Source organism: Homo sapiens, chromosome 1 (genome assembly GCF_000001405.40).
Source record: "Homo sapiens chromosome 1, GRCh38.p14 Primary Assembly".
Classification (NCBI taxonomy): Eukaryota; Metazoa; Chordata; class Mammalia; order Primates; family Hominidae; genus Homo; species Homo sapiens.
Window position 1 is genome coordinate 246,837,967 of NC_000001.11, and position 575,635 is coordinate 247,413,601.

The 575,635-nt window shown below is 42.9% G+C and overlaps 6 protein-coding genes, 7 long non-coding RNA genes, 1 other non-coding gene and 10 pseudogenes across 38 annotated transcripts, besides 41 other annotated features; 10 read left to right on the forward strand and 14 right to left on the reverse strand.

Moving 5' to 3' along the window:
• Positions 927 to 1,127: a silencer, noted in NCBI's record as "peak824 fragment used in MPRA reporter construct". NCBI's record gives its function as "represses an SCP1 promoter by STARR-seq MPRAs in K562 erythroleukemia cells {active_cell/tissue: K562}" and the evidence as "EXISTENCE:reporter gene assay evidence [ECO:0000049][PMID:32103011]".
• AHCTF1 (AT-hook containing transcription factor 1) lies at positions 1,132 to 93,982 on the reverse strand. Of its 9 annotated transcripts, NR_136586.2 has the most exons (37): positions 93,612 to 93,982; positions 80,284 to 80,411; positions 78,176 to 78,429; positions 75,266 to 75,446; positions 69,585 to 69,792; positions 67,575 to 67,691; positions 65,983 to 66,067; positions 64,559 to 64,709; positions 62,371 to 62,503; positions 62,099 to 62,280; positions 61,485 to 61,546; positions 60,242 to 60,370; positions 57,869 to 57,959; positions 56,693 to 56,782; positions 53,813 to 53,953; positions 52,990 to 53,094; positions 52,000 to 52,093; positions 50,428 to 50,551; positions 50,211 to 50,267; positions 49,245 to 49,391; positions 47,527 to 47,714; positions 39,192 to 39,336; positions 38,984 to 39,115; positions 38,071 to 38,221; positions 29,695 to 29,845; positions 29,278 to 29,385; positions 25,958 to 26,150; positions 23,993 to 24,187; positions 22,933 to 23,329; positions 19,725 to 19,848; positions 17,764 to 17,861; positions 15,125 to 15,333; positions 13,939 to 14,072; positions 11,649 to 13,476; positions 5,829 to 5,962; positions 4,728 to 4,810; positions 1,132 to 3,032 (listed from the first exon to the last, which is right to left on the reverse strand). NR_136586.2 is itself a non-coding variant. In NM_001323343.2 (36 exons), exons 2-36 carry the CDS (start codon positions 80,402 to 80,404, stop codon positions 2,992 to 2,994), a joined length of 6,645 nt encoding a protein of 2,214 aa, NP_001310272.1. In that variant the 5' UTR covers positions 80,405 to 80,411; positions 93,612 to 93,982; the 3' UTR covers positions 1,132 to 2,991. The 9 variants fall into 9 exon arrangements, 8 of the variants coding, with proteins under 8 accessions (NP_001310272.1, NP_001310271.1, NP_056261.4 ...); NM_001323343.2 differs by lacking the exon at positions 13,939 to 14,072 and having other exon boundaries at positions 4,732 to 4,810; NM_001323342.2 differs by lacking the exon at positions 13,939 to 14,072.
• Positions 38,587 to 38,787: a silencer, noted in NCBI's record as "peak825 fragment used in MPRA reporter construct". NCBI's record gives its function as "represses an SCP1 promoter by STARR-seq MPRAs in K562 erythroleukemia cells {active_cell/tissue: K562}" and the evidence as "EXISTENCE:reporter gene assay evidence [ECO:0000049][PMID:32103011]".
• Positions 40,647 to 40,847: a silencer, noted in NCBI's record as "peak826 fragment used in MPRA reporter construct". NCBI's record gives its function as "represses an SCP1 promoter by STARR-seq MPRAs in K562 erythroleukemia cells {active_cell/tissue: K562}" and the evidence as "EXISTENCE:reporter gene assay evidence [ECO:0000049][PMID:32103011]".
• Positions 93,105 to 93,194: an enhancer, noted in NCBI's record as "active region_2862". NCBI's record gives its function as "activates an Ori minimal core promoter by ATAC-STARR-seq in GM12878 lymphoblastoid cells {active_cell/tissue: GM12878}" and the evidence as "EXISTENCE:reporter gene assay evidence [ECO:0000049][PMID:35858748]".
• Positions 93,535 to 93,634: a silencer, noted in NCBI's record as "silent region_2039". NCBI's record gives its function as "represses an Ori minimal core promoter by ATAC-STARR-seq in GM12878 lymphoblastoid cells {active_cell/tissue: GM12878}" and the evidence as "EXISTENCE:reporter gene assay evidence [ECO:0000049][PMID:35858748]".
• Positions 94,315 to 94,364: an enhancer, noted in NCBI's record as "active region_2863". NCBI's record gives its function as "activates an Ori minimal core promoter by ATAC-STARR-seq in GM12878 lymphoblastoid cells {active_cell/tissue: GM12878}" and the evidence as "EXISTENCE:reporter gene assay evidence [ECO:0000049][PMID:35858748]".
• On the reverse strand, positions 107,580 to 170,091 carry ZNF695 (zinc finger protein 695). 3 transcript variants are annotated; one of them, NR_037892.2, is made up of 6 exons: positions 169,940 to 170,091; positions 161,946 to 162,108; positions 161,382 to 161,474; positions 150,155 to 150,289; positions 129,729 to 129,826; positions 107,580 to 107,861 (listed from the first exon to the last, which is right to left on the reverse strand). NR_037892.2 is itself a non-coding variant. In NM_001204221.2 (6 exons), exons 1-6 carry the CDS (start codon positions 169,940 to 169,942, stop codon positions 107,831 to 107,833), a joined length of 519 nt encoding a protein of 172 aa, NP_001191150.2. In that variant the 5' UTR covers positions 169,943 to 170,091; the 3' UTR covers positions 107,580 to 107,830. The 3 variants fall into 3 exon arrangements, 2 of the variants coding, with proteins under 2 accessions (NP_001191150.2, NP_065127.5); NM_001204221.2 differs by having other exon boundaries at positions 150,159 to 150,289; NM_020394.5 differs by lacking the exons at positions 107,580 to 107,861; positions 129,729 to 129,826 and having other exon boundaries at positions 147,357 to 150,289.
• On the reverse strand, positions 107,580 to 240,845 carry ZNF670-ZNF695 (ZNF670-ZNF695 readthrough (NMD candidate)). Its single transcript, NR_037894.2, has 7 exons — positions 240,628 to 240,845; positions 161,982 to 162,108; positions 161,382 to 161,474; positions 150,155 to 150,289; positions 141,874 to 142,038; positions 129,729 to 129,826; positions 107,580 to 107,861 (listed from the first exon to the last, which is right to left on the reverse strand). It is a non-coding gene; the product is annotated as a ZNF670-ZNF695 readthrough (NMD candidate) (long non-coding RNA).
• Positions 124,357 to 124,516: an enhancer, noted in NCBI's record as "active region_2864". NCBI's record gives its function as "activates an Ori minimal core promoter by ATAC-STARR-seq in GM12878 lymphoblastoid cells {active_cell/tissue: GM12878}" and the evidence as "EXISTENCE:reporter gene assay evidence [ECO:0000049][PMID:35858748]".
• Positions 124,567 to 124,616: an enhancer, noted in NCBI's record as "active region_2865". NCBI's record gives its function as "activates an Ori minimal core promoter by ATAC-STARR-seq in GM12878 lymphoblastoid cells {active_cell/tissue: GM12878}" and the evidence as "EXISTENCE:reporter gene assay evidence [ECO:0000049][PMID:35858748]".
• Positions 140,881 to 141,175: an enhancer, noted in NCBI's record as "tiled region #11618; HepG2 Activating DNase matched - State 16:ElonW". NCBI's record gives its function as "activates a minimal TATA promoter and a strong SV40 promoter by Sharpr-MPRA in HepG2 cells {active_cell/tissue: HepG2}" and the evidence as "EXISTENCE:reporter gene assay evidence [ECO:0000049][PMID:27701403]".
• Positions 164,149 to 164,649: an enhancer, noted in NCBI's record as "H3K4me1 hESC enhancer chr1:247165417-247165917 (GRCh37/hg19 assembly coordinates)". NCBI's record gives its function as "activates a minimal SCP1, AML or CMV promoter by ChIP-STARR-seq in naive H9 embryonic stem cells {active_cell/tissue: H9 hESC(naive)}" and the evidence as "EXISTENCE:reporter gene assay evidence [ECO:0000049][PMID:30033119]".
• Positions 169,684 to 169,783: a silencer, noted in NCBI's record as "silent region_2040". NCBI's record gives its function as "represses an Ori minimal core promoter by ATAC-STARR-seq in GM12878 lymphoblastoid cells {active_cell/tissue: GM12878}" and the evidence as "EXISTENCE:reporter gene assay evidence [ECO:0000049][PMID:35858748]".
• Positions 170,284 to 170,343: a silencer, noted in NCBI's record as "silent region_2041". NCBI's record gives its function as "represses an Ori minimal core promoter by ATAC-STARR-seq in GM12878 lymphoblastoid cells {active_cell/tissue: GM12878}" and the evidence as "EXISTENCE:reporter gene assay evidence [ECO:0000049][PMID:35858748]".
• Positions 177,224 to 179,267, forward strand: LOC100419806 (zinc finger protein 519 pseudogene; annotated as a pseudogene).
• On the reverse strand, positions 196,671 to 240,845 carry ZNF670 (zinc finger protein 670). Of its 2 annotated transcripts, none has more exons than NM_001204220.2 (4): positions 240,628 to 240,845; positions 201,445 to 201,571; positions 200,844 to 200,904; positions 196,671 to 200,458 (listed from the first exon to the last, which is right to left on the reverse strand). In NM_001204220.2, exons 1-4 carry the CDS (start codon positions 240,628 to 240,630, stop codon positions 199,483 to 199,485), a joined length of 1,167 nt encoding a protein of 388 aa, NP_001191149.1. In that variant the 5' UTR covers positions 240,631 to 240,845; the 3' UTR covers positions 196,671 to 199,482. The 2 variants fall into 2 exon arrangements, with proteins under 2 accessions (NP_001191149.1, NP_149990.1); NM_033213.5 differs by having other exon boundaries at positions 196,671 to 200,461.
• On the forward strand, positions 204,811 to 206,201 carry LOC100420880 (DNA primase subunit 1 pseudogene; annotated as a pseudogene).
• Positions 207,498 to 207,665: a silencer, noted in NCBI's record as "fragment chr1:247208766-247208933 (GRCh37/hg19 assembly coordinates)". NCBI's record gives its function as "represses an EF-1alpha promoter that drives an FKBP-Casp9 reporter gene in an ReSE screen in phorbol 12-myristate 13-acetate-treated (for megakaryocytic differentiation) K562 erythroleukemia cells {active_cell/tissue: K562(+PMA)}" and the evidence as "EXISTENCE:reporter gene assay evidence [ECO:0000049][PMID:32094911]".
• Positions 240,708 to 241,021: a silencer, noted in NCBI's record as "fragment chr1:247241976-247242289 (GRCh37/hg19 assembly coordinates)". NCBI's record gives its function as "represses an EF-1alpha promoter that drives an FKBP-Casp9 reporter gene in an ReSE screen in HepG2 liver carcinoma cells {active_cell/tissue: HepG2}" and the evidence as "EXISTENCE:reporter gene assay evidence [ECO:0000049][PMID:32094911]".
• Positions 240,810 to 240,879: a silencer, noted in NCBI's record as "silent region_2042". NCBI's record gives its function as "represses an Ori minimal core promoter by ATAC-STARR-seq in GM12878 lymphoblastoid cells {active_cell/tissue: GM12878}" and the evidence as "EXISTENCE:reporter gene assay evidence [ECO:0000049][PMID:35858748]".
• Positions 261,996 to 266,390, reverse strand: ZNF669 (zinc finger protein 669). Of its 2 annotated transcripts, none has more exons than NM_001142572.2 (4): positions 266,231 to 266,390; positions 264,021 to 264,147; positions 263,765 to 263,825; positions 261,996 to 263,353 (listed from the first exon to the last, which is right to left on the reverse strand). In NM_001142572.2, the coding sequence occupies exons 1-4, from the start codon at positions 266,231 to 266,233 to the stop codon at positions 262,408 to 262,410; spliced, it is 1,137 nt and encodes a 378-aa protein (NP_001136044.1). In that variant the 5' UTR covers positions 266,234 to 266,390; the 3' UTR covers positions 261,996 to 262,407. The 2 variants fall into 2 exon arrangements, with proteins under 2 accessions (NP_001136044.1, NP_079080.2); NM_024804.3 differs by having other exon boundaries at positions 265,973 to 266,390.
• Positions 266,341 to 266,635: an enhancer, noted in NCBI's record as "tiled region #11854; HepG2 Activating DNase unmatched - State 1:Tss, and K562 Activating DNase matched - State 1:Tss". NCBI's record gives its function as "activates a minimal TATA promoter and a strong SV40 promoter by Sharpr-MPRA in HepG2 and K562 cells {active_cell/tissue: HepG2 | K562}" and the evidence as "EXISTENCE:reporter gene assay evidence [ECO:0000049][PMID:27701403]".
• Positions 266,545 to 271,595, forward strand: FLJ39095 (uncharacterized LOC400812). Its single transcript, NR_147502.1, has 3 exons — positions 266,545 to 267,674; positions 268,027 to 268,185; positions 270,406 to 271,595. It is a non-coding gene; the product is annotated as an uncharacterized LOC400812 (long non-coding RNA).
• A 593-nt stretch (positions 271,596 to 272,188) lies between these two features.
• LINC02897 (long intergenic non-protein coding RNA 2897) lies at positions 272,189 to 274,451 on the reverse strand. Its single transcript, NR_167894.1, has one exon. It is a non-coding gene; the product is annotated as a long intergenic non-protein coding RNA 2897 (long non-coding RNA).
• Positions 281,768 to 282,316, forward strand: FGFR3P6 (fibroblast growth factor receptor 3 pseudogene 6; annotated as a pseudogene).
• Positions 284,009 to 334,413, reverse strand: ZNF124 (zinc finger protein 124). 8 transcript variants are annotated; one of them, XR_001737398.3, is made up of 5 exons: positions 333,882 to 334,054; positions 321,721 to 321,847; positions 321,040 to 321,100; positions 318,440 to 319,437; positions 317,709 to 317,726 (listed from the first exon to the last, which is right to left on the reverse strand). XR_001737398.3 is itself a non-coding variant. In NM_001243740.3 (4 exons), exons 1-4 carry the CDS (start codon positions 333,909 to 333,911, stop codon positions 285,902 to 285,904), a joined length of 222 nt encoding a protein of 73 aa, NP_001230669.1. In that variant the 5' UTR covers positions 333,912 to 334,054; the 3' UTR covers positions 284,009 to 285,901. The 8 variants fall into 8 exon arrangements, 6 of the variants coding, with proteins under 6 accessions (NP_001230669.1, NP_001284496.1, XP_011542574.1 ...); XR_007063653.1 differs by having other exon boundaries at positions 317,712 to 317,729; NM_001243740.3 differs by lacking the exons at positions 317,709 to 317,726; positions 318,440 to 319,437 and adding an exon at positions 284,009 to 285,905.
• Positions 337,521 to 337,815: a silencer, noted in NCBI's record as "tiled region #5824; K562 Repressive DNase matched - State 23:Low". NCBI's record gives its function as "represses a minimal TATA promoter and a strong SV40 promoter by Sharpr-MPRA in K562 cells {active_cell/tissue: K562}" and the evidence as "EXISTENCE:reporter gene assay evidence [ECO:0000049][PMID:27701403]".
• On the forward strand, positions 342,083 to 342,997 carry VN1R16P (vomeronasal 1 receptor 16 pseudogene; annotated as a pseudogene).
• Positions 345,828 to 347,518, reverse strand: LOC100131465 (peroxisomal biogenesis factor 5 pseudogene; annotated as a pseudogene).
• ZNF731P (zinc finger protein 731, pseudogene) lies at positions 352,376 to 353,051 on the reverse strand (annotated as a pseudogene).
• Positions 364,001 to 364,094, reverse strand: MIR3916 (microRNA 3916). Its single transcript, NR_037480.1, has one exon. It is a non-coding gene; the product is annotated as a microRNA 3916 (primary transcript).
• Positions 365,903 to 367,102: an enhancer, noted in NCBI's record as "BRD4-independent group 4 enhancer chr1:247367171-247368370 (GRCh37/hg19 assembly coordinates)". NCBI's record gives its function as "activates an origin of replication core promoter dependent on BRD2, P300/CBP, MED14 and CDK7 cofactors, and independent of BRD4, by STARR-seq in HCT116 cells {active_cell/tissue: HCT116}" and the evidence as "EXISTENCE:reporter gene assay evidence [ECO:0000049][PMID:35650434]".
• On the reverse strand, positions 366,604 to 366,695 carry RNA5SP82 (RNA, 5S ribosomal pseudogene 82; annotated as a pseudogene).
• Positions 372,483 to 372,692: a silencer, noted in NCBI's record as "silent region_2043". NCBI's record gives its function as "represses an Ori minimal core promoter by ATAC-STARR-seq in GM12878 lymphoblastoid cells {active_cell/tissue: GM12878}" and the evidence as "EXISTENCE:reporter gene assay evidence [ECO:0000049][PMID:35858748]".
• Positions 372,483 to 373,092: a biological region, named in NCBI's record as "H3K27ac hESC enhancer GRCh37_chr1:247373767-247374266".
• Positions 372,499 to 372,998: an enhancer, noted in NCBI's record as "H3K27ac hESC enhancer chr1:247373767-247374266 (GRCh37/hg19 assembly coordinates)". NCBI's record gives its function as "activates a minimal SCP1, AML or CMV promoter by ChIP-STARR-seq in primed H9 embryonic stem cells {active_cell/tissue: H9 hESC(primed)}" and the evidence as "EXISTENCE:reporter gene assay evidence [ECO:0000049][PMID:30033119]".
• Positions 372,833 to 373,092: a silencer, noted in NCBI's record as "fragment chr1:247374101-247374360 (GRCh37/hg19 assembly coordinates)". NCBI's record gives its function as "represses an EF-1alpha promoter that drives an FKBP-Casp9 reporter gene in an ReSE screen in phorbol 12-myristate 13-acetate-treated (for megakaryocytic differentiation) K562 erythroleukemia cells {active_cell/tissue: K562(+PMA)}" and the evidence as "EXISTENCE:reporter gene assay evidence [ECO:0000049][PMID:32094911]".
• On the forward strand, positions 391,897 to 393,369 carry LOC343165 (heat shock protein family A (Hsp70) member 8 pseudogene; annotated as a pseudogene).
• VN1R17P (vomeronasal 1 receptor 17 pseudogene) lies at positions 399,258 to 399,884 on the reverse strand (annotated as a pseudogene).
• VN1R5 (vomeronasal 1 receptor 5 (gene/pseudogene)) lies at positions 418,106 to 419,179 on the forward strand (annotated as a pseudogene). The gene has a single exon (NR_160309.1). The product of NR_160309.1 is annotated as a vomeronasal 1 receptor 5 (gene/pseudogene), transcript variant non-coding (transcript).
• A 16,289-nt stretch (positions 419,180 to 435,468) lies between these two features.
• Positions 435,469 to 448,520, forward strand: LOC105373273 (uncharacterized). The gene is made up of 3 exons (XR_949366.3): positions 435,469 to 435,622; positions 442,956 to 443,026; positions 448,234 to 448,520. It is a non-coding gene; the product is annotated as an uncharacterized LOC105373273 (long non-coding RNA).
• Positions 452,581 to 453,099: an enhancer, noted in NCBI's record as "H3K27ac-H3K4me1 hESC enhancer chr1:247453849-247454367 (GRCh37/hg19 assembly coordinates)". NCBI's record gives its function as "activates a minimal SCP1, AML or CMV promoter by ChIP-STARR-seq in naive H9 embryonic stem cells {active_cell/tissue: H9 hESC(naive)}" and the evidence as "EXISTENCE:reporter gene assay evidence [ECO:0000049][PMID:30033119]".
• On the reverse strand, positions 459,449 to 493,901 carry ZNF496 (zinc finger protein 496). Of its 2 annotated transcripts, none has more exons than NM_032752.3 (10): positions 493,824 to 493,901; positions 493,466 to 493,681; positions 492,000 to 492,115; positions 491,223 to 491,649; positions 490,717 to 490,900; positions 485,188 to 485,264; positions 472,358 to 472,490; positions 471,733 to 471,840; positions 470,509 to 470,622; positions 459,449 to 463,310 (listed from the first exon to the last, which is right to left on the reverse strand). In NM_032752.3, the coding sequence occupies exons 4-10, from the start codon at positions 491,610 to 491,612 to the stop codon at positions 462,553 to 462,555; spliced, it is 1,764 nt and encodes a 587-aa protein (NP_116141.1). In that variant the 5' UTR covers positions 491,613 to 491,649; positions 492,000 to 492,115; positions 493,466 to 493,681; positions 493,824 to 493,901; the 3' UTR covers positions 459,449 to 462,552. The 2 variants fall into 2 exon arrangements, with proteins under 2 accessions (NP_116141.1, NP_001316662.1); NM_001329733.2 differs by lacking the exon at positions 459,449 to 463,310 and adding an exon at positions 468,736 to 470,061.
• Positions 460,957 to 461,856: an enhancer, noted in NCBI's record as "H3K27ac-H3K4me1 hESC enhancer chr1:247462225-247463124 (GRCh37/hg19 assembly coordinates)". NCBI's record gives its function as "activates a minimal SCP1, AML or CMV promoter by ChIP-STARR-seq in naive H9 embryonic stem cells {active_cell/tissue: H9 hESC(naive)}" and the evidence as "EXISTENCE:reporter gene assay evidence [ECO:0000049][PMID:30033119]".
• Positions 461,857 to 462,755: an enhancer, noted in NCBI's record as "H3K27ac-H3K4me1 hESC enhancer chr1:247463125-247464023 (GRCh37/hg19 assembly coordinates)". NCBI's record gives its function as "activates a minimal SCP1, AML or CMV promoter by ChIP-STARR-seq in primed H9 embryonic stem cells {active_cell/tissue: H9 hESC(primed)}" and the evidence as "EXISTENCE:reporter gene assay evidence [ECO:0000049][PMID:30033119]".
• Positions 484,667 to 485,171: an enhancer, noted in NCBI's record as "NANOG hESC enhancer chr1:247485935-247486439 (GRCh37/hg19 assembly coordinates)". NCBI's record gives its function as "activates a minimal SCP1, AML or CMV promoter by ChIP-STARR-seq in primed H9 embryonic stem cells {active_cell/tissue: H9 hESC(primed)}" and the evidence as "EXISTENCE:reporter gene assay evidence [ECO:0000049][PMID:30033119]".
• Positions 490,892 to 491,394: an enhancer, noted in NCBI's record as "H3K4me1 hESC enhancer chr1:247492160-247492662 (GRCh37/hg19 assembly coordinates)". NCBI's record gives its function as "activates a minimal SCP1, AML or CMV promoter by ChIP-STARR-seq in primed H9 embryonic stem cells {active_cell/tissue: H9 hESC(primed)}" and the evidence as "EXISTENCE:reporter gene assay evidence [ECO:0000049][PMID:30033119]".
• Positions 492,939 to 493,178: a silencer, noted in NCBI's record as "silent region_2044". NCBI's record gives its function as "represses an Ori minimal core promoter by ATAC-STARR-seq in GM12878 lymphoblastoid cells {active_cell/tissue: GM12878}" and the evidence as "EXISTENCE:reporter gene assay evidence [ECO:0000049][PMID:35858748]".
• Positions 493,749 to 493,858: a silencer, noted in NCBI's record as "silent region_2045". NCBI's record gives its function as "represses an Ori minimal core promoter by ATAC-STARR-seq in GM12878 lymphoblastoid cells {active_cell/tissue: GM12878}" and the evidence as "EXISTENCE:reporter gene assay evidence [ECO:0000049][PMID:35858748]".
• Positions 493,749 to 494,468: a biological region, named in NCBI's record as "Sharpr-MPRA regulatory region 5917".
• Positions 493,781 to 494,075: an enhancer, noted in NCBI's record as "tiled region #5917; HepG2 Activating DNase unmatched - State 1:Tss, and K562 Activating DNase unmatched - State 1:Tss". NCBI's record gives its function as "activates a minimal TATA promoter and a strong SV40 promoter by Sharpr-MPRA in HepG2 and K562 cells {active_cell/tissue: HepG2 | K562}" and the evidence as "EXISTENCE:reporter gene assay evidence [ECO:0000049][PMID:27701403]".
• Positions 493,989 to 494,468: a silencer, noted in NCBI's record as "silent region_2046". NCBI's record gives its function as "represses an Ori minimal core promoter by ATAC-STARR-seq in GM12878 lymphoblastoid cells {active_cell/tissue: GM12878}" and the evidence as "EXISTENCE:reporter gene assay evidence [ECO:0000049][PMID:35858748]".
• On the forward strand, positions 494,088 to 539,266 carry ZNF496-DT (ZNF496 divergent transcript). 4 transcript variants are annotated; one of them, NR_168397.1, is made up of 4 exons: positions 494,088 to 494,398; positions 527,264 to 527,317; positions 536,041 to 536,177; positions 536,691 to 539,266. It is a non-coding gene; the product is annotated as a ZNF496 divergent transcript (long non-coding RNA). The 4 variants fall into 4 exon arrangements; NR_168399.1 differs by lacking the exon at positions 527,264 to 527,317 and having other exon boundaries at positions 494,088 to 495,280; NR_168396.1 differs by lacking the exon at positions 527,264 to 527,317 and having other exon boundaries at positions 494,088 to 494,515.
• Positions 495,581 to 495,875: a silencer, noted in NCBI's record as "tiled region #7964; K562 Repressive non-DNase unmatched - State 2:TssF". NCBI's record gives its function as "represses a minimal TATA promoter and a strong SV40 promoter by Sharpr-MPRA in K562 cells {active_cell/tissue: K562}" and the evidence as "EXISTENCE:reporter gene assay evidence [ECO:0000049][PMID:27701403]".
• Positions 497,847 to 498,347: an enhancer, noted in NCBI's record as "H3K4me1 hESC enhancer chr1:247499115-247499615 (GRCh37/hg19 assembly coordinates)". NCBI's record gives its function as "activates a minimal SCP1, AML or CMV promoter by ChIP-STARR-seq in primed H9 embryonic stem cells {active_cell/tissue: H9 hESC(primed)}" and the evidence as "EXISTENCE:reporter gene assay evidence [ECO:0000049][PMID:30033119]".
• Positions 497,909 to 498,770, reverse strand: LOC124904574 (uncharacterized). The gene is made up of 2 exons (XR_007067004.1): positions 498,488 to 498,770; positions 497,909 to 498,198 (listed from the first exon to the last, which is right to left on the reverse strand). It is a non-coding gene; the product is annotated as an uncharacterized LOC124904574 (long non-coding RNA).
• Positions 499,501 to 499,795: a silencer, noted in NCBI's record as "tiled region #1744; K562 Repressive non-DNase unmatched - State 14:Gen5'". NCBI's record gives its function as "represses a minimal TATA promoter and a strong SV40 promoter by Sharpr-MPRA in K562 cells {active_cell/tissue: K562}" and the evidence as "EXISTENCE:reporter gene assay evidence [ECO:0000049][PMID:27701403]".
• Positions 519,764 to 520,063: an enhancer, noted in NCBI's record as "active region_2866". NCBI's record gives its function as "activates an Ori minimal core promoter by ATAC-STARR-seq in GM12878 lymphoblastoid cells {active_cell/tissue: GM12878}" and the evidence as "EXISTENCE:reporter gene assay evidence [ECO:0000049][PMID:35858748]".
• Positions 524,668 to 525,212: an enhancer, noted in NCBI's record as "H3K4me1 hESC enhancer chr1:247525936-247526480 (GRCh37/hg19 assembly coordinates)". NCBI's record gives its function as "activates a minimal SCP1, AML or CMV promoter by ChIP-STARR-seq in naive H9 embryonic stem cells {active_cell/tissue: H9 hESC(naive)}" and the evidence as "EXISTENCE:reporter gene assay evidence [ECO:0000049][PMID:30033119]".
• Positions 535,926 to 535,975: a silencer, noted in NCBI's record as "silent region_2047". NCBI's record gives its function as "represses an Ori minimal core promoter by ATAC-STARR-seq in GM12878 lymphoblastoid cells {active_cell/tissue: GM12878}" and the evidence as "EXISTENCE:reporter gene assay evidence [ECO:0000049][PMID:35858748]".
• A 12,543-nt stretch (positions 539,267 to 551,809) lies between the features above and the next one.
• On the forward strand, positions 551,810 to 555,896 carry LOC107985375 (uncharacterized). Its single transcript, XR_001738574.1, has 2 exons — positions 551,810 to 552,382; positions 555,376 to 555,896. It is a non-coding gene; the product is annotated as an uncharacterized LOC107985375 (long non-coding RNA).
• Positions 554,875 to 555,157: a silencer, noted in NCBI's record as "fragment chr1:247556143-247556425 (GRCh37/hg19 assembly coordinates)". NCBI's record gives its function as "represses an EF-1alpha promoter that drives an FKBP-Casp9 reporter gene in an ReSE screen in HepG2 liver carcinoma cells {active_cell/tissue: HepG2}" and the evidence as "EXISTENCE:reporter gene assay evidence [ECO:0000049][PMID:32094911]".
• Positions 572,391 to 572,440: an enhancer, noted in NCBI's record as "active region_2867". NCBI's record gives its function as "activates an Ori minimal core promoter by ATAC-STARR-seq in GM12878 lymphoblastoid cells {active_cell/tissue: GM12878}" and the evidence as "EXISTENCE:reporter gene assay evidence [ECO:0000049][PMID:35858748]".
• Positions 572,551 to 572,610: an enhancer, noted in NCBI's record as "active region_2868". NCBI's record gives its function as "activates an Ori minimal core promoter by ATAC-STARR-seq in GM12878 lymphoblastoid cells {active_cell/tissue: GM12878}" and the evidence as "EXISTENCE:reporter gene assay evidence [ECO:0000049][PMID:35858748]".

Consider the following 575,635-nt stretch of genomic DNA (forward strand, 5'->3'; position numbering starts at 1 on the left):
AAAACATGTAGTGTATATACAGGGTTAGGTTCTACCTGTGGTTTCAGGAATTCACTGGGGGCCTTAGAACATAGCCCCTGTGGGTACAGAGCAAGCACTCACTGTACCTTCAAGCTATCTCCCGAATCCATCCTTCTTACTCCTTGCTTAGACTATTCTAGTCTGGCAACTTTGGTGGTGAACTTGAATAAAATGCAATCTTTTTGTAAAGGGAACCTAAAGGTTCTGTAAATACATGACTGTTTTAGTGCCTAACCCTACAAATCCTTATTTGCAGTTACTCATCCTGGCAATATCAGAGGCCAGTGAAAACGACCGCAGGAATAACCATTTGCATTGTTGTTGAAGGTCTGGTTGGGCCAAAGTAGTTAATATACTGGTCACAAATTCATTCTTTGGCATTTTTTGATCAGTTGCCTTAGAAGCCATGCTACTTTAGAAGCCTTAAATAGCAGCTACACTTAAAGTTACCTACTTATACATGCAACTGGAGTTACATAATTACATAGCTGTGCCCAGCTGTTGAAATACTTTCCACAATATAGATGAATACAGAGGCACAGGACAGACAGAACTGATACCAACTGAAGATGTACAAAGTAATATTGATAATGGTAAAAGCAGCAAGTTGTAGAAGTGGGCGGGGCGGGGCGGGGGGAAGACCTCATATAAGGTCAATCCATTGTAGCCCATTCAGGACCAGGTCTTTGCATGTTGTTCTGTCAAGCAAGTCTTGATCGACCTTTGACAAAGCCTTTATAGTCCTCTCAAATGCTTCTATCTACATCTAGGAAGCCTTCAAGATCTATCCAGGCAGAATTAACTATACTTGATCTGAGTATATTGTTTCCCTTACTACTATGATACTAAGTATCTGAGTATTGTTTCCCTTACTACGATACTAAGTATCTTTCTGAGTACATTGTTTACCTTACTACTGATACTAAGTATCTTTCTGAGTATATCATTTACCTTACTATGATACTAAGTATCTCTCTGAGTACATTGTTTACCTTACTACTATGATACTAAGCACCTTAGTTTAACCAATGCTTTGATCATCAGATACATGGTTGCTACAAGGTCCGAGAATATCATTCATGCGCTATCCTAAAATGTTGTAGCAACACATTTTAATGAGCAGTGTTTTTATTCAAGCTATATAAAGACATTTATACGTAAGTACATACATTCATTTAAAATATATGTAAAGTTCATTTAGAACAGGCAATTTGTTTGCTTATGATCTACATTCACGGAGGGGGGAAAAAAAGTACACTTATTAAAAACAGGTACCACACATCTATATTCACCAAATTGCGTTGGTTTAAAAAAGTATTAACTTGACATACGTTGCATCCATGTTTATTGTGCTACTTGCGCAAAGGAATTGTTTACTGAATTATGTTTAGCTCTTTATTCATTTAACAAGTTCATTTAAATAAGTTCAATATTCCATAAATGACAAGCAGCTTAAATACAAGTTTGATAACTATCATTAAAAAAGTAATAAAATCAAAGTCAGTGAAATTTTCAACAAGGCAGCGTAACATCCATCACTAACCTGACTAAAAGGCCGCACTCGCACTGCTTTCACACTGTCAACACTTTGCGTAGGCATTTTCACCAATTTCTCATTATCTGTATTATTTGGTAGAAAAATAAATGCAGAAAGCACACTGCATATGCTTCACATTAAAATATTAAAAGCCCACGAAAGCAGTTCGTTTCTAGATAATCAATTATTAATAGTCCATTCATTACACACTATCGATTACCTGTTATAAATTATTTTACAACACTTATTTATTGATGAGTGTTAGAGCCTACATCAAGTACCATTGCTTAATTGCACACAGTTGTACTGTAGAGAACAGGGCGTGTGTTGTTTTTCTCCTTTTCTACATCTACTCACTCTCTCCCAACCTCAATAATCTGTGCCTGAGGTCCTGTGAGAATTTGCCAGTTTTAAAACCTGAATATTAAGGGATTTCTGTGGTTCAATAGCAAGCTCCTTCACAGCAATATTATAAAAATTTGTTCAGACATCTCATCCTATCAATATTAGGCACATACAAGATGCACTCAATATCCATAAACAGATTTATTTTACATTTCCCTTTGTCAAACCCTTTGATAAGGTTGCAAGTGAGCAGTGAACCGGTCAATCTAACCTGGATTAGTCTTTGACTAATTAAGACTTTAAAGAGCCTTTAAGCTTGCCGAATAAGAGATGCCAACATTATAGTTAACCAATACTTGGATTATTCATTTGAGGTAGATTACACAAAATTTGTGAAACTACAAAGATGGCAAAATGACATGCCCATAATTCAATTTTAACATAGTAACAGCCAAAAACAAAAAAATACATTTTCTGATTAGAAATCTGAATCACAGAATCAAAGTGCATAAATTATAAAATAGTAACTGTAAAAAGAAATATCAATACTTCAATCATCCCCATTTTAAGACTGGTCTAGTATTTTAATTATAGAGAAAATGAGACCAATGAGCATATAAAACTATTTAAACAGATATCCCCTCCCTTTCAAAAATCCAAGACACAAACGACTGTGAAGTATACATTTTATTTAACATTCCATTAATAAGCCATATTTACATATATAAATGTATGAAGTCTTAATATAAAATAGAAAAATTGCCTGGACTGAAACAATCACTCCATATGGAGTTACTTTACTTATTGAAGACCTTCTGTTTACATAAAAATTTACAATAATTTATATAAATTATTTTCTTCCAAACTAGATATTTAATAATCCACACTATTCTGATGACTTTACAAATAGGTGTACATTAAAATCTTCCCAAGAAATTACAGCATTTTTCTGCGTAAAATTTGCTTTGGATAGGAAGACAGTTTCTTTCTGTTCCTTCCAAGACCTGTTCCTGTCACTTCTGTAGTTTTTCTTGGTTTGCTCTTGACTCCGTCAGCTGGGCTAGCCAAGGGGGAAATCAGCCGAATTTCTATGGGAGGAGGTGACCAAGCACTTTCTTTTTCTGTGTTTCTGAAAAAAAAAGATATGATCAAGTAAGAATAAACACATTATGCTATAAAATAAAATTGGCTTCCCAACATGTTGAGAAAAACCTTAGGGACTGCTTAGTGCTTTCATTTTATAAAAGATGTAATGGTTTCAAGGGAACTGAAGTGAAGCTTTAAGTCATATAAGCTAATCAGAAGCAGAGTTCAGGTTTCATTAAGGGGAATTTTTTCATTTTCGATCAGAATATTTACAAACAATTATTCAATTACTGAATTTTCCTCTAAATGTTTCAAATGTATGAAAAAATACTGCTGGATTACAAGGACGGGCCGAGTACCAGTTGTCAGCCCAGGGGATGACAGCCCCGCAGGCCCATGTGGCATGTCAGAAATGTCAATGATCAAACACAGCAATTAGCAAAGATGCACAGAATTTCACAAACTTGAGTTTCTCACATAGATACGCCAGTTTATATGTAAACAGTGGTATTAGCCATAGTGTCTTAAATAAAATGCATTCACGTGTGCTTTTATTGAATTCAACCATGCCTACTAAGCACAGCATAAACAAGATACTGTGTAACAAATACATCTGAAATGGAGTGATCTTCCCATGCATGCAGTTTTAGTGCTTTCTGTAAAATAATTGCAGGATTTTAAAGTGTATAATTGTTTTTTACTAATAGTTACCTAACTTTCCTGACAAAGAGGTAAACCATCCCACTTCCCTTTCCTACTTTTTCTGCAAAAACCAGAAATATCCATTGGGAACTAAACTGCCCCCACCCTACCATCCTCCTTTTATTATTTTATTTTTATTTATCTATTTTTTTGAGACAGAGTCTCAGTCTGTCACCCAGGCTGGAGTGCAGTGGCGTGATCTTGGCTCACTGCAACCTCCGCCTCCTGGGTTCAAGTGATTCTGCCTCAGCCTCCAGAGTAGCTGGGACTACAGGCACCCACCACCACGCCCAGCTAATTTTTTTTTTTTTTTTTTTCAGTAGAGACAGGGTTTCACCATCTTGGCCAGGCTGGTCTTGAACTCCTGACTCGTGATCCACCCACCTCGGCCTCCCAAAGTGCTCGGATTACAGGCGTGAGCCACCACGCCCGACCTCCCATGTTCCTTTTAAAAGGACTGGGCTTTCATGCTATTAATATATAAAGAAATCCACCTTCAGCAGTGAAATCTAACAATGCCAGGGAGCCAGTGCTTGTAAATGCCCGATAATCTTTTCTGATGAGCTTAATTTCCTTTTCGTAAAATTAAGGGTCTTCTCAAATCTAATTTTGAGAAAAAAATGGATAAAAATTACAGAACAAGGCTGGGTGCAGTGGCTCACACCTGTCATCCAAGCACTATGGGAGGCCAAGGCAGGCGGATCACTTGAGACCAGGAGTTTGAGACCAGCCTGGCCAACATGATAAAATGCCGTCTCTACTAAAAATACAAAAATTAGCCAGGTGTGGTGGTGGGCACCTGTAGTCCCAGCTACTTGGGAGGCTGAGGCATGAGAATCACCTGAACCTGGGAGGCAGAGGTTGCAGTGAGCCGAAATCACACCACTGCACTCCAGCCTTGGTGACAGACCGAGACTCTGTCTCAAAAAAAATAAATAAAAATAAAATAAAATAATAAAAGGAGGATAGTAGGGTGGGGACAGAGCGAGACTGTCTCAATCAATCAATCAATCAAGAACAGAACAGAAAGTCATACTTGCTTGCTTGTTTTGTTTTTGACGTCCTGATTCGTTTCGCTTTTGGCTTTCCCAGAGTTTCTACTGATTGTGCATCATCTTTCTATGGGTTAAACATTTTAAAAGGTTAAGTATTAAACACGAATCCAATTTTAAAACTTCTATCCTGAGACAAGGAATACTAGAGCCAAACACTGATGAATTCAAACTCGCCAAATGCAAAATTGACTCCTTTTCTCATACCTTTTAGTAGAAACCTTAGTTATGCAGGCCTGTTCTTTATTCCTCATTCCTACAATTCAACTAATCTCCAAGTTATCATCAGTTTTATTTTTGAATGTTTCCACTGTCTACTGCCCTTCTGTACCCACTCCCTTTGTCCAGATCCAGGCTCTCACTTTCTAAGAAGTAGACAACCAGAGACTATTGTTTCCTACCCACATTTCATCTTTCATAGAGACTACCTGTAATACACACATGGCTATTCACAATGAACACTCCTCATCTGCCTGCCATTGCCATGCTCTGAGCCTTTGCGTCTGCCATTTACTCTGTTGGGAGGAATGCCTGTCTCCTCTAACCTCGGTCTATAAAGTATTTGAAGTAATTGTTTTCATCTCTTCAATGAAACTGTGTATCTCAGTTGAACTGTAGGTGCCTGACAGACAAGGAATTTGCCTGAATTATTCTTGTGTAATTTGCCCTTGCAGAGTAGCAGACTCATGGCAGATAATTCAATAAATGCTTATGAATTAACATTTATAAACTTAAGGGACTCGCACTCAATCCCTCAACTATTTCTTTAAAAAACACCCAGGTAATTCTGATGGACACTAGAATTTAAAAACCCTTCCACAAACAGGTAATTTAAACTGTAACTGCTGGTAAAATATGATCAGTAGCATACCACAGATGTGTCTTAAAGGTAGGAGGCCTCCAAAGGGGTGGATACGACCATTTTTGGCTTTTGGTATGCATGACTGTTATCTTTAAGACATTTATTTAAATAATAAACAAAATTTAAAATCATTAAAATTTAAATAAAATAATTTTATTAAAACATTTGTAAAAAAAAAAAGTATGTTTTAACAAACATACAAATAAAATCATGCATTTCTTACCAGTTCATCTTCAAGCTTGTTCTTATTGGATGTGTTTTTTTGTCTGCTCCTTAAAGCAGGAGGTGAGATGACAAACTGAGAAGATAAATCCGAAACTAATTCTTTCAGCTGTGCAGGAACCTCTATTTTTTTAGCTAAAAAAAGTTGAAAAAACTGTATCTGTATCTTTATATATGTGTGTATATATATAAACACAATAAAAACCTGGAACAAATTATGTGTTTTAGAAAGATGCAAACGTCCCCAAACCTGGAAACCATTAGTATTGCAACCTAAGTATCCATGTTGGCAGAGAAACGACAGAAAAATCCCAGCATCATTTGGGTAAGCCAAATGTGTAGGACGATTGAATGCTTCAAACTAAAAAGTGCTACAATATAAAGACAGGCCATGAAAGCAGGTACAGAACTGTTTAGTCTATTTCTTTTAATCCGTACTGCTCCTCAAGCATTCTGGGGAGGGAAAGCATTAATCCTATATGTAACCTGAGCTAGTCTGTGCCATAACTACTGCTATTGCAGAGACGTTATTTACAAAGTAGGTTTTTTATTTTCAAAAAAGAGAAAATCTTTCTAGCCACCTCATTTTGAACTACTTGTTCCAGCCAAAGGAACAGAAAAGTTCATCTCCACAAAAGGAGAAAGTGCCAGGTGCAGTGGCTCACAATTGTAATTCCAGCACTTTGGGAGGCTGAGGTAGGAGGACGGCTTAAGGCCAGGAGTTCAAGACTAGCCTGATCAACAAAGTGAGAGCCCTGTCTCTACAAAAAATTTTTAAAAGATTAGCCAATGTGGTGGTGCACGCCTGTGGTGTCAGCTACGTGGGAGGCTGAGGCAGGAGGATCACCTGAGCCTGGGAAGCTGAGGCTACAGTGAGCCATGATTGTGCCACTGCACTCCAGCCTGGGTAACAGAGTGAAAAGCTAACAGGAAGATATTCCATAGAAAAATAAAAATGGTTTAAACAACAATTGGTTTAAAATAAGGAATTAAAAGCATTTACCACACAGACTTTTTTTTTTTTTTTTAACTATAGGGCCCCCATATTAAAAGCAATTATCAATATAATTACAGACGAGCACAGTTCAGTTTAACCAGTCTGCCGGAGTAAATCCCAGCTTCTGGACTTACTGTGAGACCAGAATCAAGTAACTTAAACCTGTCTGTGCATCAGTTTCTATAAAATAGGGTTAATAGTAGCATCTATCTCAAAGTTGTTCTGAGGATGAAAGAAGCAGAACAATGTGTGGCAGGGTAGGTGGTAAGTGCTCTACAGATGTTTGCATTTGTTATTTCAAGAATATCATTTACAAACCCTTGAAATAAAATCACAGTTCATGTTACTTCAGCTACTGGGATAGTCAAGAGTTCTATCAAATTCTGCTTTTCGAGCATGATTCTTTAAAAAAATGTTTTTTGTGGGTACACAGTAGGTGTATATATAAAAATGTTTTTTGTGGGTACACAGTAGGTGTATATATAAAAATGTTTTCTGTGGGTACACAGTAGGTGTATATATAAAAATGTTTTTTGTGGGTACACAGTAGGTGTATATATAAGCATATGATTCTTAAAAAAAAGAAAAATAGAGTTGATATCAGATATCAGAAATATATAATCTCTGCTCCCAGCTTGTAAATGGCAGAAATGGCAATGGCTAGGTCTACTGGTGGTCTCTCTCTTGGCTTCAAGAAACAGATGAACAAAAGTATTTCTACGAAAATTATACATTCTATAACTCTCTTCTAGGCTACCTGAAAAAACGATTTATTTCACTTTTCGTAATCTTCACCTAAGCTTTCCTACTCCATTTCAAATATATAAGGAAATACAAAAATATACTATCACATGCAAAAATAGCCTCCACCATTTTTTCCATGTGCTTCTATTATAGCACAGATGAGACTTTCTTGAGTGTATGTCAATTCTTTACCCATCTCTTGTTTTGAGGATTAAGGAGTTCAAAAGGCCTAGGTTCAAACCCAACTGTGTCCTAGCAAATGACTCTGGAAATTCAAAGAGAGCTCTGATTTGCAGCATTTGCTGATTTCTAAGGTATAAATGTGCCTCCTGTGGCCAATGCAAACCATGGCTGGGTTACAAGTTCTTGGATATTTAACAATTGGCTCTTACCAGCCAGTAGTAGCAGTAGTAGCTCTAGAACAACACATCTTACTTATTCCCTGGGTGATGTGAGTGCACAGTCTCAATGAACTTCAGTTTCCTCAATGAGGACAGAAGGAAGTAAAAGTACCTACACTTTACTGGGTTGAAGTGGGAATCAAACGATATATGAATGTCATGTATCTAGTATGGCCTTAGGTATATAGCAGGCCCTTCTTAATATCTGCTGTATGAAATGTGAAGTTTCATATTCATTTAGTAAAACACAAAATTCTAAGATAATTTCTTCGCTATGTTTCAATAAAATAAAGGACCACCTCTAGCCTTCCAATCATATAGTATACCTATACCCAGTCTTCTCGGCACCTGCATCCCTATGTAAAAACGAAGTTTAGAATATAAATAGGCACAAGGGACAGAAAGTATGGTAACAGTATAAAGGGCAGAGGAAGACAGGAAGCTATGTCCTAGAGTGGTCATTGCTTTGTTAAAGGAGTGAATACTCATAAGAACCCCTGTAAGGTATGCACTACCACATTCATTCTAGGAGGAGGAAACAAGGCTCATAAAGGTTAAATGATTTTCTGCCCAGCTAGTAAGTGGCAGAAATGAGAGATCTCAATCCCAAGTTTCTTATCCCTTCCAATCCCATCATCTCATTCTAGCAGGTGCCTATTTTTAATATTAAAAAATCTGAAAGCAATTCAAATACCCAACAGAAGAGGGTTTAAACAATCTGTGGCACATTTGTGAGATGAAATGCCAATATGAAAAAAAAAGAAATATTACGTTTAAGATTTTGAAATATATATACATATACATATATATATTTTTTGGGGGGATGGGGGTGGGGAGGTGACAGGATCTCAATCTGTCACCTGGGCTGGAGCACAGTGGTGTGATGGCTCACTGCAACCTCAACCTCCCGGGCTCAAGCCATCCTCACACCTCAGCCTCCCAAGTAGCTGGGACTACAGGTGCAGCCACCACATGCCCAAATCATTAAAAATTTTTCTTTTGTAGAGATGGGGTCCCACTAAGTTGCCCAGGCTGGTTGGATTTTGAAGAATATTTAAGATTAACTGAAGGCTGGGCACAGTGGCTCATGCCTATAATCCCAGCACTTTGGGAGGCCAAGGCGGGTGGATTATCTGAGGTCAGGCGTTTGAGACTAGCTTGGCCAACATGGCGAAACCCTGTCTCTACTAAAAATACAAAAAAATGACCCAGGCGTGGTGGCAAGCACCTGTAATCCCAGCTACTGGGGAGGCTGAGGCAGGAGAATTGTTTGAACTCAGGAGGCGGAGGTTGCAGTGAGCCAAGATCACACCATTGCACTCCAGCCTGGGTAACAACAGCCAAACTCCATCTCAAAAAAAAAAAACAAACAAAAAAAAAACTGAAAATGCTCATGACATAAGTAGGGGGACAAAAGCAGAATATATGCACGTACATAAACTGCAGGTTTTTAAATACCAACCATACATATGTATCTGGAACGATATACAGGAAAACGTGAATGGTGATTCTTTCGATGGCTGGATTATATACTTCTATTTTAGAGTTTTCAGTAAGTAGGCATGTATTGTTTTTGTTTTGAGACGTGGTCTTGCTCTGTTGCCCAGGCTGGAGTGCAGGGGCACACGATCATGGCTCACTGCAGCCTCAAACTCTCAGGCTCAAGTGATCCTCCTGCCTCAGCCTCCCAAGTAGCTGGGACCACAAGCCTATGCCACCAGGTCTGGCTAATTTTTGTACTTTTTGTAGAGATGGGGTTTTTTTGGCCATGTTGTTGCAGGTATTTTTAGTTTAACAGAAAAAAGTTAAAATTAGTAGGTACAGAAATGAAAAATAGGTAAAGATGACAAAAATCAGAATTACTGAGATGTTTGCTAAGCTCTAACAAAATAACTCTCACTTTTGGTGGTTACTATATTCCTCCAGGTCCTGAGGAGTGTATAAGTTATGTGAATGACTTCCTGCCACTCCCTGCCAATAAAATGTTTTTCATTTTAACTTTTTAATAAAACCTTAATAAAATGAACTTAAAAAAAGTTGGCTAAAATATCACACATTCTGTCATTTCATTCTCCTCCATGCAAAACATAGGTCTAACCACACTTTTCTAACACTGTGAAGAAATTAAGTTATACTACCAAAATCGAAGATCCAATTAAAAATTTTCTGAGTGACGAGGGGAGAGGAGGATCCCCTATAGCTACAAATCATTTTTAGGACAAATGATCAATTGTTATGGGGAGAGTCATTCTCCTGGGCTCAAACTGTATCAGTACAACAAGTCATCTACTTTATTTATTATTATTATTATTTGGCCCCCCGGGCTGGAATACAGTGGCACAATCTTGGATCACTGCAAGCTCTGCCTCCCAGGTTCACACCATTCTCCTGCCTCAGTCTCCCGAGTAGCTGGGACTACAGGCGCCCGCCACCACGCCCGGATAATTTCTTTGTATTTTTTTTAGTAGTGTTAGCCAGGATGGTCTCGATCTCCTGATCTCGTGATCCACCCGCCTTGGCCTCCCAAAGTGCTGGGATTACAGGCGTGAGCCACCGTGACCGGCCAAGTCATCTACTTTATTTATAAGGTCCTGAACTGCTTTGCTGAAATTCAAATATTAAACTGTAACTTAAATAGTCAACTACATGGCTGGGTGTGGTGGCTCACGCCTGTAATCCCAACACTTTGGGAGGCTGGGGCGGGTGGATCACTTGAGGTCAGGAGTTCAAGATCAGCCTGGCCAACATGGCGAAATGCTGTCTCTACAAATACAAAAAATTAGCCAGGCCTGTAATCCCAGCTACTAGGGAGGCTGAGGTAGGAGAATCCCTTGAACCCAGGGGGCACATGTTGCAGTGAGCCGAGATCATGCCATTGTGCTCCAGCCTGGGCGACAGAGTGAGACTCTACCTCAAACAAACAACACAAACCCCCTACATTTTGTTTACCTAACCATTAACACTTTTACAGAGAGTTACTCTGATGGGATCTATTCAGCCACACCAGTGTCTTAACTTTTTAGACATGTTTAAAGCACCCCCTATTAAAATTTTATTACTGCAGATATATTGTATATCTGTTTGTATTCTTAATGCATATATGTGCTCCCTTTGGGGAGAGATCACCCCTGTTGAGAAGCTCTGACCTACACCAACCAAATACAGTCCTTAGCTCGTGACAATGAAGGATGGCCTCACTGAAGATGAGGGCATGTAGATGCGCCAGTTTGTGGGCAATAGTGAATATGGATTGAAATAATTTCTGTATCTTAGTAAAAAGCTACTGGTGTTTCCCTTCAAAACAATTTCGGGTTGTGGATATCACTGGGGTGTGAGCCAAATGCAGCAGTACATGGGAGATTAAAAATATTGACTATTTTGGAAGAAACTTAATTAAAAGTCACTTATAATTTATAAAACTCACAGAAGAGAAATTACACTATTCTAAAAAATAAATCTGTTACGTGAGTTACAGGATTTAAGTCATGTTAACCATACTGAATAACTGAACTCAAACTTTGAAACATGAAACCTTTAAACTTTACTACTAAAAGATCAATTTTGGTTTGAGGGGGGAAGGGGAAAAATTCCCTATAAAACCATTTTTAGGACAAATAACCAAATTTTAAGCTGAAGAGTGACTGAGATGAAAAACTGTTTTGCAGAGAAAGAAAAGTACCTTTTGCTTTCCTTGGAACTTCTGACGCTGGAGAAAATAAAGGCTCATTGTTTGGTTCAGAAAGGTCCGGCAACAAGATGGCCTTGCTAGACCGAGTCCTGCTGCTGCGGGATGATTTAGTGAAGGAAGCTGTGGCGAGCAATCTTTCTTCCTGCTCATTTGTTTCTTTATGTGTCATTTCATCTGTGCGTTCTTCTGATACTGAGTGCAATGAACGTTTTTGGCTTTGACTTTCAGTCTTTTTTGTAAGTTTTTTCTTAGAGCTCATCACCATCGAAAGTTCCTCGTTTGGCACTAAAATGGATTTTCCTAAAGCTGGTTTTCCAACATCAACATTTTCACTTTTAGCTGGGGTATTTCTTGTAGATCTCCTTCTAATGCTGGGAGCTTCTTTCTTCTTGGGGCTTCTCTCTTCCTTAACAGCCTTAGATCCTACATCTTCAGATGGATTGATTTTTCTTGGTCTACCACGTTTTCTAGGTATGGCAGACATATCAAATTCTGCTTGAACAGTCAACTGAGATGACTCAAGGTTGGAGTCTTCTCTCACATCTGATGGACTAACTTCTCTCCCTCTGACCCTTCTAACATGTTTAATACGCAGCTGCTTGTCACTGGATTTATCATCTTGCTTATTTCCTGTATTTTCAGAAGCATCTAAATTAGTACTTCTCAATTTTCTGATCATTCTGCTAGGACTTGTTACCGTACTAACTTTTAGATCATTTATAATTTCAACACTTTCCTGATTTTCTACAGATCTTTTAATTCTTCTAGGAGTCCTTTTTGTAACAGATGAAACCTTAACTTCTTTTTTAGTAGTTTCTTCAACTGCTGGTTCCAACAGCTGAGATGATTTTAATCTTTTTGATTCCCTACCTGTAGTGATCTGTAATTCTTGTTCCACAGAACTGGTGTTTTCTAGTATGTCCTGATTAACTTCTTTCTTTCTCCTTCCTCTCCTAGGCGTAACAGAATTTTGAGGTATTTGCTGGTTCTGAGATAGTCCTCTGACATCAGAATAGATGTTTTCAGAAGCTTCAGAAATTTCTTTTGCCTTCCTAGTTTTCTTCCTGACTGACTGCCCTGGCATCTTAGGAGTAGCAACATCTGCTGATGCTTCCTGTTGTGCTGATTTGACATTCACGTTTTGGATACGTTGACCTCTCGTACGAGTTTTGGAGGAAACCACGTCATCAACCTGGCTGACATTCATAGTCATTGTGCTTGTTTCCTGAGCAGTCTTAAATGCAGATTTGACCAATTTAGTGGGACACATTATGTTTTGGCTCACTAAAGGTATTGTTTCATGAATGGACTGTTCCATTGTATCTGAAGTAATTTCTTTACTTCTTGTGTCTTTAATTACATCTAGTAAATTTTCTGCAATTGCTACTTTAATAGGTTCAGGCACATATGGTAAAGTGTCTACTTTTTGGGACTTTTGGTCACTAGTTACGGCAGATGGCAAATTTGCAATTTGTCCATGATTATCATTTTCCCCACTGCATACAAGTTTTTCTTCAGTTGCTGTGTTAGCTGCTTTAGGTAACACATCAGATGATGCAAAATCACCTGGCTCAACTTCTCCTTCTTCACCTTCCAATATCAAGGTAAAGTTGCTTTGAGCCACAAAAAGTTCCCCATCTACTTCAGCAATGTCACATTCAGCAGTGTCTTTGTTATCAGCTAAGTCACAAAACTGTTGGTCAATAGTATCAAAATTGTACTGAAGCTTAAGTGTTCCAGAGGGATATAACTCATTAAATGAAAGATTCCTAGCCTCTTCTCCTGAATCTTGAGCTTCAAGCTTTTCTTGTTCAATCACCTAAATGAATTAAAGATAAGAGACTGGTTAAAGAATTTTAATACATGTTTTAACTTGAAGCACACAGGTTTTTGATGACCCTTGGCTGTGTGCCTTTTAAAACATAAATTATATTTAATATGGCATATACTTATGGGTTTACTTTACAAAATTATCCCTTTAAGCAATCAGACTTTCTCATTCAGTCAAAATAACTACATTTTGAGATTATGACTGAAATTTAACTAGAAATTCTACATTTCCCTAGCTAAAAAGACAGTCAACAAAAGCTTGAAAATTATGATGCTAACAGTTCTGAAAACATTTAAGGACTTATTCTATTCTCACCCAAGAAAAAAAATTAACCGGAAAAAACAGAAACAACCCCCAAACTGTGTTTTAATGGTATTCCCCAAATTACCTAACTATCCACACTTTTCTAAATAGCACGATCCCCGTAAGGTTGAAGAACAATTCACCTACATAAGCTCCCTTGGGCTAGACTCAATCCTCTTCCCTTTGCTGGGGCTGCATAAACCATGAAATTCCTAAGGCTTTCAAGTTCAGTACCTCTCCTGCAAGGGTTTGGTGGAAGAAGGAATGGTCCTTGCAATTACCTTTTGGTAAGGGAAGGGGAGAAAAAGGAGGAGGTAGAAAGTAACAGAGAGATCTCCTGACCAAGAAGGTAGAACATTACCACCCACCTAGACAATGACATTTTCCCACTCCCCAAACATTCAGTGAGATGACAGATTGGAAATAACCTAGAAATTAGGATTCCCACTTACACCATACCCACAACTCTTATTAGCTTCCCAACTAAAAGAACTGGAACTTTACTCATCTATTTGGCAGTGGGAATACTCATTAAGATGAGTATGGATAACGATGACATTTTTATGAGTTAAGAAACTTCCCAAATCCTAAACAAATTTCTATAAATAATTAGAAGAGTTGGTTTTTTATCCAAATTTCTATAAATAATTAGAAGAGTTGGTTTTTTATCTTAAAATTTATTACATAAAAGTTGCCTGCTGGTAATAAAAGATTTGGTATAATAGAATTTTTTTTTTAAAAAAACTAAGTCTTATTAAGTAGCAAAAAGTTATTTTCAGAGTGTACAGATGTTCAACACCAGCCAGTTGACTATCATTCTCCCACAAGGATGCATGGGGCGGGGGTGTCAATCCTGTGTAACTGTATCCATATATTTTCAAATATATGATCTTATGACTAAAAAAACCTTTCATTTGAACCAGATCAGCAAAAATTAACTTGATAAAACTATGGCTTCTTTAACACTTCCTTTTGGCTTTCATGAAAACCAGTTTATTTATTTATTTATTTTTTCCCTGAGACAGGATTTTGTTATGTTGCCCAGGCTGGTCTCAAACTCTTGGGCTCAAGGATCCTCCCTCCTCAAACTCCCAAGTAGCTGGGACTATGGGCACCCGCCACAGCACCCACCTCCAAGGTTGATTTATTAAAGGATGTGTTTTTATATTCCACAAAAGATTTATACACTTATTTTTTGAACCCATATTTTTATAAATAAGTTTTTATATAGCAGTCAAATAAATGAACGTGTTAGATTTGAACTACTGTGTCTTGAAACAACTAAACCAAAACTGAAAGACTGATAAAGAAGTAAAAAATTAATTTTTTTTACATGAATTTCTTGAGTATCAGGAGGGCTGTCAGAAATTGGAAGCTTTTCTTCTGGTAAGTCAACACTTTCTTTTAGTACACCAACTTCTACTTCATGATCTTCTTTTAAGTTCAGCGCTACTTCCTGGTTAAGCCTGCGCTCAGAGACAATAGGACCTTCAGAGATAGTGAGCGAGGAGTTTCCACCATCACCAAGGACATCAGCCATAGCTGAAAGAAAAATGAGTGAATTTTTTACATTTAAACTGAAAAATAAATCCACACACAAGGAAGCAAACAGAAAGGAAAAGGCTACACTGCACTTGAATAGTGTATTAATAAACTATCACAATGCCAGAAAAGTCTGCAACTTCTTAAACAATACACACCTTTCCACAGAGATAAAACAGAAAAAGGTAAATTTCACATTTAAAAATGATAACTGATAAACGGTATCAGGAAACATTAATATGACGACCAACTGCTTCAAGGAAGTTCAGGTGCTTGTTCCTTATTAATCTGAAACTGTATTCACCAGGTGACTACCAGACAACCAGCTATCCTTGTAGAGTAATTACAGAATTACATGAGGAACATGCAATCTGGGCTTTGATACAACTAGGATAAAGAATGAATCTCTTTTGGCAGAAAGCATTCAAATAGGTACAAATGTACTCTACTACTTTAAAATCCTTTAGTGTTTAACAACAACAAAACATCAATAAAAAAGCACAAAAATAAAAGATGAACTAGGAAAAAATATTTCTACACTTTCAATGGAAAATGGGGCTATTATCCCTAACATGTGGATACTAATAAAACAAAATGAAAAATGTTTTCCTGTTTGGCAAAAAGAGGACGACGAAAAACCACTTTACAGGCTTCTCATCAAATACATAAAAGTAGTATACAAACTTTATTGGATACAACAATAAAATATTAAAAATCTGGCTGGGCGCAGTGGCTCACGCCTGTAATCCTAGCACTTTGGGAGGCCAAGGCAGGTGGATCATGAGGTCAGGAGATCGAGACCACCCTGGCTAACACGGTGAAACCCTGTCTCCACTAAAAATACAAAAAATTAGCCAGGCGTGGTGGCGGGCACCTGTAGTCCCAGCTACTCGGGAGACTGAGGCAGGAGAATAGCGTGAGCCTGGGAGGCGGAGCTTGCAGTGAGCCGAGATTGCACCACTGCACTCTAGCCTGGGTGACAGAGCGAGACTCTGTTTCAAAAAAAAAAAAAAAAAAATCTGTACATACTTCTGGACCCAACAAGTCCATGGTTAGGAATCTACCCGAAAGAAATACTGACATAGAATGTAATGTGCACAAGAATATTCACTGCAGAAACAGCAAAACAAACCCCAAAATGGTGATTGGCCCAAATGTTCAGCAATAAGCAATTAGTTAAGCATGTAACATCTACACTACAAAACACTATTAGAGCTGTTAAAAAGAACAGGATTAATCTATATTCCTGACAGAAAAAATGTCTTAAATATATTACATGAGAAAAGAAAGTTGCTTTTTTGATAATGATCATTTCTAACAGCTAACATTTACTAAACTTCAGGTACCAAGCGCTACACAAAACACTTTACATGCAAGGGGCTTAATCCTGACAACTCTAGGAAATGGGTCTTATTAATATTCCCATTTAAAACTATTAATATTTTACCAACAAAAAAAAATAGAGACACAGCCCTTAAGTGCAGAACTGGGAAGTGCAGAACTGGGTTAGGAACCCACACATTCGGGTTCAGCCCCCTGCACTCTTCAGGCACCGTCTTGTCTCCTCTTCCAACATATCGGGAGAAATGGGCACAGAAAACAAAAATTCAGGAAAGACACTTTAAATGGTTAATTATGGACCCCTAAAATGGGTGATCGGCTTTTTACATGTTAGACAATTCTCTCTGGATTACTCCATAATCATGTATTACCTTAATCATGGGACAAAAACTAGTCTGCTGAAGCTTGCCGTATACCCCATTCATAATGTACCAGGAACAAAGGCATAACAGTTGAGAGCATGGGCTCTAGAGTCAGATAACAACTATGTCATAGTATAGTGCTGTGAGGATTAAATGAGTTAATAGACACAAGATGATCAGACCAATTCTGGGCATAGACATTCAAGGTGTCTGCTTCCCCTGAATCCAACTGTAAGCTCCTTAAGAAAATCCTATCTTCCTCATCTCTGTATAGCCAGGGCCTAACTGAGAATAGGCCTTCACAAAAATGCTCATTGGATTAAAAAAAAAATTCCATATATTTGTTAATTTCCCTGGAGAATATTCAGTCATTTGTGATTATTTTCTAATAATGAAAAGTCAACCTTGGCCTTAAGTTATCACAAACAAACACGAAATAACTCTTCTGAGTCCAAGAAGATCAAACGGCAGGGATGCATTTGGCTGTGGACTAGTAATCTAAGACTTTGAATATTAGAGCCACAGAATGCCTTACAAGCAACCCACTGTCTGACAGCTTATATATCTCCTTAGAATACTTCTACACCAGGAAAGCTGACCAGAGAGAGGAATAACTGAGGAGGAAAAATCTGAATAACACAATAGATTATTTTGTTCTAAGAACAGAAAACTCTTCACTCAAAACACAAAAATGGAATAATCCTGAAGTCAAAATTATTATACATACATTTATTGTCATTTGCTCTAATTGCAGGGGTGTAGGTTTCAACAGATGTTAATCCTTCGTCCAACACTGGTACCTTGGACTTCTGGGTGAAGATTTTCCTTTAGAAAAAGAAATACATACCTTAGTGTGTAAGAAGATCCCATCTGCTTTAACCTGCTTTAGTCCTACCACCTAACCTGTCATTTTGGTGATGTAAACTGAGGTTCAGAGAATTCAATACAACTCAAGCTCATTCTGAACAATAATATAAAATTTAAAAGTGAATTCAGAAACAATGCTGTACTTGTTTTACCCATTTTCTAATGTTTTACTCTTTTGGCAACAATGGCATGGCCTTAAAGTAGAAATGAAATGATTTTAAAATGCCTGTCAGTATACATTATATTTAAGCCAATTTTTAATAATCTGTGGCCAGTCTTCAAATAAGTCTGTCAAGTATTCTGGAATATTTTCTATGAACTCAGTAGAGGCAAGGTTCAATATTTTAATGCTACCTAGAAAAAGTATGATAAATGACTCAGAATAAGAGACCAATGAAACCTGTATTAATCCACATGAAAATAAATCCTGGAATATGATGACAGTGTTCCTTTAATATTCTAATCTGACCTTTCTCAAAACCCAATTAAAGCATGCTAATTTTGAAAATTACAACAAATAGTATTTGAAAGTAAATTCAATAAAAAGGTATTTGAAACATTTATAGATTTTACCATAAAAGTAACAGTGATACATCACCACAAAATATCAAATAAGCTTATATTTTAAAAGGAACTAGTTAGCCAAGATAGTGAATATGCACCCAGGTTCTCACTGGTAACTCTCATGTGATTCCTTCTCATGCTGGTAACTCTCATGTGATTCCTTCTCATGCGACTGCTCTTTGCTTTGCAATTATCCATGAAAGCCATTGCAATAAATAACATTAGTTTTCATTAAAATTCAAAAAACATTACAATGAAAAAATAATTTGGATAATCCTTTCATACTGGCTTCTACTTTTTCCATGCAGGCCTGGCAAAAATTCCAGCTAATCTAGATTTCTCAGGCGTAAAGCATGTGATTTAGTTCAAGGTACAAGGGGTGACTATCATGATACTGAATTGTATAGGTGGTCTGGTAAGTCCCTTTCATTATGTATAAAGTAACGAACCATTTATAATGTTGTAAGTTATATTTTGTGTCGGTTAATTTTACTGAATCACCCTTACTACTACTTGATAACTGAAGCTGTCCCTTTTTTGTATCCTCTACAACGGTGTTATTCAAAAGTGCGGACATGCAATCTGTGTCAGTCTCGCAATGAGACAAGGACCTCTTGCCAGAAGGTGAATCAATTGCTTCACTAATCATACTGATTAGTACAGCTGACTTTCCGTAAAGGAGGCAGTGCACTTATCTATATTCCAAGGCAGGCTGTTTATCTTGTTGCAGAACATAAACTGACACTCTCACCAATCTGCTTGACCATACTTTGAATACGTCATCTGGTAAAGTGTCAATGAAAATTATTTGGGAGTATGTTTCAAATGGTCGTTAAAAAACACAAACTTAGAGTCATGTATTGAACAAATGGAAGGAAATAAAACTGTCTGTCATCTCCCCTGTGCTCTACTGTGTCTACCTACAAGAGTCTTGTGCCTGATCATCCTGAAACCACTGGAAAGCAGAGGGCATGGAGGTATGCACAGCTGTGAGCGAAATCTTGGTCTTCAACAAAAACAGAATCACCAGAGTTCTGCCTCAATTTACCGTGTCTCTGTATATTTCCGAAACTTTATAGTAACTACTAAATGACATATAACTGCACAACTAAACTTCTTTTAAAACAGCCAACATTACCAAAATGGAGATGTTAAAGATCTAAGTGAAATCTAACATGCACAGAATATTTTACTTCTGGTTCATAATTTCATTAAACTTCTTTCTAAAAGTATTTGAATTTCTCTCCATTAACTTACCCTTCATAGACTGATGGTGCACAAAGAGAAGCTTCAGTTCCTTGAACCGGGCTTAAGTGATTCAATTCTGAAAATGCCTCTGCTGCAACTAAGAGATCCTTTGTTTCTGCATCTTCTAAATTGCCTATAAGTCATACAAATAAGAATATTATTTATGCTAAATATTTAGTGATTACTGATAGTCTTGCATTATTACTTTTTAAAAAGTTGTTGGGTCTGCTTTTTTGTTCTTTTAGGTTTGCTGCTGTGTTATCAGACTGCTAACACTTTCTTCTTTTTTTTTTTTTGAGATGGAGTCTTGCTGTGTCGCCCAGGCTGGAGTGCAGTGGCGCTATCTTGGCTCACTGCAAGCTCTGCCTCCCAGGTTCACGCCATTCTCCTGCCTCCGCCCCCCGAGTAGCTGGCACTACAGATGCCCGCCACCATGCCCTGCTGATTTTTTGTATTTTTAGTAGAGACGGGGTTTCACTGTTTTAGCCAGGATGGTCTCGATCTCCTGACCTCGTGATCCACCCACCTGGGCCTCCCAAAGTGCTGGGATTACAGGCATGAGCCACTGCACCCGGCCAACACCTTCTTCTTCTAATTCTCTGAACCTAGCTCAAGAGCCCCCCTTAACCTCTCGCTTTTCACTTTTTGCTGAACAGGCACTAATGCAACTGTTTTATATACATTAACTTACTTAATCCTCAACATTCAAAAAAAGTAGATAAGAAAACTGAAGCCTAAGGTTATACTGCGTATCCCAGCTCATGACGCATACTCAGTAAGTAGCTGAGCTAGGATTCAAATCTAGCTTCACTATAGAGTTTGTGTTGTATGAAACCCCACCCACCACAAACACAATAAAGATTTCTGGCCAGGCACGGAGGCTCATACCTGTAATCCCAGCACTCTGGGAGGCTGAGGCAGGCAGATCACGAGGTCAGGAGTTCGAGACCAGCCTGGCCAACATGGTGAAACCCCGCCTCTAATAATACAAAAATTGGCTGGGCATGGTGGCACGTGCCTGTAATCCCAGCTACTCGGGAGGCTGAGGCAGAGGTTGCGGTGAGCCGAGATCACACCACTGCACTCCAGCCTGGGCAACAAGAGCGAAACTCTGTCTCAAAAAAAAAAAAAAATAAATACAAATTTCTATTTGAGACTGCCTAATATTGTAAGAATAATCAGTGAAGATAATGCTATGAACATTCTTTTAACAGCTACCATTTAAACATGTTAGTAGAACAAGGCACATCAAAAGAGCAATGTAGGCCAGGACCGGTGGCGCATGCCTGTAATCCAGCTACTTGGGAGGCTGAGGCAAGAGAAGAGGTTGCAGGAGCTGAAATAGCCCCACTGTACTCCATCCTGGGCGACAGAGCAAGACTCTGTCTCAAATAAGTAAGGCAGTGTAAATTTCTAGACATATGCTATTTATGGGCATGGTCCTAAAGTTCTTAGAGTAATTAATAATGCCCATGCTTACTAAGTAAAGATATCGTAGTCCAAACTTCAGTGGACTCTCATCTTAAACTACTTAAGATGCAGATTTTTATGTAAGTATGTAGTTTTACAGCTTTAGAGTTAGGAGTTACCTTTAAATAACCTTGTTAAAAACGTGTGTAGGGTAAGAAACATACAAATAGGTTCAGTTTTCTGACCCACCAATTCTAGGTGAAGTCTCTCCCATTTACTAGTGTTCCCCTGGCCCTCTTGTTAACCAAACTGGATTCTAAGTGTTTGTCAGTATAGTCCACCATGCTCTGTGTGACATGGGAGCAGGTGCCATTTCTACTTGACTCACTGTTTGATCTTCAACACCTAGAATAAACACAGTAGGAGCTAACAGGAATACATACTTCAGGAACTCAAAACATTTTTTGATCACTAAAATAATATTTTTTTTCTTTTTGAGACAGGGTCTCATTCTCTTGCCTGGGCTGGAGTTCAGTGGCGCAATCACGGCTCACTGCATCCCCAACCTCGACCTCCTGGGTCCAAGCGATCCTCCCCTCTCAGTGTCCTGAGTAGCTAGGAATACAAGTGCATGCTATCGTGCCCAGCTAATTTTTTTATATTTTTTGTAGAGATGGGGTCTCCCTATGTTGTCTAGGCTGGTCTCGAACTCCTGGGCTCCCGAAGTGCTGGTATTACAGGCGTGAGCCACTTTACCCAGCCTGAACATTTATTTTCATTGTCCAGTGATTATTTTGGAGGTGAGGACAGAGAGTAGAATGAAATTCTTAATTTCTGAGAATTATAGAAACTTAAAACTGGTGGATAAGTTAAAAATTGCAATAATTTGGCAGGGCGCGGTGGCTCACGCCTGTAATCCCAGCACTCTGGGAGTCCGAGGCAGGCAGATCACGAGGTCAGGAGTTCGAGACCAGCCTGGCCAATATGGTGAAACCCCGTCTCTACTAAAAATACAAAAATTAGCCAGTCATGGTGGGGGGCGACTATAGTCCCAGCTACTCTGGAGGCTGAGGCAGAAGAACTGCTTGAACCTGGTTGGGGGGGGGGCGGAGGTTGCAGTGAGCCGAGATCACGCCACTGCACTCCAGCCTGGGCAACAGAGTGAGACTCTGTCTCAAAAATTAAATAAATAAAAATTGCAATAATTTGTTCTGTAAAGTTATTTCTCATAGCTACTGGAAGGACTTTCAAGTCAGACTATGGCATCTTACATTTCTTTCCTTAAATGTTACTATTCTTTTCTAAATTTCACGGCCAAATAAAAAATGTAACACATAAGTTCTCCTCTGAAATCTCGTACCTACTCATGAAACAATGTAAGCCACACTTTCTAAGCTGAAGGAGTAAGGTCTGTGCATTATGTCTAGGAACTAGTATACTGTGAGCATATAATATTTAACTCTCATGCTTTCCTTCTGAGATAGGGTCTTGCTCTGTCACGCAGGCTAAAGTACAGTGGTGCAATCATGACTCACTGAGGTTTCAAACTTCTGAACACTCCCACCATGCCTGGCTAATTTTTAAATTTCTATTTTGTAAAGACAGGGCCTCGCTATGTTGACCAGGCTGGTCTTGAACTCCTGGGCTCAAGCAATCCTCCAGCCTCAGCCTCCCAAAGTGCTGAGATTAACTAGCATGAGCCACAGTACCTGGCTAGGATGCTTTTCTTATGGTGGAAAAAATTCTATTATAAACTTTATTGAGGGACATTAATAACAATTTTGAGTATTCAGAAATGAGTTCTTACCCATTTGTTTCTGTAGGTCTGAAGGAGTTACTTCTGATGCAAATACATCTTTATCTCCATCCTTTTCAGTTTGTTCAGTTACATTAGTAGTTAGTGCAGTGGAAGAGCTTTTGGGCTTAGAGGCCGTGAAAACAGTCTCTTCAAGGTCTTCCGGTGACGGTGCATCCTGATACTCTAAGGTAGTCTCATCGGATGTGATTGAAACACTGCTGTTTCCTTTGCTCACATCCAGTTTCTCTAAACTTTGTGACCCCTCATCCATTTCTTGATGCTCCTTTTCAGGGCTGTTCAGGAAAAAAGATGTGGTCCTATCTTTGCTCTTCAGCCATTCAGTTTCCACTGGAACTGCACATTTTTTAGGTGTAGTAAATACTTCTAATTTGCTATCATCTGCAGCCTGTAAAGTAAGATTTTGAAAAGAAAAAAATTAGTAAATATCACAGTTAAGTCTAGTCCTAAGCTACCCATCCCAATCATACCCATACTTTCTTTGTTGTTTTTACCCAAATTCTCTCCTTAATAAAAATTCATTTATTCTAAATCCATTCTCTTCTAGTACGTAAAAGTTAATGGTGGCTAATGTTTCCCTAATTGGTAATATACCAGTATTTTCAGAAGACTACAACACAGAACAGGCTAGATGACCAATAATCACTGAAAGGTTCCTATTAACCTACAGTGGACCTCAAGACACACCCTCAAAAACATATAACTAGTTAGAAACAACACAATATAAGGTAAAAACAAAGATAAAAGAAGGACTAAAAATTAGGAGGTTTGAATCCTACTCCCAATTCTACCACCATACATCTAGCTGACTACAGCCAACTTACTTGGTGCTTCCGAGTCCTATTTATCTGTAAGATGATGGGTTTGGCTTAGCCAATGGCCCTAGTGTTTCTTTCAGAACTAACCTTTTCTTATTTCATTACTAGCTACAAGATTATATACAAAAATCTATAGTGGTATTTAAAAACTTGATTTATCTAACTTTTTACTTGTCAGAGCTAATACATTCTTATTAAAAAATGTCTTTTCTCCCAATTATTATCAAACTTACCCCAGGAATCCATTTTGGGTGGACATCTTCTTCCACAAATGAAATTCTAGTTTCTTTAAGTCGTTGAGGAGACCTTCCAGGTGATGGAGAGGGAGATGCTAAAGGTGTTGATCGAAGAGTAGACCTCAGGATGGACTGAGGAGTGAACTCAGAAAATCCAGAAGTAGTAACTGACATGGCCAAACTTTTAGCTTTCTATAGTAAAGAGCAAATGGAATTACACCATTAAAAGTGCTTATAGGCCGGGCGCGGTGGCTCACGCCTGTAATCCCTGCACTTTGGGAGGCAGAGGCAGGCGGATCACCAGGTCAGGAGATCGAGACCATCCTGGCTAACACGGTGAAACCCCGTCTCTACTAAAAATACAAAAAATTAGGCAGGCGGGGTGGCGGGCGCCTGTAGTCCCAGCTACTTGGGAGGCTGAGGCAGGAGAATGGCATGAACCCGGGAGGTGGAGCTTGCAGTGAGCCGAGATTGCGCCACTGCACTCCAGCCTGGGCGACAGAGCAAGACTCCGTCTCAAAAAAAAAAAAAAGTGCTTATATAAAAACAGATGGGGTCAACTGAGTCACAATAGTGGTTATATTCTCATCTCATCTCCAATAAACATATCAATAGAAATATTTATTCCAGATTTCTGCAAAGAAAATACAAAATTCTTCCAGAGCTTTTTATACGTAAGTCTACGAAACATAAAACTGCATCCATCTTTCTAAAAGCATTATTTCCAACTTAAATTCAACTAAAAAAGTGCCAATTAGTAAGATAAATTACTTAAATTATAGAATTATACAAATCTAATTACAGAAAACTACAGTAAGACTGACTGTAGTGTTTCAGAAAAAAAATTTCGTCACACGAATCCAATAATAACCAAATTATGTATCAGAATCCTCTGAAGATTTCGTATAATGAATACAAATAATCTGAAATTAGCATGTAAATTTATTTAGTAGAGATAATTCCTTCACTTGGCCTCTAAAGGCCTAGTAAACAAATTACTGAATCCCATTAGATCATAATAAATTCTGTTAGACATGTTACAAGATCATAACAATTCTTTTTTCTAGACTATTCTGGCAGCAGGTATAAAATTCCTCCAATTTCATTTCATTTGAACCTAGCTGTAGAGAATACAAAGTGTGATTTATTTTTGACAAATGAAAAAATACTATACTGAATATTTTAAATTATTGAAACCTAATCTTTTCAACTTATTTTAATAAGTATTTTAGGAAGAGCACTTATTGAGGTATCTTTTATTCAACTTGAAAAATAAGGATTCCCTAGCTTCACTATAAATGCTGGATATCCAAACAGAGAACCCAGGGACAATGGGGAGGGGTGAGGGAGAAATAAAGCTTCTGGGTTTCAATCCAGAACATTAGTCAAGGGGCTAGGGAGATAGTATGTTTAAAAAAAAAAAAACAAAACTTTAAAAATGGAAAGGTTTAAAAAGGCCACCACTAGCAGATATCACAAGTTGAGTGCTGTGATTTCTCAGCTAATAACTTAGGAGATGGGAAAAGGCAGTTTAAAGAGGGATAAACCAAAGTAGCAAGGAGTAACAGTTTTGTCAAAGAATTTAAATAAATACAAATAAACCAAAGAACTAAATAGCATTTGATAGAAGAAATAACAGCATAATGATATCAGAAATGGAGCTTACATAAAAATGAAATAAAAACAAACTCAAGAACCTGAAAGTATTACAAAGGACAAAGGCAAATTCACAACCACACAGAACCCTATATTACCTTTAAGAAAATAATGTTAACTTTAAGCAGGAAGGGATAAATTTAATTAGCTCCGTTTTTAGAAGATGTGAAAACATAAAAGGATGCTTAAAGCATTTCCCAGCACTCCCCAAGCGTATCAGTTATAAATTGCTTATTTTTCTCCTTGCTACTTGAAAAGTAAGAGCCATCTAGTTTGATTGTGAACGCTAGATGCGTAAATACTAACCTTAACTACAAGAGGAGTTTCAAGCAAATGTAATTCTGAAGCCCTGGAGATGGCCTGAGGCGATCCTTTTAATTGCGAACTTGAGGGCAGTGAACGGGATACTAGGTACAAAGGAGATTTCATGGAGCTTTGCTGAATAAACTCCGAACACTGAGAAGGCCGGGGGACAGGCTGAACAACCAAATCTAGCAGTCTGTAATCAGAATGCGCATTTATTGAGTTATACTGAAAAAACAAAAGAATTTAGTATCCCATTTAATCAGACCTCTATATTCACTGGTAACTATGATAGCCACATGCAAATACAGTCAAGTATATTAATGTAATCCAAAGTGCTACCATGCATTCAAAAAGTCAGAAAATTATTCATCGCAAAACAGAATTAAGAACTGCACATAGCAACTGATTTTTAAAAAGAGTTTGCGTCGTCCTCCTTCCCTTTACCTATATTTACTGAGCTCTTACTATGTGCCTGGCATTTATTTTCAAATGAAGATGAACTGCCAATGATTTAAAATACTAAAGAAAACAGGACAAGGCTTCCCTGGCAATCTATTTACTAAAATTCATTAACATGCAAAATATCCATTCACCTACATGTAATATATATAATGAATATTGGTTCATTTTGCCTTTATGGTTCTGATTACAATAAAGACTAGACTGACTTGGGAGGCCGAGGCGGGTGGATCATGAGGTCAGGAGATCGAGACCATCCTGGCTAACAAGGTGAAACCCCGTCTCTACTAAAAATACAAAAAAAAAAATTAGCCGGGCGCGGTGGCGGGCGCCTGTAGTCCCAGCTACTCGGGAGGCTGAGGCAGGAGAATGGCGTGAACCCGGGAAGCGGAGCTTGCAGTGAGCCGAGATTGCGCCACTGCAGTCCGCAGTCCGACCTGGGCGACAGAGCGAGACTCCGTCTCAAAAAAAAAAAAAAAAAAAAAAAAAAAAAAAAAAAAAAAAAAAGACTAGACTGACAACCCACACCCACCACCACAACCAAAAGTTAATTTTTTCAAGTCAATGAGTTTGGTGACAAAGTACAACTTTAAGATTCTACTACAAGGTTTTCCGTAATGTCCTAGTCCCAATGATAAAACTGATCCCACTGATTACTTGTACTGAGCATGTATAATCCAAGTAAGTTTTAAAGCTTAATTTACAGATAAATTTAAACTCAAAAGTCGGGTTTTCAGGTGGTAATTTTTGGTGGACCATTTGCACAGGTCACTCTCTTCTCGATTTCCTAATAAACAGTCTATCTTATGGTTGTATTTCCTAGTGGTAAAAACAATCCCTTTTTATTTCCCCCAAATGCCAAAGTGGCTCACCTGAGAATAACCAGAAAAGGAGAGTATGCTTTGGAGCCCAGAAATAAAAACTTGTAGTTGCAGTACCTTCCTTGTCATTCTATCTATCAAATGAGAGTTTTGCTATTAGGAGCGGTAGACCAACACAGGTGATAATGGGGAAATATTTCAATGTCTTCCCACTTGTTACTCTGTATCAAACACAGCTTTTAGATTTCCACCAAACCAAGAATATCCAATCAGGCTGCTAGACATTTCTTTTCTTCTAGATTCTCTTCTTTCTCTATCTTGTTTGCATTTAAATTCTGTACTTGGATTCGATCCAAACTTGGAAAACAGTTTGCTCACTTTTATACTGAGCTATCCCAAAGGAACACTGTTAAATGTTTTGCATTGTGTTAATATTTATGTTTAAGGCACCTATTTATGAATGAATGCTTCTCAAAAGCAAGGACTGTGCAACAAAAGCTACCTACCAAGTCAAAGCAAAACTTCTGTATCATCAAGACTTAATAGTTTAAAGGTTCTGAGAAATCTTTTTAAGGTATTTTCTAAATGAAATGTTAAATATTGCATTAGGTCTCAGGTCTTCAACCCTGAGACCAAATATTCTTTCAGAACTAACCTTTTCTGATTTCATTACTATCTGCAAGGTTATTTTCAAAAATCTATAGTGGTATTTAAAAAATTGATTTATGTAACTTTTTACTTGTTAGAGCTAATTTTTTTTTACCATAATCCATATAAAGAATGCATCCTATATCACATAAAAATAAAACATCAATTACATAAATTAGCACTTCAGCCTTACTATATGATGTACCCACGGATGTTATCTATTCTGCCTTATTTCATTGCAGGCTATACTGTCTACCCAGTAATGCAAACTCAGCATGAAAAACACAGAAGGTAAATATTCAAAACTCAACTGGCTCTCTTACATCTGAGTTAACACTGGCTTTAAAAAATGCTCATAATACTTCTTTAAGGGCCTCAGGCCATTAATCAAAGGCCTTTCAACTTCTATTATTGCTCCCCGCAACCTCAGAGCCATTAAATTACAAAAAGACCAAGAAAAGGGGACTTGCAGAAAAAAAAATCCGAACTATTGGTAGAAAAAAAGAATGTCGGTAATAACGACTTTCATTTAAAATATCTTCTTTCCATTTAAAATACCATCTTACCAGAGTAAATAAAGGGAAACAACCTAACTAAATTTAGTCCAAAAAAAGAAAAATCCTTTCAAGGTTTAACATATGTCCATTAAACTACACTCTGTACTTCTGGCCTCAGTTGTTTGTATGACCTTATCTCAAGTATCTTTTTCTTAGCATCAAAAATTCAGAGTCTTGTAATGATTATTTATAATCATTATAAATACTTTAAACAATGTAATTTTGTCTTTGATAAAACAATCAAAAATTTCCAAAGATCCTGGGCATATTAAGGACAAAGAATCAATACATGAAGAGACATACTCTGTTCTCTGTGGTACATAATTATGAACACTTTTCAACTAACCAATGCTCGTAAGTAAATACTTGCAATCACAATTTCATCTTGGATACAAAACTTCAACTTAACACCACAGGTAAGATGTAAACGTGCTGCATCTGAAGCAACACAAGACATTTTAGTAGGCACTGTTCAACAGAAGAAAGCTTCAATGAGCTACCCAAGATTAATCTGTAATTAAGTATAAAAACAACCCTCATTTAGAGGTCTACTAACAAGCAGGTAACAAGGAAAGTAAGTTAATAGTTTGCTCATGAGACAAACTTCACTCCTGTCCACTAAGCAGTCTGAAATTATTGAACAAAAATTTTAAGTATACTACTACCTGATGTAAAATTTCCTAAAATTACTGCTGCCCAAAGTATAATAAAAAGCAAACATTAAAATATTCATTTAATAATTTAAAAGTCTATAAAATGTTAAAGATAATTAAAAATTACAATTGTAACTATCATCTAACATTGTGTCTCTAAGAATGATTTAATAAACTCTTACCTAGAAATTTTTTGTGATGCTTTTGAAATTGGTGTTCCAAAAAATGCCTCAGGCAGCTCTGGAGCTGGGAGCGAATACACTATAGGAGATGGTTCTTCTATTTTAGAACTATGAAAATAAAAATTTAACTTCTGATGTATCACAAGGAGCACTGATAACAAGTGGATGAGATGGGAGAACAGAGGGTTTTCATTCGTTTTACTTTGTACAGTTCTGCATTGCTTACAAATAATAATGAACATTTCACTTTTAAAGGTTTTTAAAAATTCTTCTCAGAAACATAGCCAACATAAAGAGTTTTTCTTTTTTACATACACTAATAAACTTAGGCAAAGAGAGTGGATTGTTGATGAACGCTGTTGATGTCCAGTAAAGATTAACAAGCAGCATGACTATGAAACGTGTAAGAAAACATACCTATTGAAAGGTGTGGTGCTATTTATAGGTTCTTTGCTTGCCCAAACTTCTCCAATTTTAGATAACACATTGTTGATGAAAACAGATCTTGTCAACACAGTTCCTGTTACAACTTGCTTTGGAACTGCTGATAATGGTTTGGGTCTAGAAACTGTAAAATGAAGAACGCTGGAATTAAGTGCATCTCTAACAAACGGGAATTTAATAAAAGCATATGAAAGAATGATTACACCCCCCCCCCCACACACACACACACACACATTACGTGGTAATACTAGCTAAAAATTTTAATTATATATATATAATTAATTTTTTTTCTTTTAGACCAGTCTTGCTGTGTCACTCAAGCTGGAGGGCAGTGGCATGATCTCGGCTCACTGCACCCTCTGCCTCCTGGGTTCAAGCGATTCTCCTGCCTCAGCCTCCCAAGTAGATGGGATTACAGGCATGGCCACCAAGCCCGGCTAATTTTTTTTTTTTTTTTTTGAGACGGAGTCTTGCTCTGTAGCCCAGGCTGGAGTGCAGTGGCACAATCTTGGCTCACTGCAACCTCTGCCTGCCAGACTCAAGTGATTTTCCTGCCTTAGCCTCCCGAGTAGCTGGGACTACAGGAATGTGCCACCACGCTAATTTTTGTATTCTAAAGTAAAGGGTTTCACCATGTTGGCCAGGCTGGTCTTGAACTCCTGACCTCATGTGATCCACCCGCCTTGGCCTCCCAAAGTGCTGGGATTACAGGCGTGAGCCACTGCGCCTGGCAATTTTTGTATTTTTAGTAGAGACAGGGTTTCACCATGTTGGCCAGACTGGTCTCAAACTCCGGGCCTCAAGTGATCCTCCCTCCTCGGCCTCTCAAAGTGCTGGGATAGAGGTGTGAGCCACCGGCCTGGCCTACATTTTGTTTCATTATAGCTATGCTGGATTTAGGAAGTTGGGCTTTTGGTAAGTGGTAAAAAAAAAAAAAAAAAAAGTTATTCTTTGTGTTTTCTAGAAGTTGGACATGTGCCTTCAACTGAAATAGGAGTTCTTTCATTATGCATACACTAGTAAATAAACAGTCAAATCTTCTAAGAAAGGCTTACATTTCTTGGGTTACAGAGCAGCCAATAAAAAAGTACCACGTGATGAATGAGTACAGGTCTACCTCATTTTATTGTGCTTTGCTTCATTGTGTGTGTGTTTTTTGTTTTTTTTTTTTTTTTGAGATGGAGTCTCGCTCTGTCACCCAGGTTGGAGTGCAGTGGTGTGATCTCGGCTCACTGCAAGTTCTGCCTCCCGGGTTCACGCCATTCTCCTGCCTCAGCCTGCTGAGTAGCTGGGACTACAGGCGCCCGCCACCATGCCTGGCTAACTTTTTCTATTTTTAGTAGAGACGGGGTTTCACCATGTTGGCCAGGATGGTCTCGATCTCCTGACCTCGTGATCCGCCCGCCTTGGCCTCCCAAAGTGCTGGATTACAGGCGTGAGCCACCACGCCCGGCCGTGTGTTTTGTTTTTTTAAACAAATTGAAGGTCTGTGGCAACCCTGTGTCCAGCAAGTCTACTGGCACCATTTTTCCAACAGCGTGTACTTACTCCACTGACTAACTGTTCCCCCGCGTCTCTCCCTTTCCCCGAGGACCTCCCTTATTCCTTGAGACTGACAATATCCAAAGCCAACTAATAACCCTACAAAGACCTCAAGTGTTCATGTGAAAGGAGGAGTCACATGTCTAGGACTTTAAATCAAAAGCTAGACCTCTTATGCCAGTTAGCCAAGTTGTAAATGCAAAAAAGAACCTGAAGGAAATTAAAAGTGCTACGTCAGTGAACACATGAATGGAGAAGTCAATGCCTGGCTTCAAAGGACAGGGTGACTCTGCTGTTAGTGGTTAATGTAGCTGATGACTTTAAATTAAAGGCAATCACCATTCCAAAATTCCTAAGGCCCTTAAAAATGATGGGAAATCTACTATGCCTGTCTTCTATCAATGGAAAAAGCCTAGATGAAAACACATCTGTTGACAGCATGGTTTACCGAATATTTTAAGCCTACTGTTGAGAACTGTTCAGAAAAAAAAAAAAGTCTTTTCAAATATTACTGCTCACTGATAATGCCCCTGGTCACCCAGGAGCCCTGATGATGTACAGGGAGACGAATGCTGTTAGCAGGCATGAAAACACAACATCCATTCTGTAACCCTGGATCACAGTAATCGCAATTTTCAAGATATAATTTAGAAATACATTTCATAAAGCTATAGCTGTCACAGATAGTGATTCCTCTGAGAGATCCGAACAAAGTCCTTTGAAAACCTTCTGGAAAGGATTCACCATTCTAGATGCCATTCAGCACATTCATAATTCCTGGGAGGAGTCAAACTATGCACATTAAAAGGAGTTTGTAAGAAGGTGATTCCATCTTTCATGAATAACTTTTGAGGGCTTCAAGACTTCAGTGGAGAAAACAACTGCAGATATGGGGGAAAGAGCAAGAGAACTAGAATGAGAAGCAGAGCCTAGGCCAGGCATGATGGCTCATGCCTGTAATCCCAGTACTTTTGGAGGCCAAGGTGGGAGGATCACTTGAGGCCATGAGTTTGAGAATAGCCTGGGCGACATAGTGAGGCCCTCTCTACAAAAAATACCCAGGCACGGTTGCAGTCTCAGCCACTCGGAAAGCTGAGGCAGGAGGATCACTTGAGCTCAGAAGGTCAAGGCTACAATGAGCTATGATTATACCACTGTACTAGAGCATCTGTGACAGACAAAGACCTTGTCTCTTAAAAAAACAAAAACAGACTAAAGATGTGATGAATTGCTGTAATCTCATGATAAAACATGAATAAATGAGGAATTGCTTCTTACAGATAGGCAAACAAGTGGTTTCTTGAGACAGAATCTACAGTGTTGAAATGATAAAGTGTAAACAGATAGAGGGTCTCCAGGGATTATAGGAATTTTACATTTAAAAGAGAAAAGTATAATATGTAAGCAATATTTTAATTACTAGCTCCTCTAAAGAGGAATCTAGTATAAATACTGTACCCTAAACTTTCTAGCTAAAAGAGGGTATAAAACCTCAAAAAAAAAAAAAAAAAGCCCTAGGCTATTTAATTTCTCAGGGACAGGGGTGTCCTTCCCAGGACAGGAAAATGGCTGTGTATCAAATACCTCCTCCTCAGAACCAAAAATTCTTGAAAATGGCCGGATTCTGTCACATATAAATTCCCAATTCGGGTATTTTAACAAAGCCTTTTTATAAAAAGCTACAAGAGCTGGAGTCAGACCCTTTTAAAGAAGACAAACAATACAACTGAGCCTTCGAAAAACTAAAAACAACCAAGCAAACAAAAAGTGACTGCGCTCCCACTGTAGCCTTGCTTAAGTTGCCAAACCTTTTGACTTATCTGTCTCATAAAAGGCAGGGAACAGCTAGCCAGGGGAGCACTTACCCAAATGCTAGGACCACTAAAAAAGGTGGTGGCTCATTTTTTTCTAACCAACTTGACATGGTGGCCACCAAAAGGCCCCCATGTCTTAGGACAGTGGTTACTACTTGCCTATTAGTGAGAAAAGCTTAAAAACAAACCATGACTCAGACATTAATGGTCTAGGTCCTCAGTTATCCAGAGTGCTAAAAACAGAGACACCACTCGCTTACTGATGGGAGGATGTTACAATAAAAAGTTAAATTAAGAGGCAGCCACATCAAGGTGTGCCAGATCCTTACTTAACCCTGCCATGTTTCTTTCCACCTCCCAGGAACTGCTCCCACACAAATACTCAACCACTACTGATAAAATGTATTCTAGTCAAAAGGACCTAAAAAACAAACCCTTTCAGAACTCTCAAGTTAACAAAGCCTTTCTTCGTAAATCAGAGTAACATCACAGAAAGGGGCCCAGAAAAACAAGGTATACAGTGCTGTCCTCACTTGGAGTTAAAGAGGCTAACAGCCTACCTCTGTGAACCCTGACTAGATGAGCCTCATCTTCAGGACAGGCTAAGGCCATCATGTCTCCACAGACTCTAAGTATGCTTTCTCTGTAATCCATGCCTACAGTGCATTTTTTTTTGAGGCCTCCTGACTGCAGACTATAAGGAGGTTAATAATATTAAAAACATTACAGCTATTAGAGGCAGCAGTATAGCTACCTAAAAGGGTAGCAGTGGCCTACTGCCAGGGTCACAAAAAAATAAAAAATAAAAATTTGAGGTTATTAAAAAATAATAACAACCTAAAGACACAGCTACTAAAAAGACAACACAAACATGTGAACTTTACAAATGACCCTGATCCCAGACATCCTACTCCACAAGTCCCAGCCTCAGTGTTCACCTCAGGAGTTAAAGCCAAACGCAAAGGGTATTTTCCACACTTAGATTCAGAAAGATGAACTATTAATGACAAAAAAAAAAAAAAAAAAAGAACCTAGATTCCCAAAAACCTAGGGTGGTCTCTAACTAAATATGGTCATAGATCATCACATTATGGTAAATAACAAAACAAAACAAACCTTACGCAATTAGTTACTAAAGATACCTGATCTAAAAGATAAAACAGATCAAGGATCTAACAGGTGTCTCCAATTTGTACAAAATAATACTCAGATCGGGCTCCCTTGTGACTCCACTAACCCAAGCTGTCCAGCTGGGGTGGCACGCCAGGAAAAGACTGACAAGAAGACTTTACAGTGATGCCCCAGGACCCAAAAACTTCAGGTACCTACTAGTGTAGACACCTTTACTGGCTAAATAAAAGGGATACACCCTTGTCACACACAAAAAGACAAATGAGGTGGTCAGAGCTTTACTCAAAGACATCATCTTGAGGTTCTGGCTTACTCCAACCAATCCAGAGTGACAACAGAACTGCCTTCATTTACAAAGTTACTTAGGGGGTGTCCTCTGCCTTGGAAATTAAATAGAGGAGGTTACACATAACTTAAGAAACCTCATTCATCTAAAAAGGTCAAGCATAGTAATAAAACATAAGGATCACGCTAGCCAAACTATGCCAGGAAACTCAAAAACTGACTAAAGCTCCTTCCCATCGCACTATCATGGGTGCTGAAAGGGAATGGGACTTGGCCCTTTCCAATCACTATATAGAAGAGCTTGCTTGGCATGATTGAACCTTCGAAGTGTGCTGCTGTCGAGACCAAGAGGGCAGTAAAACATGCTGTAGATTTTTAAAAATACAAACTCTTAAAACATGTGAAACCACAAACTTCTAGTTCCCACTGAGGTTAAGCTTCACCCATATTAACCTAGAGACCGGGTTCACCTTAAGACTCAAAAATCCAAATCGCCTCCAGACCAACTAAACTGTTTGGACCATGTATTATTAAGCACTCACTCTTCTCCTAAGTTTCAGGGGCTCAGACCCTAAAAGCCATCATTCCTGAGTGAATCCTGCACCAGAGCCCTCAGATCAGGCGCTACTAGGTTCGACTTATTCCTATAAGCCAGTCTCTGATCTCAAGCTTCTCTTCTGGGGAAGGGATATTACATGTTAAGTAAATGTGCCCTTGCCATACTCTTGATATATTCAAACTTTCTCCCTTATAGAACTCTCTATACTCATTACTCTTCTGTAAAAGAAAAAAATCTTAACCGGTGATAAATCACCATATAAAAAAATAGACTCTTTCTCCCTGTGCTGTTTAGTCCCTTTTATTACTGTGGCTGATGGTCTCTGGAAAGACAATTCACTAGTCAATTTCTCCTGCATCACAGCAAAGGGAAAGAATCCGTCCCAATACTAAATATACTAGAGACAATACACTAGTCAATTTCTCCTGCATCATAGCGAAGGGAAAGAATCCGTCCCAATACTAAATGTACTAGAGACAATACACTAGTCAATTTCTCCTGCATCACAGTGAAGGGAAAGAATCCGTCCCAATAATAAATATACTAGAGACAATACACTAGTCAATTTCTCCTGCATCATAGCAAAGGGAAAGAATCTGTCCCAATACTAAATATACTAGAGACAATACACTAAGTCGATTTCTCTTGCATCACAGCAAAGGGAAAGAATCTGTCCTATACTGAATATACTAGAGACACCCACAAGCCTAGCCTGTCCAAGCCATGCAATTTGTGGTGACCCCAAACTTCACTTTCACCCCACAAAACTGGAGCAAGCTCCCCTTTCCTGCAGTTATCCCCTCCACAAAAACGTTCCCTGTGTCACCTTGACTAACACATGTATAGTAAATACTACTTACTGTATAAGTCCTACTAAACTATTCAACGATAGGTGAAACATACATACAGGCACTAGGATATTCGTCCAACACAGACTTACTACGCTGACATAAGATCTGACCCAACAGGGAGGTACCCGCTTGCTGCTTCTGACACTGCCACCTGCCACCTCAATACAACTCACTCCTGTCCTGACACAATCACCATTAATATTTTATTATTAAAAATATTTAGTATTTTATAATCTTTTTTAATATTAGAGACAACCCACTAAATAAAACTCATGACAAAGGGTGCCAAACTCCAGTTTCTAGTATATACAAGTAGACATGCCAACAAATTACGATAAAATTTCAGCTGACTAAAGAGACTGAGACCATCTTTGAGGTGGGCCTCTGTCTCCCTTGCATAAAGATGACACCTAAAGCCAAATAACATTAACTATTAAATGTCTCTATCTTCAGACAAATACGTGTCCCTCTGAGGCATGTATTCCTCTACATGCCAAGCAAACAAAAAGTGACTGCTGCTCCCACTGTAGCCTTGCTTAACTTGCTAAACCTTTTGACTTATCTGTCCCATAAAAGGAAGGGAACAGCTAGCTGGGGGAGCACTTACCCAAATGCTAGGACCACTAAAAAGGGTGGTGGCTCATTTTTCTAACCAACTTGACATGGTGGTCATGAAACGGCCACCCAAAAAAATATAAAACCCACTGCCAGGCTGCCTTGGATTCCTTCCCTTCACCCTGTTTAACATTAACTTATCCCTACGTCTTGAACCTCTCAATAAAACTTGTATCTTCCAAATTAAAAAAAATTCAACTACAGCTGGTCTTACTACAATACCAGCCATTACAACCTATCCTGAGAGATCCTGAAATATATTTAAATTTAGCATCTAAAAATTTTCACTCCTTTAACATCTCCAGACACATATCCCTGAACAACATTAAAAAGTTACAAAAAAACCTGACCTCCGGCTCTCAGCCCTCAAGAATGAGGAGTGACATACTTCTAGGGGGAAAATTTGTAAACAGACAGAGTCTCCCAGGATTATAGAAATTTAATCAACAATCAGCCTGTTTTACAGCCTCCTGCTATTTAGCCAGTTTCTTCCTAAACCCCATGTAAAATATTAGTCACCTACTTTGTTAAAACCATCTCCTGACAGGCCAACAACTTATATTATAGATAAACCAGAATGAACTTTCTTTACCACCATACTGAAGTCTCCACCCCAGGAGGTGCTACGACTTCCTTACCATGACATGCGACCTATATACTGACATAGTAACTAAGTCTACACAACTGGGACCACTCCCTTACATACAATGACACAACCTCTCCCCTCTCCATAAAACCCTCCTGTCACCTTCCCTCAGCTGGACACTCCCTTACATACAATGACACAACCTCTCCCCTCTCCATAAAACCCTCCTGTCACCTTCCCTCAGCTGGACACTGCTTTGGAGAATCCTCCCCGGTGTTGTCCTCCTTACTTAGAAGCCAAATAATAAAAAGTCCGATTGACCAAAACCTGCCTTCTTGTAGAGTAGTTTGTTACTCACTAGGCATTTAGAAAATTACATAAACTTAAGATGACAGGGCAGAGGCAGGGTTTGAGAGGAGTGACTCATTTTGAAAGAAGTTCTATGGCTAAAATGCTATCAAATGGTATCACATGCTACAGAGAAACTCTAGTGGAAGGAAGAGTAAATTGACATGGCCAACTTCACTGTGTCATCGTAAGAAACTGTCACAGCCACCTCAACCTTCAGTAGTCACCATGCTGATCAGTCAGCAGCCATCAACATTGAGACAAGATCCTTTATTAGCAAAAGGATTACGACTCACAGAAGGCTCAGATGATCCTTAGCATTTTTTAGCAATATTGCATTTCAAAATTAAGGTATGTACACTGGTTTTAAGAATAATGCTACTGCACACTTAGAAGTATAGTGTAAACATTATGCAATGGGAAACCAAAACTTCAGAGGACTAGCTTTCTCGTGATAGTCACTTCATTGCAGTGATCTGGAACCAAACCAGCAATATCTCCAAGGCATGCCTGTATGTGTTAGCGAAAGTAGCTAAATTTAAGGTGGTTTCAGAAAAGTAATCATTCAGTATCTTTTTTGATCCAATAGATTATGATATTCTTCAATGAAATTCTTACCTAATCGAAAAACTGATGATGTTGACAGATGATAAGGCTTAGCTCGTTCAATGGCTAATTTTCGATGGACTCTAGGAAGGATTTTTCCATACTGGTCTAATATAGAATTTCGAGCCAGTGATCTCTCCCGCAAACGAGGATCACGATCATTCTATTAAACATCAAAATTGGTAAAAAATTTAACCTTCAAAATGTTAGGTGCTGTAATTCTATATTTACCATTTAAAATAAAACTATGAATATCCAAAAAATCTTCCCCCTACCTACATATCCATTTTTCCAAACCAAGAACTTCATCCACATATCTAATTTTTTTATCAATCCTTACCCATCAATAAATTCCAAATCTCGCTACCAAGCCTTGATTCTTCACAATTAATAAAAACAATGGTTATTAAGCATCCATGTGTCAGGCAACATTCTACTTCACACACATCTCTGTGCATCCTCAAAACAACCTCACAAGGAGATTTTATCATTTTACAGTTGATAAAAGCAAGACTCAGAGTGTGTCCCAAGCACACAGAGTAAATGAAGAATTAGTCTGACCCTTGAAGTCCAATGATCTTTGTACTATATAACCCTTACTGCTGGCCTCTACGTCTTCCTCTACCACACAATGATCTTTGTACTATGTAACTCCTACTGCTGGCCTCTACATCTTCCTCTTGTTTTCCCTGAGTGAAATGGCAATATTGTAGGCAGACATCAGAACATAAATGGCATACGTAAAAGAATTACGTGGTAATACCCTGTTCCCAATTCTGTTACAGAGATGAACTGAGGATTCTCCAAGTTCAAGGTAATGCTAGGCACAGTGGTTACCAAACTGTAAGCTCTTATATAACAACCAAAAAAGCCTCCAGTTTTCCTTATTCTCTTATCCCCCATAATAAGACAACTTTAATCGTACCATAACATTAATCTTCAGAGTTTGGTTCAGCTTCAAGGCAGGCACATAATTGGCACGCTGCAAATGGTGCACTAAAAGGAATTCATGATTCTGAACGCTGGCACTGGACTGCAAAAATTTCACTAAACATTCCTAAAAAGAACAAAATAGATTGTAAACTACCAATTTATCTTGAATTTCTGACAAGTTTACATCGGTAAGTAATTACCTGCTCAGTGTCTGTAAATGGTAACTTCAGTAAATCTTCCATCAAGCCCATTTCCTGACAGACTTCATACATGTGCTTCAGTAACTCCTCTATATTCAACCTATTGCAATGTTGCCGCAAAAAATTCCAGGCTTCAACCATACACCTGAAAGCAGTATTTATCAAAGTTTAGTTTTAGAAAAAGCTATTTAAATGTACAAAACAAGAAATCTACATGTAGAATTTCAAAGATACTTTGTAAAGTATCTTTATAAATAATTGAAAAGTACTTTAAAAATTTGTTGAATACTAAGTACTGCATAATAATCTTGCTAAGAATGTCAGTAAAATGACACGTTTAAAGAATTTTATGCTGCTTTTTAGATATAAAATAATAAAAAAGCAAAGTAGACAAAAATTCAAAGAAGACAAAAAACTAATGTGGCCTGGATAGAGCTGAATGGTTGGTGTGGTGTGACAGAGGAACATCAGGTTTTTAAGAAGTGACACTCAGTGGGAAGCGTGCGAAAGACTGAGATCTATAGATGGAAACAAGCACGCTGTGTCCATGAGGAAGGGAAGAGTAGAGCTTGGTAGTAGATGTTTTTTGGTTGATTTGCAGCAAGATCAGATTGGAGAACCTGAGTTAAATTTGGCAGTCTCAGACACCATGCAGAGGTGCTAAGATGTCCTTTGTGGGCCATAAGATCATTTAAATGAAGGAGTGTTTCTTACACAGAAGTCTTCCAGAATCAGGTAGGAGAATTTTTTTACTGTTATTTATTTATTTTTATTTTTTTTAATGCCAGTGTTCAACTCATACCCCACCGACAGGATTATCTTGAAGGTTCACTTGAGCATATCTATAAAAATTATAATTAAATATAGGTCTTGACCCAATGATCCCAATGCAAAGAATACAGTCTACAGAAACACCAGCAAAAATTGCAAAAGATTAAGTATAAGAATATACAGTAAGAGCCAGGCATAATGGCTCATGCCTGTAATCCCAACACTTTGGGAGGCCAGGGTGGGCAGATCACTTGAGCCTAGGAGTTCAAGACCAACCTGGGCAACGTGGTGAGACCCTAACTACAAAAAAATACAAAAATTAGCTGGGCATGGTGGTGTGTGCCTGTAGTCCCAGCTATTCAGTAGGCTAAGGTGGGAGGATTGCTTGATCCTAGGAGGTCAAGGCTGCAGTGAGCTATGATCATGCTACTGCACTCCAGCCTGGCAGACAGAGCAAGATTCTGTCTCAAAAAAAAAAAAAAAAAAAAAAAAAAAAATACAGTGAAACAATGAATTACGATGTAGCCCTATATAAGGAAAATATGTATTAACTTGGAAAATCATTAGTTTTTTAAAAAGCAAGTTAAAAACAGTATGAAAATGACAAAACATTAACCAATAAAACTTGTTTATATATTTATTTAAGTAGAAAAGAAAAAGTTCTGAAGATATACACTAAGAATGGTAATGATCAATCTGGCAGTTAAAATTTTTGGAGGCTGACAACTTCCAAGGCAGAATAAAAAATGGCAAGATTGCACTGCCCTATACGTTCTGTGAATACAAAGTTACTTGGGGAAGCAAATGGTACCCACTGTTGGCAGATCAGGGCCATCTGTTACTTTTGTTGTTCTGGAACTAGAGTATTTCCACATGCTCCACAGGGCTTATACAGGCCAACAACTCAAGAAGTACAATGTGTAGAGGTATTCCCTAAAAATTTACATCTGAAATTGCCTCGTGCTTCTCTTACTAGACGGTGGAATCATTGTAACTTGGGTGTAGAAGAGTGTTCATCTGCGTGTGTTCATGTGCACAGAAATATAGTCATTTTTCCCTAAACCAAAATCTAGAAACGTTAAAAGCAGAACATTTTTGTATAAAGAAAAATAGAGGATAAGATGAACATTTCATTATTAAATCTCACAACAAGGTTGATTTCCCTAATGCATACAAAGCGGCTATAAATCAGTAAGAAAAATCCCAACAACACAGGAAAAAAAGCCAAAGATTTTAATAGGCAGGTCACAAAAGAAATAGCTCTTTAAAAAAAGATACATTCCATTATTATAGTGAGACCAAACATATTAAAACTACCATTTTTACCCATGAGATGAAGAGACAAAAAATATCTGGTACACTGTGTTGATAAAAGACATAGCATACGGTAATTGAGAGGAGGATTAAGTTGTCATAACCTTGATGGAGGGTAATTTGCCCTACTTGTCAAAATTAAACTACCAAAATTACGAGGGCAAACATCCTTTCACCCTAGGATTTTATTCTATAAATTGGCACATGTGCATTACGTGGTTACTCATCATAGCATTGTTTAAAATGGCTAAAGGTTGAAACAACCTAAATGTTCATTACAGAGAACTATTAATAATTAGGGCAAGGTGTGGCAGCTCAAGCCTGTAATCCCAGCACTTTGGGAGACCGAGACAGGTGGATCAATCATCTGAGGTCAGGAGTTTGAGACCAGCCTGGCCAACATGGCAAAACCCTGTTGCTACTAAGAATACAAAAATTAGCAAGGCGTGGTGGTGCATGCCTGTAATCCCAGCTACTTGCGAGACTGAGGCAGGAAAATCGGCTTGAACCCAGGAGGCAGAGGTTGCAGTGAGCCAAAACCGCTCCACTAACTCCAGCCTGGGTGACAAAGTGAGACTCTGTTCCCCCAACCCCGCCAAAAAAAAAGGGAGAACTAATTTAAAATAAAATGGTACAGCCATCCAAATAATGAACTACTATGCAATAGTTAAAAAGCAAATCCTTTATGTAATTATAAAATTAGCACCAAACTAAAGTGAAAAAAGTATACTGCAGAAGGGTGTACAGTTAGAAGGGTATACGGTATGCTGTTTTTATTTGTTAAAAGGGTTTAGTGGGAGAGGACATATAGGCATTTGTTGACATTTGTTTAGAAGATCTTAGGAAGAATACACTAGAAGTTATTCACACTACTGGGTACTAAGAGGAAACAGGCAGTTGGGAATTCACTGTGTCATCATTCTTAGCTCTTAAACACTGAAGCATGTAAATAGCTTATTATCAAAAACAATATGTTATTTGTTATATATATATATAAAATATATAATAGGCATTATATATTTTTAAAGTTTTCCACTTTAGGCAGGGTGTGGTGGCTCACGCCTGTAATCCCAGCACTTTGGGAGCCCGAGGCGGGCAGATCACGAGGTCAGGAATTCGAGGCCAGCCTGACCAACATGGTAAAAACCCCGTCTCTACTAAAATTACAAAAATTAGCTGGTCATGGTGGCACGTGCCTATAATCCCAGCTATTCAGGAGCCTGAGGCAGGAGAATCACTTGAACCCGGGAGGTGGAGGTTACAGTGAGCCGAGATCGCGCCACTGCACTCCATCCAGCCTGGCAGACAGAGTGAGACTCCAGCTCAAAAAAAAAAAAAAAAAAAATTCCACTTTAAACTGATACCTACACCCAGTTGATCAGACAAACTAGCAGGAGTAAGATAAACTTAATTTATGATTTACCAAGTATTAATTTGATAATAATATAGACAGTATTTTTAACAACAAATGACAGATGATAATGTTCTTTCCCAGTTTCCCCCATAGCAGGAAAATACTTTCAACTTCAAGAAATCCATTGCCAACATTTAACAAATGTTTTAAAACAAAGTCTCCAAATTCTCACTATTCTCTTGCTTCCTACAGAAGACAATAATGATGCTAGGAAGAACAATAAGAAAATTAATTTATGAAAGGCTAGGCTAGCATGTTGGCAGTAAAAGACATAGAAGTCATTTTAATAAGGAATGCATGGGGGTTCTTGGCAATACAGCAAAGACAGACTGAAAACCCATCCTGTGGCAAACTCTCTAAACATGCTAGACCAAATATAAATATGCATTATGAAATGCACGGTGGAGACCACAATACAAAAAGACATTCAAGAGAGGTAAACAACCAACCACTGATTTCTAGTGACTGGAGTAAAGTAAAAAGACTGGGGAAATATACATACAGAATATAAATAAAAAAGGTTATTTGTGTGCCTACATTAACAAGTATTCATAATAAAGAAGGTTACCATATAATAATTTTAAAAGTCATTTTAAAAAAGAACAAATTAAAACTCTTATGTACCTAATATTCAAAATACAAAAAGCTGGCAATATTGTGAGGAACTGAGACATCCACCATTAGCGTCAGCAACTCTGCATACTTAGTAACTTACAAAACAGACTAGGAAAAAAAATTATTCAGGACACAGAAAGATTAAAACCATGCAACGAACAAACTTGATCATGGGGACAAATATATTTGACATTTCACCTATTAAATGGAGAATACATTGAGTACTTATCAGTGGGTAAATCAAGTCTTACCAAAAAAATTTTTTTTAAATAGAAGCAGGGTCAGCTGGGCAAGGAGGTTCATACCTGTAATCCCAGCACTTTGGGAGGCCGAGGCGGGCGGATCACCTGAGGTCAGGAGTTCAAGACCAGCCTGACCAACATGGGTGAAACCCTGTCTCTACTAAAAATACAAAAATTAGGTGGGCATGATGGCGGGCACCTGTAATCCCAGCTACTCAGGAGGCTGAGGCAGGAGAATCGCTTGAACCTGGGAGGCAGAGGTTGCAGTGAGCCAAGATCGCACCACTGCACCCCAGCCTGGGTAACAGAGCAAGGCTCCGTCTCAAAAAAAAAAACCAAAAAAAAAAACAAAAAAAAAAGAAGAAGGGTCTCCTACGTTGCCCGGCCTGATCCTGGGCTCAAGTAATCCTCCTACCTTGGCCTCCCAAAGTGCTGGGATTACAGGCATGAGCCACCGTGCCTGGCCTTTATTATTATTACTTTTTTTTTTGTTTTTTTTTTTGAGATGGAGTCTTGCTCTGTCGCCCAGGCTGGAGTGCAATGGCACCATCTCTGCTCACTGCAAGCTCCGCCTCCTGGGTTCACGCCATTCTCCTGCCTCAGCCTCCTGAGTAGCTGGGACTACAGGCGTGCACCACCTCGCCCAGCTAATTTTTTGTATTTTTAGTAGAGATGGGGTTTCACCGTGTTAGCCAGGATGGTCTCGATCTCCTGACCTCGTGATCCACCCGCCTCAGCCTCCCAAAGTGCTGGGATTACAGGCATGAGCCACCGCACCTGGCCTATTATTACTTTTAAACAGAGCAAGTCTTAGCAAATTTTAAAGGTCAGGTACCACATGGATCACATTATGTGATTACAAAACAATTTAGAAACCAACAACACAATTTTTAAAACCCATTATTTGTAAATTAAAACTTCTAAATCATAGATAGGGAAAATAAACAACCGTAATGAAAATTTAAAGATACTTAGAACAGAATCATAATGAAACTGTGGGATGCCGCTAAGGTGCTATGTGGGACATTCGATATATACTTTTGTATTACAAAGAAAAAAGGCTGAAAATGAAATCATTATCCAACCTGAGTTAAAAGGACAGCAAAATAAACCCACCTAACAAAGAGGAAAAATTATGCCTATACAAAAGGATTTTTTGGCTTTCTTGTACATTTATGATCCTAAGACTGAATAATCAATGTTAGTAGCTGAATTATCTAAAGCCTTTATTTGTAAGTCTGTTGCTGTACGGTGCATCATGGTTAATTTGCACGTAAAACAGCCACGCCACAGTTGTGATGGTATGTCCATATATATAGCTCATAAAATTGAGAAGCTACCAGCATGAAGTTTTAGAGAAATGCAAAGATGCTCTTAATGAGGAAACTCAGGCTCAGAGAGGATAACTGAACTGCCTTTGATCCTATTTCACAAAGTGGCATCGTTTAGATTTAAATCCAAATCTATTTGAGTCCAAAGATTTTGCTCTTAACATCTTTGCTACAATAAGTGCTGTTTCAATAACATTATTTGTAAGGGTGCAAATTAATAAACAATATCACTAACATAAATTAATAGTTCAAAACAGGGCAAAACCTCCTGAGGTCAGGAGTGAGGCTGTACAGCCAGAAGGGTGAGTCCGGGGAGAGTGTTAGTGTTTGATGGTTTAAATATTAAAACTTTTTCAGCCATTTCAACTATCTTTATGTAATCAAATCATTTGGGTGTTGGACTATTATGCAGCTTAACTTCTCGGACTTTTAGTTCAAATTTCCCAAATGTAACCTCTATCCATGGTTCAAGGATATACTGATTAAACACTGCTGGACTAGAGATGTAGGTATTTGAACAAATTAGGTGATTATGTATGACCGCAGGAGATACTCAGAAACTTTGTTTTCTTGAATAAGTCCCTGTAAATCAGCTTGTTTTCTTGTTATTTGCTTCCTTCTGATAAAAATGAAGTGTAAAGTATGCTGTTACATAATCTCCTGGGCAATAAACATGGCTGCCTTTTGCAAAATTATCAGTTCAAAAATTTAAGCAGCTTTCTCCTAAGATGTTTCAATAAAAACTATCACCTGCACTTTCAACAGTGTTCTCTGACTTTCTAGCAACCCTGAAGTCATTCTCTATTTACAGGACTAGTAATTATTTTTAAACATTTCTTAAATCTGAATACAAGCTATCTCACAAATAGCATTTTGAGTGGTTGTTTTTATTTCTGTATTTAATGTATAGGAGCCTTAATGTGCTAGTTTTCTGGGGACTGGAAAATTGAGACTTTTTCCAACTTAAGAGAAATAAGGTTTAGAAATTAAACTATTTATTAGTGTTTGTTTACTATATGGCAAAGGTAAAGGAAATTAGAACCTGGCAAATCAGAGAAACATGCTCTGGATGAATTAAAGAAGGACACCTGGAATCAAAAGGAGGAAAAAAACCTTCCAAACATGTTTCTTCCAAAGTTCCAACACCTGCCTTTCTGACGTAAGCATTAGTGATTAAGTAGCAACACTTTAACATCACTAAACAGTGAGAGGTACATGCAAATGAAAAAAAAATTTATATGCTGGTTTCCAACCCAGTACTAGAACTCTTAACCCATTTATTCAACAGTTACCACATTTAGCTTCTTTATTTTGTTCTTACAGTAAATCTTATTGAAACTACAATTTTGATCTCATAAAAAATCTCAGTATTGATTCTAGATTAAGCTATCTAAACATTTTTGCTAAGCCAGATTATTTCAACAAGCACTTGCTAATTCATTACTGTTAAGGTTCTGTGTCTAATCAATCTATTATTAAACTTCTTTTCTTCTGCCTGAAATTTGTAGATCTTACCCTCTTATCCGTAGAAGTACATGCTATTTAACCAAAGAGAACCAAGAAAATGTAACTTTCAGAGTGCTGACACAGAAGTGGTAATTGGTTCATGTATAACACAGCTGAGGTAAAATAACTAATTTCTAAAAATATAAAAATGATCAACAGGGTTGAATAAAACCAGTAAAAGTGGTATAAAATAAGTCTAGTAAGGAATTTCAGCTCCAAGCAATTTCTCCAGCTTAGTTCGTAAGAAAACCCAATAACCATACCACTGTACTTCCAATCATGCCATTTAGCTTTCTCACAGTTACTATGTGAGACTGTAATAATCATTATTATGTAAATGACAAATACACTGATTAGAGAACATTAAAATCTGCAAAAGGCAGAAACAAAGGTATCACTTGCTCAAATCTGGTTGAAGTAATAAGACATGAAACCAGACACTTCCTTAAGATTTTCTTTCTATGAGGATGCAATAGGGCAAATGCAATGACAAAATTGAAATACAAAGAATTCCAATACTCAAACAACCAATATTAACAAAAATATCAGAGTACCATTACTGAATACAAATTCTCAATTTGTCAACTCTATCACTTCATTCTTCCTCTCTATTCCTGACTCCTTTTCAGCATACTAAACCCTCAGCTGTCCAGGCAGGACAACTGTCAATGTTGTCAACTGGCAACAAATATAACTAAAAATCTCAATTTGGCGCCCCTCCCTTTTATTCAAGGTATTTATCTTATTCTAGATAAAAGGTGTTGTATGTTTTTCTTAACATTGGAAGACCAATAAACATTAAGAATATTAATGCAACAGAAGTAAAATATTATACAGTTGTCCCTCAGTATCCTTGGGGGACTGGTTCCAGGATCCCCATGGATACCAAAATCCACACATACTCAAATTTCAAAGTTGGTCCTGCAGAGCCCATGTATATGAAAAGCTGACCTTCCATATATGCAGGTTTTACATCCCATGAACACTGTATTTTCAATCTGAATTTGATGCAGAACCCACTAATACAAAGGACTGACTTTACTGACTTAACGGCCAATTGTATATTGCCACTGTCTATCTCATCAATTCCATTTTATTAACAGATACGATAAAGACTTTATAGTTTCAAAAGATGTACTTACCTATTAAAAAGCAAAACAGTGAGGTGAAGGATAACATCGTTACCACTGGACACTGTTGGCTTCATTGTCTGAATATATCTGAGGGCTTGTCTGTGCTCGCCCTGACTCATGAATGCCTGAATAATCTTTGAATGTTGCCATGACAAAGGTTTTGCAGTAGCTGGATGAAACAAAAGATCCAAACCACTCTGGAAATAACATGAAAAATGTTAAATATAAATATAATCCTATACATTTAGACAAAGTAGGTAAACCTAACACTAAAAACCACAAAAATCCAGATAAGACTCGTTTAAATATAAGCTGAAAAAATCTACTTTAATCTGTGCTATATAGAGTTGGCTCTCAGTATCTACAGGATCCATATCTGCAGACTGAACTAAGTGCAGATAGAAAACATTTGAAAAAATAAGGCTGGGCACGGTGGCTCACGCCTGTAATCTCCGCACTTTGGGAGGCCAAGACAAGCGGACTGCTTGAGCTCAGGAGTTCAAAACCAGCCTGGGCAACATGGCAAAACTCAAGTCTCTAAAACAAACAAAAGTAAGTTTAAACAAAAAAAGTGCAGTGGCTCATGCCTATAATCCCAGCACTTTGGGAGGCTGAGGTGGGCAGATCAGTTGAGGTCAGGAGTTCAAGACCAGCCTGGTCAACATGGTGAAACCTCGTCTCTACTAAAAATGTAAAAATTAGCCAGGTAGGGTGGTGCGTACCTATAGTCCCAGCTACTTGGGAGGTTGAGGCAGGAGAATTGCTTGAACCCAGGAGGCACAGGCTGCAGTGAGACAAGATCGTGCCACTGCACTCCAGCCTGGGTGACAGAGCGAGACTCCATCTCAAAATAAATAAATAAAAATAAAAAATAACAGTATAATGATAAAACATAATACAAATAAAAACAATACAGAATAAACTATTCACACAGCATTTACATTGTATTAGATGTTATAAGTAATCTACAGATGATTTAAAGATCAAGATCTAGAGATGACTTAAAATACCCAATGAAATGTAAATACCATGTAAATAATTGTTATAGTGTAACATCTAGGGAATAATGACAAGAAAAATGTCTGTACATGTTCAGTACAGACCCAATTTTTTCCCCTGAATATTTCTGATCTACAGTTGATTGAAGCCACGGATGTAGAATCCATGGACACAGAGGGCCGATGGTATACAAGAGGATGTGCATAGGGTATATGCAAATACTATGCCATTTTATATAAGAGACATGAGCCTCTGTAAATTTTGGTATGTTTCTGGATCCTGGAACCAATTCCACACAGATACTGAATGATAACTGTATTTTAAAGAATAAAAGCTTTATAAAAAACCTGATACCTCTAAGACCCTATCACACTATTTTATAAGATCTTCCCATCACCAATTTCATATATCAAGGCCAAATCTTGCCTTCCATGGTTCCCCCAACACCCCAAACATCTCTCTAATATTAACGATCACTGTATCTGAACTATCGTAATTACTTACTTATTAGTTTCCTTCTTTAAACAGTAAGAAACCTGGGGTTCTGAATTATCTTTATATTCTTGCCTTCTAAAATAGTGCTTGGTAAAGGTACTGATTAAACTGGGTCCTTCCTCAACTATTTTTAGTAGACTGTATCATATCTTTTAATACCAAATTTAAATTATGTGTATTTTCTAAAATTCTAGTAATTCATGAAAGTTTATGCTGTAAGTGAATAGACTTACCTCATAGTCATTATGATCTATCAACCAAAACCCCTGAATAAGTTTAACTTGGCCCCAAGAAATGGCAAATACAGTTGGGAAAGATTCAATGGGAGTGTCTGTTTTGTTGGGAAAGGAATACATAATATCAAGTAGCAAATAAATGGTCTTTTAAAAAGCGGATTAAGGACAATAAAATACAACAACAAAAACCTCCTACGTATATATTTACAATAGGTAGCAACAAAATGTAGCATTAAAAGAGACTTGAAATGCCTGTTTTTAGTGTTTAGAAAGCCATCATGGAGAGTCAGCAATGAGAAGATAGTTTTAGTAAATGTGGGTACAACCAGTCCCGCACCAACTTCATTCATTCTCAGTATTTTATTATCAGCACCACAAAGGAGATAAAGCGTATTTTTATGAAGTCAGTAGCTCAGTAAATACAAGAAACAAAGATATACGCAAATTTCTAAAGATCTAGCAAAAGATGGCAGCTTAATCAAACATCATCTAGCTTATAAATTATAAATGGAATTATACATTTTTAGACTAAGTAACTAACATTAGCACAAAAATATTATCACAAAGACTATAGGACTCAAATAATGCCTAAGGTAGTATCACGCTAACTTATAATGTATTCATTTCCAGCACAGAGGTTAATGCCATTGATAGTGACCACTTGGTGGTAGTATTTTAGAGCAACTGTTGTTAACTTTTTGAGTGTCTTGGACACATTTAAGTGTCTGATAAAAGCCAAGTACCCTATACCTAGAAAAACAAATAAAAAACAAAATTTTTCATATAGTTTTAGGTTGATCACAGGCCATCTGAGCCCAAACAACAGATCCTGGGTTAACACCTCTTCTTAAGAAAACAAAACCAAAATTCAACCTTGCAATTAGATATGTCAGGTTTCCACTACTCTTGAAATTTTATAATTTTAGTAATACATGAAACACTGGATAAAACTTAAAAGGATACAATAGAGTGTTTGGCTGCTTCAGTAACGCCGTCTAATAGGTACATATCAAGTACTGCCTATAAAACAAAGGGATAAAACCTTCAGTGGATCTTATACAGTCATTCATTCATTCATGCTTCTTGTTTTCCCAAGTTTGTGCCAGACACACAGCTAAGCATGTCTCCTCCCTCCCCAGCTTTGTAGACTCTAAATGATAGCACATTACTGCAAACCTACATGCAGACTAGCAGGAGGATATTTTCCTGTGCCTCCTTCATCTCGTTTCCACAACTTCTCAATTCGCTCTCCTAACTGAGAAACCAGTCCATCAATCATCAAGCAATCGGGATTCCACTTCCCTCTGCAATCAGGGAAAAATTAAGACTTATTTAATATCACTGTTAATTAATATCAAAGCAACCAGCATCAAAATATTAAAAGTAATAATCCCAACTATCAAAGAGAGAAGAGGCTGGGCATGGTGGCTTATGTCTGTAATCCCAGTGATTTGGGAGGCCAAGGCAGGAGGATCAACTCAAGGTCAGGAGTTCGAGACCAGCCTGGGCAATACAGCAAGACCCCAGTTCTAAAGAAAATATAAAAACTAGCTGGGCATGGTGGTGTGCACCTGTAGTCCTAGCCACTCAGGAGGATAAGGAAGGAGGATCGTTGGAGCCCAGGAGTTTAAAGTGAGCTATACACATGCCACTGCACTGCAGCCTGGGCAACAGAGACCCTGTCTCTAAAAACAGAGAGAGAGGAGAGAATTGGGAATTTGACCCTAGTTAGCATGATGAGAACTACAGACATCAAGGAGAGTTAGTCGGATAAGCCCTTAATTTGCCTCAAGTTCAGTCATCAACAAGCCAGTCAGTCAAGGTGAGGTCCCCATGTGGTCCATCCAGCCAGTGACCATTCTATTTTTCACCATATTAAGCAAACTACCATAAAGCCCAGCGTAGTGAAAATAATGAAGTTCAAAGACAGAGAGTTAAAGTTTCTGTTTCATCACTTGGGTTAGTCTTTTATCCTCAGTGATTCCTTCACTCGAATATCTATTGCTGAGTGCCTATGATGCAACGTGCAGGTATGGTCCCTATTTCCTTTTCTTTTCTCTTCTTTTTTCCCCTGATTTCCTTTTCTAATTGTGAATAGCGGCAGCACTTACTACTCTTTGCGGTTGTCCAATGAGCCAGGCACTGCACTAGATGTCCTGCACATACTATTTTATTTAGCTTTATACTGACTTTATAACTTATATAACAAGCAGGATTAGAAAGCATAACAAAGCTGCCAAGGATATACACTTAGGAAATAACAGATCTAGAATTTTAAAATATGCCTAGTCAATCTCCCAAGCTAATGTTCACTCTCCTAAATTGGTCATTCTAAAGCACTGGTTCCCACAATTGCCATGCATCAGAATTACAGCCGGCACAGATTTTAAAGTACTGATTCCCAGGTGATTCAGGTGTAAGAAACCTGGAATCAACGTTTGTGGCACTGCTCTAAATGTTATATGCTTTGTAATTTTGTCACTGCAACTCGAGGAAGACGACTATTTCCAGAAGTGTGGTCAAGACTCTCAACACCACTTTCTTTGTCTATTACCTTTACTTCATTTCAAAGGAACTAAGTAGGTTATTCGTGTACTTTTTTAAAAAAGAGAAATAAAATAGTAATGGTAATAGCAAATTCTGATACTTAACTGAGAATTCTACCCATTTAATCACTTTGTAAAACGATGAACACTATTCTGAGAAACTTTGACTTCTTACAGATGTAATTTCTAAAATTGTTTTACTATACCTTGATAAACGCTCAAACTTCTGTCGACGACTGGTGTAGTAGTTCTGAATTACAGGGTAGTTGTAGCATAACCTTGACAACTGCACAGAATCATCTAGATTTTTAAGAGTTGGAAAAAAAGCTGGTAATAATCCCCAAATATCTCAACAATACATATTAATATTTTACTGTAATTTAATATTTACAGCAACCCCTGGTTAACCCACAGGGTGGGTATATTTAGGTAATAAAAGATTACTACACATCTTTTTATTTACAGAGGCACAAGTGAGAAAATGATCTGTCATGAAAGTCTAACTACATGGATGGGGGCTTAAAATCCTGGAAACTGTTCTAAATAACTTTACTCCTTAGGCACAAATAATAATTTGAAAGCAAGAAATGTTCACTACAAATCAAAATCTAAGAGAATTATGAAAAAATAAGATCAACAATTATGTACAGTGGCAGAGGCACTTCTAAATAAAATCTAATGGCTTCCTGGAAATGCAAGAAGCTGAAGGCTTTGCAAGTTATATTCTAAACAAATATAGCACAAGTCAAATACCAAAAATTATCTTATTGTTGGTACTGGCATAAATCACTAGATAAAAGGGGGTATTTAATTGAAGAAATATTAGTCAGTAACCATATTAAAAGGACCATTACCAGGAAACAGGAAAACTGAGTTATAGAAACTATAGTTCTATGGATCTAAATAATAGCTAGTAATATTGCTGAACTCATTTTCAGGAGCTATGTTTTCTCAAATTTGCTTTCCTTCTAAATGTTATTCAATCCAATAAACATGTATGAGCACTGTGTGTCAGGCATAGGATGAAGATACAAAGTAAGGAAAAATGTAAGAAAAGAAGGTTAAGCATAAATTAAATTAAGGAGAAAAATAAGTGAGGTGGAAGAAAAGAAACCCAAAGCATTAGAATACAATAACAAAATTATAAAGATTCAGAATGTTTTAATTAATACTTATAGATTAAGTAAATATTTTACCTATGCCTTCTGGTAAAAGCCCAGAATGAGAGAACCAAAGAACCACTTGTGCATACTGACAGATGAGGTGGGAAACCACAAACTTATTGCTTAAGTCTATCAGTCCTGTAAAGAAGAGTTAACATCAGTTGTTTACTTACAAAAAAATCAAGATGCTCCACAGTTTTCAAAATTAATCACTTGGTAATTTACATAATTTGTAAATATATATTTTACATATACATATTTGTTCAAGATATATGTATCTCTCTTGAACTAATTCATCTTTGTATTTAGTTTACTTTGGTCCAAAATGATGTCAAGCAAACCTCCAAAATGCTAAAATAAGTAAGTCACTCCCTAAAATAGACATTTTAGGTAAATACACTTTCACCTCAGCTACACTTTCATTTAGCTAATTCCAGAACTCAGATTTACTCATTAATACAAACTAGCATAGTATCACTAATAAAGATTGTTCAAAACAGGCATTTAAATGAAATTGGCTTGTTTTTGTTTTGAAATTGCAAAACAGAAAAAATTTATGAGTTCTTTGAATAAAAAATACATATAACTTAATTTGAAACTTTACTGCAAATACATTAATCTTAATAATCATTAACTTCAGAATTTCCCAAGCTTATTTAAGCATGGGCTCATGGCATGTCTAACAACATTCTGTAGCTTTTCATTAAAACAAAGAAACAAACAAAAACCCTAGCACTGGAGAAATAAAGTCCTCTTTACATAATGATCCATCTAAGACATGGGAAATGTTATTCGTTTCTCTTAGTCAAGAAGTAAAATTTAATAAAACACTCATTTGATAAAACAAAGAGCGTACCTCTCTCAGTGATCTCTCGGGCTTCTGATGCAAAACAGCTCAAGACTATATTAAGATTGCTAAGAAGCAAATAGCATTGCTGGATAGACTGTATAGTTTGTGGATCCATGAAATGACACGAACCATCAAATAATGGCACACCTTTCAAGAATAAAAGAAAAGATAAGTTTCCATACAGTAAATCTAAATAAATTAGAATCACAATGCAAAATTTCTCAAACTCCTATCACTCAAAAGAATTATTCTATTCATTATGAGATTTATAAAGACAAGCTAGAAATGGCAAAACCTCCAAGGAACCTAAAAAGTGCTTTCAATATAAAACTAGCAAAAGCCAAGAGTGAGACTATGAACTCAAATCATCTATATCTAGAGCTTGTCCTCATAACCAGCACACATCAAAAGACAGGGATTTACTTTAATGACACATTTAGTTACATCAATATTTAATGTGTCACTGGTCTAGAAAACAACTGTCTTCATTCTAAAATCCTTCTTTAAATCAAATTCTAATTTGTTTTACTTTTTTTTTTTTTTTTTTTTTTTTTTTTTTGGAGACAGCATCTTGCTCTGTCGCCCAGGCTGGAGTGCAGTGGTGCAATCTCAATCTCCGCTCACTGCAACCTCTACCTCCCAGGTTCAAGGGATTCTCCTGCCTCAGGCTCCTGAGTAGCTGGGATTACAGGCATGTGCCACAACACCCAGCTAATTTTTGTATTTTTAGTAAAGATGAGGTTTCACCATGTTGGCCAGGCTGGCCTCGAACTCCTGACCTCAGGTGATCCGCCCGCCTCGGCCTCCCAAAGTCCTGGGATTACAGGCATGAGCCACTGTGCCCGACCTAATTTGCTTTACTTCTAATACTTTTTTTGAGATAGGGTCTCACTCTGTCACCTGGGCTGGAGTGCAATGGTACGATCACAGCTCACTGCACTCTCAAACTCCTGGGCTCAAGTGTTCCTCCTAGCTCAGCCTCCCAAGGAGCTGGGACTATAGGCATGTGCCACCCTGCCCAGCTAATTAAAAAAAAGATTTTTTTTTGGTTTTGCAGAGACGGGGGTCTTGCTATATTGCTCAGGCTGGTCTTGAACTCCTGGCCTCAAGCAATCCTCTCATCTCAGCCTCCTAAAGTACTGGGATTACAAGCCTGAGCCACCACACCTAATCTCTAATACTTTTAAAACACTTACTATGCTTTGTATGTTAATTATTCTTAGAGGTTTTTATTTTTATTTTTTAAAAAACCCAACCTACCAGTAACAAAGGTCAAAGCAGCAACAGCTGAACTACCAAGTTAAACCCCCAACACTACATTATTCTCAAAGAATAACAAAACTCAATTTATGAATTGAGTTTAATTTTTTACAAAACATGAGCTCTGACAAACATTTTCCTCTTAAAAAAATGAGGACATTTTTACTCTGATCCTAAACACCTGATAGTGTTCTTACAGACTTCAATCACACTGATTACTGAAACACTTAAATTATTTCATGACAACAGTTTCATAAGTATAGTCTAAAAACACTAGAAAGCGCCATGTCTTCCTAACGAACTTGATTGGTTTAAAAATCCTCTACTAAGAATAACTTAACTTACATTGTGAAAAGCTATCTATAGTCAAATCATTTCAAAAGTCCATTTGTTTACTCATCATGACACAAGAGAAATGACTAAAACATTTACCTCTAAATAAATTTTACTTTCACTTACAGTGCAACTGTATCCCTACTAGTACTTTTTAGCCTTATTTTTGCACTAACTGGACATGATAGTTTTTAATATTCATGACATACCTCAAGACTCAATCGAAATGAACAACAGATTAATAAAACTGTCAAGAAGGAAAATGATTTGCCACAATAATAACGACATCTATCCATGGAGGACAGCAGTGATGCATTTTTACCCTGCCATTCAACTTCATCATTTCTATCAATATGTTAAATAGAAAGTGAGTTAAGTACAGAAACTTCTGAGGGTTACCTAGCACATTCCGCTTACTCCATCATCAGTATATTTAGTAAATTAAACTCCTAAGACCAAAAGACAAGTTATAATCCTAAAACCTGCTATTGTAGGCATATCAGCATGTTGCCAGTTTAATGACCTGCTGCAAAATCTTGGTCAAAAATTACTTTTGGCTGGATGTAGTGGCTCACGCCTTGTAATACCAACACTTTGGAAGGCCCAGGCAGGAGGATCGCTTGAGGCCAGGAGTTCAAGACCAGCCTAGGCAATATAGTGAGACCATGTCTCTACAAAAAATACAACAATTAGCTGGGTGAGGCAGCATGTGCCTGTGGTCCAAGCTACTCAGGAGGCTGAGGCAGGAGGATGACTTGGGCTCAAAAAGTCAAGGCTGCACTGAGCCATGAACTCACCACTGTACTCCTGCCTGGGCAAAAAGTGAGACCATGTCTCAAAAAAAAAAATTACTTTTATCACTTTAATGTAAAAAGAAATAATTTTCTTTTGGGACATCTTCAAATTTTAAGAGTTTAAAACTTCAGGCCAGGCGCGGTGGCTCACGCCTGTAATCCCAGCACTCTGGGAGGCAGAGGCGGGCGGATCACAACGTCAGGAGATCGAGACCATCCTGGCTAACACGGTGAAACCCCGTCTCTACTAAAAAATACAAAAAAATTAGCCGAGCGTAGTGGCGGGCAGGAGAATGGCGTTTGAACCCGGGAGGTGGAGCCTGCAGTGAGCCAAGATCGCGCCACTGCACTATAGCCTGGCGACAGAGCAAGACTCAGTCTCAAAAAAAGAAAAGAGTTTACAACTTCAAAATGATTAAAAATTATGTACTTAAGACATAAACCAAGGTTAGTATTTTAATATTAAATTCTGTCCTACATCTAGACCTCTAATACTTACATAGTCTGTCAAATTCCTCTTTTGTGAGAACCACTTTATTCCACGTCCATTCAAGAACAAAGCGCAAATTAGTGGCAGAATTTGGTTGTTCTTATTTGTAAATACAAAAGGGAAAAAATAAAGATTATTAATTACAAACAGAGTTCTAAATTGTTGGTGGAGAAGCATGGCAGACAGCACCCTAACCGAGTGAACATCAACACTTCAGGGAGGCAACTTGGGAAAATGGACTTTCTCAGTGCACCACACCACGGAGCACGTCATTTCAGGTAATGCTGCCGCCAAAAATGCAAAAACTGTCATTTAATCATGAGGAGCGACGGCAAGCACAAACTAAAATGCAGTCTATAAAATAAGGCCTAATTCCTTTAAAAAAAAAAAGGTCAATTTTTTGAAAGACAAAGTGACAAAATGTACAAGATTAAGGGAAATTATAAAAACAATTACATACAAACTATTCTAGATCTCTTTTCCAAAAAACAAAATACAAAGCATGATTCTGAGCTCTCTCTACCCTCTAAATTGAAATAAAGGACATTACTGGGATTTCAATAAGGTCTCTAGGTTAGATAAAAGTCTTAATTTTCTTGATTTTTTATGATCACAAAGTGGTTTTGTAAGTGAATGTCCTTATTCTTAGAAGCAGCAATACTGAAATATTTATGGGCTACAAAAGCATGATGGCTTATCATCAAATGGTTCAGAAAAAAAACTATTCTCAAATGGTTCTGAACAGACAATATGCGTTTGGGGTGTGTGTGTGTATGTGTGTGAAGAGTAACAGTGATACACACAACAATTTGGATGAATTCCTAGAGAATTTTGCTGAGTAAAAAAGGTAATCCAAAAAGGTTACATACTGCATAATTCCATTTATGAACATGTTTAAAATGACAAAATTCTTGCCAGGGGTTAAGGATGGGGCAGAAAGAAGGTAGGTATGGCTGTAACGGCAGCATGAGGGATCCTGGTGGTGCTGACTGTACTAAAGGTTTGTCAGATCATCATACTGTGGGCAAACGTGCTAAAGGGGGTGGGATCTCTCTATTGCATCTTAACAACTGCATGTGGATCTTCAATTATATCAAAATTAAAATAACTAAGAAAAAAATATAACAAATAGCAAGTTGATAACTTTAAAAATACCAAACATTTTACTTGTTATCAGAATCTTACCTTCTGTTATCCATCTTCGGATATAACCAGTCAAAAGTCCCAGGGAACTAGTCTGAATTGCTGCTGACAATATAGCTTCTAACTGTTCTTCCTAAACCATGCATTACAGAAAGGAAAGAAATGGAAAGAAAGAGGGTGTGAGATCATAGGCAAGTTCTGGTTTAGAATTTAAAAATTTTAAGGCTAAAAAAATCAGTATGACCCATAAGAAGGGCTATAATCAAAAGACAATAACAAGCATGGTAAGGACGTGTTAAAACTGGAACTCTCATACACTGCTGGTGGGAATGTAAAATGGAACAGCCACTCTGCAAAGCAGTTTGGCGGTTTCTCAGTATGCTAAACATAGACTTACCACACGACCCTCCAATTCCACACCTAGGTATATACCAAAAAGAAACAAAAATACACGCCCAAACAAAAATTTCACATGAAGGTTCACAGCACCATTATTAATAGCCATAAAGTGGAAACAACACAAATGCCCATTAATTGTAGATAAACAAATTATGGTATGCTCATACAACAGAATATTATACAGCCATAAAAGGGGATGAAGTACTGATACTTGCTATAATACAGATGAACCTTGAAAACATGCTAAATGAGACAGTCACAAAAGACTTCATATTATTTGACCCATTTATATGAAATGTCTAGAATAGGTCAATCTATAAAGACAGGAAAGTAGATTAGTCATTATGTAAGGCTGGGTAGGATGGGGCAGGCAGGAAGGTAAGGGAAAAGGAGTGACTGTTTATGGGCATAGAACTTTCTTTAGAAGTAATAAAAATGTCCTAAAATGGAATGTGATGACAGTTGCAGAATTCTGTGAATTAAAATCACTGAACTGTACACTTGAAATATCTGAACTGCACGGTGTATGAAATATCTCAATAAAGCTGATATTTTGAAAATCACTGAGTCTGGTTTAATATCACAGGAACCTATTAATTTCATTCATTACAGGAGCAAATTAAAAGATGTTCAAAAAGGAATCCCATGAATGTAAGTTGAACAGGCACAGAGGGAATTACATAATGGTCCACAAAACCTAAGAAGGCATGACTCTAAACGGAGACTCACTGAAGCCATTTATATTTAATACCAGGGACAAAACAGAAACGTCTGCTACTAACATTATTACCTATAGTTTATAGAAGTTCTACCACATTGCAATGAGAAAACTCAGTAACTGGCCAGGCACAGTGGCTCACACCTGTAATCCCAGCACTTTGGGAGGCCGAGGAGGGCAGATCACTTGAGGTCAGGAGTTTGAGACCAGCCTGGCCAACATGGTGTAACTCTGTCTCTACTAAAAATAAAAAATTAGCCGGGTGTGGTGGCACACGCCTCTAGTTCCAGCTACTCAGGAGGCTGAGGCAGGAGAATCACCTGAACCCAGGAGGTTGGAGGTTGCAGTGAGCCAAGATCACGTCACTGCACTCCAGTCTGGGCAACAGACCGAGATGCTGTCTCAAAAAAAATAAAGGTAGTAACAAACAAATAAACGAAAAAAGTCTATTATTTGCTGATGGTTGCACACCTTGAAAGTTATGTAGATATCAAATAAATATACAAAAATGAATTGCATTTTTCCATATAGCCATGTGTTGCTTAATGATGGGGATACATTCCGATGAATGTTTCGTTAGGTGTTTCATTGTTGTGCAATCATGGTAAGAGCGTACTTACACAAACTTAGATGGTGTAGTCAACTACATATCAAGGCTATGTATATTGCTCCTAAGCTACAAACCTGTATAGCATGTTACTGTGCTGAATACTGTAAGCAACTGTAACACAATATGAAGTATACGTGTATTTAAACACAGAAAAGGTACAGTAAAAATACATTATTACAGGCTGGGCAAGGTGGCTCATGCCTGTAATTTCAGCACTTTGGGATGCCAAGGTGGGAGGGTAACTTGAGGCCTGGTGTTTAAGACCAGCCTAGGCAACATAGCGAGACCCTGTCTCTACCAAAAAAAAAAAGGGCTAAGCATAGTTGTGCCTGTCTGTAGTCCTAGCTACTTGCGGGGGCTGGGGTGGGAAGATCGCTTAAGCCCAAGAGGTTGAGGCTACAGTGAGCCATGACCATGCCACTGCATTCCAGCCTGAGGCAGCCATGAGGTGTTTCCTGTCCTGTATCCTTCTATACAGCTAAGTCAACCTGCTGCCAAGTTATGGCCTATTGGGTATTAGGAATAGGAATTTTAAACCAAACCTAAGACCACAACTGCTGATCACCCAGAGTCAGCATTACACTACTTCACCTATTTTTGCAGAAATTATCTAATACATTTTTACTGTAATAGAAAGCTAATAACGTGATCCAACCAAAAGAAACAATAGAGTTAAAAATCATCTCACTTGGCTTAAACTGGAAGGCTGAACATCAACAAATCTTGGGGAAAGAAGGCCAGCTACAAGACATCGATTATAACCATCAGGAATGAGTTCATTGAGTGATGGACCTGATTTCTTTAAAAAAGTCAAAGTCTGTAACAGATAAATTAGTAAGGCATCAATCAATGCTCAATTTGAATAATCAAATTTAAGATTAATTAATTACACTTAAAATTTAAGTAAAATTTAAAGATAGCAAGTGGAAATTATGAAAGACTATATTTCCTGCAAGAAACAGAGTTTATAGGTTCTTAAGCTTAACCAATGCTTGCTAGTTGTGAATACTACTATTAGCAAAAGGTAGCTTATATATTTTTATGAACTGTATAACCCTGCTGTCTTCTCTAAAGCTGACAGATTTGGTGACATCTTGACAAAACACACACACACACACACACACACACACACACACACACACACAGGAAAACTCCTGCAGTCTACTCCTCTTTATCTAATGTGAAAGAGATTTGATATTAAGTATAAATACAGCATTCATCCACATCTGGACGATTATCAATGAAAAGGTCTGCCACATCATACTTCCCTAGAAAAGCATTTTTCAGGCCAGGCACGGTGGCTCACGCTCATAATCCCAACACTTCGGGAGGCCGAGGCAGGCGGATCATCTGAGGTCAGGAGTTCGAGACCAGCCTGGCCAACATGGTGAAACCCCATCTCTACTAAAAATACAAAATATTAGCCGGGCGTGGTGGTGAGCACCTGTAATCCTAGCTATTCAGGTGGCGGAGGCAGAAGAATCACTTGAACCTGGGTGGCAGAGGTTGCAATGAGCCGAGATGGTGTCACTGCACCCCAGCCTGCGCAACAAGAGCGAAACTCCGTCTCAAAAAGAGAAAAGTATTTTTCAAAATTCTTTTTTTTTTTCCTGTGCCAGGCACTATACCACTGTGCTAGGTGCCTTCTTTGCATTACTTCATTTCCTCATAAGCTTTCTGAGGAGACAGAAAGCTTGAGGTTCACGTAGCTAGCATCTACATAAATTAGTTGCTAAAAACATACAATACGTCTTCCGGCAGGCTGTCATTAGTAACTGATACTACTAGTTGATAATCTCATAAACCTAGCAGAAGCTACCATTTAAGCTGAAACAACTGTCAATATCACTAAGTAAAACTTAAATCCATAAATCAACTATATTCTAAGATCTGACTTCAGTTCAATTAAGAAATCACTAGTTGTTACCTACCTCCTTCTGAAAGCCAGTACAAGTTAAATGAACAACTCCCGAGTTTAACAAACAAGTGGCATCTAAAAAAAAGATTTAAAAAATAATCCACTTACATATATTTAAAATGGCATTAATAGAACAAAATTTATCCAATAACAGACTGCAAGGCAAGGTGTCAAATTATTACATGTAATAAATCTTTAAATAAACTTTTCTAGGTATTTTCATCCTAAGAATAGATAACAAACCTATTACACAGCAAAACAAGAAAAAAGCAAAAAACAAAACCCAAAAAACTCCAAGCACAGCTGAGAAACACAGCAAAAAAAATAAAAGCTACTATAAAATGCACCAGATGTGAAACAGTTAATATCTTTCCTAGCAAGTTCAAAATAAGTCATAATTCCTTTATAAAACATATAAATACTAAATATCTCCAAGTCATAATTCCTTTATAAAACATATAAATACTAAGTTTCTTGTGTGTATATATTAATTTCCTAAGTTATCCATATGTTAACTAACAGTGAGATACAAACAGATAACACTAAATGAATAAACTACACAACGTATACATTTACATACTTTTGTGCATTACTTTTCTTAAGAGGTAATGTTAAGGAAATACATACCAAAATTATAAGTGCTTGGATTAAAAAACTGCTCGGGAGGTGGATATGAAGGAGGGACTCCTCTATTTAAACTTCTCTCATGTACTAATATATCCAAGATGCCATGTGGAGAAGTCCTACTTACAACAGACTCCAATGACCACAGTGCAAAATAAGAGCAATTATGTAGATATTCTCCTGACCTAAAAGAAAATTTAAAACATTACTAAGTCATTGGTCAGCTACACATACAAATACAAAGAGAAAGGAGAGAGAAAAAAAAAGAATCATACCTTAACGAATCTGGCATTTGTGCATGATACCAACGATTTATATCAAAAAGCCCCAAATATACAGAAGGCTTTCCCTGTCCATATATATTCACCTGCCAGGTAAAGACTGAAACACTAGTGTCAGGCGATAGAGCTGGAAGAAAAAGATAATTTTTAAAAACAGAATAAAGAATCTCAAAGTAAAATCACCTCAACAGAATTATAGCAAGATTTTCTCATAAATTAAGCGGTTTAATTCATATTTCACTTGATTCATCAAAACGCATTTCTATCATTTGTATGTAAGACCAGATTCATTCACTTGCATTTTGACTGTTTCTCAATTTTAAGGCCTTATTAAAAAGTAGTCACTCATCAGAAGTTATATCCTTGCTTGTTTTCAGTTAATACTTGAGCAACGTTGAGGTATTAGAGGCAGAAAGTACAAAATGATTTGAATGAACAGTCTCTCTCGCAAGGACGGTACGGAGCTAGTACTAGAGAAGTTAATTCACTACCTAAAACGGATGCTTTTGGGCATTAAGGCTTTATTATGATGAACCTTAGCTGAGAAGGACTTATCCAGTTATAAGGTAAAGAGAGAAAAAGAAAAGTGCTTGGATGGTGCCTGTGGAATGGAAAGACAGGAATAGAGTAAGAGACATCAACAGGAGAAGAAGAAAGTAAAAATCTGAAACACTACTATAAGGAAATAGGAAGAATGGGGAATAAGAGAGAGCATGGCCAGGTGCAGTGGCTCACACTTGTAATCCCAGCACTTTGGAAGGCCAGGTGGGCAGATCAATTGAGCCCAGAAATTCGAGACCAGCCCAGGCAACACAGCAAAAACCTCATCTCTACAAAAAAATACAAAAATTAGCCGGGCATTGTGGCATGCACCTGTAGTCCCAGCTACTCAGGAGGCTGAGGTGGGAGGATCGCTTGAACCTGGGAAGCAGAGGTTGCAGTGAGACGAGATCGTGCAAGTGCACTCCAGCCTGGGCGACAGTGAGACCCTGTCTCTAAAAAAACAAAAACAGGCCAGGTGCGGTGGCTCACGCCTGTAATCCCAGCACTTGGGGAGGCCGAGGCGGGTGGATCATGAGGTCAGGAGATGGCTAACACGGTGAAACCCTGTCTCTACTAAATATACAAAAAATTAGCTGGGCATGGTGGCGGGTGCTTGTAGCCCCAGCTACTTAGGGGGCTGAAGCAGGAGAATGGCATGAACCCCGGAGGCGGAGCTTGCAGTGAGCTGAGATCGTGCAACTGCACTGGACAGAGCGAGACTCCATCTCAAAAAAACAAAACAAAAAAAAACAAAACACCCTGTCACTACAAAAAATACAAAAATTAGCCAGGTGTGGTGGTGTGTGCCGGCAGTCCCAGTTACTTGGGAGACCGAGATGGGAGAATTGGTTGAGCCCAGAAGGTCAAGGCTGCAACCAGCCAAGATCATGCCACCACACTCTGGCCTGGACTGGCCTGGGCATCAGAGTGAGACCCCTGTCTCTAAATAAATAAACAAATAAAAACTTTAAAAAGACGTGAGCTCATGACAACATGTGCTTTTCACATATTTAACTGGATCTGAAACCTGGATCAGAAATACAGATACAGGCCCTAGCAAAAAGGGCATTTCTGGGATGGGTAAGTTCGCTGTGTGATTTAATCCTCACAACTACCCTTTGCAAAAGGTCTAACTAGGATCCCACTTACAGATGGAGAAACAGAGCTCTGAAATGTTAAGCAATTTGTCAAAGGTCATCACTAGTGATAGGGCTGGATTACGATAATCTTGGCTTAAAAAACCGATGCAAAAAAAACTGCCAGGAAAAAGCGATGACACTAAAGAAGACAGAGAAAACATTCAAGACAACCAAGGCATGTATGCCATACATGGCTCAAAAAATACACGGGTAAACTTCATTCAAAGACTACTCACACTAGTTCAGACTAGGGATCGCCTGTTTTGAGAACTAGATTAAAATAAAAGGGTCCTTCATTACCCTAATCTATTTTATTGTTTAGTTATACATAGCAATCTGGAGAGCAAGAAATATCTAGTATCTCATATAGAACTGAATAAATTCCGTTAATTACTATTCCAATTTTCTGAACTGCCAGGAGTATGAAATCTAGAAAATAACACCTGTCATAAATTTTAAATCCAGCCTTCACATGACATATTTCAAGTACTTTAACTAACCTTCATTCACGCCTTCCTCCCTGTCACCATGAGATCGAAATTTCTCTATACTCTGGCATCCCAACAATTTGGTATTACTCGTCTGTCCCCTCAAAGGGAACATGCCACCTGTCAGGTCCAGGGTGTATCTTTCTTCACAGTATTCTAACCCCTGTAACATAAAATACACGCAAATATTAATCTGATTCTAGGCAAAAAGTCACTCTAAAATTAAATATTCTCCAAATTTAAAGATTGTTCACACAATACAAAGAAAACAATTTAGACTGAAGAGAACCAATCATGGAAAAAGGCTCTAAAATTTTACATACTTTAAAACAAATAAAAAGTGAGATTTAGTCTCTCAAAAATAATTACCAACAAGTCTTCTAAAGTTATTTAACACAGAAGCCCTCATGCACTACTGGTTGGTATGTAAACTGGAATAACCATCAAAATTATATATGCATATATCTCAGACCAGCAATACTATACCTGTGTTCTCACAGAAATTCTTGCTCTAGAATAGTTCTTAGACTTTTAGCTTATTGATACCTTTAAGAATCTGACAAAAGGCTATGAGACTTCGCCCATAAAAATGCAACACATAATTCAGGGCCTTTACTGATTCCCTGAAACCCGTTTCTATACGCCTCCAACATTAGGTTCAGAAAAGTCGGTTCTAGAGACAGGTATGTGAGGGTGAACAAAATACAGCTATTAGCAGCACCCCTCCGATCTCCTCAGGAATTCAGCCAGATAAATAGGCAGCCATCTAAAAGCCCAGACGCGTATGTCCTCTTATAAAAATCACCCTATGGCTTAATGCTTGATATGTTAGAGCAACAAAGTGGAATTATTTTTCCTGGGTACCAATTAAGCCACAAGCTTGAATCTAGTCCAGTCCCCTCATTGTAGAGGAAAACGGTATCTGAGAAGTTAAGAATGCTACCTGGGTAAATAGGTAAAACAGATCTCTAATTTAAATTACTTCTACTACATTATGAATACAATATTAACTTCAATATAAGAATCGCTTTTCACAGCCAGGTGCGGTGGCTCACACCTGTAATCCCAGCACTTTGGGAGTTCGAGGTGGGTGGATCACGAGGTCAGGAGTTCAAGACCAGCCTGGCCAAGATGGTGAGACCCCCCCCCCTCCGTCTCTGCTAAATATACAAAAAAATTAGCCAGGCGTGGTGGCGGGCACCTGTAATCCCAGCTACTCCAGAGGCTGAGGCAGAGAATTGCTTGAATCCGGGTGGCGGAGGTTGCAGTGAGCCAAGATTGCACCACTGCACTCCAGCCTGGGCGACAGAGCGAGACTCTGTCTCAAAAAAAAAAAAAAAAAGAATCACTTTTCAATATCTTAAAACAAAGACAACATATTTAAAATAGAAAACAACAAAATGGTAATATAAACCCATAGTCCAATGACCATTTACCTCATATAAGATTTGTCCTGATGCCAAACACTTTCTATTACCAAAGGCCAGCTGCAGCAGATGCAAACTCAAAACATCCCCTTCACTGAAACAGAAATTAACGAAGACACGCTAAATATATTAATACATTAAACATCTCTTACTGTCCAAGTAAGTTTAGTTTGCTTGCAATGTTGAGTGCATGTGACAAAACTAAAATCACTGTGAAAAATTTAGTTTTCGGTAATTTTTATAAAAATGTAGTCCTTTGAAATAATAATTGATATTTATTATTGATTCTAATCAACTAAATCGATGCTGTTTGCATACTGTAGGAGATATCTTATGTAGCAAAGACTGATTACTCAATATTCTTTCTCAAATATTCCTTCCTCAATGGTTATACTCTACTTAAACACATGGTTGCCTAAAGTTCTATAACATCTCCCAGCTTCCTTTGCAGCTAAGTGCAGTACCCTGTGGTAAAGTTGTGGCCAGGATGTAAACAGAATTATCCCATAGTAACCTCACAGAACCTTCCTTAATAAACAAAATATCCTTTATGCCTTCATCCTGGTCTCTTCCTCCATCTTGCTATTTTTACTTAAAATGTAGAGGTTCAAAGGACAATGGGGAGTATGGGAAGGAGAACGGGCAGTTGGGGGAAGGGTGGGGAAAAAATTTTTTTAAAATATGGATGTTGCCCTCGACCATGAGAGGCCTATCAAGACACAAAGTGAAGATACTAAATCAACCCTGTAGTGAACTCAAGCACGAAGCATGCAGTAAGTGTTAAGAGCATAGATTCCAGAGCCACATCATCTGAATCTGAATTTTACTACTAGTTGATCCCTTTTAATAATTCCTATTACTAGTTCTTATTTCTTTTACTTGGCTTCTAACACACCACACCTTCCTAATATTCCTCATACCACACTATTCACTCCTTAGTCCTTTGCTGAGTACCCACCCAGCTCTCTTGTTCTCAATCTCCAAGTATATTTGAAGAATAAGAGAGCAGGGTACTGAGATTGAGAACAAGAGAGCAGGGTACTTAGAAGGTTCCAAGGCTCTCAATCTGTGAAAAACATTCAAGTAAGTCCGCACAATTTCTTCTGATAACTCAGAATTATTCAAGCATGTAGAAACAACCATTTAACTTTTAAAATAATTTCAACTACTACTCACTAATTCACTGAAAGAATTGTGTTGCCTTCACTAAAAAAGACTACATAACTACATAGACTACCTGTTCTATTTTTGACTAATTTTTAAAGATTGTATGTATCAGGCCAGTCGTGGTGACTCACACCTGTAATCCCAGCACTTTGGGAGGCTGAGGCGGGCAGATCATGAGGTCAGGAGTTCAAGACCAGCCTGGCCAACATGGTGAAACCCCGTCTCTACTGAAAATATAAAAATTAGCCAGGCATGGTGACAGGCACCTGTAGTCCCAGCTACTCGGGAGGCTGAGCGAGAGAATGGCATGAATCCGGGAGGCGGAGGTTGCAGTGAGCCGAAATCACGCCACTGCACTCCAGCCTGGACAACAGAGCGAGACTCTGTCTCCAAAAAAACAAAACAAAACAAAACAAAGTTTGTATGAGACCTACCTATCTTGTGTAGACTGAACAGCCCACAAGTAACAGCAATTCCGAGGATCATTCTCAGGTTCTTGAAAAGTGACAGCATATACAGGAACTTGTCCACTTTCCAATTGTATGTAATATCTGAAACAAATTAGTATATTTCATATTTTTAAGTTATTTTTTAGAAAGGAAAAAGGTACATCATGTAAGAACTTGGGTTAGGCAACCACTGTTCCTACACTTCCCCAGAATAAGTGATCTGTGGGCCATGGCCAAGTCATCTTATCTGCAAAAATACACACGGCACAAGACATCAAGACTATGGTCATGGCACCCATCCCCCAGAGACAGAACTGGGAAGACTCAGATGCAGTCAAGCGGATGCATTTATGTGTGCGTGTAACTGGTCCTAAGAGTCATATTCAATGCCCAAGAGGTAGAACTGGGGAGTGTTAGAATTACTCAAGTGGATGCATTCATGTCTGTGTAAACTGGTCCTAAGAGTCATATTTGATGTACACTCCTACATACTGCTCAACCATAAAAGATGCCCTACAAAGAGACGAGATACTGCCACGAGACTTTTCAGCTGTTTGGGTTTAGCATCAGTTTCCCCACTACTACAACAGAAGATGAGTTAGAAACTGAAGAGTTCCCATAAACTGCTAAAAAAGCAAAAATTGACCAAGAGATGATAGTGTTAGAGAAAGCACTGCTGTAGAAGCCAGGTACTGCAGGTATTTCTTTAGGAGCAAATTCAAAGACGAGCTGACAAACTGGCAGCCGGGCGTGGTAGCTCACACCTGTAATCCCAGCACTTTGGGAGACTGAGGCAGGTGGATCACAAGGTCAGGAGTTCGAGACCAGTCTGACCAACAAGGTGAAAATCCGTCTCTAAAAAAAAAAAATACAAAAACTAGCTGGGTTCAGTGGTGCACACATGTAATCCCAGCTACTTGGGAGGCTGAGGCAGGAGAATCACTTGAACTTGGGAAGTGGAGGTTGCAGTGAGCCAAGATCGTGCCACTGCACTCCAGCCTGGGCAACAGAGTGAGACCCCACCCCCCAAAAAAATAGAAAAAAAAGAGCTGATAAAAGGATAACAGCAAAGAGAGTTGAGATACACTTCCTATAAGATAAATTACTCAATAAAATATACCAGTATGCCTCAGGAAAAATGGAGAAACAAATAAATTGACAACTTAAGGGCCAAATAGGCATCTATTTAACGCTTAACACAAATTAACTTAGCTACAAAGTATCAATATAATTATATTTTGGGGACTTTTTGACAGCAGAAAAAATTTAAAACACAAGTATTTTGTAACTTTGATTTTTAAAAATCCTTTTTTTTCCCTCTCAACTGAGAATTCTTTATTAAGCTGTTACTTTACACAGATGATGATTAGGAAGGTACTTCTGAAAGAACTCATATTATACAAACACAGCCATGTGTCACTTAACAAAAGGGGATCTGTTCTGAGAAATGCTCGTCAGGGATTCAGTCATTGTGCAAACATCATACAGTCTAGTAACACAAACCTAGATGAGATAGCCTACTATATACCTAGGCTAGATGGTATAGCCTGTTGCTCTTAGTCTACTAACCTGTACAGCATGTTACTGTATGGAATACTGCAGGCAACTATAACACAATGGTATCTTAAACATTAAAAAGGTACAATCAAAATACAGTAAAATTTTATGAGACCCCTTTCTTACATAAGGACTGTTGTTGACCAAAACGTTGTAAAGTTACAAAGTCATGCTTTACTAGCATGTTAAACACATGACTGTAATGCCTTTTAAATAAACACTGAAAAAAAATAAAGCTAAATTCATGTGCTAAGTCACTCCTTTATGGTATTCACATTGATTTAATGCCATGAAAAATTAGTCATCTCAATCATTCATTCAATCATTAATCTACCCACCCTTTTCTCACTATGCTAACTTTCAAATATTAGTAAATGAGTACAAGCTATATGCAAAAAAACTACCTATAATCAAATAAGGGAAAAAAGTTATACTTACTCTCTTTTCATGCTTTTCATGTTCCAAAGTGCTAGATAGCCATCAGAAAAACCTACAGCAAGCTGATTTGTCCTGCTTATGTAACTAAGAGTTGAAACAGCTGTTCCTGTTGGACTTACTAACTGGAAACACAGATGGCGCCCTTGTCTCATTACACTTTCTCTAATGTGTGGTACTTCAGCTGGGATACCAGTTAGAACTTCAAGATCTAAAACCACAAATTAGACAAATGAAGTTAAAAAACTAGAAACAGCATTAAAAGCAAATATGTCATCCATTATTCAAGCTGCAAATGAAGTCAACTGAGTTAAATGAAGTTAATTGAAATTAAAAGATTAGTGATAACAAAAAAGTATGTTAAACTAGAAAATTGCCATCCTTATCTATTTAAATGCCACAATTTAAAAAACACATTCAATTATATAATATTTAAAAATTCTCTCAGTACATCTCAAATATTATCTAAGATAGAATTTTTTTAGGGTTAACAACCATAAATAAAACTGATTTATTTCTTTATTGAAATTTAGAACTACTACCTAAATACCTTCCTTGGAGCAATGGCTGATTCCGGGTCAGGGGGAAGAAAATACATAAAATGAGCCTGGTACATCTTATGCCAATAATCTAGGAAGCTATCACAGATGAAAGGGAATGTATCAGACAACATGAAGGGGCTCTCATTACCAATGACAGGACATTTTGGGCATCAAAAACAATAAAATTAATGAAACACATTAAATATGCCAAACCTGAAAAATTCACAGGGATACAAAAAAAAAAAAAAAAGAGGGGTGGGGCAAGGGGGAAGCCTACCCTCCCCACCTACAAAAGACCTTATATTGAACAATTGGAGTAACTAGGTATCACCTGCTTACTCTGAAAATTAGTACTTAAGAAACACTAAACATTTATCCTGCCTGTTCTGTAGACATTGTGTTTCAGAGTGACCAGAAAGCCCTAATTAATGAGAAAATTATTCTTTACATTGACAGAACATAAAAATCATCATTTTGCAGCCCTTAATGAAATAAGGGACTTATCCAAGAATCTTAGGCCGGGCACGGTGGCTCACGCCTGTAATCTCAGCACTTTGGAAGGCCAAGGTGGGCGGATCACAAGGTCAGGAGATTGAGACCATCCTGGCTAACACGGTGAAACCCAGTCTCTACTAAAAAAAAAAAAAAAAAAAAAATTAGCCGGGCATGGCGGCGTGCGCCTGTAGTCCCAGCTGCTGGGGAGGCTGAGGCAGGAGGAGAATGGTGTGAATCCGGGAGGCAGAGCTTGCCGTGAGCCAAGATTGAGCCACTGCACCCCAGCCTGGGTGACAGAGCAAGACTCCGTCTCAAAAGAAAAAAAAAAAAAAGAATCTTAATGAATGAAACAATTAGCTCAAAGTAAGGTTTTATAATTTTGGCATTACAGTATTCCCTCTCATTATTTACAGTTTCACTCTCCAATTTCCGTTACCTGTAGTAAACCAAAGTCCAAAAATATTAAACAGATAATTCTATATCTATATATATCTATATCTATCTATCTATCTATCTATCTATCTATTTATATATATATAAAATTCAGCCAGGTGAGGTGGCTCATGCCTGTAATCCCAGCACTTTGGGAGGCTGAGGCAGGCAGATCATGAAGTCAGGAGTTCAAGACCAGCCTGACCAATATGGTGAAACCTCGGCTCTACTAAAAAAAAAAAAAAAAAAAATTGGCCGCACATGGTGGTGTGCAACTGTAGTCCCAGCTACTTGGGAGGCTGAGGCAGAAGAATCACCTGAACCCAGGAGGCAGAGGTTGCAGTGAGCCGAGATTGCGCCACTGCACTCCAGCCTCTCAAAAAAAAAAAAAAAAAAAAAAAAAAAAATTTGCATGCTGCTCTGAGTGGTATGATGAAATCTGCTACCATCAAAGGGACATAAATCATACCTTTGTCCAGTGTATCCACACTGTATAAGCCACCCTTAGTAGCCATCTTGGTTCTCAGATCAACTGTCGCAGTATTGCAGTGCTTGTGTTCAAGTAACCCTTATTTGACTTAACAGCCTCAAAGCACAAGAGTGGTCATGCTGGCAATTCAGATATGCCAAAGAGAAGCTGTAAAGTGCTTCCTTTAAATGAAGAGGTCAAAGTTCTTGATTTAATAAGGAAAAATCATAATGTGTGCAGGGTTCAGTACTAGCTGTGGTTTCGGCATCCACTGGGGTTCTTGGAATGTATCCCTCGCAGATAAGGGGGAACTACCCTGCAGAGGGCTATCCTGTACACTGTAGGACGCTAAGCCACATCATTAGTCTCTAACTACTAGTAGCAAGTAGCACCAGCAGTAACAATCAAAAATGTCTTCTAACATTGCCAAACATCTCCTGGAGGACAAAATTCACCCCCTGCTGAGAACCACTAGTTTAAAGTTGATGACAGACTTTAAAAAGGAAGGATCATGCTGTCACCATGTGAATCCACTGATCACTAATTGAAACTACTAGACACTATGTGTCTCCTGATGTGATACAATATGAAGTACTCAGCACTTCCAAACTACCTTGCCAAAATACTAAACCTTCATCTATAACCAGAGCTAATTTAATTTGCAGAAAATCGAAAATGATACCACATGAAAGCACAGTTAATTCCAAAATGTGGAACATTCTATCAGATAACTTCAGCAAGTCAATGGCACTAAAAATAAAAACAGAGAGGACAGAAAGAGGATTGCTGTACGTTCAAGGAGACTTGAGACTTAACTGTCAAATGCAATTAATGTGCAGACTGTATTTGAATTCCAATCCAAACAATCCAAATGTAAAAAGATGCTTTGGATAATCACATCAATTTGATTATAGTCTAGATAACACACTATACCAAAGAAGTGTTATTGGCATTATGATTATGTAATAAAATATCCCTATTTGCTTTAAACTAACACAGAAGAAAAGAGGGAAAGGAGGAAAGGGGAATGAACTAAACAGACACACATATAGCAAATGTTGAAAATTAACTTGAATTTGGGTGATGGGTTTATGGGAACTCTTGTATTCTTCTAACTATCTGAAGATGTCTGAAATCTTCAATAAAAAAATTTAAAAACTCAGACTCATATATTAATATAACCACTGTGCAAGAGCAGATTCTCTCATTGTTATAAAGGGGGAAAAATCATATCACACTGTCCTAGAACAGGGCCCCCACCCCCAAATCACTTCTGCTTCTGATGTCTTTTTCAGAGAAGAGATTAGATTTTGCCACAACAAACAGTTCACACAATGGGATACTACAAATTTACTCAAAAGAAATGGGTAAGCCCTATGTGTTCTGATGTGGAAAGATGTATAAGAAACCGGTTAAGTCTGGGGAAGCTGCAGAACAATATTTATGCTGTATGTTTGGAACTTCATTTCCTACCTTGGTGTATTTCAGTGAAGCCTAAACAGTTGTAATCATAAATTACTTTTGTAATCAATAAAATTTATTTTGCATTAAACCCTAAAGCTTAATTTTTTGTGCTATAAAGTCCAACTGCTTCCAATTCTCAAAATTGAGAAATGGTTCTGATCACAATCCAGAGACTTTCGTTATAAAATTATCCTTGTGCACCTACTGATTACTGACCTCTGAAATGAAGGATGTTTTAACGCCACCATATTGACTTGAAGGGAGTTTTAATTACGAATATAAGCATTTTAATTAGCCTTACACCTATAACCACAAAATACACTATGAAACAAAAGCCTATCAAGCCTACTTCTTTGATTAATGTTCCATAAAAAGCAGTCAAACTATTTCTGATAATCTATAAATTCATTTTTAGTTATTGCTTTTGCTCATCAATTCTTTTCATTTAAACTTCACATAAAAATTTTATTAATCAATCAGGTTTGTATACATACCAAATTTTAAGGTATAGTGTCTATCTATGAAGATTCTTTTTTTTTTTTTTTTTTTTTGAGATGGAGTTTCACTCTTGTTGCCCAGGCTGGAATGCAATGGCGCAATCTCGGCTCACTGCAGCCTCCACCTCCCAGGTTCAAGTGATTCTCCTGCCTCAGCCTCCTGAGTAGCTGGGATTAGAGGCATGCGCCACCACACCTGGCTAATTTTATATTTTTTAGTAGAGACGGGGTTTCTCCATGTTGGTCAGGCTGGTCTCAAACTCCCGACCTCAAGTGATCCACCCGCCTTGGCCTCCCAAAGTGCTGGGATTCCAGGCATGAGCCACGGCGCCCAGCTCTTCTATTAAGATATTTTAAAGTGCATGTATGACCATTATTTCTGCCAAATCAAATTTTTTCAGGTCTGATTTTGCATATTTAAGTTTTGTTCAGATGATTTTGGCTCTTCCATTTCTTGTTAAGTATAGTTTTTATCACTTGCAGTTTTTTTGTTTTTGTTTTCTTTGAGATGGATTCTTGCTCTGTCGCCCAGGCTGGAGTGCAGTGGCGTGATCTCGGTTCACTGCAGCCTCCCCTCCCGCTTCCACCACTGGCAGTTTTAATCGGTTTTTTTATACACTGACAATTTTTATTAGTTATGTTCATTATAAACTACATAAAATGTTGATAGTTTGTATCTATTTCTGAGCTGCTCCATAAATGAAAAGAGCTACACTGATATTCTAGGCTTGCTTTAAAAATCAAGAATGTGCCGGGTGTGGTGGCTCACACCTGTAATCCCAGCACTTGGGAGGCCAAGGCGGGCGGATCACAAGGTCAAGAGATCGAGACCATCCTGGCCAATATGGTGAAACCCCATCTCTACTAAAAAAAAAAAAATACAAAAATTAGCCAGGCATGGTGGCGTGTGCCTGTAATCTCAGCTACTCAGGAGGCTGAGGCAGGAGAATTGCTTGAACACGGGAGGCGGAGGTTGCAGTGAGCAGGGATTACGCCACTGCACTCCAGCCTGGCAACAGAGCGAGACGCCGTCTCCAAAAAAAAAAAACAAAACCAAGAACGTCCTCACAAAGCCAAAGTCAAAATTTTTTCGGGTCAAATACTCCTTTTCTAAAAATTAAGAGTAAAAAACACATTTTAAGGTTAGCTCTTCCTTTCTTCATAAACCAGAGACTCACAATTTTCAAAAACTGAAAGCACTTGGAAAAAAGTAATTTTATAAATACAAGCATTTAAAGGAGAAAAAGTATTTCATTTTCTTTGAATCTGAATAGAATTACTTCTATTTTAGGATGTTATTTTGTGAGAAAGACTTTTAGTTACTGTTATTTCCTAATATTTTATTTCTATCTTGGTGTTACCACACAAACATAAACAATATGCCAAGAACACTATGTTAGATCCTACATTGCTGGGTAATTTCATATTGGCTGATAAGGCTCAAGATTTCTTATATTTAGCCCTTATTCCAGCATTTACTTAAGAATAGATCTTATTCAGGTATGTAAATGAAAACAAATAAAATCAATTATCACTACCTTTCTCAAGGCCTACTTGAGAACATATGAACACCTGATCAACAAAACAGTATCTTATGCAAGAAGTATCCACTGTGCTCAGGTCCAGACAATAAAAAAGATTTTAAAATACCTTTTTTTTTTTTATAGATAGGAAGATATCTTTTATTTTACTCCAGCTGCTATAAAAAAATTTGGCTACTTTAAAAAATATTGCATCAGAATATCCAGGTGCTCCATTTTTGGTTTCAAGTAAAGAACTGATTACCTGATGCTTCAACTTCATTTTGATTGCATGACAAGTCATCCAAACATAGGTCAACAAGAAGGATCTGTCCAACATCAGTGACCACAGCTGCCACTCCAAAAAGCCATCGCAGACTTGGATGTAAATGCTGAGTGCTTGCACTGGCTCCTCCATGATTAATTATAGGTTCAATAGCTGTTACCTAGAAAACATAATACGTGATTTGCTTTTCTTCTGCAAAGTAAGAAAATATAATTAACACAATAAATTTAAGTTAAAGCAGGTTATCAGTTATAATAGATTTAAGACTATAGAGTAAATTTGCATTTGATACTTGTGATCTGAATAATGAAATCTTCAGCTATACTAGGAATTACACCATTACTCAATACATAGAAAAATCACGCAGTTGGACTAACAATTGATGTTGACTGAGAGCTTACTGATACGCCAGGCATTGTGTTACCTGGCTCATTCAATGTTCATGACAATGCTTTGATAGTAGACTATGTGTGAGTACTTCTCTTTAAAGATGAAATAACCTGAGGCTTAGAAAGTCAGTCTAGTTATTCAAGCCATAAAATCATTACGCATAAAACGCAAACCTAAATTGTTCTCATTTTAAAGCTCTTAAACAGCTACTCTAGGATTCTATGGCCTCTTCTCCTAAGAGTAAAAACTAATCATTCCAGAAAAATTTACTGTTTACTCTTTAAAAAACAACAAAAAAGATATTTTAAGTCCTCTTTATACCTTAAAGACTGAAGAGGTCTAACCTTCTTTCTATTGGACTTCATATAAAGCTCTGGCAGTCACTGGATCACTGACACTTAACAAGAATTGCTATTATTTAAAGAAAAGTATACTTTAGCTATTTTATGGAGTCATATTTTTCCCCTTCATCTCATGAGTCAAATTTTAAATGTCTATAACTAGTCATCCATATTTTATACTTGTCTTTCCTTCAGTTTCCTATTAATTCATAAAAATTAATTAGGTATGATATATGATAAAATGTTTGGTGATTTCTACGCTAATACAGGTTGAACATCCAAATCCAAAAGTCCAAAATCTAAAACACTTCTAGTCCCAGGCATTTTGGACAGGGGATTCTCAACCTGTACTGATGAATGTTCTGGCAAGAAAAGAAAATATCTGATATCAATGATTCATGTGTTAAAAAGACTAAAAGTTGTTTCAGGCTGTAACTTACTACAGACAAAAGCCTGGCTCTTTCTCTATATCAGTATACAAAACATTACTCAGTGTTTCTAATTCTGAAAGCTGTAACTTCATCACTTTTTCTTTTCTAATTACTGTAATAATGTCTATAAATACTAAAGCATATTCAATTCCTCAGTGAGGAGTAGCGAATCTAAGTTTACATTCCTCATAAAAATACTATATGAAGTGATTAATACTATTACCTTAATTTTAGAAGACAAAAATAAACATAATGAGTGTATACTGCACCCTACCCAAAAAACAGCTAGTAGGTTGAACTTTTGAAAGTGTCTATCGCTACTCCCCCATCTTTTCCTTATTCTATATTCTCTCTTCCATACACCAACCATGCATTCAACTGAGCAACCAGTTCAGGAACCTTGTTTCTTCTCAATTCCTCATCCAAATGATCAATGAGTGTCCATGTTTCCTTCTGTATGTGTTCTGAATCTGCCCCATCTTCTCCATTTCTACTGTCATTTCCTTGGTTCAGCTCCTCATCATTATTTACCTGAATGGCAATAGTCTACTTGTTTCTATTCTCACAATATCCTCGCTGACCCAATCCAAGCAAGCCTTTTACATGAGAGTTCTACTTAAAATTACTTCACCACTGGCCGGGCGTGGTGGCTCATGCCTGTAATCCCAGCACTTTGGGAGGCTAAGGCAGGTGGATCACGAGGTCAAGAGATCGAGAGCAGCCTGGCCAACAGGGTGAAACCCCATCTCTACTAAAAATACAAAAATTAGCTGGGCGTGGTGGTGCACGCCTGTAGTCCCAGCTACTCAGGAGGCTAAGGCAGGAGAATCGGTTGAACCCGGGACACAGAGGTTGCAGTGAGCTGAGATCGTGCCACTGCACTCCAGCCTGCTGACAGAGCGACTCTGTCTCAAAAACAAAAAAAAAAATTACTTCACCGTTGATTTCAAAGGAGCCCCTCATTACAAATAAGGCCATTCACAATCTAAAACCTAACGTTTCTGGCCCCCTATTCTTCCTTCCCCTCATCCCTCCCTCAGCCATTCTAAATCAAGTCTAGTTTCCCAAATGCTCCCTGTACTACTATTTTTCCATGCTAGTCTCTTTATCTAAAATGTCCAACTCTTTTGACTAGAAATTACCCATTCTACATGTTCCAAGTGCTTAAATTTATTAAAGTATTCACTATATTTATGCTAGTCTTATTCATTTGTCTTCTCCCACTAGACTATAAGCTCTCTAAAAGCACAGACCAAGTTCAATTTATTCATCCTGGGAATCTAACATATATTTTCCATAATGCTCCAATCCAAGACTATTGTCGCAAATTTAAAAGGTAAAAACATTTTAAAAATTGAATAGTAATGAATACATTTTTATAAACTTCGAGTGTCCTCATAGAACACAACTGGAGATAAGAACAAGATTTAGATGATACTTTTCACAAAAAAAGAGTATCAGAACATTACATGTCATTGCTATTTTTACTCTGGAACGTTTTAACCAATAAGAAAGTTACATTTTAAATGTTAAGTTCCTTGAATAACATATCATCTTTAACCTCATTTTTATTCTAAACACTTTACCTAAGAGTAACACATTTACATAAAAGTATACAAATTGTAAATGTTGCGGGTCAGTGAAATTTCAAAAAGTAACACACCTATATAACCAGCAGGGGTTCAGTTTTGAAAGAGAAATGTCCAGGTATCTTAAACAGTACCTACCCTTCCAGGAAGAACAACTGCTTTAACTACTTTTGATATTCCAAGGTCATAAAGACAGAGAACACTCCCTTCTGTTTCTTCCAATCCTATTAATAATCCAGTTCTCTTCTGCCAAGAGAATTCTTTCACAGCTAAAACTACAGGAGGCTGTTCATTGACTCCACTGAATCTGTAAGCAGACAATCGCTCTCCTGTTATAGAGTTTACTACCTCAAGTTGTGGACCACAAGCCAAGCAAGCAAGTCCATTTTTCCCTAGAAGAAAAAAAAATTGCCTATTTTAATATTGTATATACACAAAACATGCAATAACGGTTAGCTCATTTACATACAACTATATGTTCATTACATAAAACTTTACATATTATCTCCACATTGAAATCTTTTAATCAAGCAACTATCATTACAATAATAATAGTCATTCAGTGGCGTGAACCTGGGAGGTGGAGCTTGGAGTAAGCCGAGATCATGCCACTGCACTCCAGCCTGCGTGACAGAGCAAGACTTCATCTCAAATAATAATAATAATAGTCATTCAGTAAAAGCCACCACCATGGTATGTGCTTGAATGTTATCTCATTTATTCCTTATCACACCTCAATGTAGAGATAAGGCAGCTAAACCTGAATACTGTTTAACCTTCCCAAAGTCAAAAAGTAGCACAGGCAGAAGTAGATCCCAAGCCTGTTTAACTCCAAAACTCATGCTTTAACTACTAAGGCTTAAACGATTTAAACTAGAAGTTATGGCAGTTATAAAATAGAACATATTATTCTATCCCTAAAGAGTTCACAGTCCAATTAAGAAATTAAGACATAACTAGCATAATGATAGGAAGTCTCAGAACCTCTTCTCCGCCTATTAGTCATGTTTGGATTTTACCCTGCCTGCAATGTAAAGTCATAGAGGTGACTATCTGATTTAAATCAAGTCAGTAACTATCTGATTTATGCATGTTTTTAAATGTTACTCCAGCTGCTAAGCAAAGAATGGACAAGGAGAAGCACAGAGTAGCCGCACTGGGTGGAAGACGACACCTGCTAGGTGACCGAATAGAGAAAAGTGGGTTGACTGGAGATTCAACTTAGAGGGAGAACTAATTGGATTTCCTTGCTGATGAATGAGACACAGGGAGGTGAGTAAAACAAGAATCAAGTACAGACTCCGAATTTCTGCTTGAGCAACCAGATGAATGGTAACTTCTAAATTTGAGATGTCCATCAAGCATCCAAGTACATTAGTTGGATATGTAAGTTTATAGCTAAGGGAGGCCACAGTTTAAGAAAGTAGCATGGTACAGTGGGGTCTGAGAACGCCAAGGTTCCAAGATCCTTTCTGCCACTTACCTGTATAACTGGGATCAAATAAATGATTTCATTCTCAGTTACACAGAATAGTGGCTACTTAGAAAAAAGTTTTACACCACTCCAATGAAGTCATCGTACAATGCCTGGCATATAGAAAGTACTGTTGTTCCTTTTAACATTCAAGAGAATGGCGCTGTCAAGAGAGAAATGACTGATACATATGTTTTGCTCTCTGCCTGCTGGGAAGATGGCTACGAAGCTTATATTCAGAAAAGTCTTCTGCAATATCTTTCATTAGAACAAGATCCATAAGAGAAAGCCTTCTTTAGTATGGTTCTCTGATGTATTACACAATCTAAGTTACACATTAAGATCTTATTCAGGTAAATGAAATCAGAAAACGAGATTTTCTGAAAATTTTATAACATCTAGGGCCCTGGACTTTTCTACTCATGACACTGTTCAGGTTCTAATCCAAACTCATCACCAATAAAACTTCCTAATTATAAGGAAAAACTAGTTGCATGTTACTTCTACTTCCCAAACATAGATAATACTAAGATACAAAACACATGAGATTTTTAATAAGGAAAAATTAACTATAACCCCCCCAATCAGAGGTTCACTGATAACATGTTTAAGAGCTTATAGATGTTATATATGTAACTGTAGATGTTACATATTTAAGATCACTCAGGTTCTGCTTTTTCTTCTTCCACATAAAGAAACTATAATATATACTTATTATTATTTATCTTACAAATCAATTGTATTAGTAAATGTTCAGTGACATTATGTTTACCTGCAGCAAACTTTCCACGAAGCACAGATTCTAATGTTATTTCGTCTTCTCCAAGGGCTTGAAGAGTCACTTCTGGAAATGGCAGGAGACCACTAGTCACTTGAGCTCTTAAGTCTCGCATACTTCCACTGTAAATATTTTTAAAAGAAAACATTATTATGACACATTTGTAGACAATATACTTGATTATGTCCAGCCAGGAAAAACAGTAAAAGCCACCAACAAAATAAAGAAAAACTAAAATCTGGTTACAAAATACATATTGGCCAGATGCGGAGGCTCACGCCTTTAAGTCCCAGCTACTTGGGAGGCTGAGGCAGGCGGATGAACTGATCCCAGAAGTTCGAGGCTGCGCCTCCAGTGAGCTATGATTGTGCCACTTCACTCCAGCATGGGCGACAGAGCAAAATCCAGTCTTAAAAACAAATGACATGCATCTGGGACCAAGGTATTCTACTGTCTCCTAAGAAAGTATTTCCCAAACAGCTTTAGGAAAGTAAACATTCATTAAGCCAGACGTACTAAGGATATACATTATTCCCTAGATTCTTTAAACACTAGTTCAGTGCAATTCATCTCATTGTCTAACCTCCTTGCAAAGAACACCTCACCACCACCATCCTCCCTACAGAAAAAAGAAAAAGTGATTGGTGTCTTTTAGAAAAATCACTTCTTCAGTAAAGGGGGAGAAAGTCCAAGAAAAATGTATAAATTCACAGAAACCCCAGAAATCAAGTTTGGTACATATCTTTTGCAGGATAGAAATAATATAGGCATAAAGTTGTCTTTCATTTAGAAGATCAGATTCCCAGAATGACTACTCCCATTATAAACAACCAAAAATACTAGTTAAAATACAGAAAGATTTTAGCCATCTGAGTTGGTTAGCTATGAAATCCAGTCCTGGGAACCCTGATCTTATTCTGGGCACTCTAAGATCCAGGGGCAAAAGATTAAGCCTAGGACAAAGAGAACTAATAAGCTCATCCCTCAACCCCATTAAACTCCACTAGGCTACATCAGCCTAAAGGTGAGCAAGAACAATACCCATTGTACAGGATGGGTACAATAAAGCTGTCCACATTGACCATGGCTCTGAGTCTCTTACTCAGAAAGACAACATTTTCTTTCATACAAATGTGTGGCCAGAATTCAAGCTAGGTTATATGGAAATCCTCAAGAGGCCGGGCGTGGTGGCTCACGCCTGTAATCCCAGCACTTTGGGAGGCTGAGGCAGGCGGATCACAAGGTTAGGAGATCAACACCATCCTGGCTAATATGGTGAAAACCCGTCTCTACTAAAAATACAAAAAATTAGCCAGGCATGGTGGCACACACCTGTAGTCTCACCTACTCGGGAGGCTGAAGCAGGAGAATCACTTGAACCCAGGAGGTGGAGGTTGCAGTGAGCCTCACTGCACTCTAGCCTCGGTGACAGAGCAAGACTCCATCTCAAAAAAAAAAAAAATCCTCAAGAGAAGAATTTATTATCAAGTTATTTTCAGGTTCGTTGCTCCAAGCAATCCACGGAAACAACCACATATCCTCTGGAATCTCAAAGAATTCTTAAAGAATTCTCAAAGTTAAAGCAACAAAGAAAATAAACTCACAGAGCCAGGCAGGGTGGCTCATGCCTGTAACACCACTTTGGGAGGCCAAGGCAGGAGGATCATGAGCTCAAGAGATCGAGACCATCCTGGACAACATGGTGAAAACCTGTCTCTACTAAAAATACAAAAATAAATTAGCCGGGCGTGGAGGCATACGCTTGTAATTCCAGCTACTCAGGAGGCTGAGGCAGGAGAATTGCTTGAACCCAGGAGGCAGTTGCAGTGAGCCGAGATTGTGCAACTGCACTCCAGCCTGACGACACAGTGAGACTCTGTCCCCCGCAAAAAAAAAAAAAAAAAAAAAAAAAAGAAAAGAAGCTCACAGTCCAAATAACAAAACACACAAGGATATCCAATAGCCAGCAGAATCAGATGACTGAGGACTTCAGATATTGAAATTACCAGAGATTAGAAAGTAAATGTCTAATATATTTGTGTAAATCAGCGATTTAGCTTGATAAGAAACTGTAAATGTTAAAGGAAAAATCAAGTAGATTTGAAAAAATTTCTAAAAATGAAAAATTAAATAAAAACTAAAACTCAATGGGTATAAAAATTCAATGGAGCAATGAGAGTGAATCACAGCTACATGCAACAATATGAATGAATGTCAGAATATATTATTAAACCAGCCGGGCGTGGTGGCTCACGCCTGTAACCCCAGCACTTTGGGAGGCTGAGGCGGCGAATCATGAGGTCAGGAGATCGAGACCATCCTGGCTAACAAGGTGAAACCCTGTCTCTACTAAAAATACAAAAAATTAGCCGAGCGTGGTGGCGGGCGCCTGTAGTTCCAGCTACTCGGGAGGCTGAGGCAGGAGAATGGCATGAACCTGGGAGGCGGAGCTTGCAGTGAGCCGAGATCGCACCACTGCACTCCAGCCTGGGTGACAGAGCAAAACACTGTCTCAAAAAAAAAAAAAAAATTATTAAACAATAAAAGCATCCAGGCACGGTGCCTCACGCCTATAATCCCAGCACTGTGGGAGGCCAAGGCAGGTGGATCACCTGAGGTCTGGAGTTCAAGACTAGCCTGGCCAACATGGTGAATCCACATCTCTACTAATAATACCAAAAAAAAAATCAGCTGGCCATGGTGGCGCATGCCTGTAATCTCAGCTACTCAGGAGGCTGAGGCAGGAGAATCGCTTGAACCTGGGAGAAGGAGGTTGCAGTGAACCAAGACCACGGCATTGCACTCCAGCCTGGGCAACAAGAGTGAAACTCTGACACAATAAATAAATAATAATAATAAAAATAAAAGCAGCAGAAAATACACGCAAAATGACATTTATATAAGGTTAAAAAGACACGCAGAACTAAGCAAAATATTGCTTAAGGATGCAAACATGACAAAACTATGAAAAAAACAAAGAAAAAATAAACACAGAATGCACAGTGGATTTGAGAGAGAAAGCGGAAGAATATACGAGGGACTCTGAAGTAGTGGTAATGTTCTTTCTCTAGAACTTGGTGCTGAGTACACAGGTATTCACTGCACCGTGATCTTCTCTAGCTTATATTCTTTTGCACCCACTCACCAAATAAATTATTTTGTACCTACTTAATACTCAACAAAAACAAACTCAAAGGATAAGTAAAAAAGTAAACTAGAAAGCCCCCAAAATTTATTCAGAATGCAGCACAAAGGGATGAGTAGTTTTAAATTATAGATAAGGAAGATCTAAGATATGCCTAATCAGAATCCCCCCAAAAATATAGTACTAATAGGAAGAAGCAATATATTTCCCAGATTTACAGACACACCGATTCCCTGAGTCAGGAAGTCCAATGAATCCTAGGAACTACCAAAAAAGAGAAATGACTCAACAACAGTAGTAGAAACCGCAATTCTGGAATATCTTCAGAAGTCTAACCAAAAGTAACTGCCAACATAATTATATATTACTGAAAGGATCCTTAACAAATACGAAATATGTTTTTAGACAAAAAAGTTTGCTTAAAGGAAATGTTAAAGGATTCAAGAAGGCTTCAGGTAGAATAGAGATCAGATAGAAGGTCTGAGAGGCAGCAAGAATGATGATGTCAAAGTACTGGTATATACACAGAAAAAAATCTAAACACTGACTACACAACAATAATAATGGCTGTGTGGAGTTTAAATAAACCATACAGAGTCTTCTTACTGCCTGAGAGAATAAAGATACATTGGTATATTTTAGACTTTGTTACATATCCATGTTGAAAACATATACAGGGCTGGGCACAGTGGCTCACGCCTGTAATCCCAGCACTTTGGAAGGCCTAGGCAGGTGGATCACCTGAGGTCATGAATTCAAGATCAGCCCAACCAGTATGGTGAAACCCCATCTCTACTAAAAATACAAAAATCAGTCGGGCATGGCAGTATGTGCCCGTAGTCCCAGCTACTCAGGAGGCTGAGAAAGGAGAATTGCTTGAACCCAGGAGGCAGAGGTTGCAGTAAGCAGAGATTGCACCACTGCACTCCAGCGCGGGTGACAGAGCAAGACTCTGTCTCAAATAAAAGGGAAAAGACACGTGCAAGAAGGCACACTGTATATCAACAGTATTCTGTTGCGGTTTTTTGGGTTGTTTTTTTTTTTTGACAGGGTCTCACTCTGTCACCCAGGCTGGAGTGCAGTGGCATTATCAGAGCTCAATGCAGCCTCAATCTCCTGGGCTCTAGCAATCTCTCGTCTCGTGCCACCATGCCTGGCTAATTTTTTTTTTTTAGTAGAAATAAGGTCTCACTATGTTGCCCATGATGGTCTTGAACTCCTGGGTTCCAGCAATCCTCCTGCCTCGGCCTCCCAAAGTGCTGGGATTACAGGTGTGAGACACCTATCAATAGTATCAATAGGCTGGGCGCAGTGGCTCACGCCTGTAATCCCAGCACTTTGGGAGGCCAAGGAGGGCGGATCACGAGGTCAGGAGATCGAGACCATCCTGGATAACACGGTGAAACCCTGTCTCTACTAAAAATACAAAAAAAATAGCCGGGCGTGGTGGCAGGCGCCTGTAGTCCCAGCTACTCGGGAGGCTGAGGCAGGAGAATGGCATGAACCCAGGAGGCGGAGTTTGCAGTGAGCCGAGATTGCACCACTGCACTCTAGCCTGGGCGACAGAGCGAGACTCTGTCTCAAAAAAAAAAAAAAAAAAAAAAGTATCAATAGTATTCTTAATAGCCTATCAATAGTATTCTTAATAGCCAAATACTAAATACAACCAAAGGAGAATGAAGAAGAAGTTATTTAATCAAATAATACCAAAAAAAAAAAAAAAAAAAAGATAGGCTGGGCACGGTGGCCCATGCCTGTAATCCCAGCACTTTGGGAGGCCGAGGTGGGCAGATCACCTGAGGTCAGGAGTTTGAGACCAGCCTGACTAACATGATGAAACCCCATCTTTACTAAAAATACAAAAATTAGCTGGGCATGGTGACATGCGTCTGTAATCCCAGCTACTCAGGAGGCTGAGGCATGAGAACTGCTTGAACCTAGGAGTCAAGGGTTGCAGTGGGCCAAAATTGTGCCACTGCACTCCAGCCTAGGTGACAGCAAGACTCTGTCCCAAAAATAAATAAATAAATACATAAATAAATACATAAAATAATTATAATAACTGAAACAATGTGATATAGGCTAGTAATGGACAAACAGGTCAACAAAACAGATAAAATAATCTAGACACAGAATCACTAAGTTCAGCAGATGGTAAAAAGCTATTTGGATATTTCAATTCAGAGCAGACATGTGGACTCTTCAATCAACATTTCTGGTATAATGTGCTACTCATCTGCAGCAAAGACATTACACACGGCTAGAGTGAAGTGGTGGAAGTGACACATTGCTTTACATTCCTCCCCTAGTATCTAGCAAATGAAATGTGTGCGTGCATGCGTGTGTGTGTGTGTGCGCGTAGCACACAGGAGCAGGTACAGAAGAAAGAAGGTGAGTTCACAAAATCCAGAGAATTCTAACATCCTTCAGTGTGTGTGGGGTGAAGTGAAATGAAGGGGGAAATAGATAACCCCAGGAAAACTCCAGGTCTGGAAGTCCCTAACTACATACTATGCCACAGGACCTGAGAAGAGGGCCATGTTTCAGGGAACTGTGCTGCTGTTTTGGGAGAAAGGTGAAGGCCCAAAGGCGTAGAATATAAATCTGGCAAAAGAGAGATCCGAGGTACAAGTCATTACCGTTTCTCAGCACTCCCCCTCCTATCTATTGAGTACAGAAAGGACTACATTCAGTTCCAACACCCAGCCCAAGCCATTCTCACAGAAGAGAATCAATACTATCAAACTGAAACCTGTGGTAAAATAACAGGATAACAGCCACTTCTAACAGATGTGTTTAACTTTAAAAAATTTATAAAGAAATATTTACATTAAAAGAACTACTATAAATTTAACAATTCCTTTCAGTTTTCTTATGAAATTAACTATTTCTAAAAATTAGCATTTCATACAATAATCTCTATGAATTCTTCCATCTGTTTATCTTTAAACAGAGATATCTGAAATATTCACAAAACATTAGTGCCGTTTATTTTTGTGTGATGCAAATTTGTGATTTGCTCATTTCAGTATGGCTTGGATTTCTTATAAAATCAATAATTAAAGAATTTTAAAACATATATATATAAAATAAAAATGCAACTTTAAAAATACAGTACATATTTATGTAGCCTTAGGATGGGAACAAGGCAAAAATCAACCTAACGTTCTTTCTTGTCATTCTTATTCTCTCCACATCTTAGTCCCCTCCCCCAAAAAAATTTATGTGAAAAAAACATTTCAAAGATTCACTCAAAAAATTAAAATATATGAGTTATCATTTTCTGTTCAGGCTATAAATGCTATCTCCTAGACAAAAACTTGATGGACTGCCTCAAAAACTTAATCACATATGTCACCATTAAGTCACAAAACCTAAAAAGTTATGTTTGAGATTTCCAAGTCATCAAAAGTAGAAGTTTGCTTTTTATTATCCAAAACAGATCCAAAAGTCTAACCTAATATAAAGGTGTGCATCAATAGGAAGCTATGACCATTAGCCTCCAATACAAAACCCTCATGAGGGTCCTATACTCAAGCCTTAGTTGCTCTTATATACACAAATGGACCCTATTCATCTCCTAAGTAGCTTAGTACCAAAAAAATTTTTAGAGAAACAGATGGAAAAGGCCAGAATCACATTGTTACTATGTTGTTTTCCCCTCTGACAGCCTTTTATATAGCTTGATAAAACTAGTTTAATGATGAACTGAAGTTAACACATTTTTCCTACTAAACTTAAAACCAAAGTAAGTCAACCAGAACCAAAACCTTCAGAATTCCATGCAGTAGCTTTTTACAAAGTGTATTCAGAAGAGTGCTAATGGATAATGAGCAAAAAAGTTCCATGATCCCTATACTTCAATCAAAATCATCTCAATACAATTTTGGAAAGATTTTCACAAAATCCAAAGTCCAAAGGATAACACACAAAAAGCATTTTTTGGAAAATGAAATATAGTAAATGTTCTATTTCTTAGGCTGGGTGAGTTTTGTTATGTTGTTTGAATGCAAAACAAAGATGATATAGAAGTACTAGCTCTAAGAGAATAAAGCCACAGTATTTAAACTGTGGCCAGACATGATGGCTTATGCCTGTACACCCAGCACTCTGGGAAGCTCAGGCGGAAGGATCTCTTAAGACCAGGAGTTGTAGGTTGCAGTAAGCTATGATCAGGCCACTGCACTCCAGCCTGGGCAAGATCCTGTTTCTAAAAATATAAAAAATAAACCTAATGTGGTTTGTATAACTGTCCCCTCCCAATCTCATACTGAAATGTGATCCCCAGTGTTGGAGGTGGGGCCTGGTAGGAGGTGTCTGGGTCATGGGAGAGGACCCCTCATGAATGGGTTGGTGTCCTCTCCACAGTAATGAATTCACATGAGATCTGGCTGTTTAAAGCCAGGCATGGTGGCTCCCAGCACTTTGGGAGGCTGAGGCAGGCAGACTGACTGAGCCCAGGAATTTGACACCAGCCTGGGCCACATGGCGAAATCTCATCTCTACGAAAAATAATTAGCCAGGTGTGGTGGCGCCTGCCTGTAGTCCCAGCTACTGGGATTGCTTGAGCCTGGGAGGTCAAGGTTGCAGTGAGCCATAACTGCACCAATGAATTCTAGCCTAGGCGACAGTGAGACCCTGTCTTTAAAAAAAAAAAAAAAAAAAAGGCCTGGTACCTCCTCACTCCCCACTCTCATCATGTGAGTATCCTGCTCTCCCTTTGCCTTCTGACATGATTGGAAGCTTCCTGACACCCTCACCAGAAGGTAGGCAGCTGCTGGTGTCATGCCTGCACAGCCTGCAGAACCATGAGGCAAAATAAACCTCTTTTCTTCATAAATTATCCAGTTTCACATATTCCTTTATAGCAACACAGGCTAACGTATTTCTAATTCAAACTTTGAATCCAGGTTCTAGCACTTAATAATACATGTAACATTGTGCTTTACTATATTCTGTCTTCCTCCCTTTCATATCCAAGCTTCTAGAAAAGAGGAGTACTTATTTCTCCAGACTTCATCATGGTGCCTAGCACAAAGGAGTTCAAAAAAATGTTTAATAAAGTTTTTCAAATTTAACAGCCTTTGAATCTATAGGGCAAAATTGGTTTTAAGACTTTTCCAATTTAAGCACACTACAGAGAACATCGAAACACTCTATTATTAGAAATAGGGGCCAGGCGCGGTGGCTCACACCTGTCATCCCAGCACTTCGGAAAGCTGAGGTGGGTGGATCACCTGAGGTCAGGAGTTCAAGACCAGCCTCACTAACAGGGTGAAATCCCGTCTCTACTAAATACAGAAAACTAACCAGGTGTGGTGGCGCATGCCTATAATCCCAGCTACTTTGGGAGGCTGAGGCAGGAGAATCACTTGAACCCGGGAGGCGGAGATTGCAGTCAGCCGACACTGCACCATTGCACTCCAGCCTGGGCAACAAGAGCGAAACCCCGTTTCAAAACAAACAAGTCTCAAAACAAACAAAAGTGTATGGCCGGGCCGCGGTGGCACACGCCTGTAATCCCAGCACTTTGGGAGGCTAAGGCGGGCGGATCACGAGGTCAGGAGATCGAGACCATCCTGGCTAACAAGGTGAAATCCCGTCTCTACTAAAAATACAGAAACAAAATTAGCAGGGCGTGGTGACGGGAACCTGTAGTCCCAGGTACCCGGGAGGCTGAGGAGGGAGAATGGCGTGAACCCGGGAGGCGGAGCTTGCAGTGAGCCAAGATCGTGCCACTGCACTCCAGCCTGGGCGACAGAGCGAGACTCTGTCTCAAAAAAAAAAAAAGAAAGAAATAGGCCAGGCACTGTGGCTCACACCTGTCATCTCAGCACTTTGGGAGGCCAAGGCGGGAGAATGGCTGAGGTCAGGAGTTGGTTAGAGACCAGTCTGGCCAACATGGTGAAACCCCGTCTCTACTAAAAACAAGAAATGTAGCAGCCAGCCACGGCTGCATACGCTTGTCATCCCGACTACTTGGGAAGCTGAGGCATGGGAATCGCTTGAACCGGGGAGGTGGAGGTAGCTGTGAGCTGAGATGGTGCCACTACACTCCAGCCTCAGCAACACAGCCTGACTGTCTCAAAAAGAAAAACTATATTATTAGAAAGAATATCTCATATAAAGGTATATGAAAACACAAACACACATGAAACACCTACGTTCAGTACTGTACAAAATTAAACAGAATCCCAGCCTTTTATGACATGCCAGCACTGGCAACCTATAAAAAGTAATTTACTAAGTTTCAATTCCTTTCCAAAGGCTAGATAGGCAGAGCAGGAACGTTCTACTGGCTTTGAATGAAGATACTGTTCATGGCCGGGCGCGGTAGCTCAAGCCTGTAATCCCAGTACTTTGGGAGGCCGAGGCTGGCGGATCACAAGGTCAAGAGACCCAGACCATCCTGGCCAACATGGTGAAACCCTGTCTCTACTAAAAATACAAAAATTAGCTGGGCGCGGTAGCGCGCTGTAGTCCCAGCTACTTGGGAGGCTGAGGCAGGAGAATCGCTTGAACCTGGGAGGCAGAGGTTGCAATAAGCCAAGATCACGCCACTGCACTCCAGCCTGGCGACAGAGCAAGACTCCGCCACCAAAAAATTAATTAATTAATTAAATTAAATACTGTTCGGCCGGGTGCGGTGGCTCACGCCTGTAATCCCAAGGCAGGTGGATCACGAGGTCAGGAGATCGAGACCATCCTGGCTAACACGGTGAAACCCCATCTCTACTAAAAATACAAAAAAAATTAGCCGGGCGTGGTGGTGGGCACCTGTAGTCCCAGCTACTGGGGAGGCTGAGGCAGGAGAATGGCATGAACCCGGGAGGCGGACCTGGCAGTGAGCCGACATCGCGCCACTGCACTGTAGCCTGGGCGACAGAGCGAGACTCCGTCTCAAAAAAAAAAAAAAAAAAAAATTACTTCTGCTTGCCTGTCTTCTCCACTACACTATGAATTCCTAAAAGGCAAAAATCACCAAATCTTATTCCTGGGCATTCGACAAGGTCACAGTGCCTTTGGACTAACAGGTCCTAAATGTAATAAATTAGGATAACAGGATACTGTATAGCAGGATATTATTAGGATACTAGCAGAGACAAGAAATAGGCATGTTAAACAATAAAATCAATTTTTTAAAACTCAAGATTGGGCCCAATTATTTTTAAGTATACACTGGTTCAGTATTAAACAAAACAAAATTCTTAAAATTACTAGGCCAGATACTAAAAACAGAATACTATAAATCAGTTTTCTGTGTGAAATACACAAATTCCTGCAGTAACTGAATTCCACCACAGAAAATGGAACTCTAATCTAGTTCAACAATTATATTGCAACATGTACCAAGCAAACATTTCTATAAACCACTTTGTATGCAATGGTACTTTTTTTCTTTTTGACTAATAAAAAGACGAATTGTCATTTAAATGTAAACTACCAGTGGACCCAGAAACTTCAAGCCTTTCAGAAATTTCTTACCAACTTAATTCAAACATTTTAAAATCACAAACTACTTTTAAAACACCGTGTTAGTAAAGGAATGCAAGGTCAAGAAGATAACCTTCTTCCTGACTTTAAGGAGTTTACAATCTAGAAAAGGAGATATATAGTCAATTATCAGAGTATCAGACACAAAGAATAAATGCTACTACAATAGAGGTACATATGCTGTGAGATCCCAGTAAAAAAGTGGGATAAGGGGAAATAAAAGAGTACAGTGGGCTGGGTGCGGTGGTTCACGCCTGTAATCCCAGCACTTTGGTTGGCCGAGGTGGGCAGATCGTCTGAGCTCAGGAGTTCGAGATCACCCTGGGCAACATGGTGAAACCCCGTCTCTACTAAAATACAAAAAATTAGCCGAGTGTGGCGGCGCGTTCCTGTAGTCCCAGCTACTCGGGAGGCTGAGGCACAAGAATCGCTTGAGCCCTGGAGGCGAAGGTTGCAGTGAGCCAAGATCACGCCATTGCACTCTAGCTTGGGCTACAAAGTGAGACTCCGTCTCAAAAAAATAAAAATAAAAATAAAAATACAGTGAAAACATTGGATTTAGAAGGAGGACCTGAAATTTGAGTATTTAAAAAAGGAAAGATGGCACTCCAGGATGAAGGACATGAGCAAAGAAACATCAGAGTGGAAACATCTCTTCCACAGAATGAGTCCAGGATTGATGACGATTCTGGAATAGCAAAAGCATAAAATTTGTTAACATATGAGGATAGACAGTAGCATATACTTATTGTAGAGACCTTTGAGCTAACCGAGGGAAGTTACACTTCATTCTGGGAAGAAAGAAAAGTCCCTGAAAATATTAAAGGTAGGCGTGAAAGACACAACGTTTTGCTTCCTCTTAAAATATATCTGTACCAGCCGGGCGCGGTGGCTCACGCCTGTAATCCCAGCACTCTGGGAGGCCAAGGCGGGCGGATCACGAGGTCAGAAGTTCAAGACCAGCCTGGCCAATATGGTGAAACCCCGTCTCTACTAAAAATACAAAAATTAGCCGGGTGTGGTGGCGTGCGCCTGTAATCCCAGCTACTCAGGAGGCTGAGGCAGGAGAATCGCTTGAACCTGGGAGACGGAGGTTGCAGTGAGCCAAGATTGTGCCACTGCACTCCAGCCTGGGCAACAGAGCAAGACCCCGTCTCAAAAAAAAAAAAAGATGTATCTGTACCTATGAAAAAGGAGAAGCATAAAAAGAAAACAAAAGTCTCAAAACTGATGTATAACGATCTTTTTTATTTTATTTTAGCAACAGGTTCTCGCTCTGTCACACAGGCTGAGTGCAGCGGCGCGATCCTAGCTCACTGCAACCCTCGAACTCTCAGTTTGAGGCTGAAGCTCAAACGTTCCCCCCGCCTCAGCCTCCCAAGTAGGCGCGCGACTAGAGGCGCCACCAATTCCCGGTTGACATGATGTTTTAAAAATTTTTTCAAGATAATTATTGTTGTTTGCAAACTCGTGACAGCTTGGTAGTATGTTACTGAAGGATCAGGATCCAAAAATCACAGTACAGAGACAACGTAGACTTCCCATAGCGCTTGGCACACTTAAAACATCCCTTCAAGTATTAACCTTAACTGGGCTTGTCATCCCAGGTCAAATCCTCCGAAATAAGTAAACCACTCTAATTTCTTCTCTCCTAAGAGACTCTATCAGTGAAAGCTCACAAAAAAACAGTTTAAAAAAAAAAAAGGGGGGGTCTCGCCATGTTGCTCAGGCTGGTCTCAAACTCCTGGGTTCAAGCGATCCTCCCGCCTCAGCCTCTCAAAGTGCTGGGATTACAGACAGGAGCCACTGCGCCCAGCCAAAGACAGTTCTTAAAATCTACAGGTTCTTTAGGATATTCTGAGAATAAATATCGTTTAGGATTTCCCCAAAGGATTTACGTTTTGTTCTATGAAGAACCCAGTTCTTCCAAAAATTTCTACAACTGACGATTTGGAAATAAAAATAACGCTCATCTCATAAAACTTTGCACACAGATAGTATGAACCTCGTAAGCTTTGAGAACAAAATTTCCCCATCTCTCAAAACAAAACACCCAAACCAAAACAGTCAACCAGTGGCAAAAGAAACCGTCCTGTTTCCCAGGTAGGAAAAAGGAAGGCAAAGCACCCCAAGATGTGCTTTTATTTTAAATCTCCTTGATCTGACCAATCGGGTGAGCTGGAACCTCACGGCTGAGCCCCGAGTCCAACTTCTTCCCCGCCAGGACTACTCACTGTGGCCAGGCCCAAGCGCATGTGGAACACACGCCAACACAGGACAGGCTCAGCACGCCGGCCGCTTCCCTCGGGGAAAGGCCCGCCAACGAGTCCATCGCGTGGGAGAACAGTGGGAAAGGGTCGCGGCCCCGGCCGTCCGTAAAGGGACCCGACTGCCGGCGCAGGACGCGAACCACCAGCGCCGCTCCGCCGCCATGTGCCGCCGCTCCTCCGGTCCGAGATTATGTAACGAAGCCCGGCGCCCGCGAGCCTGCCGTACCCGCCACCGCCACCGCTCGCCCCCTCGAGCCCCATCCGTTGGCCCCGCGCACGCCCGGCCTAGGCCCGGCGCTCGCGGGGCAGAAGCCCCGCCGCCGCCGCCGCCGCCGCCGCCGCCGCCGCGGGTCCAGGCCGCGCGACCCGCCCTCCGCCGCGCGGGCCCAACCCCCTCCCTCCCTTCCCCCTACCTGAACGGGGCGGGTGAGCGCGCCGCCGCGGGCCGAGTCCACCGGGTCGCCAGGCCAGGCGCGAGCTCCTCCCGTGCGGGTCCGTCACAGCATCTCCCGGGAGACGTGGCCGCCACGGGCCGGGCTCACACCCCTCCGCCCGGCTGAAGCCGCTCCTCTGCGCTCCGGCCGCCGCCTGCGACCTCCCCGGCCACCTCAGAGCCACACGCCCCCGAGAGTGCCTTCGCGGGCTGTAGGCCTGCAGACCGCTCAGCGGCTAAAACGCAGTCGCTGCTCCCGCCGCGCTTCTGGGTCCTTCCCCTTGCAACGCTGCCTGCTCGCCTCGGACAGCGCCGGCCCCGCTCTGCGCATTACCCTGCGCCGACAAAACCGAGTTCCACACGCCCCGGAAGGGAGGGAGCAGAGGAAAGGGCGGAGAGGGAGGGGAGAACCGGCGGGAGATCGCGGCTGCAGGGACCAGAGTTCTCGCGATGGTTCCGCGCTCTAGCGCCGGCTCCGCGGGAATTTTCAAACTCTCGGTGAAAGAAGGAGGTGGGAGGGAAAGGGAGGAAAGAGAAGCAGGGCCTGGAAGGGCGGATCATTTACAAAAAAATCGGGTCTCTCCGCCTCCGAGGAGCTGGTGGGGAGAAAGACTACGAGTCCCACAGTGCCTTGCGCGTGAAGCCGCCCTGGCGGCCCCGGCGGCGCGCCCCGTGCGCAGTTGGGAGTGGTAGTCTTCGCTGGGGGTCGCGCCGGGCTCTGCCAGCCGCCTGCTGCGATTGCAGGCGGACTCTCTTGTCACGTAATCGTGTGGCCCTGCCAGCTGGGGGCCGAGTGATAATCTTTCTCCCATAATTGGCAGCTTGCATTCTGTATTTTCTGTTCTGTGCTCCCACTTTTCTTTTTTTCTTTTTCTTTTTTTTGGAGACGGAGTCTTGCTCTGTTGCCCAGGCTGGAGTGCTGTGGCACGATCTTGGCTCACTACAACCTGTGCTCCCGCTTTTCATGCCAAAGGTGGGCTCCCAGACTTCTGGGGAAACGCTTTTTCCACGGTGCTGTTTTTTCTAGCATCCTCCTGTGCTTTCATGGCCAAAAATGCTCGCGCAGCCTAGCCTAATCTTTTTAGTCAAAATTTTACCCCAAATCACTGTTATCTTTTTGGTCACCGCGGGTTTTCATTGTGGAATTTCTTATTTCTTGTTAGTATCTTCCTTTGAAGCAAATCCCAGCGCCAAACATGTTTCAAACAGATAGGGAACGTATCCTTAATACTAAGTAGTAAGTAAAAGGATTATAACATGAGGTAGAGTAGGGATTTTAAGAAGATGCTCTTTTATCAGGAAAGTTTCTACTTTTCTGTTACCTTTCATATGTGCTTTTTAAATTTTTTTATTTTTGAGACAGTGTCTCGCTCTGTCGCCCAGGCTGGAGTGCAGTGGTGTAATCAAGGCTCACAGCAGCCTCGAACTCGTGGGCTCAAATGATCCTCCTACCTCAGCCCTCCAAGTAGCTGGGACTATGGGCATGGACCACCATGCGCCACTACGTCCCATTAATTTTTTTATTTTATTTATTTATTTATTTATTTATTTATTTGAGACGGAGTCTCGCTCTGTCACCAGGCTGGAGTGCAGTGGCACAATCTCGGCTCACTGCAACCTCCGCCTCCCAGGTTCAAGAGGTTCTCCTGTCTCAGCCTCCAGAGTAGCTAGGACTACAGGTGTGCGCCACCATGCCCAGCTGATTTTTGTATTTTTAGTAGAGACAGGGTTTCACCATGTTGGCCAGGATGGTCTTGAACTCTTGACCTCGTGATCCACCTGCCTCAGCCTCCCAAAGTGCTGGGATTATAGGCGTGAGCCACCGCGCCCGGCCTTATTTTTTATTTTTTGTAGAGACTGTCTCACTGTGTTACCCAAGCTGGTCTCTACTCCTGGGCTCAAGAGATCCTCCTGCCTCAGCCTCTCAACGTGCTGGGATTACAGACATGAGCCACCATGCCCAGCCTATTTTTATTTTTGTAGAGACTGTGTCTTGCTGTGTTGCTCAGACTGGAGTGCATGGCTATTCGCAGGCACTATGGCCTCATCAGTGCCACTGCTGCCTCCAACTTCTAGGCTCAAGCTATCCTCCCACCTCAGCTTCCCGAGCAGCTGGGACTACAGGCATGGATATCATGCCTGGCCCATATTCTTTCAGAGATAATGCTGCCTTTTGGAAATGTAATTTTCTTTTTTCTGTAATTTTTGTTTCTTTAGTAACAGCAACCTCCATACATATCATGTTTGTTTGCACAAGGTATTGGACCAAGTTGTGATAGAAACAGTTAAAAAGAGTACTGCTTTTGCAGTAGGAGGTTTGGGGTTCGTTGTCTTAATTATTTTAAAGAGATCTCTTCAAACAGAAACCACCCTCTGTTGGATGTGCTGATTTATGTCACATGCTCCATATTCTACACTTTCTTTGGCACTGTTTTATGCCCAGTTCATGAGTACTGTACCTCTCGATAGTCAGAAGACATGAATTATCAACTCAGGTGTGCTGCTAGTGAGCTGTGTGACATTAGGAAAATCAAGTGACCTCTCTGGGCTTCAGTTATCAGATGTGTAGAGCAAGGGATTGACTGATTCATTAGACAGATATTTATTAACTTTGCTCTAAGAGCCCTTCCAGTTGTGAAATTCAAAAATCTATTTTAATTGCACATATTATCCAGATTGACTGTCTACATAGTCTTTCAGATTTTAATCCTTTCCATCATTATCAACAGAATGATTTCTGTATCATTGTCTATATTTTTATTATTTACTTATTTTGAGACAGGGTCTTGCTCTGTTACCCAGGCTGGAGTGCAGTGGCACAATCTCGGGTCACTGTAGCCTTGACCTCCTGGGCTCAAGCAGTTCTCCTACCTCAGCCTCCCAAATAGCTGGGACTACAGGTGCATACCACCACTCCTAGCTAATTTTTGCATTTTTTGTAGAGACAGGGTTTCTTCATGTTACCCAGGCTGGTCTCAAACTTGTGGGCTCAAGTGATCTGCTGGACTCAGCCTTCCAAAGTGCTGGAATTACAGACGTGAGACACTGGCCTGGCCTGTGTAATTGTCCATAATCTAGACCAACTCTACCTGTCGTATTTTATTTCCCTATATAGTTCCTGAGCTTTGTTTTGTTTTGTTTTGTTTTTTAACTCTCCAAACCTGTTTTCTCTTTCAGTGTCTCCCAGCCTCTTCTCTCCCTGAGTAAATCTTAACATCCCTCAGGGGCCAGCTCAAGCCTCTTTCCTCTTCCCAATCTTTTCTTCAGCTTCAGCCCACATGAATCACTAAAAACTTGAGCGAAATATGCTGTCTGAATTGTTTCATGTCTGTTTCCCTTTTTGCCTCTGACTCTCTCCATCCACCCACCATCTCCATCTCCCAGCTGCACTGGGAGCACAGACTGTATCTTTTTAAAATGCTTCCCCCATAACTGCTAGTTTTTTATTTTAGTTGCTTTGCAAACTGAATTTCCAATTTAAAGCTCTCATTCAATCCTTTTTCTTCTTTCTTTCAGACATTTAACTAAGCAAATACCAGATTATTTTAATTGGTTTCAAGAGATGTTAATAAGTGTTAAATGAAGAAAAATCTAGATTTGGTAATCAAATGAGTTTGGGGGAAAAGCTGATTAAATAAAAATAAAAATGTATTTTCTGTAAGACTTCACTGGCTTTAATATGCTTGGCATTCCCCAGAGTTGCTTGACCATGGCATCCATTTGCACTTGTGTAACATCTTGCCTTATTAGTGCTTCACAGAACAGACTCTGGTAAACACGGCTTCAAAGCTTTCTCTCACTGGAAGAAGCATGTTGTGGTGAAAATAATGAAATCATTTGGAGCCAGACAAACTTGGGTTTACTGCGTTTCACTACTTTCTAGCAACATGACTTTTATGAAATTACTTCACTCTCTGAGCCTGTTTTCTCAGCTAAGAAGAAAAGATAATGTCACTTTCTTTGCAGAACTGTTGTAAAGATGAAAGGGAAGTACATGCCTTCCTTAGAACCTCATTCCGTTTTCACCTATATGGTCCTAAGTTATGTTGGTAAAAGGCCTAGAAATGGATAATAACTGGTACAAATCCTCATGCTTCCATCTGGAATATTTGATTCAAGAGACAATATTTTTAAAAATTTTATTTATTGATTGATTTTTGAGATGGAGTCTCACGCTATCACCCAGGCTGGAGTGCAGTGCAGTGGCATGATCTCAGCTCGCTGCAGCCTCCGACTCCCGGGTTCAAGCGATTCTCCTGCTTTAGCCTCCCATTGGGATTACAGGCCTGTGCCACCACTCCTGGCTAATTTTTGTATTTCTAGTAGAGATGGGGTTTCACCATGTTGCCCAGGCTGGTCTTGAACTACCGACCTCAAGTGATCCACCCGCCGTGGGCTCCCAAAGTGCTGGGATTACAGCATGAGCCACTGCACCCGGCCAAGAGGCAATATTTTAATACCATTCCAGCATCCTGGGAGTGACTAGCGGCCATCTGATTTCAGGGAATTCAGGACTTCATTGAAGCGTTCTGAGTTAGATCTCCAATTGTTTTGCAAAGTAACAGGGAAAGCCTTATTACTTTAACAACAACAAAAATGGAGCTTATCTGTCTCGAGCAGAGAAAACTGTCTTTGTCCTAACAGGTACATGTTCATCATTTTTGTGCAGTTGATTGGTTATAGCAAGCAGTGCCCACCCTTGATTTCTCCAATTGACAATAAACTAGGTGAATGAACAATCATATTTTTCCTGTTCCCCACTCTATGTCCAGTGATGGCACAATGGCCAGAGCGTAAATACTAAAATCATTGTCTAGTGACTGAGCAAATAATAATTCATCATTCAAAGCAAAATATGCAAAAAAAAAAAACAAAGCAAAATATGCCATATTAGATTATAAGGAACCTTAGAGATATTCTAGGCCAAACACCTTATTTTATAGGTGGTGAAATGAATTGTCAAATGATTTGCTACAAATTTTTTGGGATGGATTTTTTGTTTTGTTTAAAAAATAAGCCAAGTGCAGTGGCTCACAGCTGTAATCCCAGCACTTTGGGAGGATGAGGCAGGCAGATCACCTGAGCCCAGGAGTTCCAGACCAGCCTGGGCAATATGGCAAAAACCCATCTGTACAAAAAATACAAAACTTAGCCGGGCATGGTGGTACATGCCTGTAGTCCCAGCCACTTGGGAGGCTGAGGTGAAAGGATCACTTGAGCCTGGAAGGTCAAGATTGCAGGAGCGGTGGTCGTGCCACTGCACTCCAGCCTGGGTGACAGAGCAAGAGACCCTGTCTCAAAACAAAACAACAACAACAAAAAAAAAATTGTAGGGGCAGCAAAACTTTACCTTTACCCTCTTAGGCTCTCTGGCTGGGTTTGAGAATTAAATTGACACAAGTGAGAATAACAGGAGAAAGGGCTGGGCAAGGTGGCTCACACCTGCCATCCCAATATTTTGGGTGGCTGAGGCAGGAGGATTGCTTGAGCGTGAGCCTGGGAGTTTGAGGTTGCAGTGAGCTATGATCGGACCACTGCACTCCAGCTTGGGCAACAGAGCGAGATCTTATCTCTAAAAACAGAGAAAAGTACACAGATTTTTACATGTACATGGGAGCCCCCATAGGAAAATGAAGACCCAAAGACATGACAAAACCTAAATGCTTCTATAGTAGGTTGAACTAAGAGTGACGGTTGTGGACATGTGTTGGGATGCTAAAGATACAAGTTAATTTAACAATTAACTTTTTTTCAGATTTTTCTCAGCCTTGACTCCACATCTCTGATGACTAGAATGTTTCTTCTCTCCTGGGACAAGGAAGGCAGCGTTTCCCTTTTGTATCAGCCGTTTCTCAACTGCCTTTAGCTCAAAATAATCCTTATGCCAAAAGGCATATTTTGGGGTGCCATCCTCTGCCACCCTTCAACATTTTTAATTTTTAATTTTTAAAATTTTTTAATTTTTAAAATTTTTTTGAGACAGACTCTGGCCCTGTTGCCCAGGCTGGTGTGCAGTAGCGTGATCTCGGCTCACTGCAACCTCCTTCTCCTGGGTTCAAGCGATTCTCCTGACTCAGCCTCCTGGGTAGCTGGGATTACAGACATGCACCACCATGCCCAGCTAATTTTTTTTTTTTTTGTATTTTTAGTAGAGATGGGGTTTCACCATGTTGGTCAGGTTGGTCTTGAACTCCTGACCTCAGGTGATCCACCCGCCTTGGCCTCCCAAAGTGCTGGGATGACAGGCATGAGCTACCACGCCTGGCCCACCCTTCAACATTAAATCAAACCTACAGTCATAAAAGAAGAAAAGTAATAACAAACATTTAAATTGTAAAATATTTTTGTCATCATAGTCTTTATGCATTTGAAAAATTGTTTGCGTGAATGGTACCCCCCCCCCAAAAGCCAGATTATATTTCTTTCTCCAAACACTGGTAATATTTGTCATTAACAGGTACCACAATTAATCTGTTCCTTAAAATTTTTCCTCTTTCTACTTCTCCGTTTTTTTCACATTATTTTCTTCAAAGGTTACTTTAAAAAATCTATGTGTGGGCTGGGCACGGTGGCTCACGCCTGTAATCCCAGCACTTTGGGAGGCTGAGGCGGGCAGATCACGAGGTCAGGAGATCGAGACCATCCTGGCTAACACGGTGAAACCCCGTCTCTACTAAAAAGACAAAAAATTAGCCGGGCTAATTAGGCGGGCACCTGTGGTCCCAGCTACTCGGAAGGCTGAGGCAGGAGAATGGCGGGAGACGGAGCTTGCAGTGAGCCGAGATCGCGCCACCGCACTCCCGCCTGGGCGACAGAGCGAGACTCCGTCTCAACAACAACAACAACAACAAATCTGTGTGTTTTGGCTAAAACTATTCAGATTCTGATTTCTCTGTTACTTAAACCCAAAGAACACCCTTAATGACAGCTCTTGAAATACAGTTACATGTCACTTAATGATGGGGAAACATTTTGAGAAATGACAATTTCATTGTTGTACAAACATCAGAGTGTACCTACAGAAACCTGAATAGTATAGCCTACTACACACCTAGACTATATGCGATAGCCTATGGCTCCCAGGCTACAAACCGGTGCAGCATGTTACTGCACCAAATACTGTAGGCAATTGTAACACAATGGTGAGTAATTGTGCATCCAAACATAGAAAAGATACAGTAAAAATGTGGTATGAAAGATACAAATGGTCCACCTGTCTAGGGCACTTACCATGAATGGAGCTTGCAGGACAGGAAGTTGCTCTCAGTGAGTGAGTGAGGAGTGAATGTGAAGGCCTAGGACGCTACTGTACTGTACTGTAGACTTTATCAACACTGTACGCTTAGGCTACACAGGCCTGGAACACTCACTGTTCTCTACTGTAGACTATCCACACTGTACACTTAGGCTACACAGGCCTAGAACACTCACTGTACTCTACTGTAGACTTTATCAATACTGCACACATAGGCTACACAGGCCTAGAACACTCACTGTTCTCTACTGTAGACTTTATCAACACTGCACACGTAGGCTACACTACATTTATAAAGAAATCAAGTAATTACAGTATGGTGTCAGTGATGGCTATGTCACCAGGCAATAGGAGTTTTTCAGCTCCTTTATAATCTTCGAGGACCATAGTTACATTTGCAGTCAGTAGTTGACCAATACCTAGTTGCATAGCGTGTGACTGTCCTGCAATTGCTGACTAGAAGCTGTGTACTCAGACACCATTGCGTTTTTTATTTATTTTCAACCTTTACCTCAAGACTCATGCTTGCCTTCTGGTGTTGTTCTGTTGGATTCCAGAGGGCACAAGAGAGTTATAAGCTTCTTACAGTCAATGGCATTGCAAGTATTGCTCATGAGCTGCAAATCTGTCACCTGCCTGAAGCTCCCTGCCTCTAAGGAAACCCAGCTAAGAAAAGTTGGTTCCAGCTGGGCACAGTGGCTCACGCCTGTAATCCCAGCACTTCAGGAGGCTGAGGCGGGTGGATCACAAGATCAAGAGATCGAGACCATCTGGCCAACATGGTGAAACCCCATCTTTACTAAAAATACAAAAATTAGATGAGCGTGGTGGTGGGCACCTGTAATTCCAGCTACTCGGGAGGCTGAGGCAGGAGAATCACTTGAACCCGGGGGTCGGAGGTTGCAATGAGCTGAGATTGTGCCTCTGCACTCCAGCCTGGTGACACAGCGACTCTGTCTCAAAAAAAAAAGAAAAAGAAAAGAAAAGTTGGTTCTGTAGTAGAAAGTGATGGAAATAAGGACAGTCAAGTCTGATGTTCCATTGAGGGAATAGGTCACCCATTTTAACAAGTGCTTTGTGCCACATTTATTAGATTCTCAGTCTTATTTTATTTTATTTTATTTTATTTTATTTTTGTTTTCTTTTTTTTTTGAGACAGAGTCTCGCTCTGTCACCCAGGCTGGAGTGCAGAGGCGCGATCTCGGCTCATTGCAACCTCCGACCCCCGGGTTCAAGCCATTCTCGTGGTTCAGCCTCCTGAGTAGCTGGGACTACAGGCGCCCATCACCACGTCCAGCTAATTTTTTTTGTATTTTTAGTAGTGACGGGGTTTCACCATGTTAGCCAGCATGGTCTCGATCTCCTGACCTCGTGATCTGCCCGCCTCGGCCTCCCAAAGTGCTGGGATTACAGGCGTGAGCCACTACGCCCAGCCTAAATCATGATTGTATGGTAGTATTTTTTTTTAGCACAGTTTTACTTTGTTTCAGTTTCTTATCATTCATTTATTTGTTCAGTTGTTCATCCATCAAATATTTATTGAATATTTGGGGTAGGCATCATTCAAGGCACAGCTTAAGAAGACCAGTGACTGTGTCCCTCAGCAAAGCAATCAGAACAACATCATTCAATGAAAACATTATTATGGCCGGGCACCGTGGCTCACGCCTGTAATCCCAGCACTTTGGGAGGCCGAGGCGGGCATATCACGAGGTCAGGAGATCGAGACCATCCTGGCTAACACGGTGAAACCCCGTCTCTACTAAAAATACAAAAAATTAGCCGGGCGTAGTGGCGGGCGCCTGTAGTCCCAGCTACTCAGGAGGCTGAGGCAGGAGAATGGCGTGAACCCGGGAAGCGGAGCTTGCGGTGAGCCGAGATCATGCCACTGCACTCCAGCCTGGGCTACAGAGTGAGACTCCATCTTAAAAAAAAAAAAAAAAAGAAAAATTATTATTTTTTCTTTTTTAAAATTTTATTTTTAAAAAAATTTTTTGTTTGAAATATTTTTATAAAGGCAACTTTAAAATCAAGGAGAGCTACAGTTCTCTCATAAGTATCTTACTGATAATTACAATAAACACTCAGCATTCTAGTCAGTCATAGAAATGTTTAATCCCACATTCTGGTTTTGGTTAAGCCATTAATTCACTAGAAGTGGTTGGGTCACAGACTCATTCCCCACCAATTGGATAAAAGGCACTTTTTCAAATGACAGCTCTATAATCATCTTTTAGACTTCTGTTACTCATATGATTCTGAATTTCCTTACTTTTTTTCACAGCCAGAGATAATGTTTAATTTTTTTTCTGGCCGGGCGCAGTGGCTCACGCCTGTAATCCCAGCACTTTGGGAGGCCGAGGCGGGTGGATCACGAGGTCAGGAGATCGAGACCACAGTGAAACCCCGTCTCTGCTAAAAATACAAAAAAAAATTAGCCGGGCGCGGTGGCGGGCGCCTGTAGTCCCAGCTACTCCGGAGGCTGAGGCAGGAGAATGGTGTGAACCCAGGAGGCGGAGCTTGCAGTGAGCCGAGATCGCGCCACTGCACTCCAGCCTCGGCGACAGACAGAGCAAGACTCCATCTTAAAAAAAAAAAAAAAAAAAAAAAAAAAAATTTCACATCCAATTGATTTCTTAAAAAAAAAAAAAAAATTATAGAGACAGGGTCTCACCATGTTGCCCAGGTTGGTCTAGTACTCCTAGGCTCAAGTGATCCTCCCGCCTCAGCCCCCAAAGTGCTGGGATTACAGGTGTGAGCCACCATGCCCAGCCCCTGAATTCTCTTATTTTAAAAGGGCCTAATTTTAAAGTTAGGTAACTACCCTTCATTACCTTCATTATAGATCATGAAAGTTTAATGCACTTGGCAAATTTTATTTCATTTTAATATTTTTATTTTTATTTATTTTGGAGACAGAGTCTCTCTCTGTGGCCCAGACTGGAGTGCAGTGGTGCAATCTTGGCTCACTGCAACCTATAAAAATAAATATTTTTATTTTTTAAAATTTCCCACAACACTGACATAAACACTTGGCAAATTTAATTGCATTTATTTATTATTTCTGGAAACAGAGTCTCACTCTGTCATCCAGGCTGCTCTCGCAGTCCTCAGCTCAAGCTCGCCTCCTGCCTCTGCCTCCCAAAGTACTGGGATTACAAGTGTGAGCCACCACATCCAGCCTATTATGCAATCTTTTAATTCTATCTCAAATATAAATTGCCTCTTCAGTGGAGCAGCTTTTGGAAAACAGACACTTGGTAAACCTTTAGTAAATAAGGCTGGGGAGACGGCATTTCAGCAGAACAGAGAGTAGAGAGTGGGAACATTTAACCTCCAAAACAGAAGGGTGGAGATAAACACACCAGCACCAGAGTCTAAGAATTATTCTCTTTGAGTTACAGTCTTCAAAGACAGGAAAAGAAGATCAAGAGTTTTGGCTGGGCGTGAGGGCTCATGCCTGTAAATCCCAGCACTTTGGGAGGCCAAGGTAGGCAGATCACTTGAGGTCAGGAGTTCAAGAACAGCTTGGCTAACATGATGAAATCCCATCTCTACAAAAAAAATATAAAACTTAACCGGGAGTGGTGGCGGGCGCCTGTAACCCCAGCTACTTGGGAGGCTGAGGCAGGAGAATCGCTTGAATCCAGGAGGTGGAGGTTGCAGTGAGCCAAGATTGCACCATTGCACTCCAGCCTGGGTGACAGAGCGAGACTCTGCTAAAAAAAAAAAAAAAAATTCAAGAGTTTTTCAATTTGAAGATCATGAAGGTTTCAAAGAGTGAAATACGGTCCCGCACTTGGTAAGACTCAGATGGAGTCATGCTGCACAAACACTAAAGGATAAAATGATGTGGGAAAAACAATTTTGGCAAACTTGAGTATAATTCCAGCTGATGTATCATAGAAACCATTTAAATAGAATCAGTCTCAATAAGACATGCAATGACATTGTTGGTGAAGTCGTTAAGTACTTTTGTAAACATTATTTAATTAGAATCATTTCTTTCCTTTGGTATTTTTGGGGGCACACTTCAAACCTGCACACTGTCAACCTCCTGGAATGGAGAAGATCTGAAACAGCATCTCCAACTTCGTGTCAGCCTTCAACTCCCCCGAGACCATCAGGCGCCCACAGGCCAAAACATCCAGAGTGGGCCATGTGTTATCCTAGACCAGACTCCTAACACAAATGCAACAGGTTCAACCCCATTAGCACATTTATTTTTAAAATTTATTTTGAGATGGAGTCTCATTCTGTTGCCCAGGCTAGAGTGCAGTGCCGCAGTCTCGGCTCACTGTAACGTTCGCCTCCCGGGTTCAAGCGATTCTCCTGCCTCAGCCTCCCAAGTAGCTGGGATTACAGGGTCCATCACCACACTTGGCTAATTTGTGTACTTTTAGTAGAGATGGGGTTTCACCATGTTGACCAGGCTGGTCTCGAACTCCTGACCTCAGGTGATCCACCCGCCTCGGCTTGCCAAAGTGCTGGGATTACAGGCGTGAGCCACTGTGCCTGGCCTAAAAACTTTTTTGTAGAGGCGAGGACTCACGATGTTGCCCAGGTTGGTCTCATACTCCTGGCCTTCAGTGACCCTCCCACCTCAGCCTCCCAAAGCACAAGGATTACAGGTGTGAGCCACTGGACCGGCCGGGAAACAGCGTATTGAAATATGAAAAGTCCTGAATTTGGGCAAAAAATATGTAAATTTGAATTTTGATCTCTGGTGCTATCCTATGCAACTTGTGCATCCATAGATAAAGACCTTAAGCTAGCCAAGCCTCAGTTACCTTATCTATTGTGAGGATTATGTGTGAAAATACATAGTAAGTGGAACTGCTACCAAATATGTGCAATAGCAAATATTGTTCTTATTTCTATAGCTTCAATGAGTTATCTGATACGCAACAAACTGTGATAGTATGGAAGATATTTCTCCATTGCTTTGGATGAATTATTCTACGTAAATGTCAGGCTATATTGAATCACTGTATTATGATTTTTCTTTTGAGTTGCTGGTCATTGGTTTGGAATGTTAGTCGACCTAATGTATAATTTCTTATATAAATAATAGATTATCAGAGTCAGGCCCCTAAAAATTACCTACTCCATCTTGTTTCAATGGGAAGATTTTTGCTCAACATCATTTTTAGTTTTTGGTAAACCTAGCCAGAACCACCAGTGGTCCCTCAGTCCCTGTCTCTCTTTTTCTTCTTTAGAAGGAATTACCCTTATGACACAACTGCAAACAAAATAAAATCTATTATCATGCCCACTTTAAAACATCAACATGGATAATTAGATAGGAAACAAAACATGGTTTACGTATGAAAGAGAAACAAAACACTTCCAGCTTAATGAACTAGAAATAAAATCTTCCACTATAATTGCCACTATTATCTGATGTGTTAGCACCAAGTTAATCAAAGGGGCACTCCAGACAAAGGAAGTTAATGAATCATGGTGCCATCTGCACATGCTTGAGAAGCCTGGTGCCTTGAAATAGGAAATACAACAAGGGTCCATTACAGCATCCATCACGCTATGTTCTAATTACTTTTTATAAATTATTTTCCCGACTACACTGTGAGCTTTGTTAGGACAAAAAAAAAAGTCTTTGTTGGCCGGGTGTGGTGGCTCACGCCTATAATCCCAGCACTTTGGGAGGCCGAGGCGGGTGGAACATAAGGTCAGGAGTTCAAGACCAGCCTGGCCCAAATGGTGAAACCCCATCTCTACTAAATATACAAAAATTAGCCGGGTGTGGTGGCGAGTGCCTTGTAGTCCCAGCTACTCAGGAGGCTGAGGCAGGAGAATCACTTGAACCCGGGAGGTGGAGGTTGCAGTGAGCCGACATCGTGCCACTGCACTCCAGCCTGGGTGACAGAGTAAGATTCCATCTCAAAAAAAAAAAAAAAAAAAAAAGTCTTTGTCATCTTTTTTTCCTCGGTGTTTAGCAAAGCACCTAGCATATAGTCGGCATTCACGGGTTTTTTTTTTTAGATTCAGGGTCTCACTCTGTTGCCCAGGCTGGAGTGCAGTGGTGCTATCATAGCTCACTGCAACCTCAAACACCTGGATCAAGTGATCCTCCTGCCTCAGCCTCCCAAATAGCTGGGACTACAGGCATGCACCACCATGCTTGGCTAATTTTTAAAATTTTTTTGTAGAGACAGGGTCTCCCTATATTGCCCAGGCTGGGTTGTGAACTCTTGGCCTCAAGTGATTCTCCTGCCTCAGCCTCCAGAGTCACTGGGATTACAAGCATGAGCCACCACACTCAGCTGTTTTTGTTTGTTTGCTTGTTTGTTTTGAGTCGGAGTCTCGCTCTGTTGCCCAGGCTGGAGTGTAGTGGCACGATCTCGGCTCACTACAACCTCTGCCTCCCGGGTTCAAGTGATTCTCCTGCCTCAGCCTCCCAAGTAGCTGGGATTACAGGCGCCTGCCACCACGCCCAGCTAATTTTTTTTTTTTTATTTTTAGTAGAAACGGGCTTTCACCATCTTGGCCAGGCTGGTCTCGAACTTCTGACCTCGTGATTCACCTGCCTCAGCCTCCCAAAGTGCTGGGATCACAGGTGTGAGCCACTGCACCCAGCCTTTTTTTTTAAAAAAATGAATGAATACACTACATCTGTGTAGTGCAGAAAAAAAGTGAAACACTAACAAAATAATAAAAAAGAAAATTAAAAAATGAATTAATACATTTTCTTTTCTATTCATGGAGTTAGGACAACCAAATGAAAAGGGAAAAAAAGAGATATCTCAATAAAAACCAACATGGAAGAACAATCTTCCTTTCATATTCATCAGAAATAGATTCTGTGGGAGGCATGTTTTAATTCAGAACTCGGGCTGACGCAGCTGGACCCGGTGTAAATTCGCCTCACGGAGCAGGGAGTCCAGGCACTGTGTTCAAGCAGCGACGGAACCTCCGCAGGGTCTTCAAAGCAGCTCGATGGTCGACGACTGGACCCTGAAAAAAAGAAAGAAAGAAAAGCAGCTTAAGGTTCCGAGTAGCTCCTTGGGATATGATTTATGCTGAGGTGTTAAACCGGTTCTGATTGAAGACTTGGTTCCATTGGAGAAGTCTGTCTGTCCCTTGCCATTTCAAATTCACGCAGGTGTGAGCCACTGCGCCCAGCCTCTGAGAGGTTTTAGATGGCAAAAAGATGAAGCAATCTAAAGTTATACGATAGTTCCATAAATACGGGAGGTTTGAGCTTTTATTTTTTAGCTCATTGTCTTTCCCCAGAAGGATGTGCAATGAAAATGCTCCCCGTGCCACACCGGCTGAGGCTATCATCCTCCCGCCGCTGCATTTTAGTCCTTTGACCTTCCTAATCCCACGTCCCATCCCATCTTGATTGCTTTCTGATTTTTCTTGAGTCTACCTATCACTATATGACAGAGCGTCTTCTATCTACACCATGAAAATTTCTCCCTACAACGTGACTGTACTTTCATTCTCTTCCAAAGCCTTTGCCTGTTCTTGCCTTGCCACTTTTCTGAACCACGTGGTCCCTATTATGTTCTCAATTCTTATGCGGTCTGATTTCTTACTCATTTTTAGCCTTCTGATAAATTTTCATACCCTCTCGGACTTTTACTTATTTCCTGGCATTTTATGTAGCCAACAATTGCACTCATTTGTGAAGGTTGAAAGGAGGGGTGATGAGCGAGATGGCATCTGGCTGGCAGCCAGGCGGGCCCTCTCCCGGTGACAGCACCACAAACCTGGCTCCAGTCTTGCTCTTGGAGAAAACTTGGTCATGCCAGGACTCCTAGAGCTCATCTGTCTCAAGGAGACTGACTTGTGGGAACCACAATCCTAAGAAGTGTATCTAGAAACCAAAATTCTAACTTACTGATTGATAATAGTGGATATTTCTTTGCTTTAACTGGGATTCCTGTAGGCCTGATCCAGAGAATCCTCTCTTCAGATAGTGAGATGTGTGGGAAACCGAGTAATCAAAATATGGCTTGGTGAACATGAAATCAAAGAGTAGGCTGTGCGCGGTGGCACACGCCTGTAATCCCAGCACTTTGGAAGGCCAAGGCAGGCAGATCACGAGGTCAGGAGATCAAGACCATCCTGGTTAATGCAGTGAAACCCCGTCTCTACAAAAAATACAAAAATTAGCCGGGCGTGGTGGCGGGCGCCTGTAGTTCCAGCTACTCCGGAGGCTGAGGCAGGAGAATGGCATGAACTCGGGAGGTGGAGCTTGCAGTGAGCTGAGATCGGGCCACTGCACTCCAGCCTGGGCGACAAAGCGAGACTCCGTCAAAAAAAAAAAAAAAAAAATCAAAGAGTAAATGGGGTGATAGGGTTTTTTATTTTTTTTGGGGGGGTGGTTTTTTTTTTAGAGACAGACCCTCCCTTTGTCGCCCAGGCTGGAGTGCAGTGGCCGTTCACAGGCACTGTCATGCCTGTCATATAGTGTGCACCATAGCCTCACACTCCTGGGCTCAAACAATCCCCCTGCTTCAGCCTCTTGAGAAGCCGGGACTATTGGCATGCACCACTGTACATGGCTTGTGGGGATTGTTTTGAAGGTTTGGGAAGCCTGGTGACTCACAATTGCCTCTCAACAGAGAACAGTCTGTTCTAGATCAACACAGCCAACTCTGGGTCTCCGACTTCCTTTCCCGCACTACTGCCATTCTAAGCACAAGGTCATTCCACACAGGGCAGAGTACAACAGATTTGGGTTTTTGCTGATGAAGCGACAATCAGGCTTTTCTCCCTGGCATTGTTTCTGGGACACTGTGAGTGGTATATCGGGCGTTTCCATGCATCTCAACCACACGTTTATTCACAGTCTCTTGATTTAATCCCACGGATGGATAATTCTATCCATAATGGGTACAGACATCACTTGTTTTATTTTCAGAGGACAATCTTATGTCTTACTTTAATTTCTGGTGCTCACCTCCATGAATTACCATGTACCAGTATCACAGCCTTCTATAATTCTAATGGAACATTTAAGTAGCTATTGTTTTTCTAATATAATATACATGCTGCAAAATTATTGCAAGGAACGGGACAAGGAAAGCCCTGTGGCAGGAGAAAATTCTGCAGAGTTGTTTGCTGAGGCCATGATTTCATTCCTTGAATACTGGAAGGATAATGTGGTATTGGGAAAGAGCACAGTTTGCTTGGAATTCTGTCTCCACACTCATTACCTGTGAGGCGATGAGTGACGTCGTTGACCTTTTCTTTTTCTTTTCTTTTTTGAGACAGGATCTTACCCTGTCACTCAGACTGGAATGCAGTGGCGTGATCTTGGCTGACTGCAACCTCTACTTCCCAGGCTCAAGCAACTCTCCTGCCTCGGCCTCCTGAGTAGCTGGGATTACAGGCACTCACCACCACGCCTGGCTAATTTTTGTATTTTTAGTAGAGATGAGGTTTCACCATGTTGGCCAGGCTGGTCTTGAACTCCTGACCTCAAATGGTCCACCCTCCTCAGCCTCCCAAAGTGCTGGGATTACAGGTGTGAGCCACCACGCCTGGCTGTAGTTGACCTTTTCTAAGCCAATGCCACTCCAAGTGTGGATCCCAAACTGTCTGTACGAGGCTGCGAGGAGATAAGGGGCTTGCACCAGAAAATAAAATGAGCCACGCCACTCAACACACTACTTAACTTGGCTGACTTTTTTTCCAAAGTCAGACTTTCTCAATGAAGGAAACAGTACCTTGATTTACATTCTGTCCCAGGTTCCTTGGCAATAAAATTGGAAAATAATACTAACTTCACAGGGCTGCCACTGTAGAGATTAAATTAATGGTGTTGCATGAAAAGTGTCTGGCACGATGTGTGTACAATAAATAGTTGTTTTAGTGTGTCTGAGTTGCACAATTTAGCACTAAGAGCAAACTTTTCAAGCAAGTTTATAACCAGCAACAGGCTCATAGAAGACAAGAGAGGTAAGAGGCTAAGGGCTTTATACCCTGCCATTCGCCTCATTGCTCTGAAGACCCTAAGCCTTGCCTCTCCCTAAGCATCTATTCCCTCATCTGTAAACTGGAATAATAATAGCGCCCACCTCACAGAGCTGTTCTGAGAACGAAATTACATACCCTATGTACAATACCTAGAATACTGCCAGATATTTAGTAGGTGTCTGATGAATATTAGTTTCCTTTTTTGCACTTCAACAGCATTGAGGATGCTTTCAAGAATATTTGCATGATATTTAAGGAAACAGCTATCACATGCAAAACTTTTCTAATGCTAACAGCAACTCCAGAACTCCAGAAAAGAATTAAAGATTGGAGTAATGAAACAGAAGGACCCTGCTGGTAAAAATGAAAACAGGAATACCATATGATGGTATTTTCTTTTAAAATTAATTCTGTGAGAGGCAGGTGGAATTTTTAGCTCTGGTTCAATCCATTTATGTTGGATCTAGTGAGACTAGTATCTCCTCCTAAAGAGCTCTATCTCTTGGGCCGGGCCTGGTAGCTCACAGTTGTAACCCCCACACTTTGGGCGGCCGAGGCAGGCAGCTCATCTGAGGTCAGGAGTTCAAGATCAGCCTGGCCAACATGGCGAAACCCCGTCTCTACTAAAAAGACAAAAACTAGTCGGGCATGTTGGCACATGCCTTTAGTCCCAGCTACTTGGGGGGCTGAGGCAGGAGACTCGCTTGAACCCAGGAGGTGGAGGTTGCAGTGAGCCGAGATCATGCTACTGCACTCCAGCCTAGGCGACAGAGCAAGACCCTGTCTCAAAAAAAAAGAAAAAAAAAAAAAGAGCTCTATCTCTTGAACCCTGGGGTTTCCTTCCTGACTGAGCTGCATGTTCTTATTCTTACAGGTTCCCAACAGTGACTGATCTTTCCACCTCATCAAAGGTCCCTTACTTCCCCACGCCTTCTTGTTATTGAGTTTGTGGTCAGTGTGACTTTTTGAGATATAATTTTTTTTACTTTGCAAACAAATGGAAAAGACTAATTACTTTTCTTTTATATAGTATAACCATCAATTACATACTAACAATTTTGTATGTGTCTTTAAATATAATCGTATAAAAGTGACATTCTGTAGCAGGAAAATGTATACAGAATTAATTCGGCTTCAGATTTACGGCTTAAGTAATATTTTTATTATCTTATGCCACAGAAGAGATATTTGTGTCTTTATTTTTAAAGTGGCTATGTGCCTCATTTTACGAAATAAAATCTTATTGTACTAAAGTCATATACTAGGCTTCAGTTACTGAAAGCCAAAGGAGGTCATGAGTTCCTGATGTAACTCACCAAAGAGCCTACGGATTAAAAGGAGAATATGTTTCCCCACTTTTATCTGGTTGCCTCCTGCTTTTGCTTAGTTTCATAATTCGTGACCTTTTGGGAGAAAGACAAAATTGGTGTGTGCTTATGACCAAGGACTATGCTTGAATATACAACTAGGAAGGCCTCTCAAATGGTTTAAAAATAATTACTGAAAAGATTCAGACTTGCCATTCTTTTTGATTATATATAATCCTTTAAAAATAATCCACCCAGGCCAGGGGTGGTGGCTCACGCCTCTAATCCCAGCACTTTGGGAGGCCAAGGTGGGCGGATCACCTGAGGTCAGGAGTTTGAGACCAGCCTGGCTAACACGGTGAAATTTCATTTCTACTAAAAACATAAAAAATTAGCTGGGCGTGGTGGCACGCTCCTGTATTCCCAGCTACTCGGGAGGCTGAGGCAGGAGAATTTCTTGAACCCGGGAGGCAGAGGTTGCAGTGAGTAGAGATTTCGTCACTGCACTCCAGCCAGGGCAACAGAGCGAAACTCCGTTTCAAAAAAAAAAAAAAAAAAAAAAAAAAATCCACCCAATATAGAAACAAATGACAATTACAGGGATTTGTAAAGCTATTAACATTTCATTGCTCTCCTGGCTCTGTCTCTTCCTAGTTGAGCAGCTTTGGACAAGGTACTTGACCACTCTGTCTCGGTTTCTTCATTTGTAAAATGCAAAATGACAGTAGTTTCATCCTCCTAGGATGACTGTGAAAATTAAATGAGTAAACTTGTAAAACAGTAGCTATTCTTATGACCACTCCAAATTGAAAAATATCAAACAGGTATACCCTGTTCCTCCAAAGTCATGTCAACTTGTTTACTATCAAACAATATACAGTTAGTAATAAAACAAAGGTATGACTTCATGTCCCTTTTGTTACAGAATGAGTGCAATTCATATTGTAGGAATATTGTGCTTTTTACTCAGTTTAAGTGTTGTCATATAGTTGGTCTGAAATGGAGGCACCGAGACACCCTCAGTATGTGTCATTATGTCATCATTATAAAAATCACCCTAGCCCTTGGGCCTGGACTCTTGGTCTCTGTTATGCGCTGAACTGTGTTCCCCAAAAAGGTATGCTGAAGTCCTACCCCCAGTATCTCAGAATGTGACCTTTTTCGGAAATAGAGGCACTGCAAGTGCAATTAATTAAGTCGTCATGCTGGAATAGGGTGGGTCCTCATACAATCAGAAGGGAAAACAGACACGGAGGGGAGATGGCCACGTCGAAGGTGGTGGAGGTTGGAGTGATGTTGCCACAAGCCAAGGAATGTCTGGGGCTACCAGAAGCTGGGCGAGGCAAGGAAGGATTCTTCCCTAGAGGCCTTGGCAGAAGTCAGGCCCTGCTGACACCTTGATTTCAGACTTTGAGCCTCCAGAACTGAGATAATACATTTCCGATGTTTGAAGGCACACCATTTGTGGTGTTTTGTTATAGCAGCCTTAGGAGACTATTACACGCTCCTAGACCAGAAACTAGAACAAAGAGGCAAGTCTCAGGTCAACCACAGAGGCCCTGGTCCTTAGCTACAACGATCCAAATTGTCAGGAAAGCCAGCTTCTGTGTGGAAGATCCTTCCTGTGGGAACTGCTGAGACCTGGTAAGCCAGGTGCTGGCACAGCTGGGCCAGCCCTTTGGGACTAGAAAGGGATAGAATGAGCCCCATAGGCTTTGTCAAAGAGGTTTCCCTGACCACCCTACCTAGAGTGCACCTTCTCCCCCCGCTCTTTGTCCTCTTACCTTGCTTTTTCTTCACAGCACCAGTTCATCTTTGTTTACTGTCTGGCTTCCCAAGTACCACTATATATTTTTGAGACAGGGTCTCGCTCTGTCGCACATGCTGGAGGGCAGTGGTGTGATCTTGGCTCATGGCAGCTTTGACCTCCCAGGCTCAGGCGATTCTCCCACCTCAGCCTCCTGAGTAGCTGGGACTACAGTCGTATGTTACCACATCTGGCTAATTTTTGTATTTTTAGTAGAGACAGGATTTTGCCTTGTTGCCCAGGCTGGTCTCGAACTCCTAGCCTCAAGTGATCTGCCTGCCTCGGCCTCCCAAAGTGCTGGGATTATAGGCGTGAGCCACTGTGTCCAGCCCCCAAGTACCACTTCTACCACCAGAGTGGAAGCTCTATGAAAACAGAGACCACAGATGATAATTTCAAATTTTCTTTAGTGTCCTTTGTATTTTGCACAGGTGATTTAAACATTTTATTTATTTTGTGTCTCCTTGCAGTTTGCAAGTTGTTTTCCTCTTTAATCAGAAAAAGGATATTAAAAACTGTAAGCTTTCTATAAAGTTTTGTTCACAGTTCATATCTCCAGCACATATTAGGTATTCAATGAATATTTGTTGAATGAATGACTAGAATAAATAATGTTATGCTTCTTCTTCTTCTTTTTTTTTTTTTTTGAGGCAGGGTCTCACTCTGTTGCCCAGGCTGGAGTACAGTGGTGCAATCACAGCTTACTGCAAGCTTGAACTCCTGGGCTCAAGTGATCCTCCCTCCTCAGCCTCCTGGGTAGCTGGGACTACAGGTGCATTCCAGCATGCTGGTGTTATGCTTCCTTTATTCTCCATATTTAATTCATCTTTTATTCCTCAACAGTATTCAGCAACTTCTTTTCAGAAACTATTGATTTTTGGCCAGGTGCAGTGGCTCACATCTGTAATCCCAGCACTTTGGGAGGCTGAGGCAGGAGGATCACTTAAGCCCAGGAGTTCAAGAGTTCAAGACCAGCCTGGGCAACATAGTGAGGCCTTATCTGTATAAATTTTGTTTTAAAAAAGAAATTATTGCCAGTCTCAGCCACAATGAAGGAAACCTAGGAAAGGATGTGACCCTACTTGAGCCACAATTTAGAAGGGCATGTCCACCCCACAATCCTCTGAGGTTCCCAATGGCTGGACTGTAATACTTCCCTAGGCTTTCGGTGTAATACTAAGTTTGTTCTACTCTACTAGATATTTTCTTGTCATACGCTCAACTTCAGGCCTCCTTTGGAGGGAGGCTTAAGGGAACATTGGCAGATTCCAACGTATTTAAATAATTAACATGACATTCCTAGCTATTGTTTTATTCATTGATGAATTTTGGAATGTCATTACAAATTGTAAATTTGGACCTAGATGCTGATTGCTTATTTTCAGAAAACCTACAGAATAACCTCAGTAATAAAAACAAAGTGGGCCACGCCTGTAATCCCAGCACTTTAGGAGGCCGAGGCGGGCGGATCACGAGGTTAGGCGACCTAGACCATCCTGGCTAACATGGTGATACCCCGCATCTAGTAAAAAAAATATAAAAAATTAGCCAGGCGTGGTGGCACACGCCTGTAGTCCCAGCTACTCGGGAGGCTGAGGCAGGAGAATCGTTTGAACCCGGGAGGCAGAGGTTGCAGTGAGCCAAGATCGCACCACTGCACTCTAGCTCTGGGTGACAGAGCAAGACTCCATCTCAAAAACAAACAAAAAAACAACAAAGAAATGGGCCCTGCGTAGTGGCTCACGCCTGTATCCCAGCACTTTGAGAGGACAAGGTAGGTGGGTCACCTGAGGTCAGGAGTTCAAAACCAGCCTGACCAACGTGGTAAAAATACAAAATTACTACTAAAAATACAAAAATTAGCTGGGCATAGTGGCAGGCACCTGTAATCCCAGCTACTCAGGAGGCTGAGGCAGGAGAATCACTTGAACCCAGGAGATGAAGGTTGCAGTGAGCTGAGATCACGCCACTGCACTCCAGCCTGGGCGACAGAGTGAGACTGTCTCAAAACAAACAAACAAACAAGCAAAAAAAAAAAAAAAAAGAAACCCGAAAAACAAAGAAGCCTAAAAACTCAGGGTAAGTGTAGAGCTTGGGACTCTGCTAAGACTCAACAGTGCCCTAGAGGATAGCCATTCAGTATTATCATAAATCCTCAAGTCTTCCATTTTGCCATCCTTAAAACAACTGTTTCTGAGCACAGGGACACTGGCACATGAATGAACGAATGACTTCAGTTTGTCCTCAACTGTCTTGCCAATCAGGCCAACCTTAAAGCTACAGAAGGAGATTGTCCTGAATTTCCCTGAGAGCCAACGGCACTAACAACTGTTAAACCAGAAGAATAAAAACCCAAATATTGGCACACACTCCCCAAACATGTTGTCCAGCAGTTGAAAGCCAAGGACAGGAACAGGCAATGCCTGCCAGCTGTTCCAGGGGAAAGGGTCCAAACTGATCTTAGACTCAGCTTTGCTTGAGTTCAGCCCGAATTGCTGGAGAAGATCCACCAACCTTCCAGTGGCCTAAGATTGATCCAAAACTGGCAGTCACCGTTCCCCAAAGGTGATACTATTATTTCAGCTCTCACAAGAAAACCCATGTAACTGGAAGATGAAGAACAAAAATCAGGATAACACAAGATTCTGATTGTCTTGTCTAATGTACAGGATTTGGAATCAGGCTTCTATATATGGAAACCATGTGTGTCTAGAGCCTTAAGTTTCATGCAAATTCCTGTAAAATGATCACTGATCAGATCATCTGTAAAAATGTGGAATCTGGATTAGACGATCTCTCAGGCCACTTCCAGCTCGAAACTCTGACTTGCTATCTCTATATTCTTATAGGGTTTTCTTGCTCACTAAGTTTTTAGGAAAATAATAACTGAGAAAATAAAAATTTAATACAGTCATACAGTCATCTCAGGATACATTCTGAGAAAATCATTGAGTGTACTTACACAAATCTATATAGTATAGCCTACTATACACCTAGGCTATCAGGTAAGGCCTTGATATGGTTTGGCTGTGTCCCCACCCAAATCTCATCCAAATCTCATCTTGAATTGTAGCTCCCATAATCCCCACGTGTCATGGGAGGGACCTGGTGGGAGGTAATTGAATCATAGGGGGAGTTTTTCCCATACAGTTCTCACGACAGTGAATAAGTCTGCACGTGCTTTCTTGCCTGCCACCATGAAGATGTGCCTTTGCTCCTCCTTCACCTTCCACCACGATTGTGAGGCCTCCCCAGCCATGTGAAACTGGATCCATTAAACCTCTTTTTCTTTAAAAATTACCCAGTCTTGGGTATTTCTTCATAGCAGTATGAAAATAGACCAATACAGGCCTATTGCTCCTAGGCTACAAACCTGTACAGCATGTTACTGTACTGAATAGTGTAAGGAAATCATCACACAATGGTAAGTATTTGTGATAGAAATTTTTCAGCTCTATTGTAACCTTAGGGGATCACTGTCGTCTATGAGGTCCATCATTGACTGAAACTGTTATGCAGTGCTTAACTGTATTATGTGACAAAATGTGTATAAGTAATTTTATTTAATTAAGAGTAGAAGCTCTCCCGCAGTGTTCTCATATACTCTAAACTCTAAAATTATCATTCTACTCAGTATTGCTGATCTCTTCATTGAGCTTGTAAACAAACACCTACACAGAACAGAACTAATTAATTTTAATCTAAATCCATTTTCTTTTGTACAAAGGAGGCTTTTTCCCCAAGATTTGTTTCAATCCTTTAGCCTAAAATGATAACGCCCTATATTTACCTAGCGATGTTAACTTTTCAAAGTCCGTTCTTTTCTACCATCTCTCTAGAATGTAGGCTCCTAAGAGTACTACTGTCTTCTGGACAATGTCCAGCACACAGAAGGTGCTCAGTGAGTCCCAGCTGAAGAAAGTGAATATGATGCTCACAAGAACTCCCTGGGTAGACAACGGTCTCATCACTAACCCCTTACTTGACAGATTTAGGTACGGAGGCACGGGAGCCAGATGAGGACATTAACCAAAGATACCCACATGCCAGATATTAGTTTGGATTGGATTTTTTTTTTTTTTTTTTTTTAAGACAGAGTCTTGCTCTGTAACCCAGGCTAGAGTACAGTGGCATGATCTCGGCTCACTGCAACCTCCACCTCCTGGGTTCAAGCAGTTCTCTGCCTCAGCCTCCCAAGTAGCTGAGATTACAGGCTTCGGCCACCAGTCCCGGCTAATTTTTTTGCATTTTTAGTAGAGATGGGGTTTCACCAAGTTGGCCAGGCTGGTCTTGAACTCCTGACCTCGTGATCGACCAGCCTCGGCCTCCCAAAGTGCTGGGATTACAAGCATGAGCTACTGTGCCCGGCCGATTGGATCATTATTTTTAAAAAAATCTATAAAAGATGGTCATGGGGGCCGGGCGCGGTGGCTCATGCCTGTAATCCCAGCACTCTGGGAGGCTGAGGCAGGCAGATCACTTGAGGTCAGGAGTTTGAGACCAGCCTGGCCAACATGGTGAAACCCCGTCTCTACAAAAAATACAAAAATTAGCCGGGCCTGGTGGCAGTCACCTATAATCCCAGCTACTCAGGAGGCTGAAGTAGGAGAATCACTTGAACCCGGGAGGCAGAGGTTGCAGTGAGCCGAGATTGTGCCGCTGCACTCCAGCCTGGGGGACAGAGTGAGACTCTGCCTCCAAAAATAAAAAAAAGATCATGGGATAATTGGGGGTATGTTAATATTGAATTGCCCATTCTATGTTATTAGATATCATGAAACTATTATTGTTATTATTTATTTTTATTTTTGTAGAGATGTGGTCTTGCTGTGTTGCCCAAGCTAGTCTTGAACTCCTGACCTCAAGTGATCCTCCCACCTTGGCCTCCTAAAGTGCTAGGATTACAGGCATGAGCCACTGCGCTGGGCCTATTTCTTGAGATGATAACGTTGTTGTGATTACTCAGTATAACGTCCTTATGCTTAGGAGATGCATGTTGTGACTGTAATATTTACAGGTGGTATCATGATATGTGAAATGAACTTTCTATTGGTTCAGTAAGAAAAAAAGAGATAAAGCAAATATTGAATTAATAAAATGTTAGTATTATCTGCATCTATATGGAGAATAAATGGTATTCTTTGTACTACTCTTTCAAGTTTTTAATTAAAAATTGGGAAACAGGCCGAGTGCGGTGGCTCATGCCTGTAATCCCAACACTTTGGGAGACCGAGGCCGGCAGATCATGAGGTCAAGAGATGGAGACCATCCTGGCCAACATGGTGAAACCCCGTCTTTACTAATAAATACAAAAAATTAGCTGGGCGTGGTGGTGCACTCCTGTAGTCCCAGCTACTCGGGAGGCTGAGGCAGGAGAATCGCTTGAACTAGGGAGTTGGAGGTTGCAGTGAGCTGAGATCAGGCTCCTGCACTCCAGTCTGGGCAACACAGCGAAACTCCGTCTAAAAAAAAAAAAAAAGAATTGGGGAACACAAGCAACGAAGAAACCACAGCAGAAAATCGTATGTCTGACTATAAGAAAACTTTAATCTTCTCTAATTATGGTTAATTTGGGTGGTAGGACTATATTGGACTATTCTTTTCATCTTTTTCTAAATTTTCCACGTGAGCAGATATTTATAATAAAATATTTTAAAATTCAAATTATGTAGCAATATGAGATAAACCTTCAATACCTTTCTAGAAACACATTGTGGCAGATTGGGTTTTTTTTTGAGATAGGGTGTCACTCAGCTTGCCCAGGCTGGAGTGCAGTGGCATGATCTTACCTCACTGCAGCCTCGAGCTCCTGGGCTCAGGTGACTCCTACATTAGCCTCCCCAGTAGCTGGGACTACAGGTGCACACCACCAAGCCTGGCTAATTTTTTGTATTTTTAGTGGAGACAGGTTTTGCCATGTTGCCCAGGCTGGTCCCAAACTCCTGGTCCTACAGACGTGAGCCACCACACCCAGCCTTGTATTTTCTAAAGATGGTTGCACCTGTATATTTATTACTACATGCATCCTACATGCCTTTTCTATGATGAGTCTGACACTTCTCCCACAGAGACGTTGGATCTATGTTTCTTCTCTTTGAATCTAGGCAGGGACTTGGTTTTTGTTTTGTTTTGTTTTGTTTTTGTTTTTGTTTTTTTTTTGAGACAGAGTCTTGCTCTGTCGCCCAGGCTGGAGTGCAGTGGCGCGATCTCGGCTCACTGCAAGCTCCGCCTCCCGGGTTCACGCCATTCTCCTGCCTCAGCCTCCCGAGTACCTGGGACTACAGGTGCACACCACCACGCCCGGCTAATTTTTTGTATTTTTAGTAGAGACAGGGTTTCACCATGTTAGCCAGGATGTTCTTGATCTCCTGACCTCGTGATCTGCCCTCCTCGGCCTCCCAAAGTGCTGGGATTACAGGCGTGAGCCACTGCACCCAGCCGGGACTTGTCTTATGATTGCCCCAGTATTGAAGTTTGGCAAAAAGTCACAAAATATGTGACTTTGAAGGCTAGGTCATAAAAATGAAGAAACCTCCATTTATTTTTCCTTCTCTCTTGGGATCCTTACCCTTAGAACTCAGCCATCACATAGTAAGGAGACTCAGGCCACAGACAGGTCTAGTGAGGAATTCTGGCTGACATCCTCAGCTAGTCCCCAGCCATGAGCAAGCATCAGCTGCTGTCATGATCCTGAGTGAATGATCCCTCAGAGTCCAGGCGCCAGCCTTTGAGTCTTCCAGCTGATATCCCTGACAATGTGGGTCAGAAACCAGCCATCCATTCTACGCCTGGTGTGAATTTCTAACCATGGAAACGGTGCGAGATAATACACGATGTAACGCATGATTGTTGTACTTTAAGCCACCCCATTTTCGGGTGATTTGTTATGCAGCCATAGTAACACGCGGGGACAGTGAAGTCCTCTAAGGTGAAAAGTGTGTTTGCTATTGGTTTAAGAAAGCGAGTGCCACTCACGGGGAAGAAGAAGTGTCTTGTAAATTATCACTAATCTCCTCAGATGTCAATGAATCAGATACTGTAAATTATCCTTACTCTCCTCAGATGTCAGCGAATCAGATACTGTGTCTTGGCCAGGTGCGTTGGCTCACACCTGTAATCCCAGCACTTTGGGAGGCCAAGGTGGGATTGCTTGAGGCCAGGAGTTTCAGACAAGCCTGGGCAACATAGCAAGACCCTGTCTCTACAACAAAATTTAAAAATTAGCCGGGCATGTACCTGTAGTCCCAGCTACTTGGGAGACTGAGGCAGGAGGATTGCTTGAGCCCAGGAGTTTGAAACTGCAGTGAGGTATGATCTCACCACAGGACTCACTCCAGCCTGGATGACAGAGTGAGACCCTGTCTCAAAAAAAAAAAAAAAAAAAAAAAAAAAAATATATATATATATATATATATATATATATATATATATATAAAATCTCTTTTCTGAAAGAAGCATTTAAATGTTGAAAACACATTATCTGCTTATTCTAGAACCCAAAATGGGCATTTTTTTTGTTTTTGTTTTGAGACAGAGTCTCACTCTGTTGCCCAGGCTGGAGTGCAGTGGCACAGTCTCGGCTCACTGCAACCTCCACCTCCTGGGTTCAAGCAATTCTCCTGCCTCAGCCTCCCAAGTAGCTGGGACTACAGGCGAGCGCCACCATACCCGGCTAATTTTTGTATTTTTAGTAGAGATGGGGGTTTCACTATCTTGGCCAGGCTGGTCTCGAACTCCTGACCTCGTGATCCACCAGCCTCAGCCTCCCAAAGTGCTGGGATTACAGGTGTGAGCCACCGTGCCTGGCCCAAAATGGGCATATTTTTAGAACCTAGACTATTGAGCTTGTCACTTTTTCTTACAATGTGCCACATTCTGCACCAATGATGCAGGAAATTAACAGCTAGATGTTCTTAGTTCTCCCTCTCCGTGGCGGTTCTGAAGATAGGCGGTGAAAGTGGACTGTTCCTCAGAAGCAAAAACTCTCCAGTGTTTCTGATCCATTAGTTCCGTAGCAATGTATGAGTTTTCATAACTATGGTTATGTATTTTGGTAAGCTGCTATCTTCATGCAACAGTCAATTTCACTGAACTTCATTTCCTCTAAGTATGTTAGATTACATATTTCACAATGTATTATTTGAAACAAACCAATCTCATTGAAAAACCCAGTTGAGAAGCTTCATGAATAATTTAACTGCTTGCTTTTCCTCTCAGATTTCACACATTTTGCCACGTCATTATTTAAGGAAACTTTCTCATATTGTAATACTTCCTCTTTTCTATTCAAAGAAATTGTAAACATATCAGCAAAAAGGGAACCACAGTTTTATCTGGAACACTAATATATTTAGAGTGAACAACACTGCCACCCTAAGATTTCCCAGTAACCTAGATGCATTTTGCTGTACTCAAGCAGGCTGATATGATTGCAGTTTGGGGAAAAATTTATATTATATAGAGTGTGGTTTCTTTTGGAGTGGTTTGCTAGTTTCTCCAATGCTGTTTGTCATATATGTAAAAGTAAAAACAGTTGGTATTGTGTAGCAGTATAGAATACTACCTATGTTCTCTCTCTATATATATGCCCCAGAGAACCATTTGTTTCCATTCAGAGTGATAAGGTTATACAAGACCTACTTGGCCATGCAAGACAAGTTCTTTTCTTCATTTCTGTCTACAAATTCAGATCATTTCTCCATAGTTCAAGATAGCTATCTATCCTTCAAAGAATGGTACAGGCCAGGCATGGTGGCTCACACCTGTAATCCCAGCACTTTGGGAGGCTGAGGCCGGTGGATCCCTTGAGCCCAGGAGTTCGCGAGCAGCCTGGGCAACATGGCAAAACTCTAGAAAAATATAAAAATTAGCTGGGCATGGTGGTGCTCACCTGCAGTCCCAGCTACTTGGGAGTCTGAGGTGGGAGGATCACCTGAGCCTGGACTGGTTGAGATCACGCCACTGCACTCCAGCCTGGGTGGAGACCCTGTCTCAAACAAACAAACAAAAAACAAAAAACAACACAAAGAATGGTAGAGAGAGCTGTAAAAGTAAAGAATCTATGAAGGTCTTTTGAGCTCAAAAATGTTTCTATTTCAATTATCATTTAAAACATGTTCACTATGAAGGTGGGCTTCCTGACTTGATTCACTCATTGAAATTCATAGTAGGGTCAGTTGATGACCAAGAAACTTAGCTATTTCAAAATCATGGGGTATAAGTCTTAACATCAAATAATGCATATGTAACTCAAACTTCTCATCTTTAGCATCATCAGTTCAAAAATTATATACGTTACTCCACTAATTAGGCATAACACTTCATTAGAAGTTATATATGCATTCAAAGCCACCTCCAGCTGCACCAGCCTATAATGAGCTGTTTATTTGTTCATGTGACAATCTTATATTGCTACCTATTATTTCATGTGCACGTAGATACTCGATAAAGTCTTTTAAAATGAATGAATGCAAATCTTCTGCCTCCCACAGTGCCTGTTCTTAAATCCTAAGCCCCATTATTGCTACTCCCTGCCACCTCCATTCCATAAACTGCAGGGCCATTGTTCTATAAGCTGCTTGAGTTTAAGAGTGTTGCTTTCACAGCTCTCTTCATACGTACAGGAAGGCTCTGCTTCTCCTTCCCAAGACACTCAGGGAATCTTTCCAGGATGCTTCCCATTCACTCTACTGAATTCACCTACTCCCTCTTGCTACCTCTGCTTATAGTATTTTGCTTCAGACCCAATTGTCACCCACTGGTCCCTGAGATAGGCAAAAGATGCTTTAGACTATTTTCTTGGGTGCTGCCCTCGGGCTCCACATCCTGCAGCCTGCCTCATTCCCATTCTGGAAGGGAGTTCAGATAGCTTGAACTTAGTAGTAAGGGTGATCTGACTCCTGTGATCATTGACTTCAGTGTTCACCAGGCTGCTTAGCAAAGGGCCCTCTTCATCACTCCCTTCATCATTCAGTTAAGGGAAAAGATCTCAAGAACGCAGAGGCATAGAGAGGCACCTCAATGGCACTGTGCTTTGCAGACATATGAGTTGTCATGGCAGACGGTGGTGGTGACGATCACTGCTGCCTGTATCTTTATAACCTTAGAGAAATCTGAACTTCTCTTTAAGGAAATCCATGTGTAATTTCCTTCTCTGGTTGCTTCATAGGGCAGTCAAGGCGGCAGGAAGCCACAAAGCCCTGGCTAACAAATTAAAGCAATGTTTATATGCTAGGCTTGGTCTTTCCTAATGAAGGAGAGGCTGCTGACTAGTGGGGCTCAGGTCAGACTTCCTGTCACCAGCTGGGCTTGCACACGTAGGGAACACTGACGAATGGCTTGGGCTTTGTGCCCCATCAGCACTGGGCCCTCATGGCCCAGTCACAGGAATATGGCTAGCAAGGCAGCACGACTGCTTTACACCAGAGTTCAGGGAAAGGCATCACATCCCTCAAGCCACCCAAGCAAGAAGTCTGGTGGTCGTCCTAGCCTCTTGCTCTGCCTCATACCTCACAGACGATTTGTTTACCACGTCATAAAGATTTTACTTCTTAAATACCTCTCAAATCCATCCCCTTTCCTCTCAATGGCTCTGGCCACTGACTTAATTCAGGTCCTCATCATTGATCATCAGAGTTACTAAAATGAGAAGCAAGTGGCTTCCGTGGGGCTGGCCTCTTCACCTCTAAGCTGATGTTTTCTGCAAGAGTGATCTTTCTAAATTACTAACATCAGATTTCATCACCTCTCTGACCCCCTTCTGCCAGCTTGAAACCTTTCTTTTTTTTTTTTTTGAGACGGAGTCTCGCTCTGTCACCCAGGCTGCAGTACAGTGGCACGATCTCAGCTCACTGCAAGCTCCACCTCCCAGGTTCACGCCATTCTCCTGCCTCAGCCTCCCGAGTAGTTGGGACTACAGGCACCCGCCACCACGCCCGGCTAATTTTTTTTTGTATTTTTAGTAGATAACCGGGATGGTCTTGATCTCCTGACCTTGTGATCCGCCCATCTGGGCCTCCCAAAGTGCTGGGATTACAGGTGTGAGCCACCATGCCCGGCCTTGAAACCTTTCAACGATTCCTCGCTGCCTTTAGGCTGAAGTCCAAACACCTTAGCAGGCAAACCGGCTCCTGTCTCTTGCCACCTTTCTCCATGCCCCTCATTCCAGCTATATTCATCTAATGTCCATTTCCGATCATGTCACACTCCTTCTGCCTTTAGTGCTTTTCCATGCTATTCCCTCATCCGGAAGTGGCCATCCTTCACTAACTAGCTCACCCCTGCCACTGCTTCTGCATTCATTTATTCATGACACGTTTACTAAAGGTGACTGTGTGCCAGCCACTAATCTAGGTGCTGGGCATCAGTGAATCAAACAGACAAAACTGGCCATGTGCAGCGGCTCATGCCTGTAATCCTAGTACTTTGGGAGGCTGAGGCAGGAGGATCACTTGAGGCTAGGAACTGGAGACCAGCCTAGGTAACAGAGTGAAACTCTGATTTTACAGAACATAATAAAAAGAAAAATAAAAAACAGGCAAACTTCCTGACTTGTAGAGCTTCCCTTCCAGTGGTGGTGATGGTGGTGGGAGGGGAGGAACAATGAAGCGAACAAACAAGTAAATTCTACGCTAGATGACAAGACAAGTGCTATGGAGAATAATCCGGCAGGGAAGAAGGCTGGCAGTGCCAGAGCAGGTGCGGGGGTTATTGCGATTTTAAATGGAGTTGTGTATAATAGGAAAAACCAACTGCTTTCTCTTCTACAGTCATACTTGTCAGAGAATACTTCCTCTCCGGTTGCTAAAATGTGTGTGGAGTTTTCCCCACACCGACCAATTCTCCAACACCAGCTGGGTGATCTACAATTTAACTCAATCCTGACACTATGTACCTGGAGTTAGAGTCAGATTGCACAGCTTAAGGACTTAGTCCCACAAGACTGCCCCTACTTTAGATGCCAGTCACAAGCCCCAGGCTGTGACCCGTGTTCCTGACTGACAGGCTGTACACTGGAGTTCCCATGGTGCCCTCCTTGGATTTGATAATTTGCTAGGATGGATCACAGAACTCAGAAAACCACTTTATTTATGTTCACCTGTTTATTAGGAAGGATATTACAAAGGATACAGATGGACAGCCAGATGGGAGAGATGCATTGGGCCAGGTATGGGGGAGGGGGCAGGTGGCTTCCACGCCCCCTCCAGGGTGCATCGCCCTTCCAGCACCTCCGCGTGTTCAGCAGCCCGGAAGCTCTCCAAACCCCACAGTTCAGGGATTTTCATGGAGGCTTCATCACATAGGCACCACCAATTACTAACTCAGGTTTCCGCCCCTCTCCCCTTCATGGAGGATGGGGAGCTGAGCTGAAAGTTCCAAGTTTCTAATCATGGCTTGGTCTTTCTGGTGACCAGCCCTATCCAGGAGCCCACCAAGAGGTGCCCCATGAGAAAAAAAGACGCTACTATTACCCAGGAAATTCCAAGTGATCAGGATCTCTGTGTCAGGAACCAAGATCAAAGACCAAATATCAGAACAAAAGATTCTCCTAACGCCCCTATTACTCAGGAAATTAAAGGGTTTTAGGAACTCTATGCCAAAGGACTGGAGACAAATATTGCTATGGTTTGAATGTTTGTCTCTTCAGAAACTCATGTTGAAACTTAATCCCTGGCTGGGCCCAGTGGCCCATGCCTATAATCCCAGCAATTTGGGAGGCCAAGGCAGGTGGATCACTTGAGGTCAGGAGTTCAAGACCAGCCTGGCCAGCATGGTGAGACCTCATCTCTACTAAAAATACAAAAATTATCCGGGCATGGTGGCATATGCCTGTAATCCCAGCTACTCAGGAAGCTGAGGCATGAGAATCACTTGCACCCAGGAGGTGGAGGTTGCAGTGAGCTGAGATCGCGGCACTGCACTCCAGCCTGTGCAACAGAGTGAGTGAGACTCTGTCTCAAAAAAAAATTTAATAAAAAATAAATTAGAAAATAAAAACTTAATCCCCAATGTGGCAGTACTGCAAGATGGGGGAACTTTATGGGGTGATTGGGTCGTGGGGCTCTGCCCTCATGAATGGATTAGTCTGCTCATGGATTAATCCATGGGTTAACAGATTAATGGTTTATTATGGGAATCAGACTGATGACTCTACAAGAAGAGCAAGACAGGCCGGGCACGGTGGTTCACGCCTGTAATCCCAGCACTTTGGGAGGCCCAGGTGGGCAGATCACGAGGTCAGAAGGTGGAGACCATCCTGGCTAACCCCGTCTCTACTAAAACTATAAAACATTAGCTGGGCATGGTGGCGGGCGCCTGTAGTCCCAGCTACTCGGGAGTCTGAGGCAGGAGAATGGCGTGAACCCGGGAGGCGGAGCTTGCAGTGAGCCGAGATAGCGCCACTGCACTCCAGCCTGGGTGACAGAGAGAGACTCTGTCTCAAAAAAAAAAAAAAAAAGAAGAGCAAGACAGACCTGAGCTAGCACGCTCGGCCCATTTGCCATGTGATTTCCTGCGCTGCTCAAGATTCTGCAGAGTTGGCAGGGCATGGTGGCTCACGCCTGTAATCCCAGTACTTTGGAAGGCTGAGGCAGGCCGATCGCCTAAGGTCAGGAGTTCAAGACCAGCCTGGCCAACACGGCAAAACCCTGTCTCTACTAAAAATACAAAAATTAGCCAGGTGTGGTCGTGTGTGCCTGTAGCCCCAGCTACTCAGGAGGCTGATGCAGGAGAATCGCTTGAACCCGGGAGGTGGAGGGTGCAATGAGCTGAGATCGTTCCACCGTACGACCATACGAGCTGAGATCGTGCCACCAGCCTGGGTGACAGTGCAAAAAACGAAGAAAGAAAAAGAAAAAAAATTCTGCAGAGTCCCCACAGCAAGAAGGCCCTCACCAGGAGCAGCCTCTCAACCTTGGACTTCTCAGCCTCCATAACTGTAAAAAATAAATTCCTTTTTGTTTATATACCTTGTTTCAGGTATTCTGTTATAAGCAAGAGAAAACTAACCCAGAAAATTAAAAATATATATATATTTTATATATATATCTTTTTATAAATCACAATATCACAGGTAGTCAGGGAGGCCTCAGTGAGAGGGGACATTTGAGCAAAGACTTGAAGAAAGTGAAGGAGCAAGTCATGTGAGTATTTGGAGGAAAATATTAAGAGAAAAGTTAAGAATAAGGGCAAAGAGCCTGGGGCAGAGGCATACTTCAACTGTGAAGGAAGTAGAAAAAGGCCAGATGGCCTGAGGACAGTGAGCAAGTGAGAGAATAAAAGTCAAAGTGAGGTCGGGCGCGGTGGCTCACACCTATAATCTCAGCACATTGGGAGGCCAAGGCAGGCGCATCACTTGAGGTCAGGAGTTTGAGACCAACAAGGCCAACATGTTGAAACCCCATCTCTACTAAATATTAGCTGGACATGGTGGCAGGTACCTGTAATCCCAGCTACTTGGGAGGCTGAGGCAGGAGAATTACTTGAACCTCAGAGGTGGAGGTTGCAGTAGGCCAAGATTGCGCCATTGCACTCCAGCCTGGGCGACAGAGCAAGACTCCATCCCCCCACCAAAAAAAATTCAAAGTGAGACGGCACAGTGAGTCACACCTGTAATCCCAGCACTTTGGGAGGCTGAGGCAGGAGGATCACTTGTGTCCAGGAGTTCAAGACCAGCCTGGGCAACATAGCATGAACCTGTCTCTACAATTCTTTTTTCTAATCAGCTAGGTATGGGGGCACATTCTTGTAGTACTAGCTACCCAAGAGGCTAAGGTGAGAGATCGCTTGACCCTGGGAGTTCAAGTTTACAGTGAGCTATGATCACATCACTGCACTCTAGCCTGGGCAAAGAGCAAGACCCTATTTTTAAAGGAAAAAAAAGTCAAAATGAGAAAGTTGTGGGGAGGTCCTGTGAGCCACTGCAAGGTTTTACTCTAAGTGAGATAGTGAGATGAGGAGTTATTGGAGGGTTTGAACAGAGGAGTTACATATTAAATAAATCATATTAAATGTTACTTTTTTTGTTGTTTTTATTTTTTGAGACAGAGTTTCACTCTTGTCGCCCAGGCTGGAGTGCAATGGCGCAATCTTGGCTCACCACAACCTCCGCCTCCCAGGTTCAAGGAATTCTCCTGCCTCAGCCTCCCCAGCAGCTGGGATTACAGGCATGCGCCACCATGCCTGGCTAATTTTGTATTTTTAGTAGAGACGGGGTTTCTCCATGTTGGTCAGGCTGGTCTCGAACTCCCGACCTCAGGTGATCCGCCTGCCTCGGCCTCCCAAAGTGCTGGGATTACAGGTGTGAGCCACCACACCCAGCCTAAACGTTACATATTAAAAGGATTATATATTAAAAAGCCACTGGATTGAGAATAGATTGTAAGAAGACAAGGGTAGAGGCAAGGACAGCTGTTAGAAGACTGTTGCAAAACCCCAAGCTAGAAATGCTGGTGGCCTGGACAAGGGTGGGAGCAGTAGAGGTGGCAAGACATAGTTGAATTCTGGATATAGCTTAAAGGTCAGATAGGATCTCCTAATGGCATGAATGGGGGATAAAAGAGAAAAAGGGGTGACAAGGATGATGTCAAGGTTTTGGGTCTGAGAAACTCTAAGGATGAAGTTGCCACTAGCTGAGATAGGGGAAGACTTGCAGGGGCAGGTTTCAGGGGAAGATCAGGAGTTTTGACCTGGCCTTGTGTATTAATCCATTCTTGCATTGCTATAAAGAACCACCTGAGACTGGGTAATTTATAAAGAAAAGAGATTTAATCAACTCACGGTTCTGTGGGCTTTACATGCTTCTGCTTCTGGGGAGGCCTCAGGAAACTTAGAATCATGGCAGAAGGCAAAGGGGAAGCAAGCACATCTTCACATGGCTGGCAGGAGAGAGAGAGCAAAGGGGGAAATGCTATACACTTTTAAACAATCAAGTATCATGAGAACTCACTCATCATGAGAACAGCAAAGGAGAAGTCTGCCCCCATGATCCAATTACCTTCCCACCAGGACCCTCCTCCAACATTGAAGATTACAATTTGACATGAAATTTGGGTGGGGACACAGAGCCAAACCATATCATTCCACTCCTGGCCCATCCCAAATATCATGTCCTCACATTTCAAAACACAATTATGCTTTCCAAACAGTCTCCCAAAGTCTTAACTCATTTCAGCATTAACTCAAAAGTCCAAGTCCAAAGTTTCATCTGAGATAAGGCAGTCCCTTCTGCCTATGAGCCTGTAAAATCAAAAGCAAGTTAGTTACATCTAGGATACAATAAGGGTACAGGCATTGGGTAAATGTTCCTGTTCCAAAAGGGAGACATTGGCCAAAACAAAGGGGTTACAGGCCCCATGCAAGTCCGAAACCCAGCAGGGCAGTCATTAAATCTTAGAGCTCCAAAATAATATCCTTTGATTCCATGTCTAACATCCAGGCCACACTGATGCAAGGGGTAGGCTCCCAAGGTCTTGGACAGCTCTGCTTCTGGCGGCTCTGCAGGGCTTAGTGCCCCATGGCCGCTCTCACAGGCTGGTGTTGAGTGCCTGTGGCTTTTCCAAGCACACAGTGCAAACTGTTGATGGAGCTACCATTCTGGGGTGTGGAGGACAGTGGCCCTCTTCTCACAGCTCCACTTGGCAGTGCCCCAGTGGAGACTCTTTGTGGGGACTTCAACCCCATATTTCCCCTCCACAGTACCCTAGTAGAGGTTCTCCACAAGGGCTCCGCCCCTGAAGCAAATTTCTGCCTGGATATCCAGTTGTTTCCATACATCCTCAGAAATCTGAAAGAATGGAGGCTCCCAAGCCTCAACTCTTGCCCTCTGAGCACCTGCAGGCTTAACACCATCTGGAAGCCTCCAAGGCTTGTGTCTTATACCCTCTGGAGCAGCAACCTGAAACATATCTGGAGTCCTTTTAGCCATGGCTGGAGCTGGAGCAGCTAAAGCACAGGGAACAGGGTCCCAAGGCTGCACAGAATAGCAGGGCCCTAAGCCTGACCCACAAAACTGTTTTTCCCTCCTAGGCCTCCAGGCCTGTGATGAGAGGGGCTGCCACGAAAGTCTCTGAAATGTCTTGGGGGCATTTTTCCCATTGTCTTGGCTGTTAACATACGGCTCCTCTTTACTTACACAAATTTTTGCAGCTAGGTTGAATTCCTCCCCAGAAAATGGTTTTTTCTTTTCTAATACATGGCTAGGCTGCACATTTCCAAACTTTAATACTCCATTTCCCTTTTAAATGTAAGTTCCAGTTTCAGATAATCTCTTTCCTCAGAAATATGAGCATACACTGTTAGAAGGAGCCAGGCCATATCTTGAATGCTTTGCTACTTAGAAATATTTTCTGCCAGATACCCTAAATCATCTCTCTCAAGTTCAAAGTTCAACAGATCCCTATAGCAGGGGCACAATGCCACTAGTCTCTTTGCTAAAGCATAGCAAGAGTGACCTTTACTGTAGCTCCCAATAAGGTCCTCATCTCCATCTGAGAACTCCTCAGCCTGGACTTCATTGTCCATATCACCATCAGCATTTTGGTTACAACCATTCAACAAGTCTCTAGGAAGTTCCAAACTTTTCCTTATCTTCCTGTCTTCTTCTGAGCCCTCCAAACTCTTCCAACTTCTGCCTGTTACCCAGTTCCAAAGTCACTTCCACATTTTCAGGTATCTTTATAGCAATGTCCCAACTCTCTGGTACCACTTTTCTGTATTAGTTCATTCTCACATTGTTATAAAGAACTACCTGAGTCTGGATAATCTGTAAGGAAAAGAGATTTAGTCAGCTCAGGGTTCTGTGGGCTGTACAGGCTTCTGCTTCTGGGGAGGACTCAGGAAACTTACAATCATGGTGGAAAGCAAAGGGGAAGTAAGCACATCTTCACATAGCTGGTGGAAGAGAGAGAGCATAGGGGGAAGTGCTACACATTCTTAAACAACCAGATCTCGTGAGAACTTACTATCACGAGAACAGCAAGGGAGAAGTCCACCCCCATGATCCAATCACCTCCCACTAGGCCCCTCCTCCAACATTGGGGATTACAATTCAACATGAGATGTGGGTGGGAACGCAGAGCCAAACCACAGGCCTTGTAAAGTTAGAGATACTTAAAGAGTCAACTTGAGTATCTTCTCCTAAAATCCTTTCCAGTATTGCTATCATAGCACTTAGTATAGAGAGCAGCTCTTTTAACACAGGTGTTTTTGAGTTTTAAATTACGCATTAATTCAAAGTAAACTAGTGTTAAGAACAAATCAGTAACTTCTGTTCCGACAGTGAAAGAGTGATTGAGACAGATGTTCCCCTTCTGGCATAGACAACTAGAAAACTGACAAAATATACGAAACAACTGTATTCAAATATTAGGACTGTAGGTAGTGTAAAGTGTGATCTCGGAGAGGAGGGAAACAGAGGTGAGCCCTACAATCACTCCAGTTCTTTGTCTGCAGGCAATTTTCGAGTTGTTGTGTAAGGAATCCAAACAGAGCCCAAGAGATCTTGCTGAGTTGAGGAAAGACTGGAGGTGGGGATGGCTACGGCAGTTTGCAATTTGTGAGGCAGAGTATTGAAGAGGAAGAAGCTATGTAAAGAGAGCTCCAGAAATCTGCATACGAGTCCCCTTGAGACTTGGCATGAATACTAATCTGGCATGTATAAGGTGAAACTCACCAAGCCTGGCAAGGAACAATTAATTGACGGGAATCTATAAGCTAAACAATTCCCAAAGCTGACACAGGGCTGGTAAATGTGAGTTCCTAACAGGCAGAGTGGAGAGCCCTTGTTGAAGACTTAGGGTGAGGAGTAAAGACCCTTAGTAGAACGGCTAAAAACAAAGTGTTTTGTTTGTTTGTTTGTTTTTGTGTTTTGAGACGAAGTCTCGCTCTGTCGCCCAGGCTGGAGTGCAATGGTGCAAACTTGGCTCACTGCAACCTCCACCTCCCGAGTTCAAGCGATTCTCCTGCCTCAGCCTCCCGAGTAGCTGGGATTACAGGCATGCGCTGTAGGGTCCAGCCCTATTGGGTCTGTGGGTTTTTCTCCTTGTGTGCAGAGACGAGAGATCGTAGAAATAAAGACACAAGACAAGGAGATAGAAGAAAAGACAGCTGGGCCCAGGGGACTACTACCACCTAAATGCGGAGATGGGTAGTGGCCCCGAATGCATGGCTGCGCTGTTATTTATTGGCTACAAGACAAGTTGGCAGGGTAAGGAGTGTGAGCCATCTCCAATGATAGGTAAGGTCACACGAGTCACCTGTCCACCGGAGAGGGGGCCCTTCCATTTGGTAGCCCAGGCAGAGAGAGAGGGCAGCTTACATCATTATTTCTTCTGTGCATTTCAAAGACTTTAGTCTTCACTGATTCTGCTACTGCTATCTAGAAGGCGGAGCCAGTTGTACAGGGCGGAACATGAAAGCGGGCCAGGAGTGTGACCGCTGAAGCACAGCATCACAGGGAGACGGTCAGGCCTCCGGATAGCTGTGGGTGGGCCTGACTGATGTCAGGCCTTCCACAAGAGGTGGTGGAGCAGAGTCTTGTCTAAATTCCCCAGGGAAAGGGAGACTCCCTTTCCTGGTCTGCTAAGTAACGGGAGCCTTCCCCAGGCACTGACGCTACCGCTAGACCAGGGAGCCCTCTAGTGGCCCTGTCTGGGCATGACAGAGGGCTCACACTCTTGCCTTCTGGTCGCTTCTCACTGTGTCCCTTCAGCTCCTATCTCTGTTTGGCCTGGTTTTTCCTAGGTTATACTGTAAAACAAAGATTATTATAATATTGGAATAAAGAGTAATGCTAGAAACTAATGATTAATGATATTTATATATAATCATATCTGTAATCTATTTCTAGTATAACTATTCTTATTCTATACATTTTCTTTATTATACTGCAACAGCTTGTGCCCTTGGTCTCTTGCCTTGGCACCTGGGTGGCTTCCCGCCCACAGTGCACCACCACACCCGGCTAATTTTTTGTATTTTTAGTACAGACGGGGTTTCACCATCTTGAACTTCATCAGGAGTTCAAGGCCAGGCTGGTCTTGAACTCCTGATCTCAGGTGATCCATCCACCGGGGCCTCCCAAAGTGCTGGGATTGCCTCAGCTCCTTCCCTCCCCCGGCTCAGACAACTTGCCCCTGAGGGCAGGGGCCTGCTGGTTTATTTAAAATGGATGGAGCCCAACAAGTGCAGAGAAGCGCAACCATGCAGGGAGAAAGCACTGTAGCAGGTCGGTGCTCCGCCTCCTCTTGCCACTGACTGCCGACTGAAGGCCACTGGCCTGTGCCTACTAACCAGGCCTCCTAGGTCACCTGGTTACCAGAAACCAATCACTCCTAGAGTTCCTGTCCCAGGCACTTGGCTCACAATGCCCTGTGGCTACCCAAACCGGTGGCTGTCCCCTCCCACAGCAACCCCCCAAGTGGTTGCCCTGCCCCACCATAATTCTGATTTTCCTTCCTTTCTGGCTGCTGGGAGCTTTTAAGTTTCTGCGTTGTTATGAAGTCTCTCTGGATCATCACCTTACAATGGATTATGCTTAAATTACTACTGTAATCAAATCTAAGTCTTGTGCACTACTGGGAATCCAAAAAGCCTCCTCTCCCCAGTGGCCTCTGAGTTTTTTTTGAGATGAAGTCTCATTCTGTCGCCCAGGCTGGAGTAAATGGCGTGATCTCGGCTCGCTGCAACCTCCACCTCCCGGGTTCAAGCAGTTCTCTGCCTCAGCCTCCCAAGTAGCTGGGATTACAGACACCTGCCACCACGCCCAGCTAATTTTTGTATTTTTAGTAGAGACAGGGTTTCACCATGTTGGCCAGGCTGGTCTTGAACTCCTGACCTTGAGTTCTACCCACCTTGGCCTCCCAAAGTGCTGGGATTGCAGGCGTGAGCCACTGAGCCCGGCAGCCTCTGGGTTTTTTAGAAACGCAAAAGAACACCGATTTCTGCAGGTGCTTTCAGAAAAAAAATTTGTCATGAGTCAAGTCTACTCTGTGATGTCAACTTATATTTTTAATGTGTATATATATATATATATATACTATATAAATTCTTACATATTTCTGAAAATATCACACACATTAAATCAAACAGAAGAGTAATAGGAAATTTCCTAAAATGTGTACACTAAGAACATATATATATATATATATTTTGAGACGGAGTTTCACTCTTGTTGCCCAGGCTGGAGTGCAATGGGGCAATCTCGGCTCAACGCAACCTCCACCTCCCAGGTTCAAGAGATTCTCCTGCCTCAGCCTCCCGAGTAGCTGGGATTACAGGCATGCGCCACCACACCAGGCTAATTTTGTATTTTTAGTAGAGACAGGGTTTCTCCATGTCAGTCAGGCTGGTCTCGAACTCCCGACCTCAGGTGATCTGCCCGCCTCAACCTCCCAAAGTGTTGGGATTACAGGCATGAGCCACCGTGCCCGGCCGAACGTCACATATTTCTAATGATTGCTTTGATAGAGCAACTTAGAATCTATGGTTCCAACAAATAAGGAGGCTTATGTAAAGTAAAACCACTACATAATGTGAGATTATACATGTGATTATCATTGCTACTTGCGACCAGCAATTATCATGTGAATGTGTACCGTGAGTTGCTATGTGGCTATGGTGATTTCATCTTTCTGATCCTTGATTTAACTATAAAAAAATGATTACCACAGACTTTGTTTGCTCTAAAAATTAAATGAGAGAAGGATGATACTCTTCTATGTATTAAACACAAAATTACAGGCATTTTGCCCAGATTCGTACACAATTATCTTGTTTAAGCCTCATAACAACTTGAAAAAGGCATCTTTTATAGATGAGAAAAGCGAAGATCAGAGGGGTTAAAAACATATCCACAATCACATAATGATGAATGATGGAATTGGGATTCAAATCCAGGTCTGATGGACTCCACAGCTGGTGCATCTTAAGAACCAAATTATATCCCACCCATGTAGGCACTCAATAGATGTGAATTCCCTTTTATTACCCTATTATGTGTGAATGTCAGTGCCTTTCATGGCCTCAGTATAACCGTTCACTCCCTCCCAGGTTGCCTGTCAGTGGTTTCCTTCTTCCTGGAGATAATCAAGAATTATTAATTATTTTAAGTATTTTTAAGTATTAAGTATTTTTTCATAAGCAGATGTGCTGATAATGTAAGGCTTGGGTAATGAAATTTTCCAGGCCATCCATTGCTAACTTATTAATTGCCTAGCTTATTTGGAATAAAAAACAAACAAACAAACAAAAAAAAACAAACAAAAAACAACAACAAAAAACCTATTACATGTTAAAAAGAACCCACAGAGCTTGTGAGGAAAGAGTCTGAACTATGCTGCAGGAGCACCTTACTATCAGTTATTCGGGAAGACCAGCCCAAAGACACAAAGCAAGAGTACTTCTAACATGCATTGGAATATCAGATCTCTGGTCTAGGATTCAAAATACTGGGTTATGAGTCCCTCCAGAGCTAAGATACAGTAGACTAACACCTGTTTTTGGCTCTGGGGAGAAAAAACAAGAGAGGCAAAGATCAAAAGTACTAGAAGAGTTCTAGAGATTTGTGGACTACCATGTACATATAGTTAGCTATATCGTATCATACATCTAAAATTTTCCTAAGGGAGTAAATTTCATATCATGTGGCTTTTTTAACCACAATTAAAATAAAAAACATAGATATGATACTATAAAAGAGAGTGGGCATAATGGAAGAGTAATACTCAGGTGAGAGGGAGAGAAGGAGAAGCCTTGCTTCCCAGGATAAAGGGAAAAGGGAAAATCAATGCAGATATGGAATAGCAGGTACATGAGGACTCTGAGGTAGAAATAAGCTTGGTAAGTTGACATTGTCTAGCCCAGATCTTTCCAGAAAAGCAGCACATCTAGTCCCAGGCATTTCACTCCTCTCACCACCTCTCCTGCTGACCCACCGCCACAGTGGCCTTATTGACTTTTCGGGAACATGGCCAGCTTTCCCTTGCTTTTGGTTCCTTTCAACCTTGTCACTTCCTGTGATTGGAAGGTCTTTGTATGGCTGACTCCTTTCATCTTTCTTCTCCATTATTACTTCCTCAGAGAGTTCTTCCCTTCCGAGCCTCATGGAGACCCACTCACTGTACCATTATTCATTTTTATTTACTTCATTCCATTTATTATTTGAAAATATCTTAATTAGTTGTTTTTGCATTTACGATTAGTCTCCTTTAACCACATTGTGAGTTCCATAGGCTAAGGATCCTTACATATATTGTCATTCACCATATAAACCAATTCTTAAGACAGATTTTATGACAGTGTAGGCATTCCATGAATACGTACTGCATTCATAAATAAATAAATGAGTGATATGCTGTTGGCAAAATGAATATAAGCAGAAATTGTAACTTCGGAACACTGATATCCACCAATATTTATTGTGAATTTATTGGATAGTGTATTTTCCATATATTTATGTGTCATGACCTACATTTAACTCCAAAGGAAATATGCAATCTATATAAATCCATTTTTCTGCCTTCTAGAAGCTTAGTCTACGGAGGAAACATATGAACGCAGACCATTAAAATACAATGTGATGAAGATTTTAACAATTACAATGCACTGAAGTTTTGGACTGAGGGCTGTGGGAGCAATAATACAGTGCTTCGAACTTAAGTAAAATGAAACAAGAACAGTTTTACTAACATGCTGAGAACATGAAAGTTCAGAGTTTGGCATGCAAATGCTGAGGGCTGAGGAGTAATCATGAGGCAGAGGAGCTAGGAAGCATATACAACCCTCCCAAGATTTTCATTGACAGTAAGGAGTAAGCTAAGGTGTAAACTGAGCAGGAGACAGTATCAAGAAAATGATTTAAATTATGTCTCTGAGGGAATTAAGCCAAGTGAAAGAAAAATCGAAGACAACTAAAACAAAAGGGAATCTTTAAAGAGGCTAAGTCTCAAAAGAGGTAAAAGAGAAGAGAACAACTTATTCTATTAGGCGAAGAGAACAACTTATTCTATTAGGCGAAGAGAATAACTTATTCTATTAGGCAGGAGGGAAGGAGGAAACGACCATCTCTGAAGGGAAATCTCAAGGTTAAGAGAGAGAGGCTTCCCAAGCATAAGATGAACAGTTTCTGTTTTCCCATGAAGAATGAGATAGACCATCTGCTGATACTGGCTGGTGAGGGAGACGCTGAGGGAGAGGCAGGGACAAGAACTTTATTGGTTTATAATTGGTGTGCAATGTTGCTGCCCTAAGCTGCATCCTCACACATAAAAAACTTGTCCTTATGTCTCTCTTGAAATCTATGCAGAAACTAGATGTGGCACACTGTCCACATGGGGGACAGAACACAAGGTTACAGAAGCACCACAACAAGAATGAAATAGTCATTTCTACATTTGCAAAACAATTTTTTAATTAGCTAATTATTTAGCTCAATGATTGCTATATCCCTGTAGGTATATGTGCTCAAGGATCAGTTATTATTTCTTTAAATCCTTTTGAGGCATTCAAAGACATAAGACATTCTATTTCAGTGGGAATGTTGTAGTAGGCAACATTTGCTGTAAATAAACAACACATGACAAAAGGAGTAAATTACACTGGCCGGGCGCGGTGGCTCACACCTGTAATCCCAGCACTTTGGGAGGCCAAGGCGGGCAGATCACGAGGTGAGGAGATCGAGACCATCCTGGCTAACACGGTGAAACCCCGTCTCTACTAAAAATACAAAAAATTAGCCAGGCATGGTGGCGGGCACCTGTAGTCCCAGCTACTCGGGAGGCTGAGGCAGAAGAATGGCATGAACCCGGGAGGCAGAGCTTGCAGTGTGCTGAGATCGCGCCACTGCACTCCAGCCTGGGCGACAGAGCGAAACTCCGTCTCAAATAAATAAATAAATAAATAAATAACACTGAATTTATCCTGAAGAGAAAATGCAAAGCCAAATAAGAGACCCCCAAATCAGACTGAAAATTTATTTGCCTCTATAAAGTTCAGAAAACCAGAATGAGAAGCAGCTACTTTTTAAACTTTAGACATTATAAATTTACAATTCAACATGAGATTTGGGCAGGGACACATATCCAAACTACAACAATACTTACAAAGTCAACCTCAGATCAGTTACGCACATATTTTCTATCATTCCCAGTTCCCTGCCATTCGCAAAGTTTATGAGCATTTTTTATGTTCCCTCAAGCCCCAGATATAAATGTAAGAGCGTTGTGCCAGCTAACAAAAACTTTCATATGTGCCAAAATAAATCTACTCATCAGTGCCCACTGGTATTTTAATGGCTCAATAGAAATGTTTTGTACAAGGTTGTGAAGGCCTTTATGAAAGGATACATTTTTTGTTGTTGTTTTTGAGACAGAGTCGGTCTGTCGCCCAGGCTGGAGTGCAGTGGTGTGATCTTGGCTCACTGCAACCTCTGCCTCCTGGGTTCAAGCGATTCTCCTGCTTCAGCCTCCTGAGTAGCTGAGACTACGGGTGCCCGCCACCATACCTGGCTAATTTTTGTTGTTTTTAGTAGAGGCGGGGTTTTGCCATGTTGGCCAGGTTTCGAAAGCCTGACTTCGTGATCCACCCGCCTCAGCCTCCAAAAGTGCTGGAATTACAGGCATGAGCCACCACACCCGGCAAAAGGATAAAGTTTTTAAAAGTCTTTTAGGATAGCTTTGTTATCAGGTGTATAAGCTTAATAACACTCTCTTCCAGCATCTCTATTTGTCAGAGTTTTTATGACATTGGTGATTTCATTTTGATTCTAAAAACTTTCATACATCTCATTCTGTAGCAATTAGTTTGCGTTCAGCTACAAAGAAAAGACTTTTGTATAGTATCAGAACATATGAGGTGTACTCTTACGTACTTGGGCAGCAGAACTAATAGTGCAGTGACCTTATAGTGTGCCAGTTTCTTTCCATTTCCTGTCTCTGAAATGGTCTACACCTGGTCATTGTGCTCAAGCTCACTCCTTCAGAACCCAAGTCGGCTGATCCACCTCCAGGCAATTGAATCACATTCCAAACAGCAACAAGGAGAAAAATGTGAAGCTAATAGGACAGGGAATGTTATTAAAAACCAGTGTTTTTTAATTCAGAGAAGGCCAACCTGTTCAGGCACTTCTCTCTAAATCTCATGGAGCAGAACACTATCACTCGGCCACCAATGTAAGCAGAAACATTTCTCTGTAGCAGAACACAGGAGACATGATTGGGAGTGGCTGCTGCTACCTGTACTATCATGAGTTCTGACAAAAAGGCTATTTACATTGTGCACTGGAACAGGGTGTTATGAAAAAACCCTCAAATTCAGAATACATTCATCCCAGAGTCACAATAATTATGTAAGCAAATGGAATGCTTATTCTTTAGAGGTATAATTAAACAGCTGTCTAATCATTTGATTACTTATGACTTTGTAATGAAAATTATCAAACACAACAGTGAGAATGTAATATTCAATCCCATAATCAAACATAACCTGTTAATCTTTTGTAAGGTTTTACATTTTGATAAAATGTTCAATAAATTGTGGTGCTTTAATTTGCATGATGATGATGCAACACATAAAAGCAAGTGATTTACTTGAAAGGTGATCCCAGGAACAGAAGGAAGCAGTGAAGGAAGATGGGAAAGAGCAAGAAACCAATAAAGGCTGTGGAGTCGGTCAGACCTATTTTTGTTCATACATTTTTGGAGTTTTGAGTCCAGCTCTAAAGTTACCACATGTGTATGGCGTATTCCTAGTATGACTATGTTAACTCAGGATAAACTACGGCTCAGGTACTGCAGAGGCTGCTGCACGTAGAATGGACCAGAACCACCTGGAGGGCTGTAGGATAACGGGTTGCTGGGCCTCTCCTTCATGTTACTCACTCAGCAGTCTGGTCTGCTTTGTTGCAAATTTTCAGGTGTTTCCAAAGCTGCTTGTCGGGGAAATGACTTGAAGAACTTCTCTGGCTGCCCAGTATGATGATGTTCTCCAGTGAAGACAGTGGCCCGCGTGAGATGCAGTAAGATACAGTGATCGTGAATGCTTTTAAGTGGACTCTAGTCTTGTTTATCCAAGTGTGAGAAATGAGGTCATGTGTGTTGGACTTCTGTGGTTTCACCTTGGAAGCCTGACTACTGTTCAAAGTCTACAACAGTCAGGTACATATCCATTCCGGGTATACACGTGTAACCTAGGCTAGGATCTAAAGTCTTTACATGGCCTGGGCTGGAATCTGTCTCAGATCCTAGAGAGCTGCTCTGGGTGAACACACCTGGAGGAAACACTGAGATCCACAAGGGGAGATAACTCAAAAATAGAGTCCTTTGGTGGGTTGTTTTTGGAACTGTTCCTGTTGCTTTGGGGATGACATGGGGGAAGATGTGGAGAAGACGGTGGTGGTGACAACGGAGGTTTGAGGGGTACGGGACCACACCCAGACTTAGAATACAGCCCTCGTTTCTCCTGATTCCGTTTGTCATAGCCAGGAGAGCATCCTGGGTAATTTACCTAGTTAGAAGAATCTCACCCAGGGGACTGGGCTTTTGATTTTGCCATTTCAAGGAAAGACGTGCATCATACCACGGGCACTACAGATCCTTGAGACCTCCTTCAGCTCTCCTCTTCTTTCACAGCCTTGAAAATTATCTTTTAATTGATAGCCTCAGAAATGTTATTGAAATCTTTACTACCCATTCGCTAGGTGAAATTATCTAAATGAATTTCGCATTCCAAATCTAACCATATTTCTTAAATTATGAATATGGTTGAGAAATTTATTTTTAGGCAATCTTTTTGTTTCACATAATTTGCTCATAATTGTTAGTTTAGAGTATTCTTTAAAATGAATTATCCCCATTACTAAATAATTTGACTGTTTAATCTTTCTAAAAAAATTAAAATACGTCATTCTAAATAACTCGTTAAGTTTTACCTTATATTTATAGAAGCCTTCCCAATTACTCATATAAAAATCTTATGCTGGCCGGGTGCAGTGGCTCACGTCTGTAATCCCAGCACTTTGGGAGGCCGAGACAGGCGGATCACGAGGTCAGGAGATTGAGACCATCCTGGCTAACACGGTGAAACCCCGTCTCTACTAAAAAAAAAAAAAATACAAAAAATTAGCCAGGCGTGGTGGCGGGCGCCTGTAGTCCCAGCTACTCAGGAGGCTGAGGCAGGAGAATGGCGTGAACCTGGGACGCGGAGCTTGCAGTGTGCCAAGATCGCGCCACTGCACTCCAGCCTGGACGACAGCCTGGACTCTGTATTTAAAAAAAAAAAAAAAAAAAAAAAAAACTTATGCTGTGTTTGAATACATAATTTGTCAATCAGTTACATATTTTTAAACAGCCTTGAAAGACTGATTTTATTCTTATAAAATGATACATTTAGTCACTTTCTAGTTATAGACCTGTACTATTTGGCTGTTATATTATACCTAAAGCTGTTAATTTCCCTTTTTAAAGCAGTAATGAAATATGCAAACTATAAGATTTGCCCCCCTGCCACTTTTTTTTTTTTTTTTTGAGACAGACTCTTACTCTGTCGCTCAGACTGGAGTGCAGTGGCGCGATCTCAGTACACTGCAATTTCCACCTCCCAGGTTCTGGTGATTCTCATGCTTCATCCTCCCAAGCAGCCGAGATTACAGGCGTGCACCACCACACACTGCTGATTTTTGTATTTTTTGGTAGAGACAGGGTTTCACCATGTTGGCCAGGCTGGTTTTGAACTCCTGACCACAACTGATCCACCCGCCTCAGCCTCCCAATGTGCTGGGATTACAGGAGTGAGCCACCGCACCCGGCCGAGTTTACCCATTTTTGAGTGTACATTTTAGAGGCATTAAGTGCATTCACATGATGGGATACTCATCACAACTATCCTGAAACCTGAAACTATTATGAGAAAACATAAGGCAAAAGTACCATGACATTAGTCTGGGCAATAATTTTTTAGATTTAATGTAAAAATCCCAGGCAACACAAGCAAAAATGAATGAAACTTCTTTCAACTAAAAAGCTTCTGTACAGCACCAGCTACAATCAATGATATGATGAGACAACCACAGAATGAAAAAATATTCAAATTATATGTCGGATGGGTTAATATTGAAAATACATAAGAACTTAAACTATATGACAGAAAGATATTAAAAATGGGGAAAATATCTAAATATGTTTTTCAAAAGACCTACAAATGACCAACACATATATTTTTAAATGTTCATCAATAATCATCAAGGAAAGGCAAATCAGAACTGCTATGAGGTATCACCTCACTCTTGTTAGAACGACTATAATCAAAAAGACAGAGGATAAGTGTTGGCGAAAGTGTGGGGAAAGAAAAATGCTAGCACACTGTTGGTATGAATGTGAACCAATACAGCCACTGCCAAAAACAGTATGATGATTTCCGCAAAAAAATTCAAAATAGAACTACCATATGACACAGCAATTTTACTATTGGATATATATCCACAAAAATAAAATCAGTAGGTTGAGGAGACATCTTTATTTCCTAAATATTGAAAGAAATATTTCCCAAATTTTGAAATATATAATATTTGGGAATATTTGGGAAATAAATGTTTCTGTCTTTCTCATAAACTCAGTGGAAAAGACTCAAAAATAAAGTTTTCGTGATGTTTTTGTTCTATTAGTCCGTCATCAGTACAGGAACTCAGGTATTTACCAGTGTGCTCAGGGCCTAGCACAGAACATGGGAAGGACTGAAATATTTTAGAACTTTTACTTTAAGCTTGGGGGTACCTGGAGCTGCTGTTCCTGATGGTGATGGTATAGAAAACAGTAAAGAAGCAGACAGTGCTAATGGTCCCAATTTGGCTATTGTAGAAACACAGAAAACAATTTAGCACCCCAAAATCACTGAGGAAATTGTTTTAATCCAAAAGCTACCATGATCTCTGAGATGTCTTTAGAGTGAATGGCCAAGCGGTTGGCTAGCTAGGTGATTAAGAATGAAGACTATGGACTGCCAACTGCACCCAATGAAACATAGGAAGAGATTTAAAAAGTTCCCAAGATTGCAAAAATAAATCTAAATGAAAGATTATTTCAGGCCGGGGGCAGTGGCTAAAGCTTGTAATCTCAGCACTTTGAGAGGACGAGGTGGGCGGATCACGTGAGGTTGGGAGTTTGGGACCAGCCTGACCAACATGGAGAAACCCGGACTCTACTAAAAATACAAAATTAGCCAGGCGTGGTGGTGCATGACTGTACTCCCAGCTACTTGGGAGGCTGAGGCAGAAAAATCACTTGAACCTGGGAGGCGGAGGTTGCGGTGAGCCGAGATCGCGCCATTGCACTCCAGCCTGGGCAAAAAGAGTGAAACTTAGTCTCAAAAAAAAAAAAAAAAAAGATTATTTCAAATTTTAAATCCACAGAAGTCATTCTATTATTGTTCAACACAACACACACATTCAAAAATAGGTTCTGCATGGAAACATAAGGTGTGCTGTAAGTGTTTCATAGAAAATTAAATTCAAAATTATCCACTTATCATTAACTCTCCTTAAGAATTTCTAAGATACATTTGCTCTTCAGAGATTTCCAAATTCTGACATGTTTATTTACACACTGCTTACAATACATAGTCCAATATTATTAAAGCTTTACCTATTCTAATTAATTATACATTCACCACACTTTGTGTCAGGATTTTAAAATATTTTCTTTTAACAAACAAACAATGCTAACTGCCCGATTTAATTCTCTGGCCCATGGACAGTGCATCCCTCTCCTCCATTAAGAGTGTTGCTTGGCCAGGCGCGGTGGCTCGTGCCTGTAATCCCAGCACTTTGGGAGGCCGAGGCGGGCAGATTACGAAGTCAGGAGATCTCTATCTATTTATATCCTTTTAAACATCTCTCAAATAAGTTTGAAAATTTTCTCCGTACAACTCTTACATATTTTATGTCAGCTATAGACTTAAGTATTCCATATATTTGATGCAATTATCAATGGTGTCTTTTATTTTAAAAACAATTTTCTGGCCGGGCACGGTGGCTCACGCCTGTAATCCCAGCACTTTGGGAGGCCGAGGCAGGTGGATCATGAGGTCAGGAGATTGAGACCATCCTGGGGAACACGGTGAAACCCTGTCTCTACTGAAAATACAAAAAAATTAGCCGGGTGTGGTGGCGGGCGCCTGCAGTCTCAGCTACTTGGGAGGCTGAGGCAGAAGAATGGCATGAACCTGGGAGGCAGAGCTTGCAGTGAGCCGTGATCGCGCCACTACACTCCAGCCTGGGTGACAGAGCGAGACTCTGTCTCAAAAAAAAAAAAAAAGAATGTGTTGCTTGTAGCTGGGCCACATGGTGGCACATGCCTGTAATGCCAGCACTTTGGGAGGCTGAGGTAGGGGGGTTGCTTGAGCGCAGGAGCTTGAGATCAGCCTGGAAAACACAGTGAGACTTCATTTCTACAAAACAATAAAAAAAATTAGCTGGGCATGGTGGCATGTGGCTGTACTCCTAGCTACCCAGGGAGCTAAGATGAGAGGATAACCTGAGCCTGGGAGGTTGAGACTGCAGTAAGCTATGATCACAATGTCAGTTTTGTAAAATATAAATGACCTCAAACTCTCCAGTTAAAAGTCAATCTATTGGCTGGGCGCAGTGGCTCATGCCTGTAATCCCAGCACTTTGAGAGGCTGAGGTGGGTGGATCACCTCAGGTGAGGAGTTCAAGACCAGCCTGGCCAACATGATGAACCCCATCTTTACTAAAAATACAAAAATTAGCCAGGCATGGTGGTGCGTGCCTGTAATCGCAGCTACTTGGCAGACCAAGGCAAGAGACTTGATTGAACCCAGGAGGTGGAAGTTGCAGTGAGCCAAGATTGCACCACTGCACTCCAGCCTGGGTGACAGGGTGAGACTCAGTCTCAAAACAAACAAACAAACAAACAAAAATCTATCATCACATTAAAAAATTTCAAATTTCCAGGCCAGGTGTGGCTCATACCTATAATCCCAGCACTTTAGGAGGCCAAGGCAGGTCAGTCACTAGAGCTTAGGAGTTCAAGACAAGCCTGGGAACATGGTAAAACCTCATCTCTACTAAAAAAAGAATTAGCTAGGAGTGGGGGTGCACACTTCTAGTCCCAGCTACTCAGGGGGCTGAGGTGGGATGATTGCTTGAGTCTGGGAGGCAGAGGTTGCAGTAATCCGAGATTACACCAGTGCACACCAGCCTGGGTGACACAGTGAGACCATGTCTCCAAAAAAAAAAAAAAAAAAGAAGAAGAAAAAGAGAAAGTCCAAATTTCCTGTTAGAATGTACAAAGTACTATATAAGATGACATATTGTGTGGAGAACAGTGAGAAAGTGTAGCCATAACACAGGTTTTAAAAAAAAAAAAAAAAAAAAGGAGGAGAGCTGGAATGCATAAGTAGTTGAGAAGAAAGAAAAAGAGACCACAAAAAAACAGAGATAATTTGGAAATAAAAGCAGAATTCCTCTTCAGAGAGAGTCAGTTGTGCAGCCTGGGTAGAGAAGTCCTTTCTCTGCATGCAGAATCAATGCCAGGTCTTCATCCTGGATATTTCCAATCTCTTACCTGGAGCCACAACTTCACTCCAAAAAGAATATTTATTGTTAATTATGGAACATCTACTACACATCTGGCACTGCGTTATGTTTCTTCACTTCATTTATATGCCAAATAGCCCTATGACTTATAAAGCCTCCAAAGTGTTTATCTGAACAAATTGCCCAATAGAGTCAATAAACTCAATTACTCAATTAAGTGAAAGAAACAATAACAAAAAAAGTTGGCTCGAATAGTGTTCTCTAATAATGGAAAAATGGAAATGTACTAATTAAGTACAATGAAAATTAATACACTCACTGTGGAATTATTCACATCTTCAGATTATTTTTTAAGCACCAATAAGTTTCATAAAATCATTATTATAATCCCTGAGAAGATCACATAAGAAATTCTTCATGAATTTTGGAACAAGAAAATTATACGTTAGCTCTAGCATGAGCAACATAAAAGTAAAAACAGGAATTTCATGTGGAAATTCTGCAAAATAAGATTTTAGAGAAATGCCTTCAATACAAAGCAGAGAAAACAGATTTGCCTTCGACATTTTTGAGGTTTCTAGTTTGCTAATAAATTATCCATACTTTTGAAATTATGTTTGGTTCCAACATTTTTCTCTTATTCTGAAAACAGGTATGCACTTACTTCAAACACATTACTTGCTTCATAACTGTCTTACACCTAACATTTATCCTTAGAGTAGTATATTTATGTATTTATCTCCATGTAAACCAAAACTAAAAGCATGTATATGTTTTGCAGGCCAGAAAAGCCACATGTTAAAAGGAAAATGTAAATAAAATTTTGTGAATAGTCCTTCAAGATTCAGAAATACACGGTCTTTGATTATAATCCTATATAGGCTTTATTATAGCCTTAATAATGACACTGTCATTACAAAAAGAGCAAACAGAATGAAGGTGTAACGTGTGGGAACAATATTTTTCAAATTATTTGAAGTTTAATGCCACTGGGAGAAGGGATCATTAGAGATACTATTCCACCATGTTACCCACTATTGTATTGTTACCATTTGTTACCTACAACCGTAACTAAGGTGAGATAGGTTAACGTTGGTGGTAGGATACGCATCACTTAATGTACAACGGTCCAAAGACATTAAAACAATGTCTTATTAAAACAAATTAAGTTCAAACAGTCTAAAAAGAGCATTTCAAAATCCACTGAATTTTATTACCTTAATGTGCAATAGGAAAAACAACTGACTTGTAAAACTCAAATGTTTCTTTCTTAAATATAATGCAGAATAGTACTCTGAAGACCTATCTCATGAATCACTTACAACCCTATTATAAGACAAGTACAAAGAGCCTCTCCAGTTAAATTTCTTCAGGAAGCTTACAATGCAATGTCCATAATCTTCCAAAGAAAAGGATATGAACAACACCCACCCGAATATAGAAGAAACTCTCACAGCTTTCATGTAGCAACAGTAGGCCTCATGCCTTCACATAAACACTAGAAATGAAGGCATGGTATCAAGTGATTTAAGACTTGAATTACATAAATATGTGATTTTCAAAAAAGCTAAAACTCTTTCAGTGCACCGAGTATACTTTATTATTATGTTGTTATTATTATTATTGAGAAAGGGTCTTGCTCTGTTGCCCAGGCAGGAGTGAAGTTGCCAGATAGCAGCTCACTGCATCCTCAACCTCCAGGCTCAAGCAATCCTCCCACCTGAGCCTTCCAAGTAGCTGGGACAACAGGCATGTGCCACCAAGCCTGGCTTTTATTTTACTTTTTGTAGAGATGAGGTTTTGCCATGTTGCCCAGCCTGGTCCCAAACTCCTGGGCTCAAGCAATCCCCCGACCTCGGCATCCAAAAGTGCAGCAACTATAGGAAAGAGCCACCGTGCCTGGCACCAAAAGGTATACTTGAAATGTAATTATAACTTCCCCAAAAGGTGAATCTCCTACTTACTTTAACTTAACTTTGAATTATTCTCTATAACCAACACTCAGATTTACAGTAATGTCTGAAAGTGTCAGTGACTTAGTGCTTTTTACTATGAATTCTTGGATGTGTTTTGATGTAATTTTTGATTAGACATTTTTTCACATTTACTGCATCTGTAAAACAGTTTTTAGTGTGAACACTCTGGTGTTTTCTGAGGTATATTTTTTGAACAAATGTTGTTTCTGCATTTATTACATTTGTAGGGTTTCTCTCCAATACAAAGTCTTTGAAATTGAATACAGTTTGAGCAACTGGAGGGTTTCCCTCCAGTATAAATTCTTCTGTGTACAGTAAGAGCTGTGATATAAGTGGAGGTGTTGAACCGGTCTATTTGTATTGTTCGTAGCCTAAACATTTTAGTGCACTCAAAGGCTCATAGACTGTAAATGGCCTTTTGACAGTCATTACATTTGTAACACTCTTATTCAGTAAAAATATTCTGCTGTGAAGTTGTGAATAGGTATTAAAGACTATGCCATATTGTTTAGAATTGTAGGGTTTTTCTCAGGTATGAGTTTTCTCATGTACAGCAAGTTGTGCAGAGTGGTTAAAGGCTTTGCCACATTCCTCACACTTGTATGGTTTCTCTCTGGTATGAATTGTCTTATGTTTAGAAAGGTGTGAGCTCTGGCCAAAGGCTTTGCCACATTCTTCACATTTGTAGGGTTTCTCTCCAGTATGAATTCTCTTATGATTAGTAAGATATGAAAACCAGTTAAAAGCTTTGCCACATTCATCACATTTGTAGGGTTTCTCTCCAGTATGAATTCTCTTATGTTGAGTAAGGTATGAAAACCAGGTAAAAGCTTTGCCACATTCCTCACATTTGTAGGGTTTCTGCCCAGTATGAATTCTCTTATGCTGAATAAGGTATGAGAACCAGGTAAAAGCTTTGCCACATTCCTCACATTTGTATGGTTTCTCACCAGTATGAATTCTCCTATGTTCAGTCAGATGTGAGCTCTGGTTAAAGGCTTTTCCACATTCTTCACATCGGAAGGTTTTCTCTCCAGTATGAATTCTTCTATGTTGAGTAAGGTATGACAACAATTTAAAGACTTTGCCACATTCTTCACACTTGTAGGGTTTCTCTCTACTATGAATTCTCTTGTGTTGAGTAAGGTATGGGAACAACTTAAAGGATTTGCCACATTCTTCACATTTGTATGGTTTCTCTCCAGTATGAATTTTCTTATGTTTAGTAAGAACTGAGCACAGGTTAAAAGCTTTGCCACATTCTTCACATCTGTAGGTTTTCTTTTCAGTATGATTTTTCTCAACAACAGCAAGACTTGAGCAAGACTTAAAAATGTTATTACATTCTTCACATTTGCAATGTTTCTCTCCAACATGAATTCTCTTACAGTCAGTAAAGCATGAGCACTCATTAAAGGCTTTGCCACATTTTTTACATTGGTACGGGTTCTCTCCAATATGGATTCTCTGCTGTTGAGTCATTATTAAAGACATGCAAGAGACATTGCCACATTCTTTGCATTTGAATGGTTTTTCTCCAGTATGGCTTATCTTACATTTATTTAGATTTGCAAATTTACTAAAACCTTTCACACATTTATTGCATTGAAAGTTTTTGCTATGAGTAGTTGCTGAGCATAGGTCAAGTCCATTATAACTTGCCTTCTGCCCTTTCCACTCACCCACAATTTCCCAGTCATTCCTTAAGCGTAATTTCTCAAGACAACATCTTTCATATCTTCTCAGCATCACTTTTTGGAATGAAACTTGCAGGCCCTGCTCTGGCAAAATGTCTTCAGTAAGATAAGAAGACAAAACTGGAAAAAATAAAAACAACAAATTATTCCACTTACTAGATAGCATCCTTTACAAATCTAAGGCATAAAATTATACAAGCATATTAGCAAGATAGCATAATGAAATACCACAGGCCCTTATTCCTTCATAGTCATAATCCTAACAAAAATATACTAAGCAAAATGCCATTATGAGAATCCTAAAAGCAGCCAAAGGGGGAAAAAAAGAAATGACGTACAATGAAGCTCCAGTACGCCTCACTGCAGACTTTTCACCGGAAAACTTACAGGCCAGGAGAGAGTGGTATGACATACTTAAAGTGCTGAAAGAAAAAAAACCTTTACCCTAGAATATTATATCCAGCAAAAATATCCTTCAAACATAAAGAGAAATAAGGATGGCCAAACAAAAGCTGAGGTATTTCATCAATACCAGACCTGTCCTACGAGAAATGATAAAAGGAGTACTTCAATCAGAAAAGAACATTAATTAGGCAGATCACCTGAGGTCGGGAATTCAAGTTCAGCCTGACCAACATAGAGAAATCCCGTCTCTACTAAAAATATGACATTAGGCCGGGCGCGGTGGCTCACGCCTGTAATCCCAGCACTTTGGGAGGCCGAGACGGGCGGATCACGAGGTCAGGAGATCGAGACCGTCCTGGCCAACACAGTGAAACCCCATCTCTACTAAAAAATACAAAAAAAAATTAGCCGGGCGTGGTGGCAGGCGCCTGTAGTCCCACCTACTCAGGAGGCTGAGGCAGAAGAATAGCGTGAACCCGGGAGGCGGAGCTTGTAGTGAGCCAAGATCGCGCCACTGCACTCCAGCCTGGGCAACAGAGCGAGACTCCGTCTCAGAAAAAAAAAAAAAAACGACATTAATTGGGCGTGGTGGCGCATGCCTGTAATCCTAGCTACTCGGGAGGCTGAGGCAGGAGAATCGCTTGAACCCGGGAGGTGGAGGTTGTGGTGAGCCAAGATTGTGGCATTGCATTCCAGCCTGGGCAACAAGAGTGAAACTTTGTCAAACAAACAAAAATTAAATGATGAACAAATCAAAAATGATAACTACAACAAGTTTTCAAAACATAGTACAATAAGAAACAGCAAAAAGTTAAAAATCAGGAGTACTAAGCTAAGGCGTAGAGTTTTTATTAGTTTTCTTTTCACTTGCTTTTTTATGCAAAGAGTGTTAGGTTCTTATCACGTTAAAATACATCAAACCAAAAAACATACAATGGATACACAAAAAATGAAAATCAGGAAACTAAATCATATCACCAGAGAAAATCACCTTCACTAAAGGAACATAGACAGGAAAGAAAGAAGACCACTAAACAACCAGTAAACAAGTAACAAAATGGCAGGATTAAGCCTTACTTACCAATAACAACATTGAATGTAAATGGAGTAAATTATCCATTCAAAAGAAATAGACTGGCTGAATGGATGAAAACACAAGACCCACTGACCTGTTGCCTTTAAGAAACACACTTGAGGCCAGGTGCAGTGGCTCACACCTGTAATCCCAGCTCTTTGGGAGGCCGAGGCGAGCAGATCGTTTGGGCTTAGGAGTTCAAGACCAGCCTAGGCAACATGGTGAAACCCATCTCTACCAAAAATACAAAATTAGCTGGGCTGTGGTCCCAGCTACCTGAGAGGCTGAGGTGGGAGGATTGCTGGAGCCTGGGAGGCAGAGGTTGCAGTGAGCCAAGATTGCACCACTGCACTTCAGCCTGGGTGACACAGTGAGACCCCATCTTGAAAGGGAGAAAGGGAGAAAGGGGAAAGGGAAAGGAAAGGAAAGGAAGAGAGAGATGAACGAGGGGAAAGGGAAGGGAAGGGAGAAAGAGAGAGAAGAAGGAATGAATGAAGGAAGGAAGGAAGGAAGGAAAAGGAGAAGGGGAAGGAGGGAGGAAGAGAGGAAAAGGAAGGAAAGAAAGGAAAGGAAGGAAAAGAGAAAGAGAGAGAGAAAGAAAGACACTTTACCTATAAAAACGCACATAGTCTGAAAATAAAAGAATGGAAAAGGAAATTCCATGAAAAACAAACAAACAAACAAAAAAGAGCAGGAGTCACTATACTGGTGTCAGTCAAAACAGATTTCAAGACCAAAAGTATAAGAAGAGAAAAAGAAGGTCATTAAATAATGATAGAAGAGTAAAATCAGCAAGAGAATATAACAATTGTAAATATATATTTATCCAACACCAGAGTACCCAGATATATAAGGCAAATATTATTAGAACTTTAAAGAGAGGCCCCAGTACAGTAACCGCTATATACTTCAGGACCTCATTTGCAGCACTGGACAAATCTACTAGACAGAAAATCAATAAAGAAACATCGCACTTATCTGCACTATATGCCAAATGGATCTAATAGATAGTTGCAGAACGTTTCATGCAACAGCTGCAGAATACACATTGTTTTCCTCAGCACATGGATCATTCTCAAGGATAGACCAAATGTTAGGTCACAAAACAAGTCTTAAAGCATCCAAAAAATGGAAATAATACCAAGCATTTTCTGTGACCTCAATGGAATAAAACTAGAATGAAAAGAGGAATTTTCAAAACTATACAAATACATGGAAATTAAACAATACGCTCCCAAATGACCAGTGAATTAAAAGAAATTCAGGAGGAAATTTAAAATTTCTTGAGACAAATGATAACAGAAACAAAATATACCAAAACCTATGGGATACAGCAAAAGCAGTACAAACAGGGAAGTTTATAGTTACAAGTGCCTACATCAAAAAAGAGGGAAAACTTCAACTAAACAATCCAACAATGCATCTTACAGAACTAGAAAAGCAAGCGCAAACAAAACCCAAAATTAGTAGAAGAAAAATAATGAAGATCAGAGCAGAAATAAATGAAATTAAAATTTTAAAACAATTCAAAAGATCAATGAAACAAAAAATTAGTTTTTTGAAAAACAAAATTGAGAAAAACCTCTAAGACATTAGTCTAAGCAAAAATTTCTGGAGCAATACCGCACAAACACAGACAACCAAAAAAAAATGGACAAATGGGAACATATCAAGTTAAAAAGCTTCTGCACAGCAAAGAATGCAATCAAAGTGAAGAGACAACCCAGAGAATGGGAGAAAATACCTGAAAACTACTCATTTGACAAGAGATTAACAACCACAAGTTATAAGGAGCTCAAACAACTCTATAGGAAAAAAATCTAATAATCCGAGCCAGAAAAAGCTCAGGAGATGTGAATAAACATTTCTCAAAACAAGACACAAATAGCAAACAGGCATATGAAAAGGTTGTCAACATCACTGATCATCAGGGAAATGCAAATCAAAACTACAATGAGATATCATCTCACCCCAGTTAAAATCACTTATATCCAAAAGCCAGGCAATAACAAATGCTGGTGAGGATGGAAAGAAAAAGAAACCCCGTACACTGTGGGGATGTAAATTAGTACCACCACTATGAAGAACAGTTTGGAGGTTTCTCAAAACACTAAAAATAGAGGTACCATATGATCCAGCAATCCCACTGCATATGTATAGGCCAAAGAAAGGAAATAGGTATATCAAAGATACCTGCACCCCTATGTTGGTTCCAGCACTATTCACAACAGCCAGACTTTGGAAGCAACCTAAGTATCCATCAATGGGCAAATGGATAAAGATAATGTACTACTTATAGGCCGGGCGCGGTGGCTCATAACTGTAATCCCAGCACTTTGGGAGGCCGAGGTGGGCAGATCACAAGGTCAAAAGATTGAGACCATCCTGGCTAACAACGTGTAGCCGGGCGTGGTGGCGGGCACCTGCAGTCGCAGCTACTCGGGAGGCTGAGACGGGAGAACAGCGTCAACCCGGGAGGCGGAGCTTGCAGTGAGCCGAGATCGCGCCACTGCACTCCAGCCTGGGTGACAGAGCGAGACTCTGTCTCAAAAAAAAAAAGAAAATGTACTACTTATAGACAATGGAGTACTATTCAGCCTTAAGAAAGGATGAGATCCTGTCATTTGCAACAACATAGATGGAACTGAAGGTCACCACGTTAAGTAAAATAAGCCAGGCACAGAAAGACAAACATTACATGCTCTCACTTATTTGTGGAATCTAAAAGTCCAAACATTTAACTCATGGAGATAGAGAGTAGAAGAATGGTTATGAGGCTGGAAAGGGTAGTGGGTGAGTGGGTGGGGGAGGTGGGGATGGTTAATGGGTGCAAGAAAATTACTTAAAAAGAATGAAAAAGACCTACTATTGAATAGCACAACAGGGTGACCATAGTCAAAGATAATTTCAGCTGGACATTTTAAAATAAAGAGTATAATTTGTCTGTAAGTCAAAAAATAAATGCTTGAGGGAATGGACACCCCATTTTCCCTGATATGCTTATTTTGCATTGCATGCTTGTATCAAAATATCTTATGTACCTCATAAATATATACACTATGCACCCACAAATTTTTTTAAATTTTTTAAAAATCCTTTCTGAGAACTCTAAAAATCAATGAAGGGTTTGCAGGTGAGCACAATGCCACAAGCCCCATAGAATGGAAGGAAAGTTGGTTCCATTTACCCACCACAGCCCTACCTTTTTTCCAATAAGGTAGGTGCCCTTAGGAGTAAACTTCCGACTTCTCCCTCAGAAAATAAAGAAAATAGTGGCACATGTGTCCATACTTTTGGGGGCTTGAAAAAGACTGGTTTCTGTCTCCTATTACACAGAGTACTGAATGGAATGATGGTATACTTTGACCGACAGGTTGGTTCTGTTGAGACCAATAATAAATGGTTGTTATAGCAGATGAGAAACTGCAGTACGAGAGATGGGCAACAGATATAACAAGTGATTACAGCCTCTTAAGAGGAAACATGTGAAAACCTCTGTAATTAAGAAAATAGCCGGGTGCAGTGGCTCACGCCAGTAATCCTAGCCCTTTGGGAGGCCGAGGTTGGCAGATCACGAGGTCAGATGTTCAAGACCAGCCTGGCCAACACGGTGAAACCACATCTCTACTAAAAATACAAAAATTAGCCAGGCATAGTGGCACGTGGCTATAATCCCAGCTACTTGGGAGGCTAAGGCAGGAGAATTGCTTGAACCCGGGAGGCAGAGGGTGCAGTGAGCCGAGATTGCAGCACTGAACTCCAGCCTGGGAGACAGAGTGAGAGACTCTGTCTCAAAAAACAAACAAACAAACAAACAAAAAAAAACACCATTCCAGAGAAGACATATCCCAAGAACAAGTTTGAGAGGCTCCCATAATCTCTAGCCTGGTCAACTGGTGTCAGAATTTCCCAGAACAATGCCACTTTATAAAGATTGAAACAGGTGGCTTTTTGTTAATTTCAAATCTGAACAAAAGATTACAATGTATACAAAGTATCAGGGTACTTAACGCCCCAAAAAGGAAAAATAAATATCCAGATAGCAACCCTAAAGAAATGGAGATATATAAATTATCTTTAAAAACTCAAAATAATCATGTGAATAACATTAATAAGTGAAATAAGAACACAGACAACTAAATGAAATCAGGAAAATGGAAGATCAACAAAAAGATAAAAAGTATAAAAAGAAATAGAAATTATGGAGCTCAAGAATATAAGGTAAGCAAATGCTGAAAAAGTCATCAGTAGACCTATACTCAAGAAATGCTAAAGGGGCTGGGTGCGGTGGCTCACGCCTGTAATCCCAGCACTTTGGGAGGCCAACGTGGGCGGATCACTTGAGGTCGGGAGTTCAGGACCAGCCTAGCCAATATGGTGAAACCCCATCTCTACTAAAAATACAAAAAAATTAGCTGGGCGTGATGGCACAAACCTGTAGTCCCAGCTATAGGGAGCCTGAGGCACAAGAATCACTTGAACCTGGGCGGCGGAGGAACAAAAGCGTAAAAATAATTATAAACATCTGTTCATATAAAAAGATATGATCAATGACATCAGTAACCTAAAGTTCAGGGCAGATGTACTGAGAAAAAAAATTTGTATGTGACTGAAGACATTACCAGTTTAAAATATATTGTTGTGGCCAGACGCAGTGGCTCACACCTGAAATCCCAGCACTTTGGGAGGCTGAGGTGGGCAGATCACCTGAGGTCAGGAGTTCGAGACCAGCCTGGCCAACGTGGCAAAACCCTGTCTCTACTAAAAATACGAAAATTAGCTGGGCGTGGTGGCACGCGCCTGTAACCCCAGCTACTCAGGAGGCTGAGGCAGGAGAATCGCTTGAGCCTGGGAGGCAGAGGTTGCAGTGAGCCGAGATCACGCCACTCCACTCCAGCCTGGGTGACAGATAGAGACCCTATCTCGAAAAAACAAAACAAAGCCGGGCGTGGTGGCTCACGCCTGTAATCCCAGCACTTTGTGAGGCTGAGGCAGGCGGATCACGAGGTCAGGAGATAGAGACCATCCTGGCTAACATGGTGAAACCCCATCTCTACTAAAATTACAAAAAATTAGCTGGGCATGGTGGAGGGCGTCTGTAGTCCCAGCTACTCGGGAGGCTGAGGCAGGAGAATGGCGTGAACCCGGGAGGCAGAGCTTGCAGTGAGCCAAGATAGCCCCACTGCACTTCAGCCTGGGCGACAGAGCAAGACTCCGTCTCAAAAACAAAAACAAAAACAAAAAACAAACAAACAAAAAACACGAACAACTCACAGGAGACAAAAAAGACAATAAATAATAAAAGGTTTTGTTCACAGAAAACCTATGACAAATGTATGTCTGTGTATTTATGTCTACATCTGTGTCTCACCAGGGTTCACGATATATAAAGCAACTATTTACAGAAATGAAGCAACAAGTACACAGGGAACGGGGGACTTGAAAGCACTATAAAACAGTGACAACCAACAGACCTCTAGAGAACACCCTAAACAACAGAATCCACGATATTCTCAACAGCTCAGAAAACATTCTCCTTGACAGACCACCTGTCAGGCCACAAAACAAGTCTTAACCCATTTTTAAAAATTAAAATCTTATAGATTATTATTTATGACCAAAATGGAATAAAACAAGAAATCAGTAACAGAAAGAAAACTGAAACATTCACAAATATACGGAAGTTCAACAACACACACTTGAGCATGTTCTTCATGGGCTAGAAGACTTAATATTACGAAGATGTTCATATCACCCAAGTGACCTACAGATTCAGTGCAATCCTCTCAAGTTCACAATTTCGTTTTTGCAGAAATAGAAAAGGCAACCCTAAAATTACACAGTGCGTGAAGGAACCATGAAGAGCGCAACAATCTCCACAAAGAAGAACAATGTTGCAGGTATCATACTTTCTGATTTTAAAATACATTATGGCCACGCGCAGTGGCTCATGCCTGTAATCCCAGCACCTTGGGAGGCTGAGGTGGGTGGATCACCTGAGGTTATGAGTTAAAGACGAGCTTGGCCAACATGGTGAAACCCCGTCTCTACTAAAAAGACACGGTGGCACATGCCTGTAATCTCAGCTACTCAGGAGGCTGAGGCAGGAGAATGACCTGAACCCGGGACGCAGTTTGCAGTGAGCCGAGATCGCACCATTGCATTCCAACCTGGGTGACAGAGCTGAGACTCTGTCTCAAAAAAAAAAAAAAAAAAAAAAAAGAAGCTGCGGTAATTAAAACAGTTTGGTATTGGCATAAAGGCAGACAGTTAGGTCAATGAAACAGAATAGAAAACACAGAAACAAACCTCCACATATATGGTCACATGAAGAGTTCTTTGCATGCCCATATTTATTGCAACATTATTCACAAAAGCTGATAGGGGAAAACAACCCAAACTTACCTCACCAAATGAATGGTTAAATATAATTCAGAATACACAAATAGGCTGGCAGTGGTGGCCCGTGCCTGTAATCCCAGCACTTTGGGAGGCCAAGGCAGGTGGATCACCTGAGGTAAGGAGTTTGAGACCAGCCTGGCCAACATGGCGAAACCTCGTCTCTACTAAAAATACAAAAAAAAAAGAAAATTAGCCAGGCGTGGTGGTGCATGCCTGTAGTCCCAGCAACCCAGGAGGCTGAGATGGGAGATCACTTGAATCTGGAAGGTGGAGGCTGCAGTGAGCTGAAGTCGGGCCATGCACTCCAGCCTTGGCGACAGAGTGAGACTCCTCGCAACAAAATTAACTCATACTAGCACCACAGATGCCCAAGAAATCGAGATGTCTCAAAAAACAAAACAAAACAAAACAACCCCACAAATAATGGAATATTACTCAGCTTTTACAAAGCAGGAAATCTGGTAAAATCTACAATAAAGATGAATCTTTAGACGCCCAAGAAATTGACATGTCTCAAGAAAAATAAATAAATAAAACCACAATGGAATATTACTCAGCTTAAAAAGCAGGAAATCTGGTAAAATCTACAATAAAGATGAATCTTCAAGAAAAGCCCTTTGTCCTGATGTGATTATTATGCATTGCATGCCTGTATCAAAGTATCTCATGTACCCCATAAATATATACACCTACTATGTACCCTTAAAAATTAAAAATGAAAATCTTGGTGACATGCTAAATGAAGTAACCCAGTCACAAAAAGATAGAGACTGTACGAATCCATTTATATGAGATATCTGAAACAGATCCTTAAAAAATAGAATGGTGTTTCTAAAGGGCCAGGCAAATACACACACACGTCATAAAGAAAATGTACTGGCATGTCTACTGCAAGTAGATTTATCTGTAAGTTTGTTTGCCTGTAACATTTATAAAGGCAAACAAACTTACAGATAAATGTACTGACAATGTGATTGTTGCATTATTCACTTTTGCACCATAATGTCTTGAAGTGTACAGAACTGAATATGTTCATAAAAATTATAATACATAAGTAAAAACTGTTCATGTGTGGTGGCTCATGCCTATAATCCCACCATTTTGAGAGGCCGAGGGGAAGGATTGCTCGAGGCCAGGAGTTTGAGACCAGCCTGGGCAGGAGTGAGAACCCATCTATATAAAAAATAAAGAAAGAAATAAAAAGTCCAGGCGCGGTGGCTCACGCCTATAATCCCAGCACTTTGGGAGGCTGAGGCAGGGGGATCACTTGAGGTCAGGAGTTCAAGACCAGCCTGGCCAACATGGTGAAACCCCATCTCTACTAAAAATACAAAAATTTGCCAGATGTGGTGGCGGGCACCTGTAATCCCTGCTACTGGGGAGGCTGAGGCAGGATAATCTCTTGAACCCGGGAGGCGGAGGGTGCAGTGAGCTGAGATCACGCCACTGCACTCCAGCCTGGGCGACAGAGCGAGACTCTGTCTCAAGAAAAAAAAAAAAGAAAAAAGAACTACCATACAAGACAGCAATCTCACATGTGTGTGTGTGTGTAAAATCAATAGAAATAAAATCAGTATCTCAAATAAATATCTGCATCCCCATGTTCATTACAGCATTAGTCATAATTGCCAAGATACAGAAACAATGTGAATCTTTGTGAATGCTGAATGGATAAAGAAAATGTTTTACATATACATAATAGAGTATTATTAAGCAATAAACATAATGAAATCCTGCCATTCTAACAACATACTAAGTCGCTAAGTGAAATAAGCCAAACACAGAAAAACAAATACTTCCTGTTCTTCTCACTCATATGAGCAATCTTAAAAGGTTGGACTCCTAGAAGCAGAAGACACACGTGATTGCCAAGGAGGTAGGAAAATGGAAGATGGTATTAAAAGGGCACAAACTTTCAGTTATAAAATAAATAAGCTTTGGAAATCTAATGAGTAGCATCATGAGTACAGTTAATAATATTTTGTATGCTTAAAATTTGCGTTAACACAGCAGACAAGTGTTTTCAACATAAAACTAACCATGTGAAGTGACAGATGTGTTCATTAGCTTAACTGTATAATCATTTCACTAGATACAGATATCAAACCATGACACCGTACAATAGTTATCCAATTTTTATTTGTGTAAAAGAATCCACATTATACACATACATATATACACACACATATATATAAATGACACAGACCGATGAAGTTTCATACTAAACAAGAGAAAATTATAAAATGACAATTATTTTAAAGGAAGGCAACAAGTGGGAGTTTACTATATAATCAGCAATGTTCTACACTCCCCAACGACCCAGCATATTTAAGAAATCTAGGATATGAGTAGATATATTAAACTATATAACAGCTGAGAAATTTAGGCACGTAGGGTTCAAATTACAAATCTCAGTTCACACAAAAGAAAGAAAATTTTTAAGTAAACGACATTAGATTTTCTGATATTTAGGGAGATGCTTAGTCTTCTGATAAAATTACTATCAATTTCTGTAGAATCACATTTGAAATCTCCACAGGGTAAGTCATAAAGGAGAAAATATACATCCGTTTGTGGTGTTCTGGGATTTCTTAACCAAATACCAATATCACCACTACTCTCACATGTTCCACATGCAATGCAAAAAGGGATCTTAAAAAATATTTTAGGCCGGGCGCGGTGGCTCACGCCTGTAATCCCGGCACTTTGGGAGGCCGAGGCAGGTGGATCATGAGGTCAGGAGATTGAGACCATATGGGCTAACATGGTGAAACCCTGTCTCTACTAAAGTACAAAATAAATTGGCTGGGTGTGGTGGCGTGAGCCTGTAGTCCCAGCTACTCGGGAGACTGAGGCAGGGGAATCGCTTGAACCCAGGAGGTGGGGCTTGTAGTGAGCCGAGATTGTGCCACTGCACTCCAGCCTGGGCGACAGAACGAGACTCTGTCTCAAGAAAACAAATATATATATATATATATATATATATATATATATATATATGAGCATAGAGTTCCTCAAAAATACGCAGACAGTCCCATGTCCCCAAAAGCAATGCAAGAGCAGTCAGATCATGCAGTCCCCTATAAACTATGAAGATGATTGTGACGCTCACTGTAAACTTGAAGGAAAATGACTGAAGGGAAATACAGTCCTTAGACAATTTAACAGCATGAGATAGAAGATGCCCCTATGTGGGAGCAAGAGAAAGAAACCCAGGCTTCTCAGAAGCCATTTCCTGGGAGTAGAGCTTCCCAAACCACAGTTTAAAGTCTGGCTTCTTCCTTGATCCTTCAACCCCTACCTGTGTTCGCTTCATTCACTCCCACCTACCTGAGTGTCTGGCTGTCTTCTCTGTGTTCACGTTCCAGGGCTCTTTCCTTGCCTCCAGACAGATGATCAGTTCTGGCTTAGACATAGCAAGACCTGTTTTATTAGAAAAAAGGTGCATGATTCTTGCAGGGATTCTTTAATCACCTTTTACTATGCTCAGTAGAGAAGAGAAAACATCACATTAGATCCTAGAAAATTAACTCCAAAATACTGTTTTCTGACAGAACCTTTAATATATGTAGGAAGTATTTTAAATTTGTGAGTCCTTAGCCCTGCTACCAAGAACTATAATAACTGGATCAAAAATTGGTGGTGGAAACTGGATTTTGAAGTGTAGGCAACAATATTTTATACTACTGAATTTCTAGAATTACCACCAATCTAGAGCAAGGATATACATCAGCTGAATAGAAAGGTTGATGTCAAGGCAAAACATCTTGAAAGTTTTGTTTTCTACACCAAGAAATCCCCAAGGTTTTCTTGAAAGCAGTGATGTGAAACTCATTCATGCAAATCAGAAACTCCCAGAAAACATTCTACAAAGGAAAAAGATGAAATCCTTACTGTGAAATAGGAATTGCATATTGAAGCTATCCTCACCAAGGGAGATCAGGTTTCTGTAGTTCTCTAACATCACATCCCTATACAAACTCCGCTGAGCTGGGTCCAGGCATTCCCACTCCTCTGGAGAGAATTCTAGAGCCACATCCCTGAATGCCAATAGTCCCTGAAAAAGAAAACATATTTACCAAGTGGTCACGGCAGAGTTCTTAATTTGACTACAGGCAAGGAGAGACAGTGAAGAGAACTGGCTCTGACTTATATGAGTGACTAGAATTATCAAATAAGATAATTTTTAACACAGAAATATACTCTAGGCCGGGCGCGGCGGCTCACACCTGTAATCCCAACACTTTGGGAGGCCGAGGCAGGCGGATCACCAGGTCAGGAGTTCAAGACCAGCCTGGCCAACACGGTGAAACCCCATCTCTGCTAAAACCACAAAAATTAGCCGGGCGTGGTGGCACATGCCTGTAGTCCCAGCTACTTGGGAGGCTGAGGCAGGAGAGTTGCTTGAAGCCAAGCTGCAGTGAGCCGAGATCACACCACTGCACTACAGCCTGGGTGACAGAGCGAGACTCTGTCTCAAAAATAAATAAATAAACAAACAAATAAATAAAAAATATATATATATACACACACTCTAATGTATTCTCTCTGAGGAAAGAAGATGGCTTAAGATCCATGAAACCAGTGTAGGTAGTCTACTTTTGTGCATAATATAGTATAAAATTAAGGGCATCAACTCAAGCACTGGTATATTCACATCACACAGGATAAACTGTGTATTGTTCTCATATGGAGAAGTCAGGGTGAGTTAGAAGGTACTTCTCAAATTTTAACAAGTATGTCAGTGAAGTAGGAATCTTGTTAAAATGCAGGCACGGGCCGGGTGCAGTGACTAGTACACAGACCATTTACACTATAAAGCAACCACACAAACAAGTCTACATAACAACCAGCTAACAACGCAATGACAGGATCAAATCCACACATATCAAGGCCAGGTATGGTGGCTCACACATATCAACTCCAGCACTTTGGGAGGATGAGGCATGAGAATTGCTTGAGCCCAGGAGTTCAAGGCCAGCCTAGGCAAAATAGTGAGACCCTGTTTCTACCAAAAACACCACATATCAGTATTAACTTTGAATGTAAACAGGCTAAATGCCCCACTTAAAAAGCAGAGTGCAAGTTGCATAAAGAAAGAAGACCCAACTCTATGGTCTTCCAGAAACTCATGTCACATACAGTGACACCCATAGGCTAAAAGTAACCAGAAGGAGAAAAATCTGTCGAGCAATCAGAAAAGAAAAACGAACTATTCTTATTTCAGACAAAACAAACTTTAAACCAACAATAATGAAAAAAGACAGGCCAGGAGCAGAGGCTAATGCCTGTAATCAGCACTGGGAGGCCAAAGTGGGAGACTCACTTGAACCTAGGATTTCAAGACCAGCCTCAGCAACATAGCAAGACCCTGTCTCTGTTTTAAAAAAAAAAAAAGAAAGAAAGAAAAGGAGCCGGGCGTGGTGGCTCACAGCTGTAATCGCAGCACTTTGGGAGGTCAAGGCAGGCAGATCACTTGAGGTCAGGAGTTTGAGACCAGCCTGGCCAACATAGTGAAACCCCATCTCTACTAAAACTACAAAAAATTAGCTACACGTGGTGGCGGGCGCCTGTAATCCCAGCTACTCGGGAGGCTGAGGCACGAGAATCACTTGAACCCAGGAGGCTGAGGTTGCAGTAAGCTGAGATCATGCCACTGCACTCCAGCCTGGGCAACAGAGCAAGACTTCGTCTCAAAAAAAAAAAAAAAAAAAAAAGAAACAAGACAAAGAAGGGCATTGCATAGTGATAAAATGTTCAATAAAATCAGAAAACTTAACTATTCTAAATATATATGCAACCAACATTGAAGCACCCAGATTCATAAAACTATTTCTTAGAGACCTATGAACAGACACAGATAACCATACAATATTAGTAGAAGACTTTAACATTCCACTGACAGTATTAGATCATCAAAGCAGAAAACTAACAAAGATAGGGACCTGAACTCAACACCTCAACAAACGGACGTAATACACATCTACAGAACACTCCATTCAACAACACAATGCCCATTCTTCTCACCTGCACATGGCATATATTTTCAAATCAACCACATGCTTGGCCATAAAACAATTACCAACAAATTAAAAAAAAAACTGTTATCACACCAACCACACTCTCAAGACCACAGTTAAATAAAAACAGAACTCAATATCAAGAATATCTCTGAAAACCATACAGTTACAAGGAAATTAAATAACCTGCTTCTGAATGACTGGGTAAATAATGAAATTAAGGCAGAAATGAAGAAATTAAGGCAGAAATGAAGAAATTATTTGAAACTAATAAAAAAAAAGATACCGCATCCCAGAATCTCTTGGACAGAGCTAAAGCAATGTTAAGAGAAAAGTTTATAGTGCTAAATGCCCAGTTCAAAAAGTTAGAAAAATCTCATATTAACCACCTAAGGTCAGACCTAGATGAACTAGAAAACCAAGAGCATACCAACCTCAAAGCTAGCAGAAGAAAAGAAATAACCAAGGCCGGGCGTGGTGGCTCCCGCATGTAATCCCAGCACTTTGGGAGGCTGATACAGGCAGATCACCTGAGGTCAGGAGTTCGAGACCGGCCTGGCCAACATGGCGAAACCCCATCTCAACTAAAAATACAAAAATTAGCTGGGTGTGGTGGTGCATGCCTGTGATCCCAGCTTGGGAAGCTGAAGCAGGAAAATCACTTGAACCCAGGGGGCAGAGGTTGCGGTGAGCTGAGATCGTGTCACTGCACTACAGCCTGGGTGAAAGAGTGAGACTCTGTCTCAAAAAAAAAAGGGGGGGGCAGCAAAGGACTTGAAGGGACATTTCTCAAAAGAAGATATGCACATGGCCAACATGCATATGGAAAAAAGTTCGACATCACTAATCATCAGAGAAATGCAACACAAAACCACAATGATGCTCTATTACACCATTCAAAATGGTTATAATTAGAAAGTCAAAAAATAACAGATGCCAACGAGGTTGCAGAAACAAAGGAATGCCTATACACTGCTGGTGAAAACATAAATTAGCCACTGTGGAAAGCATTTTGGAGATTTCTGAAAGAACTTAAAACAGGGCTGCCATTCGACCCAGCAATCCCATTACAGGGTATATACCCAAAGGAGTATATATCATTCTCCAATAAAGACACATGCATGTGTATGTTCACTGTAGCCTTTTCACAATAGCAAAGACATGGAGTCAACCTACCTGCCCATCAACAATGGACTAAATAAATAAAATGACATACATGAACACCAGGGAATGCTATGCAGCTATAACAAACACAAAATCATGTTCTTTGCAGCAACATGAATGCTGCTGGATAATTTAATTAATACAGAACAGAGAACCAAATACTGCATGTTCTCTCTTATATGTGGGAGCTAAATATTGAGTAAACATGGACACAAAGAGGGAACAAAAGACACTAGGGCCGACTTTAGAGTAGAAGGAAGGCAAGAGTAGAAACTACCTGTTGGATATTATGCTCATTATCTGCGTAATGAAATAAATAATTTGTGCACCAAACAACCATGAAACAAAATTTGCCAATATAACAAACCTGCACACATACTCCCTGAATCTAAAATAAACATTGGAAAAGAAAAAATAAATAAATTGTAAATAAATTATAGGGGAAAAAGTTTCTCTATCTTTATAGTTTTGGTAAACTAAATTCAGTGATGGATATTCATTAAATATCCAGATCATTTCCAAATAAGATGTAATGCTAAGACATTTAGTTACTAAATTTGAGTTCATCTTACATACTTTGGGCTTTTTATTTCAGAAAAACAAAATACATTTAGATGTTGGTAAATACATTATGTTCCACACTGAAACACTGTTTCATTAGAACTATATTTCTAAAAATGTGTATTCATAAATTCTTAGTATTTGAATGACAGTAAAAATTTTTTCTTAGGGCCGGGCATGTGGCTCATGCCTGTAATCCCAGCACTTTGGGAGGCCAAGGCGGGCGGATCACCTGAGGTTAGGAGTTTGAGATCAGCCTGGCCAACATGGTGAAACCCTGTCTCTACTAAAATACAAAAATTAGCCGGGTGTGGTGGCAGGCATCTGTAATCCCAGCTACTCGGGAGGCTGAGGCAAGAAAATCATTGAACCCAGAGGGCGGAGGTTGCAGTGAGCTGAGATTGCACCACTGCACTCCAGCCTGGGCGAGAGAGCGAGACTCCATCTCAAAAAGAACAACAACAAAAAAGATCACTCATGATGACCAAGTGGGATTTATCCCAGGGATGCAAGGATGGTTCAACATATGTAAATCAACCCATGTAACACATCATATTAACAGAATGAAGGAGAAAAACCATATGATCATTTCAACTGATGCCGAAAAAGAATTTCATAAAATTCAACATCCTTCATTGATTTAAAAAAAAAACCCTCGAAAAACTGAGTATAAAAGGAGCATACACAGTAAAATCATACATGACAGACCCACAGCTAGTATACTGAAGGAGGAAAAACTGACAGCTATACCTCTAAGATGTGGAACAAGAAAAGGATGCCAACTTTCACCAGTTACTCAACTTAGTACTGTAAGTCCTAACTAGAACAGACAAGAGAACAAAATGAAGCTCTCCAAATTCAAAAGGAAGAAGTCAAATTATCCTTGTTTGCAAATGATATGATCTTCCACTTGAAAAAACCTAAAGACTCTACCAAAAAACTATTCAAACTGAAAAGCAAATTTGGTAAAGTGGTAGGATACAATACTAACATACGATAATCAGTAGCATTTTTATATGCCAACAGCAAACAATCTGAAAAAGAAATGAAGAAAGTAATCCCACTTACGATAGCAACAAATAAAATACCTAGGAATAAACTTAACCAAAGAAGTGAAAGATTTCAACAACAGAAACTATAAACCATTGATGAAAGAAACTGAAGAGCACACAAAATAACAGAAATATATTCTGTGTTCATGGATTGGAAGACTGTTAAAATGTTACTGTTAAAATGTCCGTAACTCCACAAAGCAATCTATAAACTCTGTGTAATACCTACCAAAATACCAATGACATTCTTCAGAGAAATAGAAAAACTAAGCCTAAAATTTTTTTGGAACCACAAAAGACTAAGAATAGCCAAAGCCATCCTGAACAAAAAGGAAAAAACTGGAAGAATTACTCTACTTGACTTCAGATTATATTACAGAGCTATAGCAACAAAAACAGCATGGTACTAGCATAAAACAAGACACATAGCTCTATGGAACAAAATAAAGAACCAAGAAAAAAATCCATACATCTACAGCAAATTAATCTGTGACAGAGGCACCAAGAACATACTTTGGGGGAAACAACAGTCTCTCAATAAGTTGTGCTGGGAAAAATGGATATTCATATGCAGAAGAATAAAACTTGACCCCTTGGCCGGGTGTGGTGGCTCATGCATGTAATCTCAGCACTGTGGGAGGCCAAAGCAGCAGGGTCACTTGAGGCCAGGAGTTCGAGACCAGCCTGGCCAAGGAGTCCGACCAGCCTGGCCAACACAGTGAAACCCTGTCTCTATTAAAATACAAAAGTTAGCTAGCTGTGGTGGCCTGCACCTGTGGTCCCAGTTTACTCGGGAGGCTGAGGCACGAGAATAGCCTGAGCCCAGGGGATGACAGAGTGAGACTGTCTCAAAACAAAACAAAACAAAACAAACAAACAAAAAAAACGATAAAAAACAACAACAAAAAAACTTGGCCCCCGTCTCTAGGCATATACAAAAAATCAAATCAAAATGGATTAAAGACGTAAATCTAAGACCTCAAACTATGAACAGAAAACATCAAGGAAACTATCCAGGACACTGGCTGAGTAAAGATTTTACAGCAGAGTGTCAAGTGATTATTCTCTGCTTTCTTCTCATGTGAAATGTTCAGAACAGAAAGAAAATATTTTTTAAAAAGCCACTCATGGCTGGGCACGGTGGCTCAAGCCTGTAATCCCAGCACTTTGGGAGGCCGAGGCGGGAGGATCACAAGGTCAGGAGATCGAGATCATCCTGGCTAACAGGGTGAAACCCTGTCTCTACAAAAAATACCAAAAATTAGCCAGGCATAGTGGCACACGCCTGTGGTCCCAGCTACTCGGGAGGCTGAGACAGGAGTATCGCTTGAACCCGGGAGGCAGAGGTTGCTGTGAGCCAAGATTGCACCATTGCACTCCAGCCTGGGCGACAGAGCGAGACTCTGTCTCAAAAAAAAAAGAAAAAAAAAAAAAGCCCATTCATTGCACTGTGAAAAAAACAAAAAAGAACCGTTAAAATCTTGCATCTGTTTGAAAAGCAAATAAAGGACAAATAAGCCGGGCGCGGTGGTTCATGCCTGTAATCCCAGCACTTTGGGAGGCTGAGGCGGGCGGATCACGAGGTCAGGAGTTCGAGGGCAGCCTGGCCAACATAATGAAACCCCATCTCTACTAAAAATACAAAAATTAGCCGGGCATGGTGGCGCCTGCCTGTATTCCCAGCTACCAGGAGGCTGACGCAGGAGAATCGCTTGAACCTGGGAGGTGGAGGTTGCAGTGAGCCCAGATTGTGCCACTGCACTTCAGCTTACCTGCCATTGGGCAACAGAGTGAGACTTCGTCTCAAAAAAAATAAATAAATAAAAAGAACAAATAGTTGATAATGTTGTGTTTGGAGAGACAAAGTTAGCATTTGGGAATGTAGAAAAGAAACTGGAAACAAGATTTCCTTCAGGCCCTAAAACAGTTAGGCTGGGGGAACAGAGTCCTGGATTTGAGGTCCTGCTTGCCATACATTTGAAAAATGCTGGGAAAACCAGTTCCCCTGTGGAGTGTTAGAATACTTAAATGGCAGACAATTAGACTGAGTGGCTTTGATGTCCTGGGATTCTATCTAAGGAATCCTAGCTAACTTAGATGAATTTCTTGTAAATTGCAAACTTGGAGAAAAACAAAACGTAGGCTTAACCAACCACTAAATGCTAATAAATCTCTTATTACATAATCAGGAAATTTCATCCTGGACAGTCCAAATAAGGTGACTGCATAATGGCAACCGATCAATTATTAAACGTGGTTGCTTCCTCGTGCACCTTATGAAGACCTTCCCTTCAAGTTTAGCCCCAAACCAGGGCTAGGGGCTTCCAGATTCATAAATCACTGTTTGCTGGAATAAACTCCTTAACATTTCAAAGGTGCTTCAGTTTATTTTTTTAAGAGGAGAAAGGAGACCGGGCGCGGTGGCTCACGCCTGTAATCCCAGCACTTTGGGAGGCCGAGGCGGGCGGATCACGAGGTCAAGAGATCGACACCAACATGGTGAAATCTCCGTTTCTAATAAAAATACAAAAATTAGCTGGGCGTGGTGGTGGGCGCCTGTAATTCCAGCTACTCGGGAGGCTGAGGCAGGAGAATCGCTTGAACCTGGGAGGCAGAGGTTGCGGTGAGCCGAGATCGAGCCACCGAACTCCAGCCTGGCGACAGGGCGAGACTCCGTCTCAAAAAAAAAAAAAAAAAAAAAGAGGAGAAAGGAACCCACAGACCACAGCTCCTCCCACCCAGGAACCTTTCACGGGAGTCGGGACTCTCCCGACAACCCCTCCGTCATCACAGCACAATCCAGGGAAGACGCGGCGCTGCGGGCGCGGGGCTGCCCCGGGAGGGCTCTGGGCCGTGCCGAAGTCACCAGGCAGAGACCGGACAGTCACCCAGCGGCCGGGATCCCGCTGCCGGCCCGGCCCCCACCTGCGCGGGACGGGACTGAGGGCCGAGCTGCGCCAGCGGGACTCGGCCGCACACTCCGGAGCCGACCGCCGGGAGGCCCGGGGCCGCCAGCGCTGGTTCCAGCCAATTCCAACCGATTCCAACCACCCCCTCTCCCTTCTCGGGACACCCTGCTCCGCACACTCACCATTTCCCAGCTTTTGGGGGTCCCAGCGTCCTCCCTATAAATCTCGCAATACCTGCAGGCCACAGGGCGATGGAGCCTGCGGCAGTCACCCGGGACTCTCCGAGAGGCAGCAGACGGGAACCCAGCACCCCGCCGGCCGCAAGGAGACAAAGGCCCCGCCAGATCCCCAAGGCCGCCCCTTCCTCTCTGGCTGCACGCCTGATTGGACAGTTCTCACGCTAGCGCCGCTGACTGGATGGGGCTCCAGGCCCCACCCCCTCAGGTCTTGAGTGACAGGAGGTGCGATCAGACACTGGGCCGAATGAAACAAGAGTGACAGGTTTTTGGGTGCAGCCCTTTTGAAGCGACATTCCTCACGGCACTTCGACCTGGACCCACCTGCCTGGGGGATAATGGCATTTAACCTTGTATATAAGATTATATCCATTCATAAGTTTTACACACACACACACACACACACACACACACACATATATATTTCACAAATAGAAACAATGAATGATAATTATTTTAAAGTTTCCGATTTCATAACCTTCCGGGCCTCTGGTCTTTTGACCAGGCAGCCTGAGCTGTGGAAAGTGAGGCAATCCTCTCAGGCAGCAATATGCAATATAAATAAAAGGTGAGCCACGCGTGTCATTTAAAATTTTCTAGGATCTGGCGGGTCGTGGTGGCTTACGCCTGTGATCCCAGCACTTGGGGAGGCTGAGGAGGGAGGATCACATGAGGCCAGGAGTTTGAGACCAGCCTGGCCAGTATGGCGAAACCCCGTCTCTGCTAAAAGTATTTTTAAAAATTAGCCAGGAGTGGTGGTGGTCGCCTGTAATCCCAGCTACTCAGGAGACTGAGGCAGGAGACTCGCGTGAGCCTGGGAAGCGGAGGTTACAGTGAGCCGAGATCATGCCTTTGCACTCCAGCTTGGGTAATAAGAGGAAAACTCCATCTCAAAAACAAAAACAAAACAAAACAAAAAAATCGGCTGTGAAGACATTTCCTCCTGCAGAAATTTAGCCAAACAGCTGAGTATGTCTTGAAGTCATTCTTTGGTTCTTAACAGGGCAAAGCTATTTTCTAAGACCTAAACCCTGGACTGGCCATGGGGCAAACCCTCACAACACATATGGAATTCATGCACAGTTAATGCATCTCTTACCTTGAACCAGTGGTTGCTACTAATTTTGTTTCTGATTCAGCCCAGTTCTACAACTGCCCTGCTATGCACAGGGCACTGTACTAGCTGCCCTGGCCTTGGTGAACATCATTGTGGGGAGAGGACTTTGCTGGGAAAAAGTTGCATCCCCCCAGATTGAAACCATTCCACTTTCCAAATTGGAGTAAAACTGAAAAGACCTAGGGGAGCACCCAAGGTTACAACATGAATGAATAGCTCAGAATATTTAAAGTCATTTGATGGTATCATGGGTGAGTGTGTCTCACTTCAAACAAAATAAAACACTACTGTTATTCTGAGATTCTAAGTTAGGATTTATGTAAAAATATATAATAATTTTTTTGATACACAACACACATACAAAAAAATACAAAGCATTCATGTAAAGCTCTGTGAGTTATTACAAAGCAAATACAGTTGTATAACCAAGAAATAGAACCAGCATCACTCATATCCCAACAATTACTATCTGCCTCCCTTATCTACCTCCCCAGTGGTAAGTAAGATTATTATTATTATTATTATTATTATTATTATTATTATTATTTTAAGACGAAGTCTCGCTCTTGTCCCCCAGGCTGGAGTGCAATGGCGCGATCTTGACTCACTGCAACCTCCACCTCCCGGAATCGAGCGATTCTGCTGCCTCAGCCTCCCGAGTAGCTGGGATTACAGGCGCCTGCCACCACACCCGGCTAATTTTTGTATTTTTAGTAGAGACAGGGTTTTACCATATAGGCCAGCCTGGTCTCGAACTCCTGACCTCAGGTGATGCACCCGCCTTGGCCTCCCAAAGTGCTGGGATTACAGGCGTGAGCCACTGTGCCCTGCCGATTTTTTTTTTCTTTTTTTGAGACAGAGTCTAACCCTTTCACCCAGGCTGAAGATGCTCTAGCGATCCTCCTACCTCAGCCAACTGAGTAGTTGGGACTACAGGCACACAACCACCACAACTGGTTCATTTAAAGATCTTAAGAGCTAACATTGTACATCACTTTTGCCTTTTCATACAAGCGTTTTATTACAGAAAATTTTAGCCATATACAAAATAAACGAAATAGTATAATAGACCCGTCACCCTGATTCAAGAACTACTCATCTTGTGCCATTTTTCTTTCATCTATGCTTCAACCCATTCTGCACCCACTGCTGTATTTTTTTAGTTCCTTTTTTTTTTGCATGAGGTCAGATGTACACACATTGAAAGGCACAAATCTTAAATGTACAGTTTTTAAAAAATAAAATATACCCATATAAGCTTCACCCCTTTTAAGAATGGAATATTTTCATCATTCTCAGAAAACTTCCTCGTATTTCTTCCCAGGCAGTTTTTTTCTACTTTCAGAGGCTGTGTTGATTTATTTTCACTCTAGGTTCATTTTTGCCTGAAGCCATACAATATGCATTTTATTCCACTTTGTCTCATATACCCAGCTTGTGAGATGCAGTCAGGGTGTGTGCTTCAGTGGCTTGTGTCTTCGTACTGCTGGGTAGCATCCTGTTGTATGAATATCCGCTCTACAATTTGCTGAACCATTTTTCTGTTGATGGACATTCGGGTTGTTTCCTATTTTGGGTTTTTATGAACAAAAGATCTATAAATATTCTTGTACAAATACTTGTTATATTTAATGTAATTCCTTTTTAGAATTTGAGTGACGTGTGTTTTTAGTGGGATGACTGGTGATGTTGAGTACCTTTTTATATGCCTGTTGGCCATTTGTATGTCTTCTTTGGGAAAAATACTCAATCTGTTTCATATTTCTGAATCGGTTGTTACTATTCTCTTTTTTGAGATGGAGTCACGCTCTGTCGCCCAGGCTGGAGTGCAGCGGCGTGATCTCAGCTCACTGCAACCTCCACCTCCTGGGTTCAAGTGATTCTCCTGCCTCAGCCTCCCGAGTAGCTGGGACTACAGGCGCGTGCCACCATGCCCAGATAATTTTTTGTATTTTTAGTAGAGACGGGGTTTCACCGTGTTAGCCAGGATGGTCTCGATCTCCTGACCTCGTGATTGGCCCGCCTCGGCCTCCCAAAGTGCTGGGATTACAGGGGTGAGCCACCGCGCCTGGCCAGATGCCACATTTTCTTTATGCATTCATTCATCAAAGAACACTTGGGTTGCGTCCACGTTTCCGCTTTCATGAATATTCCTGCAATAAACATGGGTGTGCAGGTAAGTTTTTCAGGTCCTGCTTTGCATATTTTGGATAGACACCCAGAAGTGGAATCGCTATATCATATAATAATTCCGTTTGAGAAACCTCCGTACGGCCGGGTGCGGTGGCTCACGCCTGTAATCCCAGCACTTTGGGAGGCCGAGGAGGGCAGATCACCTGAGGTCAGGAGTTCGAGACCAGCCTGGCCAACATAGCGAAACCCCGTCTCTACTAAAAATGCAAAAATTAGCCGGGTGTGGTGGCGTGTGCCTGTAATCCCATCTATAGGGAGGCTGAGGCAGGAGAATCACTTGAACATGGGAGGCGGAGGTTGCAGTGAGCCAAGATCACACCATTGCACTCCAGCCTGGGCAACAGAGCAAAACTCTGTCTCAAAAAGAAAAAAAAAAAAAAAGAGAGAGAGAAACTTCTGTACTATTTTTTATAGTAGCTGGATCAATATTTCCCCACTAGCAGTGCACAGAGGTCTCAGTTTCTCCACATCCTAGAGACCATTTGTGGGTTCTTTATTTGCTTGATAGTGGCCATGTAATGGGTGTTAGCAAAGGAAATCTGGTAGATTTGCTTTACATTTTTATTTTATTTATTTATTTATTTATTTTTTTGAGGCAGGGTCTTACTCTTTCACCCAGGCTGGAGTGAAGTAGTGCAATCTTGGCTCACTGCAGCCTCAACCTCCTGGGCTCAACTGAACCTCCCACTTCAGTCTCCCGAGTAGCTGGGACTACAGGCACCTACCTGCCAACACACCCAACTAATTTTTTTTGTTTTGTTTTGTTTTGTTTTTGTTTTTTTTGAGACGGAGTCTCGCTCTGTCGCCCAGGCTGGAGTGCAGGGGCGCGATCTCGGCTCACTGAAAGCTCCGCCTCCCGGGTTCACGCCATTCTCCTGCCTCAGCCTCCCCAGTAGCTGGGACTACAGGTGCCCGCCACCAAGCCCAGCTAATTTTTTGTATTTTTAGTAGAGACGGGGTTTCACCATGTTAGCCACGATGGTCTCGATCTCCTGACCTCGTGATCTGCCCGCCTCGGCCTCCCAAAGTGCTGGGATTACAGACGTGAACCACCGCGCCCGGCCTAATTTTTGTATTTTTATTATAGGTGTGAGCCATTGCGCCTGGCTGCTTTGCATTTTTCTAAGGATTTGTATATCACTGGTCAGTTTTTTGCCCACTTTTAAATGGCATTATTTGCTTTTTCTTTGTTTAGTTTTTGTAGTTGTTTATATATATCCTGTCAGATATTTGCTTTTCAAATATTTTCTCTCATTCCTTAGGTGGGATTTTGACTCCACTGAATGTTTCCTTTGACATGCAGTTTTTTAAGTTTAATGTAGTTCATTCTTTTAGTCTTTTTTGTTGTTGTTTATATATTTGATGTCATACCCAAGAAAATATTGCGAAGACCAATGTTATCATCTTTCCCCTTATGTTTTCTTCTAAGGATTTTAGAGTTACAGTTTATTTTCTATTTATTTATTTATGTATTTCGAGACAGAGTCTCACTGTCGCCTAGGCTGGAATGCAATGGTGTGATCTCGGCTCACTTCAACCTCCGCCTCACGGATTCAAGCAATTCTCCTGCCTCAGCCTGTCGAGTAAGTGGGACTACAGGTGTGTGCACTAATTTTTGTATTTTTAGTACAGACGGGGTTTCACCATGTTGGCCAGGATGGTCTCGATCTCCTGACCTCGTGATCCGCCCGCCTCGGCCTCCCAAAGTGCTGGGATTACAGGCGTGAGGCACCGCGCCCGGCCTAGAGTTACAGTTTTTATGTTTAAGTGTCTAATCCATTTAAGATGGCTTTTGTATATGATGCAGGGTAAGTCTCCAGTCTCATTTTTTCCCACGTGGATATCCAGTTTTCCAACATCATCTGTTGAAGACTGTTCAGGCCGGGCGCGGTGGCTCACGCCTGTCATCCCAGCACTTTGGGAGGCCGAGGCGGGCGGATCACGAGGTCAGGAGATCGAGACCATCCTGGCGAACACGGTGAAACCCCGTCTCTACTGAAACCACAAAAAATTAGCCGGGCGTAGTGGTGGGCACCTGTGGTCCCAGCTACTCGGGAGGCTGAGGCAGGAGAATGGTGTGAACCCGGGAGGCGGAGCTTGCAGTGAGCCGAGATCGCGCCACCGCACTCCCGCCTGGGCGACAGAGCGAGACTCCATCTAAAAAAAAAAAAAAAAAAAAAAAAAGCATTCAAGAGTGTGTTGTTATCTTTCACGTATTTTTAGATTTGTCAGTTTTGCTTCAACTTTACATTTCTAGCTTTATTTCACGTGGTCAGAAAAGATACAGTGTATGAGTCAGTCCTCTCAAAAATGATGAGTTGTTTTGTCTTCTAACAGGTTGTCCCTGAAACAACTATCCATTTTCTCCTACCCCCAGCTCCTGACAAAGTGTATTCTACTTTCTTTTTCCAGGGGTTTGACTACTTTAGATATCTCATATAAATGGAATCATACAGTATCTCTCTCTTTTTTTTTTTTTTTTTTTTTTTGGAGACAGTCTCACTCTGTCACCCAGGCTGGAATGCAGTGCATGGTCTTGTCTCACTGCAACCTCTGCCTCTGAGTTCAAGCGATTCTCCTGCCTCAGCCTCCCAAGTAGCTGGGATTACAGATGCCCATCACCATGGCCAGCTAATTTTTGCATTTTTAGTAGAGACGGGGTTTCACCATATTGGTCCAGCTGGCCTCAAACTTCTGACCTCAAGTGATCCGCCCACCTCAGCCAACCAAAATGCTGGGATTACAGGCGTGAGCCACTGCACCTGGCCCAGTATCTTTTTTGTCACTTGGTTATTTCACTTACCATAGTGTCCTCGATTTATCCCTATTGTCAATATAACAAAATTTCAGCTTTTAAAAGCTGAATAATATTCAGTTATTTGTGTTTTTCAAATTGTCCTTATCCATTCTTTCATTGAGGGAATTTGGATGCCTTCCACTTTTAGCTTTTGTGAAAAATGCTGCAGTGAATATGGATGTGCAAATAACACTTAATATGACCATGTATGCAAGGGCTTGTTTCTGTGCTCTATTCTGTTTCATTGTTGTATTTGTCTTCCTTTATTCCAGTACCAGACTATTTTGATTACTATAGCTTTATAATCTGTTTTAAAATCAAAGCATGATGTCTCCAGTGTTTTTCTCTTTTTGACAACTCTTGGGCTCTTCTGGTTCCTTAAATTTCATATGGTTTTTAGAATTGCTCTTTATATTTATGCAAAACATGACATTGGAAACTTTGATAGAGATTGCATTGGATCTGTAGATCACTTTGGGCCGAATATGGCCATCTTCACACTGTTAAGTCTTTTATCCCTTAAATGAGAGCATGTTCAAGAGTTTGTTGTTTAATTGTTACATATTTGAATTTTTCAGAATTATTTGTGCTTTTGGTTTCTAGTTTTATTTAACTTCTATCTGAAATCATACTTTGTAAGAGTCCCACTTTTTAAAACCTGTAAAAACTTGTTTTGTGGCTTAACAGTTTATTTTTAATTAATTAATTTATTTTTTGACACGAAGTCTCACCCTGTCGCCCAGGCTGGAGTGCAGTGGCCCAATCTTGGCTCACTGCAACCACTGCTTCCCAGGTTCAAGCGATTCTCCTGCCTCAGCCTCCTGAGTAGCTAGGATTATAGGCATGCGCCATCATGCCTGGCTAATGTTTGTATTTTTAGTAGAGATGGGGTTTCGCCATATTGGCCAGGCTTGTCTCGATCTCCTGACCTCAGGTGATCTGCCGGCCTCAGCCTCCCAAAGTGCTGGGATTATAGGTGTGAGCCACTGCACCCAGCCGGTTGCTTTGAATTTTTAAAAATTTTGCCATCATGCTCATGTCTTCAGCCTGGTATAATTTTATATTAGATTCATAAGGTATATTCTACAAAATCCAGTAAGATAATCTGTTATGTTAATTTCTTTCAGCTCTGTCATCTCATTACAACCAAGGCCTTTCACCAAAGCAGAGCACAGATATTTTATTTTGAAAAGTAATAATGGGAAGTGATGAAAGCTGTGACTTTGAGAATTTACACTTAAGGAAAAAGTGTGAAGATGTGGGTGGAGGTAAAGGCCAAAAAGAACGTTATAATGTGCATCACCAATGGGCAACAACTACTCATAACAGAAATTTACCTGCCACAGGAGACCAAGAACATAGAACATCTCAGAAGAAACCTCAACTTACATCAGCTGCTTCTATATAGAAACATGTTTCTATAAGTAAATATCAACATCGATTTTTGAAATAAACCTTTTGTAATGAAACTCAGAAAAACTTTAACCATCACTCAAATTCCAGTAAACATCAGAGTACTTATTTTCCAGATAATCATTAGAAATGTAATAAATAAAGGAAAGTATTTTAACATTCCCCAAAACTTACCATCCATCAGAGTATCCATACTCAAGAGAAGCCTTACAGATGTAAGAAATGTGGGAAAATTCTAACTAGTTCTCACTGCTTACTCAGCATCAGATAATTCTCACTGGAAAAAATTCACACAGATGTAATTGAAGGGGTGGGTTGCCCCTCCACACCTGTGGGTGTTTCTCGTAAGGTGGAACGAGAGACTTGGAAAAGAAAAAGACACAGAGACAAAGTATAGAGAAAGAAATAATGGGACCCGGGGAACCAGCGTTCAGCATATGGAGGATCCCGCCAGCCTCTGAGTTCCCTTAGTATTTATTGATCATTCCTGGGTGTTTCTCTGAGAGGGGGATGTGTCAGGGTCACAAGACAATAGTGGGGAGAGGGTCAGCAGACAAACATGTGAACAAAGGTCTTTGCATCATAGACAAGGTAAAGGATTAAGTTCTGTGCTTTTAGATATGCATACACATAAACATCTCAATGCTTTACAAAGCAGTATTGCTGCCCGCATGTCCCACCTCCAGCCCTAAGGCGGTTTTTCCCTATCTCAGTAGATGGAACGTACAATCGGGTTTTATACCGAGACATTCCATTGCCCAGGGACGGGCAGGAGACAGATGCCTTCCTCTTGTCTCAACTGCAAGAGGCATGCCTTCCTCTTATACTAATCCTCCTCAGCACAGACCCTTTACGGGTGTCGGGCTGGGGGACGGTCAGGTCTTTCCCTTCCCACGAGGCCATATTTCAGACTGTCACATGGGGAGAAACCTTGGACAATACCTGGCTTTCCTAGGCAGAGGTCCCTGCAGCCTTCCGCAGTGTTTGTGTCCCTGGGTACTTGAGATTAGGGAGTGGTGGTGACTCTTAAGGAGCATGCTGCCTTCAAGCATCTGTTTAACAAAGCACATCTTGCACCGCCCTTAATCCATTTAACCCTGAGTTGACACAGCACATGTTTCAGAGAGCACGGGGTTGGGGGTAAGGTCACAGAATCTCAAGGCAGAAGAATTTTTCTTAGTACATAACAAAATGGAGTCTCCCATGTCTACTTCTTTCTACACAGACACAGTAGCAATCTGATCTCTCTTGCTTTTTCCCACATGAAATAAAGGTAGAAGAGTCTTTAGTCAATCATCACATCTAAATAGACATAAGGAAATCTATATTGGAGAGAAGTATAAAATGTAAAGAATGGTAAACCCATTAACTACTACTCAATCCTTACACATCAGGGAATCCATACTGTAGAGAAACCTTTGAAATGGAAAGAATACGGCAAAGCCTTTAATAGGTGTTCACACCTTACTAAAAATTAAAGGATTGGTACTGGATAGAAACCCTACAAATGTAATAATTTTGGAAAGACTTTTGTGCAAAATATACACTTCAGAGAACACCACAGTATTTACCCTGGAGGGAAATTGTACCAATGTAAAACAGTTAGCAAAACCTTTAACTGATGCTTAAATTTTGCTCAACAGAGAATTTCTATAGGAGAGAACCTCTACAAATGTAATAAATGTGGAAGGACCTTTGTCCAAAATATACAACTTAGAAAGCACCAGAGAGTGTATGCTGGAAAGAAACATTATAGGTGCAGTAAGTGTGAGAAAGCACTTAATGAAAAATCAAGTCTAAATGAAAATCAGAGGACTCGCCCTAGAAAGAACTGAGGTACTAACACTTCTGACATCACTCTAAATCACAGACTTTATTATAGGGAATAACCCAGTCAAAACAATTAGACAATTTAATTTCACGTTTCAAAGAAGAGAGATTGATGGATCAGTAGGTATAATTCTATTTACTGTATACTTGTTTCTGGTAATGACAGTATTTAAGATTGTGTGAGCAAATATGATTTTATTTTTTATTTTTTGAGACAGGATCTCACTCTGTCATCCAGGTTGGAGTGCAGTGGCAATATCATGGCTCACTGCAGCCACAACCTCTTGGGTTCAAGTGATTCTCCCTCCTCAGCCTCCTGAGCAGCTGAGACTACAGGTGTGCACCACCATGTCTGGTTAATTTTTATATATTTTTTTAGAGATGAGGGTCTCACTATGTTGCTCAGGCTAGTCTTGAACTCTTGGAATCAAGGGATCCTCCTGCCTTGGCCTCCCAAAGTGCTGAGATTATAGGTGTTAAGCCACTGCATCTGGCCTGAAAAATTATTATTTATGTAATTCAACCCTCAAATTATTCAATGCTATTCTTTATTCCTACTTTGTATGTAAAAGCATGTGGTCAATTGTTGTTACCTCCAAGCTATGAGGTATATATTATGTGGGCATCATTCACATAAACTCACAAAAATGGAAGACTGAGGGCACTGAAAGGGCATGCATGAGGAAAATCTAGATGTAGGGGTTCCTTTTGTTTGACTTATAACTGTTTTTTAAAAAATTTAATTTAAAACACTCCTCAGCAAATGCAAAAGAAGGGAAATCATAACAAACAGTCCCTCAGACCACAGTGCGATCAAATTAGAACTCAGGATTAAGAAACTCACTCAAAACCGCCCAACTACACGGAAATTGAACAACCTGCTCCTGAATCACTACTGGGTAAATAACGAAATTAAGGCAGAAATAAATAAGTTCTTTGAAACCAATGAGAACAAAGATACAATGTACCAGAATCTCTGGGACACAGCTAAAGTAGTGTTTAGAGGAAAATTTATAGCACTAAATGCCCACAGAAGAAAGCGGGAAAGATCTAAAATTGACACCCTAACATCACAATTAAAATAACTAGAGAAGCAAGAGCAAACACATTTAAAAGCTAGCAGAAGGCAAGAAATAACTAAGATCAGAGCAGAACTGAAGGAAATAGAGACATGAAAAAACCCTTCAAAAAAATCAGTGAATCCAGGAGCTGGTTTTTTGAAAAGATTAACAAAACAAAGAGACCTAATTAGCCAGACTAATAAAGAAGAAAAGAGAGAAGAATAAATAGACACAATAAAAAACGAAAAAGGGGATATCATCACTGATCCCATAGAAATACAAAGTACCATCAGAGAATACTATAAACACCTCTTCGCAAATAAACTAGAAAATCTAGAAGAAATGGATAAATTCCTGGACAAATACACCCTCCCAAGACTAAACTAGGAAGAAGTCGAATCCCTGAACAGACCAATAACAAGTTCTGAAATAGAGGCAGTAATTAATAGCCTACCACCTAAAAAAAGCCCAGGACCAGACAAATTCACAGCCGAATTCCACCAGAGGTACAAAGAGGAGCTGGTACCATTCCTTCTGAAACTATTCCAAACAATAGAAAAAGAGGGACTCCTCCCTAACTCATTTTATGAGGCCAGCGTCATCCTGATACCAAAACCTGGCAGAGACACAACAGAAAAAGAAAATTTCAGGCCAATATCCCTGATAAACATCGATGCGAAAATCCTCGATAAAATACTGGCAAACTGAATCCAGCAGCACATCAAAAAGCTGATCCACCACGATCAAGCCGGCTTCATCCCTGGGATGCAAGGCTGGTTCAACATATGCAAATCAATAAATGTAATCCATCACATAAACAGAACGGATGACAAAAACCACATGATTATCTCAATAGATGCAGAAACGGCCTTCGATAAAATTCAACAGCCCTTCATGCTAAGAACTCTCAATAAACTAGGCATCGATGGAACATATCTCAAAATAGTAAGAGCTATTTATGACAAACCCACAGCCAATATCATACAGAATGGGCAAAAGCTGGAAGCATTCCCTTTGAAAACTGGTACAAGATAGGGATGCCCTCTCTAGCCACTCCTATTCAACATAGTGTTGGAAGTTCTGACCAGGGCAATCAGGCAAGAGAAAGAAATAAAGGTATTTAAATAGGAAGATAGGAAGTCGAATTGTCTCTGTTTGCAGATGACATGATTCTATATTTAGAAAACCCCAGGCCGGGCACCATGGCTCAGGCTTATAATCTCAGCACTTTGGGAGGCTGAGGTGGGTGGATCATGAGGTCAGGAGATCGAGACCATCCTGGCTAACACGGTGAAACCCTGTCTCTACCAAAAATACAAAAAATTAGCCAGGCATGGTGGTGGGCGCCTGTAGTCCCAGCTACTCAGGAGGCTGAGGCAGGAGAATGGCGTGAACCCAGGAGGCGGAGCTTGCAGTGAGCTGGGATCGTGCCACTGCACTCCAGCCTGGGCGACAGAGGGAGACTCCATCTCAAAAAAAAAAAACAAAAAAAACCAAAAAAAAACAAACCATCGTTTCAGCCCCAAAACTCCTTAGGCTGATAAGCAACTTCAGCAAAGTCTCAGGATACAAAATCAATGTGCAAAAATCACAAGCATCCCTATACACCAATCATAGACAAGCAGCCAAATCATGAGTGAACTCCCATTCACAATTGCTACAAAGAGAATGAAATAACTAGGAATACGATTTACAAGGGAGATGAAGGACCTCTTCAAGGAGAACTACAAACCACTGCTCAAGGACATTAGAAAGGACAAAATCAAATGGAAAAACATTTCATGCTCATGGATAAGAAGAATCCATATCGTGAAAATGGCCATGCTGCCCCGTGTAATTTATAGATTCAATGCTATCCCCATCGAGCTACCACTGACTTTCTTCACAGAACTAGAAAAAACTACTTTAAATTTCATATGGAACCAAAAAAGAGCCCACATTGCCAAGACAATCCTAAGCAAAAAGAACAAAGCTGGAGGCATCATGCTACCTGACTTCAAACTAAAATTTAATTTAATTCAATTTAAGCTCTGGATACATATGCAGGTCGTGTAGGTTTGTTCCATAGGTAAACGTGTGCCATGGTGGTTTGCTGCACCTATCACCCCATCACCTAGGTATTAAGCCCCGCATGCATTAGCTATTTATCCTGATGTTCTCCCTCTCTCCACCCCCCAACAGGCTCCAGTGTGCATTTCTCCCCTCCCTGTGTCCATGTGTTCTCATTGTGTGACAGTGTATTAAGTCACACGTTAGTGGTGTTCGTTCTTCTGTATTAAAGTATGAGACAGGGACACTCTGAGTTTCAGAAGTGAATAGTTTTACCAATTACTCATTAAAGAGAAAAGTCTGGGCCGGGTGTCGTGGCTCACGCCTGTAATCCCAGCACTTTGGGAGGCCAAGGTGGGCAGATCACCTGAGGTCGGGAGTTCAAGACCAGCCTGACCAACATGGAGAAACCCCATCTCTACTAAAAATACAAAATTAGCTGGGCGTGGTGGCGCATGCCTGTAATCCCAGCTACTTGGGAGGCTGAGGTAGGAGAATCACTTGAGCCCAGTAGGCGGAGGTTGCAGTGAGACAAGATCACGCCATTGCACTCCAGCCTGGGCAACAAGAGTGAAATTCCGTCCCCGCTCCCAAAAAGACAAAAAAAAAAAAAAGAGAGCGAGAAAAGTCTGCTTAGTCCATCAATATTCTGATATATCTTCATAGTAGCAATAGTTAGAACTCCTGAATATTGATTGGTATGGTAGCAAGAAAGAAATCTTCACAGATAAGAGATGAAAGTGCAGATAGGTCAGGCATGGTGGCCTCACACCTGTAATCCCAACACTTTGGGAGGCCTAAGCAGGAGGATTGTTTGAGCCCCGGAGTTCAAGACCAGCCTGGGCAATATAGTGAGATCTCATCTCTACAAAAAATTTAAAAATTAGCTAGGCATGGTGGCATGTCCCTGTGGTCCCTGCTACTCAGGAGAGGTGAAAAGATTTCTTGAGCCCAGGAGGTAGAGGCTGCAGTGAGCCATGAACACACCACTGCACTCCAGCCTCGGTGATGGGGCAAGAACCTTTCTCAAAAAGTGCAGATAACTCCTCTCTGGTGGGAAATAAATTTATTTTGAATTCAATTTTCTAAACACTTAGCCTCAGTTTAAAAAATAAAGGAAGCATTTTGTTTTGTTTTGTTTTGTTTTGTTTTGTTTTGTTTGAGATGGAGTTTCGTTCCTGTTGCCCAGGCTGGAGTGAAATGGCGCTCTCAGCTCACTGCAACCTCCGCCTCCCGGGTTCAAGCGATTCTCCTACTTCAGCCTCCAGAGTAGCTGGGATTACAGGTCCCTGCCACCATGCCTGGCTAATTTTTTTTCTATTTTTAGTAGAGACAGGCTGGTCTTGAACTCCTGACCTCAGGTGATCCACCTGCCTCAGCCTCCCAAAGTGCTGGGATTACAGGTGTGAGCCACCACACCCGGCCGGAGGCATATTTTTTACATAGATCATGGTATCCGAAGAACAAGAATGCTTCTTGAGAGTAATCTGTATTTTGGCCATTGGGAAAACAGTGGATTTTGAAATGCTTTTTTCAGTCTGTTTGTAAACTTAATTTGTTTTAATAAAGGAAACAAAATGGTTTTTTATCATGTTAACACTGTTGTATATTGACTGACGTGTTATCTTACGAAAAATGTTAGCGTATTCCACCTTGCTCAAGGTCCTAGGTAGCAGACGGTAATACTGTACTATTGGGTAATACATGCCAATCATCTCTAGCAATCCTTATTCCCAGTGGCATTACACTCCAGAGAGTGTGGAGAATATTGATCCCGTATGTTATATTTTTATTCTTTACTTGTGTGACTACTGAGATATTACGATGGTTATAATAAACACTTTAGGGCCAAGAGCAGTGACTCACGCCTGTAATCCCAGCACTTTGGGAAGCCAAGGCAGGTGGATCATGAGATCAGGAGTTCGAGAACAGCCTGGCCAACATGGTGAAACCCTGTCTCTAAAAATATGAAAATTAGCTGGGGGCGGTGGTGTGCACCTGTAGTCCCAGCTACTTGGGAGGCTGTGGCAGGAGAATTACTTGAACCTGGGAAGCAGGTTGCAGTGAGCCGAGATCAAGCCACTGCACTCCAGTGTGGGTGACAGAGTGAGACTCTGTCTCAAAAAAAAAAAAAGATTTTATAGGAGTTTAATAATAAACTGTACCTTTCCTAATCTTGAATTTTACCATCATTTTTTTTCACAAGCCACACTTCTAGGCCCACAAAACACATGCATATTTTGGGTTTTGATTTACATTGACAAATATACAATTATATCAATCCAAAGATAAATTTTAGGAGCATGAGAACTATGGAGTGTGTGTGTGAGAGAGAGGTGGGAGAGAGAGGGAAAGATAGAATGCCTGTATTTATTAGAAAAGGAAAATATTAGAACAAAACAGATAATTTCAGAAAAAAAACAGTTGAAGGTATGCTAACAAACTGGAAACCTCACAGATTCTGTAAAGCACATCTTTTTTTTTTTTTTTGAAACAGTGTCTTGCTCTGTTGCCCAGGCTGGAGTGCAGTGATTCGATCTCAGCTAACTGCAACCTCCACCTCCCGGGTTTAAGCAATTCTCCTGCCTCAGCCTCCCGAGTAGCTGGGGTTACAGGCGCCCACCATCACGCCCAGCTAATTTTTGTATTTTTAGTAGAGACGGGGTTTCCCTATGTTAGCCAGGTTGGTCTTGAACTGCTGACCTCAAGTGATCTGCCACCTCGGCCTCCCAAAGTTCTGGGATTAAAGGTGTGAGCTACCGCGCCTGGCTAGCAAACCTATTTTCTCCACACTGAATTCATTTATCAGAATATCATGGCTCCTGGTCCAGAATCTCTTCCTTCAAATACTATTTTTTTTTCTGCTTTTTACTCATGCAAGAACTATGACATGATTTACTTATTCCCGCACTTATGAAATATTGTGTATATGATACACTTATGAATTTTAAGAATGTTTTTTCATGAAATTTAATGGTGTTCAGAAATTTATCCAAAGATGTGAATAATTCCACAGTGAGTGTTACATTTTATTTAATACATTCCATTTTTTCTTCTCAATCGAAGAACTCTATTGAAGCCAATTCTAAAAAGTTATTGCTCCTTTCCTTTTCCTTTCAAAACAGCTTTATTGAGGTATAATTGACACACAGTAAACTACACAGTTAAAGTATGCAATTTGATAAGATTTGACATGTGTACACCCATGAAACCATTGCCACAGTCACGTTGATAAATATCATCTCCTGAAAGTTTCCTGTGATCCCTTCTTCCCAGAAACCTCCCCTAAACTCTTTCCCCTACCCCCTGTTATCCCTGATCTGCTTTCTGTATTTACAGATTATTTTGCATTTTTTTCTTTTTTTTTTTTTGAGATGGAGTCTTGCTCTGTCGCCCAGGATGGAGTGCAGTGGTGCGATCTCGGCTCACTGCAAGCTTGGCCTCCTGGGTTCACACCATTCTCCTGCCTCAGCCCCCCAAGTAGCTGGGATGACAGGCGACTGCCACCACACCTGGCTAATTTTTTTGTATTTTTAGTAGAGACAGGGTTTCACCATGTTAGCTAGGATGGTCTCAATCTCCTGACCTCGTGATCCACCTGCCTCAGCCTCCCAAAATGCTGGGATTACAGGCGTGAGCCACCACGCCTGGCAGTTTATCATGTTTTTTCACAATGAGAGCCTCCCAGCGCCCCTGCTTCTAGTCAGCCATCTTGGCCTGGTCCCCCAGAATTTTTCATGCAGAAGTGGGAATAATGGCCTCTACATTCTTTACATGGTAGACCAGAAACTGAAGGTCTCTGATTTTATGTTCTGAGGTTTCACTGCTGACACGTTTGGTGCCTAATATCTTATTTTTGCCCTTATGACTCACTTCTAGAAAAGGCAGTAAGAAAGCCCAGGTGCTCCCTTATTTGGTGCCAGCATGAAAATCGAACTGCACGATCTCCTGCTGGGGCTTATGTAAATACAAACTCTCACCATGGCCCCAAACAATAAACCTCTAAAAATTAAAATACAGGTCAATTTCTTTTTTCTTTTTTAACTCTCTCAAGCCACTTTGCACCTACCTGAGGGGCCTGACCTGGTCTCTAAAGATGTCATTTATGAAGGTAATAAACGCTTTATACCCTCTGGGTGCATAATTAGCATCATCAATTAGATGATACATCCATTGGAAATACATTTGGCAAATTTGTTCTATTAATCCCATAGATCTTTACGTATCAGTGAATGCTGCTGTGTTGGGAGCAAGCCCTCCAAAATCTGGCCATAAACAGAATCTCTGCAGCACTCTGACATGTTCATAATGGCCCTAACACCTGCGCTGGAAGGTTGTGGGTTTACAGGAATGAGGGCAAGGAACACCTGGCCCACCCAGGGCGGAAAACCACTTAAAGGCATTCTTAAGCCACAAACAATAGCATGAGCAATCTGTGCCTTAAGGACATGTTCCTGCTGCAGTTAACTAGCCCAACCTATTCCTTTAATTAGGCCCATCCCTTCGTTTCCCATAAGGGATACTTTCAGTTAATTTAATATCTATAGAAACAATGCTAATGACTGGCTTGCTGTTAATAAATACATGGATAAATCTTTGTTCGGGGCTCTCAGCTCTGAAGGCTGTGAGACCCCGATTTCCCACTTCACACCTCTGTATTTCTGTGTGTGTGTCTTTAATTCCTCTAGCACTGCTGGGTTAGGATCTCCCCAACCAAGCTGGTCTCCGCAAGTGACGTCCATTGTGGGGGCTTGAATCCAGGTCGAAGGGTCACCAGAGCAACAGTTAGAGAATGTGGAACTAGCTGGAGGACGCCAGAGTACTCTTAAAGCAATCCCCGTGGTAAGTAAGAAGGGGAGCTCGGAAGCATCAGGGTAACAATGGGACAAGTGTGGGCTCTGGTTCCTTCCACCTTGGAGCTTTTTCACACTGATGATGAGGAGGAAGGAGAGTACAGCAAAGTAACAGAAGAGGGTACAGAGCATGTTTATTTACCAGCTAAAGCTAAAGCGGCAAAGGAAGGAGAGGTTCATCCCTACCCTTCTGAACCCCCTCCTTATTATCTTGAAGAAAATGACCCTCCAGATCTTTCTTTTCTGGAGGACACTGGGCAAAAAGTAGTTGCCCCAGTGACTGTTCGAGCAGCGCCTTGAGCAACCCCTCTTAGTTCTATTCAGGCAGGAATTCAGCAAGCTAGACAAGAGGGTGATTTAGAGGCTTGGCAGTTCCCTGTTAGAATACACCCCCCAGATCAACAGGGAAATATTATAGCTACATTTGAGCCTTTTCCTTTTAAATTGGGGAAAGCATATTTAGTTGATTATATCAAGGCCTGTGATGGTATCAGAGGTAATCTGCATAAAGCTACTTTGTTGGCACAGGCAATAGCAGGACTGATAGTGGATAAAGGAAATACTCCATTTCCTGGAGCTTGTTTTAACTGTAGGAAGCATGGTCATACTGAAAAAGAATGTAGAAAAAATCAGCGAGTCAGGCCGCCAGATAGGGGAAAGAAGAAAACTGTTGAGCCTGAAATATGTCCAAAATGTAAAAAGAAAAACACTGGGCTAGTCAGTGTCACTCTAAGTTTGATAAAGATGGGAACCCAATTTCGGGAAACACCATGAGGGGCCCGTCCCGGGACCCGTTCTAAACCAGGGCATTTCCAGCTCAGGCCATTCCCTCACCCCTGTACAACGTCTGTCCCCCGCCACAGCCAGTAGTGCCACAGTAGATTTATGCTGCACAAAAGCTGTGAGCCTTCTGCCTGGAGAACCCCTGCAAAAGGTCCCAACAGGAGTCTGTGGACCCTTGCCAGCGGGGACAATAGGATTACTTTTAGGAAGGTGTAGTTTAAGTTTAAAAGGCGTACAAATACATACAGGAGTCATTGATTCAGATTACAATGGGGAAATTCAAATTGTTATATCTACTTCTGTTCCCTGGAAGGCAGAGCCAGGAGAGCGCATAGCACAGCTCCTGATTGTGCCATATGTGGAAATGGGGAAAAGTGAAACTAAACGAACAGGAGGATTTGGAACCACAAATAAACAAGGCAAAGCAGCTTATTGTGTGAATCAAATTACTGATAAACATCCTACCTGTGAAATAACTATTCAGGGAGAGAAATTTAAAGGTTTGGTAGATACAGGAGCGGACATTTCAATCATTTCTCTACAGCACTGGCCATCCGCGTGGCCAATTCAACCTGCTCAATTTAACATAGTTGGAGTTGGTAAAGCCCCTGAAGTATATCAAAGTAGCTATATTTTGCATTGTGAAGGGCCCGATGGAAAACCTGGGACTATTCAACCAATTATAACTTCTGTACCTATAAGTTTATGCAGAAGAGATTTATTACAACAATGGGGAGCACAAATTATAATTCCAGAACAATTATATAGCCCTCAAAGTCAACATATGATGCATGAAATGGGGTATGTCCCTGGTACAGGACTAGAAAAAAATTTGCAAGGTTTAAAAAGTTCCCGCCAAAGATTGGGATGTCATTTTTGATGGCAGCCATTGTTAAGCCTCCAGAACCTATACCTTTAAAATGGTTAACAGATAAGCCAATTTGGACAGAACAATGGCCGCTAAGAGAAACTGGAGGCTTTAGAGAAATTAGTTACTGAACAATTCAAAAATGGGCACATAGCTCCAACATTTTCCCCTTGGAATTCTCCAGTTTTCGTAATTAAGAAAAAATCAGGTAAATGGAGAATGTTAACTGATTTAAGAGCCATCAATTCAGTTATACAACCTATGGGAGCATTACAGCCAGAATTGCCTTCTCCTGCTATAATTCCAAAAAATTGGCCTTTAATAGTCATAGATTTAAAAGACTGTTTCTTTACTATCCCCTTAGCTGAGCAAGACTGTGAATGGTTTGCATTTACAATTCCTGCAGTAAACAACCTGCAGCCTGCTAAGTGTTTTCATTGTTTTACAGATGGGTCTAGTAATGGTAAAGCTTCTTATTCTGGCTTGAAAAGTAAAGTTTTTCAGATGCCCTACACTTCAGCTCAAAAAGCGGAGCTTGTAGCTGTAACTGAGGTATTGACTGATTTTGATATGCCTATTAATGTGGTTTCTGATTCCTCACATGTGGTTCATTCCACACAGTTAATTGAAAATGCTCAGTTACGATTTCAAAAAGATGAACAACTGATGACTTTATTTACCCAACTGCAAACAGCAGTTAGAAGTACAAAGCATCCTTTTTACATCAACTCACATTAGGGCTCATACACCTCTTCCAGGACCTTTGACCGAAGGGAATCAAATGGCTGATCGCCTAGTTGCTACTGCAATATCTAATGCTAGACACTTTCACAATTTAACCCATGTTAATGCCTCTGGTCTCAAACGCAGATACAGTATTACCTGGAAAGAAGCTAAAGCTATTATCCAGAGATGCCCAACTTGCCAAATGGCACATTCCTCATCTTTTACATGAGGAGTTAATCCTCGAGGATTGGAACCTAACTCTCTTTGGCAAATGGATGTCACACATGTTCCCTCGTTTGGGAGACTAGCTTATGTACATGTATGTGTGGACACCTTTTCTCACTTTGTCTGGGCTACATGCCAATCAGGAGAGTCTTCTGCCGGTGTTAAACGTCATCTTTTGCAGTGTTTTGCGGTGATGGGCATTCCAGCTTCTATTAAAACAGATAATGCCCCAGGCTATACTAGCCAAGATCTAGCTACATTTTTCTCTATGTGGAATATTGAACACATTAATGGTATCCCATACAATTCTCAAGGACAAGCCATAGTGGAAAGAATAAATCTCTCCCTAAAAGAGCAGTTGCAAAAGCAGAAAGGGGGAGACAGAGAATATGGAACCCCACAGATCCATCTGAACCTAGCATTATTAACTTTAAATTTTTTGACCCTGCCCAAAGGCCAGATGTTATCAGCAGCCGAACAGCATCTACAGAAACCACCTGCAAAGACAGAAACAGAACAACTGATTTGGTGGAGAGATCCAATAACAAAAAGTTGGGAAATAGGTAAAATAATAACTTGGGGTAGAGGTTATGCTTGTGTTTCTCCAGGCCAAAATCAACAGCCTATTTGGATACCACGAAGACACCTGAAACTTTATCATGAGCCAGATGCAGAGGAAGAGATTCCGGGATGATCCCGAGGACCCCCCTGGTTGCAGCCATGTCGAGACTGATGCTGAGGAGGACCCCACCTGTCACGAGCAACACCTGTTGAACACAGCCACCCAACTGGGGACAGATCAAGAAGCTGTCACAGATGGCGGAAGAAAACCTGAGGAAAGCGGGACAACCAGTCACAATGAGTAATTTAATGGTAGCTATGATAGTGGTTATCACCACTGCTGTGAGTATTCCTTCAACAAGGGCTGACACAGAGAACAATTACACTTACTGGGCATATTTATCAATCTTGGCTGGTAATAATGCCTGGATGTAATCACTATGACACAGTTACACATGTTTTCTGATCTCAGTTTTTACCATAATAAATTTGCTCCTATAATTGAGGCATACTGCCCTCAAAAACCTATTTGTAAACAAAATTGAACCTGGCCAGAAAAAAAGAATGTACTTGTTTAGGAAGATTGCATTGCAGAAGAGGCAGAGGTGCTGCACAACAATTCCTATGGAATCATTATTGATTGTCCCCTAAGGGGATGTTTAGCTTAAATTGCACCTCTCAGTCTGCGTGCCATGGCCACATTATGTTCAGCTGGTCTGAACAAAATGGTCAGATGGCAGAAATGATAAGAAGTATAGCAAGAGTTCCTATTATCTGGAATCATGGCGGTATAATGGCATCTCAACCTCAAATGATATGGCCCGTTGTAGGAGCTAAACATAAGGATTTGTGGAAACTTTTAAATGCTCTTAATAAGATAAAAATTTGGGAAAGAATAAAAAAGCATCTAGAAGGACACTCTACAAACTTGTTTTTGGATATCACAAAATTAAAAGAACAAATATTTAAAGCATCCCAGGCACATCTGACCTTAATGCCAGGAACTGGAGTGCTTGAAGGAGCTGCAGACAAATTAGCAGCTAGTAACCCATTAAAATGGATAAAAACACTTGGAATCTCTGTGATTTCAATGATGATTGTGCTTTTAATCTGTGTTGCTTGTCTTCGTATAGTCTGCAGATGTGGATCCTGACTCCTGCGAGAAGTAGCTCACCATGACAAAGCTGCCTTTGCTTTTATCAATTTGCAAATCAAAGAAGGGGGACATGTTGGGAGCAAGCCCCTCAAAATCTGGCCATAAACTGGCCCCAAAACTGGCCATAAACAGAATCTCTGCAGCACTCTGACATGTTCATAATGGCCTTAATGCCTGCGCTGGAAGGTTGTGGGTTTACAGGAATGAGGGCAAGGAACACCTGGCCCACCCAGGGCAGAAAACTGCTTAAAGGCATTCTGAAGCCACAAACAATAGCATGAGCGATCTGTGCCTTAAGGACATGCTCCTGCTGCAGTTACCTAGCCCAACCTATTCCTTTAATTTGGCCCATCCCTTCGTTTCCCATAAGGGATACTTTCAGTTAATTTAATATCTACAGAAACAATGCTAATGACTGGCTTGCTGTTAATAAACACGTGGGTAAATCTCTGTTCGGGGCTCTCAGCTCTGAAGGCTGTGAGACCCCGATTTCCCACTTCACACCTCTATATTTGTGTGTGTGTGTCTTTAATTCCTCTAGCGTTGCTGGGTTAGGGTCTCCCTGACTGAGCTGGTCTCGTCACTGCTGCTCATTTTTATATAGGTGTGTGTAATGATCAGGCTATGCAACTGATTATTTAGAAAGACACTTAAAAATGGTTTCTAATCTTTTGCTACCAAAACTGAATTATAACTCATGTTAAGATGCAGCGGGACATAGTAAAAATATGTTCTTTTAAAATTTATTAAGTATTTTAAATGTATTGAAAGTGAAAGTACACCTTGTCAAAATTTCTGGGATGCAGTGAAAGCAGTGCTTTGAAATTTATAGCACTGAATGCAAATATTTAAAAAATAAAATCAATAATATTCCACTTTAAGACACTAAAGAAAGAGCAAAATAAACCTAAATTAGTCAAAAGAAAAATCGAAACAATTGCACCGCAAATAAATGAAACTGAAAATAGAAAATCAAGAGAAAAATCAATAGAACAAAAACTGGTTGTTTGAAAAAGATTAATAAAATTAATAAATATTGTCAGGATAACCAAGAAAAAAAGATTTTAAAAAAAGACAAATATAAAAAATGAATGACAGACCAGCATTCCTGACCCCATGGGCATTAAAAGGATTACAAAAAAAAAATACTGCCGGGTGTGGTGGCTCACGCCTGTAACCCCAGCACTTTGGGAGGCTGAGGTGGTCTGATCATGAGGTCAGGAGATCGAGACCATGGTGAAACCCCATCTCTACCAAAAATACAAAAAAATTAGCTGGGCTTGGTGGTGGGCACCTGTAGTCCCAGCTACGCAGGAGGCTGAGGCAGGAGAATGGCATGAACCCAGGAGGCGGAGCTTGCAGTGAGCCAAGATCACGCCACTGCACTCCAGCCTGGGCGACAGAGTAAGACTCCGTCTCAAATAAAAAAAAAAAAAAGAATACTATAGACAGCTGTATTCCCATAAATATGATAACCCAGATCAATGGAACCAATTCCTTCAGGCACAATCCACCAAAACCCACAAAAGGAGATAATACTGTATCTATTAATGAAATGGAATCAGTATTTACCTAGTAACCTTCAGAAAAACTTATGTTCAACCATGTTAACTTATTTTAACTAGTGGGGTTCAGGGGCTCCCACTTTGTCAAGAACATGTAGAAGTAGCAAACAACTGTATTACTCATTGGATCAGGGAATCCATGTCAACTACGGTCTATCATAGCACAATGGGTGCTATGACTGTGGAGAATTTAGGCTACATGATACTGGTTTTTTTAATTAAAAGATAGCATTCCTGTTTTATATACAGTAATTCCCTCTAAGATCATAGGGGAACTGTAGTTAAATGTTGTGGCATCACCAGTATAATTCTTTTGTAACCTGTATTGATTAAGGACATTAAGGTTTCCCAATTGATGCATTTCAACAGATTTTTAAATTAATTCATAGGCCCTCTCCCTCTCCCTCTCCCCACGGTCTCCCTCTCCCTCTCTTTCCACGGTCTCCCTCTGATGCTGAGCCGAAGCTGGACTGTGCTGCTGCCATTTCGGCTCACTGCAACCTCCCTGCCTGATTCTCCTGCCTCAACCTGCCCAGTGCCTGCGATTGCAGGCGCGCGCCGCCACGCCTGACTGGTTTTCATATTTTTTTGGTGGAGACGGGGTTTCGTTGTGTTGGCCGGGCTGGTCTCCAGCTCCTAACCGCGAGTGACCCGCCAGCCTCAGCCTCCCAAGGTGCCGGGATTGCAGACGGAGTCTCGTTCACTCAGTGCTCAATGGTGCCCAGGCTGGAGTGCAGTGGCGTGATCTCGGCTCGCTACAACCTCCACCTCCCAGCCGCCTGCCTTGGCCTCCCAAAGTGCCGAGATTGCAGCCTCTGCCCGGCCGCCACCCCGTCTGGGAAGTGAGGAGCGTCTCTGCCTGGCCGCCCATCGTCTGGGATGTGAGGAGCCCCTCTGCCTGGCTGCCCAGTCTGGAAAGTGAGGAGCATCTCTGCCCGGCCGCCATCCCATCTAGGAAGTGAGGAGCACCTCTTCCCAGCCGCCATCCCATCTAGGAAGTGAGGAGTGTCTCTGCCCGGCCGCCCATCGTCTGAGATGTGGGGAGCGCCTCTGCCCCGCTGCCCCGTCTGGGATGTGAGGAGCGCCTCTGCCCGGCCACGACCCCGTCTGGGAGGTGAGGAGCGTCTCTGCCCGGCCACCCCGTCTAAGAAGTGAGGAGACCCTCCGCCCGGCAGCCGCCCCATCTGAGAAGTGAGGAGCCCCTCCGCCCGGCAGCCACCCCGTCTGGGAAGTGAGGAGCGTCTCCGCCTGGCAGCCACCCCGTCCGGGAGGGAGGTGGGGGTCAGCCCCCGCCCGGCCAGCCACCCCTTCTGGGAGGGAGGTGGGGGGTCAGCCCCTGCCCGGCCACCCGCCCCGTACGGGAGAGAGATGGGGGTTCAGACCCAGCCCGGCCAGCCGCCACCTCCAGGAGGGAGGTGGGGGGTCAGCCCCCACCCGGCCAGCCGCCCCGTCCGGGAGGGAGGTGGGGGGTCAGCCCCCGCCCGGCCAGCCGCCCCGTCCTGGAGGGAGGTGGGGGGTCAGCCCCCGCCCGGCCAGCCGCCCCGTCCAGGAGGTGAGGGGCACCTCTGCCCGGCCGCCCCTACTGGGAAGTGAGGAGCCCCTCTGCCCGGCCACCACCCCGTCTGGGAGGTGTACCCAACAGCTCATTGAGAACGGGCCATGATGACAATGGCGATTTTGTGGAATAGAAAAGGGGGAAAGGTGGGGAAAAGATTGAGAAATCGGATGGTTGCTGTGTCTGTGTAGAAAGAAGTAGACATGGGAGACTTTTCATTTTGTTCTGTACTAATAAAAATACTTCTGCCTTGGGAAAAAAAAAATTAATTCAGAGGCCATTTTGCAGAAGCATATAACCTAATCAGCACCCAATTATCTAGTTTTATATATTATTTAGTAAACTTCAGATTCCCAATCGGGTCAAATTGTAAAACTTTCTCTTGGGTAGGAACTCCTTTGAGGCCAGTGGGTGAATGTCTGTGTACCCTATTCATATTTATCAATGTATTCTTCCAGAAAGGCTAAAACCAACATTGCCATTGTTGCATGTCTCCTACAAGGTAATAGCTGTGTTGGTGGGGTTCAAGAATTCTAGGTTTGGCTGGGCACAGTGGCTCACACCTGTAAATCCAGCACTTTGGGAGGCCAAGGTGGACAATCACGAGGTCAGGAAATTGAGACCAGCCTGGCTAACAAAGTGAAACTCCATCTCTACAAAAAATGCAAAAACAAAATTAGCCGGGCATGGTGGCGGGCGCCTGTAGTCCCAGCTACTTGGGAGGCTGAGGCAAGAATGGCATGAACCCGGGAGGTGGAGTTTGCAGTGAGCCGAGATCGTGCCACTGCACTCCAGCCTGGGCGACAGAGCAAGACTCCGTCTCAAAAAGAAAAAAAAAAGAATTCTAGGTTTATGTTTGAATTAACTCCTTTGCTGTGTCATATGGGTACCATGGTTGTTTCTCCCCAAAGCAGGCTCACTGTGTACTGTTATCAGCTTGTCTGAGTATGATGAGAGAGAACACATTCATGCACATATTACATAAGTTGATTTATTACTTATAAAGGGATCGAAGATGAGAAGTCTAAAATTCAGTGTGATGTGGTCCCCCTGAGGTTCAGAGAAGTTGCCTGGAAGGATGGAATTTTGATTGCATGTGCCCCACTTGCAACACAGTTAAGAGACTCCAGAAAATAGCCCAGCCCAGGTTTTATAGCCCAGGATCACCTGACTCACTGACCAAAAGTGTTGAGAGATTGTATTTCTTGTGAAGACTGTTAAGTCTGGGCTGTTCTACCATTCTCTTCTGATATCAGGATATTCCATTCCCAGCACATTCTACACTTATTCTTGAAAACTGCAAGTAAGAAAGAGGGTAGAACCGGACCAGTCCAATAAAACTTGGAGGACAGTTCTGAATCCTTAACAGTGAGGGATCAGGATATTTGTTGTGATAGAAACATAGGCAGTAGCAGTACAGAAATTTCAGTGTCCCAGTTGGCCATCTGCTATTAGGTTTCTGGACCACAGCATGACTCATGACTGCTTTTGTCTTCTTTCTATAAAAACTGCTTCAGACTATCTTTTAATTCTTCTCATGCAAAGTAGCAGCATTTGATTTATCGGTAGTGTGGGCAATCTGTGTGGTTAAAGAAAACAGTTCAGGAGTCCGTCAACCCACATTGAAGAACACCTAATCCTCCAGTGAGTGCCACTCAATCTTGCTGGTGTTAGCAACATACAGTAAGGTCATTTTGACTAAGGTCATCTAGGTTGCAAGGTTAGGCCTTTGGCATGCTGATCAGTAGTGCTAAAAGAAGCCCATATACTAGATAGAGGTTCTGCAATGAAAGAGGCTAATGCCAAATGCTTCCTCCCCTTTTCTTGACTCATCAGTGCCTGGACCAAGAGGCACCATGGATGTGCACCTCATCAGAAGAATGCACATAAAAGCAACAGCACAAGAAAACACTCAAGGCCACTAGTCTTGCACAAGTCATCTTGTTACACAATTAGGTGACATGCTTAATTCTCCCCAGCATGGGGACATTCTTCCTTTCTGCAACTTCACACACACAAAATCCCTGGAGCTGTCCCAAGTGTGTACAGTAATAACGTTCACATGGCTACTCCAAGCATCCAGTGATGGCAACCAAACGAGATGCAGTTACCACAGAGCAGTAGTCTGACTTTTGATAATCAGGAATAAAGAACCCAGTGGTGAAGGTGCTGGGTCACTGCCTCAATGTGGGGTACCTTGGAAACTGCCTGCCAAACACAGGTCAAGGTGGAACATACATCCTCCTGGGGAACGGCTGGTCAACCAGTCATGTCTAGGAGTTGAGAGTTCTACTGTGGGAAGAGGTGGCAACAGCTGATAACACAAAGCACTGTGTAGACCAAAGTGAAAGTCCACCATCAATTGCTGTTTCTAATTCAGGTGACTTCTGTTATATTATGGAACCAGTTAGACAAAAGCAGGTAGTTAAAGCTGAAAAGATATCATCAGTCATGGTTGGTTCATTCTGTTGGTAATGCCAATTGTTTTCACAGTCTCATGGGTGACAGGAAAAATTAGGACCCTAAGACTACTGGGAAAAACACGTGACACCCATGAGTGTACAGATAAGATTGAGAGAAGTTATTAGTTACATACATTCATAGACAAAAAAGGGAGGGTTCTGTAAACGAGGCTGGTCCACACAAGACTTGCACTACGGAGCAGATAGAACAAACAGGGTGTAAGGGGAATGCTTTGTAGTATCAAGAACGTGAGATGCTTCTTGGTTCTCATAAGGATGCAATTGGTTTGTTTAAATGCATCTGTGGAATGGTAGGCAACTGAAATATGTTAGGCTACAGACTGATAAGATCAAAATAGTATGTTATAATGCCATAATCCTGTAATATACAATTTATTGTAGTGCTAATTACACATAATATAAACTAGTTATGCATAATTCATAGTAACTTACAAAACTGTACTATACCACATATTATATAGCTACTTATACACATATAAGTATACATGTAGACATGCTATATATACAGATGATGCTATACTATATGGTATACTAGGGCACACCAATTTGACTATAAATGCAAAAGGCCCCAACAATACACTGGAAAATTGAACGTTATCAATATGGGTTGAGTGTTTCTTATCTGAAATACTTGGGAACGGAAGTGCTTTGGATTTCAGACTTTTAACATTTTGGAATATTTGCAGAAAACTTACTGGATGAGCATCCCTAATCCAAATATCAAAAATCCTCTAATGAGCATTTCTGTTGAGCATAAGACTGGTGCTCAAACAGTTTTTGACTTCGGAGCATTTCAGATTTGGTATTGGAATCTGGGGTTTACAGATGTTCAACCTGTAGATAAAATACTTATATTCCATGATGAAGACAAATTTCACCCAGATAACCATAATATATTTATATCTGAAAGCCAGTTAACGTAATAGACTATCAGTAGAATGCCAAAAACCACAAATCATCTCAATAGATGCAGAAAAAAACATGTCATAAGAGTTCAACACTCCTTTACCATGAAACAATAAATAAAAAACACAAGAAAACTTCCTGAGCCTGTTTGAGAATATTTATGAAAAATCCACAATATACTTGATGGTGAGACTGAATGCTTTCACACGCAGATTAGACAAGCATACTGTCCAATCACAGTTCTCTCTTCTTAATTCAAAGTAAAAAGTGGGCCAGGTGTGGTAGCTCATGTCAGTAACCCCAACATGTAGACAGGCTGAGGCAGGAGGATAGCTTGAGGCCAGGAATTCAATACCAGCCTAGACAATACAGCGAGATCCCATCTCTATAAAAAATTTTTAAAATTATATAATTAGCTGAGCATGGTGGCATGTGTCTGTAGCTCCAGCTACATAGGAGGCTAAGGTGGGAGAATCACTTGAGCCCAGGAATTTGAGGCTGCAGTGAGCTAAGACTATTATTACCACTACACTTCAGCCTAGCTGACAAAGTGAGACCCTCTCTAAAAACATAACATTTTTTAAAAAAGTGAACTATGCAAGTAACAGCCAAAACTCATGACAGAATAAAGGAAAGAAAATGAAAATAACAATGTACATGAGACTATATAAACTTCACATACATGCAAATTAATAACAATTCTTTATTAGCAAAGAAAACAGAAGAAAATCTTTACAACAAAAAAGTAGTTTTCCCATAAAAAGGTAGAATACACACACACACACACACACACACACACACACATGAACTCATTTTTCATTGGTCCATTAATTAGAGAACAATTAAACAACTACATGAAAATTAAAATTGCCTACTATTAGAAATACATTTCAACTTAGTCTAGGGATCCAACAAATTTTTAAATGAATAGACAAAAATTATGTTAACTGATGAGAAACAAAACACAGCCTATTAAGCTCATGTACTATGGCTTATAAAGTATCTGTGAAATTCTCAGCTCCATGATTCCCTGCAAAAAACTGAAAATCTAAAGTATAGACACCTTCTTTAACAATGAACCACTGATAAAAATATATTTGAAAGCGGCTGGGAAAATAAAGTGTTCTAACACATTTTTCGTATTTTATGACGTTCTTTCCCAGGACGGGTCCTTCTAAGTTTTAGAAGGGAACTAGGAAAATTGCATACATTCTAATCTTCCTTACATGTGTTGGGTTTCTCTCTAATTTGAGTTTTTAATTTTTTCACGTGTTCTAATGAAACTAGAATAACTGAAAGCTTTAACACACTTCTTACATTGACAGAGGTGTTTTGTTGTTGTTGTTTTTTACCACATATAAGCTCTTTCATGCTTTCGAAGGGAACTGGAACAACTGAAGGCTTTACCACATTTCTTACATTCATAGGGTTTTTCTCCAGTATGAGTCCTTTCATGGCTTCGAAGGGCACTGGAAGAAGTAAACGACTTACCACATTCCTTACATCCATAAGGTTTCACTCCAGTGTGAGTTCTTTCATGCTCACATAGGTTACTAGAATATTTGAAGGCTTTACCACATTGTTTACATTCATAGGGCTTTTCTCCACTGTGAGTCCTTTCATGGACTCTGAGGACTCTGGAACATCTAAAGGCTTTGCCACATTTTATACATTCATAGGGTTTTTCTCCAGTATGCGTTCTTTCATGTATTCCCAAGTAAGTGGAACGACTGAAGGCTTTGCCACATTCCTTACATTCATAGGGTTTCTCTCCAGTATGAGATCTTTCATGTTGGCGAAGAGAACTGGAAAAAGTGAATGATTTACCACATTTCTTACATGCATAGGGTTTCTCTCCAGTATGAGTTCTTTCATGTTCACGAAGATAACTTGAATAATTGAAGGCTTTATCACAATGTTTACATTTATATGTTTTCTCTCCAGTGTAAGTGCTCTGAGGCATTTGAAATACACTAGGAAAATCAAAAGGCTTCTCATACACTGGACCCTTATAAGGCCCATTACTAGTGTGTGTTACCATGTGTCTGTCAACACTGGTGAGAGAGATAAAGGCTTTCCCACATTGTTTGCAATGATATAACTTCTCTGGACATTCCTCACACTCAAATAGTTTGTTTCCAATGTGAGACAGGATGTGCCTATGAAGGGCTGAATGACATATGAAGACTTTTCCACACACACTGCATTCACATGGCTTTACTCCAGTAGAAACTTTCTTATTCAGATTCAAATTTGAATCCTGGCTGAAGGTTTCTCCATATTGACTGCCTTCTTTAATTTCAAACAGTCTCTCTACCACATGACTGCTGTAAAAATGATAAACATCATTAATGGTACATTTATTCATGGTTTACATTGCTACTAATACCATGGAAAATGCAAGTTTCCTGCCATATCTAAATTGTTTTAAAGTAAATAAATTAATTACTGTAAGATATGGGTCCCCCATAGCTATTATCATTATTATCATAATTGTGATAGTCACATGTACAGTATCTTGGTGGTGTTTCCAAGTAAAATATTCTGAAAATATTGAACATCAATGTTACATTCAGGTGTATTTTTTGCTAAGACTTTTCTGGAAAAAAAAAATTTCTAGTGGTTCTTAGTTGTTTTGTCTGTTTTAAAAACTTATGACATGCTAAGATTCCCTCAAGGGGCATTTTTGCTCTTGTGAATGCAAATTACCTTAGATTTCTCCCAGGATTTTTGAAGTCATCTTGGATATTCTGGTCTTCTGATTTGTTTCCTAAAAGGTACAACCATAAGATTATTCAAATGATTAGAAACTTTAAAAATTGCTAGATTCAAGGTTCACTATACACTGTGACCATAACTAATTTTTTTCACCAAAGTACTCCCTTTCCACATGCCAAATCAGGAAACATTCATAACCAAGAAACACTTGTTTTCTTCTTCTTTTCTTTTTTCTTTCTTTCTTTTTTTTTTTTTTTTGAGACAGATTGTTTCTTCGTTGACCAGGCTGGAGTGCAGTGGCTCAATCTCGGCTCACTGCAACCTCCACTTCCTAGGTTCCAGCAATTAACCTGTCTCAGGCTCCCAAGTAGCTGGGATTACAGGCGCCTGCTACCACGCCTGGCTAATTTTTTTATTTTTTTGGTAGAGATGGGGTTTCACCATGTTGGCCAGGCTGGTCTTGAACTCCTGACCTCAGGCGATTCACCCGCCTTGGCCTCCCAAAGTGCTGGGATTACAGGTGTGAGCCACCACGCCCAGCCAAAACACTTGCGTTGTAATCAACTACGTGAATAAGTGTTGTTATTCTTACCTACAGAAGCCAGGTTCCTGAAGATTTCTTGCATCACATCTCTGTAGAGATTCTTTTGAGAAGGATCCAGCAAAGCCCACTCCTCCTGAGTAAAGGCCACAGCCACATCTTCAAATGACACTGAATCCTAGAATATCGCACATATGTGGAGAGGAGGATGGCTTAGACAGACAGTACTAAGAATCTATACTCATCTCATAAAATCGTAACATAATTCTGCAGACTTCAAACATTTCTTCCATGACCTGGTCATCAGAACTTTACTCTCTGTCTGCACTTACTGCTGCCCACTCAACATTCTTCATGCTAAAATGAAACTATTCAGAAAGTCAACAGCAGAGTAGGAACACCTGTCTCATTGGCAGGTGCAGGGAATAAACTGTGCTGTAAGAAATGAGGTCACCCCTAATTTCTATGTGTAGATTTTATCTTAAGGGCCTCTCATAACGAAGTCATGCTATTTGTTGTGTATAACAGTTAGTATTAAGTCTTAAGACTACATATCCTTAGAAATACCTGCTCACAAAGTCTGACCTTTTGGTGTGAGAAAATAGATTTTTTTGACGGATCTCATCACCCTAAGTGAGTGGTTCACAATATGTAAACAATCTTATGCAAACAATATATTATTCGCTGAACTCCAGTTTTGTTTTGTTTCTGAAAGCCTACTACTTTACTCCATTCTTGCAGTGGTACCTAGGGGATCAGCTCTGAAAAACACTCTGAGCATTAAGTCTCTAATGAGCATTCTTGGTAAACAATATTTCTCATATGCTGTTACAACTTGTTAACTGGAGAAATGAGGCATCAACGTGATTATAATAAGAAAATATTTGGAAGCTTGCAAGTAGTTTACTCCAGACCAAATTAAACCCAGTTGTAAATAAGACTGATAATTTATCTTTAATAACAAACAAAACAATTTTAAAATTTCTATTGGATAACAACAAAGTGCAATGGAGTAAGTGGAAAGATAGTACGTGTGCTTAGAAGAAACTCAATGTCATCAAGATATCACCTCTTTCAAATAGCCTTAAAAAATTCCATCAATCCCCAAAACAGACACTTTATTAGCAACTGAAAACTACTTTTCCAAACCTAACAAAAAAAAAATGTCTAAGAATTGTCAAAGTCTTCCAAACAATAGGGCAATGGCTTCCTTACCATGTATCAGAATTTTCAAACTATAATATTCAGGACAGTATTAATGTGGAGATAAACAAATAGTCCAAAAGGGAAAAAAGTTTTAAATAAGCAGGAATTTATTTTTATTTTATTTTTTTATTTTATTTTTTTGGTGAGATGGAGATTTACTCTTGTTGCCCGGGCTGGAGTGCAATGGCGTGATCTCGGCTCACCACATCCTCCGCTGCCTCCCAGGTTCAAGCGATTCTCCTGCCTCAGCCTCCCGAGTAGCTGAGATTACAGGCATGTGTCACCACGCCCAGCTGATTTTGTATTTTTAGTAGAGACAGGGTTTCACCATGTTGCCCAGGCTGATCTTGAACTCCTGACCTCAGGTAATCTGCCTGCCTTGGCCTCCCAAAGTGCTGGGCTTACAAGCCACTGTGCCTGGCCTGTAAGCAGGAATTTTGTATGTAAAGTTCATTAATGACAGAGCATTCCAGAATAGTGGAAGAAATCAAAAGCACTTTAAAACATACAGTAGAGCAAATTGGTACTAACTGAAAAAGTACATTGCATTCCCCTCTATTCCATGAACAATAATCAAGTTCTTTATTTCAAATATGAAAGACAAAACTAAAATACGTTCAGACTTCGAAGGAAAACAGGGGTATTTTTGGACAGAAAAATGGGCAGAATTCATTTAAACAGAAAAAAAGGAACTGGCAAATTCACATATATTAATATTCAGGAAATTAAAAGGCAAAAAGCAGTGGGAAAAAACTGTAATACATGCAATATAAAAGAATTAGTATGAAGTGTAAAAATGAACACGATTTAAAAGTGAGAAAATAAGCAAAGCATACTTAAAAGAAGATGAAAGACCACCTATTTTTTTAAAAAGTCAACTTCCTTGGTAATGAGAAAATAGAAAATAGTCAGGTATATGACATTTGAAATTGACTAGAAGAAAAAAATCAACTCCATGTGATGACGGCCATGGCAAACGGGTTACTCACGAAGGAAGGAGGAGTCAACTGATACCCTCCATTGCTCTAATTTGAACTTACCACAATGTGTAGCCCATTAATTTTTCTAAAATGTCCAGAGAATTTACGGTGCATTTGCACTTGGAGATGTGGCATAAAATCATAGGAGCATTATTTTTCCCAAAAGCAAAAAAATACAATTGAAAAAGCCCTCACATCAGAATCATTAAAATGGACGGCTGAATTAAATGGTCCACAGCCTCAGGCACTAGCATGTGTGAAACATACTGACACAAGGAAATCACCAATAAACCTTTTTGTTTTAATTCCATTCATACTCATTTTAGAAAGTTCAAGTAAAGCAAAATGGAACTGAAAAATTACAGATGATAAAAATGCAAAAAAGTAGCCAAACAATCACAACAGTGGTCAACTAAGAGATAAGTCTAGGTGGGAACCATCAGAAAACTCTTAATGACTGTAGGAGGCCCAGTTAAGAATCTTAATTATAATTTCCAAGTTGCTTCAACTATTGTTACTAAAACTCTTGACAAATGTTTTACTCATTCTTACTGTATTTCTTAATAGAAAACTTAAAAATTAATTAAAATGTAAAAGAACACAATTTTTATGTTTCTTTGCCTTATAACGTGATCTGAGTCGTGATTTACAGATTTCACAGAAATAAGTAAATTGAGCAGCACAGCTCACAGTGCTAGTTGCTCAGCAAGCAGCTAAAGTACACACCAGATACCAGGCGGCAGAACCGATTAGCAAGTCATTGCGAGAGAAGACAGAACCACATGGTGGTGGGCAATGTCTGAACATTCTGCTAGTGGTACTAAGTGCGATGGTCACGGGCAGAGATGTGTTTGGAAAGGGTAGGAAATTATTACTCAGAAAATTGACACTTGTGGATCCATTAGGTCAGGCCTTTCAAGGTGGTTTGATATGGTTTGAATGAGGAAGAAAAGGAGCCAGGCCTGTGTTTTCTGTTGAGGGTAGGTGGAAAGCTAGGATGAGAATTCAGTTTCAAGGGAAAAGATTTACATGGTTTCAATCTGCTGCCAAAACCCAGAGAGAGCACCCAGGCTTGTTTTCACCATATCCTGATGTGACGTCAGAAGTAGAAGAAAGTAAGTTTAGGATTAAAAGTTGACAGCAGTGAATTAAAGAAAAAAATGGAGACAGACACTTCTGATTTCCAGTAGAGCAAGTAGGCATAAAAGGCAATGGTCAAGCTTCCTAGGTTGAGTTCTGAGTTCCATGAAAATGTCTGACCCCACCACGCTGTCTGAGCTACTGAAATGTTATTACCAGAGGCTCTTTCCCTATTCTCTGTACTGTAACTGGCTCAACTACAGCAGAGTGATAAAGAATTACTCCCAACACTGTGAATTTTCATTCACATTGAAAGATGACATTACATTCGATACCAATCCTTCAACAACCAGAGTGATCTGGAAAAGGAGATGCAGAAAGTGAATCCATACAAGATTGATATAGGTGCAGTATATTCCCACAGACCCAATCAACACAATACAGTGAGGCTGGGAGCTTTCCAGGCTCAGGAAAAAGAACTGGTGTTTGACACTGACATGACAGACATGACAATGTGAGGAGATGCTGTAGTTCTGCAGATACATGTTCTACGTGCTGGACCCTCATGACAAGGGCCATACGCATCACTAACACAGCACTGAAGGAGGACTTTGGATTTAAGCATTGTCTCTGGGTATATTCTGGAAGGAGGGGTGTACATTGTTTGGTCTGTGATAAATCAGTTAGAAAACTGTCTTCGGTGGTATATTCTGGGATAGTTGAGTATTTGAGCCTTGTAAAGCATGGTCAAGATGTTAAAAAGAAAGTTCACCTAACTGAAAAAATTCACCCTTTTGTCAGAAAATCTATAAACATAATAAAAAAAACTTTGAAGAATATGCCTTGGTTAATCAAGATATTCTCAAAAATAACAAAAGCTGGGATAAGATTTTAGCCCTTGTTCCTGAAACAATTCAGGATGAACTTCAACAAAGCTTCCAAAAGTCTCACAATTCACTTCAGCATTGGGAGCACCAGCAGATGTCAGAATAACATCAAAAATCAAAATGTGGATCCTGGCTGCAGTGGGAGATTATGCTCCAGGACTGTTTCCACGATGGGGTATCAATGTCAACAAAGAAATCAATCATTTACCGCAGAGCCCTTTTAGCGTTCATCCTAAAACAGGTCGCATTTCTGTGCCTACTGATTTGCAGAAACTGGATCGGTTTGATCCATTTACTGTTCCAACCATAAGCCTCATCTGCCATGAACTGGATGCCATTTCCACTAATGAAGAGGAAAAAAGGAGAATTAAACTGAATCTGATATTAAACATAGAACCAGAGATATAAGACCAGTCTAGCACCTTATGTGAGTTTTTGAACAACTTCTTGAAAACCTGGGTAAACACCGAAAAAGAGAACTTCTTAAGAAGAGTGATTTACAAAAAGATTTCAGAAGACAATGCTCCTCAAACCAATGTGGGTATCTTCTGCCTTCAACCAAGGATCAAATGCTCCAAGAGCCATTTAACAAATACAGCAGAACTATGTATGTGTCTTAATGCTCAAAGTAAATTTTCCTTTGCTTGAGAAATAATTTATGTTGAAAAGATTTCCTGAGACCACCAAAGGAGACTGTCAAGGTTCACGGAAGGAGCAATAAAAGGAGAAATAATTGGAAAAAAAAAACCCCAAAAAACAAAGGCAACATTCAGGCTATTATTAGAGTCTTTAACAGATGGTGGCAAAGTAGCGCAGAAAATGGAGCACTTACACACTGCTGGTGGGAATGTAAATTAGTTCAGCCATTGTGAAAAGCAGTTTGAAGATTTCTCAAAAAACTTAAAACAGAACTACCTTTTGACCCAGCAATCCCATTACTGGATACACACCCAAAGGAATATAAGTTGTTCTACCAAGAAGACACATGTACCTGTATGTTCATCACAGCACTATTCACAATATCAAAGACACGGAATCAATCCAAATGCCCATCAATAGTGGACTGGATTTTTTAAAAAGTGGTACATATACACCATGGAATACTATGCAGCTATAAGAAATTAAATCATGTCCTGTGCATAAACATGGCCACAGCTGGAGGCCATTATCATAAGCAAATTAATGCATTGACAGAAAACCAAATACCACATGTTCTCATTTATAAATGGAAGCTAACTGTTGAGTATACATGGACACAAAGATGGGAGCAACAGACACTGGGGCCTACCTGAGGGGGAGAATGGGAGGAAAGTGAGAGTCAAAAAACTACCTATCAGGCACTATGCTCACTATCTATGTGACAAAATCATTTATGCAGCAAAACACAGAAACATGAAATTTACTCATGTAACAAATCTGCATATGTACCCCCCAGAACACAAAAGTTAAAAAAAAAAAGCAACATTCACATTCACAATAAAAGGCAAATAAATTTAACTAAACAATTCTAAGATTAACCATTAAAGAACTGAGTTCCCAGTAAAAACTACCAAACCAAATTAGAGAGACAGAGAGGCACATCCAGAGAATCGTAACTCACTTGATGAGAAAACCATAAGAATCCTCTAAGAGTAGCAGTACGTGTATAGGAAAAACCAAACTGAAATTGGTGAGCTGCTCAAGTTTGAGAACATCTCCTGGGTGCCCAGGCTTAGGGATCCCCAGTAATTTATGAGTTTTACATCCACAAACATTACCAGTTGATACGGTTTGGCTGTGTGTTTCCTCCAAATCTCATGTTTAAATGTGACCTCCAATGTTGGAGGTGGGCCTAGGGGAAGGCATCTGGGTCATGGAGGCAGATATCTCATAAATGACTCAGTGCTGTCCTTGAAGTAATGAGTTCTCTGTTGGTTCACAGGAGAGCCGGGTATTTAAGAGGCTGGACCTTCCTCCTCCTCTCTCTGACTCCCTCTCTCACCATGTGGCTTGCCTGTTCCCCCTCTGCCTTCCGTCTGAGGCATCACCAGAAGCCAAGCAGCTGCCGGTGCCATGCTTGTACAGCCTGCAGAACCGTGAGTCAAATAAACCTACTTTCTTTATAAACTACCCAGTCTTAGGTATTACTTTATATCAATGGAAAAATGGAATAATACATAAAATTGGCACTGAGGAGTGGGGTGTTGCTATAAAGATACCTGAAAATGTGAAAGCAGCTTTGGAACTGGGTAACATGCAGAAGCTGGAAGACTTTCAAGGGCTCAGAAAAAGACAGGGAGATGAGGAAAATTAGAACTTTTTAGAGAGTGGTTAAGTGATTGAAACCAAAATGTTGACAGAAATATGGACAGTGAAAGCCAGGCCAATGAGGTCTTAGATGGAAATGACAAAGTTTTGGTGAGCTTGAGCAAAGGTCACCCATGTTACACCCTGGCAAAGACTTGGCTGCATTGTGTCCAATGCCCTAAGGATTTGTAGGAGGTTTAATTTAGGAGTAATAACTTAAGAGTCTCCAGAGGAAGACATTTCTAAGCAGCAAAGGATTCAAGAGGTGGTATGGTCGCTTCTTTGCCCCCACAATCAGAAGTGATTTAAAGTTGAAACATGATTAAAAGAGAAGCAGAGCATAAAAGTTTGGAAAATGTGCAACCTGGCCCTGTGGTAAAGAGGGAATCCAAGCAGCCTGTGGAGCAATGACTTGTAAGAGAGAGTTGCACAACTAAAGGGGAGCCAGGTGCCAACAGCCATGAGGCTAAGAAAAAGACCTGTAATGCATTTCAGAAAACTGTGGCAGCCCCTCTCACCACAGGCTCAGGGGCCTAAAAGGAAAAAGTTTGGGGTACCAGGTCGAAAGCATCACTGCCCTGTGCAGCCTCAGGACACTGCTCCTTGCATTCCAGTAGCTCTGGTTCCAGCTTTGGCTAAAAAGGCACCATATACCACTTGGGCCACGGTTCCAGAGGGCACAAGCCATAAGCCTTGGAGGCTTCCGCTTAGTGTTAAGCCTGCAGGTGCATAGAATACAAGAGTTAAGGAAGCTTGGTAGCTTCCACCTAAATTTCAGATGTATCAGGAATGTAGGTGCCCAGGCAGAAGCCTGACATGAGTGGAACCCCACAGGCAGCCTCTACTAGGGCAGTGCCAAGAGAAATGTGAGGATGAAGCCCCCACACAGAGTCCCCACAGTGGCACTGCCTAGCGGAGCTGTGGAAACAGGGCTGCTGCTTTCCAGACCCCAGAATGGTACAGCCACAAGCAGAAAGCACTGTGAGCCTGGAAACGTTGCAAGCATTTGACTCTAGTATGTCAGAAGTCACATGGGCTGCATCCAGCAAAGCCACAGGAATGAGGTTGCCCAAGGCAACAGGTAAATACACCGGTTCCAAATGGAAGAAATGGCCAAAACAAAGGGGCTACAGGCCCCATGCAAGTCCAAAATCCAGCAGGGCAATAAAATCTTAATGCTCCAAAATGATCGCCTTTGACTCCATGTCTCACATCCAGGTCCTGCTGATGCAAGAAGTGGACTCTCATGGCCTTGGGCAGCTCCACCCCTATGGCTTTGCAGGGTACAGCCCCATTCCTGGCTGCTTTCACAAGGTGGCATTGTCTGTGACTTTTCCAGGTACACACTGTAAGCTGTCAGTGGATCTACCATTCTGGGTCTGCAGGATGGTGGCTCTCTTCTCACAGCTCCACTAGGCAGTGCCTCAATGGGAGCTTTGTGTGGGAATTCCAACCCCACATTTCCCTTCCACACTGCCCTAGCATAGATTCCCTATGTGGGCTACACCACTGCAGCAAACTTCTGCCTAGACATCCGTGTATTTCCATACATCCTCTGGAATTGTGGCAGAGGTTCCCAAACCTCAATTCTTAACTTGGCTTTGTGTGGGGATTCCAACCCCACATTTCCCTTCCACACTGCCTTAGCATAGATTCTCTATGTGGGCTACACCACTGCAGCAAACTTCTGCCTAGACGTCCATGTATTTCCATACATCCTCTGAAATTGTGGCAGAGGTTCCCAAACCTCAATTCTTAACTTGGCTTTGTGTGGGGATTCCAATCCCACATTTCCCTTCCACACTGCCTTAGCATAGGTTCTCCATGTGGGCTAGGCCACTGCAGCAAACTTCTGCCTAGACGTCCGGGCATTTCCACACATCCTCTGAAATCGTGGCAAAGGTTCCCAAACCTTAATTCTTAAAGTTTTCTGTACCCACAGGCCCAACACCAAGTAAAGGCTGCCAAGACTTGGGGCTTGAACCCTCTGAAGCAATGGCCTGAGCTGTACATTGGTCTCTTTTAGCCACAGCTAGGACACAGCACCATGTCCCAAGACTACAAAAAGCAGCAAGGCCCTGGGTCCCGGATCATGAAACCATTTTTTTCTCCTATGCCTCCAAGCCTGTGATGGGAGGGACTGCCGTGAAGACCTCTGACATGTCCTAAAGACATTTTCCCCATTGTCTTGGCAATTAACATTTGGCTCCTCATTACTTACATAAATTTCTGCAGCTGGCTTAAATTTTTCCTCAGAAAATGGGTTTTCTTTTCTATCACATCATCAGGCTGAAAATTTTCCAAACGTTTATGCTCTGCTTCTCTTTTAAACATAAGTTTCAATTACAGACCACCTTTTTTTGAATGCATAAAACTGAATGCTTTTAAGAGCACCCAAGTCACCTCTTGAATGCTTTGCTCTTTAGAAATTTCCTCTCCCAGATACCCTAAATCATCTCTCTCAATTTCAAAGTTCTGCAGATCTCTAGGGCAGGGGCAAAATGCTGCCAGTCTCTTTGCTAAAGTATAGCAAGAGTCACCTTTGCTTCAGTTCCCAAGAAGATCCTCATTTCCATCTGAAACCACCTCAGCCTGGACTTAACTGTCTATATCACTATCAGCATTTTGGTCAAAGCCATTTAACAAGTCTCTAGAAAGTTCCAAACTTACCCACATCTTCCTGTCTCCTTCTGAGCCCTCCAAACTGTTCCAACCTCTGCCTGTTACCCAGTTCCAAAGTAACTTCCACATATTCAGGTATCTTTATAGCACCACCCCACTCTCTACAGTACCAACTTACTGTATTAGTCCATTCTCACATTGCTATAAGAAAATACCTGAGACTGAGTAATTTGTAAGGGAAAGAGGTTTAATTGACTGACAGTTCCACATGGCTGGGGAGGCCTCAGGAAATACAATCATGGCAGGAGGCGAAGGGGAAGCAAGGCACCTTCTTCACATGGTGGTAGGAAGAAGAATGACTGAAGGAGAAACTTGCCAAACACTCATCAAACCATCAGATTTCGTGAGAACAATTACTTCCACCTGGTCTCTCAATTCAAGGTGAGACATTGGGTGGGGACACAGTCAAATCATATCACCATCTCAATGCCGCTCCTTGTTATTGGTCTGTTTAGAGTTTCTATTTATTTCTTATTTAATCTAGGAGAGTTTCATAATTCCAGGAATTCATAAATCTCCTCTAGGTTTTCTAGTTTGTGCACATAAAGTTGTTGAAAGTAGCCTTAGTAATCTTTTGTATTTCTGTTGTATTGTTTGTAATACCTCCTGTTTCATTTCTTTTTTTTTTTTTTTTTTGAGATGGAGTCTCACTCTGTCATCCAGGCTGGAGTGCAGTGGTGCAATCTCAGCTCACTGCAACCTCCACCTGCCGGGTTAAGTGATTCCCCTGCCTCAGCCTCTTGAGTACCTGGAATTACAGGAATGTGTCACCATGCCCAGCTAATTTTTGTATTTTTAGCTGGTCTCAAACTCCTGACCTCACGACCTGCCCACCTCGGCTTCCCAAAGTGCTGGGATTACAGGCATGAGCCACCATGCCTGGCCCTCCTGTTTCATTTCTAATTGAGCTTATTTAGATTTTCTCTCTTCTTTTCTTGGTTAATCTCACTAATGGTATATCAATTTTGTTTATCTTTTCAAAGAACCAGCTTTTTGTTTCATTTATCTTTTGTATTTTTTGTTTGTTTCAATTTCATTTAGTTTTGCTCTGATCTTTGTTAGTTCTTTTATTCTGCTGGGTTTGGATTTGGTTTGCTATTGTTCCTCTAGTTCTTTCAGGTGTGACCTTAGATGGTCTATTTGTACTCGTTCAGACTTTTTAATGTAGGCATTTAATGATACAAACTTTTGTCTTAGCACTACCTTTGCTGTATCTCAGAGGTTTTGATAGGTTGTGTCACTACTATCATTCTGTTCAAAAAGTGTTTAAACTTCTATCTTGATTTCATTGTTGACCCAACAGTCAGTCATTCAGGAGCAGATTATTTAATTTCCATGTATTTGCATGGTTTTGAGTGTTCCTTTTGGAGTTGATTTCCAATTATACTCCATTGTGGTCTAAGAGTGTACTTGATATGATTTTGATTTTCTTAAATTTATTGAGACTTGTTTTGTGGCCTATCATATGGTGTATCTTCAAGAATGTTCCATGTGCTGATGAACAGAATGCATACACTGCAATTGTTGAGTAGAATATTCTGTAAATATCTGTTAAGTCCATCTGTTCTATGATATAGTCAAGACCATTGATTTTTTTGTTGGCTTTCTGTCTTGACCTGTCTAGTGCTGTCAGTGGAGTATTGAAGTCCCCCACTGTTATTGTGTTGCCATCTATCTCATTTTTAGGTCTAGTAGTAATTATTCTATAAATTTGGAAGCTCCAGTGTTAAGTGCATATGGACTTAAGACTGTGATATTTTCCTGTTGGACTAGTCTTTTTATCATTACATAATGCTCCTCTTTCTCTTTGTTAATTGCTATTGCTTTAAAGTTTGTTTTCTCTGATGTAAGAATAGCTACTCCTGCTCCTGCTCCCTTTTGTTGTCCATTTGCATGGAGTATCTTTTTCCACCTCTTTACCTTAGGTTTATGTGAGTCCTTATGTGTCAGGTGAGTCTCTTGAAGACAGCTGATAACTTGGTTGGTGAATTCTTTTCTTCTTTTTTTTTTTTTGAGACAGAGTCTCACTCTGTCACCCAGGCTGGAGTGCAGTGGCACCATCTCAGCTCACTGCAACCTCCATCTCCCGGGTTCAAGCGATCCTCCTGCCTCAGCCACCCGAATAGCTGGGACTACAAGCATGCACCACCACGCCCAACTAATTTTTGTATTTTTAGCAGAGATGAGGTTTCACCATATTGGCCAGGCTGGTGTTGAACTCCTGACCTCGTGATCTGCCCGCTTCGGCCTCCCAAAGTGTTGGGATTACAGGCATGAGCCACCGTGCCCAGTGGTGAATTCTTATCCATTCTGCCATTTTGTATCTTTTAAGTGGGGGCATTTAGATCATTTACATTCAACGTTAGCATTGAGATGTAAGGTACCCTTCTATTAATCATGCTGCAAGTTGCTGCCTGAATACCTTGGTTTTTTTTCTTTTTTTTCATTGTGTTATTGTTTTATAGGTCCTGTGAGGTTTATGCTTTAAGGAGGTTCTATTTTGGTGTATTTTTTGAAGTTCTGTTTCATGATTTAGAACTCCTTTAGGCCAGGTGCGGTGGCTCACACCTGTAATCCCAGCACTTTGGGAGGCCGAGGCGGGTGGATCACGAGGTCAGGAGATCGAGACCATCCTGGCTAACATGGTGAAACCCCGTCTCTATTAAAAATACAAAAAATTAGCCGGGCGTGGTGGCAAGCGCCTGTAGTCCCAGCTACTTGGGAGGCTAAGGCAGGAGACTCCAGCCTGGGCGACAGAGCGAGACTCCGTCTCCAAGAAAAAAAAAAACAAAAAAAAAACTCCTTTTAGCAGTTGTTGTAGTGCTGGTTTGGTAGTGGTGAGTTCTCAGTATTTGCTTGTCTGAAAATAATTTTATTTTTCCTTCATTTATGAAGCTTAGTTTCACTGGATACAAAATTCTTGGCTGACAATTATTTTGTTGAAGGAGGCTAATGATAGAACCCCAATCTCTTTTAGCTTGTTGGGTTTCTGCTGAAAAATCTGCTGTAATCTGATAGGTTTTCCTTCCTAGGTTAAATGATGCTTTTGCCTCACAGCTCTTCAGATTCTTTCCTTCTTAATTTTAGATAACCTGATGAGTATGCATCTAGGTGATTATCTTTTTGTGATACATTTTCCAGGTGTTGTTTGAGCTTCTTGTATTTGGATGTCTAGATCTCTAGCAAGGCCAGGGAAGTTTTCCTCAATTATTTCCTCAAATAAGAATTCCAAAATTTTAGTTTACTCTTCTTCCTGAGGAAGACCTATTATTGCTAGGTTCAGAGGCTTTGTTCTTTTTTCATTTTTTTTTTTTTTTTGTTTTGTTGCATCGGGTTAATTTGAAAGCCTTGTCTTCAAGCTCTGAAGTTCTTTCTTACACTTGTTCACTTCTATTGTTGAAACTTTCCAGTGTACTTCACAGTTCTCTAAGTGTGTCATTCATTTCCAGAAGTTGTGATTGTTTTTTATTGATGATATGTGTTTGGAGATTTTTTCGTCCATGTCCTGTATTTTTTTTTTTTTTTTGTAATTCCCTTAAAGTGGTTTCCACCTTTCTCTGGTGCCTCCACGAGTAGCTTAATAATCAACCTTTTAAATTCTTTTCCTGGCAATTCAGAGATTTCTTCTTAGTTTGCATCCACTGCTGGGGAGCTTGTGTGATTTTTGAGGGTGTTAAAGAACTTTATTTTGTCATATTACCAGAATTGTTTTTCTGGTTCCTTCTCATTTGGGTAGACTATGTCAGAGGAAAGATCTGAGGCTCAAGGGCTGTGGTTCAGATTCTTCTGTCTCACAGGGTGATGCCTTGATGTGGTGCCCTCCCCGTTTCCCTAGGGATGGGCTTCCTGAGACCCAGAAGGCAGTGACTGTTATGGCTCTTCTAGGTCAAGCCACCCATTGGAGGTGCTGGACTCTGGGCTGGTACTGGGGAGTGTCTGCAAAGAGTCCTGTGATGTGATCTCTTCAGGTCTCTTGGCCTGGATACCAATACCTGCTTCATTGGATGTAGCAGGGGAGTCAGGTGGATTCTGTGAGGGTCCTTGCTTGTAGTTTTTTGGGTTTTTTTTTCGGTGCATTGTTTTTCTTGAATGCTAATTACGCTAGCAATGAACTTGTCATGTGGGCAGACTCAGAATCTCTGGTTAGCCAGGATGTTACAGGTGGTGGAATTAGCAGTTGTTTACTGCTTTCTTGGAGCAGGGTCATTCTGTTATGAGTTGCTATAATGGCTTGCGTTGGTTGGCCAGCAGCCAGGAGGTGGCACTTTCAAGAGAGCATCAGCTGCAGTAATATAGGGGGATATCAGCTTGCCCTAAAGTCACCTGAATAAGTATTCAGGTTTCTCAGGTAATGGGTGGGGTCATAGAGTTCTCAAAAAAGTATGTCTTTTGTCTTTGGCTACCAAGGTGGGTAGAGAAGAACCATCAGACTGGGGCAAGGTTAGATGTGTCTGAGCTCAGACTCTCCTTGGGAGAAGCTTGCTGAGGCCACTGTGGGAGATGGTGGTGTGGTATTCAGGCCAATGGAGTTGTTTCCAGGGGCACTATGGCTGCCTCTGCTGTATCATACAGGCTGCCAGGGAAGTGGGAGAAAGCCAGCAGTGACAGGCCTCACGCAGTTCCCATGCAGCCGGAAAAGCCAGTCTCACTCTCACCCCCAGCACCCGAGCTTATATGCAGGAAGCCAGTGAGAAGGGCTGCGATCTTGCCCCAGGCTACAAGCCTCCTCACTGAGAATGCAAGTAGGGCTTTTAGGCCCCACTCCATCCCATCTGCTGTGACTTCTGTCCCTGTATCTGCACTTCCCTTTCATCGACCCCCAGATTTTGCCCAGGAAAGTTCATGCTCAGTTGAAATTATTATAAAGTTCAGGCCGGCGCGGTGGCTCACGCCTGTAATCCCAGTACTTTGGGAGGCCGAGGTAGGTGGATCACGAGGTCAGGAGATAAGAGACCATCCTGGCTAACATGGTGAAACCCCATCTTTACTAAAAAAAATACAAAAAATTAGCCGGGCATGGTGGCAGGCGCCTGTAGTCCCAGCTACTCAGGACGCTGAGGCAGGAGAATGGCGTGAACCCGTGAGGTGGAGCTTGCAGTGAGCCGAGATCGTGCCACTGCACTCCAGCCTGGGCAACACAGCGAGACTCCGTCTCAAAAAACAAAAAACAAACAAACAAACAAAAATGGCAGGATCACATGGTCTCTTTGCCAACTTGGGTCACATTCTGAGAAATAAAACAGACGCTGAAAAATTTAAAAACAAAACAAACAAACAAAAAACCTAGTAACAGGAGAGTAGAGGAAGATGGCCAAATAGAAGGCTCCATCTGTCATCCATGCCCATAGGCACAACAAATTTAACAACTATCTACACCAAAAAAGAACATTCATAAGAACAAAAACTCAGACAAGCATACCTGCTTTTAACTTCTTATCACTGAAAAAGGCACTGAAAAGATTAGGTAAGAGTCCTGAATTGCCAACACCACCCTTCCTCCATTACCTGGCAGCAGCCGCATAGCATAGAGAATCTGTGTGACTGGGAAAGGTAGAGTACAGCAATTGTGCCACTTTGCATTGGAATGTAGTGCTGCCAACACCAGGCAGAACTCAGCTAACTTCAGCAGAGGAAACATTTAGACCGTCCTAACCAGAGGGGACTTGCCTATCCCAGTGGTTGGAATTTGAGTTCTAGCGGGCCTCAACACCAGGGGCTAAAGTGCTCTGCGGCCCTAAATACACCTGAAAGGCAGTCTAAGCCACAAGAATGGCAACTCCTGGTGCTGAGCTGGGCTCAGAGGCAGAGGACTTAAAAGGCACACAATCTACTGAGATGCCAGCTGGCATGGCTAAGGGCTTATACCATCCCTCCTTCAACCTCAAACAGCACAGCTCATGGCTCCAAAAGGGAACCCCCTTCCACCTGAGGAGAGGCGAGGGAAGAGTAAAGAGGACTTTGTCTTGCAACTTTGATAAGAGCTCAGCTCCAGTAGGATAGGGCACTGGGCAGGGTTGTGAGGCCCACATTTTAGGCCCTAGTTCCTGGAGGACATTTCTAGGCCTATGCTGGACCAGAAGGGAACCAAATGCCTTGAAAGAAAGAACCTAGTCCTGGGAAGACCCATTACTAGCTAATTTAAGATACAGTGGGCCCTGAATAACCACAATTGATATACAGGCAGTAAGCCACGGGCCTTTGGTGACATTCTGAGATGTGCTGGCTTCAAGTGAGACGTAGCACATTCCCAGTTGTGGTGACAACAGTGACAGACTCCTGTTTGAGAAAAGCAGAGTAAAAAGTAAAGGAAACTTTGAGCTATGCTTGTCTCAAATAATAATAATAATAATGAGTTATAAGACAGTATTTGCAAGCCTTCTTGTAACCTCAAATTTAAAAACATACAATGGATACATAAAATATAACAAGAAAGAAAGTAAATCATACCAAGGGAGGAAAAAAGGAAAACTAGTTGGGCAGACAGCTAAAAACTGGTCTTTGGTAAAACTCCTTTAAAGAAACTGCCTGAAAAAAATCAGGCTGCAGGCACAGATAAGGAAACTTGCACAAACCTCCAGCCCAATCAGATAAAGGAACAAGGCCCAACATAACAACACCTTTGTCCTTTGTGCCTAAGACATACCTCCAGCTACACTGATAAGGGAACAAGACCCAACACAGAAACACCTTTGTCCTTTGTATAACCAGCGGGCTTCCAGGAAATAGTCTCTTCCTTTGTGGGCACGTACATGGTGGGCTCTGGTGAGCACTTTCCTTTCCTTTTTTAGACACACTTTGTGTGAGCCAAGCCTCTATGAATCATCACTTCAGTCTCTGATTGGCCCCAGGCCAAGGTCCCAGGACAAGCTCTCACTTCAACTCCTGATTGGTCCCAGGCCAAGCAGAGTAGCACTTTCTTCAAGACCAGTCAGCACCTTCCTTCCCTTCCTGGTCCATAAAAATCCTGGAGCCAGCCTCATATTTGGCAACCCATTCAGACCCCCTTCTCTGCTGCAGAGAGCTTTCTTCTTCCACTTATTAAACTTTCACCCCAATCTCACCCTTTCTATACACGCTCCTTAATATTCTTGGTCATGAGACAACTTCCAGTGATACTGCACAACTAGAGACTGCTACATTGTGGTGCATTGGTGAGACTGTAACAATACCACCAGGAAAAATCACCTTCACTGAATAACACTGAGTTTAACGGAACTAAATTCTCCCATCAAAAGATGCTGAGTGCTTCAATGAATATAAAAAAACAAGACCCACTGACTGGCTGCCTAACATACTTCACCTATCAAGACACATACAAACTGAAAACAAAGGGATAAAAAAGGATATTCCATATCAATAGAAACCAAAAAAAGAATAGCTATACTTATATCAGATGAAATAAATTTCAAACAAAAACTATAAAAAGAGACAAAGAAGTCACTACATAATGATATGTATGTGCTGATATCCAATTCAGCAAGAGGATATAACCATTTTCAATATATATGCACTCAATACTGAAGCACTCAGATATATAAAGCAAATATTAATAGAGCTAAAGAGAGAGAGACCCCAAAACAATAACAGCTATAGACTTCAACACCCTACTTTTAGCATTAGACAATCTTACAGACCAAAAAAAAAAAAAAAATCAATAATGAAAACACTGGAATTACTCTGCACTGTAGACCAAATGGCCCTAATAGATACTTACAGAACATTTTGTCCAACAGCTTCAGAATACACATTCTTTTCATCAGAACATGAATCATTCTCAAGGATAGACCATATGGTAGGTCACAAAAAAGTCTTTAAAACATTCACCAGAAAAAATTGAAATAGTATCAAGCATCTTCCCTGACCGCAAAGGATTAAAACTAGGAATCAATAACAAGACAACTTTTGTAAACTCTACAGATCCACGGAAATTAATATGCTCCTGAATGAGTCATGAAGAAATTTAAAAGGAAACTGAAAAACTTCTAAAAACAAATGATAATGGAAATACAACATACCAAAACCTGTGGGATAAAGTGAAAGCAATACTAAGAGGGAAGTTTATAGCTGTAAATACCTACATCAAAAAAAGAGTAATTTCAAACAACCACCTAATAACGCATCTTAAAAAACTAAAAAAGAGGTTGAGCACGGTGGTTCATGCTTGTAATCCCAGCACTTTGGGAGGCTGAGGCAGGCGGATCATCAGGTGAGGAGTTCGAGACCAGTGAACTCAGTTTTGACAAAGGTACCAAGAACACACACTGGGGAAAGAACAATCTCTTCAATAAATGGTGCTGGAAAAACTGGATATCCACATGTAGAAGAATAAAACTAGACCACTATCTCTCACCATATAAAAACAAAATCAAAATGGATTAAAAACTTAAATATAAGTTCTCAAACTATGAAACTACTACAAGAAAGCATTGGGGAAACTCTTCAGGACATTGAACTGGGCAAAGATTTCTTGAGTAATACCCCATGAGCACAGGAGACCAAACCAAACATGGACGAATGAGATCCACATCAAGTTAAAAAGCTTCTGTGCAGCAAAGGAAACAATCAACTAAGTGAAAAGACAACATACAGAATGCAAGAAAATATTTGCAAACTACTCATCTGACAAGAGATTAATAAACAGAATACATAAGGATTTCAAACAAATACAGGAAAAAAAATTCTAATAATCTCATCCAAAAATGGGCAAATAATCCAATCCAAAAATGTCTCAAAAGAAGACATACAAATGGTAAACAGGTATATGAAAAGATGCTCAGTATCACTGATCATCAGAGAAATGCAAATCAAAATCATGATGAGATATCTCATTCCCATTAAAATGGCTTTTACCAGGCAACAATTGCTGGAGAGGATGTAGAGATAAGGGAACCCTGGTATAGTGGTTGTGGAAATGTAAATTAGTACAACCACTCTGGAGAACAGTTTCAAGGTTCCTCAAAAAGTAAAAATTGAGCTACCACATGATGACGGCAATCCCACTCCTAGGTATATATCCAAAGAACAGGAGATCAGTATATTGAAAACACATCTGAACTCCCATGTTTACTGCAGCACACAATAGCCAAGATTTGGAAGCAACCAAAGTGTCCATCAACAGAAGAATGGATGAAGAAAATGTAGCACATATACAAAATGATATACTATTTAGCCATAAAAAAAGAATGAGATCCATTCATTTGCAACAACACGGATGAAACTGGAAGTCATTGTGTTAAATGAAATAAGCCAGGAAAAGAGACAAACTTCACATGTTCTCACTTACTTGTGAGAACTGACAATTAAAATGACTGAACTTATGGAGATAGAAAGTAGAAGGATGGTTACCAAAGGGTGGGAACAATAGTGGAGGAGGTGGAGGGGATGTGGGAATGTTTAATGGGTACAAAAAAAATAGTTAGAAAAAATAAACAAGACCTTGTATTTTGCTAGCAAAACAGGATGATTACAGTCAAATATAACTTAATTGTACATTTTAAAATAAGTAAAAGGTTATAAACAGTTTGTAACACAAAAGATAAATGTTTAAAGTTATAGATACCCCATTTACCCTGGTACAATTATTATGCATTGCATGCCCGTATCAAAATATCTCATGTAACTCATAAATATATACACCTAGTATGTACCCACAAAAATTAAAAACTAAAACAAAATAAAACTAGTGAACATATAAAATATGCCCTAAGAACATAATTGGAATTAAACTAGAAATCGATAACAGAAATATACTTGAAAAACATCCAAATAATTGAAGATTAAACTGCAAAGTTCTAAATAACAAACAGGTCAAAGACAAGTCTCAAGGAAAATTTAAATACTTCAAAGGAAATTAAATAAAATACATCTTCAGATACTTTGTGAAATGCAGTACAAGTGGTGCTTGGAAGAAATTTAAAGCATGGAGGGCATGTGCTAGAAAAGAAAGATCTAAAACCAATAATTCAACCTTCCATTTTAAGAAACTAGAAAAAAGCCAGGAAGATAAACCTAAGTCAAGCTCAGACAAGCAACACTGATAGAAAACATCAGGAAAGCTGCAAACAAGAAGTCAATACAGAAAATCAACAATAACAAAATCTGGTTCTCCATAAACATCAATATAATTGATAAACCTATAGCCAGACCAAACAAGGGAGAAAGACAAAAGACCAAAATGTTCATCAGAAATAAAAGAGGTTCCATCATTACTACTAATCCTACAGACAGTTAAAAAAAAAAAAAAAAACCACAGTGAACATTATGAACAACTCCATGACCACTAGATTGGTAAGTCAGATAAAATGAACCAATCCTTTGAAAAAACCTCCAAAAACTCACACAAGGAGAGATGAGCAGACATGAATAGGTCTATACGTATTTTTAAAATTGGATCAATAAAGTAATAACTGTCCAAAAAAGGAAGGACAAGGCTGAAGACCCAGATGATCACACTAGTGAATTCCACCAAACATTTGAAGAACTGACACAGATTCTCTATACGCTCTTCCAGAAAACAGAAGCAGAGTACACACTTCCTAATTCATGCTATGCAGACAACACTGCCCTAACTACCAAAACTACAGGAATACATTACAAAAGAAAACAACAGAAAAAAAAATCTCATAATCAGAGATGCAAAAATTTTCAATCTAAAAATGTATTAAAAAATACACACCCCAGGCTGGGCGCAGTGGCTCACACCTGTAATCCCAGCACTTTGGGAGGCCGAGGCGGGCGGATCATGAGGTCAGGAGATCGAGACCATCCTGGCTAACACGGTGAAACCCTGTCTCTACTAAAAATACAAAAAAAAAAATTAGCCGGGCGTGGTGGAGGGCGCCTGTAGTCCCAGCTACTCAGGAGGCTGAGGCAGGAGAATGGCGTGAACCTGGGAGGCTGAGCTTGCAGTGAGCTGAGATCGCGCCACTGCACTCCAGCCTGGGAGACAGGGCGAGACTCTGTCTCAAAAAATAATAGTAATAAAATAAATGAGTAAATAAATAAACAAAAATAAAAAATAAAATAAAAAATATACACCCACCCAAATAGGAATTATGACAGATAATCATGGCTGATTCAAAAAGCAAAAACCAATTGACTTTATCACATCAACAAGATAAACAACAAAAAGTATATAATCATATCAATAGTTGCTGAAAAACCAGAAGGTTAAGAAATAGGGCAGAGCAGATGAAGCCACTGAAATTGAGAAAGGATAAATAAAACTGCCTTTCTGCAGATTAATAGTTATTTGTCGATAACATGACTGTCTATGTACAAAATCCAAAAGAACCAACAAAAATCTCCCTGAGCTAATGAGATTATAGCAAAGTGGTACAATGTAAGGTTAATATACAAAAGCCAATTATTTTTCTGTATATTAGCAATGAGCAACTGATTTAAATTTAAAAACACAACAGCACTTATATAGCACCCAGTAAAAAGAAAGACCTATATGACAAAACTATGCAAAACTATACATTTCTAATGATAGAAAAAAAGATCTGAATAAATGGAGAGATATTCCACGTCCATGAATAGGCAGCCTCAATATTGCTAAGATGTCAGTTCTCCCCAATTTGAATAACAAATTCAGTACAATTACAATAAAAATCCTAACAAGTCATGTTATTTTAAAAAAAGAAAATTTATTCTAACACCTATATGAAAAGCCAAAAGACCCAGATGGTAATACAATATTGAAGAATCAATTCACAGAATTGATACCACCTGACACTAAGACTTAATGTAAAGCTATAGTAATCAAGACAGTGCAATATTTGGGAAAGAAAAGAAGATAAACAAAAGAGGGCAGAAAACCCAGAAATAAACCCTGACAAATATAATCAGCTGAACTTTCACAAAAGACCAAAGGAAATTCAACAGAAAAGGTCTGGTCTCTAAAGCAAATGTTGAACACCTGGACATCCATACGCAAGGAAATAAAAAAGACACCTTGCAACAGTCACAGAATAAACTCAACATAGATTATAAACTGAAATGTGAAACAGAAAATTTAGAACTTCTGGAAGATGACACAGGAGAAACTGAGGGTAATCTTTGGTTTGGCAATGAGGATTCAGCTGCAACATGGAAAACATAATCCATGAATGAGAGAACAGGTAAATATGGGAACTCCGTACTATCTGCCCAATTTTTCTGCAAACCTAAATGTGCACTGAAAAATAAAGTCCATTAAATAAAAAGTAAATAGACAACCATTCCATAGAAGATTTATAGCCATGCAAAAAAATTACACACAGAATAAAATTTTCATAAAAACATGTAAAAATAAAGTATAACACAGGTTATAAAGCTATGAAGAAAGGAAAATAAATTATCTTATAATTCATAATTCTGGAGAGAAATGGGATAATTTGGCCTTGAGAAATCATTTTAAGTAAGGCGTGCAGTGTGAAGGTTTCTTCCAAGTATTCATCTGGTTGTCATTATGTGGACATTTCCTTTACAGTATTTCCGCTGACCATGCATTTGTTTTATATATTTTCTGCTATGCAACATTTGTAGGAAGTTTCCAAATTGCAAACAATGCACAAATCTCAGTGCAACACAATTCAAAAAGCCACTGAGATCTGTGCATTGAGTTTGCATTTTGGAAACTCCCTTCAAATGTTACGTATGCAGAAAATACATAAAACAATGACACAGTCAACCGAAACACTGTCAAGCTGTTAAAAGTAAATTTTTTTTTTTTTTTTGAGATGGAGTCTCGCTCTGTTGCCCAGGCTGGAGTGCAGAGGCGCGATCTTGGCTCAATGCAACCTCCGCCTCCTGGGTTCAAGCAATTCTCTGCTTCAGCCTCCCAAGTAGCTGGGATTACAGGCACCCGCCACCACACCTGGCTAATCTTTTTGTATTTTTAGTAGAGATGGGGTTTCACCATCTTGGCCAGGCTAGTCTTGAACTTCTGACCTCCTCGGCCTCCCAAAATGCTGGGATTACAGGCGAACTTTTAAAAAATAACACAAGCTATTAAAACTAATTTTTGTTGTCATGAAATAAGTCTAATAAATTATATAAAATAATAATAGAAAAAACTATACAACGATATTTATACATTATACATCAAAGTATAATAAAAGAAATGGCAAGATGGCATATGTCCTTAGAAAGGAGACTGAGCTCCCCATAACGTAGGCTCTTCCACGTAGTTACAGCATTTTAACTTCCATGAAATCCACAACCAGGTTTGCTTTGTTAGTGAACTTAAGAAAAACTACTTCTGAAAAGTGAAAGAGCAGACAAATGTCTGATAATAGCAAAGATATTGTAGAGAACACTGTCATGGAGTATTATACACTGAATGTTTATCCCCCCAGAATTCCTATGTGAAAATCCTAACCACAATGTGCCAATATTAGGAGGTGGCATTTCTGGGAGATTATTGGGATTAAACAAAATGATAAGGGTGATCTAAGAATGGGAATTAGTACCTTCAGGAAAAGAGGCATTTTCTATCCCTTTCAGACTACAGAGCTATCATTTAACTATTATTTCCACAATAATAAACTGTGATCATATTTGAGTACTCTAGGGGTTGCCGATGGTTGTCCCGTAGGATGCAGCACCAATCAGCCAAGTACAGATAACAGAAACAGAACAGGCTTATACACTGTCACAAATTCTCCAACATGCGAAAATGAGAAAGTGATGTTTTGGTGAATCTTTGTAATTCGCCAATTTACGACACTTTTTTTTTTCCTTGGTGGAAACGTATTCATTTTCTGCACCCACAATGGAAGAGACATTTCCCTTATTTGTTTTCCCTGGTAGGACTGAGTAAAGGTCCTAGAATTCCATCTGAAATTACTCAAAAGAGCAGAAATTTATTCCACATGTTTAGGGGAAATAAAAAGGTAAACAGTAATTGTTAACAAATAAAATATAAAACTAAATATTTAAATTTTTGAAATCCATTTCCTTCTGGCCTCCTCGAAAATATTTTACCTTTTTATCTCTACTGATGAAATACACTTTACATTTAATAAAGGAATGAGGCTCAAACAAATCTTTTTAAGGTGACAACACAGGGAGGGGTGGTACTGACTGGAACACAGTTATGCTGAAACGTCGTCAGGCCATCCTGACATGTGGAATGTCCTCCAACCCTCACCCTGCTCACTAAAATGCTCAGTGACTGCTCCCCCAAGTGTACTGTGCCCCCTGTGTGTCCAAAGTGCTTATTTTGCTTTGCAGGTTCTTTCACCACGTCACTGGGGTGGGTTTCCCTTCTCTGTTAATATCCCAAAAGGTTAGCATTTTAGATGAAGGGTCTATCGGAAGACTCCCCTCAGCACAGAACCAGCTGCTCCACTGAGAAGCTACACTCCCATACCTCAGTCTGTCCTCCGGAAGAAGATGACCCAGGTCAGATATTCATCAGACACTCCAAGATAAGGCCACTGTGGGCATCTTGGGTTATGCCAGACAGTTCTGAAACCCAGGACCAGGAAAAGGCAAGAGGGTGGCTGAGGATACATCACTCTTTACAGTTTCCATAGAGGAATCTCAGCCCAAAGACATTCTGATGAAATGTCTGCGCTTAGGTAAAATAAAAGGAGGAGAGTCATGAAGATTTTATACAGTGGTCAGGTGGTTATTCTCTGCTTTTCTTTTATGTAAAGTGTTCAGAAACAAATCAAATGTTTTAAAAGTTGCCATCCATTACTCATTGAAACAAATGACAAAACAGTACCCATTCAAAATGGATCATAGGAAACAAATAGTTGATAATATTGTCGTGAACTAGAGAGGAAAAGTGGCATTTTGGAGTGTGAAAAGGAAACTGAAGGCCAGGCGCGGTGGCTCACGCCTGTAATCCCAGCACTTTGGGAGGCTGAGGCGGGCGGATCAAGAGGTCAGGAGATCAAGACTAGCTGAGACCATCCTGGCTAACACGGTGAAACCCCGTCTCTATTAAAAATACAAAAAATTAGCCAGGTGTGGTGGTGGGCGCCTGTAGTCCCAGCTACTTGGGAGGCTGAGGCAGGAGAATGGCGTGAACCCAGGAGGCGGAGCTTGCAGTGAGCCGAGATCGTGCCACTGCACTCCAGCCTGGGCGACAGAGCGAGACACCAAAAAAAAAAAAAAAAAAAAGGAAACTGGAATTTGGGGAATTCATCGCCAGCCTTAGGAGGAGCTAGGCTGGGAAGGACAAGACAGTGGATTTGAGACTCTGTTTTTCATACATCTTGAAGATTCAGAGGAAAACAGGTGACACCTGGGGAGAAAGGAGAACCAGTGACCCCACGGACCACAACTACCCCTCCACACAAACCCTGCACACCAAGTGAAAACTCTCCTCCGATGACTCTCCCGTCACAGCCACACAATCTGAGGGAGACATGGGGCTGTGGGCACACAGCTTCCCAGAGGGCCTTGGGCCAGAGCAAATTTGCTGGAGCAGTGACAGGATGCCTGGGATCCCACGTGCTGGCACAGCCTCACCCTGCACTGAAGGGGCACTAAGGTCTGAGCTGCACCACAGACACTGGGTCACAGACTCTGTAGCTGACCACAGGGAGGGCTGGGTCTGGCCTCAGCCAATTCTGCCTGGTTCCAATCAGCCCCTCCCCGTGTTAGGATCCCCATCCTGCACACTCACCATTTCCCAACTTCTAGAGTGTCCCTGCATCTTTTCCAGAATGTCACGGGTGTCCCTGCATCTTTTCTAGAATGTCGCAGTACCCGCAAGCAGGTCATAGGGCAAGAGAAGATGCAGCAGAGTCATCTGGAACCTCCTTGATCAGAGGACATGCAGCAGTGGAGACAAGACCCTGAGCTCTGCTACCAGTGGCTCTTAAGACAAAGGCTCTGCTGAATTGTAGAATGCTACCTGCTCCTCTCTGGCTTGCTACTGAGCTTCTGACTGGATAGGGCTTCACATGCCTCTGCTCCTTCCCTAAGTGACAAGAAATGTGATCAGATGTGGGGCCCAATGAGGCCAGAATGATGGGTTCTTGGCTTCCTTCCTGTGTTGGGACCTGACCTCACCCAGGAGGCATTTGCATTGAAGCAGAACTTCGTACTGCCTTTAAAGAGTTCCACTGTTGTCTTCCTGCACTCCACAGGGCCTTTCTGCCTTTTCCTCCTGGACTCAGGGGCACAGCATGGACAGGAAATTATAGACTCATTGTCTAATGGAGCCATCCTCAGCCTCAAGGAAGAACGGGGCCCAGGTCAGGCAACAGTGGAACATGCGGGAGCCAGACCTCTGCAATTCGGGACGAGGCTGTTGGCCCCAGGATGAAAGCTACCTCACTCTCTCTCAGTCTATGCACTTTCTTTCTTTCTTTTCTTTTCTCTTTCCTTCTTTTTATTTTTGACTGGGTCTCACTCTGTCACCCATGCTGGAGTGCAGTAGCACAATCTGGGCTCACTGCAATCTCCATCTCCTGGACTCAAATGATCCTCCTGCCTCCCTCAGCCTCTCAAGTAGCTGGGACCACAGGTGCGCACCACCATGCCCGGCTAATTTTTGTAGTTTTTGTAGAGACGGGGTTTTACCATGTTGCCCAGCTCGTCTTGAACTCCTGAGCTCAAGTGATCCACCTGCCTCAGCCTCCCAAAGTGCTGAGATTACGGGCATGAGCCACCAGGCCTGGCCGGTCTATGCATGTTCAACCAAGAAAATAAAAAGATGCCAATAAGAAACTAAAATTACTAAATGCACAAAACACTGGAGTTATATGGCAGCAATATTGCATAAAGGAGTTACAAGGGAAGAAAAGCAAACATTTGCTATAGCTCAGATAAGGAGCCTGTTTCACCTACAGTTCAAAATGAAAACCCTCCTTGAGAAGGTTAAACATATTCCAAGTTTGAGAGCCAGACTCTGCTGAAATGCAGCCCCAGAAGTGATGAGTCCCTGGTGATGAGGAAAGAAAACCTAAGGAGTTAACTCCGTGAGCATAACATGCCCTTCTGTCTTCCAAGTTTTCTTATGTGAAAAAATAAAGCCTCCGAAAAAAGAATGACAAGTTCAATTCTACTAAAATTAAGAAGAGTCCATCAAATGGTAGACTGGAGTGAAAAGAAAAAATTACCTTGGGAAAAAATATATTTGCAGTCTTTACAAATAAAGTGGAATAGCGTGCAGAGTATGTTTAAAGGGGGGAGGGGTAAAAGCAATAAACAAACAAATAAATGAGAACTATTTGAAAACTATTTCACAGAAAATGATTGAAACCTATTTCATAGAAAATTACCACACAGGAAAAATGCTCAAAACCAATGATAATCAGTAAAAAGTATATACAGTCACATGGAAATAAAGAAACAAATAAGGCTAAGTATTTGTAAGGAATAAACACATATTTATGAAGGGTCAGTTTATCCATACATTCCACTGGCATTTTCTAGCAAATGTGAATTTATCTGTAACTTAAAAACCCAGCACTTTTTTTCTCAATGCGTAATAAATTTATGAAGCATTGTCACTTGGGACAAAAGCAAGGACACTGTCAACATCAAAAACTAAACGTGTAACAGCTCAAGTCCCATAGCAGTGTAATGGGTGAATAGGGGCACCCACAGCCTTAGACAGTACTCTGTGTGCAACAAACTGAGGCAAGAAATCACAAAAAAAGAGGAGAGTCAAGATGGTCAACCAGACACAGTCAGGACGATCTTTTGCCCACAAAGCAGACCATCAAGTAGAACAGCACACTATAAACAGATCTTTGGAAAGCAGGCACTGACAGTGGACCGAGAAAGGATGCAGGCTGAAACGGGAGAAAGGTGGGAACCCCACCCAGGATTGCTGAGGACCAGGACTCATTTCTGGCCCTGGGTGGTTCCCAGGGAAGGGGTGAGTAAGATAGGCATGGAGAGGTCCACTGTTGCCATGGTCCTCCAGGATCCTAGCTGCGGGAGATCCTACAGCCCCCATGGACACTTGAGCTGGAAAAGAGAACTGCTCAGAAAGTTGACAAAGACAGGATTCTTAGCTGCACAGAGCCCAGAGGTTTGGTGCAGTATTGGCTGCAGTGGAGCATGGTCATGGATGCCCATCCCCCAAAACTTGCCATAGTCCTCCAAGGCAAAAGTTTCTTGAAAATATAAACCACAAATAACATTCTAAGGCCCCTCAGCCATTTGAATGGACCCCTCATTTCAGATAAGGGTATTTCAAAGTTAACCTGGAAAACTACTTCAGGCCACGATGGGAAGAGGGAGTCAGACAAGCTTCTTTATACCCTCCTCACTTTTGGAATTCGGGAAAAGCCAACCAGCATTAACATCAACACAGACCTTAAGTTCTGATAATAAACATTTACAATCTATTCTTTCTGAAGCCTGCTATCTGGGGATTTCATCTGCGTGATAAAACCTTAGTTTCCACAACCTCTTCTTGTTACCCAGACATTCCTTTCTGTTGATAACTCTCTCAACCAATTGCCAATAAGAACATTTTTAAAACTACCTATGACCTGGAAGCCCCCACTCTGACTTGTCCCACCATTCCAGATCAAACCAATTTAAATCTTACATGTATTGATAGACATTATTATGTCTCCCTAAAACGTATAAAAGTAGGCTGTGCCCCCAACTACCACAGGTACATGTCATCAAGGACCTCCTGAGGCTATGTCATGGTTACATCCTGTAACCTTGGCAAAATAAACTTCCTAAATTGATTAAGACTTGTCTCGGCCAGGCGCGGTGGCTCATGCCTGTAATCCTAGCACGTTGGGAAGCCAAGGTGGGTGGGTCACCTGAGGTCAGGAGTTCAAGACCAGCCTGGCCAACATGGTGAAACCCCATCTCTACTAAAAATACAAAAATCAGCCGGGCATGGTGGCGGGTGCCTGTAATCCCACCTACTCAAGAGGCTGACACAGGAGAATCGCTTGAACCTGGGAGGCAGAGGTTGCAGCAAACCAAGATCATGCCATTGCACTCCAGCCTGGGTGTGAGAGCAAGATCCCGTCTCAAAAAAAAAAAAAAAAAAAGACTTGTCTCAGATACATTGAGTTCACAGGTAGTTCCCCACAAGCACAGGCAACCAAAGAAGAAATGGACAAAAAGTATCACATCAAGTTAAAAAGCTCCAGCACAGGCCGGGCGCGGTGGCTCACGCCTGTAATCCCAGCACTTTGGGAGGCCGAGGCGGGCGGATCACGAGGTCAGGAGATCGAGACCATCCCGGCTAAAACGGTGAAACCCCGTCTCTACTAAAAATACAAAAAATTAGCCGGGCGTAGTGGCGGGCGCCTGTAGTCCCAGCTACTTGGGAGGCTGAGGCAGGAGAATGGCGTGAACCCGGGAGGCGGAGCTTGCAGTGAGCCGAGATCCCGCCACTGCACTCCAGCCTGGGCGACAGAGCGAGACTCCGTCTCAAAAAAAAAAAAAAAAAAAAAAAAAGCTCCAGCACAGCAAAGGATACAATCAACAAAGTGAAGAGACAACCCACTTAAATGGGAGAAAATATTTGCAAACTATGCATCTGAACAGGGATTAATAACCACAATATATAAGAAGCTCAAACAACTCTATAGGAAAAAAATCTAATAATCTGATCAAAAGATGGGCAAGGCTGGGCGCAGCGGCTCACGCCTGTAATCCCAGCACTTTGAGAGGCCGAGGCAGTAGATCACTTGAGCTCAGGAGTTTGAGACCAGCCTGGCCAACATGGTGAAACCCCATCTCTACTAAAGATACAAAAATTGGCCAGGTGTGGTGGTGTACATCTGTAATCCCAGACTCAGGTGGCTGAGGTAGGAGAATCGCTTGAACCCAAGAGGCAGAGGTTGCAGTGAGCCAAGATCACACCACTGTACTCCAGCAGCCTAGGTGACAGAGTAAGATTCTGTCTCCAAAAAAAAAAAAAAAAAAGATGGGCAAAAGATATGAATAGACAGTTCTCAAAAGAAGACACACAAATGGAAAACAGGCATATGAAAAGATGCTTAACATCACTGATCATCAGAGAAATGCAAATCAAAACTACAATAGGATATCATCTCACCCCAGTTAAAATGGCTTAAATCCAAAAGACAGGCAATAGCAAATTCTGGCAAGAATATGGAGAAAAAGGAACCCTTGTACACTGTTGGTGGGAATGTAAATTAGTGCAACCACTATGGAGAAAACTTTGGAGATTCCTCAAAGGACTAAAAATTGAGCCGCCATATGATCCTGCAATCTCACTGCTGGGTATATACCCAAAAGAAAGGAAACCAGTATATCAAAGAGATATCTGCACTCCCATGTTTGTTGCAGTGCTGCTTACAATAACTAAGATGTGGAAGCAACCTAAGTGTCCATCAACAAATGAATGCATAAAGAAAATGTGCTAATATACACACACTGGGGTACTATTTTGCCAAAAAAAAAAAAAAAAAAAAGAATGAGATCCAGTCGTTTGCAGCAACAACACGGATGGAACTGGAGATCATGATGTTAAGCAAAATAAGCCAGGCACAGAAAAACAAATATCGCATGTTCTCACTTATCTGTGGGATATAAAAATCAAAACAACTGAACTCATGGGCATAGAGAGTCGAAGGATGGTTACCAGAGGTGGGGAAAAGTAGTGGCGAGCTGGAGGAGAGGTGGAGACAGTTAATGGCTGACAAAAAAAAAATACTTAGAAAGAATAAAAAAGACATACTATTTGATAGCACAAGGTGTCTACAGTCAATGATAACTTAATTGTACATTTTAACGTAACTTAAAGAGTGTAATTTGATTGTAACTCAAAGGATAAATGCCTGATACCCCATTCTCCATGAGGTGCTTATTTCACATTGCATACCTGTATCAAAACATCTCATGTAATCCATAGATATATACACCTTGTATGTCCCCAAGAAAGTTAAAGAAGACAAAAAAAGGTAACAAATGCTGGCAAGGATATGGAAAAAAAGAGAATCCTTGTACACAGCTGGTGGGAATGTCAACTAGTACAACTACTATGGAGAACAGTTTGAAGGTCTTTCAAAAAAAAACTAAAAAGAAACCTGCCATATGATCCAGCAATCCTCCTGCTAGGTATATAGCCAAAAGAAAGGAAACCAGTATGTCAAAGAGATATCCACACTCTCGTTTGTTGTAGCACTGTTTACGATAGCCAAAATTTGGAAACAACCTAAGTGTCCATCAACAGATGAATGCATAAAGAAAATGTACATACACACAGTGGAGAACTATTCAGCCATAAGAAAGCATGAGAGCCTGTCATCTGCAATAACATGGGTGGAACTAGAAGTCATTAAGCTAAGTGAAATAAGCCAGGCACAGAAAGACAAACAGCACAAGTTCTTACTTATTTGTGGGATCTAAAAATCAAAACAACTGAACTCATGGACATGAGTCAAAGGATGGTTACCAGAGGTTGGGAAGTGTAGTCAGGGGGACTAGGGAAGAGGTGGGGATGGTTAATGCGTATTTAAAAAACAGAAAGAATAAGTAAGACCTAGCATGTGACAGCACAACAGGATGATTATAGTCAGCAATAATTTAATTGTACACTTTAAAGCAACTAAGTATAATTGGATTATTTGTAATACAAAGGGTAAATGCTTGAGGGGATGGACACCCCATTCTCCATGATGTAATTATTACAAATTGCATCCCTGTATCAAAATATCTCCTGTACCCCATAAATATACATACTTAGTATGTACCCACAAAAATTAAAAATAAAAAAATTAAGAAAAAAAACATCGATTAAAGACTTAAATGTGGCCAGGCATGGTAGCTCACACCTGTAATCCCAGCACTTTGGGAGGCCGAGGTGGGCAGATCACGAGGTCAGGAGATCAAGACCATCCTGGCTAACATGGTGAAACCCCGTCTCTACTAAAAATACAAAAAACTAGCCAGGCGTGGTGGCAGGCGCCTGTAGTCCCAGCTACTTGGGAGGCTGAGGCAGGAGAATGGCATGAACCCGGGAGGCAGAGCTCGCAGTGAGCCGAGATCACGCCACTGCACTCCAGCCTGGGCGACAGAGTGAGACTCCGTCTCAAAACAAACAAACAAACAAACAAAAAGACTTAAATGTAAAACCTGTAAGTATAAAAACCCTAGAGGAAAACCTAGGACATACCATTATGGACATAATCCTTGGTAAATATTTCATGACAAAGTCTCCAAAAGCAATCGCAACAAAAACAAAAATAAATAAGTGGGACCTAATCAAACTAAAGAGCCTCTACACAACAAGATAAACTGTCAACAGAGTAAACAGACAACCTACAGAATACAAGAAAATATTTGCTATCTGTGTATCTGACAACGGTTTAATATCCAGGATCTATAAGAAACTTGAACTAATCAACAAGGAAAAATGGCAAACAACTCCATAAAAAAATGGGCAAGAATATGAACAGACACTTCTCCAAAGAAGACATACACATGGTCAAGAAGTGTGTGAAAAATTATGCTCAACATCTCTAATCATTAGAGAAATGCAAATCAAAACCATCCAGTCAGAATAACTATTACAAAAAAGTCAGAAAATAACAGATGTTTGCGAGGTTGCAGAGAAAAGGGAATGCTTACACGCTGCTGGAGGGGATGTAAATTAGTTCAGCCACTGTGGAAAGCATTTTGGAGATTTCTCAAAGACCTTAAAACAGAACTACCATTCAACCCAGCAATCCTATTACTGGGTATATATATCCAAGGGAATCTGAATCATTCTACCAAAAAGACACATGCATGTGTATATTCACTGCAGCACTATTCACAATAGCAAAGTCATAGAATTAACCTATATGCCCAGCAACAGTAAAATGGATAAAGAATATGTGGTACACATACATCCAGGGACAATTACACAGCCATAGAAAAAAGCAAAATCACGCCCTTTGCAGCAACATGGATGTAGTTGGAGGCCATTATCCTAATCAAATTAACACAGTGGCAGAAAACCAAATACTGCATGTTCTCACTTATAAGTGGGAGCTAAACGATGAGTACACACAGACACAAAGAGTTAAATAAACACTGGTCATACTTGAAGATGAATGGTGAAAATAGGGTGAGGGTCTAAAAACTACCTATTGGTTACTATGTTCACCACCTGGGTGATAAAATCATTTGCACACCCAGTCCCACCAGTGATATTTGACCCATGTAACAATCCTGCACATGCAGCCTCTAAACCTAAAATAAAAGTTGAATAAGAAAAAAAGAAACTGGTGAATGATGAAGGTCTGAATATGAAGGTAATAAATTACATGCCTTAAAGTAATATGAAACCTTTTATACCGTACATTATTTATACTGTTATTTTTTAAATTTGAGTTATCTATTTTGAATTTTCATTAAAACGTAAGAACTCATTTATAAATTGGGTAAAATACCTATTGCTAAATATTTGTATTTCCTTTCACAGTTTTATTCTTTCTTTCTTTTTTTTTTTTTTTAGATGGAGTCTCACTCTGTTGCCCAGGCTGGAGTGCAGTGGTGCAATCTCGGCTCACTGCAAGCTCCGCCTCCCAGGTTCATGCCATTCTCCTGCCTCAGCCTCCCAAGTAGCTGGGACTACAGGTGCCCGCCACCACGCCTGGCTAATTTTTTGTATTTTTAGTAGAGACGGGGTTTCACCGTGTTAGCCAGGATGATCTTGATCTCCTGACCTCGTGATCTGCCCGCCTTGGCTTCCCAAAGTGCTGGGATTACAGGTGTCAGCCACTGCGCCCAGCCACTTTTTTTTTTTAAACAGCGTCTCACTATGTTGCCCAGGCTAAAGTGCAATGGTGCAATTACAGCTCACTGCAGCCTGGAACTCTGAGGCTCAAGTGATCCTCCCACCTGAGCCTCCCAAGCAGCCGAGACCACAGCTCCGCACTGCCATGCCTGGTTTTGTTTTTTTTTTTTTTAAAGTTCAGGCAGGGTCTCATCATGTTGCCCAGGCTGGTCTCAAACTTCTGAACTCAAGTGATCCGCCCACATCAGCCTCCCAATGTGCTGAGATTACAGTGGTGAGCCACTGTGCCTAGCCTTATTATTTCAAACAAAAATTAATATATACTTAAAAAAAGAAACCACAGGCCAGGCTCAGTGGCTCACGCCTGTAATGCCAGCACTTTGGGAGGCCAAGGCGGGAGGATCACCTGAGGTCAGGAATTCGAGACCAGCCTGGCCAACATGGCAAAACCTCGTCTCTACTAAAAATACAAAAAAATTAGCTGGGCATGGCGGTGCATGCCTGTAATCCCAGCTAGTTGGGAGGCTGAGGCAGGAGAATTGCTTGAACCTGGGAGTCGGAGGTTGTGGTGAGCCGAGACTGTGCCATTACACTCCAGCCTGGGCGACAAGAACGAAACTCTGTCTCAAAAAAAAAAGTGTGTGTATATATATATATATATATATATATATATATATATGCATACACACACATACACACACACACACAAACATCTTTTCGGCACAGTATTAATGGTGTACTAATAGTAACATTAAGCTACTAAAAACTCAAGAGGTAAAACTATGCAGCCATAAAAAAAGAGCAAAATTCTGCTTCATGATAGTTAATCTACAAAGAATAAGAAAAAATAATCAAAACTGCAGTCACATCTCTGAGCAGAAGTTAGAAAAGATCAGAACACCAGAACTGCACAAGGTCTGTTTATTCACCTGGACGGTGAGCCCATGACTTTAAAGTCTTATCATTTAAACTTAGCATAAAACAATTTATTCCAAGAATTATCTACGATTTTTTCAGGTCATATCACCCAATTCACTCATTTTTCAACCAAGAAAATCAAAATCTCACATTCAAATCATGGAATAAAATTCTTAAATACTTACCCAAACTGGAATGATAACCCAGCAAGATTTTATAAAGATGAACCCTGTGCTCAGTAGGTTAAATAGGTTCCCAAGCTTGGGGGCCACTCTCAAGGTGGAGATACAGCCCAAGGTGGTTCATTCCTAGGGAATGAGTGAAGGCAAGCTTGGGGGCCACTCTCAAGGTGGAGATACAGCCCAAGGTGGTTCATTCCTAGGGAATGAGTGAAGGAAGCCTGAGCAATTGGAAATTTAATTCTGGGAGCTCCACACACCCTATTTATCCCCTGCTCACAGTGAGGAAATGCTTTCTTCTCCAGGGTCTCAATTCTCACCAGTGACCACTCTCCCAGAGTCAGGTGAAGGCTCTGATCTGTGAGTCCTTTTTCTGATACCAAATGTGTGGACTTTGCTGAACACCAACCAATTCTCCAACACCTACTAATTGTCCAACAATTAAATTCCAACACCACTCAGAGTCAACACATACCCCATAAGCTCACAGATCAGTTCCACAACACTGCCCACATTGCACATGCCAGTTGCAAGCCTGAGGGGCCCATCTATCCTTCTGACCAATTGCTCATAAGTCAGAGGTTCCCATCACCCCTTCCTCAGGTTTGATAACGTGAAAAACAACTATGCCCAGAACTCAGCAAAAACAATTTACTGATGTTTACCAGTGTATTATACAAGATGTGACTCAGGAACAACTCAATGGAAGAGTTGTAGAGGACACGGGAACATAGCAGGGGAAGATGGGGTGAGTAGGTAATCCTGTTAAATATATGCAAGTTAAAAAACAAACAACAAAAACATTCTTTGTGTTCTCCAGGAACAGCTTGGTGAAAACAAACACCTTCTCATTATGACTTAGATGATGCTTCCTTTACGTACAATAAAGCCAGAAACAGACAGCGTAATTTTTTTTTCGCCTCTTAACTAATTAGCTGACCAAATTTGTCTTCAGTGGTCAGAACAAAATACTTGCTAACCAAATTTTACTTAAGTTTCCCTCCTTCCCTCAGGCCCCTGAACTCTGATATACCCTCAGCCTGAGCCAACATACAACCCCTCTTTATGCCTCTCCTGTGAACAGGCTGACCTCAGGGTGAAATGTTCTCTGATCTAGAATCCATCCGGCCCTCTTCCTCTCCTCTTTTTTCTAATCTAGTTTGCTCCTTCCTATGAAAGAAAGCCCTTTTCTGCCTAACCTTTAACATGCTTGCCACTGTTATACCCAGTGTTTTTCCTCATTGCAATACTTCAGAATAAACTCCCTTCTTACATAATTCTGAATTTACTTTATTGCAGCAGTTCCCCACCTTTTTGGCATCAGGGATCAGTTTCATAGAACACAGATTTTCCATGGATGGTGGGGATAGTTTTGGGACCACACTGTTCTACCTCAGATCATCAGGCATTAGATTCTCATAAGGAGCACACAACCTAGATCCCTCCCATGCACAGTTCACAGTAGGGTTCGTGCTCCTCTGAGATTCTAAAGCCACCACTGATCTGACAGGAGAAGGAGCTCAGGTGGTAATGTTCACTCACCTGCTGCTCACCTCCTGCTGCATGGCCTGGATCCTAACAGGCCACCGACAGGTACTGCTCCATGGCCCAGGGGTTGGGGACCCCTGCTTTATTGAATAATGTCTAGAAAGAATGCCAGGACAATGAAAATTACACCCTTAAAAAGGGGATCTCATCCTTTCAATCCAGGCCCAACCACATCCACCTGTGAACACCAGATTTCCAGAACTCTGTAGCTTCTCTCAATATAAAGAGCTCCTTTCATGGCTGAGGTGAGCAGGCTGGGACATCTGTAAAGGGAGGCTCCCAAGGAAGAACTGAGTGAGGCACTTACGTTTAATACCTCAACTGGAAAAGCCAAAGTATCTATCCCTATCATATAATAAATATGTCATTTATTTATTATTTCCATGATAACAAATCATCTCCAGGAGTTGCCAAGTCCTATCCCATAAAACTTAGCATTAAACTCCAATGTCCAGATAACAGGATAAAAAACAGGGTTATCCACTGTTATAAATTCTCCACCCTGCAAAAAGGAGGCACTGATGTTTTGATAAATATTTATAATTCACCAATTTATCTACAACACTTGCTTGTGGAAATGTATTCATTTTTCTGCAGCCATAATGGAAAAGAGATTTTTCATATTTTTCCCTGGTAACATTTTGATATAGTTTGGCTGTGTCCCTACTCAAATCTCATCTTGAATTGTAACTCCCACAATTCCCACATGTGGCAGGAACGTGGTGGGAGGTAATTGAATCATGGGGGCAGGTCTTTCCCCTGCTGTTCTGGTGATAGCGAATACGTTTCATGAGATCTGATGGTTTTAAAAACTGGAGTTTCCCTGCACAAGCTCTCTCTCTCTCTGCCTGCAGCCATCCGCGTAAGACGTGACTTGCTCCTTGTTGCCTTCCGCATGATTGTCAGGCTTCCCCAGCCATGTGGAAATATAAGTCCTTTAAATCTCTTTCTCTTATAAATTGTCCAGCCTCAGGTATGTCTTTATCAGCAGCATGAAAACAAACTAATACACATTCCCAAAGCAAAGTCCTAGAATTCCATTTGAAATCTCCTTCAAAAAAGAACAGACTTGAGAAACTTACTACACTCACTCTTGGGAAGAAAAAGGTTAACAAGAATTTTTAACAAATGGAATATGAATAGATTTTTGCCCCCTTGAAATCCACCTCCTTCTTGTCTCTTTGGAAATATTTTTTTTTAATCTTTCAAGCTCTCTGAATAAAACATATTTTAAAGTTAATGAAAAACTGAAACTGAACTAAGTGAATAAATCTTTTCAAGGCAATAAACTCAGGGAGGGGTCATGCTGGCAGAACACAGACATCTCTGGGTCAAGAGTCAGGTCAGGTCACTGCATCACTTTGGAGATCCTCACAGGCCCATTCTCCTCACAGAAATACTCAATGACCACCCTCCCAGGAGACACTGTACTGTGCCCCACTGTGTGCTTGAATTTTTTTTTTTTTTTTGGGACGGAGTCTTGCTCTGTCACCCAGGCTGGAGTGCAGTGGCGTGATCTCAGCTCACTGCAAGCTCTGCCTCCTAGGTTCACGCCATTCTCCTGCCTCAGCCTCCTGAGTAGCTGGGACTACAGGCGCCCGCCACCATGCCCGGCTAATTTTTTGTATTTTTAGTAGAGATGGGGTTTCATCACATTAGCCAGGATGATCTCGATCTCCTGACCTCGTGATCCGCCCGCCTCGGCCTCCCAAAGTGTTGGGATTACAGGCGTGAGCCACCGCACCTGGCCTGTGTGCCTGAATTTCTAAGCCCTTTTCTGCCTAAACTTTAACATGCTTGCAGCTCTTATACCTGGTGTTTTTCCCCATTGCAATACTTTAGAATAAACTCTCTTTTTTTTTTTTTTCTTTTTCAAACTGAGTCTCCCTCTGTCACCCAGGCTGGAGTGCAGTGGCACCATCTCAGCTCACTGCAACCTCCACCTCCTGGCCTCAAGCGATTCTCCTGCCTCAGCCTCCTGAGTAGCTGGGATTACAGGCATGCACCACCAGACTGGGCTAATTTTTGTATTTTTAGTAGAGACAGTGTTTTGCCATACTGGCAAGGCTGGTCTCAAACTCCTGACCTCAAGTGATCTGCCTCCCTTGGCCTCCCAAAATGCTGGGATTACAGGCGTGGGCCACCACGCCCAGCCAACTCTCTTCTTACATAATTCTGATGATGGTGCTTTTCTGGTTCTTGCACCACCTCACTGGGGTGGGTATTCCTTGTCCTTTGAGATAGTTTTTCTCCTTTCCCAAGTCCGAGAAAATCCAGAGCGCAGGAATCATTTCTAGATTTTTCCCTTAATACCAGCATCTGACTGGCTGCCACCAACGTGTCTCCAAGGAATGATGAAAACTGGGGTTGGAGGAAGAAAATCCCAATGCACCAGGGATTTGTTTTTTAAACGAAGAGTATACTAGGAGACGTCTCTCAACTCCAGGGCACCCAGATGCTGCCTGGAGAGGCTCTACTTCCATATTTTAAACTGTCCTCTGTGAGGAGATGACCCAGGAGAAGGTATTCATTAGACACTCCAAGAGATCTGGCTGCTAAACAGAGGACCAAGAAAAGATATAAGGGTGGCTGAGGACATATCACCCTCTAAAGTTTCCAAAAGGGAACTTCACCCCAAAGATACTCTGGTAAGATGTGCACACTCAAAAAAGATAAAATTAGGAGATGCACAAAGACTTTTTTTTTCTACAATTAACTGTCAGGTGATTATTTTCTGCTTTCCACTCATGTGTAATGTTCAGAAATATTTTAAGAGTGAAAACAAATATTTTCAGAACGACTCACTACTCTGAAAAAAATAACACACTTCATCTGTATGAAATGTACAATAAAAGACAAATACTTGATAATGTTGCATTTGAATATAGGAAAAGAATTGGAAATTTAGGGTTTTACTACAAGCCCCAGAAGAGTTAGGCTGTGGGAACAGGGTCGTTGATGTGAGATCCTGTTGCCATACACTTAGAAATGTGGAGTGTTATGTGAAAATAATTAAACACAGGCACTAGGGAGACTGAGGTGGGGGGATCGCTTGAGCCCGAGTCCAAGACTCCATCATACACATGTACATACACACATGAATGAATAAACAACCAACCAAAACGTAACTCATGCTTGTCTTGTAAATTAATAACTTAAAGGGAAACAAAACAGCCTTAAACAACCACGAACCCACCAATTAACCTCTGGTTACATAACCAGGAGATATCTGGCTGCACAGTCTATATGGGGTGACTACATAACTGTACACGATCAATTATTTAATTGGGTTTGCTTCCTCGGGTTCCTTACAAAAAACCCTTTCCTTCCCCAAACCACAAACCACGCTGGTGGCTTCCTAACTCACGACTCTCTGCTCAAATAAACTCCTTAATATTTTAACGGCGCCTCAGTTTTCTTTCTAACAGGAGAAAGGAGGATTTGGAGACTTCACAGACCACAGCTCCTCCCACGCAGGAACCCCGAACCCCAAGTCGGGACTCTCCCCTGAGGACCCTCCCGTCGGCACCGCACGATCCGAGGGAGATGCGGGTCTACAGAGGCAGAGCTGCCCAGAAAGGGTTCCGGGCCTGGCCGAAGCGGCGGGGCAGGGACAAGCCAGGCGGCCCGGGGTCTGGCTGCGGGTCCAGCCCCGCATCCTGTGCCACTAAGGCCGCGAGGCGCCGGCGGAAACTCGGGTCGGCACCGCGGGGAGGTCCGGGTTCGCCACAACCGCTTCCTGGCGGTTCCCTTTTCCCCTTCCCGAGACACCTGGCCGGCACACTCACCATTTCCCAGTCTCCGGTGTCTGGGGTCCTCCCTAAGGACCTTCCGGGACCTGCAGGTCCCAGAGCAACAGAAGCTGCCGCGGGACCACTTGGACCTCCCAGGGATAAGGGGAAGGAGCAGCGGAGACGCACCGAGCTCGCCACATTCGCGCTGCCCAACACAAAAGCCGCGCCAGGTCCCGGAAGCTGCTCCCTCCTTTCGCGGCGCGCTTGAGAGTACAGTCCCCTTCCCAGCGCCCGATTGGACAGGGCCTTAGGCCCCGCCCCTTCAGTCCTGAGTGACGGGAGATGCAATCAGACACGGCGCTGAGTGAGGCCAGGTTCTTTCCCTGCAGTCCTTTTCTAAGGCATGGATTCTGCCCTGTGCTGAGACCTGGCGCCCCCCGGGGGACTTTCCCATTCAAGCTCATACACAGGATTATGTCCATTTATGAGTAATATTTGTGATATTTACAATTGGAAACACTATGATGACAATTATTCTAAAATTTCAGATTTCACAACCTTCCTGGCCTCTGGTCTTTTGAGGAGGCAGCCTGAATTTTTTTTTTTTTCTTGCTTCTAGTGGGATTAGAGGCAGCTTGAATTTTGAAAAGACAATGTCCTCTCAGGTAGCAACGCCCCATAGAAATAAAATGTGAGCCGCGTGTGTTCCAGTAGCAATAGAAAAGAAAACAACACGTGAAATTGATTACAATGATTTATTTAACCAAATATATCCAAAAATATTGTTTCAATATATGATCGATGTTAAGCTCGCGCCTAATTGAAGAGACTACCCAAACAGGTTAAGTGTGAGCAGCAAGGCTAGTTTACTCACTCGGGTGCGAGCGGGCTGAGTCCGAAAAGAGGGTCAGCGGAGGGTCGTGGGATTGGAGTTAGTTTTATAGGTGAGGGGTAAGCAGTGGAAAGTTACAGTCAGGGGCCGTTTATTACCGGCGGGGGAAGAATGTCACAAAGTACATTGTCACAAGAGGGAGGGGTCACAGTGTCACTAGGCTGATTGATCAGTTAGGGTAGTGCACGTCACAACGGTAAAATGCTGCAAGGTTGGCTAATCAGCTAAGACAGAAACTAGCCGTTTTTCTTCCTTTGTGGTTTTCCTGTTGTCCCAGACTTTCTGGCTCCAGGACCTTCTGGATGTACACGTGTGGGTCACAGGGATCACAATGGCTTGACCATGGCGCAGCCTGCTCAGACGGCCTTACAATCGATATATTATTAATGAAAAATCACTCTATATATTAAGCTTCCAGCATGTTTCAATTCAGCCTGCACATTTGGATACACGTGTCTGGTTTTACCACTTTATTTTAAGGTTGTTCGGGAATGTCTGCCTGTTCCTTTCATGTAACTGTTCATTATTTATTGATTACTATTTCTTAATTTCACTTATCTCAGTGAGAGTTGCCAAATAGTGGTTTTCTAATTATTTTCTCTACAGGTATTAGTTCTCATTCTTCTATTAAAAATGGCGTTTTCTCATGAACTCTCTCCATTACATTAAAACCTACCCTATTAGGAAAGGAAGAATAAAAGCTTGATTCTCCCTTTAATCAATTGTCATAACAATGACGGCGTGGCCTCAGCAAACAAAAAAAATGTGAGTGACTTTTTTCTAACCTTATTTTTTGTGTATTTAATGAGATTCCATACACTGCAGTCTGTATCTATTTTTTGAGCTCAAATTATCCCTTTTTTTTTTTTTTTTTTTTGAGACCGAGTCTCACTCTGTTGCCCAGGCTGGAGTGCAGTGTGGCATGATCTCGGCTCACTGCAACCTCTGCCCCCCGGATTCAAGCGATTCTCGTGCCTCAGCCTCCTGAGTAGCTGGGATTACTGGCACCCACCACAACGCCTGATTAATTTTTGTATTTTTACTAGAGACAGGCTTTCACCATATTGGCCAGGCTGGTCTGGAACTCCTGACCTCAGGTGATCCACCCACCTCGGCCTCCGAAAGTGCTGGGATTACAGGCGTGAGCCACCGCGCCCGGCCAAATTGTCCCATCGTAAGTGAGGGGCTCTATACATTGCCTCCTTTGTCCTTGTACCATATGTTTTGAGAGCTTTCTTATTTTCTGGAGCAGACAGAAACTGTGTGCTTCCCTTTTTCTGTTATATACGTTGCAAAAAGATGACCATTTGGCATTTTCCTTTTTACTTGGCTTATGGCGTTTCCTAACACTCACAATATTCTGGTTTTATATTGTATCTTTATCAATGTTTTAATTTAATATTTCTTGGTTTTAGTCATAAGCCCGATTTATCCTCACAGCTTGTAGAAATATTTATCAACGTTTTCTTCTATTTTTATGTTTTCTTGTCTTTTTTTTTTTTTTGAGACGGAGTCTCGCTCTGTCGCCCAGGCTGGAGTGCAGTGGTGCAATCTCGGCTCACTGCAAGCTCCGCCTCCTGGGTTCCCGCCATTCTCCTGCCTCAGCCTCCCCAGTAGCTGGGACTACAGCCGCCCGCCACCACGCCCGGCTAATTTTTTGTATTTTTAGTAGAGACGGGGTTTCACCGTGTTAGCCAGGATGGTCTCGATCTCCTGACCTCGTGATCCGCCCGCCTCGGCCTCCCAAAGTGCTGGGATTACAGGCGTGAGCCACCGCGCCCGGCCTCACCCTTTTTTGTTAAAGGCATGTTAGGTAGGTAAGTATTCACTTCTTGCTTACGTGACAATTTTTGCCAGGTCCATTAATATTTATTTCATTATTTTTGGCTCTACTCAAGCTGTGGAAATTTTGCTCTCATCTTCGTAAATTATCTCTTTTTTTCTCTGATTTTTAGTGTTTTCCTTCTCTTTGGTGTTATGCACCTTGACTATTATTTAAGTAATTTTTTTTGACACATTGCATTTCTGAATTCAAGGATTTATGTCTGATGTTCAATTTTAAAAACTTATAAATCACCGACTCTTTGAGTACTTACTTGAATTATTTTAATATAGTCTAGAAAAACAATTAGATTTGTTTTATTCTCTCTCATTTCACTTCTATGTTTAATTATATTTGTATTTTATATTTTTTCTCCTTCTACTATTTTTATTTTGCTCAATATACCAGTTAAGTAATGTTCTCATCAGCTCAGAATAACTTAACATTTAACCCATATGTTGTATATTAAGCATATTAATTACATTTTCAATTATTTACTTCATATTTAGCTCTTTTCCAAATATGGCTTGTCAAGCGGAGAGTTTCTTGTTCTTTGCACACTATTATATTTTTTCTGTTTCCCTCATTGTATTGAAAAACATTTTAAATGTAAGTTCTATAACTGTAACATAAGTTGTAATTCGGATCTCCCTTACGGGCGCAATCACTTTTGAAATGTCTGCCGTCAGCTTATGTGTTTTTCCATTTGCTTTATGGCAATGGGAAATCTACATGGATGTGGTATATGTGTGATCACCAATATATAAAAGAAACGCTTCCTTTTTTTTTCTTGCATTTTTTAATTATACTTTAAGTTCTGGGGTACATGTGCAGAACATGCAGTTTTGTTACATAGGTATACACGTGCCATGGTGGTTTGCTGCACCCATCAACCCATCATCTACATTAGGTATTTATTTCTCCTGATGCTATCCCTCCCCTAGCCCCCATCCCCCAACAGGCTCTGGTGTGTAATGTTCCCCTCCCTGCATCCATGTGTTCTCACTGTTCAACTCCCACCTATGAGTGAGAACATGTGGTTCTTGGTTTTCTGTTCTTGTGTTAGTTTGCTGAGAATGATGGTTTCCAGCTTCATCCATGTCCCTGCAAAGGACACGAACTCATCTTTTTTATGGTTGCATAGTATTCCTTCGTGCATATGTACCACATTTTCTTTATCCACTCTATCATTGATGGGCATTTGGGTTGGTTCCAAGTCTAACATTACAACAGAATACTACTCAGAGATACAAAGGAACAAAAACAACTGAAGAGCATGCCCTAGATGAGCCTCATGAATGTGCTGAGTGAGACAGCTGGACATAATATCTTTTGTATGATTACAGGCAAAGTAAACCTATAGTAAGAAAAAAGAAAAATTAAAAAATCAGGACAGAGACAGTTCTGTGAAGAATATCAGTGTTAGTTTAATGGGAATAGCATTGCATCCAAAAATTGCTTTGGGCAGTGTGGCCATTTTAATGATATTGATTCTTCTTATCCATGAGCATGGAATGTTTTTCCATTTGTTTGTGTCATCTCTGGTTTCTTTAGCAGGGGTTTGTAGTTCTCCTTGTGCAGATCTTTCACCTCCCTAGTAAGCTGTATTCCTAGGTGTTTTATTCTTTTTGTGGCAATTGTGAATGGGAGTTCATTTATGATTTTGCTCTGTTTGACTGTTGTTGATGTATAGAAATGCTAGACATTTTTGCCATTGATTTTGTATCCTGAGACTTTGCTGAAGTTGCTTATCAGCTTAAGAAGCTTTTGGGCTGAGACCATGGGGTTTTCTAGATACTGGATCATGTTATCTGCAAACAGGGATCATATGACTTCTTCTCTTCCTATTTGAATGCCCTTTATTTCTCTCACTTGCCTGATTGCCCTGACCAGAACTTCCAATATCTATGTTAAATAGGAGTGGTGAGAGAGAGCGTCCTTGTCTTGTGCCAATTTTAAAGGGGAATGCTTCCAACTTTTGTTCATTCAGTATGATGTTTTCTGTGGGTTTGTCATATATGGCTCTTATTATTTTGAGGTATGTTCCTTCAATACCTAATTTATTGAGAGTTCTTAGCATGAAGCGATGTTGAGTTTTATCAAAAGCCTTTTCTGCATCTATTGAGATGATGATGTGGTTTTTTTCTGTAGTTCTGTTTATGCAATGAATCACATTAATTGACTTGTATATGTTGAAACAAACTTGCATGCTAGCGATGAAGCCTATTTGATCGTGGTGAATAAGATTTTTGATGTGCTGCTATATTCAGTTTGCCAGTATTTTGTTGAAGATTTTTGCATGGATGTTCATCAAGGATATTGGCTTCAAATTTTCTTTTTTTTGTTGTGTCTCTGCCAGGACTTGGTATTAAAATTTATATGGAACCAAAAAAAGAGCCCAAATAGCCAAGACAATCCTAAGCAAAAAGAGCAAAGCTAGAGGCCTCGTGGAACCTGACTTCAAACTATACGACAGGGCTACAGTAACCAAAACAGCATGGTACTAGTACAAGAACAGACACATAGACAAATGGAACAAATAGAAGGCCCAGAAATAAGATCACATGCCTACAACTATCTGATCTTCCACAAACCTGACAAAAATCAGCAATGGGCTGGGTGCGATGGCTCACGCCTGTAATCCCACACTTTGGGAGGCCGAGGTGGGCAGATAGCTTGAGGTAAGGAGCTCAAGACCAGCCTGGCCAACATGGTGAAACCCCCATCTCTACCAAAAATACAAAAATTAGCCAGGCATGGTGGCAGGCACATGTAATCCCAGCTACTTGGGAGGCTGAGGCAGGGGAATTGCTTGAACCTGGGAGGCAGAGGTTGTGGTGAGCCAAGATTGTGCCACTGCACTCCAGCCTGGGCAACAGAGCAAGACTTTCATCTCAAAACAAACAGACAAACAAACACCTGGAATAGCTGTCTAGCCATATGCAGAAAATTGAAACCGGACCCCTTCCTTACACCATATACAAAAATTAACTCAAGGTAGATTAAAGACTTAAATGTAAAAACCAAAACTATAAAAATCCTGGAAGACAACCTAGGCAATACCATTCAGGACATAGGCACGGGCTAAGATTTCACGATAAAGATGCCAAAAGCAATTGCAACAGAAGCAAATATCGACAAATGGTATCTAATTAAACTAAAGAGCTTCTGCACAGTGAAAGAAACTATTAACAGACAACCTACAGAATGGGAGAAAATTTTTGCAAACTATGCATCTGACAAAGATCTAAGGAATAAAGAATTTTAGCAAATGTAAATAAGGAATTTAAGCAAATTTACAAGAAAAAAACAAACAACCCTATTAAAAAGTTGGCAAAGGACATGAACAGACACTTTAAAAATTTTTAAGTTCCAGGATACATGTGCAGGATGTGTAGGTTTGTCACATGGGTAAATGTGTGCCATGGTGATTTGCTGCACCTGTCAACTCATCACCTAGGTATTAAGCCCAGCATGCATTAGCTCTTTTCCCTAATGCTCTCCTTCCCTGAATCCCACCTCCTGACAGCCCCCAGTGTGTGCTGTTCCCCTCCCTATATCCATGTGTTTTCATCATTCAGCCCCAATTTATAAGTGAGATCATGCAGCATTTGGTTTTCTGTTCCTGCGTTAGTTTGCTGAGGATAATGGCTTCCAGCTTTATCCACGTCCCTGCAAAGGACATGATCTCGTTCCTTTTTATGGCTGCGTAGTATTCCATCGTGTATATGTACCATATTTTTCTTTATTCAGTCTATCATTGATGGGCAACCACCTGACCCGTCCCGCCCTGTTGTACTCACACCTGCGATTGCCCCTCTCACCCACATTCAATACCAAAGCCCTGGCCTTGTCACAGCTCCTGGAATCCAAAGAGCCCTGTGCCTCACTCTCCTCATCTGCAGCATGAGTGTCTCCCTCCCACCTCCAGCCTGGCACACAGACCCCAGGGCCAGGGACCCAGAGCCATTTTGATGGCCCAGCCCCTCTTTCATCCCGAGGTGACCCAACCCTGGATTTGACCCCAAGGAGGTCATGCCCCAGGCCTCAGTCCCTCACCTGCCTGTTGAGCGCAGGGCTTGTGTGGGAAGCAGGCCTCACCCCCGGCCAGCCTATGTGCCTGGAATCTGGTCTCACCTGTGTCTTAGACTCATCCTCCCATCTTCCTCACCTCCTGAGGAGGGAGCACCTGTAATGCAGGAGAGGGTGTGAGTGGGCGGGGGCCCTGAGGCAGCCCACGCCCCGGTGCCTGCTGCTTCTCAGCTGGGGGAAGGGACTTTCACCCCAAGGGCTCAGGCTCTGACTCGCCCCAGGAGGACCCTAGGCGCCCCTCACAAGCGGGAATGGAGCCCCTCAGGCAGCACCTCCTGGGGGTCCTCTCCTCTCTACCAATGACAAGCAAGACCTTCAGGGTAGGGTTGTGGCAGCCACACCTCCAGAGACCCCTTGGCTGCTCCTGGACCACACAGCTGCTCAGGGAAATTTAACCTCTGGCCCCCTCCACACAGGAGGGCCACACAGGGGCCACACAGGTGACCCCTGCAGGCACTCACCTGTCACTCGCACACAGAAGGGCACAGTACACATAACCTGGGTGAGCCGCTGCCAGCGGCTGTTGGCCTCAGCGTTCTCTTGCAAGGCATTCAGCACCAGCAGCCACTGGGGCCCCATCAGAATGCAGTTCAGGACACCAGCCCTGCCCCAACCTTGACCCAGACAGTGGGTGGCATGGGACCACCTCTGGGTGAGTGGCAGCTCAGCTCTAAGGTATCCCTGCTGCCAAAGACCAACTGTTCCTGCTAGTTTGAATCTGGCCACAGGGTCTCTGTTGGTGAGACAGATGACCATGAGGCAGACACCCTGAAATCTAGCATGACAGAGCTCAACGCCCCCATGAGAGTCACCATAGCACCCAGACTTTGCAGACATAGCAGCGAAGGCCACAGCAGGCCCTGAGTGAGGAACAATCTGACCAAGATCCTGGGGTCCTGCCACACAGCCCTTTAACCAGGCACTGGAAACTGTTTCCCTAAAGAGCCAGGAGTCAGTATTTTCAGCTTTGCCAACTGATCCTTGCCTCGAGGATGCAACTCTGCCATGGCTGCTCGACAGCAGCCCTCTGAGACAGCCTGTGAAGAGGTGGGCATGACGGCAGCCCCATAACACTCTACTTAGGGACATGGAAACTTCTCAGTGCCATAAAGTATTATTTTTTTATTTGTTCAACCATTTGGAAATGTGAAATCCATTCTTGATTCATGGACCACAAGATCAGGCAGGGACAGGCTGCCCCTTGCCGACCTCTGGAACGAGCTTAGAGAAGGAAATGACATGCTGGGTGCGGTGGCTCACGCCTGTAATCCCAGCACTTTGGGAGGCCGAGGCGGGTGGATCACGAGGTCAGCAGTTTGAGACCAGCCTGACCAACATGGTGAAACCCCATCTCTACTAAAAATACAAAAAAAATTAGCTGGGCATGGTGGCGGCTGCCTGTAATCCCAGCTACTCCGGAGGCTGAGGCAGGAGAATCTCTTGAAACTGGAAAGCAGAGGTTGCAACGAGCTGAGATTGCACCACTACACTCTAGCCTGGGCAACGAGAGCAAAACTCCATCTCAAAAAAAAAAAAAAAAAAGAAGGAAACGACAGGCTGGGCCAGCGCAGCCTCCTCACAGCAGATTCACTGCAGGACGGGTCCTTCTAAGCAACCACTTCTCATCCTTCATCTTGGCTTCAAGCGCAGTTCAGGTGGAGAAAGAGAGAACAGAACTGGCCTCAGCAACAAGAAGGAAGGAGATGCAGGGTCAAGCAGCAGTGTGGATCCATCACACTCAACATTCACACCAAGCAGAGCACAGGCAGGACCAGCCCAGCGGGGGCTGAAGTGGAGGCTCTCTGGGGTGGGGGATCTCTGGGTGGACAAGATTCTCTACCTAAAACTCATATAGAAGTTCCACACAGCAGTAGTTACAGAAAACACACACTAAGAAAAAGGCCAAAATAAAAATAGGACACCAAGTTTGGCCAACTGGGTCTCACAAGCCAGTAGGTAAGAAAGCCCCAGGAGGGCCCACCAGAGTAGCTGGGGGTGGGTTCCTGCCTGCAGGGGGCCTGGGACACCCCATTCTCACAGATGAGGACCCCAGCTTTGGGGAGGAAGCTGTCAGAGTCGCCAAGTGAGCTGATCAGAGCTGGAGCCACAGAGCAGGTGAGGAGCCCTGGCCACATCCCCATGAGGGCTGAGAAGCTGGAGTGGAGGCACAGCCCCAGGGGCAGATGCAAACAGTGGACCCTGGGCCCTCCCCCTGCCCAGAGGATGCTCAGCTCCCAAGGGACCACCAAGGCCTGGAACCCAGGGACACACCACCTGACCATCATGCCCAGGCCTCCCAGACAAGGCAATGGCCAGGACAGGCAGGCAGGCTGGACTTGGGGCCAGGACAGGGGTGGATGGTCCTGCTAGGCAAGCCTCCTCCTCCCTACCAGCTGGGCTGGTTGCACTGTAGTTTTGGTTCTGGCAACATATTGCTGCCCACTTTGGCCACACCAGTCCCTGGCTCCCTGGCCAGGCCCAGTGCTGCCCAACCCCCCTACACGGGCCCCACATACCCACTGCCCACCAGGCTCCTGTCAGCCAGGAGGGGAGGACCCAGGCTCATCCCCTGAAGTATCCGTGGGAGCCTGCATCCCACAGGAACCCACAGCTCAGGGCCAACCTCCATGATGGCCTCTTGGTTGTGGTGGCAGGAGCGGGGGGGAGTTGACCTCCACCCCTCCCATCCTGGCCACTGTGTTTTGTGGGGATCATTCAGTCCTGGGAGCGTCCTGGGGACTCCAGAAGGAAGAGAACAGGGTGGTCATGGCAGCTTCAGCCCAAGGCTCTGGGCCCAAGTGCAACAGTCCTTTGGTTCTGGTTTGATCTGGGCAATAACAACGGGTCATGTCATTCACACAAGGATTGGCTTCAATATAATGCATCAAGGGACTGTGGAGGGCACAGATCAGCCTCCAGGCCAGTTACACTTGGCGGCTTAGCCGATGCAGGCTGGGGAATGGAGAAGCTGACCCCTGACCTCCCCACCTACCCTGCCCACCAGATGCCATAGCAGCCAGGGATCCCTGACGTCAGGCAGAGGCAGGGAGCACAGTTGCTGTCTCCTTTGATCCCATCCCAGGGCCCGCAGGGCCTGGAGAAACCTGGCAGGGGCTGAGTTGGGAGAATCAGGCAGGGGGATGCCAACTGAAGAATGTGAGGGATGGGGTATGAGGGCACTAAGGGCACAGGGTCTGCCTCCCCTGGGGAGGAGGCAGTGGGACACAGACTAGCCGAGCCTCCACAGGCCCCACCCTGCTGCCAGGCACATGTGGTGCCCATACCCACCCCAACGGCTGCAGGAAGTTTCTTCGTCAACAAAAGGGGAGGACACATCCACATCCACATAGGCATTGGTGCCCACACACATCAGAGAAGAAAATTCCTGCTGTGCCCAAGGTGTGGGGAAAGGGGCAATGTCCCCTTCCTCCCCATGGTGGGTCCCAAATTACCTGCTTCTGCCAGCACCCCCAACCCCAACTCCACAAGCTGCTGACCTCCACCACAGTGCATGCCACGTGCCAAGAACAGCTCAGCGGTGCATCCCAAAGGATGCTATCTTGGAGCGGCTGCGCTGGGCGAGGGACACGCTTCCTAGTCACAGAGATTTTGTTTCTTTACCACTCACTGGCCCTGTGCCTCAGTTTCCCCCACTGTGGCACAGTGTAAAAATCCCATCTTGAAGGCTAGGAACCCAGAAAGGTCACCACACCCGGTGAAATGGGGGGTGAAACTCCCTGCCTTGGACCTCTTGCTCCAGGACTGATGTCCATCAGGACATGGCCAGGCCAGCATCCTGGGGAGGGCTGCGTTCCCTGCCTGGGGAACCTTGCTCCCAGTGAGGGATCACTAGAGTTGAGGCCCCTAATGGACTGGGGGAGGCACAGGGTGGAACGGAGGTAGCTCCATCATAAGGGCCTGTGTAGACCCCAGAAAACAAGCATCAAGTTGAGACTCTTGTCTGAAGCTGGCCGCCTGAAAGTATTTGGGCTTTGGGGGTGTGATGAGGGCCTGGGGTCAGGGAACAAAGTGTTCTGGTTTGGACACGCAGGAGGTTCTCTGCGGCTCTCTCAGGTACATAGTATGGTGCTAAGTATATGCTTTTAAAAAGCCTAAGAGGAGGGGGCACCCAGAAGGGGCCCGGAAGTCAAGGGCAAGGTCCAGCCTTTCCACCTCCCCAGCTGAAGACGTGCTGGAGGACAATTCTCCAAAGTTTCATAACAAAGAAGAGAAAAAAGAAATCAAAAAGACCTGGAGGATGGGCAAGGTAATGAGAGCTTACTGGGATTACCCTGCCTAATCCTCAAAGCAAGCCTTCCCTATCTGTCCTCTGGGCCAGGTGAGGAAACAGGTCACAGTAGGACATTCAGACCCTGGGGAGGCAGCTGGCAGCCTGGAGCCCAGGAGGTCCAAACAGACTGCCCCAGCCCCAGCCCTCAGCCAGGAGCGGCTCCACCCCCAGCTCGTTCACTGGTAAATCAGGCCGACTGGGCTGCCTGCCCTTCCCCAATCCCCCTGGCTCAACAGGCAACAGCCTCCCTGCTCGTGGCTGCCAGACTGCAGATGGCAGGCAGTGCACGCCCCCTTTATTTTGGCTTCTCAGCTGCCCACCAGGCCATCCCTCTCCGCCAGGCCACCTGGAGCCTGGCAGTGCGCATGTGGGGTGGACAGCACCTGGAATCCTTGGGCCTGCTTGGCTGGGGGCTGCGGCTTCTGTGCAGGGTGGAGTTAGTGTCCCATCCCATTCCCTGACCCCATGGCCCCTCCGAGAAGGCCCTCCACGTACTGCCAGGCCTTGACCACCAGTCGCCCACATCCAGGAGGCATCGACGTGCTCACCTCTGATTGGCAGTGGGCATGCAACCTGGGGCAGACCCCTTCGAATCCCAGGTACGAGCGAGCTAGGTGAGGGCAAGGTAGCATCAGAGTGTCACCGCTGTATGTCAGCCACTGGGGGACAGGGGACAGGCTTCAGCTTACAGCCATCTTCCAAATTCCAGCCTCTCACTTTGGCAGAAGCTGGCCAGGAATTGGGGCCGATGGATGGGTGGGGTCTGCAGACACCGTGTTCAGGTCCCCATGATGGCCTCACACATGGGTGGTGGCTTGGGCCACACCCGAGCCCCTGCTTGGGCCCTGATCTTTGAGAAGGGGGAGCAGCAGAACCCGGGCACTGACGCTACAGTGCCACTCACACCCACAGATTTCTCCACACAGGCATCAGTCTCGGTCCTGGCCACCTCCTCCTGGACGGCTTCAGCCATTCCCCGGGACTCACGTGGTCCTTCCTCACACGCGGCTCTGGTAGGATGCATTGCTCTGTACCCAGGGACCTCTGAGGTGACAATGGCCACGGTCATGCAGAGTGCAAGGGCACAGGCTGGGTGCCTATTGTGGGGACCGTGACTGCAGCACTCCCAGACTATCCTCGGGCATGTTGCCCCCAGGCTTAGCTAGGGCACCAGCGGTAGGTGCACACTGCTCCGGACTCTGCAGGAGGAGGACAACTGTTACCTGTGTCTTTATGTTCTCCTGCTGCTGTCACTCTGTGCTTCTCATCTCCTTGTGGTAGGATTCAGGGCAGACTCTCTGAACACCTTGTGGGAAATAGCAGAGTCCAGCAGGGAAGAGAGAAGCCCAGCTGCAAAGGTGAAAAAATGGCAGGTGTGACAAGGACCCCCATTCAGATTTAAATGAGGTCCTCATTTAATCTCTGTTCTGATTGGATAACACTTCAAGTGTGTATGTGTGTGTATATTTTTTGTTTGTTTGTTTTTGTTTGAGATGGAGTTTCGCTCTTGGCATGCCCAGGCTGGAGTGCAATGGTGCAATCTCGGCTCACTGCAACCTCCGCCTCCCGGGTTCAAGAGCGTCTCCTGCCTCACCGTCCCGAGTAGCTGGGATTATAGGCATGCGCCACCACACCTGGCTAATTTTGTATTTTTAGTAGAGACTTTGGGGTTTCTCCATGTTGGTCAGGCTGGTCTCGAACTCCTGACCTCAGGTGATCTGCCCGCCTCGGCCTCCCAAAGTGCTGGGATTACAGGCATGAGCCACCGCGCCCGGCATATATACATACATATATATATATATATATATATATATATATATAGAGAGAGAGAGAGAGAGAGAGAGAGAGAGAGAGAGAGAGAGAGAGAGAGAGAGAGAGAGAGAGTCTCGCTCTGTAGCCCAGGCTGGAGTGCAGTGGTGTGATCTCGGCTCACTGCAACCTCTGCCTCCTGGGTCCTGGTTCAAGCAATTCTCCTGCCTCAGCCTCCCGAGTAGCTGGGATTACAGGCACACGCCACCATGCCCAGCTAATATTTGTATTTTTTTTTTTAGACAGAGACTCACAGAGTGCTGTCACCCAGGCTGGGGTGCAATGGTGTGGTCTGGGCTCACTGCAACCTCTGCCTCCTGGGTTCAAGCAATTCCCCTGCCTCAGCCTCCCGAGTAGCTGGGACTATAGGCTCCTGCCACCACACCTGGCTAATTTTTGTATTTTTAGTAGAGACGGGGGTTTCACTATGTTGGCCAGGCTGGTCTTGAACTCCTGAACTTGTGATCCGCCCTCCTCGGCCTCCCAAAGTGTTGGAATTACAGGCATGAGCCACTGTGTCCGGCCACTATGCCCCACCTCTACTCAAGGTGATAAGCAAGCCTGGGTGCCTCCTCTTTTGGTGCCAGCAGAAAAAGCAAACTACTACACAAGGCTCTTCTTCAGTACATGCATATACAAACTCTCACCCTGGCCCCAAACCATAACAAAAACCTAAGCTATTCTCCTTTTCTTACGCTCTCAGGCCACTTTTCGCCTGTTTGAGAGTCCTGCCCTGCTCTCCCCAAAGACCTCAATTATGGACTTGTGGCTGGGGGCCACCTGCCTCTGCAGATGACCATAACAGCTGTAGAAAGGTAAAATGGTGTAAACATTGCAATATATGTTATTTTCAATTGACAAATCCTGCAAATCTTTTCATATCAATAAATGCTGCCCCTCATTTTTAAGTGTGTATGATGAGGCCATTTATCCAATATTTTCTAAATAGGTACTTGAATTATTTCTAATCTTTTGCTATTACAACTGTGAATTAAAACTCACACTGTCAATTCAGAGAACAATTGTTCCTTTCCACTTTTATGGTGCTTTAAATATATTAAAAATGAAAAAATATACACATACACACAACACAAAGCACACACGCACACATACACATGTAAAAGATAGGGTTTCGCTCTATCACCCAGGCTGAAGTGCAGTGGCATGATCATATCTCACTGCAGCCTTAAATTCTTAGGCTCAAGCAATCCTCCTGCCTCAGCCTCCTCATGAGTAGCTAGGAGTGTAAGTGCGTACCACTACGTCTGGCTAATTTTTAAAATTTTTTGTAGAGACAGTGTCTCTATTTTGCCCGGGCTAGGCTGTAACACTTGGCTCCAAGCACCAAGCAATCCTTCTGCCTAGGACTCCCAAAGTGGTGGGATTATAAGCATGAACCATGTGTCCAGTCTGAAAATAAAAATATATAATATCAAAACTTCTGGAATGCAGTGAAAGTATTGCTTAGAAATTTACAACGTTGAATGCATACATTACAAACAAATAAAATTATACACCCAATGATGTAATTTTCTACTTTAGGTCACTAAAGAAAAAAGAACAAATTCAGTCGAAAGAAATAAAAACAACAAGATGACAAGTCAATGGCACTGAAAATAGAAAATCAACAGAAGAACTCAATAGAACAATAGCTGTTTCTTCATAAAGATCAACAAAATTGATAACTATCAAGCAAGGCTAATAAAAAGAAAAAAAGAAATCACACAAATTACTATAAGGTGAGTACAAAAGTAATTGCAGTTTTTGCATTCTTGGAATTTGCTGTTTGATACCGGCATACCCTCTTAAGTAAATGTGGTTATGTTATACATCATTTTAATGGGCATTTCTTGCTTTTTTTTTTTTGTAATGACTTATTACTTATTTTAGACTATGGAAAAGATGTTAGACAAAAAGCAAATTCAAGCGACTTTCTTATTCAAGTTCAAAATGGGTCGTAAAGCAGCGGAGACAACTCACATCAACAACGCATTTTGCCAGGAACTGCTAATGAATGTACAGTGCAATGGTGGTTCAAGAAGTTTTGCAGAGGCCGGGTGCGGTGGCTCACGCCTGTAATCCCAGCACTTTGGGAGGCTGAGGCGGGCGGATCACAAGGTCAGGAGTTCGAGACCAGCATGGCCAATATGGTGAAACCCCGTCTCTACTAAAAATACACAATTAGCCAGGTGTGGTGGTATATGCCTGTAGTCCCAGCTGCTCGGGAGGCTGAGGCAGGAGAATCGCTTGAACCTGGGAGGCGGAGGTTGCAGTGAGCCGAGATCACGCAACTGCAGTCCAGACTGGGTGACAGAGCGAGACTCCGTCTCAAAAAAAAAAAAAAAAAAAAAGTTTTGCAAAGGAGGCGAGAGGCTTGAAGATGAGGAACATAGTGGGCAGTCACCGGAAGTTGACAACGACCAATTGAGAGCAACCATTGAAGCCGATCCTCTTACAGCTACACGAGAAGTTGGTGAAGAACTGAACGTCGGCCATTCTATGGTCATCTGGCATTTGAAGCCAATTGGAAAGGTGAAAAAGCTTGATAAGTGGGTGCCTCATGAGCTGACCAAAAATTTAAAAAATCATCCTTTTGAAGTGTCGTCTTCTCTTATTCTATGAAACGACAATGAACCATTTCTTGATCAGATTGTGACATGCCACGAAAAGTGGATTTTATACAACAGCCAGCTCAGTGGCTGGACTGAGAAGCTCCAAACCACTTCCCAAAGTCAAACTTGCACCAAAAAAAGTCATGGTCAGTGTTTGGTGGTCAGCTGATGGTCTTCTGATCCACTGCAGCTTTCTGAATCCTGGTGAAATCATTACATCTGAGAAGTACGCCCAGCTATTGATGAGACGCACCAAAAACTGCAGCACCTGTAGCCAGCATTGGTCAACAGGAAGGGCCAATTCTCCACAACACCTGACCACGTGTCATACAACCAAGGCTTCAAAAGTTGAATAAACTGGGCTACAAAGTTTTGCCTCATCTGCCATATTCATCTGATCTCTCGCCAACCAACTACCACTTCTTTAAGCATCTTGACAACTTTTTGCAGGGAAAATATTTCCACAACCAGCATGATGCAGAAAATGCTTTCCAAAGAGTTCATCGAATCCTGAAGCATGGAATAAACAAGCTTATTTCTCATTGGCAAAAGTGTGTTGGTTGTAATGGTTCTTCTTTGTTTTAAGACAGAGTCTCACTCTGTCACCCAGGCCAGAGTGCAATGGTGCGATCTCGGCTCACTGCAACCTCTGCCTCCTCGGTTCAAGTGATTCTCCTGCCTCAGCCTCTTGAGTAGCTGGGATTACAGGCACACGCCACCACACCCGGCTAATTTTTGTATTTTTAGTAGAGACGGGGTTTCACCATGTTGGTCAGGCTGGTCTCAAACTCCTGACCTCGTGATCCGCCCACCTCAGCCTCCCAAAGTGCTGGGATTACAGGCATGAGCCACTGCGCCCAGCCCATTGTAATGGTTTCTATTTTGATTAATAAAGATGTGTTGCAGCCTAGTTATAAAAATTTAAAATTCATGGTCCAAAACCACAATTATTTTTGCACGAACCTAATAATATAAGAATTAAAAGAGACCTTTATATTAGAGATCCCATGGATGATAAAAGAATAAAGAATATTACAATCTCCATAACCCACAAACTTGGTAACTTAGACCAACTGGATGAATAAAAGACACAATCTATTAATACTAAAACACAGGAAAAATAGGTAATCTAAATATATTTATATCTATTAATAAAATGGAATCAATACCTAATAACCTTCTGAAGAACTTATATATTCCAAAAATCTGACATTCTGTCATATTTTTCTAACTGGTGGGATTCAGGGGTTTCCATTTTGACGAGAACATAGGTGGGTCGCACACAATTTTAGTACTCATTGGTCAGGAAACCCATGTCCACTATAGGATATTGCAGAGCGGTGCATTATGGAGAATTTAGGCAACATAATATGGTTTTCAGAGTTAAAGGAAGACCACCTGTCTTATGTACAGTAATTCGTCATAATATCCTAGGGGATACCACATTTAAACTTCGGGGTATCCCTAGGTATATTCTTTGAGCCACATGTGAATTTCAGACACGGAGGCTTCTCAATTTTGGTGCCTTTCAACAAATGTTGAAGTTAATTCCCAACCTATTTTGTGGAGGCATAAAATTCAATGAGCACTCATTTAACCTTTTATTTTAAATATTATTTTAGTAAACTTTGTATTTCCAATTAGGTGAAATTTTAAACCCGTTTCAGTTTTTATCCACTCTTTTTAGGCGGAGGGGAGTAAGGGTTGCTTTCAGCTAGGAGGGACTCCCACGTACCCAACCCATTTGTGTAAATTTCTTCCTTCAGAGTTCTTCAAATCAGCATCACCATTGTTAAAGGCCTCCCACATGGTAATAATTGTGCTACAGAGTTTTAAGAACATTAAGTTTATGTCTGGCTGAATTAACCTCTTTGCTGTGGCACAAGGGGGCCATAGGTGTTTTCACCAATTATGAAGCGGGTTCACTGTGCAATGACTACCGACTTTTCTGAGAACGAGATCAAACACATTCACACATAAAACCCATGAAGTGAATTTACTACTTACAAATAGGAAACAAAAGACAACAGAAGTCTAGGATTCGATATGAACTGCTACCACAAGATCAGGAAAGTATCCAGAGCAGATGGATGGAGCCTTGACTGCAGGTGCTTCACTTGCACTACAACTGAGTGACCCCAGAAAGCAGCCCACCTTGGGTTTTATATCCCAGGATGTGATTTGCTGGAGCGTTGAGGACCATTCTGTTTCAAGCAGGGACTATAACAGAGCCTGGGTTGTTCTGGCCAATGTCAACTGATTATCAGGATATTGCATTCTCAGCATATTGTACAGTTATCGTGAGAACTACCAGTAAGAAAGGGGGGAAAACTGTGTCAGTCTGAGACTACCTGGAAAACTGCCCTGCACCCTGAAAACTGAAGGATCAGGATATTTGTTGTGACAGAGGCACAGACAGTAGCGATAGAGTGTTCTTGTGAGCCATCTACTAGTTTTCTCGACCGAAGCATGGCACCTGACTGCTTTTCTCTTTCCTTACAATGGAAACTGTTTCAGAATATTTTGAGTTTCTGCGTATATAGAGTTGCGGCACATGATCACTGGAAGTGTAGACTATCTGCATGGTCAAAGGAAAGAGTTCAGGAGCCCATCAACCCACATTAGAGGAAACCACCTAATCCTCCAGAGAGTGCCACTCAGTCTTCCTGGGGTTAGCTCCACATGCAGTAAGGCCATTACGTCGAAGGCCATCAAGCCTTGCAGTCTGAAGATTAGACTTCTGACATGCTGATAAGCAGCAGTGATAAGAAAAGCCCACACACTGGCTAGGAATTTTTCAATGGAAGCAGCTGAGATGCTTCTTCATATGCTTTGGCAGGGGCTAATATCAAACTATTTCTTCCCATTTTCTTTACTCATCAGCGCCTGAATCATGAGGCACCACAGACGTACACCTCACGAGGAGGGTGTATGGGACAGCAGCAAGGGGAGCAGCAGCACAAGAAACAAACAAGGCCACTACTTCTGCCTGCATTAACGGTAACTACTGTCTTGGGAGTGTACAATAATTAATGTTCACGTGGCTGCCCTAAGCATACAGTGATGGTGACCAGAGCAGATGCAGTGACACAGAGATACAGCCTGATTCTTGCTAATTAGGATTTAGGTGTTGGCTTGTTTATGTGCTGTGCTTTTGGGCATTAAACTGCCTGCTAAGCACAGGCCAAATGTCATGCTGGGGTGCAATTAAACATTCACGTCTAGGAGATGAGAGCATTTTAGTGTGGGAGTAGATGACAACACCTGAAGACAACAAAACACTGTGCAGACCAAAGTGAAGGCCCATCGTCAGCTCATGGTTCTGACCCAGGTGATTTCTGATGTGTTACGGAACCAGTCAGCCGACAGCAGGTAGATAAAGTTGAGCAGGTGTCCTGCATGAGGGCTGCTCCATTCCATTTGTGTTGCCAATTGTTTCAATAGCGTCTCATGCACCCCATTGGTGAGGAAGGAATTAGCACCCTATGTCTACTGGTACCGTTAAACACATGACATCTATTACTAAACAGATAAACTAAACATCAGTTATTAATTACATACAGGAGGATGGTGTAAGCTCCCACAGGCCCAAACAGGGATTAACTTGGGAGCAGAGAGTGGTACAGCATTAAAAAAGTGAGGATGTTCCTTTGTTCCTACAGGAGTATGTGATTGGTTTGTCTGTTGGCTGGTAGGGAACTGAATCATGTGACACTGACTGGTAAGACTGTAATACTGTAAAATACACAAACTATAATACCGTAACGGTGTAATACTATATACAATACCAAAGGCATTGATGAAAAACCCAACGCTATCACATGTGACTGTGAGACTGAATGCTTCCTCCCTCAGACTGGTTACAACATATTGTCCTATCACAGTTCTCTCTCCTTCATTCAAAGTGAACTATGCAAATAACAGACAGAAATAATAAAGAATAAAGGGCAACAAATGCAAAGAACTCACGAGATGATACTCTATGATAAACTTTATGTACTTAGGAATTAATACCAACTCATTATTAGCAAAAAATAAACATCTTTACACCAAGAGTAGTTTTTCCTTTAATAAAAAAAGGTGGAATGTGTATAATGGACAAGGGATAACCAAAATTTGCCAAGTGAGGCTAGTAAGAAAATCGCAACAATTAGCAATCATTACTCACTGGTCCATTAATCACAGAACAATACATACAAATTAAACTTACTCCGCTGGGCACAGTGGCTCATGCCTGTAATCCCAGCACTTTGGGAGGCTGAGGGGGGGCAAATCATGAGGTCAGGAGTTCAAGACCAGCCTAGCCAACATGGTGAAACCCTGTCTCTACTAAAAATACAAAAAATTAGCTGGACATAGTGGTGGGCGCCTGTAATCCCAGCTACTCGGGAGGCTGAGGCAGGAGAATTGCTTAAACCCAGGAGGCAGAGGTTGCAGTGAGCCAAGACCGCACCACTGCACTCCAGCCTGGGCAACAGAGTGAGACTCCATCTCAAAAAAATAATAATAAAATAAAAAAATTAAACTTACCTACATATTAGAAAAACATCAAAATTCAACCATGAATCCAGCACATTATCAAATGAACAGACAAAAATTCTACCAACAAACTGAAGAAAGTATCATTACTATGAAATTCAAGTACTGCTTAAAAAGCATTTACAGAACTCTCACCTCAAGGTTTTCCTGCAAAATAAAGTGAAATGCATACTCAAGACTCTTTAAGAATGAGCCACTGATGAAAACAATATACTTGCAACTTGTGTAACATTTCATACATGTACATTTTTTTCAAGCACCGCACGATAATTAATTTGCATCAGGCTTTCCAAATTAGAAAAACTTCACTTATAGAACTTCTTTCCAGTGGGAGTTTTCACGACTTTTCAAATAAATGTTAAAACTGAAAATATTCTTGCAGTTTCTAAATATTAGTTGTAATCCTGTGTACATTTTTGTATTTACAAGGTCCAGCTGCAGTGTGCATTTTCACATGTCCTTGAGCAGATATGAGAGAAATGAAAACATTCCCACATTCTGGACATTCATAGGGTTTTTCTCAGGAATGAGTTGATGTCTTCAAACGGAACTAAAACAACTGAAGGCCTTAACACAAATTTAAATTTAAAAGGCTCTTCTCCACTCTGAGTCCTCCCAAATCTTCAAAATAGGAAAATCTGAAGGCTTGACCACATTTCCTACATTCTTAAGGTTTTCTGAAGTGTGAGCTCTTTCATGTTTATGAGGGAATGGGAAAGAGTAAATGCTTTACCACATTTCTTACACGCATAAGGCCTTTTTTTTGAGACGGAGTCTCACTCTGTTGCCAGGCTGGAGTGCAGTGGCACAATTTCAGCTCACTGCAACCTCTGCCTCCTGGGTTCAAGTGATTCTCCTGCCTCAGCCTCCTGAGTAGCTGGGACTACAGACACCCGCCAACACACCCAGCTAATTTTTGTATTTTTAGTAGAGACAGGGTTTCACCATGTTGGCCAGGATGGTCTCGATCTCTTGACCTTGTGATCCACCCACCTCGGCCTCCCAAAGTGCTGGGATTACAGGCGTGAGCCACCATGCCCAGCCGCATAGGGCTTTTTTGAGATGGAGTCTCACTCTGTCACCAGGCTGGAGTGCAGTGGTGCCATCTCAGCTAACTGCAACCTCCAACTCCCCGGTTCAAACGATTCTCCTGCCTCAGCCTCCTGAGTAGCTGGGATTACAAGCATATGCCACCACACCCAGCTAATTTTTGTGTTTTTAGTAGAGACGAGGTTTCACCATGTTGGCCAGGATGGTCTCAATCTCCCGACCTCGTGATCTGCATGCACAGGGCTTCCCCGCCTGCTGCGCACGGCTTTTCATGTCCTTGAAAAACAACTAAGACAACTGCAATGTGCCACCATGCCCAGCTAATTATTTTTTTATTTTATTTTATCTTATTTTTTGAGACAGAGTCTCACTCTGTCACCCAGGCTGAAGTGCAGTGGTGCGATCTCGGCTCACTGCAAGTTCCGCCTCCCGGGTTCATGCCATTCTCCTGCCTCAGCCTCCCGAGTAACTGGGACCACAGGCGTCTGCCACCACGCCCAGCTAATTTTTTGTATTTTTAGTAGAGACGGGGTTTCACCGTGTTGGCCAGGATGGTCTCGATCTCCTGACCTCGTGATCCACCCGCCTCGGCCTCCCAAAGTGCTGGGATTACAGGCGTAAGCCACCGTGCCCGGCATTATTTTATTTTTTGTAAAGACAGGGTTTCACCATGTTGCCCAGGTTGTTTCACATTGTTTTAATCCAGGCTGGTTATGAACTCCTGGGCTCAAGCAATCCACACGCCTTGGCCTCCCAAAGTGCTGGGATTATAGGCTGAGTCACTACACCCAGCCTCTATATCATGACTTCTTTCATGGCGAGTAAGGTGACTGGAACGAGTGTAGGCTTTACCGCATTTCTTACATTCATAGGGTTTTTCTCCAGTATGAATTCTTTCGTGGAGGTGAAGGGAACTGAGGCGACTGAAGGCTTGATCACATTGTTTACATTCATAGGGTTTCTCTCCGGTATGAGTACTTCTATGGTTACAAAGGGAACTCAAACGACTAAAGGCTTTGCCACATTGTTTACACTCATAGGGTCTCTCTCCAGTATGAATGCTTCCATGGTAACGAAGGGAAGTGGAACAGCTGAAGGCTTTATCACATTTGGTACATTTATAGGGTCTTTCTCCAGTGTGAGTCCTTTCATGCGTCTTAAAAGAACAAGAAAATCTGAATGTTTTCCCACATTCCTTACATTCGTAGGGTTTCTCTCCAGTGTGAGTTCGTTCATGTATTAGACAAGAACCGGAAACAGTGAATGCTTTACCACATTGTTTACATTTATAGGGTTTTTCTCCTGTGTGAGTTCTCTGATGTCTTTCAACTGAATTGAGAAAATAAAAAGCTTTCCCACATATCGTACATTTATAAGCTGGATTTCCACTGTGCATTATCATGTGTCTTCTAACACCTGGAACAGAAACGAAGAATTTCCCACACTGTTCACATTTATATTGCTTCTCTCCATATGGTTTGTATCCTGAGTGAGCTAGGATATGCCTATTAAGGAGGGAATGACGTACAAAGACTTTTCCACAAATACTGCATTCACATGGTTTTAATCCAGTAGAAATGTTCTCGTTCAGATCAAGATTTGGAATTTGGCTGACAACTTCTCCATACTGACCATCTTCTTTACTTTCACACAGTCTCTGTACGATATGATTTCTGTAAAAAAATGACAAGCACATTATTATTGGTTGGTTTATTAATAACTTTCTACTTATTAATAGGTCTTGGACTTACACTGCTACCAATATCAGGGAAAATGCATTTTTTTTTTTGCCATGACTGAATTATTTCAAAGTAAATGGGTTACTACTGAAAACACAGCTACCACCTGCATGGCTATGACCAAAATAGTAATATTCATATACACAGTTTTGTAGTACTATTTTCAAGTAAACTCTTTTGCAAACACTGACTGCTACATTGAAGTACGTTACATTTTGGGTGAAATTTTTCTAAAAATAAATAAATTTCAAGTGACTCTTATTTGTTTTGATTGCTTGTTTTTAAGTTCATGACATGCTAAGATTCCTTCAGAGGACTTTATTTCCTCTGCTCAGTGCAAATTACCTTATATCTTTCCCAGGTTTTTCGAAGTGATCTTCAATATTCTGGTCTTTCCATTGGCTTCCTAAAATGCAGACCCATAAAATTATCATGAATTATTACAAACTGTAGACACATTACTAGATTTAATGTTCACTGTACACAGTGCCCATGCCTGATTTATTCACCAAATCATTCCCTTGCCACATTCCAAATCATAAATAGCACTGATGATAGGGAAAGACTTCTGTAATTAACTGAAATGTGTTGTCATTCTTACCTACAGAAGCCAGGTTCCTGCAGGTTTCCTGCATCACTTCTCTGTAGAGATTCTTCTGAGAAGAATCTAGCAAAGCCCATTCCTCCTGGGTAAAGTTCACAGCCACATCCTCAAAAGCCACCGAGTCCTAGAACATTCCACACATGTGGATAGAAGGATGGGTGAGACTGACAGCACTGGGAATCTATACTCAATTCATAAGCTGTTTACATGATTTGATAATTTCCAAGCATTTATTCTATGACTTGATTGTCACAACTCTTACTCTGTTCACACATACTCCCTCCCACACAGCAGTACTAATGCTAGAATTGAACTATTCAAAAAGGCAACAGCAAAGTGGAAATACCCATCTCATTAGAGAATCCAGGGAGTAAGATGTGCTGCTAGGTTACCTCTTAATTTCACTTCGTACATTTCTAGTATCTGCCATAATAAAGTCCTACCTGATGTGCATAAGTGAGTTAATAATATCAGTCCTAAGACTACTTATTCTTAAAAATGCCTGCTCACAAAGTTCAATCTTTGTTTGTATTAGTAACTTACATTTTGAAAGGGATTCCACCAACCTAAGTAATAAGAATGACTCACTGCATCTAAATGGTTTATGCAATATAGTTGCCAAAACTTTTTCTGCTAAAGGTCTATTATTTTGTGTCACTGCAGTGGTGCTTAGGGAACCAGACACCAAAACACAGTCTGAACACTAAGTGTTTAATGAGTTTCCCTGGTAGACAATATTTTATATGTGCTGTCACTTGTTAATTGGGGAGTTGAGCCCATTCCATGTGATTACACCAAGAGAGAATAGGCTTATTAAATTTAATTGAGTAGTAAATAAAACCAATAATTGATATTTAACAATTTACTAATACAATTTTTAAATTTCTATTGCACAATGTCAAGGCAGAATGGAATAAGAGGAAATATGGCACATGTTTTTTAAAATGACATTAATGTCACCACTTCCAGATGCTATTCCTGTGAAATCACATAAATTCCCAAATCAGGCTTTTTTAGGCAAGAAAAACTAGTTTTTCATACCTAGTAAAAATGACAAATGTCTAATGATTTTCAGTCATCTAAAAAAAGAGTTATGTCTTGCCTAACATACTTTTAAGATTTTCAACCAAAAATATTCAGGACAGCACAGTATTAGCAGAGAGATGAGCAAGCAGACCAAGGGCTGAGGACACAACACCCTGTAAAGTTTTCACAGGGGGACATCAACCTAAAGACATTTTGGTAATATGCACACTTAGGAAAGATGAAGAGAGGCACAAAGATTTTTTTACAGTAGAGTGTCAGATGGTTTATTCTCCGCTTTCCTCTCATGTAAAATGTTTGTAAACAGAAAAATATTTTGGCCGAGCGCGGTGGCTCACGCCTGTAATCTCAGCGCTTTAGGAGGCCGAGACGGGCGGATCACTTAAGGTCAGGAGTTCGAGACCAACCTAGCCAACATGGCGAAACCCTGTCTCTACCAAAAATACAAAAATTAGCTGGGCGTGGTGGCGGGCGCCTGTAATCCCAACTACTCGGGAGGCTGAGGCAGGAGAATCGCTTGAACCCGGGAGTCAGAGGTTGCAATGAGTGAGACTGCATCATTGCACTCCAGCCTGGCGACAGGGCGAGATTCCGTCTCCAAAAAAAAAAAAAAAAAAAAAAAAAAAGAATATGGTTTGCTTCCTCATTAACCTTATCAAAGCCTCTCATTTACGCCCCTTCTGTGGACCCCAAACCACAAACCATGACTGCGGTACCTGGTTTATGAATCGCCGTTTGCTCAAACACACGGTTTAACGTTTTAACAAAGCCTCGGCTTAATTTTAGGGGAAGAAAGGTGGGACTGGAAGCCCCATGAACCACAGCTCCTCCCATGCTGGAACCCCGCACACCGAGACACCGAGTCGGGGCTCTCCCGCATCACCCTCCCGTGGTCACCACACTACCTGGATAGGGGAGGCGAGGGGTTCCCGACAGGGCTCCGGCCGGCGGAAGTGGCGCCCGCAGGTACAGACAGGATGCAGGGGTTCCGCTGCCCGCCCCGCCCGGCCCGGCCCTGAACAGAAGAGGACTGAGCCCCGGCTACGCCACGGCGACTCGGTCCGCAGGTTCCGGAGCCGATGGCGTGGAGGCCCGAGTCGCGCCACAGCAGGTTTCAACCAGCCCTCTTCTCCACTTCGGGAAGCCAGGCGCAGTCCACTCACCATTCCTCGGCTTCCCGGGTGTCCTGGCGTCAGCTAGGGATGTCCCAATACTCGCAGGTCACAGGGTGGCAGAGGCTGCTGCAGAGCCACCTGGGCCTCCCAGAGCCAAGAACTAGCAGCGGAGACTAACAGGAAGAGCCGGCTCCGGCGAAGGAGAGACAAAGCAACCGCCAGGCAGATCCCGGAAGCCGCCCTCTCCTTTCCGGCGGCGCGCCTGATTGAACGGTCCCCACCCCAGCGCCCCTGATTGGATGGGGCTTCAGGCCCCGCCCCTCAGGCCCTGAGTGACAGGAGATTGCGATCTCACGTGAGGCTGGATGAGGTCAGAATGACCGCTTTTGGCCTAGCGGTTTGTAGGCGGTGCGTCCTTCCTGCGCTGGGATCCGACCATGCAAGAAGGACATTCACATTTAACCTGTATACAAGTTATAGCTATTTGTGCCTTTTATATATATATATATATATAAAATTGGAAGCAATATAATGACAGTTCTGTAACTGCCCAGGGAGTTCACCTTGCCCGCTACCTAGACAGAGCCGATTTCTCAAGACAGGGGAATAGCAATAGAGAAAGAGTAATTCACGCAGTGTCCTCTGTGCGGGAGACCGGAGTTTTTTTATTTTATTTTATTTTTTTGAAACAGAATCTTGCTCTGTCTCCCAGGCTGGAGTGCAGGCTTGGAGTTTTATGATTATTCAAATCAGTCTCCCTGAGCATTTGGGGTAAGAGTATTTAGAACGTTTATTTTGCCAAGGTTGGGGATGCATATGCATGACACAGCCTCAGGATGTCCTTGATGACATGTGCCCAAGGTGGTCAGAGCACAGCTTGGTTTTGTTGGAGAGAAATGCTCGGTGCCGCAAAGTGAAACCAGCACTCAAGCGAAAGTTTTCTCAGCAACGCAATTTACTTCTGCAGAAGCGTGCTGCTCGCATCAATCACGATCGCAAGAGCACACTGAACAGAGGAAAGCAGGGGTTTTTATTCCTAACGCAGTCCCTACCTCTGGCATGGGCTGGGGTCAGACCGCACGATCTAAACTGACCCGGTTGGCTATTTGTGAATATTTTCCCAAATAAGGAAGGGGGAAGGGGGATGTGAGTTACAATGGTGGGACTTGCGGTTTCCAAGGGAGAAATGGGTGCAGAGCAGGTAACCAAGGGAACAGATGTGAGTTATTGATTAGAACTGACGGAAGGTTGTTTACAGTAACTAAGGGCAAGGAGGCATGGAGAACAAGAAAGTTGAGTTCGAAAACAAAAAAACAAGAAAGTTAACATGCCAAACCTTGGAAGAGAAACTGACTGTATCTGACAGCTTTATACATTTTAGGGAAACAGGAGACATCAATCAACATATGTAAGATGAACACTGGTTTGATCCGGGACAACCTGAAGCAAAAGCGGGTCAACTCGAAGCCAGGAGGGGGCTTCCAGGTCACAGGTAGGTGAGAGACAAACGGTTGCATTCTTTTGAGTTTCTGATTAGCCTTTCCAAAGGAGGCAATAAGATATGCATTCATCTCAGTGAGCAGGGGATGACTCTGAATAGAATGGGAGGCAGGTTTGCCCTAAGCAGTTCCCAGATTGACTTTCCCCTTTAGCTTAGTGATCTGGGGGGCTCAAAACATTTTCCTTTCCAATTTCCCCCTTTTCTTTTAAAAATATTTTGGAGAAAGCATTTTAGAAGAAAATCAGTCTCTGGTCCCAGGTTTTGTCCAATCTCTCATGGAGTAGCTGGGATTACAGGCACTGGACACCACGCCTGCCTAATTTTTTTTTTTTTTTTTTCGTAGAAATGGGGTCTCCCTCAGTTGCCCAGGCTGGTCTCTGGTGCCCAACGCCGGGCTCCCGGTAATCTCTACAAATAATCCAGTGAAGGAATGCCAGAGAGTGGAAAGTGGAGGATGACTGACAAAGGACGCCCGAGTACGTTTTCACTTCAAGCTCTACAGGTAAGTAGGGCGCTCGGAAAATTCCAGGGTAACCTCCGGAAACTATGGGTCAGGCTGAGAGTAAGTTTGCTAATTACTGAAGCCTTGTCCGGCAGTTACTGCGCCGCGGAGGGGTAATTGTGAGTACCCAAAATCTCCCATCTTTGTTCTATCTGGTAAAAAAGTATTCTCTTTGGTTCCCGGAATATGGAACCATGAATGTAAAAGACTGGGACAAGGTCGGATCAGACTTAAAACGAGCACAACAAGAGGGCCACGATATTCCCTTCTTGCTTGGTCTGCGTGGCCTGCAATTAAAACAGCACTGGAGCCCTTCCACACTGAGGAGGAGCTTCAGGATGACATAGAAAACTTTAATAATCAGGAGTCTAATGATCAGCAAAATCAACCATCACAGTCTAGTTTTAAAAAGGCCGAGAAACGGGAAGGTATATATGCTAATCTCCAAAAACTTATAAAAGAAACAGTGCCACCTACTTCGCCTTTAGGGGAAGGTCTGGAATGGCCACCCCCGGCTCAGCCTTACAAATTTTTGGAACTGGAGCCTGAGACGCGGCTTGCCGCTCCCATTGTTGCAGGCCCCACCAATAACTATGGCGAAGGGAAGCTTCAGGCTCGCCTAACAGCCAATTACGATCAGGGAATGATCCTCTACCACCTGTTAATTGTGGTAGAGGAATGCTGCGAGCCGGTCCAAATACAAATTATGGCACGGGGACAATCCCGTCATCCATTCGCCAGGCATGAGAAATGGGGGATTTGGATGCTTTGCAGTTTCTGGTAATTAATTCGCCAGTTGAGGAGCCCAGAGAACATGCTCAAGCATGCTGGCAGCCACTTCCTTTTAAAATATTAAAATACTTAAAGCAAGCAATTGGACAATATGGGCCAAATTCTCCTTATGTTCATTCCTTGTTACAATCTGTGGCTTATAACAGGCGTTTAATACCTATGGATTGGGAGGCACTAGCCCAATCCACTCCGTCCCCCTCTGAATTTCTCCAATTTAAAACCTGGTGGACAGATGAAGCAACAAATCGGGCATGCAGAAATGCTCAAGTCCAACGTCCCGTTAATATCACATCTGATCAATTGCTTGGAATCACATGGGGTACTCTAAATCAACAGAATGGTAATGGGTGATGAGGTTGTTGATCAGGTCAGAACTATATGCCTAAGAGCCTGGGAAAAAATTCACAACCCTGGTACAACTTATCCGTGTTTTAACTCAGTTCGACAGGGTCCAAGGGAGCCTTATCCAGATTTTATTGCCCGTTTGTAAGATGCGGCTCAAAAGGCTATTTCAGATTTTCATGCCAGGAAAGTGATCGTTCAGCTGCTTGCTGATGAAAATGCTAATACAGAATGTCAGGCAGCAATTAGACCTATTAAAGGAAAGGCAGATCTAAATGAGGAAAAAGCTTTAAGTGAATACATTAAAGCCTGTGATGGCATTGGGGAGCACTTATATAAGGCCAGCTTCCTTGCTCAGGCAATGGCTGGACTAAGGGTAACAAAAAACACATGAGTGTTCCCCAGGTCTTGCTATAATTGTGGACAGATAGGACATACAAAAAGAGAGTGTACAAAGAGGCAAAAAAGGCAAAACTCAGGACCGGGCCCCAATTCAAAACGGGGCATTCCCAATTCAGGACGGGACATCCCTGACTCCAAATGGAGTGTTCCCAAATGGATTGAGGCAGGTTTCAACCAGCCCTCTTCCCCACTTTGGGAAGCCAGCCGCAGTCCAGGAAGGTCCCAAAAGGAGTTTATGGCCCACTGCCAAATGGCACGGTGGGACTTATACTGGGAAGGTCCAACTTAAAGGGAATTCAAGTACATACAGGAGTAGTGGACTCTGATTGCTACGGAGAAATTCAAATTGTTATCTCCTCCACTGTTCCCTGGAGTGCTAATCCACGTGACAGAATAGCTCAACTGTTGCTTTTGCCGTATGTTAAGTTAGGAGAAAGCTCAGAAAAAAGAATAGGAGGATTTGGAAGCACAAATTCAGCAGGCAAGGCTGCCTATTGGGTAAATCAAGTCTCTGACAATAGACCTATTTGTATGGTCACCATTCAAGGAAAACAATTTGAGGGTCTGGTCAACATAGGAGCAGATGTGTCGATCATAGCTCTTTACCAATGGCCAAAAAACTGGCCCAAACAAAAGGCCCCAGTGGGTCTTGTTGAGGTTGAGGATTTGCTTGTATTTCACCAGGAGAGAATCAGCTTCCTGTCTGGGTACCCACAAGACATCTTAAGCTGTGCCATGAGACAGAGTCCAAGAAGAGGAAAAGACCTCAGAATGTCTCTGCGCCCCCAGTTCGTCAGACGGCTCAGATGAACATCTCTGTTGAGCAGATGGAAACCAGTAAAACTCCCCAAGCAACTCCACCGACCTGGGGGCAGATGAAGAGACTGGCTCACATTGCAGAAGAGAACCTGAGGTCTCAGAACAAGCCGCTGACCACCAGTAATCTAATGGTAGCTATGATGGCGGTAATCTCCTTGGTGGTGAGTCTTCCTGTAGCAGAGGCAGATCAAAATTACACCTATTTTTGTAATAGGAGGAAGGAGGAGGAGGAGGAATGTTAATGAATGTTTCTATTGGTTATCGCTTTCCTGCCATCTGCCTGGGGCCAGCAGCAGGATTTTTAAATTATGATACACAAAGTTGGATGGTTTATGTTCCTGCACATAACGGATCAAAAGCCTTTATTCATGCAATCAGTGGAAGAACATTTCAATCTTTGGACACTATTAAATACCTTGAGCATGGCTATGTTGTGACACATCGCCAGATTAATAAATTTAAACCTAATAAGAACCTCCTGTTATTAAACGGTCAGAAAAGCTAGAGGTGCTAACCTGGGAAGATTATATTGCAAACAGTGCTGCTGTACTACAAAATAATTCCTATGGAATCATCATTGATTGGGCCCCTAGGGGACAATTTGCAGTAAATTGTACTGGACAGAGTGAAGATTGTAGAGAGACTATTTTGCAAACGACTACCCAGATAATGCACCAAAATTACATAGAAGAATTGAAACAAATTACCCTATTAAGTGGGAGGAGAACGGTATGGCTCCTCCAAGCCCAAAAATTATTGATCCAATTATAAGCCCAGAACATCCAGAATTGTGGAAATTAATGATGGCTCAAAGCCCAATTCGGATTTGGAAAGCAGAATGTAAAACAGAGACCCATAGTAAAAAACTTCGATTTGTTGTAGCCATGACCTCTAATCAGATGGTCCCATTGCAGAGTTGTGTTAAACCTCCTTTTATGTTGGCAGTGGGAAAAATTAATATCTTACCTGACTCTCAAACCATATCATGCCTCAACTGTCGTCTTTTTACCTGCATTATTTCTGCCTTTAATAAAGATAATAGCATTTTACTGGTTAGGGCCCGAGAAGGAGTTTGGATACCTGTTTTCCTCAATAGACCTTGGGAGGCCTGTCCCTCCATACATATTATCACTGAAGTACTAAAAGGAATACTTAATAGATCAAAGAGATTCCTATTTACTTTAATAGCTGTGGTCCTGGGCCTTGCTGGTGTTGCTTTGCACTCTTCTATTCAAACTGCGGACTTTGTGGGTAGTTGGCAGAAAAATTATTCTAAGCTTTGGAATTCCCAAAGCCAAATAGATCAAAAATTGGCAAATCAAATTAATGATCTCCGTCAAACAGTAATTTGGATGGGAGATCGGATTATGAGCTTGGAGCATAGAATTCAAATGCAATGTGATTGGAATACTTCTGAGTTTTGTATTACTCCTAGCTCTTACAATGCCACTGAACACGATTGGGAGATGATTAGACGTCACCTACAAGGAAAAGAAGATAATTTAACATTAGATATTGCTAAACCGAAAAGACAGCTTTTTGAGGCATCTCAGGCTCATCTCAGCCTGTTGCCTGGAGCTGATATTCTTACTGGAGCCGCTGATGGCCTTTCTAACACTAATCCTTTAAAGTGGATTAAAACCATAGGTGGATCAACAATTGCAAATTTTATTTTGGTTTGTGTCTGTTTATGCTGTTTATTTTTAGTCTACAGATGCCGACGGCGCCTTGGTAGAGAAGCCAGACACAGTGAACGAAATAGCAATGGCGGTTATTAATAAAAAAAAAATTAATAGAGTCGGGCGCAGTGGCTCACGCCTGTAATCCCAGCACTTTGGGAGGCCGAGGCGGACGGATCGCAAGTTGAGGAGATCGAGACCATCCTGGCTAACACGGTGAAACCCCGTCTCTACTAAAATTACAAAAAATTAGCCGGGCGCGGTGGCGGGTGCCTGTAGTCCCAGCTACTCGGGAGGCTGAGGCAGGAGAATGGCGTGAACCCGGGAGGCGGAGCTTGCAGTGAGCCGAGATCGCGCCACCGCACTCCAGCCTGGGCGACAGAGCGAGACTCCATCTCAAAAAAAAAAAATTAATAGAGACAAAAAAAGGGGGACATATGTGGGAAAGAGAGTTTCTGGAATGCCAGATGAGTTGGTCCCCCCTGCGTGAGACATCCATGGGAAGCCATGGGCGGCCTCTGAGGAGAAAAGTCTCCTTTTTGCCTTCATGTCTTTACGCATGCCACAGGTGCTGGCGGAGATAACACTCCCTTGAAGCAGTGGAGTACAATCAAACATCTTGGCTGCTCCTGAAACCCGCTCCCACGCATTTCAGTCCGGATAAGGTAAAGATCTTAAATAGTTTAGACACACGCCTTTGCTAGAGGAAATTCACAGAAACCGCCACGGCTACACATCTTATTAAATGAGTCACGAGTTCTCCTTCATTGATTAATCCTTTTCCTCATCCCTTCTCACCCCTCCCATTTGCCCTAAGAACGAAGAGCTGGTAAACCAATAAATTGGGTGGAGGCCGAGAGCTCGGGGCCGCGAGCAAGCCTCCGACGCCCTGGTCCCCTGGACCCGCCGGTTAAACTGTGATTCTCTTTCTAAATCCTTTGTCTGCGCCGGACTCGGGGTACCCGCCGGGTGGTGTGGGGCTGGTTTCCCCACCAGCTCTCGAACTCCTGCACTGAAGCGCTCCTCCCGCTTCAGTCTCCCCAGTGGTTGGGATTACAGGCGTGAGCCCCCGCGCCCGGCCAAAGGGCCCCCTAGGACCGGCTGTCTCCCCCGACTACGCACCCTCGGCCCCCAGCCTCGCGCCAGACACGGCGCCGCAGCCCCAGCGCGCGGGGGTGGAGAGAGCCGCGGGGCAGGGGCGCCCTGTGGGTCCCGCGGTCACGCCGGATCGCTCGGCCGCAGTAGTGGGGCCCGGGCGGGCGCAGGGCCGGGCTACGGGGACCGGCAGGCGCGCGAAGGGCCCGGGGCGCCGGGAGGACTCGGGTTCACAGTCGCTCCCGCTCCGGAAAGTTTGCGGCGGCTGCCCCGGGAGGGACTTCGGCGGGGAGGAGGCGGCGGCGCCAGGTGGCCGAAGTCGGAGGGGTCCGTCCGCTCCCGCAGCCTAGGAGCGCGCCCTCCCCGCCGGTGCCGGGGCCCGTGGTGGGGGTCGCACCCACCGCCGCTTGGCCGGGACCGTCTTGGCTGGCGCCGCCTTGGAGCTCGTAGGCACCGCGCGCGGTGCGGGGAGCGGCCGGGGCGGAGGGACCCAGCGAGCCCGGGGAGGGCCGGGGTCCTGCAGGCGGAGGCGCCGGGGAGGGTGTGGGGTCAGGGCCCGCGCGGCGCTGCTTCTGCTCCCGAAGACTGCGGTCGGAGCTGGCGCAGCGGAGGGTGCGGCTCCCGGAGCGCGAGGCCGCAGCGGGGAGTGACCGGAAGTGGCCTCTGCAGCCGCGTCCCTGGGCCCATGTCAGGGACGGCTCTGGCTGAAGCAGGAGGACGGCGTTTGGAGGGTGGGGTGGGCGCGTCCTCTCGGCGGCCCGCGTGGACTGACAGCCACCACTGCCCCCACGCTGCCCTCGTGCCCGCGGTTCTAAGAAGTCGAATGCCAGGCGGAGGCGACGGGGCAAATGGCCCAGGCTTGGGAGGCCGCTGGCGGTCCAGGTCCCGCAGGATGTGGAGGATTTTCGAGGAGGGCCCAGGGGCTGGAGGGTGCACAGGCCCATCTTGCACAGGAGCCACGGCCCCGGCCTTAGCTGGGCGGAGCAATTCCGGTGCCGCCGCCCCTTCCCCGCCCGGCCATGCTCGGGCTCCAGGCGGGCTGCTGCAGGGGGCCTGATCCGGTGGACGATCGGCTCCTCACCCCGGCAAGGGCCCCCACCTCGGCCGCTGACAGCCTCGCAGGGAGGCCCCAGCGATGAGCAAGGGGGCTGGCGGGAGGACGGGAGGCCCCGCCGGCCTGAGTCCTGGACAGGTGATTGGCAGGTGAATGAGCTGGAGTGTGCAGCGTGCCTGGCTGGGGGCCAGGGAAGATCTGCCGGGACCTCAGGGGCTGCAGGCTGCCAACTGCCCGCCCCAGCTCTGGATGCCCTACTCGAACCTCAGTTTCCTCACCTGCCAGGAAGGACCCGTATGTCAGGGGTGTTTTGACGATTAAACTGGACAATCCAAATAAACTCGCATTAGCCCTCCTTGGCCGCACATCTTTCTGACTTTGTACGAAACTCTGGAATGCCTGTAGGTGGGGAGGCAGGCAGGCCAGACCTTGGCCCCTGGCTGCATTGTCCCTTCTGGGCGCCCCCACTCCTCCTGGGCCCTTTTAAAGCACATACCTAGCGAAACATCTGGACCTCAGAGAGCCTCAGAGAACTTTGTGCATTTCCAAAACCAAAATGCTTTCTTCCCTGACCCCATGTTCTCATCTTACTCCAAAACGCAAATTCCTTGGGCAGCCAGCTTCAGAAAAGGGCCTCAATTTGATGTTTGTTCTCTGGGACCCACCCCAGGGCCCTTTTGATGGAGCATCATTCCACCTCCATCCCCACCCCCTCCCCCCGGGGCTTCCCCCAGTACACTGGGGGCTCTTAACTGTAACAACCTGGATCTGGCCACTAGACTCCCAAGGCAGGGGACAGGGAACACAGTTCCCCCAGCAGACTGGCCTAGCCATGGCCTGATGAACAGTGATCTCTGGGCAGGAGACCCAGGACAGGAAATATCTCCGCCCTCTACTGTCAGACCCTCCTGCCTTCGGGGTGAGATCACCTTTTGCCACAGTGGGAAAAACAGGCACAGGGCCAGTGACCAGCAAAGTCAGGGAGACTGTGACCGGGAAACATGCCCAGGCGCTGAACAGCACTTCCAGGTTGCCACAGCCTTTGGGCGGTTCTTGGCATGTGGCACCCTGGTTGGGTCAGCACCTTGTGGGGTGGGGGTGCTGGCAGGAGCAGGTGCTGTGGGACCCACAGCAGGAGGGGAACATTTTCACCCTATCCTGGCACAGCAGTTTTGTTCTCTGATGTGTGTGATGGGAAAAAAAAAAATCAAAAGAAGAAGAACACTTTATGACACTTTCCAATTAGAAGTTTCCATGTCCATAGTAAAGTTTTCTGGGAGTGTAGCCTTGCCTGTTCATTCACATGTTGTCTGTGGAAGGCTGCGGTCACGCTGCAACTGCAGGGCCCCGTCCTTGAGACGGATGCATTGACAAAGTTGAAAATATTGACCCTCGGCTCTTTAGGGAGTTTCCAGCCCATGCCTGGTTTTGAGCACTGTCTGCTGAGACCCCAGGCTCTGGGCTGGCTCCTTCCTCACTCAGGGCTCCAGTGGCCTCTGCTGGTGTGCCTGTAAAGTGGGGGTGCCATGGGGCCTCCCTATGGGGGTGTTGAGTCCTGGAGTGCCAGGTTTTGGGGTCCCTGCATCACAGTTGACCATCTCCCTGGCAGAGATCCCAGTGCCTGATTCTGGCCAGTAGGAATATTTACTCTTAACCAATGGGGACACCTTGGAGCTGAGCTGCCACCCACCCAGCAGTGGTCCCATGACACCCCCTGTCTGGGTCAAGGTTGGGGCAGGGCTGGTGTCCTGAACTGCATCCTGATGTTCAGCAGCGGTGGCTGCTGGTGCTCAATGCCTTCGAGAGAACGCTGAGGCCAATAGCTGCTGGCAGCGGCTCACCCAGGTTGTGTGTACTGTGCCCTTCTGTGTGCGAGTGACAGGTGAGTGCCTGCAGGGGTCATACCAGGCTGTGTGGAGGGGGCCAGAGGTTAAAGTTCCCTGAGCAGCTGTGTGGTCCAGGAGCAGCCAAGGGGTCTCTGGAGGTGTGGCTGCCACAACTCTACCCTGAAGGTCTTGCTTGTCATTGGTGGAGAGGAGAGGACTCCCAGGAGGTGCTGCCTGAGGGACCCCATTTCCATCTGTGAGGGGCACCTAGGGTCCTCCTGGGGCGAGTCAGAGACTGGGCCCTTGGGGTGAAAGTCCCTTCTCTGGGCTGAGAAGCAGCAGGCACTGGGGCGTGGGCTGCCTCGGGGCCCCCGCCCACTCGCACCCTCTCCTGCACTGCAGCTGCCCTATCCTCAGGAGGTGAGGAAGATGGGAGGATGAGGCTAAGACACAGGCTGGCCGGGGGTGAGGCCTGCTCCTACCCAGCAAGCCCAGGCCTCAACAGGCAGGTGAGGGACTGAGGCCTGGGGCATGACCTCCCTAAGTCACCTCAGGGTAGAGAAGGAGCTGGGCCACCTAGATGGGTCTGTATGCCTGGCCCTGGGCTCTGGGTAGCAGGCGGGGGGTGGGAGGGGACACCCATGCTGCAGATGGGGAGACTGAGGCGCGGGGCTCTGAGGGCTCCAGGAGCAAGGAGGAGGCCAGGGCTGGCCTGTGGGGACTTTGGTGTTGACTCTGGGTGAGGTGGACCCCTGCAGATGTGAGTACAGCAGAGCTCAGGCGGCTGCAATGGGGTGGATGGACCCAGGCGGTAAGGGCACCAGCAGATGACTGCCACAGCCCAGTGCGGGGAGGGTGTCTATGCGGGGCTGTAGATTAGTGCCAGCAGGGTTTGGGTTTCCCAGCAGATGGCTGTGTGTGTGAGACAGCAATCAGGTGGACAATGCCCAGGGGTTCTGGCTTGGAACAGAGGCTGGTGCACGTTGCTCAGCTGTAGATGGCCTGGGTGGGGAACTGAGACTTGGCTTTGGAGAAGCCAAGAGACGTGCACATGCGAGTGAGTGTCATGCTGGGATGGACACGGTGGGGGGGCAGTCACACAACCTGGGGACCAATGGTGTGTGGGCTGAGCCCCCATGCCTGCTGGAGTGGAGCAGGCAAGGAGGTGAGGAGCAGCCAGCCCGGGAGAAGGAAGTCGGGGGAAGCCCAGGGATCTCTGTCACTGGGATCTCTGTCAGTGAGACCGTCAACTGTGATGCAGGCACCCCAGGGGGCCAGAGGCCAGGACAGCAGTGGATCCTGGGATAGGATGAGAATTATTTTGGCTGTGCTGTCCCCATGGCCCCTACTCCTGACCACATACTCCGGTACTCTCGCCCTGAGTCCCTGCTTGCCCCCGCCTACCTGACCATCCCAGGTAGGAGTTAGGCGTTTTCATCCCATGTGAGCTTGGGCTGTGAGGGTCCCGGGACAGCAGCATTTCAGAAGGCACTGTCTGGCCGTGGACAGCATTGTTGAGTCACTGTGGGTGCCCGGTCCTGAGAAAGAGCCCCTGGTGCAGTTTTCTAGGCTCTGTCTTCTGGGGTCTCTGCCCGCTATCCCGGGAAGCCTGGGAGGGCAGCTCAGAGCTCTGGGAAGTGCCTCTTCCCAGCATCTGTCCACACTGTGCTCACCAGTGCCTTGGCGTCATCCCCTGAGAGGTGGGCATATGTCCCTGTGGGCGGGTGACAGCAAGGTCATCACGGGGAGGGGGCGTGTCCCTGTGGGCGGGTGACAGCAAGGTCATCACGGGGAGGGGGCGTGTCCCTGTGGGCGGGTGACAGCAAGGTCATCACGGGGAGGGGGCGTGTCCCTGTGGGCGGGTGACAGCAAGGTCATCACGGGGAGGGGGCGTGTCCCTGTGGGAGGGTGACAGCAAGGTCATCACGGGGAGGGGGCGTGTCCCTGTGGGCGGGTGACAGCAAGGTCATCACGGGGAGGGGGCGTGTCCCTGTGGGCGGGTGACAGCAAGGTCATCACTGGGAGGGGGCGTGTCCCTGTGGGGGGGGTGACAGCAAGGTCATCACGGGGAGGGGGCGTGTCCCTGTGGGCGGGTGACAGCAAGGTCATCACGGGGAGGTGGCGTGTCCCTGTGGGGGGGTGACAGCAAGGTCATCACGGGGAGGGGGCGTGTCCCTGTGGGGGGGTGACAGCAAGGTCATCACGGGGAGGGGGCGTGTCCCTGTGGGCGGGTGACAGCAAGGTCATCACGGGGAGGGGGCGTGTCCCTGTGGGAGGGTGACAGCAAGGTCATCACGGGGAGGGGGCGTGTCCCTGTGGGGGGGTGACAGCAAGGTCATCACGGGGAGGGGTCGTGTCCCTGTGGGGGGTGACAGCAAGGTCATCACGGGGAGGGGTCGTGTCCCTGTGGGGGGTGACAGCAAGGTCATCACGGGGAGGGGGCGTGTCCCTGTGGGCGGGTGACAGCAAGGTCATCCCTGGGAGGGGGCGTGTCCCTGTGGGGGGGGTGACAGCAAGGTCATCACGGGGAGGGGGCGTGTCCCTGTGGGCGGGTGACAGCAAGGTCATCACGGGGAGGTGGCGTGTCCCTGTGGGGGGGTGACAGCAAGGTCATCACGGGGAGGGGGCGTGTCCCTGTGGGGGGGTGACAGCAAGGTCATCACGGGGAGGGGGCGTGTCCCTGTGGGCGGGTGACAGCAAGGTCATCACGGGGAGGGGGCGTGTCCCTGTGGGAGGGTGACAGCAAGGTCATCACGGGGAGGGGGCGTGTCCCTGTGGGGGGGTGACAGCAAGGTCATCACGGGGAGGGGTCGTGTCCCTGTGGGGGGTGACAGCAAGGTCATCACGGGGAGGGGTCGTGTCCCTGTGGGGGGTGACAGCAAGGTCATCACGGGGAGGGGTCGTGTCCCTGTGGGGGGTGACAGCAAGGTCATCACGGGGAGGGGGCGTGTCCCTGTGGGCGGGTGACAGCAAGGTCATCACTGGGAGGGGGCGTGTCCCTGTGGGGGGGGTGACAGCAAGGTCATCACGGGGAGGGGGCGTGTCCCTGTGGGCGGGTGACAGCAAGGTCATCACGGGGAGGTGGCGTGTCCCTGTGGGGGGGTGACAGCAAGGTCATCACGGGGAGGGGGCGTGTCCCTGTGGGGGGGTGACAGCAAGGTCATCACGGGGAGGGGGCGTGTCCCTGTGGGCGGGTGACAGCAAGGTCATCACGGGGAGGGGGCGTGTCCCTGTGGGAGGGTGACAGCAAGGTCATCACGGGGAGGGGGCGTGTCCCTGTGGGGGGGTGACAGCAAGGTCATCACGGGGAGGGGTCGTGTCCCTGTGGGGGGTGACAGCAAGGTCATCACGGGGAGGGGTCGTGTCCCTGTGGGGGGTGACAGCAAGGTCATCACGGGGAGGGGGCGTGTCCCTGTGGGCGGGTGACAGCAAGGTCATCCCTGGGAGGGGGCGTGTCCCTGTGGGGGGGGTGACAGCAAGGTCATCACGGGGAGGGGGCGTGTCCCTGTGGGCGGGTGACAGCAAGGTCATCACGGGGAGGTGGCGTGTCCCTGTGGGGGGGTGACAGCAAGGTCATCACGGGGAGGGGGCGTGTCCCTGTGGGGGGGTGACAGCAAGGTCATCACGGGGAGGGGGCGTGTCCCTGTGGGCGGGTGACAGCAAGGTCATCACGGGGAGGGGGCGTGTCCCTGTGGGAGGGTGACAGCAAGGTCATCACGGGGAGGGGGCGTGTCCCTGTGGGGGGGTGACAGCAAGGTCATCACGGGGAGGGGTCGTGTCCCTGTGGGGGGTGACAGCAAGGTCATCACGGGGAGGGGTCGTGTCCCTGTGGGGGGTGACAGCAAGGTCATCACGGGGAGGGGGCGTGTCCCTGTGGGGGGGTGACAGCAAGGTCATCACGGGGAGGGGGCGTGTCCCTGTGGGGGGGTGACAGCAAGGTCATCACGGGGAGGGGGCGTGTCCCTGTGGGGGGGTGACAGCAAGGTCATCACGGGGAGGGGGCGTGTCCCTGTGGGGGGGTGACAGCAAGGTCATCACGGGGAGGGGGCGTGTCCCTGTGGGGGGGTGACAGCAAGGTCATCACGGGGAGGGGGCGTGTCCCTGTGGGGGGGTGACAGCAAGGTCATCACGGGGAGGGGGCGTGTCCCTGTGGGGGGGTGACAGCAAGGTCATCACGGGGAGGGGGCGTGTCCCTGTGGGGGGGTGACAGCAAGGTCATCACGGGGAGGGGGCGTGTCCCTGTGGGGGGGTGACAGCAAGGTCATCACGGGGAGGGGGCGTGTCCCTGTGGGGGGGTGACAGCAAGGTCATCACGGGGAGGGGGCGTGTCCCTGTGGGCGGGTGACAGCAAGGTCATCACGGGGAGGGGGCGTGTCCCTGTGGGGGGGTGACAGCAAGGTCATCACGGGGAGGGGGCGTGTCCCTGTGGGGGGGTGACAGCAAGGTCATCACGGGGAGGGGGCGTGTCCCTGTGGGCGGGTGACAGCAAGGTCATCACGGGGAGGGGGCGTGTCCCTGTGGGGGGGTGACAGCAAGGTCATCACGGGGAGGGGGCGTGTCCCTGTGGGCGGGTGACAGCAAGGTCATCACGGGGAGGGGGCGTGTCCCTGTGGGGGGGTGACAGCAAGGTCATCACGGGGAGGGGGCGTGTCCCTGTGGGGGGGTGACAGCAAGGTCATCACGGGGAGGGGGCGTGTCCCTGTGGGGGGGTGACAGCAAGGTCATCACGGGGAGGGGGCGTGTCCCTGTGGGCGGGTGACAGCAAGGTCATCACGGGGAGGGGGCGTGTCCCTGTGGGCGGGTGACAGCAAGGTCATCACGGGGAGGGCTTATCTTCCTCCTGGTCCCCTGGTGCCCCCTCCTGGGGGATGACAGTTCAGCATTTCCAAGAGTCTTGGCAGGAAGGCCGCCCCCAAACCAGTCCTTAGGAAGGAGAAAACCGTTGGGCTGAGGGTAGAGGCTGCAGCAGCCCTGGACACCAGAAGGGGGCAGAGACGGGGCCTCCTGGATGCCATCCTCACCCGGTACCCACCAAGCCCTGGAGCTCTACAGAGGGAGGCCTAGGGGCGCAGATTCTAGTGGGCCATCGCTGCCCAGCCATCTCTGAAGCTCCCAGTTCTCCAGGCAGCCGGATTTCCCCTTCTGGTAAACTGTTCCCAAGGCCTGTGCCGGTTCATGCACCCAGCTGGGTCCTGGGCCTTCTCCTGGTGGGCCTGCCTCAGTGTGCTTCCCTGGGCAGGTGGGTACTCCGCTGGCAGATGCCCTTATGACCTGAAGGTCTCAAGGCCAAGGTGGAGCACGCTGGACCTCTCAGCAGGAGCTGCCAGCTGGAGGAAGCAGACAGGGAGGGGACACATGGCCCAGCTCTGAGAAAGCCTGAGATGGGGGAACATGACGTCGGGGCTCCTGGGAGCCTCGTCTACTTCAGCAGGGGTCTTTAAAAGGCCAACACTCCCTACACAGGAGGAAAAACCGAGATTGCAGGCGAGGGCAAGGTTGGAAGGGCGTCGGGTCAGACGGGCCTCTGCTCCCCACCTTGGCTATGGCCTTCCTGTGCACTCTGCCAGCAGGGACCCCACTGGACTCAGCTCCAGCGGGTGGACAGGAACCAGCTTGTGGTGCCAGACACCAACACCATTTGCTTCTGATGCCTGACCATGGGCAACTCTACTCCCTCCATCTGGCTGAAGAGCCAGAAGAAGTTCTGTGGAAAGCATCACACGCGAGCATCGAGGTGGGCCTGGAGGGTGGTGGGGGCATGGCTGCCATCCTCTCTCGCCCTTCCACTTGGAGCCGAGGCACCGGCAGTAGAGTCTGGTTATGAAGAGGGCGGTGCGTTCAGACTGCTGTTTTCCACACATGTCATGAAGAACAAGCTCAGCAGCATCCAGCAAACTTACATGCTGGACAGGCTGTGTGTGGGCTGTGGCCTTCAGGCAGGGAGCATGAAGTGAGGTAGCCCTAAGCCCAGCTGGGCCCTCTCAATGTGTTCTCCTCACCAGCGCCTTCTGCTAGGCAGCGAGGTGCAGCTCCATGGCAGGTGTACAGCACCTTAGCACACGGAGGTGAATGTCAGCAAGGCGGGCCTGGACAGCACACCGTACCTCACTGTTCTCAAGGTGGGCACCACCGTTGGCTGGGTACAGGGTGGACAGCACGCCCTACCTCACTGTTCTCAAGGTGGGCACCACCATTGGCTGGGCACAGGGTGGACAGCACACCGTACCTCAGTGTTCTCAAGGTGGGCACCACCCCTGGCTGGGTGCAGGGTGGACAGCACGCCCTACCTCACTGTTCTCAAGGTGGGCACCACCATTGGCTGGGCACAGGGTGGACAGCACGCCCTACCTCACTGTTCTCAAGGTGGGCACCACCATTGGCTGGGTACAGGGGAATGGGCAGGCTGGAGGCCTCGCTTCACTGAAGTCTTCACTTCACGGGTAGATTTCATTGAAATCTACTAGCATTATAGAATTTTTGGAGTAACCTATGAAAGACAAAATTATGTTGGAAGGCCGAAGCGGGAGGATCATTTGAGTCCAGGACTTTGAGACCAGCCTGGGAAACGCAGTGAAACCCCATCTCTACAAAAAATACAACAATCCCAGCACTTTGGGAGGCCGAGGTGGGCGGATCAAGAGGTCAGGAGATTGAGATCATCCTGGCTAACATGGTGAAACCCCATCTCTACTAAAAAAAAAAAAAAAAAAAAAAAAAAAATTAGCCAGGCGTGGTGGCGGGCAGCTGTAGTCCCAGCTACTCGGGAGGCTGAGGCAGGAGAATGGCATGAACCCAGGAGGCAGAGTTTGCAGTGAGCCAAGATCGCGCCACTGCACTCCAGCCTGGGCGACAGAGCGAGACTCCGTCTCAAAAAAAAAAGAAAAATGAGCTGGGTGTGGTGGCGGCATGCACCTGTAGTCCCAGCTACTCAGGAGGCTGAGGTGGGAGCAATTTTCCTTCTTGAACCCGGGAAGTCGAGACTTCAGTGAGCCCAGATGGTGCCATTGCACTCCAGCCTCGGAGACAGAGACACTGTCTCAGAAAAAAAAGGTACCAGCAGGAAACAAAATCCTGTGCACTGAGTAGTTCTCCAGGATATGAACTTGTTGGTTCATATAGAACCTGCTATGAACCAAAGTCCAAAATTAGATGTGGTTTCTCCTAAAGAATGTGTCAATTCATAAAAGTGGGAATCACTCCTGTGACTGTCTCTCATAATTGGTTCAAAAACATTTGCTTTTCTCTCTGCAACTTTGTATATTTTTAAATTAATTAAATCTTTTTACTATATGTGTATTTATCCTATTTCATCTCGGGTTTACCTTGATAATTTGTTCCTAATGAAATATTTATTCTGCGTTTGTAGTATTCCATAGTTTCCACGTTTTTAGGTTTTCTGGGCAGTCGACATGGAAGATTTATGAGGGTAGGGCTTTGGTGTCATCAGTGAATGACCAAGAGTTTTCTTTTCTTTTCTTTTTAAGAGACAAAATCTTGCTCTGTCATCCAGTCTGGAGTGCAGTGGCATGATCTTGGCTCACTGTAACCTCCGCCTCCCAGGTTCTAGCAATTCTCCTCCCTCAGCCTCCCGAGTAGCTGGGACTACAGGTGCCTGCTGCCATACCCGGCTAATTTTTTGTACTTTAGTAGAGACGGGGTTTCACCATGTTGCCCAGGCTAGTCTTGAACTCCTGAGCTCAGGCAATCCACCTGCCTTGGCCTCCCAAAGTGCTGGGATTACAGGCGTGAGCCACGGTGCCCAGTGACCCAGAGTTTTCTCTGTTGTAGCATGACAAATATAAGGATAGCTGATATACTTAATACTCATTTTTATTGTGTGAGTCAAATGAGTTATTGCATCTAAAGGAAACCAGTGAAGCATGCCATTTGACTTTGGATTATTTCAAGACAGCACACTGAGCCCACATCCACTGTTTCATTAATATTTAGATAGGACAGAAAAGCAAATGTTGATAAGAACAAATACTACACCACTTAATAAATAATGAATGGTATGAATAATGGAAATTTGATGAATCAGATGAATCAGTACTTATTTAGTTCATACAATGTGTTAGTCATTATTCTAAGTGATTTATACCTATACACTTAATACCTAATCGTTTAACATGTATAACACAATGATTTATGGAGAATGACACATTGATAATCATATTAGGTGGCATTAAAACCATAGAAATAAAAATGTTCTGGTATATAACACAAATGAACACAGGAAAGTTAAATAACTTGATTAAAAAGTGTGACTTCAATAGCAAAGACATGGATTCAACCTAAATTCCCACCAACAGTGAAGTGGATAAATGCCCATCAACAGTGAAGTGGATAAAGAAAATGTGGTACATTTCTTTACCATGGAATACTATGCAGCCATAAAAAAGTGAGGTCTCCCTATGTGTCCTAGGCACTGGAGTGCAGTAGCTATTCACAGGCACACTTCAGCCTCAAACTCGTGGGCTCAAGCAATCCTCCCACCTCAGCCTCCCAGATAGCTGAGATTTCGGGTGTATGTCGCCATGCCTAGCCCTGGGAGTTTTGCAGTAACACCCATTGAAGTGCACAAGGCGATGACCTTTATGTCAGATCTTTCAAAATAGTTCAAGTAACAACGGTCATCCCCAGTTATGTTCTCATGTGTTTCACGGTGCTACAGAGAGATGTTTCTGCTGATGGTGGCCACGTGGTTGAGTTCTGATCAATGAGACTTAGAAAGAAGTGCCTGGGGAGAATGGACTTCTGTAAATTAAAAAGCAATGGCTTCCAACCTAATTCCCCATGACCTATCAGCTTACTATTTCCTCCTGGTTGCTGTTTGGAATGTGGTTTGATGCCTGGAGGTGGGACAGCCAACTTGGACCATGAAGGAATAAGCATGAACACAATAACTAAGCATAGACAATGTCAGAGAGAGAACATGAAAACAAACTTGTATCTCATAAGATCACTGGACTATTTCATCAATCATGGGCTGCTACCTCTTCAACAGTGTACATGAGACACAATACACATATTATGTTCTTTTTTTTTTTTTCTGAGACGGAGTCTCGCTCTGTCACGCAGGCTGGAGTACAGTGGCGCGATCTCGGCTCACTGCAATCTCCGCCTCCCGGGTTCATGCCATTCTCCTGCCTCAGCCTCCTGAGTAGCTGGGACCGCAGGCATCCACCACCACGCCCGGCTACTTTTTGTATTTTTAGTAGAGATGGGGTTTCACCGTGTTAGCCAGGATGGTCTCGATCTCCTGACCTTGTGATCTGCCCGCCTCGGCCTCCCAAAGTGCTGGGATTACAGGCGTGAGCCACTGCGCCCGGCCTACGTGAGCCGTTTTTTGTTAATAGCTTTATTGGGATCACACACGTATCGAACATTGGTTTCCTAAATTAGCAAATCGACCATTTCCTCAGGTTATTCCAAGTTCTTCCAAGATGCGTCAGAAGCATTCTCTGGAGGCAGTTGTTCCAAATGGTGAAGAGTACTAGATGGATCCCAATCTCACAGGATTCTTGCTTCTATTGCAGAAGAGTTACTTTCCAGGACTTCAAAGGTTTAGAGAAGCTGCTTGATTCGTGTGGCTTGCAGAGGTGCATGGGCTTTGGAGTCACGAAGTTAATCCTGAGTCCCAGCCCAGCCTCTTAGTAGCTGTGAGGCTTTGCACAACTTCCTTGTCTTGGAAAGTTATATAAACCTCATCTGCAAGAAAAGGCATGATACTGATTGCAAAAATGGCAGCAACTCTTCATCCCTTCCTGTATTTATGCCCTTTGTGATGTGCTTTTAGCTGGGACTACAGGCACCCGCCACCACGCCCGGCTAATTTTTTGTATTTTTAGTAGAGACGGGGTTTCACCGTGTTAGCCAGGATGGTCTTGATCTCCTGACCTCATGATCCGCCCGCCTCGGCCTCCCAAAGTGCTGGGATTACAGGCGTGAGCCACTGCGCCCGGCCTACGTGAGCCATTTTTTGTTAATAGCTTTATTGGGATCACACACGTAAAATTTAGCCATTTAAAATGAATGATTTTGTGGCTTTTTTTTTTTTTGAGACAGAGTCTCGCTCTGTCGCCCAGGCTGGAGTGCAAAGGTGTGATCTTGGCTCACTGCAACCTCCACCTCCCAGGTTCAAGCGATTCTCCTGCCTAAGTCTCCTGCGTAGCTGGGATTACAGGTGCAGGCCACCACATGTGGCTAATTTTGTATTTTTAGTAGAGACAGCGTTTCACCATGTTGGCCAGGATGGTCTTAAACTCCTGACCTTGTGATCTACCCGCCGCGGCTTCCCAAAGTGCTGGGATTACAGGCGTGAGCCACCACGCCCGGCTCTGATTCTGTGGCTTTTAGTACATCCACAGAGTTGCCCAACCATCATCACAGTCAATTTGAGATGATCACCCCATAAAGAAATTCTGCATCCTGTAGCAGCCAACTCCTTTCCCCCCAGCCTATGCAACTTTCTGTCTAATCTACTAATCTACTTTCTGTCTCTATTTGCCAATTCTGGACATTTCATATAAAAATAAAATCACGCAATATGTGGGGTTTGTGTGTGTGTGTATGTGGCTTCTTTTACTTAGCCAAATACTTTCAAGGTTCATTCATGTTGTAGTATGTATCAGCATTTCATTCCTTTTGTTTTAGAGACAGGGTCTCGCTCTGTCACCCAGGCTGCAGTGCAGTGGTGTGATCATGGCTTACTGCATCCTCGACCTCCCCAGGCTCAGGTGATCCTCCCACCTCAGCCTCCCAATAGCTGGGACTACAGGCACACACCGCCATGCCCGGCTATTTTTTTATTTTTTTGCATTTTTAGTACAGACGAGCTCTCATCATGTTTCCCAGGCTGGCAACTCCTGGGCTCAAGTGATCCACCTGCCTACGCCTCCCAAAGTGCTGGGATTACAGGCATGAGCCACAGCGCCCGGCCTTCATTCCTTCTTATGGGTGAATAAGATTTCATTGCAAGGATAGACCACATTTTATCCTCTGACGGACACTGGAGACTTTTTCACACATTGGCTGTTACGAATGCTGCTGCTGTGAACATTTGTGTACTAGCTTTTTTGTGGATGTTTTAATTTCTCTTGTGTATCTGTACCTGGGGGTGGAGTTTTTGGGTCAAATGGTACCTCTATGTTTGAATTTTAGAGGGGTTGCCAGACTGTTTTCCAGAGTGGCTGCGCCATTATGCAATCCCACCAGCAGGGTGTGAGGGTTCCAATTTCTCCGTATCTTCACCGACACCTGTTTTTGTCTTTTTTTTTTTTTTTTTTTTTTTTTTTTTTTTGAGGCAGAGTTTCCTCTTTCGCCCAGGCTGGAGATCTCCACTGACTGCAACCTCTGCCTTCCCGTTTCAAGGGATTCTCCTGCCTCAGCATCCTGAGTAGCTGGGATTACAGGCGTCTGCCATCACACCCGGCTAAATTTTGCATTTTTAGTAGAGACGGGGTTTCACCACATTCGCCAGGCTGGTCTCCAACTCCTGACCTCGTGATCGGCGCCGGCGCCGATTAAAGGCGCCACCGCACCCAGCCATCTGTTTATTTATTTCATTTTAGTCATCCTACTGGGAATGCAGTGGTATCTCATTGAGTTTTTGGTAACAACTTTATTGAGAGAGGATTCAAACAGCATAGAATTCACCCATTTAAACTACATGCAGCAATGTGGCTGGATCTCATATTAATTAGTCCAAGTAAAATAATCCAGATAAAAGTAAGGACATTTGAATAAAAGCTATTTTCACTGGGGAAAAAAAGTAAATATTGTACAATTGTATTCATATAAAATTCTAGAAAATGTAATAGTCCAGGCACAGTGGCTCACACCTATAATTCCAGCACTTTGGGAGGCTGAGGTGGGCGGATCATGAGGTCAGAAGTTCGAGACCAGCCTGACCAACATGGTGAAACCCGTCTCTACTAAAGATACAAAAATTATTATTATATTGTACCCTATTTTAAATATCATATATATTATTCACAAATGAATGTAACATTGTATACAAGGTTAAGTGTATATAAATGAATGTCCCCTAGGCAAGGCTGGGTCCCAACCCAGAGAGGAAACCCTCTTGGAGAAGAGCTGTAGCCAGAACGCTGCCTCATTCAGACACGCGCGGGAGCTGTCACCTGTCACTAAGAGTCTGAGGGGGCGGGGCCTGAGGCCCTACCCAATCAGGGGCACCGGGGCGGGGACTGCCTAATCCGGCGCTCCGCTAGAAAACCCGAGGCGGCTTCCGGGTGTGCCCGGCCTTTGTCTCTCGTGCCCGCACGTGCGTGTCTCGGTCAGTAGCCCTGCGCTTCTCCTTCACTCTCGGCGGTTCAGGAGGCTCTGCCGCAGCCGGGGCCCTCCTGTGACCTGCATGTACTGGGGGATTCGCAGGGAGGATGTCGGGACACCCCGGAAGCTGGGAAATGGTGAGTTGCGCCGCCGGGGGTCTGGAGAAGGGAAGGGGCTGTGGCGGCCCCGGGCCCCGGGCTCCCAGCGGTCGGCTCCCGAGGGCGGACCCGGGTCCCTGCTGGCGCGGCGCGGCGCGGCCCTCGGTCCTTTCTGGCGCCCGGCAGAGCTGGGCGGGCAGCGGCACCCCGGGCTCCGGTCCCGTCTCTGCACCGCGACTTCCGTCCTGCCCGAAGCAGCTTCCCTCCCCGGCCCGCGCCCGCAGCCCCGCGGCTCCTCGGGATCCTGCAGTGAGACCCGAGGCGCCTCAGGGGAGAGGCCCAGCGCGGTGTGCGGGCTCGCGCCTGCGAGGAGCTGTGGCCACTGGCGTTTCCAGTCCCTCCTTAATCCTGTTAAAAATTAAACTGAGGTTTAATTAAAGCGTTACAGAGTTTGAGCAAACAGCGATTCATGAGTAGGGGAGCACCCAGCCACGGTTTTTGGTTTGTGGGCCACCGGACGGTCTTGATGGAAAGGCTTCTGTAAAGTGTGTAAGGAAACAAACCAAATTTATTTATTTTTTATTTTAATGATCGGGTGGGGCGGGGGGGGGGTCTCCCTGTGTTGCCCAGGCTGGTCTTGAACTTCTGGTCTCAACCTCCCGAAGTGCTGGGATTACCCCGCCCAGCCCAAAGCAACCCCAATTTAATAACTGATTGGTTATAATTATGTAGTTCTGTTATTCGGATTATTTAGGTGGATGGTTCCTGGTTATGTAATCAGAGGTAAATTGCTGATTTGGGGTTAAGTTTTCTTTCCCTTCAAGTTAATTACAAGAAAGGCATGAAGTACCTTTAGGTTTTCTTGGTGAGGAACTCAGGGCACCATCATCACTTAAGGGAGGAGACCACCCCTCATATTGTCTTATGCCCAATTTCTGCCTCCAAAGAAAGAAGAAGTAAAAACTAAAAGGCAGAAATGAAATCCACAGGCAGACAGCCCGGCGCCGCGTCCTGGGCCTGGTTACAGATTGACCCTTGACCTGACCGGTTGTGTTATCTATAGATTCCAGACATTGTATGGAAAAGCACTGTGAAAATCCCTGTCCTGTTCTGTTCCGTTCTGATTGCCGGTGCATGCAGCCCCCAGTCACGTACCCCCTGCTTGCTCAATCGATCACGACCCTCTCACGCGGACCCCCTTAGAGCTGTAAGCCCTTAAAAGAGACAGGAATTGCTCACTTGGGGAGCTCGGTTTTTTGGAGACGTGAGTCTTGCCAAAGCTTCCGGCAGAATGAAGCCCTTCCTTCTTTAACTCGGTGTCTGAGGGGTTTTGTCTGCAGCTTGTCCTGCTACAACTTCAGTCTAATTTCTTCCTATTTAATTATTTCCACAAGGGTACTGGTTTCCCCTGCATTTTCCAAATGTAAGGCAAGCAGGGTCTCAAATCCATGACCGTATTCCCCAGCCTAACTCTTCTAGAACTTGCAGTAAAATTCTGAATTTCCAGTTTCTTCCTCGTACTCTCAAACTCCAACTTCCCCTTTCCAATTTACAACATTATTATTTGTTCTTTATTGTGCATTTGAACCAGATGCAGTATTGTAATTGTTTATCATGTTTTCACTGAGCAGTGAGGAGCTGTTTCTGAACATTCCTTGTGAAAACAGAGAATAATCACCTGATCTAGTCCACTATAAAAAATTCTTTGTACCTCTCCTCCTTTTGTCTTCCCTAGGCACACTCACAAACGTCTTTGGATGGAGGTTTCCCTTTGGAACCTTCACGTGGTGTTGTGTCCTCAGCCACCCTCCTGTCTTTTCTGGGTCCTGGGTTCAAAACTGTTTGAGGATGACCTAATGTGCCCACACTGGCCCTGTCTCTTGGAGTGTCATAAATAGTGAATGTCAGCTGTTGGGTCCTCTTCTCCCAGAAGACAAGGTGAGGTTTAGGGGTGGAGCCTCTCAGAGGAGCAGCTGGATGGCATGAATCCCCTGGGACCGAGAGGAGTCTCCTGGGATACTCTTCTATACTCTTCCTCTAAAAAGCTAATCCACTAGGACTTAGATTTTTTTTTTTCTCTTACCCCCGTTATCACTCCTTAGAGACAAAATGCTGGTCAGGCAGTCGGATACTGGTATTGAGGGAAGAAAGAATTTCTGCCCTCTGGATTGTCTCATGCTTGTGAAGGGAGAACAGCTATTCCAAAGTACAAGGAAACCCCGCCCCGCAGTGAGGCAGGAACCTGAAAAGCAAAATGCATTTGGGGCACAGTGGGGACACGGCGCAGTTTTCTGGGGGAGGGTGGGCATTGAGTACTTCCCCCAGCAGGATGGGGTGGGAGGATTCAGGAGATGAGAGGGAGGGTGGACATTGAGTACTTCCCCCAGCAGGATGGGGTGGGAGGATTCAGGAGATGAGAGGGAGGGTGGACATTGAGTACTTCCCCGAGCAGGATGGGGTGGGAGGATCAGGAGATGAGAGGGAGGGTGGACATTGAGTACTTCCCCCAGCAGGATGGGGTGGGAGGATTCAGGAGATGAGAGGGAGGGTGGACATTGAGTACTTCCCCCAGCAGGATGGGGTGGGAGGATTCAGGAGATGAGAGGGAGGGTGGGCATTGAGTACTTCCCCCAGCAGGATGGGGTGGGAGGATTCAGGAGATGAGAGGGAGGGTGGACATTGAGTACTTCCCCCAGCAGGATGGGGTGGGAGGATTCAGGAGATGAGAGGGAGGGTGGACATTGAGTACTTCCCCCAGCAGGATGGGGTGGGAGGATTCAGGAGATGAGAGGGAGGGTGGGCATTGAGTACTTCCCCCAGCAGGATGGGGTGGGAGGATTCAGGAGATGAGAGGGAGGGTGGACATTGAGTACTTCCCCCAGCAGGATGGGGTGGGAGGATTCAGGAGATGAGAGGGAGGGTGGGCATTGAGTACTTCCCCCAGCAGGATGGGGTGGGAGGATTCAGGAGATGAGAGGGAGGGTGGACATTGAGTACTTCCCCGAGCAGGATGGGGTGGGAGGATTCAGGAGATGAGAGGGAGGGTGGACATTGAGTACTTCCCCGAGCAGGATGGGGTGGGAGGATTCAGGAGATGAGAGGGAGGGTGGACATTGAGTACTTCCCCCAGCAGGATGGGGTGGGAGGATTCAGGAGATGAGAGGGAGGGTGGACATTGAGTACTTCCCCGAGCAGGATGGGGTGGGAGGATTCAGGAGATGAGAGGGAGGGTGGACATTGAGTACTTCCCCCAGCAGGATGGGGTGGGAGGATTCAGGAGATGAGAGGGAGGGTGGACATTGAGTACTTCCCCGAGCAGGATGGGGTGGGAGGATTCAGGAGATGAGAGGGAGGGTGGACATTGAGTACTTCCCCCAGCAGGATGGGGTGGGAGGATTCAGGAGATGAGAGGGAGGGTGGACATTGAGTACTTCCCCGAGCAGGATGGGGTGGGAGGATTCAGGAGATGGGATGGTCTGACTTGACCCTTGAGTCAGCCATGTCCGTGCTCGTCAGTACTGCTACTCGTTTGTCACCTTGAAAATACTTGTTCACTTATTTTAACTTCAGTTTTTCGCTGATTGAAAAATACATTTTATCAGTACAGCTTGAGAGATAATATTTTCAAAAGGCCAAGAAAGAGGTGTATATCAGAAAAATATTAGATATCTAGTCATATATTTCATTTGTTAAAAATTCTTAAATGGCTTTTTTCTTGCCCAGAGGGAGTGTAGTAAGTTTCACAGGTTTGTTCTTTTCTGGGGGTGGTTTCAACCCGAATTCCAGGGCTTAGCTTTGGGAATGCTACCAGGGAAAAATAGGGACACTGTCTTCCATTATGGCTGCAGAAAAATACGTTTTCACAAGAAAGTATACTCACTAACAGAAGCTCACTAAAGCATCAGTTCCACCTTTGTGCCGAGCGGAGATTCTGTGACAGTGGATGACTCTGTTTCCTGTTACCTGGATGTCCAAGTTTAATGGCAAATCTGTGGGTGGGGACTTGGCATTTTTAGATGTGTTAACATCGAAATAATTTCTTTATGAAATAATATGTTATCATGTAAATAATTACATGACTTGTTTATTGTATGAAAGGAATACTTCTGCTTTCCCTGTTGAGGTATGAAATGTAAGTGCCTTGCAATTTTATTCCCTCCAACATACATAAAAGCAGAGTTTGAGTGATTTTGCTGGACTCTTCAAACACTGAGTATTTTTTCATTTGAAACAAAGTGGGGGCCAAGCGCGGTGGCTCACGCCTGTAATCCCAGCACTTTGGGAGGCCGAGGTGGGCAGATCATGAGGTCAGGAGTTCAAGACCAGCCTGACCAACATGGTGAAACCTATCTCTACTAAAGATACGAAAAATTAGCTGGGCGTGGTGGCGTATGCCTGTAATCCCAGCTACTCGGGAGGCTGAGGCAGGAGAATCGCTTGAACCCAGGAGGTGGAGATTGCAGTGAGCTGAGATTATGCCATTGCACCCCAACCTGGGCGACAATCAAAACAAAACAAACAAACTAAAAAACTCATAATAAGCATGTGAATCCTTCACCAGCAACCAGGTTCTCTCATCAAAATTGACTAGAAGGATGGTGTGACCCATGGAGAGAAGGAAGAACAGTGTGGTGCTGCGGCCCACCTGAGAGCCAGGCGGGGAAGGGGAGCCTCCTCCTCCAGCCCAGGGAGGCAGTGAGTGAGTGCGCTACCCAGCTGGGGAAACTGCTATTTCCATGGAGCTGTGCAACCCACGGATTGGAAGATCCCACTCGCAAACCCACGCCACCGAGGCCTGCCGTCCCAACCCTGGAACGCCCAGATTCTTACAGCCTTTCAGCTGGAATCTACTTAAGCCTACCCAACTCCCAGGGGGAGGGGCAACCAGCACTGGCCGTGGCTGCCTGCTGTCTAAGCCATTTGAGTTCCTTGGGGAGGGGCAGCAGCCAGTACTGGGACTCCAACTGCCTAACGTGCTAAGCTCCCTGGACGGGAGGAGGTTGGCACCCATTTCTATAGCTCCAGGCTGCACTTTTCCCCTGCTTTAGCCAGGGAGGCTGTACAGCTAGGTCCCAAGACCTGTCCCTACAGCCCAATACACCGGCTGTGGCAGTTTGCAGCCAGAGTGCCTCTTCAGGCCTAATCCCTTCTTCATTGGGTGGGGCTTCCCTGGAGGGTCTCCAATAACTCCAGCCAGATGCTCAGGGACAGAATTTGGATCTCCCTAGGCCTGAGCCCCTAGGGGGAGGGGTGGCCGCAGTCTCTGCTGACCAGCAGACTTAGCCTCTCCTCCTGGTAGTTCTGAGGAATCTTGGCAGCCTAGGTGAGTGGGTTTCCCCCCAGTGAAGCACACCCTCTCCACCAAGGGACAAAGTCTTTCATTAAACGGGTCCTTTTCCCTGTGCCACCCAACTGGGTGAGACCCTCCAACAGGGGTTGTCAGACACCCTATTCAGGAGTGATGCTACTGGCATCCGGTTGGTGTCCCTTGAGGTAAGAAGTCCCAGAAGGAGGAGCAGGCACCCATCTTTGCTCTTCTCTAGCCTCCTTGAGTGGCATCTCCAGGCATGGGAGTGAATCAGATGAATACGCCTGAAGTGAACCCCCAGCAAACTGAGGCAGCCCTACAGAAGAGGGACCTGACTACTTAAAGAAAAACAAGCAAGCAGAAACTGACAACAGTGTCAACAACAACAACAAAAAAGGCCCTCAGAAAAACCCCATCCAAGAGCCAGCAGCCTCAAAACTGAAGCTAGACAAACTCACAAAGATGAGAAAGAATCAATGAAAAAATGCTGAAAACCCAAAAGGCCAGAGTACCTCTTCTCCTCCAAATGATCACAACATCTCTCCATCAAGGCCACAGAACTGGATGGAGGATCAGTTGGACAAACTGACAGAAGTAGGCTTCAGAAGATGGCTAATAAAAAACTACAATGAACTAAAGGAACATGTTCTAACCCAATGCAAAGAAGCTAAGAACCTTGATAAAAGGTTAGAATAAGGGAGGAGACCACCCCTCATATTGTCTTATGCCCAATTTCTGCCTCAAAAGAAAGAGTAAAAACTAAAAGCCAGAAATGAAATCCACAGGCAGACAGCCCGGTGCCACACCCTGGGCCTGGTAGTTAAAGATCGACCCCTGACCTAACCGGTTGTGTTATCTATAGATTCTAGACATTGCATAGAAAAGCACTGTGAAAATCCCTGTCCTGTTCTGTTCCGTTCTGATTACCAGTGCATGCAGCCCCCAGTCACATACCCCCTGCTTGCTCAATCAATCACGACCTTCTCACGCAGACCCCCTTAGAGTTGTGAGCCCTTAAAAGGGACGGAATTGCTCACTCAGGGAGCTTGGCTTTTGAGACGCAAGTCTGCTGAAGTTCCCAGCTGAATAAAGCTCCTTCCCTCTTTAACCCGGTGTCTGAGGAGTTTTGTCTGTGGCTCCTCCTGCTACAAAAGGAATTGCTAACTAGAATAACCAGTTTAGAGAAGAACACAAATGACCTGGTGGACCTGAAAAACACAGCATGAGAACTTCATGAAGCACACACAAGTATCAACAGCTGAATTGACCAAGTGGAAGAAAGGATATCAGAGTGTGAAGACCACCTTACTGAAATAAGACATTCAGAAAAGATGAAGACTGCCTTACTGAAATAAGACATGCAGACAAGAAGAGAGAAAAAAAAATGAAAAAGAATTAACAAAGCCTCCAAGGAATAAGGGACTTCATAAAAAGACTGAACTTATGATTGACTGGAGTACCAGCAGGAGACAGGGAGAATGGAAACAAACTGGAAAACACACTTCAGGATATTAGCCAGGAGAACTTCCCCAACCTAGCAAGACAGGCCAACATGCAAATTCAGGAAATACAGAGAACACCATTAAGATACTCCTCAAGAAGAACAACCCCAAGACACATAATCAGCAAATTCTCCAAGGTCAAAATGAAGGAAATACTGTTAAGGGCAGCCAGATAGAATGGCCAGGTCACCTACAAAGGGAAGCCCATCAGACTAACGGTAGACATCTCAGCAGAAACTACAAGCCAGAAGAGATAGGGAGCCAATATTCAATCAATATTCAATATTCTTTTTTTTTTTTTTTTTTGAGATGGAGTCTCACTCTGTCACCCAGGCTGGGGTGCAGTGGTGCGATCTCAGCTCACTGCAACCTCCACCTCCCAGGTTCAAGCGATTCTCCCACCTCAGCCTCCCAAGTAGCGGGGATTACAGGCATGCACCACCATGCCCGGCAAGTTTTTTGTGTTTAGTAGAGACAGGGTTTCATCATGTTAGTCAGGCTGGCCTCAAACTCCTGACCTCAGGTGACCCACCCACCTCGGCCTCCTAAAGTGCTGGGATTATAGGCATGAGCCACGGCGCCCAGCCTCAACATTCTTAAAGGAAAGAATTTTCAACTCAGAATTTCATATTCAGCCAAACTAAGTTTCATAAGTGAAGGAGAAATAAAATCCTTTCCAGACAAATGCTGAAGGATTTCGTTACTACCAGGCCCGTGCTGCAAGAGCTCCTGAAAGAAGCACTAAATACGGAAAGAAAAAACTGGTACCAGCCACTGCAAAAACACACCAAAATATAAAGACCAATGACACTATGAAGAAACTGCATCAACTAATGGGCAAAATAACAAAATAGCATCACGACAACAGGATCAAATTCACACATAATAATAATAACCTTAAATGTAAATGGGCTAAAAGCCCCAATTAAAAGACTTGGACTGGCAAATTGGATAACGAGTCAAGACTCATCAGTGTGCTGTATTCAGGAGACCTATCTTATGTGCAAAGACACACATAGGTTCAATATAAAGGGATGAAGGAATATTTACCAAGCAAATGTAAAGCAAAAAAAAGGCAGGGATTGCAATCCTAGTCTCTGACAAAACAGACTTGAAACCAACAAAGATCAAAAAAGACAAAAAAGGGCACTGCATAATGGTAAAGGGAACTATTCAACAGGAAGAGCTAACTATTCTAAATATATATGCACCCAATACAGGAGCACCCAGATGCATAAAACAAGTTCTTACAGACCTACAAAGGGAATTACACTCCTGTGTAATAATAGTATGAGATTTTAACACCCCACTGTCAGTATTAGATCAATGAGACAGAAAATTAGCAAGGATATCCAGGACTTGAACTCAGCTCTGGATCAAGTGACCTAGTAGATGTCTAAAGAACTCTCTACCACAAATCAATAGAATATACATTCTTCTCAGTGCCACATGGCACTTATTCTCAAATCAACCACATAATTGGAAGTAAGACACTTCTTAGCAAATGCAAATGAACTGAAATCATAATAGTCTCTCGGACCACAGTGCAATCAAATTAGAACTCAGGATTAAGAAACTCACTCCAAACCACACGATTTCATGGAAATCAAAAAACCTGCTCCTGAATGACTGCTAGGTAAATAATAAAATTAAAGCAGAAATCAAGAAGTTCTTTGAAACCAATGAGAACAAAGAGACAATGTACCAGAATCTCTGGGACACAGCTAAAACAATGTTAAGAGGAAAAATCATAGTACTAAATGCCTACATCAGAAAGCTAGAAGCAAGAGCAAACTATTCCAAAAGCTAGCAGAAGACAAGAAAGAACTAAGATAAGAACTGAAGAAGACAGAGACACAAAAAACCCTCCAAAAAAATCAACAAACCCAGGAGCTGGTTATTTGAAATAATTAACAAAATAGACCACTAGCTAGACTAATAAGAGAGAGAAGAATCAAAAAGATACAATAAAAAATGATAAAGGGAGTTATCACCACTGACCCCACAGAAATAAAAACTACCATCAGAGAATACTATAAACACTCAATGCAAATAAACTAGAAAATCTAGAAGAAATGGATAAATTCTTGGACTCCTACCAAGACTAACCCAGGAAGACGTCACATCCCTAAGTAGACCAATAACAAGCTCTGAAATTGAGGCAGTAATTAATAGCCTACCAATCAAAAAAAGCCCAGGACCAGATGGATTCACAGCAGAATTTTACCAGAAATACAAAGAGGAGCAGATACCATTCCTTCTGAAACTATTCCAAACAATTGAAAAGGAAGGACTCCTCCCTAACTCGTTTTATAAGGCTAGCATCATCCTGATACCAAAACCTGGCAGAGACACAACAAAAAAAGAAGACTTCAGGCCAATAACCCTGATGAACGTCAATGCAAAAATCCTCAAGAAAATACTGGCAAACTGAATCCAGCAGTACATCAAAAAACTTATTCACCACGATCAAGTTAGCTTCATTACTGGGATGCATGGCTGGTTTAACATGCAAATCAATAAACATAATCCATCAGATAAAGAGAACCAAAGACAAACACCACATGATTCTCTCAATATATGAAGTAAAGGCCTTCAATAAAATTCAACATCCTCTCATGTTAAAAACTCTCAATCAACGAGGTATTGATGGAACATATCTCAAAATAATAAGAGCTATTTATGACAACCCCACAGCCAATATCATACTAAATAGTCAAAAGCTGGAAGTATTCCCTTTGGAAACTGGTATAAGACAAGGATGACCTCTCTCACCACTCCTAAGTTCTGGCCAGGACAATCAGGCAAGAGAAATAAAAGGGTATTAAAATAGGAAGAGAGGAAGTCTGTTTGTAGATGACATAATTTTATATTTGAAAAACCCCATCATCTCAGCCCCAAAACGTTTTGAACTGATAAGCAACTTCAGCAAAGTCTCAGGATACAAAATCCCTGTGCAAAAATCACAAGCATTTGGTTACACCAATAGGCAAGCAGAGAGTCAAATCATGAATGAACTCCCATTCACAATCACTACAAAGAGAATAAAATACCTAGGAGTACAGCTAACAAGGGATGTAAAGGACCTCTTCAAGGAGAACTACAAACCACTGCTCAAGGAAGTAAGAGAGGACACAAACAAATGGAAAAAATTCCATCTTCATGGATAGGAATAATCAGTATCACAAAAATGGCCACACTGCCCAAAGTAATTTACAGATTCAGTGCTATTCCCATCAAACTACCATTGACATTCTTCACAGAATTAGCAAAAACTATTTAAAATTTCATGTGAAATTGGCCAGGCACAGTGGCTCATGCTTGTAATCCCAGCACTTTAGGAGGCCAAGGCGGGTATATCACTTGAGGTCAGGAGCTTGAGACCAGCTTGGCCAACATGGTGAAATTCCATCTCTACTAAAAATACAAAAATTAGCCAGGCGTGGTGGTGTGCACCTATAATCCTTGCTGCTGGGGAGGCTGAGGCAAGAGAATCACTTGATCCCAGGAGTTGGAAGTTGCAGTAAGCCAAGATCATGCCACCGCACTCTAGCCTGGGCAACAGAGTCAGACCCATCTCAAAAAAAAAAAAAAATTATATGGAGTCAAAGAAGACCCAATATACCCAAGACAATCCTAAGCAAAAAGAACAAAGCTGGAGGCATCATGCTACCTGACTTCAAACTATACTACAAGGCTACAGCAGCCAAAATAGCATGCTACTGGTACCAAAACAGATATATAGACCAACGGAGCAGAACAGAGACCTCAGAAATACCACCACACATCTAAAACCATCTGATCCTCGACAAACCTGACAAAAACAAGCAATGAAGAAAGGATCTCTGATTCAGTAAATGGTGCTAGGAAAACTAGCCAGCCATATGCAGAAAATGGAAACTGGACTGCTTCCTTATACCAAAATTAACTCAAGATGGGTTGAAGATTTAAATGTAAAATCCAAAACCATAAAAACCCTAGGAGAAAACCTAGGGAGGCCAGGTGCAGTGGCTCGTGCCTGTAATCCCAGCAGTTTGGGAGGCCAAGGTGGGTGGATCATGAGGTTAGGCATTCGAGATCAGCCTGGCCAACATAGCGAAACCCTGTCTCTACTAAAAATACAAAAAAAAAAAAAAAAAAAAAAAGAAAGAAAACCTAGGGAATATCACTCAGGACATAGGCGTGGGCAACTTCATGGCAAAAATGCCGACAGCAATTGCAACAAAAGCAAAAACTGACAAATTGGATCTAATTAAACTAAAGAGCTTATGCACAGCAAAAGAAACTGTCCTCAGAGTGAACAGGCAACCTACAAAATGGGAGAAAATTTCTGGAATCTATCCATCTGACAAAGGTCTAATATCCAGAATTTACAAGGAACTTAAATATATTTACAAGAAAAAACAAAAAACTCATCAAAAAGTGGGCAAGGGATATGAATAGACACTTCTCAAAAGAAGACATTTATGCATCTAACAAACACATGAACAAAAGCTCAACATCACTGATCATCAGAGAAATGCAAATCAAAACAATGAGATACCATCTCATGCCAGTCAGAATGGTGATTATTAAAAAGTCAGGAAACAATAGATGTTGGTGAGGCTGTGGGGAAATAGGAACGCTTTTACACTGTTGGTGGGAATGTAAATTAGTTCAACCATTGTGGAAGACAGTGTGGCGATTCTTCAAGGATCTAGAACCAGAAATACCATTTGACTCAGCAATCCCATTACTGGGTATATACCCAAAGGAATATAAATCATTCTACTATAAAGACACGTGCACACGTATGTTTATTGCAACATTATTTACAACAGCAAAGACATGGAACCAACCCAAATGCCCATCAATGATAGACTGGATAAAGAAAATGTGGTGTATATATATATGTGTATATATATACCATAGAACACTATGTAGACATAAAAAGGAATGAGATCATGTGCTTTGCAGGGACATGGATGAAGCTGGAAGTCATCATCCTCAGCAAACACAGGAACAGAAAACTAAACACTGCACGTTCTCACTCATAAGTGAGAGCTGAACATTGAGAACACATGGAAACAGAGGGGGAACAACACACACCAGGGGCTGTTGGGGGTTGGGGGGTGAGGGGAGGGAACTTAGAGGACAGGTCAATAGGTGCAGCAAACCACCGCGGCACATGTATACCCATGTAACAAACTCACATGTTCTACACGTATCCCGTTTTCGTTTGTTTTAGAAGAAATAAAACATAAAAATTCTGGACTAATTTAAAATGAACAATTCTCCGATCAATCACATGGCAATTCCTTGCCCCAAGAGTGCAGAGAAAGAAAGGTACATACATAGACCCAAAACTTACTAGAGTAGAAACCCATAAGCACATCTTCATGAACCAGTACATCTGTAGGAAAATTGAAAGTGTAATTGGCAAATTGTTTAAAGCTGAGTGTGAACATGATTGACAGTAACAAATAACTGGAAATGTCAAGCTGGGAACTGCTTAGGGCAAACCTGCCTTCCGTTCTACTCAAAGTTAACCCTCTGCTCACTGAGATCAATGCATATCTGACTGCCTCATTTTGGAGAGGCTAGTCAGAAACTCAAAAGAATGCAACCATTGTCTCTTATCTACCGATGACCTGAAAGCTCCCTCCCGACTTCAAGTTGTCCTGCTTTTGCTTTGAGTTGTCCTGCCTTTCTGGACTGAACCGATGTTCATCTTACATATGTTAATTGATGTCTCATGTCTCCCTAAAATGTGTAAAACCAAGCTGTGCTCCGATCACCCTGGGCACATGTTGTCAGGACCTCCTGGGGTTGTGTCATGGATGCGTGTCCTCAACCTTAGCAAAATAAACTTTCTAAATTACTGAGACCCATCTCAAATTTTCACGGTTCACACCACTATGTAATACCCTTGTTGTTTTAAATCTTTATTGGTTTAAATCTGTTTTGTCAGAAACTAGGATTGTAACCCCTGCTTTTCTGTTTTCCATTTGCTTGGCAGATTTTTCTCCATCTCTTTATTTTGATCCTAGGTCACTGCATGGGTCTCTTGAAGGCAACATACCATCAGGTCTTGCCTTCTTATGGAGCTTGCCATTGTGCGCCTTTTAAGCAGGGCATTTAGCCTGTTTACATTCAAGATTAGTATTAATATGTGTGGATTTGATCCTGTCATGTTGTTAGCTGGTTATTATGCTGACTTGTTTGTGTGGTTGCTTTATAGTGTCACTGATCTGTGTATTTAAGTGTGTTTTTGTATTGGCTGGTAGCAGATTTTTCTTTCTATATTTAGTGCTCCTTTCAAGATCTCTCATAAGGCAGGTCTGGTGGTAATGAACTCCCTCAGCATTTGCTTGTCTGAAAAGGATCTTATTTCCCTTTCACTTAGGAAGCTTAGTTTGGCTGGGTATGAAATTCTTGGTTGAAGATTTTTTTCTTTAAGAATGTTGAATATAGGCCCTGAGTCTTTTCTGGCTTATAGGGTTTCAGCTGAGAGGTCTGCTGTTAGCCTGATGGGGTGACCTTTGTAGGTGACCTGCCCTGTATAGCTGCCTTTAACAGTCTTTCTTTTATTTTGACCATGGAAAATCTGATTATTGTGTGTCTTGGGGATGATTTTATTGTGTAGAATCTTGCAGGGGTTCTCTGGTTTCCCTGAATGTGACTGCTGGCCTCTCTACCAAGGTTGGGGAAGTTTTCGTGGATGATATCCTAGAATGTTTTCCAACTTGTTTGCTTTCTTCCCATCCCTTTCAGGGATGCCAATAATTCATAGATTTGGCCACTTTACAAAATACCATATTGCTCAGAAGTTTTGTTATTTTTTATTCTTTTTAATTTTTCTGACTGTCTTATTTCAGAGAGCCAGTCTTCATGTTCTGAGAGTCTTTCCTCCACTTGGTCTATTCTGCTGTTAATACTTGTGACTGCATTATGAAATTCTTGTAGTGTGTTTTTCTGCTCTGTCAGAACCATCAGGCTCTTTTTTATATCAGTTATCTTGTCTTTCAGCTCCAGTGATTCTTAGTTTTTTTGGATTGGGTTTTGCATTTTCCTGAATCTTGATGATCTTAATTCCTATCCATATTCTAAATTCCATTTGTCATTCCAGCCAGCTCAGCCTGAGTAAGAACCCTTGTTGAAAAACTGGTGTGGTCATCTGGAGGACATACAACACTCTGGCCATTTGAGTTACTGGAGTTCTTTCATTGGTTCTTTCTCATGTCTGCAGGTGGGTGTTCCTGTAACTGCAGTGTAGATTGAGTACAGTCAGTACACTTTTTTTTCTGGATGTCTTCGCAGAGCCAAGGCTTTGTGCAGGGTCTTCATTTGTAGCTGACTTGTCTTTGGTCTCACAGAGGGGAATGCTAGCAAGGTGTTTTTGGTGTTGGAACTTCGGGATGTGATCCAGTAGGTGGTGCTTAGGCATACTGGTTAGTTGGTAGGCTCTTGCTTGGTCATGTGGCTCCCCTATATTTTCTGACAGTTGCAGTCATGCTCCCTCTCAATGTTCTGAAAGTGTGGGCTTCTCTCCCACTTGAATGCTGGCTATAAATTGTGGCTTGGCACTCTTGGGCTGCCCACCACAGCTCTGGGGCACTCTCAGGGCTTATGTTCCTCCCCTGGCTTGGAGGCAGCAGAGGAAGGGACCTTAATAGTGGTTGTGGCCAAAGGTCTTTTGCTTGTCTCCTGGGGGCTCCACCCAAGAGGAGCCGGTTAGCAATTGCTAAGTGCAATCAGCCCAGAACGGAGGGTCTGTGCTGTGGGACCAAGCCCAGGGTTTCCTATCTGGTGACAAGCAGGGGGAGTGGGTGGAACCTGTGGGAGATGAACTGGTCTCCTCTCCTTGGGTCAACTGCAGTTTGTTGTAGGTGTGGATAAGGCACTTATGGTATTTGTTCATTCATTTGTCTGAGGATAGCAAGGGCAGTTCCACTGCAGACAGCGGTAGCAAGGCTTTTGTTTGCTCCTGGGGGCTCCACCTCCAAGAAATGCAGAACCATAGTTACTGGGGGTGTTCAGCTGGTGGGTGGGGCACCTGCACTGCTGGCATAAGCTTGGGGTTCTGCTTGTTGGGGAGCAATGGGATGAAGGCTCACAGGGAGAAAAGACTAGTCTCTCGGTATGGTGGCTGTGGTGGTATGCTGTTAAGCTTGGGTGTAGCTCTCAGGTTCTTTGTTTCTTCCCCAGACCAAAGGCAGCAGGGATAGAACTATTACTGTGGCAATGGCAGAGGGGCTGTCATATGCCTCTGGGAGCCTCTCCATGGGGAAACTCTGGGCCACTACTGGTGGGTATGCTCAGCCATGGGAGAGGTGACTGTTCTGTGTTCATGAGCTGGGGGCCCTACAGCAGCAAAACTGAGAAGACCTGTGATGCCTGCCATAGTGGATCCCCAAGGGTCCGCACTGGGTGCAGCAAGCAGCCCATATCTCAGTCCCCAGGAGACCACCTGCTGCCAGTTCTGAAAAGCCTGGTGACCTCTATGGTAAGTCTGAGGCCATTTATCAAGACCTAGTTCAGACACAAGCACAGTAGGTCCATTCTCTGCTGACCTGGGAGCAGCTCTCTTAGCTTGCCAGCTCTGGGGGCCTCTGTGCTGCAGTGCAGAACTTCTACACCATGGACTCCCAGGTGGCCTGGGTTCCCTGCTGAGGGCTGGGAATCTCAGCCACCCTGACTTGTGCCAGGGTCCAGCCCTGGCTGGAGAAGTCCAGAGCTCCTTCTGGGAGAAAGATAGGACCAGCCCTTTTTTGGACCAAAGGTAACTCAGCCTATCTATAGATGAGATGAAGCTTGACCTGGGGGTCTCCTGACCCTATTCAGCAAAGAAAACAGGTCTGGGAGTGAAAACAAAGACTTGCTGCTTCTCAGATTCTTCTGGATGACCAGCAGTGACAACTTTAGACACACCATGTTAATAACAGAACCTGTGGTGGTTGTAGAAAAGGAATTTGAACAATATACTGAAAATGGTAAACCCAGTTTTCTTTAAGGCTGATTACTGACAAATTTTGTATTTCATATAAGACATCTGATGTCTTTTGGCTGTCTTATGACAGTCATGCATTTCTGTAAATCAGAAAATATTATTAGGGTGTAATCATTCATATATGTTTGTATATTAAAAAGAGTAGCAAAATGAATATATATTTATATCTTCCCCACTTGAACTCAGAAAAGGCTGTAGCTCTTCACTCTCCCAGGCCGAGTCCTCAGAAGATTGATATTCACCAACCTTTAATAGCATTCTCTCTGGAGAAATGCTTCTATTTTTTCAGTTTGATGAAATCACCATGCCATTGTTTTTACTTTTCATTTTCTTACACAGAATCTAAGACAAGGTATATTAAATGCTTAATGATCCTATTCTTCACCTGGCTCATATCATTTACCTAATTTTAAACTTTCTTCTACTCTAAAAATTTCAATTCATCTTATGTATTGTAGAAGATTTTAAATCTAATACAGGTATTGTCTTTTTTTTTTTTTACATATATTCTATTGGCATTTTACACTGGGATCATGGAATATTTCATTATGTAAATTATTTAATTTTTATGTAGAAAAAAGAAAATTATTTTGGTGTTTGTTTTGTTCTTTGCTCTATAATTTCCATTACATACTGATTAGATAATTTTTTGAGTATTTTAAATTTTAGGTAATTATGCATTTTATCCATAAAGAATCTGCATGTGAGAGAGAGAGCTATTTTCTCCTCACTTCTATTTCATCTCCATCCTGACCTCCCCAGAATCCTCAGCTCTTTGTGTAGTTGGATAGCAGTTTATAATTCCAGTAAATGGGCCTAATTCAATAATATACCACAAATCAGTTTGAAACCAGGACATGCCTTCAAGACACACCCAAATGCCTATATATATAATAATACTAAGTTACAATTGATGTAAAAAATAAAATTACAAAAGGATTGTTAAAGTAAATTCAAAGGGACATCAGGCCTAAAAAATCCCTGAGGAAATGTGTGATCAGAGGCTTTCCCAGGCACACACTGCTCTACAGCCCTACCACACAGGCTTAACCGAGAATTTGACCCCGGAAGGTGACGGATGAACATGTGTCCTGGTATTCTGATCTACAGAAATCCTGCCCTCTCTTAATGATCCATCCAGAGCTCTAGGATCGTTTCTAGATTTATTTACTACACACAGACTGGAAGTTTTTGACAGAAGCTTTGAACTGGGAACCCTACCCTGTTCCACCAGCTTCTCTAGAAGTACAATGTTCTAATTACTCCTGAGAGACTCCATCTGAGGGTAACTCTCTGAGCCAACAAGATTTAAAGTGAGAAGAGGAAAAAGGCAAGAGTCGGGCTATGTCTAGGATTCCCTTACCTGACTTATGTCTTTGGTTTACCCAAGTATTGATAAGATTCGTCTCTAGATGGTAGAAACTAGATGGAGGAGCACTAGCTCACAGAAGTAGACAATGGGATCAGTGCTCCATAGATCCAGCTTAAGCTCAGCCATGAGATACTAAGTCTCTCAGAAAAAAAAGTAACAGTTCTCCATCATCTACCCCCGTAGCCTCAGACAGCTAGGCAGTAAGCATGCATGCTCAATAAAACTCCACATCCACATCACAGAGAGAGATAGAACAATCCCAAAGGACCGTGAAGGGTGATGTGGAGAGACCAAAAGGATATGAACCCACAGCATCTGCCCTACCATCTGCTCCAATACTAACCCTGTCCTTTCCCAACATGATTTCCAGATTTTTCTTTGGCCCTCACTAAGGGTGATTCAGAAAGACAAAAAGTTATTAATGCCCTTCCATTCTCCATATCTCCTGAGGTCTCAGTTGTTTACTCTGCGGGTTTCGGGTAGCTATCCCTCCCCAACTACATCCACAAAATTAGTGTATCTCATTCAGCACCAAGAATTTCACCTTTATTCTGGTCACTCCCTACCTTCTCCTAGACATTTTATCTAGAAAAGCCAGATGAAATAGCGACAAAAATGTTTACATAAAACTCAACCACAACTAAGTTGGAGTATCATAATCCCACTTTGGGCTAGGTTGCCACTCAGCCTACTACAAACTAGGCTTGGGGCAGTTAGGGGAAAGCTAGGGTTTAGAGCTGATGTGAAAGTCAGCTAAAAGCTTGCTACCGAGCCCCTGTCAAGCTGAATCCTAACCCAAGGAGGACTGAGGGCTGCGTAGCTTTATATTCCACTTTTGAGGTGGGTGTCAGCTAAAAGCTTGCTACAGAGCTCCTGTCAAGCTGAATCCTAACCCAAGGAGGACTGAGGGCTGTGTGGCTTTATATTCCACTTTTGAGGTGGGTCAATTTGAACTCTCTGAAAGCCCGCAAAAGACTAGCTCTAAACCCTAGTCTAGTACAAACTAAGCTAGGGTTGCATTTAGCGGAAAGGAAGATTATCTTTTCTTTCTTTCTTTTTTTTTTTTTGAGACAGAGTCTCGCTCTGTCTCCCAGGCTGGAGTGCAGTGGCCCGATCTCAGCTCAATGCAACCTCCGCCTCCCAGGTTCAAGCAATTCTCCTGCCTCAGCCTCCTGAGTAGCTGGGACTACAGGCGTTCGCCACCATGCCTGGCTAATTTTTGTATTTTTAGTAGAACCGGGGTTTCACCATATTGGCCAGGCCGGTCTCGAACTCCTGACCTTGTGATCCACCCGCCTCGGCCTCCCAAAGTGCTGGGATTACAGGCGTGGGCCACTGCGCCTGGCCAGTGAGATGCATCTTTTCAGGTAGTCAGTGTGGAATCTCAAATTTGGGAAACAGATCTCTACAGCTCTCAACCATTTCATTCTTATCCTGGAGGCAGTCAAAAAGAGATTATTCCTTTTTAGAAAGAATTACATTCAGTCAACAAATTGTAACATATGGATCAGGAGAAGGAAAAGATGGTAAAATCAGCCAATTTTTAGTAGATTTGATGATAAAAGACACAACGTTGTCAGAGTGCAAATGGTTCTGAAATTTGAAAAGGTGACAGAGATTAGTTTCAAGGGACACATGGTGTGTCTGGAGTCAGTTTTTATGTTGATGGTGTGAGCAGTGACAAGGTATTAACAATACCTTCCAAAGTGAGTCAAAAGGTCGGTGAAGTCATTCTATTGAGAACGGTCGGGGGCCTCCCACACTGTGAGACAAAAAGATCACCTTTCACCAAGAACCACAAGTCTGGCTGCAGTGCTGCCCTCAGCATTAGACATGGATTCAGATTCAATCCACAGCCTGGTTATAGTCAGTCTCTTCAGAGAACAGGCTCTTATTAAAAACTTCTGTTTTTTTTTTTTTTGACGGAGTTTCACTCCTGTCGCCCAAGCTGGAGTGCAGTGGTGCATTCTCGGCACAGTGCAACCTCTGTCTCCTGGGTTCAAGCGATTCTCCTGCTTCAGCCTCCCGAGTAGCTGGGATTACAGGCGCCTACCACCATGCTTGGCTAATTTTTGTATTTTTAGAAGAGACAGGGTTTCACCATGTTGGCCAACTCAAACTCCTGACCTCAGGTGATCCACCAGCCTCAGCCTCCCAAAGTGCTGGGATTACAGGCGTGAGCCACTGCGCCCGGCCAAAGACTTGTAATTGAGTGACTGGACACAGCAGTAAATCAGCTGCTGAGGTTATTTCCAGTTTGCAGCCTGAAAGGTTTCCTTTTTTCAGACAGTCTATAGTTTTTAATGCAAAAGACCAAACAGCTATAATGTGAGCAATGACCCTGAGTTCTGACCATTGAGTGGTGTGACCACCCCACTCAGGTTCCGCATGGCTGACACTGAAGTTCAGAAGCCACCATAGACAGTAGCTCAGTGAACACCATGTATTGGTAAAGCAGGGACAGAAATTTAGGGAATACTTAGTGAAGTGGGGGCCCCATAGAGCCAGAAGCTTTGCTTCATATAGTGCAGCAGGGCATAAAATTTCCACCAAAGATAGATTCCGATTTTCCCTTTAGAACTATTTCTGTGCCAGTCCAATTTCCTTCTAGAATACATTATTTATATTTAACAAGTAGTCTTTTGAGGTCTTTCATAAGAGTTCAAATTGACCCACCTCAAAATTGGAATACAAAGCTAGGCAGCCCCCAGCCCTCCTTGAGTTTGGATTCAGTTTGACTGGAGTTCTGTAGCAAGCTTATAACTGACTTTCACATTAGTGTAACCTGCAGTGGTGTCAGGGTGGCTATGAGTCAGACACCCCAAAGAATATCTTTAGGTGCAGGCTCTTTTTGTCAAAGGCCTCAAATGGCAAAGTGATCAAGTTTTTCTTGACTGCTGGAAGAATTAAGCAATGAAAATATGTCCACTTAGCTTCACTAAACCTTATTTGGAAAGCAGAACTCTGGGTTTTTTTCAGGTCTTCTTGTTATTGAGAAAACAGTGCTTACTATCCAATGTGCTAAGAGCCAATACATTGAGTTGTCACTGGATTTTTGTTTTTGAGACAAGCTTTATGTTGAAAGTTCACTCCCAAAGAGACAGGAGTCCCAAGCCCGAATCTGTCTCCCTCTGCTGGCATCAAGGCAGAATTTCTACTAGAACAGGTACCGGGGGGTAGCTTCTGAGGTTAGGAGGTGACTAGCGGATGATAATGGGAGGTCTGGAATGTCCATGGGCATGCCCAGTTATCTCTTCATGCTTCCTCATGGGTCATATGTGCAAATTTGGGGGGAGTTAGTAGGAAACATAGTGGAAATTCAGGCTATGATGTCAGCAAGCTCATTCTGTGCAGAGTCCCATTGGTTCTATTGGTTTAAACCAATTTCAGCTAATTACTTTTATCTCGTAAGTGGAGGGAATTTCAGTGTTTTAGCAAGTTTTTTTTTTTTTTAATTTGCCATCCTGTAAACTCAAGGATTTCTGTTAGTCATTGGCTTAACTTTTTTTTTTTTTTTTGAGTCGGGGTCTTGCTCTGTTGCCCAGGCTGGAGTCCAGTGGCACGATCTCAGCCCACTGCAACCTCCGCTTCCTGGGTTCAAGCCATTCTCCTGCCTCAGCCTCCAGAGTAGCTGGGATTACAGGCATGCACCACCATGCCTGGCTAATTTTTGTATTTTTATTAGAGATGGGGTTTCACCATATTGGCCAGGCTGGTCTCGAACTCCTGACCTCGTGATCCACACGGCTCGGCCTCCCAAAGTGCTGAGATTACAGGCGTGAGCCACTGCGCCTGGCTGCTTCTTTAACTTTTTGAAGCACAGTCTCAATTATCAGCTACATCTACTAGCAGAGAGATATTACTATTCTAGACAGGAGCACTGAGACAGACACCTCTGTCTTTGCAGCTAACAGCTCATGCAGGGTGAACATTTTGCATATCAGAGTGTAAAGGTTCTCATGATAAAGACTGACCTGCCCTCTGTGGCAAATGGAGAATTCTGTCTCTCTCACACTCTTCTACCTGTCTCCCACCCAGACTGGAATAATCCCCTCCGGCACTTAGGGGACAGGGAAGCACAAACACATACAACAAAATTCTAACTGTAAATTTTGGTGTAGAAACACAAGAAGACATTGAGTTAGCCCCAAAGGCCCCACCTCCATTGTTTTGTGACATTTCTGCTTTCATGGTGAACCCTGCCCAAGCCCTGTCAGTGAAGTTTTGGTATCAGCGAGTACATAGAGAGAGAGAGATTCTCTGCTTATAAGCAAGGCACCAACACCCACATTTCCTTTTAGTTTCTAGCAGCCTGTTGACTGCTTTCAGCAAAACCACAAGAACTTACAGTATTTTCTATTTATCCAAAGTGCTCTATCAGCTTTGTGGACTCCTCATTCTTTCCTACTTTGGCTAGGAGAATGAACATATGAGCACATTTAGACTGCTCCTTTCAATTCTCCCTCTCACACAACAACCTCGCTAACAGGTTGGCGAGTGGAGGGATCTTACTCTTACTCAACTCTCATTTGGGTAAGAGAATTTGCTACTTGTTCCAGGAAGCCTTCTCATAAGCCCTGGCCAGGTCTGTGAAGAATCTTTCTACTTTCCTCTTATACCAGGTTATAAGGTTATAGATTTATCAGAATCAATCGCATCATCACCCAAGCTGTCAAAAATGTGAACATTCGTGGATTTTTTTCTATTTGCAAGCCAAAAAATGAAGACTGTCAACTTCATGGATATTAGAAGAAGGCATGAGATTCCTAGGCCTGATGAAAAATATTTGATGGTTCATCACACAAATGGAAGCAAGAGCTCCATATCTGTATCTGTTCCCCACGTCCACTCCAAGTGACAGGGATGATCAAAGAGACCCAACTGGATGCTTTCTGCTCAGTAGATTTTGATCACAGCTGAGGAATCTCAAGGTTAAGAAATCCCAGTGCTTTGGCAGGGCACGGTGGCTCACGCCTGTAATCCCAGCACTTTTGGAGGCCGAGGCGGGCAGATCACGAGGTCAGGAGATTGAGACCATCCTGGCTAACACGGTGAAACCCCGTCTCTACTAAAAATACAAAAAAAAAAAGAAAATTAGCCAGGTGTGGTGGCGGGTACCTGTAGGCCCAGCTACTCTGGAGGCTGAGGCAGGAGAATGGCGTGAACCCAGGAGGTGGAGCTTGCAGTGAGCCGAAATTGTGCCACTGCACTCCAGCCTGGGTGACAGAGTGAGACTCCGTCTCAAAAAAAAGAAAAAAAAAACAAATCCCAGTGCTTTAACATGTGTTTCAAAGAAAACCTTCCAACCACTGCCTCAGAGAAAGGCATAATCTTTATTAAATTGTCCAGGTATTTATTTGGCCTTTGACCTGAAGATACACATCCTTCAAGTCTGTTTCTTTCATTTAAAAAAATCCTGAAAAAGACAGCCCAGAAGAAACGCTTATACAAGATGTGGGAAAATGAAGTGAGAGATCCATGAAGAATTGTCTTCCAAAAGGGAGCAACATTCCCTTACATGTATGAGAATATTGATACAGCCATTATAAAAAACCGTAAGGTGGCTCATCACAATATTAAACTAGAACTACCATATTATCCAGCAAGCCCACTTCTGGGATTATATCCAAAGGAAATAAAATCAGTATCTCAGAGAGACTTCTGCAATCCCAGGTTTATTGCAGCATTTTCCACAATAGCCAAAGACACGGAAACAACCTAAATGCTCATTAATAGATGAATGGATACAGAAATTGTGATACACACACGCAATGAAATATTATTCAGCCATAAAAAAGAATAAAGTCATTTGTGAAAATATGAAGCTGGAGAATATTAAGTAAAATAAGTCAGACACAGAAAGACAAATGTTATATGATCTTACTTATAGATGGAGCTTAAAAACATTGAACTCGTAGAAACAGACTACATAGTGGTTTCCAGGGGCCAGAAGGTAGGGGAAATGGGGAGACATTGCTGAAAAGGTACAAACTTTCAGTTATAAGATGAATAAGTTCTGGCATTCTAATGTACAGCACGGGTGGCAATAGATGTTGTCTCAGTCCCTTCCTGCTGCTTTAACAAAATACCTGACTAGGTAGTTTATACATGACATAAACTCAATTGCTTACAGTTATATAGGCTGGGAAGTGCAAAATCAAGCCATTGGCAGACTGTCTCTGGTGAAGACCTTGGTCTCTGCTTTCAAGATGACATCCTGAATGTTATGTTCACAGACAGCAGAGGGGCAGAAAGGGCAGAACTCACTCCCTCAAGTCCTTTTATGAAGTCATTCATCTCAATGATGAGGGCACAGCCTTTATGACCTCACCACCTCCTAAAGGCCCCCACCTGTTAACACTATTGTTTTGGAGTTTAAAGTTTCAACATGAATTTAGGCGGAGGACAAACTTTTAAGTCACGGCAGATGATACTGATTTTGTAACAATTACCACACAATGTGTATTTGGAGATATCTTGAATATATCCAATATTATCTGTCAACTAATATTTTAAAATTAAACATACAAATAAATAAAATATGAAAATAACTTATCCATTGAGCAAAAAAGGCCCACTGAAGATTTCTGACCAAAACTACCATTGACTCTTTGGTGCTGTGGGGCTGCTGAAAACTGAAAGATGAAGAAAATAACAGAATTATACAGTCTTCACAGAAAAGTCAGCTCTGAGGGTGAGATATTAACTTGGGTGAGACAATGACAGGTGACAGCAAATGAAAAAGAATTCATTATATTTTGTTAGCTTACTGGAAAAAAATAAAATTACTAGTCATAAATCTCAATTCTGAATCAACTGCAAAATCAAATTTTAAATATACATCCTGATTAAAAAAACAAAAACAGCATCTCTGTGGCCTTAAAATAGAGAAAGATTTCTTAAATAAAACAAAAAACATTTAATATGCTGGGGAAAGAACAAATAAAATTCTATTAAAATTAAGACCTTATCAAAATACAGAATAAATTATATTTTGTTAGCTTACTGGAAAAAATGGAATTCCTAGCCACAAAAACACTCAATTATGAATGAATTGCAAAATAAAAATTTAAATATACATCCTCATTTAAAAAACAAAATCTCTGTGGCCTTAAGAGAAATATTTCTTAAATAAAAAATATTTAATATACTGGGAAAAATAACAAATAAAATTTTATTAAAATTAAGAGCTTATTAAAATACAGAAAGAGAGAGACTGAGTGAGAGAGATACCAAAGAAAGGAATCCTATCCAGCTTCATGTAAAGAACCACCATAAATCAAGAAGAAAAAGAGCCCTAAAATAGCGGGAGATGAGCAAAGTAAGTCTTCAAAATAGAGGTTATTCAATAACTAAAAAGTGTGCTGAAATGTTCAAGTCTGTTAGTAATCGGAGAAATGTAAATAAAGCCTGAGACCATCACACAGCAACCAGAAGACTAAATGAAAATGACAGAAAATACCATGTGTTGGGCTGGGCGCGGTGGCTCACGCCTGTAATCCCAGCACTTTGGGAGGTCGAGGCGGGCGGATCATGAGGTCAGGAAATCGAGACCATCCTGGCCAACATGGTGAAACCCCATCTCTACTAAAAATACAAAAAATTAGCCGGGCGTGGTGGCGGGCGCCTGTAGTCCCAGCTACTCGGGAGGCTGAGGCAGGAGAATGGCGTGAACTCGGGAGGCGGAGCTTGCAGGGAGCCGAGATCGCGCCACTGCACTCCAGCCTGGGTGACAGAGTGAGACTCCGTCTCAAAAAAAAAAAAAAAAACCATGTGTTGGCAAGGATGTGGGTACCCTAGGAAATTCACACGTTACTTGTTGGCATGAAAAGTGTTACAAGTAAAAAGTGGTACAATTTTGGAAAACTGGTAATATCACCTACAGCTGAAGAGACGTAAACATACAACACAACAATGTGATTATTACACATGTTCCCAACAGAAATTTGTACATGTTTCACCAATACCAATACATTTTCTGGAATTTACATAGCAGCCCTGTTCCTAATACCCTCAACTAAAACACATGCATATGTGCATCAGCACGGAGTGATTAATTGTCTGATATTCACACAACAGAATTCAATGCTAAAAAAAAAAAACCAAAACAACATGCAGAATTACCGAAAAACTCAAAACAACCTACTGGATTTTAAAAGCCATGTACAAAAGGGCTCCTGCTGCATGATGTTTATATAAAGTATAAAAGAGGAAAGTGACCTATGCTGTTAGAGATCAATATAGTGTCCATCCCTGAGAATAAGTGACTGGGATCACAAGGTGGTATCTGGTGGTATCTTTGGGCTAAAAATGTTCCCCACCCCCCGCTTTTTTTTTTTTTAAGATCTAAAAAGCCTCAGACAAAACTGTCCCCAATATTTAAAACTATATGGTGCTATCCACTTAGGACATGTGCATGTATCTTTAAATATTTTAAATACATGTAAGAATTTTTGTTTTAAGTTGAAGGATGCTAAATAGAGTATTGCTGCCCACAGGGCACAGGTATTAAGTTGCTTGACACTGCGACAGTGTTTAAAAGTAAGCTACAATTTCTAGGTTAAAAACAAAAATAAAACAAAATATAAATAAATATAATAAATAACTATATATGTAATTATATATATATGAGGGAAAAGTAGAATTCTATTAAAATTTAGTACAAAAGATAAAAAGAAAACAGAGTAGGTATTGTGAACGCAGCAACGCAATAAACCCAGTCCCAAATATATCCATTATAATATTCAACAAAATAGACTAATTATTCCTATTAAAGACAAATATTACCTGATTGTATATAGTTGGATAAATTAACCACGAATTACCTAGTACAGTGATATGTTAAATATAATAGACTTTATGGTAAATCATTGTCATTGTAATTACTATTGCTTTTACATTCTTAATGTGCAATTTTTCAGGATTACTGCTTGATAGATAAGCATAATCTGGGTGTCACACAGAAAAACAATCACACCGTTATGTCCAGATAATGTATTTATGTATGTGAGTATATACTGTCAGTTTCTTGTAATGTTACTATTTTGTAATTATGTTTACAGTTCTATGGAGATGAGTGAATAAACATATGAGCACTGAACAAACATATACAACCCATGTACTTCTGAGAAGATTAAGGGATTTTAAAATTACTTATCTAGCTTTGGGAGGCCAAGGCGGGCGGATCACGAGGTCAGGAGATCAAGACCATCCTGGCTAACACGGTGAAACTCCAACTCTACTAAAAATACAAAAAATTAGCTGGGTGTGCTGACGGGCACCTGTAGTTCCAGCTACTCGGGAGGCTGAGGCAGGAGAATCGCTTGAACCCGGGAGGTGGAGGTTGCAGTAAGCTGAGATTGCGCCACTGCACTCCAGCCTGGGCAACAGAGTGAGACTCCATCTCAAAAAAAAAAAAAAGGTCAAATAAAATCCAATACTCTGCACTGACCATTAGTTTCACCCTTAGAAATGTTACTTGATTTTTTTCAATTATTAAAAGGTTTCCAACATGTAAATGTACACCAGTTAAAGTGTCCCTGCAATGTATTCATCACTGTTGTGATGAGCAGCCATGTAGTAACTTTCTATTCTTCACAAATCTGTGAGGTAGGTGCTGCCATTATCAGGATGAGAACTTAAACATCGAGAGGGTAAGTCATTTGTCTAAATTCAGACACTGGACAGGAGTAGAGTGGGGACTTGATCCTGTCTGGACTGAAGTCACGGAGTGCCTTTAACTGACATGCTCTATTATGATTGGTGAGTCATCTGCTATTAGATTTCTGGATGTGAGCACATCACATAACTAGTCTTTTCCTTTCTTGCTGTAACAATTGCCTTATAACATTTCGGATTTCTACTCATGTAAAGTTACAGGTTTCAGGTACTATCTCTACCTGGAAACAGACAGTGTAGACCATCTGTGTGATTAAGGGAAAGAGTTCAGAACCCCAGCAACCCACAGTGGAGAAAACCACCTAAGCCTCCAGTGAGGGCTACTAAATCTTGCTGAAGTTAGCGTCCATAAGAAGGTCATTTTGTCTAAGTTCATCAAGTCTTGTGGTCACAGGATTATATCTTTAGAATGCTGGTGAGCAGCCATGCTAACGAAAGCCCCCTTTGGCTAGGAGTTTAGTACTGGGAGGGGTACTGGGAGAGGATAATATAAAGTGATTATTTCCCTTGTCTTTGCTCATCTGCACCTAAATCATGAGGATCTATGGATATGCACCTCATCAGAAGAGTGCACATAACAGCAGCAAGAGAAAAAGCAGCACAGAAAACACAAGGTCACTATGCTTTCCTACACAACAATCACTTGTCAGGCAACTGTCTGAGATACCTAATTCTCCCCAGAGTGGATGTCTCCTTGTACACGCATATGTGTGACACACACACACACACAGATATAAGTTGGCTCCGTGTCCCCACCCAAATCTCACCTTGACTTGTAATAATTCCCACGTGTCAAGGGCAAGACCAGGTGGAGGTAACTGAATCATGGGGACGGTTTCCCCCGTGCTGTTCTCATGATAATGAGTGAGTCTCATGAGATCTGATGGTTTTATAAGAATCTGGCATTTTCCCTGCTTGTACTTCTCCTTCCTGCCACCTTGTGAATTTGTGAAGATGCCTTGCTTCCCCTTCACCTTCTGCCAGGACTGTAAGTTTCCTGAGGCCTCCCTACCATGCTGAACTGGGAGTCAATTAAATCTCTTTCCTTTGTAAATTGCCCAGTCTCAGGAATTTCTTCATAGCAGTTCAAGAATGAACTAATAAACTACATATATATGAAATAACACTATATAGTATATAGCACTATAAACTATGCTAGGGTACTCAAATTTCTTTCAATATAGATGCAAAATGTCTCAAAAGATGCTACAAAACTGAATTTACCAATATATAAGAAGACTTACACTTCATTACCAAGAGAGATTTAACCCCCCAAAAAAGCAATGTTGTTTTTGCATCTAAAAGTCAATTTGGCTGGGCACAGTGGCTCACATCTGTAATCCCAACACTTTGAGAGGGCAAGGCAGGAGAATCACTTGAGCCCAGGAGTTTGAGACCAGCCTGGGTGACAAAGTTAGACCCAATTTCTTATTTTAGAAAGTCAATTAATGTGATATACCATGTTAACAGAATAAATTTGAAAAACCACAAGATCATTCCAATAGATGCACAAAAACCATGAGAAAAACTTCAACAACACTTGACAATGAAATATTCAATAATAATGAACAGCAGGAAACTTTCTCAACCTGCTTTAAGGAATTTATTTTAAAAACCCTCAGCTAACATCATACATGATGATAAGACTGGATGCTTTCTTTCTCAGATTAGACACAAGACACTGTTCGATCACAGGTCTCTCTCCTTAAACCAATGTTACCTATGCAAATAGCCAAAAATAATGACAATGTAAAGAACAACAGATGAAAATAATAATTCACGTGAGAATATACTCTATAATAAACTTTACATACTTACAAATTGACAGCAACTCTATTAGCAAAGAAAATAGACTCATTTATCAATGGCCAATTAATAACAAAATAATTAAACTACACAGAAGTTAAACCTACAAATACATTTCACACATCTACTGTGTAACCCACAAAATTTTTAAAAAATTTTAAAAATATTTTATACTTTAAATATTTAAAAAATATTTTTTAAAATGGCTATGCAAGAAAAAAGGAAAAGAAATACATTTCAATTTACCCATATAACCAACACACTTTAAAATGGGTAGAAAAAGGAAATTTATTTACCAGCTTAAAAAAGAAGAATACATATTTAACTCTTGTACTACTGCTTGAAGAATACTTACAGAAGTCTTGCCTCAGCTGGGCGTGGTGGCTCACGCCTGTAATCCCAGCACTTTGGGAGGCTGAAGCGGGCGGATCACGAGGTCAGGAGATTGAGACCATCCTGGCTAACACGGTGAAACCCCATCTCTACTAAAAATACAAAAAATTAGCTGGGCATGGTGGCAGGCACCTGTAGTCCCAGCTACTCAGGAGGCTGAGGCAGGAGAATGGCGTGAACCTGGGAGGCAGAGCTTACAGTGAACTGAGATTGTGCCACTGCACACCAGCCTGGGCGACAAAGTGAGACTCCATCTCAAAAAAAAAAAAAAAAGTCTCACCTCAATTTTTTTTTTTTCAAAAGAAGTGAAAATCTATATTCTAGAGACTCTCTTCAAAAATGAGCAACCAATATATTCAATTTATTTATAGCTCCTAAAACATCTCATTCACATAGTGAATTTTCTTGAGAATTGTACTATAATTATTTTCCATAAGGTTTTCCATAATATTTACATTTACAGGATTTATTTCCAGTGGGAGTTTTCACATGACCTTTAAAGTAATTGTTAAAATTCAGAATTTTCTGTATTTCTAGGATTTCAATCTGGTGGGCATTCTTTTATTTATAAGGTCAATCTGGAGTATGTGTTACCATGTGTCTCTGAGTGAGTTATAGGATAAATGAAGGCATTCTCACATTCGATACCTTCATAAAGTTTTTCTCTAGAATGAGTTATGTTATACCATCAAATACCACTGGAACAACTGCAGGCCTTACCACATTTTAAACATTCATATGGATTTTCTTCAGTGAGTCCTTTCAAGTTTTCAAAAAGAAATGGAAAAATTGAATGCTTTACCTTATTGCTTATAGTCATAGGGTTTATCTCCAGTTTGATTCGTTTCATGTATTTGAGGAAATCTGGGAAAATTAAGTACTTTCCTACACCTTACATTCACAGTTTCTCTCAAGTATGTGACTGTTCATGTTTTTGACAAAAACTGTAGTGATTAAAGCCTTTACATTTTTTTACATTTATAGGGCTTTTCTCCAGTATGAGTTTTTTTATGCTTCCAAAGGGTACTAGCACGACTAAAGGCTTTGCCACATTTCTGACATTCATAGGGTTTCTCTCCAGTATGAGTCCTTTCATGGTCACGAAGGGAACTGGAACATCTGAAGCCTTTACCACAATTGTTACATACATAGGGTTTCTGTGCAATATGAGTTTTCTCGTGTTTCTGAAGGGAACTGGCGTATCTGAAGGCTTTCCCACATTGCTTACATGGATAGGGTTCTTCACCAGCATGAGCCTTTATATGTCCTTGCAAGGAACTGAGACAACTGAAAGCTTTGCCACATTCCATGCACACATAAGGTTTCTCTCCAGTGTGAGTTCTTTCATGGTAATGAAGGCAATTGGAGTAACGGAAGGCTTTCCCACAGTGCTTACATTCATAGGGTTTCTCTCCAGTATGAGTTCTTTCATGGTCACGAAGGTGACTGGAACGACTGAAGGCTTTCCCACATTGCTTACATTCATAGCGTTTTTCTCCAGTGTGAATCCTTTTATGTCTATTAAGAGAACGGGAAAAACCTAAGGCTTTCCCACATTCCATACATTCATAGGGTTTCTCTCCAGTGTGATTTCTCTGATGTATCTGAAATGAACTGGGAATATTAAAAACTTTCTCACATATTGTACAACCATAATGTCCATTTCCAGTGTGCATTACTGTGTCTCTGTGAACCCTTGTGACAGAAAGGGAAGTTTTCTGACATTGTTTACATGTACATGGCTTCTTTCCGCATTCCTCACACCCATATGGGTTGTTTCCAGAATGAGATATGATGTGCCTATGAAGGGATGAATGACGTATGAAGAATTTTTCACACACAATGCATTCATGTGGTTTTACTCTAGCAGGAATTTTTTTGTTCAGATTAAAATTTGGCATCTGGAGGTTTTTCTACACTGACTTATTTAATTTTACACAGTATGTCTATCATATGACTTCTGCAAAAAATGACAACCCCATCATTAATGGTTTATTAGTTATTTTCTTTTATTACTAAGTCTGAACTTACACTGCTACCAATATCAGAGAAAGTGCAGGTTTTCTAACATAAACAAATTGAACATAAATGGATTGATTAGTCTACAACATGGCTCCCTCCCCTATAGCTATTAACAATACAGTAATATTCTCATATGCAGTTTCTTAGTATTGAATACAGTTTGGGTATTTTCTCCCTTCAAATTTCATGCTGAAATTTGATCCTCATGTTGGAGGTATGACCTGGTGTGAGGTGCTTGGGTCATGGGAGCAGATTCCACATAAGTGGCACTGTTGTGGTAATGAGTGACTTCTCGCTCTATTAGTTCCTGAAAGATCCGATTGTTAAAAAAAAAAAAAAAATGGTCGGGCATGGTGGCTCACGCCTGTAATCCCAGCACTTTGGGAGGCCAAGGTGGGCAGATCACTTGAGGTCAGGAATTCAAGACCAGCCTGGCCAACATGGTGAAATGCTGTCTCTACTAAAAATACAAAAATTAGCTGGGTGTGGTGGCATGTTCCTGTAATCCCAGCTACTTGGGAGACTGAGTCCGGAGAATCACTTGAACCCGGGAGGCGGAGGTTGCAGTGAGCCAAGACTGCACCACTGCACTCCAGTCTGGATACCAGAGAGAGACTCCATCTCAAACAAAACAAAACAAAACAAAAAAACCCCAAAAACTTTGGCACTTCCTTTCTCTCTCTCTTGCTCCTTCTCTCCCCATGTGACATGTCAGCTCCCCTTCCCCTTCTGCCATGACTGGAAGCTCTCTGAGGTCCTCATCAGAAGCAGATGCTGGCTTTATGCTTCTGATAAAGCCTGCAGAACCATTAGCCAAATAAAACTCTTCCTTATAAATTACTCAGCCTAGGTATTCCTTTATAGCAATGCAAGCAGACTAAAACAATACTGTTTTCAAGTGAACTATTTTGCAAACATTTAACATCCATGTTACATTGAAGTATATATTTTTGGTAAAAACTTTGAGAATAAATTGATGTTGTCTTAATTTATTTTGTTTGCTTGGTTTTTTTTTTTCCCCGAGATGGTGTTTTGCTCTTGTTTCCCTGGCTGGAGTGCAATGGCACAACCTCAGCTCATTGCAACCTCCGCCTCCCAGGTTCAAGCAATTCTCCTGCCTCAGCCTCCCAAACAGCAGGGATTACAGGCATGCACCATCACACTGGGCTAATTTTGTATTTTTAGTAGAGACGGGTTTTTGCCGTGTTGGTCAGGCTGGTCTCAAACTCCTGACCTCAGGTGATCCGCCCACCTCAGCATCCCAAAGTGCTGGGATTACAGGTGTGAGCCACCATGCCTGGCCTTGTTTGCTTTAAACATATGATTATATACTACAATTGACCCCAAGGGGGACTGCTTCCTCTTGTGAGGGCAAATTACCTTAGATTTCTTGAAGAATTTTTGTACTGATCTTCAATGCTCTGGTCTTCCCCTTTGTTTCCTAAAATGTAGACCCAGAAATATATTACAAATTATTTGAAATTATAGAAAAATTACTAGACTCTAGGTGCTATGTTGGGGATATGGTTTGTACCCACCAAAATGAATGCTGTAATTTGGTCATCAATATGGCAACATTGTTTGTGTTATGGGTACAGATTCCTTATTAATAGATTAATGTCCTTGCTTGGGAATGCATGTTTTCTCTTACTCTTGCAAGACTGAATTAGTTGCCAGAGGGCAGGTTGTTATAAAAGCAAGTTTAGCTCCCAAGAATTGCTCTTATTTTCTTGCTGTGATCCCTTTGCACATGCCCACTTGCTTCTGCTTCATGCCCTGAGCTGAAGTAGCATCAGGTCCTTACCAGATGCAACCTTGGACTTTCTAGCCACTAGAATCATAAACCAATATAAAACTATTTTTGTAAATTACCCAGGATCAGGTATTCTGTTATCACAATTAAAAAATAGACTAAGAAACAAGAGTCATTGCACACTGGGTCCATGCCTCATTCACTCATCAAAGTGTTCCCTTTGTACATTCCAAATCATGGAATGACATTGAAAACCATGAAACACTTACTTTCTGATTGACTAAGTGAAGAAATATTGTGATTCTTACCTATGGAAGCCAGATTCCTGAAGGTTTCCTGCATCACGTCTCTATAGAGATTCTTCTGGGAAGGATCCAACAAAGCCCACTCCTCCTGGGTGAAGTTCACAGCCACATCCTCAAAGGCAACCGAGTTCTAAAATATTCCACATTTTTGTAGAGGATGGATGAGACTGAAAGCACTGGAAATCTGTAGTCAATTTATAAGATGTTCATCTGATTCTGTGGCGAACATTTATTCTACTATTTGGTCACTAGAACTATGACTCTGTCTACACTTCCTTTCTCCCACATAGCAGTTCTTTTTTTTTTTTTTTTTTTTTTTTTGAGACGGAGTCTCACTCTGTTGCCAGGCTGGAGTGCAGTGGCACCGTCTCAGCTCACTGCAATCTTCGCCTCGCAGGCTCAAGTGATTCTCCTGCCTCTGCCTCTCAAGTAGCTGGGACTACAGGCACATGTCACCACGCCCAGCTAATTTTTGTATTTTTAGTAGAGACAGGATTTCACCATGTTGGCCAGGATGGCCTCGATCTCTTGACCTCGTGATCTGCCTGTCTTGGCCTCCCAAAGTGCTGGGATAACAGGCGTGAGCCACCGCGCTCAGCCAGCAGTTCTTATGCTAAAGTTGAACTGTTCAGCAAGGCAGCAGCAGAGAAGGAACACCCTTCTTGTTGGTGGGTCCAGGGAGTAATATTTGCTGTTATGATTTTTCTTTATAGCATATACCTGCAGTACATATCATATCAAAGTCTTACTATCTGGTGTGCATAAGAGAGTTAATATGAGCCGTCACAAGACTACTTACCCTTAGAAATACCTGCTACAAAGTTCAACCTTTGCTGGTATGAGGGAACTTACATTTTAAGAGGCATCCCAACAACCTAAGTGATAAAAGTAGCTCACTGTTGCTAAATAGTTTATCTAAACAATCTGGTATTTGCTGAACCCCTGTTTTCCTTCCAAAAGTCTATTATTTTGTTTTATTGTAGCAGTGGTGCCTAGGGGGATCAGCCTCAATAAACAAACAAAAACACACTCTGAGCACTGAGTATCTGATGAGCTTCCCTGGTAGATAATATTTCATATATGATGTCACAACTTTTTAATTGGGAAATTGAGCCCAATCCACGTGGTTACACAAAGAGAAAATGTGTAGAAGCTTATAAGTGCTTCACTCAAGCCCAAATTTAATCAAGAGGTAATTAACACTAATAATCAATATTCAATAATCCAAAAATAATTATTTTACAATTTCTACTGAAAAATGTCAAAGCAGAATAGAATAAGTGAAAAGGCATGCGTTCAAAGAAAAAAACTCAATGTCATCTAGATGTCACCTCTTACAAATGATATTTATGTAAAATTTCATAGATGCCTGAAACAGACTTTCTAGCAGTTCAGCAGAAACTACTTTTCAAAACCTACAGAAATAACAAACGCCTAACAACCGTCAAAGTCTTCTGAATAACAGTGTGATGGTTTGCCTAATACACATCAATGATTTTCAAATATAATATTCAGGGCAGTGTAGTATAAGCAGAGAGATAAAGAACTAGGCCAAGAGAAAGGCATATAGTCTTTAATTAGCTGGAATTGATATGGAAAGCTGACTAATAACAGAGGAGGCATTGTAGGATAGTGAAGGAAGTATCAAGCACTTTAAACATGGAACAAAGCTAACCGGTATTTAATTGGGAAAAAAATGAATTGCATTGACCTCTATTAGTTGGACAATAATCAATTTGTCATATATTCAAAAGTAAAAAGTATAAATAGACCACTTGCAGAAGTCACAGACAAGGTTTTTTTTGACATATGAATAGGAGAAAAGGAGCAAACAATAGAGACTGACAAATTCAAATATATTAAAATTAGGAGAATTAAAAGACAAAAAACAGTAAAATAAAAATCTGCAATACATGCAATATAAAAGAAATTAGTGTGCACAGTAAAAATGAATGAAAACATGATTAAAAAATGGGAAAAAAAAGCAAAAGATACATAACAAGAAAAAAGACCATTTATGGAAAGAGATCCATTTTCTTGGTAATAAAACAGCCAAATAATATGGCATATTACTATAATAATAATAGTAAATAATAGTCCACATTCTTTAGAAGAACAAAAATTAGAGAATCTCAAGTGGTGATTACCACACCAAATAAATACGCAGAAATGAAGGCCAAGGCAGTGGATATACTCCATTGCTATTTCCAGTAATTTGAACTTTACCACAATCTACAGTCCAGTAATTTTTCTCTAATGTCCAGAAAATTTATTGTGCATTATCAGAGTTTATATTCAGCATTCTTAAGGAAAAGAAATTCCAACCATGAATTTCCCATCCAGCCAAAAGAAGCTTCATAATCATTTTCAGACAAGCAACTACTAAGAGAATTTGTTCCCACTAGATCTGCCTTATAAGAGTTCCTAAAGGTAGTGCTAAATATGGAAAGATCATTAACAGCCACCACAAAAACACACGTAAGTACATAGACCAGTGACACTATAAAGCAAGCATACAAACAAGTCTGCATAATAACTAGCTAACGACACAATAACAAGATCAAATCTACACATATGAATAGTAACCTTGAATGTAAATGGGCTAAATGCCCCAATTAAAAGGCAAAATGACAAGCTGGATAGAGAAACAAAACCAATCGTATGCTGTCTTCAAGAGACCCATCTCACATGCAATGACGCCCACACATTCAAAGTAAAGAGATAGAGAAAAATCTACAACACAAATGGAAAACAGAAAAAAGTAAATCTAGGAGCAATAGGCCATACCATATAGCCTAGGTGTGTGGTATATTATGCCATCTAGGTTTGCGTAAGTACACGCTATTATGTTCTCACTATAAAACTGCCTAACAACACATTAAGCAATGTATGACTGTATATCTTTACTTATATATAAAATATATTAACCCTTGGCAAAAAAAAAAAAAAAAGCAGGGATTACTAGTCAAATTTCAGATAAAACAGACTTTAAACCAAAAACAAAAAAAGACACGGGTATTACATATTGGTAAAAGGTTCAATCCAACAAGCAGACCTAACTATCCTAAATACGTATGCACCCAACACAAGAGCACTCAGATTCATACGGCAAATTCTTACACACCTACAAAGAGACTTAACCACAGAGTTAACAGTGGGAGGCTTCAATGCCCCACTGATGGTATTAGATCATAAAGGCAGAAAACTAACAAAGATATTTGAGATCTGAACTCAACACTTCACCAAATGGACCTAATGGACACCTACAGAACTCTTCACCAAAAAACAACAGAATATACATTCTTCTCAGCTGCACATGGCACATACTCTAAAATCAACCACACATTCAGCCATAAAACAATCCTCAACAAATCAAAAGAAAAAAATGAAATTAAGGTAGAAACCAAGAAATTATTTGAAACTAATAAGAACAAACATACAAGAATCTCTGGAACACAGCTAAGGCAGTGTTAAGAGGAAATTTTATAGCACTAAATGCCCACATCAAAAACTTTGAAAAGATCTCAAATTAGCAACCTAACATTACACTTAGAGGAACTAAAGAAACAAGAGCAGACCAACCCCAAAGCTAGCAGAAGACAAAAAAACCAAAATCAGAGATAAATTGAAGAGAGAGAGAAAAAAAAGCAAAAGATCAACAACTTCAGGAGTCAATTTTTTGAAATAAGATAGATTGCTAGCTAGACTAATAAAGAAAAGGAGAGAAGATCCATATAAACACAATCAGAAGTGACAAAAAGGGTATTACCACCAGACTCACAGAAACTAAAAAAAAAAAAAATCCCTCAGAGGCTATTATTACAAACATCTCTATGCATACAGGCTAGAAAACCTAGAAAAACGAATACATTCCTGGAAACAAAAAACCTCCCAAGATTGAACCAGGAAGAAATGGAATCCCTGAACAGAAAAATGAGCTCTGAAATTTAATCAGTAATAATAAACCTATCAAACAGAAAAGCCAGGACCAGATGGTTTCACAGCTAAATTCTACCAGATGTATTAAGAAGAGCTGGTACCATTCCTTCTGAAACTATTCTAAGAAACTAAAGAGGAGAAACTCCTTAACTCATTCTATGACAGCCAGCGTCATCCTGGCAGGCATACAACACATGGCAGGCATACAACAATGAAAAAGAAAACTTCAGGCCAATATCCTTGATGAACATAGATGAAAAATCCACAGATGTAAAATACTAGCAAACCAAATCCAGCACACACCAAAAACCTATTCCACCACCATGATTAAGTAGGCATTATCCCTTGGATGTAACATTTCAATATATACAAGTCAATAAATGTGATTCACAACATAAACAAAACTAAAAACAAAAAAACAACATGATCATCTCAATAGATGCAAAAAAAAGCTTTAAATAAATTTCAACATCCCTTCATGTTAAAAACCCTCAACAAACTAGGCATCGGAGAAACATACTTCAAAATAATAAGAGCTATCTATGAAAAACCCACAGCCAACATCATAGTGAATAGGCAACAGCTGGAAACATTCCTCTTGAGAACTGGAACAAGGCAAGGATGCCCTCTTTTACCACTCCTATTAACATACTACTGAAATAAAATGCATCCAAATAGGAAGACAGGAAATCAAACTTCTCTGTTTGCAAATGATATGATCCTATACCCCCCAAAACCCCACAGTCTCTGTTGAAAAGCTCCTGATAAACAACTTTAGCACAGTTTCAGGACAGAAAATAAATGTACAAAAATTAGGAGCATTTCTATACACGAATAATATCCATGCAGAGAGCCAAATCAGGAAGGCAATCCCATTCACAATAGCCACAAAAAGAATAAAATATCTAGGAATATAGCTAACCAGGAGATGAAAGATCTCTACAATGAGTTACAAGATGCTGCTGGGAAAAAAAAAACAAAACAAAACAAACAGAGATGATACAAATGAATGGAAAAACATTCCATGCTCATTGATAGGAAGAATTAATATTGCTAAAATGGTCCAACTACCCAAAGCAATTTAGATTCAATGCTATTCCTATCAAACTACCAATTACATTGTTCACCAAATTAGATAAAACTATTTTAAAATTCATGTGGAACCAATAAAGATCCCACATAGCCAAGCAAGAAGAACAAAGTTTGGAGGCATCATATTAACCAACTTCAAACTATACTACAAAGCTACTGTAACCAAAACAGCATGGTAATGGTATAAAAACAGACAGACTGATGGAGCAGAATGGAAAGCCCAGAAATAATGCCACACACCTACGACCATCTGATTTTTTTTTTTTTCTTGAGACGGAGTCTTGCTCTGTCACCCAGGCTGGAGTGCAGTGGCACAATCTCGGCTCACTGCAAGCTCCGCTGCCCCGGTTCATGCCATTCTCCTGCCTCAGCCTCCCGAGTAGCTGTGACTACAGGCGCCTGCCACCCCGCCCTGCTAATTTTTTGTATTTTTAGTAGAGACAGGGTTTCACCGTGTTAGCGAGGATGGTCTCGATCTCCTGACCTCATGATCCACCTGCCTCAGCCTCCCAAAGTGCTGGGATTACAGGCGTGAGCCACTGCGCCTGGCCAACCATCTGATTTTTGACAAAATCAACAAAAACAAATAATGAGGAAAGGACTTCCTATTCGATAAATGGTGCTAGGATTACTGGCTAGCCACATGCAGAAGATTGAAACTGGACCCCTTCCTTACACCATATACAAATATAAACTTTAGATGCATTAAAGACTTAAATGTAAAAATTTAAAGATAAAAAAACCCTGGAAGATAACCTAGGAAATACCATTCTGGACATAGGACCTGGCAAGTATTTCATGATGAAGATGCCCAAAGCGACTGCCACAAAAGAAAAAGTTGACAAATGGGACATAATTAAACTAAAGAACTTCTTCACAGCAAAACAAACTAACGGGATTAAACAGAGAACCTACAAAGTGAGAGAAAATATCTGCAAACTATGCATCTAACAAGGGTCTAATATCCAGAATCTGTAAGAAACTTAAATAAATTAACAAGCAAAGAGGAAACAAGAATGAAACATTAAAAAGTGGGCAAAGGACATGAACACTTTTCAAAAGATATACAAACATGAGAAAAATGAACATTATCACTCATCACTAAAGAAATGCAAATTAAAACCACGATGAGATACCATCTTATACCAGTCATAATGCTGTTACTAAAAACTCAAAAAATAGCCTGGGCAGGGTGGTTCATGCCTGTAATCCCAGCAGTTCAGGAGGTTGAGGCAGGAGGATTATTTCAGTCCAGGAGTTCGAGACCAGCTTGGACAATATAGTGAGACATTGTCTCTAAGAAAGAATAAAAAAATTAGCCGGGCCTGTTAGCACATGCCCATAGTCCCAGCTACTCGTGAGGCTGAGGTGGGATGACTGCTTGAGCCCAGGAGGCAGAGGCTGCAGTAAGCCAAAATCGTGCCACTGCACTCCAGCCTGGGTGACAGAGCAAGACACTGCCTCAAAAAAATAATAAAGTGAAAACAAAACAAAACAAAACCAGATGCTGGTAAGGTTGTGGAGAAAAGGGAATGCTTATACACTGCTGGTGGGAATTCAATTCACTCATTTTGGAAAGCAGTGTGGTGATTTCTCAAAGAAATTAAAACAGAACTCCCATTCAACCTAGCAATCCCATTTATTGAGTATATATCCGAAGAAATAGAAATCATTCTACCATAAAGAAATATGCATGCATAGGTTCACTGTAGCATTATTCACAAATGTGTATATACCACATTTTCTTTGTCCAGTCTACTGTTGATGGGCATTTAGGTTGATTCCATGTATTTGCTATTGTGTACATGTACCCCTGAACCTAAAATAAACATTTACAAAATAAGCAGAATACATATACAATAAGAGTAAAACACATATAAAAGAAATCTGTGTCTTAAATCTTATGTAAAAAGTCTCTAAGGGCACACCAGCAAGTTGGATAACATTGATGAGGTGAACAAATGTCTAGAAACACACAGTGTACCAAGAATGAATCATGAAGAATTAGAAAATCTAAACAGACTCACAGTTATATGACATTGATGTAGTAATCAGAACCCCTAAATTGGACAGACACTACAACAAGCTACAAATGTTCTTTATAACTATTAATGCAGAAATCCTCACTTAAATACCAACAAACCATATTTAGCATCATACTAACGCAGAAATCCTCACTTAAGTACTCACAAGCCATATTTAGCAGCACAGTAAAAGGATTATACACCAAAACCAAGTGAGATTTATCCCTAAAATAAAATGGTTCAATATATGAAAAATCAATCAGTGTAATGTATGACATTTGCAAAATGACTGAAATATCGTAGCTATTGCAACGGATGCAGGAAAAGTATTTGGCAAATTATTAAGACCCACTCATGATAAAAATACACAATAAACTAGGACTACAAGGAAACTACAGTATGAAAAACCAGCACTAACATCACCATCAATGCTGAAATACCAAAACAAACAAGCAAAAAAACCCTTTTCTCCCAAGATCAGGAAAGAGCGGTAGAGAACCTCTGCTTTTATCACTCCCATTCAACACAGTATTGGAAATCCTGGCCACAGTGATCGGGCAAGGTTGCTGTACAGATTTAGCATTAATGTGCCAAATGCAGGCAACAGAAAACAGCACAGACTTACCCACTCTAACAAATTCTTCATCCTGCAGGAAACAAACTGATGTTTTGGTTAATTTTTGTAATTCACCAATTTATGTACCACACTTTTGTGTGTGGAAATGTATTCACTTTCTGTAATCATAAAGGAAGAGAGATTTTTCCTATTTCTCTTCCCTGGTAGCATTCCTGATTAAAAGCCCTAGAATTTCATTTGAAACTACCCAAAAGAAGAGACGAGACCTCAAAAAGTTACCACATACACTCAGGGGAATGAAAATAAAATATATCAAAAAAACTCTTCTAAACATTGGCTTGGGCAAAGAACTCATGACCAAGAACCCAAAAGCAAATGCACAAAAACAAAAATGAACAAATGGCACCTAATTAAATTAAAAAGCTTCTGCACAACAAAAGAAATAATCAGCAGAGTAAACAGACAACCCACAGAGTGGGAGAAAATCTTCACCAACTATGCATCCTACAAAGGACTAATATCCAGAATTCACAAAAAACTCAAATCAGCAAGAAAAAATTCCATCAAAAAAGTAGGCAAAGGACATGAATAGTTCTCAAAAGAAGATATACAAATAGCCAATAAATATGAAAAAATGCTCAACATCACTATCAGGGAAATGCAAATTAAAACCATAATGAGATACCACCTTACTCCTGTAAGAATGGCCATAATCATAAAATAAAAAACAATAGATGCTGGGATGCTGGTGTGGATGTGGTGAACAGGGAACACTTCTACACTGCTGATGGGAGTGTCAACTAGTACAACCGCCATGGAAAACAGTATGAAGATTCCTTAAAGAACTAAAAGTAGAACTACCATTCAATCCAGCAATGCCACTACTGGGTATGTACCCAAAGGAAAAGAAGTCATTATATGAAAAAAACACGGCTGGGCGTGGTGGCTCATGCCTGCAATCCCAGCACTTTGGGAGGCTGAGGCAGGTGGATAACCTGACATCAGGAGTTCGATACCAGCCTGGCCAACATGGCAAAACCCTGTCTCTACTAAAAATACAAAAAAAATTTAGCTGGGCGTGATGGTGCATGCCTGTAGTCCCAGCTACTTGGGAGGCTAAGGCATGAGAATCCCTTGAACCCAGGCGACGGAAGGTTGTAGTGAGCCAAGATCGTGCCACTGCACTACAGCCTGGGTAACAGAGTGAGACTCTGTCTCAATTAAAAAACAAACAAACAAAAACACTTGCACACGCATGTTAACAGTAGCACAATTTGCCACTGCAAAAATATGAAACAAACCTAAAATGCCCATCAACCAATGAGGGGATAAAGAAAATGTGGTGGAATACTACTCAGCCATAAAAAGGAATGAAATAATGGGCTTTGCAGCAACTTGGATGGAAATGGAGGCATTATTCTAAGTGAAGTAACTCAGGAATGGAAAACCAAATATTCTATGTTCTCACTTATAAGTGGGAGCTAAGCTATGAGGTTACAAAGGCATAAGAATGATATAATGGACCTTGGTGATTTGGGGGCAAGGGTGGGAGGGGGTGAGACTGCATATTGGGTACAGCGTACACTGATAAGGTGACAGGACCAAAATCTCAGCAATCACCACTAGAGAGCTTATCCTTGTAACCAAAAACCACCTGCTACCCCAAATGTATTGATATAACATTAAAAATTTTTTTAATTAAAAAACTAAATATATATATAAAGTGGATTTAAAATATCTACATATATTTAAAATATCCACTTCTTTCTTTGCCTCTTTGTAAATATTTTATCTTTAAAGCTCTATTGATGAAATACATTTTATGTTTACCTAAGGCACCAATAAATGAACAAAGCTTTGCAAGAGGACAGCCCAGGGAGGAGCAGCGCTAACTGGAACACAGATATGTTTGACTCACATGTCAAGTAAGACCATCTCTCAAGCAGGAGATTCCCTGGTCCCCGGTCTCCTCATTGGAGAGACCACGTACTCAAGGACCAACCTCCCAGCGCAATGCACTGTGGCCCACTGTGTGCCTAAGGTGCAGTTTGCTTGGCAGGTTTTTGTGTCATCTTCCTGGGAAGAAATTTTCTTGTTCTTTAAGGTTGTTTTTCTCCCTTCACAAGTGTGAAAGAATCCAGAGGGCAGGAATCATTTCTGTCTCTCCCTCAAAATACCAGCATTGGATTGGATGACACCAGTGTCTCTCCCAGTGTCCCCACTGTGTCCTCCCACCCCATCCTGCTCAGGGAAGTACTCAATGCCCACCCTCCCCCAGAAACCTGTGCCGTGTCCCCACTGTGCCCCAAATGCATTTTGCTTTTCAGGTTCCTGCCTCACTGCGGGGCGGGGTTTCCTTGTACTTTGGAATAGCTGTTCTCCCTTCACAAGCATGAGACAATCCAGAGGGCAGAAATTCTTTCTTCCCTCAATACCAGTATCCGACTGCCTGACCAGCATTTTGTCTCTAAGGAGTGATAACGGGGGTAAGAGAAGAAAAAAAAATCTAAGTCCTAGTGGATTAGCTTTTTAGAGGAAGAGTATAGAAGAGTATCCCAGGAGACTCCTCTCGGTCCCAGGGGATTCATGCCATCCAGCTGCTCCTCTGAGAGGCTCCACCCCTAAACCTCACCTTGTCTTCTGGGAGAAGAGGACCCAACAGCTGACATTCACTATTTATGACACTCCAAGAGACAGGGCCAGTGTGGGCACATTAGGTCATCCTCAAACAGTTTTGAACCCAGGACCCAGAAAAGACAGGAGGGTGGCTGAGGACACAACACCACGTGAAGGTTCCAAAGGGAAACCTCCATCCAAAGACGTTTGTGAGTGTGCCTAGGGAAGACAAAAGGAGGAGAGGTACAAAGAATTTTTTATAGTGGACTAGATCAGGTGATTATTCTCTGTTTTCACAAGGAATGTTCAGAAACAGCTCCTCACTGCTCAGTGAAAACATGATAAACAATTACATTACTGCATCTGGTTCAAATGCACAATAAAGAACAAATAATTAATAATGTTGTAAATTGGAGAGGTGAAGTTGGAGTTTGAGAGTATGAGGAAGAAACTGGAAATTTAGAATTTTACTGCAAGTTCTAGAAGTTAGGCTGGGGAATACGGTCATGGATTTGAGACCCTGCTTGCCTTACATTTGGGAAATGCAGGGGAAACCAGTACCCTTGTGGAAATAATTAAATAGGAAGAAATTAGACTGAAGTTGTAGCAGGGCAAGCTGCAGACAAAACCCCTCAGACACCGAGTTAAAGAAGGAAGGGCTTCATTCTGCCGGAAGCTTTGGCAAGACTCACGTCTCCAAAAACCCAGCTCCCCAAGTGAGCAATTCCTGTCCCTTTTAAGGGCTTACAACTCTAAGGGGGTCCACGTGAGAGGGTCGTGATCGATTGACCAAGCAGGGGGTACATAACTGGGGGCTGCATGCACCGGCAATCAGAACGGAACAGAACAGGACAGGGATTTTCACAGTGCTTTTCCATACAATGTCTGGAATCTATAGATAACACAACCGGTCAGGTCAAGGGTCAATCTGTAACCAGGCCCAGGACGCGGCGCCGGGCTGTCTGCCTGTGGATTTCATTTCTGCCTTTTAGTTTTTACTTCTTCTTTCTTTGGAGGCAGAAATTGGGCATAAGACAATATGAGGGGTGGTCTCCTCCCTTAAGTGATGATGGTGCCCTGAGTTCCTCACCAAGAAAACCTAAAGGTACTTCATGCCTTTCTTGTAATTAACTTGAAGGGAAAGAAAACTTAACCCCAAATCAGCAATTTACCTCTGATTACATAACCAGGAACCATCCACCTAAATAATCCGAATAACAGAACTACATAATTATAACCAATCAGTTATTAAATTGGGGTTGCTTTGGGCTGGGCGGGGTAATCCCAGCACTTCGGGAGGTTGAGACCAGAAGTTCAAGACCAGCCTGGGCAACACAGGGAGACCCCCCCCCCGCCCCACCCGATCATTAAAATAAAAAATAAATAAATTTGGTTTGTTTCCTTACACACTTTACAGAAGCCTTTCCATCAAGACCGTCCGGTGGCCCACAAACCAAAAACCGTGGCTGGGTGCTCCCCTACTCATGAATCGCTGTTTGCTCAAACTCTGTAACGCTTTAATTAAACCTCAGTTTAATTTTTAACAGGATTAAGGAGGGACTGGAAACGCCAGTGGCCACAGCTCCTCGCAGGCGCGAGCCCGCACACCGCGCTGGGCCTCTCCCCTGAGGCGCCTCGGGTCTCACTGCAGGATCCCGAGGAGCCGCGGGGCTGCGGGCGCGGGCCGGGGAGGGAAGCTGCTTCGGGCAGGACGGAAGTCGCGGTGCAGAGACGGGACCGGAGCCCGGGGTGCCGCTGCCCGCCCAGCTCTGCCGGGCGCCAGAAAGGACCGAGGGCCGCGCCGCGCCGCGCCAGCAGGGACCCGGGTCCGCCCTCGGGAGCCGACCGCTGGGAGCCCGGGGCCCGGGGCCGCCACAGCCCCTTCCCTTCTCCAGACCCCCGGCGGCGCAACTCACCATTTCCCAGCTTCCGGGGTGTCCCGACATCCTCCCTGCGAATCCCCCAGTACATGCAGGTCACAGGAGGGCCCCGGCTGCGGCAGAGCCTCCTGAACCGCCGAGAGTGAAGGAGAAGCGCAGGGCTACTGACCGAGACACGCACGTGCGGGCACGAGAGACAAAGGCCGGGCACACCCGGAAGCCGCCTCGGGTTTTCTAGCGGAGCGCCGGATTAGGCAGTCCCCGCCCCGGTGCCCCTGATTGGGTAGGGCCTCAGGCCCCGCCCCCTCAGACTCTTAGTGACAGGTGACAGCTCCCGCGCGTGTCTGAATGAGGCAGCGTTCTGGCTACAGCTCTTCTCCAAGAGGGTTTCCTCTCTGGGTTGGGACCCAGCCTTGCCTAGGGGACATTCATTTATATACACTTAACCTTGTATACAATGTTACATTCATTTGTGAATAATATATATGATATTTAAAATAGGAAACAATATAATAATAATTCTTTTAAAATTTCAGACTTATTAACCTTCATGGCCTCTGGTCTTCTGAGGAAGCAGTCTGAGGAGCCCGAGTTTTGAAAAGGGAAGCAATCCTCCAAGGCTGCGATTTCCACAGAAATCACATGTGAGCCACAGGTGTCATTTTAAAATTTCTAGTAGCAACAGAAACGAGGAATAAACAGGTAAAATTGATTGCAATACTTTATTTAACTCAATATATACAAAATATTATAATTTAAATATATGATAAATATAATATTAATGAAGTATTTTTTGTTGTTCTGTTTTTTGGTACTAAATCTTTCAAAGTCACTCTGCGTTTTAAACTTCCAGCATGTACCGATTCAGACCAGCCACATTCTAGGTGCTAAGTAGACCCCTGTGGGCAATGACTGTCACACTGAAGTGCAGTTTTGAGGGCTCTGGTTCCCCTGACCTCAGGGAGTGAAGGGCCCGAACCCCTCTTTTCTGCTAGAGGTGAGGGAATGCCCTCCTTCTGCTAACATCTCTCCTCAGGCCCAAGGGTGGCAGAGACAGTGCCCAGAGAGAGAAGTGGGCTGCAATAAAGAAGTATCTAGAGGGAGTCTACTATTTCCCACCTGCTCTTGCCAGGGGCCCAGCCTCTTCTATAGATAAGACAGTGAAAAAAAGATGAGGGGCCCCAGGAGAAGAAAACCCATGTCTTCAGATTTGTCCACAGCCTTAACCTCAGGACTTTAGATGTAGAGGGAATACATTAAAGACAAACTTCTCATTTTGCAATTTGGCTTTGGCCCTAATGGTCAGGCTGTGGTTTTCTGTTTCCTCCTGTGGTGTGGAATTTAAGTGTGTGAGTTTAAGCACAAATCACATGCATGTCTACGTGCACTTCTGTATGGCTCAACACCGTCTAACCAGAAATCCAACTTTACATAAAGGGAAAAGGAAATCAGTACATACAGGGTGCCTTGTGTTTGCCTGGTAAATTGCAATCAACATGTCATTGAATCCTGGCATCCTGTCTGCACTAGGTGTACGTATTACCTATTGCTTCACAGTAAAATTCCCCAAAACGTATTAGATTGAGCTGGTCCACCTTCTAGGCTGGGCTCAAGTGAGCCATTCTTCTGGTCTCTGCTGGGCCCTTTCAGGCACGTGTGGTCAGCTGCTGGTTGACTAGGCAATGCTGCTTCTGAGGGTGAGCTGCCTGTCAACTGTGGCACTTTGGTTTTCCTCCCTATAGTATCTCATCCTCTAGCAGGCTAACATGGACTTGTTATTATGGAGATGACAGGGTTGTGAAATAAAAAGCAGAAGCATTCAAGAGCTTTTGTGCCTCGGCCCCAAACTGGCACATGGTCATATTCACAGCTTTCTACTGCCAGAGCAAATAAGGCCAGTGAGATTCAAGGTTTGGGAAACAGATTCTGCCTCTCAATGAAAGCAGCTATAAAAGCACATCACAAAGGGCATAAATACAGGAAGGGATGAAGAGTTGCTGCCATTTTTGCAATCAGTATCATGCCTTTTCTTGCAGATGAGGTTTATATAACTTTCCAAGACAAGGAAGTTGTGCAAAGCCTCACAGCTACTAAGAGGCTGGGCTGGGACCAGGATTAACTTTTCGTGACTCCAAAGCCCATGCACCTCTGCAAGCCACACGAATCAAGCAGCTTCTCTAAACCTTTGAAGTCCTGGAAAGTAACTCTTCTGCAATAGAAGCAAGAATCCTGTGAGATTGGGATCCATCTAGTACTCTTCACCATTTGGAACAACTGCCTCCAGAGAATGCTTCTGACACATCTTGGAAGAACGTGGAATAACTTGAGGAAATGGTCGATTTGCTAATTTAGGAAACCAATGTTCGATATTACATATTTTTTATTTCTTTTCATAGGATAAATTTAAAAGCACAGATGACGCACTCCACATGAACGCAAATCCTATTCATCCCTTTTTGTTGTTTGTAGGCTATTTATGATTTTCAACAAAGACTAAATCAAACCACTGTGTCTGAAATAACCTCTTACTCTGAAAGCAAGTGACATGAAAATAGACCTGCTGAGAAAAATTTCTTCCTGCTGCAATTTAACGAAACAGCTGACTACAATTTGAAGCCATTCTTTGATTTTTTTTTTTTTTTTTTTTTTTAAGATGGAGTCTCGCTGTGTCATCCAGGCTGGAGTGCAGTGGTGTGATCTCGGCTCACTGCAAGCTCCGCCTCCCGGGTTCACGCCATTCTCCTGCCTCAGCCTCCCGAGTAGCTGGGACTACAGGCGCCGGCCACCATGCCCGGCTAATTTTTTTGTATTTTTAGTAGAGATGGGGTTTCATCGTGTTAGTCAGGATGGTCTCCATCTCCTGACCTCGTGATCAGCCCGCCTCGGCCTCCCAAAGTGCTGGGATTACAGGCGTGAGCCACCGTGCCCGGCCCATCCTTTGATTTTTAACAAGGCAAGCTTGTTTTCCAAGACCTCAAATAGATCATGTGAGTGTCAGGGCTACTATATTGACTCAGAAGGTGGACCATATCCTCTGTTTGGAGATGGAGTGGTGAGAGGGCCTGCACCAGCATGTGAAGACCTTAGGTCCATAGGTGAGATTCAATCATCAGGTGTGGTGTTTTAGGGTCCTGATGTTTATGCAAAAGTTATGTGTATATTACTAAAGGTAAATTGTAGAACATTACAAATAATCATATATAAACCAAAAATGTCAACTACAATTGTCATTATGCATTATTATTCTAAGTATTTTTACCACAATTAGAAGTAGTAGCAGTTGTTGCTGCTGCCGCTGCTGTTGTAGGAATGGAGATGAAAACATGGAATAAAGCTCTGCTGCCTGGTCATTCTGCTGCTCCTACGGCTGCAGATGTGCTAGTTCTGCGCAGACTTTAGACTTCTGTTGTGAAGCTGTAACTTAAGAGACTTTCAGTGCTCTGCTGTGGCAGGAAAAAAGTTTGAGTCAAGACAGAACAACAATTCTGTGAATTTGAAGGTGGAGGGTAGGATGGTTCTGGGGCGCAGTTGAAGGGGAAGAAGTACACATCACTGAATGAAGGAGTGGAAGCCTATGGTGAATGGCAGGGTTTGGCCATGAAGCAAATCAGATTTGGATTTTACGGACGGTCACTCAGTGAAACTGACACACCTGCAAAGCGGGAAATGGAGGACGAATAAACAGGTGATGTGTTCCAGCAGCAGACAGGAGGGCCTTCTAAGAACACACCTGCTCCTTTACCCAGGACCTCTTCCTACAACTCCAGCAGACATTCTCATGTAGAAACCCACAATGTGATTTCATCACATTCTGACTCCACATTCTGACACCACATTCTGACTCCACATTCTGGCTGGTACAGTATCCTTTTCTCCATTCTCTTATCTTCCCCTTCCTCATTTCATTATTGCACATAAAGCATCTGGGGTAGGCACACAAGCATATTGCTATTTTTGTTTGCTTGTTTGTACTAAATGACATGTGTTGATCCGCAGCCAAATGAGACGGGGCAGAAAAATACTGGCCCCGTGAAGACTGTTTCTCCACCAGTGGCTGCTCACTCAGCTCTTATCTCTGTATTTCAGGACTTAAACAACAATAACAAAAAACCATAATACCCTTGCATAGATTGTTCAATTGGTGAATTTCAATGTTTTTAATATAGCATTGTAAAACCAAAAACAATTTCATAACTTTTTTATCTACGTAGTTGTTACACATAGGGCAAATCTGTATATAGGACTATGTATATAGGACTATATATATACGCGTGTGTGTATGTGTATATATATATAGTCCTATATATAGCATATAGCATATATATTTATATATGTATCTATACTATATACATATGTATGCATGTATACTATATACATATGTATGCATATATACATATATACTATATATACACATATATAGTATATATACACTACATATATACTATACACTACATATATACATTACTATATATGCTATATATATACACTATATATATAATATATATAAACCTATGTATATAGGACTAAATGACACTTGAAAGAATGAATCTCAAATACTTTTCCCTTCAAATCCACTGTCTGTTTAAGTATACATTTTGCATATAATGAAAAAATACATAAAAATTAAAATGTAAGGTTTATCTCACTATCCAGTGTATCAGTTGGACCAAAAATGAGGAAAAAGAGGCATCTTGTCTGCAGGAAGTTCTCAATTCTCCTGGGACCCCCGAACCACCTGCGCCCCCCAAGCAGACCCCGTTCTTGGCCTGTTGCCAGTGGCAGTGCATCCTGATGAGGCTTCCACGTCTTGGCCCAGGAGGCACAGGGAGGGTAGGAGGTTGTCTGTCTCACAGCCAGGCCAATATCCCTGACCCAGGACCCTCTGGAAGAAGATTCCCAAGGTCCCCGTCAGCTTTTGGAAGGGTTATGCCATTCTAGAGAAATTATAAATGTTCTTGGGGGTTGACCCATAGGTGAGCTGGGCATCCCTGTGCTCTTGGGAGCTGGAGCAGGCAGGAGGCCCATCCTCCTGGGCACAGCCGCCATGGCTGCAGACCCAGGCATCTCTGCACTCTGGAGGGCTCAGGAAGGTTCCCCCACCCCCACAGGCTTGGAAGTGCTCGCTCCCACTGTCTGGCTTCTCCTCACTCTTGGCATCCACTCCAATCACAGAGAAAAGGGGAGTCTGGGCCCACGCACCTATCAACCCATCACCTAGGTATTAAGCCCAGCATGCATTAGCCATCTCCTCTTTGACTTTTAACATGAAATTCTCATGATCATTTTATGTTATCAATGACCAGTCATAGGTTTTAAAATGCTGGCTGTTACTTGTGTATAATAACAATGACATTTTTATTAATAAAACAAAACACGGGATACTTTTTTTTCAAAGAACACATTAATTGCATGTAAAATTGCTTGTGGATTTGTGTAAATGGTTTTTCATTCTAGTACACTCCTCTTTTCTTCAGAGGTGTCGATTAAGCTCAAGACTTTATAATCAGTCTTTCGTTTCTTGTTCATTCAATGGTAAATTTTTCCCATCATTATTCATAATTATGTAAATACCTGGGACTTACAATATTTAGAATAGTCCGAGGTGAAAGCCAACATAAGGATGAACTTGATCTGCATTATCTGTTTCCTGAGAGGGCTCGGGAGCTTCACCCTCAGCCCCAGCCACCCATGGCTGTCACTTCTCACAGTGAGGGCTGAGATGTGCATTTAGATTGATCAGTTTTTAATGTATCAGGTAGGACCCAATAGTCCTTTGCACTCTGACCCACCTACAGATAAGCTCTCTGATTATGTTCTTCTATATTGTTTCTCCCAGGTCAGTACCATATTATTGTAAATCCTGTGATTCATAGTGAAGTTGCCAGATTCATCAAGTAAAAAATAGGACAGAAAATTAACTTTAAAATTTAAATAAACGACAAATGACTTTTGAGTGCACAAATATGTCTTTGTCAATGATCAGTAGTTAGATTCTGAGAGATAAATTTCCAAAAGGAATAATGAAAATAATATACTTTAGCTGTCAATTCTAATCCACAGTATTGTGATCCTTCCTTGTGCAGTCTCAACACCAATGACCTCAAGAGACTTGTTAGAGAGAGACTCCATCTGATGATTCAGCAGATAAAGTATTTTTCAGCATGTGATTGTTATTTGTAGAGAGAAGGGTGTGAAATACATGGGGTGAACTAAATATATCTTAAGAGAATAAAACATCAGATTTCCTATTTTATCTCTTTCTGTTATATGGCTTCCATGTGTTTTATTAACAAATTTATATGGACATGTAGTTTATAAATAATTGCACATATATTAATAGTCCACATCCAAGTATTCTTTTACTGGAGCTATAATCCCCAAAAGAGAGACCATTAAGCCTTTAAATCAACGATATCCTGGCTCTTTTCCTGGTTTTATCATGACAGCAAAACCAAGTTGTGCTGAGGGTTAAGGTGCGTGTTCATGGAACTGTCAGTTGTTTGGTTCTGGAAGTGTGTTCCTTTACTAAGATTTTGCAGATGTATTAGCAATCATTTCAACATATGAGGTTGAAATGATTGGCTCATACATATGAGGTTGTTTTAGAGAAATTTTCTACCTTAGCCGTTAATTTCTGAGTAAGAGCCAAAAATACTAATTGTCACCATTTCTGCATTGAGATATCTACATCTACCTAATCTATCACCGATAGCTCCGTACATGGGATGGTATTGTGATAAGTGACCTTTAAAATATAATTGGACAGCTGCCATCTCAGAAAAAAACTGAGCGGTGTGGAATGGTTTTCTAATTTTTTGTATCGTTAAGTTGACTTGTTCTAATCACTGGATTAATTTGATAAAACAATTATGCCTGCACCTTGGCCAGTAACATTAGAGAGTAATTTCAAAATTGCTCAGTGAAATTATGCCAGGTGTTCTGATATTACAGATATCCTAATAAAACTAGAGGGAAACTACCTTTATTATTGGAGAAATAAGTGTTTTCAAAGCAAAAGAGGAGATCTCTGTATTAAGTGGAATCTCAAGAAAAGGATCAACATTTGATCCTTTTGATGCGACTTTATGGTTGTCACAAGTGATTACAACTAGTGTTATTCTCTTGACAATTCAGAGCTGGACACTGGGGATCCTCTGTTGAGATGTAGGTAATTTATTTTTGAGATGGAAACTAAACTGAAAGAGAGCCAGAGCCATTTTTATGTGATACAGCTAATAGGGTTTGGTAAGCACAATAATGCCCTCCAAAGGTGTCCATGTTCTAATTCTCAGATACAGCAAATATACATTCCATGGCAATGGGTATGAGAAGTTGCACATGGGATCAAAATTGCTAATTTGTTGGTGAAAAATAAGGATACTATCCTGAATTACTATGGTAGGTTCAAACGTCTAATCATAAAGGTTCAAAATGTGAGAGACGAAGAATTAAAAGCGTTGAAAGATCGGCATGTCAGAAAGACAACTAGATATTATTTTTTTCCATTGTTTTGGTGATTCTTTCCCTATTAGCATAAATTTTATTCAGTTCCACTGTGCACATATGATTGGGTAATTTTATATATTTGTAGCATCGATGTGCTAAATATAAAATAAGAATGCAGAACAAAGATACGATTTCTAAAGAGGGATGCCCAGGTACCATGGGTATCTATACCCAGGAATAGACAGTGCGCATCTTATAAGGGGAAGACTGTGAATGTGTTGGTATTTCATATACTAATTGGTGTAGAAAATGATGCAGAGGCTGGATTATCAAGAATTTATATGAGATAGGGCTTACCAAGATTAAGAGGGCAAAACAATAAAAGTGATTTGTGATAATTTTGACTAATGCAGAATTAACAATGATGAAGTGAGATTTTTGGGGGTTTTTCTGATGTACAAAGCCAATTTCTGGCCAGGTGAAGTAGCTCACACCTGTAATTCTAGTGCTTTTGGAGGCCAAGGCAGGAGAATCACTTTAAAGACAAGCCTGGCAGCATAGCAAGACTCCATCCCCACTACACATTTTTTAACAATTAGCTTCACCTGGAATCCTAGCTGTTTGGGAGACGAAGGCAGGTAGCCACTTGAGCCCAGGGGGCCCAGAACGTAGTGCGTTATTGCACCACCGCACTTCAGCCTGGGTGACAGAGCAAGACCCTGTCTTGAAAAAAAAAAAAGTAAAATATGAAAAATACATAAAGTTCATTATTAAGAACACAATTTTGGTTTATGTAATTACTAAAAAATACCTTCTGTTTTCAAGCTGACATTGCAGTCCCAGTCAACACCTTTCTCCTTTTCTTCTTCATCTTCACACTCCTGGATCACAGGCCGAAGCACACGGACCTGATCACCTGTCACTTGACTTTTGTTCACTCAATGATGCACCCCACTGTAGTGGATTTTTTTCTCTTTAGATGGTGTTTGAGTCACTGAATTTTTGGAAGGACTTCAAATGTCAAGCATTATTCTCCATGAACAGGGTGATGAGGGGTCTGGCCATCACCACCACCTGCCTCCTGAGCATGCTCCAGGCCATCACCATCAGCCCTAGCATCTTGTGGTAGGTGAGACTTAAAAACATAAATTATCTTCCAGTAGTAGCATGATCATCTGCACTGTAGCTTATTTCAGTGTGACCCAGACGAATTCAATTTACCGAGTGTCGGTGACTTCTGCTCACTTTCTCCAATGAGCTCCATCCTCGGGGGACTGATTTTTATTCTAATGTTATTTCAGAATATTTTCTTTTCAGGAATCATGCTGCTGTCCAGTATGTACACGGTCATTCTCTTGTTCAGGCATGAGAGGTGATACCAGAGCCTTCGCAACACCAGCCGCTCCCCAAGAGCCTCCCCAGAGAAAAGGGCCATGCAGACCAGCCTGTGTCTTCTGGTGAGTTGCTCTGTGGTCACATACTCAGTGGACGTTATTACTTCATCCTCCTTAACCATGTGGTGGGTTCATGGCCCAGTCACCCGGGATGTCCAGATGCCTGTGGTCACTCTCTGTGCCACTGTCTGTCCTTTGGTACAAATCATTCCTGACAGAAGAATCATCAATATTCCAAAAAAATATTCTAACAAAGTGCCACCCATTTTTAACAAGGTTGCACTGGGACAAAAATCTTCTGAAGAGAAGTAGATTTTTCTGCCACCAGTTAAACTGTGCAAATGGCACAGAATTTGTTAACTTAAATGCAATGAATTAAATAGCAATTTCATTATATCTAAATAGTTGCTTGATGCTGCCAAAGTCTAATCTTTAGTTCAATGTCCATCAGGGTTTGATATTTCCAAATCAAGTCTCTTACACTTTCTTTTTTTTTGAGATAGAGTCTCGCTCTGTTGCCTGAGCTAGAGTGCAGTGGCATGATCTCGGCTCACTGCAACCTCCGCCTCTTGGGTTCAAGCGATTCTCCTACTTCAGCCTCCCGAGTAGCTGGGATTACAATCACGCACCACCACGCCTGGCTAATTTTTGTATTTTTAGTAGAGACGGGTTTCACTATGTTGGCCAGGCTGGTCTCAATCTCCTGACCTCGTGATCCACCCACCTTGGCCTCCCAAAGTGCTGGGATTACAAGTGTGAGCCACCGCGTCCGGCCACACTTTCATTTTTAATCTTATACATGAAATATTATTTTTCCTTCTTGAAGTACACTTTTAAAAAGCTCCTATTGGTAAACAAATCACTCAGGGTTTTAAAAATATATTTTAATTTACCGTTTTTTGTTAAAGGTATTTTAGCCGAGTATCTACTTCTAGCTTTAATAAATACTTTCTCTTAGCTCCATTCCTATTTATGTTTTGGGTTTTATAAAAGCTGTAGAAATTTTGCTCTCATCTTTGCAACTTACCTCTTTCTCACACTGATTTTTAGTATTTTTCTTCTCTTTGGTGTTATCCAGCTTATTAAAGTAATTTTTTTTTTCACTTTTTGACACACTGCATTTCTGAATTCAAGGATTTATGTTTGGTTTTCAGTTTAGAAACTTACAAACCACCAACTCTTAAAGGCATTATTCAAAAAAAATTTTTTTTTTGAGATGGAGTTTTGCTCTTGTTGCCCAAGCTGGAGTGCAGTGGCGCAATCTTGGCTCACCACGACCTCCACTTCCCAGGTTCAAGCAATTCTCCTGTCTCAGCCTCCCGAGTAGCTGGGATTACAGGCATGCGCCACCACACCTGGCTAATTTTGTATGTTTTAGTAGAGACGGGGTTTCTTCCTGTTGATCAGGCTGGTCTCGAACTCCCGACCTCAGGTGATCTGCCCGCCTCCGCCTCTCAAAGTGCTGGGATTACAGGCGTGAGCCACTGTGCCCAGCCTCAAATTCTTTTAATATATCCCACAAAAAAAGAGATTTGTCCTATTCCTTCTCATTCTAGCATTCTAGTCTTCATAGATATATGTATTTGTTTTATGTTTTCTTTTTTTGAGATGTAGTCTTGGAGTGTCGCCTGGGCTGGAGTGCAATGGTGCAATTTTGGCTCACTACAACCTCCGCCTCACAGGTTCAAGTGATTCTTCTGTCTCAGCCTCTGGAATAGCTGGGATTACAGGCGCCTATCACCATACCCAGCTATTTTTTTGTATTTTTAGTAGAGACAGGGTTTCACTATGATGGCCAGGCTGGTCTGGATCTCCTGACCTCATGATCCGCCCACCTCAGCCTCCCAAAGTGCTGGGATTACAGGCGTGAGCCACCGGGCCTGGCTGTTTTTTTTTTTTTTTTTTTTAACAAATATTTTAGTCTTATTTGTAAATCATTTATACATATTCACACGAAGAAAAATAAATTTCAGAATGGAATCTTGGGACCATTGTAGTTAAAAAAAATATATATATATATATATATTTCTGATCATTAGCCACTTGAAGACAAGGCAAGAGGCTTAGCAGTCATTTCTAGGGGTTAGTGTATCTCCCCATGCAAGGGACAATTGAGAAGAATCCAAGCTGCTCCCTCATCTTCCCTCAATTTTAACCTTCTGGAGACAATATGGGGGAAGGGGATTTTCCAGTGCTTTCCCCTAGAAACATTGCAAGAGGTACAGCCAAGTCTTACGGTAACACTGAACCTGCTCTTTGCTAGCAATTTAGCAAGTTTGCAACCTGTGAACCAACCTACTAGAAGAGTTAGCCTAATTCCTATTCACAGGTACTTCTAAGAGGAGGAGGGATTGCTGCACTCATCACACCCGCTTCCCACTTGCTCTGTTCTCCCACCAAGGCCCCAGAACAGAGCTCTTGATCTCATCTGATCTAGTCCCTCCCCGCTCCCACCCAGCCTCATTTCACAAGTGAACCTTCCTCCCACCCCACACTCAGACAGACACTCTGTAACTGTTGGCCCTGGCAGCTCCTGAGGACTGCTGGGATGATGACACAGCATTTTTGCATCAGCATCGTACTCACAGGGACTCGGAGCTCAGCCAGGAGAGGTCCAAGAATGACGGAACTCTAGAACCCCTACCAAAACTCAGCTCTGCAGAGCCAAATAAACAATTCAACCCAACAGGCCAACTCCTAACATCCCATCCCAGACAGTCATCACTGGAGGCGCGCAGTAGATGAACCTCCTACTTGCACTGAACCATTACCAATTCCCAGTAACAGTGGGGGAAAGGACAGACATGACAAATGTGGTAGACCCTATCAGAAATGGTAGCTGATGACAACAGTTAGCCTAGATCACTGGGTCCTATCCAAAAAGAACGGGCATGATGAGCAGAGGGCTCTGTAGCTGGATGTACAGCCCTTAAATTACTAAGGGACTCAGAGAAAACAAGCCTTGTTTTCCTACGATTATCTAGGAACTGGAACACGGACTACCCACCCCTATGTTGAGGCAGCTTCTGACAGGCCTTACTGCTTACGGTCATCGGTCATCAGCCCACCCGCTTGGTAGGTGCATTTGGGGGGAGGGACTCACATCACATCCAGAGGGGGGACCCATCTAGGCGGACACCACAGGGCAGCCCATCCCACTGTCACTGGGGCAGGCCAAACACGGTTAGCAGGGCGGACTGATTCCAGCCATCAGCCGCCCTACAGGCGTCGCTCTGGCCTAACACAGAATGCGAAATGCAGGGTGCTCCAAGTGTTCTCCGACATGGCACCTCCTTCACCCCGAGGGCCCCGGCTTTTCTTCCACATGTTCAGGGCCTCCAGAAAGTGCTCTGCAGCCTCCCAGTGAGCCCCAGGTTATAGCCTCCCAGTGAGCCCTGCAGCTGATGCCCAGGTTATAGCGGGACTGGATATAGCCAGGCTGGAGCTCAAGGGCCTGGCAGTATGAAGTTACTGCTTCTTCACTCTGGTTTTCCTTCCACAGCAAATAGTCATTGGGATGAACACTGAAGGTAGCTGTGAAGCAGTTCATGGCCTTGTCGTATTCTCCACTCAGGTTGAAAAGGACCTGCAAGCCACACTGCACATCAGGGTCCATGGATGTAGGGTCCAGTTGCACAGTTGCTAGGAAGAGCTCTTTCATTTCAAGAAACAGGGAGTCAGACAACAGAGATCCCAAGATATGCTTGCTGGCGCCCAGTCCTGCCCCGCCAGCCCCTTCTTCAGCAGGTGTCACCAGATAGCCACAGGCTGGTGTGTGGCAGGGTTTCACAGGCCTGTCACTGCAGAGGCTCATTGGTAAAGCCTGCAGCCGGGGCCATCAGTGCTTATCTGGCTTTAGCTCCAGACACCTCTGCAATGCTCTGATGGCTCACAGTTCTTGTTCATTCTCTGCCTGGTTGGTACCCAGATACGGCCAAGCTTCCATGTGCTTAGGATCCTGCTGCATAGCTGCCTCAAAAAGCAGCACAGCATTTGGGAGGGCCCTCTCCTGAAGTCGCTGCAGCCCTTCTTTGAAAGGCTGAGGGTGATCACGCAGGGGGTTCTCCTCCTCCAACGGGTACCCCTTATCATAGGAAGCTGATGCGAGGTCATCATAGCCAGAAAGCCAGGGGTGAGTGTCAGCATCCCGTTTTGCCTTCTCCTCCAACTCTGTCTGCAACTCTACAGCTGACTTGGCGCGTTCAAACTCCCTATCAAGGGCAGCTGTGTTTACTCGTCTTGTGAATGGTCAACCCAGGCATCTGATGTACACTCACAATTAGCCAGTTTGGGGTCATCCCCTTTGGCCACAAAGTCACTGGCCATGTGCTGCACATCCTCCTCAAGATGACATTCATCGTCCAACGACCGGTGGCTGCTGCTCCCTTAGGCTCTCCCAACCACAGTTTCTCCCAATTGCTCCAAATATTCCTCAGCCCAGCAGGTGGGGGAAATGGCCAAGGGGTCTGTAACTTCAGAAATGAATGATTGGGACCAGTCTGTCTCATTATAATCCTGAATTACATCCACAGCATCTCCAGCTGCAAGTCACTCTGGGCCCAGTTCTCAGACAAGGCCAAGTCGGCCACACCAGGGGCTCTCTGGGGAGCCTGGAGGAAGTTTGACTCTTCAGTCTGCTGCATCTCAGCCAGGAGTTCATCCATCTTGAAGGTCTGAGGGGCACGGGATACAAGGGTACACTGTGGTCCTGCAGGAATTCACCCACCAATTCATCTTCAGAAGCTACTCCCAAAGGCTTGGAGACTGCCTCAGAGGCTGGGGCTCGGAGGCGGGGCAGGGGTCAGGCGTCAGGCCTTAGTGCCTTCTGCTGGGGTCGGCGGGTGTTTTCTCTTTTTACTGTATTTAACTACATTAATCGTGCTCAGTATTTCGGTTCACTAATCTCATCAGCTGAGACTAATTTAATATTTAACCCGTATGTTGTATATTAAGTAGGTTGATTCTACTTCCAACTGTTTGTATTTGCCTCTTTTTCAAATATGGCTTGTCAAGCTTGTAGTCATTTGCTCTTTAACATTTTTTTTCCTATTTTTCTCATTGTGTTGACTTAAACATTTAAAAAATAAGTCCTATAACTGTGTGTAACATACGTTTTAATTTTCTATTCACTTATGGGAGACATTACATTTGAGACATCTGCAGTTTATGTCTTTGTTTTTTAAATTTGCCTTATGGCAAGTTGGGCCACCCACACGGATCTGGCAACTCTGATCGCCCATATCTAAGAGGAGCACTTAGTTCTCAGTTGATTATTTTCATAAGTGGTTTCTTTGGTTTGCTTCTCTAGTTGGAAAATTATATTTTACTTTCACTTTCAACGCTATACAGTCCTTTAAAGATTCTTGTAACTTTCTGAGAATTTTAGCTTTCTACATTTAAAATGTGTAGAATCTAGTTTTCCAACAAGCACAAATGTCAAGTGTACACATGAAATACATTTTACACAATTTTTTGTAACAGACAAGAAATCTCGTCACTTTATTTAGAACATATCCTTTCCTCAATATACTGTAAAGTAATAATTTGTAGAGTTTAACTTTAATACTAGGGAACTGATTTTACATTTTGCATAAGTTTCTGAGATAAATGTACTCTACTTCAGAGAACAGTACCTATATATGGCCAAAACTACTTATTTTCTACACCACTGAGAAAATATTGGCAGAATTGGCTAGGCGCGGTGGCTCACGCCTGTAATCCCAACACTTTGGGAGGCCGAGGCGGGCGAATCACGAGGTCAGGGGATCGAGACCATCCTGGCTAGTACGGTGAAACCCCGTCTCTACTAAAAATACAAAAAATTAGCTGGGCGTGGTGGCGGGCGCCTGTAGTCCCAGCTACTCAGGAGGCTGAGGCAGGAGAATGGCGTGAACCCGGGAGGAGCTTGCAAGTGAGTGGAGATCGTGCCACTGCACTCCAGCAACAGAGCGAGACTCCATCTCAAAAAAAAAAAAAGAAAATATTGGCAGAATTACTTACCTGAATTCAGATTTTTGGCTTCAATCACCATGCTTCCTCATTAGCACTTCCCTGAATCCATAAAAGAATCTCTTTGAGTCTTCCATTTGAACCACAGATTAAAAAATTTCAATGCAATTTTCATGTGGTGAGATAGTACTTGCTGGTAACATTTTAGTATATAATTTCTATTGTTATTTACAATGTTCAGAAAATATGACCTGCTGGGTTTCTGGGGTAATAAACTCAATGACGTATTTTAGGCCTAAGACTTTACCACCTAAAATACTTATATCTAATATTTGAAAATAATGCGCATCCTTTGTTTACTGGCAAAAATAGCTGCCGTTTGTTCCTATGCGTAATTACTATAACTTCCTAACAAAGTTAACATTATTTATGTTCATTTAGTTGTGGGGCACCAAAAAGTTAATTTCCATAATGATCTTAATGTTACCTAGTATGAATGAAAATGTGACAGAGGCTAGGAGATGGGGTGAATAAAAAGAGGGGAAATGTTCTTCAAAGTGTACCAAGTTTCACTTAGGAGAAATAAGATTTAGTGATCAATTGCACAGAATGGTGACTACAATGTGTATTTCAAAACTGCTATAAAGACTATTTTCCATGTTTTCACCACAAAAATTATATGAGGTTATAAACATTAACTTGATTTAATCATTTTACAACATAAACATATATCAAAATATTACACTGTAGACAGATATATACAACTATTATTTTTCAATTAAAAATAGAATTTTTTTAAAATTTAATTTTTCTTTTTCAATGAATCTTTGATTTCTTCACTTTAAACTCTTAGGTATTAAGCATACAAATGTTTAATGGCTTAGAATAGTTACCTAACACATTATATGAGCCAAATACTAACTACTCCTCCAAACTATCTTTTTTCATAGCATTCTTCAAATACAAGATTATTCTGTATATCTTATTAAAATTTATTTGTCTGCCTTATCTAAATATTGATAAAAATAGAAGGTAGGGGCATTTGCCTGCTTCATACATTCCAAAATCAAAGGGCAGTTTTACTAATTATTTTTACATTCAGTAACTCATTTGTCTCACACAGTAAACACAAATATTACGTAACAGAACTATATTCATATTCTTCATCCTAAAAATGGAAAAAATTTTGAGTTATTTATTGATTGTAGTACGGGACTCATTCTCTATTTTTTCAAATTATTCCATGTCAAGTGCCTAGAATAATTGTTCATGACATACTATGAAATAAAAAATACCGATAGAGATGGATTACAAAAGTAAACTGAAAAAACATCCTATGAATTGTTTCATTATATATATAATAGAATATACTTATATCCATAGAACAAAAAAATTATATCTTTTTAGATAGAATAGCTGTTATAAACTGCTTAAGTTGTACATTTCATCAACACTTAATGAAAAACATCAATTTCTCACAAAAACTTCAAGCAGTAGAAGAGGTAACATTTCTTAATTCATCTATTAGCCAATAATACCCAAAGGAGACAAAAGAATCACAAGATGATTACGAAACAACATCCTATTTAAATTTAGACACAGAAATTCTCAGAAATATTTAAAAAAAGAATACAAAAAGGTATAAGGATGATTACATACCATGACTAAGCAGGGTATTTTCACAATGCAATGTTCATTTAATATGATACAATATTACTTGAACAAAGTAAAAATGTAATACTTGAAATAGAAAAAGTTTGGTAAATTCAACACCTATGAATGATAGAACACCAAGAAAACTATTAGAAGAAAACTTTTGAGACCTGCTAAAAGTCCTCCATGAAAAACCAAAATTGGCCCGGCGCAGTGGCTCACACCTGTAACCCAGAACTTTGGGAGGCTGAGGTGGAAAGACTGCATAAAGCCAGGAGTTCAAGACCATTCTGGACAATATAGGGAATCCCCATCTTTACAAAATATTAAAAAAAAAATTATCTGGGCATGGTGGTGCATGCCTATTGTCCCAACTACTCAGGCAGTTAAGGTGGGAGGATCACTTGAGCTTAAGAGGTTGAGGCTGCAGTGAGCCAAGATGAAAAACTCCACACCAAAAGCTAATATACTTAATGGTGAATGACTAGGGGCTTTATCTGCAAGTTTGAAAACAGGACGAGAATTTCTACTTATACCACTATTCACCATTGTACTGGAGGTATGAGCCAGAAAATTACACTAGAAAAATCAATACAATCTCCAGATTAGAAAAGAAGTGGAATAGTCTTTTATTGCCATAATGTTGTATTTTAAAAGTATAAGAAATTCATTAAAAACCTACTTGAGGCTGGGCATGGTGACTCACGCCTGTAATCCCAGCACTTTGGGAGGTCGAGGCGGGCAGATAACAAGGTCAGGAGATCGAGACCATCCTGGCTAATATGGTGAAACCCTGTCTCTACTAAAAATACAAAAAATTAGCCGGGCACAGTGGCAGGCGCCTGTAGTCCCAGCTACTCGGGAGGTTGAGGCAGGAGAATGGCGTGAACCCAGGAGGCAGAGCTTGTAGTGAGCCGAGATCCGGCCACTGCACTCCAGCCTGGGTGACAGAGTGAGACTCTGTCTCAAAAAAAAATAATAATAAAATAAAATAAAATAAAGTAATAAATAAATAAAAACCTACTTGAGCTAATATAGAAGTTCATCAATGCCACAAGATCAACATACAAGGTTAGATAGTACTTTTATATTATAGGAATAAACAAAATAAGAATTAAATTAAAATTTCATTAATAGTATCCTAGAAAAAAAAATTAGAAATGAACTTAACAAAATAACTGCACATACTATACACTGAAAATTATTTAAAATGCTGAAAGAAATCAAAGAGCTGAATAAACTGAGATATACTCAATATTCAAATATAGCAATACTGAATATGAAGATCAAAATACCCAACAAATTTATCTACAGATTCAATGCAAATTCCAATGTAGCTTTTCTTTAATATAAATTGACAAGCTCTTCCTAAAATCCATATAAACATATAAAGAAAATCAAACACACAAGAATTCTGAAAAATAACAAAATTCAGTAACTTACACTCCTGATATAAATTCTTACTACAATGTTACAGTAATTAAACAATATAGTACTGGCATAAGGACAGATTTATGTAGACCAAAAAAAAAAAAAAAAAACCACAGAATTAAAGTTCCATTAATGAACAAATTAATCTGTGGTAAAATTATTTTTTTCTGTGAAAGGTGTTGTGACAGTCATTATATTTATAATTCTTTAGTTCAATATGAACTCTGGTCCTGAGTAAGACATGAGCAGGTATTAAAGGCTTTGCCACATTTTTTACATTTGTAGGATTTTTCTCAGGTATGAATTTTCTCAGGTACATTGAGGTCTGAGCAGTGGTTAAAGGTTTTGCCACATTCTTCAGATTTGTAGCATTTCTCTCTTGTATGAATTCTCTTATGGTTTGAAAGGCTTGAACAAGATATAAAGACTTTACCACATTCTTCACATTTATAGGGCTTCTCTCCAGTATGAATTCTTTTATGTTCAGTAAGGTGTGAGCACCGGTTAAAAGCTTTGCCACATTCTTCACATTTGTAGGGTTTCTCTCCAGTATGAATTCTCTTATGTTTAGTGAGGTTTGAACACTGGTTAAAAGCTTTGCCACATTCATCACATTTGTAGGGTTTCTCTCCAGTATGAATTCTTTTATGTAGAGTTAGGTATGAGAACCAGTTAAAGGCTTTGCCACATTCTTCACATTTATGGGGTTTCTGTCCAGTGTGAATTTTCTTATGTTTGGCATGGTTTGAACTGTGGTTAAAAGCTTTGCCACATTCTTCACATTTATAGAGTTTCTTTCCAGTATGAATTATAATGTGATTAGAAAGGCTTGTGAAGGATTTAAAGACTTTTCCACATTCTTTACATTTGTAATGTTTCTCTTCATTATGAATTGTCTCATGTTCAAGAAAGCATGAGCAGTGCCTAAAGGCTTTCCCACATTGTTTACACTTGTAGGATTTCTCTGCAGTGTGGATTCTCTGAAGTGGAGTTAGAACTGAGGATATGTAAAAGGAATTGTCACATTCTTTACAGTTGGAAGATATCTCTCCAGTATGTCTTATCTTATGTCTATTTAGATTTGACGATTTACTAAAGACTTTCACACATTTATTAAATTGAAAGATTTTGGTATGTGTAGTTGATAAAGATTGGTTAAGTCCATTACAACATTCTTTCTGCACCTTAGATTCACCCACACTTTCCCAATCTTTCTTTAATTGTAAATTCTCAATGCCATAGCTTCCATATCTTCTCAGTATCACTTTTTGAAATGAATCTTTTATACCATGCTCTGGCAAGAGGTCTTGGGTGAAATGAGAAGAAACAGCTGAAAAAAATTAAAATAACATATTATCCAACTTACTGGACTTAGATGAATATAATTTAAAAAGCTAATATATGAAATTATACCAAACACATTAGCGAGATAGCATAATAAAATACTACAGGCCCTGATTTTTTGATGAACATAATATAACAAAAATATACTGAACAAAATGCCTTTGTGAGAACTCTAGAAACCATATTAAAAGCCATAGACAAGGGGAAGGAAAGCTTGTTACATTTACCCACCACAACTCTTTCTTCTCCTAAACACAGCATAATGACTTCAGGAATAAACTCCCAACTCCTAGCTTCTCCTTCAATAGAGACAGTAGTGGCACATATGCCCATACTTTTGATGGAATTTCCAAAGACTAGTTTCTGTCTCCCATGACACAAAGTGCTGAAAGGAATAGTGGTAGAATAGAACCAACCTTTAATTCAAAGGTTGGTTCTGCTGAGACCAAAGGTAAATAATTGTTATAGCAGCAGAGAGGCTGCAGTACTACAGACAGACAACAGATTTAGCAAATAATTGATTAGAGAAGAAGAAAGAAAGAAGAAACAAGGGTAAACCTCTTTAACTGGAAATTAAACACAAAATTCCAGAGAACATACATCCTGAGAATAGGTTTGAGAGGCTCATGGAAACCCTAGCCCAAGTCACTTGGTATCAGATTATCCAGGACAAAGCCATTTTATAAAGATTTTGACAGATGGCTTTTAGTGCCCAAATCTCAACCAAAGATTGCAACATATACATTAGGGTAACATGGCTCAATCAAAAAAAAAATAAATAAATAAATAAATAAATAAATAAATAAATAAATAAATATCCAGAAATCAACCCTAAAGAAATGGAGATGTATAAGTTACCTGAAAAATCTGAGATAACCATTTGAATAATGCCCAATGAGTAAAACAGGAAAACAGACATGAAATTAAGAAAATGAGAAACCCTGACAAATTCTCAAATGTAAAAAAAAAAAATTAAGAAGCTCAACACATTTCAAATAGGATAAACACAAACAGACACATAACAAGATACATTATAAGCAGTTTCAAAAAATTACAGATGAGAAGAGAATCTCAAAAACAGAAAGGGAAAAGCAATGTGTCATCTATAAGCATGCTTCTATGAGATTACCAGAGCATAGTTGTTTCATATACCATCATTCTAGTACTATAGAATTTTATTTTTGTGTATGTGATCACGGGGCACACAGAGAAAATAGGAAACCTGCCCTACTTGAAGAAACAAATCTCCAGAAACTGACCCTTAAAAAAGGGAGATTTTTGCATTTTTTTGACAAAGAATTTAAAGTAATCATCTTAAACATGTTCAATGACCAAAAGTAGAACACATATAGATAACTCTACAAAATCAGGTTGGGCATGGTGACAAGAGCATTATGGTTTACATAAAGTAAAATACTCTCCTTGTTGTTCATTTAAAAATAAATCCTGGCTATGTACAGAAGCTCACACCTGGAATTCCAGCATTTTGGAAGGCTGAGGTGGGAGAACTGCTTGAGACCGAGTTCAAGACCAGCTTGAGTAACACGGTGAGACTGTCTCTACAATTTTTTTTTTTAAATTAGCCAGGCATGGTGGTATATGCCTATAGTCCCAGCTACTTAGAAGGCTGAGGTGGAAGGATCACTTGAGCTGAGGAGTTTGAAGCTACAGTGAGCTATGATCATACCGCTACACACCACCAGCCTGGATGAGAGAGTGAAACCCTGTTTATAAAAAAAAAAAAAACAAAAAAAAAAAAACAGAAAACCATGCATGAGGAAAATAATACATCAACAAAGAGATTTTAAAAAAAAAAAACCTATAAAAAAGAACCCAACTAAGCTTGGTGTGGTGGCTCACGCCTGTAATCCCAGCACTTTGGGAGGTTGAGGCAGGTGAATTACGAGGTCAGGAGGTCGAGACCAGCCTGGCCAACATGGTGAAACCCCGTCTCTACTAAAAATACAAAAAATTAGCCGGGCGTAATGGCGGGTACCTGTAATCTCAGCTACTCAGGAGGATGAGGCAGGAGAATTGCTTGAACCTGGGATGCAGAGGTTGCAGTGAGCCAAGATCACTCCACTGCACTCCAGCCTGGGCAACAGAGCAAGACTCTGCCCCCAACAAAAAAAAAAAAAAAAAAAAAAAAAAAAAACCCAACTAAAATTGTTGAGCTGGAAAATACACTGTGTTGAAAAATTAACTGAAGAGCCAAAACAGCAGACTTAATGAGGCAGAAAAAACATCAGCAAATTGAAGACATATCATTTATAAATATTGAGTTGTGGAAGCAAAATTTTAAAAATGGAAAACAATGAAGATGGAATATTGGACTTAATAGAAACCATTCAGTAGACCAATATATCCATAAAAAGAGACTTAGAAGATATAGGTGAAAAGCGGTAAGTTATTTAAAAAAAAAAAAAGGGGAGGGGGGCTGAGAACTTCTAAACTTTCAATGAGATAAAACCAAAATATTACTAAGGATACTTGATGTAAAAAAAATTTACTTTCAAAAATAAGTGAAAAATAGACTTCCAAGATAAACAAAAGCTGAGAATGTTTGCTGCTACTAGTACAGTCCTACAAGAAATGATAAAAGCAGTCCATTATGTTGAACAATAAAATGATGCTGGAGAACATCATAAATTCATATGAAAATATAAAGCTGTTAAAGGTAAATATATACACAGATATAGACTTGTCCAATGTTACATAAAACCAAAAACTCTGCAGAATGTGAAAAACAACGTAAATCTCTGTAAATCTATTAATAAATGCACAATATAAAATGATATAATTTTTGACATTAATATCAAATGGGGGGATATAAAGATAAATAGTTCTTATACTCAATTGTAGGGAAGTTATGAGATAGATTATTAGAACTTTAAGAAGTTTTATGAACTGTCCATTTCTCAAGGTGATCACAAAGAAAGTACTTATAGAAGTAATGCAAAAGAAAATGAGAAAAGAATCAGAGCATGTCACTGCACAGTCAACAAAACAAAAAGACAGGCAGTGAGAGAGGTGAGAAAGGAAATGAGGGACAACATATCTACAAGGAACAGAAAACAATTACAAACAAGATGGTAATAGTACTGCCATTTCCTTTAGGAATTATTTTAAATATAAATGGATTAAATTCCTTAATGAAAAGAAAATGGCTGAATAGATTAAGAACAAACAAGATTCTAAAATATGCTGTATACAACAGACTCAACTGTAGCTCTAAAGGAGTCAAACAGGCTGAAAGTAAAGAATGAAAAAAATATGTCCCATGAAAATAGTAACCACAATTGGGTGGTGTGGCCACAATTATATTACACAAGATACATTTTAAATTAAAAACTGTCACACAAGACAAAGATTGATATAATGGTAAAATAGGCCTATTTACCAAAAATCTTTAACAGTTTTATATACACACACTCCACACACAAGCATACATATATATGTATATATAGTATATGTGTGTGTGTGTGTGTGTGTGTATATATATCTATATCTATATCTATATATATATATATGAAGCAATATTTGCTGCCACATATATGAAGCGAATATGGACAGAAATGAGCTGAGATATACACAGCAATACAATTGTAAACTTCAAGATTCCACTTTCAATAATGAATAGAAAAATCACATAGAAGATCAGTAAGAAAACAGAAAATTTAAGGATTATAAACTAATTAGACCCAACAGACATGTACAGAATTCTCCAGGAAAAACAGCAGAATACGCAATATTCTCAATTGCATATTCATTCTGTTAGGACACATAACAACTGACCAAATTTAAGAAGACTGAAATCAAACAATGTATTTTTTTCTAACCAAATCCAAAATATGTAGAAATTAAACACACTGTTGAACACATTCTTGCTCAAGGGTCAGATGATTTTTTTGTTAAGATAGCAGTACTGGCCGGGTGCGATGGCTCATGCCTGTAATCCCAGCACTTTGGGAGGCTGAGGCGGGTGGATCACGAGGTCAGGAGATTGAGACCATCCTGGCTAACACGGTGAAACCCCCGTCTCTACTAAAAATACAAAAAAATTAGCCAGGCGTGGTGGCGGGTGCCTGTAGTCCCAGCTACTCGGGAGACTGAGGCAGGAGAATGGCATGAACCCAGGAGGCAGAGCTTGCAGTGAGCCAAGATCGCACCACTGCACTCCAGCCTGGGTGACAGAGCAAGACTCTGTCTCAAAAAAAAAAAAAAAAAAAAAGGTATCAGTACCAACAGTGATGTACAAATTCAACGTAATCTCTATCTAAATCCCAATGGTACTTTTTTTGCAGAAATATTTTCCAAATCCTAAAATTTGTTTAGAAACTATGACTAGCCAAATACCATTTCAAAAGAAGAAAAGGATGGGTGTGGTGGCTTATGCTTGTAATTCTAGCACTTTGGGAGGTAAACATGACAGGATCATTGAGGCCAGGAGTTTGAAGCCAGATTGGACCCTGCCTCTATTATTAAAACAAACAAACAAACAAAACAACAACAACAACAACTATAAAATAAAAAGAATAAGAAGAGGCTTTACACTTCCTGGTTTCAAACATATTACACAAAGCTATAAAAAGACAAATATGAATAAAGAGATAATGAAACAAGAGAGAACCTAGATATAAACCCTTTTGGATACAATCAAATGATCTTCCACAAGGTTGCCATGGCCACACAACAGGGAGAGACTCTTCGACAAACCATGTTGAAAACGGAGTACCTACATGAAAAAAATTAAGTTGGACCCTTCCTTTGCATTATATGCAAACAATATTTTAAAAGGATTCAATGCTTAAACATAAAAATATAACAAAACTCTCAGGAGAAAATATAGAGAAGATCATGACATTGGTCTTTGCACCGTTTTCTTGGATATGATGTCAAATGCATAAGCAACAAAGAACAAAAAAACTGAACTACATCAAACTTCAGAATTTCTGAACATTAAAGGAACCAATTAGTGGAATGAAAATGTCACCTTAGAAATGGGTGAAAATATTGACCTATTAGATATTTGATAGGAGTTAACGTACAGAATGTATCTCTCCTAAAACTCAGCCCCCCAAAAATAATAATTTGATTTAAAAACAGACAAAGGATTGAACTGACTTTTCTTTAAAAGATAATACTCAAATGGCCAACAGGCACTTGAAAGAAAGCTGAAAATTACTAATTTGTAGAGAACTGCAAAGCAAAATCACAATGAGCTATCACCTCACATCCATCAAAATGGCCACTATTAAAAATGAACAGAGGCTGGGCACAGTGGCTCATGCCTGCAATCCCAGCACTTTGGGAGGCTGAGGCGGGTGAATCACATGAGGCCAGGAGTTCGAGACTAGTCTGGCCAACATGGTGAAACCCCATCTCTGCCAAAAAATATAAAAATTAACCAGGCATGGTGGTGCATGCCTGCAATCCCAGCTACTCGGGAGGCTGAGGCACAAGAATCACTTGAACCCTGGAAGCGGAGGTTGCAGTGAGCCAAGATTGCACCACTGCATTCCTACATGGGTGACAGAGCAAGAACCTGTCTGAAAAAAAAGACCAACAGAAACTAATCTGTCAAGGATGTGGCGAAATGGAAACCTGTGTGCGCTATTGATGAAAAAATATGACACAGCCACTATTAAAAAACAGTATAGAGATTCCTCAAAAAACTAAAAATGGAATTATCATATAATCCAGCAATCCCATTTCTGAGTATATATTCAAACTCAGAACCTAGAAGATATATTGCAGCATTATTCACAAAAGCCAAAATGCAGAATCAACCCTGATGTCCCAAATGATCAATAGATAAAAATAAATGTGGCATATGCATAAAATTGATATTATTTAGCCTTAAAGAAGGAAATATTGTTACATTGTATGATAAGGATAAAGCTTGAGAATATTATGTTAACCGAAATAAGCCAGTACCAGTGACAGTGTATGATTCTACTTCTATATAATATCTTAAGTAGCCAACATCATATAGAAAGCTGAAGGGTGTTTGCCAAGGGCCGGAGAGAGAATAAAATGGGCAGTTCTTACTTAAGGAGTACTGAGTTTTGATTTTGCAAGATGTAACATTTCTAGCGGTCTTTTGCATAACAATGTGAATACGTGTAACGTTACTAAAAATGTATCCTTAAAGGTGCTCAACATCACCGGTCATCAAACAACTGCAACTCGAAACCACGATGAGACATCACCTCACACCTGTTTGGATGGCAAATATCAAAAAGAAGAGAGATGTGTATTATTCAAGGGATGGACAAAAGCCCTGACTTCACTACTGCATAATCTCTCCACTTAAGAAAATTAATTTATACCCTAAATTCATACAAATAAAAAAATCTACAAAAGAGATAATGTGGCATATACATAAGATTGATATTATCAGCCTTAAAGGAGATATTGTCACATTGTATGATAAGGATAAAGCTTGAGAATATTATGTTAACTGAAATAAGCCAGTACAAGTATTGACACAGGTGTGAAGAAAACTAAATTCCATATGTTGTTGCTGTGTTGTAAACTGATAGAGCCATTAGCAAAACCAGTATGGAGGTTCTTAATTGAAAAATGAAAAAGTAAAACTACCATATAATTCATCAATCCCACTTCTGTGTAAATAACCAAAGGAAATAAAATAATTATCTCAAAAGAAAAAAAACTGTACGCTCATGTTCATTGCAGCATTTTTCACAATTGCCAAGATATGAAAACAACCTAAATGTTTGCAGACACTAAAAATAAAAGTACACACACACACTCTAGAATGTTATTCAGCCATTAAAAATAATAAAATCTTGCCATTTCAACAACATGGATGAACATGGAGGAAATTACGCCAAGTGAAATAAGCCAGGCACAGAAAGAAAAATACTGCATAATCTCTCTTATAAGGGGAATCAAAAAGGGTTGAACTCAAAGAAGCAGAGAGTACAAAGATGATTGCCAGAGGCTGGAGTTAGGGAAAATTGGGAGCTGTTGTTCAAAGAGTACAACTTTCCATTATAAGATAAATACATTTTGGGGATCTTGTGTATAGCATTGTGACTGTAGTTCATAATAGCATTCTGTATGCTTAAAATTTGCTAAGATAGTTGTATCAAATCATCACATTGTACACAATACTTACACACTTTTTATTTGTGAAAAAATCCATGTTACACACATGTACATATATACACAAATGTATACACACCAACATATATATGAATAACAGTTCCGGTCATTCCAAACAAAATTATAAAATTACAGTTATTATAAACTAAGGTAGCAAGTGGAAGTTAAACATATGCTGAGCACTGCTCTAAGCTACCCAAATACACAGCATATTTAAGAAATCTAGGAAGCTGATACGGTTTGGCTGTGCCCCCACCCAAATCTCAACTTAAATTGCATCTCCCAGAATTCCCACGTGCTGTGGGAGGGACCCAGAGGGAGGTAATTGAATCATGGGGGCCAGTCTTTCCCGTGCTATTCTCATGATAGTAAATAAGTCTCATGGGATCTGATGGCTTTCTCAAGGGTTTCTGCTGTTGCTTCTTCCTCATTTTCTCTTGCTGCTGAGGCCTCCCCAGCCATGTGGAAATAGTTAAGTCCAGTTAAACCTCTTTTTCTTCCCAGTCTCAGGTACGTCTTTGTTAGCAGTGTGAAAACTGACTAATACAGAAGTGAACAGATACACTAAACCACACTACAGTTGAGAATTTGGGGCAGAGTTTAAATTACCAGTCTCTGTTTATACTAAAACAATAAATGTTTAATAAAAAATAACAGTTTCTTACATTTAGGGAGATGTCTAGTGTTCTTATAAAATTACTGAGTATAAATTTCTATAGAATGACATTTAAAACCTCTATAGAATGGGAAATCACAAAGCAGAAAACATGTAACATCTGTTCTGGTGTTCCTGGGATTCTGAGCCAAATCCCACTGCTCTCACACGCCTTAGACATAATGCAAAAAGGGAACTTAAAAAATAGCTTAACAAACAGTTTCTCAAAAATACACAGATATTCCTGTGTCCCCAAAGCAATGGAAGAACAATCAGATCATACGGTCTGTTCCAAGCTATGAAAAAGCCTTTGGCTGTCACTGTCATCTTGAAGAAAGATCACTGAAGGGAAAGTAGAGCCGTAAAAGAATTTCAGAGCATGGGACAGAAGGTGTTCCTATGTGACAGCAAGGGAAAGAAACTCAGGCTTCTCAGAAACCATTTCCATTGGAGCAGAGCTTCTCAAACCACATTTTAAGGTCTGGCTTCCGCCTTGATCTTTGAACCTCTCATCTGTATCATCCACTTCATTTACTCCCACCTACCTGGGTGTCTGGCTACTGTCTCATGTTTCTTCACATTCCAGGGCTCATTCCTTTGCTCTAGACAGGTGATCAGGTCTGGCTTAGAGACAGCAATACCTATTTTTAAAAAAAAATTCAAAGGACCTGTTTTATTTTTTAAGAAGTAGCATGACTCTTGCTTGGATTCTCTAATTACCAACCTAGTACTGTGCTCAGTAGAGAAATAAGGAAATAGAAGATTCTAAAAATTAATCCCAAAATACTGTTTCCTGACAGAACCTTTAGAATATTTGGAAAGTATTTTAAATTTGTGAGGCCCTAGCTTCACTACCTAATACTACTGAATCAAGAATGACAGAACCTTTAGAATATTTGGGAAGTATTTTAAATTTGTGAGTCCCTAGCTTCACTACCTAATACCACTGAATCAAGAATCGGTGGTGGTAACTGGATTTTTCAGGGTGTGTGCAACACTATTTTATGCTACTAAATTTCTGGAATTGCCACCACTCATCTGAGCACGCACATCACCTCAAGAAAGGAAGGTTAGTGTCAAGATAAAATACCTTCAAGATTATTTTGTTCTACACCAACAAATCCCCAAGTTTTCCTTGAAAGCAGAAATCTGAAATTCATTCGTGCAAAGCAGAATTCCAAAAAATATTCTACAATGAAGGAAATAAAATCCTTAGTGTAAAATAGAAATTATGCATTGAAGCGATCCTCACCCAGGGAGACCAGGTTTCTGTAGTTTTCTAACATCACGTCCCTATACAGATTCTGCTGAGCAGGGTCCAGATAGCTCCACTCCTCCGGAGAGAATTCTATGGCCACATCCCTGAATATCAACAGTCCCTGGCAAAGAAAAAACACATACGTATCAAGTGGTCATGGGCAGAGTTCTTAATCTGATTCCAGGCACAAAGAGAGACAGAGAGAACTGGTTCTTACTTATAGAAGAGACTGAAATGATCAAATAATTGTAAACACAGAAATATTCTCTAACATATTCTTTAATCCTGAAGAAAGAGGATGGCATAAGCTCCACATAACCAGTGTACATATTCTACTCTTGTGAATAATACAGTATAAAATTAAGGGCATCAACGCAGGCATATACATTTTTTCCTGCTCTATTTACCTCACACAGGATAAACTGTAAATATTTCTCATATGTAGAGGTCATGATTCATCAGAAGGTACCCCTGAAATTTTAATGCGTACACAATAAACTAGAGATCCTCTTAAAATGCAGGTTGTGATTCAGAGGACCTAGGGTGAAGCCTGAGTCTCTGAATTTCTAAGTGAGCCATACAGTGATGCCACTGTGTCTGGGCCAAGGAAAATATTTTTTCAAACATGCAGGAAGTGGCAGAGCCTGTGTTTATTTCAGTTTATCTAACCAATAAACAAACACGAGAGCCTTCATTTTCCAAAGCAAGCTATAAGCGAGGAGAATCTAAAAAGAAAGAAGAGCTTCCTAATTAAATGTGATGGCTTATATGTATCAGTCAGTAAATCTCCCCAAGGTACTAAACAATAATGAAAAAAATATCTCTATCGTGCAAAAATCTGGCAGAGAGCACCTTAACCAAGTAAATAAAATTAAGATCAACTATAATAGGATAAATCAACATCAAAGATGTCAAGGATAAAATGACATCAAGGATCACATGACATCAAGGACAAAGTATCACTGCTCTAATATTATTGACCACAAAAATAGTAAATTACAATCTGAACCTAATCATGTAGAAACATCCTTTTTTTGTTTTGTTTTTTGGAGACAGTCTTGCTCTGTCGCTCAGGCTGGAGTGCAATGGTGCAATCTTGGCTCACTGCAGCCTCTGCTTCCCAGGTTCCAGTGATTCTCCCACCTCAGCCTCCCAAATAGCTGGGATTACAGGCGTGCACCACCATGCCCAGTTAATTTTTGTATTTTTAGTAGAGATGGGGTTTCATCATGTTAGCCAGGCTGGTCTTGAACTCCTGACCTCAAGTGATCTGCCCGCCTCAGCCTCCCAAAGTGCTGGGATTACAGGTGTGAGCCACAGTGCCTGGCCAGAAACATCAGTTTTATGCAAAGTTCAAGCTATAGCTGTTTCCCTGGTTCTTTAATCTGCAATAGGGTATTTCAATAGTGTTTCTTTAGCATCCTAGACAGCAAATGTCTTCTAATTATTCTCTTTTCAGAACTTTAAGTTATTCCAGGCAATGAATGCCATCCTCTTTAAATGTCTCTTTTCTTAATTCTGTTCTGCATAGAGATGATGGAGCATGTGGATGAAATCTAAACGGTACATGATCCCCTTCTTCACTGACATCCCAAGACCCAGCCCCATCCCCACGGATAATCCTGGGGATCCACACTTTCCCATGTTGATATGTCACAGAACATCTGAATACTGCCCATCATACATTAATGGTAAGATTTGGTCATGACATATAAGAAGCCTGGAAGGAGGGAATGGAGAGAAGGTTCTGGTACACAGGAGGAAGGATTTTACAGAGTTCCTTATCAATCATAAGAAAGGAGGGGGGAAGGGGGGAAGGTAGTTGGGAAGAAACACATTAGGCAGGTACATCAGAAGTACAGAAATAAAGGTTTGCAAGTTCTAAACACATAACATCCCAGAAGAAAAGAGGAGACACATCCCCTGAACCCAGACACATTCACCTGAGAACCAGCCATTTCTTCCTCTTCTTCCTTCTTCTCTGGGATTCCTTCTCAGGTGAGATTATCTGGACAAATCACACCTGCATTTGAGAATATGTCTTTAAAGGTGTCAACACAACCCTTTCACCTGCAACCAGCACACCTAGAGGCAGAAGGCCCTGCAGTGCAGAAAAGGGAATACTCCCCTATTCTTTATCACAGGAGAGGAAAAATGAGCTACCACATAAAGACCAAAAATTTCCTGCCTTCAGGTGATCTCCCCTGCCATGAACTCCAGCAATTTCTGGTACAGCAAAGGAAATATGGATCTTGGTGACCTACCCTTATCAAACCGAAGAGCAGGCCCTCTGACCTCCTTTTGGAACCCAAGTCTCGTGACTGTATCTGGGAGCCCTCAAGGTTGACTCTGATCTCACCTTAGAATCGCTGGGGGGCACTTACTTAAAACAACAATTATGCTTCCATCCAGACCACAGACAGGATCTTTGGAGACAGCATGTGTGATGGTAGTTCTCCAAACTGGCTATTTGTTTCTAATTGAAAGCCTGGGCTGAGAACCACATACCTGAGTACTGTCTCTCTGGCTTCAATGTACATATAAATAATTTGGTATTCTAATTTGGTATTCCAGGCCCCATTCTAAGTAATGTGTTTCCGCAGGTGTGAAAGGGGTCTGCAAATGGGCTTCTATAACAAGTCTTCTGATACTGTTCCCCCGGACTCCTCATCAGCAGCACTCAGCTAGAGAAGGCAAATACAGCACAGAGTCCCTTGTACTCAACACCGGTATCACAACAGAAATGCTTTGGCCGGGCGCAGTGGCTCACGCCTGTAATCCCAGCACTTTGGGAGGCCGAGGCGGGTGGATCACCTGAGGTCAGGAGTTCAAGACCAGCCTGACCAACATGGAGAAACCGTGTCTCTACTAAAAATACAAAATTAGCCGGGTGTGGTGGCGCATGCCTGTAATTCCAGCTACTGGGGAAGGCAGAGGCAGGCGAATCGCTTGAACCTGGGAGGCAGAGGTTGCAGTGAGCTGAGATCGCACCATTGCACTCTAGCCGGGGCAGCAAGAGGGAACTTGGTCTCAAAACACAAACAAACAAAAAAAACCCAGCAATGCTTCTGATTGCAAGTGAAGACCACCAATCGCCATCCTGAAAAATGGCATTCTCTGCTGAGCGTTTAAAGTTTACTAAAGTCTAGAGAAGGCAGCAATGTCTGAGTAAGTCTGCACTGGGAGAACGTGGACACGGGCATTAATGAATGTTTACGGAACACATACTACGTGCTCAGAAGTGTGTTACAGAGGACAGCGCTGAAAACCTAGTAATAGGTGAGGTAATTCTAACACTCCGGGAGGTGGGTACTAAGTGTTCCATAATCCCCAGGGTTTACATGAAGGGCCCAGCTTTTCTTTTTCTGTTTCTCCATCACTGAGTTTTAGAAAGAAAATATATAGAATGAAAGCTAAATACAGACAGATGGGAGAGATACAGAAAGAAGGGGTTAAATGTAGTTGAGAGGGATTTTTCGTTGTTGTCGTGTTTGTATTTACTTTCTGGTAACTCATGGAGGAACTACTGCATCTGCAGGAATGAAGAACACCTGGGTCTGCAGGATGAACAGCAGGCTGCTGGGTGGGATGTCTCTGGCAGCACTGGTTTCAATGAAAAACAAAGGGCCACAATTACACAGTGCTTTGTTCTCATTTACCTGCTTTTGGGTTTGGGAAAATTGTCAGCACCTGCTCTGGAGAGATCACAGGAACCACCACGCAACAACTCTGATGTCCTCTAATGAATTCTGCGACGGAGATTTCAGGGTGGGATAAGGCCTGGGAAGCAGGCTGATCTGGCAGAGCTGGGCCACGAAGCAGACCCTCAGCTTCTCACCTTTAGGCCTCTGGGTACTACCGGTTCTCTTTGTCCTAGGCCTGCCCAACAGACGCTTGACTCCCAGAGTTTGTGTAATTTTAACCAATTTTAGCTACTTCCTCGTCTATTTTATAAGATCCAGTCACGGGCAATTTAACCAACACCCTTAGAGCTTTCTAGGACAAATATATTAGAAACTAAATATTTATTCTTGGCAAGGAAAATGCACTAGAAATAAAGATAATAACAACTCTTTTGTCCATAAATAGCCCTTCAGGTGGCAACACCAGAACTCACAAAAGAACAAGAAAAGAGAAGTGGCCCCAATGAAGCCACAATCCTCTGTATACCTCCCTTCTTTGTGCTGACCACAGGATGCCGAATTCAACCGTTTATCCACTGGCTCTAGACTGAAAGTTCCTGGTTGGTAAGGACCCAAGACTGTGCCATCTGTTTTTGTAATGGCCATATGAAATGGAAGCAACTGGTTTATCAGTTTGAGTCTCGAGATCTCCTCCTTGTTTTTTACCCAATACCAGGAAACGGGAGCCAGTCCCATCTGGATATCAATCAAAGAGATTCCTTTTGTGAGGGGGAAAGAAGAAACATGCATGACTCATTTCTCTTCCTCTGAGATGGAAGCAGCTTTGTTTATTTGTTTATTTTTAAAGGAAAAAAGCCTACAGCATCCAGTATTCCCAGGACTGACCCTGCTTAGCTTCCGAGATGAGATGAGATAGCGCATGTTCGGAGTGGTATGGCCATAGACTGGAAGCAGATTTAGACCTTCCTGTCAGCCTGACCTGAGTCTGCACTAATGTTTAAAGACTCCCAGGTACCTGCGACAGGGTCCTCAGTGACCCTGGGCTTATGTCCCCATGGTGATCTAGGCAAGAGAGATTCCGGCTGATTCTGTGGGACAAAAATAGAAAACAGGCCGGCGCGGTGGCTCACACCTGTAATCCCAGCACTTTGGGAGGCTGAGGCGGGCGGATCACCTGAGGTCAGGGGTTCGAGACCAGCCTGGCCAACATGGTGAAACCCTGTCTCTACTAAAATACAAAAAAATTAGCTGGGCCTGTTGGTAGGCACCTCTAATCCCAGTTACTCAGGAGGCTGAGGCAGGAGAATTGCTTTAACTCAGGAGGCGGAGGTTGCAGTGAGCTGAGATCACCCCACTGCACTCCAGCCTGGGTGACAGAGTGAGACTCCGTCTCAAAAAAAAAAACAAAACAAAAAAACCCCAAAAAACAAAACTGCCACGGTGGAGTGGCAGATTCTTAATCCAGAGGAGATATCACCTGTCCCTAATTAGCTAAATCTTGAGTAAGAGAAAGGACAACAGTGCTTCCATATCACACTTTACAGGTGGGTGTGACCGTGACCACAGCTCTGCCTATTTTGTGGCCCTAACCTCACCCTGCTGAGGTTCTTGTTTACATTTACAGACTCTGTCACCAGGCTGTTTTTTTTTTTTTTTTTTTTGAGACAGTTTCACTCTTGTTGCCCAGGCTGGAGTGAAATGGTGTGATCTGGGCTCACCACAACCTCTGCCTCCCAGGTTCAAGCGATTCTCCTGCCTCAGCCTCCCGAGTAGCTGGGATTACAGGCATGCGCCACCACCCCGGCTAATTTTGTATTTTTAGTAGAGACAGGGTTTCTGCATGTTGGTCAGGCTGGTCTTGAACTCCCAACCTCAGGTGATCCGCCCGCCTCAGCCACCAGGGTCTTTTTATACCAGGAGCTTCTCACACAACTGTAACAGGTCACTGGACCTGGAAAACTCAAAGGGTGCCACTCTGAAACTGGGGCTTTAAGATGTCTATGTCGGCCAGGCACAGCGGCTCATGCCTGTAATCCCAGCATTTGGGAGGCCAAGGCAAGAGGACAGCATGAAGCCAGGAGTTCGAGACCATCCAGGGCAACATAAGTGAGATCTCACCCCTACACAAAATAAAAAATAAAATTTGCAATGTGGTGTGGTGTGTCCCTTTAGTTCTCGCTGTTGAGGAAGGAGGATCACTTGAGCCCAGGAGTCTGAGGCTGCAGTAAGCTATGAATGTGCCACTGCACTCCAGCCTGAGTGAAAAGAATGAAACCGTGTCTCAAAAAATAAAATAATTAAAAGCTTTAAGAAAGGGGAGAAGAGCAAAATTTATTCCCCTACTTTCTGGTGGAGGAATTAAGCCTCTTATTTCTAGCTGCTGTCAGTATAAAGAGCTTCTTTCATGCTTGGGGTGTACGGACACCTGCAGGGGGGTGCTCCCCAGGAAGAACTAACCGGGCCTTCAATGACCTTCCACAGCCAAGTCAAGGGCCATCGTCTTGGACTCATGGATATCTGAATTCCAGTAGGTCTGGATTCAGGCACTTGAGGGGTAGCCTGGGACAAACTGTGTATCAAAGAGGGTTTGTGGGAAAGAAAAAACAGAAAAGTGCTGTCAAGTACCCATGTTAAGTACTCAGTGCAGGGTTAGTGAAGAAGTGGTCTGTGCCTACAGATACTGGCCCAAGTGGGGCTATGCTCCGGCTCATTCCTGTGTCCATGCAGGCAGATGAGATGACGGTCATATCGTGGAGGGGCCAGGTTGCTGGGGGTGGGGATAGGCCAGGAGTCTTCCAGGCACCTGTGTGGGTTTTCCATGGGAAACTCTAGAAGCAAAGGTGCTGTGATGGGATTCCTGAGGGTGAAGCCTTGTTCTGGGAGGGACATGGCCACGTCAGTGCCTAGTGGGTATGTTTACAAGTGGGTGAAAATCACGTAGTGGCAGCAGACTAAAGACGGGGTCTGTCCTCAGAACTCTTTGCTTCTAAGTCCTCAGTCCTGTCTGATCCTGAGAAGAGAGCTGGAATCCCAGGAGAATGTGCAGTGTGTGTGCAGGAGAATAGACCCTCCCAATCCTGCGACACCCCGAGGTGCCTCCAGCCCAGACCACTGTGATGTCTTGTCTTTTTTATTTATTTTTTTTTTTCGAGACGGAGTGTTGCTCTGTCGCCCATGCTGGAGTGCAGTGGCGTGATCTGGGCTCACTGCAAGCTCTGCCTCCCAGGTTCACGCCATTCTCCTGCCTCAGCCTCCCAAGTAACTGGGACTACAGGCGCCCGCCACCACGCCCGGCTAGTTTTTTGTATTTTTAGTAGAGACGGGGTTTCACTGTGATAGCCAGGATGGTCTCAATCTCCTGACCTCGTGATCCACCCGCCTTGGCCTCCCACAGTGCTGGGATTACAGGCTGTGATGTCTTTTTTTTCTGACACCAAATGTGTGGAGTTTGCTGAACACCAACCAATTCTCCAACACCAACAGGGTGCTGGAGCAACTCAGTTCTGACACCACCCAAAAAAAAGTTGGTACAGGACCCACAGGTTCAGGACTCAGTCCCACAACACTGCCCCCAAGGCAGGGGCCAGTCACACGTCCCCGGGGGCCCAGCAATACTTCTGGGCTACTGCCTATAGATCAGAAACTCCCATCACCCACTCCTCAAGTTCAATAATTTGATACAGCTATTCGCAGAACTCAGCAAAGCACTGTACTTATGTTTACCAGTTTATTGTAAAAGATACAACTCAGGAACAGTCAAATGGAAGAGCTGAATATGGCAATGGAAAGTGGTGGGGGAAGATGGAGCAGGTAAATAGCTGTGATTAATGAAATCCTTCAGCTCTGTGTTCTCCAAGAACAGCTTAATAAAAAGCAACACCCCTCTAACTTAGATGAAGCTCCTTCTTATACCTATCACAAAGCCAGGCACAGACTCTCAAATTCCCATTTTCCCCCTATAAACAGTCAGCTGAATAATTTTGTCTTCAGTTGTTAGAACAAAATACTTATTAACAAAACTGCTTAAGATTCTCTCCTTCTCCTAGGCCCATGAATTTGTCCCACCCTTTGCTTGAGCTAACATACAACTCCTATTTATGCCCCTCCTAAGAACAGGCTGATTTGGGAGTCAAACTTTCTCTAATCTAGGATCTGATTTGCCACCCTGCATCTTGTCCTCTCACTCTCACCTTTCTACTCTGGTTTGTTCCTCCAAACGAAAGAAAGCCCTTGTCTGCCTAAACTTTGAGATCCTGGAAGATATAGTTGGTGCTTTCCCTCTGTTGTAATACTCCTTTGAAGTAAGTAACTTCTTATCTAAATGTGAATTTGTTTTATTTGACAAAGTCTAGAAACAGCCCCAGAACAATAACAATTCCATCCTCAGAAAGAGCCTCCAGACTCCGACCCCAACAGCATCTGCCTGTGGATCCCAGCTCTCTAGGGCTCTATAGCTCCTCTCAGTATAAAGTGCTCCTTTCATGTTGGGGTGTGCAGGCTGGGACACCTGCAGGGGAGGCTCCCCAGTAAGAACTAACCGGGTCTTCAATGACCTTGTTTTGCAGGCTCAAGATTGGCCTTGGCTTAGAGTCACTGGGCTCCGACTTCTATTTCCCAGTCAGGGTTATTCACTTAGTTGTAAATGAGAAAATGCTCAGTGTTTGAAGAATCCAGCAAAATCACTCAAACACAGTGTTTATTTAAGAGAATAAAATTATAAGGCACTTACATTGTATACCTCAATAGAAAAAGCAAAACTCTCTATCAGTTTCAGACAATAAACATGTCACATTATTTCCGTAATTCAAATCATTCAGTAAACAATCACATATGAACATATCTAGGAGATGCCAAGTCCCATCTTGTAAAATTCAGTATTAAACTCAGACATCTAGATAATAGAGATATCAACTCCACAAGTCCTCTACCCTGCAAAAAAGAGGAACTAATATTTTGATGAAGCAATGTAATTCACCAATTAATCTACTACTTTTTTTGTGGAAATGTATTCATTTCCTATAGCCATACTGGAAGAGGATTTTCCCTATTACTTTCCCTGGTAGCATTCCCACAGCTACGCCCTGGGATTCTGTTTAAAATCACCCCTAAAAAGGAACAGGCCTGACAAACTTACTATACTCTAGGGAAGAAAAAGGTAAATCAGAATTTTTAACAAGTGAATATTTGACTATATATGTAATGTCTTTTCTGAAATCCACCTCTTAAACATTTTCTTACCTTTGAAACTCTACTGTTAAAATGCAATTGACAGTTAATAAAAAACTAAGGTTGAATTAAGTGAAAAAAATGTTTCAAGGTGTAAAACCCAGGAAGTGGCAATGCTGATTGGAACACAGACAAATCTGACTCAAGTGCCAAGTCAGGCCGTCCTATCACTTGGGACCTTCCTCTGTTTCCATACTGCTCACTGACCACCTTCCCGCCTTGCCCAGGAGCCACCACACTGTGCCCCACTGGGTGCCCCAAGTGGCTTGACTTTGCAGATTCTCGCGCCCCCTCACTGCAGTGGGTCTTCCTTGTCCTTTGGAACAGTTTTTCCCCCTTCACAAGTCTGAGAGAATCCAGATGTCAGAAATCATTTCTGTTTTTTCTTCTCAATATCAGCATCCAACTGGCTGACCAGCAATGTGTCCCCAAGGAACAGACGCTGGAGTTGGGTGAAGACAATCTGCATGTCCTAAGGGGTTAGCTTTGTAAATGAAGGGTAGGACCAGCTTCCTCTCAGCCCCAGGGCATCCATCTGCTCCCTTAAGAGGCTCCACCTCCATCACTGAGGCTGTCCTCTGGGAGGAAAGGAACAACGTGCTAATGTTCACTAAACATGCCTTGAGATGGGTCACCCCCAGACAATTATGAAACCCAGGCACAGAAAAAGACTGGAGGGTGGCTGAGGACACATGACCTTGTAAAATTTCCAAAGCAGAACCTCAAACCAAAGACATTCCGATAAGGTGTCTGTGCCTGGGGAAGATAAAAGAAGAGACACAAAGATTTTTTTTAAAGCAGTGTGTCAGGTGATTCTTCTCTGCTCACATAAAATGTTTACAAACAGAAAACAGATGTCTAAAAAAAGTGCCATCCAATGCTCTGTGAAAAAATGATGAAAACACTGTGTGTGAAATGTACAATAAAGGACACACAGGCTGGGGGGACAGGATGGTGGATGTGAGACCGTGCTTGCCACACATTTGGAAACGCAGTGGAAAACCAGTCCCCCTCTGGAGTGTTTAAAATAATTAACTAGCAATCAATTAGACTGAAGTAGCACTAGGACCATCGGTTCCTAAGGAAAAAAATCTAACTGAAATACATGTCTTGTAAATTACTACCTTAGGAAGAAACGATTTTCAGCCTGAACCAACCACAAACCTCCAATTAACCTCTCATTAAATAACCAGGAAATTTCCACCTGGACAGTCCACATAAGGCGACTCCACAACTGTAACTGTAACCAAGTTCTGAATTTGGTTCGCTTCCTTATGCCCCTTACAAAAGCCTTTGCTCCAAGCACCCACAAACCATGACTGGGCGCTCTGCATTGATGAACAGCTCTTTGCTCAAATAATCTCTTTAACGTTTAAACCTTGATTCCCTTTTCATTTTTACCAGGAGAAAGGAGGGCCTGGGACCCCACAGCCCACAGCTCCTCCCACGCAGTGGCTCCTCCTGGGTCGGGGCTCTCCCCCAGGCCCCTGCCGTCGCCACCGCACAGCTGCCAGCGAGGGGACGCGCCGGGCGGAAGTCGAGCGCAGAAGCGGACCGGACGCCGGGTGAGGCTGGCGGCCCAGCCCACATCCTGAGGCCAGGGGAAGCTGAGGGCCGGGCGGGTCCAGCGGGGTCTCGGGTCTGCAGACTCCGGAGGCAGCTGTGGGGAGGCCTGGGGCCGCCACAGCCAGTTCCAGCCCGTTTCCATCAGCCCCCTGCCCACCTCGGGACCCCGCCCACATACTCACCATTTCCCAGCTTCCCGGGTGTCCAGGCTGCTTAGCTATGGATCTCCTGATACCTGCAGGTCAGAGGGCAAGAGGCTGTGGCGGCCACCTGAGCTTCCCCGAGCAAAGCACGCCGAGCACAGAAGACGACCCAGCTGAGGCTGGCAGGAGAGACGAAGGCCCCGCCAGATCCCGGAAGCCGCGCCCTTCTGTCCGGCTGCACGCCCGATTGGACGGTTCCTACGTCAGCGCCCCTGATTGGATAGGGCTCCAGGCCCCGCCCCCTCAGTCCCTGAGTGACGGAGGATGTGATCGGACGCTGGGCTGAGGGCGACAAAGTGACAGGTTCTTGGCTGCAGCCTTTTCATGCAGGGCTTCCTGCTTGCGCTGGGCCTGGCCCAGCCCAGGGGGCATTTTCATTTAACCTTTTGTATAAGGTTATATCCATTTATAAATAATATATATATGTTATTCACAAATGAAAACAATATAATGGCAATGATTTTAACATTTCAGATTTTATGACCTTTCTGGCCTCTGGTAGTTTGATCAGGCAGCCTGAAATTTCAAAAAGGGAGGCAATCCTTTAAGAAATAAAATGTAAGCCACGTGTGAATTTTAAATTTCCTAGTAGCCACCTTTTAAACATTAAAAGTAACAGGTGAAACTGATTGTAATAATTTATTTAACCCAATATATTCAAAATATTATCATTTCAATGTATGATCAATATCTCAATATTCATCAATATATTAATGAACTATATAATTTTCGGTAGTCAATCTGTGAAACTCACTCTGTATTTCACCTTCCCAGCACGTCTCTGTTCAGCCACATTCCAGGCCCTCAGTACTCACACATGGCCAGTGGCTGTCACACTGCCGTGCAGCTCTGAGGGAGGTGAACGGTCTGAACCCTCATTTCCTTCCAGCAGTGAAAGATCGGTCCTCCTTATCAACGTCTCTCCCCAGGCCAAAGGCTGAAGGGACAGGGCCCTAGAGAGAGCAAGGGCTGCAAAAAGAGAGTGTCCACAGGTAGACCATTGCTGCCCCGCCTGCTGTCCATCTTCCTCCCAAAAATCAGACAGTCAAAAAAAGAACAATGGAGCCCCCAGGAGGACCTAATCCCCAGTCTTCAGGTCTTCCACAGCTTTGACTTCCAAAGTTTAGATATACAGAAAATAGATTAAACAAACTTCTGATATTGGTATTTGGCCTTGGCGCTAATAAACAGGCTATTGGTTGTCTTTTTCCTCCTATGGTGTGGGAGACTGGGTGAGTTTATGCACCAATCACGTGTACACATCTACATGTATCTCTACATAACTCACCACCGTCTAACAAGAGATCCAAATTTAAATAAAGGGAAAAGAAAATCAATACCTATAGGGTGCCTACTGTTTGCAGGTAACTAGTAATCAGTCTCTCATTGAATTCTGACATCCTGTCTGTAATGGGTGTGTGTGTTAGTTAGTTAGTGATGCATAACAAACCACCGAAACTTACTAGCTCATGATTCGGCTGGTCAGCAATTTAAGCTAAACTCAGCTGGGCAATTCTTTTGGTCTCAGCTGGGATCCTTCAGACATGTGTGGGCAGATGCTGATTGCAGCTGTTTCTAGGGGTGAGTTGCCTGTCAACTGGGGCACCTTCGTTCTTCTCCGTGTGGTATCTCGTTCCCCAGCAAGTTAATGTGTGCTTATTATCATAGAGATAACAGGATTCTGAAAGAAAAACAAAAGCACTCAAGTTTTGAACCTAGGTCCCAGACTAGCACACTGTTATATGTTCAGTTTTCTGTTGACCAGAGCAAATAAGACTCTAAACATTTTGAAATACAGATTTTGCCTCTTGAAGGGAGCAGCTATAAAAGCACTTTGCAAAGGACATGTATACAGGGAGGAATGAAGAATATTTGCAATCAGTATCATTATGCCTTTTCTTGCAGATGAGGTTTATATAAGTGTTCCTAGTCAAGAAACTTCCAAAACCCCACAGCTACTAAGCAGCTGGATTGGGATACAGAATCAACTGTAACTCCAAAGCCTGTGTACCTCCATAGACCATACTACTCATGCAACTGCCCTGGGTCTTCAAGGTTCTGGAGAGTTATACTTCTGCTGTTGAAGCAGAATTCTTTTGATATTTGTGCCCATATGGTACTGTTTATCATTGGCATAACATCCCTCAAGAAACTGCAGAAGCATGTTGGAAGGATATGGAATATTTAGGAAAATAGCTGAGGAATGAGTTTAGGAAATCAAAGCCAAACAACACATTATTTATTTTTCATCATAGGAGACTTTGAAAACATAAAATGTATTCCATATATCTGCAAATTCTTTTCATCATTTTTGGGTATTTTTAGGCTGCTTATGATTTTAACACAGACTAAAACTGCTGTGCCTGAAATAGCCTCTTATTCTGAAAGCAAGTGACATAAAGATAGGTCTGCTGATAAGACATTTTCTCCTGCTGCAATTTAGCAAAATATCTGAGTATGTCTTAAAGTTTTCCTTAGATTTTTAACAGGGCCAATTTATAGGCAGTAGCTCAGAAGTGTAGATGGTCCCACAGGGCTTGTGACTGGCATCTGGGTTGTTCAGACTTCTTTATATATTTTCACTAACAGTTCTTTATCAGCTATGTCTTTTGCAATTATTTCGTTTCATTCAGCAGCTTGTCTTTTCATTGTCTTAACAGTATCTTTTGCAAAACAAGATTAAAGTCCAATTCATCAATTTTGTCATTTATGACTCATGCTTTTGGTGTTGCATCTGAAACCTTGTTGTCAAACCCAAGGTGTCCTAGTTTCTGTTGTCTTATCTCCTAGAAGTTTCAGATTTTACATTTCACATTTAAGTTTTTGATTCATTTTGAACTACCTTTGTGAAAATTGCAAGGTCTTTGTCTCATTTATTTCTTTGCATATAGATGTGTAGGTGTCAAGCAATATTTCTTGAAAAAAACCATTTTCATGAAATTTCCTTTACTCCTTTGTCAAAGAATAGTTGACTGTATTTTGTGGGTTTATTTCTGAATTTTCTATTCTGTTCTATTGACCTATTTGTCTATTCTTTTCCAAATACTACACTGTCTTAATTACTATAACTTTATAATGAATCTTAAAATCATGTAGTGTGAGTACTGGAAATTTACTCTTCATTGTTCTGTCAACCATTCTGGGTCATTTGTCTTTCCATATAATTTTTAGGGTCAATTTATCATTATTGACTACATAACTTTTAAAGAGTTTTATTGGGATCGTTTGAATCTATAATTCAAATTGGGGCAAACCAACATCTTAACAATATTGAGGCTTCTTTTCCATGACATAGAACATCTCTCCATTTATTTAAATCTCCTTTGATTTTTTCATTAGAAACTTGTAGTTTTTGTCATGAAGATCTTTGTCATATATATATATATGACATATATATGACAAATATATATATAATATATATTTGTCTCTCTGTTTTTCTTGGTGCTATAAAAGTGGTGTTGTGTTTGTAATTTCAAATCCAATTGTTCTTTATTAATATACAGAAAATGGTTGACTTTTGTATATTAACCTCTTATTCTACAACCTTTGTATCATCTTTTACTAATTCCAGCAGCTCTTTCTTCATTATTTGGAATCGTCTACATAGACAATCATATCATCTGAAAGCAAGGACAGTTTAATTTCTTTCTCCTTAATTTCAATATATTTCCCCTTTTTTGCCTTATGGTTTTTCTACAATTATTAATATAATAATTTTTGTTGTTTAGTTTTCTGATGTGATGGTTTACATTACTTGACTTTTGAATTTTGAATCACCCTTTTCCACCTGTGATAATTCCCATGTGGGTTGTGCTGTATAATTTTTTAATACATCTTTAGATTCACTTTGCTTGTATTTGTTGAGAATTTTTGCATCTATGATCATGAGACTTCTTTGTCTATAGTTTTCTTTTTTTGTAATGTACCCATGTAGTTTGGTAGTAGGGTAATGTTGACCTTATAGAGTGGCTTTAGAAAGTATTTACCCTACTCTCATTTTTTGGAAGAGATTGTGGCTTATTGGTGTCAATTTTTCTGTTTTCTTTTTTTACTGTTTGGCACAATTCACCAGTGAGACCATCTAGACCTTTTTTTCTTATGTAAGTAATTATTAGTTATTGATTCAATTTCTTTAATACATATAGACCTAGTCATATTGTTTATCTCTCCATGTGTGACTTTTGGGAGATTGCATCTTTCAAAGAACTGGTTTTTTTCAACTAAGTTATCAACTTTCTGGTTATGAAACTGGCCTTTTGATGTCCATGAGATTAGTAGTGATGGCCCCTCTTTTATTTCTAATTAGTCATTTCTATGCTTTTTCTATTTTTCTAGCCTCACTATAGGCTTATTAATTTTATCAATGTTCACGAAAAACCAGCATTTTGTATGTTGATTTTCTCCATTGATTTCCTGTTTGCATCTTCATTGATGTCTTCTCCCATTGTTATTTTCTGTGCTTGATTTAGATTTACTTTCTTTCTCTAGTTTCCTAATGTAGGAGGTTACATTATAGATTTTAGATCTTTCGTCCTTTCAAGCACATGCATTCAGTGCACTAAATTTCCCCCTATGCACTGCTTGTGCTGCATTCCACAAATTTTCATATGATATACTTTTATTTCCTTCAAAATATTTAAATTTCTCTAGAGACTTTTCTTTGACTCTTATGTTATTTAGAACTTTGTTGTTTTGTTTACAATTATTTGAAGGCTTTACAACTGTTTCTGTTACTGCTTTCTAGTTTAATTTTAATATGTTTTCTGGGCATACTTTATATGTTAACTAGTCTTTTACATTTGTTAAGATATGTTTTATGGCTCAGAGTGTGGTCTATTTTGGTGAATATTCTTTGATTTTCTATGAGAATGTGTACTTGGCTGCTGTTGGTTAAAATATTCTGTAAACACTAATTAAATCCAGTTGATGGATGCTGTGGAGTTAAACTATATTATTACTAATTTTCTGCCTTCTTGATCTGTCAATTACTGATAGAGGTGTGTTGGTGTCTGCCACTATCATTGTAAATATTTAATTTTTTAAAAGTTTTAAAAGTGTTTGCCTCATATATTTTGATCTTCTGTTTTAGGCATATACATATTAAAGATTTAATACATTGACTTAAAGTGTTTGTCTAGTAACTCTGTCTGGGGTTTTTCAGAGATGGTTTAGCTCAAATAATTTTTTTCATTCCTCAGCCATATTTTCTTGTTTCTTCATATGCTTTGTAATTTTAGTAGTTGAAGAGTGAACATTTAAATATTTTAATGGGATAACTCAGGAAATTATTCCCTCTGCTCTAGTATTTGCTATTCTTGTTTGCTGAAGAATGTAGTTGTCTACTTTTTAAAGTGACTTTTCCAAAATATTTTTGCAGGGACTGCATTACTTGTATATAGTCACTAAAGTCTGATCTTTTTTTTGCTTGTGTTCAGTAGTGTTTTGACACATATCTCCTTGAATGAGAAAAAAGAAGAAATAAAAGCCTTACCTCTTCTGGTTTGTGTAAATGGTTCTGTGATGGGTATTTCTTTAACACTTCAGCTGTTTAAAACTCTGCTTCAGCCTTCCCTTCCCACTGAACTAAGCCTAGAGATCAACCAGTGCTGAAAATGAGAGTCTTCTCTAGTCTTTTCTGAACATGTGTTTTTTCTCGGGCAGGCAAGGGGCTTTCTCAATTCTTCAGCACACAGAGAAATTGTAACATACAAATGCAATAATTTGCAAATAACATCTGTTTTGCTCCCTCTGAAACCAGACTCTTTCACAGGGAACGCAAGCTGCTGCCTAAGACTGGCCCTGAGAAAGGGAGGGGTTTGGGCAAAGACAAGTAAAAACGCTACAAGACTTTTCTCCTATTTTTCTTTGTTTTCTTTGAGTCTGCATTCACATGATCACTGTAAACCTTTGATGGTTTTCAAGAGTATTGACAAAGTTGTTGCTGATAGTTGTGCCTGTTTTTTTATGTTTCTGTGCAGTGACAGGTGTTTGGAGTAGCTCACTCTGCCATTTTGCTGATGTCACTCTCTCCGGACTTTCTATTGTATATCATTTATCTAAATGACTTTCCTTGTGCCTTTACTAACTACATTATCTTGTTTTTTGTTGATTTGATGCACATTTTGAAATTGTGAAGTTTGAGTCCCTCTGCTTTGCTCTTTTTCAAGATTGTTGGGATATTCTGAGTTTTTTGTAATTTCATATGTAAATTTCAGCATCAACTTTAAAATTTCACAAGGTAGTCACCTGGAATTCTGATAGGGATTGTACTGAATCTGTAGCTATTTTGAAGAGTTATTGCTATCTTAATAATATTAAGCCTACTGATCTATAAATATGGGATTGTTTTCCATTAATTTACAGCTTTAGCTTCTTTCAACAAGGTATGTAGTTTTCCGAGTCTATGTTTTGTACTTCTTCTGTTAAATGTATTCCTAGGTATTTATTCTTTGGATGCTGTTATAAATGACTTTTTTTATTAATTTCATTTTTAGATATTTCTTTTCAAGTGTATAAAAGTGGAATTGATTTTTGTATCTTAATTTTGTAACTCCAATGTTGGTAAACACATTTTCATCTTAGTTGCTGTCAGGTTTAAAATTATGAGTGTTTCTAAGAATTCCCCTGTGATTTTTTTTTTTGAGACGGAGTTTCGCTCTTGTTGCCAAGGCTGGAGTGCAATGGAGTGATCTTGGCTCACTGCAACCTCCACCTCCAGGGTTCAAGCAATTCTCCTGTCTCAGCCTCCCAAGTAGCTAAGAGTACAGGCATGAGGCACCACACCTGGCTAATTTTGTATTTTTAGTAGAGATGGGGTTTCACCATGTTGGCCAGGCTGGTCTCGAACTCCTCACCTCAGGTGACCCACCCGCCTCAGCCTCCCAAAGTGTTGGGATTACAGGCATGAGCCACTGCGCCTGGCCTCAAGAGGTTTGGCTCTGGTAAAATCTCGGTTAGTTTGGCTTTTGAGAAATAGGTGGTTGGGTTTTTTTGTTTGTTTTTGTTTGTTTGTTTTTTTGAAGGCTGGACCTTTAAGAACAGAATTATCTGGACATACTTGAAAATTGTTACTTTTCTTCTCCTGCTAGAAGCAGGAGACAATGCTGTGTTCTTCATGAGGACAGGGTTGAGAGTGTTTCTGGAGAAGAACTTATCCATTTGTGAGGACCCCTGAGAATGGGTACTCTGGAGATTTTAACTCTCAAACTTAAGCAACTCACCAATTAGAGTTTAGATTTTCTTTCACTTGTGTTGTTTCCCACAGAGGTTTATTATAGTTTTCTGATCAAGTAAGTTATGATTCTCTGAAAGTGCCTCTCTATCTTTCCAATTTCGGGCAGCGATTTGCCCTGTAAATTCAATTCTCTACTGAATCTATGAAGCATTGTTGATTTCAGTTTGTTTGCTTTTTGTGCTTCTGAATGTGAATGTTGCCTTCCATGTTTGTACATGCAAGACTTGTGAGAAAACATTTTAAATGGTCCATTTTCAGCATGATAAATCTAAGCACCGGCAGCCAGCCTGCAAATGTAACAGACCACATGGCTTATGCACCTAGAAGGTCACGAGAAGTGAACAGAATGTAGAGGAGGGGTCAGCTCATAAAAGGGAAGAAAGTTTCATTATTGGGAAATCGAAACTTAAGCAGGGAAGAGGACAGGGGTATAATCTTATAAGGGGGATGATGAAACTTAGGCAATGTCTGGGAAGATTGTAACCCCACAGTACTCAACCAGTGAGGAACTGGGGGAGGGACTTGTGTGCTAGGAGATAAATTACCTGTTGTGACCGCCCCGGTTGTGCCTGCCTACCAGACACCTGATCTTGCAAGACCATTATTAAAAGTCTCCCTTTGGCTGTTCTTCAGGCCTCTAAGTCCATTCTTTGGATTTGGACAGGTGAGTGTGTTTCTCACAAGCGTGGGGGCCCATCTGGGATCCATGTGCCTGTGTGAAGTGGGACTTTGGCCGAGAGGGGAGATGTGTCCCACCTGATTTAGGTGGCCCGCTCTATCTGGGCATCCCAGCTTCCCATAAAAGGCATAAACAAACCCAAGACTATTATTCAGGAGGCAGCAGAAGCAACACAGGGAGAAAAGCAGGCACTGCGGGAACCAGGCAAACTCATGCACCAGCCAAGGAAGGAAAATTGGACTGTAAGTACTGCCTTGGTTGTGGGGCATTTTTGGAGGTCTCGGGGTGTGCAAGAAACCTCCAGTAAGGGGGGTTGAGTAGACAGGGAAAAACTCAGACGCAGAGACTGGCAGAAAATGGGAAACAGGAATTCTAGGCCTGGGAGCCAAAGGAAAGAGGGAGCCAAAGAGACTCCCTCTGACATTCCCCTGGATAGTCCTTTGGGGAGATTGTTGCAGGTTTGGTGGAACAACCCTCGAACCAGGGACAAGGAAAAGGAAAAGATGATAAAGTATTGCTGTTTTGTCTGGCCCAAAGACCCCATTCATAAGCCTTCTGTCTTTTGGCCTAAGTTTGGCTCAGATGAGGATTGTGTTCTAAGCTTTAATTCTCTCTGTGAATAATAAAACTTCATCCTCACAAGAAGAGATAGGTTACTCTCTGCTGAATCAAGGAATTAGCCCCCATGATCCCCCTCAAAAAAGAAGAAAAAGAGCCTGGTGAAGAGCCCTCACCCAGTGAAAAGCCCTGGGACCCCCTATCGTGCTTGCCCCTTCATACGTCTCACAAAAAAGGGGACAGGAAGATCAAGGGGCAGCAGGAGGGTTAGAGGAAGAAAGACCCAGAGACTACAGGGGAGCCAAGCCAACTGCTCCTTTAAATCCTTATCCAAATTTAAGAAAAGAATTACAAGAGTGTAAGAGGGATATTGAGAACTTCCCTATCCCTTCCACACAGCAGGCATCTAGCATGTTCCCTCTTAGGGAAGTTCCCATGGGACAGGGAGAGATTGGCTTTGTAAATGCTCCTTTTACAAGTACTGAAGTTAGGAATTTCAAGAAGGAAATGAAACCACTCCTAGAAGTTCCCCTCAGTTTAGCAGACCAGCTGGACCAATTCCTAGGACCAGCTTTTACACTTGGGCTGAAATGATGTCTATCATGAATATCCTGTTCACAGGAGAAGAAAGGGGAATGATTAGGAGAGTGGCCATGACCATCAGGGAGAGGCAACACCCTCCTAGGCAGGGAGTGCTGCCAGCTGAACAAAAATTTCCAAATGTCCTCCCTCTCCCTCTCCGTCTCCCTCTCCCTCTCCCTCTCCCCACGGTCTCCCTCTCCCTTTCCCACGGTCTCCCTCTCCTTCTCCACGGTCTCCCTCTCCCTCTCTTTCCACGGTCTCCCTCTGATGCCGAGCCGAAGCTGGACTGTACTGCTGCCATCTCGGCTCACTGCAACCTCCCTGCCTGATTCTCCTGCCTCAGCCTGCCGAGTGCCTGCGATTGCAGGGGCGCGCCGCCACGCCTGACTGGTTTTCGTACTTTTTTGGTGGAGACGGGGTTTCGCTGTGTTGGCCGGGCTGGTCTCCAGCTCCTAACCGCGAGTGATCCGCCAGCCTCGGCCTCCCGGAGGTGCCGGGATTGCAGACGGAGTCTCGTTCACTCAGTGGTCAATGGTGCCCAGGCTGGAGTGCAGTGGCGTGATCTCGGCTCGCTACAACCTCCACCTCCCAGCCGCCTGCCTTGGACTCCCAAAGTGCCGAGATTGCAGCCTCTGCCCGGCCGCCACCCTGTCTGGGAAGTGAGGAGCGTCTCTACCCGGCCGCCCATCGTCTGAGATATGGGGAGCTCCTCTGCCCCACCGCCCCGTCTGGGAGGTGAGGAGCGTCTCTGCCCGGCCGCCCAGTCTGAGAAGTGAGGAGCCCCTCCGACCGGCAGCCGCCCCGTCTGGGAAGTGAGGAGCGTCTCCGCCCGGCAGCCACCCCATCCGGGAGGGAGGTGGGGGGGTCAGCCCCCCGCCCGGCCAGCCGCCCCGTCCGGGAGGTGAGGGGCGCCTCTGCCCGGCCGCCCCTACTGGGAAGTGAGGAGCCCCTCTGCCCGGCCACCACCCGGTCTGGGAGGTGTACCCAACAGTTCATTGAGAACGGGCCATGATGACAATGGCGGTTTTGTGGAATAGAAAAGGGGGAAAGGTGGGGAAAAGATTGAGAAATCGGATGGTTGCCGTGTCTGTGTAGAAAGAGGTAGACATGGGAGACTTTTCATTTTGTTCTGTACTAAGAAAAATTCTTCTGCCTTGGGATCCTGTTGATCTGTGACCTTACCCCCAACCCTGTGCTCTCTGAAACATGTGCTGTGTCCACTCAGGGTTGAATGGATTAAGGGCGGTGCAAGATGTGCTTTGTTAAACAGATGCTTGAAGGCAGCAGGCTCGTTAAGAGTCATCACCACTCCCTAATCTCAAGTACCCAGGGACACAAACACTGCGGAAGGCCGCAGGGTCCTCTGCCTAGGAAAACCAGAGACCTTTGTTCACTTGTTTATCTGCTGACCTTCCTTCCACTATTGTCCTATGACCCTGCCAAATCCCCCTCTGCGAGAAACACCCAAGAATGATCAATAAAAAAAAAAAAAATTTCCAAATGTCAATCCCAATGGGACAATAATGATCCCAGGGACTGGGCCCAAATGCAGCACCTCAGGGAAATAATAATTCGAGGGATCAAAGAATCCACTCCTAGGACATAAAATGTCTCAAAGGCATTTGAGATTCAACAAGAAAAAGAGAAAACTCCCTCTGCACTCCCGCAGCGGCTCAGAGATGAGAAAATACTCCGGGCTAGATCCGGATTATCCAGCAGGGCAAGGCCTTTTGAAGATTAACTTTGTAACTAAGAGCTGGCCTGACATTACAAAAAAATTACAAAAGCTTGATGGATGGAATGAGAAACCGATTGAGGAATTGCTGAGGGAAGCTCAGAGGGTTTTTGTAAGGAGAGAGGAAGAGAAGCAGAAACAGAAAGCGAAAAGCATGGTTTCCACTGTGGAAGAGGTAGTCAGAAAACGATTAGATCAAGATCCCCCTCAGAGGAGACAAAGCTATAATAGACTTCAACACCAAGAAAGAAGGGAAATGCAGGGAAAACCTCCTAAGACTATGAGTGGATGTTGCAAGTGTGGAAAGCCAGAGCATTTTAAGAGAGAATGTCCATTGTTGGACAGCTGATCCTGAGGTTAAATTGGTCAACAACTGAAATGGATAAAGACAAGCTATCTTAATTTTTGTTGTGTTTTTGTTTGTTTTTGTTTGTTCGTTTGTTTTTTGAGACAGAGTCTCACTCTGTTACCCAGGCTGGAGTGCAGTGGCATGATCTCGGCTCACTGCAACCTTCGTCTCCCAAGTTCAAGTGATTCTTCTGCCTCAGCCTCCTGAGTAGCTGGGATTGCCAGTGTGTGCCCAGCTATATATATGCCCAGCTAATATATATATTTTGTTTTTTTGTTTGTTTGTTTGTTTTTATTTGCAGAGACGGGGTTTCACCATGTTGGCCAGGCTGGTCTTGAACTCTTGACCTCAAGGAATCCGTCCACCTCAGCCTCCCCAAGTGCTGGGATTACAGGTGTGAGCCACCTCCTAGATACCTTTAAATAGATGAAGATGAGCTACTTTTTACTGAAGAAAGATTCTTCAGTGGAGGCGAACCTAGCGGCTCACTCCTGTTGGCAGTGGGTTACCAGTTGTGTGGAATTTGAAACTAATTTATACGTTCGTGAAATTCTTAAATTGTGTGGTCAACCAGACATCCCAGGGCTTCAGACAGGTCGAAGCCATCCTCCAAAAGGTGAATGATAGCATGTGTTCACCAGAAGCACTTAATGAGACATGGTACAATTTTACATCTCCTCTTTGACTCTGTTGGACAGTTGTACATGGTGCTAAACAATACTGAATATTGTATTTTTCTTCCCCTGATTTTGCTACTACAGAAAGCTTAATTTAAAAGGTGGCTGATATCCTGTTTCTTAAGACACTGATAATAAATACACTAAAAAGGGAATATGGATGTGTTTATAGGAAAAGCTAATAGTTTGCTTGTGGGCATTCTAAATGGTGGATGACAAGCTTAACTTTAAACGTTTTTTTTTTAATATTTATGTTTTTTTTCTAGTGAGTGGGTCTCCAGGCTTCTATGACTTGTGTTACCAGGCTAAAGATAAAGATGGAATCCTCGTTAAATCAGACCATGCCAGTCTCAAAATTGAGAGACTGATCACAAGGGAGAAATTGTTAAATGAAATAAGTGGAAGACCATTGTCCCAATGCTGTCTTTCTACTTTCAGTTCCTGTGTAATAAACTACAACCTAACTTAGTATGCAAATAAACGAAAACCCAATTTAGGAGTGTATTTTTTGGTATAGATAGCTGGGTCTCAGCCAGTCACAAGCACTGAGCTTCAGCCAATTCCAGGCAGCCAGCAGATCACAGCATGTCGAAATGAGGCACACACCTTACTGTAATCAAGTGGAGGAAAGAATCTCAGAACTTGACTATCTTTCTGAAATAAGACAGGCAGACAAGAATAGAGAAAAAATGTAAAGGGACAAACAAAACCTCCAAGAAAGATGGGATTATGTAAAAGACCAAATCTGTGACTGAATGGGGTGCCCGAAAGAGATGGGGAGAACAAAACCAAGTTGGGAAACATACTTCAGGATATCATCCAGGAGAACTTTCCCGACCTAGCAGGACTGGCCACCATTCAAATTCAGGAAATCCAGAGGACCCCAGTAAGATACTCCATTCGGAGATCAACCCCAAGACACATAATTATCAGATTATTCAAAGTTGAAATGAAAGAAAAAATGTTAAGGGCAGCCAGAGAGAAAGGCCAGGTCATGTACAAAGCAAAGCCCATCAGACTAACAACAGAGCTCTCAGCAGAAGCCAGAAGAGACTGGGGGCCAATATTAAATATTTGTAAAGAAAAGAGTTTCCAACCCAGAATTTCATATCCAGCCAAACCATGCTTCATAAATAAAGGAGAAATAAGATCCTTTTCAGGCAAGCTAATGCTGAGGGACTACACCACCAGGCCTCCCTTGCAAGAGCTCCTGAAAGAAGCATTAAATGTGGAAAGGAAAAACCAGTACCAGCCACCACAAAAGCACACTGAAGTACAGAGACCAGTGAAACTATGACACAACCACACAAAAAAGTCTGCAAAATAACCAGTTAGCATCATGATGACAGGATCAATTTCACAAATAACAATATTAACCTTAAATGTAAATGTGCTAAGTGCCCCAGTTAAAAGACACAGAATGGCAAGCTGGATAAAGAATCAAGCCACATTGGTATACTGTCTTCAAGAGTCAATCTCACATGCAAAGACAAAAATAGACTCAAAATAAAGGGATGGAGGAAAATTTACGAAGCAAATTGAAAATAGAAAAAAGCAGGGCTCACAATCTTAGTTTCTGACAAAACAGGCTTTAAACCAACAAACATCGAAAAAGAAGGGCATTACGTAATGGTAAAGTTCAACAAGAACCAACTATCCTAAACATATATGCACCCAATACAGGAGCACCCAGATTCATAAAACAAGTTCTTAGAGACCTTCAAAGAGACTTAGACTCCCACATAATAACAGTGGGAGACTTTAACACCCCACTGATAATATTAGACAGATTATTGAGACAGAAAATTAACAAAGATATTCAGGACTTGAACTCAGCTCTGAACCAAGTGGCCCTGATTAATATCTACAGAACTCTTCACTCAAAACAACAGAATATACATTCTTCTCATCACCAGGCATGGCACTGACTCTAAAATTCATCACATAATCATAAGTAAAACACTCCTTGGCAAATGCAAAAGAACTGAAATCAGAACAAGCAATCTCTCAGACCACAGCACAATCAAATTAGAACTCAAGAAACGCACTCAAAACCACACAACTACATAGAAATTGAACAACCTACTCCTGAACGACTCTGGGGTAAATAATGAAATTAAGGAAGAAATTAAGAAGTTCTTTGAAACTAATAAGAACAAAGAGACAATGTACCAGAATCTCTGGGATGCAACTAAAGCAGTGTTAAGAGGGAAATTTATAGCACTAAATGCCCATATCAAAAAGCTAGAAAGATCTCAAATCAACAACCTAACATCAAAACTAAAAGAACTAGATCTCATTAAACTAAAGAGCTTCTGCACAGCAAAAAAAGAAACTATCTTCAGAGTGAACAGAAAACCTACAGAATGGGAGAAAAAGTTTGCAATCAACCCATCAGACAAAGCTCTAATATCCAGAATCCACAAGGAACTTAAATTTACAAGAAAAAAAGAAACAATTCTATCAAAAAGTGGGCAAAGGACATGAACAGACACTTCTCAAAACAAGACATTTATGTACCCAACAAACATATGAAAAAAAGCTCAACATCATTGATCATTAGAGAAATGCAATTTGACCATTTGACCCAGCAATCCCATTACTGGGTATATACCCAACTTTATATAAAGGTGTCCACTATCTATGCTTCTGTAACTTCATTTTTAATTCAACATTGTATTTTTGGATGTCTTTCATGTTTTAGTTTCTTATTTAATTCTATATATTGTTTATGAATTAGCCCTCTAAATCGAAGACACTAAAACCTACCTCAGAGAGAATTCTTGAAAGGTAATGGATAAAAAGTGCTTATAGCAATGCCTTATTGTAGATGTTCAGTAGTACAGTAAGTTCTTACTTAAATCATCAGTAGGTTCTCAGAAACTGGGACTTTAAGCAAAAATGTGTATCATTAAACCAATTTTACTGAAAGCTAATTGATATTGAAAGGAGTTAAGTTCCTATAGCATATTTCTGGTAACAAAAACATCACCAAGTTTCTAAATAAAGATCCAAAACACTTATTATATTAAACATTGAAATAAATGAGAGCTATAGATACATTTAAGAAAGGTTAATAGAGCTACTTGTAAGGCTGAGGCAGGAAGATCTCTTGAGCCCAGGAGTTTGAGTTTACAGTGAGCTATGAACACACCACTATGAACATGTAAGATAATTACTTACCCAATTCTTAGTGAGTCAGTAAGTGATGGTGGTCATAGTGGTGATGGGTTAAATGAATGAATAAATGTTAGCAAATCAAATATTGCAAAGAGCACCTCCTACCACCTCAGGGTTCAAAATAGAAAATATGTCAGCAGAGCGCTTCTGTACTCCATTACTGCATTGTGCATTGTTGTGCATTTGCATGGTTATTACGTACTTTACAAATACTGATTTTTGTTTTTTGTTTTTTTTTTTGTTTTTTGGGGGCTCTGAGCCCTTACCTTGCTCTGTCGTCCAGACTGGAGTGCAGTGGTGCAATCTCGGCTCACTGCCACCTCTGCCTCCCGGGTTCACGCCGTTCTCCTGCCTCAGCCTCCCTAGTAGCTGGGACTACAGGCGCCTGCCACCATGCCTGGCTAATTTTTTGTATTTTTTAGTAGAGACGGGGTTTCACCGTGTTAGCCAGGATGGTCTTGATCTCCTGACCTTGTGATCCACCTGCCTCGGCCTCCCAAAGTGCTGGGATTACAGGTGTGAGCCACCGCGCCCGGCCAGATATTGATTTTATAATATGTTTTATAAATTCATTCATTCATTTCCCACATTACTAATTCTAGTTCAGGGTCACAAGTAGCCAGAGGCCATCCCAGCAGCTCAGGGTGCAAGGTAGGAACTAATCCTGGACAAGACTCCATTTCATTGTAAGGCACATTCACACCCTCACCCACACTCATTCTTTTTCTTCTTGAGATGGAGTCTCGATCTGTCACCCAACCTGGAGTGCAATGGCATGATCTTGGCTCACTGCAACCTCCACCTCCCGGGTTCAAGCAATTCTCCTGCCTTTGCCTCCCCAGTAGCTGGGACTACAGGAACACATCTCCAGGCCCAGCTAATTTTTATATTTTTAGTAGAGACGGGGTTTCACCATGTTGGCCAGGCTGGTCTCAAACTCATGACCTTAGGTGATCTGCCCACCTCGGCCTCCCAAAGTGCTGGGATTACAGGCATGAGCCACCATGCCTGGCCCACACTCACTCTTACTGGGACAATGTAGACATGCCAATTAACCTAATGTGCACATCTTTGGGTTGTGGGGGAAAACTGGAATACCTGGAGAAAACACACACAGAGACAAAGAGAGAAACTGTTAACTCTATACAGACAGTGGCCTTGGCCAGGAATTGATAACATTAGTGGAGGACCTGCATACATATGTAATAATACGTACAATATTATATAATTATGAGTGATTATAGTATTATAACAATTACCTAATGTAAATGACAAGTTGATGGGTACAGCAAGCCAACATGGCACATGTATACCTATGTGACAAGCCTGCATGTTGTGCCCATGTACCCTAGAACTTAAAGTATAATAATAAGAAAATTGCTTATTTCTATGTCAGTGTAGATTATTTTGTCAACTGCATTATTTATTACAATTTTTCAAAGTATAGTAAAATCTGACTTACATGCACCTTTAAAAAAAGACTTGTTTGGGATATTTGAAGTTTTTGGATGGCTAAGATTTATTTTTTACATATCAATTTATTTCTAAATGCATGCTTTTAAACTTAAACTGAAAGAATAGATTTTATCTGAAAATTGTAATAATTTTCAAATTCTCTTTCAAACTTGTTTATGAACATGTATGGCATAGCTTAAATAAGACTGTGCAAACTCTTTTGTGTTCTACTTTTTAAATATTACTTTTTTTGTTCACTTTCCCATATTTGCAAGCCTCACATAGTTGCCATTTTAAATATGTTTTTGTGATTCACCAATTTTTCTACCAGTCAGAGAGCAGCACGAGAGAGCAAATGAAACCATCTGGCTCTGAGCCCTTACCAGGTGTACTTGTAAGGTTCCAAATACTCACATGGGGTATTAGTCCATTTTCACACTGCTATAAAGAATTACCCAAGACTGGGTAATTTATAAAATAAAAAGGTTTAATTGACTCACAGTTACGCATGGCTGGGGAGGCCTCAGAAAACTTACAGTCATGGTGGAAGGGGAAGCAGGCATGTCTTACATGGCAGCAGGAGAGAGAAAGGAGTGAAGGAGGGACTTCCAACACTTATAAAACCATTAGATCTTGTGAGAACTCACTCACCATCACAGGAGCAGCATGGGGGAAACCATCCCCATGATTCAATAATCCCTTTGCCCAATTGTAATCCCTCCCTTGACATGTGGGGATTACAATTTCAGATGAGATTTGGGTGGGGACACAGAGCCCAACCATATCACACGCGGTGCATGATTGTTCTTGGTGTTAGCTTACAAGATCCAAGTATTTCTCACAGGGTAATGTGAAAATTGCACCAGCAGCTGCATTGGAAAAAAAAAAATCAGTGGACACCAAGAACAATCATGCACCCCATGTGATATGGTTTGGCTCTGTTCAAAGAAATCAGAGATAACACAAACAAATGGAAAAACATTCTGAGGCAGGAGACTAGGGTCTGGAGGCAGGGAACCTAAGGCTGATTCATGCTGACTGAATATCACAGGCTATTCCCCTTTCAATTCCTCCTTTCTCTTTGTGGCAGTTGCTGCGTGGCAGTTGGAAAATGAAAGTACCTCTGATTGGTCCCTTTCCACAACCAATCAGACTGGTCATGGCCCACTACTTTATTTGCATAGAGTGAACCAATGGGAAACCTCTAGAGGGCGTTTAAACCCCAAAATATTCTGTAACTAACGCTCTTGAGCTGCTTGCTTGAGCCTCCCCTGACTCTGTGGAGTGTACTTTCATTTAAAATAAATCTCTGCTTTTGCTGCCTTGTTTTGTTTGCATGTTTTGTCCAATTCTTTGTTCAAAATGCCAAGAATCTGGACAACTACCCTCAACAGTAACAATTCCCTGCTCATGGATAGGAAGAATCAGTATCACTAAAACGGCCATATTGTCAAAAGCAATTTACAGGTTCAATGCTATTCTTATTAAACTAACAATGACATTCCCCACAGAACTAGAAAAAAAGCTATTTTAAAATTCATACAGAACCAGAAATGAACTGGAATAGCTAAGGCAATCTTAAGCAAAAAGAACAAAGCTATAGTGATCAAACTACTCAACTTTAAACTATAGAGGAGGGCTACATTAATCAAAACAGCATGGTACTGGTACAGAAACAGACACACATACCAGTGGAACTGAATAGACGCCCAGAAATAAGGCCACACACCTACAACCATCTGATCTTCAACAAAGCTGACAAAAACAAGCAGTAGGGAAAGAATTCCCTATTGAATAAACTGTGCTTGAATAACTGATAGCCACATGCAGAAGACTGAAACTGGACCTCTTTTTTTACAAGATATACAAAAATTAACTCAAGATTGATTAAAAACTTAAATGTAAAACCCAAAACTATAAAATCCCTGGAAGACAACCTAGGCAATACTATTCTGGACATAAAAATGAGCAAAATTTTTATGATGAAAATGCCAAAAGCAATCACAACGAAAGCAAAAATTGACAAATGGGATCTAATTAAACTTATGAGCTTCTGCCTAGCAAAAGAAACTATCAACAGAGTGAACAGACAATCTACAGAATGGGAGAGAATACTTGTGAACTATGCATCTGACAAAAGTCTAATATTCATCATCTGTAAGGAACTCAAATTTACGACAACAAGAAAACCCCTCAAAAACCTCATTTAAAAGTGGGCAAATCCTGGGTGTAGTGGCTTATGCCTGTAATCCCAGAACTTTGGGAGGCCAAGGCAGGAGGATCACTTGAAAACCAAGAAAGACCCTGCATAGCCAAAGCAAGAAGAAGCAAAAAGAACAGATCTGGAAGCATCACATTACCCAACTTCAAACTATACTGTAAGGCCATAGTCACCAAAACAACATGGTACTGGTATAAAAATAGGCACATAGACAAATGGAACAGTATAGAGAACCCAGAAGTAAAGCCAAATACTTACAGCCAACTGATCTTCAAAAAACTGAACAAAAACATAAAGTGAGGAAAGGACACCCTATTCAACAAATGGTGTTGGGATAACTGGCAAGCCACATGTAGAAGAATGAAACTGGATCCTCACCTCTCCCCTTATACAAAAATCAATCCACGATGGATCAAAGACTTAAATCAAAGACCTGACACCATAAAGCTTCTACAAGATGACATCAGAAAAAACCCTTCTGTCATTGAACTCACCTGCAGCTCTCAGGGTTTCTGTGTCTTTCTTTGTAGCCAGAGACAGGCCTACATACCAGCAATCATGTTGAAGGGAACTGCAGTTGATATTGATATTGGCACCACCTACTCTTGTGTGGGTGTTTTCCAGCACGGGAAAGTAGAGATAATTGCCAATGATCAGGGAAACCGAACCACTCCAAGCTATGTTGCCTTTACAGACACTGAACGATTGATAGGTGATGCCACAAAGAATCAAGTTGCAATGAACCCCACCAACATGGTTTTTTGATGCCAAACATCTAATTGGATGCAGATTTGATGATGCTGTTGTCCAGCCTGATATGAAGTATTGGCCCTTCATGGTGGTGAATGATGCTGGCAGGCCCAAGGTCCAAGTGGAATACAAGGGAGAGACCAAAAGCTTCTACCCAGAGGAGGTACCCTCTATGGTTCTGACAAAGATGAAGGAAATTGCAGAAGCATACCTTGGGAATATGGTTACCAATGCTGTGGTCACAGTGCCAGCTTACTTTAATGACCCTCAGCATCAGGCTACCAAATATGCTAGAACTATTGCTGGTCTCAATGTACTTAGAAGTATCAGTGAGCCAACTGTAGCTGCTACTGCTTACAGCTTAGACAAAAAGGTTGGAGCTGAAAGAAATGTGCTGACCTTTGACCTGAGAGGTGGGACTTTTGATGTGTCAATCCTCACTATTGAGGATGGAATCTTTGAGGTCAGATCTACAGCTGGAGACACCCACTTGGGTGGAGAAGACTTTGACAACCGAATGTCAACCATTTTATTGCTGAGTTCAAGAGCAAGCATAAGAAGGACATCAGTGAGAATAAGAGAGCTGTAAGATGCCTCCATACTGCTTATGAACATGCTAAGTGTACTCTCTCTTCCAGCATCCAGGCCAGTATTGGGATCGATTCTCTCTATGAAGGAATAAACTTCTATATGTCCATTGCCTGTGCCCGATTTGAAGAATTGAATGCTGACCTGTTCCATAGCACCCTAGACCCCATAGAGAAAGCCCTTCAAGATGCCAAACTGGACAAGTCAAAGATTCATGATATTGTCCTGTTTGGTGGTTCTACTCATATCCCCAAGATTCAGAAGCTTCTCCAAGACTTCATCAATGGAAAAGAACCGAATAAGAGCATCAATCCTGATGAAGCTCTTGCTTATGGTGCAGCTGTTCAGGCAGCCATCCTATCTGGAGACAAGTCTGAAAATGTTCAAGAGTTGCTCCTCTTAGATGTCTCTCCTCTTTCCCTTGGTATTGAAACTGCTGGTGGAGTCACCACTGTCTTCATCAAGCGTAATACTACCATTCCTACCAAGCAGACACAGACCTTCACTACCTATTCTGGCAACCAGCCTGGTGTGCTTATTCACAGGTTTATGAAGGTGAGCGTGCCACGACCAAGGATAACAACCTGCGTGGCAAGTGTGAACTCACAGGCATACCTCCTGCACCCCGTGGTGTTCCTCAGATTGAAGTCACTTTTGACATTGATGCCAATGGCATCCTCAATGTCTCTTCTGTGGACAAGAGTACAGGAAAAGAGAACAAGATTACTATCACTAATGACAAGGGCCATTTGAGCAAGGAAGACATTGAATGTATGGTCCAGGAAGCTGAGAAGTACAAAGCTGAAGATGAGAAGCAGAGGGATGAAGTGTCATCTAAGAATTCACTTGAGTCGTATGCATTCAACAAGAAAGCAACTGTCTAAGATGAGAAACTTCAAGGCAAGATTAATGATGAAGACAAACAGAAGATTCTGGACAAGTGTAATAAAACTATCAGCTGGCTCGATAAAAATCAGACTGTTGAGAAGGAAGAATTTGAACATCAGCAGGAAGAGCTGGAGAAAGTCTGCAACTCCATCATTACCAAGTATACCAGACTGCAGGAGGCGTGCCAGGAAGAATGCCTGGGGGATTCCCTGATGGTGGAGCTCCTCCCTCTGATGGTGCTTCCTCAGGGCCCACCATTGAAGAGGTTGATTAAGCCAACCCAACTATAGATGTAGCATTGTTCCACACATTTTGAAACACTGAAGGACCTAAATTTGTAGCAAATTCTGTGGCAGTTTAAAAAAGTTCAGCTAATATAGTAAGTAACTGGGTAGTCTCAATACTTGAATATGGAACATATGCACAGGGGAAGGAAATAACATTGCACTTTATAAATACTGTATTTTAACTGGAAAATATAGTGTCTTAAATAAAAACTGTCTTAAATTGGCACCATAAAAAAACGTAAAATCCTTCTAGACATTGACTTAGGCAAAGACTTCATGACCGAGAACCCAAAAGCAAATGCAACAAAAACAAAGATAAATAGGCGGGACTTAATTAAACTAAAAAGCTTCGGCACAGCAAAAGAATCAGCAGAGTTAACAGACAACTTACAGAGTGGGAGAAAATTTTCACAATCTCTACATGTGACAAAAGACTAATATCCAGAATCTACAAAGAAATCAGCAAGAACAATACAAATAATCCCATCAAAAAGTGGGCTAAGGAGATGAATTCTCAAAAAAAGATATACAAATGGCCAAAAAGCACATGGAAGAATGCTCAGCATCACTAATTATTAGGGAAATAGAGATCAAAACCGCAATGCAATACCACCCCACTCCTGCAAGAATGGCCATAATAAAAAAATCAAAAAATAATATATGTTGGCAAGGATGTGGTGAAATGGGAACACTTTTACACTGCTGGTGGGAATGTAAACTAGTACAACCAGGATGGAAAACAACGTGGAGATTCCTTAAAAAACTAAAAGTAGATCTATCATTTGATCCAGCAATCCGACTACTGGGTATCTACCCAGAGGAAAAGAAGTCATTATACGAAAAAGATACTTGCGCATGCATGTTTATAGCAGCACAATTTGCAATTGCAGAAAAAAATGTCCCATCAACCAACGCATGGATAAAGAAAATGTGGTACATATATACCATGGAATACTACCTCAGACATAACAAGGAATGAAATAATGGCATTTGCAGCAATCTGAATGGAATTGGAGACTATTATTCTAAGTAAAATAACTCGGGAATGGACAACCAAACATCGTATGTTCTCACTCATAAGTGGGAGCTAAGCTATGAGAACACAAAGGAATAAGAATGATACAATGGACTTTGGGAACTTCAGGGAAAGGGTGGGAGGGGGATGAGGGATAAATGACTACACATTGGGTACAGTGTACACTACTTGTGTGATGGGTGCACCAAAATCTCAGAAATCACCACTGAAGAATTTATTCATGTAACCAAACACCACCTGTTCCCCAAAAACGTATTAAATAAAAAATAAATCTTAAAAAACATGGTACATATACACAATGGAGTATTATTAAGCAAAAAAAAAAAAAAAAATCAGATCTAGTCCTTTGCAACAACATGAATACATGAATGGAACTGGAGATCATTGTGTTTAATGAAATAAGCCAGGCACAGAGAGATAAATGTCACATGTTCTCACTTATTTGTGAGATCTAAAAATCAAAACAATTGAATCCATGGAGATAGAGAGTAGAAGGATGGTTTCCGGAGACTGGAAGGGTCACTGAGGGATGTGTGTTGGGGGGAGGTGAGGATTGTTAATGGATACAAAAAATAATTAGAAGCAATGAACGAGACCTACTATTTGATGCCATAACAGGGTGGCTATAGTCAATAATAATTTAATTGTACATTTTAAAATAATTTAAAGGGTGTAATTGGATTGTTTGTGATTCAAAGGATAAATGCTTGAGGGGATAGATGCCCCATTCTCTATGCTGTGATTATTTCACATTGCATGCCTGTATCAAACCCCATCTCATGTACCTCATAAATATGTATACCTACTATGTACCCACAAAAATTAAAACAAAAAGAAAGAAAAAGAAAAAGAAAAGTAAATGAAATAGATTACAAGGCAAAAGTAACAACAATAGCATGGTTGAGTTTAAAAGAGACACATAGTCCAGTGGAACAGAGTATAGAACAGAGAAATAAATCCATGTATTTACAGCCAACTGGTTTTCCACAAAGGCTCCAAGAACATACACTGGGTGTTGGACATTATTTTCAATGAATGGTGCTGGGAAAACTGGATATCTACATGCAAAAGTATGAAACTGGACCCCTATTTCTCACCATATACAAAAATAAACTGAAGATGAATTATGAACTTATACATAAGACCTGAAACTATAAAACTATTAGATAAAAACACACAGAAAACACTTCAGAACATTAGGCAAATATTTTATGGCTAAGACATCAAAAACACACACAATGAAAATGAAAACAAAAACAAAAGCAGACAAATGGGAAAATATTATTAAATAAAAAAACTTCTACATGGCAAAGGAAACAATCAATGGAGCAAAGAAACAACTTGTTGAATGGAAGAAAATATTTGCAAACTATTCATCTGATAAAGAACTAACATCCAAAATATACTCAAATAGTAAAAAGCAATCACATTAAAAAGTGTGCAAAGGACATACATAGACATTTCTCAAAAGAAGAAATGCAAATGGCTAACAGGTTTTTTTTTTTTAATGCTCAACATTACCAGTCACAAGGGAAATATAAGTCAAAACCAGAATGAGATATCATCTTACCCCAGTTAGAATGACTGTTATTAAAAGGAAAACACAAGAGACGTTGGCAAGAATGTGGAGAAAAGAAAACTTATATACTGTTGGTGGCAATGTAAGTCAGTACAGCCACTATGGAAAACAGTATGGAGATGTCACCAAAAAAACCCAAAAACAAACAAACAAACAAACAAAACTAACTAAAAATAGGACTACCATACCATCTAGCAATCCCACTACTGGGTATTTATCAAAAGAAAAGGAAATCCATATATCAAAGGGATGCCTACATTTGCATGTTTATAGCAACAGTATTTACAATAGCAAAGATATGAGATCAACCAAATTGTCCATCAGTGAATGAAAATGTAGGGTATGTGCACAATAAAGTACTATTATGCCTTTAAAAAAACTGAAATTTTGTTATTTGCAGCAACACAGATGTAAATGGATGTCATTATGTTAAGTGATGTATGCCAGGCACAGAAGGACAAATATTGAATAGTTTCACTTACATATGGGAGCAAAAAAAGTTGATCTCACGGAGATAGAGAGAAGAATGATAGCTACCAGAGACTGAGAAGTGTGCGTAGATGGTTGTTGATGGAAGAAGAGAGGTTGTTAATGGGTACAAACATACAGTTAGATATAAGAAATGTTTTAATATTTGATAGCAGAGTAACTGACTATATATAACAATGTATTGTATATTTCAAAATAGCTTTGAGAGAGAACTGAAAGGTTTCCAACACATACAAATAATAAACAGGCTGGACACTCTAGCTCATTCCTGTAATCCCAGCACTTTGGGAGGTCAAGGGAGTAGGATATTTGAGGCCAGGATTTTGAGACTAGCCTGAGCAAGAGTGATATCCCATCTCTACAAGAATAATAATAATAATTAGCCAGGTGTGGTGGTATGTGCCTGCAGTCCCAGTTACTTAGGAGGCTGAGGTGGGAAAATTTCTTCAGCCCAGGAGGTCGAGACTGCAGTGAGCCATGATTACTCCACTGCACTCCAGCCTGGGTGACAGAGTGAAACCCTATCTCCAAAAATTTTTTTGTAAAATTACAAATAAAAATTTGAGTTGATGAATACCCTATACATCAACTTGATCATGACACATTATATGCATATAACAAAATATTATACATATGCCATAAATATGTACACATATTATGTATCAACATAAAAAATATAAAAAATAAACTGGCATCACAGCTATGAAAATAAATTGAATTGTTAAATGGCAGTTGATACAGACTTCAGGTAAAATGATAACTAAGCTACATGGCTGAATAAAATGTTTAGAATGCAACTGAGAAAGCAGAGAGATCTAAAATATATGAAAGAGATTAGGAGATACAAATAATAAAATGAGCAGGTCTAATTTAAATCATGTTGAAAATTCAGAAGTAGAAAAGAGGGAAAACAAAGATACAATATTTGAAATAAAGACTTTGAATTTTATAGAAATGATAAAGTGAGATCAGGAGGGATGGCTCATACCTATAATCCAACACTTTGAGAGGCCAAGGCAGGAGGATTGCAGGAGGATTCCTTGAGCCCAAGGAGTTTGAGACCAGCCTCGGCAACACAGCGAGACCCTGTCTCTACAAAAAAAATTTTTTAAATTAGCCAGGTGTGGTGGCGTGTGCCTGTAATCCCAGCTATTCAAAGGCTGAGGTGGGAGGATCATTTGAGCCCAGGAGGTCGAGGGAACAGTGAGCCATGATTGTGCCATTGCACCCCAGGCTGAGGGACAGAGAGAAACCCTGTCTCAAAAAAATATATAGAAATAAGTAAAAATAAAAACATAACAAAATTGGGAAATGCAGATACATGTGGGAGATCAAAAAAGTGTGATAAATAAAACGGGATATTTATATACAAACAAGAATAGTGTGGCCGGGCGCAATGGCTCACGCCTGTAATCCCAGCACTTTGGGAGGCCGAGGTGGGCGGATCACGAGGTCAAGAGATTGAGACCATCCTGGCTAACATAGTGAAACCCCGTCTCTACTAAAAATACAAACAATTAGCCCAGTGTGGTGGCAGGCGCCTGGTGGGAACCAGGGTGGCGGGCGCCTGGTGGGAAGGGCGCCTCGTGGGAACCCGGGGGGGCGGAGCTTGCAGTGAGCCGAGATGGCGCCACTGCACTCCAGCCTGGGTGACAGAGCGAGGCTCCGTCTCAAAAAAATAAAAAGAAAGAAAGCAAAGAAACAAAAATCCTGTAGACATATGACTGATGTGCACAATTTACTCAATTGCATTTGCTAATCATATTAATCATATTACAAAGATCGTTATGATTGATATAACACAGGGTTAGTAATAACCTTGAATGAATGTATTCAGAGAAATACCCTATGCAACATGTAAAACTATTTGGGGGACTATCAAATGCATTTCTAGTTGTAAATTTTCATCACTTTTGATAAACCTTAATTATTCTCCTCCAAAGAGTCTGAACAATCTTGAATATTTGTTATCAGCATAGGTTAAGACTAAAGGACTAATTATGGCATAGTTATTGACCACAGGCATATGGAATCATACCAGTAGAGGGTCGTTTATCCATGTCACAACCACTGAAAATGAGAATATGAAGTCCACCCAATATAAGAAGACAAAACAGCTCACCAACAATAGGATGGTCTGGGAGGCCCTTTTTGCTGGGGAGGCTCTTGGGGAGACGCTGGTGCTATGTAGGTGCTGGGACAGTCTCTTTTGTTTGTACAAAATAATCACCCATAGCCACTTGAGAGGACCATGAGTCCTATGAAGATGACATCCCTCAAAACCATTAGTATGAAAAACAGGCTCCTGTGGGTGTAGCTCATGGGCAAAACATAACAGTGCTCAGTGACAAACAAAAGACTGGCCCCAATCCTATTCGGGGTAGGCACAATGAAAAGCAAAAGGTTATTAGTAATGAACATGTTGAGGACCCATGAGAAGAGGATGAAGCCTAAGGTGTGATTTGCAGAAATATGTTTAAACTTTTCCAAGAAGGAGGTGCTGGGGCTGATGGTGATGGCCTGGAGCACGCTTAGGAGGCAAGTGGTGCAGATGGAGACTCCCCTCATCACCCTGTTTAAAAATGTGATGATCTTACACTTTAGATCATTGTTCTGAATATTCCATGATTCAAATAAGTCGGAGGACACCAGTATCGCCTGAGTGAAGAGTAGCAGTATGTGGATTAGGGGCAAGTGACTAATGGTCATGTCAATGGGCTTAAGCCTGTGAGTATAAGCAAAAGTGAAGATGTGGAAAAGAAGGAGGAAGGTGTTTGCTGAGATTCCAAAGCTGACTTGAGGGTAATAAACATTTTTAATGACAATATAGCTGAAAAGCTTGGTCATTTCCATGGAAAATTAAAACAAATAAAGGATATCTGTAGAGAAAAATAAGACATCAAATGATAATTGCATTAGGAACATTTCTGCCATGTTGTTAATTAGTATCATTATGTTCAATAATCTCTGTGATCTGGAATAAAAAATGTCGATTAAATCTGAGTAGTTTATTACTCTTTGCTAAATATTCAACGCAACCATGTAATTCTCCAGATACTTGCTGTCCGTCTCCCATTCCCACCCCTGTGGTTCTCCCTCTGTTCCCTTTCCTGGGCTCCCACAAAATCTATGCTTTCCTCCATAGCAACATTTGCCCTCTTGATGGAAAACTGATGGTTTCTCTTGTACATGTCCACAAGTACCTCAAGGGCAGGAAGGAGCTTGGATTTCTGCTGTGCACAAACTTTTTCTACCTATAGATATCTGTCAAACAAAATCAAAGTATGTGTTGGGCAAGTGGAAAAAGTAAATTAACTCAACAGGACCATTTCGATCTTTATCTCGTCTTCTCTGGGGCTCCTTTCCTGGTGCACTTGGGGATGGAGAAATAAAATGACTCAATGATTTTCACTGAACAGTAACTATTATTGACAGTGGCAGAGCAGCTTCTTACATATATCTTGGTACGTAGCTTACATAGATTCTGCAGAAAAATAACAAAACCTTAAGGTCTATAAACAGTTAAAACTCTCACATTCAAACATGGGCACTTATTGTGGTAAATGCAGCTTTGACCCCATGCATGATGGTGAAAACCCTGGAAGCATGCCGGGAGAGTGGCAATGTGCACCAAGGGCCTTCCTTGACTGACTACGCAGCCCTTGTTTCCACGGAAGACCATTTAGCCGGTGCTGGGCACCAAGCCTGGTCCTCAGTCATGCTCAATAGTGGGATTCATAGCATCATCACAACTACCTGGGCTCTGCTCCTGGTCACAAGAAAAGGAAGGAGAACAAAGTAAGGGCAGCTGCTCAGCAGAATCAGACCAGGCTTGACAGAGTTGACTGTGGTGGGACATGGTGTAGCGTAAGGAAATGACGATGTGTGCTTCTATATCCTGGGTTGTTAAATCAGAACATAATGCACCTGTCTAGGAACCTTGTAAAGTGTAAAACATAAAAACTGCATAAAGCACTTAAATCAGTGTCAGGCATACAAAGACCTAAAAGTGAATCCTGTCAATCATAAAATAATAGCTACTTTGTCATAATCATTTTGGCAAATATCATCATCATTTTTAAAACTTAGTTTACTGTCTCATGGAAAAAAGTGGATGTGTTTGGGTGATAAAATTATCACTGTGAGAAGGGGGCTTTGTTATGCCAAGAGGACAACTGGTGATAGTCATTTCATAAGCAGGAAAACTGGAGAGAATCATAAGAAATGCATGAGCCACATATGGGAAATGCAAAGACTTGAAAATTTGCGTATAAAATATGCAACCACAATGAGACTACAAAAAGTATCATTAAGAAACTGTGGTATAGGCACAAGACAGGGATGCCCTCTCTCACCACTCCTATTCAACATAGTGTTGGAAGTTCTGGCCAGGGCAATCAGGCAGGAGAAAGAAATAAAAGGTATTCATTTAGGAAAAGAGGAAGTCAAATTGTCCCTGTTTACAGATGACATGATTGTATATCTAGAAAACCCCATCGTCTCAGCCCAAAATCTCCTTAAGCTGATAAGCAACTTCAGCAAAGTCTCAGGATACAAAATCAATGTGCAAAAATCACAAGCATCCTTATACACCAATAACAGACAAACAGAGAGCCAAATCATGAGTGAACTCCCATTCACAATTGCTTCAAAGAGAATAAAATACCTAGGAATCCAACTTACAAGGGATGTGAAAGACCTCTTCAAGGAGAACTACAAGCCACTGCTCAATGAAATAAAAGAGGACACAAGCAAATGGAAGAACATTCCATGCTCATGGATAGGAAGAATCAATATCGTGAAAATGGCCATATTTCCCAAGGTAATTTATAGATTCAATGCCATCCCCATCAAGCTACCAATGACTTTCTTCACAGAATTGGAAAAAACTACTTTAAAGTTCATATGGAACCAAAAAAGAGCCCGCATCGCCAAGTCAATCCTAAGCCAAAAGAACAAAGCTGGAGGCATCACGCTACCTGACTTCAAACTATGCTACAAGGCTACAGTAACCAAAACAGCATGGTACTGGTACCAAAACAGAGATATAGACTAATGGAACAGAACAGAGCCCTCAGAAATAATACCACACATCTACAACTATCTGATCTTTGACAAACCTGACAAAAACAAGAAATGGGGAAAGGATTCCCTATTTAACAAATGGTGCTGGGAAAACTGGCTAGCCATATGTAGAAAGCTGAAACTGGATCCCTTCCTTACACCTTAAACAAAAATCAATTCAAGATGGATTAAAGACTTAAATGTTAGACCTAAAACCATAAAAATCCTAGAAGAAAACCTAGGCAATACCATTCAGGACATAGGCATGGGCAAGGACTTCATGTCTAAAACACCAAAAGCAATGGCAACAAAAGCCAAAATTGACAAATGGGATCTAATTAAACTAAAGAGCTTCTGCACAGCAAAAGAAACTACCATCAGAGTGAACAGGCAACCTACAGAATGGGAGAAAATTTTTGCAATCTACTCATCTGACAAAGGGCTAATATCCAGAACTAAAAAGTACTCAAACAAATTTACAAGAAAAAAAAACCCCATCAAAAAGTGGGTGAAGGATATGAACAGACACTTCTCAAAAGAAGACATTTATGCAGCCAACAGACACATGAAAAAATGCTCATCATCACTGGCCATTAGAGAAATGCAAATCAAAACCACAATGAGATATCATCCTACACCAGTTAGAATGGCAATCATTAAAAAGTCAGGAAACAACAGGTGCTGGAAAGGATGTGGAGAAATAGGAACACTTTTACACTGTTGGTGGGACTGTAAACTAGTTCAACCATTGTGGAAGACAGTGTGGCGATTCCTCAGGGATCTAGAACTAGAAATACCATTTGACCCAGCCATCCCATTACTGGGTATATACCCAAAGGAATATAAATCATGCTGCTATAAAGACACATGCACACATATGTTTATTGCAGCACTACTCACAATAGCAAAGACTTGGATCCAACCCAAATGTCCAACAATGATAGACTGGATTAAGAAAATGTGGCACATATACACCATGGAACACTATGCAGCCATAAAAAAGGATGAGTTCATGTCCTTTGTAGGGACATGGATGAAGCTGGAAACCATCATTCTCAGCAAACAATTGCAAGGACAAAAAGCCAAACACTGTATGTTCTCACTCATAGGTGGGAATTGAACAACAAGAACACTTGGACACAGGAAGGGGAACATCACACACTGGGGCCTGTTGTGGGGTGGGGGGAGTGGGGAGGGATAGCATTAGGAGATATACCTAATGTAAATGATGAGTTAATGGGTGCAGCACACCAACATGGCACATGTATACATATGTAACAAACCTGCACGTTGTGCACATGTACCCTAAAACTTAAAGTATAATAAAAAATATATATTAATAAAATAGAATTATGACCTCTAAAAAGAAAGAAAGAAAAAAAAAGAAACTGTGGTATAAATGAATGAGAACTGAGTCCCCAAACCATGGCCCAGACTATCACTTCTTGGCAATGGAATTAGATAGAAGTTTAGTTTGTAGTAATATCCTGTTACTAGTGTCTTTACAATCCCAAGTCATTTATTAATATGTTATTGTAGAGAAGAAGCAGGAAAACAGACATAGAGAAAATTGAAATAGTTCTCCTAAAAATGGAATGCAACTCGAATGGGAAGCTGACACTTCAATCTTGCCTATGTTTTCCTGATTGCTACAAAAATTACAATGAGAGCAAAGTGTGTGAATTTTTTTGTCAAAAAGTTTGCGAAGTCTTACCTCCTCACTTTGCTTGTATCTCGTTAGCAAAAGGGAGTAGAATATGCTCACCTTCTGGAAGTCAGGACAAAGAGTCAGAAAGGAGTCAGTAGAAGAAAAAAAGCATTTTAAATCTGTAATGCAGGATGACTCAGAGTCAGACTGTCCTCCTTCCTTAATGGGAAAAGCTGGCACATGCCTGAGCATAAAAAGAGAAAGGGATTTTTGACTTTGAATATGTTTAAGAATATCTGAAAAATTTCTCAGTAAAATCCTTAAATGCAGATTTTTCTTCAACTTAGGTTTTCTGTTTTTTTTTAAAATTTGATTCTTGGGAGACATAAAAGAAAAATATCTGTAATTTTGACTTGGCCTTTTATTTACCTTATTCTTGGTCCTGCCCCAGTTTTCTTCTTTTCTGAAAGCATATTACAGAGAGTATGATGGAATTACCTAATCACAAACTACCAGGTTGACATTTGTGGTAAATCATTTAACTTTATTTTATAAAGAATATTTTATTGATTAAATAAAAATTTGAGTTTTTAGAAGAAGATACATTATAATTCTATCACAATAAAATATTTTGAACAAAAGGAAATTTTAAAAATAATTTTAATTTACTCATCCATTTATCAAGAAAATAAAGCAAAACCAACAGTTTATCACTCATTGTCTTGTGACTTTAGGTAATTAAAAGTAACACTAAAAATATTTCAATAAAATTTAGAGTTGAGATGTCACATTGTTTTCCAGCTAAATATGAATTACTTTTCTAACTGTGAAATCAATTAAGTCACTAGGGAGAAGATATCTCAAGTTATATGAAAGATACAGTAAGAAGTTGGTCACTAATTACAGTGATGAAAAAGGTAAAATATGGTTACTCGTTAAAATTATATTTCTCATGCAGTTTTTGTTTTTTTTTTTTTTTTTCTGAGACAGGATTGTGCTCTGTTGCTTGGGCTGGAGAATAGTGGCATGATCATGGCTCACTGCAGCCTTGACCACCTGGGTTCCAGCAATCCTCCCACCTCAGCTTCCTGAGTAGCTGGGACTACAGGTGTGCATCACCACACCCAACTAATTTTTTAGCTTTTTATAGAGACGGGGGTCTCACTGTGTTGCCCAAGCTAGTCTTGAATTCTTGGGCTCAGGCAATCCTCCCACTTTGGTCTCCCAAAGTTCTGGGATTACAGATGTGAGCCACTATGCCGTACCATCCCATGCATTTTTGAAAATACTAATCACTATGACATCACAAATGGAAAATAATTCTATCACTTTGTTTTCTTCTCACAACATCCTTAGAGCATTTTGAATTGAATAAAGTGCCCAATATTTCAAAGAATGTAGTGAGAAACAAATGAGAAAGAAGACATAGACCTTTATTTTGTGGAGAAATAAACATAAGAACCATTATGGGATTCATTTGGTATAAATTTATTATGCAGAAGAAACTATAAATTGAGTATTCAAAAATAATTGAATACATTCACATTTTTAGTCTACCTCACATTCAGGTTTTAAAGTAACAGGAGTGTAAAAAGATATCAATAATATAAATAAATAAAAATCTAGAATCATTTCTAGAAAAATTATTGCTGAAGTGAGCTTTTGTCTAAAGTCTACTATTCTTTCCAAAAGCAGAGGGGGTTAAAATAACAAAAACCAAAAACAAATAAAGCCTACTGAATCTAAATTAACTAAAGTATTAGATATTATTAGATTCTGAGCATTATTATAAGTTATTCTGTACCTTAAGAGAAAATCCTGCCTCTTGCATGTGCCTGGGTAGACCCTAAATAGTCAGTCACTGAAATTATTGTCCTAGACCTACATTTCTTTCCCGCTGCCTCACTGTCGCTCTTTCTCAGACTGAAAAACTAAGCAACACTTACCAAGCAGGGTTTTGAGAGTGTGTTTTTCCATGTGAGGACAGCCACGCTGCTGTTATATAAAAAGAATCTCATTACCTCATCTCTCCCCCTCTCCCCGGATGAGCAATTTTCCTATTACCTTTGAAATACGGCAATGTCTGGTTGTTTTGGTAAGAAGCAGTCTCAAAAGGGAAAAAGAGGTACTTACTTTACTTACCAAGTAAAGCAAAGTAAATAGCGACACCTCCTCAGTTGAACACTTTTTAATGTCGTAATCCACAATGTGTAAACCTGGGGTGTTCATGTGATTATATCACACTAAGCCAAACTAAATCCCCACTTCCACTTGACCTAGCATGTATATCAGTGTCATGTAGGATAAGCTCGAACACATTGAGAACTGAAAATTGGAATATAAACTAATTACTTTTTTTGTTTATTTGTTTGGTTTTTCTTGAGATGCAGTTTCGCTCTCATCGCCCAGGCTGGAGCGCAGTGGCGCCATCTCGGCTCACCACAACCTCCACCTCCCGGGTTCACGTGATTCTCCTGCCTCAGCCTTCCCGAGTAGCTGGATCACAGGCAAGCGCAACCATGCCCGGCTAATTTTGTATTTTTTTAGTAGAGACGGGGTTTCTCCATGTTGGTCAGGCTGGTCTCAACTCCCGACCTGAGGTGATCCGCCCGCCTCGGCCTCCCAAAGTGCTGGGATTGCAGGCGTGAGCCACCGGGCCCGGCCAACTTACTACTTTTAACTTGTCTTTCTTTACTGAAATGGTGAAGGCAAGGAGACACTAGTAGCAATGAGCAGGCCATATATTCAGATTTCTGAAAAACTATTTTATTAAGATTTGACTGACATATCAAAAGTTGTACATATTTAAGGGTAAGTATATGCTACAAAACCATAACCACCATCATGGCCATAAACATATACATCACTTCCCAAAGTTACCTTCTACATCCTTTATTATTGCTGTTCTTTTTGTTTGCTTGGTTGGTTTTGTGTTATTTTTTATGAACATTTAACATAAGATCTACCCTCTTAGCAAATTGAAGGTATACAGTACAGTTTTGTTAACTATAGACACCAAGTTATATATCTTGAGAATTTATTTATCTTGCATAACTATAACTTTGTACAATTTAACCATTACTTCTTCATTTCCTCCTCCATCCAGCCCTTGACAGCCATCATTCTATTCTCAACTTCTGTGAGTCCATTTTAGATCCTTCATATATAGGTGAGATTATGCAGTATGTGTCTTTCCCTTACAGCCAGATTTTGATTTCTAAATACCTATTTCCATATAAGCCTAACCATGATTCTTTGGTCTTGAGTAGGAAATATATAAAATGGGCCTTTGTCAAAAAGCAAGAAAGCACTACAAGATGAGTGAGATTTCATCAAAAAGATAGACAAGACAGAATTTAGGGGCTTCCAAGGGTAAATTGGGGATGACATTTTTGTTATTGTTTGTTTGTTTTTTTTGAGACAGAATCTCACTCTGTTGCCCTGGCTGGAGTGCAGTGGTGCCATCTTGGCTCACTGCAACCACCGCCTCCCAGGTTTGAGTGATTCTCCTGCCTCAGTCTCCCAAGTAGCTGGGATTACAGGTGTGCACCACCACGCCCAGCTGATTTTTGTATTTATTTATTTATTTGTAGAGATGGGGTTTCACCATGTTGTTCAGGCTGGTCTCAAACTCCTGGTCTCAAGTGATCTTCCCACCTTGGCCTCCCAAAGTGCTGGAATTACAGGCATAAACCATCGTGCCCAGCCCAATCTGGGGACATTTGGACATCAAAATAAATATTGACTAGAATTAATGCAGCTGAGTGCCATGGTGCATGCCTGTAGTCCCAGGTACTTGGGAGGCTGAGGCAGGTGGATCACTTGAGCCCAAAAATTTGAGGCCAGCCTGTGCATCATAGCAAAGCCTAGTCGAAAAAAAGAACTAATGCTTTCCATATATAAATGTTCATTATCCCACTCTCAGTGTTACTTAAAAAAGAGTATGAATATTAATATTGTGTGTGTAATAACATAGATGAAAAGCAAATGTCAAACTCACCCTATATACCAGTCAATCTTAAAAATGTCCAATCAATAATGCTACCCAGTCTCCGAATACAGTGTAAGATTTCCCTGGGCAAGGAGGCAAGCCCAAGACCATTCTTATTTCTGGAGTACCTCCTTGCCCATTTCTAGTGGCTGAGCAATAATTCCACCCAATTTCTGAGCCTTGCCCAACTGCAAGATCCAAAGAGTAATACCACTCAGCCTGGAGCCACAGCCTGAGACCCTCCTTTATAAAGGTGACAGCAGAGCCCAGTCCACAGCTCCTCCTGACTGAAGAGCCCAGCTACTGATTTCACCAGACCTCACAGCCCAGCCAGAAGCTTTAGCTGATCTCAGAGCACAGGCCGCAACCCAGCCCAAAGAGAGAATGTGACAGCAACCTCCTCCTGTCCATGGTCACTGCCATTTGAGCCATCCAGAACCCAGGTTAGAATAAACAGTAAAGGACTAGTCCCATGAAAGAACACATGGGAAGACTGGGAGATGTGGCCATGGTTTTAAAATGACAGACACCAACACAAGGACACAAAGATTATGTAGAATCAGTAAAATATGACACTACCAAAAGAAACTAATAAAGGTCCAATAATAGATTGTTTAAAAATTAAGATCTATGAACTAAGAATGGAATCCCTTAAAGAAGTTCACTGAGTGATTAAAAAAAAGAGAAAAGAAAACTAAATGGAATTAGGAAAATATGACACAAAGAAAAGGAGAAGATTGAAAAAATAAATAGAAACAATAAAACAAATAGAAATCCTAGAAAGGAAGAATAAGATGACAGAAGTAAAAAATTCAATAGAAACCTCCAATAGCAGACTTGATTAAACAAAAGAAATAATCCATGAGCTTGAAGAAAGAACATTTGAATTTATCTAATGAGAGAATCAAAAAGCAAAAAGAATAAAAATGAATGAAGAAAACCTACAGGATCTATAGTATACTATCAAGAGAGCTAATACTTGCATAATAGGAGTTCAGAAGGAAAAGAGAAAGAGAGAAATAAACAAAAAGCTTACTTTTAAAAATTATGGGCCAGACAGGGTGGTTCATGCCTATAATCCAAGCACTTAGGGATGCTGAGGCATGAGGACCATCCAAGATCAGTAGTTCCAGAGCAGCCTGGGCAACTCCAAAAATATATTTTTAATAAAAATTTTGATAAATTTATATCATTATAATATATATTGTTAAAAATTTATTAAAATAATAACTATATATTATATTATTTTATAAGTAATGTAAATTTTAAATAAGATATTCTAATAAATTTAATTTTTGTCACTACAAAAAATAAATTAAAAAAAAATTTTTTAAGATGGTTAAGGCCAGATGCAGAGGCTCATGCACTTTGGGACACTGAGGTGGGAGGAATGCTTGAGCCCAAAAGTTAGAGATTGGCATAGGCAATATAGTGAAAGCCATCTATAAAAAAATTTAAAAATTAGCCAGCCATAGTGGTGCATGCCTGTAGTCCCAGCTACTTGGGGGGCTGAGGTGGGAGAATTGCTTGAGCCCAGGAGGTCAAGGCAGCAGTGACTTATGATTGTGCCACTGTACTCCAGCCTGGGGGACAAAGCAAGGCCCTTCCTTGAAAAAAAAAAGAAATTATGGTTAAAAATTTCTGAATATGGGAAAAGATATGAGCATCTAGGCATAAGAATCTCAGTGATATTCAATTAAACTCAAGCCAAAGAATAGCTCACCTAGAAGTATTAAGAAAAATCTCTCAAAATCAAAGAAAAAAAGGAAATTCTGATATCACCATGATGTAAAAAATATCACATACATGGGAGCCCCCAGTGTAGTTATCAATGAATTTTTTTACCATTTTTAATTTTTGTGGGTACATAATAGGTGTATATATTTATGGGGAACATAAGATGTTTTGTACAGGCATGCAATGCATAATAATCATATCATGGAGAATGGAGTAGCCATCCTGTCAAAAATTTATCCTTTGTGTTACAAATAATCCAATTATACTATTTTAGTTAGTTTTAAATGCACATTTAAATTATTATTGCCGATAGTCACCCTGTTGTGCCATGTAAGAGTAGGTCTTATTCATTCTTTCTAACTATTTTTTGTACCCATTATCTACCCCTACTTCCCTCCCAACCCCTCACTACCCTTCCCAGCTTCTGATAACCATCCTTCTACTCTCTATCTTCATGAGTTTAATTGTCTTCATTTTTAGATCCCACAAATAAGTGAGAATGTACATTGTCTTTCTGTGCCTGGATCATTTCACTTAATATAATGATCTCCAGTTCCATCCATGTTGTTGCAAAGGACAAGATCTTATTCTTATTCTTTTTGAAATCATCATTCTCAGTAAACTATCGCAAGGACAAAAAACCAAACACCGCGTGTTCTCACTCATAGGCGGGAATTGAACAATGAGAACACATGGACACAGGAAGGGGAACATCACACTCTGGGGACTGTTGTGGGGTGGGCAGAGTGGGGAGGGATAGCATTAGGAGATATACCTAATGCTAAATGACGAGTTAATGGGTGCAGTATGCCAGCATGGCACATGTATACATATGTAACTAACCTGCACATTGTCCACACGTACTCTAAAACTTAAAGTATAATAATAAAAAAATTTTTTAAAAAAGATCTTATTCTTTTTGATGGCTGAATAGTGCTCCATTGTGTATATGTACCACATTTTCTTTATCCATTCATCTGTTGATGGACATTTAGGTTGCTTCCAAATCTTGACTATTGTTAAAGGGCTGCAACAAACATGGGACTGAAGATATCCCTTTGATATCTGACTTCCTTTCAGTGGGACGGCTGGATCACATGTTAGCTCAGTTTGTAGTTTTTTTTGAAGAACCTTCAAACCATTCTCCATAATGGTTGTACAAATTTATATTCCCACTGGAGTGTACAAGGGTTCCCTTTTCTCATGCCCTTGCCAGCATTTTGTATTGCCTGTCTTTTGGATATATACCATTTTAATGGGAGTGAGATGATATCTTACTGTAGTTTTGTCTTCCATTTCTCTGATAATCAATGATGTTGAGCACCTTTTCTTTTCTTTTTCTTTTTTTTTTTTTGTTTGAGACAGAGTCTTGCTCTCTCACCCAGGCTGGAGTGCAGTGGGGCAATCTTGGCTCACTGCAAGCTCCGCCTCCCGGGTTCATGCCATTCTCCTGCCTCAGCCTCCCAAGTAGCTGGGACTACAGGCGCCCGCCACCACGCCCAGCTAATTTTTTGTATTTTTAGGAGAGACGGGGTTTCACCATGTTAGCCACGATGGTCTCGATCTCCTGACCTGGTGATCTGCCCACCTTGGCCTCCCAAAGTGCTGGGATTACAGGCGTGAGCCACCGCGCCCGGCCAAGCACCTTTTCATATGCTTATTTTCCATTTGTATGTCTTCTTTTGAGAAATGGTTATTCAACTCTTTTGCCCATCTTTTGATCAAATTATTAGTTTTTTTTTGTATAGAGTTGTTTGAGCTCCTTATAGATTACGGTTACTAACTCCTTGTCAGATAGGTGGTTTGCAAATATTTTTTCCTATTCTGTGGGTTGTCTCTTAACTTTGTTGATTGTATTTGCTGTGCAGAAACTTTTTAACTTGATGTGATCTCATTTGTCTATTTTTGCTTTGGTTACCTGTGCTAGTGGGGTATTGCTCAAAACATTTTTGCCCAGATCAATGTCCTGGAGATTTTCTCCAGTATTTTCTGGTAGTTGTTTCACGGTTTAATGTCTTAGATTTAAGTCTTTAGTCCATTTTCATTTTATTTTTATATATGGTGAAGGAGAGGGGTCTAGTTCCATTCTTCTGCATATGGATATCCAGTTTTCTCAGCACCATTTAATGAAGAGACAGTCTTTTCCCCCAGTGTATATGTATTCTTGGCATGTTTGTTGAAAATGAGTTTACTGTAGGTATGTGGAATTATTTCTGAGTTCTCTATTCTGTTCTATTGGTCTATGTGTCTACCTTTATGCCAGTGCCACGCTGTTTTTGGTTATTACAGCTCTGTAGTGTAACATGAAGTCAGGTAACGTGGTTCCTCCAGTTTTGTTCTTCTCGTTCAGGATACTTTTGGCTATTCCGGATCTTTTGTGGTTTCATATAAGTTTCAGGATTGTTTTTTCTATTTCTGTATAGCATTTCATTGGTATTTTGACAGGGATTGCATTTTATTTGTAGATTGCTTTGGGTAGTATAAACATTTTAACAGTATTGTTTCTTCCAATACATGAACATGAAATATCTTTCCATTTTTTGGTGTCCTCTTCAATTTCTTTCATCAGTGTTTTACAGTTTTTATTATACAGATCTTTCACTTTTTTGGTTAATTCCAGGTATTTAACTTTATTTCTGGCTGCTGTATATGGGATTCCTATTTTTTATTTCTTTTTCAAATTGTTCACTGTTGGCATAAAGAAGTGCTACTCATTTTTTATTTTATTTTATTTTTTTTGGAGACAGAGCCTTGCTCTGTCGCCCACGATGGAGTGCAGTGGCGCGATCTCGGCTCATGGCAAGCTCCACCTCCCGGGTTCACGCCATTCTGCTGTCTTAGACTCCCGAGTAGCTGGGACTGCAGGCACCCGCCACCACGCTCAGCTAATTTTTTTGTATTTTTAGTAGAGATGGGGTTTCACCGTGTTAGCCAGGATGGTCTCGATCTCCTGACCTTGTGATCCACCCACCTCGGCCTCCCAAAGTGCTGGGATTACAGGCATGAGCCACCGTGCCCAGCCATAGAAATGCTACTGATTTTTGTATGCTGATTTTGTATTCTGCAACTTTACTGCATTTACCAGTTATAATAACTTTTTAGTGAAGTCTTTATGTTTTGCCAAACATAAGATTATATCATCTGCAAAAAGGATAATTTGATTTCTTCCTTTCCAATTTGAATGCCCTTTATTTCCTTCTTTTGTCTGATTGTTCTAGCTAGAGCTTCCAATACCATATTGAATAACAGTGGTGAAAGTGGGCATCCTTGTTGTGTTCCAGATCTTAGAGGAAAAGCTTTCAGTTATTCTCCATTTGGTATATTAGCTGTGAGTCTGTCACATATGGCTTTTATTACGTTCTTCCTTCTATACCCAGTTTTTTGAAAGTTATGAAGGAATGTTAAATTTTGTCAAATGCTTTCTAGTATCAATTGAAATAATTATGTTTTCCTTCATTGTGTTGATATGATGTATCACATTGATTGATTTGCATATATTGGACCATCCTGGCATCCTAGGGAATAATACCACTTGATCATGATGAATTATCTTTCTAATGTATTGTTGTATTCAGTTTGCTAGCATTTTGTCGAAGGTTTTTGCGTCAATAATCATCAGAGATATTGGCCTGCAGTTTTCTTTTTTGATGTGTCTTTGGTTTTTCTATCAGTGTAATACTGGCCTCGTAGAATGAGTTTGGGAGTATTCCCACCTGCTCTATTGTTTGAAATAGGATTTGGGTAGGATTGGTATTAGTTCTTCTTTAAATGGTAGAATTCAGCAGTGAAGCCATTGGGTTCCAGGCTTTTCTTTACTGGGAGGCTTTTTATAACGACTTTGATTTTGTTACTTGTTATTGGTCTGTTCAGGTTTTGGATTTCTTCATCATTCAATCTTGGTAGGCAGTATGTGTCTATGAATTTGTCCATTTCTCTAAATTTTCCAATTTATTGGCATATAGTTTCTCATAGTAGCCACTAATGATCCTTTGAATTTTGCAAATTATTTGTAATGTCTCCTTTTTCATGTCTGATTTTATTTATTTATATAGTCTCTCTTTTTTTTTCTTAGTTTGTCTGGCTAAATGTCTGTCATTTTGTTTGACTTTTCAAAAGACAACATTTTTGTTCATCTTTTGTATTGTATTAATTATTTCAATTTTAATTATTTCTGCTCTGATCTTTGTTTTCTCTTTCACTAATTTGGGATTTGGTTTGTTCCTGCTTTTCTAGTTCTTTAAGATCTATCATTAAATTTTTTATTAAAAGTTTTCCTTCTCTTTTCTTACAGTCACTTACAGCTATAAGCTTCCCTCTTAGCACTGCTTCTGTTGTATCCCATAGGTTTTGGTATGTTGTGTTTCCATTATTATTTGTCTCAAGAAATTTTTCAATATTCTTCACAATTTCTTTTTTGACCCACTGTCATTCCGGAGCATATTGTTCATTTTCCACGTATTTGTATAGTTTTCAAAATTCTACTTGTTTTATTCCATTGTGGTCAGAGAAGATGCTTAACATTATCTCAACTCTTCTGAATGTTTTAAGACTTGTTTTGTGACTTAACATATGGCCTATCCTTGAGAATGATCCATGTGCTGAGCAAACGAATGTGTATTCTGCAGCCAATGGATAAAATGTTCTGCAAATATGTGTTAGGTCCTCTTGGTCTACAGTGCAAATTGAGTCTGATTTTTTGGTTGATTTCTGTATGGAAGATCTGTCTAATAATGAAAGTGGGGTGTCGAAATCCCTATTATTGTAGTATTGTCTGTCTCTCTCTTTTGGTCTAATAACGTTTGCTGTATATATCTGGGTGCTCCAGTGTTGGGTGCATATGTATTTAAAATTGTTACATCCTCTTGCTGAATTGGTCTTTTATCATAATACAGTGAACTTCTTTGTCTTTTATAGTTTTTATTTTGAAGTTCTTTGAAATTTAGGGTATTTTTATTTTATTTGAAATGTCCTAAAGATATCATGTAGAAAAAGAAAAGTAGCAGGATTATTTTAATTTTGTCACATAATAGTGCTTGGTTCTTTTTAATTGCATAGGGTAATACATTTTAACAGATGACTATCTTGTCATCTTTTTAATCACTGTAATTAGACAATGCCTTTTTAATATATCTGACATATATCTGGAACTGTCATCTTTTGCTTGGTGATTTAGTTGATTTTACACTTAGAAATGTGACTCATATTTTATTAGAAGATAATATAAAGCCTCATTTTTGTATCTTATTAAAAATTCTTTCAGTTTTACTGTTTTAATTATCCAAAGTCTCAAGATGTGAGTGAGAACATATTTTATAGCAGTCTCAGTTAATTGTATTAATAGATAAGAGTAAATAGTTCAAATGTTTTCTACCTCTTGTTAAAAACACTTTATCAGTAAATTTATAATGCACTTTCTTTCAAAGTCTCAAATTATAATTCATTCATCAAAAATGCAGTTCACAAAAAAGTCAGATAATTTGCCACAAATGACAACGAGTGGTTTACGATATGTCCATCATATTCTGTATAATTAGTTGCTTTCAAAGGATAATAAAATTATAGTAGGACCATAAGTAAGATGAATAAAAGAACAAAGTCAATATGGCAAAGATTTGTCTTTCCTGTCTCCCAGGAAGTGAAGCATAAAATCTCAGGAAATCTGAATAGGAGAAAATCTACATTTAAAGCCATGCATGGATAAAATTTCAGAGCCTCCTTATACTTATTAAAAGTGGAAAAAGTCCTCCTTCTTTCCCTGAAAATGTGTGCCGTCTGATCACATTAAGGATATAATTTGGATGTCTGTCCCCTCAATATCTCATGTTGAAATGTGCTTCCTAGTGTTGGAGGTGGGGCTTGGTGAGAGGTGTTTTGGTCATGGGGGCCGATTCCTCATGAATAGCTTGGTGCCCTTCCTATGGTAATCAGTTCATATGAGACCTGGTTGTTAGAGTCTGGGACCTCCTCCCTCACTTGTTTTCTCTCTCACTCATGTGGCATGCCTGCTCCCCTTCCCCTTTCAGCGTGATTGGAAGCTTCCTGAGGCCTCACCAGAAGCAGATGCTGGCACTATGCTTCTTGTACAGCCTGCATAACTGTGAGCCAAAATAAACCTCTTTCCTTTATAAATTACTCAGCTTCAGGTTTTCCTTTATAGTAACACAAAATGAACTAATACAAGGACAGATTGAATTTAGAATGAACCTGAGACCTGGACTGTAGATTTTGAATAGTTCGTTTTCCTTCAGCTGACAGTTCCAAGGCCCTGAATGTGAAAAGGGGAATGTATTCTATGCCCTTTCACTAACCTCGGGCGCAAACAAAGTCAGGGCATAAACTTTGCAAATTGTTTAAACAACAGAAGTCTTACTTATTTAAAAAATGTAAATTGACGGTTTAAAATTCTATATGTTTATAGTGTCTAAAGTGATGTTATAATTTATTAAGACAATGTGGAAAATTAAATCAAGCTAATTAACATGTTCATCACCTCAAATATTTTCATTTTTATGGTGAGAGCATGTTAAATTTACTCAGTAATTTTGAATTTTACAATGCATTATTAACCATATTTACTACAGTGTGCAATAAATCTCATTGTAAAAAAACCTTATTCCCCCAATCTAACTGAGATTTTGTGCCCTTTGACTGTCATCTTTCCTTTCCCCATGTACCCCAGCTTCTATAGCCATGGTCCTACCATCTGTTTCTATGAGTTTAATTGTTCTAGATTCTACATTTTGTGAGAACATAAAGTATTTGTCTTTCGTGCCTGGCTTATTTCACTTAGCACGATGTCCTCCAGGTTCATCCGTATTGTTATAAATGACAGAGTTTCCTTGTATTTTAAGGCTGAATAGTACTCCATTTTTTATGTACACCACATTTTCTTTATCCATTTGTCTGTTGATAGACACTTAGGTTGATTTCATAACTTGACTATGGTGAATAGTTCTGTAATGAACATGGGAGGGATTTCAAATCTTTTAGGTAAATGCTGAAATAGATAGTAATTTTATTTTTAGTTTTGTATGTATGGACATTTAAACCTCCATTCTATTTTCTGTAATTGTTGTACTGATCTACATTCCTACCAACAGTCTAACCTGTTCCTTTTCTTCCCATCCTTCCTAACACTTGCTCTCATAATTTTTGTAGTGATCAGGAAAATAGAGAAGTTTGAAATGTGAGTTTCCCATTAGAATTACATTCTATTCATGGTAGAACTTCTCCAATTTATTTTCCATCTCCTTCCTCCTACTTCATGTCTACAATGACATAGATGCCTTGAATTATAAACATTCTAGTAACAGGATAGAACTGTGAACTAAACCGTATATCCAATTCACTTGCCAAAGAAGTGATAGTCTGCGCCATGGTTTTGGAAATTAGTTCTCATTCATGAATTCCAAAGTTTCCTAATAATCTTTTTTTTTTTTTTTTGAGATGGAGTCTTGCTCCGTCGCCCAGGCTGGAGTGCAGTGGCGCGATCTCAGCTCACTGCAAGCTCCGCCTCCTGTGTTCATGCCATTCTCCTGCCTCAGCCTCCCGAGTAGCTGGGACTACAGGCGCCTGCCACCACGCCCGGCTAATTTTTTGTATTTTTAGTAGAGACAGGGTTTCACCGTGTTAGCAAGGATGGTCTCGATCTCCTGACTTCGTGATCTGCCCACCTCAGCCTCCCAAAGTGCTGGGATTACAGGTGTGATCCCAGCCCCTAATAACTGCACCCAGCCCCTAATAACCTTTTTTAATCTTAGTGAAGTTGTATGTTTCATACACAAATTTTGTCACATGGCCTATGATAACAGAGTTATAAATTAAGTATATGCAAAGTTATGCATTGTGTAGAAATAAAATAATAATGCAATATTCATTTATAGTGATTTTGACTCCTCAAAATATTTATTATATATAATATTGATTTTGTAACTATAACATTAATATTCTATTGGTGCAACTTGTTAATTAATAAATATAAATAAAGTAATGTAAAAAATATACACACACACAAGCACATGTGTACACACACACGAGGGGTAAATGGCTAAGTACTTTAATTTTACTTAGACGTGCTCATCCCTGTAATCCTAGCACTTTGGGAGACTGAGGCAGGAGGATCACTTGAGCTCAGGAGTTTGAGACCAGCCTGGGTAACATAGTGAGACCTCATCTCTACTTAAAAAAATAACTGATAATAAATAAATAAAATAAGAATAAAGAATTACATGATTGAGTTGTATCTTGGATGGTGAGAAATAAATGATTCAGATTTAAGCTATAGGCCAGGTGCAGTGGCTCATGCCTGTAATCCCAGCACTTTGGGAGGCCGAGGCAGGTGGATCACCTGAGGTCAGGTGTTCAAGACCAGCCTGGCCAACATGGTGAAACCCCATCTCTACTAAAAATACAAAATTACCTGAGTATGGCAGCACATGCTTGTAATCCCAGCTACTCAGAAGGCCGAGGCCAGAGAATCACTTGAACCCAGGAGGCAGAGGTTGCAGTGAGCCAAGCTTGCACCACTGCACTCCAGCCTGGGTGACAAAGAGAGACTCTGTCTCAAAAATAAAATAAAATAAAGATTTAATCTATATTTGTAGTTTAGAAACTAATGATTCCAGATCATAGAGATGTTGAAATTGGTTATTATTGAGAACATGGCAGAAATTATGCTATTCTCATTAGATCTCTTGCTTTTCTCCACAGATATCCTTTGCTTTAATTTTCCTTCTAAGATGATCAAACTTCCTGGTTTTATTACCATATAAATCTTCTTTTATCCACAAGCCAGCTTTGGAATTTCAGCAAACACCATCCTTCTTCTTTTCCACATCTTCACCTTTGTTTTCAGTCACAGGTCTAAGTCCATTGACATGATAATTAGTCACCTGTCTCTCATCCACATACTGCTGCTCTTCACCCAGGCAATATTGGTGTCCTTAGACTTCTTTGGTTCACAGAATACTCAGGATGATCTTAGGTATAAGGTCATTGTCTTTTTAAACAAGGTGATGAGGGGCCTCTCCATCTGCACCCCCTGCCTCCTGAGTGTGCTCCAGGCCATCATCAGCCCCAGCATCTTCTCCTTGGCAAAGCTCAAACATCCTTCTGCAAGTCACATCTTAGGATTCTTCCTTTTCTCATGGGTCCTCAACATGTTCATTGGTGTAATCTTCTGCTGTACACTGCGGCTACCCCCAGTGAAACGGGGCCAGTCTTCTGTTTGTCATACAGCACTGTTCCTTTTTGCCCATGAGCTACACCCACAGGAGACTGTTTTTCACACTAATGACTTTGAGGGATGTCACCTTTATAGGGTTCATGGTCCTCTCAAGAGGCTACATGGTGATTATTTTATACAGACAATAAGAGGCTATCTCAGTGCCTTCACACAGCCAGCCTGTCCCCGAGTCTCACCAGTGAAAAGAGCCTCCCAGGCTATCTTACTGCTGGTGAGTTTTGTCTTCACATACTGGGTGGACTTTACGTTCTCATTTTCAGGAGGTGTGACATGGATAAATGATTCTCTGCTAGTGTGGCTCCAGGTTATTGTGGCCAATAGCTATGCCGCAATTAGTCCTTTGATGCTAATTTATGCTGATAACCAAATATTCAAGACTCTGCAAATGTTATGGTTTAAATATTTGTCTCCTCCAAAGCTCATGTTGAAATTTAATCGCCAATGTGGCAGTACTAAGAAGTGATGAGAGGTTAATCCATTCATGAACTCATGAATTAATGGGTTGTCATGAGAATGGGACTGGTGGCTTTAGAAGACGAGGAAGAGAGACCACTCAGCCTCCTTGCCATATGATGCCGTCTGCTGCCTCAGGACACTACAGAATTCCCACCAGCAAGAAGGCTCTGATCATCTGGTGAGATATTGGACCTTCCATAACTGTAATAAGCAAATTCCTTTTCATTAGAAATTGCCCAGTTTCAGGCATTGTGTTATAAGCAACAGTAAATGGACTAAGATCTTCTTACTAAGTTGTCAGAAAATAAGAATAAATGTTTAAAAAGAAGTGATGAAAATTAAGACTTAAAAATGAAATTGGCCATCACCTAGGGTTTTTAAATGTCACGATATTTTGTCTCTGTGTAAATTTTTAACGGGTATTATTAATCTCTGTTGCATCTGATTTAGGAACTTTTATAATACGGCAGAAAAGCACTTGTAGATATTTGATCACATTTTATACATCAATCATATATGTCTATAGGCTTTTTTTTTTTTTCTTTGAGATGGAGTTTCGCTCTTGTTGCCCAGGCTGGAGTGCAATGGCATGATTTTGCCTCACTGCAACCTCTGCCTTCAAGCGGAGGATCTGTTGGTTTTGAGTTATATTTACCCAGCAGTCAAGGAAAACCTAAACAAAGACATTAATTTGAAAATGCCCCAGCTGTAGGGCATGGGGCTTTTGGAAGAAGCAAATACAAATTTTATTTTTTTTTGAGATAGGGGTCTCTCTATGTTGCCCAGGTTAGTATTAAACTCCTGAGCTCAAGCAATCTTTTCACCTTAGCCTCCAAGGAGGTCCAGGTTCAAGCGATTTTCCTGCCTCAGCCTCTGGAGTAGCTGGAATTACAGGCACCTGCCACCATGCCCAGCTAATTTTTTGTATTTTTAGTAGAGACGAGGTTTCATCATGTTGGACAGGCTGGTCTCGAACTCCTGATCTCAGGTGATCCACCCGCCTTGGCCTCCCAAAGTGCAGGGCTTATAGGCGTGAGCCACCACGCCTGGCCTTCCATAGGCTTTTTATTTCTTGTGTTCTATTCTTTTTTTTCTCATCTCAGGCCAGATTTCTGGAATCATTTTCTTTTTTTCCTGAATTATATTATTTGAAAATTGTTTTATTGAAGATCAGTTTAGGCGAACTGTTGCCATATGATCTGAAATGTCTTTCATTCTCCTTTTTGTAAAAGTTAAAGTACACAGTTTTATGTTGACAATCTCACATCACACTTTCAAACAAATATTTCCCTGAGTCCCAACTTCCATTTTTGATTTTGAAAATTACAGACATTTACAATATTGTTTGTGTGTGTGTGCGTGTGTGTGTGTAACTTAAAGTTCCCTCTCCTCCTAGCTAACTTTAACTTTTATCGATTTATGGCTGATATTCCTATGACACTCTGGTGCATCTGTCTACAGATATTTCTATTTTTTATATTACACTTATTTAATATTCTTCATTAATCTTCATTAATTCATTAATTTAATTAATTGGACCTTTTTGTTTTACTCCTTATATCGCGTAACTTCTTTTATATACTTTACATTGCTTTGTTTTCGAGTTCACATTCTAGGAAACTTATTCAGCCAAATAGCTTGGTTTTACTAAAAGTTTTTTTCAATTCTGTATCAACTGCAATCTAACCATTTCATTGATTCTGGGTACACAATTTTAAAAAAAACTTTGTTTGCAGTTGTTCTATTTAGTCACTTTTCAAATATGCCACATCATGCTTCTAGTCTCCTACTATTTACTCTTTAAAAATTTAAATTCATTTTTGTTTTCTCTTAATCTGATATTCATATCTCATATCACAAGGTATAATTCTGATAATTTCTGGTTTGGTAATTATTAATTCTGCTGGCTTGTTTGCTGCCTACTTTGTAATTTAATTGTCATAAGTGACATCATTTTGTTCCTTGAGAAGGCTGAGGGTCTCAGTGATAGATGACTGGAAAGAAAATTTGGAAGCTTGACACAGTGGCACACATTTGTAATTCTAGAAACTCAGGAGGCTAAGGTGAGAAGATCGCTTGAGCCCAGGAGTTTAATACTAGCCTGGGCAACATGGAGAGACCCCTATCTCAAAAAAAAAAAAAAAAAAAAAGAGAAAGAAAATTTGTATTTGCTTCTTCCAAAAGCCCCATGCCCTACAGCTGGGGCATTTTCAAATTAATGTCTTGGTTTAGGTTTTCCTTGACTATTTATGCCAGATAAATATAACTCAAAACCAACAGGTCCTTTATTCCCCTCAGAGTTTAAGTATCAAGGTAGAAATAGTTCCATTGTGTAATCTGGCTTACCAACTTCTCTTTTGACTCAAAGTATAAAACCTTGAAAGTATTAGCATTGTGTAGGTGTCCCAGTTTCATTCAATGGGTTAAATACATTGATGTTATTTTCCCTTTACCTACACAATTGACATAAATCAACATTTCACATTGGTAGTACCAGCCAATCCCTTCAGAGGAGCCCGGGCGTCCCTGTTTGATTTCAACCAAGCTTAAGAATTATCTTTATTTTATTCCCATGGGGATTCCCTCTATTATCTTGTAGGTTCAGCTAGACATTTAAATATATATTAATTTATACACCATTTATAAACTAAAGAGTTTCTGCAAAGCAAAAGAAACTATCAACAGAATAAACAGACTATCTACAGAATCAGAGAAAACAATTACCAACTGTGCATCTGGCAAAGTTCCAGAATCTATAAGGATTAGTCCATAATATCCAGAATCTATAAGGAACAAATCAATAAACCAAAAACAAACAGCTCCATTAAAAATGGGCAAAGGACATAAATGCTTCTGAAAATAAGACATTCGATAAGCCAAAAACATAAAAATGCTCATCACTACTTATCAGCAAAATGTAAATTAAAACCACAAACTATCTGACCCTAGTCAGAAGGGCTATTATTAAAAAGTCAAAAAATAACAGTTGCTGGAGAGTTTGCAGAGAAAAGGGGGTGCCTGCACACCATTGGTAGAAATGTAAGTTCATTCAGCCACTGTGGAAAGCAGTCTGGAAATTTCTCGAAGAACTTAAAACAGAACTACTATTCAACCCAGCAATCCCACTACTAGGTATACAATCAAAGGAAAATATACCATTCTATAGAGAAGACACATGCACTTGTATGCTCATCACCACACTATGCACAATAGCAAAGACATGGAATGAACCTAAGTGTCCATCAGTGGTGGACTGGATCAAGAAAATATTGTACATGTACACCATCGAATACTATGCAAACAAAAAAGAGTAAAATTATGCCCCTTGCAGTAACATAGATGCAGCTGGAGGCCATCATCTTCAATGAATTAACTCAGAATCAGAAAACAAATACTGGCCAGGCGCAGAGACTCACGTCTGTAATCTCAGCACTTTGGGAGGCCAAGGGGGGCAGATCACATGAGGTCAGGAGCTCAAGGCCAGCCTAGCCAACATGGTGAAACCCCACCCATCTTTACTAAAAATACTAAAAATTAGCTGGACATGGTGACGGGCACCTGTAATCCCAGCTACTCGGGAGGCTGAGGCAGGAGAATTGCTTGAACCTGGGAGGCAGAGGTAGCAGTGAGCTGAGATCCTCCATTGCACTCCAGCCTGGGCAACAAGAGCAAAACTCTGTCTCAAAAATAACATAAAATAAAAATAAAATAAAATATAAAAATAAATAAACCTATTTGTCATTTGTGTGTCTTCTGCAAAATATCTGTTCAAGTAATTTTCTTCTTTTTTAATTGGGTTCTTTGTTTTCTTGCTGTCGAGTTGTTTGAATTTTTTTTTTTTTTGAGATGGAGTCTCACTCTGTTGCCCAGGCTGGAGTGCAGTGGTGCAATCTTGGCTCACTGCAACCTCCGCTTCCCAGGTTCAAACGACTCTTGTGCCTCAGCCTCCCAAGTAGCTGGGATTACAGGTGTGCACCACCACACCACACTAATTTTTGTATTTTTAGTGGAGAGGGGGTTTCACCATGTTGTCCAGGCTGGTCTTGAACTCCTGACTTCAGGTGATCCACCCACCTTGGCCTCCCAAAGTGCTGGGATTACAGGCGTGAGCCACTGCACCAACCAAGTTGTTTGAATTCCTTACATATTTTGGATATTAGCCACCTATCTGATGTATGGTTCATAAATATTTTCTATCACTCTGTGGATTATGTCTTCACTTTGTTAATGGTTTCATTTGCTGTACAGAAGCTTTTTAGTTTGATGCAATCTCATTTGTCTATTTTTGCCTTTGTTGTCGTGCTTTTGGGGTTATACAAAAAAAAATTACCAAGTCTAGTGTTATGGGCCTTTTCCCCATGTTTTCTTATAGTGGTGTTTAAAATTTCAGGAAACTCTTAACATTTTTAAACATTGCCTATTTGATACTTATTTTCTCCCCACATCATTTCTGTGTAAAAAATTTTTTCTCTGTTTTTTTTTGACTAGTTTATTTTGTAGTTATACATCTTTTTCTACAAAAAACGTTTGGAATTTTTAATGATTTCTGATTTTTTCTGTGTCTAACTCATTGATTTCTTATTTTTAAATTAACACCTATGTTTTTATTCATTTATAGTCCTCATTGTTGAGTTGAGGTAGTAATGCGTTTAGTTGCATTATTTATATAGATTTAAATATTGTAAATATACATTTAATAACTGGACTTTCAGCTGTCTGAAAAATGCTGGGGGATAATTGGGTATGGATATTTCTAAGTATTGTGTATTGTCACCTTTTTGTGTTGTAATGCATCTTTCTCACTTTGTTTGCTGTTTGTCATGTTACTGTGTTAGATACTAAAAGATAAATTTTTACTTACTTTCTTTCTGTTTTTTTTTTTTAGAGATGAGGTCTCACGCTGTCACCCAGGCTGGGGTACAGTGGTGTGATCATAGCTCACTGCAGCCTTGAACTCCTGGGCTCAAGCAATTCTCCTGCCTTAGCCTCCATAGTAGCTAGAAGTGCAGATACCTCTTTGATATACTGATTTCCTTTCTTTTCAATATATACACAGCAGTGGGATTTCTGGATCATAGAATAGCTCCACTTTTAGTTTTCTGAGGAACATCCAAACTGCTGTCCATAGTGGTTGTACTAATAATTTACATTCTCACCAACAGTGTATGAGGGGTTCTCTTTTTTCCACAACCTCATCAGCATTTGTTATAGCCTGTGTTTTAAATATAAGCAATTTTGGCTAGGTGCAGTGGCTCACACCTGTAATCCCAGCACTTTAGGAGGCCGAGGTGGGCGGATCACAAGGTCAGGAGTTCGAGACCAGCCTGACCAATATGGTGAAACACTCTCTCCACTAAAAATACAAAAATTGGCCAGCCGTGGTGGCGGGCACCTTTAGTCCCAGCTACTCAGGAGGCTGAGGCAGGAGAATCGCTTGAACCTGGGAGGCAGAGGTTGCAGTGAGCTAAGATCATGCCACTGCACTCCAGCCTGGGCAACAGAGCAAGACTCTGTCTCAAAATATATATATAATTTTAACAGGGGTGAAAAAATATCTCATTGTAGTTTTGATTTGCATTTCTCTAATGATCAATGATGTTGACCACGTTTTTATATACCTGTTGGCCATTTGTCTGTCTTCCTTTAAGAAATGGTGATATGGTTTGGATCTGTGTCCCCACCCAAATTTCATGTGGAATTGTAATCCCCAATGTTGGAGGTGGGGCTTGGCAGGAGTTGATGGGATCATGGGGGCAGAGTTCTCATTAATAGGTTTGCACCATCAACTCGGTGCTATTCTCATGATAGTGAGTGAGTTATCATTAATCTGGTTGTTTAAAAGTGTGTAGCACCTCCCCCATCTCTGTTGCTCCTGCTCCAGCCGTGTAAGATGTGCCTGCTTCCCCTTTGTGCCTTCTGCCATGATTATAAGTTTCCTGAGGCCTCTCCAGAAGCAGAAGCCACTAGGCTTTCTATATATCATGCAGAACCATGAGCCAATTAAACCTCTTTTCTTTATAAATTACCCAGTCTCAGGTATTTTGTTATAGCAATGTGAGAACAGACTAATACACATGGCTATTCAAATACTTTGCCCATTTTTTAAATCAGATTTTGCATTTTTCCCTTTAGAGTTATTTGAGTTCCTTATATATGCTGGTTATTAACCCCTTGTCTTATGGGTAGGTTGCAAATATTTTCTCCCATCCTGTGATTCGTCTATTCACTTTGTTGATTGTTTTCATTACTGTGCAGACGCCTTTTAACTTGATGTGATACAACTTGTCCATTTTTGTTTTGGTTGCCTGTGTTTGTGGATATTACTCAAAAGTATTTTTGCCCAGACCAATGTCCTGCAAGTTCCCCAATGTTTTCTTATAGCAGTTTCTTAGTTTAAGGTCTTAGATTTAAGTCTTCAATCCATTTTGATTTGATTTTTACATGGCAAGAGATAGGCTCTAGTTTAATTCTTCTGCATATGAATATGCAGTTTTTCCCAGGACCATTGATTGAAGAGACTCTTTTCTCCAGTGTATGTTCCTGGCACCTTTGTTAAAAATGAGTTCACTGCAGGTGTGTGGATTCATTTCTGAGTTCTCTATTCTGTTCCACTGGTCTATGTGTCTGTTTTTATGCCAGTACCATGCTGTTCTGGTTATTACAGCTCTTTAGTATAATTTGAAGTCAGTTAATGTGATCCCTCCAGTTTTGTTCTTTTTTTTTAGGATAACTTTGGCTATCCTGGGTCTTTAATTGTTCTATGTAAGTTTTATGATTGATTTATCTATTTCTCTGAAGAATGTCATTGGTTTTTTGATAGAGATTGTATTGAATCTGTAGATTGCTTTGGGTCGCATGGACATTTTAACAACATTAATTCTTCTAATCCATGAACATGGACTATTTTTCCATTTTTATGGTGTCCACTTCAATTTCTTTCATCAGTGTTTTATAGTTTTTATTGTAAAGAATTTTACCTTTTTGGTTAATTCCAAGGTGTTTAATTTTATGTGTGGCTACTATAAATGGGATGACTTTCTTAATTTCTCTTTCAGAGTGTTCACTGTTGTCATATAGAAATGCTACTGATTTTTGTGTGTGGTTTTGTATTCTGCAACTTTACTTAATTTATCAGTTCTAACAGCTTTTGATGGAGTCTTTAGGTTTTTCTAAATATGAGATCATATTGTCTGCAAACAACACTAATTTGATTTTTTTCCTTCCAATTTGAATGCCCTTTATTTCTTTCTCTTGTCTGATTGCTCTAGCTAGGACTCCCAGTATTACGTTGAATAACAGTGATGAAAATGGGCATTCTTCTCATCTTCTAGATCTTAGAGGAAAAGCTTTCAGTTTTTTTCCCATTCAGTATGATACTAGCTGTAAGTCTGTCACATATGCCTTTTATTACGTTGGGGTATGTTCCTTCCTTACCCAGTTTTTTTAGTTTTTTTTTCATCAAGGGCTGTTGAATTTTATCATATGCTTTTTCAGCATTAATTGCAATGATATCATTTTTGTCCTTCATTCTGTTGATATGATGTATTATATTGAGTGAGTTGCATACGTTGAACCACCCTTACATCTCAGGGATAAATCCCACTTGGCCATGATGAATGATCTTTTTAATGTACTGTTGAATTCAGTGTGTTAGTATTTCATTGAGAATTTTTGCATCAATATTAATCAGAGACATTGGCCTGCAGTTTTTTAAATATGTCTTTGATTTTGGTTTCAGGGTAATACTGGCCTTTAGAATGAATTTTAAAGCATTCCATTCTCCTCTACTTTTCAGAATAGTTTGAGTATGATCGGTATTCGTTCTTTTTAAATGTTTGGTAGAATTCAGCAGTGATGCCATTGGGTACTAGGCTTTTCTTCACTGGAAGTCATTATTTGGGTACCAGGCTTTTCTTCATTATTGGGTATCAGGCTTTTCTTCACTGGAAGTCATTATTTGTTTTTGGTCTGCACAGGTTTTGGATTTCTTCATGGTTCAATTTGGTAGGTTGTGTCAAGGAATCCATTTCTTCTAGATTTTCCAATTTATTGGTGTATAGTTGCTCATAATGGTTACTAATAATCCTTTGAATTTTCGAATTTCTGCAGTATAAGGTGTAATGTCTTCCTTTTTTATGTCTAATTTTATTTATTTGAGTCTTCCTTCTTTATTCCTTAGTCTGGTTGCAGGTATGTTAATTTTGTCTAACTTTTCGAAAAACCAACTTTTTGTTTATTGATCTTCTGTATTGGTTTTTTCATTTCAATTTCATTTATTTCTGCTCTGATCATTATTATTTCTTTTCTTCTACTAATTTTGTGTTTGGTTTGTACTTGCTTTTCTAGTTCTTTAACTAGATTATTTGAAGTTTTTCTTTTTTTCTGATGTAAGCACTTATTACTATTAGTGCTGTCTTTAATGTGTCCCATAGGTTTTCGTGTCTTCTATTTCCATTATAATTTGTTTCAGCAAATTTTTCAGTTTCCTTCTTTATTTCTTCATTGACCCACTGGTCATTAAGGAGCATATATTTAATTTCCATGTTTTCAAATAGTTTCCAAAATTCCTCTTATTTTATGTATTTATTTAGAGACAGAGTCTTGCTCTGTTGCCCAGGCTGGAGTCCAGTAGTATGAGCTTGGCTCACTGCAACATCTGCCTCCTGGGTTCAAGCAATTCTCCTGCCTCAGCCTCCCAGTGGCTGGGATTACAGGCTTGTGCCACCATGCCCGGCTAATTTTTGTATTTTTAGTAGAGACAGGGTTTCACCCTGTTGGCCAGTGTGGGAAAGAGTTTCTAGGGTGCCACTTGAGTTGGTCTCCCCTGTATGAGACACCCATGGGAAGCCATGGGTGGCCTCTGAGCAGAAAAGTCTCCTTATTGCCTTCATGTCTTTATACCCTGAGAGCATAACAGCTCAGCGGCATTCCACAGGTTGCTCAGGGAGATAACACTCCCTTGAAGCAGTGGAGTATAATCAAACATCTGGGCTTCTCCTGAACCCCACTCCCACCCATTTCAGTCCCAATAAGTTTAAGATCTTAAGTAGTTTAGACACATGCCTTTGCTCAAGGAAAATTCACAGAAACTGCCACTGCTATACATCTTATCGAATGACTCATGAATTCTCCTTCACTGATTAATCCTTTTCCTCATCCCTTTCTCTCCCTCCCATCTGCCCTAAGAGTAAAGAGCTTGTAAACCAATAAATTGGGCAGAGCCTGAGAGCTCTGGGCCCTGAGCAAACCTCCGATGCTCCGGCTCCCTGGACCCGCCTTTTAAATGCTTATTCTGTCTCTTTCTAACTCCTTTGTGTCTGCCGGAATTGGGGTGCCCACTGGGTGGTGTGGGGATGGTTTCCAGAACAGGCCAGGCTGGTCACAAACTCCTGACCTCAAGTGATCTGCCTGCTTCGGCCTCCCAAAGTGCTGGGAATACAGGCGTGAGCCACCATGCCCAGTCCTTCTTGCTATTGATTTCTAGTTTTATTCCACTGTGGTCACAGAAAATGATTGATATTACTTCAATTTTTTGAATATTTTAAGACTTGTTTTGTGATATAACATACAGTCTATCCTTGAGAATAATTAATATTGTGAGGAAAAGAGTGTGAATTCTGCAGCTGTTGGATGAAACGTTCTGTAAATACCTATTAGGTCCATTTGGTCTATATTGTAGATTAAGTTCAATGTTTCTTTTATATATATATATATATATACACACACACACATATATATACACACACATATATACATATATATACACACACATATATACATATATATACACACACATATATATACATATATATACACACACACACATATATATATGTATTTTAAATTTATAGAGATAGGGTCTCACTGTGTTGCCCAGGCTGGTCTCAAGTTCCTGGGCTCAAATGATCCTCCTGCCTTGGCCTTCCTACGTGCAGGGATTACAGGTGTAAGCCACCATGTCAAGCCTAAGTTTTATGTTTCTTTGTTGATTTTCTATCTGGAAGATCTATTCAATGCTGAAAGTGGGATGTTAAAGTCTCTAGTCATTATTGTATTGGGGTCTATCTCTCTCTTTAATTCTAATAATATTTGCTTTATGTATCTGGGTCCTCAAGTATTAGGTGTATATATATTTAACATTGTTATATTCTCTTGCTGAATTGACCCCTTTATCATTATATAGTGGCTTTCTTTCTCTTTGTATAGTTTTTCTTTAGAAATCTCTTTTGGCTGATATAAATATGGCTACTCTTGCTGTTTTTGGTCTTCATTGGCAAGGAATATCTTTTTCATCCCTTTATTTTTAGTTTACGTGTGTCTTTACAGGTTGTAGGCAACAGATCGTTGGGTCTTGTTTTTGTGTCCATTCAGAGTCAGTCTATGTCTTTGAATTAGAAGGTCTAGTCCATTTAAATTTGATGTTATTATTGTTAAGTAAGGACTTACTCCTGCTATTTTGTTATTTGTTTTCTGGTTGATTTGTGGGCTTCTCTTCTTCTCTTCCTTCTTTCTTTTTCTTTCTGTCTTCCTTTTAGTTATGGTGGTTTTCTCTGGTGATAAAATTTAGTTTCTTGCTTTTTATTTTTGGTGTGTTCGTTGTATGTTTTTTGGTGTGAGGTTACCATAAGGCTTGCAAATACTATCTTATAACTCATTATTTTCAGCCGATAACAGCACTGTTTGCACAAAGAAACAAGCAAAAGGAAAAGAATAAAAAAGAATGAGACACATCTATAAGATCTAGAAAATAGCCTCAAAAGGGCAAATCTGAGAATTGTTGGCTATAAAGAGGTAGAGAAAGATAGAGGTAGAAAGATCATACAGAAAAACAACACAGAACTCCCCAAACCTAGAGAAACATACCAATATCCAACTAAAGAAGGTTACACATTAGAACATCAAGCAGATTTAACCCAAAGAAGACTACCTCAAGGCATTTAATAATCAAACTCCCAAAAGTCAACAATAAAGAAAGGATCCTAAAAGAAGCGAGAGAAAAGAAACAACACACAATAGAGCTTCAATATGTCTGGCAGCAGACTTTTTAGTGGAAACCTTATAAGCCAGAAGAGAATGGCATGATATATTTAACATGCTGAAGAAGGAAAAAAAAAAAAAACCTTTTATCCTAGAGTAGTATATCTGGCAAAAATACTCTTCAAATTCTCTGTCTGAATTTTGAATTCTCTGTCTGAAAGGCCACATATCTCTGTTTCTCCAGGATTGATCTCTGTTGCCTTATTTAATTCATTTGGTGAGGTCATGTTTTCCTGGATGATCTTGATACTTGTAAATGTCTGTCTGTGCCCAGGCATTGAATAATTAGGTATTTATTGTAGTCTTTATAGTCTGGGCTTGTTTGTTCCCATTCTTCTTGGGAAGGCTTTTCAGATATTCAAAAGGACTTGGGTGTTATGATCTAAGTTGTATCTGCTTTAGGGGGCACCCTAAGCCCACTAATGCTGTGGTTCTTGCAGACTCATGGAAGTACTGCCTTGATGGTCTTCCACAAGATCTGGAAGAATTCTCTGATTTACAAGGCAAAGAGTCTTGTTTTCTCTTCTTACTTTCTTCTAAACAGTCTCTCTTTCTTTCTGTTTTGAGCCACCTGGAGCTGGCAGTGGGGTGACACAAGTACTCCTATGGCCACCGCTTCTAGAGCTGTGCTGGGTCAGTCCCAAAACAAGCACAGAACTGGGTCTCACCCAAGGCCTCCTGTAACCCCTTTCTTGCTACAGCCTTTGTTTGCTCAAAGCTCTGGGGCTCCACAATCAGCATGTGGCAAAGTCAGCCAAGCCTATGTTTGTTCCTTCAGCGTGGTGAGCTCCCCCAGGCCAGGGACATGTCCAGAGGTGCTATCTGGGAGGCAAGGACTAATGTCAAAAACCTTAGAAGACTACCTAGTGTAATACTGTTCTGCAGCTGAACTAGCGCTCCAGCCACAAGATGTAGTTCCCATTCTTCCTCCCTTTTCCAAAGGCAGAGGACCCTCACCCCATGGCCACCAGCACAGGCCCATGGGCAGTATTACAACACTGCTGCTGATGTCCCCTGAAGGCCCAAGGGCTCTCCATCCAGCTTGTGGCAAATTTTGCCTGACCTAGACTCACCCTTCAGGGCAGCAGGCTCCCCTGTGGTCCAGGGCACATCCAGAAATGCCATCTGTGTTAATTTATTCTTACATTGCAAAACATAATCATGCCTTCCCAACAGTGCCCCAAAGTCTAAACTCATCCCAGAATTAACTCAAAAGTCCAAAGTCCAAATTCTCATCTATGACAAAGCAAGTCTCTTCCACCTATGAACTTGTAAAATAAAAAACAAGTTAGTTACTCCCAAGATACAATGGGGGCATAGGCATTGGGTAAATACTCCTGTTCCAAAAGGGAGACATTGGCCAAAAGAAAGGGGCTCCTAGCCCCATGCAAGTTTGAAACCCAGCAGGGCAGTCATAAATCTTAAAGCTCCAAAATAATTTCTTTTGACTTTATGTCTCAAATCCGTAGCACACTGGTGCAAGGGATGGGCTCCCAAGACCCTGGGCAGCTCCACCCCTGTGACTTTGCAGGGTTTGCCCCCAGTGGCTGATCTCACAAACTGGTGTTGATTGCCTGCACCATTTCCAGACACAGGGAGTAAGCTGCCAGTGGATCTACCATTCCAGGGTCTAGAGGGTGGTGGCTCCCTTCTTACAGCTCCACTAGGCAGTGACCCAGAGGGGACTCTGTGTGGGGGCTACACATTTCCCCTCCACACTGCCCTAGTAGAGGTTCCCCATGTGGGATCTGCCTCTGCAGCAGGCTTCCACCTGAATACCCAGGCTTTCCCACATATCCTCTGAAATCCAGGTGGAGGCTCCCAGGCCTCAACTCTTGTACTCTGTGCACCCACAGGCTTGACACCACGTGGAAGCCACCAGGCTTACAGCTTGCACCCTCTGAAGCAGTGGCCTGAACTGTGCCTGGGCCTTTTTGAGCCAAGGCTGGAACTGGAATGGGTGGGATGCAGGGAGTTGTGTCCCAAGGCTGTGCAGGGTGAGCCCTGGTCATGTTACATAAAACCATTTTTCCCTCCTAAGCCTTTGGGCCTGTGATGGGAGGGGCTCTTGCCAAGGTCTCTGAAATGCCTTTGAGGCCTTTTCCCTATTGTCTTAGCTATCAGCACTTGACTCATTTCTACTTATGCAAATTTCTACAGCATGCTTGAATTCCTCCCCTGAAAATGGACTTTTCTTATTTCTTCTTTAAAAAAAAAAAAAAAAGGAATACACGTGCAGAATGTGCAGGTTTGTTACATAGGTATACGTGTGCCATGGTGGTTTGCTACACCTATTGACCCATCTTCTAAGTTCCCTCCCCTCACCCCACAGACCCCAGCAGGCCCTGGTGTGTGTTGTTCCCCTCTTTGTGTCCATGTGTTCTCATTGTTCAACTCCCACTTATGAGTGAGAACATGCAGTGTTTGGTTTTCTCTTCCTGTGTGTCAGTTTGCTGGGGATGATGGCTTCCAGCTTCATCCATGTCTCTGCAAAGGATATTATCTCATTCCTTTTCATGGCAGCATAGTATTCTATGGTGCATATGTACCACATTTTCTTTATCCAGTCTATCCTTGATGGGCATTTGGGTTTGATCCATGTCTTTGCTATTGTAAATAGTGCTGTAATAAACATACATGTGCATGTGTCTTTATAGTACAGTGATTTATATTCCTTTGGGTATATACCCAGTAATGGGATTGCTGGGTCAAATGGTATTTCTGGTTCTACATCCTTGAGGAATCACCATACTGTTTTTCACAATGGTTGAACTAATTTACAGTCCCAACAATGTAAAAGCGTTCCTATTTCTCCACATCCTCTACAACATCTGTTGTTTCCTGACTTTTTAAAAATCGCCTTTCTAATATGAGATGGTATCTCATTATGGTTTTGATTTGCATTTCTCTGATGATCAGTGATGTTGACCTTTTCTTGTTTTTTGGCCACATAAATTTCTTCTTTTGAAAAGTGTCTGTTCATATGTTTTGCCCACTTTTTGATGGGGTTGTTTGTTTTTTTCTTGTAGATTTAAGTTCCTTGTAAATTCTGGATATTAACCCTTTGTCAGGTGGGTAGATTGCAAAAATTTTCTCCCATTCTATAGGTTGCCTGTTTACTCTGATGCTAGTTTCTTTTGCTGTGCAGAAGCTGTTTAATTAGATCCCATTTGTAAATTTTGGCTTTTGTTGCAACTGTTTTTGGTGTTTTAGTCATGAAGTCTTTGCCCATGCCTATGTCCTGAATGGTATTGCCTAGGTTTTCTTCTAGGGTTTTTCTGGTTTTGGGTTTTACATTTAAGTCTTTAATCCATCTTGAGTTAATTTTTATATAAGGTGTAAAGAAGGGGTCCAGTTTCAGTTTTCTGCATATGGCTAGCCAGTTTTTGGGCTTTTCTTTTCTACCACATGGCCATGCTGCAAATTTTCCAAACTGTTATGCTCTGCATCCCCTTTAAATATAAGTTCCAACTTTAGATCATTTCTTTGCTCATGCATATAAGCATAAGCTTTTGGAAGCAACCACTCTACTTCTTGAATGTTTTGTTGTTCAGAAATGTCTACCACCAGATACACTAAATCATCATTCTCAAGTTCAAAGCTCCACAAATTTCTAGGGCAGATACACAAAGCAGCCAAGTTCTTTGCTAAGGCATAACAAAAGTGACCTTTGCTCCATTTCTTAATAAGCTCCTCATTTCCATCTGACAGCCTGGACTTTCATGTCCCTATCACTATCAGCATTTTGGACACAACCATTTAACCAATCTGTAGGATATTCCAAACTTTCCATCATCTTCCTGTCTTCTTCTGAACCCTACAAACTCTTCCAACTTCTGCCTGTTACCCAGTTTCAAAGTCACTTCATATTTTCAGGTATCTTTATAGCAATGCCCCACTCCTCAGTACCAATTTTCTGTATTAGGCTGTTCTTGCATTGCCATAAACAAACATCTGAAACTGGTTAATGTATAGTAAAAAGAGGCTCAATTGGCTCAGGATTCCACAGGCTGTACAGGAAGCATGATGCTGGCAACTGCTTAGCTTCTGGGGAGGCCTCTGGAAACTTACAGTCATGGTGGAAGATGAAGGGGGAGCAGGCATGTCACATGGCCACAGCAGCAAGAGAAAGATGGGGGAGGGGCTACATGCTTTTAAATAACCAGATCTCATGAGAACTCACTCACTATTGTGATGACAGTACCAAGGGGGGATAGTGTTAAATTATTCATGAGAAACCACCCCCATGATCTAGTCACCTCTCACCAGGCCCCACCTCCAACTTTAGGAATTACAACTGAACATGAGATTTGGGTGAGGACACAGATCCAAGCCATATCACCATAAAAAACCCAAGTCCTTGAATTGAGGACCCCAAGAGCCTGCTTGGTGCTCTACTCCCCTGTTGCCAAGCTGGTACCTAAGGTGCAAAATAAAGTCCCCTTTACTTTTCCCTCTGCTTTTCTCAAGCAGAAGGAGTCTTGCCCCATAGCCGCACAGATGGTAATGTGCCGAGTCTCACCTAAAACCAGAACATCTCAGAGTCTCACCATGACTTACTGCCTGGGTATCATGCTCCTTATTCAGGGCCCAAGGGCTCTTCAGTTAGTGGGTGATGATTCCTGGCAGGCCTGTGTTCTTCCTTTCAAGGTACTGGGTTCCCTTCTGAACCCACGTGTGTCTAGAAATGTCCAGGAGCCAGGGCTTGGAAAAGGGGCCTCACAACTCTGACTGGTACCCTATTCTGCCGTGGTTGGGTTGGTATCCAAGGTAAAGACAAAGTCCTACCACTCTTCCCTTTCCTCTCCTCAAGTGGAAGTAAGTGTTCTCTTTTAGAACTACAAACTCTGCAGCCTGGGTGTGGGGAAGGGGTAATGCCAGCACTCCCTTAATCACTTTTAGAACTACAAACTCTGCAGCCTGGGTGTAGGGAGGAGTAATGCCAGCACTCCCTTAATTGCTCCAGCTGGTGTCTCAGTGGGTCATGTGCCCCCACAGCCCACTGGCTATGAGCCCAGTTCAGCACAGGAACTTGCCTAGGAGTTGCAGCCCTTGTAGCCTAGAATGCCTTTCAAGTTTATTTAGGGCCCTGGAGCACTTTAGCCTGTGGCAGTGAGGCTTGCAGGTTCTGACTGCTGGGATTGGCGATTTCCCTCTGGCTAGAGCTTGTTTATATGCTCCTTCCATTGATGGGCATCAGCTGAGTTTTGTTCCATTTTGTTTTCTGCTCTAACAGGGCAGCACTGAGTTCAATGCCTCACAGTTGTTGCACTTTGCCTCTCTCCAGTGCACAGAATCACTCTCCGCACCATGCCACAGCTGCTTGGGAATGGGGGAGGGATGGTGTTTGTGATTCAAGACTGTTTTTCCTACCTCTTCAATGCCTCTTTCAGCAATATGAAGTTAAAACCAGGTACTGTGAGTTCACAGTTGATTTTTAGTTCTTATAAAGGTGGTTTTTTTTGTAGATGTTAAATTGGTGTCCTCGCAGGAGAATGATTAGTGAAGCCTGTTCTGCCGTCTTGCTCTGCCCTTCCCTTAATTTTGCTTCATGCTTAATTTTTACTTATGTTTACTTATAGTTTTACTACACTTAAATGTGACTTATGCTTAATATTACTAAGCAGATTAGTTTAAAAACTCTATGTAGTCAAATATATTAATATTTTCCTTCATTGTTTCAGGATTTGAGACATAGTGAGAAAGTTTTCCATGCTCCCATTTATACAATGATTCATCTATGCATTTTATTCTGGCATTTTTTTTTTTAATTAGAATGGAATATATGGAAACTTTGCTATTTGCATGCATTTACTTTTATGGTTTATAATATGATTTAAGCTTTATTCTTATCCATATTACTATCTAGTTATTCCCACATGACTTGTCTTAATATGTCTTCCCCCATTGCTTTAGATATCACCATACATTTATTCGTTTTTCAAGTGGATCTATTTTCCTTTTTCTAGATTGGTTAATCTCTTTCACTGGAAAGTCTATTATTTTTAATAAGCTAATGGTTTACATTTATAACATTTTATAGAAGGTTTTTTCATTGATGTTAATAAATATGAATGATCTGCTGTTTTTTTTCTTTTGATACCATCTTTGTTAGTATTTGGTACCAACGTTCTATTTACTTCATAAAACATATTTGGAATTTGATTATATAAATGTATCCAATTATGACATCTACCCCAAAAATACACACATCTATTACATATCAATAAAAGGTAAAATTTTTTTTAAGTTTGCAAGTTTTCCTTTTTTTCTCAAAAAACCAATTTTATAATATTGATATTTTTAAACAATTAAGGATTTCTTTATGACTAATATTTACTCTATTTTAGAAGTATTTTGTGCTACATAAAAATAATTTTATTTTTGTTTAGTTTATACTTATTCATTTGAGATTAATAATCATGCCTTTGAAAATTTTTAGTGTCTAGGAAGTCTTATTTAGCTGAATATATCCATCAGTCCTTAGGGGTATAGGCTAAATTTCCTCCCATAGGCAAAAATGTGGATGATTGACATGGAGAAAAGCAGCTCATAACAGTCATCTAATAATAGTGACATGGAAGAGGACTCCTCCAAGGGAGCTGTGCAGTTGGCAGGCAAGCTTATGAGGATCACACTGAGAAGGGCTCAGCAGGCATGAAGGCCTGGAGTGCTTTTAGCACTGTTGCAATGGAAAGGAGGGGGTTGCTCTCAGATGTCTCATGGTTTCTTCAGCTAGTGGAAGTCCTCAGAGGAGAACAGAAGATGGTCCCCACATCGTAAGGTGTGTAGGCCAAGTAATTATATGCCTCCTTTATGTTTTCTTGTCAGTATGTTGAACTAGTGTGGTAACCTGGTTAATTATTGCCAACTCAGGATATAGGGAGGTTTAAACATCTTTGATTTACATAGAATCAGGGCAAGGATGAATCATGACTGAAAAAGTGTTGGGTCTAGCGTAAATATGCCTTGTGACTACGCAGACTTCATGTGAGAAAGTCTCTAAATAGGAGAGGTCACTGCAATAGGAATTGCCATGTTTCCTGTGAATGCCATAGGCTGCATATTGTTGGTTATGTAGACTAGCTAATGGCTCTCCCCTATAGGACCATAGCTAGCTAAATCCTACTGTTCTGCAGGGACGTGGTGGCCTCTGATGTAGGATGTCCATTATGGAGCTATTTCCATTCTATATGGGAGACTGAGGCGGGTGGATCACTTGAGGCCAGGACTTCGAGACCACCCTGGCCAACATGGTGAAACCCCATCTCTACTAAAAATACAAAAATTAGCCGGGCGCGGTGGCATGTGCCTGTAACCCCAGCTATTCAGGAAGCTGAGGCAAGAGAATCCCTTGAGCCTGGGGGGCAGAGGTTGCAGTGAGCTGAGATCATGCCACTGGATTCCAGCCTAGGTGACAGAGTGAGACTCCATCTCAAAAAAAAAAAAAAAAGCGAGTGGAATAGAATAGGAGACAAGTAGAGAGAATGTAATGGAATAGAATAGAAAGAATAGAATTGGGTTAAATTGAATTGAACAGAATGGTGTGAAGTGGAATAGAACAGAGTTGAATGAAATAGAATAGGAGTGGAGTGAAATGGAACAGAATGGAGTGGGATGGAATGGAGTAGGACAGGAGTGAAATAAAGCAGAATAGAGTTGACTAGACTGAAATATAATGGAATGGAGTGAAGTGGAATGTGGTGGAGTGGAGTAGAATAGAGTGGGAAGGAATGGAGTGCAGTGAAGTCGAGGGAGTGGAGTGGAAATGAATGGAATGGAATACAGTGGAAAGAAATGGAATAGATTAGAATGAAGTGGAATGGAATATATTAGAATCAATTAGAGTGTAATGGAATAGAGTAAGATAGAATGAAATAGAATTGAATAGGATGGAATGGAGTGGAATGGAATAGACAGAACGGAATGGAATGAAGGCAAGTGAAGTATAGTGAAAGACAATTGAATTGAACAGAATGATGTTGAGTAGAGTGGAATACAATGGAGCATAATGAAATAGAATGGAATGGAATAAGAATGGAGTGGAGTGGAATGGAATGTAATAGAGTAGAATAGAACAGAATGGAATGGAGTAAAATGAAATAGACTAGACTAGAATAAATTGAAATAAAATGGAGTGGTATAAAACAGAATATAATTGAACATAATAAACTAGAATGCAAAGGAGTGGAGTAGAATAGAGAGGAGTAGAATGGCATAGAATATAACAGAATGCAGTGGAAGGGAATTGAAAAGAATGAAATTGGCCAGGAACAGTGGTTCACGCCTGTAATCCCAGCACTTTGGGAGGCCGAGGTGGGCGGATCATGAGGTCAGCAGTTCGAGACCAGCCTGACCAACATGGTGAAACCCCGTCTCTACCAAAAATACAAAAATTAGCCAGGCGTGGTGGCACGTGCCTATAATCCCAGCTACTCGGGAGGCTGAGGCAGGAGAATCGCTTGAACCCGGGAGGCAGAGGTTTCAGTGAGCCGAGATCGCGCCACTGCACTCCAGCCTGGCAAAGATTGAGACTCCATCTCAAAAAAACAAAAAACAAACAAATAAAAAGAATGAAATTGAATAAAATAGAATAAATTGGAAAAAATGGGATGGATTGTAGTGAAACAGAATATAACTGAATAGAATATAATACAATGGAATGGAGTGGTGTGGAATAGTGAAGTAAAATGAAAAAGAATGGAAGAGAATAGAAAGAATAGAATAAAATGGGATGGAGTGAAATGAAGGGAGTGAAGTATAATGGAAGGGAGGGGAATAGAATAGAATGGAGTGGAGTGGAGTAAAATGAAATGAAATAGTATAGAATGAAATGGAATAGAATAAGCAAAATGAAATAGAGTGGAGTAGAATGGGGTAGGATAGAATAAGACAAAATGAAGTAGAGTGGTGTGTAATGGAATAGAACAGACTAGAATAGACCAGAATAGAACAGAACGGAGTGCAGTGGGATGGAAACAAATGAAGTAGAACGGAATAAGTGAAATGGAATGGAGAGGAGTTGAGTGAGCTGGAGTAGACTGAACTGAGAGGAGTGGAGGGCTGCATCTTGTAAGGGACCTTCTTTCTAGTGGAGACTCTGCAGAGTTCCAAGGTAGGCCAGGGCATCACATAGCAACGGGGTTGAGTGCGATAGCTCAGGTCTCTCTTCCTTTACTTATTAAGCTGCCAGCTCCATTCCTATGATAACCCATTAATCAGGTAATCCATGAATGAGTAACTCATTCATGAGAGCAGAGGCCTCATGGTACAATCACCTCCTAAAAAGGTCCCATTTCTCAACACTGCCACATTGGGAATTAGGTTTCAACATGAGTTTTTGTGGGGACAAGCCATATTCAAACCACAGCACTGGGACAGTACATTCTCCCTTTAATGTTGAAGGGATAGAGATTGCCTAGGACATACAGCAGAGAAATCCACCAAGAAGAAAATGGTTTTTTTGTTTGTTTTGAAACAGGTCTTGCTCTGTCACCCAGGCTGGAGAGTAGTGGCACGATCTCAGCTCACTGCAGCCTCGGACTCCCAGGCTCAAGGGATCCTCCCGTGTCAGCCTGGGAGTCAGGCTGATTTCCATTCAGTCAGTAACTGGGATTACAGGTGCATGCCACCACGCCTGGCTAATTTTTATATAAAAAAGTTTTTAAGGCTGGGCATGGTGGCTCACACCCGTAATCCCAGCACTTTGGGAGGCTGAGGTGGGCAGATCACGAGGTCAGGAGTTTGAGACCAGCCTGGCCAGCATGAAGAAACCGCGTCTCTACTAAAAATACAGAAAAAAAAAAAAAAAAAAAAAAAAAAAAAAAAAAAAGCCAGGCGTGGTGGCAGGCGCCTGTAGTCCCAGCTACTCAAGAGGCTGAGGCAGGAGAATTTCTTTCTTTCTTTCTTTTTTTTTTTTTGAGACGGAGTCTCGCTCTGTCGCCCAGGCCGGACGGCAGGAGAATTTCTTGAACCCCAGAGGCGGAGGTTACAGTGAGCCGAGATCACGCCACTGCACTCCGGCCTGGGCGACAGAGCAAGACTCCGTCTCAACAACAACAACAACAACAACAAAAAAAAAAAAAAAAAAGAAAGAAAAGAAAAGTATTTAAATTTAATTCAATGTTTAAAAATGTACTCAGGGCCGGGCGCGGTGGCTCACGCCTGTAATCCCAGCACTTTGGGAGGCTGAGGCGGGTGGATCACGAGGCCAGGAGATCAAGACCGTCCTGGCTAACACAGTGAAACCGTCTCTACTAAAAAATACAAAAAATTAGCTGAGCGTAGTGGCGGGCTCCTGTAGTTTCAGCTACTCTGGAGGTTGAGGCAGGAGAATGGTGTGAACCCGGGAGGCGGGGCTTGCAGTGAGCCGAGATCGCGCCACAGCACTCCAGCCTGGGCGACAGAGCGAGACTCCGTCTCAAAAAGAAAAAAAAAAAAATTAACTCAGGGGCTGGGCACTGTGGCTCATGCCTGTAATTCCAGCATTTTGGGAGGCCGAGGCAGGTAGATTATCTGAGGTCAGGAGTTCAAGCCCAGCCTGACTAACATGGTGAAACCCCATCTCTACTAAAAAAAGTACAAAAATTAGCCGGGTGTGGTTGCATGTGCCTGTAATCCCAGCTACTCGGGAGGCTGAGGCAGGGGAATCACTTGAACCCGGGAGGTTGAGGCTGCAGTGAGCTGAGATGGCGCCACTGCACTCCAATCTGGATGACAGAGCGAGACTCCACCTCCAAAAAACAAACAAACAAACAGACAACAACAACAACAAAAAAACAGTACTCAGGCTGGGCGTGGTGGCTTACGCTTGTAATCCCAATACTTTGGGAGGCCAAGGCAGGCAGATCACTTGAGGTCAGGAGTTCAAGACTAGTCTGGTCAACATGGCGAAATCCCATCTCTGCTAAAAATATAAAAATTAGCCAGACGTGATGTTGTGTGCCTGTAATACCAGCTACTAGGGAGGCTGAGGCAGGAGAATCGTTTGAACTCAGGAGGTGGAGGTTGCAGTGAGCCGAAATCATGTCATTGCACTCCAGTATGGGCAACAGAGCAAGACTCTGTCTCCAAAAAAAAGAAAAAAAGAAAAAAAAAAAAACCTTCAAAATTCAAAAGGACAAACCAAAATAACACGAAAAATCTCCCTGTGACCTTTTATCACCTAGACCTTCAGTTCCGTTTTCCAGAGGAAATGATGTTAACATTGCTATGTAAATCTCTCAAAAATATTTTATACATACAATAGCATGTATATATAGCATATATAACTATAGATGTGTGTTGTATTAATTTCCTATTGGTGCTATAAAAATTACCACAAATTTAATTGTTTAAAATAAAATATATTTAGGCTGAGCATGGTGGCTCACGCCTGTATTCCCAGCACTTTGGGAGGCCGAGGCGGGCAGATCACCTGAGGTCGGGAGTTTGAGACCAGCCTGAGCAACATGGAGAAACCCCGTCTCTACTAAAAATACAAAATTATGCGGGTGTGGTGGCGCATGCCTGTAGTCCCAGCTACTCGGGAGGCTGAAGCAGGAGAATTCCCTTGAACCTGGGAGGTGGAGGTTGCAGTGAGCTGAGATCGTGCCATTGCACTCCAGCCTGGGCAACAAGAATGAAACTCTGTCTCAAAATAAATACATAAATAAATAAGATATATTTATTATCTTGCAATTCTGGAGTCAGACATCTCACATGGGCCACAGTGGGCTACAAATCAAGATGTCGGCCGAGCCTGATGGCTCATGCCTATAATGTCAGTGCTTTCAGAGGCCTAGGCAGGAGGATCACTTGAGCCCAGGAGTTCAAGGCCAGCCTGTGCAACATAGCGAGACCCCCATCTCTACAAAAAAAATTTTCTTAACTAGCCAGGTGTAGTGGCACACACCTGTAGTCCAGAGGCTGAGATGGGAGGACTGCTTGAGTCCAGGAGTTCAAGGTTGCAGTAAGCCATGATCATGCCACTGCACTCCAGCCTGGGTGACAGAGGGAGAACTAGTATCAAAAAAAAAAAAAGAAAAGAAAGAAAAGAAAAAGAAAACATAAATAAAGAAAAGCACATATGCAATATATGCAATGTTAGTTAAACAGATGAGTTGATTAGACACGTTTGTTTATTTATTTTTATTTATTCATTTTTGTTTGAGACAGAATCTCATTGTCGTTGCCCAGGCTGGAACGCAGGGGCATGATCATGGCTCACTGCAGCCTCAACTCCCTGGGCTCAAGCGATCCTCCCACCTTAGCCTCCTGAGTAGCTGACTACAGGTGCTCACCACCACAGCCAGCTAATTTTTTGTATTTTTAGTAGAGACTGGGTTTCACCACATTATCCAGGTTGGTCTCGAACTCCTGGGCTCAAGTGATCTGCCCGTCTTGGCCTCCCAAAGTGCTGGTTACAGGTATTTGCCGTGGCACCTGGCCTGTTTATTTAGTTTTGAGATGAGGTCTGGCAATGTGACCCAGGCTGGACTTGAACTCTGGGCTTAAACCATCCTCCAGCTTCAGCCTCCTGAGTAGTTGGGACTACAGGCTTGCACCACCACACCCAGAATATTATTAAACACCCCCCAAATCCAGGTGCTTTTTTTAGCCTGCGTGACAAAGACATGAGCTCACGATTATTACAGCATCCAGCCGAACAGCAAGGATTCAAAATGAATATGGGAAGATATCTCCCCAAATCACTGTCTTATTTTGTCTTATGACTACAGCATTTCTGATTCTTAATTTATTCACAGACCACTTTCATTACATCGCCACTGCGAATACCACCTGTACTGTGTCAAGTACAAAAAAAACTCCAGACTTGGTAAGGAGTCACTTTATAGAAAAGGATTATTACAAGAGGAAGGGGAAGGGGCTGTTGTAATAGGAAGAGGGGGACTATTTCAATAGGGAGAACGCTCCTAAAATGAAATCTGCCAGCATCTCAAAGGTTGGGTAGAAAGGGGTTTTTCTTCTAGAGGGAAGAGTGACTAAAGCTAAGAAGAATGAAGTGTGGGGAAATGGGAGGAGCCTCATGAAGGGATGGGTGGGAGGTGGGGTGAATGGAGAGTAGATAGAGAATGTTTTATCCAGCGTCCAGCCTGTTCTCTGGAGGGGCTGTCTGCTGCTCCAGGCTGAGGGTGGGTCCAGGATCAGGGGCCCGGGAGAAGGAGAGTTTGGCTAACCAGCACTCTGTTCTGGTGGATCGGTGAGTACAGAGAGTCAGCCTAATCATTTGTGGGGCAATGAGTGGGAATTCGGAAGGTCTGTGTGTGGCCTTGTGCCAGGTCAACAAGGGGACATCTCTTAGAGAGATCTAAGTCATGTGAAGAAGGGAAGTTCTTTGCTGTGTCAACTAAATTAAGGCTGTGGAGGCAGACATAATTTGATAAATGTTTTGTAAATCAAAGAGTATCTGAGACAAGTCTCAGTCAATTTAGGAAGTTTATTTTGCCAAGGTTGAGGACACACCCGTGACACAGCCTCAGGAGGTCCTGATGACATGTGCCAAGGTGGTCGGGGCGCAGCTCAGTTTTATACATTTTAGGGAGGCATAGGACATCAATCAGCACATACAAAATGTCCATTGGTTCAGTCTGGAAAGGCAGGACAACTTGAAGCGAGGATGGGGCTTCCAGGTAATAGGTAGATAAGAGACAAAGGGTTGCATTCTTTTGAGTTTCTGATTAGCCTTTACAAAGGAAGTCATCAGATACGCATTTATCCCAGTGAGCAGAGGGATGACTTTGAGTTCTGTCTGTCCTCTGTCCACAAACTGTGAGGAAGGTATGTCATTTTTTTTACTTTTTTTTTTTTTTTTAAATCTTAGTAGCTATTTTTTTGGAATAGAAGGGGAGGCACGATGAGATTTGAGGAACTCAACGCAAAGATTTTTTACTCAGGGACAGGATGTAAGCCACGAATCATAAAACCTTCTCCAGGTAGTTAATTTGGACCTGTAGGTTATCAGCTGGAAGCCATTTCCAGGACACAAAGGGTAGGAAGATTGTTTTGATTCACACTCACAGGGCTCAGGTAAAAGTCACCATTGTCAACCAGTATACTTGAAGTTCTTCCTTTTAACAACTGCAATCAAGTTCTTTAAAGAAACTTCAGATTGCTCACACAAAAGGACAACCGGTAGCATTTGCCATAAAGAAAGGGTGTCTAAGGGCCAGGGGCGGTGGCTCACGCCTGTAATCTCACTTTGGGAGGCTGAGGCGGGTGGATCACGAGGTCAGGAGATCAAGACCATCCTGGCTAACACGGTGAAACCCCGTCTCTACTAAAAATAAAAAAATAAAAACATTAGCCAGGCGTGGTGGCGGGTGCCTGTATCCCAGCTACTCAGGAGGCTAAGGCAGGAGAATGGCATGAACCCAGGAGGCAGAGCTTGCAGTGAGCCGAGATCAAGCCACTGCACTCCAGCCTGGGCAACAGAGCGAGACTTCGTCTCAAAAAAAAAAAAGGTGCCTGAAGATGAACTCAAAACAAAGCAATGCTATTGAACTGTAGACACTGGAGTCCAGCTGGGTCTATGAGTTTGAGGTCATTAAATAATGGAGATTAGTAAGTGTCAAAGAAGCCATGAAGGCATCCTAGCACTGAAGAAGACTCACTGTGTGATCTCACCAGAAGAGTTGAAGAAAAGAATAACTTTTCAGTATGTAACTTTATGTTTTTAATACTATATCCATTTGCCAAACTAAAATTATCTCATTAATTCCCCACTTCGGGAATCCCAAACAATACATTAGGATGCCAGAGAAAATTTTCATAGCAGTTTTTTAAAAAGTAAACTTTAGTTTTTAGAAGAGAGCTTTAGACATTCAGAAAAATTGGTAAGATAATGCATAGAGTTCCCATAACCTCTGCACTCAGTTTCTTCTATTATTAGTATTTTATTAATGTATTTGTTGGATACACGTTATAATTAATGAATCAATGTAGATAACGTTATTAACTAAAGTCCATGCTTTGTTCAGATTTCCTCAGTTTTCACCTTATGTCTCTTTACTGTTTCGGGACATCGATCTAGGATGCCTCGTTGCACCCAGCTGTCCTGCCTCCTTAGTCTCTCCTTGACTGACAGTTTCTCAGACTTTCTTGTTTTTGATGACCTTGATGGTTTTGAGGTGCTGTGGTATTTTGTAAACTATCCCTCAATCAAGGTTTGTCTGATGATTTTCTTTTTTCTTTTTTTAAATAGAGACGAGATCTCACTATGTTGCCCAGGCTGGTCTGGAACTCATGGGCTCAAGAGATCCTCTTGCCTCAGCCTCCCAAAGTGCTGGGATTACAGGCATGAGCCACTTTGCCCAGTCTGTCTGATGATTTTCTCATGGTTAGATGAGAGTTTTGGGGGAGGAAGGTTTGGGGTTGAAAGACCACAGAGGTAAAGTGCCCTTCTCAGTACTTCATTCTCAAGGGTTCAAACTGTCAACTTGACTTATCATTGTTGATGTTGGCCTTGGTCACCTGCCTCAGGTAATGATTGTCAGGTTTGTCCATTATACAGTGACTCTTTCCTCCTTTCCACACTGTATAGATGGAGAGGCAGTCACTATAAACATTCCACACCTAAGGGCTGCAGTGCTATGCTACCACTCCTCGAGGGCAGATCATCTATGTAAATCATTTGGAGTTCTGCACAGATGATATCTACTCCCCATTTATTTATCCAACCCTTTGTTTATAACAGTACAAACTCCCTCTTGACTTTTAAATACCCAGCCAGCCCTCTGCATCCAGCCTCCCTTGTCTGCTTTTGTTTTTTGTTTGTTTTTGCTTTTTTTGCTATATGTATTAGTCCATTTGCACACTGCTATAAAGATACTACCTGAGACTGGGTAATTTTTAAATAAAAGAGGCTTAATTAACTCACAGATCCACATGTCTGTGGAGGCCTCAAGAAACTTACAATCATGGTGGTAGGAGAAGCAGGCACCTTCTTCACAAGGCAGCGAGAGAGAGAGAGAGAGAGAGAGAGAGAGAGAGAGAGAGAGGGAGAGAGGGAGACAAAGGAGGAACTTCCAAACACTTATAAAACCATCAGATCTCGCAAGAGCTCATTCACTATCATCAGAACAGCATGGGGGACACCCCCATGACCCAATCACCTGCCCCCCTTGACATATGGGGATTACAGGTTCCTCCCTCAACACACGAGGATTACAAATTGAGATGAGATTTGGGTAGGGACACAGAGCCAAACCATATCAATATAGGTTTTTGCTCTGTCACCCAGGCTGGAGTACAGTGGCATGATCAAGGGCTCAGTGCATCCTCCGCCTCCTGGGCTCAAACAATCCTTCCACCTCACCCTCCAGAGTATCTGGGACTACAGGCACATGCCACCATAACCAGCTACTTTTGTATTTTTTATAGAGATGAGGTTTTTCCATGTTGCCCAGGCTGGTCTCGAACTCCGGGGCTCAAGTGATCCACTGCCTTGGCCTCCCAAAGTGCTGGGATTACAAACCTGAGCCACCGCGCCTGGCCACTTGTCTGTGGGTGCTTTCTTCCCCAACCACCTCATCTACTCTCACAACTTCAATTACAGCAACAGGGCAAGACCCCCAACATTTCCCCAGCAGCCTAAAGCTCTCTCTGTTCTTTGGACTTGCATGTTCAGCTGTCTCCTGCCATGGCTACCCTTCCACTCTGCATGTTCCACACTGAACTCCTGCTGCAATATTCCTTCCTCCCCAAGACATCGCCCCTGTGCTCACGTAGAAACCTGGAAGTTTGCCTCCCAGCTTGCCACCCAAATACTTCTCAAATCTCTGTACTTCTCTTCACCCATATTGTTGCCTCCAAACTGCACCATGCTGGAATCTCACCTGTCCTAGCTCAGTGGCCTTGAAACTCACCTGAAATCCCCCAGTGCTGCCCTCTCCCCAGCATCCCACCATCTTCTCCCTTTTTCCCCACTGTCCCTCCCCCCTGCACCCCACTATCCTCTTATACCCCATTTTTCTCTCCTCTGCACCCCACTGCAGCGGGGCCACCTTTAAAAATACAAACCTTGGCCAGCAAGGTGGCTCACACTTGTAATCTCAGCACTTTGGGAGACTGAGGCCAGGAGTTCAAGACCAGTCTGGGCAACATGGTGAACCTTGTCTCTGCAAAAAAATAAATTAAAAAATTAGCCAGGCATGGTGAAGCATGCCTGTAGTCCCGGCTACTTGGGAGGCTGAGGTAGGAGGATAGCTTAAGCCCAGGAGTTCAAGGCTGCAATGAGCTATGATGGTGCCACTGCACTCCAGCCTGGATGAGAGAGTGAGATCCTGTCTCAAAAAATAAATAAAGTGGCCGGGCGCGGTGGCTCACGCCTGTAATCCCAGCACTTTGGGAGGCCGAGGAGGGCGGATCACGAGGTCAGGAGATCCAGACCATCCTGGCTAACACGGTGAAACCCCGTCTCTACTAAAAATACAAAAAATTAGCCGGGCGTGGTGGCGGGCGCCTGTAGTCCCAGCTACTCGGGAGGCTGAGGCAGAATGGCGGGAACCCGGGAGGCAGAGCTTGCAGTGAGCCCAGATCGCACCACTGCACTCCAGCCTGGGCGAAGCGAGACCCCAGCTCAAAAATAAATAAATAAATAAATAAATAAATAAATAAATAAATAAATAAAGTAAAAATGCAAACCTGGTTCTGCCACCTCCCTGCTGTGACGGGCTCTCAAGGTACATTCCAACAAGACCTGTTGCCACTCTGTCCCTTGTTCCCAAAGCTACACGGGTCCTCCTTAAGTCCTGCCACCCATGGACAGCCCTGCCTCCTCCCTTTCCTGTGCTGCCTTTTCTTCATCTTCCACATCTGCCTTTCAAAGTTACTTCTCCTGGAAGGCTTCTCTGACGCTACAGACTAAGGGAAAATTCCGTGATACATTTTCTATGTATTCCTAAACCGTAGCCCTTATCACAGGGGTAATTTAAAAATCACTTATTAGTGTTCATTACTTTATGCCTGAAAGGTTCTCCCCGGGGCCTGAAAGCTTAAGGGGATGAATAACTCCTCCCTCCTCAGGCCCAGTCCGGAGGCACAAGCCCACTTGCGCCAGCAGCGCGCCTCAGCAAGACAGCAGAAGCAGGAAGAGAGCCGGCCGGAAGACACTTACCCTGGCCGGAAGACATGTACCCCTGAGGATCGCGAGAGGCCATCCGGTTGCTGCGTAGCAGTCCCGTCAGACTGGAACACTTCCTGTTTACAGGACACTGTAAAACCCCTGCTCAGCACTCATTTGGTGCTGACGCCATTTTAGGTCTCATACCGTCTGCACCCAGGCGCCCAATAAAACAGCATGTTGCTCCACACCACCTTGTGTTGTTTGTTGGCGCGCTCCCGGGGTTCAAACAGATACAAGAACCTTTAATCTGGTGCCGAAACCCAGGAGGGGCTCAGGTCTGTGTCCCCTGTGGGCCTACCCCTGCACCCCGGAGAGTAGGCCACAGCAGCCGGACAAAGGAAGCTCCTCAGTCTCCAATCGCCTCTCTGTGCATGCACATCAGTCACTGATCTTGCCTACCTGTAAGTTTCCCTGGAGCCCCATTAACAGGGAAAAATCCACACAGCTTCTCTTGGTTTCTCTGGCCCGAAAATCCAACGTTGGTCCAAGAAGGCTCTGGCGTGTGCCAGGCACTCGCTGATCATCTGGTCTTAGGGGGTCGCCTCTAAGCCATTTGATCCCGTTCCAGGAACGAAAAAGGCAGCGGTGATGACTGCTTCTTTTATCGTCTCCCTCCAGCCATGCAGGACGGTCTCCTTTTCCCTGTTCTCCTGAGCCTACCCTCTGTTATGGGAAATTCTCAGTCTTCCTTTCCAAAGGACAGCCCGCTAGGCTACCTCATAAAAACCTGCAAACCTCAGGCCTCAGGCAAGATATCCGCCCTAAGCGCCTTGTCTTTTTTTCAATTCAGTCTGGCCACAGTACCAACTAGATAACGGGTCCAAATGGCCCGCAAATGGAACATTCGACTTTACAGTTTTACCTGACTTAAGCAATTATTTCCGACGACTGGAGAAATGGGGAGAGATTCCTTATGTCCTTCTGTCCAGGCCTTTTTGCACTCAGATCACAGCCCGACCTCTGCTGTTCTTGCTTACCTGTTTCTCCTCCATTCTTCCACCTTGATCGCGTTTCTCCTCCCAACCCTACCTCTTCTTCCTCGTTTGATCCAGCAGACTGCTGCCCACCCCTCCCAGCCCCTTCCTCTCCCTCTCAAATGTCTTTTTTAAACCCCCAAGCCTCCTCTTTATCTTCTCAGCCGCCACCTTCCCAGTCAGCAGTATCCACTTCTCTTCCGACACCGTCCCCTCCTCAGGACAATTCTAGTATTGCCTGTCCCCATTCTCCTTCATCACCGCCCTCTCTCCTGAGGCCCGTAAACCCATCCCGCCACCTTACACCCCTATCTATCCTCCGCCGCCTATTAACTCAACCCCTCTTCCCCCTTCAAACCCTCAGCAGGAACCACTTCCGGCTTTTCCTTCTCTCCCGCCCATACTCGCTCGGGCGCCATCTTCAGCCCATGCCCCACCTTTACTTCAGCGCCCCCTTCGGGAAGTAGCAGGAACTGAAGGTATTGTTAGAGTTCATGTTCCATTCTCCCTCACTGATCTCTCTCAAATTAACAAAAGACTTGATTCACTTCCAGAAGACCCTACCTCTTATATATGAGTTTCATACCTCACCCAGTCTTATGAACTAACCTGGCATGACCTCTACATTATCCTGTCTTCCACCCTCACCCCAGAAGACTGAGACCGTATCTGGACCCTAACTCAGGCACATGCTGATACAATTCATCACCAGGCTCCTGCGCAGCCTACTGGTGCAGAGGCAGTCCCCAAACAGGACCCCCTCTAGAATTATCAAGACGGGGCTTCTGGACGCCGCCATCGAGACCACATGATTGTGTGTCTCCTTGCAGGACTCAAAAAGGGTGCCCATAAAGCAGTCAACTATGAAAAACTTTCAGAAATCACCCAAGGTCCCGACGAAAACCCAGCCCTTTTTCTCTGTCGTTTAACTGAAGCCATGAGAAAGTATACCAACCTAGACCCAGCCAGCCCAGAAGGAACCACTATTTTAAACCTTCGATTCATCTCCCAATCCACCCCGATACCTGGCACAAGCTTCATAAGGTTGACAACGGCCCTCAAACCCCACAACTAGACTTTCTTAATTTAGCCTTCAAAGTCTTTAACAGTCATGATAAGGAAAGTAAAAGGCAAAAACAGGGAGAGTTTCAAATGCTTGCCTTTGCCATCAGGGGCCCTGCAGGCTCACGGGGCTGTGGCTCCACACGGAAGCCTCCTGGTAATCCACCTCCACCTGGCACCTGTTTCAAGTGTGGCAATGTAGGCCACTGGTCCAGACAATGCCCAAACCCGGCTAAGCCCACCAGGCTGTGCCCCCTCTGCAGAAAACCCCACTGGAAGTTGGACTGTAAGCGGCCCCTGTAAGGACCGCCCCCATCCCTTCCTGAGCCAGCCAAAAACCTCCTACTCTCATTGGCCTTGCTGCTGAAGACTGACGGTGCCCTGGAATGGATGCCCCAGCAACTACCATCGCTTCATCCGAGCCAAGGGTAACCCTGATGGTGGCAGGTAGGCCAGTATGTTTTTTAATTAATACCGGGCAACCTACTCTGCTTTACCTAATTTTTCAGGACCGACCCAGTCCTCCCAAGTCTCTGTTGTGGGAATTGATGGACAAGTCTCCAAACCCTGAGCCACCCTCCGCTCTTCTGCTCCCTTCACGCCTTTTCCCTCACTCACTCTTAGTCCTGCCCTCATGCCCAACTCCGCTTCTAGGCAGAGACATCCTTTCAAAACTCTACACTACTCTCCACTTCCACATTCCCCATGGCAGCCAACGCATCTGCCCAGACCCCTCCGGTACTTCTAGCTTTCTTCTACTCGTCCAACTTCCCACCCTAAAACATGCAACCTTTCCTTTTCCCCCATCCGTAGTTAACCCGGCTGTCTGGGATACTTCCACACCCTCAGTCGCAAAACACCACAGCCCCGTCCGCATTACCCTTAAAGAGCCCGCCCAGTTCCTGTCACAGAAGCAGTATCCCATCCCCCAAGCAGCTCTTACAGGCCTAAAGCCTATCGTTTCTCTCCTTCTCGTCAGTCACCTACTCTGCCCAACAGACTCCCCTTTTAACATATAGATTCTACCTGTTAAAAAACCAGATGGAACTTATCGCTTAGTCCAGGCCCTCAGGCTCATTAACCAAGCTGTACTCCCAGTATGCCCAGTATCTCCTCACCCATACACTTTACTTTCCACAATTCCCTCCAACACCACCCATTTTTCTGTTCTAAACCTAAAGGATGCTTTTTTCACAATTCCTTTACACCCTGATTCCCAAAACCTCTTTGCCTTTACGTGGGAAAACCCCGACACCCTTGGAGTCCCTGCGTATGATAACCAGAGAAAAACAGTCCTTAAAGGCAGGAGGAAGCCAAAGACCGTGAGAGGACGAGTGGCCTCCGCAACGGATCATCGAATATTACGGTCCTGCCACCTGGGCTGAGGATGGTTCACGGGGTTATCGCACTCCCACATATATGCTAAACAGAATAATTAGACTACAGGCTGCTCTAGAGATAATCACTAACCAAACCGCCCCAGCGCTGGAAATGCTCGCGTGACAACAAAACCAAACGCACCCAGCAATTTATCAAAACAGGCTGGCTCTAGACTACTTATTAGCAGAAGAGGGTGCGGTCTGTGGTAAGTTTAACATCTCCAATTGCTGTCTTAACATAGACGGTAACGGAAAAGCGGTTCTAGAAATCGCTTCAAACATCAGAAAAGTAGCCCGTGTACCAGTCCAAACCTGGAAGGGATGGGACCCAACAAACCTTCTAGGAGGGTGGTTCTCTAATTTAGGGGGATTTAAAACGCTGGTAGGGACAGTAATCTTCCTCATTGGGGTCCTCCTGTTTCTCCCCTGTGGTATCCCACTGATAATAAAAGCCATTAAAACTCTTGTTGAAACTACAGTTAACCGCCAGACAATCCAGACGATGCTCCTGCTACAACGACACGATGGATACCAAGCCGTCTCTCAAGAATACGCCAAAATTTTTTCTTTTTTTCCGAGGTGCCCACGCCACCCCCTATGTCACACCTGAAGTAGTTATGGAGAAAGTCGCCCCTTTTCCCTTTTTCTATAACCAAATAGACAGGAATGAAAGATTCTCCCCGGGGCCGAAAGCTTGGGGGGATGAATAACTCCTCCCTCCTCAGACCCAGTCGCAAGGCGCAAGGCCGCTTGCACCAGCAGCGCGCGTCAGCGAGAAGCAGAAGCAGGAAGAGGGCCGGCCGGAAGACACGCACCCCGGCCGGAAGACACCTACCCCGGCCGGAAGACACGCACCCCGGCCGGAAGACACCTACCCCGGCCGGAAGACACGCACCCCGGCCGGAAGACACGCACCTGAGGATGGAGAGAGGCCGTCTGGCTACTACGTGGCAGTCACGTCAGACTGGGACACTTCCTGTTTGCAGAGAACTATAAAATCCCTGCCCTGTCCTCACTTGGTGCTGACACCATTTTAGGCCTCAGCCCGCCGGCACCCAGGTGCTCATTAAAACAGCATGTTGCTCCACACCGCCTTGTGTTGTCCGTTGGCGCGCTCTTGGGGTTTGAACCAATACAAAAACCTTTCAATGCCTTTAATTACCGTTAGTATATAGCAGCTCCACGCACTATGAAATGCCCAGAGTCTGGACAGGCTGCCGGAATTGAAATCTTGGATCTGCTGCGTGTCCCTCAGCAACTTCTATCACTGTATGGCCCATCTGTAAAATGGGCATGATGATTGTGCCTCCTTTGCAGGGTGATCATGAAGATTCAGTGAGCTGCTATGTGCCAAGCTCTTCCAAGAGGGCCTGGCGTTTCAGCAGGTGCCATGGGAGGTAAATGGTGAATAACGCAAGTCTCTTCTTCCCAGTCATAGGAAGGCTCCTGAGTCTTGTTCTGCTGGCCTGATCATCATCTACCACAGGGAGGGCAGGTTGAGGTACAGATAAAATCTTGAAGAAAAAGCGTCCCTCGCCACTCCCAGCCCTCACCCCTCCATCACCCCAGCTCAGGTTAAGGGCTTGCAGGCACAGCTGCACCTCTGCCCAGGCAGCCCCAGGGCGGTGCCCTGGAGCCACTTCTACAGACTCCTAGGAAATTGCTCAGAGCCACGCAGCAGTGTTGAGACTGGAATCCGGGCAGGGCCCACCGCTTCGTCTCCCTAGAGAGCACTTGCAGACCTCTCTGGAAAACAGGCAGATTGGAGATTGGAGTTGGGAGAACTGAATACCCCCAAGTTAGTGGCGCACAAATGATGTTTCCATGACTTATGCCGGAAAGTCAATACAGTTACCAAGACAACTATGGACTAGGACGCACCACCATACTCAGACCTGGACCCTGCCTGAGCCTCTGCTGCAGCACGGTTGGATTAAACCCATCCCAAAAGTGATGCTTTGGGATTGCAAAAATAGCTGCCCCTCTGAGGAGACAGGAGGGAGCTGTGAGGGTCACAGGACAGCAGAGCCACGGTGTCCTGGATTTTCCTAAGCCCCTTTCCGATGGGGCTGGTGGCTGCGGTGGCTCTGACTGGGCAAAGGAGAGGGCATGGGTGGCGAGTGGCTCCTAGGCATTTCCAGGCAAGGGAAGCCCTCCTCTCCCAAAGGCCCTTCTCCCCGACCCCATTTCAAAACAGACCAGGGTCTTCCTTTCAAAACCTTTGTTTTCTTCTCTGGGTGTGTCTTCACTTCACTGTTACTGTCAGGCCTGAGGCTCAGCAGACGTCCTATCTTCAGCCACGCCCTAAGACTGAGCACAGCCTGGGGAAAGACCACCCTCTAGAGCAGCGCTCCAGGCTCCACCTGGAGCTGAGGGAGAGGCGCCCAGGCCGGGGAGGGAAACTGCCCGGCTTCAGCCATGCCTCTGTCATAAACTTCTTCCCATCCAGCCATAAGATGCAGAAAAGTAATTTGCTTCTTCTTGCTTCTTAAAACCCAGCTCAGAAAAATTTCACCCACCTCCATCCTGCCAAAAACAATGACAAAACCACTCACTCATTCAGTATTCTCAGACTGTCCCATCCGCTCAGAAACGCGACTGCATCTATGAGGCTTACTCCTCCTCCAGCTTGAAGCCACTGTGAGGACTGTGGTGAGCAGCGTGGCTTCACCGCCGCCCTGCTGAGGCAGTCTGAGGGCAAGGCACTTACAGTCCCTGCCTCCGCGTCCTCACCTGCCTTGGCGACCACGGGATCAGCCCCAGAACTGAATGAGGTTGCAGGAAACTTGGTTCAGCCCAAACTCTGTAACCTTAGATAAAACATTTAACTAAGTTGTCCCCCCTGGCCAAAGGAGGGCTCTGGACAACTTACTGTGTCTCTTTCAGCTTTAACACTCTAGATTCTTTTTTGTTGTTTTTTGTTTTTAGACAGGGTCTTACTGTCACACAGGCTGGAGTGCAGTGGCATGATCAAGCTTCACTGCAGCCTCGACCTCCCAGGCTCAGGTGAACCGCCTGCCTAAGCCTCCTGAGGAGCTGGGACCACAGGTGCACACCACCACACCTGGTTAATTTTTGTATTTTGTTGTGGAGACAGGTTTTTGCCATGTTGCCCAGGCTGGTCTCAAATTCCTGTGCTCAAGCAATTAGCCTGCCTGAGCCTCCCAAAGTGCTGGGATTACAGGCATGAGCCACCACACCCAGTACCACTCTAGATTCTTGACTAAATGTGAGTAGCTGAGTTTCAAAATGCATTTTAAAACTTATTTCTTTCCTCCTTTCTTTCCAGTCTCAAGATACAACCTTGAAACAGACTGCAAAAACCTTTTTTTCCTTAGTCTTAAAATACAGCCTTGAGATGTACTTTGAAACTGCAGTCCCTTCCCTTTTCCACTGCACACTTCCTTACCCCAAGCACCTTTATCTAACCATATGCTTGTTAGGAAATTCCAGGGCTTGATTAGAAACACAGCAGGCATGCAGGTCCAGCTGTGAAATGCTCCCCCACTTACAGACTGCCTGAAGATGGAGCATCTACAGCCCGACTGTAACCAGCAGAAAAAGGCCCTGGCTGGTCGCTGCTTGTGGAAGGAAGTCAGAATAACATGTTGGCCAAGCGTCGTGGCTCACGCCTGTAATCTCAGCACTTTGGGAGGCTGAGGCAGGCGGGTCCCCTGAGGTTAGGAGTTCAAGACTAGCCTGGCCAACATGGCGAAACCCCATTTCTACTAAAAAATACAAAAATTAGCTGGGCATGGTGACACATGCCTGTAATCCCAGCTACCAGGGAGGCTGAGGTATGAGAATTGCTTGAACCCAGGAGTTGGAGGCTATAGTGAGCCCAGATCATGCCACTGCACTCCAGCCTGGGGCACAGGGCAAGACTCTGTCTCAAAAATAAATAATAAATAAATAAATAAATAAATAAATAAGTAAATAATGAAGTTATTACAGCCTGAGACTAGACGGTTCAAGGAGGAAAGGAGAAAGGAAAAAAAAAGTTTTAAAACATGGTTTGAGGCTTAGCTGCCAAGCTGCTCAGTTACATGGCCATTGCCACTGTGAAGATGGTGCCAGCCTGCACTCCAGGTGGACCATAACTCAAGACAGGCATCAGAGCAAGACACAGCCCCTGCACCTGCACAACTCCAGCATGCCTTTCACATCAGGCTTCCCTTTTTTCAGCCCCTGCCCTCAGCCCAAACTTTGGAAATGGCTTCTTTAAGGCCTTGGCATTTCCCATCTGCTAGCATTTCATTAGTAAAGCTGCTTTCCTTTGACCACACCTTGCTTCTTGTGAGCAGCTGAACTTGAGTTGGTTACATGAAGATAACTATTTCCTGAGGGAGAATCACTTTACTGTAGAAACCAGAACCTGGAGGGCAGCTTTAGTTTCCTGGAGTGGTAGAACACTATTGATTACCTAACTGGTTTTGAGATTTAAATCTTCCCTTAAAAGAACTGTAGTGGTTTGAATGGGGCCTCCATGAAGATCTTTTCCTGGGACCTGTGAATGTGACCGTATTTGGAAAGAGTGTTTGCAGGATATCTAGTTGATGCCAGAGAAAGAGTGTCTGCGGGATACCTAGTTGATACCACAGGCTGGTGTCTGAGCAGTGGCAGCTCTCCCCAGCACCTGAACATACTGGTTTCCAAGCACCTGCTTGGATGGGAGTTATGTTTCTTTTGGGAGGGCAGAAGTGATGGGGTGCAGCTCTATCCAACACATACCAAGCTCTCATTTTGCAGGAGCATGTTGTCTTAGACCGCAAGCTGGATGATGTAAGCAGACACAGACAGAGGTCTCTGCCCTTGGTGAGTAACCGTGGAGAAAGTGGTGAGAAAGGAATGTATTGGATATCATCTGTCCTCTTCTTCTCAACTATAATGCAAGTCTGTACTGACCATCTTCGAGCCCCAACACTGCACACCTGGCCATTATTTAATCTAACTGGGATCCACTCGTCCAGTGCAATAAGGACAAACACCCGTCCTGAGGTTTGTGGCAGGAGAAAGGAAGGTGTTTATTTGCAGGATGCCAAGCAAGGAGAATAAGGCAGCTCACACTTAATATCTGACCTCCACAGCGGCTTGCAAGAAAGGGTTTTTAAAGGCAGGGCGGCTGGTGCAAAGGTAATGAGTTATCACGATTGTTCAGTGAGTTACACATCAAACACCTTGTTCTGCTCTTCCCCTGACTCTCACTACTGCATCTGACTAGTCATTAAAAAAAGAAAAAAAAAAGAAAAGAAAAAGAAAAGAAAGGAGAAGAGAAAAATAAAGGCAGGGGTAAATTTTAGGAAAGCAGAAATTACAAGCAAAATTATAAATCAATACATTGAAATTACTCATCGGTTTAGCCTCAAAAGGACAGGATACCTTGAAGCGGAGGCTTACAGGTCATAGGTAGAATTCACAGATTTTCTGATTTGCAGTAGGTTATAGAAGAGAAGCTTTGTTTAAAATTTGGGGTCAGCAGAAAAGAATGTTAGGTCTGGCTCTTGGGAACGACTTCCTCCAGTCCCAGGAGGAAATTTAAGACAATATCAGTTAGAGTTTAGTCCTTAGGCCCCCTTATCTGAGGTTTATGCGCCAGTGAATCCTTGCCCAGCAAGGAGCATGCCTTTGATACGCAAACTAACCCATTCGGACCCATACCTCCAGTATCTGACATGACACCCCAGGAGGCAACATTCCTCTGTCTTACGCATCCCAGAGCCTGGTGCCAGGCAATTAGTAACCATCCCTGTAACCCAAAGCCCACAGAAATTATTCAAACTAACCAATCCTAAACTGTTCACCTTGCCCTGCTTTGACTCTCTCAAAGGAAACCCCAATAAAGACGGTGGCCCAAACCTTCTCCTTGCTCCTGTCTTCTGCTTCCTGCCACCTGGTGTCTTTCCCATGAGGCCCTGCCTGGCCTGCTGTGCCTCCTGTCTCTAGGACCTGTGAGTAGAATAAACTTCGTCTTTTCCTGAGACTCTCCTCTGTCTTCTCTTGTGGCTATGCCTGACTGATCATCACGTAAAAAGGTAGAAAATAGCAAGTATCCAACCTCTTCGTATTTTGACAAGGTGTAGCAAGACTAATATAATGGGGCAGGACAGACACAACCATAGTATTTTTTTTTTTAAAGCAGGTGATGGAGAAAGGGTGGTTCTCCTGCCATTTGGTTGTGTGATTAGAAGACAGCCCTTTGTCACACAGTTGTCGGCCTGCCTGTGATATTCCCGGCTATGGCCAAGATGTGTGAGGTAAGCCCCGGGTTCCTCCCACTTCCGTGTATTCCTGAGGACTCTGCTTTCCCACACTGAGTTTTGCATCTTCTCACAGGGAATTTCTATGGCTTCTCTGTACTTTGCTAATTATATGCACATTAATCATGGTGACCTGGTTACAGGCTATGGTTTCAAGAGAAGATAAAGTTCCCAATTGGTATCTGATGGGCAAAACAGGTACAGATGGACCCCCTGGGCTTTGCCCCTGTTGAGCTCATGATCACTACTAACCACCCCCCAGATGCTGGGCCACTGGCACTCTATCAGCTGCCCTATACATGGGTCTGGGCTGCTAGAGGTACCTGGTCTTCCAGTGGTCCCTTCAACAGTCCCTTTCCTGTGGCCAGTCTGCCCTAAGCAAGTTTTCTAACCTCTAGCCTTGTTGCATGGACTAGTAGTGGGCACTGACCGTCACTTTCAAGACCAAACAGTATCAGTGTTTGTTGCTAATACTAAGTGTGTCTGGAGGCTGGGTGTGGTGGCTCAGACTTATAATCCCAGCACTTTGGGAGGCCATGGTGGGAGAAGCTCAGGAGTCTGAGACCAGCATGGGCAAAATAGTGAGAGCCCGTCTTTAGGGGGGTGAAAAAAAAGTGGGCTTATTTGATGGAATTGCTGAAGTGCTATAATCATCGCTGAATCGTCTACGTAACTCTGCAAGCAGAATTACTTCTATCTGATCCAAACTCTGCTTTTGGCAGAGGAAGGGAAACCATCTCACAGGAGAAGAGTGACTTGGACAAGATCTCCACAGGCTTCAAAGCTGGCCTTCTCTTTCCTTTGTGCCACAGTATGATTTAGGACTGATAGGGACCCTCCCACCAATGGCCTCATCTTTTTTTATTTGTTTCTTCTTCTAGCTGAGGCAAGAGTTGGGGAGATAGAGAAAAGAGAAAAACGACTAAGGTTGGCTTAAAGCTGTGGTGTGACCAGGAGTACAATCTACTCCCAGCGTATGAAACAGTTATTTCTTCTTCTTTCTTTTGGGGAGGGGCCAGATCAGGTGACCAGAACTATCTAAAGCCTGCAGGTCTTAGAAAACATGTTTTGGCTGTGCTTCACATTTTACTTTTTGTTTTTTGAGATGAAGTCTTGCTCTGTCACCCAGGCTGGAGTGCAGTGGCGCTCCACCGTTCATAGCAACCTCCACCGTTCACAGCAACCTCTGTCTCCTGGGTTCAAGGGATCTTCCCCCACCTCAGCCCCCAAAATAGCTACAGGCATGTGCCACCATGGCAGGCTAATTGTTCTATTTTTTTCTTAGAGATGGGGTCTCACTATATTGCTCAGGCTGGTCTCAAACTCCTGACCTCAAGCAATCCTTCTGCCTCGGCCTCCCAAAGTGCTGGGATTACAGGAATGAGCTGCCACGCCCAGCCACATTTTACTTTTTAAATGAAAATGAAAAGCCTAACAGGAATATTGACTCAGCAAGTTTTTATTATGCACCTGTGGGTTTGTGACGATGCCAAGGGATCAGAGGAACAAAGAGAGAGGATGTTGCTCAGATGGGGGTCTCAACCTCCAGAGCAAGGTGGACACAAAGCTCCAGCCAGCTGCCCAGCCCCTGGGGTGGGAGGGAAGGATCGAGGGGTAGCTGTTGTCAGATAAGGCCAAAGGTATCAGTGGCCAAAAGGGAGACAAAGATCTCCTGGGTGCAGCCTCCTCCACCACTGTGGTGAAGGGTGTTGGGCTGGAGGGTTGGCCGACCTCTCCTGAGAGCACGTTCCCCCTGCTGCTCCTGCTGCATGGCATCAACCTGGGTTTCAGTTACATTACCCAGGAGGATTTCCAAATCCAGAGGCAATGTGGCCTTCCATTTCCTGAGGTGCCTTGGTTGGCTCTGGATCAGTGGTGGGGACTCAAGAGACAGCCTCCCTGTGGCTTCCAGCCCCTCACATTCCCTTTGTCGCTTTCTCCTTCATGATGTGGTTTTACACAGAAAAACACTCTGGTAAGTAGAACAGTGTTCTTCTCTTGAGTCAGACGTCTGAAGCAGGAAGGTGAATAACCTTCCCAAGACCTTAGAGCTACAGAGAGAATCCTCAGCACAGGTAGGAGCACACAGGTAGGTGGGGTAAACGTGTACAGAGAGCCTGGCTTCTACTTGGAATTTTCCCCTCCCTTGGCCTTAAAAATCGGATTTCTCCCTTTTCCAGCTATGTTGATACAAGAGACAAACTATTTAGAAAGTAAAAGCCTCAACCGTTTATTTTGTGTTCAAAGTATAACCAAATGATTTTATTGCATTTACTGCTCCTGGGCATGCAGATGCATCTACACAGAAACAGCAGTTGTGGTTATAAAATCTTTTAACGAGTTTGGGGCAGAGGCTTTTTAATTATTTTTGAGACAGAGTCTCATTCTGTCACCTAGCTTGTGCAGTGGCATGATCTCGGCTTACTGCAACTTCTGCCTCCCAGACTCAAGCAATCCTCCCACCTCAGCCTCCAGAGTAGCTGGGACCGCAAACGTCAACACCACACCCAGCTAATTTTTTGCATTTTTGGTACAGACGGGGTTTTGCCATGTGGCCCAGGCTGGTGTCACTGAGCTAGGCAATCCACCCACCTTGGTTTCCCAAAGTGCTAGGATTACAGGTGTGAGCCACTGCACCCAGCCCAGAGTTTTCCTGATGTGAAAATTACGTGAGTGACAAGGAGCACCAGGAGCCTTGCCTGACTTACTGTCTGTTGGTAGGATGTGACATATGAATAATACAAAATACCCGTCTGGTTTGACTTGCAGATTAAATCACTGCTAGACTACAGCCTTGATGCCCTCTCTTGCTGACCCTAGCCAACATAACCAGTCTTCCAGGAACAATACCATGTTTTAAATTGCTTGAGGTTTCACTACCTGCTGTCACTCTCAGTCCGGAATCCCAGCAGGAGACACAGCTCCAGCTGGCCTGCCCAGCCCCCATCAGAAGGCAGGGAGGAAGGGGAATTTGTCAGCGTTTACGGCTATTGAGTATGATTCTTCCATGCAGAGGACACCTGCCCTAAATGCTGAAACTTGGGTCTGAACCCTGCCTTTGATGGAATTGTGAGCAAGCTCACTCAAGTTTGTATTGACTCATCTGTAAATTAGGAATGATATAGCATACCTCACGTTTATCTGGAGTCATGGGCTGAATGCTGTCCCTTTCAAATTCCGATGTTGAAGTCCCAACCTCTAGTACCTCAGAATGTGACCTTATTGGTAAACGGTTGCTGCGGATACAGATGAGGTTATACTGGAGTCGGTGGGATGGGCTCTAATCCGATATGACTGGTGTCCTTAAACAAAGGGAGGTTTGGAGACAGACACGCACACAGCAAGAGTGCCATGTGGAGATGAAGGCAGAGACTGGGTGACGCTTCCACACACCAAGGAATGGCAACTGCCAGCAAAGGCATGAAGCCGCTTCTCCCTCACAGCTCTCGGAAGGCACCAACTCTGAGGACACCCTGATCTTGGACGTGCACCTCCCAGAACTGTCAGGGAATACACTCCTGTTGTTCTAAGCCAGCCAGTGTTTGGACACACCAGCACTCCAAGCTAATGTATCTATCAAGTGTGTTGTCAGGCAAGGTTCTGTTCTGGAGCTTGGCTCACCCAGACAGGAGAACCCCTCACTGGGGGCAGAGCTCCACATTCCTAGACAGGACAGATTGGAAGAAGGGACTTAAGTGCCTTTTAAACGATGACAACTCCGCTTCCAACCCACAAGCATTTACCAAGGATCTTTGGGGTATAAAGACATTATGGGGTAGGTGTGCAACACAAATTAAAATGTAAGCTTTGTTTTTGGTGAGCTCCAGATCCCTAGTGATTGGCCCCCAGGAAAATCAACAGGTATGACGACTGTTTCCAAACCTCAAGAAGGAGCTCTGCAGACCCCTGCCACAGAGGCCAGCCCAAAAGGGCTGCCTGATCATCTTGGATCTGCGGGGTGCTCCTGCCTACCTGATGGCCACGAATCTGGGGCTCAGACATGACATGTCTGGCTCAGTGTGCCTGGCCCTGCTCCCCACTGAGCCCATCAGTCCCACCCTGCCTTCTTCTTTCCTCTAGTCCAACATCCGCCAGCAGCTTCTCAGTGGAAGTGCAGGCATCCTGGAGCTTCAGGAGCAGATCCTAGCGTTCAGACAGGGAAGGAGGGGAGGGAGTATACTGAGGTTTGGCTGGTGACCAGGGTGCCGCCCTGACGGGGGATAGCCCAGTTTTACTCCCCGAGCTTGGGGAGCATGGGCCAAGGGTCTCTAAGACGCAGAACACCTGGCATGTCCAACCTGGTGATGGCACATCCCCCCCGTTTTTTGGCACAGCAGAAACAGAACACTCACTTGGCCACTCTTTCATTACCTGGGGGAGGGAGAGTGCTCCCATGGCACCACCCGAACGCTCACTACCTGAGAGCAAGGACAGGAGGGAGGTGTGCTCTCTATCCTGGGGAAGGTATGTCCTGGGTGGGGGCGCTGATCAGTACCAAGGTGAGGGGGCAGCACCAGCCAGGGTGAGGCCGCCCCAGGCGGAGAGGCTCAGTAGGAGTTCAGAGCCTGCTTGGAACGGCGCTTCATGTGCAGGCGCTCGTGGCGGAGGAGGTCATAGTTCTGCGTGAAGCTCTTGACGCAGTACCGGCACTGGAAGGGCCGGGCTTTGTCCTTCAGGTGAAAGTGGCTGCGGTGCCGAGCCAGGTGGTCGTGCCGCTGGAAGGCCTTCCCACACTCACAGCACTGGAAGCTCAGTTTGGCCTTGCCGTTTTCCAGCGGCTCTTTGGGACCCTTGTCCGCGTCCTCGGATGCCGCCTGCTCTCTCTTCTCCACCGGCTGGAGTCTGTCCGGCTGCAGGTGTATCCGCCGGTGGGAGAGCAGGTGGGAGTTCAGGCGGAAGCTCTTCCCGCAGGCACCACACCGGTAAGGCTTCTGGGCCTCGTGGCTCTCTAGGTGCCCATCCAGGTCCTCGCTGTCGCTGAACAGCTCCCCGCACACCGAGCACTCGTGCGGCTTCTCCTGCTCCCTGCGGCTCCGCAGATGCCGGATGAAGTTGACCCTCCAGCGGAAGATTTTCCCACAGTTCGGACACACGTAGGACTTCTTGGAGGTCTGCACCTCGCCTCCGGCCTCGGTGCTGCTCCGGTGGGAGGCGGGGAGGCTGCGCTGCTTCTCTGTGGGGCTCCCCAGCTCTTCTGTGCAGTACGGGCCATGCTGGGAGTCCTCGTCCCCAGAGCTGGAGAGAACGATCTCGATGGTCACTTCTTCATCCAGGCTGTTCTCTAGAGATCGCGGGTTGCCGCCAGCTACAGGAAGGCAACATGCAGGTCAGCGACGCTGCACAGGCCACATCCCAGCCCCTATGACCGCGGCGGAGGAACACTCAGCTTGGAGTTTACAAACCCGTGTTTTTACAATGGTCCTCGGTGACCGGGGCGGCCTGGCCAGCCCTGCAGGGGCCACTGGTGTAGCCTGTGAGGAAGAAATCTTCAGCATGGGCCCCGCTGTGTCCAGAGCATGCTGGGCACCTTGCTCTCCCTCTTCCCAGCCATTTTCCCTTATCTCCACCCCCAACCCTTTTGTTCTCTACCCACGGAGACCACCCCATCCCCCCAAGCTCTAGGAGTCTGTATTTATCTGGGTAAAGCCTTGACCATTTACAGATCATGCACTTAACAAGGCATGGGGGAAAGCTCTATCAGGATAGTGAAAGGACTTGAGAGAGGAAGACTCTACAACCTACACATATCATGTGCTGGGCACTTGCATGCTCCAGGGACTGTGCTAGACTTGACATGCACATTCCTATTTGCTCCTGGACGCAACCCGATGACCTATTGGTTGCCATGTTTACACATAAACTAAGGTGATCTGTGCCAGGAAGGAGGGCTGAAATGCTACTCAGCCTTGCTAGGCTGCTCAACAGTCCCAGACTGCCCAGAGTCCTGGGTCCCCCACAGCTCCCCGGCTCCCAGTAGCACCGCATTTCTGAGGCCACAGGTGGTGATGGATAAAGCTGCTCTGGACTTCCTGCATCCTGAGTCTGTGATGTTGGGAAGGTGGAACCACGGGGCGGGGCTGGGTGGACAGTGCAGAGCCCGGCCTGAGGTCCCGGCTTATGGAGCAGAGCCCACCATACAGGTGGCCTGTTTCCTCACTGCTGTGAAATGTAGAACTCAAATCTAGAACTTGGGGGGAGTGAACCAGGCCCTCCCAGATAAGAGTAGGAACATGGTTAGTCTGGGCTTCATGACTGTGGGGAGGAGAGCCCTGGCTAGTCAGAGCAGCTCAGGACAGGAGAAGTTGGACAAACAGAAGCAGGGCAGGAAGACACAGAGGCTATGGAGAGCAGAGAGATAAAGGGCAATGGTGGAAGCGGAGGGGGCATTTGTCCCTCAGTCACAAGGGGGTCGGGGGAACATGAGTCTGGGAGTGGGTACTGAGTCTGCCAAGAACCCACGTAGTATAGGAGGGAAATCATCAGATGAAGACAGAGATTGTGTTTGTGTGTGTGCATGTGTTTTTAATTTTTTGTACAGATGGGGTCACATTATGTTGCCCAGGCTGGTCTCAAACTCCTGGGCTCAAGCGAGCCACCCATCTCAGGTGATCCACCTGCCTCAGCCTCCCAAAGTGCTGGGATTACAGGTGTGAGCCACTGCGCCCGCCGAGAGGCTATGTTTGACGCTTATCTCGACTCTTGGTTTTCGAGCTGCAGGAACCTCGTTCCAGCCAGACAGCTTCTCTGAGCTTGGGTCATCTCGTCTACAAGGTGAGAATGACAGTGGCAGCCCGTTGCTCTAAGCTGCTGGTGGGGCAGGTGAGGTCATGTGTATGATGTACTTTGTGGACCTCATGGGGTGGAGACAAGAGCAAGGTGTAACTTTTACCAGGCTGCCGATGACAAGGTACTTGATCAGCAGTTGACTTCTGTTAATGGACTTGGGTGGAAGAAGAAAACAAAGTGACAAGGTGGACCGCTAAGATCTCTTACTTGTTAACTGGGCGAGGAGATGGAATTATGAGAGCAGACAGTGCATGTTATGGGCGAAATTGTGTCCCCCTGAAAATTTACATGATGAAGCCCTAACCCATAGAGCCTCAGAATGTGATTACTTGGAGATAGGGTCTTTCAAGAAGTAATTAAGTCAAAATGAAGTCAGATGGTGGGGCCAATCCAAAATCACTGGTCTTCTAAGAGGAGGAGACTGGAGGCAGACTTCAACAGAGGGAAGGACCCTGTGAGGACACAGCAAGATGGGAGCCGTCTCCAAGACGAGAAAGGCCTTGGAAGACACCAGCTCTGCTGAAGCCTTGATTCTGGACTTGTTGCTTCTGGAATTGTAAGAAAGTAAGTTTCTGTTGTTTAAGTCACCCAGCCTGTGGTACCTTGTTATGGTAGCCACAGTAGACTAACATAGACTTTGGCACCAGGAAGTAGGGTGCAGCTAAAACAAAGACCAAAAACTGTCGAAGTGATTTTAGAACTAGGTCATGGGGAGAGGCCAGGAGAGTTCTGAAGTGCATGTTTAAAAAGCCTTGAGGAAGTGGCTGGTAGAAATACGGACGTTATAGGAAATTGGAGAAAAGGAGATCCTCCAATTATAAAGTGGCAAAGAATTTGGCCAAACCATATTCAACTGTTCTGTGGAAACAGAAATTGTAAGTAAGGAACTCGGATACTGAGCTGAGGAGGTATCGAAGCAAAGTGTCAAAGGCAAAGACTAGTTTTTTGCCGCTTATAGTGAAACGTGAGATGAGAGAGATAAACTGAAGAAGGAATTGTTGTAGCAAAAAGGAACCATGACTTCAAGATTTGGAAAATTCTGTCTATCCATACGGCAAAAAATAAGAAAGCGTGCACTGGAGAGACACCAAGAGTGTGGCTGGCTCATCATTTGTTAAAGAGATTCTGGGTATGATTCACGGATCCAATCAACCATCTCAACAGAAGCCAGGAACAGAGATGAGGTTATCCAGGAAGGTCTATGGAGGACACCCTCGTCTGACGGCCTGCAACCCTGTGGACTGCATGGAGGGCAGGGTTTCTGAGTATTATATACCAGCAGAAACACTGCCAGCTGGAACTGAAAGGAAAAGAGATGGGATGAAATAAAAGAAGGCTAGGACTTCTGGGATTCTACAAACTGGCCGATAGATCTATCTGGCTATGAATATGTACTATCCTTCAAGAAAAGGGAAGAATGACTCCAAAGGTGGCTCAGAGGTTACAGGACTGCCACTGTCATCATGGGACCAGAGAGTACAGGCTCAGGAGGTGAAGTCATTTCCTTCTGAGTTCCAAAGAGCAGGGCCAGTAGCCTGCTGGGCCTGGAGAACAGAGAACTGAGCCAGAGGTTATTGCTGAGCCTTAAAATCCCATGGAAATGACCTGCTAGATTTTTTTTTTTTTTTTTTGAGATGGGGTTTCGCTCTTGCTGCCCAGGCTGGAGTGCAATGGCATGATCTTGGCTCACTGCAACCTCTGCCTCCTGGGTTCAAGCAATTCTCCTGCCTCAGCCTCCTGAGTAGCTGGGATTACAGGTGTGTGCCACCACGTCTGGCTAATTTTTGTATTTTTAGTAGAGAGAGGGTTTCCCCATTTTTGCCAGTGCAGTCTCGAACTACTGACCTCAGGTGATCCGCCTGCCTCGGCCTCCCAAAGTGCTGGGATTATAGGCACGAGCCACACCACACCTAGCCCTGACCTGCTAGATTTAAGACTTGCTTGGGACCCATTACCCTTTCTTCTCTTGGATTTCTCTATTTTGGAATGAGAATGGTCTATGCTATGCTTTTCTCACAGTTGTATTTTGGAAGCAAAAAACATCTGGTTTCACAGTTCATAGCTGGAGAGGGTTTTGCCTCAGGATGAATCATACTTCAAGTCTAACCCATACCTGATTTGAGATGTTGATATTTAGATGAGATTTTGGACTTACAGTTGATGCTGAAACAGGTTGAGAATTTGGGGGCTGTTGGGATGAGGTGAATGGATTGTGCATGTGGGAAAGACATGAATTTTGAAGGTCCTGAGGGTGAGGTCTTACAGGGGATGAATTGTGTTGTCCCAAAATTTCATGTTGAAGTCCTAACCCTAAGGACCTCAGAATGTGACTGTATTTGAAGATAGGCTCTTTCAAGATGTAATTAAGTGAACATGACGACATATGGGTGGGTGGGCTCCCACATATGGTGGGAGGCCGAGGCAGGAAAATTGCTGGAACACGGGAGGCAGAGGTTGCAGTAAGCCAAGATCGCGCCACTGTTCTCTAACCTGGGTGACAGAGCTAGACTCCGTCTGAAAAAAAAGAAAAGAGCTATTGGTCTAACTGCCAGTATATGCATTAAACCATTTAATCCTTAGCAATAACTGTACAAGGCAGCTTTAACTATTATTTCTGTTTTCCAAATAAAAAATGTAAGGCAGAAAAGTGAAATTGCCCAAGGTTTCAGGGGAATTGAGCCAGTGGAGATGGGACCAGGGCTCGTGGCCACATAGCTAGCAGGCAGCCAGGCTGCTGCAAGTGCTTGTTGCAGGCGGAGTGGCAAAGGCATGCAGCGTGCAGGTAACTCCATGACTATCGCCTCAGGAAGGATGCTCTGGCCAGGAATGAATGACTTCCTGCGAGCTGAGGGGATTAAGGGGAACAGCAGGGGAGACTAGGAAGCTGGATGTGAAAAACCAAAATGATAAAGGCATTATTAAAAACTGTAAAATATTCTTGTAAAGTTAGAATGGGGAAGCTTTCTCAAGCAAGGCATAAAACCAAAAAGATGACGAATAAGTGTACCTACAGTTAAAAACTGTAAGAAAACATTTAAGCCAGGCATGATGGCACACGCCTGTAGTCTCCCCAGCTATTTGGGAAGCCAAAGCAGAAAGGCTGCTTGAGCCCAAGACTTCAAGACCAGTCTAGGCAACATAAAGAGACCCCATCTTTAAAAAACAAAACAAAACAAAACAAAACATTTATATGCTGCAAGACACATAAACAAAGTTGAGGGAAATGGAAGAAACTATGTATGAATACAGCAGAGGCAAGGGATTCAGACCCAAAACTACAACGACACGTGGGTTCAGGTAAGAATCAGAGACTTGGATTTGGTATTTAGAAGAACCTATGAAAGATGGCAGTTTCTATGAATCCACAGAAAAAGCAAACCGTGGTTTGGTAATGTAGAGTAAAAGCCATGGGTCTGAAGCCTGACAGCCTGAGTTCAAATCTTTTTTTTTTTTTTTAAGATGGAGTCTTGCTCCGTGTCCCAGGCTGGAGCGCAGTGGCGTGATCTTGGCTCACTGCAACCTCTACCTCCTGAGTTCAAGCAATTCTCTCTGCCTCAGCCTCCCAAGCAGCTGGGATTATAGGTGCCCACCACCACGCCTGGTTAATTTTTATATTTTTTAGTGGAGATGGGGTTTCGCCATATTGGCCAGGCTGGTCTTGAACTCCTGACCTCAGCGATCTGCCTGCCTCAGCCTCTCAATGTGCTGGGATTACAGGCGTGAGCCACTGCACCTGGCCGTTTTTTTTTTCTTTTTCTTTTTTTTTTTGGAGACAGACTCTCGCTCTGTTGTCCAGACTGGAGTGCAGTGTCATGATTTCTGCAGCCTTGACCTCCCAGGTTCAAGCGATTCTCCTGCCTGAGCCTCCCCAGTAGCTGAGACTACAGGTGTCTGCCACTGTGCCTGGCTAATTTTTGTATTTTTAGTAGAGACAGGTTTCGCCATGTTGGCCAGGCTGGTCTTGAACTCCTAACCTCAGGCGATCTGCCCGCCTCGGCCTCCCAAAGTGCTGAGATTACAGGCATGAACCACTGCGCCCAGCCTGAGTTCAAATCTTCACTCCACCACCTACAGCTTGTGAGCACTGGACTCTGGGCAAGTGACTTCAGCTCTCGGGTGCCCCAGCTGCAATACAGAGACATCATGCCACCTATCTCAGAAGGTGCCATGAAGATACAATGCACAGAATCATGTCATCATGTAAATCACTGAATCCTGGTGCAATGTTTAGGACATAAAGAAAACAAGTATGAGTGCAAAAATAAATAAATAAGGATAAATGAATACTAACTAGGCAATTCATAGAACACAATAAACAAGAAAAGATATTCCACCTCAGTGGCGGATGTAGTAGCATTATTTGATTGGCACAAACTGAACATCTGGGAGTGTCCTGCGTGGGCATGGATATAGAGAAGCAGACCTTATCACCAGCTATCCGGCATCAGCTGGCGGGAAAAGCCTTTTAGGAAGGCAAGCTGGCAGGAGCTACCAAAATAAGTACAGTGCCCACTCTTTGAAATATATCGTCTCTCCCCTTTCTCAGTAGCAACCCTTGGCTTCTGGCTGTTTCAGAGCAGTCTGTGTCAGAGTCCAGCAAGGGAAGAATGGAGTTGAAAACTCCTGTGTATAAATGAACATCCATCCATCTTCTAAAAGTATATTGATGGGGCTGAGAGACATGCTATGGGCAGAAAGAAGCTAGAGAAGATTCAAAGTGCACCACAAACATCAGGCCTGCGCTTGAACTCCAAGTGGACCCCAAATGAATGCATCACTCTTGGCACGCAGAGGTGGGCTTCTTAGAAAACCAGGGGTGGGCATCCATGCTTGTGGAGCAGGATCTCATCCTTTCAGATCTCCCACACTAGAAAAGCCCCTTTGTCCATGCATGAAAGGGGGCCAAGTACAAGATGCATGGAGCTGGGTCAAAATGGCATAAATCTTGCCTTCAAAAGCATCACAGGTAGAAGAGATAATATGTGTGAGTTGGTCTCCATAGCTGCAGAAAACTACAATGACACGTGGGTTCAGGTAAGAATCAGAGGCTTGGGTTTTGTATTGAGAAGAGAAAGATGGCAGTATTGTAGCCTCTGCTTCTGGAAGTGGTGACTTTTACCAAGACGACTCAGAGTCTACACTGTGGCTATTTCTCTGAAAGCAGGAATGGAACATACACTTTCCAAGAGTCCTGTGCAGCTTCAGTATGCCAGAAACCTGCTCTTTAATCCCAGTTCCAAGATTCTGTGCCAGGATGCTGGCCATCCATGCTGAGAGAAGAAAAACACTCACTGCATCACCAACAGCACTACAGCAGCACCCTGCTTTGACACACCCTCCCCGGCCCCTGGGAAAGGCAAGGAGGGTGAGCCTGGGATTGGGAGTGAGCTGGAGAATGACCCCAGCACAACGGAATCAGGGCAAGCAGCTAAGAACACCACAGCAGAGGTCGGCGGGGATCCTGAGGGGTTCAGTTCCTAACTGTCCCATGCCATCACCACCGCACATTTACATCACACACCCACATGCCCCCAACACACAGGTGCACCCATGAATGCACACACTCACACATGCAGCACACCACATATACCACATGTGTATGCACGCACACATGCATTCAACACAACCATCCCCTATGCCACACATGCATACATACATTCATGCGACACACCACAGACACACAGGGACAAACCCATACCTCCCTGACCCTTCTTTACCTGGGTAGGTGTTTTGAGGCACCACCGTCTGTGGGCAGGCCTGGAACTCTGGCACCTGCAGCTCCTCACGTTTCCTTCTTTCTTCTACCTGGAATGGCTGGAGACTTGGAGAGTCTTTCCAGAGGAGGAAATGGAAAAATTGATTTGTTTTGCACCTACAGCACTACCTGGGAGGGTGCTATCCGAATAGATGCCAGGCTACGATCTGGGGGCGGCCCTGGGCTCCGTCCTGGGGACTGGCAGGGGGTGGCCACTCAATAAGTGTCTGCTGAGTGAATGAACCTGAAGGCAAAATGGGCCAACTCCACAAACATGAGCTCTGACGCTAGACAGAATCGACGTAGATCCGGGTTCTACTCCACCCACTCTATGGCCAGAGACAAGCACTTCCCCCAGCCCCATATTTATTCCCACTTTCTGTGGTGGGTTTTCTATAGTCATCACCACAGGCTCCTGCACACTCCGCACATCCTGCACAAACAGCTTGTGCAGAGCCTACAGGGTAGAGATGGTACAGGAGCTACTGCACCACACCAAGTCTCTGAACGCTTGTTCCAGGTGGGGATGGTGTGTCAAAACCTTGTCTGCTTCATGCCAGCTCTAGGTCCCAAAGGGGAAGAAGGTGTGGAGCTGCTGATGATTCTGTACAAAGCTATTTCCTCCTGAAGGAGCAGATGCTTCGAAGCACCATGGCATGGAGATCATGGGTGCAAGTGCTGGCGACACAGCCTGAAGGAGGGCTGGAAACTGCTGCTGCTGAGCCCCAGCACCTCCCCACACCCCAGTGTCCTCACAGCACCCCTGTACCAGGCAGATGGGAAGACTAGACAGGTGAGGCACCTCAAAGGGCTGCGCTCGGTGCCCAGTTAGGAGACACTCCCTCTGCAACTAGGCTTGTCATGAGTATCTGACTTCACTCCTGGAGGGGCTGCTGCATTGTCAGCACAAACCAGATGTTACTTACAGGCAGAGGAGAAAGACATTCCTATTATTTCCCAGTCCTTGGCCAAGGGAGTACAATTCCAATGCCTGGCAAAATTAAGATCCTCCATTCTTTCTATGAAAAGTCAGGGACAAGGCAAGACATGCAAGACCCACATAGAGTCTGGGGAAATGAAGAAGGCAATTAGGGGCCGCAGAGAGAAGCCAGAGAGTGGGCTCACCTCCGGCTGCCAGCAACCCTTCCCCCTACTCTGTCCACTCAGTTCTGGAATCATTACTCACCCAAGTAGGAGACCTGGGGCACTTCTTTGCCCTGGAGATCCTGCAACTCTGGAACGCGTGGCTCATTCTCCTCTCCCTGGGAGAGATCTGGCTGGGCAGCTAGGTCGTCTGTTCAAAGAAAAAGGCAGGGTACATGTTTATTAGTAATCTGATCCTGCAGCAACCAGGGCTGGTCCAGAAGAGAGAAGGCGGAGGGATGCCCAGCGGGCATGGCACCATCAGGGGCGAGAAGTGAAAAGGCCAGAGCTGGCAGTGCAGGGGCAGTGGGGGCAGCACACGCAGGGAGAGCTATGGGCTTGGGGGTCTCTCTGAGGCTTTCGGGTGTAAAGCAGACATAAAGGGACAAAACGGTAAGAACGATGGAAGAGAAATGGACATACAGCACATGTTCTATTTGGTTCTGATAAGCCTGATGTGGCGAGACAGCAGGTGATGGTCAATCGGACACACTGCCTGTAGGGCCGCTGTGTGCAAATGACCTCCTGTCCAGGTTGGGGGTGAACAGAGAGATCTGATGCAGGCCCCGCTTCCCTGATCCTATGGGACGAAGTTGACTCTTACTCCAAGTGAGAACTCCCCTGCCCAGTTCCCTGGTCTTGAGGTGTGGGGGGAAGTTAAGTCTTACTTGGAGGCATTGAGACCCCGTAATCCTCCCCAATGATGAACTCTCCATAGAAGCCAGTCTGGGCAGGATCTAGAAGGGACCAATCCTCTTCAGAGAAGCATAAAATCATGTCCTTGAATGGAGAAACCCGACTCTGAAAGCACAGGAGAACAGGGATGCCTCAGTCCGGGACGAGCTAGGTGTCTCAGTCTTAGTCCACTGAGGCTGTGACAACACAACGCTGTAGGACGGGCAGTTTCTATACAACAGAAATCTGTTCCTCACAGTTCTGGAGGCTGGACGTCCAAGATCAAGGTGCCAGCAGGCTGGGTGCCTGGTGAGGGCCCACTTCTTGGTCAAAAGACAGGTGTCTTCTGTGTCCTTACATGATGGAGAGGGCAAGGGAGTTCTCTGGGGCCTCTTTTAGGAGGGACTAATCCCACTCATGAGGACTTTGCCCTTGTTACCAGATCATCTCCCCAAAAGTCTCCACTTCCTAATACCATCATCTTGGGGATTACAATTTCAACACAAATTTTGGGGAGATATAAACACTGAAACCATAGCATTCTGCCCCTGGTTCCCCCAAATTCATATCCTTTTCACATGCCAAACAAATTCATTCTATCCCAATAACCCTCAAAGTCTTAATTCATTCCAGCATCAACTCAAAAGTCCGGAGTCCAACATCTCATTTAAATATCATCTAAATCAGTTACGGTTGAAACTCAAGGCACAATTCTACCTGACACAAAATTCTCTCCAGCTGTGAACCTGTGAAATGAAACAAGTTATGTGCCTTCCAAATAGTGGTGAGGCCGGCGCAGTGGCTCACACCTGTAATCCCAGCACCTTGGGAGGCCGAGGCAGGCAGATTACCTGAGGTCAGGAGTTTGAGACCAGCCTGGCCAATACGGTTAAACCTCATCTCTACCAAAAATACAAAAAGCAGCCAGGCGTGGTGGTGAGCACCTATAATCCCAGCTACTTGGGAGGCTGAGGCAGGAGAATCATTTGAACCCGGCAGGCGGAGTCTGCAGTGAGCTGAGATCATGCCACTGCACTCCACCCTGGGCAACAGGGTGAGACTCAGTCTTAAAAAAAAAAAAACAAAACACACACACAGAGACACACACACACACACACACACACACACACACATATATAGTGGTGAGACGGGCACAGGATAAACATTCCAGTTCCAAAAAAGGGAAACAGAAAAAAAGAAAAGGAGTAACAGGTCCCCAGCAAGTCCTGAACCTATGGGTCACAGCACATTATGGTTTACGGCTTGAGAATAATCTGCAGAATAATCCTTTTTGTCTTGATGCTGTGCTCCCCAGGCCCACTGTGTTGGGAGGTGACCCCGCCTTCCAAACCCACAGGTGGCAGCTTCACTGGGCAGGAGTTGAGTCCCCAAGGCCCTGGGTGGTCCCGCCCCATGGCAGCCCCTGGTGAGGGCCTGCCCTTGAGGTGGTTCTCTGCAGTGGCCCCACCTCTGTGGCAGCTCTGTCTCTTTCAGAAGCCCAAGGCTCTCTTGGGCTGGAACTTCGCTGATGGCCCCACCATCTAGGGCTTCAGGGGTGACTGAAGCGGGGCTCTCTGCTGTGGTCCCCTGCTTGCTGCGGGTCTTGCGCTCTGGGCCTGTGATGGGCAGAAGAGCCCTGATGATTTCTGAATTGCCTTTGGGGTCATTTTTCCATTTTCTTGGACTAGCTCCTAGCCTCAGTTTCAATGGCAAAACCTTTATCTTCTCTCCTAAACAGGCTGGCTCACTCTTACCAACATAGGCTGACAAATATTCCCGATCTTTAAGTTCTGCTTCCCTTTTAAGTAACAATCCCATCTTTAAATCACTTCTCTCTTTTCACATTTCACAAGCTGCACCTTCAAAACCTTGCTTAGATATTTCTGCAGCCAAATATCCAATTGCAGTGGCCCGTAAGTTCTACCTTCCACAAAACACTAATACATAAGCACAGTTCAGCCAAGTGATTTGCCACTATAAGAAGGATGGCCTTTCCTCCATTGCCCACCACACGTTTCTCATTTCCATCTGGGACCTCATAAGAATAGCTTTACTGTTCACATTTTTACCAACATTCTGGTTGAGGATTTCAAATCTCCTCTTTTCTTTTGGAGCCTCACTAGAAATCACCCGTAATAGTCTGTTCATGGGCTGGGCACGGTGGCTCACACTTGTAATCCCAGCACTCTGGGAGGCTGAGGCTGGCAGATCACCTGAGGTCAGGAGTTCCAGACCAGCCTAGCTAGCCAAAATAGCAAAACCCTGTCTCTACTAAAAATACAAAAATTAGCCAGGTGTGGTGGTGCACATCTGTAATCTCCGCTACTCAGGAGGCTGAGGTTGCAGTGAGCAGAGATCGCACCACTGCACTCCTGCCTGGGTGACAGAGCAGGACTCCATCTCAAAAAAAAAAAAAAAAGAAAAAGAAAAAGAAAAAATTGTCTGTTCATGGCAACACAGGCTTTTTCTAGCCTGCACTTCAAAACTCTTCTAGCCTCTACCCATTACCCGGTTCCCAAGCTTCTTCCACGTTGTATTTGTTAGAGTAGCACCCAAAATGTTCGGTGCCAATTTTCTGTCTTAATCCATTTGGGCTGCTCTAACAAAATACCGCAGACTGGGGACTCATAAACAACATAAATGTATGTCTTACAGTTCTGGAGGCTAGGAAGTCCCCAGCTGATACCAGCATAGTTGGGTTCTGGTGAGGGCCCAGTTCCTTGCTCCATAGATGGTCATCATTTCATTGTGTTCTCACATGGTGGAAGGGGCAAGGCTGCTCTCTGAGGCCTCTTTTAGAAGGGCACTAATCCATTTATGATGGATTTGCCCTTATAACCTGATCATCTCCCCAGTGCCCCACCTCTTAATGCCAGCAGCTTGGGGGCTAGCATTTCAACATGTCAAAGCTGTGGGGAGGGGAACACAAAAACATTCAGACCATAGCACTAGGGGAGGGGGGTGGTGTGGAAGCTGGGGCTGAGGGAAGAGCCCAAAGCAACACATGCAGATAGAAGAGACAGAAAGGAGACCGACTACCCCAGGTCCAGGCGCCAGTGGACACACTGCTTTGTTATTTCTGCTCTTGGATCCACCTCATCCCTATCTTGTTTGGCAAAATCCACATGGCAGCTACCTGGCTGGGTGGCCAAGGATGTGGAGAAACAGGTCTTCCTCCTCAGTGCTGGGGAGGCTGCACATCCACCACTCCTATGGTGCGCTGCTGGGCAATGTCCAGAGGTCACCAGCGTGCTCGCCCCTCAATGCAGAGATTCCTAAAGTTTATGTTGTTGCACGTTACCAACATGCCCACCCTTCCGTGCAGGGATTTCTCAAGTTTATGTTGCACATGTGCAACGTAGTCTACAAAAGCTGCTTCACTGAAGCATTGATCTAATAAATACTGAAAACCTTGACACACATCAAGAAGACAGCGGATTAAGTAAGCTACAGAAACCTCACAAGGGATGATCCTACACGCACAGAAAGAATGACGGCCTCTCTGTACTGAGAAGGAATTCTCTTCAAAGTGTGTTGTTGCAGGAAAACACCTGTGCATGATGGAATCCGGATGGCCACCAAGTGCAGGGCGTCTAGGAGTTCCGAAGGTTAGCTGCTTCTCAAGAGGTTCCTGGGACTCTGGGGTTAGGTGTAACAGGGAGATTTTTTTCATAAACTTTGAATCATGGACCATGGGAATGTGTCAAAAACCTGATTTTAATTTCTATTTTTATCTTTATATTGTTTTAGACAGGGTCTCACTCTGTCACCCCGGCTGGAGTGCAGTGGCACAACCACAGCTCACTGCAGCCTCAACCTTTGGGGCTCAAGCAATCCTCCTGCTCAGCCTCCCAAGTAGCTGGGACTACAGGAGTGAGCCACCACGCCTGGCTAATTTTTTATTTTTGTAAAGATGAGGTCTTGCTATGTTACTCAAGCTGGTCTCAAATGCTTGGGCTCAAGCAGTTCTCCCACCTCAGCCTCCCATAGGGCTGGGATTACCAGTATGAGCCATGGTGCCTGGCCTAATTTTCATTACTTAATCCACTGTCTTGTTGATGTGTGTCAAGGTTTTCAGTATTTATTAGATCAATGCTTCATTTTAAAATTTTCATTTTAAAATTTCAATTTAAAATGATGGTATATCCATATAATACTAGGAAACCAGGAAAATAAAGCAGTCCTTTATATAATTGGAAAGGACCACAAAATAAAATTTTTGTGGAAAAAAGAAAAGTAACTCAAAGGACTTTTATATTACTAGTATCTATGTGACAAGCAAAAAAGGAACAGAATAATTTTTAAAACATGCTTTGCATCTGCCTACCTCTCTGGAAAACTATCAGTTACTGTCAGATGGTTTCCCCGGGTGTTGGGGCCAGGCACCCAGGACACGGCTGGGAAGGAGTGATTTTCTTTCTTTCTCTTTTTTTTGAGATCGGTTTTTGCTCTGTCGCCCAGGCTGAAGTTCAGTGGTGCAATCTTGGCTCACGGCAACCGCTGCTTCCCAGGTTCAAATGATTTTTGGGCCTCAGCCCCCTAAGTAGCTGGGACTCTAGGCATTCACTACCATGACCAGCTACTTTTTTTTTGGTATTTTTAGTAGAGATGGAGTTTCACCATGTTGCCAGGCCGGTCTTGAGCTCCTGAGCTCAAGTGATTCAACCACCTTGGCCTCCCAAAGTGGTAGGATTATGGGTGTGAGCCACCAAGCCCAGCCTTGACTAGTCTTTTTTTTTTTTTTTTTTTTTTAAAAAAAGCAAAAATATAGAGGGCAGAGGGCACTTAAAGGAATCATGTTGGTGAAAAGTAAAAGATGTTAATATAAAAAAAAAACACCTATGGAATAATTATGCGTCAATTGTACATATGTATCCCAGTGATCACAGCTGACGTGACCCATGCAGGACACCCCACCTTCAATGCCTCCAGATGTGCTGCATGGGGAGTGCACAGCCCAGTGTGGTTCTCCTGCAAAATGCGTGGCCTGAGTGCCACTGTGAGTCTAACCCCACCTGAGGGAAGGAAGCTGTATCACCTATCACGATATTCCACTCTTCAAAACTAGCCACAGCATGACAAACATTGAGAACCCAAGGAGGAAGTGTTAAGAGATGGGACAACTAAATAAGAAGCAACGATGCTGGATCATTATTGTTTTAATGTGAAATTTCCTCAATGTGATAACTGTATTGTGGTTAAGAGATTGTCCTTGTGTTTAGGAAATACGCTCCTTTGGCATGAATAAGGGGGCACAAACGTCTGCATCTAACTGAAGATTTGGGGAAAAATAGAATGAGGGGGTGGGAGTGGGTAAGGAAGAGAGAGGGAGAACGGGGAAAGTGAAGGAAAGGGTATTTGGAAGTCTCTGTACTGTTCTTGCCATCTTCCCTAACTTTAAAATTAATTCCAAAGAAAAAGTTTAAAATAAAAAGAAAGAGAATACCTCAAAAATTCTAAATTTGAGTCAGGGTTTTGGAACAAGGACTCTTGCCTGTACATATGAATCACAGGCATCTTAGTAAAAACTCTGACTCAGTAGGTCGGGGTGGAGCCTCAGAGGCTGTATCTGAATGAGCCCCTAAGTGGATCTGCTGCTCGGAAGAGGTCAGTGTGGAAAAGCCTGTCTTCCCAGGCTGTTCCACAGAATCCAAAACAGGCCTCGGGAAGCCACTGGATTTCATTACAAGGACCTGTGGGAGTCAACTTGATGTTGGTTTCTTAAATGGGGAAAAAATGGTAATTGCCCCAGTGACAAAAAATACAAAAGAATTCATCACTCTGACACGACTTCCTGGGAGAGGGGTGTGTGTGTGTGTGTGTGTGTGTGTGTGTGTGTGTGCACGACTTCCTGGGAGGGGTGTGTGTGTGTGCGCGCGCGTGCGCGTGTGTGTGTGTGTGTGTGTGAGCGCGCGCAGTGGGGGTCCCGAGGGAAAAACTGAGAGTATATATTAACAACAGATTTGGATGCTTTTTCCTTTGAGCCTTGGTTAGGTGTTTGAGGATCTACTTGCTATACTTTGAATGTGGCCCTCAAATTTCAGGTGCTGGAAACTTGATCCCCCATGTGGCAGTATTGAAAGGTGTGGCCTTTACGAGGTGATGAATAGGTTGTCATGGGAGTGGAACTGGTGGCTTTGTAAGCAGAGGAAGAGAGACCGGAGCAAGCGCGTCAGGACACTCAGCCCCTCGCCATGTGACGCCCTGCACCCACCTCGGGACACCACAGAGCCCCCACCAGCACGAACGCTCTCACCAGATGGAGCCCCTCAACCCGAATCTTCTCAGCCTCCATAAATATGAGAAGTCAATTATTTTTTTTATAAATTACAGTTTCAGGTATTCTGTTACAAGTGACAGAAAACTGACTAGACAGTCAAGGCATCACAGAAGCAAACCCAAGTCCAAGGGCCAGGTGGGTGGACAGACAGTGCTCCAGTCACCTCCAGAATCTGACACGGCCACTTAGCAGGATCCCCAGGGAGCTTTTAGAACCATATGGACCAATGCTTACATGCTGGGGAGGAGCATAAAAACAGGACATTGATCTACAGCGGGATCCTTTTATTTGTGATCGATTTATTTGTGAGGCACACAAATAAATTGGCAGAGAAAAGTCCAGAAGGAAGTTCACTAGACCATGCAGAATCTTCTCACATGACTGGGGATGAGTGGTATCTTTTCACTTCCTACATTTTGTTAATTTTTCACGAGAAGGGATGGGCAAGATAGATAAACATGTCTATTTAAGATTAAATCTTCAGAGGAGATTTTTCTAATGCTTCCCAACTAAGTAGAATGAAAACCCTGGACATTGCATATAAAATGAGCACAGGAGACTCTGAAAGGTGGAGAGAGGGTGGCAGAATGGCCAGGGACCTTGGAACAGTATGTGCTAAGTTCACTGGTTTTTCTTTCTACCACATATTCCCCTGACTTGAAGCCGAAGGAGCCAGCTACCAAGAAATACCCATGGGCACAGACCAAAAAAAGCTCCAACAAAAGCCACAGGACCTGGACAGGGGCAGCCCAGCCAAACAGGTAATAACTGCTCTACTCCACTTAATACCACATAAGAAAACTGTGGCCCCTTCTTACCAACACCAGCAGAGAATGACTGGGGAGCCTAGACTTCCACCCTCACCAGGTGCAATGAGGTGCCCTAACACCCCTGCTGGGGTGGTCTCAGAGAAGGCCAAATGCGGAGCTGGGACCTCCATCCCTGCTAGCTAAGAACAAGCCCCCCCCCCGCCACCAGTGGAGACCATGTAGGGAGCTGGAACTCCACTCCCACTCGGGTGTATGAGGAGCATCCCCACTTTGATGCCCGCGGAGATCCAGGAGGAAACCTGACGTTCTCTCACCAGGTAATAACAAGTGGTGGCCCACCTGCCCTTCTCTTGCTGGAGCTATGTCAAAAACAACACTGCACAACCAAACAAAACCAGCCACACCGAAGTTAAGGTCCAGAGTCTCATCATATAAAAATATGCAGGCAGAAAATCACTCACTATACCAAGATCTGAAACTGAATGAATAAAGATAACCACCAACAGATGCCAACCCTCAGGTGACAGATACGTTAGAACTATCTGACAAAGAAGCTGTCATAAAATGCTTCAATGAACAATTATAAGCACACTCCAAACAAACGAAAAAATAGAAAGTGTCTGTAAAGACACAGAAAGTCTCAGCAAAGAAACTGAAGATACAGAAAATAACTAACTGGAAATGTGAACAGTACAAACCACAATATGAAATAAGAAGCTCAGTGAATAGGCTCAGCTGAGGAGGGGACAGAAGAAAGACTCAGTCAACTTGAAGACGGAAAAATAAAGTTATTCCATCTGAACAACAGAGAGAATACAGGCTGAAAAAAAATGAACAGTCTCAGGTACCTTTATAAATTACACAGTTTCTAACAAGAGATCTAAAACCTGTATCCTTAGCAGTCTGGAGAGGAGAAAGAGAGAGGGACTAAAAAAGTACTAGAAAAATCTAGCTTAAGAATTCCCAAGCTTGGAAAGAGACATAAACCTAGAAATGTAAGAAGCTGAGCAAACTCTAAACAGGTTAATCTAAAGAAATCCATAACAAGACACAGCATAATTTAACTTCTGAAAACTGAAGGCAAAGGAAGAAAAAAATCTTAAAGGTAGCCAGAGTAAAATAATACCTTCCTTACAGGGAAAAAGTTTTTGAATGACAGCAGATTTCTCATCAAAAGCCATGGAGGCCAGAAGGAAGTAACATAATATTTTTCAAGTGCTGAAAGAAAACTGTCAAGTGTGAATCTTTCATCTGGTGAAAACATCCTTCAGGAATGATGGGGAAATGAAGACCTACTAAGATGAGGAAAAAATATGTAAGTCTATCACCAGCAGATCTATCTTAAAAGAATGGCTAAAGAAACACTCTAAACAAAAAGCAGGAACCTTGGAACATAAGAAGAAAGAAAACAGTAAGCCACAATATGGGTAATAAATAGGTTTTCTTTTTCCTTTTGAGTTTTCTGAATAATGTTTGACAGTTGAAGCACAAATTACAACACTCTATGATGCGGTTCTAAATGTATGTAGAGGAAATATTTAAACAACTGCATTATAATGGGGAAGAAGGATGAGGGTATGTAAAAGGAGGTATATTATATTTCTTTCTTTTTCTTTTCTGATGGGGTCTCACTCTGTCACCCAGGCTGGAGTGCAGTGATGCAATCACAGCTTACTATGCAGCCTCAACCCCCTGGGCTCAGGCAATCCTTCTGCCTCAGCTTCCCAAGTAGCTGGCACTATAGGAGCACACCACCATTCCCAGCTAATTTTTTTAGAATTATTATTTGTAGAGACAAGGTTTCGCTATGTTGCCCAGGCTGGTCTCAAACTCCTGGGCTCAAGCAATCCTCCCACCTTGGCCTCTCAAAGTGCTGGGATTATAGGCACAAGCCACGGTGCCCGAACAAAGGAAATAAGCTTCTACACTTCACTCAAACTGATAAAATGATACTCAGTAGATAAGTTATGTATATATAATGTAATACTTAGAATAACCACTAAAAAAGCTATACAAAAATATACATACACTCAACACCACACTAGGTAAATCGAAATGGAATTCTACATGTTCAAGTAACACACAGAAAAATAGGAAAAAGGAAACAGAGAAACAGAAACAGAGCCAGAAAAACAGAAAGACAAACTTAAGCCCTAACATGTCGGTAATGACATTAAATACAAATGGTCTACATACATCAATCAAAACACAGTAACTGGCAGAGTAGATTAGAAAACATTATCCAAATATATACTATCTAGGCCGGGTGCAGTGGCTCACACCGGTAATCCCAGCACTTTTGGAGGACGAAGCAGGTGGATCACGTGAGGTCAGAAGTTCAAGACCAGCCTGGCCAACATGGTGAAACCCTGTCTCTACTAAAAATACAAAAATGAGCCGGGCCTGGTGGTGCGCGCCTGTAGTCTCAGCTACTCGGGAAGCTGAGGCAAGAGAACTGCTTGAACCCAGGAGATGGGGGCTCCAGTGAGCTGAGATCGCGCCACTGCACTCCAGCCTGGGTGACAGAGTGAGACTCCGCCTCAAACAAAATAAAACAACACATATATACTATCTAAAAGTAACTTACTTCAGATATAATAATATAAGCAGGTTGACTGTAAAAGGATGGAATAAATATATTATGCAATTATTAATCAAAAGAAAGAAGAAAAGCTATATTAACATCAGATAAGAGTACTTTCTTACAAAACTTACCAACTTTTGTACTTACCAACGATTGCATACCTGGGCATTTATCCCAGAGAAATGAAGACTGATGTGTATATAAAAACCTGCACACAAATATTTACAGCAGCTTTATACAATAATGACCCCAAAACAACCCGGATAGTCCTCAACCAGTGAATGGTTAAACGAACTGTTGGACTTCCATGTGATGGAATACTACTCAGCAACGAAAAGCAATGGAATAGTAACACGCAACAACCTGAATGAAGCTCCATAGAATTACGCTGAATGAAAACAGCCAATCCCCAAAGGTTACATATTATATGAATCCATTTATATAACATTCTTGAAATGAAATGACATCACAGAGCTGAAAAACAGATCAGTGGTTGCCAGAGGCTGAAGAGAGGGTGAGGGTAGGAAAGAAATGAGTGTGGACATTAGGTAACAGGAGGTATCCTTCTGGTGAAGCACCTGTTCTCTATCTTGCATGTATCATTGTCAATACCCTGGGTGTGACATTGTACTATATTTATAGAATATAGATTTTTACTCTATATTTTACTATTGAGGGTTTAAAAAGTTCACAGGATCTCTCTGTGTTATTTCTTACAATGGCATGTGAATCTACAATTACGTAAAAATGAGAAGATTCATTTAAAAAGAAAAACAAAACTTCACGTGTACCATGTTCATAGCAGCATTATTCACAAAAGCCAAAATGTGGAAGCAATGTAAATGTCCATCGACAGATGAATGGATAAACAAGGTGATATATACACACATGGGAGTATTATTCAACCTTAAAAAGGAAGGGAATTCATGGCCAGGCATGGTGGCTCACGCCTGTAATCCCAGCACTTTGGGAGGCCGAGGCAGGTGGATCACGAGGTCAAGAGTTCGAGTTCAAGAGCCTGACTAACATGGTGAAACCCCGTCTCTACTAAGAATACAAAAATTAGCCAAGCGTGGTTGCGGGTGCCTGTAATCCCAGCTACTCGGGAGGCTGAGGCAGGAGAATTGCTTGAACCCGGGATGCGGAGGTTGCGATGAGCCGAGATCGAGCCACTACACTTCAGCCTGGGCGACAGAGCAAGACTCCATCTCGGGGGAAAAAAAAACACGGAAGGGAATTCCGACACATACTGCAACATAGATGAACCTTGAGGACATTATGCTGAATGAAATAAGCCAGTCACAAAAAGGCAAATAGTGCATAATTCCAATTATATGAGGTATTTATAGTCAAATTAATAGGGACTAAAAGTAGCATGGAGGTTGCCAGGGGCTAAGGGAAAGGGTAAATGAGGAGTTATTATTTAACGTATAGAGAATTTCAGTTTGGGAAGATGAAAAAGTTCTACAGATTGGGTGTACAACAATGTAAATATACTTAACACCACTGAACCGCACACTTAAAGACAGTTAAGATGGAAAATTTTACGCTATGTGTATATTACCACAATTAAAAACAGAAATTAAAAAACACTTATAAACAACATCTTCATGATGGTGACTTTTAGTGCACTGGGAAGAAACTATCACTGGGAAGAAACTATCAGAGTAATACAACAGTACTGACTTATCAAAATCTCTGTACTGTGCTCGCTATGGCATTTACTAGGGACTGCAGGAATTGAAAGATGAAGACCAAACCTCATTAGGTACTGGATTAACAGCATCCCCTTATGTGTTATACTGGTTAAATGTCCAAATTTTAATAAGAAATACTGGTTTTACCTCCTTTGTGTTTGGAAATGGTCACAGTACACAGCAGATGCTGACATGTATGTGTTGAGCATCAGGGTAAACAGGCGTGTGCCACATTTCTGGTGGGGCAAAAGCAAGTTATGGAGATGCCCCCTAACTGGGTAACCTGGCTAACTCCTTCCCATCCCTAGCCCTCCCTTCTCCAAGTTTAAAGTCATGTTGGCTGGGCACAGTGGCTCATGCCTGTAATCCCAGCACTTTGGGAGGCTGAGACAGGAGGATCACTTGAGGTCAGGAGTTTGAGACCAGCCTGGGCAACATGGCGAGACCCTGTCTCTACAAGGAAATACAAAACTTAGCTGGGTGTAGTGGCATGCACCTGTAGTCCCAGCTGCTCAGGAGACCGAGGTGGGAGGATGGCTTGAGCTCAGGAGTTTGAGGCTGCAGTGAACTACGACTGTGCCACTGCATTGAAGCCTGGGTGACAAGGCAAGACCCTGTCTCTAAAAATAAAAATAAAATAAAGTCATGTCAAATGAACTGTGCAGAAAGCAAACTGCTCAGCTTCCGACATTCTGCTGAGACATGGTAATAAGAGTGTCTACTGTTTTTCACAGTTTTCTGTTGGGTAAGGAGCAACTAAACAAAAGCAGGAGCCACACATCCTGTTCCCATGGGAGGGGATGATGCTGTCATAACTAAATCTTGTGCCAGCCAGTGGAAAGTGTTAGGAGGGAAAGTGAAGGAGATATGGCCAGAAAACATGGCCAAAGACAGCAACTGGGCTAGAGAGAGGCGAGTAAGATCACCTGCTGGACCAGCCCCCAGCCCTGACTCTGACTCCTCAGAGCACCCGAGTAAGCAAGTCTTACACAAAAACACGAACGAGAACATTCGAGGAAATTCTGGAATGACTCACCACGTAGATCTGTGACAGGACTGAAATTATCTGTGCTTTCTTCCCTCCACTTCCTAACATTTCTAAAATATAACCATTGCTGCGATGATTATTAAATTGAAAAATTCTCTGTAAAATAAAAGAGCAGAGAGATCTCCTTTTTCACAAGAGGGGAACTTAGACATGCTGAGAGGCCCATCAATGGGGACTCATGGGCCTTTGTTTCCTGCTATCGTCTGCACAAAGCTTCCTGAAGGTGGCCTGATGACAGTAGACCCAGTGGGCGGCTGGGACCACAGGGAAGGAGGAGAAATGGGGCGTCTCTTAAGCTCACGCTCTGCCTATTTTAGCTTTTCTGGGCTGGGACTGAACATCCTGTGTGGCAGTCAGAAAGCTGGCTGGGGTCCTAAGAAAGCTGCCCTGTAGCCTACAGAGGCAAACAGGGGATTTTCAAGGACTCCTGTAGAAACCACTCACCGGGGGTAGCTGGAGGGTGGTCACCTGCTGTGTGTCCCGCACATTCTCTTCCTGAAGAAGGAAAGCATCTTGCAGAACTGAAAGAGATCAGAAAATGGTGTCCTAAAGTGGGCCAGGGCCAGGCCTGGTGCTGATACCTTCTGAGCTTCCTGCGGCTCTTCATTTCCATTTTGGTAGCAAAGAAAATCACAAGAGAGGCACCAACAGGGAACTGTTTCATGGTGCTTTTCATAAAACCCCAGTCTCTGTTCTTAACTGTAAAATGAGGATTACAAAATGACGCACATGAAAAGTACTCTGTAAACCACAAAGATTGCTGCGACTTTGTTTCCAGATATAACAAGGGGGGCTGTAACAGAGTGTGCCTGGGTTCATGATAGCACGGTCAATTAAATGAACTCTTTCACCTCGGGTAGGTCCCCGGACCTCAGCATTGTTATCCAAACTATGGGAAAATAAAGGTTAAAACTCTATGGAGTTCAGCCGTGTGTGGTGGTACATGCCTGTAATCTCAGCTATTCTTATTTTGGGGACTGAGGTGGGAGAATCACTTGAGCCCAGGAGTTCCAGACCAGCAGGGACAACACAGAGTATTTGTTTCTTAAAAAGAAAAAGAAAAAAAAAAAGAAGAAGAAAAAGAAAAAGCCGTAGAGTTGAGGAATCTATAAGGACTCTTAGGGTCTGGATGTGGTGGCTCATGCCTGTAATCCTAGCTCTTTGGGAAGCCAAAGTGGGAGGATTGCTTAAGCTCAGGAGTTCAAGACCAGTCTGGGCAACATAGGGAGACCGCATCTCTATTAAAAATAAAAAAACTGGGAAGCTGAAACAGAAGGATTGCTTGAGCCTGAGAGATGGAGGCTGCAGTGAGCCACAGCTGCACCACTGCACTCCAGCCTGGGTGACAGAACATGGCTCTGTCTCAAATGAAAAAAAAAAAAAAAAAAAGTAAGGGCTGTTGGCAATCAGAATTACTGTGGAACTCCATAAAAAAAGAAGGAAAATCCTGTCATTTTTGACGACATGAATGAACCTGAAAGACATGCTACGAGCAATAAGCCAGACACAAAAAGAAATACTGCATGTTCTCACTTAAATGTGGACTCTAAAAAAGTTGAACTCATAGAAGCAGAGATCAGAATGCTGGTTACCAGAGGCTAGGGAATGAGGGGACTGGGGAGACATTGGTCAAAGTGTACAAAATTTCAGTGACATGAGAGGAGTAAACTCAGGAGTCCTATTGCACAACATGGTGACTATAGGCAGTAACAACGTACTGTGTACTTGAAAATTGCTAAGAGGGTAGATCTGAAGTATTTTCACCACACACAGAAAAAGGATAGGTATATGAGGTAATGCATTATATTAATTAGCTTGACTTTTTTTTTTTTTAAGAGACTGGTCTCACTAGGTTGCCTAGGCTGGAACAGAACTCCTGAGCTCAAGGGATCCTCCCACCTCAGCCTCCTGAGTAGCTGGGACTACAGGTGTGCCACCATGCCCAGCTAAGTAGCTTGGTTTAATCATTTCACAATGTGTATAGATATCAAAACATTACACTGTACACTGTAAATACATACAATTTTTTTTTGTCAATTTGAAGACAGAAATTAAACAAAAAAGAAAAACTGTTACCACTGTAGGTACTCCTGAAAGAGCATTTGACACAGTGTCCTAAAGACCCTCATACAAAATGTAAAGTGTGGCTTTGGGACCATCTCACCAGCCTTATTTTGGGCTACCAGGGACTCTGCCACTCTTCTCTCCTGGAATTGGAAACTACCCTTTGTTCAGGCTTCTGCCATGAGCCACATCCCCTGCCAACAGTGCAGCCATGTAAAAATGAGCTCTGTTTCAAAAGGTACTCCTTTCTCAGATTAAGACTTGGAGAGCTGTGCTATAGTCTACTGGTTAACCCCAGGTCACATGTTAAGTCATTATCAAAGCAAACCCCAGAGGCCAGTGTCCCTGGCCTTTCAGACCTGGAATACAAAGCCTGCAGGAAACAGCAGCTGCAGGAGTGGCTATGTGGAACAAAGGACGGGGCCAGGAGCCCACACAGATGGCAGTGCCATTCTAGGGGTCTCAGTGGAAGGCAGCCTCTTCACTGTGTCTGAAGGGGAAGCTCAGGCTGGATGGGCGTAGATTTGAGGAGGTGGTATTTTTCTGTGTGTATGTTCCATTTTAAGTTTCTATCTTCATCTTTATTTAACTTACTTTTACCTCCCAGTTTTATTAAGCTATAATTGACAAAAATTGTATGTATTTTGTATACGAAAACTGTACAATGTGATAACTATACATTGTGAAATGATTAAATTAAGCTAATTAACAAATCTATACCTCATATATTTTTGTGACGAGAACATTTCTTATTTACTTTCTTAGCAATTTTCAAGTATAAGATGCATTATTTTTCATCAACCTCACCATGCTGTACCATAGATCTCCAGAATTTATTCATCTTACCTAACGGAAACTTTGTACTCTTTGACCGATGTCTCCCAGAGGGGGTGTTTTATTTTTTAGAGGTGGGTTCTCGCTATGTTGCCCAGGCTGGTCTCAAACTCCTGGCCTCAAGCAATCCTCCTGCTTCAGCCCCCTGAGTAGCTGGAACTATAGGCATGAGCCACCATGCCTGGCTAGGAGGTGGTGTTTTAGTTCTGCTTCCTCACACCTGCCACCTTCTGGGATATGTAGCTATCCCAGATATTCATATATATATGAATGGAGATGCCCCCTAACTGGGTAACCTGGCTAACTCCTTCCCATCCCTAGCCCTCCCTTCTCCAAGTTTAAAATCATGTTGGCCGGGCACAGTGGCTCACGCCTGTAATCCCAACACTTTGGGAGGCTGAGACATATGTATATATATATATACACACGCATATATATATATACACACACACACACATATATACACACACACACACATATATACACACACATATATATACACACACATATATATACATACATATATATATATACACACATATATATATATATATATGAATATGTAGTCCCACCCTACTTTTGGCCCCGATAAATGAATACATGGACCCTTTCAAGAATCACTTCGGAGAGTTGCAGACCCTACACAAAATCTAGCTTTTGGGGAAGATCTTCAAGATGAGGAACTATACAGCTCTGATAGGTAGTGCATTCCAATGATGAACTGTCCCAATAGTTAAGGTTTTCCTGATTGCTAACTCTCATCATACCTACTTTGCCTATTGATTATTGCTCATGGAAATGGGAGAGCTGGCCCTGTTTTCCTAAAGCCCATCTGTGGTTGCTGGCTTATCTCAGAACTTTATCAAGAAGCAACTGCACAGGCTACTGTAGTTCCTGAAACTTCTTCCTCTCCACCTGCATGCCTTCCCAGACCCCACTACAAGGCCTCTCACAGCCCCCCACTTCCTGCATAACCCAAGCTACTTGCACGTGCATTATGTGGGCGACTGGCTGCTTCCCTTATACCTGTTGTTACAGGCTAAGTTATGGCCCTCTCAAATTCCTATGTTGAAGCCCTAACCCTTAGGTACCTCAGAATGCGACTGAGTATTTGGAGATAGGGTCTTTAAAGAGGTCATTAAGATAAAATCAGGTCATATGGGTGGGCCCTAATCCAATAGGACTGGTGTACTTATAAGAAGAGGAGATTAAGACACAGACACACACAAAGGAAAGACCACATAAAGAGACCCAGAGAGAGAAGGTGTCTGTTACACCTGCTCTGCAAACTTCTCTTAGTGTAAACATCTTCCTCTTCCTTTCCCTGAAAGAAAACCGCCCGTCATCAAGAGTCCTGGCACAAAGCTTGTTGTCAGCTTTCAGGGCCGGATATTCATGGGTTTTTACGGGTCCCAAAGAGAGCCAGTGGCATAAGAGACTTCCCCTCCTAGCTCCTTTTTTTTTGTTTTGTTTTGAGATGGAGTTTTACTGTTTTTACCCAGGCTGGAATGCAATGGCGTGATCTCAGCTCACTGCAATCTCCGCCTCCCAGGTTCAAGTGATTCTCCTGCCTCAGCCTCCCGAAAAGCTGGAATTATAGGCACCCACCACCACACACAACTAATTTTGTATTTTTAGTAGCGATGGGGTTTCACCATCTTGGCCAGGCTGGTCTCGAACTCCTGACCTCAGGTGATCCGCCCGCCTTGGCCTCCCAAAGTGCTGGGATTACAGGCGTGAGCCACCGCGCCCAACCCCTAGCTCCTTCTAAATGTCTATCTGCAAACTTCTCTTAGTGTTAACATTAGGCATGTCTACAAGCCAAGGAGAGAGGCTTCAGAAGAACCCAAGGCTGCTGATACATTGACTTCAGACTTCCAGCCTCCTGAACTGTGAGAGAATACATTTCTGTTACATAAGGCATCCAGTCTGTGGTACTTTGTTATGGCAGCCAACAACACACCAAACTTGATTTATAAGCAAGAAAAGGCTGAAGAGTTTATGTGATTTGTACAGAAGTCAATATAGTTTTTCCACACACAGAAATTTAATAGGCATTTTGGTTTTATTACTGAAAAGCTTATCATAATGCCAAACACAACTTCTGCAAGTCATAAGAAAGTCTCCCCTGGCCCCCCAGACACTCTCTTTCCATTGTACCTATAGAGCACTATGGCAAGTCCACCCAGAGTCATAAGAAAGCCCCCCTGGCCCCCCAGACACTCTCTTTCCACTGTACATATAAAGCACCGTGGCAAGTCCACCCAGAGGAACCCACGGGCCAGACTTCCTTCAACCCAAGGGCGCTGGTTTCCCATGATATGTACTTAAAGTTTTGGGCACCTCAGGCCTTGTGTTCAACCTTTTGTAGGTTGTATCTCATTTAATTGTCCAAAAACCCCAAAAAAGGTAATTACTATCTCTGCTGGACAGAGGAAGAAACTGAGGCTTTCAGAGTTTAGAAACATGCCTCAGGTCATAACCAGAAGATTCAAATCTAAGTTTATCTGATGAAAAAACTACTTTCCTGTAGCTACCATGTACTTCATATACATACTCAAACTATGTGTAGCTGATGTTCTGGCCCCACACACTAGACACCACCCTGTGTCCTCCTAAGTATTTCTACATCTCTTCGCAGCATCACAATACTCCTGTAAACAGGAGTTGTTTAGCCAAGGAAACAGAGGTTCCAAGAGACAAGAAATGGCCATGCTCCAGTCATGCAGCAGGCCCCAGCTGTACACTGGCAGTCCCCAGCTGTCATCAAACTGACAAATCCTGCAGAGATGCACCCTCGAAGAGATGAGAGGGCACCACCTCAGTGACACCCACCTACAGAAGCGTTAGCTCTGAGAGGCTCTAGAACCATGAAGAGGACAAACATCCTGATGAGGTTCTCATTTAATTGCTCTAGGAAGGGACTCAGACCCTGACAACAGCTCACAGCACCTCGGGGACACGAGAACACTGCTGATGTAAAAGCCATCAGCTTAACAAAAACCACACCCAGTGCACAGTATGGGGTGTGCACTTCCCCAGATCACCCCTGCTACACTCCCCTGGGCTGCATACCTGGGTCCCCGCTGAGCTGGCTTGGTGGTCTGCTTGGGAGCCCCAGGCACTGTGCCAGGGTTATGGGCTGGGCATCCTGGTTCTTTGCAAGGTCGCTGTGGGGCTCTACCGGCAGCTGCTCCTGCTCCTGGTCCAGAGGGCTGTCCCCATCATCAATCACCACAGGGTCTTCACAGTGCTTGAGCTGCAATCCCAGAGACAGCTTTTCAGGGCTAGGGGAAGAGGTCCCATCTCTCCCTGGGCCTGGTGACCATCCACTCCACAGCTGACCATCAAAGGCTCAACTTAGGCCTTGGACTGGGCTGTAAAGGGGCACGACACTATCATGCCCAAATTAGAGCCTTCAGGGAGTAAAACTGGCTTTCTTAGGAAACTCTAGTCTGGACCTAACCAAAGTAAATGGCTCTCGATGGAACTCCTCATTCCCCAGCCAGCACATGCATGGCCCAGCCAAAGTGTCTAAGTACCAGATCTCTACCCGTCCCAGCCCCACCTCTTCTACTCACCCACTGCCAGGGTCTCCCGGGCTCCCGTTCCAGTGCCTCCACCGCGGCCACAGCCTGCTCTCCGCTCTCAGGCTCCTGCGCCCGCACCCAGCTCTGGATCTCCCGGGGCAGGATGGCCAGGAACTGCTCCAGCACCAGCAGCTCCAGAATCTGCTCCTTGGTGTGCCTCTCAGGCCGCAGCCAGCCCCCGCACAGGTCCCAGAGGCGCTGCAGGGCCTCCCGGGGGCCCGCCGCCTCCTGGTAGCGGAAACGGCGGAAGAGACGCCGAGAGGACTCGGGGCTGGGAAGCTCCCCCTGGGGGCTAGGGTTCTCTCCAGGTGGGCTCCTCATTTTCCTGGGCTCCTCACTTTCCTTCGGAGCCAAGACTCGGGGGCACAGGGCTGTGGGCATGATGGGATTTGATGGGGGTCAGCAGCAGAAGACGACCCTATTTCCAAACAGAAATCACTGGCTTCAGTGTTCTGGTCTCCTGTGGTCATTTCTGGGGGACAGTGACAAGGAAACTGTCAATGCCCTCAGAGACCAGCCCTTTGGAGAAGCCCTGGGAAAGGTAGGGAGTGTTGGTGTGGCTGGTCTTTACACACAGGATGAAACAGACAGAAAGATGCCCTCCCCCCATCAGTACCATTACGTGTGGATTCCCGTTAAGTGGGTGACTGGATGAACAAGACAGGAAATCTGGGAGAAAGTGGTGGCATTTCAACGTGACACTGCTGTTTTGAGCATCCCAGGAAACCAACAGCGCCACATGCAGATGTAATCAAGACGCTCTGGTACCTTGGGTGGCTGGGTCCTCCTGGAGAGATCCGAGATGGGCAGGCCAAGCAGGCCACTATCTTGAAGCTCCGGAGCCGAAGTCACTGTTCTTGTTATTAAGACCTTTACAAATGGAGCTGGAATGACAAAGACATGCATCGGATGAGCCTTCAAGCACATCCAGGAATGGAAAATCCACCCTTCTGGTGGCAGAGGGCTGATGGTGCTGCGTGCTGGATGGACAACCCAGCCAGAATCAGCTTTGCCCAGCAGAGTCTGCAATGGGAGGCAAGGGAAAACATCACATGAGACAGCTACATGCAGTCTACCAGGGACAAATAACACTGCATCTAGAAGTATCAGTGGTTTCCTATGAGCCTTCTGCCAATTCTGCCCTGACCTTCAACCTCGCCTCCACCCTATTCTCTATCCTTGCCCTCTTCAAACCACATTGAAGGCAACTGCACACTCGCCAAAGCCCTTCCTCGGCCAGGACAGAAAAGTGGGTCCGTCACTGCACAGCTCAGCCCTCAAAGAACCCCTGGACACTGCAGCTGCCACACCCCCAAGGTGGGACTCAGGGGTCCCTACACCTCCCCGCTGGTGTGCAGACAACTAGCCGACACTTTTGCCACAACTAGGGTGGCAAGAGACCAGCAACCAGTATACCTGGTGTTTATGATTCCCACTTTAGAACGCTGGGCCCGTGAAAGGGCACATGGGGACACTCACAGTCCCCTTCTCTGCCATCAGGCCTCTGTGATCCTTAGGACCGGCAGTGCCTGCCACTCCCCCATCTGCACGAGGTTGTCCAGCGTGGCCGCGTCTTAACCTCCAACAGCTCACAAGGTGGGAAGGGGGACTCGGGCCTCACTCCCATTTCACAGAAAGACAAGTGATGCCAGAAAAGCTACGGAACAACTGAGTGGTTCCAGAAACACCCACTGCTCTGAATCTCTTTGCTTTCCAAAGTAACAACATACACAGAAACCCATATGGGGGCCGTGGCGGCGTCGGGCTGGACGCATTACAGCGCTCCCCACCACCGGATCGCTTCCAGGGCGGCTCCGGCATCTGGAGCCCGGGGTGGGCCCCGCCCGCCCTGCTCGGCGGCCCCCTGCGGCGCCCATCACACACCTGCAGCGCCCAGGACTACTCAGGCCCGCCCCCCCGAGCACCGGCGCCCACCCGGGCTGCCACTCGGATCGTCTCCAACCAGACGGCCGCGTCCGTCTTTGTCACGGCGGCACCTGGCGCGTCGGAGGCTCGGAGGAGATGCCTGATGAATGAACTAACGTGAGTGAGGCGGAGGAGGGCCCCGCAGGGGCGGAGCGAGCTCCCAGCCTTTCGCGGAGGAGGGACCGAGCTGGATCGGCAGAAAGGGAAGGAGAAGGTCGCTGTGGGCCAGGGAAGGGGGAGCCCGCCCTCCGCGCCCTCGGTCTCCCTCACACGCGCGTCTCCCGTCTCGCCGGCTCCGGGCTCCTCACCTCACAGCCTGGAGCTCCCTCCCGGCGTCCGGCCGAAAACCCTCCTGTGGCGGCGGAAGTCCAGGGCAGCCGTCCTCATCCTCCCAGCCCGCCCGGCCGGGCGTACTCGCTGAGGCGGGGTCTCCGCAGGCGCCCGGCTCCTTTCCCGGCCCGTCCAGACCGCGTCTCCCGATCATCCGGAAAGCCACGGCTCGGCTCGGGGGCAAATGGAGGCGCCTGAAAAACAATGGTGTTGCTTTCTCCCCCGCCCGCACCTTCCTGAGCGCTGGGCTCTGGGCTGGGAGGCGGCGCCGCGGAGGCCGGGCGCGGGCCGAGGAGGGCGGGGCGGGGCCGGCCGCGGGAGCCGGGGTGCACTCACCGCCGCGGCGCGTCCCTGTTGGCGGGCGGCGCAGGCCTGGCCGCCGCGGGAGCCCGCCGGACGCCGAGGAAAGGAAAGGCCGGAGCCCTCCGGCTCCCTCCCCTGGGACACTTCCTGCTCCGCTCTAGGACTGGGGAGGTCTCCGCATCTCAGTGGTTCGCTCCCCCGCCCCCCGGCCGAGGTGTGCGCTGGGGGTGACATCCGACACCCCCGGCCCGCCCCGCTCCGCGCGCGCCTGGGCCTGGCCGCCGGGCCGGGGGCTTTGTGGGTCAGCCACGTCGCCGCGCCCGGGCTTCCCCGCGGGCCCGCCGGTCCGGAAGGTCGGCCCGGGGCTCTTTTCTCCGCTGTTCTCCTTCTCTGGCGCCCCCAGGACACGCGGCCAGTGGACGCCCGGAACGGCCGACCGGGAGTCGCGGCTGGGGATGGAAGCTGGAATTGGGGGTGCGGGATGGAGCGGAGAGAGGAGGCCCCGCGCGCCGTCGGCCGCCTCATTTCAGACTCCCCTGCGACCCCCCCCCCGCCGCCAGCCGAAGCCCGGGCCGCCCAGCCCCTCCTGCCGCTGCGGGACGCCGAAGGTAGCGCTCACATCCGCGCCTTCCGGGCCTGGCGCCCACGTGCGGAGTCCCCGGGTTAGGAAAGGCCGCGCATCCGGAGGCCACGCAGAGCCTCGGGGCTTGCGCAGAGGGGCTGCGGTGAGTCCTGACCCTGAGTGGGGGTCACGGGGCTCGTTGCTCGCTGAAGTGAACACGGTTGCAGCTGTGCACAGTGGCGGAGGGAGAGGATGAGGGACTCTGACCCAAGGTTATGTGGCAGTGAGGGGCAAGCAGAAATGGGGGCCTCCGGACCCCACCCCGAGACAGGGCTGCTGGCCGCTGCACTATGCTGAATATAGCCCAAATTCTTACATGGGTCGTCCCCGGGGAATGCTCATTTTTCAGGCTCCAGAGCTTGAGAGAAAGTGCGAACCCGGTCCCTGAGCAGGTCTGATTCCCATGGCCCCTTCGCCATCTGCTCTGCACCGAAATTGGATTCTCCTACGCAGAGGAGAAGGTGGAGAAGATTCTCCGTCTTCCGGAGGGTAGCTACTGCCGGTAGCTCCGATTTCCTTCGGATCCCCTTTCAAGGGCAAGCAGAAGGAAATCAGTTTCTCCAAAGAAAGTGGCCCGGCTGAGTAAGTGGGAACAAGGTGGTTGGACTGAGGCACGGGATCCTTTAGCTCCGTTGCTCTTCTAATCCCGTGGCCCTGGGCACCGCCACTTCCTCCTCTGAACTGCTGGAATAATCACTTCTGACTAGCAGAGTTACTGGGAGCCGCTGTTTGTCAGTGTTCACATTCTGACTTTAGCAGGAGATGGAGCGAGCGAAGGAGTGAAGCCCTTGTTTGTGAACAGTGATTGTTTCCCGGATGACAGCCAGATGCCGGGCAGGGCCACGCAGATCTTAGCTGGAGCCTACAGGTACAAGTGAGAGCCACCCCCTTTGACGTAACTGGACTGGCATTTACAGAACTCATGTACAGCCCACTCTCAGGAACACCAGCCAGGAACCGTGACATGGAGGAGAGGAATTGGGAGGAACCGAGGGGTCATCAAAGGCTGGTAGGGCTTAGGTGCTCTAGCAAACATCCTAGTCTGTGGGGTTCCAGAGCTCTGGTGCTACAGCTCCCAACCCTTTGATTGGCCCAGGAACTGGCTGTTGAGTGGGCATCCGTGTTCATAGCTCTGCCCCTTGCAACCCTAAAGCAGATAAAATGCAGGAGGCAGAAATTGCTGGCAGACAGCATCCAATTAATCCCCACTACCCAATTCAGTTTCTTCCCCTGACCTGACACGTCCCTGCCCAGCTGTGCCTCCCACTGTTCACCTTTTGAGGCACAAAACGGGCTGTTTATGCTGCTGCTGCATTTAGCTCAAAACAGGGCTTCAGAGTCAAGGTTCTGGACTCAGGCACCCGGATTAAATCCTGCCCTATGAATTCCTAGCCAGGTGACCTCAGGCCTACATAACCTTTCTGTACCTCAACTTCCTCATCCAGAAAACAGGGATGATGCTGTCTACCTCATTGGATGGTTGTGCAGGATCAAAGATTCAGTCATTCAGCAAACCTATACCGAGTACCTACTGTACACTCATGAGTGCTAGGCAGCCAGCCTTCCAGGTGCTCAGGTACATCTGTGAACACAACTGGCTATTGGAGGAAGCAAAATCAGTAACATGACCTGCTCTCTTTGATCTGTGCTACAGAAAAAAAGGAAAGTGGAGAGGCATCAGGAAGTCAGGAGTGCTGGGGAGGGGCTGGTAACAGTCATGGTATTAAAGAGGAGGGCAGGCAGGCCTTACTGTGAAGGTGGTATTTGAGATGAAGTAGTTGGTCAGAGTCCCTGTTTGACACATGGAGACCACCTTGACAGCAAAGGCCCTAAGGGGGAGCGGTGCGAAGCAAGGTGGGCTGGTGAGTGAGAGGAGAGGGATGGCATAGAGCTGGGTGGGGGCACAGGAGCCCGTGGGGAAGGTGTTCGCCTCTGAATGAAGTGGGGTTGTATCAGATACCACGGGTGAAGCATCGGGAAGAGGATCCTGCCTGTAAACCCTGCTCAAGGACTGCACCATCATCATGCCCAGTGTGTGCGTGTATTAGGTTTGTATGAATATAATGTTGCCAATTGTATCTGTTTTTATGAAATGTTTGCTATGTGCCAATGATTATTCGATCCATGGGGAGACCATAGAAGAATGATCCAAGGAGTTGGGAGGGGAATCAAATAATAAATCAGCGATTCTGCAATATAACGCCATTGGTGATCGGTGTCATGAAAGAAATACAACATGGTGGGGAAGAGTGTGCTGGGGATGTTCAGGTAGGGCCTCTGTCAGGAGGTGACATTTGAGTGGAGAGCAGGTGGGGGGCTCCTGAGCAGAGGTGTGTGGGAAGAGTATTCCAGCAGAGGAAACAGCGTGTGCTTGCTCAGCTGGGCAGAGGAATAGTGAGAGAATGGTGAGGCTGGAACCAGGTCACCAGATGTTATAGTCATTAGAGGGTTTCAAGTAGGAGTGTGGCCTAACGGAATCTTGATTTTATCAAGATCACTGTGCAGAACAGATGAAGCAGAGTCTCTGTTAGGAATCGTTGTAGAGATCCCGGCAGGAGATGCTCGGTTCCTGGAGTTGACTGGTGGAGGCACAGCTGGTGAACAGTAGGCCCAATCCAGGCTCTGTGTTGAAGGCATGCTGCCTGTGTTAGAGGAGTGAGGAACGGCTGTGACTGGGGCTGAAACTGGGTGACTGAACAGGCCTTCTAGAGATGGCAGATGCAAGGAAGCAGGTTTCCAGGAAGGGGTTGGGTTTGGGGTTGAATTGGTGGATTTGGGACTTGCTGGTTTTCAGATGCCCAGGAGACAAGTGGGGATGACCCTCTGGGATAGAAAGCTGTGGCTGGAGGTGGAAATCTGGAGTCACCGTATGTAGCAGGAGCTGGGGCTTGAGAGGGTTGAGTGTGTTTTGAGAAGCAGCCCCAGGGAGGGCAGACCCTGCGAAATGCCAGCCCTGGACCGTGGGAGCCCAAGGGGTTAGTGGAGGAGAAGGGAGAGAAGGGGAAGTAGGAGGAGGAAAGTGAGGGAGGACGAGGGCAAGAGAAGGGGGTAGGGAGAGCTGCTGCCGCCTTGAGATAAAAGGAAAATTGCAGGTGTGGAGCCCTGGAATCCAAGTGAGCACCTGTGTTTCAAGGAGAGAAAGAGGTCAGGGGGATAAATCCTGCGCCAAGATCAAATCCGATGAGGAAAGAACACTGCCCATTGAATCTGGTAGAGAGGCCCCTGAGCAAAGCAGACAGTGGAGCTCCTGGGCTAGGGCACTTTCTGGAAGAGAAGGGAGATGAGAGTGGACACAGCCCTGTGGAGAAAAACGGTCTCATCTTAAAGATGGGAGAAATTGCAGTGCATCGCCTGGAGGAGGGAGGGCTGGCACCCAGGGCCCACGGGGAGCCGGAGGGCAGGGAAGGCTGCCTCTGGACCTGAGGCATGTCCACAGCATCTGGGCAGGGAGAGCCTGGGGCAGGCTTCTTCCAACTTTGCCAACACTCCAGTAAAATAAGGAGCAAGTGTGACGTTTTATTTTATGAGGCAACTTGGCTAGCTGTGGTACTCAGTTTTTGTTCAAACACCAGTCTGGTGTTTCTGTGAGGCTGTTTTTTAGATATGATTAATAGTTAAATCTGTAGACTTTGAATGCAGCGGGTTACCCTCCATAGCGTGGGCGGGCTTCATCCAATCTGTCGAAGGCCGTAAGAGCAAAGACTGCAGTCTCCTGAGGAAGGAACTCCCCCTGCGGCGCGCCTTCCGACTTGCTGCAGCTTCGGCTTTCTGGATCTGCAGCCTGCCCTGCAGATTTTAGACTTGCAAGCCAATCAGTTCCTTAAAAGAAAACAGTCTCCCTCATCTCTCTCTATTGATCTCTAGCTCTCTATCCCCACCCCCTTCCCTCCCCCCACTCCACATGCTATTTGTTCCGTTTCTCTGGAGAACCCTGACTGCTACACAGGGCCCTTAAGTGACAGGGAGAAAGAGAGGGTGAAATGTGAGAGCAGGAGGAAGAGGGCGTGAGACGGCCATCTTGCAGAGTGGAAAGGTGAATGGACGATAACAAAGGAAAGGGTGAATTATATATAACCTGGAAAGTGAAGTGTGCACAAGGAAATGTGATGTGTAACCTAAAGCCCCAGTGCTTTGCAGGTGGGCAGCCGTTCCACTGTGACATCGCCCCCCAGGTGGGCAGCCGTTCCACTGTGACATCACCCCCTGCAGAGGAGGTCATCATTCCGCATAATATGCTTGTAGACTGATGACAAATACAGGTGTGCAAATATGTGAAGCCCCATCACTGGACCAACCACACCTGCCTTCTCTGGGAGCTGTCAGTACCCACAGGCCCCAACCACAGCTTGCGCGGCTAACCAGGCACCAGGGACTTGCATGCTTTTTGCAATGTGAGAAGCTCTGTTGTAAGCTGGGCATAGTAGATACTCAATAAACTGTGGCTTTAGGAACAGTCCTAGGAATAGTAGTGCTAGTTCTTACTGTGTTAGTCACAGACATCTAGGGGGCATGGACAGCAAGGCATTAATCTGGTCCCTTATTGTGGCCTGTGGAAAGGGGTCAGTGAGAAGCTGCTCAGTGAAACAGCTTTGCATGATGACATTTTCTCACTATAGAGGCCTCCCAGCTGTCACAGAGGCCTGTTCATCTATTTTATTTTTTCTTTTTTTGAAAGCAAAAACACTTTGAGATTTGCAGGTAGGCTGACATAACCCACTCTCAGGGGCTCCAGTGAAAGTACCTCTTTTAAGTGGCCAAGTTGTCACTAAAGAGATGACATCTTTTTCCTGGAAATCAGCGTTGGATGCTACAGTCAAGAAAATAAAGACCCCAAACATTGGTATTTGGAGCTATTCTTGAGCATTGGGTTGTTCATGTTTATTCAGCTGGACCATCAGGGACAAGCTTGTGCCTTGACAAATTCAGATTTGCAGAAATGACCAGATTTATCGTCTTGATTCAGTGAGCGGGGGAGGGCACCCAGAGGAGGCTGGAATATGGCTTGATAATGGGAGAAGTATTTTTGCGAGGTTTGCTCCGGATGGAGGAGGAGAAGGAGGAAGAGGGGGAGGGGAGGAGGAGGATGATGTCAGGTGTGATGTAAGTGTGGGAGTAAGTCTCCCTTGTGGGATCTTTAAGAATCACTCCCAAGTGGCTGCAGCAATTACAGTCCAAGAATGATATGAAAGTACAGGATTTATGCTGCTCCAAGGTCCTGGAGAGGGAGGCACCGCATGCGTGCAGGGCCGTGTTGGATGAGAGCCAAGGGCCCAGGCTCTGCAGTGCAGGTGGGGGGTCGAGAAAGAGAGAGAACCCGTGGGCAAGTACCTGTGTCGGGGGGTCAGGGTGGGGCACACAAGCAGAAGGTATGAGGGGATTTTACTGGTGCATTGGAATGTCGCTGGGTCACAGTCGGGGGAAGGCAAGAAGGGGACCTGGAGGCAGAGACCAGGCTTATCACACCAGTGTGCCTAGTTGCTTGGGGGACTCACAGCCTGTGTGTGATACTGAGGCCTCATGGAAGTATGAAGTTTTAATAATTGATAATGTATCAGGGAAGTGGGAGTCGCATCTGCACTGGTTGTTGTTTAGAGGGGGGCTCAGAAGAAGTAGGGGTTCACTGAGGGTGATGGGCCGTCAGGAGGCAAGGATGCCTTGGTTGTTGCGTTCCCCCAGTCATAAATGAGTGCAGCAAGTGGGTCTAGGGCGTTCTTGGTTAGAAAGCAGGAGTCCATCTGTCAAGCGGGCGTTGTGGCGTTTCGAAGCTTTGGCAAGACCTTGGGGAAAACCACGTGTCCTGTGAATGCACAGTGGGTTACTCGTCTGTCTTCTTAGCCTGATGAAAGGCAGGGCTGCCTGTTCTCTTTTCTCAGTCCTTACAGATCTTGTAGATTTTCTCACATTCGCTCCTGGAGAGGTTTTTTTTTGTTTTTGTTGCTGTTGTTGTTGTTGTTTTGAGAGAGTCTCGCTCTGTCCCCAGGCTGGAGTGCGGTGGCGCCATCTCGGCTCACTGCAACCTCTGCCTCCTGGGTTCAAGCGATTCTTCTGCCTCAGCCTCCTGAGTAGCTGGGATTACAGGTGCCCACCACAACGCCTGATTAATTTTTGTATTTTTAGTAGAGACGAGGTATCACCATGTTGGTCAGGCTGGTCTTGAACTCCTGACCTCGTGATCCACCTGCCTTGGCCTCCCAAAGTGCTGGGATTACAGGCGTGAGCCACCGCGCCCAGCCTGGAGAGGTTTTGATGCTCTTAGGAGGGAAACGCCTTGATGTTACAGTTCCGCAGATGTTTCCATGAATGTGAGTTTGATCCTTTGTGATCGTCTTTGTTGTCTGCTCCTTAAATGCATTGAATCCTAGCATCCTTGGAATTTCAGGAGGGAAACTGATGTTCAGAGAAAGAGGATAGTGGTCAGGGACCCAGTGTTACAGGGGTATGTGTGTGTGTCTGAATGAGGGAGGGATGGGGAAGTAGACTTTGTACGGAATATGTTCAGCATTTGCTAGGTATATTATCTGCATTGTATTGCCTAATTCTCACCACCATCCCGGGAAGTTGGAGCCCTGAGTAGTGTTTGGACTCTGCCTTCCAGAAAAGAAGGGTTTGCTGCAGGCCTCAAATGGGGTGATTGGTTCTTGGGTGAGTAAATACCAGAGTAAACTCCTCTGGTATTGTAGGACAGTGTTTTGGTCGATCTAGTAAAGGGGGAAAACATCCTTACTCACAGTTCTGGAATTTTATGTCCAGCTATTCCTTGTATGCCATGTCACTTAGGAAAATTTAAAAAGTATCTGGCTGGGTGTGGTGGCTCACACATGCCTATAATCCCAGCACTTTGAGAGACCAAGGCAGGAGGATCACTTGAGTCCAGAAGTTTGAGACCAGCCTAGGCAACATAGCAAGAACCCATCTCCACAAAAAATTTAAAAATTAGCTGGGCAAGGTGGCACATACTTGTAGTTCCAGCTACCTGGGAGGCTGAAGCAGGAAGATCACTTGAGCCGAGGAGGTGAGCTATGATTGTGCCACTGCACTCCAGCCTGGGCAACAGAGTGAAACCCTGTCTCAAACAAAACAAGTAAATATCAATTCTGTTCAGCTTCCTGCCACCTTACTCTTTCCATAGCATTTTCTGAAATTCAAGTCACCTCTGACAACTCCACATTTTTCTCCTCACATCTAGTATTTGCCAATTGATAAAAAGTCTGGGAGCCTCAATGTGTCTTAGATTTATTTTTTTCTGTGCAATCCCACTTAGAAACCCTAACCTATATCTTGATTTCACCTCATAGCATAGCACAGACCTCATCCTGGATCCCACACCCTGATGTGTGTCCTGATTCCAGCTCAGAGCACAGACCTTATCCTGGATCCCAGACCCTGTTATGTGTCCTGATTCCAGCTCAGCACATACCTCACCCCGGATCCCACACCCTGATGTGTGTCCTGATTCCATCTCATAGCAGAGACCTCATCCTGGATCCCAGACTCTGTTGTGTGTCCTGATTTCACCTTATAGCACAGGCCTCATCCTGGATCCCACACCCTGATGTGTGTCCTGATTCTAGCTCAGAGCATAGACCTCATCCTGGATCCCACACCCTGTTATGTGTCCTGATTCCAGCTCAGAGCACAGGCCTCATCCTGGATCCCAGACCCTGTTGTGTGTCCTGATTTTACCTTATAGCACAGACCTCATCCTGGATCCCACACCCTGATATGTGTCCTGATTCCAGCCCAGAGTACAGACCTCATCCTGGATCTCACACCCTGATATGTGTCCTGATTCCAGCTCAGAGCACAGACTTCTTCCTGACCTCAGCATCTCTCTCCAGCCTGCTCACTAAGGTGCAGTTTAAGCCATGCTGTCCCTACCCTGGGTATTTTCCCTCTGTCAGACCCACATACAGGGCAATTCTATTTCTGCCCCCTTGCTATCTGTGTTGCTTAAGTGGTGGGAGATGATGGGTTAATTTTTCCATTCATAAACTGTTGATACACCTGGCCCAAATGGATAGAACAAAATCTGGCACTTAAATACCCAGCGCAGAGTTAGAGATACTTAGCAGGTGCTTGCTCATCACAATCCTTCTTCCTCCTCTATTAGCTGCATATAAACTTTTAAACTTTATAGTGTATGACATTTCTCATTTTAGTGTATCTTAATCTGCCCTTCTGCCATTGAACACTGTAATAATTAATTTTCGGTGTCAACTTGACTGGGCTAAGGGATGACCAGATAGCTGGTAAAAGAGTAACTCCAGGTGTGTCTGTGAGGGTGTTTCCCAAAGAGACTGGCATTTGAATCAGACTGAGTAATGAAGATTTGCCCTCACTGATGTGGGCTGGCATTATCCAATCTGTTGAATGCCCAGAGAGAGTGAAAAGGCAGATGAAGGAGGAATTCTTTTTTCTTCTTGAGCTAGAGCACCCACCTTCTCCTGGTCTTAGACACTGGGGCTCCAGGTTCTTGCAGCTTCATACTCTGACAGTGGCCCCCCAGTTTCTTAGGCCTTCAGCCTCGGACCGAGAGTTACACCAATAGCTTCCCTGCTTCTCCAGCCTGCAGATTGCATATATGAGGCTTCTCAGTCTCTACAGTCATCCAAGCCAGTTTCCATAATGAATACCGTCTTCATTTATGTGTTTCAATCTGCATCCTGCTGGTTCTGTTTCTCTGAAGAACCCTAATACAGACGCCACCTGCCAGTTATTTGTGCTCCCACATGAAGTATTCTGAATTCCTCTCTATCTCCAAACATTCCAAGTACTTTCTCTAAGTCTTTTATTTTATTTATTTATTTCTCTGAGACAGGATCTCTGTTGCCTAGGCTGGAGTACAGCGGCACAGTCACCGCTCATTGTAGCCTCTACATCCTGGACTCAAGCAATCCTCCCACCTCAGCCTCTCAAGTAGCTGGGACTACAGGCATGTGCCACCATGCCCTGCTAAGTTTTTAAATTTTTTGTAGAGGTGAGGTCTCACTATGTTGCTCAGGTTGGTCTCGAACTCTTGGGCTCAAGGCATCCTCTCACCTCGGCCTCTCAAAGTCTTGGAATTACAGGTGTGAGCCACCATGCCAGGCCACTAAATCTTATAAGCATAGCATGATCTGTAGCAGGAATTCCTTAGCACTCTGTAGCTACCGTTTTTTTTAATTTTGCCAGTCTTCTTCCATCCCCGTTCCTTCAGGCCCAGTTCACTGCATGTGCAAATGGGGGTGGCAGGGAGGGTCTTGTAATGGGTAAAATTGTGTCCCCTAACATGGTTTATGTCCTAACTTTTGGTTCCTGAAAATGTGAACTTAATTTGGAAATAGAATATTTGCAGATGTAATCAAGTTAAGATGATACTGGATAAAGGTCATCATGAGTTAGAGTAGGCCCAACATCCAATGACAGGTGTCCCTATAAGGCCATGTGAGATGATAGAGACGGAGACTGGAGGGATGTGTACCAGGTCAGGAACACCACGGATTGGCTGTCACTCACCAGAGTCTAGGAGGAGGCAAGGAGGGGTCCATATTCCGAGCCTTCGGAGACAGCATGGCCCTGCAGATGCCTTGATTTCTGACTCTGTTGTTTCAGGCCACTCAGTTTATGGCAATCATGACAGCAGCCCTGGGAAACACAACAGAGGCTTGTTTCCTCTGACACCCACTGACTTGACTGACAGTCTTAGGAAACTTGCTGCCATCCTACTTTTCTGCTTGTTTTATAATGATTGTTACCAGACTGTTCACATTAAATGTCTTGTAAAGCTGAAACCCTGCACTGAGACTTGAAGCTTGTCACCTTCAGCTTTACCCACCAACACTTTTTTTTTTTTGAGATGGAGTCTAGCTCTGTCGCCCAGGTTGGAATGCAGTGGTGCGATCTAGGCTCACTGCAACCTCCACCTCCCGGGTTCACACCATTCTCCTGCCTCAGCCTCCCAAGTAGCTGGGACTACAGGTGCCTGCCACCACGCCCGGCTAATTTTTTGTATTTTTAGTAGAGACGGGGTTTCACCATGCTGGCCAGGCTGGTCTCAAACTCCTGACCTTGTGATCCGTCCACCTCAGCCTCCCAAAGTGCTGGGATTACAGGCGTGAGCCACCGTGCCTGGCCCACTTTTTCCTTTTTTTGAAACGAGGTCTTGCCACATTGCCCAGGCAATCTTGAACTCCTAGGCCCACGTGATTTTCCCAAGTAGCTGGGATTACAGGCACACACCCCATGACCTGCTTTTCCCCTGCCTTTTAGTTCCCACACCTCACTGGTTAAAATTGACAATGTCCTCCAACTCCGATCCATCAGCTCTTTTGAATTCTGGTTGCCTTTTGTTGAGTTGTCTCATGGAATATCGAGATAATTGCCAACAGATCTCAGTGCCTTTCTTTCTTTCCCTCTGAGTTAATTCAACTTGGCATTTACTGGGTATCAAATCAGACAGCAGCCTCACTCAAGCGTGAGCAAGTGGGGCTTATTCTGGATGACCTGGAAACCCCACGGGTGCAATCGGAAGATGAAATAAGTGAGACTGACAGTAATGCAACGAGGCGGGCGGCACCTCCCGGGGAGAGGAGCAAAATGCCTCCCTGGTGAGTCCCCCCTCCCACCAACAAGACAGCGTAGCAGCCGAGGGAATTGCCCTCTGAAGATCTGCTGAAAAATCAACTGACAAAATTCAGATGAATAGGAGAAAAGGCATACAGATTTGTTCGATCGTAGTTCTAATGACTCATAGTTCTAAATGACTCAGAGGCCTTCAGAATGAAGGCCCAGAGACACAGGGAAAACTGTCTATTTTTTTTTTTTTTTTTTTGAGATGGAGTCTCGCTCTGTCACCCAGGCTGGATTGCAATGGCACAATCTCAGCTCACTGCAACCTCTACCTCCTGGGTTCAAGCGATTCTCCTGCCTCAGCCTCCTGAGTAGCTGGGACTACAGGCACATGCCACCACACCCAGCTAATTTTTGTATTTTTAGTAGAGATGGGGGTCTCACCATGTTGGTCAGACTGGTCTTGAACTCCTGACCTGGTGATCGGCCCACCTCAGCCTCCCAAAGTGCTGGGATTACAGGCGAGAGCCACCGCACCCAGCGGAAAACTGTCTATTTTTATGCTGAGGTTCAACAAAGTGTAGATAGCAACGCAGAGAAATGATTGGGGAAAAGGGCATGATCTAAGGCTAACAGGCTGAGTGGGGAAAGCCAGCAGGGCATCTGCTTAGATTCTTCCTGGCTTTCCTGTGCAGCATGTCTTCTGGCTATGGGGCAGCCCCTCTACGGAATGGTGGGGGGGGTTCTTATGACCTACCATCAAAAAAGGTAGGTCAGATTATTTATTTATGGTCAGTTTTTATACAGAAGGTTGGGGGAAGTTAGATTAATATTTTTAGGTATAATGGCTGGCTTTAGGGAAAAGGGGGTTCTGGTTTCACTTTGGAGAAGAATTCTAGTTTCTATTGTTGGCCTCGGGAAAATGAGAGGCCAGAGACAGGAAGGCAGGAGAAGGTCAGAAAATTTGCTTCTGAGGCTGCTACTGAGGTTTTCATTTTGGGGTATCATCTTAACCCCAAGAACAAGAAGCTTCATTCCCTACAGAGGTGTTCACAGCCAGGAGGGGCAGCCTACAGGTGACTAGGGCACAGTGCATTTGGAGAAGAACTAGCAGGACAATCAGCAGGTCCACATTAGCTCTGGACTTCCCTGCCCTGTCATCAGCCAGGGGTGGCTCCAAGGGGGCATCTTTTAGGTTTTGTTTCAGGCTTATTGGGGATTCCCCAGCTTAAAAGAAAGAGGGAAGGGCATCCAGGAGACCTACACAAAGGTGGGGCCTGTTTTTTTTTTTTTTTTTTGAGACAGAGCCTCACTCTGTCGCCCAGGCTGGAGTGGAGTGGTGCGATCAGCTCATTGCAACCTCTGCCTCCCGGGTGCAAGCAACTCTCATTCCTCAGCCTCCCAAGTAGCTGGAATTACAGGCATGCACCACCATGCCCGGCTAATTTTTGTAATTTTAGTAGAGATGGGGTTTTGCCGTGTTGGCCAGGCTGGTCTCAGAAACTCCTGGCCTCAAGCAATCTGCCCACCTTGACCTCCCAAAGTGCTGAGATGACAGGCGCCAGCCACCGCGCCTGGCCAAGCCTCCTGAAAACACTATTTGGAGGGAACTGTGTGACAGACTTGGCAATAAGACCTGGAGGCCCCCCGGTACACCATGCTGAAGAATTTGGTTTTTACTCTGCAGGCTGGAGTTTATGATTTTTTGCCTGCATCCCCAAGAAAGGCACATGCTCTGATAATTCCTGCTGTATTCTGTTAGAAGAAGGCAGGACTAGGCCGGGTGTCATGGCTCCCACCTGTAATCCCAGCACTTTGGGAGGCATGTGGATCACCTGAGGTCAGGAGTTGGAAACCAGCCTGGCCAACATGGTGAAGCACCGTCTCTACTAAAAATACAGAAAATTAGTTGGGCGTGGTGTCAGAGGTCTGTAATCCCAGCGACTTGGGAGGCTGAGACAGGAGAATCCTTTGAACCTGGGAGACGGAGGTTGCAGTGAGCCGAGATCGCACCACTGTACTCCAGCCTGGGCAACAAGAGGGAAACTTTGTATCAAAAAAAAAAGAAAAAAAAAAAAGCAGGACTGCTATTGACAAAGATTTTCTCGACCAAACTCTACTCATGCTCCCTGAACTCTTCTCAAGCCCTGATTTTTGGGCTTCTGTGTTTATCTCTGCACATTGTCTAATCCTGCTAAGTCAGTTTAGCCAGAATCCTGCACCGTTGATACTGATCACCCTTGATATCTGATTGAGTTCCTCATCCTCCATCATGCCTCTGGTGATGTGGTATCTGATCACCGTGATATCTGATCAGGTTCCTTGTCCTCCATCATCCCCCGGGTAAAGTCTGATCACCATGGCCTGCCTTCAGCAAGAGTCCTGTTAGGTCCGTTCAGCCAGAATCCCCATGCCCATGGTGTTTCTTCTTAGTAATTTTCTGCTGACCCCCACCCTGCTCCTTGGCTATAAATTTCCACCTTTACTTGTGTTCAGAGTTGAGCCCAATCTCTCTTCCCCACTGTAAAACACTGCTGTGGTGGTCCCTATACTTATCTCCATTGGCCACCTGAATAAAGTCTGCCTAACTGTTCTTTAATCAGTAGTATCATCATTTTTTCATCAACACTGTCACATGTTATAATGGGTCTTTCAAGCAACAAAGTGGGCCAGGCATGGTGGCTCATGCCTGTAATCCCAGCACTTTGGGAGGCTAAGGTGGGCAGATCATTTGAGCCCAGGAGTTAAAGACCAGCAAAGGCACCATCTCTACAAAAAACAAATAATTAAGTAGGCATGGTGGCTCACACCTAGATTCCCAGCTACTTCAGATGATTTTTTTTTTTCTTGAGACAGAGTCTTGCTCCATCACCCAGGCTGGAGTGTAGTGGCACCATCTCGGCTCACTGCAACCTCTGCTTCCCGAGCTCAAGCAATTCTCCTGCCTCAGCCTCCTGAGTAGCTGGGACTACAGGTGTGCTCACCATGCCCGGCTAATTTTTGTATTTTTAGTAGAGATGGGATTTCACCAGGTTGGCCAGGCTAGTTTCGAACTCCTGACCTCAAGTGATTCGCCTGCCTCAGCCTCCCAAAGTACTGGGATTACAGACATGAGCCACTGCGTCTGGCCTTGAAAGGATTGTTTAAACTCAGGAAGTCAAGGCTGCAGTGAGCTATGATTACACCACTGCATCTAGCCTGGGCAATAGTGCAAAATCCTGTCTCTGAAAACAAACAAAAAAGACAACAAAGGTGTTAGTGAAAGGTTCTCATCAGGCTAAGGGCATCTTAACAGGTAGCAGGGTTCAGTTAGCCTATTTGAGAAGGACAAACTGTAGCCCCAAGGCCAGGAGAGAGGTGCAGGTCTGTGGTTCACTGGCCAAGTGACAAGAAAAGATGACGCCGCAGGTGGAAAAGTGCACACTTGACCTTGTGATGGTTATATCCTGTTCTTTAAAATATTGTACAACAGTAGCTTTGGGTTATAACTACAAGATGTATATAAAACATAAATGAGCCAGGTGTGGTGGCTCATGCCTATAATCCCAGCACTTTGGGAGGCTAAGGCAGGAGGATTGCTTGAGGCCAGGAGTTTGAGATCAGTCTGGGAAACATAGGGAGGCTGTATCAATAAACATTTTTAAAAAGGGTGCAATGGCACCTGGCTGAGCCCAAGTTTGAGACTGCGGCGAGCTATGACCCCACCACTGCACTCCAGCTGGGCCACAGAGCAAGACACTGGCTTTTCTTTTTTTAAAGAAAGAAAAATGAATTTTATGTTTAGGCTTGGTTCCCATCTTCAAGATATCTCATTATGTATTTGTAAATATTCCAAAATTTAAAAAAATCCAAAATCCAAAACGCCACTGCTCCCAAGCATTTCGGATAAGGGATACTCAACCTGTACCACAGACTGGGTGACATGAACAAACATTTATTTCTGGAGGCTTAGACGTCTAAAATCAAGGTGCTGGTATAATCAAATGGTGGAGATCCCCTCCCTGGTTCATAGAGGGCTATCTTTCTATGGTGGGGGTGGGTAGAGCTCTCTGGGGTCTCTTTTATAAGGGCACTAATTCCATTTATGGTGTTCCATCTTCATGACCTAATCACCTCCCAAAGCCCCACCTCCTAATGCCATCACAATGGAGGTTAAGATCTCCACATAGGAATCTAGGGGGACATAAACATTCATTCCAGTTATGTCCCCCCAGATTCATATGTTTGGACCGGGCGTGGTGGCTCACACCTGTAATCCCGGCATTTTGGGAGGCCTATGTGGGAGGATCAGTTGAGCTCATGAGTTCCAGACCAGCCTGGACAATATAGGGAGACCCCGTCTCTACAAAACAAAAATAAAAAATTTTATCCTGGCGTGGTGGTGTGGCATATGGTCCCAGCTACTTGGGAGGCTGAGGCATGAGAATCACTTGAACCTGGGAGGCAGAGGTTGCAGTGAGCTGAGACCGCACCACTCTATTCCAGCCTGGACAATAGAGCGAGACCGTGTCTCAAAAGACAAAAACAAAAAGTTACTTTGCATGCTCATTTATTGTGTGTTGAATTAGAATTTACTTCCATCCTTCGTGTCACTTTCAAAAACCTGTGTCTCACCATCATCAGTCTACTTAACATAATTTCTTCTAAAAGTCCCGCCCCCCCCCCCCCCCGCTCCTATGTAACTGCTCCTATCAGCAAATTCTGAGAATTCTGGGGACTCTGATAAGTCCTCAGAAATTATCCAGTATCGTATTATCTAATTGAGTTGAAACCAAGGCCAGGAAAGAGGAAGGACCTAAAGCGCTGGAAGAATTTCTGGGCCCCAACCACTCCCAGTTTCGGTCTCTTTCTACCAGGGACTGGTGCAAGACTGTCTAGAATTCCAGAGCCTTCTCGATGTTCGGGTCAGACCTCCATGCTCTCCAGCACCACTCCTCCCCAACCCTCTCCAGGGGTCCCCTGGCTTCGCACGGTTCCCCTCCCCGGCCCCCACCTCCCCATCCCCAGTAAGTGCAAGCAGCTTTCCGGGGCAGGCAGCTGCCCTACACCTGGTGCTTACAGGGAAGTGGAGAGGAGGGGCAGGCGGCTGGAGCGGGGGTCTCCAAGGTGGGCCTGGAGCCCGGCGGGCTCTGGGGCGCTGAGCTCATCTCGCCACGCCCTGCGCGCATCCGCGCAGAAATTTGGGAGGTGGGGTTGAGTCTCGCAAGCTCCTCTCCGCCAGGCTGGGCCGCAGCGGACGCCGGCTCCCCGATCACCCGCTCAGCAGCTTTGGCCCAGGAAGACCTGCAGCCCTGGCTCCCTTGCAGGGGTGCAGCTGGGGTCTCACCCAATTCCCGGCATAAATGAATGGAAGAGGCCTAGGGGTGAACGTTTATCTCCACATTACTGTGCAGATCATTCAAATCGGGACTAACCAGAACCGCAGTCTTCCCATTTCTAGGGAGGAAAGTTGCTCTTAAAAATTTTTACAGTAAATAATTTTCCTAGTGGACCTCCTTTAAAGGGAAATTGCCGTATTCACCCCTCAGTTGTTCCAGTGCTTTGTTTGTGTCAGAAATTAAATGAATAAGCCAGAGAGAACCTCTTGGACCTGCTGCACCAAATTCACAAATGAAAAGTTCATCACCGCTTGAGGGCGAGTGGCTTCTGGGGCTCAGCTCTCAGTGACCTTTAACCACGGCTCCTCACCAGGTTCCAGTGAATTTGGAAGAGGAATCCCTTTTTCTCTTTTCCAGAAAAGTCGCTGATTCCCAGTGTCTTTCCTACTGAGGGCTTTTTGAAGCATTCGGAGTTCAGTTTCTCTGGATTGTTATGGGCCCAGCTTCTGGGGCCCGTCCAGTAAATACCACTCCATTTGAGAAGAGAATAAATAGGCAGTTACCTCTCTTGGACAAAAACGTTCCGATCCATCCCCTCTGAACTTGGAAAGAAATCCCCCCCTTCTCAACAGGTCTTGCACCGTTGTTTTTCACCCTATGAGTTCTGCATGTTTTATTCAACATGGTGGGTCTCCACAGATATTTTTTAGTGAAAGAGGCTGGTGGAGATTAGATGTGAGAGTGTATTGCTTTTTTTTTTTTTTTTTTTTTTTTGAGATGTAGTCTCACTCTGTCACCCAGGCTGGAGTACAGTGGCATGATCTCGGCTCACTGCAATCTCCGCCTCCCGGGTTCAAGTGATTCTTCTGCCTCAGCCTCCCTAGTAGCTGGGACTACAGGCACCCACCACCGCGCCCAGCTAATTTTTGTATTTTTAGTAGAGATGGGGTTTCACCATATTGGCCAGGTTGGTCTCGAACTCCTGACCTTGTGATCCACCTGCCTCGGCCTCCCAAAGTGCTGGGATTACAGGCATGAGCCACCGCGCTCGGCCGAGTGTATTGCTCTTATCTGGGAAATAACTCATAGACGTATTTCTGAAGGAGGGCTTTTCACATCTGCCAGCAGGAAGCGTGAGGGGAGGCTCCGCCCATCAGAAACCACTGCTTGCTTTAGCACAGCCCTTACCTCCAACAGTTTTATGGGCTCTCTTTTTTGAGGAAAGGAGACATCCTTCTCTAGGAATAGTTCTGGTTTGGGGACCCAGTAGGAGGTAGATCTGTTACAGGAAAGGGGTCCCAATCCAGGCTCCCAGAGACGGTTCTTAGATCTCAGGCAAGAAAGAATTCAGAGCAAGTCCACAATGCAAAGCCTTGTGTGTCCATAAAACCTAAGCCCTGGCTGGTGTTCAACTCCCGGCCTCAAGATCTCATCAGATCTACCCCTGGTGGATCCCCAAACTAAATCCAAGCCTCACCACGGCCACCTGTCTGGACCCCAGAATCTAAAGGCTCAACACCAGAGACATAAGCTCACGGACAAATCAAGCAAGTATTCAAAATGTCACAAAACAACTGTTTTATGACTTTGAAACATCTAGCAGAGGCTGGGTGTGGTGGCTCACACCTGTAATCCCAGCACTTTGAGAGGCCAAAGCTGTAGGATCACTTGAGCCCAGGAGTTCTAGACCAGCTTGGGCCACACAGTGAGACCCTGTCTCTACAAAAAAATTTAAGAATTAGCCAGGCATGGTGGCACCCACCTGTAGTCCCAGCTACTTGGGAGGCTGAGGTGGGAGGATCACTTGAGCCCAGGAGGTTGAGGCTGCAGTGAGCCATGATTACACCACTGCACTCCAGCCTGGGTGACAGAGTGAGACCCTGTCTCAAAAATAAAATAAAATTTTAGCCATGAGACTGAAAAAACTCACTAATTTAAAAGGACATTTGGGGCCAGGAGTAGTGGCTCACACCTGTAATCCAACTGATATGGTTTGGCTGTGTCCCCACCCAAATCTGATGTTGAATTGTAGCTCCCATAATTCCCACGTGTTGTGGGAGGGACCTGGTGGGAGATAACTGAATCATGGGGGCGTTTTCCCCCAGACCATTCTCGTGGTAGTGAATAAGTCTCATGAGATCTGATGGTTTTGTAAAGGGAAACCCCTTTTACTTGGCTCTCTTTCTCTCTGTTGCCTGCTGCCATGTAAGATGTGCCTTTTGCCTTCCACCATGATTGTGAAGCCTCCTCAGACATGTGGAACTGTGAGTCCATTAAGCCTCTTTTTCTTTATAATTTACCCAGTTTTAGGTATGTCTTTATCAGCTATGTGAAAATGACTAATACATCAACTCTTGAAGAGGCCAAGACAGGAGGATTGCTTGTGGCCTGAAGTTTGAGACCAGCCTGGGCAAAGTAGCCAGACCTCATCTCTACCAAAAAATTAAAAAAAAAAAAAAAAATAGCTGGGTGTGATTGTGTGTGCCTGCATTCCCAGTTGCTTGGGAGGCTGAGGTGGGTGGGGTCACTTCAGCCCAGAAGTTGGAGGTTGCAGTGAGGTGTGATTGCACCACTGCACTCCAGTGTGGGCGACAGACTGAGACTCTGTTTCTAAAGAAAAAAATAATAATAAAAATAAATGAAAGGACAGTTGGATTAAAACTGTGGCCCTGTAAATGGAACAAGTTAATCTGTCCCACATAGCTGAGTTGTAGAGAATATAGGGCAGCAAATCTACACCTCAAAGCAGAGAGAGAGAATTTAAGCTTTTTTTTTTTTTTTTTTTTTTTTTGGTGAGACAGACTCTTACTCTGTCACCCAGGCTGAAGTGCACTGGAGTGATCTCAGCTCACTGCAACTTCTACCTCCCAGGTTCAAGCGATTCTCCTGCTTCAACCTCCCAAGTAGCTGGGATTACAGGCGCCTGCAACCACACCTGGCTAATTTTTGTTTTTGTTTTTGTGTTTTTTTTGAGGCAGAATCTCACGCTGTTGCCCAGGTTGGAGTGCAATGGCGCGATCTCGGCTCACTGCAACCTCTGCCTCCTGGGTTCAAGCAATTCTTCTGCCTCAGCCTCCCGAGTAGCTGGGATTACAGGCGTGTGCCACCACAGCCGGCTAATTTTTTTTTTTGTATTTTTAGTAGAGACAGGGTTTCACTGTGTCAGCCAGGATGGTCTCGATCTCCTGACCTTGTGATCTGCCCGCCTCAGCCTCCCAAAGTGCTGGGATTACAGGCATGAGCCACCATGCTTGGCCTAATTTTTGTATTTCTAGTAGAGACGGGGTTTTGCCATGTTGGTCAGACTGGTCTTGAATTCCTGACCTTAAGTGATCCACCTGCCTTGGCCTCTCATAGTGCTGGGATTACAGATATGAGCCACTGCACCTGGCCAAATTTAAACATTTTTAAGAAGAAATTTGTGTGTGTTAGGTAAAGGGAGGTTAAAAATGGATGCCAAGGTTAACACAGAATCATAGGAATTTACAAGAGCATATAAGGAGACCAATTTTAGGTAGTTTTCAATGTAGTACCTATTAGAAATGGGTTCCCTTAATCATTGTATCCCTCCCCCATTTCAGACGGAGCTGAACTCCCATTTCCAAATGGGTGGTTTCCAATTTGGTCTTCATTTTCCAGCTGCACCACTGAGCTCAGTGCAGAGCCCATTAATGAATAGGGCCAACAAAGCATTTGCAGTTTTCAGGGCCTAATACTTATGTATTTGAAAAGCAAGCACAGCTGGAAGGCAGAACACCCAGATCCTCAGAAATCAAAGACCCTGTTTTTACATGGAGTCCTGGGTGTCTCAGAGCTGTGTTAAAAGCCCAAGAGGGAAATGTCATGGGCCAGGCTGAGCAACACTTCCACCATGCACCTTGCTGCAAAGGTATTCCCCCTGGGCTGGTGGATGGCCCAGTGCCAGTCAGCCCACTGTGTGATCAGCCCATCTCTCATGGGTATCTTTTTTTCCAGTATTAAGTGTTCCTACAGTCTCCAAGTTTCCAAACTTCACATTTCTTATCTAAATGTTCAAAGAAATGAGTACTCCCCTATAGTAGTAACCATTTGCCACAACTGTAGTCTGCCACCTCCAAGATTACACTTGCCAGTGACTCACCAGCCGTAACACACCCGAAGGTAATGTGCTCTTACAATACAAAATACTCCTGGTACCCATAAAAGCCAAAAAATATCAGGAAACTCAGACCGGGTGCAGTGACTCATGCCTATAATCCCAGCACTTTGGGAGGCTGAGGCAGGAGGATCACTTGAGCCCAGGAGTTTAAGAACAGCCAGGGCAACATGGTGAAAACCCATGGGTACAAAAAAATTAGCAAGGTGTGTGGTGATGTGCGCCTGTTGTCCCAGCTAATTGGGAGGCTGAGGTGGGAGGATCACCTGAGCCTGGGAGTTTGAGGCTGTAGTGAGCCATGATCGTCATAGGAACAGAAGGCAGAGAAATTCTGGGAGGGCAGTTCCCCAGCCAAGGCCCCACCTTCAATCTGAAAAGCCTGATACTGCCGCCCAAAGTGAGAACTTACATCCCTGTTTTCCCATTCAAATGGTGCCTTTTCCAAAACCACCTGTGGCCTGCTCTGTCCCCCATCCCGTGCCCATAAAAACCCCAGGCTCAACTGGCAGAGAGAGGGGAGGCAGCTGGACTTCGCAGACTGTGGTTGGATATGATTGAGAAGTGGCTTGACTTCAGAGGGACAGCTTGACAGCATAGCTTTAGAGAGGAGTCCAGCTGGGGATGGCCAGACTTCAAGGGAAGATTACCTTCCTGCTCCATCCCCTTTTCAGCTCCCTTTGCCACTGAGAGCCACTTTCATTGGCAATAAAATCCCCCACATTTACCATCTTTTCATTCATGTGACCTGATTCCTCCTGGACACCAGGCAAGAACTCAGGTGCCATGAGTGTGAGTGCAAAAGGCTGTCACACTGACCCTCCACTGAGCTGTTAACACTGAAGCTGGCCATGGACGGCAAAGCTAAAAGGGCACTGTAACACTTCTTCTGGGGCTTGAGGGATTGTGGGCACTCTCCCCTAAATGCTGCTGTGGGGCCGGTATGCAGTTCGCTTTTGCCAGCACCCAAAAGCACTCACTCAGGCTTCTGCACCTACTCACTGGTGCTCCCTCTCCGAGGAGTGGAGCAGTAGTGAATGGAGTTTGCCTCTGCTGGTGCCAAAGCAGCTGGCTGGTTCTAGCACCCGTGCGCCCCGGTTTCTGCCCACAAAAGGGTCAAGGAAATATCCTGCTTCAATTGTGTGAGAAAACATTTTCACTGGTCCATTTTCAAGGCCTGATAAATCTAAGCACTGGCAGCCAGTCTGTAAATGTAACAAACCACATGGCTCATGCACCCAGAAGGTCACAATAAGCAAACAGAATGTAGAGAAGGGGTCAGTCCATAAAAGGGAAGAAAGTTTCGTTATAGGGAAATCAAAACTTAAGTGGGAGCTGGGCGCAGTGGCTCACACCTGTAATCCCAGCATCTCGGAAGGCTGAGGCAGGTGGATCACCTGAGGTCAGGAGTTCGAGACTAGCCTGGCCAACATGGTGAAACCCCATCTCTACTAAAAATACAAAAATTAGCCAGGTGTAGTGGCAAGCGCCTGCAATCCCAGCTACTCAGGAGGCTGAGGCAGGAGAATTGCTTGAACCCAGGAGGCAGAGGTTACAGTTTGCCAAGATTGTGCCATTGCACTCCAGCCGGGGTGACAGAGTGAGATTCTGTCTCAAAAGAAAAAGAAAAGAAAAGAAAAAGAAAGAAGAAACTTAAGCAGGGAAGGAGACTGGGGTATAACCTTACAAGGAGGACAATGAAACTTAGATGACATCCGGGAAGATCGTAACCCCATAGTACTCGACCAATGAAGAACTAGCGGAGGGACTTGTGTGCTAGAAGATAAATTACCTGTTGTGACTGCCCCAGTTGTGCCTGCCCACCAGACACCTGATCTTGCAAGACCGTTACTAAATGTCTCCTTTTCACTGTTCTTCAGGCCTCTAAGTCCATTCTCTGGATTTGGACAGGTGAGTGTGTTTCTCACAAGCATGGGGGCCCATCTGGGATCCATGTGCCTGTGTGAAGTGGGACTTTGGCCGAGAGGGGAGATGTGTCCCACCTGATTTAGGTGGCCCGCTCTATCTGGGCATCCCAGCTTCCCATAGAAGGCATAAACAAACCCAAGACTATTATTCAGGAGGCAGCAGAAGCAACACAGGGAGAAAAGCAGGCACTGCGGGAACCAGGCAAACTCATGCACCAGCCAAGGAAGGAAAATTGGACTGTAAGTACTGCCTTGGTCATGGGGCATTTTTGGAGGTCTCGGGGTGTGCAAGAAACCTCCAGTAAGGGGGGTTGAGTAGACAGGGAAAAACTCAGACGCAGAGACTGGCAGAAAATGGGAAACAGGAATTCTAGGCCTGGGAGCCAAAGGAAAGAGGGAGCCAAAGAGACTCCGTCTGACATTCCCCTGGATAGTCCTTTGGGGAGATTGTTGCAGGTTTGGTGGAACAACCCTCGAACCAGGGACAAGGAAAAGGAAAAGATGATAAAGTATTGCTGTTTTGTCTGGCCCAAAGACCCCATTCATAAGCCTTCTGTCTTTTGGCCTAAGTTTGGCTCAGATGAGGATTGTGTTCTAAGCTTTAATTCTCTCTGTGAATAATAAAACTTCATCCTCACAAGAAGAGATAGGTTACTCTCTGCTGAATCAAGGAATTAGCCCCCATGATCCCCCTCAAAAAAGAAGAAAAAGAGCCTGGTGAAGAGCCCTCACCCAGTGAAAAGCCCTGGGACCCCCTATCGTGCTTGCCCCTTCATACGTCTCACAAAAAAGGGGACAGGAAGATCAAGGGGCAGCAGGAGGGTTAGAGGAAGAAAGACCCAGAGACTACAGGGGAGCCAAGCCAACTGCTCCTTTAAATCCTTATCCAAATTTAAGAAAAGAATTACAAGAGTGTAAGAGGGATATTGAGAACTTCCCTATCCCTTCCACACAGCAGGCATCTAGCATGTTCCCTCTTAGGGAAGTTCCCATGGGACAGGGAGAGATTGGCTTTGTAAACACTCCTCTTGCAAGTACTGAAGTTAGGAATTGCAAGAAGGAAATGAAACCACTCCTAGAAGATCCCCTGGGTTTAGCAGACCAGCTGGACCAATTCCTAGGACCCAGCTTTTACACTTGGGCTGAAATGATGTCTATCATGAATATCCTGTTCACGGGAGAAGAAAGGGGAATGATTAGGAGAGTGGCCATGACCAGTGGGGAGAAGCAACACCCTCCTGGGCAGTGAGACTTGCCAGCCAAACAAAAATTTCCAAATGTTGATCCCGAATGGGATAATAATGATCCCAGGGACTGGGCCCAAATGCAGGACCTCAGGAAACTAGTAATTCAAGGGATCAAAGAGTACACTCCTAGGACACAAAATGTCTCAAAGGCATTTGAGATTCAACAAGAAAAAGAGAAAACTCCCTTCACATTCCTGCAGAGGCTCAGAGATGAGAAAATACTCCAGATTAGATCCGGAGGACCCAGTAGGGCAAGGCCTGTTGCAGATTAACTTTGTTACTAAAAGCTGGCTTGACATTACAAAAAAAAAAATTACAAAAGATTGATGGATGGAATGAGAAACCGATTGAGGAATTACTGAGTGAAGCTCAGAAGGTCTTTGTGAAAAGAGGGGAAGAGAAGCAGAAACAGAAAGGGAACATCATGATTTCCACTGTGGAAGAGGTAGCCAAAAAAAGATTAGCTCAAGATCCCCCTCAAATGAGACAAGGGAATGATAGATTTCGACACAGAGAAAGAAAGGAAATGCAGGGGAAACCTCCTAAGACTATGAGTGGCTAGATGTTACAAGTGTGGAAAGCCAGGGCATCTTAAGAGAGAATGTCCTCAATGGAAAAAAGAAGAAGAGATGATCCCCCTCATGACCGTTGATGAATACAATGGGGGTCAGGGCTTCCTTCTGAGTAGGTCCCACCAAGAACCCTTGATAAATTGGAAGGCGGGACCTTAGGGAGAAGAAGTGACATTTTTGGTTGACACTGGGGCAGCTCACTCCTCCCTAATCCACAAACCAAAGGGTACAGAACTCTCTAAGGAAAAACTGAAAGTATTAGGCGTAAAAGGGGAGGGATTACAGGTTCTGATATTCAAGACAATGTTAATTAGACTGGGACCAGAACACATTGAGGGGTCACTCTTATATATTCCTGAAGCAGGAACTAACCTAGTGGGTAGAGACCTGATTGTGAGATTCAGTTTAGGATTAGGGATACACAGAAAGGACAAATGAAAGTAAGGATGGGCCTCCTAACAGAGGAGGAGGGAAGAAAAATTAGTCCCGTTTTGTGGTTTGGGAAAGGCAAGCGGGGACACTTAAGAATCACAGCCTTACAGATTGGACTAAAACAACCAGGAGGAGTTTGCAGAAAACAATATCCCATTTCTGTTGAAGGGAGAAAAGATCTCCAACCAGTAATAGAGGGATTAATTAAAAATGGACTGTTAGAACCCTGCATGTCACCATATAATACTTTTTTTTTTGAGATGGAGTTTCACTCTTGTCATCCAGGCTGGAGTGCAATGGCATGATCTCAGCTCACTGCACCCTCCACCTCCCGGGTTCAAGCAATTCTTCTGCCTCAGCCTCCTGAGTAGCTGGGTGCGTGCCACCACACCCAGCAAATTTCTTTTTGTAGTTTTAGTAGAGATGGGCTTTCACCACATTGGCCAGGCTGGTCTGGAACTCCTGACCTCAGGTAATCCACCCGCCTCAGCCTCCCAAAGTACTGGGATTACACGCTTGAGCCTGTGCCTGGCCAATACTCTAATTCTTTGTGTTGCTTATCTGGGAGGGAGAGATTCTGTGTCTATTCCCAGCCATCTTTTTGCAGCTGCAGGCATCTCCCACCGCCCCCCCATCCCAGTCAGCTTTAGCTTCCCTATCTTAATGTGCCTAAAGGGAAAGGAATGTGCTTATTAAGGCCCACTGTTTATACTGGGCCCGACTGTGGGAGTGTGAAGTTTGGTGTTTACCCAGGAGACATCCCCCGCCTCCTTCTATGCTTAAGTTGTTTATCTGTAGTTTATAGCCTGAACTTTCAGGCTACCCTTTGTTAAAAGAGAAGTGATTTCTTTGAACCGCACGAGATTAGAAAGGAAGCTATTTCAAGAGTGTTAAGGGGAATTATGGAAGGTTTACAAATTTGATGGGATTATCCCACCCCTTGGCATCCTGTGGAAAGGTAAAAAGAATAAACCAAACTCTCAAAAAGCATCTCACCAAACTAAACTTAGAAACTAAAGTGCCTTGGACCAAATATCTCCCATGGCTTTAGGATTAGGATTCGGACAGTCCCCAGAAAAGACTTGGGATTGTCCCCTACAAGTTATTATATGGACTCCCATATTTGGGCAGGGCTACAGATCCTCCCACTATGGAAACCAAAAACCAATTCTTAAGAAATGATATACTGGCCATATCTTCCACCCTGTCATCCCTCAGGTTAAAAGGTCTTCTGACGCAAGCTCTGCCTCTTGAGTTCATGGTTCACTACTTCCAGCCTGGCAACTTGGTGCTGACTAAGATTTGGAAAGAAGACAAGCTCCACCCAAGCTGGGAAGGTCCCTGTCAAGTGCCTCTGCCCCTGAGACAGCCCTGCGAACAGCTGAATGGGGGTGGACTCACTACACTGGAATCAAGAGGCCGGTAAAAGAGACCTGGAAAGGGAAGGAGAAAGAACAGTGGGAAGTGCATGGGTCACCTGACGAACACTTAAAGTTAACTCTGAGAAAAATTTAGAAAGAAAGCGTGGGCTGGCTGCATTTCTGAAAGGTAATAAGGCTGGGATGGGTTAGTATACAAAGAGCAGAAGGTCAAAATGGAAACTGGCAGGGGACTCCCCACTGCTCAATCAGGTTGGTGATTAATATGATTAAGACGGTAGCACCCCAAACTATAAGATTTGATGCCTGTCAGGTTTTACCTTGTGGGAATTTAGAAAATCAGAGACAGCTCTCGCAGGCAGATAAATCTCTTTGCCTTGAACCAGATGCAGGTTGCAGTAGGGCATCACCCTTCCCCAGCTGGGAGGATGTATGGTGCGCTACCCAATTTCAGGGTTGGACAGTAAACATGGTGTGGGTAACTCCAAACTGGAAACCCTTGAAGCATAAACTACCTCTGTCCAAGCGCTCCCCACCAAATAACTGCCAGAATTTAGAATGCCATCCTATACTCATCACCCTTGACAATTCAGCCTTTCTAGACCAAGAACCAAAAGTAGCATCTCAGGTATATGGGTTAGGAGAAGACATCACAAGGAAAGACCCCCAGGTCGATTTGATCTCAGGCTAATCAAGAACTCAACCTCCCATTTGCCTGGAACTACTCCAACCCCAGACCCTAATAAACACTTTAGTCTACCAAATATTAACCCTAAAATGGTAACAATAATTGAGGTAAAGGATTTAAGGCAAACCTTAGAAATTGAGACAGGGTATAGGGATGTGAATGCCTGGGTCAAATGGGTCATATTTTCGGTACAAGCCCTCAGCAAAAGTAACTGCTACGCGTGTGCTGCAGGACCACCTCAGGCGCAGGTGGTTCCGTTTCCCCTGGGATGGAATAGTGATTCTAGAGGAATGTGTTGCATGTTGGCTGCATACCAGCACAATGATATAAGTAAGGAGAAGTAAGACTTGTAAGAGTCTTTCATTGCTGTTTCCTGCATTGCGGAGCTCAGATCCCAGAGCAATACCCTCGTTCTCTGCAGAGAACATGAACTACTCCTCTTGCCTCTCTAGACAGGGGGCAGAGTTCCATAAGCCTATGGGAGAACTCTCAACTTGTACCCACATCCTAAACGTCACTGGTGAGTTGAGCAATGGCAATTACTCAGCTCTCCATACACCCCGGGCTGATGTCTGGTAGTATTATGGGAAAAGGAACCTACGTAACCTGTTACTGTCCAATGGGACCAGGACTTGTGCTTTAGTCTCATTGGCCATTCCCTTCACCCTGGCATCCCATAAGATACCCCAAAATACACATGGCCACTGAAACCAGAGAGATTTCACAAATTCTTTTAATCCCAATGTGTATGTTGACTCAATAGGAGACCCTGGTGGGGGTAGGGTTGCCTAATAAATTGAAGGCCTGAAACGCAGTAGGTGCTGGGTTTAAAGTCAGGACACTTCTGCTGGTCAACTATTAAGAAGAATGCGAATTAAATTAACTCCATCTATTATAATCAACAGGAATTCATCAATTATACTTGGGATGCCCTCAAAGGGTGGCTAGCCAGTTAGATGCCACCAGCTAAATGGCCTGGGAAAACAGACTTGCGCTAGACATGATACTAGAGAAAAAGGGAGCGTGTGTGTTATGCTGGGCGGGAAATTTTGTACTTTCATTCCCAGCAATACTGCCCCAAATGGGACCATCACAAAAGCTTTACAAGGACTAACAACTCTAGCCAACGAACTGGAAGAAATGCTCGGAATTAATGACCCATTTACGGGTTGGCTAGAAGGCTGATTTGGAAAATGGAAAGGAATGGTAGCTTCAATCCTTATATCTCTCATAATTGTGGCAGGATTCTTAATAGCAGTGGAATGTTGTATTATCCCTTGTGTGAGGGGACTAGCACAGAAATTAATTAAAACAGCTATTAATAAACAAATGCCCATGACTTACCAGCAAAATAACCTGCCACTATTAGAAAGCAAATTAAACTCACTCTCCTATGAGGAAGAAAGTAAACAACTTCTGGAGCGATTCACGGCCCAAAAGGGTTTAAAAGAAAATGAGAACAAAATAAGTAAATAGAAAAGAGGAGGGAATTGGTGAGAAAACCTTTTAAATGGTCCATTTGCAAGGCATGATAAGTCTAAGCACTGGCAGCCAGCCTGCAAATGTAAGAAACCACATGGCTCATGCACCCAGAAGGTCACAGTAAGTGGACAGAATGTAGAGGTGTGGTCAGCTCATAAAAGGGAAGAAAGTTTTGTTATGGGGAAATCAAAACTTAAGTGGGGAAGAGGACGGGGTATAACTTTGTAAGGGGGATAATGAAAGTTAGGCGATGTCCGGGAAGATTGTAACCCCACAGTACTCAACCAGTGAGGAACTGGGGGAGGGACTTGTGTGCTAGGACATAAATTACCCGTTGTGACCGCCCTGGTTGTGCCTGCTCACCAGACACCCGATCTCGCAAGACCGTTATGAAAAGTCTCCCTTTCGCTGTTCTTTGTGCCTCTAAGTCCATTCTTTGGGTTTGGATGGGTGAGTGTGTTTCTCACAAATGCACCACTGCACCCCTGCCTAGGTGACAGAGACAGACTGTGTCTCAAAAAAATGAAAATATCAGGGAACTCAATGCAAAAGACTGCGGCGCTTTAGACTTGAGAGTAACCTGCCCATGACCCTTGGGGCTCCGTGAGGAAGACAAAAGACCCCCAAAAGGAGGGTGTATGGCACCTTTTTCTGGTTTCTCAAGGGGTCTCAGGACTGCTAGAAGTTCCCTCTTGATTTCTTCGTGTGTTATTGAAGGTGGCAGAAAGGAAGAAGGGCCAACAGTAAATGGGAAAACAATTCTTAGAGGGCTCAATTTGGGAAGATTTTAAACTTCCCAAAAAGGCCAAGGATGTTTTACATTTTTCTCAGTAAAAATCATGCCGACAACAACAACAACAAAAAAGTGAACAGATGGAAGGAACATAAAATTGCTTTTTAACAAAATTTCAGTTGACTGAAAAGAATTCCCAGGGTAGGAACAGGATCCAAAGAGAAAAAGCATTGCTCTATATATCTGCCAGGGAAAAATCCCCCAAAAACTAAAAGAAAAAAGAAAAAGCAGAAGGGTGTGTTGAAAATACACAAGCAGCAAGCTTTCTGTTTCATGAGCACGTGGCCTAACACTGGAGTGGAAAGAATTTCGGCTGTGGAGCGCTCCCACCCGCTCTGCTCATGGGAGGAGCCCTGCCTCTCTTCAGCTTCCCAGCAGTGGTGGGAGACACACGTCTCTTCTGCCCACGGGAGGAAGCGAGACAAAAGAAAAAAGTTGCTATCACACTCTAAATACAAACCAGTTTTCTATCAAAGGTATACCTGAACAAATGACTCAACGCCAAGTGAAATAAGCACCAAGGAGACCAGAACCAAGAAGCCTTTCACGGCTTTCACCAAGGTCTCCAGAGAGGAGGCAAAAGTTGCAACCCTGCTCAGATCCAGACCACTCCAGGCAGCTCAAATAAAGGAGAATTTTAGTAGCTGCAAATGGGGCTACTGTCTGGCCATATTATCTAGGGTTTCAGCCTCTCAGCTGGCTGACTGCACACAAAGGCCTGACAACCCGTATCTCCCACAGACGGAAGATTGCATGGCAGTTTGTAAGATGGGAAGTCAAAAGCTGTCTGTGGGAATAGACAGGATTGCAAAGTGAAAGGGTACCCCAAAAGGTCAGAGTTATGCAAATACCAAACTAACTTTTTACAAATGTTTCTATTTGTTTTGTCCTGAGTTAAAAGATTTGCATTTCCAAGAGTCTGGTTTCCTGACTGGGAATCAAATCCAGGCTGTGGTGGTGAAAGCATGGAACCCAGGCCCTAGATTAGGGTGGCCCGTCTTCTTTGTAAATCCCAGGGGGATCCAAAACAGGCAGCTTGGGCGCACTATATATATATATATATATATATATATATATATATATATATATATATGTGACATATATATTATATATGTGACATATATATTATATATGTGATATATATATTATATATGTGACATATATATTATATGTGATATATATTATACATATATAACATATACATGTTAGAAATATATATTTTTTATATCATATATATATATTTGTTTGAGACAAAGTCTCGTTCTGTCACCCAGGCTGGCGTGCAGTGTGGTGTGCTCATGGTTTACTGCAGCCTCAACCTCCTAGGCTCAAGCAGTCCTCCTGCCTACCCCTGGCTGAGTAGCTGGGACCACAGGCGTGTGTCACGATGCCTGACTCATTTATTTGTTTATTTATTTTGTAGAGATGGGATCTCCCTATGTTGCCCAGTCTGTTCTCAAACTCCTAGGCTCAAGCAAGCCTTCCTTGACCTCCCGAAGTGTTGGGATTACAGGCATAAATCAGTGAATCCAGCTACACAAAGGATTTATAACTTAGTTGTAAATCTGATTTCTGCCTTAAAAAAAGAAATCCTGCTAAGGGAGTTTCTAAGGCTATATATTCCTTTTGTGTCTTTTCATAGGTACCAATAAGAAAGCTGTTTAAGACAAGAGCTCTTAGTGGCCGGGCGCGGTGGCTCACATCTGTAATCCCAGCACTTTGGGAGGCTGAGGCAGATGGATCACCTGAGGTCAGCAGTTCGAGGCCAGCTAGCCAAGATGGTGAAACCCTGTCTCCACTAAAAATACAAAAAAAAAAAAAAAAAAATTACCTGGGCATAGTGGTGCGCACCTGTAATCTCAGCCACTGGGGAGGCTGAGGCAGGAGAATTGCTTGAACCCGGGAGGCTGAAGTTGCAGTGAGCAGAGATTGCGCCACTGCAGTCCAGCCTGGGCGACAGAGTGAGACCTTGTCTCAAAAAAAAAAAAAAAAGAGACAAGAGCTCTCTAAAAAGTTTTCTTTTAAAATATAACTTTTTAACTTATTTATTATGTTTTTTCAAAATTTCAACTTTTATTTTAGATTCAGGGGATACATGTGTGGATTTGTTACATGGGTATATTGCATGATGCTGAGGTTTGGGGTGCAAAGCATCCTTTCACCCAGGTAGTGAGGATAGTACCCGATAGGTACTTTTTCAACTCTTGTCCCCCTCTCCCTCCACCTCTCCCCTTCTCCTCTCCCCCTCTCTCTCTCTCCCCTTCTCCTCTCCCCCTCTCTCACTCTCCCCTTCTCCTCTCCCCTCTCTCACTCTCCCCTTCTCCTCTCCCCTCTCTCACTCTCCCCTTCTCCTCTCCCCCTCTCTCTCTCTCCCCTTCTCCTCTCCCCCTCTCTCACTCTCCCCTTCTCCTCTCCCCTCTCTCACTCTCCTACTTTCCTACTCTCCCTGCTCTAGCAGGTCCCAGTGACTATTGTTTCCATCTTTATGTCCATGTGTATCCAACGTTTAGCTTCCGCTTATAAGTGAGAATGTGGCCGGGTGCGGTGGCTCACGCCTGTAATCCCAGCACTTTGGGAGGCAAAGGCAGGCGGATCACCTGAGATTGGGAGTTCAAGACCAGCCTGACCAACATGGAGAAACCTTGTCTCTACTAAAAATACAAAACTAGCCAGGCGTAGTGGCGCATGCCTGTAGTCCCAGCTAGTTGGGAGGCTGAGGCAGGAGAATCACTTGAACCTGGGAGGCCGAGGTTGCAGTGAGCCGAGATCACACCATTGTACTCCAGCCTGGGTAACAAGAGTGAAACTCCGTCTCAAAAAAAAGAAAAAAAATGTGAGAACATGCAGTATTTGATTTTCTGTTTCTGCGTTAGTTCACTTAAGATAATGGCCTCCAGCTGCATCCACATTGCTGCAAAGAACACAGTTTTGTTGCTTTTTATGGCTGTGTCGTATTCCGTAGTGTATACGTACCACATTTTATCCAATCCACTGTTGATGGGCACCTAGGTTGATTCCAGCCAATTTATTTATTCCATAAGTGACTCAAACCAATAATCATTTTTTTATGGAAAGTTCTGGAGGTAGCTTTCCAGGTTTAGAAGAGCATAGGTGTTTGTGGTGTATTTAAAATGAATGGGCCGGGTGCGGTGGCTCACGCCTGTAATCCCAGCAATTTGGGAGGCCGAAGCAGGCGGATCACAAGGTCAGGAGATCGAGACCATATTGGCTAACATGGTGAAACCCCATCTCTACTAAAAGTACAAAAAATCAGCTGGGCATGGTGGCAGGCGCCTGTAGTCCCAGCTACTCGGGAGGCTGAGGCAGGAGAATGGCGTGAACCCAGGAGGCGGAGTTTACAGTGAGCCGAGATCATGCCACTGCACTCCAGCCTGGGAGACAGAGCGAGACTCTATCTCAAAAAATAAAATAAAATAAATAAAATAAAATGAGTGCAGAAGATGCACCCCCTCCTATGATCCTTCCCAAAAAACACATTCTCAGAAATAGGCTAAGATAGCCGGGCCTGGTGGCTCACACCTGTATCCTAGCACTTTGGGAGGCTGAGGCAGGTAGGTCACCTGAGGTCAGGAGTTCAAGACCAGCCTGGCCAACATGGTGAAACCCCATCTCTACTGAAAATAACAAAAAATTAGCCAGATGTGGTGGCGCATGCCTGTAATCCCAGCTACTTAGGAGATTGAGGCAGGAGAATCACTTGAACCTGGGAGGCAGAGGTTGCAGTGAGCCGAGATCATGCCACTGCACTCCAGCCTGGTGACAGAGCGAGACTCTGTCTCAAAAAAGAAATAGGCTAAGCTAGCAAGAGGCTTGCTGCCATAGACAGCTAAGGATGGTGTTTACTCATGGGGTGCCTTAAGTATCCCACAAATTTGTGAGAGGCTGCCAGCCACAGACCTGTTAATCTGTGATAACTCCTGTGATTGGACTTTCCCAGGACTAACAGGGACAAACAAGCATTGCCATGACAAAAGTCCCTTATGTATGGGACTTAATACAAATGACCTTGAGTGCTCGGCACATTCAGAGCAGAGTGTGCTGCTTAGTATCTTACTTGTCAGGGGGTTCCCAGTCTTTTTAGACTGGTGATGTGGTTTGGCTGTGCCCCCACCCAAATCTCCACTTGAATTGTATCCCCCAGATTTCCCACGTATTGTGGGAGGGACCCAGGGGGAGGTAATTGAATCATAGGGGGCTGGTCTTTCCCATGCTATTCTCATGATAGTGAATAAGTCTCATGGGATCTGATGGGTTTATCAGGGGTTTCTGCTTCTGTTTCTTCCTCATTTTCTCTTGCCGCCGCCATGGAAGACATGCCTTTCGCCCTCCGCCATGATTCTGAGGCCTCCCCAACCATGCGGAACTGTAAGTCCTATTAAATCTCTTTTTCTTCTCAGTCTCGGGTATGTCTTTGTAAGCAGCATGAAAACAGACTAATATAGTAAATTGGTACCAGTAGAGGGGGGCATTGCTGAAAAGATGCCTGAAAATGTGGAAGCAACTTTGGAACTGGGTAACAGGCAGAGGTTGGAGGGCTCAGAAGAAGCAGGAAAATGTGGGAAAGTTTGGAACTACCTAGAGACTTGTTGAATGGCTTTGACGAAAGTACTGATAGTGATATGAACAATAAGGTCTAGGCTGATGTGGTCTCAGATGGAGATGAGGAACTTGTTGGGAACTGGCTGTTGCCCAGACTGGAGTGCAGTGGTGCCATCTCGGCTCACTGCAACCTCCGCCTCCTAAGTTCAAGCAATTCTCCTGCCTCTGCCTCCCGAGTACCTGGGATTACAGGTGTGCGCCACCATTCCCCGCTAATTTTTCTATTTTTAGTAGAGACTGTGTTTTGCCATGTTAGCCAGGCTGTTTTCAAACTCCTGACCTCAGGTGATCCACCCACGTTGGCCTCCCAAAGTGCAGGGATTACAGGCGTGAGCCACCGAGTCTGGCTGACTCTTGTTATGTTTTAGCAAAGAGAATGAAGGCACTTTGCCCCTGCCCTAGAGATTTGTGGAACTTTGAACTTGAGAGAGATGGTTTAGGGTATCTGATGGAAAAAATTTCTAAGCAGCAAAGCATTCCAGAGGTGACTTGGGTGCTGCTAAAAGCCTTCAGTTTTAAAAGGGAAACAGAGCATGAAAGTTTGGAAAATTCGTGGCCTGACAATGTAAGAGAAAAGAAAAACCCATTTTCTGGGGAGAAATTCAAGCTGGCTACAGAAATTTGCAAGTAAGTAGCAAGGAGCCTAATGTTAATCCCCAAGACCATGGGGAAAATGTCTCCAGGCCATGTCAGAGACCTTTATGGCAGCCCCTCCCATCACAGGCCTGGAGGCCCAGAGGAAAAAGTGGTTTTGTGGGCTAGGCCCAGTGTCTCCAGGCTGTGTGCAGCCTGGGGACTTGGTGCCCTGTGTCCCAGCTGAAAGAGACCAATGTACAGCTCAGGCTGTGGCTTCAGAGGGTAGAAGAGGGTGGAAGCCCCAAGCTTTGGCAGCTTCCATGTGGTGTTGAGCCTGTGGGTGCACAGAAGTCAAGAATTGAGGTTTGAGAACCTCTGCCTAGATTTCAAAGGGCATATGGAAATGCCTGGATGCCCAGGCAGAAGTTTGCTGCAGGGGTGGGGCCCCGATGGAGAACCTATGCTAGGGCAATGCAGAAGGGAAATGTGGGGTGGGAGCCCCCACACAGAGTCCCTACTGGGGCACCACCTAGTGAAGCTGTGAGAAAAGGGCTACCATCCTCCAGACCTCAGAATGCTAGATCCACCAACACCTTCCACCATGCACCTGGAAAAGCTGCAGACACTCAACACCATCCTATGAAAGCAGCCGGGAGGGAGGCTGTATCCTGCAAAGCCACAGAGGCAGAGCTGCCCAAGACCATGGGAACCCACCACTTGCAGTAGTGTGACCTGGATGTGAGACCTGGAGTCAAAGGAGATCATTTTGGGAGCTTTAAAATTTGACTGCCTTGCTGGATTTCAGACTTGAATGGGCCCTGTAACCCCTTTGTTTTGGCCAATTTCCCCCATTTGGAACGGCTGTATTCACCCAATACCAGTACCCCCATTGTATCTAGGAAGTAACCAGTTGACTTTTGATTTTACAGGCTCATAGGTGGAAGGGACTTTCCTTTTCTCAGATGAGGCTTTGGACTATGGACTTTTGGGTTAATGCTGAAATGAGTTAAGACTTTGGGGGACTGTTGGGAAGGCATGATTGGTTTTGAAATGTGAGGACATGAGATTTGGAGCCACCAGGGGTGGAATGATATGGTTTTGCCATGCCTCTACCCAAATCTTAACTTGAATTGTACCTCTCAGATTTCCCACATGTTGTGGGAGGGACCCAAGGGGAAGTAATTGAATCACGGGGGCTGGTCTTTTCAATGCTATTCTCGTGATAGTGAATAAGTCTCACAAGATCTGATGGATTTATCAGGGGTTTCTACTTTTGCTTCTTCCTCATTTTCTCTTGCTGCTGCCATGTAAGAAGTGGCTTTTGCCCTTTGCCATGATTCTGAGGCTTCCCCAGCCCATGTGGAACTGTAAGTCCAATTAAACCTCTTTTTCTTCCCAGTCTTGGGTATGTCTTTGTAAGCAGAGTGAAAATGGACTAATACAACTGACCAACACACATGACCCAAAAGTCCCAAAAGTCATGCCACTCCCCCAACCACTCCCCGGGTTGGTAGAGACCAAGCAAGAGTGCTCCCCACTTGGTCACAAGTCAGGCTCTTGAGAGCCTGACATAAAAGATATTAAGCAAGATGAGAGGGAATCTTTATGACAGCAAGACAGAGACACAGGAAAAAAAAGAATGTTTCTGAAAGGAAAAAGATCAGACAACATGAAATAGTCATACCAAAAATAAACCAGCGTTTGTGTGTCTAAAATTAGCCTGTATAAATGCTTTTCTTGGCTGGGTGCAGTGGCTCACCCTGTAATTCCAGTACTTTGGGAGGCCAAGGCAGGAGGATTCCTTGAGTCCAGATGTCAGATATATTTGAACAAGAGGGACTCCATCTTGAAGATGGGCTGGGTAAAAAAAAGCTGAGAACTGCTGGGCTCCCAGGAGCTTAGGCATTCTTAGTCACAGGATGAGTTAGGAGGTCAGCACAAGATACAGGTCACAACAACCCCACTGATAAAGCAGGATGTGGTAAAGAAGCCGGCCAAAACCCACCAGAACCAGGATGCTGATGAAAGTGACCTCTGGTAATCCTCACTGCTCATTATGTGATACTTATTATAAGGCATTAGCGTGTTAAAAGACACTCCCACCAGCACCACCACAGTTTACAAATACCATGGCAACATCCAGAAGTTACCCTATATGGTCTGAAAGTGGGGAGGAACCCTCAGTTCCTGGAAATCCAGTCCTCTTTCCCGGAAAACTCATGAATAATTCACCCCTTGTTTAGCATACAATCAAGAAATAACTGTAGGTATACTCGGTTGAGCAGCTCACACCACGGCTGTACCTATGCAGTAGCCATTCTTTTGTTTCTTTTACTTCCCTAATAAACTTGCTTTTACTTTACTCTATGGACTCGCCCTGTATTCTTTCTTGTGGGAGGTCCAGTAACCCTCTCTTGGGGTCTAGATTGGGACCCCTTTCCAGTAACACAGGAGTTTGAGGCCAGCCTCAACAACTGAGACTCCATCTCTACAAAAAAATCAAAAAGTTAGCAGGGAATGGTGGAGTGCACCTATGGTCCCAGCTACACAGGAAGCTGAGGCAGGAGGATCCCTCGAGTCCAGGAGGTTAAGTCTGCAGTGAGCCATGACTGTCCCGCTGCACTCCAGCCTGGGCAACAGAGCTGATTCTAAATAAATAAATAAATTCTTTCTTTCCATTTATCTTAAATTTGGAAAAGGAAAAGGAAACAGTTTTACTGTCTGCTTGATTGGATTGCACAGACAGATGCTGTTTGAAATGTTTCTTCCTTGGTGCGGTAAAGAAATAGCACTTGAACATGAATTTAATTTATTTAGTAAGGCCATTTTTACTTCTTGCAGAAAGGGTACACTCATCAGCAGTTTTGCCATGAGAGTGCATTGAACAAAGGAGACAGGGTCATTTATAACCTGACGCGTCCTCCCTACTGCTGTGTCTGGTTTCCACTGGCTGGAGCGGGACCTCACATTCTGTATTTGTCTCGATTGGCTAGCAACTTAGAACTTTTTAAAAGAGGCAAAGGTAGAGGGGAACAAAGGAAAGAGGAAGTAACTGGTGGAATGCTGAGAAAGGTAAAAACACCTTCAAATAAGGAAGAGGAACAGGCTGTGACCTAATGCTTACTTGGACCAGTATAAGCATGCCAGGGCAGATATTTAGGCTAAATTGTGGGAGCTAAGAACATAAAGAACATTGATTTCTTTATTACGGCTAGCAGATATTTAAGAATGTTAGCACAGGTCTTTGAATAAATTTTGCTTCTAATAGAAGTTACTATTTATTCCTAATTAGATGGGGAGGAAAGTCTTTGAAGAGGAACCTCTACTTTACTTTTTACAGATGCCAAGAATCTAACTACTCCCAAATTCTTCCCCTTCTGCTGGCCTGTCAGGCCCCAGGTTCCTTGGACTCCTGGCTTCAGAAGAGCTAAACAGTTTTGGTGATCCTGCTCACAGCGCCAAATCTGTAGGGGCCAAGAGAAAGCTGCTTCACTCTCTGAAGTTTTGCTGCAAAATCAACTGACAATAGGCAGATTAACAGGGAGATAAGCATACAAAATTTTATTTTAACTCACATAGCATGGGTAATTGTAGGAGAATGATTACTGTGCCACTGGCTTTTTTTTTTTTTTTTTAAGACGGAGTCTCCCTTTGTCGCCAGGCTAGAGTGCAGTGGCGCGATCTCCACTCACTGCAACCTCCGACTCCCTGGTTCAAGTGATTCTCCTGCCTCAGCCTTCTGAGTAGCTGGGACTGCAGGCATGCGCCATTACGCCCAGCTAATTTTTGTATTTTTAGTAGAGACGGGGTTTCACCATGTTGGCCAGGATGGTCTCCATCTCCTGATCTCGTGATCCTTCTGCCTGGACCTCCCAAAGTGCTGGGATTACAGGTGTGAGCCACCGTACCTGGCCCAGTATCTCTTTTGTTACTTGGTTATTTCACTTGGCATAGTGTCCTCAAGATTTATCCCTATTGTCCATATAACAAAATTTTGAATTTTTTTTTTTTGAGACAGAGTCTGGCTCTGTCGCCCAGGCTGGAGTGCAGTGGTGCGATCTCGGCTCACTGCAAGCTCCGCCTCCCGGGTTCACGACATTCTCCTGCCTCAACCTCTGAGTACCTGGGACTACAGGCGCCCGCCACCACGCCCGGCTAATTTTTTGTATTTTTAGTAGAGACGGGGTTTCACCGTGTTAGCCAGGATGGTCTCGATCTCCTGACCTTGTGATCCACCCGCCTTGGGCTCCCAAAGTGCTGGGATTATAGGTGTGAGCCACCGCGCCTGGCCAATTTCGTCTTTTAAAAGCTGAATGAGTATTCAGTTATTTGTGTTTTTCAAATTGTCCTTATCCGTTTTTTCATCGAGGGAGTTTGGTTGCCCCCACTGTATTTTAATGCAAAACAAAAGGAAAATTTCCCAGGTTGAGAGGAGCAGTAAAGCCTGAAGTATCACTCTCTGCCCAGACCTCAGTGGTGGGCTTGCTTTGAGCATTCTTAGGCAGCCCCACTTCCCTTAGGCACTTCCCTTCCCTTTGTTGATTAAAGAAGAAACTGAGGCAAAATTAATATAAGTGGAGTTTATTTGGGCCAAGTTTGAGGACTGTAAGCCGGGAGAGATAGATTCAAGTTGCTCTGAATATATCCTCCAATTAGCAGCAGTTGCAAGTGAGTTTTTAAAGGATGAAAGAGGCAGTTCCTCAGCTGTTTATAAAAAATTTACATTAAAATAACATAAGCTATTGGTTAGCTATACATTTTTCTTTGTATCACAAACGCTAGCAACATGGAGATAATAGGTGATGCAGCTAGTCAGGAACAAAATGCCTTTAAACAACTGCCCCCGCCTTGCCCCCGCCCCCCCATACTGCTGTCTCTCTGAGCCTGATAAATTTTGTATGCCTCCCGGGGAATTGTTTGAACCCGGGAGGCAGGGGCTGCAGAGAGCCTCGATTACATCACTGCGCTCCAGCCTAGGTCACAGAGCAAGACTCTGTCTCAAAATAAATAAATAAATAAATGTTGTATGCCTTACATAACTCAGAATGTTCTCAGCTACTCTCTCTTCTCACCTCCAGGAATGGGAAAGTGAAGATGCACTCCCAGTGGAGGAGGGTTTATTATGGCTCCAAGCACAGTGTCTGCTCTTACTACTCATTAGCAGTCGTGTAGCCTATTCTAAAATTAAAGTGTCTCGAGTGGGACAAATCCTGAAAAGAATGTTTTTTACAAGTAATGTGCTGCTACTGGGGATTCTGGGGTGATCCATCCTGGGACAGTCATCCTCTGCACCCTGTCTGGCCTGGGGCCAAGGAGTGATCTTGAGCAGTCACTGCAGTGGCTAACCCTGGAATCTAAGGCCTGCCCAGAATGCACATCCAGAAGCCCTAGAATGCGGGGGAAAAAGCCGTATTTGCACATCCAGAAGCCCTAGAATGCGGGGGGAAAAGCCGTATTTGCACATCCAGAAGCCCTAGAATGTGGGCGACAAAACCGTATTTGTGCTTCTGTTACTGGAAAGGGGTCCCAATCCAGACCCTAAGAGAGGGTTTTTGGATCTCGCACAAGAAAGAATTAGGGTGACTCTGTAAAGTGAAAGCAAGTTTATCAAGAAAGTAAAGGAATAAAGATTGGCTTCTCCACAGACAGAGCAGCCCCAAGGGCTGCTGCCTGCCCATTTTGATGATTATTTCTTGATGATATGCTAAACGAGGGGTGGATTATTCATGTCTCCCCTTTTTGGACCATACCGGGTGACTTCCTGAGGTTGCCATGGCGTTTGTAAACTGTCATGGCGCTGGCGGGAGTGTAGCAAGGAGGACAACCAGAGGTCACTCTCGTGGCCATCTTGGTTTTGGTAGGATTTGTCCGGCTTTTTTACTGCAACCTGTTTTATTAGCAAGGTCTTTATGACCTGTATCGTGTGCCTACCCCCTATCTCATCCTGTGACTTAGAAAGCCTTAACTGTCTGGGAGTGCAGCCTTCCAGGTCTCAGCCTCAATTTACCCAGCCCATGTTCAAGATGGAATTGCTCTGGTTCCAATGCCTGTCACAATTCTGCGGTATTCCAGCCGTGCAGGTGCTGCGGAGACGTGGCGTCCATTCCCGGGACTAGTGGGAACACGCACATGCACATTTAGTAAAGGGTGACCGTGGAGAGGCACAGGCCCTGTTTTTTTTTTGTTTGTTTTTTGAGACACGGTCTCGCTTAGTTGCCCAGGCTGGGGTGCAGTGGCGCGATCTTGGCTCACTGTAACCCCCACCTCCTGGGTTCAAGCGATTCGCATGTTCCTGGCCTCGTGTGATCCACCCGCCTTGGCCTCCCAAAGTACTGAGATCGCAGGCCTGAGCCTGTGATCCGGTCGCTCCTGTCGTTTTGTTTGTTTGTTTGTTGTTGTTTGTTCGTTTTTGTCGCCCAGAGCTGGAGTACAATGGCACAATCTCAGCTGACTGCAACCTCCGCCTCCCGGCTTCAAGCAGTGCTCCTGCCTCAGCCTCCCGAGTAGCTGGGATTACAGGCGCGCGCCACCACACCCGGCTAATTTTTGTATTTTTAGTAGAGACGGGGTTTTACCATGTTGGCCAGGCTGGTCTCAAACTCCTAACCTCGTGATCCGCCCGCCTCGGCCTCCCAAAGTGCTGGGATTACAGGCGTGAGCCGCTGCGCTCAGCCCACTATGGTCGTTCTTAAAACAAATTGCAAGGTCATGCGTTTTCCTCCCAGAAGAGTGATAGACCCATCCCTGGCACTGCCAAATTTAGCTGGAGCTGAATTGTTCCGCAAGTTGTACTTGGCTGTGACCACCAGAGGGCGCCGAGGACAGTACGGACGCCGTCAGCGTCTCGGTCACATCCTTCCGTGTCCAGCTAGAAAATGAATGGGAAACCCGGGCACTGAGGCTCACGCCTGTAATCCAGCACTGCAGGGGGCGAGGCGGGCGGGTCACTCGAATTTAGGAGTTTGAGACCAGCCTGGGCAACATGGTGAAGCCCCATCTCTACTGACAGTACAAAAAAAATATGCCGGGCGCGGTGGCTCACGCCTGTAATCCCAGCCTAGGCGGGCGAATCACCTGAGGTCAGGAGTTCGAGACCAGCCTGGCCAAAATGGTGAAACCCTGTCTCTACTAAAAATACAAAAATTAGGCCGGGCGTGGTGGCTCACGCCTATAATCCCAGTACTTTGGGAGGCCGAGGTGGGCGGATCACGAGGTCAGGAGTTCAAGACCAGCCTGACCCACATGGTGAAACCCCATCTCTACTAAAAATACAAAAAAAATTAGCCGGGTGTGGTGGCATGTGCCTGTAATCGCAGCTACTCAGGAGGCTGAGGCAGGAGAATCGCTTGAACCCAGGAGGCGGAGGTTGCAGTGAGCTGAGATAGTGCCATTGCACTCCAGCCTGGGCGACATAGCGAGACTCCATCTCAAAAAAAAAAAAAAAAAAAAAAAAAAAAAATATATATATATATATATTTAGCCGGGCGTGGTGGCGCGCGCCTGTAATCCCAGCTACTCCCGAAGCTGAGGCAGGAGAATCGCTTGAGCCCGGGGGCGAAGGTTGCAGTGAGCCGAGATCGCGCCACTGCACTCCAGCCTGGGCAACCGGGTGAGACTCCGTCTCAAAGAAAAAAAAAAAAAAGAAAAAATGAAACGAATCGGGGCGTGTTACATCTCGAAGCCTGGCTTCTTTAACAGCTTCCCCAGCGCCCCAGTCTATGTTACTGGGAGTGTGAAAGCGACCAGCCCTGCAGAGGCTTCCCCGCGCCCCGCGCCCCGCGCCCCTCGCCAACCCCCGGTGCGAGCCCAGGGCACCGAGCCCCGCAGCCGCTCAGGCCCACCCGGTGCCTGCAGCCAGCGCACACTGGGTGCTGGGACCAGCACTGAGCGCCTTTTCTGTTTTTTCTTACAAGGTTGGGTTTCAGCCGAGCAAGTCTGAGGCCCCTTTCCCGCGCCCTCTGGTGGAAAGTGTTCGCTTTTCTGTCCACCCATGTGAAGGATTCACCCCGACCCTCCTCAGGTGGCCTTTACTTTGCAGGAGCAAAGCAAGGTACGGGACATTGTTCCCTCTTTTCTGTTTCTGCCTTTTCTTTCTCCTCTGCCCCCTCCCCGCCTCCGTATTCCTCCCTCTTCCTCATTATTTCTTCTTCCTTCTTCCTATTGAATTTGGGATTGAAAAGTTTGAAGCTCCTAAAGGAGGCCAGCCAGCTGGTTGGCCTCCGTCTTGCTGACTTTGGGCAGTATCATGGCTTTGTTTAGAGTTGGTTGTGAGAAGGAAATAAACCATAACACTTCGGTACATGTGTGTTATTTGTTGATACACAGGCGCACACACACAAATGTGAATGGGCGCTTATATATCATTATTTCCCTCTCGATATATCTTTATCTATATTTAGATATTTTGGAGGCATACCTTTTATCCAGGATGGCTCTGTTCGCAGAGGGTTGAACTGTGGACGAGGCATCTCGGTTTTTTGCTTTTGCAGTTTACATTGTGTGTGGTGGGGTACATGTCTGTATTATCTGCACAAAAATTAAAACAATTTTTAAAAAATTTCAGTTGGATGAGGAGATACATGTATGTGGCACACAGCTTTCTTCACTTAGCAACACGTCAGATGCAGCGTAGATGTGCGGATGAAACCACCATTGCAAAATTATCACTGAGACAGTCAGAGAAACCTGACATGGCTGACTCCATGTTGCTTTTAGCCTCACAGGCTGGCTCTCTTAGCTCATTCCTAAGCATGGGCCTGAAACTGCCATTGCAAAATCGTAACTGAGACAGCAAAAGAGACTTGACCTAACCAACTCCATCTTGCTTCTAACCTCCAAGCTGTCCTTGTTCATTCCTGGGTGTAGGCTGAACTAACTTTGGGAGGAACTTAATTTATAGTTTAAAACAAAGACGATAAGACGATAACAGCCCTTTCTCAAAACAAACATCCTTCCTGACTGGGGACTAGACTGCCTTTGTAGGATTAACAAATTAGCCACAAGATCAGAAATTATAGTTTAGGAGTCATGCAGCTGGAGGCTCTAAGATTGTGACCCTCCCTAAACCGCTCAGTGCTTGAGATGTTTTACAGACCCTGCACTTAATGGATCAGCTGGCACCACCCAGATGGATAAACTGGCTCATGTGATCTTGTGGCCCCCACCCAGGAACTGACTCAGTGCAAGAAGACAACTTCAATTCCCTATGATTTAATGTCCTACCGAATCAATCAGCACTCCTGACACACTGGCTTCCCCTCACCCACCAAATTGTCCTTAAAACCTCTGATCTCCAAATGCTTGAGGAGACTGATTTGAGTAATAATAAAACAAGGCTCCTGCACAGCCGGCTCTGCGCGAATTACTCTTTCTCTACTGCAGTTCTCCTGTCATGATAAATCGGCTCCATCTAGGCAGCCAGCAAGGTGAACCCACTGGGTGGTTACAGGCCACGCTAAGTTCGGGAGAAATTTAGTTTATGGTTTAAATGATAACAGCCCTTCCCCAAAACTAAACTGCCCTGGTAAAACTAATGAAAGGCCGCCAAGTTAGGAGGATGACAGGGGCCTGAATTCTACTGAGCCGTAAGCGTAATTACCGGCCATTATTCCAGAGGACACAAGATTTGCAACTTGCCTAATTACTCCTGCAAAGAACATCGCTACTGTAGCACCTGAGAATGGCCTTTTGAGATGTGTTTTCAGGCTTTTGCACTTCTGACAACTGATGGCTGCACTTGGACTCGCCAGCCGGTCCCGCGTCCCCACCAGAAGCAGAGTAAGCACAAGAGGACAGCTCCGACTCCCTAGGATTTCAGCTCTGACCAGTCGCACGCCTGGCTCACTGGCTTCCCCACACCCACCAAGTTGTTCTTAAAAACTCTGCTGCCCGAATGCTCAGGGAGAGTGATTTGAGTAATAATGAAACTGTTGTCTCCTGCACAGTCGGCTCTGCGTGAATTACTCTTTCTCTATTGCAATTCCGCTCTCTTGAGAAATCGGCTCTGTCCAGGCAGCAGCAAGGTGAAGCCACTGGGCGGTTACACTGATATGATTCCCCCTTTGCAGTTTTTACTCTCTTGGTGCTGCAAACAGTTCCTCACTGAGGACCCTTGTACACGTATCACTGTGAGCATGAATCCGAATTTCTTTAGGAGACATACATACTAGTGGGTATGTGCATGTTATGTAATTTCTCTTAGCACTGTTTCCTCACTCATCAAATAAGGATCAAGTAGTTCTCACCACACAGGGTTATTTTAGAAATAATTTAGTATACATAATATACAATGCAATAACAAGTACTGATGTCTACTTCTTTTAGGTTATATGATAATACCTTATACATAGTACATGTGTGATTATATATATTGCAATGTAGAGTACGATCTATAATTTACAGAACTGTTGTTTATATATAACAAATGCTGTCCTTGCGATAGTTTGCTCAGAATGATGGTTTATGTATACATATGTAACAAACCTGCACGTTGTGCACACGTACCCTAGAACTTAAAGTATAATTTTAAAAAATGCTATAATTCATGTGGTGATTATTATCTACCAGTTACATCATCGATAGAATGAGGACGTTGTTAACGGTACACGCCAGACAGGATGGCTGTGAGGATCTGTGATAATAAGAATTAGATATTTGGTCTTTGTCCCTGTTTCCTGATGGAGGCTTCTAAACCCCTTGGAATTCCCTGACTGATAGGGGCAAGAGGAAATCTTTTGTTATTCCTAACGAGCCCCTTTCATCCATGCCTGTGTTTATGCTAATGAGGTGACTCCTGGAGGATGAGGGCTGGTTGCCAGGGGAATCAACTTTGCCTTGCAACTTTCAGCTCCAGTCCGTGACTTCCAGGGAAAGAACAGGGGCTGGAGATTGAGTTTAATCGCCAATGACCAGTGATTTGATCATTCATGCTTAAATAATGGAACCATAAGAAACCTAAAGAAAAGGTTTGGAGAGCTGCTGGGTTCAGGAGCACATTCGTGTGCTGGGAGGGTGTTGTGCCTGGTGAAGGTGTGGAAGCGCTGACTCTGCCTCGCATACCTTGTCCTGTCTGTGTCTTTCATCTGGCTGTTGCTGAGTTGTGCTGTTTATAATAATAAACTGGTAACAGGAAGTAAAGCACTTTCCTGAGTTTTGTGAGCCCATTCTCTTGATTTACCAAACCTGAGATAGAGGGATTGTGTGTGGGAACCCTTGAATTTATAGCTGGTCAGTCAAAAGTGCTGGTTAACAAACCTGGAACTTCCATGAAGTGGGGGCAGTTTTGTGGGACCAAGCCCATAACCTGTGGGATTTCACTCTAGCTCCAGGTAGACATGTCAGAATTGAATTGTAGGATACCTAGTTGGTGCCTGCTGTGTAGAAGAAAAAAACCCACAGGTTTGGTGTCAGATGTGTTGTGAGTAAAACTGTTACAGGAAAGCGGTCTCTGTCCAGACCCCAAGTGAGGGTTATTGGATCTCGCGCAAGAAATAATTCAGGGTGAGTCCATAGAGTAAAGTGAAAGCAAGTTTTTTAGGAAAGTAAAGGAACAAAAGAATGGCTACTCCATAGACAGAGCAGCCCTGAGGGCTGTGGGTTGCCCATTTTTACGGTTATTTCTTGATTATATGCTAAACAAGGGGTGGATTATTCATGCCTCCCCTTTTTAGACCATATAGGGTAACTTCCTGACATTGCCATGGCATTTGTAAACTGTCATGGTGCCGGCGGGAGTGTAGCAGTGAGGACGACCAGAGGTCACTCTCATAGCCATCTTGGGTTTAGTGGGATTTGGCCGGCTCCTTTACTGCAAACTGTTTTATCAGCAAGGTCTTTATGACCTGTATCTTGTGCCGACCTCCTATCTCATCCTGTGACTTAGAATGCCTTAACCATCTAGGAATGCAGCCAAGTAGGCCTCAGCCTCATTTTACCCAGCCCATTCGAGATGGAGTAGTTCTGGTTCGCATGCCTCTGACAAAGCCAGTTCAGAGAATTAAGTAGGGTGATGTTTACAAAGTGCCTTGCATACCTCTTGGACATAATTTTTCATAAGGATTGAATTAACATTATCAAGAAAAATGAATCAAGTTCATTTTAACTAGTGCATATAAATCTGATAGGCATTGATTGTGCACCTATTTGCAAAGCATGGTGCTGATCCCTGGAAGAGACGGGACAAGGAGGCAACTGTATGTAGGGTGCCCTGTGAGTGTGCATATAAGAGGCGTGGATTAGGACAGACACATATTGAGGGAAGAGCATGTGAGGACACAGCAAGAGGGTGGCCATCTACCAGTAAAGGGGAGAGGCCTCAGAAGAAACCAAACTTCCAGTAACGTGATTATTTTAACAGGGACAACAGATGGCTCTGGGTGGTTCCAGGCACCATGACTGACAGATTTGGAGGTGGAGGGGTGTTTCCAGGAGAACAGAGGAGGCTGTCTATCATCCTGAGGCTCTTGGACAGGAGCTGAGAAGTACAAAAGCACCCTCTGTCAGGGAAGGGATGTCGGCAGCTTGGCTCTTGTTATGGCAGTGGTAAGGGAGCTGATGGGAGAACACCTTCGCATAAAGCAAACAGAACACTTGCAATGTGAATGGAGAACCTTACTGATATGAATAATTTCAACATTTGGAGGTATAACATAGACACCCGAAACCTGGAGAGTAAAGAGCACGCTAGCATCACGTGCGGCCAACCTGGCCACGAGCTGCTCTCCCCGCCCTCCCCGCACACGTGTCCCTTCAGGGAGGGAGAGGAAGGTCATGACCTGGCTGCGCTGCTCGCCCCACACACGTGTCCCTTCACGGAGGGAGGAGGAAGGTCGTGCGATGCAGGTGTTGCTCCTTGCGTCATTCCCTGAGCTCCCTTTGTGTGTCAAGCAATCTGGGCACTGGGTACGCAGAGATGAATATACTGGGGCCCATGGACCCGAGGCCATGGACTAGTTGGGGGCCAGACATAAACAAATACAATGTGGGACATAACCCCATCCAAGAGCGCACAAAAACACAATGGCCGCCGAGGAGCAAGCCCTTCTTGTCCTGCCTCCAAAAGCCAACTCTGGTTTCTTTTTTTTCTTTTTTCTTTTCTTTTTTTTTTTTTTTGAGACAGCGTCTCACCCTGTCCCTCAGACTGGAGTGCAGTGGCACGATCTTGGCTCACTGCAACCTCCCGGGTTCAAACACTTGTCCCGCCTCAGCCCCTGAGTAGCTGGGATTACAGGCACGCGCCACCACACCCAGCTAATTTTTGTATTTTTAGTAGAGACAGGGTTTTCTCATTTTGGCCAGGCTGGTTTCGAACTCCTGACCTCAGGTGATCCGCCTGCCTTGGCCTCCATAGTGCTGGGGTTACAGGCGTGAGCCACCGCACCCCGCCGCCAACTCTAGTTTCTAAAATATTTTAATATCTGCAGGGATTACTTTTTCATCTTTACACTTCCTTTTCAGAGTTTTCTGGCTTTTCTCACATTATTCTGTGTAGTTCTCCCTTTTCTCCCCCAACTATGTTAACTATTTAGATTAACTGGGGGAGAAATATCAGATTTCTGGGACTGAGCTGATATGGTTTGGATCTGTGTCCCTACCAAATCTCCTGTTGAATTGTAATCCCCGATATTGGAGGTGGGGCCTGGTGAGAGATGATTGGATCATGGGGGAGGAGTTCTGATAAATGGTTTGACACCATCCCCTCGGTACTGTCTTCGAGATCCTGAGTTTTCATGAGGTCTGGTCATTTAAAAGTGTGTGGCACCTCCCCCTCACACTTTCTTGCTCCTGCTTTGGCCATATGGTGTGTGTGCTCCCCCTTTGACTTCTGTCATGATTGTAAATTTCCTGAGGCTTCCCCAGAAGCTAAGCAGATGCCAGCAGTATGCCTCCTGTACAGCCTGCAGGACCGTGAGCCAATTATACGTCTTTTCTTTATCAATTAGCCAGTCTCAGGTATTTCTTTAGAGCAAGGCAAGAACAGTCTAATACATGAGACTTCTTAGCCTAGGGCATGGTTTATCTCAGCCTTTGTTCAAGCTTTCTTTGGTGACTCTCAGTACTTAAAACATTTCTTCATATAGATCTTGCACATTTCTTGTTAAGTAAATGTCTAGGTGGCATTTCATATTTTTGTTCGATTTCATAAAAGTAGTTTTCCTCCTTTCAACCTTTAACTTTTTTTAATTTTAAAATTTTATTTTTATTTTTTGACAAATTTTAATTATATAACCATATATAATTATGGGGTACACAGTGATGTTACTATATGTATACAGTGTGTAATTATTGAATCAAGCTAATTACTGTATTCATCACCTTAAATACTTATCATTTATCCTTCTTGTCTAACTGCAACTTTTTTTGAGTTAGAGGGCGGGGTCTTGCTTTGTTGCCATGCCTAGAGTGCAATGGTGGATGCAATCATCTCTAGTGAACTGAAGCCCCAAACCCTGGGCTCAAGCAATCTTCCCACCTCAGTCTCTCAAGTAGCTAGGACTACAGGCACATGACACCACACCAGGTCCATTTTTGAAATTTTTTGTAGAGAGAAGTTCTCAGTTGTTGCCCAGGCTCAAGTGATCCTCCTGCCTCAGTCCCCACCAGTGCTGGGATTACAGGTGTGAGCCACTGCACCTGGCCCAGCCACAATTTTTAATTCTCCTAATTTATTTATTTATTTATTTTTTATTTCTTTGAGATGGAGTTTTCCTCTTGTTGTCCAGGCTGGAGTGCAATAGCATGATCTTGGCTCACTGCAACCTCCGTCTCTCGGGTTCAAGCGATTCTCCTGCGTCAGCCTCCTGAGTAGCTGGGATTACAGACGTGCGTCACCACACCTGGCTAATTTTTGTATTTTTAGGAGAGACGGGGTTTCACTATATTGGCTAGGGTAGTCTCAAACTCCTGACCTCGTGATCCTCCTGCCTCAGTCTCCCAAAGTGCTGGAATTACAGGTGTGAGCCACCATGCCCGGCCCTGGAGAGAAGATTTAACACTTGTAAAATTTTCATTTGCCAGTTTCTTAATTGGATTACTGGCTTCAGGGTGGAGCCCTTGGAGGAACAGGGCCAGGAAAGCATGCATATCTAGGGCCAAGTAAGCAGCAAATAAGCAGCTGAAGGCAAAGACAGATCCCCAGAATTAAGGGTGCCATTTTAAACTGGGTTCTCCATCCCCAAAAGGAGGGAACTACTACAGGAGAAGACAGTGCAGTGCTGCTACCCTGCGTTTCATTGCAAGGCAAACCAAAGCCAATCAGCCCATTTTGTAATTGGACCATTCCCCATAAGAGTCTTATCTCTCAGTGGGGCTGGGGGTGTTTCCACATCCTCCAGGTGGCCAAGAGCATGCTTCTCTAATCCAAGTATGCGAACAATCAGGTATTCTTCCATAACTGCTATTAGCCATGCACTAAAGTATATCTCCTACCTAGTTATTAGACACCAAGTGTTTTCAAATAAAGGGAAGTAATTTCTGATACGCCTGAAACTCAAAACCATTAGATAACGCAATGCAAAACAGAACAGAGCCTTTGATTTTGAGAGGGATTTATCTGCTTTTAATTGCTAGGGTTCTATGTGGAAAACAGAGCTTTTTTTTTTTTCTTCCAAAATGGGGTTGGTGGTGCTTCCTGTTTTTCCCAAGAAGTCCCAGGCTACCAGAAGTCATCTCAGGGCCTCTCATGTGTGCATTAAGATTGGCAAGACAAAAAAAATGGAGGAAAATAATTCAGTCAGCTGAGAAGAAAAAAAAACTTTTTCCAGGAAAAACAAGATCCAAGGAGAGAAAAACATAAAGGGCTTTTAAATATATTTATAGCACCGGGCATGGGGCTCACACCTGTAATCCCAGCACTTTGGGAGGCCGAGGTGGGCAAATCAGGAGGCCAGGAGTTCAAGACCAGCCTCGTCAACATGTTGAAATCCTGTCTCTACTAAAAATACAAAAATTAGCCAGGAGTGGTGGCGCACGCCTGTAATCCCAGCTACTCAGGAGGCTGAGGCAGGAGAATCTGCTTGAGCCTGGGAGGCGGAGGTTGCAGTAAGCTTAAATCTTGCCATTGCACTCCAGCCTGGGTGACAGAGTGAGACTCCATCTCAACAATAAAATAAATAAATAAATAAACTTCTAGCTTGTTTATCCACTTTTAATTAAGCTGACTTTTAACTATGGTGCTTTTTTAAAAAAAATTCTTTTAAATTTTTTATTACCCAACTTTAGCCATGCCAAGTGGCCAATATTTTTGGCTTTTGAATTCCATAGGTAACTTTCCACATGAAATTAATAAGTTTTAATTAAGGATATAACTTAACCATGGAAACGTGAGTGTCTCAAAGAGATGGTAAGCAGTTTCTTTTTTTTTTTTTTTTTTTTTTTACAAGATTTAGAATTTCCCCTAGGGTATTTTAGAGAAATAAAACTTCAAGACAGGAAATCAGAAGCTATCCATGGTGGGGGGAAACCTCAACAAATGGCAAAGTTACATAAGTAAAAAAACCAGAAGGGAATCATTCCAGAAGCCAAGAATAGAACCCAGGCTCAGGCCGGCACGGTGGCTCACGCCTGTAATCCCAGCACTTTGGGAGGCCGAGGTGGGTGAATCACCTGAGGTTGGGAGTTCAACACCAGCCTGACCAACATGGAGAAACCCCGTCTCTACTAAAAATATAAAAAAATTAGCCAGGCGTGGTGGCGCATGCCTGTAATCTCAGCTACTCAGGAGGCTGAGGCAGGAGAATTGCTTGAACCCAGGAGGCGGAGGTTGAGGTGAGATGACATGGTGCCATTGCAATCCAGCCTGGGCAACAAGAGTGAAACTCCGTCTCAAAAAAAAAAAAAGAAAAAAAAAATTAGAACCCAGGCTGCCATTGTCAAAAGACAAAGCCCTGGCCACTGAGTTACAGCATTGAGCAGTTTCTATTGCTCTTCCCAGAAGGAGCCTAGAGAAGCCAGTTTAAAAGTTGCAAAGGTTTTTAGCTGCTCAAGAAAATGTTTAGGGCTGACTATGACATGAATCCCCAAGTTCCTGTCTTCTAGATGGCAGAAACCAGGAGAAAGTATCCCCACATGGTCACAAGGTTAAGCTCTTAAGGACACAAAACAAGACAGAGAAATTTCATCTGCTATTGGTTTCAGGGACCCATAGCAGTTTGCAGCTGAACAGCCTGCCAGGCTGGCTTGAAAAGTGGGCTTGAAAGTGGGTCCTGAACCCACGTTCTATCCTGTGATACTCCTTTCTCCATTACAGAACACAGAAAGACAAATTCTTAGCACAAAGTACACCAGATTTGCTACCACCTAAAACTAGTTTCACAAATCCTTTTTCTATTAATCAAACGCTTGCAGAGAGACAAATAGTGACGTTTACTGTTTACCCAGACAGCGAAAGAGAGAGAGAGAGACCAGAAACTTGGCTGGTAAGAATTTCTTACCCTTTTTGCCAGCATACTAGGCTTCCTGGCTCCCCTTCTCTGCAGCTTCCAGAACAGAGTGGTTTCTAATGACCCTGCTCACTGCACCATGGCTGTGGGAATCAAGCCACTTTACAAGAGAAAATCACCCTTTCCTGAGCTTTACGGAACCACAGACAAGATTCTTAATTGGCAAGATGCTGCCCAACAGGCTGCATGGGGAACCAAATTAACATTTTCCATCCCAGCAAAACACACATAACAAAACACACATTAGCCACCTCGTTCAGCACCCAATATCAGCCTGGCAAAGCTCAAAAACTTTTTCCCGTTGGTCCCTGTTGTCTTTGATCCACTCCAGGTGGGGAGGGATGACCTTAGAATAGTAATTCACAATGGGGTCTCTCGGCAAGACGAAGAGCAGATAGTCACCCCGAGACAGGCCTGTTGAGCCTTCTCTAGGGCTCATCAAATGTGACCAGACAAATAAGGAGGGTTTTGAGTTAGGTCTGCTGGACTTCCATCAGTAACCTCTTCTGAGATCCCTTCCACATATACAAACACACACAAAGATGAGAGGACACAGGCCTTCCCAATTAGATCCCTAACCAAGACCTCCAGGAGTATCCCTTCCAAACTATCTTTCTATTCTCCTTCTGAGAAACCTCCTCAAAATCTTCCTAATTGAGAAGAAGTCTCCCAAACCAGAAGTCTTCCTACTAGTTAGAAGGAGCCAACCAAGACTCCCCAGGAGCTGAACAGACACCCTCCAATGGGGCTACAGACACAGACATCCCATGATGGAGCTACAAATAGACATCCCACCACAGGGCTACAGAACCAGTCAGGAGAAGGAAGGAGGCATTGGCAGTGCATAGGATACTAACCAATCTGGATTAGACAACCTGCAATGGGGTTACAGACAGACACCCCACCATGGGGCTACAGACAGACACCCCATGATAGGGCTACAGTTAAGGGATGTCTCCCCGTGACTATTTCTCCACTGCAATTAAATCCATGCACATTGGGTCAGCAGTGCCCCACCAGTAGTGAGAGTATCAGGGTCAGCCTCCAGTCCAAGAGAACTAGGCAGCTGCTTGGGCAGGCTTCTGGATCCATTGCTAGAGGGCTGCCACTGAACCATGGGCAGGTAGTCACAAGGGCAATCCCGGACGAGCTACCAAATTTGTAACTGTCCAGGGGGTTCACCTTGCCCACCACTTAGATAGAGCAGATTTATTAAAACAGGGGAATTGCAGTAGAGAAAGAGTAATTCACGCAGAGCCAGCTGTGTGGGAGACCAGAGTTTTATTATTACTCAGATGAGTCTCCCTGAGCATTCAGGGAGCAGAGTTTTTAAGGATAACTTGGTCGGTGGGGGGAAGCCAGTGAGCCAGGAGTGCTGATTGGTCAGAGATAAAATCTTAGGGAGTCAGAGTTGTTTTCTTGAATTCAGTCAGTTCCTGAGTGGGGGCCACAAGATCAGATGAGCCAGGTTTTTTATCTGGGTGTTGCCATCAAGTGCAGGGTCTACAAAATATCTCAAGCATTGATTTTAGAAGCAGTTTAGGGAGTGTCAAGATTCTGTAGCCTCCAGCTGCATGACTCCTAAACCATAATTTCTGATATTCTGGCTAATGTTAGTCCTACAATGTCAATCTATTCCCCAGGCAAGAAGGAAAAGGGCTGTTTGGAAAAGGGCTGTTACCATCTTTGTTTAAACTATAAACTATACACTAAGTTTTCCCCAAAGTTAGTTCAGCCTACCTCCAGGAATGAACAAGGACCCCTTGGAGATTAGAAGCAAGATAAAGTCAGTTAAGTTAAATCTCGTTCACTGTCTCAGTCATAATTTTGCAAATGTGATTTCATGTGTCCACGTGGGGCTTTGACTGGAAATCACTGTTGTTATTTTTTTTTTGCTGCCCATGACAACATTTGAATGAGTCTTTTATAATTCTAGTTCAATTTCTCTGAAGAGAAAAGTAACCATTGTTTTGAAGTGACTCATGCACTTCTCTTTTTAGTCTGACAGCCCTGACAGAATATGTTAGCTATTCTCCAGATTTTATTTTAAAGTCCTAAAAAAATTTGATTTTTGCGGGGTTAACTTTTACATATTGTTTTTCAAAATTAATATAATTTTTAATTGACAAATTGTAATTGTATACGTGTATGGGATACATGATTTCAATACAGGTAAGAGACAGCGTAATGTAGAATACTGCCGTAAGATAGGAAGGCAGCAGATGGAGCCAAGTGTGTTGGCATGTACCTGTAATTGAAGCTACTCAGGAGGCTGAGGCAGCAGGATTGCTTGAGCCCAGGCATTTGAGTCTAGCCTGGGCAATGTAGCAAGACCCATCTCAAAAAAAATTAAAAAAGAAAGATGGAAAAAAACAAACCCAGGGATTCTCCACAATTAGTATATAAAAATAAAAAATAGGCCAGGCGTGATGGCCCACACCTGTAATCCCAGCACTTTGGGAGGCTGACGTGGGTGGATCATTTGAGGTCAGGAGTTTAAGACCAGCCTAGCTAACATGGTGAAACCCTGTCTCTACTAAAAATACAAAAATTAGCCAGGTGTGGTGGCGCACACCTGTAATCCCAGCTACTCTGGAGGCTGAGGCACAAGAATTGCTTGAACCCGGGAGGTGGAGGTTGCAGTGAGCCGAGATGGCACCACTGCACTCCAGCCTGGTGACAGAGCAAGACTCCATCTCAAGACAAATAAACAAGTAAATAAAAATAAGCAAGAAATAAAATAAGAAATAAAGGTAGCAGATGGAGATTTAGGAGACAAGGACTCCAGACATGCTCTTGCTTATTCTATACCTATAGTTCTCACTGTGTGGTCGGGGGATCCCCATGGAACTCCTGAGATCTTTCAGGGGATCTGCAAGGTCAAAACTATTTTCATAATCATACTATGACACTGTTTTCACTCTCACAAGTGTAGACTAGAATTTACTTTTCCCCTTCTTCCCTTCTTCTCTTTCTTTTTTTTGACAGGGTCTCACTTCACTCCCCAGACTGAAGTTCCATGGCATGATCATGGCTCTCTGCAGCCTCAACTTCCCAGCCTCAAGCAACCCTCCCATCTCAGCCTCCTGAGTTGCTGGAACCACAGGTGTGCATCACCACGCCCAACTAATTTTTAAGTTTTTGTAGAAACAGGGTCTCTTTATGTTGCTGAGGCTGGTTCAAACTCCTGAGCTCAAGCGATCTTCCCACCGCAGCCCTCCAAAGTGCTGGGACTACAGGCATGAGCCACTGTGCCCGGCTTAGACTGGAATTTTCAACAGGCTAATGCTCTGTGATATTGCAGTAGACTAAAGATGCAGAAGTATTAGAGACTCCAGCTGCTTTCTGCTGAGTCAGACATGAGTAAGATGTGCAAACTGTAAGTCAGTGCTACTCTTCTCAGACTTTTTAACAATTTTTCTGTTTTGGCTTCTGATACAGTAAATATCAACAGATATAATCCCCACATGAAAGCCCCCTGGAGTCCTCATTTTCAAGAGTGTAATGGGGCCTTGAACCAAATCATTTGAGAACCCCTGCCCTAGAAGTAAGAGTGTTTTAAACCCACAGCAAGCCGGCCTCTCTGGGTCTCAGTGTATCCTTTACCTAAAGGAAGGATATGAGATAAGATGATTTCTAGTATCTCCAGATCTGGACAGGTGAAGATGGCCTAACTTGGCTGGTGGGTTTATAAGCGAGTCTGACTTGTGAGGGTGAAGGGAGGGGAGGGCCCCCACACAGCTAATTGTTCCACAGCGTGGCGCTCTGGGTCTCAAAGGAGAGAGATTCCTGCTTCCCTGTTTTGCTGTTTGGTGCTTTTGTGTTCTGCTATAAGCAACAGAGAACTTGGCCAAATTAAAATGTTGCTGGGGAGTGAGTGGTAGGAAAAATTAGGATTGTGTGCTATATTTTGGGGGGTTCTTCAGAGAAACAGAATCCATAGGATACACATAGTATATGAGATTGATTATGGGAATCAGCTCACACGATTCTGGAAACTGAGAAACTCCACCACCTGCTCTCCGCAGGCTAGAGAGCCAGGAAAGCCAGTCGGGGAATTGAGTCTGAGCTTGAAGGCTGGAGAAGTGTAACTGCCCAATGGGCTCACCTTGCCCAGTGCCTGGATAGAGCCGATTTAGCAAGATAGAGGAATTGCAGTGGAGAAAGTGTAATTCACGCAGAGCCAGCTGTGCAGGGGAACGGAGTTTCGTTGTTACTCAAATCAGTCTCCCCAAACATTTGGGCAGCAGAGTTTTTAAGGACAGCTTGGTGGGTGTGAGGAAGCCAGTGAGCCAGGAGTGCTGATTGGTCAGAGATTAAATCATAGGGAATTGAAGCTGTCCTCTTGCACTGAGTCAGTTCCTGGGTGGGGGCCACAAGATCAGGTGAGCCACTTAATTAATCTGCATGATGCCAGCTGATCCATTAAGTGCAAGGTCTGCAAAACATCTCAAGCCACTGATCTTAGGAGCAGTTTAGGGAGGGTCAGAATCTTGTAGCCTCCAGCTGCATGTCTCTTAAACTATGATTTCTAATCTTGTGGCTAATGTTAATCCTACAAAGACAACCTAGTCCCCAGGCAAGAAGGAGGTCTGCTTTGGGAAAGGGCTTTGTTTTAAACTATGGTCTTTGTTTTAAACTATAGGCCGGGCACAGTGGCTCACGCCTGTAATCCCAGCACTTTGGGAGGCCGAGGTGGGTGGATCACGACGTCAGGAGATCGAGAACATCCTGGCTAACACGGTGAAACCCTGTCTCTACTAAAAATACAAAAAATTAGCTGGGTGTGCTGTTGGGCACCTGTAGTCCCAGCTACTCGGGAGGCTGAGGCAGGAGAATGGTGGGAACCCAGGAGGTGGAGGTTGCAGTGAGCCGAGATCACGCCACTGCACTCCAGCCTGGGCGACAGAGTGAGACTCTGCCTCAAAAAAAAAAAAAAAAAAGGTAAACTATAAACTAAGTTTCTCCCAAAGTTAGTTCAGCTTATGCCCAGGAATGAACAAGGGCAGCTTGGAGGTTAGAAGCAAGAAGGAGTCAGTGAAGTTAGATCTCTTTTGCTGTTTCAGTCATTAATTTTGCAAAGGTGGTTTCAGAAGCAGGAGCACTGATGTCCGAGGACAGGAGAAGGTGAATGTCCCAGCTCCGAGAGAATGTGCCTTTCCTCCACTCTTCTGTTCGGCTCCTCAACGGATGGAACGATGCCTGCCCGCGTGGGTGAGGGCGGATCTTCCTTACCTAGTCTGATAGAAACGCTAACCTCTTCCAGACTCACCCTTACAGACACACCTAATAATAATGTTTTACCACTTCTCTTGACATCTCTTCCCAGTCAAGTTGACACATAAGATTAACTTCCACAGTTGCTCTGTCCAAGTAAAGGGTTTTGCCAGGGCCCTTGACCTCAAGAGACAGAAGAACCTGAGAGCACACTGGGAGGCCATGTCACAACCCTGTGAAAGGGTGGGGAAGAACTCTCTGTCCATGTCCCTGGATTTCTAGATGTTCAGAGCTGGATGGGCCCATGAGGAGTCTTTGGTCCAACTTCCCAACAAAACAGTCTCGTTCTCGCAGCCTCCCAGGCAGGATTGCTGGGCCTTAATGTCCAGGGAAGCTGATGAGCAGGAGTGTGGGAGCGAAGCCTTCCCTTCTTCCCTTCCTGGTCACAATCAGGAAAGGGAGTTGCTCCTGCTGACCTATAGAATCTCGATTTCAAGACTGACTGATTCTACAACCAAACGAGAAAACGAGAATTCTTACGTAAGTTCAGAGTAACAACTGTATGCAAGACTCACTCCCACCTGTGTCCTCCTCGACTCATTCTTCCCCACCTCCTGTGTTTCAGTGCGTAACAAACTGCCATGGACTGGGTGGCTTATAAACAACAGGATTTTTTTTTGTTTGTTTTTTGAGACAGGGTCTCATTCTGACACCCAGGTTGGACTGTAATATGATTGATCATAGCTCACCACAACCTCAAACTCCTGGGCTGAAGTAGTCCTCCTGCCTCAGCCTCCCAAGGAGCTGGGACTCCAAGCACAAGCCACCATACCCAGCTAACTTTTAATTTTTTGTAGAGATGAGGTCTCTCTATTTTGCCAGACTGGTCTCAAACTTCTGGCCTCAAGTGATTCTCCTGCCTTGCCCTCCCAAAGATTTGGGATTACAGGAGTGAGGTACTACACCTGGCCCAACAGAAATCTATTTCTCACAGCTCTAAAGGCTGGGAACTCCAAGATCAAGACACCAGCAGGTCTGGTGTCTGGGCTGGTCTGGTGTCTGGTGAGGACCCGTTTTCTGTGCTACTGATGGCCATATATGTTCCTTAGCTATAATCTCACATGGTGGAATGGACAAGGGATTGCTCTGTGGCCCCTTTTATAAGGGCACTAATTCTCCCTTCAGGGGGCTCCACTCACATGACCTAATCACCTCTCCAAAGCCTCATCTCTTAATACCCTCATCTGGGGGGTTAAGATTTCAACATATGAATTTGGCAGAGACACGGACATTCCATTTATACCAGCACCTCTTTATATTAGGTTTCATGCAAGCAAGCCCCGTCTTTCCCCAATATCCCACCCTTCACTTCTGTCCTGGAAACTTCGGGGACGCCAATCATGTACTCTTTTTTACAGCAATTAGCTTTCTCCATCCGCTGGTGCTGCTCCGCAGTCCTCCGCTCTCCCTCCTTCCTCTTCTTAACCTGGGGAGGGCAGAGGGATGATTGTCACTAACACCCAGGACCAGCAGAGGGCAGAAGAGAGTAGCAGGAACCTCCAGTGGAGCAAAATGAGGGACTCTCCTCTCAGTTAAGCAGGTGAGCCAAGGCCAGGCCTCTGGGCTACATATACAGTCCCAGGGGGAGAGAGCGAGGTCAGGTCTAAGACGCGGGGATGCCCCAGCTCAAGATGTGCTGCAGCAGCAGCTGGAGTCGGGCTCCTGAAAAGAGTCGAGCTCAGTGTGGTTAGGAAAAACATTGCAACAGCAGTTTCAGGCTACTTCCGTTTTCTTTCTTATTTTTATCTTTAGAAGCTCAGTATATTAAAAAAAAAAAAAAAGAAATGACAAAGCAGAGTTACGAAACTCTGGTGTGTTTTAAATGTTTACATCGAATACACTTCCTTTTACAGAAAACTCAAGATTCCAGTACACTGAGCAATGATATGCTTATTTCTGTGAGCACAAAAAAGACAGTGATGAAAATACTTGACTAATGAAAAATTTGGAAGTTTGGGGTTTTTTTTTTTTTTGCAAAATGATTTCACTCTGGGACTTTTGATGTTATACCATCAGGAGCTTGAGTGACAGCCATTGTTTTATTATTATTATTTGAATTGGGGGTCTCGTTCTGTTACCCAGCCTGGAGGGCAGTGGCACAATTATAGCTTACTGCAGCCTCGAACTCCTGGGCTCAAGAGATCCTTCTGTCTCAGCCTCCTGAGTAGCTGGGACTACAGGTGCACACTACCATGCTTGGCTAATTTTTTAAACATGTTTTTGTAGAGATACGGTCTTGCTATGTGTGGTGTGGCCAGCCTAATCGCAAACTCCTGGCCTCAAACAATCCTCCCTTCTCAGCCTCCCACAAGCACTAGAATTACAAGCATTAGCCACCACACCCAGCCACAGTCATCATTAAAGGAAAAAATACTCTGTCCAGGTGCAGTGGTTCACACCTGTAATCCTAGCACTTTGGGAGGCCAAGGCGGGTATGTCACTTGAGCCAAGGAGTTCAAGACCAGCCTGGGGCAATATGGCAAAACCCTGTCTCTACAAAAAGTACAAATATTAGCCAGGTGGGTTGTGATGTGCACTTGTAGTCCCAGCAGCCTGGGAGGTTGAGGTTGGAAGATCGCTTGAACCTGGGGAGGTCGAGGCTGTGAACCATAATCAATCACGACTGCATTCCAGCCTGGGTGGCAGAGTGAGACCCTTCTCAAAAAAATATTCCGATGCTTTTTGAAATGGTAACAGAGACTTTATTTAGCACGATTCCAGCAGGGGTATTGTAATAGAGCAGAGAGAATGGACTCAACCCTGAATGCAACAAGGGAACGTTGGGATTTATGGCTAGGGAACAGGTTGGGAGTCAGTGGACAGAGATTACTAAGAGGATATAGTAAAGGTGAAAAAGATTCTGTTAGACTTTAATCAGACTCCTGAACCTGGCCTAACAGAACTTTAGTCAGGCTCCTGAACCTTCTCCTAGACCCATCTGTGCATTTCCTTATAAAATCCAGCTTTAACAAGAATCCTGCTAAGTCAGTTTAACAAGAATATCCTCATCCTTGGTATCTGACTCCTCAATGGCAGATTGGGTTCCTTATTTTTCATTATCCCCCAGGCAATGTTCAATTACCCCGGCCTGCCTTCAGCAAGAGTATGTTAGGCCAGTTCAACCAGAACCCCCTTACCCCTGATATTTCCTCTTCGTAATTTTTTATCTACTGACCCCCACCCTTCTCTTTGGTTATAAATACCCCCTCTTCCTTGTTGTATTTGGAGTCCGACCCAACCTCTCTCCCACCGCTAGATCCCACTGCCATGTTACCTACACTTATCACAAGGGTCCAGAACAAAGTCAGCCCTCCCATCCTTTAATAAGTACCATTGAATAATTTTTCCTTAACAAGGGTAGGGATATTCTTGCTAAAGTGATCTAACAGGATTCTTGCTGAAGACAGGCCAGGGTGATCAGATATCACCTGGGGGATTGTGAGGGATGAGCAACCCAATCAGATATGAGAATAGTCAGATATCAATGTGGGGAATGACTTAGCAGGATTCTTGCTAAAACTGGGCTAGGCAGGTTGATGAGAGGATGGGGGCCAAGGACAAGGCCTGGTTGAGGAGAAGATTCCGAGGAGTCTGACTGAAGTTTGGTAGAGGAGGGAATCTTTGTCACAGTTCACTGTAACATTAAAGTCTGGACTTTTTTTTCCTTTTTAACATTCTATCACACTTGGAAATGTCTTGCAACAATATTGTACTTTGAACAAAATAGTTACAGGACTATGAAAAAGAATCTTAGACATGCTACACTGTAGGCAGCATGGCCTGGACATGGACCTGTGCTTACAGCTGTATGGTAGAAAGAACCTGTGTGAAGGTGAGTTTAAGTATCGGAGTGTGAGAGGCCTTCTGAGGACACAAAGCTTCTCTGTGCCTCACCCACAATGGTGTCTTGGTGAATGCCTTTAGACTGAGTGAGCATTCATCTAGTCTGAGACTTCTTATCTACTGCATTTTTTTTTTTTTTTTGGAGAAACAGAGGTCCCACTATATTGCCCAGGCTGGTCTTGAACTCTTGGCTTCAAGTTATCCTCCTGCCTCAGCCTCTCAAAGTGCTGGGATTACAGTCATGAGTCACCACGGCCTGGTCTGTCTACTGCATCTTAAAGGAGCAGATGCTTGCTTTTTTTTTTTGAGACAGGGTCTCACACTGTTACCCAGGCTGGAGTGCAGTGGCACAATCATGGCTCACTGTAACCTTGAACTCCTGGGCTCAAGAGATCCTTCTGCCTCAGCCTCCTGTGTAGCTTGGGACTACAAGTCCATGCCACCATGCCCAGCTAATTTGTTTTTTAAATATATATATATTTTTTGTAGAGACAGACTGTTGTTATGTTGCCCAGACTGGTCTCAAACTCCTGGCCTCAAGTGATCTTCCTGCCTCAGCCTCTCGGGGTGTTGGGATTACAGGTATGAGCCACCATGCCTGGCCTACATGTCTACTTTTGATCCTGGGAATAGGCAAGCATCCTCCCTTCCCTCCTCTTTTATGATTGTTCCCTGTACATCCACCTCCAGCTCCAGGACTCTACCTCTCATCAAGGCTGACCAGAAGCAAGATGATGGAAGCCAAGAGAGCTCCTCTGCATGCTCCACTGTCTAAGCTCTGCTCTGCATCTGCCGTGATTCTTCTTCCAAACAGAAAACACCGTCTTTCTTTTTGACTACATCTGTCCTCAGAGATGGTGCTGATGGATCCATTTATAATTTATGTGAATTTAAACCTTTGCAATTTTTACATGGAATAAAAGGACCTATTTTCTGGAAAGAAAATGCTGAACAAGAGCTGAGAACCTGGGGCAATCTAAGGCAGGGGTTCCTCCCTAACACCCCTGCTGTCAGAAGCCAGCTGGTTGGCCATAGATCACTTCACCTAACACCCAGTGCCCAGTCACATTTGCCCCCAAATTGTACAACTCAAGCTTAACTTTCACATATTTTAAGATAGTGTCAGCCCCTTTTGCAATATGTAGATGATACTTTTTGTTTGTCATTTACCATTTCAAAAAAATTAAAGCATATTGAATATCTAACTTAAAGCATATTGAATATCTAGCTTGCTTTCCTCTCAGGTTACTAATAAGAATTGCATTTTTTAATGCTTAATCACATATTAAGCTTTCCATTTGGGAGTTTTGCTCTTTTGTTCTTTAAATGGTGTCTCAGTCCATTTGGGCTGCTATAACAAGGTCCACAGACTGGGTAGCTTATCAACAACAGAAATTTATTTGTCACAGTTCTGGAGGCTGGAAAACCAAGATCAGAGCTCCAGCATGGTCAGGCTCTGGTGAGGGCTGTCTTCCAAGTTGCAGACTGCCAACTTTTTGTTGTATCCTCACATGGCAGAAAGAGGCAAGAGAGCTCTCTGGCCTCTTCCTATAAGGACACTAATACCATTCAAGAGGGCTCCATTCTTGTGAGCTAATTACTTCCCAAAGTTCTCACCTCCTAATACCATCACACTGGGGATTTCAACACATGAATTTTAGTGGGGCACAGTCAGTCCACTATAAATGAATATTACCAATATTTCCATTTGCCTTCTTGCATGGCCTGCAGGAGGTCAGTGTTTTTTCTCCTCTAATGATATTGAGCTGCGGTTGGGCCCATAATGGTGAAAAGACCCGATGAAGGCCATCTCGTCCATTCAGGCTACTCTAATAAAATACCATGAACTGGGGGTGCTGATAAACAATAGAAATGGATTTCCCACAGTTGTGGAGGCTGGAAGTTCAAGATCAAGGCACAAATAGACTCAGTGCCTGGTGGGAACCCATTTCTTAATTCACAGATGGTGTTTTCTTGCTGTGTTTCTATACCCTAATGGAAGGGGCAAGGCAGCTCTTGGAGGTCTCTTTTATAGGCACTAACGCCATTTATGAAGGCTGCACACTTATGACCCAATCACCTTCCAAAGTTCCCACCTCCAAATATCATCACCTTGGTGACTAGATTTTAACATGAATTTAGAGGGGACACAAATATTTAGACCACAGCAGGTCTGTTAGCTTCACAATAGTCATGGTTCTGGCTTTCAATTCACACATATTATGGGGTCATAAAATATGTATCACCACATAAATAAATTCCCTAATCTTAAATCACTATCATATGTAATATTGTATGATGTGTTATTTGAAATAATGAAGCAAAAAGAAGACACAATAACTTAAATGCGAAAATACAGAAATTTAGAAAAAAGAAAAGTCTAATCTATTGTTTTACTACACAACTAGAATTGTCCCCACTTCGGGGAATTTGCTTCTAGCTTTTCAAAAGCTTATATGTCAGCCAGGTGCTGTGGCTCATGCCTGTAATTCCAGCACTTTGGCAGGCCGAGGCCTGAAGGTTGTTGAGCCCAGGAGTTCAAGACCAGCCTGGGCAACGTGTGGAGACCTCATCTCCATTTTATTTTATTTTATTTTATTTTATTTTATTTTATTTTATTTTATTTTATTTTATTTCATTTTATTTCATTTTATTTATTTATTTATTTTTTTGAGATGGAAACTTGCTCTGTCGCCAGGCTGGAGTGCAGTGGCGTGATCTCAGCTCACTGCAACCTCTGCCTCCTGGGTTCAAGCCATTCTCCTGCCTCGGCCTCCTGAGTAGCTGGGACTACGGGCGTGTGCTACCACGCCCAGCTAATTTTTGTATTTTTCAGTAGAGGCGGGGTTTCACCATGTTGGCCAGGCTGGTCTCAAACTCCTGACTTGTGATCCACCCGCCTCGGCTTCCTACAGTGCTGGGATCACAGGCGTGAGCCACCACGCCCAGCCAATAATTCTTTCTTTTAAGTGTTCCTACTATTTATTGTTTTTAATTATTCAAAATCTTATTTTTATTTGTACATGCACAGGGCCTAAAAATTAAAATGCTATAAATGGAACACAATGAAAAACAATTTTTTTAAAAAAATTCAGATCTCTAGTTTCCCAATTTCTCAGTTCCTCTCTCCAGAGGCAAACACTGTTACCCAAATTCTTATAAATCCTTCCAGAAAGATGGCTATGTTACTAAATACCCCTTTCCTTGTATTTGCACAAATAAAAGCACCTAAAAACTGAATTTTGGACACACAGACATATGCTCGATTTTTTTTTGTATGTAGAACGAAATAACTTTTTCTCATGCTTTTTCAAAACCAAGTATTTTTTGGTTCTGTCAAAATTGATTTATACACTCTCCTAAAAACCCATGTGACTGAAAGTACCAGCGCATGAGACAAGGAGGCTAATCAAGATATAAATGAACATATTGCTCTGTACTTTGAGACAGTCTAGAGCCTGGCGCAGTGGCTCACGCCTATAATGCCAGCACTTTGGGGGGCCCAGGTGAGAGGATCACTAGATCCCAGGAGTTTGAGACCAGGGCAACATAGTGAAACCCCATCTCTACAAAAAAATTAGCTGGGTGTGGTGGCATGTGCCTGTAGTCCCAGCTACTCAGGGGGCTGAGGTGGGAGAATTGCTTGAGCCTCGGAGGTCGAGGTTGCAGCGAGCTGTGATGTTGCAGCGAGCTGTGATCGTGCCGCTACACTCCAGCCTGGGCGACAGAGTGAGACCCTGTCTCAAAAAAAAAAAAAATAGAAAGGAAGGAAGGAAGGAGAAAGAAAGAAAGAAAGAAAGAAAGAAAGAAAGAAAGAAAGAAAGAAAGAAAGAAAGAAAGAGTCTTGTAATGTGCTTAGTAATGTAGTTGTTAGAGATGCTGGCACGAGTTCTCATCTTGTCACGAACAGGTTAAAAAGCAGTTCCCAGGCTGGCCCTTGCCTGGGAACCACACCAGATAGCAGATTGTCCCAGTTTTGAGATATCACATACAGTATTTCAATGAACATCTTTGTATACATACATATTTTCTGTATTAATTACAAATATATCTGTAGGATAAATTCTTAGACATAGAAACACTAGTTCAGTGGATACATTTATTAACAATACTGATGGCTCTTGGTCAAATGGAGAAAATAGTCATGGCAGCATACATTACATTCTGAATGTACAATGCTGCAAAATTTCCTCATCTTGCCAACATTGTGTTTTACCAAATCTCTTTTTAATTAATTAATTAATTTATTTAGAGACGGAGTCTCGCTCTGTCGCCCAGGCTGGAGTGCAGTGGCGTGATCTCGGCTCCCTGCAAGCTCTTTCTCCTGGGTTCATGCCATTCTCCTGCCTCAGTCTCCCGAGTAGCTGGGATTACAGGTGCCCGCCACCATGCCCAGGTAATTTTTTTCTGTATTTTTAGTAGAGACGGGGTTTCACCGTGTTAGCCAGGATGGTCTTGATCTCCTGACCTCGTGATCCGCCCGCCTCGGCCTCCCAAAGTGCTGGGATTGCAGGCGTGAACCACTGCGTCTGGCCCCAAATCTCTTAATCTTTATTTTTTGAAATGCTAATAGATGATTATTATTTTTTGGAGATGGGGCCTCGCTGTGTTGCCTGGGCTGGCCTTGAACTGCTGGGTTCAAGTGATCCTCCTGCTTTAACCTCCTGAGTAGCTGAGATGACAGGCAGTCCCCACCATGCCTGGCTGATTTCTTGTTTTAATTTCTATGTATTTAATTATCAGTATATCAAGCATATTTTAAAGACATTTTATAAGTCCTTTGTGTATTTTTCTTTTCTGTGAACTGCAGGTTTACACTTTTTTTTTCTTTTTTGTGGAGAAAGGGGTCTCACTATATTGCCCAGGTAGGTCTCGAATTCCTGGGCTTAAGCTATTTGTCTGCCTCTACCTCCCTAAGAGCTGGAATTCCAGGCATAAGCCACCACAGTCGGCGAACTGCGTGTTTTAGTCATTTGCCCATTTTGCTTTCTAACAGAATATTAATCTTTATTGAGTTGACCTGTACAAATCCTTTTAGACATATGTAACTGGCCATTGAACTGATCTGTACAAACCTTTTAGATATATATAATACTGGCCTGTTGCTGCTAATAACATACTTCCAATTGGACTTTTTATTGCCTTGAAAAATGCCTAATTTTACGTAGGTACCAGTATCTTATGGATTCTGCATTTCATATCTTAATTTAACAGGCATTTACCAATCCGATATTATGAATATAATCTTCCATTGCTTACTCCCACCAACAGTACACAGTTTATTCTTAACAGTGTAGAGGTTAAGGGCATCGACAGCCCCAAACACACACACAGAGGGGAAAAGCTACATGTAAATTCCAACTCCCCCAAAACTTTACTAATACCTTATGGTTGACAGGAAGACTTACCAATAACACAAGCAGCTGATTAACACATATTTTCAATGTCATACATATTATATACTATATTCTTACAATAAAGTAAGCTAGAGACTAGAAAATGTTATTAAGAAAATCATAAGGAAGATAAAATACATTTATTATTCATTAAATGGAAGTAGGTTGATCATCATAAAGGTCTTTATTCTCATCATCTTCACACTGAGTAAGCTGAGCAAGAGGAGGAGAGGTTGGTCTTGCTATCTCAGGAATGGCAGAGGCAGAAGAAAATCCACATATAAGTGCACCTGCACAGTTCAAATCCATGTTGTTCAAGGGTCCACCGTAGGTACTAAATTTTTCACTCTATATGACAACAAATTTTATGGAGTGGAAGAAATTACTCTACCTATAGTGTGTGCAGAGGGAGATGAGATTAAGATACTACCTGTTGTATGAGCAGAGGGAGATGAGATTAAGATACTATCTGTAGTATGAGCAGAGGGAGATGAGATTAAGATACTACCTATAGTGTGTGCAGAGGGAGATGAGATTAAGATACTACCTGTAGTATGAGCAGAGGGAGATGAGATTAAGATACTACCTGTAGGGTGTGCAGAGGGAGATGAGATTAAGATACTACCTGTAGTATGTGCAGAGGGAGATGAGATTAAGATACTACCTGTAGTATGTGCAGAGGGAGATGAGATTAAGATACTACCTATAGTGTGAGCAGAGGGAGATGAGATTAAGATATTACCTGTAGTATGAACAGAGGGAGATGAGATTAAGATATTACCTATAGAGTGTGCAGAGGGAGATGAGATTAAGATACTACCTGTAGTGTGTGCAGAGGGAGATGAAATTAAGAAGCCAGCGTAGGTACAAAAGGGATTAAAATTCAACCTGCCTGGCTTTGCCTGGTGGCTCACACCTGTAAGCCTAGCACTTTGGGGTGCCAAAATGGATGAATCTCTTGATTCGAGGAGTTTAAGACCAGATTGGGCAACATGGCGAAACCGTCTCTACAAAACAAACAAAGAAACAAACAAGCAAACAAAAAAAAACACACAAAAATTTAGCCGGGTGTGGTGGCGCATGCTTGTAGTCCCAGCTACTCTGGAGGCTGAGGTGGGAAGATCACCTAATCTGGGAGGTCAAGGCTCCAGTGAGCTGTGATTGCACCACTGCACTCCAACCTGGGTAACAGCGAGACTCAAAAAAAAAAAAATAAAAGTCGACCTGCCTGACCATAGGACATCAGCAGACAGAGGCCAATTGCTAAAGAAGGTTAATAGCTTCCTCTCCAGAGAACCTGGGTGTATCCAGAGAAAATACCTCCTTATCCTGACATTTGGAGCATCCCCAATAAAATGGATAGTTTCATGCCCAGCTCTGAAAGAGAAGCTCCCCACTTCAGGTTGTAAGCTTCATCTATGTTCTCAGAGCTTTAATCCGTTATTTTAGTGCCTCACTGTTAAATTAACAGGTAAGGATCTAGAGATATTTAAGGAAAATGTGCAAGAGACGAGAAAATAAAGGTGAGAAAACATAATGCAATGGACAAATGAAACCAAAAGAAAAAAGCTAACAGTATACTTAAAGAGATAGATAAGCAACAGCAGGATTCTATAAAGTAAGAGTAGTCTGAAAACTAGAACTCTTGGAAGTTGAAATTATGAACCAAAATTAATAAGAAAATAGTAGAGCTGGAAATTAAAGTAAATAGAATCTGTCAGAAGATAGATCCAAATGATGAACAGACAAAAGAGCCTGGGTGGATCAAGGCAGGGAGATTTTTTATTTTATTTTATTATTATTTTTTTGAGACGCAGTCTTGCTCTGTCGCCCAGGCTGGAGTGCAGTGGCGCGATCTCGGCTCACTGCAACCTCCACCTCCCAGGTTCATGCCATTCTCCTGCCTCAGCCTCCTGAGTAGCTGGGACTACAGGCGCCCGCCACCACACCCAGCTAATTTTTTTGTAGTTTTAGTAGAGACAGGGTTTCACCGTGTTGGCCAGGATGGTCTCGATCTCCTGACCTCGTGATCCGCCCGCCTCGGCCTCCCAAAGTGCTGGGATTACAGGTGTCTCCGGCCAAGGCAGGGAGATTTTTAAAAGTCAATTATTAGGATTTAAAGGAAGAGAGGGAGGAGAAAACAGAGGAGAGGAAATTATCAAAGAAATCATGGGGAAGACTTTCTTAGAACTGGTGATATCTGATCTCAGATTGAAATGCCTCCTTAAGTGTCAGTACATAAAAGAAACACGTGGCTCTGAAATTCTAGAACCAAGGAAGAAATGACCGTGTAAGCATCCAGAGAAGAGAAGAAAACTAACAAAGAAAAAACATCACCAAAAACAACAAGAATAGGAATGGCATTGTGTTTCTCAAAAGCGACATTAGGTGCCAGAAGAAAAAGGAGCAACGCTTTCAAAATTTTAAGAAAAAAGTATTGTTGTCAGGCATGGTGGCTCACTCCTGTAATCCCAGCACTTTGGGAGGCCGAGGCAGGAGGATCTCTTGAGCCCAGGCATTTGAGACCAGCCTGGGCAATATAGGGAGACCTCATCTCTACAAAAAAAAAAAAAAAAAAAAAAAAAGAAAAAAGTATTGTCAACCTAAATTTTTCAACCTAGATAAACTATTATCAAGTGTGAGAACAAAGCATCAACACTGGCCAGCCTGAAGGGCTCAGAACATTTGCCTGATGATGCCTTTTTCAGGAAGCTCGTGGGAGATGTGCTTCAGCAAGACAAGAGAGCAAATGAAGAAAGACAAAGGTACAGAGTCCAGGAAATCTTGGCTCCAACTAAGGCGAGGGGCAAGGAGAAGCTTCAGAAGAGTGACCTCTAGAGGAACCAGTGCAGAATGTGTGGGGGGATTGAGTGCCCCGAGGGTGGTCTGGAGGGAGACCCTCATAGAATTGATGGCTTGATAGACTGTGTCATGGTGTATCCAGACATAACAAGAAAATGCAGGCAATTATGAAAAAGAAGGATTTATTAACTCATGAAAAAATAAGACAGTGGGAGAAAAAATCTTAGTTCAATACTTGGCTTTGCACTGAGGAACATTAACGTGATAAATTTGTAAACATTGAATGGTTTAATGTAAAATCGTAATTATGTTGGGGAAATGGGTGGAAGGGAGTTGAAGGGTAGGTGTAAAATAACTGCATCTGCAATGGTCTTATCAGTTAGTAAATGATGTCTAAAATGGAAAAATCAAGAAATAGCAGTATAAGCCAATTTAAGTGTAAAGGGATAAGCAGCAACCCCTCCCACTGCTGCTGAATGTGCTAAAAGCAGGTGCTTCTGAGCGTGGGATGGGGTGGAGGGGGCAGGTGTTTGTTTAGGATTTTCAGTTGGCTGCATATGACAAAAAAGCACACAGTACAGTGACTTATGCAAGGCTATTGTTGTTCGCTGTCGAGAGAAAGGGCATCAGCTCATGAGGTCACCGCAGTTCCAGACTCTCGCTGTTCTTGCGCAGTCGTTGATAGTGTGTGGCTTTTGTCCTCATAGGTTCACGATGCCTTTTGTACCCCCAGGTTCTGCAGTAGATGAGGAAGGACAAAGTCTACAAGGTACATTCCAAGGAAGTCTTCCTCTTTTATAGGACCTTTAAAACTAATAGTTTTATTGATATGAGTCACTCTTCATTTCCTCCCAAATCCCCAGCCCTAGGCAAGCATTAACATCCTTTTTCTCTGTAAGATTTGTCTTTCATGGACATTTAATATAAATGGGACCTTACAGTATGTGGTCTTTTGCAAGCACCTTCTTTCATGTCATATGTGTTTAAGGCTCATCCATGTAATTGGATATATGAGTAATTGTTTACTGTTTATTGCCAAGTAATATGCCACTGTATGGATATGCCACACAATGAATATGCCGCATTTTATGTATCCCTTTGGATGTTTGGATGGTTTCCACTTTTTTGCTTTTATGAATAATGCTGATGTTAGCATCCGTGTGGAAGTTCCTGGCATGGAAGCTCCACCCAGGGGCTGGGGCAAAAGGCCCTTGGGGTTTGAATGTTCTCAGCTTGCCATGCTTAGGGCAAAGCCAGGAATTTACCCTCTGTAACTCAGAGTTGGAGGGGATGAGGAATACTGGCAGCTTCTGATGAGATGGAGAGGTGAAGGTAGAGGGGCCCCAACTTCTTGGCCACACTCACCCAGAGTGGAGCTTCCGTCATGCTGAGAAGAGTGGGCGGGGTCAGGTTCAAGGGTAAGACTCTCACAGTTCTTACAGAGGAATTTCGTAGATTTTACGCAATAATGATTTCTTCATTTGTTGCCTGCCGTTTCGACAATTTTCAGGTAAATTAAATGGTTGTTATTTTTACAATTATCATGAGTTAGGATTTTTTTTTTCTTGGAATGGGTACACTGAGCTCCTCACACTGCCTTTCTGGAAGTGGAACTCTGTCAGAGGTTCCTTAAAAAAGTGACTCAATGGCTTCTGCCAGTATCTCTCTGGCCAGCTTTATGACAGATGGCCACTCCTGTCTGCAAAGAAGGCTTGGATATGAGCAGTTTAATTAGACACATAAGCACCCCAAGTAGGGATAGTGGAAAATGGAGTTTAACTAGCATATTGCCCACAGAAAGGCTGAGTGCTTAGCGGTTTTTAAAAAGCATGTGCATCCATTAGTTTGATAAAAGTTAATTGTAAAATGTGAAAAAAAAATCAGTGCCCACCAACATCATTTTTCAATATCTTCTCCTTTGATTACATAATTGGCTTAAGCTTATACTCTAACGGGGTTGTTTTTTTATTTTTCTTTTCCAAAAAGTAGTCATGAGAATGGTATTTTAAAAGTTCTTATCTGTTTTAAAAATAGCTTTATCATGAGCTTTGGCTTGAATGAATGTTGACTGCATGTTTAAGTCAAACTTTGCTTTAAGATTTCAAGCAGGCCTGGTGCAGTGGCTCACACCTGTAATAACAGTGCTTTGGGAGATCCAGGCAGGTGGATCACTTGAGCCCAGGAGTTCAAAACCAGCCTGGCCACCATGGGGAAACTCTGTCTCTACTAAAAATACAGAAAATAGCCAGGCATGGTTGTGCACACCTGTAGTCTTAGCTACTTGGGAGGCTGAGGCAGGAGAATTGCTTGAGCCAGGGAGGTGGAGGTTGCAGTGAACCGAGATCATGCCATTGTACTCCAGCCTGGGCAACAGAGTGAGACTCTGTCTCAAAAAACAAACAAAAACATTTCTATCAAATGACGTTAAGTAGAAATCTGTGGGTGGCTTGATTGTTCTCATTTATAGATGCCTTGATTTGCCGATTTTTGCCCACAGAATTATTTCTCAGTCTTTGAAATATATTCCCAAATGTGGCACATCCTGAATCAGTTCTTGAATCACATTGTGACTTTTAATTTATTTTTAATTTTATTTAAACTAAAAAAAATCTATTTAGTGGGTACAAGTGCAGGTTTCTGAAAAGCATGTGTCGTGTAGTGGGGAAGTCGGGGTTCTTAGTGCACCTGTCACCCAATAGTGAACCTCGTACCCAACAGGTAATTCTTCAACCTCCACCTCCCCACCCTTCTACTTTTTGTGTCTCAATATCTATTCCTCCACTCTGCGTGTCCTTGTGTACACATGGTTTAGCCTCCACTTATACGTGGGAACACGCAGTATTTGACTTTCTGTTTCTAAGTTATTTCAGTCAGGATAATGCCCATCAGTTCCATCCATGTTGCTGCAAAAGACATGATTTCATTCTTTTTTATGACATTGTGCCATTTTATTTGGTAGACTGAAGCATACCTTAATTTAAGGAAGGTTTTTTGTCTTCTGCTTTGTTTGTTTGCTTGTTTTTTGAGACAGGGTCTCACTCTTGTTGCCCAGGGTGCAGTGGAGGTTGCTCACTGCAGCCTTGACCTCCTGAACTCAAAGGATCCTCCTGCCTCAAGCTCCCGAGTAGCTGGGACTATAGGCATGTGCCACCACACTTGGCTAAATGTAATTTTTTGTAGAGATGGGGTCTCACTATGTTGCCCAGGCTAGTCTTGAACTCCTGGGCTCAAGTGATCCGTCTGCCTTGGCTTCTCGAAATGTTGGGATTACAGGTGTGAGCCACTGTGTGTGGCTGGAGAGTTTTTTTCAAGTTCTTGACATTTATTCTCTTGCATTTATTCTTGTCTTTTTTGTTTGTTTGTTTTTTGAGACTGAGTCTCGCTCTGTCACTGAGGCTGGAGTCCAATGGTGCGATCTCAGCTCACTGCAAGCTCTGCCTCCTGTGTTCAAGTGCTTCTCCTGCCTCAAGCCTCCTGAGTAGCTGGGACCACATGCACATTCCACCATGCCTGGCTAACTTTTGTATTTTCAGTAGAGACGGGGGTTTTGCCATGTTGGCCAGGCCATGTTTGCCATGTTGCCACTCCTGGCCTGAAGTGATCTGCCTGCCTTGGCCTCCTAAAGTGCTAGGATTACGGGTATCAGCCACCGCGCCTGGCCTATTCTTGTCTTTGACTTATACATCTTTAATTTGGCTTTAAAATGCTCTTAAACATTTTGTCCTTTGCTCTCTCTTTTGCTCTGTTTCTCAATCATGTTCTCCACCACACTGAATGACGACGGAGTGGAGTCTGTTTTTCTTTTGTGCTGCTTTTATTGTGATCTTCATTTCTGGAGACTCTCTCCCTTTCTTTTTATCTGAGTTTGTCGCTCCATCATTTCATCTCCTTTGCATCAGATTGCCTGTGTCGTCCAACCCTTATGTTTCTTTTTCAGACCCTTACATGTGATAGACAAGACATTCTGTAAATTCTTTCATCTCACAGAGAACTAGTTCTTCCCAATTGTATTAGTTTTCTATGTCTGCCATAAGAAATTTCTACAAACTTACTGTCTGAAAAACCACAAAAGTTATAATCTTACAGTTCTGCAGGTCTGAAGTAAAATATGGGCCTCACTGGGCTAAAATCATGGCACTGGCAGGGCTGCGTTCCTCTCTGGGTTTCAGGGGAGATTCTGTTCCCCTGCGTTTCCTGCTTCCAGAGGCTTCCCTTATTCCTTAGCTCGTGGCCCTTTTCATCTGAGTCCTTCACACGTCACATCCCTCTGACCCTCCTTTTACCTTCCTCTTTCCCTTGTAAAGACCCTTATATTCGGGTCCATAGATTAGGCTCACCTGGATGGTCCGGGATACTCTCCCTACCTTCAGGTCAGCTGATTAACGAACTTAATTCCATCTGCTGCCTTAACTCTCCTTAGCTGTGTGTCTTCATCTGTTTTATGTGGCTATCACAGAATGGCACAGCCAGGGTTATTTATAATGAACAGAAATGTATTTGGCTCATCATTCGGGAGGTCTGGGAGACTGAGCGCACAGTGAGCAAAGTGCCGGCATCTGGTGAGTGGCTTCATGCTGTGTCATCCCATGACAGAAGGCAGAAGGGGCAGAGAGGGCAAGAGTAAAAGCAAGAGAGGCTGAACTTGCTTGTTTTTGTTTTGGTTGTTGTTGTTTTAAGAGACAGGGTCTCTCTCTATCATCCAGGCTGGAGTGCCGTGGCACAATCACAGATCACTGTAGCCTGGAACTCCCAGGCTCAAGTGATCCTCCCACTTTGGTCTCCCACATAGCTGGGATGATAGGTGTGCACCAGGCTGGTCTCGAACTCCTGGCCTCAAGTGATCCTCCTGCCTCAGCCTCCCAAAGTGGTAGGATTAGAGGCATGAGCCACTGCTTTTATAACAGAACTATTCTTGTAATAATGAACCCATTCCCTGGATAATGACATTAATTCATTAATAAGCGCAGTGTCCTCGTGAGCTAATCACATCTTATGAGGCCCTCACCTTCCAACACCATTGCCTTGGTGATGAGGCTTCCAGCACATGACTTTGTGGGGGGCGCATTCAAACCAGAGCACCATGTCACATCATGAGAGCGCCATGTCACATCATGGAGTGCCACGCCACATCATAAGAGCACCGTGCCAAGTCATGAGAGCACCACGCCACGTCATGAGAGCGTCACGCCATGTCATGAGAGCACTGCGTCCCTTCATGGAGCGCCACACCACGTCATGAGAGCGCCACGTTACATCATGAGAGCGCCACGTTACATCATGAGAGTGCCACGTCACATCATGAGAGCGCCACGTGACATCATGAGAGCGCCACATCCCTTCATGGAGTGCCACACCACGTCATGAGAGCACCATGTCACGTCATGAGAGCGCCACGTCACATCATGAGAGCACTGTGTCACTTCATGGAGCACCGTGCCACATCATTAGAGCACCGCGTTACGTCATGAGAATGCCACACCACATCATGAGTGTGTCGCATCATGTCATGAGAGCACCACGTCACATCATGAGAGCACCATGTCACGTCATGAGAGCGCTGCGTCACGTCATGAGAGCGCCATGTCACATCATGAGAGCGCCACGTCACATCATGAGAGCGCCACGTCACATCATGAGAGCGCCATGTCACGTCATGAGAGCACCATGTCACATCATGAGAGCACCACGCTACATCATGAGAGCACCACGTCACATCATGAGAGTGCCACGTCACATCAAGTACTTATGGTTTACAGGGGTTAGGCTATGGGCATCTTTGGGAGCCGTTATTGTGCCTGCTTTGTGGTATACCGTCATCACTCAGTGTTCTCCATTATCTTTCTGTCTGCCATATGCCTTTCCTCTTTTTGTTTTCTTCTCTGACATTATCTTTAATATTTTCCGTGATGGTTCTTTTAAAAAAATTGGTCACTGTTCTTGAAATAATGGAATTTTTCCTGGAGTAGCGCTGTTTTGGAGAGTAGTTGGGAGAAGGCCTAGCAAATATCCCCAAGGAGTCTGTGGATATCATTCAGGGGAGATCTGTGAGTTTGGATGGGAAGAATGTTCTCTTCTTTATTTTCTCTAATGAATGTGAGTGACACAGCCCATTAGTATCAGTAGGTCCTATACATTTTTCACATTAGAAATTAGATACCTTCATATTGTTACAGTTTTGCTGAAACGTCAGTTGCTGTCACCACTACTTTCAAATTATGCCAGTTATTAGGCCCGCTGCTAGATATGATTAATTGGTGCATAAATATTACAAACTTTAAAAATGTTTTACCATTCTCTTTGTCATCTCTGTGTTTTATTTCATGCACTCGAAGTCCTTGTTCTGATAAAGGATGTATCCGCGTCACCAGTCATCAGAGTGACAGCGAGGTTCGGGCACTGGAACAGTGCCAGGCCGAGGCCTGGGGACGTGCTGGCAGGGCAGGCAGCGTGAGTCCTGCCTCCTGCTTTCATCCTGTGCTCTCTGCTCCTCTTTGTGGGGTGTGGTCCTCTCCAGACTAACAGGAAGTCTCCTTGACTCACACCAAAACCTACATGTCACAGATTTGGGGTGATTTCACTTGCACTTCTCAGTGACTGGTGTCAGCATGGCTGAGGCTGGTCTTGACCTGCAGTTTCTCCCACACTGGGAACAGACAACCATTTGCTCTGGCAGATGCTCGTCCGTGTTTCCTCCCCACTTCCTGCTGTTGCTCACAGTGTCCAAAGAGGTTTTGGGGTTTGCCCGTGGACTTGACCTTGTGGTTCCAAAGAGAGCGGGGCTCAGGGTTGATGACTCCACTAGTTTGTGCTTCAGCCCTGGGAAAACCTTGATTCTCTTTGCCACCCCCAAGGTCTACAGAGGGTCTCCCTCATCCTGGCCCTCCTCTTCCCAGTCCCAGGTGCCAAGCACCTGGGGGTCAGTCCCCCACTGAGTGGTGTCTTCATAGAAGTGGAGATTCCTTTTCTGTTTCTCTTTCTTGTTGTTCGTAGTTGATTTTAGAAATGACACGGGGGCTAGAGCTTTCCCCCTGCCCTCTTTATCAGGAACTCTTTTTAGCTTTTTCTGTAACTTTTTAACAAATTGCTGATGTTATTTGCAAAAAACAGATGATACAGAATTGTGTGAAGCAGAAACTTCTTCTCCCAACTCAGTCACCTCTTTTCAGGGTGACCTCGGAGGCAAAAGTGGTATGTATTTTCCATTCTTTTCTCTATGCTTATAAATATATTTCAAGAATTCAGTCCATTTATTATTTATATTGGTATATCTGGTAAAGCGAAATACAGTTTCTTACTTTTAATAATCATATTGTTGCACAACCAATCTCCAGAATGCTTTCATCTTGCAAAAGTGAAACTCTGTACTCATGAAGCACTCATTCCCCATTCCTCTCTCCCCAATCCCCCCACCCTCTGTTTTTTTTTGTCCCTGGTTCTATTTTTTGTTTCTGTGAATTTGGTTACTGTAGAAACTTCCTATACATAGAATCGTACAGTGTGTGTCCCTTGGTGACTGGCCTGTCGCACTCAGCAAATGTCCTCAGGGTTTGTCCATGTTGCAGTGTGTGTCAGAATTTCCTTTCTCTTTAGACTATTCCGTGGTGTGTGTATAGCCCTTGTTGTTTTTCCATTCATCTGTTGCGGGAGACTGGGGTTGTCTCTACCTTTTGGCTCTTGGGCATAGCCACCTGTTATGGACAAGGAGCACTAAAATCACCGTTTTTGTTTTTTTTTTTTTTTCCTGCAGATAACTGACTGCTCTCAAATGTCCCTTATCTCTGATGAAGGAACTTGATTGTTTATTTTTTGATTATTTATTTGTTTAAAGGCAAGGTTGAAAGTCAGGTGCTGTGAATTCCAATTCCTCGAGTTTCCGGTGGGCGATATAAATGAGAGGTGTGGACGGAAAGTAGGAGGTAGTAGGGAGTGGTGAGGACTGTGGAAAACCTGAGTCCATGCTCAGTGGGGGCAGCCTGCACAAGCTCCTGGTGCCACGTTTGTTGAAGGGATGGTGGTTGACTTAGTTCTAGAATTCTAAGTTTTAAACAGAAACCTGAAATCTGACTAGTTTATGTAAAAGCCCTGATTTTACATCTTGGCAACAAACTTAGAAATGTAAGTATACTGTGAGACTGAGATTTTGTGTCTATACCTCACAATAAAGATGAATCAACTAAAAATGTATTCAAAAGAAGACAATATTTTTTAAAAGCACCGAAAATTGTGAAAAAGAAAAAAATGTAGGTGGGATTGAATTTATTCCCTCATATATGAAACTGTTTATATTTCAGCAATGAAATAAAATATAAGTGACTCAGTCACTGGTTTTTAGTCAAGCCATGTATGCCTCACAAAAATCATACTATTGGCTGGGCGTGGTGGCTCGCGCCTGTAATCCCAGCACTTTGGGAGGCCGAGGTGCGTGGATCACCTGAGGTCAGGAGTTGGAGACCAGCCTGACCAATATGGTGAAACCCCATCTCTACTAAAAATACAAAAATTAGCCGGGCGTGGTGGTGGGTGCCTGTAGTCCCAGCTACTCGGGAGGCTGAGGCAGGAGAATTGCTTGAATGCGGGAGGCAGAAATTACAGTGAGCCGAGATTGCGCCACTGCACTCCAGCATGGGCAATAGAGTGGACTCCGTCTCAAGTAAACAAACAAACAAATGAACAAAAAACAAAATCATACTATCTATTACTTTTGTAATGAAGAATACTTACCTGTTTTCCTTCTCTTTGTGAGTTTGCAATAAAGTCCTCTCGATTTGCTTTAACTTGGCATGTGTCTTTCAGAGATATTGGAGAGCACTGGGAGGCATTCCTTAAAGGTAGATGAGGCAAAGAACCAAGACAAGGGGCTCTGGCTCTAACACTCTTGGTGGGTTCTAGAGATCAGATTATGAACACAGGAAAAGGAGAAGATAAATGGGATGAAGAAGCCAATTCCAACATATTACATAGCATGCTTATATGAAGGACTTGGCTTTCGTAAAGTAAGAACTGACAGCTTTTTTCTTGATGGCCATCCACTTTTTAGTCTGTGTCTCAGAAAGTGTAGAGGTCGAGGAATCGGGGGCCCCTGGGACTCTTGGGTCATAGACACATTAGGAAAACCCACCTCAGCTGGGGAAGCTGACTCAGCGCCAGCACTCCAGGCCCCAGAGGAGCAGTCACCCCTGGAAAGAGGGAAGAGCAGCAGCAGCAACGGAAGGTCACGTCTCCTCACAAGAACTCACAAAGTCTCGCTAATGTTATGACTGTACTTTCTGAAACCCAATTTGTCTTTGTTCATACCTTTTCCCTTCCTGCTAGTCACATTTTTTCTGGTGAGAGAAAGTGAAATTGCCATTTTTAATATCAGCCAGTCACTTTCAGTTTGAAATGCAGTCTGTTTCTTGGTAACCTCAGATACTTTGGCACTCCCCACCTCCGATCTCTTCTGTTCTCTCTAGTAGGGGAGGATGTCTGGCTTCTGGGCTGATCTCTGCCTTTGCTGAGCACCCCTGAGATCATCCCACTTGGGCTTGTGTCTTAGTCCGTTTGTACTAACAAAACACCTGAGACTGGGTAATTTCTAAGGAGCAGAAATTTATTTCTTAGAGCTCTGGAGGCCGTGAGGTCCAGGATCAAGGCGCTGGCCTTGGTGCCCGGTGAGAAGTGCTCTCTGCTTCCAAGATGGTGCCTTGTTGCCATGTCCTCACATGGCCCATGGCAGATAGGCAAGAGAGAGCACCCCCTTGAACCCGGAGCCCTTTTACAAGTGTGTGAATCCCATTCATCACCCCACAAACTCAATCACCCCACAAACACCACACCCCTGAATACTATTGTATTGGGGGATTAAGTTCTTTTTAAATTTTTATTTATTTGCGTATTTTTATTTATTTATTTATTTGGAGACAGGATTTGGCTCTGTCACCCAGGCTGAAGTGCAGTGACACAATCTCAGTTCACTGCAAGCCTTGACTTCCTGGGTTCAGAAGATCCTCCCACCTCAGCCTCCCCAGTAGCTGGGGACCACAGGTGATTTCAACTTGAAATCATTCATGCAATTTTAGTTTGGAATTCAGTGCTGTGAGTTCCAGTCCACTTAAGTGAGCTTTGGGTATTTAATGGAAGCAATTATTTTTCTTAAATGTACAAGAGTAAATTATTATTATTTTTTTTTGCATGAATGATGTATGGAAAATCACCGCGTTTTACTTTTGTGAGTTGACTTATTTATTTGTGTTGATTTTGATATTCCCAAATCTGAAACAAAATTTTTTCAGAATGCATAATAACACACAGAGTATGGTGGTCTTTCATTGACAAGTTTTTATGTATGATTAGAGTATCTTTTCAAGATTCATAATCTGCATTTTTTTAATATAGGGTCTCACTCTGTCACCCAGGCTGGAGTGCAGTGGCACAGTCCTAGCTCACTGCAGCCTCAATTTCCTGGGCTCAAGCGATCCTCCCACCTCAGCGTCCTGAGTAGCTGGTACTACAGGCATGCACCACCACATCCGTCTATTTTTTAATTTTTTGTGGAGATGGGGTCTCACTATGTTGCCCAGGCTGCTCTTGGCCTCCTGGCTTCAAGTGATCCTCCTGCCTCAAACCTCCCAAAGCGTTGGGATTACAGGTGTGAGCCACTGAAACTGGCCTGACCTACAATTTGAATACTACTGTACAGTTTACATTTTGCTGTCAGGTATTATTTTATTTATTTTTTCCTCTCTACAATAATGTATTATAGATCAGGTCTTGTTTTATTTGAGCCTCACAGGAAAGCTGAGGTGAGGGTCGCAGGCAAGGAGTCGGACCACAGGAGTGGTCGCAGCATTCAGCGGAGAGTGAAGCAGCGAAGGCTGGAAACCTCATCTGCTTCTCGTGAACTTCCCACTGCCCCAAGTGACTGATGTCCTTACACAATTGCAGCCAGTTCGCCAGCTGCATGAGTGACAGTGGCATAATTGACGATTGCCAAAAACGGAAACAGCCCAACTGTCCTTTGCCTAGGGAATAGAAAACCAAATTGTGGCCTATCCAACCCATGAAATACTTAACTGCAGTAAAAAGGAATAAGCTACTGATCTGAATCTCACAGGCATCATATGAAGTGAGCGGACTCGCTCACCAAAGGCTGCACACTGTTTATGTGATGCTCTGGAAAAGGTAATGCTTTAGCAGGTGGAAGAAGTGGGGCTGCGGGTGGGGACAGAGGCTGACTATGTGGCAGCACAGTGGGTGGGGACAGAGGCTGCACAGGGAGCATGTGCAGCTGATGCAGGTGCTCTGTGTGGGCTGTGGTGGTGGGTAGCTATATGCTTGTGAGCACTCACAGGCCTGTGCATGAAAAAGGTGCGAATATTTATTTTATTGTACATATTTCAGGTGTATAACATGGCAGTTTGATATACATAGTGAAATGATTGCTGCAGTCAAGCAAATTAACATGAGTTAACATAGCCACCATCTCACATAATAATCTTTCTTGTGGGTGGTAAAAACATCTAAAATCTCTCTTAGCAAATTTCAGGTTTATAATATTTTTAACTATCGTTCCCACACTGTTTGTTAGATCTCTCGGCTTATTTATCCTACATAACCGAAATTTCGTACCCTTTGACCGTCATTTTATTTCCTCTACCCCGGTAACTCTCTGTTTCTATATATTCAACTATTTTTTTTTGAGACAGGATCTCGGTCTGTCACTCAGGCTGGAGTGCAGTGGTGTGATCTCGGCTCACTGCAGCCTCGACCTCCCAGACTCAAGCAATCCTCCCACCTCAGCCTCCCAGCCTCTCAAGTAGCTGGGGTGACATGTGCACACCACTGCACCTGGCTTCCTTCCCTCCCTCCCTCCTTTCTTTTCTTTTTTTCATTTTTTTGGTAGAGGTGAAGCCTCACTATCTTGCCCAGGCTGGTCTCAAGCTCTTGGGCTCAAGTGATCCACTCACCTCAGCCTCCCAAAGTGCTGGGATTACAGGTGTGAGGCACCACTCCTGGCCTAACTTTTTTTTTTTTTTTTTTTAAGGTTCCACATATGAGTGAGATCATGTAGTGTTTGTCTTTCTGTGCCTGGCTTATTATGCTTTGTGTAAAGTCCACCGGGTTCATCTATGTTGTGGCAAATAGCAGAGTCTCAATTTTTAATACTAACTAAGATTGTATTGTGTATATATGCCCCAAACTCTTTATTTATTCATCTGTCAATAGACACTTGGGTTGTTTGCCTATCTGGACCATGGTGAATAATGCTGCTATGAACATGAGTGCACAGATGTCTTTGTGAGGTGGTGATTTTATTTCCTTTGGATACACACTCAGAAGAAGGATTGCTGGGTCATACGGTAGTTCTATTTTTAATTTCTTTAGGAACCTCCATATTGTTTTCTGCAATGGCTGCACCAATCTGCATTCCCAGCAGCAATGTGCAAGGGTTCCCTGTTCTTCACGCCCTAGCCAATGTTTGTCTCTTGTCATTTTGCTAATAGCCATCCTAACAGGTTTGAGGTGGTACCTCATTGTGGGTTTGGTTTGCATTTCCCTGATGATTAGTGATGTTGAGCACTTTTTTGTATACATGTTGACCATTTTTGTTTCTTTTTTAGAGAAATGTCTATTCAGTTCCTTTCTTCATTTTAAAAATCAGATTATTTGTTTTATGCTTTGAGTTGTGTGAATTCCTTACATATTTTGCATATTAACTACTTATCTGATATATGGCTTAAAACTATTTTCTTCCAATTTGTTGGCTACCTTTT

Bases quoted from the DNA above. Each gene is read 5' to 3' on its own strand.
- AHCTF1 (NM_001410950.1), bottom strand. From the start codon at position 93,260: ATGGACTCGTTGGCGGGCCTTTCCCCGAGGGAAGCGGCCGGCGTGCTG. The intron at 64,710-65,982 runs GTAAATGGTCAT...TTTATGTTACAG, and splicing joins CAGGACAAATCTTATATGAG to GGGTTAGAATACTGTGAAGA. The intron at 57,960-60,241 runs GTGAGATGATTT...TGCATGGTTTAG, and splicing joins AGCCTTCCAGTTTAAGCCAA to GAAGAACAGTTAGAAGCTAT.
- ZNF695 (NM_020394.5), bottom strand. The intron at 161,475-161,945 runs GTAAGGATTTCA...CTAATAAAACAG, and splicing joins TATGCAATTCCTATTTCACA to GTCTTGCTATGTCTAAGCCA. The intron at 150,290-161,381 runs GTAGGTGGGAGT...TATTTTTTCCAG, and splicing joins GAAGACAGCCAGACACTCAG to TTTTGTCTTCTTATCTTACT.
- ZNF670 (NM_033213.5), bottom strand. The intron at 200,905-201,444 runs GTAAGAATAACA...TGTACCTTTTAG, and splicing joins CAGGAACCTGGCTTCTGTAG to GAAACAAATCAGAAGACCAG. The intron at 200,462-200,843 runs GTAATTTGCATT...TCATTTTTACAG, and splicing joins AATCCTGGGAGAAATCTAAG to CAGTCATGTGGTAGAGAGAC.
- ZNF669 (NM_024804.3), bottom strand. From the start codon at position 266,233: ATGGTGAGTGGACTGCGCCTGGCTTCCCGAAGTGGAGAAGAGGGCTGG. The intron at 264,148-265,972 runs GTAGTGTGGTGA...GGAATGTTCTAG, and splicing joins CCCTCGCCTCCCCTATCCAG to GACTCGGTGGCTTTTGAGGA. The intron at 263,354-263,764 runs GTAATTTGCACT...ATTTTTTTACAG, and splicing joins AAACCTGGGAAAGATATAAG to AAATCATATCGTACAGAGAC.
- ZNF124 (NM_001297568.2), bottom strand. From the start codon at position 333,911: ATGTCGGGACACCCCGGAAGCTGGGAAATG. The intron at 321,848-333,881 runs GTGAGTTGCGCC...GGAATATTTTAG, and splicing joins ACCCCGGAAGCTGGGAAATG to AACTCGGTTGCCTTTGAGGA. The intron at 321,101-321,720 runs GTAAGAATCACA...TCTACATTTTAG, and splicing joins CAGGAATCTGGCTTCCATAG to GAAACAAAGGGGAAGACCAG.
- ZNF496 (NM_032752.3), bottom strand. From the start codon at position 491,612: ATGCCCACAGCCCTGTGCCCCCGAGTCTTGGCTCCGAAGGAAAGTGAG. The intron at 485,265-490,716 runs GTATGCAGCCCA...GATCTCTTTCAG, and splicing joins CCAGCTCAGCGGGGACCCAG to TTCTGCAAGATGCTTTCCTT. The intron at 472,491-485,187 runs GTGAGTGGTTTC...CTGTGCTTTCAG, and splicing joins CCACCCTCCAGCTACCCCCG to AGTCGGGTTTCTCCATTCAA.